This window comes from Lissotriton vulgaris, chromosome 2_2 (assembly GCF_964263255.1).
Source record: "Lissotriton vulgaris chromosome 2_2, aLisVul1.2, whole genome shotgun sequence".
NCBI lineage: Eukaryota > Metazoa > Chordata > Amphibia > Caudata > Salamandridae > Lissotriton > Lissotriton vulgaris.
In genome coordinates this window covers 151,540,257-152,116,972 of record NC_141688.1, presented here as the reverse complement: position 1 = coordinate 152,116,972, position 576,716 = coordinate 151,540,257, and the positions used below count along the sequence as shown (strand labels likewise).

Sequence of the window (576,716 nt, the reverse complement as noted above, 5' to 3'; positions counted from 1 at the left end):
ATATGCTACATAAAGTATAAATATTTACTTGAATCGTTGATTAGAAGAGGATCATTCAAGGGTAGTTTTGTGATTTTTATGTTGGTGATGTTTGCAGGTAAGTGCAATTATGGAGGAGTGACTTTTTTAAGGTAATCATCTCAGCTATCAGTTATGAGGGGTGGATGTTTCAAGCTGTCCTGTAGAGATTGTAAGGGATTCAGTGCAACTTGTATGTAGGTAAGCCTGGTTAACCATGTATGGATTGTGATTCATTTAGGAGGTTTCCTATCTGTCAGAATATGTCTTGTTGCAATAATTAACATGAGATCTATAAGTTTCATGTCAGCTGTCAATAGTGGGAAGTTGACGGAGGCTGCTAATATGCCTATTGTTATTGTTAAAAAGTCGAGATCATTTTGTATTTTAAAACAAGAATAACTTCGATTAGTATCCTGTTTTGCAGATGTTTACACAAATAGCTGCCTAGGACTCCTTCAAGAGTGGTACTCAATACATAGAATGCTATTTTTAGTCCTGTATGAGTTGTAATGGGCAGTGAGTTTTGAGTTGTGCAATATTCTGAGTTTCATACATTTTTTACACTTGGGGCTCTATTACAAGTCTGGCGGTCCACGGAACGCCAGACTCGTGAATGCACGGGGGCAGTCTTCCGACCTCTGTATTACAATTAGGGTGTGTGGACTGCCATTGCACTTCCGCAGCTGCCAGGGAACCACCATTCCCTGGCGGTGTTGCAGCGGTCAGGAGGTTGCAATATGCTTGGATGGACCGCCAAGCAGTGCCCCACAGTGTGAAGTCTAAAAACCAGCAATAAAATTAAGCAAAATGTGGGCTTGAACATGCAAAAAATTGCGTTCTCATACAAAGGCAAGGAGCAACGTCTATTCCTTTGGCAGTTTTTGTTGTTTTAAGAGGAAAGGCTATGGAAAAGTCCACTGCATTGGTGGGATCCGTTCCAGCCTCACATCCTGCCAAATTCTCTCCCCATCAGTTTTTGGCCACCCTGAAGTTCTGCCTATGACTTTCACTGTACTGGAAATCTGTGAAGCTCAGCCCCAGCCACTAGCCTGGTCAATGAGACACCCTTTTCATCTGCAAATGCCATCTGGGATAGAGCTAGCCCTAGCCTATGCAAAGAGGGTAGCCCAGTCTGCAGAGCCAAAAAAAAACTTAACAGAATTCAACAAAAAATGATGACCACACTAAAAGGGACATTCTCTCACCATAGTTTTGAAGTCTTTTGTGCAAATAAGACTAAAAGATCTTATCAACTGCCTTTTCAGTGACTAATCGGATTGTGTAAGTGAGTTAAGTGATTGAATTCTGTGAGAAAGGCATCCTTTTTGCCCCTATTTGTTACGCTTGGTACTGGAGGTAACCAACTCAGACTTCGCCCTGGGCTCTGCTTACCAGGCCCTGGGCTAGTACTCGGATTAGAGGGATATGCAAATTAGGTGTAAATATAATTGGCACTGACAGCCTAGCTGTAAGTCCTTAGAATTTAATAGGGTTTGTAGGTTTAAAGGCCCAGTAGACTTAATGCATTTAAGTGTGCACTACTGTGGTGACTCCTTCCATTTTCTTCTGATTTATCTGGGTGGTTTGCAGCATTGATCCATCACAAGTTATGTTACATACATTATTAGGAGATATTGATACAATCAACTCTCTCTGTTCTGTTTGTTTTTCTTGCAGGCTGCCGTTACCTTAACTTTATATGCAAGTTCAACTTTGGATTTAAAGGTACTTCCAAAGTCTCAAACTACCTAGTTGTATATTTAAGTCACCCCCAAGGTCTCCCCTAGGTGCCCCAGGAGTAGGGTGCCTTACAGCTGTGAGCAGGGAGATTATAAAAGATGTTTCATAAGCTCTGATGAGGGTAAAAACGGCAAATCCTTTTTCACCATTGTAGTGAATGGTTCCATAGGCTAACATTGAGATATTTTATTTAAGTAAATATTGGCAGGTGCCACCTAAAAATATACTTCAAGGTATCTAGTTAATAGTTAAGATAAATCCAACTACTTGCCACTGTTATATTTATAATAACTATCACAGAAAATAAGTTATTAAACTTTCTTTTCTATGAGGGAAACTCCAGCTTTCATGCCACCCTCTCCTTACTGGCCAGCATTTCCCAGGCAGAGCCAGAGCTACGTAGAGGTGTGAAGTGTCCTGCCAGAGTAGACAATGGATTTCCTATGGGTGGAGAAATTTAGCTGCAGAAGCCAAAAAGCACGAAGTGGATGGTGGAATCAAAATAGTCTTCAAAGGGAGAATGACAGTTTGGCACCGGGGATCGAACTGTGAACCCTGTAGTCAGGCACCCTGGCCGCTGCACCACACCTCTTCCACTGCACCCCTAGCCACACAGGAGCCTCAATAATTAGATTAGTCAGGGGGTTGAAAGCGTTGTGTTAGTGCTACTTAGCCACACAGGTGGGTTAGCTTAGGCAGATCTAACTTCAAAGAAGAATTCTCAATGTTGATTTTTGAGAGAATGGTGCTTTCTGGAACAAGAATTTGCCCCACTTTGGAGGAATGGTAATACACCTGGGAGGCACCCTGTGTCTCATTGGTGAGGGGTGCCCCCCTGCTTGACGCGCAGTGACTGAATATTTATGGGAGAGCTGCATAACTCCTCTTGTCTGTTGACTGAAACTACATAGAGAAGAAGAACTGACTTGCTGAAATCTGCACCCGAAACTCTGCACTCTGAAGGACTTCACCTGCTGCACAATCTGCTACTACAGATCTAAGGACTTTGCCTTGTTTCAAGAAGGATTAAGGAGTGGGCTCCCTGCAGGTTACACAATAATAGAGTCCATTTGCATTATCTCCACCAACAGTGGACGTTTAAGGATTTGGCCAGGTGCATTGTGAGAATTGCAGTCCAGACATCCCAAGGATCATCTAGTCGATTCAAGACCCTTGGATTTGCTTTTTGGACACTTTAACCCTGAAGAGGAACTTCAAGAAAAAGTTCCAGAACTTTGTTGAAGTTTGGGAACTTTTTGTCAAAAACCCCAATTAGGTGACCGATTTGATGCCGAGAGTCTAGCCATCTAACTTCAACTGCAACCCTGCCTGGATTTGAGGTTCATACTGCTGAAAGCTCCAGAGCTCCAGCCTTCCAGGATTTGACTGAGGCCTAATGGAGAAGCATTCCGATGATGTTGCATCGAAATTGGCCTGCTGGAGGGGACCGCTCGACATGGAGAGAAAATCCTCAAGAAAAGTTTCTAAGTCCGAAGGTAAAATTTCCTGATTAGCGTATCTGACCAGGGCACCATCGTAGTCAAACTTTGACTTTGTCCCGGTCAACCACTACCAGATGTGCCAAAGTAGCGCTATAGGTTTTTAATCACTAGAAAGTGTTTATTCTTTGAAAATGCATATCTCTGTTACCCTACATTGGATTCTAGTCATTTTGGTGTCGACTTGTTCCTAAAAAATATAATCTATTTCCGTAAACTGGAGTTGGATTTTTATTGTATGTTGGTCTTACTTATTTAATGTATTAATGTTTTCAAATGCTTTACACACCAGACTGCTAAGTTACACCTGCCTGCTCATTGCCAGCTATCAAGCGTTGAGCAAGGGAAAAATGTATTAAGCCCTTAACTGACCGTCTTATTGTGTTTGTAACATTATTGCTAGTGGTAGGTTACTACATATCACTACTAATAGTCCACTTTCAAACAAGCTCTTTCAAATATATGGTATAATACACTTGAATCATCCCTTTCTACTCTACCTTTCAGATCTGTGAAAAATGTATTAGTTTGGTAATGGCTTTCTTGTGCCTCTCTGGCTGAATTTTTGCATAGTTTGTCTTCAGTGTTTATGAATTAGATTAGTCTGTAGATTTTCACCTGCTATGGGTCTTTGCCCTTTTTGGTTTTTACAATAATTGTTGACTCAGCTGTTCCGCCTGTTACTTCTCCATGCAGTGTAAGATGTTCATGGCAGCTTCTAATGGATCCATGGTCATGTAAGAATGAGTTTTATAGAACACCATAGGGTAACTATCTGGTACCAGGCCTTACCCCAAGGTAAAGAGGAGTTAGATTAGCAATTTTCAAATCTTTTCAGTGTTCTGTTAAGGGATTCTTTGTCCTCATCTTGGATTGTGTTGATAATAATTTTATTTAGAAATGCAATACAGCTATTGACTGGGATTTCTGAGTTAGTCTCAAATGGCCCGATTCACAGAACTAACTTAAGACAAAATCCTATACTTACTACTTTTGGTATTCACAGAAGTTAGGATTTTGTCTTAAATTTGTCTTAAGACAGACTTAAGACAGACTTAAGTTAGGAATCTGTCTTAAGTCGGTATTAAGTCTGTCTTAAGCTTGTCTTAAGACAAACTTAAGACAAAATCCTAACTTCTGTGAATACCAAAAGTAGTAAGTTTAGGATTTTGTCTTAAGTTAGTTCTGTGAATCGTCCCCGTAGAGATTACTGTAGTACAAATTAAATTAATATGCAACTTTATGTTTGGATTTATTTTGCCAGATTCTGACCTATTACTCCTGAATTTGATGCAAGACAATACCTGTTATATTTAGGTCACAAGGTTTCTTCACTTTTCGTACTACAGTCAATATGTGACCTCTCATACTCAAGGTTCTGTTATAATTATAATTTTGCCATTTTGGGGTTTACAAGGTGGTCTAACCACTAAGGTATGCAACCACTAGTGTGGGGCTTCCAAAGATTAGGAGATTTCAATGTTCTTTATTTTTCTTGATGGGTAGATTAATCATGATGCCTCAAATGGTGGGTTTTAAGGCATGCTGAGGTGTTACAGGGGAGTTACAAGATCCTTTGTTCTTCATTAGGAATAGCTGCAGAGCTTTCTTTATTTCCGCTATGCCCGTTTCATTCTACAGAGCTCTTTGTTCATATGCCACATGTTGTTTTTCATGACGGGAGACCTATCATTATGTTTGTAGAGATACATGCATAATCAAAAATTTAGATAGGCTTTATCAATTTGTTTATAGAAATGCATGCATGATCAAAGATTGGGATTGACTCTGTCTTTGAATTTGATATGTACAGTAAGCGGGCCAAGCCAATATAAAGATTATCAATCTAGGAGCAACTCTGGTTGGGGAAAGAGAAGAAGGTACATTCCTTGCCGTCTGCATTGTGAAGTCGCCAGACATTCTCTAATCTATGAGAGATGCAAAGATTGTGCATTTGTTTGTAAATTTTGAAGTGGCAGAATTTACACTGAGAGTGGCTCTCAGATATCCCATCCATTGGGAGATTAAGGTCTCCAGCAAATATGATGGTGGTGTCTTGTGCGAGGTATGCTAATTTTTTCAAGAGGGTACTATAAATATGATGTGTCCAAATTACTAGCTTATATAATAAAAGTGTAAACATCTGAGTTGTTATACTTCACCCTATTGACAAGCCATCTACCTTCTACAGCTGACTCTGGCATAATCTGAACCTAAAAGTTTAGATATTAAAGATATTAAAGAACCTGAATGTTTAGATATTAAAGTACTCACACAGTTATTTTTTCTTTATGGTATCCAGCAAGGAATTTCTTCAACCTATCCACCACTCAAAGAGAGGCCTCACAATAGCTAATAGTTATTTCATGCAAGAAGACGATATCTCCTTTAAATTTGTGACAGTCAAACTATTTTTTATTTCTTTATCGAATGGTTGAAGCCTTTCATGTTTAAGGATAGCATTTTTAATGTCTGCCATTTAGAGCATGTGTCTTGATGACCTGAATGTTGCACTAAGCAATGGCGACTGAGAAAGGCATTTCTTGAATAAGGAGTTCAGGCTTGCACCCTGTGGTTGGTATGTCTTGTGTAGAGACTCTATCGTCATTGTCGTTTAATGTGATAGGCAATAGAGGAGAGAAAAAAAAGGAAAGCCAAAAATCCTGTGGCCCCACTCTACCCTCCCACTATGACACCTACTCCTAAACCCACTCCTATTAGGATGCGGCCTGCTATGACAACAGGAGAAAGTGTCCACTGTGTTATCCCTCCCCTTTACTCAAATGCAAAGAGTTTTATAACTTTAGCAACTCATAACATTTGTAAGACCTACCAAGAAAGCAGAAAGTCTTTGCCAAAGGAATCCAGAAAAGTCACAGATCACTATGCAAAACTATGTCTTACACCACAAGCTGGGAACTTGGAGGACAAGCCAAGCAGTCCATTTGTGCATGGAGAAACCTTCAGGGAACATGCTGAGGGTAGTTGTTTTGCAGGGCCCCGTGCTCCTGTTTGAAAATCTATTAATAGATTTGTATAGCTTCTGCCATTTTTTACAATTAATGAAGAGGCGGCTAACAAAGAAAAGCCATTAGATAGTACCAGATGCTGAATAAAAATATGCACACCTGTTCCTTTTGCCTGGAGGGAATTACCTAATAGTTCGAATCAGATGTGGGGTCCAGAATGCAGTTAATTACCCAGGCCATGCAAACATGCCTGACAAACATTTCCTGATGCCTTTTGCATTGAGCTCTTTTATTTCCACATGTACAATCACATTGTAACTGCACCACGTTAGGAAATAATGACTCATTGTTGGCTAACGGGTCCTTCCCATCCGGCCCTCCAGAAGACAAGAAATCCTCTTATTATATCACGTTGATTTTCTTTTCTCTTGCCTGCTAATTGGATTTTCTCGGTTCTTCAGAGTGTTTTCAATTGTGTTCGTTTTATCTTCTACTCGCTAGACACATTTCAGTGCTCAGGAATTTGAAGTTTTTATCCAATTTAATTTTAATCAATTGCAAGCAGTAAATGCATTTCTTCAAAGACACCGGCCACGTCCTTCATATATTTTGCTGTTGTTTAAAATTGATCAATTGCACACTGTTGGAATAAAATGCAGGTTTAAACATTCTTACTGTTGACACATAATGCACACTGTCATTGTGCTGCAGCAGGCTTGCATATGTCTGCGGTACTATATTTTTCCTTCACTTCAGTTCACTTAAATGAGCAATGTAGTCCACTATTGGTCCACATTGGTTGTTGCTTTACCAGTTTTTATGCTGAAGCACTTCGTCTTCTTGAAATAATATCATCATTTTCTTTCTGGGGAGGGGGGTTCGATTCGCCTCGTGTTATTACCATCAGAATGGACACCAAGGGATTCGAGCCCATGCGGTCTCACGAAATCTGATGCAAACCAGTGCAAAGTCTTGAACTGAGATTTACTTTTCAGCACAAATTAGAGCAGACAAATAGCCATAACTTAGCACAAAGTCATGCTTTGCGCTATCTACCAAGAATACCCGATAGCTTCATTTTTCAACCAACAGAAAAACCTCTATCTACTAACAGTAGTAGGCCGGGATTTGCACCAAAACATTCCTAATGTCCTGTGTTAAGGCAGAAGTAAAACAATGTTTAATTATGCTCCAAACTTTGGATGTGAGCTGCCTTGTAAGGTACACATACAAAGCAAGAATTTGTGGAAAGTATGTCTAGTCATGGTATTTTTTCATGGAAGGGTACCCTTCTAGTACAAAACCTATATTAAACAACTCACAGGAACCCTTGCACTATAGTCCAAGGGTGTATGCATAGTGTTAGGCAGCCTGAAGTGCACCCGTGCTAGGGGAGTCAGCAACAGTGCCAGCAGATATGGCATTCTCATGCTCTCTGTTTTACGTAATGCAGCACAGAAACGTTGAGGGCTGCACTGCTTTGCATGATGTTTCAGTAAATTTGCCCCATATCTTTGAAAAAAAGCTGATAATCCTAAAATAACAGCACACCCTCGTGCCCAATAATCTATTGCACCATTTTGACCCACAGCTAAACATAATTCCAGCCTCCTACTACAGTACAGCTATGAAGTAGTGTGATGGCTCCATTGTCTAGCAACCTCACTTGAGAAGGTAGGAGCTCCATGTAATCCAATTTGTATTCGTTTATTTAAAATGCATCACTTAACACAGACTCCTCACCAAAATATAAATGTTCCATCCGGCTGCTTGTAAAGCTTCACGCTTCAATGTATTGATATACGAGTAAGTTTGCCCATGCGCCAAGTTGCATCTGCAGTTTATCCACAAGCAAATTCACAGCCCACTTACTTCTCCCTAATGTTGGCTTTCATTTCTTTGTTGTCACTGCGACTAATGTTTTATATGTTTCCAATAAAAGTAAATTGGCGAATATTAGTTAAGAATCAAAGGGATGAAGAAGAAAAGAGGCATCGAAGAAGGTTATGAAACCCTTATTGAGACAAATTGAACACTAAACTGTGGTGCGAATCCTGATTAGAGAGGTGCAGTGACACCAAGTTAAGGCTAACACCTGTTTTCAAAGGGAATTCCATCTTCTACCTTGAACAATCTGCACCACACTTGGAAGGCTCACTGAAGCATGTAAGAGCTTGTCAAATTTTCTGCAGATTGATAATATGGTTCCAAAAATAAAAAAAGACAAAGCAGGACTGGTTACTATAGTTTTCCAATAGGTTTTTCTCAAACTGTAACCGGGAAACTGAGGAACAGAGGTTCACCATACTTTATGCCACAGGAGCCTTTCAGTCATTAGGTGACTGTCTTTGGTTTGATAAAAAATTGGTACAGCCATTTTTGAGATATAAGTCATGGATGTGCATGTCTAAGTACATATCATTTCCATATTGGAGCTCACCTTCACAGGATAGCAGACATCAAACTATGGGAAATGCCGTATTTCTAATAGACAATAGTTTGTGTATGAACACTGAACACACTCATTGCGTGCCCTTTTAATGCTCACAAATATTGGCAGGAAAACAAAAACCACAAAGCAGCACTGATGAGTCCTACACTCCCTAGCAGTCACTCCTCTGTGGTCACCTGGGCCTTATCAGCGTAAGGAGTCCTCCTGCATTTTGTGTTCCTGAAGCAGTCAACCAGGATTCCAGCCCCTTGACCCATGGAGACCAAGTCCAATCCTTGGGTGCCAGCAGCAGTCTTTGAGCGAGTCCTCTTCTTCCACCAGGAGATAGGATTAAGGAGACTTCTTCCAGCAGGACATTCTGTTTAGATGAAATCTAGCCCAGTCCAGGTGCGTTCTGAGGAGGTGATGTTTGATGTGACAACTCTATTCTATGCGCTAACTAGGGACAGGAGAAATGTTACCACCTAATGCTAATTATTTTCTCGAAGTCCTCCCTCCTCTTTTAGCTGCAGCTCCTTTTTGCCTTACTGTAAGATTACCCATGGGGAACTGTTTTGATATGGCAGAACCCTCCAACCACAAGGCAGGACTATCTTTAGCTTCTTGGACAGTCCCTAATTTCGATGAGCTCTCCTCCCACCTGATAGAGTCCAAACTAGTTTTCTCCCCCTCTGCGACTGGAGCCTGGTGGTCTAGAATGATCCTGGGATTAAATAGGAGAAGTCCTCTTGGCATCCCGAGTCACAAGCTAAGGCTGCCCTCTGTTCTGCCAACTGTTCCTGTCCACTCCCAAATAACTAATCACTGCTAAGTGATAAGCAGTTAATTCCTCCTAATCCTGCCTGGCTTCAGTGGCAAGCCATTGTCTTCGGAGCCAGGGTTGCTACTTTTCCCAGCCAAGGATGCGGTTCCGTTTCTGGAGGCGTGATGAGTGGCAGAACTGGTTTCAGGCCATTTGTGCCTCAGACAGCCTAAAGTAAATTTTTAGAAAGTTACTTTCCTGCTTAAGATTTCAACGTTAAATCAGATGTTGTCAATTAAAAAGAGAACTTTGATAACTTTGATGGACTTTGTTATCATTATTCCAGGTGTGGATAAAAAACAAGTATTTTAATCACATCTAGGCCTGTTCAATGGAAAATGTAGCTGTAGTTTCACAGTGAACATTTAGACGTTCAACCACTATGAGAGCACACTTTTTAAATATAGTGTTTGCCAGTTTTCTGTGGCACCCTACCTTGTGGTCTAACATCGTACAGTTTAAGAGTGATGTGTTAACATAAATATATGAAAACAGATTTTCCTGCAAAGGTACATTTATGTTTCACTGCAGTGCTTTTAAACTGTAGCCCAGAAAGAGCGCAGTGGTGCTCCTGAGAGCCATACATTTTTGTCATGTATGCGGAATTTGTAAATACGCAGTGTAGCTCCTCTAAAAAATGTAACTCCATGCCATTGATGCATTTGTGTGCTATCAAACCAAGCAGGCTGGACTACAGCAACATTCTCGGTATCTCCAGACAACTCCTACATAGACTACAGACCATCCAGAACATGAACACAAGACTCATACTTGACCTCCCATGCCACACCCACGTCACACCCCAAATCAGGAAGCTTCACTGTCTCTGCATTCACAAGTGTAGCCAATTCAGACTTCTCATGCACACATACAAATCTCTACACAATACAGGGCCAGAATCCCTGAACAGCCGCATAAACTTTCACCAACCCACCAGATACCTAAGGTCTGCCTCACTCTCACTCGTACACACTCCCCACATCTGCAAAAGCAAAACAGGAGGTTGTGCATTCTCCTACATGGACCCAAGAAATTGAACTAACTCCGTGGAAATATCAGAGCCTCCTCCTCACTTATCGATTTCCACAAGAAGCTAAAGACCTGGCTCTTAGGGACCACACACCTGTCCAGGTGCCTGGATGCCCTCCCGAGTGATTAGTGAGCTATAAAAATCGACATAACATAACCAAGCTGGCTGAGGGCTGTCATAGTAGAGCGGGGGTATCCGAACCTGGTGGTTAGGCCCAGGGATGTTACAATGGTTTAACTGAGTAGTGTTCTTGAAAAAATGAGTTTCTTGTTTTCATGAACACTGATAGTGCACAGGTCAGCCCTCTTGGCCTCAGAATGGCAGGAGGAGAAGGGAGGCTGAGGGGCCTGAAGTCCAATACATCTACAGAGTGTGTCATTTCAAAACACACCACTCTGTCGGTGGTTGTCTGGATTGTGCATGTGAGGGGTGTAGTTGAACTAAGCCTCCTCACATAGACACAATACATTTTATTTAGCAAACATTCTAGCATATGCCTTAGGCAACACAGAATATATAGTATAGTGTGACTCTCAGGGTGCACAACAGTGCATCCCTGCAGAACAATTAGAAGACATACAGAGCAGCATGGGAAGGATCCCAAGCACTGGCCTAGCTTCTTATGGGATTGTGCTCCCAGTGCTATCATGAAGTTGGAAGAGGGATTGGGGTGGGCCTTCGCCTTTCAAAACCTGACCTTTGTGCTGTGTCTGACTCCTCAAAGGGAATCATGGCTTACTGGTTCTAATACCCAGCACAGATTCCTGCTCTGCTGCTGCCATGGAACCTCCAAGCTGCCAGCTAAAGAAGCAAGGTAAGGAAACTAAATATATTGTTTCTCTGTGTATGTGTGTTTGTGAGATATTGAGTGCTTGTGTGAGTGTGTTTGAGAGTGTCAATGAGAGTAAAAGTGAGTTTGAGAGAGTACATAAGAAAGTGAAAGTGAGGGAGTATTTGAATGAGTGTGAGTGCATTATAAGGAATGAGTGATTGGAGCACTCAAGGTAACATACTTAGCCGCTGGTATATTGGAAATAATACTTGGCATAAGGAAGGGAAAATGCACACCTTGACATACTTGACATTATTTCATTACTTAGTGAAATAATGTTTAACAATGGGCTCCTGTGGGAAAATGCTGGTGCTTACATACTGGATGAAATTCTTGTTATGAGGGCACCTGTAGCAACATGCTGGAACTGGGACATTGGAGGACATTCGTGGCATAATGGATGTCACCCAAGACAAAATGTAGACCCTGAAATACTGGAAGTAATAATTGACATTAGGGGACACCCATAAGGCCATCAGGATGTGTGTAAAATATAGGTCGAAACTCAAGAGGGTGTGTGTGTGTTCGTGGGTGCATGCGTTTTTGTGCCCATCCATCCTGTTTGAGGGCTTTGGACTCACCACTAGGGAGTGTAGGGAGACTCACAAAACCTCAAGTCAGTCCTGGGTAGATTTTGCAGATTTCTAAGTTAAAGCACTTGGTGGCTGGTTGAAAGCCATTAAGGTGCAAGACTTTGAAGCACTCTTAATTTAATAATGAAAAAGCATCTGTTGATTAATTGTACTTCAGAAAACCTGCATCATTACTTAGTGAACTTAAGGTTGGTCTCTCCCCAAAAGCTGGGGAAGAAAGCTGACCATTGGGTCAAAACAAGGTTATTTAGAAAGACTTCAGGTGGAGGTGACCAAAAGAAAGGGGTTACTGCTCCTCACTAAGGGAAAAATGTGGGACACAAAGCAAAAACAAAACCCAAAGAGTCTTCTAAAGGCCCCTAAAAACCTGTTCAGGAGCATGGGCCGAGAGACGCTTCCCAATCAATGGGTGGGCACTAGGGAAAAACAGGGATCTCAAAAAAGCTTGGTGCCATCTCTGTAAGCAGAATGGTCACCGAACTGGGGACTCTTCCTGACCCAAAAAGGCTTCCACTAGCCAGACACCTTCAGGGGTATTTAGCCTTGTGATGGGATACTTGGTGTGACTTATTAGGTCAGACAGCAGGCTGAAGGTACCTTAGTCTCAGAGGAGGGGTGGGTATAGCTACCCTGGCTGTCTGGCCCAGTAGCCTAGAGAAATACGAACAAAAGCCACATATCAACGAGGTTGAAGTAGAAGTACTGAGGGATACAAGTGCAAGTGTCACCATGGTGACTGGAAAACTGATATCCTCAGAACAGTACTTAACTGGACAGGCATATCCAGTTATCAATGCTAATAACAATTTCAAGGTTCACCCCATGGCTATGGTGTCCTTGGAACAGGGAGGTGTTTACTGGCCAAAATAAGCTGGATGTGTCCTCTGCAATTCCAGTCGAATGTCTGCTAGGTAATGATTTGGAGACCTGAACATGGGCTGATGTTAGGCTAATAAACCATGCATCCGTGCTGGGAATACACGAAAGGGTGTGTGTGAAAACAGAGCTCAAAGCATAGCCCAGGGTATAAAAGGGTTTTTTGGAGCCAGGGATATTGCCCCTTCCTCCAAGAGAAAAGGCAAGAACGATGAGAAACCAACTTCTGAGGAGACAGAAACTCAGGTCCCCTCTCCTCAGGGAGAAGACATGTCATCCCTAAAGAGCCCTCTGCCCAGGGGGATCCTCTAGGGAAGAGTGTTGCCTGTCCCACTCTTGAGAGCCTGAGACAACAAGCTGCTAACCAGGAAAGGGAGAGGTCAGTGGCTCCCACCAAACCTATTGGGAGGAGGGACTCCTGTATACTGATGCCAGAGACCCCAAACCTGGTGCCACTATGAGAGTGATAGTTCTTCAGCAGTACAGAGAGTTCTTACTAACCTTAGCAAATGACATCCACCAAGGTGGGCATCTGGCAAGAATAACACTTGGTGTAGGTTAGTTACCCGCTTGTACTGGCCAGGCATGTCCCAATAAGTGAAAGAGTTTTGCAGCTCCTGTGTTACCTTTCAAGCTAGTGGTAAGACCGGTAGCACGCACAAAGGCTCCCTTAATTCCACTACCAGTGGTTGGGATTGCCTTTGAAAGTATAGGGACTGACATTGCTGCTCTCCTTGACCCTAAAAAAGAACCATCAGGTAACAGATTTATACTGGTGGCATTGGATCATGCCACCAGGTATCCTGAAGCAATTACCCTTATGACTGGCACTGCTCCTGCAGTTGCCAGAGCCCTATTGAGTATTTTTACTAGACTGGGTTTCCCTAAGGAGGTGGTTTCAGACAGATGTAATAACTTCATGTCTGCTTACCTAAATGCAATGTAGAATGAATGTGGTGTGACTTATAGGTAAACTACCCCATATCACCCAAAAACCAATAGTCTGATGGGAGATTCAACAGGACCATGAAAGGTATGACCATGGAACTCTCTCACAAACTCAGAAGGAGACAAATGTCCTTTTTCCATGTCTGCTTTTCACCTACAGATCGGTGACACAGAAATTAGTGGGCTTTCGTCCCTTTGAGCTTCTGTTTGGCCATCGTGTCAGGGTACCACTGAGTCTAATAAGGGAAGGCTGGGAGAAACCTCTCAAAAAACACAAACTTGGCATTGTGGATTATGTACTTGACCTTCATTCCAGGATGAATGGGTTACTTTGAAAAAGCAAACAAAATGAATCTGGGTGCTACGTTCTGAAAGAAATGCAGCCTTATGGTGCCTTTTTTCTGATTCCAGCATGGAGGGTGTTCCCATAATCAAGCTTGCTTGTAACCAGGGCATGCATGATGGTATTTCTAGGTGTTGATTGGGATCCATTTGAAAATCTTCCTCAGGATCTTCAGGGTATGGAAGCATGCGATAGTGCCTGTGTTGACTTTGATGGTCACGTTTAATTTTCTGTTGATAACAATTCAGAGATTCTTGGAATGACTGGTAGGAGTGGCAGTCCTAGCTCTGTTGGTTATCATGTGGAGTCCCACAGTGAAGTTCTGTTACCAAATATCACCATTTCGGACTTGTCGGTGTACAGCTTTAGACAGTTCATCTTCATCCACTGGGTGATTTCAGTTAGTCCTGAACCTGATCTGGGTACTGGGCATCTTGTGCATGAGGGAGAGAATGAGTTGCTTGCATTCAACATAGGAGAGGACATGTAAAGATTAATCTTCATTTGTAGTCTGCTGAAGTATATTTATTGATGGAGTATAAAGCCAGTACAGGTTTGTGGGGCCCAGGAGATCATCACCAACTGCCGACATGCAACTCCTGCCATCCTCATTATATTCCAACGCCCATATTCCACATTACATCATAGATACCTTGAACAACATAATACAGAGGATTTGTAAAACCTAAACACCACATATCTCCCCTTTTACAAAAACAAAGTGACAAAAAATAAAGTATCAATTAAATATGAACCCCGTGAATAAAATAGAACAGAATTTGTTGTATACTGAATGCACTAACAAGATCTACATAGACAATGAAACACGGCGCCAAATGTAACTTAATCGTACGATTTGCTAGGAAAAAATTGTCTTCTTGCACTTCTCTGCAACCCTTATCTGTCTGGATCTTCCTTTTGTTTTTCCAAGTCTACATTTGCATACTACTTATTAAACTTAGTCAAACGAGACATGTTTCAGTGTGCCCATTACTTGCTTTCACAGCTTGACCTTTTATTTCAGTAATACAAATAGGCTCTCTAAATTTTGATTTTCCTTTTTGCAACATCAATGTTTCTTTAGCACACAAACTCTCCCACTGAGAATTTCACATCTCGATTTTTCTTCTGAAGACATAAACTCTCACATCTTTCATGAATAACCCTGTCACATGCATGTTTAGCTTTGCCGGACTTATTCAACACGTCACATTCACCCTCCAAAATCTTAGGTTTCCAAAATGGAATCAAAGCTGATACTAACTTCCTATCTCTCATTAATTCAAACAGTACTGAACCAGTGACAAATTGTGGAGTGGTCCTATAGGCCCAATACTTCTCTGATGGCAGCTTAGCAAGTAAGTTTTGCTTTAACCACACTTTGAATACATTCTACTGGTACTCTATTGAATCTCTCAACTTTTCTGTTGCTCTGTGGGTGATATACCGGGTAGCGTAAATGCTTCACACACACTTTGCCTAAAAAATCCTTCAGATAAGAAGATGTGAATTGTATCTCCTCAGATACTCCTTCTCTACTGAACACATCTTGCAAGAAATTAATGACTACTTCGGTTTTGGGTCTGATACCCTCCTTTCCTCCACCCACCTGGAAACATAGTCTATAAAAACTACAAAATATCTCATGCTATTTGGCAATACATGAGAGGGACCTAATAAATCTAAAGCCACCCTTTGCCACACCCTATCTAGAGAAAACATAGGTCTCAGACACGGCGTAGCAGTAGACATGTGCTTGTCACTATAAGAACTTTGCACCACCTCCCTCACCAAAGTCTCCACCTCTCTATCTACACTGGGCCACCAAAAATCATTCAGAATTCTGCCTTAACATTTCTTCCTCCTGCAATGTGGTTAGTCTAAAATTAAACTCTAATCATGTTGACATCAATCTAGCTAACCTGGCCGTTGCTTTCTTTATTTTAGTACCCAACAAAATGTCAAGCAAGAGTTTATGGTCCATCCTTAGCCAAAATTTCCTTCTCCATGTGTAAGATCTAAATTCATCTGTTTCCCATACACAGGCTAACATCTCTTTATCTATTACCTAGTACCTAAACTCCACTGCCTTCATTCTTCTAGATGCAAACCACACTGCCTCTTCTGTACCTTTAACTATCTGTGAAATAACTGCACCCATACCATAAAAACTAGCAACCACCATCACATACGTTTCTCTACTTTCAACATATGGTTGAAGTGCTGGAGCTGCCTGTATACTCTGCTTGATGAGTTGAAAATGCTTCTGACAAGTCGAAATCCATATAAAATATGCTCCTTTTTTTCAACATACTTCTAAAAAACTCAGTTAGACTTGCAAAATGTTCAATTAATTTTGCATAAAACTCACACAGACCGAAAAATTATCGTAGTTGATCTTTTTTAACTGGATGAGGAGTGTTAACAATACCTGCTACTATGCTTGGTTTGGGTTTGACACAATATCATTCACTGCAAAAATACACATGTCTTCCTTAACAGTTACACCAATATTTTGTAAAGTTAACAACACTTGTTCCACAACCTCAGCAAGCTGTTATTCCATATCAGTGTGCACTAAAATGTTGCCTTGAAAAACAAACATATTGGGCATTCCCTGTAGTATACTGTTCATCACTTTCTGAAAAATCAACGCAGTGGAGGCCATTCCAAATGGCATGCAGCAGAATTGAAAAGTAATATCAGGTGTAACAAATGCCGCCAAGTGACGAGACTGTTCATCTAACACAACCTGCTGGTATGCTGTATGCAAATCTAACTTAGAAAACCATTCGGACTGACCTACAGCCGTGCTTAGATTATCAATATTTTGTAAAGGATAATTCTCAACCCAAATTGCTTTGTTGAGTGACATCAAATCTACACATAAATGTAAGTTTCCAGCTTTCTTCTTCGCTAAAACATTGGTATTAATCATCCAGCCTCCCAATAATGCCCTCATTATACATGTTTTTTTAACTTTTGTGATAACTCTCTTCTTATACTATTATGAACATTCCTTAATTTATACTTCACTGGCAAAACACCTTCTTTGATCTTAATAGTGTGAAACAAATTCTCAACTTTCCTAATCTTATTCTGAAAGACATTCTCAAATTTTCTTTTCCAATGTACTTTTCACAAACAGCATTTATCAAGGAAACCCAACATTGCAGCCCAGGTTTAATAATCACCTAAAACTCAGCCTGATGCCCCAACTCTAGTATATGTCTGGCTTTGTAAGCAACATAACCTTTTCTATGTATAGTTTTATTCTCAAAGAGGATGTCTCCCCAGAAATATCGACACAATTATATTCTGCCATCAAGTGCCATTTTAACAACATCTGGAAGAAGTAATACTTTCTCTGGCCAAAATTTGTGTATTCGTCAACTGAGATAATTGTGATTCTTGCACCTGAATCAACAAGAAGTGAAATCAGAATACCCTCAATTTGGACATGGACAAGAGGATCATTACACGTTTTCTCACTTGGTACATTATTTATTTCCACACAATCCCCTGAAAGGACCAACTCCTCTATTCTTTTTTCGACATTCTTCCATTCATCCTTCATCCCATGATCCAGAACGGATCTGACAGGGAGGAGTCTGCCACCCCTACAAACATTTCCAAAATGACCTATCTTTTTGCATTTCCAGCATTTCTGTGGGTCCGCTGGACAATTTTAAAAATGTGACACATGATTGGTGGATCCTATCCTAAAACAAGTCAGTTTAGAAGGTGTGCGTGCATTGGTTGCATCCGTCACCATCAGCCACATTTCTGACACCTTTGTTAATTGTTTTCATGCCACTTTTACCTCCTCTTTAAGAAGTCTCATTACTATTGATGAAATTTGCTCATTTACCATGTGAATTAACATTTGCCGCAACCATATATGAATTCTTGTTATCCAGTTGTTTAGAGTCAAATTGAGAGCACTCAATACTCTAGGCTACATCAATAGCTTCATCTAACGTTGGGTTCTTACAAGATAGTAATTTCTGTTGAATTTGTTTTGATTTGCATGTAGACACAATCTGATCTCTGTTCTACTGCGAGGTGAACTCCTCAAACTCACAATATTCTGCTAATACCTTTAAAGCAGTGACATAAGAATCAATAGACTCATTAGGAGCCTGAGCATGAGTAAAAAAATGTGCCGGTGAACCACAAAATTTACCTCACCCTCAAAATACATAGTCAGTTGCTTTAGTGCAATGTCATGTCCAGTATATGCGGTTAGATGGTCAAATACATTCTGACCCTCAACACCCAAATAATAATAAAGTAAGCTTTTTTTATCTGCCTTCAACTTCAAACAAGCAATGGCCCCCAAATTAGCACTAAACGACCTATACCATGACCGCCATTTTATTGGTGGGTCCCCTGGTTCCTGTAAAAAGGACTGGGCGGAGTTACTATTTGCATTCTGTAGTAACTGGATCAAATAAATTAAATTAAAAAGCAACAAAAAGAAATCATATGAAAGAGAAACACAAAATCTATACAATAATTTGTCAGTAGTCTTCAATATTTTATTATTTTAATTAACAGGACCAGCATAGAGTGCTCATCGCTTTTGGAAAAATAAAATAGCCATATACTTGTATGCTTTATGACTGTAGCATGAAACAAAAGAGCAATAAAGCGTGCCAAACGCTGATGACAAGTTCTAAATGTAGTACTTGAGTGGGCCAGAAATGGAGCTGTTAAAAAGTAGAAACGCACACCGATGTACTATCTACTCATTATTGGTCCCCAGATTCCTGAAATTCGTCAGAATAACTTGTTGATTAGGAAAGCCGGCACTGCACTGAGACTCCGGTCTGCACACTGAGTGCAGATGTGCTGAACAGCTCGATCAAGAAGCAGGCGTTGGTAGCAACGAGAACTCCAGAACCTGCACAGAGCACTGATGAATACCCCTATGAACACAGTGAACAGTTCACACAGAGTGATGATGATGGTGAGTGCTCGAATATCCAGCACGTGCGGCCTCTACCGACGCTTACATGTGCGCAGGCTCAATCAGCTCGCTCTCAGCCTTCAGCTTGTTTTTGTTTTTTGTACTTGTATAGCGCACAGCTACCCACAGTGGGTTTCCCGGTGCTTGTACGAATACCGCAAGGGAACCCTTCCTGGCTTTCCCTGTGAAGTGTCCACTCCTGGGCACCCCCATGGTGCAGACCAAGCATCCCTCGCGTTGTGGGGGCCGTTGTGGAGACTCAGCAAGCTATTGCCCAGAGTTGCAGCATGGGACCCATGATCAGAATAGGCACTGAGGTGAGAATATCCGGTCAGGGGAATTAATGAGCCCGAGACCCGTCGGGGCAGGAATCGGACCCTGGTCCCTGGCCAGAGATCTGCATCGAGGTCTGCCTGCTTTAACCAGCTCAGCTGCCTGCTCTAACCAGTTCAGCTCATGGTCGTTGGCTCGCGCAGCTTATGTTGAGCAAATATAAACATACACTCCTTGGTACACAGAAAAGTAAAAGTACATTGAAAGAGTACAATTGTGTAGCTTTAAGTTGAAATGCACCCTTCTCGCTACACGATCTCTGGGCCCTGACCAATATGAAAATAGTACCTTAAGTAGTCGCGATATCCAGCAGTGTTTTTCTTGAGAACACAAAATACCAGGTTCTTCCCAAGTTTGTCACCGAATCTTTAAAGCTGAATCTTCTTTTGTAGTTTGTTGAAGTATATTTATTTATTTATAAAGTTTTGATTGAGTATATAGCCAATACATGTCTGTGGGGCCCAGCAGATCATCACCAACTGCCGACAGCCAAGTCTTGCCTCGCTTTTCGCATTCCAATCCCCACATTCCACATTACATCATAGAATGTAAATCTAATCTTCCACCAGACCTAGTACAACATAATAAAAAGAATGTGTAAAACCTAAACACCACAGGACATTAGTGTTGTAAGAGCGGATGATGCTGGCAAGAGGGCTCATGTATGCTTTGAAGAGGGCCAGGCTCAGTAAGGATCCTCATGGTCACCCGAGGTGTACAGTGCCTGACTGACTGACTGGGCCCTTCCAGTCAGGAAGGAGCAAATCAATCAGCATGCCTGTCGTTGGATTCCGATGTTGTGTAGGCATTGAATGATGATGGGGAACGAAACAGTGTTGAATCCTGCAGAGAGGTCCAGGAAGATGAGGGCTGCCATGTCTCCTCTAGCCAGAGCCATGTTGCTGTCATCTGTGGACTGATGAGAGTAGTTTCTGTGCTCTTGTTGGGTCTGAAACCAGACTGAGTAGTGTTGAGGAGTTGGTGGTCCTTGAGGAATTCGGTGAAGCATCAGTTGATGATTTGCTCTAGGACCTTGCCTGTGGATGGTAGCAGGGGATCGGCCTGTAGTTGGAGAGTGTTGATGCGTCCATGGAGGGTCTCTTCAGCAATGGGCAGACAGTTCTGTGTTTTCAAGCAACTGGGAAAGTTGCAGATGAAGTTGAGGCATTCAGAATGGGTGTAAGCATGGCTCTGATGGGTTTCCATCCTGGAGTAGATGTGGTGGGGCAGGAATCCAGATGTAAAGTATTTTTTAGCCACGTAAAATCTGGAAATTAGGTCAGTAGGTGTCCTCCATGATAACTAGGAACAAATAATATGGGTTTTGTAAAGGGGTCCAACATTCTCACTGTGAGACTGAGGTGTTGATTCAAGAGTTTCTGATGTGGTTAAATCTAGGCATGACTTCTATCTGTTGATGAAAGAACTCCTGTATTGTTTCCAGAGGAAAGAAATGTGGTAAAAAGTCTGCCATGCTATTCAGTCTTTCCTCATCTCTCTTATGTTATGGTATGGTATTCCTGAAGATAAACCCACAAAGCCGGGGTCCCTATTCGCGAATAAAATAATGAATGGCCATCCATGCTCTGAAGGCCTTCTCCTATTCCATATTGGACACTTAGAAAAAATGAGTGGTATTTTACTGCCAGGGGCTGCCATCGGGTCAGATGGTGGTACTGGACAAAAAGGCTGCTGGTACAAATGATGTCAGAGAAGCTGCCGTTCTTTAGCAGGGAGTTGAACATTTCTGAGCGCGTGTTTCTTTCATTTCTATGTGTTTGTAAAACTACATAATAATATATCCTAAACCCTGCAAAGGCCCTACATGGTAAAATACTACAGTGTATGATCAGGCCAGATTACACAAAGATTGAGTTTGAAAATACCCAGCCTTGTTTAGAGAAGCACAGCTAGGCAGTGTTTTGGTTAGGCGTTCGTTCTTGAAAAGGATCATTTTCAAACATTTAAAATAGCCAAAGTTTCAAATTATAGCATATCAACAATTTAACTCTGCCCCGGTTCTCTGGTCTTTCTCTTTTCTACCCTGCAAACCTGTTCAAGACAAACATTTACAAAAGGCTACAATTATTTCTAAAAACAAATAATGGAGTCATTTCATACTTCTATTTTTATCTAGAAACAAATATGCAAGCTTCCGGTTCACAACCCCAGACATTTATCATAGAGACCATACTTTCCCAGGCATCTTTAAACTCAGGATAAAAACAAGATTTAATCCCTTCATTATCTCCAGTGTTATTTAGTTGTTTTGTTTGAGACGTTCCACTGGGCGTGAATGCTCCTAAACCTCTCCCCTTCACATGCTTTCTAAAACCACAACCAACCTTGCCAAACATTTTATCATGTTTCAGCATTAATTTAATCCTTTAATCAGACATCTGTATTATTACTGTGCAGCACTGAAGAAACAACGCCATAACAATGAAGCTATGCATCGCTGGAAATGCTTCAGGAATGTACTGCTTTGTTCAGTGAACATAAAACACATGCATTATTAATTATTAATTAAATATCCGTTTGGATGTAAATGCCAATCTTAATATTTGGGGGAAGGATTGTGGCCCGATAGAAAAAAACCAGTACTGGAAAATCTTTCATACCAGCTCTACACAACACGAAGCAGGCACCGCAAGGGAGCCTGCACACGGTTCATACATATATTGAGTAAAGTGTCATTATATTTGGAAGGAGCATTAAAGGAAACAAGTTATATTTGAAGATCCAGCAACATGCGTTTTTACTTACTCATAAGAAAACTAAGGGGCATATTATCAAGAAAGCTCGATACATTATCGCCGCTTTTATCGGCAGGAAACTGCCGATAAAGCGGCGATAATGTATCGAGCTTTCTTGATAATATGCCCCGAAGAAACTTACAAAAGACTGTTATTTGTGCCACAAGAAAAATAGCACTTATCAGATACAGTGTGTCCCACTGGAGAAAATGCCGATTGAAAACTCTGTATTACACAAGGGGGAGGGCCTGGGCCTTACTGTATTTATGAACGTATTTTGAATTAACGTTGAGGTAAAACACTTTACTTATGTTTCAACTGGTATTTATTTATACCTTTTTTATTAAAGAAGATTCAGCTTTTTTGTGATTAGTTCAAACATGAAAAAGATAAAAGGTCTAGTCATATGCTGAATGCCATATACTCATTCAGTAATAATTATACGCATTTTGCATACACAGTCGCTGTACACATTATGCATACACATATATAAATAATACACCAAAGCAATTGCGAATTAGTCACAAAACAAGACTAACATCCATCCAATACATTACTAATTGTGTGTCCTGTTCAATAGTGAATTCAAGATAACGAGCCTAGACTTTCTAAAAAGCGTCTTGCACAGGTATCAAAAAAAGGTAGGGGAAAACACGGGGAATATTCTAGTGTCTATAACAGGGGAGTTGTCCTATCGTGTGCCAATGCGTTTCGAATCCCAGGCAGCAAGTACTGGTACTCTAGTCAGGGTACTTTACCTACTCTGGTTTATGTTCTATACTCAGGGCCGGACTGGGAACCAAAACCGGCCCGGGAACCAAAACCGGCCCAGGCAAAGTGCTCGGCCGCCCCCCACCTCCCACCCCCTTGGAGGGGAAGGGGGGGCGCGACCGCGCTCTCTGCCAGGGCCGGTTTTCATCCGATTTTGTTACAGGGCTATTTTTGCAGCAACGCTGCAAAAACGGCCCTGTAACAAAAACGGCCCCAAAACCGGCCCCCACCCTTGCAGCGCACCAGGGGATTGCTCGGTGCCCGCAACGGCCAGTCCGGGCCTGACTATACTTCCTACCTTTCGTTGTCAGGGCCAGTCCTCCTGTTTATCGTTTCAGTTTTCGTGGCAGGAATAATCTTAATCAGGGACCTGCGGAAAATGTGTTTGTATTAATCACTTTTAGCAATTTTTGATATTGGTCCCTTGATATTGTTTTCGGTACTGACAGGATCTTTTCGCGACTGATCGCTAGTATCCCTGTCTTTTGGGGCTGTTATCACCAGGCAAATGCTGCAAGATAAAAGCTTAGTTAGCTCGGCGTTTGAAGCGAGTTGTGGCTTTCTACGCTGTAGTTATTTCAGAGGCTTTAATGGTTCCAGAAGCGTACCTTAATGAGACGCACTCGCGCTGCGTTGTCTTCACTTAGACGGACATCGCTCTTTCGATTACTTCCGCGATTCTGAAAGGAAATTTCAGAACGAGGTGAGCAGTTGGCTTTTGGTTTAGTACTGTTAATCGAATCGGGCTTTATCTAAGAGTTGGCTTACCTCATTATCTGTATAGCTGCCTGGGTGTCAACTATTCTCACGTTTTAGCAAGCTTGCTGGGGGCATTTCCTAATGGAGTCACCTTAATATGGCCTTTTGCTTAGGTGCATGGGAACTGTAGTGCTTTGGCACTTCAATCAGTGTTCACTTGGCTCTGGATGTGGTTACTTCGCCAAACCCTTTGCTGCATTATGGGTGATGTGGTCTTCACATTTTTGACAGTTCTGTCATGTTGTTCAAGCCTGTCATAGCACTGTTAAATTCTAAATTTAACGCAAGCTTCTTTTTGTAATAAGGCACTCTCAACATCTATCGCCTTTTTTGATGAATTAAGTACTGCCTAAACTGTGCATTTAAATTGGGTTTCGTTATGAGATTTGTCGAAAAAGTGTTCGAGCATTGGGGCGGTTATAACTTTCTTTTTGATTCTCGACGATGTTGAGAAATTCGGATGTTTACCTGCTGGCTGGTCTTCCCTATGTATATTTTCTTGCAGGGGCAGACTATTGCGTATACTGCATTTTAAGGTCTCGACTGGCGTACACTGCACAGCAGTGTCTCCCGCAGCTCGAGAAATTTTGTTTTAACAGTAGTGGGGTTGAACCCGCCTCTCTCTTCCATTGGCTAGCTACATAAATGGAGGCTAGCCATTGGAAGAGAATAATGCCAATCATTGTTGGAGCAGATTCGTGGGCGTTTCTGTGTTGTTTTTTAGCCCCGCCCCCATTTTACCGTCATGGGGCGGTGGGCGTTTTTTTTTGGTTTTTTTTTTCAAGCCATGTTTTTGTCATTTGGAACGTGTCTGTTGCACGGATGGGCTGCGCGATTTCTGTTGCTGATTCTTTTGCGAGCAGGTAACCCAGTGTCCTGTCATTTCCTTTATCGTCGTGCGTGGCTGTCGTCTTTGTGCCTGTCGTCTCCGTGATATGTTGTGCGTGGCTGTCGTCTTTGTCCCCTGTCGTCTCCGTGTACCGTCGTGCTTGGCTCGTGGCTGTTGTCTCCGTCTTTTGTCTTTGCCCGGTATGTATGCTCTGTTTTTGTGATTAAGGTAAGGCATCTGTTTATATTTAAATTAGAGAGGGTGCCTACCCCTTGTTTGCCCCCGGCGCCCGAACCGGGGGGCAGGACTGTGGGACCACAGGAAGAGGCCGGGATCCCACCCCGCCTCCTCTGGAAGCTGCCGGGTCCGGAGAGATACTGCCGCCGCAAACCCCCCCCCCCAACCCCCCACGCCCCACGCCCCGGGCTCCCAAGAGCGTGGGAGAGCCCCGGGGAGTGAGAGGAGAGAGAGAATTCCAGCCACGAGAGCCGCGAGGCTCCCAGAGTAAAGGGAGAGCCCCGCAGCCAGTGAAGGGAGCCGCCGCCTCGAGGAGCAGCGCGGGAACGACGAGGAGCCCCCGCCAAAGCAGCCGGTGAGTGTGGGCGTCTGGGGGCCCAACAGTGGTTCTAGAGCGGCCCGGAGGGCAGAGGGCCGCTCCATCGTTCCGCCACAGCATCCTGGGCCCCGAGGCTCCCAGAGTAAAGGAAGAGCCCCGCAGCCAGTGAAGGCAGCCGCCACCTCGAAGAGCAGCCCGGGAACGACGAGGAGCCCCCGCCAAAGCAGACCGGTGAGTGTGGGCATCTGGGGGCCCAACAGTTGTTCTAGAGCGGCCCCGGGGGGCAGAGGGCCGCTCCATCTTTCCGCCACAGCATCCTGGGGCATTATTGTTTTAGAGCCCATGAGAGGCTCTTGGGAAGTTTCTGATTCAGAGTCCCCCGAGCAGGACTCCAATGTTCCAGGCATTCCTTAAAGTTGCGAGCCGCGTTGCTCTCTGCCTTCGCAGGTGCCCTCAGCTCTGAATCCTCTGCCATCTGATCTCACCCCGGGCCCTCACTCCTTACCCCTGTACTCTCAGCTCTTACCCCTCTGCCCTCAGCTCTTACCCCTCTGCCCTCAGCTCTTCCTAGGCCCTAACTTCTGGCACCTGTGCTCTCTGACATCAACCCAGGCCTCCAGCCCTCAACACGATGCCCTCTGCCCTTACCTGTGCCCTCACTGACTCCTGTGCCCGCAACTCTTACTCATGTGCCCTCAGCTCTTATCTGTGCCCTCAGCTCTTACCTGTGCCCTCAGCTCTTACCCGTGCCCTCAGCTCTTACCTGTGCCCTCAGCTCTTACCTGTGCCCTCAGCTCTTACCCCTGTGCCCTCAGCTCTTACCCCTGTGCCCTCAGCTCTTACCCCTGTGCCCTCAGATCTTACCCTTGTGCCCTCAGCTCTTACCCTGCCCTGTGCCCTCAGCTCTTCCTAGGCCCTCGCTTCTGACTCCCGTGCCCTCAGCTCTCACCCCTCTGCCCTTAGCTCTCACCCCTGGACCCTCTGCCCTCACCCGTGCCCTCAGCTCTGACACCTGTGCCCTGTGATCCTCACTGGTGACCATGGCCAGCACGGCGGGGAGATCGTGGCCTTCCTGCAGGCCCTGTCGGGCTGGTTGCTGGTCTGCCCACACTGCCCACTGACTACTGGAAGGTGTCGAGCATCGACGGCATGGTCATCACCACAGCCACCTTCTGGTTCAACTTGTGGAAGACCTGCATCACCGACTCCACTGGCATCTCCAATTGAAAGGACTTCCCGTCCATGCTGGCCCTGGAGGGTGCGTCCCGACGGGGGGTGGGTGGGGCTGTGTGTGTGTCTGTGCATGTGGCTGTGTGTATGTGTGTGTGTGTGTGTGGCTCTGCGTGTGGCTCTTAGGTATGTATGTGTGTGGGACTCTGTGTGGGTCTGTGTGTTTGTGTGTGGCAATTGCAAGAGATTAAGCTATTGGCATTGTAAATGACAGTGCCATTTATTTATCTGTTTTCAAAACCAATACATAAATAAAAATGTTGTCATTTATAATTCCAATAGCTCTAACTTTTTCAAAGGCGAGAGCGTTGCATTGTAAATGCTTGTTTGTTTTGCAGTTAGTAAAGTCTGTGTGTTTACATTTGATTTTGTTATGGCAGAGGCGTAGCTAGAGTTTGTGGCGCCCGGGGCTATCCCTCAGATTGCTGCCCCTGGAGGGGGAAGGGGGTGCTGGGGAAAAAGGACGGCAAGCGCTTGAAAGACGTCTGAGAGACACGTAGTATTGCCGCTAATTGTTACGTCGATCATGCAAGTTACATGCACATACATTACATTTTTAAGACAATACCTACCACCCAAAGAGTTACTGCCTATGCTTTCTCTGTTGCCCTTCTAGCTTTGGGAAAGGGGAAGGACTTTTCTTGTCACAACTTTAAAATGTAGATGCGGAAAATTCAGGCTGAAGCATGGGTCAAATTATGCAGCAGTGTTGACTAAATTGTGCAACAAGAAATAGCAAACTATGCAGCATAATGCGTCACATCATGGGATAGTATTAGTTCATTATTTTGATATATTTTCGCTTGCTAACACTAGACACAGATTATGTGACAAATGCAGCAAATCCATAGCTATGCGAAAAATGCCACGCCTGCACAATCACATAATTTCAGTGGTCCTGCCCATAGGTCCCTGCTCAAGGAATCACTCTATCACTTGTAACAATCGACATACAAATTATTGTGGTGTGAATTAATGATGAGTAGAATGTAACTTTTTGGGGAAAAGGAAATCCTTTGCAAAGCGTTTCTGTCATATCACTTTTTGCTACTCCTAGGTACCTTGTGATTGAAGCTTGCAGCCTATTTAGTGTGAGTGAAAGTGTTCAGGATGGCTGTGCGGTTCATTTTCACATCATAGCAGCTATTATCCCTGCTGATTTCACACCTGTCCCCAGGCCTGAAACTAGAGCATGTCAATGGGTAATAATTAAATAAAAACAAGTCGTGTACGCACAGAGTGCTAATACATCCCCAGGTGAGGCACACCATACATGATCATATCCATGATTCAAAAAGGTTGTTGAAAGTATGGTTTTATTTTCTTGAAACAATGTTGATTGAAAGATAATTTGACGATATTAATTTCATATCATTCCAATGTTAAACTCATTAAGGTTGCCATGATGCGATTGAACTACTCCAATGCATTTCGGGCGGAAAGCCCTTTTTCACGGAGAGCTGAAAGGAAGACAGGCGAAAATAAGGGGTCGCAGTGGTGTGGGCGTGCTAAATAATGTGTAAAAGGTGCTCGGTGTTGAGGATAATAAATGAAAAATGATGCCGGAATGTGAACTATGCTATGGTGATAGGGGAGCGTGAACAGGTTAGAGGTAACATGCAGGACGTGCATAGGATTTAAAATGTTAGCCAAGTGAAAGGCGCGATTTGCGAAAGTACAAGCGCTTACGCTTCGAGCTGCAGGAGATAGTGGGGACGAACTTACTTAGTATCGGTGATGGTGGCAGCCGCTACCTCAACGAGTCTGGGCAAACGCGCAGCGTTGTGACGATTATTGGCGGGTATGTTAAACACCACTATAACATGGCGCCACTTCGATTCCGCTATCCCCACCCACACCATAGTCCTTCGTTTATTTTTTCACCCCGCGCGCTCCTCAAATCCCACAACATACCCGCCAGTAATCGTCACAACGCTACGCGTTTGCCCAGACGCGTTGAGGTAGCGGCTGCCACCATCACCGATACTAAGTAAGTTCGTCCCCACTATCTCCTGCAGCTCGAAGCGTAAGCGCTTGTACTTTCGCAAATCGTGCCTTTCACTTGGCTAACATTTTAAATCCTATGCACGTCCTGCATGTTACCTCTTTTTTTTAAAAAAAATTTTATTGAGATGGATTAGAATACAAAAAGAAAAAACATACATACATACATTTAGATTATCAGCTGGATAAAAGAGAGAAATATACACGGAGGTTTTAAAAGGTCAATTTCTATCTACACACTTGCTTCTTATTTTTATATTTACAAACGTTCAAATACTGATAAAGTACCTCAGATCTTACAAAAGGCGATATCAAACCCTTATCTAAAAAGGTTTTTACAAGCCGGCATAGATTCAACAATTTCATCCTCTTGTTTCCCTCCATTTACTAAGGGGTGCCCAAATTTTTTTCCCAAATTCTTTCTTCTTTTGTCCCTTAAAATTATATAAACAATCCTCAATATTATGGATCCCAAGCAATCTAGTTAACCATATCTGGAATGAAGGTGCTATTGGATCTTTCCAGGCTGCCGCTATTAAAATTCTTAATACTGCAACACACAAAAATACAAAGGCTTCCGCTTCCTGTGTAATTTTAAGATTTTCGTCCCTGCCAATTAAAACAGTCGTTGGGGATAGAGAAATTTGGCCCTCTAGCAGCCCCGATAAAAACTTCTCCATTTCAGTTAAAACAGGTTTCAGATTTGGACAGGAATAGAACATATGAATTAAATCTGCTGGGCCTTGGTCACATCTTGGACATCTGTCCGTATCCCTTTTACCCCATTGAAACAGTTTCGCGGGTGTGTAGTATATATTAAAGATCATCTTATAATGTTGAGCTTTTAAATTAGTTGCTCTTAAAATTTTCTTATTCAGCGCCAGTGCATAGTCCACATCTACATTTGGGTCCCCAATTTTAAGAGCCCAAGCATTTTCCACATGTACAACATCCTCTTCCATGGCCTGTAATAGAAAACCATATCCTATTTTAATCTTCCTACCCCCATTCCTTATATACTGAACAATCGGGTTAACCTCCTGAATAGAGATCCTGGGTCTTATGGATTTCACTGATTGTTCTAACTGGTTATACAACATCCAGTGGTTCGCTGAGATACCGTATCTTTGTTGTAGGGTCTCAAATCCCAACATCTCTTCCTTATTCATAACATCCCCCAAATACCGAATACCCAGCCTTTTCCAGAGAACACTATTTCTATTCTGTCCCAGATGTATGAATGGGGTTGAATCTCACAGGTCTGTAATTCCATTAATCTTGGGGATTTTAAGAAATTTCAACATTAACTTCCAAACCCCCCATACACCTAGCATCACCTTACTTTTGCTCCTCTTGAAAAATTGAACACTCACTTCCCGGGTTAAAATTCCGTTAGCTTTTTCACCTAATACTAATTCATGGATTGTAGGGACCCTAGGGGAATCATCAGGGATACTGGAGCATAGTAGATGTTTCATATGTAACAGTAAACATACCCAATGATATAGCCTTAGATTGGGAGCTGCTAGCCCTCCTCTCTCTATTGGTAATGACAATTTAGCTAATGACCTTCTTACTTTCCCATATTGCCAGAGAAACTGTGCGAAAACTGATTCCATTTTTTTCATCAGGGATTCATCAATTAACAAGGGGATAGCACGGAATAAATACAACAATTTCGGGAACATTGTCATTTTGAGTACATTAACTCGTCCAATCAGGGAGAGATGTAAAACGTCGATCCTCCTTAGATCTTTCTCAATCACCGCTAATACTGGCAGATAATTTTCCTGAGTTATTTTACCCACGTCAGCATTAATTTTGACTCCTAGATAAATTGCAGCGTCAACATATCTTTGATCTCTTTTCGGAATATTCTTTGTACAAATTATTATAGTTTTATCAGTATTAAGTTTGTATCCTGAATATATCCCAAAGTGCTGAGCCAGGTTATTTAATTCTTGTATTGCTGTATCCGGCTTATTTGTAACAATTGCCAAATCATCAGCATACGCTAATATCTTAGTAGTGTGACCGTGAGATATAACAGGGGAAATTTTCTCTGACGCCACAATTTTCCTAATCAGAGGGTCTATGTATAATAAAAAAACAAAATGGGTGAACACGGGCAACCCTGACGTGTACCCCTTTTAATCGTTATCTCCTCTGATTGAAGCCCCATAGTGGTAATTCTGGCCACCGGGTTCATATACATAGCCTTAATACCTTTCCTGCAGTTTTCTCCGAAACCCCTTTTCTCCAACACCTCCCACATAAAATTCCAAACAACCCGGTCAAACGCCTTCTCGGCATCCAATAAAATCATAGCCATGTCGCTCCCTGCAGCCGTAACAGCGTCAAATAATGTAATAGCCCTGGCTGTATGTTCGGTGGTACCTCGCCCTGGGACAAACCCATGCTGCCAGGGTGACACAAGTTGACCTATAATCCCTCCTAGTCTTTTAGCCCAAACTTTTGAGTATAATTTCGCGTCTGTATTTATTAAAGATATCGGTCTCTATGAACCGGGATTATCCTCTGGCTTCCCCTTTTTGTGAAATACCACAATATTGGTCTGCTTCCACGTATCAGGGATAACACCTGAGCATATAACTCCGTTAAAAAGATCCTCAAGTATTGGGAGAATTTCTTCACTCAGAGCCCTGTAAACCTCGATTGGAATCCCATCTGGGCCAGCTGCTTTACCCAATGCCAATTCACTTAAAGCATTCATTATCTCCTCACTTGTTATACTCACTTCCAATCGATCCCTATCTTCCTCCCCCACCCTAGGTGTTATAGGAAATTGGTCTTGTATATGAGATACCACCCCCGGCTCCTGATCATAAAGTTTTTGATAAAACTCTTGAAACACCTGTACTATAGATTTTGGGTCGTTATAATCTCTCCCATTAAATTTCATCTTACTAATTTTATTTCTATTCAAATGCTGTCTTATGCGCAATGCTAATGCTCTCCCAGCCTGCTCCCCTGTCTCATAGCGCCTAGCTCTTTGAGTCTGGTATTCGCAAATCTCCTTTTGGGTAATTATTTTTAAGAGGTCCCCCTTAATCCTGGCCATATTTCTTGTGGTCTCTCTACTGTCCTTACCAGTTATTATTTCATCAATATGGTATCTCTCTATTTCTGCCAGATCTGCTGTGAGTTTATCTATCTTGATTTTATCCTCTTTCCTAATTCTCGATGAACAGCTGATCGTCTCCCCCCTTAATGCGGCTTTAAACGACTCCCAAACTCCATTTCTGGAGGCACTATATCTATTGCAATCAAAGAATTCCTTTGCCCATCTTTTCATATGCTTTAAGAACCTTTCGTCATTTAATAACTTTCTATCAAAAGTCCATCTGGATATTTTTCTTAGTACACTGGGAACTTTATAAGAGAGTATCAAAGGGTTATGATCAGAAATTATTCTAGGTAATTTCTGAATATTTACCTTACCTATTTCCCCTAGTGTAATAAAAAAATAATCCAACTTGGAATACTTTTGTGCTGGATGAGAGAAGTACGTGTAACCACAATCACCTGGCATCTTTTCTCCCCATACATCTAACAGGCCATGGGATTGCATCATGGCACTTATCGCTGTGTTAACTTTTCGTTTGCGGCCTGTAAAATTAGTCCCCTGTTGCCAATCCACAGAGATATTCATGTCCCCACATACTATCATTGGGGCTGTCCAGTTGGCCAATTCCTCTTCTAGTTTGTTAAACATCATAGGATCATCCTCATTTGGACCATATATTACGCAAAGTGTAAACCCCATACTCATTTCTGCTAATACCCATCTACCCAAGCCATCCGTTTTTATGCGTTTAGCACCGCCCAGATGATTCTTAGCTAATATAGCCACTCCTCTTATCATTGATGTCTGGGTGGAACATCCGATCAAGGTAAACCCATACAATTCCAAGACCTTCCTTTTGTTCCAGGGGATATGGGTTTCCTGAACACAGACTATATCAATATTATTCGATCTAACCAGATGGCTCAATCTCTGCCGCTTCTTCCAGTCATTTAACCCCCCTGCATTGATACTACAAATTCTAATGTCTGGCATATTTTGCGAGTTTACCTTTCCCACAATAACTCATATCCAGATACCTGATATCAACCTGAAAACTATTCCTTTCCATCTCATACTTTTTCATTATTTTCACCCCCCCTTCCCTCCCCACCCCCACCCACTCCTCCCTCTGCACTCTCGCCCTCCCCCTCCTGGGCTCCAAAATGGAGCCTCCCCTCGCCCCCCCCCGCTTGTCTAGAGGCGCTCAGACCGCTGGTCTGTGCACGTGATGGTTGCAGCTTAGTGTGAGGAGAAGTGATCACGCTTCAACCTTTTACTTTTTATATAGATCCCTCACCTTTTTTTTTTTTTTTTTTTTCCTTACCATTTTTTTTTTCCTTTTTTCCCCCTGAACTCCCTCAGTGAAAACACCTCACCCAAGAATTGTTCACTCCCCATAAAGATATTTCAGTAACTCCATTTGCAATTTACTTGTACATTTTGGCACTCCCGATACTCCATCTATGACTGCAAAAACTCTTTAGCTTTAATCTCTGAGGAGAAATAAAATGTTTTTCCGCCCTGAATTACTTTCAGCTGGGCGGGGTTGATCAAGTATGCCTGCATGCCCTTGTCCTGAAAAGGTTTGATCATTTGCCGCAGCCTCCAACGCCTCTCGACTGTAATATGGCAGAAGTCTGGACGGACAAAAAAGGTATATTCATCTACTGTCTTTTTTTTGTCAGGCCTTGCCCTTTCAGAGATTGCTTGTCTTAAATTGAAATTACCCAGAAAGATTAATATCGCCCTGGGCTTATCTCCCTCTTTAGCCTTTTTATAAATATTGGCTGGGGTACGATGCGCTCTCTGAATCTCCCTATCGAAATCCCAGTCTTTCAGCTCTTTGAAGGCGGACACAAAGAGTTTAACGATGAATGCTTTCATGTCCGTCCCCTCAGCCCCCTCCGGAATTCCCAGGACACGCAGGTTATTTTGCCTCGATCTGTTCTCTAACGACTCCAGTTTCCATTGGATGTCAGTAAGATGTTTTGCTTGAGTGTCAACTTTATCAGCTGCTGCTGCCGCATCAGCTTCTGTGGATACCACTCTATCTTCCAAATTGGTCACTCGTTCCCCCAGGTTCACACAGGCCTTAGTCAGTTTTCTCACCACCCCTTGCATTTTTCTAACAGCCGCCTGCGATTTCCGACTTTCTTGCCGTGATTCTTCTCTATGAGCCAGTATCTCCTGGTGAATGATCTCCAAGAGTGACATTTGTGCTGAGTCTCCTTCCGGGCTATCTGCTGAGGCATTCGATTGTGATACTTCTTTTTTTTGATTAGATACTTTCGCTCTCACCACCATTTTTACTGCTGTATTTGGGGGGCTGTTTTCCTCGGGTTCTAAATCGCTGCCAGTCTCTATATCACTGGTTTCTTGCCCCAAACTATCCTCTCCTTCCTCAGACCATTCACCGCCTTCAGATACCGAGAAAAATGCCTCACTCGGTGTCTCTTTTTTACTGCAGCTACTCCCCCCTGTGTCGTCTTCCAAGATCTTTTCTAAGCCTTGGTGTAGTGAATTACTATCCCCCAACCGAACTGCTGCTGGAGTCTCCGATTGTTGTTCTCCACCTTCCACCGTTATTACTGAATTCAATTGATCAGCGAGCTCATCCACTATAGTGTCAGGAGATGCCTCATCATTACCAGCAACAGGGGCAGCCTGTCAATTATCTTCCTTTTGATCTTTTGCATCCTTGGTCTTATTAAGCTTTTGGAAAATATCCGATATTGGGATAGTACCCAAATTATCCAGGTTTCCCTTACTGGCACCCTGCTGTGCTGTTTTTTTTACTTGAGGGGAGCCTTGTTTTTTCCCCTTACCGCCATCATTGTCCAATGCCTCCGCTAGCTCCGCTGCTGCCTTCCTCCTAGCCGCCGCCTTAGCGCTGGCGCTTGACTTGGGAGCCATGATTGCCCTCCGCCTTTCCTCTGGCCCAAATGTCTCCTTACCGTTTGAGGAGTCACCGTTTTCGGCAATCTCTGTCTCCGTCTCAGTCAGCAGAGCTCCGACGCCCTCCAGAGTGTAGCTTGTCCGCTCCTCCCTGCCACACGGGAGGTTGGAAACCGCCTTCACTTGTTTCTCAGCGTAGAGCTTCCTTCTCCGCCGAATTCGCCGTTTCTGAGCCAAGCTCCGCGAGGCTTCCACGCTGAATACCAGCTCCGCGAACTCCGCAGCCTCCACTTGTGATCGGATGACAGCTCCGCCTCTGAGCCGCCGTGTCAGCTGAGCAATCTCCAGAAGCAGCCGTTCAGCGGCTGACTACACGTCAGTTTCATCCAGCCGCGTTCGCTTTGATGCGATTTCTTTTTCACCCGTTCTCCTCTGTCTTAAGTTGTAGGAGACTCGTATTTTACTTCACTTCACCAAATTCCGGCTTTGTGGGGGAAATACGGGATCTTAGTCCTACATAGCGCTCCTCCTCACACGAGCTGCTTTCCGACCGTCTCACACGGTCGCCATCTTGCCCGTCGACCCGGCATTCCTGCATGTTACCTCTAACCTGTTCACGCTCCCCTATCACCATAGCATAGTTCACATTCCGGCATCATTTTTCATTTATTATCCTCAACACCGAGCACCTTTTACACATTATTTAGAACGCTCGCACCACTGCGACCCCTTATTTTCGCCTGTCTTCCTTTCAGCTCTCCGTTAAAAAGGGCTTTCCGCCCAAAATGCATTGGAGTAGTTCAATCGCATCATGGCAACCTTAATGAGTTTAACATTGGAATGATATGAAATTAATATCGTCGAATTATCTTTCAATCAACATTGTTTCAAGAAAATAAAACCATACTTTCAACAACCTTTTTGAATCATGGATATGATCATGTATGGTGTGCCTCACCTGGGGATGTATTAGCACTCTGTGCGTACACGACTTGTTTGTATTGACTTAAGTGTTTTGACGGAAATACCACCCACGAGAGCACCCTAAACTTTTGAACTTTCGATATTAACTGAACCTACAGTTCTTATCCCTAACATAGCAGTGCACCACCCACATCTCCATTTTTAACAATTAAATAAAACAACACGGCAGGGCACAATGGGGCCTCAAGGCAATGTGAGACATTAGGATGAAAAACGCTCATTTTCCAGTTCACAATGGCCTAGGGTGGGCCAGGGTAATCCTTGATTGGGCCTGGCCCACCCTCTAGAACCGGGCCTGGTTGTAGGTATGATGTTACTTGTTGTATCACATATGTGGATGCAATGACAGAAACAGCAAAATACAAGTCAGGTGGCACAAAATGCTAAATACAGATTTTTAGCGTTAGTGTTTTAAATCCACTCCCTTCACGAAATCGGTAACACCCCTTTGAGAGACCCCCCAGTTTTTTCATCTCACTTAAAGTCCTGTTGGCAGCTATGCTGCCACTCTGCCACTCACTAAATATCCCCACCCCACTCGTGACTCGCTCCATGGTCTCTATGCCAGGCAGGGGTGGTTGGTTCGAACTTAAATCACCAGCCACACCAGTCTCCAGAGCCTGCAAATCGCCCAGAGAGCAGCACTGCATCGACTGCTCCAGGCCAGAATGAGTGCAAGAACGCGTAGCGGTGAAGCACGTGACGTGTGACTGCTACATCGTTCTCATAGCGAGGGCAGGGCTGGCCAAAATATTTAAATCATTTAATGTCGCCCAGGGCCGTCATTGGTAGCGCTCACACGCGTTGTGGCCGCAATTTTGGAAGCACTGTGTGACTGCCGCTGGCGCACTAGCATTAAACAACAGTCAGCAGGTCAGGTGTGCGCAACACGCAGCACGCACTTTCAAACTATGCCACGTGCGGCACTGGTGGCCCGTTGCGCACGCAGCTGCCTTTATAATTTATTTGTGGACAGAGTGTCCCCAAATAAATGATAAAGGCCACCGCAACGGGCCACCAGTGCTGCGCGGACGCCTCCCAAAATTGTGCCGCCTAGGACGGACCGCCCCCAGCGCCCCCCCTAAATACGCCACTGTATTACACTGAGACTCTTGCAAGTACAAAGTCTCACACCTCTTAAATGCAGTGTAACACAAGTTAAGTGCCTCATGCAAGAGTCACCTTCAGGTAAAGCCAGTCTCTCCCTCCAGAACACACAATCATACTCACAAAGACAGATATATATGAATAGTGTTGTACTCATACACACGATTCTCACACAGGCAGAGAGTCCCAGACTGACAACGAATCCCATAAAGGCAGATAACAGCATCACGATTTGAGAGTCTCAAACTGGCAGCATCTCAGAGAGGGGAAGTATCATAGAGAATTTCACAAAGACAGAGAGTCTCACTGTAGCTATTTCTATTCACACAGGAGTCTTTTACAGATATAATCACTATCTTGGAGGTGTACATTAAGTGTCACACATGTTGAAAGTTTAGTAATAAGAAACAATGCACTAGCCCCGGTCTTTTATCATCCATACATTTGAGAAATTGTTGTCCTGTTTGGCTCAATATAATAAATCGGAAAAACTATAGGTTAGGATAGGAGTATTGTGTCGTGGTGGCATAGAGTCAAGCAGCATCTGGTGACCTGCTTTCCATAGACAAATAAAAAAACTGTAAAACATGAGAAGCAAAAGACACTGATTTCACTTTTGACAAATGTGCTCTCTATGTTTTAATGTTTGAAAAATTCCAAAATGTCTCAGCCAGCTCTCATTTGTCTCATTAAAGTTTACGTCTTAGAACAAGTCATTAGTTAACTCACCGACATGCATGGTGAACGGTAACTCACCTAGTCACCGTAAACAAAATAGCAAAGTGACAGATATTTATCCCTCGTATACACTGCCACACCCACACCTATATGTAGGGTGAATACACACACAGGGTCAAACCCTGACATTCAAACACAGAACTATGCGGACCCCAATGTCCACACACACATATAGAGGCAGGGTGAGCATTACTGCACTTACAAATATGAAGAAGTAACACTAACAGACTCACAGGGGGACAGTAGGAAACATACAGACTACAGAAAAACAGTAGCACGCACACTTACAGTTACACAGGGAGTGAACATTCCAAAGGGCTCTCTTCCCACTTCTACCCTCTGTTCTTTGTGGGTCCAACAGGTTTTCTACATTGCGAGTTTCGTAATAGACTGCAAATTGTTTCATTAGGCACTACTGTGTCATACTGCACAGGATTTTGTGATAATAGGCAGCACAGTGCATTAAAAGTTTTTACTGGGTCATATTGTGTAGTGCTGTATTATATTGGGCTGTAGGGCGTCATACTGGCCAACATTAAGCCACATTGGGCAAATCTACATCATATTTGGCAGCCTAGTCATATTGTAAACATTTTGTGATATCAAGCAGCACTGTGTAGTACTATGTGTAAGTTATGGCCTAATTAGTAAAGGTATGACTACCCACCTTGAGTAATTTGAGCTCAGCAAATACAAACGCGATAATTCGTGCCCGCAATTTTGGAAGCACTGTGTGACTGCCGCTGGCCGCTGGCACACTAGCAGTAAACAACAGTCAGCTGGTCAGGTGCGTGCAGCGCACAGCATGCAGCACGCACTTTCATAAAGGCAGCACGGCTGCACTGTTGGCCCGTTGCAGCCGCGGCTGCCTTTATAATTTATTTGTGGACACAGTGTCCCCAAATAAATAATAAAGGCCGCCCCGGCAGCAACTGGCCACTAGTGCTACGCGGACGCCCCCAAAATTGTGCCGCCTGGGGCGGACCGCCCCCCTAGCTACGCCTCTGTGTTATGGACAAATTTGGTTCCTTTCATGGTGGGGTTACAGGCCACGCAGTTTCCTCATTTATGATGGCCTTCAATCGGTTTTAGGTTCCACTGCACTAGTAGGTCACTCCTTGGTTTAGGTAGAGAGGTGTCCGCTCTAACTATTTGTTGCCCAATGCTCTGATTTTTTTTCATTGCAAATAGCGGTTTGGGGAAAGGGCATTCAAGGTTCTCGAGTAGATGCCAATTTTTTAATATGATTTGCCTGAACTTGTTTGTATAAGGGGCATATTTTGACATGCATACTAGTCTCTCTAGTGGTTTTTTCTCTTTAACTTGGAGGTGGATTGAAAGTTGTGGCCATGAAATAATAGCATTAGATTAGATTTAAATACAGTGTTAAGACATAATATCCATCCCTGCTCCTGTGATAGGTACCATACGTCCACATTTCTGGGTCAGAATATGAAATCTCTTCACAATTAATTTGGATATTTCCTAGTGCATTGACATCAGGAGTAGGGTTTATCCAGAACATACCTGGGGGTGGTTCAGTATTGCAGGGAACAGCAGTTATATCATGGAAGGAAGCTTCTTGAATATACCAGATTGATGCTAGTATATATTCTTGCTCTCAATATCACCACTTCTCTCTGCCCCGCTCCAAATGGGCACATTCAAAGACTTGTCTGATTTAGCTGATTGCTGCCCATGTGTGGCTTTCGGCATGCCACAGTCTGGACAGGAGTTCTTGATGTAGTCATAAACCGGGGATGTAGACATGCCTATTATTTTACTTTGGTACTCAAAGAACCATGTTTATCAACATTTTGCACCTGTGCAAAGTCACCAAAAGTGAAGCAAACCCGTGCAAAGTGTTAAGACCCATCTCAAAACTGTTCTGAAACCTTAGACAGTCAATCCACTTCCCATCTGGAAAATGGGTATAAAAATGGGACTCTTAAATTACCAATATTTAAGTCGCAAGTATAGAGGTAACAAAAAGTCTCTGCTTATTCACTTTGCCTTAGTTCCAACAGTATTAGCAATAAAGCCAATGAATGGAAATAGCTCCTTCAGTTTCTTTTGTTATTTGTCTTTGATGCCCATATGTCTTTCTCTGATTTTTAAGGAATATTCCTTCATATTCCAATAATATGCAGTTCAATTTTTTATCAATGTGTTGACCATATGGTAGGTATTAGTTAACACCACCAGATCCTTCCCTCATTAACTATCCTCAAGAAAGTATTCTCTGTTCTGAAAAGAAGCAGTGGTCATCTCAGGTGTGTAGCCTGAATGCTCAACTCCTACCCGTTAAAAATGACATCCTTTTATTCCACTGGTGAGTCCAACCTGAGAGAAAAGAGAAGCAGTAGACATTTGTGATTAGTAGCCGGAAGGTTTCCCAATCTGCCATCTCTTTCTCTCTCCTTTATAGAGCATGCAGTTCAAAGAGGAACAGGGAGGGACCAAATCATACTATTTCCTACTGTTGGTAGGTCAGCTAGAGGGAATGGCCCTAACTTCCCAGGATTCTGATTGGACGATCAGCCTTAAGAGAAGCTCCTAGCCCTGACCCCATTAAAACCTGACTCCTCCCACTACTCCTTTCAGGTTCCACCATCACTGACGAATGTAAGACATTGGGTTACTGGTTGAATGGGGTGAGAGCCAAGGTCAAGAAGCAACCACAATCCTTGTCATGGTAAGACACAAGCAAACCCCAAATTAACCGGTGCTTAATCGCTTAGTAGTTCTGATAATATGAAAATCGAAGTATTCATCAATAAAAATGTAATTTCTTCCTAATTAACAGAATCGCCTGTTGTGAACTCAACATCAACCTCGTCTCACAAATAAGTCAAGCAGGCACTGAGACCTAGGTCTGAGATTTTTGGTTGATAGGTCATAGAATGGAGGGTGCGTAGCTGCCAGGCAAACACTCGGGCAGGAAACTCTGGATCAATCCCACCGATAGGCGCAGCGACATTACAATGGTCAAGGGACATTGCCCCAATGAAACACACATGGCCCGGAGAAGGTACGCATGCTCCTAATACAACTTAAAAAGTCATATGTCACGTGAGTTAGGAACATAGTCAATTTGGACCTAACATGGGCAGTGATCAAGTGCTTCCCATGCCAGACATCTCAATACGTTATCCACTGACCTCATGGTGTCCACGCGAAGCCAAGGCCCACCTATGGGAACCCTTAGACAATTAATTTACGACTCCAAAGGCAGCAACCAACATTCCTCACCATACATAGCACACCAGAAACTTTTATAACCTATCATGTTTTGTACATAAGGAGGACACAGACTGATTGTACATTGAGACAGTCTTCAGGCCTTGTGCCTATAACTGTTCTACGATGGTTTGGTCTACGCAGCGGCAACATTGAGTCGGTTCTGCTCAGAATCCCCCTGAAGACCAGACAAATGGTCATGCAGGCACTTAGCACAAGTAGACTTGATTGTGGAAATGCCAGCTACATAAAAAAAACTGTTGATGTCCTCCACCAAATCCAAACCACCCATAAAGCTGCCTCCAGACTCCTTATGTACATCCCGTGAAATAACCACATTTCTCCCCACCTGAACACTTCACACTGGCTCCCAATCCAAGAAAGATGTAAGTTCAAGAGACTCACCCACGCCTAAAGCCCTCTCAATAACACTGGTCCAGCTCATCTCAAACACCACCTCAACTTCTACCAACCCACCAGACACCTTTGTTCTACTTTCCAAGATGTGGAAGCATGATGAGGAGACGGCGTTGATATGTCTGTTCATGGAAAGGTTGGTGTCCAGGAGGATCCCGAAATTCTTGGCATTGTCTGCAGGGGTGGAGCAGGGGCTAAGTTAAAAGGCTTAAAGTATAATTAAACAAACTGTACCTATTTTGTCAAACACCTTCTGTCTTCTGTTTTTAAAGGATTTTGAACTCAAGTAACAGATTGGCACAGAGCAATCAGGCTTAACATAGAGGCAATGTGTAAAGTATTTGTGCAAAACTTTAAACAGTAACGCAGTGAAAACACAGCACAAAAGGCTCCCTCAACAGATTTAGACCAATAGACCAATAGAGTAACTTTTAATAAATAAAACAAGACCAATCAGTATAACTGGAGTTATGAGTTTTAAAATATTTTAGGGAAAATAGCACCAAAAAGCACAAAGTGCCATCTATGGAAATCTGGTTGCGTCAGGCCAGTACAAAGACACAAGTTCAAGCCAACCATGACGGAGTATGGGACGGCTGACGGGACTCAGTTAGGTCCACTGAACAAAGTACCTTAAAAATGAGTTGCAGAGCATTGCGAGCATCCGAGTCGAAGATGCATCACACAGCCAGAGCGACACGTTGGTTCGTAGATGACGTGGGTTTGGGATAAGAGGTTCTGTGCTGTTGTTGAATATTCTGTTGATGAGGACTTGCGATGCAAAGTCCGGCATCATGGTTGTGACGCACAGTCGGAGCAATACACAGGTTCCAAGAAGCTGCAAGGCTGTCATCAAGGCTGTCATTGAAGAGCGGCAAGGGCCCGCACCAAAGGTGCGTTAAGCAATAGGGATGATGCACCGCTTCCGAGGACTGTTGCGGCGATGCCGGTCTTTGCAGTGGTTTGGGCTAATCAGCGGCAACGTTGCATCAGTTCTGCTTGGGATCCCACTGACCACCAGACGAATGGTCACCCAGGATCTTATCACAAGTAGACTTGATTACGGAAATGCCTGCTACATCGGAATCCTAGCTAATGGCCTTCACCGACTGCAAACCATACAGAACGCTGCCTCCAAACTCATCGGGAAAATAACCACATCTCTCCACACCTCAACAATCTCCACTGGCTCTCAGTCCAGGAAAGATGTAAGTTCAAGTTACTCACCCACCCCTAAAGACCTCTCAACAACACTGTTCCAGCTCATCTCAACCACCACCTCAACTTCTACCAACCCAACAGGCATCTTCGTTCTGTGTTCCAAGATGTGGAAGCATGATGAGTAGATAGTGTTGATCTGTCTGCTCATGGAGAGGTTGGTGTCCAGGAGGATCCCGAAGTCCTTGGCATGGTCCACTGCGGTGGATGCGGGGCAAAGTTCGGATGGCCACCAAGAGGCGTCCCAGGGTGAGTGGTTGTTGCCAAAGATAAGGATACCGATTTTGTCTGTGTTGAGCTGGAGGCAGTTGTTTTTCATCCAGGTAGCGACAGTGCACATGCAGTTGGAGAAGTTTGCTTAGACAGTGTTGGTTGTGTCAGTAATGAAATGAAATGAAATGATTACACACTTGTATAGCGCACGACTACCCGTAGGCATCTCAGCGCATTACGAATACCGCCGAGGAACCCTTCCTGGCCTTTCCCTGTGAGTATCCCACTCCTGGGCACCCCCAAGGTGAAGTCAGGCATCCTCAGCGTTGTTGGGGCCGTTGTAGAGATTAAGCAAGCTATTGCCCAGAGGTGCAGAGTGGGACTCATGATTAGAATAGGCACCGAAGTGAGAATTATCAGGTCCGAGGAAATTGAGCCCGAGACCCGCCGAGGCGGGAATTGAACCCTGGTCCCGGCCAGACTACTGCATCAGGGTCTGCCGCTCTAACCATTGAGCCACACTTCTCTACAACGGAGAGGCTGATCTGTGTGTCATCGGCATATGATACTATGTTGATGCTGTGGCTCTGAGGATGTCCGCGAGGGGCCCATGTAGATGTTGAAGAGTGTTGGGCTAAGCAACGATCCTTGAGGGACTCTGCAGATGAGTTTCTTGGGTTCTGGGGTATAGGGGGAAGTCTAACTCATTGAGTTCTGTCCGTGAGGAAGGAGGATATCAACTTGGGGGCTGGTTCGTCGATACCTATGTGCTGAAGCTTTCTAATGAGTGACTTGTGGGAGACTGTATGGAAAGCTGTGGAGAGGTAAAGGAGGATGAGTGTGGCCATTTCTCCTTGACCAAGGATGCTTCTGATGTCTCCGGTGGCTGAACGGATAGCTGTCTTGATTTGCTGTGGTTGATGCAAACGTCTGTTTGGAAGCTGTGTAGGAGTTGATGGAGTGCTAGGTGGTCTGTGAGTTGGGTGTTGAAGGCTTACGCAATGACTTTAGCTCGAAAAGGGCGTTGACTTCTGCCTTTTTTCAGCAATATGGGAAAGTGTTGGGGGTATGTAGATGTTGATGATAACTGTGAGCATGGGGGAGAAGAATGTTCTTGAAGTGGAGGCACAGGTCTTAGGTGACTCCAGAGTGGATGGTATTCATCAGGGAAGTGGGTTCAAGAGTGTCTTCCAGTTGCTTAGCTGGTGTTTGGTGATGAAGGATCAGGGCTGTTTCATCAAAAATAGGAGCACTGGCGATGGGCTCTGGGAAAGATGGTTTACTTGCATAGTACCATGGACTGCAATGTTCCCACTTGTGCATTGGAACTGGGGCTGACATCATCTCTGACCTTCAGACACTGATACCCCACACCAGGTTTTGGTCGCAGTAAAGCAGGTTGTTTCATCAAAGTTGACGGTGGTTTCTGTTACAGGATTCTACTGCAACACTGCCATCTACCTACTATATCTAGCCCCAGTGTTGCCTTTACCAGGTAAAACTCTTGTTGGGCAGAACGTGCTTTGACACTTGTCAAAGGGCCTTAAACCACCCCACTTTGTTCAAGTTCTAACTTCATCATGACCAAGGAAAGGAGAACTCTGCAGAGTACTCGAAAAGCAGTGGTATGTCCAAGCTGGTTTATGCCTGACAGCCAGGCTCACAGAAGTGCAGGAACATCACCTGAAGCTGATGGTCTTACCTAGTACCCAGAAACCTGCCTGGTTTCTTATAGAGGGCAGGAGCGATAAAAGTATGTGGAGTTTGTAAGTGGAAGCCAGCTTGGAATTTAGGAAAAACATGGCAAATATCCCAGTAATTTCAGGACCCACATATTATTTCATCTTCTGTGCCTGAAATGTCTAAATTGGCAAGTACAGGGTGGTAATACCAAGTAGGAATAATAACTGCAGTCCAGCCCCATGGTGTTTTACCAGCTTCTGGTTCCATGATTTAAGTCATTTAGCTAAAAAGATGCCATCACCTCTGCACTATTTTATTCCCTACCTGTCTTGACTTCCCTTTCTTCTTACCCCCTCTGATATATTTTTTTGTTAGTATTTTTTTACTTATAATGAAAGAACATCTCATTGTAAACATATCTGCATGTCTTTGTCCTCCATGAGGGATATGTATCCAGCGGAAATATATTGCAGTTGTTGAAATCTTCTTCACATCAAAGAGAATCGCTCGTGCTGGCAGCATCTTACTATCAGTAGGTCAAACAGTAATTTCTGGCCCTCAGATATGGAGAGATTCCGACACTAGACCTTTTCCCAAAATGGAGGATGGGTGGTCCTTCCGAAGTCAGGACTTGTCGTTTGTGCCAACAGGTAATAGAGACTTTGCTTAACATTATATGCATCTGCCCAATGTTGATTGGTCAACTAAGAAGTCGATTAAGGTGTGAATTTCTTTTGGCTATTTTGTTAAAATCTTGTAACTGATTAATATAGCGTAATGAATGAACTTGGGGGTAGAGGATCCTGGCGCTTGATTCAAGGCTGTGTTAATTACGGTACATTTTAAGCAAAGTTATACGAGCTGGTAATTTGTATGGACGGGCTGATAGGGTCCCCTTTAGTCACTACCCCGTCACGTTAAGCATGTGCCGATGTTAATCAAGGCTGTGATAGGCCCCTTTCTTAGAAGCGAACCATCCGTAGTCGTAGGCTCCAAGTTTACCGGTTGACAGACGGTCCGCTTCAAACAAAAGGGACTATCACAGCCTTGATTAACATCAGCACACTAGGGAATCTTTACGGACAGACTTTATAGGGCATACAACAGCCTTCTCAATCAAGTCGGGTATATTGGAAACATGACAACTTTCAGAATTATGTGCCTTACCAATTCTCAAGACGGGCTTATAAGAGTTCACCAGTAGCTGCCTATAAATTTACTTCTTGGTTTCTTATCGGTAAACTACCAAATCTCCACAGGCAAATTTTGAACTTTCAGACCGTAATTTGTATGGTCACTATCCCGTCCCGTTAAGCATGTGCCGATGTTAATCAAGTCTGTGAGAGGCCCATTTCTTAGAAACCAACCGTCCTTAGTCGTAGGCTCCAAGTTTACCAATTGACGGACGGTCCGCTTCGAAGAAAAAGGACTATCACAGCCTTGATTAACATCGGCACACTAGCGAATCTTTACAGACAGACTTCAAAGGGCATACATCAGCCTTCTCAATCAAGTCGGGTATATTGGACACATGACATCTTTCAGAATTATGTGCCTTACCATTTCTCAAGACGGGCTTATAAGAGTCCATCAGTTGCTACCTATAAATTTACATCTTAGTTTCTTATCGGTAAATTACCGAATCTCCATGGGCAAATTTTGAACTTTCAGAGCGCACTTGGATCCTGAAGTTATATACACATCATGCACAGTCAATGGTGAACCATGGTCTGTTAGAAACGCGACCACTACATTTTCTTTGAGAGCCTTGAGGAAGTCACTGGTTGTGATGAAATATGTGTCGGCTGTTTTCATGCATGGTGACAAGGACTTTATGTCACTTATTTTAAAGAATGTCCTTCCATCTGTATTCACTCAAAAATTGTGATACTTACAGTCCTGTCAGAAATTGTTACATATTTGCTTTTCTAAATTTTTGCTCAGAATAAATTGAAGAATTTTTGCATGAATACATCTCTGCTGTTTTCCTGTGACATACTAGACCTCTGTCCTTTTGATGCTAACTTATCACGGTCATACATTTGAAACTATCATTTTTAGAGTGCCGGGTGTATTTTGTTGTATATTACTCCACAGGGACTTTTGTAGGTCCCTGTGTGTCTTTGCAGCCAAAGTAGTGGGGTGCAACTTACCCTGAGTGGCACCGTCCAATATTTTCTTGCTGCTTGATACATTTTTATTGTTTTGTGTACTTGTTACCCCAGTTTACATGTACAATTATTGATGTGCAACCTCTCTGTACACTACTACCGCTCTTTGTTTTGAATATAAAAAAATAGCCTTAATTCAGCAAAAGTATTTTTATAAGCCAACTAGGTTATCCTGTTTATAGGCAGATGATTTGTTTATTATTTCATTGAGCAATTTAATGAAACAACAATAATCTTGCCTAGTGGTCCACTGATTAGAATATCTTCAGATGTCTTTGATGGGATCAGACCATTCTGATCTCTGCGAATTGCGGTATACCCACAGCTGCAATAGGAAATAAAGCAAATCAGCCTACCACGATGTGCCCATCAAAAGAAAGAGCGCTAGCAAAGAGTGACCTCCCATAATGACATTTCATGAAATAAAAAGACAAATTACTACTTTAAATACAACAAGGAATCTCTCCATCTCCAATAACCCTCACTCACCTGGGCCTGGCAAGCACACTGAACAAGATTTATATATCACTGAAACAACATGATTTAGACCTCAACACCACTGCAAATGTAAATATCATGAGCAGATGAAGTTAATGGCAAATTACATTCATTAGAATAATTCTGGAACAAGCAAAAGACAGCTGTGCTGCCATGGTTTAGCTAATCTCAGTACACCAAATGCTTCCCTCGCATGCTTTCAATAATTAGTGAGAGTTTGTACCACATCTCCAATAAAAGGTTCACATAGCCATCTTGGCATTATGTGTACTCCACATAACCACCATCTTAGGTTGGTCTGATACTAACTTTGAGTTGCTTCATAACTGTATTTTTATGTTCTATGAAATATATGAATGTATTGTTTTCCACTATGTGCATAATTGTTAGGAAATGTATTATATTTTGACACGTTAATGTTGTTTTTAATGAATGATATTTTTATTGATCATATAGTTTGCTTTCTATATGATTTTTTAACCAAGACTTATTAAATATATAATTTTATATATATCCTCACATTTTTTGTCCATTCTTCACACTTGCTGATTTTATTTAATTGGTCATTCATTTTGCTGATGTCCTAGGCTTTCTATCCACATTGGTGTTTACCCTGCCCTAGGAATCTACATTAGTACCCAGGGGGTCCTTGTTTTTTTCGCATATATACTAACTCAGAGTTTGCATAGTTTTAAGTGTATAAAAAACTGCTGCATCTCTGCATTTCACCTAGGTAAATATCTACACCCCACCTATCATAAACTTGCAATACTATGCTTCAGCTCCTTTGAGATATTAGCTTCAGCCATTACTATTTCTGCTGAATTAATTGTGATGCTTGATTTGTTTTTGGTATGTGCTACATTAATAGGTGGCGAACACAACATGATGATTGATGGAGTGCTGAAACGTTTTACCTACTCACCCAAGCCAAGAGATCTGTGTTAAATCCCTCATTCTTTTGCTCACTATGCCACCCCAGTTTGGACCAAGCCATATGCAAATGAGTCTTGACCCTGCTGCTCATGGGAACAGTCCAGCCTGAAGTACCAGGCCCGTTCTTCCCTGGACCAGAAACAAGCATCCTGGGACCGGTATCAGGCATCACCCCTCATCAACCAGGCTACTTTAAATCCAGTGGCACAGCGAGCAAGGGACCCCCGTCTGGGCATACCCATGGCTTCTTAAGGTGAGTATAGCAAAGACAACAAGATGATGGACGGAGTGCTGAAACTTTTCAACTTCTCATCCACAGTCCCAGATCTGGGTTTAATCCAGCATTCTTTTGCTCACTATGCTACCGCAGTTTGGACCCAGTTATTTGCAAATCAGTCTTGATCCTGCTACTCATGGGAACAGTAAGTCTATTTATTGACTGTGATTACTTAAAATCTTTACAGTATAAAACACATGAACATCCCCCCTCCCCCCCCCCGGAATGCCCTTCACCCAATAAAACCCTATGTACAACTTTAAGATAACATGACGAATTTATTCACTACTTTATGTCCTTTAAAACTTCTGTTAAAAAAAGAAAAAAAACATTTCTGTTTGTTCCTTATCTTCCCTCCTTCGAGAATTTAGAGGTTGTGTGGAAGTTCAGCATGGATGTTCTCATCACAATGTCAATTGTCAGTAGGAAAGTTCTTCATAAGTCCCTTGACCAACCCTGCATTGATTTCTGGGTCCAGTAATTCCACTTACTTTGCATGATAAATTAACTATCAGCTAGCATGGTTGGGGTACCAGATGGTACTTACCGACCCTAGCAACCCTAGCTAGTAGGCAGGTCGTAGTTTCCCGAAAAGCACCAGTCCGGGGCCTCTCTACAGGTTCTGTAGCCTAGGTTCCGTAGGGCCGGGCGCAGCAGACGATGTCGTTCGCTGTCCATCTTAGTGAGGCAGCACAGAAGATGCAACCAGGATTCTCTGCGGTAGTTGCATAGCCGTCAGGCGATGGCACAATCCGTAAGCGCCCATTTTGGGTTAAAGTCCACAATCCTGAGGGCCAAGAGGCGCAGATACAGAATTTTCTTCCTCGCTTGAATTGATAGCGAGTCTTGCAAGTATGGTTGAGGTTTGCCAGGAATATAAGACTTATCATGGGAACAGACCAGCCCGAACTGCCAGGTCAGGACAGGTCAGCAGTCTTCTTGTGTTTGCTATATTAATAGGTGGCAATGAAAATGTTTACCTAAAAAGAAATACTCTATTTGGGAAGATTAGAGAGTTCACAATAGATTGATATTTGTGTATTCCTCGTCTTCTGCTTCTAATCCAGTAAAAAGGGATTCCTCCTTCTTCAAAGCTTAAAGGCGCAGTTCTGTATTTTTAGAGGATATCCTTAGCCCTGAAGGTTTATTTTTAAAAACTGTGGGGGGCCAAACATAGCCTTTGCTGGCACTAGCCTACGTCCCTTAGTTAAGCAGTGCAGCATTAGTAAAATTTGCTCAGAGTTGACAAGGTCTTTTGTCACACTCGTTTGCATAAATTATATGTTTGAGGCTTTGTTTCCAGCAGTAAGTCTTCGTTTATTACACTGCTATATCAGATGCAAGGCTATCTACCAGGGAGAGGCAGTTCAGGTCCACCAACTGAACTTGGAATTAGTGATCTTAAATGGTCCACCTCAGAAGAAAACCACTGCCCTCTGGTCTTGATGCATATTTCTTGGTATAACTCCAGTCCATTGACTTTTCCAGCGGGGCTAATTAACCTTTATTTGGCACTATTTAACAACTGCCCTGTTCAATGCAATATGAATTGTCTGGTGGCTAAAGTAAACAAACATGGTTACAGTTATAGTAATAATTTAGGAATAAATCTTACCAAGATAAATTTAGATTCATGGATTTCATTTTAAATTATACATAGTTTTTAAATCTCACACGTATCAGAAGAGCGTAATCTAAGATGCAGTTCAGTTGCTTTTTACAGGTTGTTTTTCAAACAGTACTGTCTTATGTTCTTGATATGCACATTTGGGCATTGTTGAACCTGGCCTCTCTGAAGGGTCACTCCCAAACATTTTGCCCTTTGTTGACGTAAGGACTCTGTGCTAACCAGTGCTACATTGCTTGGGCTCGCTCCCCTAAACCTAATTTGATTGGCTCATACCAAATTTGAACATTTAATTTACTTGTAAGTCGCTTGTATATCATATACCCAAGGTCTGTAAATAAAATGCTATTAGTGGGCCTGCAGCACTTATTGTGCCACTGTTAGAAATGGGGGTCTTTAGTTGGCAGGTTGTTACCCTGTCCAAGTAGGGACCCTTCTTTCTAGTGAGAATAAGGGGAATACTCTACTGACATAACGCCAGCTCACCCCCTTGGTAGCTTGGTATGAGCATTGCATATAACCAACAGTAATACAGTAAAAACACCACAAAAGGACACCACACCAGTTTTTGAAAAATAACCAATATTGTATCTCTGCAAGCAAGACCTAAAACGATAAAAATCCATCATACAGTACTCAGAAATATCAATATTCAAAAATAGACTTGAAATACAGGTCCTTGAAGTTGATAGCTCAGTCCGGGGCTATCACGGCGCCATGATCAACAGATCCAAACAGTTCTGGCTGACCGCAGCGTTGCGGGCCATCTACGTTGTCAGGAAGACCCGCAAAACAGTACCTTTAGAAATGCAGGGCATCGGTAACCTCTTTTTGAGCCTTGAACAGCCGGCGTCCGCAGGTGTAAGTTCTGGAAGTCGGTGCAGAAGTCGTCGGGCCCTTGAAGTCACACGTGTTGCAGATCAAACTCCTCGCGGTTGAAGTCAGATCGCCGGAGTCAGCAGGCAACATGGCTGTGGTGTGAAGTGCGGTGCCTTCAGATCACGGTGCAAGCAGCGGCTCGGTGACGGTCGTCCAGTGGTGTGGGTGATACCAGGGCTGCGGTACGAAGTGATGCGTGCTCTTCGCTGTGCTGGCAGGTCACGGTGCAAGCAGCGGCATTTTCATTGCAGAAGCGCTGTTGTCGGTTTATGCCTTGGAGTCAATGGTTCTGGCATCTGTAGGCCAAGGCTGCAGTGCAGGATGAGGGTGGTGCATTGTGTAACTTATGAACGGTGCCCTCGAACCATGGTTCAAGCAGCGGTGTTGATATCAGCTTGAAACATTGTTGTCAGTGATACCAGGTTGGCGGCATCAAGTGAGGCAGTGGGGAGTGTGGTGCCCACATGTTGCTGTGTAAGCAGCGGCTCAGTGGTGGCTCCGGATGGCGTCGTCGGTGAAACCAGGGTTGTGGTGAAAATCACGACGATGCCCTATGTGTTGCCTTCAAAACACGGATTTGGCAGCTATGACGTTGACAGCATCGGGTTGCTTTTTCTTCAGCTGCAGCACAAAACACACAGTTCCTAGTGATGAGAGCAGATGAAGTTGTAGTCTTTGCTGTTCCTGACACTTCTTGAACAGGGGGCAAGCTCTAACTCAAGCCCTTAAATTTAAAATTAGAAATTAACACAAAGAAGTTGCAGCAAGTTCTTTCACTTCCCAAGACAGAAGCAGCCACTGCAGGCCAACACAGCAAAGCACAAAGCAAAGTGATAGATACTCCGCACAGCTTCTCCGGCTCTTCTTCTTGAAAGTCTTATTGGTCCAAAAGAGTTCTCTGAAGTCTTTTATCTCCCTGAGACGTCCAACAGGAGGCAAGCTCTATTTCAAGCCCTTGGAGAAAACTCTAACAGCAGGATGACAGTACAATCCAGTCCTTTCCCTTCCCACGACAGAAGCAGCGAGCAGCATGCCAACACAGCAGAGCATGCAGCAAAGTGGCAGTTCCTCCTGACAGCTTTCCTGATCTTCTCCCTGGCAGGTTCCTTAGTTCAGGAGTAATCTAAAGCTCTGGGGTCTGAGCCCCAATATTTATACCACATTTTCTGTTGTTCTCTTGTGGAAAAAGTCTCTCAGCTCAGTCCAAACCAGTTCTGTCCTCGATGGCCCAGCTTCCTGACAGGAGGTCGAGACATCACTGCGCAAGGAAGACAGGGCCTATTCAGGAGCAAGTGAAATATTCTCCCACCACTCTAAATGCAGACCAGGCCTATTCAGGAGCTAGTGAAACTCCTCCGACTATTCTGAATGCATTCCAGGTCTATTCAGCCCTGCCATAATGCACCAGGTAAGGTAGGAGAAATTACTGAATAATGTGACTGTAAACAGATACAAGCGAACTTTTTTCGTTGATGATATTGATCAAACTGATACCAGTCTGCAACAGTATATAGATTTTAACTTAGGATTGTTTTTCTTTGTGGGAGATGCTCTGAATAGTAGAAAGATACGACGATTAACGAGAGTAGTGGAAGCTGTTACTAATCAAACTGCCGCAGCTCTTGGTAATCTCACCGAAGAGCTACAAATTACTAGGATTGTTGCATTACAAAACCGAATGGTTTTGGATGTAATGTTAGCAGACAGAGGTGGGGCTTGTAGAATTATTGAAAGTAGTTGTTGTGTTTTTATCCCTGATCATACTCCTTCTGTGTACAAAGCCATGAATAAGTTACATAAAATTGCAGCTGATATACATGTTGAAAATGGGACTTGGACTTTTTCAGGCTGGTTCTGGACTTTGATCTCCATATGGGGTTGGAAAGTTCTCACTGGACTTTGTATAGTTAATGCCATACTATTTACATGTTGTGTATGTATCCAATGTAGTCCAATGATATGTTCTTTATGTGTTTCATTTTGTGTGCCTAATAACCAATTCGTTGCTGAGGCTGCCCATCAGAAAACTATAACTAGAGAGATAGCTGAAATGATGAGCATCGATATAAACGATGAGTATTTAGATTATCCAAGAAAACCGATTGTCTTCAGCAAATGCTGAAAGGGTCGTCTGTTGTAAATAAAACAGTGATAGTATTAAGCATCTGCTGAAGACATGCTATTGTGTCTTTCTGCTAGTTTTCCCGCCCGTACTTAAAATACGGCCAGACTCCATTTTGTTTTCTGGCCTCCATCTTGTGTGCCATACATTGCCATGTGCTCGACACGAGGCGAGTCCTACCTCACTGCTAGTCACCCCTTAAGTTTGCCCAGCAACAGGCTATAAATAGTTCTTTGTGCGTCAAGCGCATGCTCAGTAGGAGTCACATCTGTCTCTGATTAGCGTAGATTGGAATGTGCATTTCGGCGGGTCTCAAGAACCGTTAACTCCACCCATGTATCGATCATGTTCAAGAAATGTCTATATATGGTCGTAAATCATGTTTTGAGCTGTATCCGCCTACTTATGAGCCCCTTCTTTTGTGTATAAAAGGGGACCGCATGTCTGAGTTCTTTGTGCTACCTTGTACAATACTGTAGAGTGTTGTGTGGGCTGAAGTACCACCTTTGAAGGTTTATTAAACTATGTTTTTGTATTTCCAGTTTCCGTGCCAATTTCTTTATGTAGTCTGAGAACTCCGTGCACAGAAGGGCGAACCCTTTGCATTCGCAGGCCTTGCTGAGGCCTGTACTCATCCAATGGGGCAGTCTAAGCCTTAGGCACATCACCTGCCTCTTGCTGAATAGTTGGAACAGGAATGAAACCCCTGGGTGAGGTCATCTGCCATCTCAACGTTCCTGGAACATTTTAGCATGGGTGCGGGGAAAAGGTCAACTTGAGTGCAGGTCGACATGTACGTGGTCAGTGGAACAAAGGTGAAATGGACGCTGTAGTCAAAAAGATGGTGGGGCACATGGCAACTTAGCAGATTCAGGTTTCACAACAGTTCCTTGACGTTGGTCGTGTTGGTCTGGACTTTGTCCTTTATGAAGGTCTGTTTGGTGTCTCTTATGCGCTGGTGGTATTCCTTCAGGGAGCTCCTGTGGTTGTTCCTTGCTTCTGAGGTTTTCTGGTTTTGCCAGGTCTTCTCTAGGCATCTGTAGGAGCGTCTGGCTTCTTGAAGTTCTGTGGTGAACCAGGCGGCCTTCAGAGGGTGTGTTTTTGCGTGTTGGCGGAGGGGTGCGAGCTTGTGTCGGCGCATTAGGAGATCCAGCGGAAAAATTCCGTGCCTGCGCAGTTGGTGTCAGTCGTGACGCTGGGGGGGGGGGGGGGGGGGGGGGTTGAAGGAGGGTGGCGTTGAGCTGTTCTTCTGTGACCTTGCTCCAGTTTTGTTGTGACGGGCGCGGGCGGGCCTGGGTGTTGAAGGTGAAGTGGAAGAATTTGTGGTCCATCCAGAGGGACTGGGTGGTGTGGCTGAAGCAGATGTTTGTTCCTCCTACGAAGATGGGGTCGAGAGTGTGACCCGCTCAGTGGGTGGGCGTGTTGATCAGCTTCTTCAGTACTAGGTTGGTGAGGTTGGCAAGGTAGGTCAGGAGAGTGGTGGAGTCTGGGTCGTTGCAGTTGTCGAGGTGGAAGTTCAGGTCCCTGAGTAGGAAGTAGTCTGTGGAGGGGATGGCGTGGGGTGCGGCGAGCTCGGTGATGGTATTAGTGGGCTGGATGCGAGGTCCTGGCGGTGTGTAGATGAAGGTGCCATGCAGCGACTTCCTGGAGCTGGTCTGGATCTGGAAGTGGAGGTGTTCTTTGTTCAAGTGGGGGTCACTCATGCTGGATGTGGAAAGTCGGATGGGGGTCTTGTGTGCGATGGCGAGACCTCTTCCTGGGCAGTGTGGGCAGTCCTTTCTCTGGATCTTGTAGCCTTCGGGGATGGCAGTGGCGATGTCGGGCCGGAGGTGGCGTTGGTCCAGGTTTCTGTGAAGAAAATGACGTTGGGCGAGAGGGTGTTGATCAGGTCCCATTTTTCTACGGCGTGTTATGCAGGGAGCGCATGTTGAGGAGGATGCATGTCAGGGTTTCGGTGGTGCGTGCATCAGGCGGGCCTTCGGCGGCAGTGCGAGCTTTGTCGATGGTGAAGGATCTGCAGCAGGGTATGCACGAGAACTGTCCATGGGGGGTATTCGGCGAGGTTCTTGCGCAGTCGGAGTGTCTTCTGGGATTGAGTGCATGGAGGGTGGCTGAGTCATAGCTGTGAGGCCTGGAAGAACCAGGGTTCCTGGGGCTGGTTACAGTCGGGTCACAGACGGGCCTGCCTTAGGCGCGCCTCGGGTGTGCCAGCAGCGCTGTTGCCATTGAGTAGGGGAGGGGGCGGGCCCAGAGGTAGGGTGGCGGGAGCGGGGCTGTGTCATGGGGCGGGGCCGCAGGGGCAGCAGCGGCGGGAAAGAGTACACTGGGATTAGTGCCACAATATGTATACCACATTTCCCTTTGACATTGGCACAAACAAAGTTCCACTGGCATACATAATCCAGTTCTGCCTGGCTCGGGCCGGGCTCACTCTAGGGGGTGGAGGTAGCTTTGTGGAAGACAGATACAGGCCATTCAGGTACAAGCAACAGCACCTCCCACTACTCTAAAGGCAGCCAGGTCTATTCAGCCTGCCTATGTGTCACCCAGTGAAGGCAGGACACACCGTAACCCCCCCCCCCCCCCCCCTGGAGTCTGTCTAGTGTGAATGCACAACCCAGCCCCTTGCAGTAGAAAGCCCAGACAGGTAATATACAAAACAGTCAGAGGCACATAGATGGTTAGACAAGGAAATACCCACTTTTTAAATGTGGTATTTCCAAACACACAATATAAAAATCATCCTTACTACTAGATGCATTTTTAAATCCTCAGTTCAGGCATACTAAACTCCACTTTTCTATCAGCTCCACTGGGCAAGGTACATTTGTAAAAGTGTTTACAAAGCATCCTCCATGTTAACCAAGCGAGAGATAGCCTTTCAACAGTGTAAAAGAAATGCACAGTATTTAACTATCAGGACATGTACAATACACCAGTACATGTCCTACCTCTCACATACACTGAACCCAGCCCGCAGGAGTACCTTGGACCTACCTAAGGGGTGTCATACATGTAAGAAAAAAGAAGGTTAGGACCTGGCAAGTGGGTGCCCTTGCCAGGTCCGAGACACCTTTGAAAGGCTGCCTGTGTTGGTGGCACAATCAGTGCTGCAAGCCCACTAGCAGCATTTGATTTAAAGGTCCTGGGCACACACAGTGAACTGTACTAGGGACGTAGTAGTAATTCAAACAAGCCAATCATTGAATCACCAATCCATAAACACAATTCACATGCAGAGCATATGCACTTTAGCACTGAATAGTAGCAGTAGGGTGCCCAGAGTCCTAAAACCAACGACAATAAGTTCAAAAGCCGGAGGCCAAAAAGGAAAAAGTCTGGAGGTGAATCCGCTGAAAAAGCCAAGTCTAACAGGACCTTGTTTTAAAAGGCAGACCATGGTATCAAACACTCTCAATACATTTTAACAGAGGTTACAGTGAATGAGACACTGTCAGTAGGACTCACTCAAAGTAAAAGTCCAGAAATCAGGTAATCGAAAAGCAAAAAGCTCAGGGTCAAATGGTCAGATCCCTTGTTCCTGTACTATATTAGAGCTAAAATATTCAAACATAAAAAGAGACTAGGTAAGCTTTCCACAAGTGTGGAATTTTGTAGAGCAGGCTGTCTAAACAGTGCTAGCTTATTCTGGTATGCATATATCAAAAAAGCACAACTTCAGTGCTATGAAAGTTAATTATTTAAAGGGGCTATGATATAGAAAAACACTGTGAATTTAAAAATGTGATAAAAGTCATACATTCATATTATGGGTCATCTTTGTAATGGGGTTGCTTTTCCCTCATTAACAAAATACCGGACCCTGGAATGCAGAAGGTCACCACAACCAAGGCCGGGCAGTTGTACTTTGTCAGCTCTATTCTGGTAACCACTTATGGGCATTTGGGAATAGTGACATGAATATAATTAGCACTTGGAATGGTAGGTTGCATACATATGTGTGGTTTTGTTTCCCAGTTAGATTGATTGAGGTGCAGATATGTCTATTATAATTTTGAACAATTTCAAACAGACTATGATGTAGAGTTCAAAATGAAAGCAGTATGAATTAAGGAGGTTGTCCTGAGTTGCTATGAAGAAGTCTAGAAGATCCTTACAATGTGCTGCTGCAGTTTGGTCATGTTACTAGAGGAAGACCAGTAAAGCCAGTAGATTCTAGGTTTCTATTGTGAATGCAAATAAATGGATAGATCAATGAGTGCAAAGATAAATGAGTGATTGAGCATATGGGTGGATAGTTGTATATAATGAGTAAATGAGTGCTTAACGTGATGGTCAGATCGATTGGTGAACGCAATGCCTTGCAGTGGGTGGGGTGGAGTGTGGGAAAAGAGGCGATGTGTAGGGTGGGGAAGTGAATGGGGGAGTATGTGGGTGGAAGGGTTACTGCTTACATGGCTGCAGTATTGTACTGTTGCTTGTTAGTGGTGTCAGCAGAGAAGCAAATGCCTGGACAATCCTTTGAGGCCCAAAGATCTGTTCACAGAGCCAGCATCTTTTCCACCTGCAAAAATAGGATTATATTTCATAGCACCTGTCACAAGAACCATTCAATGTTATGAGTAATATTGAAGCATGATGGATGTGGAAGGATGACATCATTATATGTCATCCTTCCCCGCGGCCAGGGCATCTGACTTCGGAGCACAGGGTTCAGGGTTCGATCCCCGGCGGCAGCTCAGCTCAGCACCATGTGATTCTGGGCAATAGCTCACTTAATTTCCACGACAGCCCCCAGCGCCTTGAGACCCAAAAGGGTGAGTAGTTCGCGCTTTACAAATACGGATTTATTATACGAAACAATTAAAAATGTGCCCTTGACCTCGTTATGTTAACTGAATTTATTATGTGCCTACTCTCCCCCTGAAGACAGACCGCAGAACAGTAGAGTGGAGAGGTCACGAAAGCTGTAAAAGAGAAATTAAAGCAGACCCGTTTTAAGAGACATCTTCAAAACAGAAAAATTCAAGGTTGTGGGAATATTCTAAGGAATAGTTTTCCAGTGGTGAACTTCCAAATGAGATAAGGGGCGCCCCCAACTCTGGGAAGATGGATATGATGAGTTTGGGCTCAGGCAAGATCTGCATACCTTTAAACTCATATTGGTTGGTAAAAGAGGACTCTACTGGACCCCCTCAGAAGCGGTCGCTCCTCACGCTGCTCCCTGACCAGCCTAACGCCAGTGGTATCGTAGCGCTTGAGCCCCTGATTGATCTTTGTTGCCTGGCATTGCCATAGAAGCATCTGTGCCTGATTGCATTTTAAAATCATATCGTAGCGCTTAGAATCGTACCTGACTGCATAGCAATTTGTAATTATAGCACTACAGCGAAAGTAAGCTTGAAAGTGTTTTACATTGTGCTGCACTGCCTTTTGCCTGTAGACCTAAGCTGTGCTTGCCTGTCCGGTGCATTTGCCATCATCAGAGCGTTCGTGTTGATTGTGCCCATCGTGTTTTCGCTTTTGGCTTCCAGCCATTTTGTTGACTTGCATCCTTGTTGTTCTGCATCCCTGGCCGGCCCTCCACCACGATCCCGCCTCCCAGCTGACCCTCCCTCGCCCCCACCCCCTCCATTTTCTACATATGTCAAATGCTTTTGCGCGCAGCGGTCGCGCCCCATGCGCGCCGAAGGTGCGCCAAAGGTAAGCCCGTCTACGCCCTTCCGTGCCCGGACCGCGCCCAGCGCCAGACCCCCTGGTCCTCGCAAATCCCTATCCACCCGCATTTTTTATGACGCCGCTACCCTCTTTGCCCTTAACCCTGGACGCGCATCACAATGCTACGAAGCCGCCCCAGGACACACCCATGTTCCCTTCGCCTGCCAATCATGCAAATTTGCCTGCATTAGGACCCACACCAAATCCACGATCTCCAAACACAGCTCCCTCTCTAACCACCTGAAATGCATCCTGCTGAATACCCGTTCGGTCCACAGACACGCCACTGAACTCTGGGAACTACTCGACACTGCATCCCCGGACGTCGCATTCCTTACAGAAACCTGGATGACCGCATCATCAGCCCCCGACATCGCCATAGCCATCCCGGACACTTACAAGATCATTCGAAAAGACCGCACCAACCAATCAGGAGGAGGCATCGCCATCGTCCATAAGAACACCATCCGAATCACGACCAGCTCCGACGATAAACTCGCGACCGCCAAACACCTTCACTTCCAGATCCACACCGACCCCAGGACCACACTTAGAGGCACCCTCATCTACAGACCACCAGGAACCCGCACGCAATTCAACGAAGATATCACTGACTTCATCAGCCCCCATACCCTCACCTCCGAGAACTACATTCTACTGGGAGACCTCAACTTCCACTTGGAAAAGAAAAACAACAGCAACACCACCACCCTTCTGAACAACATGGCCAATCTCGGACTCAAACAACTTGTTGACACCCCCACCCACCTTGCCGGACACACGCTCGACCCCATCTTCACCTCCAGCACGCATATCTCCTTCAACCACACCACAGCTCTCCATTGGACGGACCACAGCTGCGTTCACTTCAACTACAAAAAGACCTTGACCCACAACCCCCCACAACCTGCTCCTCGAAGAAACTGGAAAAAAATCACCGCCGAACAACTCTTCACATCGCTTAACCAAAACCCTCCTGCCATATCAGCGGACCCAAACCAAGCTGCCACCAAACTCACACAATGGATAACCCACAGCGCTGACGAACTAGCACCATTGAAAAATCACCAAATCAAACTTGGTAGCAAAAAGGCCCCCTGGTTTAACGATGACCTTAAGAAATTCAAAAAATTATGTCATACTCTCGAGAAATCCTGGAGAAAAAACCCAACCACTGACAACCTGACCACCTTCAAGGACGCCACCCGCAAACACCACCAATTGATCCGATCCACCAAGAAATCAGCATTCAAGGACCGACTCGACAACAACACCCACAACAGCAAAGAACTATTCAACATCGTCAAAGAATTTACCAACCCCACCGCCGGCACCAACGACATCACTCCCTCTCAAGACCTCTGCGACTCTTTATCCTCTTTCTTCCACAACAAAATAGCCGACATACATAACAGCTTTGAAAACCAATCCGAAGAACAGTCCACTCCACCCACCTCCAAACCAAAACAACTCTCTCACAACCTTTGTGCCAGGAACCCCATCACCACTGAAGACACCATACGCCTGATGAAGTCCATCCACTCAGGTTCACCAACCAACCAATGTCCCCACCACATTTTCAACAAAGCAGACTCCATCATCGCACCCCATCTCCGCGATGTCATCAACTGTTCCTTCAACTCCGCTACCTTCCCGGAAAGCTGGAAACATGCCGAACTCAGCGCCCTTCTGAAGAAACCCACAGCAGACCCCTCTGAACTCAAGAACTACCGCCCTATCTCGCTCCTCCCATTCCCTGCCAAAGTCATTGAGAAAGCTGTCAATAGTCAGCTCGCCGCCTTCCTTGAATCCAATAATTCACTCGACCCATCACAGTCTGGCTTCCGAGCCAAACACAGCACCGAAACCGCCCTCATCGTAGCTACAGACGGCATCCGAACGCTACTGGACAATGGAGAAACAGTCACCCTCATTCTACTCGACCTCTCCGCCGCCTTCGACACTGTCTGTCATAACACCCTCATACAACGCCTCAGCAACGTCGGAATACAAGGAAAAGCATTGGACTGGATCATCTCGTTCCTCGCCGGAAGAACCCAGAGAGTCCGCCTCTCCCCTTTTAGATCAGAGGCCACCGAAGTCATCTGCGGCGTACCACAAGGATCATCACTCAGTCCCACCCTCTTCAACGTTTACATGAGTCCCCTCGCATCCATCGCGCGACAACACAACCTCAACATCATCTCCTACGCAGACGACACCCAGTTGACCCTCTCCCTCACCAAAGACCCAAACACCGCCAAGACCAATCTACACGATGGAATGAAAGAAGTAGCCGAATGGATGAAGAACAGCTGTTTAAAACTAAACTCAGACAAAACTGAAGTCCTCATCTTAGGATCATCCCCCTCTTCCTGGGACGACTCATGGTGGCCACCGGCCCTGGGTACAGCACCCATACCTACTGATCACGCACGTAACCTGGGCTTCATCCTGGACTCCTCCCTCTCGATGACCAGACAAATTAACGCTGTCTCTTCTTCATGCTTCAACACCCTATGCATGCTCAAAAAAATCTTCCGCTGGATCCCCGCCGAAACAAGAAAGACAGTTACCCACGCACTGGTCACTAGCCGACTGGATTATGGAAATACCCTTTACGCCGGAATCACTGCCAAACTACAGAAAAAACTCCAACGCATCCAAAACGCCTCAGCCAGACTCATACTTGACATCCCTCGTCAAGCCCACATTTCCGGTTACCTGAAAGACCTCCACTGGCACCCCGTCAACAAAAGAATAACGTTCCGTCTCCTCACCCACGCACACAAGGCCCTCTATGACCTAGGACCCGAATGCCTCAACACAAGACTGTCCTTCTACACACCCACCCGCCAACTACGATCATCCAATCAAGCCCTCGCCGCACTTCCGCGCATACATAGATCCACCATGGGAGGAAGATCCTTCTCCCACTTAGCGGCCAAAACCTGGAATTCTCTCCTCACTCACCTCCGCCTTACACAGAACCACCTCTCCTTCAGAAAGCAGCTAAAAACCTGGCTTTTTGATAAGTAATGCACCCTCCCTCCCTTAAGCGCCTTGAGACCCTCTGGGTGAGTAGCGCGCTATATAAATTTTTGAACTTGAACTTGAAGAGAAACAGGACCTGAGCAATGGACGGCCCTATGAGCATGGCTAGAAAATAACACCCTAATGGACTGACAGTCAATGAAGTGATCTCGCCATAGGATTTTACGGATGATCTGGAAGGAAGATCACAGACCATATGAGCTGCGGGGTTTTGGATATTTTGTAGGATAGCGAACACATAGTCGGCCATGCCCGTGTGGAAAGTTTGCCGTAATGGTGCGGGCTCATAATAAGGGCTTGGATATTAGTTTAATGACATTAACTTGGGAGGCAGTTGAACATTTTGCGCAACATGTGCAGGATGCCGTAGCAAACCTCAGACACTACAGTAATGTGTTCCTTCATGGACAGTGTGATATCAACAATGATATCCACATTTTTTGCTGCTTTCTTTTGAGAAGAGGCGGGCCAACTTCAATCGGTAGACCAAATGGAGTTGGTTTTACCGGATGAAATTACTTCAGTCCTACCTTACTGTTGTTAGCACTAGTTCCCACCATTTTGTATTATCCCGTCTACGGTTGGGGATGGTGCATCACCTAGTGGCATTCCCAACAATTAAGAAACCTGGGACTTGTTTATGCCCATGTGATGGTACATCGAAGCAGAGCGGCTGTCATTTTATGCTGTTTCGTAAATTTTATATTTCTTATAGAAAATTTTACCTGAAACCCATCTTTTTAAAATATACCATGCGCAGTACAAAGAAAGCGATGCAACTGATGTTCAATCTAGAGAGCCCAGACATATGTTTTTATGTGGCCACTTATATTTTAAAATTTATTTCAGTACGGAATTCAATCATTGTGTGAATTCAATACATGACTGTGACTTATATGCACTTTATTACTGCTGGTTTGCACATGACTTATTGTTCGTATGTATCAATATACATCTTTTAATATTGGTAATTTGCACATGTGTCAGAAATTGAGTACCTTTAGCATTTTAGCACTTTATATTGCTAGTTTGCACATGTACTATTAGGCGAATGCACTAACAAGCACTTTAAGACTGCCCATTCGGACATGTGCTGCTAAATGTATATTGCACTTAATAATGATGGTATTTGGTAAACCAGAATTGATATAAATGTATGATGTGTTGTCATTTTAATTTGATTGTTGCTATATGGTTGTATTCATACATACCGAATAAAGCATTTTGAAACTGAAACTGAAACTGACTTCAGTCTTGCCATTAGTCAAATAAAGACAATTGTTCTTCATCCAAGCAGTCCAGGAACTTGTTTCTCGTTGCTTCGGCATTGTCCGCTTTAGATATTATCTGTTGCATGTCATCTGCATATGATACCATGTCGAAAGCGCAGGCTGTCCCCATGGCTACGAGGCAGGCCACATCAATGTTGAAAAGAGCTGGAGAATGGGGCGACCCCTGTAGAACCCACCATGAAACTGGAACAGGATCTGATTTAAACAGAGGAAGACGAGGATGAGAGATTGACTATGATCTCCCAGAGAGAGAACACTGAAAGTAGGTATGAGCTTTAGCAAATAAGTCAGCCATATGCTGTCTTTTAATCAGTGTAGCATGAGAAGCCACAACGAAGGCTGCGGAAAGGTCGAGGAGGATATGGGCAGTACTGTTGTATCAGTGCTTAATTTGTAAAAATAAATAGGTGCCAAAGATCTCTTCACTACATATTGCCCCTGCCATGCTGCCAATGATACTAATATCCCCACTGTTATACATCACAGTCCTACAGGTGTAACAAGTCGGACTAGTACAGGCACCAAAGCTATAAGAATGGCTTGGGGGTCAGGTAATATTCATTTTTAATGTATATTGAATTAATAAATAACTGTTGTTGTGCTCATCTCGAAATGAGCCAGACAAAGGTGGCAAACTGTCACAAGCGCCGGTGCTGACGACTAAGGGGTGGTGCCGAGCACCGGAAACCACTGGCTCAAATTAAGCACTATTGCAGTTTAAATTCATAGCGTTCTTGAATTACTTACAAGTTGAAAAGTGCTTGTCACCAGTGTTGCTACATCTATCAGACGGCAATGGGAGAACTAATGCAGACTTGCTGACAGTGTGAGACCTCCCCTTTGAATGTAAAGCTGCTGGTGTTGGTGTTTTCTGCTTCACTGCCTAAGAAGATGAAAGGTGTGTGCCAAGAGCAACAGAAAAACAAAGTAGCAGCAATCAAACTGAAAACAATAAATTTACAAAGGACTAAAAAATAAATCTAGCTTGCAAACATAACTGCCGCAAAAGACACCAACCAGATTGTGTGTCTCTGTGTGTGATTTTAGCACCTCTTAATATATAGGAAGAGTGTGACTTCCCAAAGCCAGGAAAAAGAAGATGTGTTTGCAGTGAAAGGTAATACATTTGTATCAGTAACAGAAGAAGTGTGAATGTGATTGAAAGTGAAGTGTGGAAGGGCTGTTGTTTCATCAGAGCTTGCTCAGAAGATACAAGCACAAATCTCGTAAAAATAAGACCAAAACAAACCTTGCCTCCAATCACAGTAGAATGCTTGGAATGAAATATGTCCCAATTATTACAATCACCAAAGGATAACCCCGATGCACAATAGCCAAGTGATTCTTGTGCCTACCATCCACGGGGTTAACAGCATCTTTCAACATTGATAGGTAGTATATGTATAAAGAATCTGGAGAAAGGAGCAGTCTCTCCACTGAAGGGGTGTCAATTGTTCATCGCAACAGGGACAGGAAGTGAGAATGTGACTGTAAATGCAAGAGTGGGACGTAATTAAGACTCAGTATGGGGATACATGCTTATGAAGAGCTGATGTTTCACCAAGACTTGTTCACAAGAGCCTGCCCACCGAAAGAGAGATGTAAATTATCAAGGTCGGAAATAGTAAATAAGCACAATTCCCCTTCAAAATAAGTACCGAACATGCCTTTAATAGAAAGCTTAGGATAAAAAAATAATTATATTTTTACCTTAAAAGCATGCACTCCAATTTTCTTTGTGTTGCAGCTATTTCTGTATATGAGAAAAAGATATGAGGTTCAATCAATCAGGTCATACTGATAAAGCGCAGCTTGTCACTGAGAGGGTATCCAGGTGCTTGCAGCAGATATCAGTCGAAAAGCCAGGTCTTGAGCCCATTCCTGAAGTGGGTGAGCAAGGGTGTGTTTCGGAGGTTGAGGAGGAGGGCGTTCCAGTCTTTGGCGGCGAGATGGGAGAAGGAGCGTCCTCTAGAGCGGCAGTGGCATATGAGAGGTATCTGTTTGAGGTTTCTGGTAAATGCAGCCGCTTGTTCATGTAGGCAGGTGCTTGGTCATGGAGGACTTAGTAGGCGTGGGTCAGGAGCTTGAACTGGCATCTTTTCTGGATCGGGAGCCAGTGAAGGTCCTTTAGGTGCTGGGTGATCGCTCCTCTTGGGCAGGTTGAGGAGGAGTCTGGCAGCTGTGTTCTGGATCATCTGGAGCCTCTGCATGAGCTCAGTGGTGGTGCATGCATAGAGTGCGCTGCCATAGTCCAATGGGCTGGTGATGAGGGCCTGCGTCACCTTCTTTCAGGTGCAGATGGGAAGCCACTTGAGAACTTTGCAAGGCATGTGGAAGCAGGCTGAGGAGACAGCGTTGACCTGATGTTTTATGGAGAGTTGCTTTCAAGGATGATGCCAAGGTTGCAGGCATGGTCTTTCAGCATTGGGGAGGTTTCGAGTTCCGACAGCCACCAAGAGTCGTTCCAGAAGGCTTTGTGTTTGCCAAAGAACTTAAGTCTTGTCCATGTTTGAGCTACAGGCAATTGTCCCTCATCCAGACTGATACGTTCTCCATACAGTTGTGGAAGTTGGTCCTAGACAAGATGGGGTCCGATGAGAGCGAGACGAACTGCGCAGCGTCAGTATTGGAGATGATGTTAATGTTGTGTGATCTGATGATTTCTGCAAGTGGTGTCATATAGACGTTAAAGAGGGTAAGGCAGAGGGATGAACCTTGGGGGGCACCGCTGATGGTTTACTTGGCTTGCAAGGTTTAGGAAGTGAGTCGGAGTCTCTGGGTATACCCCATGAGAAAAGATGCCATACATCTGAGCACATCCTCTCTGATTCCAATCTGGTGTAGTTGATCAATGAGTGTGTCATGGGAGATGCTGTCGAAGGCTGTGGAGAGGTTGAGCAGGATGAGTGTGGCTGATTTTCCTCTGTCGATTAGGGTGCGGATGTTGTCTGGTGCAGCCATCAGAGCTTTCTCAGTGTTGTGGTTGCCACTGAAGCCTGATTGGGACAGGTCCAGTAGGTTGTTTTTCTAGAGGCGCTCAATGATTTGGAGGTTGGTGGCCTTCTACAGGACTTTGGCAAGCAACAGGAGCAGTGAGATTGGATGGTAGTTATGGAACTTGCCGGGTTTCTTGAGGAGAGGTCGGATCTCAGCGTGTTTCCAGGCATTGGGAAAGATGCTGTGGTTAACAAGGCGTTGAGGATGGTGACGGGCTGGTGACTGAACTTGTCTCTTTTGAGGTTGAAAAGCTGGTGGGGGCAGGAGTTGGATGGAGTTCATAAGTTTGGTTGTGTTCAGTGTCCTAAGTTTTTTTCGATTTGTTGAGCGGGTGGTCGGCAGTGATGGTTGATGGGGTGCAGAGGTGGTTGGCAAGGGCGCTGTAGTGTTCCGCAGAGGGTGAGATTGAGTTTTCAGTGGCTGCTGGGCATGCGAACTCTCTGACAATGGTGAAGAGTTCCTTGTCTTGATTGGTGCTGGTCTCGATCCAGTGGGTCACAACCTAATTTTTTGTGGATTTGATCTGGCTGCGGTAGTCGCTGGGGGCTGATTTGAAGGTTGTGTGGTCGTTGTGGTTCATGCTGGTGTGCCATCTTCTTTCCAGTTGTTTACACCTGCATTTTGCAGTACTGAGTTCCGGGGTGTGCCAGCTGCCTCATTTGGATGGTCTGCGGGTTTTGGCTATTTGGTTGGGGCAATTCGGTTGGCAGCACGGATGATCCAGTTGTTGAGGTTCTGTACTGCCTGATCCAGTAGTTTGGTGCCGAGGGCGTCAGTTCATAGTTGTTGAGTGACTTTGGTCCTACTGCAGAAGAGGGAGCTGTGGCAGTTGGGGGTGGTGTGGGGAGTCCAGCGAGGGTGAAGTGTACGATGGAGTGGTAAGACCCACTGAGTTCCGAGGTGTGGTTGTATCTGATTCTGTTGCTGGATGTGGAGATGGGGTTCAGTGTTTGTCTTGCTTTGTTCATGGTGTCAGTGACCGGCTGCTTGAGGCCGATGTTGTCCATTCTTTCCAGGAAGTTGGTGGAGTTGGTGTCAGTGGAGATGTTCAGATGTAAGTTGAGGACTCCCAGGAAGACATAATGTTTGGATTCAATGGCGAGCGGGGGGATGAATTCAGTGATGGCGTGGCTGAAGCTCGTTTGTGGTCATGGCGGTCTGAATGCAAGGGTACCTTTGATGGTGATGCTGTCATCGTTGCGAGTTGGAAATTCATGTGTTCCATGATCAGCATGATTTAGTCATCAGTGATAGTGCAGGTGATTGATTCCTCGTAAATGATGGTGATTCAGATCTCTGTGATGAAGGTTACGTTGAAGGCGAGAGTGGAGATGATGTCCCAGTCTTTGGTTGCATGTTTGCAGAGTTATATGGCCTTGATCAGTAGGCAACTGAGTTGTTCCAGGGGGATATCGGTCAGCGGGGATGGAGAGCTGTTGGTTGAGGCAATGGTGGTCGGTCCTGGGGTGGAGGAGTACTGCAGTGGATGATGCTGAAGGGTCCAGCTTTCGGGCATGGCGATACGAGTCAGCATTTGTTGTTGCGTCCGGGGTCCAGGGCACTGAGATCTGCTGGAGGGTATCTGTTGGCCAGGGTTCTTGGTGCTGGGCACAGTCCAGGCATGGAGGGCAGAAACAGACTTGCCTTTGGCACGTCTTCAGTGTGCCAGCGACGCTGCCGCGTAGCATCCTTAGTAAGTAGTCCTGGGAGGTGGGAGAGGTTGGCATGGAGGCGGGAGGGTGGCGGGCAGAAGAAAAAAATTGTGGGAAAACGAAGCGGGCACTAAGGCCAGAAAGAGTCCAAAATTAACAGTAAGTCAAAAATACAATTACCAAATACAGATACCACTGAAGATGTAAGAGATAACAGAATCTAGGAACAGCAAACCAGTGTGACTGACCTGGCAGCAGTAGCAGCTAGTGGCATCTGAAAGGGGTGAGGCAAATCAGCAGCAGGTCTTGGGGCTCATGGGAGGCTAAAGCATACATGCCATGGAGATAACAAGATACTAGAGTACTTTCCAATGTCGGTTTCCCAGAGCGCCCATCCTTTGGTGTCATCGGAGAAGACCTCTCTGCTCCTGTGTGTTTCACAGAGGCCCCTGTAAAGATTCCAGGCCTTTGAAGTGGCACTGTCATTAAAAGGAAGCATGGGATCTGCGTCTTGGCTCCACCATCATATCCCCACTTGTCTGCAACTTAGAAGTTCAGTGCATGTGGGGCTCCCTGGTGTCTGCTCAAAACAAGCTAGAGCAGTACAAAATAGAAAGAAAAAAAGACTGAACTGGCAACCCCCACCTCCGACTTCATCTCATTCTGCAGCGACAGCATTTACTCCTCCGCCCTGCTAAAGCACAGCTCAGCTGCCATGAGGGGATTTGGGATGTCACTGTTGTTGAAGAATAAAGCAAGTCAGGTCAAAAGGGTGGCCCGTAATAAAAATAGGCTACTGACTAAAAAGAGGGAGGGGAGGACTTCCCTGTAGACTACACCCCCACTCATAACTATCTGAGTGTAGAACACCAGCCAGTCCTCCTCTGAGGTCCCAGTAGAGTCTCCATTGCAGGCTGTATCACCCCAGGGGGCCCAGGCAAGTCCAGGAGAACAAGGTCCGTTCACTGCCACCGCCGGGGTAATTATGGCATCTCTTCACAGTCCTCTGTAGGGCTGGTTTATCTGATGCAGATACTCTCTGCTGCCCACTGCTCTGTACAGGGCCGTGCTGTGTTCCTGTGGACAATTGGGGCCCTTGAGGCTCTTCAGGCCTGTCTGCCAAGGCTTACATTGGGGATGCTGCCCATCTAAGCCACCGAGTCCCGCTCCGGGCTCCTTTCTGCACAGAGGCAGCAGGTGGGTTGACTCCCATGGGTACCTGGCAGTCTGCAGGGCCACGCTGTTCTGTAGCATATGCGGGCCAGCTGTCTCACCGCTAGCCTGCTCCTTCACCCGCACCGGGACCGGCCCTCAGCAATGGACCCGCAGTGCCGCTCAGCTTTACTCAGTCCAGCAGCCCTGAGCAACTTCAGCGGCAGGTGAGGTTATCTAGCACAGATGCACCCCCCAGGCGTTCACTGGAGAGAATTAAAATTAATAAAACAACGTGATCGGCCCCTGTAAAAGCATCACTTCCCCCACGACTGTTCCCAGAACTCACCATGGAGGGAGGTGACAACAGTGAAGTGAGGAAGAGCCTTAAGCCAACAAATCTAACCAATACTGGAGCTGCTCTCATGCAGATCAGCTTGAGAGTAGCACCATGATTGGTAGAAGCAGATGAATGCAATGCTCCTTTTCACACTAGGAGCCTGTGTCTGCATTCTGCCTGCTGTTATACAGCTCACAGATTGCTGCCTCCGAAGTTCGCATGTCTGGCTGGCCGTTGCAAGAGGGCTGACCAATCCGACATGCACACTTTATGTATTAGGCATCTCAATAGGTCAAAATCGCACCACCCTCATGCTAGACGTCACAGATACACTTCATAGCCACATCCCCCCCACGCACTACCCCCCCCAATCAGTGTAAGAACTTGTAAAACGACCCTCATTCACAAAACGTATTACCACAGTTAAACACACGCTTAAAGTGATTCTCTGGTACCTTCTTTTGTTTTCATATGGCTTCATTATTATGTCATCCAAATTCTAAAACAAAAAGACATGGACATGTGAAAAGAATGGCGCAGCTCCTAACAATAAATATAGCACGCGAGAACCAGTAAAATTAGCTGTGGTAAAGACATAATGGCCACAATGCAGAAATACAAAGAAAATAATGTAAGCATGGCAGCCACCCAGGAGTGTACATCCAGGTTCTGTACAGGCAAGTACAGAAGCCCACTACATGAACGTTGGTCCAATGAGCCACAGTATAGCAAAGCCACAACAATGGAAAACAGCGAGCATAGGTATGTAGAGAACGACAGGGGCTGTTTCCAACAGCGTAAAGCCCAATGCCCTTAACTTATGCGGTAGAGCATCGGAGAACCCAGGAAAGAATTATTTTAAAACAAGCGTCAGCAAAGCCAGTTTGGCTGACATTGTCTGCCAGCCTTTTGAGTTTGTCAATGATTGCCTATTTTTTTGTCTTGGTAAAACGTTGCTGTTAGGTCATTGCCAACAAAAAATAAATAAAAAAATAATAGATAATTGCAAAAATATATTTGGTACCTGGAAACACATGTTTTTTGTAGTCCCTGGCTCTTACGTGAATCACTTTGTATGTGGACACGTGTAAAACAGTAGCGCCCATGCCTCCACTCTGATTGGGGGGGGAGGGGGGTGGCAGTTTGTGTGTTTTCCCACCATTCCTGAAGGCTACTCAGTGGCCCATTTTCACACCTCTTTACCATTCTTCAGACAATTAAAAATGTAGTTCACCTGGCTTACATTCTTTAGTTGTAAATTCCATCTGCGACAGTACATGAACACACAGCCTGATTCTGCAAATCAATGTCTGTCTCAGGTAAATATTGACGTTAGTGCTGCAAATCAGAAAGCATCCTTTTCATAAGGCTTGATGACCCACTTAATAGTGCATAAAGACATGAATAACCCTATGACAGTATTTTTTCTTTCAAAACACCAATGTTCAGTGGCAGCCGCCACAATGAAGAGGTAGAGAGGCGGGTGAAGGGTTCACGGAGGAGCGTGGGAGGGGAAGCAGTGGGGGAGGCGTTAATAATACAAAAATATAAACATTTACCCGAAGCTGCCGCCTGCCTCCCATGTCGTGCCTCATCCTTCCTAGTCCCAGCAAGCACTGGGGCAGTGTCACGGACTCCCTGTGCAGTCCCCCACACTGCACCCCTACTATGAGACAAGCAGTGCGGGATGGGCCTGAGTGGGCTGGAAAGATGCTCCGCTCAGACAAGGGAGTCTGTGGATTTTTCCAGCCCAGCTTTTCAAAGCAGCTGGGCTGGAGAAACCTAAGTGCACATGTGTAAAACACACATGTGCACTTAGGTTTCTCCAGCCCAGCTGTGAACAGCCGGTCAGCCTGAGATGGCCGGCCAAACACAAATGCGCACTTAGAGAGTGTACATAGCACTCCTCCTCCCTATGCCCCGCTCTTCCTTGCACAAGCTGGCTCAGAGCCGCAATTGATAAATAAATAAATGCTAGAACATTGTTTTATTTTTTATTTGCTGGGTCTGAGCCAGGCAGTGGGGCGATGCTCCTCCGCCATTGCAGAGAAGCCGTCACTGCCAGTGTCGAAAAAAGACGGGGGAAAAAGCAGGTGTCATTCTGCCAGATCTCTTGCCTGCTTTTGAAACAGCATTCAAGAGATTCTCCTCTAGAGATTGGGAGGCGCAGGAATTGTGACCAAAGCATGGCTGGGGCTAACATCCTGCCTATCCACTAGAGAACAATCTGTTTCCATACTACCCTACATCTTAAGTTACAGCAAAATGAGATGTGATGTTCCGCAGGGTTCATCGTTGAGCCCCACACTGTTCAACATATATATGGCTTTGTTGGTTAAAGAAGTGGAGCCACAGTGCTTTAATATTGTGTCCTATGCAGATGACATACAATTGATGTTAGCCTTTCCGTGACTGGATGATACTGTAGTAGATTTCCAGGGCTGCCTCACTGCTGTTGCAAACTGGATGCGCAGTGGATGTCTTAAGCTGAACTTTTATAAATCTTAGCTTCTGGTCTTCATTGATTCTTCCCTGTCGGACATCAGGAGACTGCGGCTCACTGGACTGGGGGAGCCTCCAATTGCCGCATCGGTGTTCATAGATATAGGCTTCAAATTTAACCAGGGCTCGTCTTTTAAGCCGAAAGTGCAGGCCTTAAAAACCATTTACTTTTCAATCCTGAAATGGTTAAAAAGACCATGGCATTTCTCCCCATTCATACGCAGAAAGACATTGTCCATGCACTTATTACAGCAAGATTAGACTGTGTCAATGCTCTCTATCTGGGGCGCCAGCAGAACTGCTAACTACGCACCAGCTGGTGCAGAATGGTGCAGCATGCTTAATTCTAAGCGCAGGCAATCTAGTGGGGGTTGAGGGCACCGCCCTATCAGACAGAGACTACAATATCAAGCCCTAATAATTACTCATAGAGTGAATCAAAAAAAAAGTTCGTTTCTACTTATGTGGAAAAGTCAAATTTTATGTGCCTAGTAGGGCACTACGATCTGCTATCCAGGGCCTGTGATGTATTTTTAAGGTTTGAGGTTTCCTCGGTTTGGGCGACTAGGTTGTGGCATTCCACACCAAAGCATTTACGGGAGATCAAAGTGGAATCTGCTTTTAAAACTGGCTTGAACACTTTCATCTTCAGAGAGATGAAGTCGAGCATCATTTACTTCAGTTAACCAAGCTCTGGGATCTTCCCTGGGAGCAGTTGTCTGTGATTTATAAATTGCTCTTAATGTATTCAGTCATTCATTGAACCAAAATAAAGGCGCACATCTTTTAATTCCACATTGCTATTGTTGTTACTTAAGCCAGAAGTCCTTGTGTTTCATTTGACAAGTCAGTGCATTGTGGGCATACCTTCTTTAAAGAGAGAGGGCCCGATTCACAGAATGAATTTAAGACTCAATCCTAAACTTACTACTGTTTTGGTATTCACAGATTGCACTTACTACTTTTGGTATTCACAGAAAGAACTTACTACTTTTGGCAATCACAGAATGTACTTACTACTTTTGGTATTCACAGAATGAACTTACTCATTTCGGTATTCACAGAAGTTAGGACTCCTAACTTTAGAACTCCTAAATGCCTTCTGTGAATACCGAAAGTCTTAATATTAGGATTTTTCTCAATTTAGTAGTAGTAAAGTTAGGACTCCTAACTTTACTACTACTAAATTGAGAACAATCCTAATTTTAAGACTTTCGGTATTCACAGAAGGCATTTAGGAGTCCTAAAGTTAGTGGTCCTAACTTTACTACTACTAAATTGAGAAAAATCGTAATTTTAGGACTTTCGGTATTCACAGAAGGCATTTAGGAGTCCTAAAGTTAGGAGTCCCAACTTCTGTGAATACCGAAATGAGTAAGTTCATTCTGTGAATACCAAAAGTAGTAAGTGCATTCTGTGAATGCCAAAAGTAGTAAGTTCATTCTGTGAATACCAAAAGTAGTAAGTGCAATCTGTGAATACCAAAACAGTAGTAAGTTTAGGATTGAGTCTTAAGTTTATTCTGTGAATCGGGCCCAGAGCATTTAAGAAGACTCCATGTCACAGGGGAGTAATTACACGTCGAGTCCTTCGGTAGGATTTAACAATACCACGTGGCCTAGGAGCTGCCGTCTTTGCAAGTTACAGTCAGAACCATTTGTGGATTTTCTGCACGGTAGCTCCCCTGATGTACCTGCCTGTCAACATTTTTTCAGTCTTGGTTTTTCATATCACAAGTAACGACTATGTGCATTATGGGGGTTGTAGTCGCTTTTCACCTTGGAGCAGCTGGACTGCAGCACCGCCTTTTTATGTTTTGTAAAGGAGCATCTTAGACTTTGTGGTGTATCGCACCCCCTCAGCTGCGGGTGGGGTGGCAATAGTCAGGCAGTGCCCAAGACAAGGGGTGGTAATATTCAGGCAGTGCCATAAACAGCCTGAAGCCTTTGTATATCTCTGAGACGTGGTAATGTGAGATGTCCTCCCACGTTCTACACAGGTATCATTTTGTGTTAGGGCCCTGCTCACACTACAAACATTGTATTGGAAATGCGTAAATCTGTGTCAGTATGAAGAAGAGATAAGGGGCTAGATGTAGGTAAATCTTATTTACCGATTCATAAATACAGAATTTTACCGATTCGGTATTTATGAATCGGTAAATAAGATGTAGGAAAAATGCGGTAATTTTTACCGAATCGGTAGGATTCGTTATTTACCGATTCGGTAATTACCGAATCAGTATTTGCCATTGATTCCTATGGGCCTTAAAGCCCATAGGAATCAATCAATCAATCATGACACTTGTATAGCGCGCTACTCACCCGGAAGGGTCTCAAGGCGCTTGGGGGAAGGGGGGCGCTACTGCTCGTACAGCCAGGTCTTGAGTTGTCTCCTGAAGGCGAGGTGGTCCTGGGTCAGCCGAAGGTGGATGGGGAGGAAGTTCCATGTCTTGGCCGCCAGGTAGGAGAAGGATCTGCCTCCGGCGGTGGCTCTTCGGATGCGTGGTACGGCGGCGAGGGCGAGGCTAGCGGAACGTAGCTGGCGGGTGGGCGTGTGGAAGGTCAGGCGGTCGTTGAGGTACTTGGGGCCCAGGTTGTGGAGAGACTTGTGTGCGTGGGTGAGGAGCCTGAACGTGATCCTCTTGTTGACGGGGAGTCAGTGCAGGTTCCTCAGGTGGCCGGAGATGTGGCTGCGTCGAGGGATGTCCAGGATGAGTCGGGCGGAGGCGTTCTGGATGCGTTGTAGTCTTTTCTGTAACTTGGCTGTGGTTCCGGCGTAGAGGGTGTTTCCGTAGTCCAGCCGGCTGGTGACGAGGGCCTGGGTGACCGTCTTCCTGGTTTCGATCGGGATCCATCAGAAGATCTTGCGGAGCATGCGGAGGGTGTGAAAGCATGAAGAGGAGACGGCGTTGACCTGTCTGGTCATCGAGAGGGAGGAGTCCAGGATGAATCCCAGGTTGCGTGCATGGTCTGTCGGCTTGGGGGCGGTGCCCAGGGCTGGGGGGCACCAGGAGTCGTCCCAGGCGGAGGGTGATGGTCCAAGGATGAGGACCTCCGTCTTGTCTGAGTTCAGTTTCAAGCGGCTGTTCTTCATCCACTCGGCGACGTCTTTCATTCCTTTGTGGAGGCTGGTTCTGGCGGTGTCGGGGTCTCTGGTGAGGGAGAGGATCAGCTGGGTGTCGTCAGCGTAGGAGATGATGTTGAGGTGTTGGCGTGCGATGGTTGCGAGAGGTCTCATGTAGACGTTGAAGAGGGTGGGGCTGAGTGATGATCCTTGCGGGACGCCGCAGATGACTTCGGTGGCCTCGGAGCGAAACGGGGGGAGGCGGTAAGCATGAGCGAATTTTGCGGATCTCGCGTTCGCGAATTTTGCGGATTTGCGGATTCGCAATCCGCAAAATCCGCGAATTCCCGCGAATTTGCGGATTTTTTTTTTTTTGTGTTCGCCCGTGTTTCTGCCAGTTCGCGAGGGTTTTGTACACTTTCGCAAATTGCGAACTTACCTGTCGGGTCGCAAGTTTCGCGAACTTGTTGTTTCTACGTGTCCAGCCTGTTTGGGACACTCTTCTTCATCACTGCCACTCTCTGTCACCACTGCCACTCTCTGACTACTCATGCCACCCTCTGGCCCACCCATGCCACCCTCTGTTTCATCACCACACCCTCTGGTTGTCCAGTGTACATTATTTTCGGCAAAGCAAAGCACACCTTCCCTGCCTCAAGTGACCTGAATTAATTTGGGGCTGATTAATGTGTCACAGAATATTTTTTTAGCTGGCACCTGCTTCCTTAGTGCGCCCTGATTAGTGATCTTTTGCACTTGCTAAGTGCTTTCATTGTTGCAAAATTAGTTACAACACCTGCCCTGCCCCAACTGACAATAATGAATTAGGGGCTGATTAATGGATTTTAACTTCCAGCCTGGCTCCTGCTTGTCTCCCTTAGCTGTAATTCAGGACCTTTGTGGCATATGTGTAACTATTCTGAGGTTCAGAGCAGGGTCACATAATAGTTTCAACTGGCAACTGAACTCTGGAGGGGCCCCTCAGGAAGCACTACAGGAAATGGCTACTAATGATGAGCCTGAACTTTTGAACCTGGTAAGTAGTTACTTTCAGTTTTGCTAAGATCGTATTTCTGCAATTTTGCACTTATTCGCGGGGCGCGAACTCACGCGAACAGTGCGAGCAGTGCGAGCAAAATCCGCTGCTCGCGGATTTGCGGATTTTGCGGGAAATTCGCAAATCTCGCGGATTGCGGATTTCCCGAAAATCCGCAAAATCCGCGAGCGGAACGGATTTTCCGCCCATGCCTAGGAGGCGGACTCTTTGTGTTCTTCCAGCGAGGAACGAGATGATCCACTTCAATGCCTTCTCTTGGATGCCGGTGTTGCTGAGGCGTTGGACTAGGGAGCGGTGGCAGACAGTGTCGAACGCGGCGGAGAGGTCCAGGAGGATGAGTGCCGCTGTTTCCCTGTTGTCGAGAAGGGCTCGGATGTCGTCGGTGGCTGCGATGAGGGCGGTCTCGGTGCTGTGGTTAGCTCTGAAACCGGACTGCGAGGGGTCGAGGGATCCATTTGTCTCGGGGAAGGCGGCAAGCTTTCTGTTGGCGATCTTCTCGATGACTTTGGCAGGAAAAGGGAGGAGCGAGATGGGGCGGAAGTTTTTGAGGTCGGTGGGGTCCGCTGTTGGTTTCTTCAGTAGGGCACTCAGCTCGGCATGCTTCCAGCTCTCCAGGAAGGTGGCGGTGTCAAAGGAGGTGTTGATGACGTCTCGGAGTTGGGGTGCGATGGTGGAGTCGGCCTTGTTGAAGACGTGGTTGGGGCAGGGGTCAGTCGGAGATCCGGAGTGGATGGTGTTCATCGTGCGGGCTGTGTCTTCGGTGGTCACTGCGGTCCAGGTGCGGAGGGTGGCGGTGGGGTGCGTTGGTTCGACGGTTGGGTGTGAGGATGGTGCACCAAAGCTGTTGTGGATGTCGGCAATCTTGCGGTGGAAGAACGAGGCGAGGGAGTCGCAGAGATCTTGTGAAGGGGTGATGTTGTTGTTGCCGGTGCTGGGGTTGGAGAACTCCTTGACGATACTGAAGAGTTCCTTGCTGTCGTGGGCTGTTATCCAGTCGATCCTTCAGTGATTTCTTCTTGGTGGTGCAGATGAGCTGGTGGAGCTTGCGGGTCGCGTGTTTGAGAGCGGTCATGTTGTCAGTGGTCCGGTCAAGGAGCCAGGCTTTCTCGAGGGTGCGGCAGGTCTTCTTGGAGTCCTTGAGTTCGTCGGTGAACCAGGGAGCCTTCTTGCTTCTGAGTTTGCTGGGAGGGTTCTTCAGTGGTGCGAGGTCGTCGGCGCAGGCGGTCAGCCACTGCGTGAAGTTGCGGGCTGCTTCGTTGGGGTCCGGTGTGCTGGTAGGTGGGTTCTGGCTGAGCGAGGTGGTGAGCTGGTCGGCGGTGATCTTGCTCCAGCTTCTGTGAGGAACCTGTTGCGGGTGGTGGTGGTTTTTCTGAAGCTGAAGTGGACGCAGCTGTGGTCGGTCCAGTGAAGTCCGGCGGATGGCTGAAGGCTATGTGCTTGCTGGATGAGAAGACGGAGTCAAGCGTGTGGCCGGCGTAGTGGGTGGGGGTGTTGACCAGTTGCTTGAGTCCGAGGTTGGCGAGGTTGTCCAGCAGGGTGACGGTGTTGCGGTCCTTGTTGTTCTCCAGGTGGAAGTTGAGGTCCCCTAGGAGGATGTAGTCAGCGGAGGGGAGGGCGTGTGGGCTGATGAAGTCAGTGATGTCTTCGCTGAATTGTGTGCGTGGTCCCGGGGGTCTGTAGATGAGGGTGCCTCTGAGGGTCGTCTTTGGGTCGGTGTGAATCTGGAAGTGGAGGTGTTCGGCAGCGGCGTAGGTGTCGTCGGCGTCGGTCGTGATGCGGATGGTGTTCTTGTGGGCGATGGCGATGCCTCCCCCAGTCTGGTTGACGCGGTCCCTCCTGATGATCTTGTATCCATCCGGGATGGCGATGGCGATGTCGGGGGCTGAGGAGGCGTTCATCCATGTTTCAGTGAGGAACGTGACGTCTGGAGATGTTGTGTCGAGCAGGTTCCAGAGTTCGACGGCGTGTCTGTGGACGGAGCGGGTGTTGAGCAGGATGCATTTGAGGTCGCTGCTGGGGTTTGGCTTGGCGGGCGCGGTGCATGTTCGTAGGCAGGTAGACTTGCAGGTTGTGCAGGTGAAGGGTCCGTTGAAGCGTTTCGGGGCGGCCCGGCAGCAGGCGGGGCTCCGGCCGGCATTGAGTGCGTTGTGGGCGGCGGCGTCGTAGGTCTGTCGGGTCGTCTTGCGTCGGTGGGGGCCAGGGGTCCAGGCGCTGGGCGCGGTCCAGGTGCGGACGGGCGCAGACGGGCTTACCTTTGGCGTGCCTTCAGCGCGCAATCGGCGCGCCTGCTGTGCGTCCGCGTGGTCGCCATTTATGGCGAAGTGGGAGGGAGGGAGGGAGGAGCAGCTGGGAGGCGGGAGCGGGGAGGGCACAGCAGGAAAAAGGGGCGTGGCCGCTAGCACGGCGGCGGGGAGCGGGGCGGGCATCACTGAAAAGCTCATTCTGCGTACATTTTTGGCATACGTTTGCTCATAGCAATCAATAGCAAATACTGATTCGTTAATTACCGAATCGGTAAAAATACCGAATTGCCAAGGGGGACAGGGTGTCACTTTGACACCCTGTTACACCCCTATTTCTGGCTTGTGTGCCATGTGGCACACATACATGCCCTAAGGGCACACATACATGCCCTAAGGGCATGTATGTGTGTCACATGGCACAGGATGTGCATGCACACAGGAATTCGTTATTTATCACCCAATGGTATTAGGTGGTAAATAACGAATTCTGTGGGCCCTGTAGCACTGTTTAAAGTGCTACCTACATAAGAAATTACAGATTCGGTAATTTTACAGATCGGTAATTTTACCGATTCGGTAAAATTAACGATTCAGTAACTTTACCGAATCTGTATGTTTTTGCTACCCCTACATACCAATGTCCAAATACCGGTCGGAAACGGCCGAAAATCGGTATTTTCGGCCGTTTCCGACCGGTATTTGGACACCTACATCTGGCCCTTTGTGTACAACTCACCTGAGGAGCAGTAACCCCAGGCAGGCACAGCTGTTGAGTGGGGTTAGCGCATGGCTGCAGGTGTGGGCGAAAGGGCTGCACCAGCTGTGCCTTTGAGGAGGCGCAACGAGACCCCGAGGCCGAGCACGGTTTAGGGCCCCCCCTGTAGTGGTGCGGATCCAGACATTTATAAACGCTCTCTGGGCTGTCCTCAAAGGCCTCCCAGTGTGTCCACACTGCAGCAGAGAATCACGTCATCTTCCAAAAGACTTCATGATTCACAGAGCAGAGACAGACGTGCAACTGAAGGTAGCAGCTGTGCAGAAATGGGCTCATGTGAATACTGCGCACGCCGGGCCACTTGTTAAATCAAAGCACATTTATTGTTTGAAAGGAGGACACAGGAGGCTCTAGGAAAATAAAAGCACAATCCCGCCCTTGTAAAAAAAAAAGTGTACGACACTGGGGGAGGGGGTGTAATGATTGAAAACAATGCAAACAATAGTGCAGAAATAACTTTTGTTTGAATCGGAGGAGGGCGTCCATCTTCTCTCCAAAACATATCAATATACTACACAAAAAGGCCGACGATAGCTCTCTTTTTTATTGGTGGTGGGGGAGGCAACACATTGCTAGGCAAATGAAGGGTGGAGTAAGAAGAACAACAGGGGCGGGAGGGAGAGGGACAACATACAATGAAGGTAGGGTGAAAGCAATACTGAGAAGGGAGGGCAGGTGGCAACAAGCAACAGGGATGAGAAAGTACAGAGGGCAGGAGCAACATGGAGTTCGAAGAAGTACGTGAGGGAGCAGCTGAACAAGGTGGTGGGAGGGGAAGAAGCAACATGGACAACAGGGTTGGAGGGTAAAAGCAACACAGACGAGGATGACAGAAGAATAAGAAAAAATAAAAATAGTACCTCAATCACAGTGCGATTAGCAGAAGAATAGTAATCAAGCTGGGGCTATCAGTACTTGGTCCATGCTCCTGACAAAAGAAAAGAAAGTGAAGCCAGCAAACGCTGGCCAATAAGAAGTGACAATGAAGCCAACTAATGGTAAGCAATGAGGTGGTCTGCAAGCTCTTTCTTGTATACACTATCACTCGCAAGCGAGAGTGCATGCAGCGCAATTGCTTTCGTAATCGAGACCTAAAAAATCATTAGTAAGAGAGCTATGCTCCAAGGGTGAAACAAATATACACTCATGAGGAAAGCTGAGAACCAAAAGCTGGGCATTGACAACAAACAACAAAGGCAGCCAATAGAAGAGCTTAAAATGGACGGTACGTTTTGGGATACCATGCTTTCTGCAACAGACAGCCAAAGCAAAACAGCCAGAAAATAAAAGAAGCACAGGATTAAGACTTGAGAGACACTTCTAGAACATGTTTTGTCCCATAGAACGTCTCTGCATTTAAAATATGAGCAGAAATGCGATTTAAAAAAAAAATTACTAGCTCACCAGTAATATTTCTACTAGATATGAAATGTACCTTAATGAATTAGAATGGAATGATTTTTCCCATTATTATGTTGAGGCATAAACGAATTAAAGGCTACCTTACCAGTAAAAGTGAATGTTTCTTTTAGTGCAGTAGAGCAATTTAAACATTTCTCACTGCCAAATCTAGACAGCAATTCAGAGATCCTGCAGTACCACCCCTTTTACTTAATCCGTTTCAAGTACAATTAATAATTTCCTCTGTCGAAGATACAGTTACAAATATTGCAGAATGTAAAAGCTGAGATGAATACAGCAAGTGAGAATTGAAATTAGCAATTTAACTGATCATAATTATAGTCCAAGAATATATCCTATTCTACAGCAACAGCATATTAATGTAGAAACATTAGAAAATACAGAATATACAGGATACAGAATGTAGCAACAAAATTATGTTGCAACTTAAGTAAATTGAAGCAAGCGACTACCACCCTTGAAAGTCCTCTGCTGGACACTCTTGGATCAAGTTATTGACGTATATGTGCATAGCATCACAAGGTAGCAATAAAGTATTTCGTTTCTGGCGCTGTAAGTTACAACTCGTCTGCCTTGATCCATGAAAGAGTGAAATGGTAGAAAACTAATGTTGCACAACTCCGGAACAAGTGAAAAAAAACCTTGAGTCAGCACAGAAAATCTGCATTTCAGTAAATAATTGAAAAGTATTTTGTCAGAAAACATTCAATCATGAAATCTCTTGGCGGATGTGAGAAATTTGGATCAGAAGATCCCATGGCAGCCGGAGTTACTAGTCCTCAATTGTGACAAGTTGAGTCTTTTAGTTCTGTTGTCCTGAGGCCGCATACTGCAGACAATCAGTGTAGGAGAGTAGCGTCTGCTTGCTATAGTTACCCCCACTTTTTGCTGTGATTCTCTGTTTTTTTTTTACTTTAGTGTGGCTTTAGACCTGCTAATCAGGCCCACATACCAGCTGTTCTCTCTCTAAATTGATACCATGTACTTTAGGTACATACGAGATTGGTTACTGTGTCACCCTTGTGAGCCCCTGTATACTGTACCATAGGTACCCAGGGCATAGGTGCAACCTAGGCCTACCAGAGGCTGCAGCATGTATTGTGCCAGTGGAGAAGTGTGGCTCAATGATTAGAGCGGTAGACCCTGATGCAGAGGTCTAGCCCGGGACCAGGGTTCGATTCCCCGCCTCGGCGGGTCTTGGGCTAAAAAAAAATTCCACGGACCTGATAATTCTTGCCTCGGTGCCTATTCCAATCATGGAGTCCCACTCTGCAACTCTGGGCAATAGCTTGCTTAATCTCCACAACGGCCCCCACAACGCTAAGGATGCCTGGCCTCCACCTTGGGGGTGCCCAGGAGTGGACGCCTCACAGGGAAAGGCAGGATGGGTTCCACAGCGGTATTCGTACAAGCGCCTTGAGACCCTTGCGGGTGAGTAGTGCGCTATACAAGTATCAATTTACAATTTACATTTACCCCTGGTTTGCCTTCCAAACTAACACCACAGGTCTGTTCACACAGCCTGGGTAAGGTGGTGTAGTCACCCCTTACTTAGATATAGTATACCTATATCTATATATACACATAATGACACATATACACCTATAAGTCACTCCTATGGCAGGCCTTAACAATCCTGGAGACAGAGTGCTTGGTTTTATGTGAGAGGGTGCCCTAGCATGAGCTGAGCTCCTCTGCAGTTTCAAAACCATCTCCTTATAGCTGTTCTATACCATATAATCTATACCATATACTCTTAAGTGCATTATAATCCTCGTGGTTAATGCTCACCTTGGTTTGGCTTTATCAAAACATGTTGTGTAAGGTGTCAAAGACTTTGGAATACTACCCCCCCCCCCACCAGTCCTGGCGGCGGGGGTAGCATTCCACCTTTCTAGAGGGAGAAGACATGTAGTTACTAGTTTAACCAGTAAAAGTTAAACAGAGTCTCAGCATCACAAAATGGATGCTGCTGCCACAGACACAAGTCTGCCCTCATGCTGCTGGACGAATCTCCGACAGGGGAGGCCTAGAAAGTAGGTTTCTTGCCCAGGAAGGTGCTGGCACCTCCCCAGACAGGCTCTTTGTGTATTGGGGCAGGGAGGGCTGCATTCAGTGAATGCTTTCCAGACACTGCCTGGGGCACACTAGGTGCTCCATGCATTTCCCAGTTCAAACCGGTTGCTGGGGCACTCAGCCCCAGCTCTGGTGCAAAACGGGACAAAGGAAAAGGGATGTAATCACCCCCACCCCAGGTCCACCCATAGGAGGGACCTTAAAGTTAGTCCAACCCCTAAACTTAGTATAGGATCCCAGTCCCTAGGACTTTAGATTACCCTAGACGAAACTCTGAAACATATATCCTGGACCTTTGACATTCCATTTTGACTGGAAGACAGAAGACATCTCCCTTGTGGTCAAGGAGTGACCACCCTGTTCAAACAGGCACCAAAAGCATCTTTGCTGGTCTGTATTTTCAAGGCTCCCGCCAGATCCCGAAGAATCTGTGACCCAGGACACAGATTTCCAGACATCTCTGACTAGGCCGTTCACTCACAGCAAGGCTGAGACCCGTGGCGGACACGAGAGACGTGGGACTGGAACTCCTGGACATCCTGCATTTTGCTACCTGCATCAACTTCCCGAGGTATCCCAAAGTTGTGAATTAAGTTGCTTGAAGCCCCAAACAAAAGCACCTTTTGCACCAAAGCTCAGAGCTCCACACTCCACGAGTGGCCCGTGAGCGTGCTTTGTGCATTTCGGCTCAACACATCTTTGCAGTTTCTAGTTCGTTGGCTAGTGAGCCCCCAAGAAGACAATCCTTTATTACAACTTGCTTTCCTGGTTGCTCCAAGCTTGCTCCAACTTTCCTGCAATGTATAAGTTCCACAGACCTTGCTGGTCTGCACCGAAGCCCATCTTGACATCCTGCATGGGTTGCGTTTGCCAAGGCTTGTTGGGTCCAATCCAAATACCAACACCGCTGTCAACTAGATTCTTTGTGGGACAACTTGAATCCAGCTCCCAGTCATCGTCGACACCTCCTGGTCCTCGTGACTGAAGAGACAAACTTCACCTTTTAACCTGAAATCAGCCGACATCTTGTGGCATCTTTCTATCGCCGCCCTGGTCACTGGCAGGTGGCCCAGACTCTGTCCCCTCTACTTTCAGGTTCTTCAGATCTTTGAACCACCCTTGGATCCACCCGGACACTTTTCCTCTGGTCGCCTGCAGCACTTCTTTGCAGATCTTCATTGAAATCGACGACGAAACCCGACACCAAAAGAGACGTATGCCTCCGGCTTCCGTGGGTGAGGTAACAAAAGTACTCTGGTAGTCTCGAGGGTATTGGCCCTCCTAGTGTCTAAGTCTAAAAGGGTTCCATCGTAGTTCATTTAGAAATGTCCTTAAATTGTAACTTTGTAACTTGTTTGTTTCCCATAGAAAGTCAACGGTAACCCGCGGCTGTGTTTAGACACTGCACACGTCTCCCGTGGGCCTCTTACATCCTAACCTTTGGTTGTTTAGAGTAGCCCCAGCGATTCCACAGGCCCCAGGCCTGCTTTCTAATTCTTACGTGGTTCTTATACCACTATTTTAGTATATGGTTTGTGAGGCCCCTAGGGCAAAACGTATACTGTGCAACTTATTGCATGCTAATTAAGTACCTTGTATTGCACTTTTACCTCTGACCTCATAAAGAGTGCAGAGGGTTTTTTTTTAATAATAAATACATATATATTTGATATACCTTGTGTGGTGTGCTTTCATTTGGTACTCAAGGGATCAATATTGGTAAAACAACTCGCTTAATTCGCTCTCTAAAGTATTACCCTGAAGACTGCTCGCCACTGCTACCCCTAGGAGCATTGTTTTACCAAATAATCTTGAGAAAATCATTTGAAAAATCACATCAAGGTACCTGTAGGAACATATGAATCAAGTCTTATAATACATAGGTTCTACTGAACTTAGCAGTTGTAGGTGGTAAGGTAAAAACAGGAGGTAAATTTATAGAGTTGCTACGCTTTACTTCGTAGGTTGGCCTTTCTCCCCTAGATTCTGTATCCGCTGGGTTCTTCTTACTGCTAATTGTTTGTTTACTTTGTTCCACTATAGTAGCCTTGGCCCTCCCACTGCAGCCTAAAGCCTCTGGCGTAGGTGTTTCTACAATTACGTTACTAACATTATTAGGACGTTCCCCTGTTAATTCCTTTGGGACCTTTAGTAATTCATTTTGAAGAGATATTTCTCCACCTAACCTAATGACCTCTCTATTCAAATTATCTAATTTTTCGGTGAGTGGTTTAATAAAGCTTTCAATTTTAGCAACCAATACATTTAGTATTTGATTACCCTGCGTGCCATTTAAAACCCCGGTGCCAATGTTACCTAATTGCTCATCTATGCTAGGTGCAGGCAGGAATAGTTTTAACGCCCTTACTGCTATTATTTGGGCCCAGTTTAGTTTGGGTCTTTCTGCATTCTCTTTTCGCTCGGGGGGCTGGCGACCTTTGGGTAGATAAATTAGGGGCATCAACCTGTATTTCTGGTGTTTGAACTATACCCTCAGGTGACGTGGCACCTAGACTATTGGGCTCCCTGCTATCTACGTGAGATTCCGGCAAGAGTTTATGAGGCGTCGCTGGTAGGCTACCTATACCCAACGAAAGTCGCCGTTCTGCTCTGTCTATTTCATCATTGAGCACACTTACTGCTCTAACAAGGTAAGTATCAATGGTTGCGCCGGCATGCTCAACAGGGGTTTTATTCCCCTTCCGCTTAGACATTATTTAAATTCACAGTTTTACTTTTGAATCACATAAACCGTAAACACAGAACTTATATTATCTAAAAAGTGTCACTCAAACGTTCAAATGTCCTGGTCTATAAAAAAGAGTTTGGTGGATCCTTACCCACAGGGTGCCGCTTGATAATCTTTCGACATTTGCCTGTAGGGCGACTTGGAAATAAAACCAAGGGTGGTGGCCCAGCCCAGCCTCAACAGTCTCGGACGGGAAAAGGTGGTTGCTAAATACAGATGGAGGGAGGGGCCTATCAAGCCTCAGGTGAGCTCCGTCGCGGTGCTGCTGGGACTCGTAGTCCTGTAGCTCCAACACAACCTCCCTGCAGGCGGGTAGACGGGGAGCAGGCAGTTAATCTTCCTCCACTAGACCCCCGGCAGTCGTCCCGTGATGTTTCCGCGTTTTTCCACAAGAGCACCTCCTGGCAGTATCCACTGTTTTAAGCAGACAGTTCCAATGAGCCTCAGATGAGCTCCGTCGCTGTGCTGCTGGGACTCGTAGTCCTGTAGCTCCAACAGAACCTCCCTGCAGGCGGGTGGACGGGGAGCAGGCAGGCAGCCTCCCTCCGCTAGACCCCCGGCAGTTGTCCCATGATGTTTCTGCGTTTTTCCACAAGAGCCCCTCCTGGCAGTATCCACTGCGAAGAGGCACCCCTTTATAATCAGTTTAAGGGAGTGAAAAGTGGCTACGGTCGTGGCATTTATCTGATCCTCGAAGTTCAGTCTATCATCCACTAAAACACTCAGATTTTTGGCCTTCCTCATGGGTTTAGGGAGGGTACCCAGTACCCAGTTTTGCCGCCACCAGTCTGGAGTCCAGAAATTGTTCTTATTTCCTAACATAAGGATCTCAGTTTTGCCTGAGTTTAGTTTCAGGCAGGTCTGTGTCATCCAGGTTTGAACTGCTTCCATGCAGTCATGAAACTTCTGGCTTATCCCTGATTCTTGTCCTGGTAGCAGTGACACTACAATGTGTATGTCATCTGTGTATGAAGTAAGGCTGACACCATAGGATCATATCAGGGAGGGCCAATAGCGCTATGTAAGCACTAAAAAGGGCAGGGCTAAAGGATGTCCCCTGCGGCACTCCACATGGCAGAAAAAAAGGTTTGGAATACAATTTCCCAAGGGACACTATTTGTGTTCTGTCGGTTAGAAAGGCATTAGTAATTTCCAAGCCTTGCCCTGGACTCCACACTCCGACAAACGATCCATCAGAAGATCATGGTGGACCGTGTCCAAGGCCGCAGAGAGATCCAGCATGATAAGTGCAGCCTCACCTCCCTGATCCAGGGCTTCCCTGGTTTCTTCCATTGGTTTTATGAGGGCAGACTCAGTATTGTGCCCTTCTCTAAACCCATATTGTGTGGGATCTAACAGCTGATTCTCATAAAGAAAGGCACCCAGCTGGGAGTTCATTACTTTCTCAACCACTTTCGCAGGCAGTGGAAGGCGAGAGATTAGCCTAATATTATTTGGATCCATCGGATCCAGATTGTGTTTTTTCAATAATGGAAGTATTGAAGCTATTTTCCAAATGCTAGGGAAGTCTCCTGATTTAAACATGGTTTTGAATACGGATGTGAGTGTGGTAACAATGGGTTCCAGGGCAACATTAACCACTGGTACCGGAAAGGGGTCGTAGGGAGACCCTGATCTGATTGAGCCAAGAAGCATTTTTGTATCACCTGTAGAAAGTGGGACACATTTATCGAAAGCGAAGCGGGAAGGGCTCCCCTGGCTTGCTTGACTTTCATCATCGGGTTTCTTGTACCTCACTGCAGGAGTTGGTTGAAGACTGAGAAAATGGCTTCCACTGTGTTCTAAAAAAACCTAGCAATATCCATGCTTAATTCTTGGCTCAACTCGATCTTAGGTGGACTTGGGGATGCCAGCTTGGATACAGTTTAAAAGAGTTCTTTTGAGGATTTTTTGCCAGGTTGATTCGGTTTATAAAGAAAAGCTTTTTTGCCTTAAGTATAGACTGTTTATAAACAGTCAGGCTTTGTTTGTAGATTTCTTCCTCAGCTTCCCTGTATTTTTCCTCCAATTTCGTTCTAGTCGTTTGCAAATTAGTTTTTGTGTTCTAAGTTCCTCTGAGTACCAGGGTGCAGCCGATAGAGGTCGTTTGGGGTGCAGGAGTTTTGCCGGGGCTAAATTCTTGCAGGCTGTCTCAACCCAGTGAGTGTACCATCTGGTGGCATCCTCTGCTACTGAAGGCAGTTGACATACGGTGGTACTGAGCCGATCTTTTAGTTCTGTCCCCTTCACTCTATTCCAGGCCTAGTCTATATCTGATTTATTGAGCCCCCAGGTTTGTAGTGATCATCTGGTCACTTCGAATTAAATTCCGGCATGGTCTGTCCAAACCAGGGGCATCGTTCCTCTGCCGGTTAAATGTGGGTGGTTGGAAAACATCCAATCCAGAGTTTGGCCTGCCATGCGGGTGGGCTCATTCACTAGTTGGACCAGATCGGCGCTACCCATCATGTCTAACAGGGCTCTGGTGTCTGGATCCATGAGGGCTTCCAAATGGAAATTAAAGTCCCCCAAAATGATGTACGAATCAGAACAGAGCCCTTCTTCTAGCAGAGTCCCGATTGAAGTTAAAAAAAGGTCCTAGACCCAGGTGGTCGGTACAATAATATGCCCTTAAAGGAGTGATAGGCCAAAATTAAATGAGAGTGCTTCACATGCCATGTTATTCGCTGTCTTAAATGCTATTTTGAGTGCATTGTGGTATATTATCGCTAAACCCCCTCCTCTCCCGGTCGGCCTGTTTAGGGTGTGACACAGAAAACCAGGTGGAGTGGCATTGAATAGGTCAGGCCCTGAGGACTCATCCATCCATGTTTCAGTGATGAACGCCAGTTTTATATCTTGTACCACCAGGAGCCTGGTGCTCTCAAAACTGTGCTTCACCAAAGATCTGTTATTAACCAGTAGGCACTTTAAGACTGATTCTTTAGGATTTGCATTAGCAGTCCCAGTTGATAACTTAATGGGTCTAACTCCCTAGTAGAGAACCAGGGGGAGAGGGCTATGGCAGTTGGGAAAGGTGATTGGGGTGGTGGCAGGTTTGGAATATAAAGGGATGGCCTTGCATTTGTTGCCCCTCTCCCCCTATTCAAGTACAGTTGCGCTCTGGAGTACCTTAAAAGTGGGCCATCATCTGACTTGGAACGGGCAAGGTGGCTGGTGCTGAGAACGGTCCGAGTGCGAACAGGTGCAGACAGGCTTGCCTTAGGCGCACCATTGGCGTGCCGGCAAAAGACACATAATTGATGGACGGAATGCAGAACAAATCAAAACATTCACCCCCAGTCAAGATATCTGGGTAAAATCCATCATTCATTTGCTCACCGTGCCACCCCAGTTTAGACCACAGCTATCTTGGCTGAAGAGGGGTGAAACCCCAAAACCGGTCCTAGGATGCTTGTTTCCTGTCCAGGGAGGACCCGGCTTGGCAGTTTAATCTGTATGACATTGTTCTGCCTTCTGTCCATCAACTGTTGTTTTTTACTTTGTCACCCCGAGTGGGACGGGTATGCCCAGACGTGGGTCCCGTGCTCTCCATGCCACTGGAATCAAGCTATCCTGGCTGAAGAGGGGTGAAACCCAGAAACTGGTCCTAGGATGCTTGTCTCCAATCCAGGGAGGACCCGGCTTGGCATTTCAATCTGGACTGTTCCCATGAGGCACAGGATCAAGACTGATTTGCATATGAATGGGTTCAAACTGGAATGGCATGGTGAGCAAAAAAACGACGGATTTAGGCCCAGATCTTTGTACTGGGGTGAATGTATGACAATATTCTGCATTCTGTCCATCAACTGTTGTTTTTGCATTTGGGGTGCCGGCGGCACGCACACTGAGCACATCCGCTGCGCGTTGGTGCACACATTTATAGTGTGGCAGAAACACTAGCCTGCTAACCTGGTGATGGCGGCCCCACTCTAACTCACGGGAGCCGCTTGCTCCGAGACTGTGCCCCGCCCTCCTGTGTCGTGCATCAGGCTCAGCAAAATAATCAGGAGAATCAGGAGATATAAAATTCTACTGGATAAAGTCCCACATGTACATGCATGGATAAATATTTACAAACTCAGGCTTTCCATTTTTGCAATAAAATATATATTATTTTAGTTTTTCATTTTTTTCCAACTTTTTTATTTGTACCCCACTATTTCAATAGTGAAGCACTTAAATATACAATTTCTATATTCATATTTACACATTGTGACAGATCTGTTATTATAGGGAAATAAATCCCCAAGCATATAAGCATCACCTTATATTTTATTAATGCCTTGATCCACATATATATGGATATAATGATAAATATATATATATATATATATATATATATATATATATATATATATATATATATATATACACACACACACACACTTTTATTTCAATTTGCTTCTATTTTTTTATGTATTTCTTTTTCATTCTTCTAGTAAGTACAAATATATAGACAGACAGGCACACAGACAGACAGACAGACAGATAGATAGATAGATAGATAGATAGATAGATAGATAGATAGATAGATAGATAGATAGATAGATAGATAGATAGACAGATAGATATCCATATTATGTTAGTGTTTGTTTTACTATTATTTTGTTAATGTTTTATTATTTATAATTCATGTATTTGTGATATTTTTAAGTAATAAGTATATTCAAAAGTTACAATTTACACATATTTTCTATATAATCATGCTTATATGTTGTTATATGTGTGATTCTAATAATCGGAGCTGTGTGAGCATGTAATCAATAAAATATATTATTGTACATTTCTTAAGCATAAATATAAGAAAGTATATATATTTTTATTCAAATGTAATATGTGAATTTGCACAAAGAAATGCACATATCTGAAAACATACATATAATCAAAGTAAACATGTTTACAAACACACACTTGTCTTGTGCATACTATTGCTGTACACTTGTATTTTAAAATTGATGGTCATGAACGAAGAAGCTACCTCTTAAGTAATCTTCTAAAGATAAGATGGTTATCTGTGGATCTTATGTTTGGATGTAATCAGCTCCATAGACGGGGGCCAATCTTGGGCGTAGGTTTCTTTGCTGAATGTATTTTGTTATTTTCTTCCTGATAAAAATTGTTACTATTGAATAATGCATTTATATTGCTGACGGTTCCCTATCTGTCAATGTCAGTTTTATTACCAACAGCACTGCAGATCATGGAACAAAAGGATTGCAAGACATAAAAAAATTGAAAGGCACACATATTTTTTGGGCTGGGTTGTAAGGTAACAGATCTTGGTAGCTTTGCTTCTTGTGTGGATTGCATGCAATGACCCGTGCCGAGTGGGATACAGCAGATTCCTCAGGGGCCGCTCCTCTGCATTGCCACACTGCTCTCAGAGCAGTAAAAAGAAGGAAAAAATAAAATGGTAATAACTTCATTATTATCATTTTATTTTCTGTAGCTATGGGGCTAGTTTAGCATGGACGGGGCTGGGGTCACAGGGTAAGGAGTGGTGGGCATACTCTTACTGCGCATGACTTTTTGGCCGGCTGTCTTGAGCCAACCAAACCATCATATGCACTTTGCATATTCCCCACCAGGCTGCAATGCACAGCCTGGTGGGCCACATGTACAGGCTCTCAGTCCCCATCTGAGCACCGAACCACGGTGCTCAGACCAATCATAATGCTGCATTGCCGCGTTGTGATTGGCTTAGGGGTGCCTGTGTGCTTACTGCTTCTGGGACACTCCAGGAAGACGAGCAACAATGGAGAAAAGACGGCAGCTGTGAAAAGGTAAGTGTTTTTTTGTTCATTAGTTTGTTTGTTGCACCCCACCCTCTGTCCCCAACCCCTCGTTCCCTGCCAGCCACCACTGAGATTCCTGTGGGTTTAGTGGCCCTGTAGGTTGTATGCAGGGTGCAAATACAGAACAACATTTTGCCGTCTTCAGCCAGGATAGCTTGACTCCAGTGGCGTAGTGAGCATGGGACCCACGTCTGGGCATACCCTTCCCACATAGGGTGAACAGCAAAACATTTTGCCGTCTTCAGCCAGGATAGCTTGACTCCAGTGGCGTAGTGAGCAAGGGACCCACATCTGGGCATACCCGTCCCACATAGGGTGAACAGCAAAACATTCGCCATCTTCAGCCAGGATAGCTTGACTCCAGTGGCGTAGTGAGCACGGGACCCACGTCTGGGCATAACCTTCCCACATAGGGTGAACACCAAAACAAAGAGGCAGGCAGGTATTTTCGTGGCACGCAGTGGTATTCACTATCAGCCACTGAGGGGACCGAATATTCAGCAAAGGACTTTAAAGGCACATTGTCCCTCAGCTTTGCCGGTCCACCGAGGATGAGCACAGTGGTCAAGTGCTGACGTACATGTACCCTCACATTTGAGTCGTTATCACTCATGGTACAGAGGTGCTAATGCTCAGGTCAGGACCACTCAAAGTGTCAGTTCCTGGTTGGATTGGGAAGTCACAGTTTCCGGTCCATCTTCTCTACAAGTGTAGGGGCCTCTTCCAAATGCAATCTAGGGGCTATCTTATATCCTGAAACAGTGACAATTGGGTTCCAGTCAAATGATCACTTAAATTCAAAGTTGGTCCAAAAAAGGAAGGAGCTGATCATCTCTAAAGCCATTTCCATCAGAAGAGAAAAAAGTTCAAGGTAACCGGCTACCTAGGAGAACTCTCACTCTCATTCCATCCAACAGAGTGTAGCATTCTGTTGGTCAACAAAAGACAACAAGCATTTGCATTGCAATAGGTCTCACATTAGACAAGTGTGAGCTATTGGTATTGTAAATGACAACTTTTTTTAATATGTGTTGGCTTTGAAAATATCTAAATTAATAGCATTGTTATTCACAAAGCCAATAGCTTACACTTTCCTAATGCAAGTCCTATTGGCTATGGCAATTCTTGTTGGCAGCAAGCAAGAACAGTGCTGTTGTGGTGCTGAGTGATGATATGGTTGGGCTGAGTGATGTGGTGGTGTATTAGAGTGATGTGGTGGTGTATTAAAGTGATGTTATGGTGTCCCAGAGTGATGTGGTGGTGTCCCTGAGTGATGTGGTGGTGTCCCAGAGTGATGTGGTGGTGTCCCCAAGTGATGTGGTGGTGTCCCTGAGTGATGTGGTGGTGTCCCTGAGTGATGTGGTGGTGTTCCTGAGTGATGTGGTGGTGTTCCTGAGTGATGTGGTGGTGCCCCAGAATGATGTGGTGGTGTCCCTGAGTGATGTGGTGGTATCCCCGAGTGATGTGGTGGCGTCCCTGAGTGATGTGGTGGTGTCCCCGAGTGATGTGGTGGTGTCCCTGAGTGATGTGGTAGTGTCCCTGAGTGATGTGGTGGTGTCCCTGAGTGATGTGGGAGTGTTCCTGAGTGATGTTGGAGTGTTCCTGAGTGATGTGGTGGTGTCCCTGAGTGGTGTGGTGGTGTTCCTGAGTGATGTTGTGGTGTTCCTGAGTGATGTTGTGGTGTTTCTGAGTGATGTGGTGGGGTCCCAGAGTGATGTGGTGGTGTCCCTGAGTGATGTTGTGGTGTCCTTGAGTGATGTGATGGTGTCCCTGAGTGATGTGGGAGTGTTCCTGAGTGATGTGGTGGTGTTCCTGAGTGATGTGGTGGGGTCCCAGAGTGATGTGGTGGTGTCCCTGAGTGATGTGGTGGTGCCCCTGAGTGATGTGGTGGTGTCCCCGAGTGATGTGGTTGTGTCCCCGAGTGATGTGGTGGTGTCCCTGAGTGATGTGGTGGTGCCCCTGAGTGATGTGGTGGTGCCCCTGAGTGATGTGGTGGTGCCCCTGAGTGATGTGGTGGTGCCCCTGAGTGATTTGGTGGTGTCCCAGAGTGATGTGGTGGTGTCCCCGAGTGAAGTGGTGGTGTCCCTGAGTGATGTGGTTGTGTCCCTGAGTGATTTGGTGGTGATCCTGTGTGATGTGGTGGTGTCCCTGAGTGATGTGGTGGTGTCCACCAGTGATGTGGTGGTGTCCCCGAGTGAAGTATCCTCTTAATAGACCTTTAAACAAAACTCTTGTTATGTATGTAACATTGATTAACAAAGCATGGGATGTGTTATGAAGAGAGACGAGTAGGCACAGATCAATACTACAATGATTTCCTTGGCCAAGAATGGAAGTATGTCTGCGAGAAGAAGAGAGGGAGGTAAATTGGATGAGGAAGATGAATGAATAGGAGACAGGAACAGTAAGCGCGGGAGAGGCTAGGGAGAGAGGAAAGAGGATGAGGGGGCCGAGATGCAAGATCAGCGAGGGAGGAGGTTGGTAAAAGGCCAAAATTCATAGGAGCAAAAGCAGCGAGCAACAGAAGTGAGCCTGTATGGAAGAGAAGAGCCAGGGCAAACAATATGACACAACAAGGTTGAAAGCGAGAGAGAGGGGAAGAAACAGAGGTAAGGAGAGCGAGAGCTAAATGAAGAACAGACCATGAAAACAAGTAAATAAAGGTTCACAAGAGCGAGGCCAGCAAGTTCGGGAGCGCATTCCTTTGAAGTCTGATGGGGGGCGGGGGAGTGGCTTCCTCTGAAGTCTGATGCCGAGGCACAGACAAATGGTGGTGCGCGATGTACACACCGGGGGGCGGGGGAGCGGCAGCCTTTGAAGTCAGATGCCGAGGCACAGACAAATGGTGGTGTGGTATGTGGCTTGCGATGGTGTGCACGCACATAGATCACCTGAACTGTATGCGATCCGCAGCCGTTTTGGTAGACTTTTCTTTTCCGCTTACTATAATCCCGCCGGAGCAATGCGCAAGCGCATTGGCTCAGGCGAGACCTAAAAATGTGTGAAGCACATCAGAGGACTCGTGACAAGAGTCCACTGAAGAGCGAAGCACACCGGGTCCACCAGAAAGAGAAAATGAGGAGCATGATATCACATGATCATTGTTCTTGGACCCTACTGTGAATGAAAATGTCACAGTGGTAGGTTTCTTTAGAGGCGCCCAAAATTTAATTCAGGCACTTCGTTTGCAACAATTTTTTCCCATTCAATAGATCATAAAAACACAAACACTGAAGTTTACGCACACTTATATTCCTTGTAAAAGCCCATAACCAGAGTCATTGGAATTATGCAGCAGGGGAGGACCAACTTATGTAGCAAAGTTGACTAAATTATGCAGCACAAAGGGGCAAATTATGTGGCATAATACATTTTTTGTAATAGTATTACTTCATATCGACATTCTATGACGTCCTCCGGGATTCTTTACTGCTGCCGCCTGCTATGACCTGAGCAGGCGGGGACACTGTCTCTGGCTCTATAAAAGCCAACTGCACTTCCCACAGCATGATGGATTCTGTTGGGGAGCTAAGGAACCACAGGCTCCAGGATCTCTTGCTGCTGCTGCTGCTGTGACCTGAGGAGGCAGGGACACTGTATCTTGGCATTATAAAGCACACCGCACTTCCTTCAGTGTGGGACGTGCCTGGGCCGTGTCCGGACGTACACCAGGCCACGATGAGCCTGTCTGCGCCTCTCAGAGCCCAAAAGAGGTTAGGCTGAGCTACCTCTCTTGGTCCCATTCCACAGGTTGGCCAAGGAAGAAAACTGCCTATTAAACTTGGGTAAGAGGAAAGCACCTGCGGCCAATGGAGGAAGAGACAAGCCAGGTCTCACAACTACATCCACCGCAACAATGGCAGGGGGATAATCACAACTGAGATCGGCCGATATGAGGAGAGACTATCTGTGGCGAAGTAGGAGCTAACCACCAATCCAGGGCCGGATTTAGGGCAGTGCGACGGGTGCAGGTGGAGGGTGCGCTGACCTCAGGGGGGAGGGGAGGCGCTGTGTTCAGCAATAATTTATAATTGGAGAGATGACGGGCAATTTTGCCTGGTGGTAGTGAGAGAATCCGAGGATGTGGTCATTTGGTGTGGGGGTGCCGAAAATGATTGTCACACCGGGCGCCACCAGAGCTAAAGCCGGTCCTGCACCAATCCACCAAAAATAAACACTGCTTCTAGCTAAACTATCTGTCGCCCAGAGGGACTGCCTCTGTTTGGTGCCCTAACTGAACCTTGAAGTAACAGTAGAGAGGGCCAACTCATCTTAAACCCTAAATTACTTTTTACTTGAAATAACGATAGTAGACTCTGTCAATATCTCCTCGAATTCACCTCCAGTACAAAGGAAAACGAAGGGGTGTACAAGGGAAACGGGTGGGTCCTGGCCTTAAACACACTACTATTATGCAAGCTATGAGCTCTCCCAAAAAGTCGTTCAGCTCTAGATAAAACCAGAGAATTAGCAGATTTGGAAACAAATTTAACTAATCATCTTTCCAACTTTCTAAATTAGAAGATTTGGTAATCGATCTATCATGATTGTATTAAATAAAGGGCCTGGAAAACACGATTTCTTAGCCCCAGTGAGATAGCTGCACGAACCCAGCTCCAGTAGGGGCAGAATAACAGCCCATGAGAGCAGAGTGGAGCCATCCACTCAAGAAACATTGGCGTTTATTAATAGGGATAATCAACATAATACCCCAGAGTCTGTGCCTAGGCGAGCTCTTCCCCATAGAGAAAATCCCAGGAATTAGCCAGACGTCAATCTTAATATTGCTTCCAATTGGACTACCATACAATCATCTCTTCCCCAGGGGGCAGCTCGGGTTATTTACAACTGCCACCCAAGTGATGTGCATATGTAACCATTCTAGTAAAGGTCCCGGCTGTTAATGAACAGGCAAAATGAGGGTTGGTTTGAGTTAAGAAACAAGGCAGCACATTGGCTCAAGAAGACCAGTAGATGGTCAAGAGACCTTTATGACAAGATAAATATATTGAGAAGGATATCATGTATTGGATATGAGCCTAAAACTACCCCGGAGAACTGTGCCGGAATATATTTCTACTGTTTAGATTTCAAATTGGGCCAACACTGTCAGGTCTATCAAAGCTCGGCCATTAGGCTACGTTTAGAAACCAATTTATATGCACATGATCAAATCTCACAATGCAGGCACAATGCGCTAAACAAGGAACAACTCTTCCGTTGTTGCAAACTCCCACTAGCAATGTGATTGAGTCACTGTAAGACCCGAATCGTATTGACTGCCATCCTGTACTTGAGGGGGAAAGGGATGACATCTTAATTCATAGGGGAGGTGGTATGGTGGACCCAAAGGAACTTCTTAATTGCATTCCCACTCGTGAAACAGCATACATTCCAGACCAGATTGCACATAGGGAGTTAATTAAATAGATGTCTTGGAATATTAATATTGCAGGTATTCTCCTGAAGTTGGGTAAGGAAGATTGGTTGTCTTTTGTCAACAGGTTTGTAATATTTTGCTGACAAGAAACCTGGTCTTGAGAATATTTTCATATTAATGGTTTTTATTCTATTGCATTCATGCCCTACAATCTAAAGTGTGCAGGGGCAAGGGAGCCTGCACCTTCCTAGTCATTAATCACCCGAACATTACTTTAAGTGATCAAAGCAATTCCACTTAATACCAAATTTTACTGATAAAACTTGGCAGCCCCAACAAATTGCTATGAGATACATTTTATCATAATATGTTTGACAGCTCCTGCACCCCGTGTTCGAGGAATTGGATGTCTGATTTTGATAAACTGCGAGGCCAGATCCTCCCTGGACTGGAAACAAGCATCCTAGGACCGGTTTTGGCCTTTCAGCTTCTGGACTAGAAACAAGCATCCTAGAACCGGTTTAGGGCTCTCCATGCCACTGGAGTCAAGTAAGCATGAGCGAATTTTGCGGATCTCGCGTTCGCGAATTTTGCGGATTTGCGGATTCGCAATCCGCAAAATCCGCGAATTCCCGCGAATTTGCGGATTTTTTTTTTTTGTGTGTTCGCCCGTGTTTCTGCCAGTTCGCGAGGGTTTTTACAATTTCGCAATTTGCGAACTTACCTGTCGGGTCGCAAGTTTTGCGAACTTGTTGTTTCTACGTGTCCAGCCTGTGTGGGACACTCTTCTTCATCACTGCCACTCTCTGTCACCACTGCCACTCTCTGACTACTCATGCCACCCTCTGGCCCACCCACGCCACCCTCTGTTTCATCACCACACCCTCTGGTTGTCCAGTGTACATTATTTTCGGCAAAGCAAAGCACACCTTCCCTGCCTCAAGTGACCTGAATTAATTTGGGGCTGATTAATGTGTCACAGAATATTTTTTTAGCTGGCACCTGCTTCCTTAGTGCGCCCTGATTAGTGATCTTTTGCACTTGCTAAGTGCTTTCATTGTTGCAAAATTAGTTACAACACCTGCCCTGCCCCAACTGACAATAATGAATTAGGGGCTGATTAATGGATTTTAACTTCCAGCCTGGCTCCTGCTTGTCTCCCTTAGCTGTAATTCATGACCTTTGTGGCATATGTGTAACTATTCTGAGGTTCAGAGCAGGGTCACATAATAGTTTCAACTGGCAACTGAACTCTGGAGGGGCCCCTCAGGAAGCACTACAGGAAATGGCTACTAATGATGAGCCTGAACTTTTGAACCTGGTAAGTAGTTACTTTCAGTTTTGCTAAGATGGTATTTCTGCAATTTTGCACTTATTCGCGGGGCGCGAACTCACGCGAACTCACGCGAACAGTGCGAGCAGTGCGAGCAAAATCCGCTGCTCGCGGATTTGCGGAAGATTCGCGAATCTCGCGGATTGCGGATTTCCCGAAAATCCGCAAAATCCGCGAGCGGAACGGATTTTCCGCCCATGCCTAGAGTCAAGTTATACTGGCTGATGAGGGCTGAAAGCTAGAAACCGGTCCTAGGATGCTTGTTTCTAGTCCAGGGAGGACCTGGCCTGGCAGTTCGGGCTGGAATGTTCCCATCGGGTGCAGGGTCATGCCTGATTTGCATATGGCTGGGCCCAAACTGGAATGGCATGGTGAGCAGAAAATTGATGGATTTAGGCCCAGATCTCTGTACTGAGGTGAATGTATGACATTGTTCTGCATTCTGTCCATCAATTGTTCCTTTTGCATTTCTCACCCCGAGTGGGACAGGTATGCCATGACGTGGGTCCCGTGCTCTCCATGCCACTGGAGTCAAGCTATCCAGGATGATGAGGGCTGAAAGCCCAAAACCGGTCCTAGTAAGCTTGTTTCCAGTCCAGGGAGGACCTGATCTGGCAGTTCGGGCTGGACTGTTCCCATTGGGAGCAGGGTCATGCCTGATTTGCATATGGCTGGGTCCAAACTGGAATGGCATGGTGAGCAAAAAAAAGGATATAGGCCCAGATCTCTATACTGAGGTGAATGTATGACATTTTTCTGCATTCTGTCCATCAATTGCTCTTTTTGATTTTGATAAATACCTGCGTAAGTTTGAGTCTCCTCCTCTAATTCTTTGGGTTGGAGATTTTAACAACATGTTATGTACCCTCCCATATCGGAAGATGATTGGCCTCACTGACGGGGAGGGGGAGGCTTTACTACACTTTTGGCATGATCCTTATGGTGAGTGTTTAAACAATTTAGTTCTAAACATAACCAGAGCTTCCCACCCCGGAATTCAGTCCTTCATGTGACCTCATGTTTTCAGCATTCATAGGTAAAGGCCCTGGAAGTATTATACATTTTATTTTATTCTCAGCTAGTATCTCCACCTTGATGATTAATTTTAATGTAATACCCAAGTGTTTTAGAGATCACAATCCGCTTTGGTATAAATATTGGAGCAAAAACAAGGCATAAGAAAGGGATAGCGGTTAAATACTCCAAAAATCAGAGCATTAGATAAAAGTAGGAAAAAATTGACCCCCTCTAGATTTGTGACAAATTTATTGAGTGTCAGAGGGCATGCATACAGGTTGTGTTTACAGCACGACGCTCACCCTTACACTATTGTTGGCATCTTTCAATCCATGTGTGTTACTACTGGGACTAATTTAGCAGCTTAGAACACCCACCAGCAAGAACATTTGGTAGGTTGGTTTAATCATGCCTGTTTGAGGGTACACAAAAATGTACTTATATCCCCTACACAAATCCCTTGATCCGGGTTGAATGTCAAGAACTGTGGAAACCCCTAGTAGAGAAAAAAAAGGTAATCAAGGAGAATGTCTGGGATGATCTGGAAGTACCAGATAAATATAAAGATGCTAGGGCTTTTTGGAGGGTGGTGAATATCCCTTTCTTCTGTAACTCTTATCTCAAGCCCTGAAATTTGAATCCGAGCTGGTATGTGGGTAGAACACCTTATACACATTTTTAATCCTGATGATCTATTTGAAAATTCAGATCAACCAGAGGCCATGTTTGACATGGAGGGGTCTTTACAGCTTTCACATTCAACCCAGGTCCAAGAGGTGATCCATGCATTAGAGTCTATCTTGTCAGTCAAGGCTCAGGACCTGCCAGAGTCACAGATGACATATTTATGCACAACATACCCCTATGAACCCCACCGATGACAAACATGGTTTGAGCTGCCATAATTGGTAGCATGCTTCATGAGTGGTCTGAGGCAATCATAGTCCCCATATTCAACAAGCATTTGCAAAAAATAAAAGGCCTTGTTATTTGCAATGTCAATAGCTCAAACTCACGTAAATGTGAGACCTATTGCATTGCAAATGCTTGTTAGATTAGTGAGTAGAAACTCTCCCTTTCGGCCTGCACAGCAAATAAATGAAATAAACAAGCGCAGCCGCTAAAGTGAAAGTGCACCGCGCTGCAAATAAAAAACAAATAGTGCTTACTGACTTATGAAGGAGACCATGTAACACCACAAGTAAAAGATCCAATCCTCATGGGAGGTAACAAATGGTGACAGGGCGGTAACAAGGAGGGACTAACAAGGCTCATTATCAATCGGAAGCCAGCATTTACCAAGGACAATGACATCCGCCAATCAAAAATATGGGCGAGAAGGCGAGGCTTCCACAGCATATTTGACTACTGCATGCCTCGCAGAGCGAGCAATGAGTGCACGCTGCGGCTAGGCTCGACCTAAAATGGGAGATGAGAACATTCTCAGCTCTTACCAGCCCATATTATTAATTGCCTCAATGGCAAAGATACTGGGCAGAAATCTGATTAAAGACCAGGGTGGGAGAAAGTGAGATTTTCCCGGAAGTCCAATATGGCTTCCACCCAGGTCTGGGAACATTGTCTAGGCAAAGATTTCACCTTTTTAGTATCAGTTTAACACCGAACATCCATCAGTACGCAATTGAAAGTTGACCAGTCACCCTTTGTAGAATGCTTTCCACTGTGCGAGGACAAGTGTTGCCAATTTTTTGATCCGTTTGAACTACAGAGAATATTTTTTTTGGGGGGGGAGGGGTTATAATCTGCAGATTATGCAGAAGAGGATGATTCATGTGGCAAATACAGAAAATCCATAAATATGTGAAAAAACACAGTGGCCGCAGAATGGCATAATTCCAGTGGCCCTGCAAGTTACACATATTGCTGCAAAGGTAGTGCAATTTAGTCCCGTCATTTCCGGATTGTATCTGTCCTGATTGCGCTGGATTTTTATTTTTAACCAATTTAATGTAGACTACCAGGTTGGGGAAAATTGTAGTTTTAGGATTCGTCGCTCGGTTCAACTACTTGTATCAGCAGATTAAAAGGGCGGTGCGTCACTCCCGGCCTTTGCTTTGTTTCCCCTGCCTCAAAATGTTGATGCAGACCAGCGCACCTTTTCTTTTCCTGGATCTGTTTTCTTTGGAAGTCCAGTTAATCTGATTCTTCAGTTGAGCATTGCTTACTTTCTGTGTCACTTGTGAATTATAAACTGCTCAATATGCACTTTAGTAAATTGGAGTGAGTTTAATGAAAAAGATCTACTCGTCTCGGCTGTCATGGTAAACAGGCCTGGCTGCACCGAGCTCCCTGCTGATAGTCAGTGACACAGAACAAGGTCTGACCGCTCTCAAAACGCTGTTAAACATTTGCCCCGCGTGGATTACTTATTAATACTCTGTTTATTTTAGAGCCACGAGCACAAAAGCCTGCTTTGTTTCATTTCACCATGGGGGCACCCCGAACGGGGCACCTCCAATAATTGTTCACAATAGCAGCCTCGCCGCTTTCAATCGCAAACAACCGCTAATTGTTGTGTGGCAATTACGCAGGAGCAGACCTTTAAGCTGTTTTTTTTCCGGTTACCGGGAAAGGATTGAAGGGCCGGGGCCCAGGTAATTATATCCGCTCCATTACTATAACTGCCTCAACTCGCTTTAAGGTTCGACGGTGCCTCGCGTCCTCCTGCCCCACCTCGGGTTTAGTCACCGGCAGCGGGGCGTTATTAATTGGTTTGGCGCTCATAAAACGCCCGATAAACCTCCGCCGGTTTGCAGGCGCTCGCTCGTTGCATCAGCCTCGGTCGGTGTACATGTTTTTGTTTCATAACTGTAGGGGCTGCCGCCATTCCTTTTAAGAGCATGCCCAACCTCACCCCGCGGCAGGCATGTTTGACTGAGCAGCGAAATTGTTCTGCTTAACTCCATGCCTTATAAAACACACACATTTCATGGATAACTGGAGGGGGTTTATGGGTACTCCTTTTGATGACGACACTGAAAGAACCTGGCGTTGGGCTGGTTACATACAGGGCCGTCACTATTTCGAGGTAATGGGGGCAGCTGAGGCCTGCTCTTACCTCATCACCACAATGTCCAAGTGCCAGCGCGCAACAAGTTGCATTGTTTTCTTTTTTTTATCCCTTTTTCTGGGATTCACAGTTCTGTGTAGCAGCTGCAAGGCCGGGGATGAAGACCCCCCTCCCCCCTGTGCTGGGCAGGGCTGGGTCATAGCTGCGAGCCCCATGGCCGGGTGCCCCCCCCCCCCCCACTGCCCTTCGCTGTTGTTCGATCAGAGCTCGTTGCCCTGGACTCTCAGTGCTGAGTCATGGCTGCAAGGCCGCCCAGGGGAGGAGGCGCTCCTGCCCTGGGCCTAGCAACACTAGACCACGACTTCGAGGGCCAGGGGAGAGGACTCCCCTCCCGTGGGCCTCGCAGCGCATAACAAAGGCCGGGGACCCCTTCTCTAGGCCTCACAGGTCTGGCTTATAACTGTGATGCCCAGAGAAGGGAGCTACCCTGCCTGGGCCTTGCAGCACTTCAGCATGATTGCAAAGAACAGGGGAACGGAAGACCCTCCCCCGGGCCTTACCACGCTGATCCATGGCTGTAAGTCGCAAGGCAAGGGCGACCGCTCCTGGGACTCTTAGCACTAGATCATGCTGGCTAGGCCCTGTGGAGGGGAAACCATTCCTAGGCCTCACACCACCAGTCCATTGTTGCAAGACCTGAGGGAGAGTAGGCCCATCCACTGGGACGCACAGCACTGGATCATGTGCATGGGCCTTACAGTGCTAGGTCATAGCTGTGTTGCTCTCCTGTGGGATCGCAGCACTGGCTCATAGCTGCGAGGCCCTGGGGTAGGAGTTGTTCTCCCTTGGGCCTCGCAACGCTGGTTCATTGCTGCAAAGTCCTTGGGAGAGGGTTCCCACGCCCTGCGGACCTCAACGCTAGAATAGGACTGCAAGGTACAGAGAAAAGGACATCCGTCCCCTGGGACTTGGAGCTCTGGATCATGGTGGAGAGGATCGGGGAAGGACTCTATTCCCCTGATCCACAAAATGCTAGGCCGCTGCTGAAAGGCCCATGGAACAGGGCATCACTCACCTAGACCTCGCTGCCATTGGTATGCTACTTGCCACACTTCCATGGACCTCATATCCATGTTCCTGCACTGTAAGCCCAGATAGGCCCTCCCTGGGCTTGCCGCCATCACGAAGTACTGCAAGGCTCAGGTGAGGCGGTGCCCTCCTACGGGCTACGCAACAGTGGACCCTGCCTGCGAGGCTTATGAGATGAGCTATCAGTAGTACAGCAGGTGCAGTGGCACCAGAGCTCAGAGATGTTAGTGATTTGATTTGATTTGATTTGATTTGATTTGTAGTTTTGCAAAGCGCGCGTATGCCCTTGGGCGTCTTGGCGCTGGGGAAAGAGACCTTGTCCTGATGACGCGGGAGCTGGATTTAGCGGAGGTTGAAAAGCCATGTCTTTACTGATTTCCTAAATGACATTAGGGAGGTACTGTTCTTGATAGCAAGGGGAAGACGATTCCAGTCTTTAGCAGCATGCAGTATAAAGCTTCTGCCTCCCCATCTTGCCTGTTTGAACCTGGGAACTTGTATCAGCTTAGCCTGGCTTGATCTTAGTTCTCTTGAGGGGGTATATGACTTTAGGTGGGTTCTGAGGAACAAGGGTCCCTTGTCCTGGAGTGCCTTATATGTTAGACATAGAGATATGAACCTTATTCGTTTTGCCAGGGGGAGCCAATGTAATGTATCTAGATGGTGCGATATGTGTTCTGTTCTAGGGATGTCTAGGATTAGGCGTGCTGCCTAATTGTTAGTAACCCAATGTACACACATTATGGTTGAATCTTACACTCAAGCAAGTGGCCAGGAGGCCAACCAACTTTCCTTGCTTAAGGGGCCATGGCACCATTGCTATGCCAAGTTCTGCTCTGTCATGGGCCTCTCAGCGATGATACAGAGCTGATAGGCACAGGGGAGTCCAATCACTGCTGGGGCATGCAGCTATCGTCAAGTGTTGCGAGATGCAAGGTTGGTAGCCTCCTCCTATGGTTCTCGCAGCAGAGGACCATAACTAGCCTAAAAAGAGAGCTATGGAAGTAACTGGTTAAAAAGCTAGGTTTGTATGGCTTTCCTAAACTTGATTGGTCGCGATCCCCCCCCGGCAAATCTACCTCTCACACGCTCACTCTGGGGGTCCCACAGGGATCATCTTTGAGCCCCACCTTATTTAATCTATATGTCAGGCCGCTGGCTGCGGTAGTCAAACGCTGGGGCCTGACAATGGTTTCCTATGCGGATGACACGCAGCTGGCGGTCACATTAAGTGGGGACTCAGCTGTGGAGGCCCTCAACTTTTGTGAGGGGCTTCGTGCGGTGGCCAATTGGATGAATCAGAACTGTCTCCAATTGAACACTAAGAAGACAGAGGTCATGGTGGTCGGAAAGCAACCTGGATGGTGGAATGACAACTGGTGGCCTCCTGAGTTAGGAATGATCCCTTCTCCTGGTATGGAGATAAAAAATCTCGAGGTCTGGCTGGACCCCACCCTCAGTTTTACCTGCCATACTAAGAGGGTGGCTGCCTCCTGTTTTGGCATTATTAGGGGCATCAGACCTGTGCTTAAATTCTTCGATGCCCCCACTAGACAGCTTGTGGTCCAGGCCTCTGTACTATCTAGGATAGACTATGCCAGTGCTCTGCTAGCAGGTACGAACCAGGCGGAACTCATGCGGCTGCAGCGAGTGCAGAACGCCGCAGCAAGAGCGGTATTAGGTCTGCCTAGACGATGTTCAGTTTCTAGAGCATTACAAGCGCTCCATTGGCTGCCCGTTGCTCGGAGGATCGAGTTTAAGGTGCTTTGCCTGGCTTTTAAAATTCTAAAAGGCACGGCCCCCCCTATACTGATGAATTTACTGACCCCTTATGTCCCTTCTCGATCCTTGAGATCGATGGGTCAGAACCTGTCTGTTGTTCCACGCTTCTCGCTGAGCAGGATTGGCAGCCGCTCCTTCCGAGTAGTAGCCGCAAAATTGTGGAACTCTCTTCCTACTGAAATTCGAGCTCTGGAAAACTTACTCCAGTTCAGACGTGCCATTAAAACCTTTCTTTTTAATAAAAATCTCTGATTCTGCTGCATTTTGTGATGTTGTGTATACCTTCCTTGGCGCCAGGACGCCCCTTTGCTGGGGCAGCTGTGCGCGGTACAAAAACAGTTAACATAACATAACATAACATTGAAACAAGCATTTACAATGCAACGGGCACGCCTTTGCAACAGTTAGAGCTATTGGCATTGTAAATGACAAAATGTTTATTTATGTGTTGGTTTTGAAAACAGATAAATAAATGGCATTGTCATTTACAATGTCAATAGCTTAATCTCTCGCAAATGCAAGACCTATTGCATTTGCACCCACCCACACACACACACACACACACAGAGCCTCAAACACACACACACAGCTACACACACACAGAGCCACACACACACACACACAGCCACACACACACACAGCCACACACACAGAGAGCCACACGCACACAGAGAGCCACACGCACACACACACACAGCCACACACACACACACAGAGCCACACACACACACACAGCCACAGAGAGCCTCACACACACACAGAGCCACACACACACACAGAGCCACACACACAGAGCCACACACACACAGAGCCACACACACGCACAGAGCCACACACACGCACAGAGAGCCACACACACACACACAGAGCCACACACAAACAGAGCCACACACACACAGAGCCACACAGACACACACACAGAGCCACACACACACACAGAGCCACACACACACACACAGAGAGCCACACACACAGAGCCACAGACACAATGTTTTTTTTCTGCTGGGTTAAGAGTTGCGCTCACGCAGCTAGAGCCAGTCGACCCCCATCAGCGTGCCGGCTCCCCAGTGACACACCAACAGCCACCCGCCGCCCAGCCAGACGGGGCTGCCGGCCCGCCAGACACGCACCAACTCTTCTTCCTCTGCCACGCCACCCGCCAGCGCTACCTGCGCACAGGTTTGCATGGGTTTCCTAACTAAAGAGGAAGACGTGAAAACATGTTCCTAACACAGCCTGCAGCTATCAATATACTGCTCCGTCCTTGCCACTTTTCCAGGGTAGCCCTTGGGTGACGCTCAAATGGTTAAGTGAGATCCGTATCAGAAAACAACAAGCTGGAGACCAGGCAGGGTCTCTGGAGTTACCGCAGCCAGGAGGGGTAGACTAGGCGTGACTGGGGCCTTTATGCCACTCTCCACGCCTGTGCAGCATGCTTGATTTCTTTCTCTCGCTCTCTCACTCCTGCCAGGCTCACTCGCTGGCCGCCTCAGTTCTGTGCGCCCTCCCTTGAGGCCAGCACTTTAACAGCAGTACAGGAGAGGCGACCCAGTGCTTACACAGGTGAGACTACGTCACAACACCCTATCTTCTCCTGTCTTGAGCTTCTGCCACCCCTTCTCTTTCATGTTCTCCCCCATGCCTTCTCCCCTACACAAAGATCCCACATTATCCCTGGCATCTCTTTACGATTACCCCTCAAAATTTTCCCTGTACTCTGCCACTTTCCTTCCAATGTCCTCTCTCTCTGCCCCATACCTCGCCCCCTGTCCCCGTGCCCATCGCCCCAGTAATCGCTCCTGTGTGCCCCTATAACACCCTGCCCTGTCTCCTGGATTAAGCACATGGCAGCGCCAGATGTTGAACTCTCCTCCACAGGGCTGCAGCGCTGAGAGCCACCCCAAGTCTCTCCCACTCGCAACTCTCACCCCCACCCCCAAAGTGGTGATCGCAGATCGATAAAGGAAATGCTCACAAACCTTCAAAGTTAGAGATGATGCCCTCCAAGTGCGCGTTGACAACCAGATCAGACATTTTTCTAAACCTCTCTCGGTCCCAAGAATGAAAAAAAAGTTTTAAAAACAGTCTCAGAGAAGCAAGAACGCCCACACTTTGATTACGTCCGCAAATGTTTTCTCTTTTTTTCTCCTTGTGCGCTTGTGCGTTTCTGACTGTTTTTCTGTGCAGGGACTCACTCTTTTGTCCTCCGCTGGACACGCTGTGGGCTACTCCCCCACTCTAGCTGTTTCCCTTATCTATCTGGCAAAACAGGTAGAGCTGGGCAGGTGTTCGGGCCCCGCCCTTCCTGGCCTGGTGGTGTGTTGCGGGGCAACAGAGGGCCAGGGCTGTGTGTGCCCATGGGGCCACGGCTCCTGGGAATGTTTTGTGGGGGGTGGGGCGGTCGCAGAGCAGGAGTAGCATCAGGCGACGTGCGGGTGGACTTGTGTCCGGTTGGCAATGTTCTAGGCGGCGGCCTGGTCGAGTACCTCGGGAAGTGTGGGTGGCATTGACGGGGTCAACATAAATGTTGTCCCATGCCGACCCCGGGCTGCCTCTGGTGTGGCCTGTTCATCCATGGCCGCAGTGCAGTGGTAACCTTTAGTTATGTATTTACTCGTTGACTTGATCACTAGTGCAGTTTCGCACTTCATTACAGAGACTTCCGGGAGGCGTGCATGAGCCGTAGCGCATAACTGCAAGTCAATCCGCTAAGACTTGACTCAGAATCAGTCCAGGGGCACCGACGGACAGAGCGGGGCCTCCAACCCTGAGCAGTGGCCAGGAAGAGGTGAGGCTTTCTCCCAAGCATTTTTGGGAAAGAATCCTAAATACCTTATGAAATAGACATCCCCCGTCTGTAAAATCCAATGTCGGTAGGATGTTTTGTATCATTAATTTGGGTTAATTTTTGCTTTTTTCACTAAGCTTAGGTCAAGCTTAATTGCAGTAGTGTTCAAGAGGTCCTGACGAAAGCCGGGTACACTTTCCTACAATGGCTGAAACATGTTGACCAAATACCATCCTTAATAGACAGTTATTGTGTCAAACTGTCTCACACTCATTTTAATCTTGACACCATGATTTTCCCTAATAAAGTTTTCCTTAAATCATGGTAGCCAATTTTACATCACACTTTTTGATTCTTTTTGCACACTTTTTTCTCACTGCAATTTAACATCCCACACCATTCCAAACTGATTTGACTTTTGGTAAGATCCATCACTGGTGGTTCCTTGGGTTTGGAGAAGCACATAATTCCAACAGGTGTGTGGCTCCTTAACCGGACCATCTTTGGTTCCATCCCAGATGATGAAGCTCTGCTGATGGGATTCATTTCCTTTTTGTTGTACACACTTTATAGGTAGACACAGAGTCCGTCACATTTTTCTTTGCCCCCATTAGTTGTACAGACCATTGACAGCCCTTTTGTATTGTTATACTGTGAATAAGGGGTTTGTCTGTCCTTTGGTCTTTAAATAATTTTCCCCTTAGAGCCTCCACCAACCTTGTTTTTTGACACAGTGCAGTGGTAACCTTTAGTTATGTATTTACTCATTGACTTGATCACTAGTGCAGTTTCCCACTTCATTACAGAGACTGCCGGGAGGCGTGCATGAGCCGTAGCACATAACTGCAAGTCAATCCGCTAAGACTCGGCGAAGCGGGTGTTGCAGGTCCCGACTGAGGGGTAGAAGTTGCGGGCCATGGGTTGCGGCCGCCGGAGGTGTCTGGGCTCATGGCCCAGGGGTGCTTTCCCCACGGGAACTCATGGGCCCTTCTCGTCATGGCAGGAACAATAGTGCCCCGCCCCAGCAATCAGCGCAGATAGACACAGGGCAGCAGGCGCGGGGGATGGTGCCACGAGTGCACGCTGTTTTCCTGATGGGCTGAACTATTTGAATGATGGACCAGTTTCAAGGACCGTCGCCAGCTCGCTAATCAGTAATGATGTTAGGGAACTCTCCGCAGTAGGGGTTGCCATCCACAATGGGGCGATGCGGTGCATGTGACCCATCCTATAGGTAACAGGAATGTAGCGTGTTCTAAGTTTGTATACCTTGTCAAGCGCAAGCGCTCGCCAGCCCCGTCCCTTTCAGACTGACTTGCTGCTGGCATAAAAGGTTACTTATCTACTTTATGGGGCCATCTGGACACATAAAGAAGATAAGAAAGCTTTCACCGCAAACGTAAGGCAAGGAACCCAGTCTGAAAAGGACGGGGCTTAGAGAGAAAGAAGAACGTCCCTAGGACCTCTTCTCCAATGGCTGACCCCCGTTTAGGAAGCCAGCCAATGGAGAAGAGGGGCGGGGCTTAACCCCCGCTAGTGAAGTTCACTCTAAGACATAAAATCTTGCGAGCTCGACTGCGCATGTGCGCAGTACGCCACACAAGACCTAAAAACATCTGAGGGGATAGCAGCTGGGACAAATTTTCACTGCAATGGAGAAGGATCTCTTCCCATAGGTTACCATTCTAGTTCATGGCATCGTTAGTAGGAACTCATTGGTGAAGCGTAAAGTTTTATTTGACTGATAAAGCAAAAATATAAAGGTTAAAAAGGTAGGACAGTGGTTTTACAAGATTTCTGTATGATCATAAGGGCTTTGATGGTAACTCTAGATCTAATGTGTAGCCAGTGCTGAGTTCCTAATAATGGTGATATCCTGTCATAACTTGAGTTGCTAAATTAGAAGCAGGCTGCAGCATTTAGCATCAGTATAAGTCGTAAGAGGAATTTTCAGGGGCTAGTAAAATAAAGGAGCTTAGTGTAATCAACCTAGGTTGTATCAAGTTGCTGACTATTGGTATGTGCCTATTTCTGCCAGATGGTAAAGTTTTTCAAGATCAAATACTGGACACTTTTGTGCTTTGAGTGATAGATTGGTTTTGAGAAGTGTAATAACTCTGGTTGCTGGTTGGGGTGTTTGAGGCCCTACTCAAGCAGCAGCCACAATCCTTATCATGGTGAGGCACAAACAATCCCCAAATTAACCTGTGCTCAACCCTCTGGTAGCTTGGCACAGAGCAGTCAGGCTTAACTTAAAGGCAATGTGTAAAGTAGGTATGCAGCACGTCAAACAGTGATAAAATGAAAACATTACACAAGAAAAAAACTCCCACACCAATATAGAAAAATGGAGCTGAATTCAATAAATACAACAAGAACAAAATAACAAACTCAAATCAGTAGAACTTGAGATATGCAATTTTAAAGATTTAAGTGAAAATAGAGCCAAAAAGCTCAAAGTGCCATTCGCAGCTATCTAGTCATGTAAGACCGGGAGAAAGTCAAAAGTTGAGGCCAAATGCGAAGGAGGGTGATGTAAGATACAGGGACCAAGTTGGTCTCACTGAACAGTTATCTTCTCAGTCCAGTGTAGAGTCCCATTGGAGGTGGAAGGGGGCGCGAGGAGCAGGGAAGCATCACAGACTGTCAGCGATGGATCGCAAAGAGCAGGCCTGCCGTCGTGTATGGTCGATGCTGTAGTGCCAAGATCCTGTTGTCACAAACAATCTAGCTGCCACTTCACAGTGGTGCTTCACGTGAGACGTCAATGCTGTAGTGAGATGAGTTAGATCAATAGAACTTCACATTGGCAGACTGTGCGAGTAACAAGGTTTTGGCGTCAAAGGGCCTGTTCACAGTCACAAAGAGCCCAAAAACTTCAACTCCCCTCATCTGTGGCCACACCAAAAGTTCAGGATCTAAGGGGCACCACTTGGTGGTCTGGAGCTCGCTCCATCTGAATCTGGGTGCTGGTTCAAGTGGTAGGGAACCTGTTATGTTATAGCTCTGTAGAGGAGGCCTGAGTTTAAGTGCAGGTCCAGTCCCTTTAACTCAGGCAGGAGAACAGCAGGGTAGCAATCCAGCAAAGCAGCTGTCCAACAGGGCAGTAGTCCAGCAGAGTAGCAGTTCTTTCACCAGCACAGCAGTCCTTCTTCCTGGAAGAGTCTTCACAGGTCCAGAAGCGTACTGAAAAGCTGGTGTCTGAGGTACAACATTTATACCAGGTGCCTCCTTTGAAGTGGGAGAAGCTTCTGGAGGTTTGTCTTTGCAGTGCACAAGTTTCCTACCTCCCCTGCCCTGGCTCCAGACTAGCTATGTGGAGGCAGAACACAGCCTAATCAAGTGTGAGTAGGGTGGGGCCCAGCTTCGTCCGCCCATCCTGCCAATGATGGCACTCCTAAACTCTCTATTGTGTGTGGATGTCTAGGAGGAATGCACTGCAAGCTGTACTCAGGCATGTGACTGAGAGACAGGCTGCAGTCACTGAATGGCTAAGGCAGTATAATGCCAACCTTCTAAAAGTGACATTTTCAAAATGGTAATTTAAAATCAGACTTTATCATAAAAGAGGATTTTTCATTACAATTCCAAAGACACCAAACATAAACTGGTTACCTGATCCCATTTGGAAGCTACAGCTTATTAAATGTAATAAGGTAACTATAATGTTATCCTATGCGAGAGGTAGGCCTCGCAACAGTAAAAAACAAATTTATTACCAGGATAGGTAAAGCCTAAATGTATATGTTCAACTCTTTAAACACATTCGCCATGCCCGAAAGGTTGTCCAAGGCCTCCCTAAGGGGTGACTAAATGTTTTGAAAAGGAAGGTTTGAGCCTGGCAAAACTTTTATTTTTCAAACTGCAAACACAGCCGTCAATGGCAGGCCTGAGACATGTATAAAGGGCTACTCAAGTGGGTGGCAAAAATGCTGCAGGCCTAGTATTAGTATTTAATTTACAGGCCCTGAGCACAGGTAGTACCACCTTACTAGGGTCTTACAAGTAAATAAATATGCCAATTGGGTATAAGCCAATTGGACCATGTTTGTTTTTTAGGGAGGGAGCACAAGCACTTTAGCACTAGTTAGCAGTGGTAAAGTGCACAGAGTCATAAGGCCAGCAAACAAAAGGGTTGAAGGCAAAACATTAGGGGGGAAACCACACAAGGATGCCAGGTCTAACAAGACGGATGCCCAGATTGCGTAAGTGGGAAAGGAGGATGTTGCATAAATTCAGGTCAGAAACCCATGAGCCAGTAAGGAAATGCTTTGGCTTTTAGCATCAACTCTACTTTGATAGGATTATCTTCAGGAAGTTAGAAGGTATCCACTTCTAGGTTAAAGAAAGATAGTCCTTCAAAGCTTTTACTTATTGTGCAGGGTTCATATTTCATATTAGATGGGGTACATATGATTTGAGTGGCTTCTACGTATATATAGATATGTATAATGTTATGATATGTACAATACGTGTAGCAGTGGAGAGTATTAAAAAGCAGGGGGGGGGCGTGGCTAAGATGGTGACTGAGGCAGACGTGGGTCCGTGAAGCTCCCGGCCCGGATCCCCGTTTTGACCCTTCATTAGCACCTATAACCCCCAGGCAGGGGTGCTCTGTGCCCAGCAGTGTGGGGGCATCCTGTGTCAGTCCGTTTGGGCACGGGGAGACAGCAAAGTCGCTCCCGCATGACGCCCTTCCTTCTACAGAGCGGGACCCTGCCAGGCACCGCGGTGTCATGGCGGCCAGGGCAGCAGAGTGATCCGCGCTCGTTCCAGCTGAGGGGGCACAGCCGGAGGATGTCGATAGCGTGAAGGCTGACTGGGGCCGGAGTTGTGCACCAGTGGGGAAGCAGGCGGCCGCGGTGCCAGGAGCGAGGTGAGCTGCGGGACGCGCGCTTGAAGATGGAGGCGGATCCGCCTCAGGCGGCGCAAAACTTGAGCCCCAGGCTTCGGGGCCTACACCTGGAGGACGCTCGCCGGCCGGGCCGACCGGGCCTGCATCAGCGACATGGGAGCAAGTGAGGTGGGACGTCAAGAGTTGCCCACACTGACAACAGCTGGCTGGGGCTGACGGGGAGACACGAGGCAAGAGGCTGCTGTGTGCTTTCTGCGAGGCTAGCGGAGGGAGGACGGAGCTGGTGGGAAAGGGGCCTACCAGAAGGAGTCTGCCTTCCACACTGTTACCGGCTTGGACTCAGTGGGGCACGGCCGGGAGAGCAGAGCCGCGGCATTTGAGTGAGCACCTAACGAAGGAGGGCTGCTGTCCAGAAGGTAGGGGCCGCAGCGGACGGGCCAGTGATGCTGCCCGGAGGCCATAGCGCTCATCTGGTGAAGTGACTGGGACAAGTGGGCTGCATTGGGGCCTGCACTGGTCGTGGCACAGGTGGACTAGGCGAGGGGGCGACTCAGCTGGTGCTGCGTGGCTGCGGGCGGTGCTTGTGGTGGATGTTCACGGCGCTTGGCCCCCACGATACCCGGGGCGCATCGACGGAAGGGGCGCCTGACCAGGGCGCAGCGGGGGTAGATTGGTGGGCCCGGACCTCAGCCCCGGTTACACAGGCGTCAAGAGAGCACGCACTCACCAGAGCAGATCCCCCTAAGCGGCCAGGCCCTCAAGGCCTTCCAGGGATAACGTGCTTGGAGCACCATGGTGGCTGGGGCACGCAGGGGCGGACGCACGATAACGGACATGCTGGCTAAGGGTGCCCCTAAGGGAGAGAAGAGCCCGTCGACCCCAGCAGCAGCAAAGGACAACACGGGGCAGGAGGACGGAGGGGCCTCCATCACTTAATCGTTTTTGGAGACTCTATTTAACTTCTTGTGTGAGGACTTCCAGACACTAAAGCAAGACATGGCTGGGGAATACCGCGAGCTGCACCGCAATGTGAATGGATTGGGGGAAAGAGTGGCGGCGGTGGAGGAAACAGACCAGACTAGGAGTGAGAAGGTAGAGCAATTGCAACAAGAAGTTGTTCGCCTCCGTGAGCAACAAGTCGACCTACAGGCGCACGCGGAGGACCTTGAGAATCGCTCTCGAAGAAACAACATAAGGGTCCGCGGCGTACCATCCAAGGCGGAAGGGAATAGTGTCACCCACTTTCTGCAGGGACTATTTCGGGAGATCCTAGGGGAAATAGATGACTTTGAAATCCGCATCGACAGGGCGCACAGGGTAGGCCTGGAGCGTCGAGCACCTGCCCCTCCCCCTGATATCCTAGCGTTCCTACCTGACTTTCCCTTAAAAGAGCGAATCCTAAAAGAGGCACGCCAGAAACAGCCCCTCCGATACCAAGGCAACCCAGTGGCGCTGTACCAGGACCTCTCGGCCATCTCCCTGCAAAAGAGGAAAGCCTTCAGAATAGCCACCACGTTCTTGCGTGACAAAGGGATTCTTTATTCCTGGGGTCACCCTTTCAGGTTAATCTTCAAATGAAACGGAGCCCTACAGCAGCTCAGGTCACCACGGGACACATGTGCACTATTGGGCATTGACCTAGACGAGGACTTCAAAAAGGAAGATGCAGCTCTACGACCCTCGCAGGAGAGATCACCGCGCACCTCAAGAGATGGATGGCAGCGAGTGTGATGCAGACACTCGCCCAAGGCGTCTCTCAGACCAGATCAGGCAACGATGGCACAGGAACAGGCATCGGCCATCCAGGAGGTGTCCAAAGACACAGCAGCGTCGGACTAATGCAGCACAACAAGGGGGTTTCTCTTTGCACTACTACCATGCGGGTCTGGAGGGGGACGGGGGGTGCCAACGAGGTCGCCATTGCCACGCACTCCTCTACGTAACGTTTCCACAGGCCTGAACTGTGTACTGACTGGCCTGGGACTATGACAAACACTTTGGAGTTCCTGGTTGGGGTTAGGGTGGGGGGAAGGAGGGTGGCGGGTGTTGGGGTTCAGGGGACGGTGGAGGGTTGCGACTGGGGGAGTTCTCTGTTGGAGTTAGGGTGGGAAGGGGGGGTCCAAGTCCATGAGCGCGTGCATGTGTGTGGCAGAGTGGGGTATCTGTTGATTAGCGGGTGGCACAGGTGGGGCAACTTCTGGCAGAGTAGTCAAAGTCTCAGGGTTGAATATGACATGGGAGATGCACTTGGTGGGGACACAGAGCGTACAAGGCTAGTCAATTCCAATGACTGCGACAGAACTACGTCTCCTCAAAAACCCCGTGAAGTGGAGGGCAGTTCTGTCGTTCTTGGAAAACTCAAGGCCGATATTTGTCTTCTCCAGGAGATGCATTTATTGTCCAAGGACTGCCATAGGCTGAAATCCGGCAGCTTCCCAGTCCAATTTTTCTCCTCGCCCCCACTAAAACGGCAGGGGTAGCAATATTGGTGGCCCTGCATTTCAGGGGGAAGGTGTTACAAAAGGGAGCCAAAATACGAGGGAGGTTACTCTCCTATAGATTTCCCCTGGGGAAGCCACATTTACAATTAGTTCAGTTTACGCACCTAATGAGGGTCAGGAGAAGTTCTTCCATCAGGCACTTAGTGAGGCAGCGGCGACACCGGACAGACATGTCTTGGTGGGTGGGGACCTCAACCTAGTATTTGATAACATCCTGGATAGATCAGGGCAATGCTCCTCACAAGCAGGAACTTTATCTGAGGGGGGACTGGCCAGGCTGGAGGAGCTGTGGATGGTTGATCTCTGGTGCAGCTTTCATCCCGGAGTCAGGGACTATTCATACTATTCTCATGCCCATAAAACCTATGCGCGGCTGGACTACTTTTTGTCTTCCACATCCCTTAAGGCGCTTGCGATAGGGGCAGAGATAGGAGCCGCAGCGATCTCAGACCACGCACCACTTTCAGTGGTGTTCTCCTTCCCACCTGTGACTCGGCCTGCACGTTGTTGGAGGTTGCGCGACATGCTGCTACACCGCAAGAACGTTTTGGAGAAAATCAAAGGGGCAATTGTTGACTATTTATCACATTACCACACTTCAGACACCTCCTTAGCAACACACTGGGTGGCGCTTAAGGCGGTATTACGAGGTGAATTCATCGCGGTCTAGTGGCAGAGAATGCAGAGAGTGCGCGCAAGAGAGAGGAGCTCATGTTACGGACGCGTGAGCTAGAGCAGATGCACCAAAGAACTGGCGCTCCCCGGGTGAGGAGGCAGCTTCACCTGGCGGACAGCAGCTGGCCGCACTGGACCAGGATCGGCGGAATTTGCGGCCCTGAGAGTGAGGCATATGTACCACACTGGGGGGGACAGGTGCGGGCGACTGCTGGGGAGGGCGCTCCGGGAATCTCAGCAGCGACACATGGTACAGGAGATTGCTACTCGGGACGGGGGGCATGTTACCGATGATATAAGCATGGGCGAATTTTGCGGATCTCGCGTTCGCGGATTTTGCGGATTTGCGAACTCGCAATCCGCAAAATCCGCGAATTCTCGCGGATTTTTTTTTTTCATGTTCGCACGGGTTTCTGCAAGTTCGCAAGGGTTTTGTACAATTTCGCAAATTGCGAAATTGTACAAAACGCGTGCGAACTTGCAGCAACCCGTGCGAACACAATAATATGAAGAGAAAGAAGCTCCTGGTCACAGGAACAGCACGGGGATTGCGCTCATGAAAGTCAAGGATGCAAAGGCCTCTACCCAGCATCACAGCTGATTTTCCACAGTAGATTTGGGAAGAGGCACACCTGTCCCGCCTCGAAGACGCTCATGATTGTTTTTGGGCTAATGAATGAGTCACTGATTTTGAGCATCAACTAGTTCGAGCGACCATGTGCGTGTTACTATGCAATCGCCCCGAAGGGCGCAGGGGTCCCTTGAGTGAGCTGTCCATCATAGTGGGTGAATGGCGGGAAGACGGTGCAAACCGCGAGTGTGTGGGCTGGGCCAAACGGGCAGGGCTACCATGTGAGTTCACACATGCTTTTAGTGTGTATAAAAGGTCAGAGAAAGATCAGTTCAGCAGATGAAGAGAAATAAGCTCCTGGTCACAGAAACAGCACGGGTATTGCGCTCGTGAAAGTCACGGATGCAAAAGCCTTTATCCAGCATCACAGCTGATTTTCCACGGTAGATTGTGAAGAAGTCACAGGAAGGGCATGGTAAATATTTTAGGATGGCGCCGGCAAGCTGCCAGCGCCATCCTAAAATAGTTACTAAATTAGCTTCAACAGGAAGCTCTAATAGATAAAATCGAGCACCTGCTTTATTTTATCTATTAGAGCTTCCTGTTGAAGCTAACTTAGTAACTATTTTAGGATGGCGCTGGCAGCTTGCCGGCGCCATCCTAAAATAGTTACAACAGGCAGGCTTCAACTTTTTTTTTTTTTTTTTTAAGTTTGAAGTTTATTAAGGAACGAAAATAGAAAAGCAGTACAGGAAGAAACAATCATAAGTTATAAAAACACAACTTTTCTCTTACATTACAGTGGAATTATGCATGAAAAATAACGTAAAAGGAACAATATGTATTGAAGAGATGTAAGAATATTGAGGAGAAGGGAAAATCATTAAAAGTAAAAATCGTAGAAATAACAATAAGAAAACATAATGTGTATCAATAAATTCATATATATTAAAACAAAACATTCATGGTGGTTTTTGAACTTCGACATTGCGTAATGGAGAAATGGGAGGTGGTCTGGAGATCTGGGATAGGTATTCGGTAAGGGGTATCCATAGTAGGTCACGTTGAATTGCTAGGGAAATAGGGGATACAAAATTTGTGTCTAGACGATGGTTAAAACACACTGCGTTCCACCATGCAGTGAAGGAAACATCATTAGCCTGTTTCCAATGTGATGTAATATGATGAAAGGCTATGGCAATCAGGAGGTCCAGTAGTTTGAGTTTGAGGTGAGATCCAGGAAGATCAGGGGAAAGGGAACCTAGAAAAATATGAAGGATGGAAAAGGGATGAGTGATATTGAAAAGTTTTTGGATTTGAGACCAAACTAAATGCCAGAAATGGAGAATGGGAGGGCATTCAAAGAGCATGTGTTTCAAATCAGCTATAGGACAAGAACATGACCAACAGGTGGAAGGAGTGTCTGATGAGAAAGATGATAGAATAAAGGGAGTGTATAATGTACGATTGTAAATAAAAAATAAGGTTTGGGTAGTATTGGCTGCTCTGGACGTTTTGTGAATTTTAGACCAAATCTTATCCCAAAAAATAGGGAGCCAGTTTTGAGACGTCTTCCTCCCAAGCCAACTCAACCTTAGATTTAGAGCGTTCAGTCGATGTTTGTAGAGTTTTATATAGAAAAGAAGCAGAGGGGGATTGGTCAAGGGCATTAGAGATGGAAAGATGAGGTATAGGAATAGAATTGGTAGAGGGAAGATCGGAGAGATATTGGAGAAGGGAAGGGATCAGCGATAAATATTGTTTACGAGAAGAGGGAGGTAGTGAAAATTGTTCTTGAAGAAGGTGAAAGGGGAGAGGATCAGCATCAGAAAGAAGTTGAGAAACCCATTTTAAACCGCGAGAGTGCCAAGATTTCCAATAGAGAGAGCGATTGCGAATTTGAAGATGCTTATTATGCCAAATAGGTTGAGTGTGGATAGAAGAAGTAGAAGGATAAGAAGATAATAAGTAAGGCTGAAGAAGGGAGCGAGTGCGAGAAATTATAGGGGATCGAAGAGAGGAGACATTAGAGGAAAAGGAAAGAACTTCACTGAAGTCATAGGGATGAAGGAAGGATGATTCTAGCGTGAGCCAAAGTGGAGGATAATACGGAAGATCTGAAGAGAGCCAGCGTAAAGCTTGTTTTAAAGAAAAGGCAGTATGATATGCTTAAAAATTGGGGAATTTGACCCCGCCCATAGATTTGTCTTTCTTCAAAACAGAAAGAGCAATTCGAGGTCTTTTTCCTTTCCATAAAAATTTCAGCAAAATAGAATCTATTAACTTGAAGTAATGATTTGGGATATGAATAGGAGTCATAGAAATGGTGTATAGAACCAAAGGCGCCAGCATCATTTTTATGGAGTCCAATCGTCCCCACCAAGAAAGAAAGAGAGGATTCCAACGTGTGGTAGAAGTAGTGATCTTAGTAGAGAGAGATTCAAAATTAAATTTGAGGGTATCCGAAAGGCGAGGGGCGAACCAGACACCCAAATATTTAATCTTAGAGGGTTGCCAGGAGAAACCAGAGGTGTCAAATAGATGTTTGTGGCATAATGGGTTCAGGGGGAGTATTTCACATTTGTCCGTATTTAGTTTATATCCAGATACGATAGAGAAAGCAGATACTTGATTAAGGAAGGAAGGTAGAGTTGATTGAGGGTCGGAGCAGTAAAATAAAATATCATCCGCGTAGACCGATAACTTAATCTGTTGTTGGGGGCCATATTGAAAACCAGAAATGTGTTCATCTCGTCTAATTTTAGTTAAGAAGGGCTCTAAAGCTAGGATAAATAAAAGAGGAGATAGAGGACATCCTTGACGGACTCCTCTTCGAAGAGGAAAATAATCAGAAGTGATACCGTTAGCAAAGATGGAGGCATGGGGACTGGAATAAAGTAAAGAAATGAGAGAAATGAATTTAGGTGGAAAACCAAACCAACGAAGAGCTTGAAACATAAAATCCCACCCTATTCTATCAAAGGCCTTTTCGGCATCGAGAGAAATGGCAGCTAGAGGAGATGGAAGAGAGGACGCTTTACTTAAAATGTTAAAGAAAACACGAGAATTATCGGACGACAAGCGACCTTTAACGAATCCGGATTGCTCCGGGCCGATAAGTTCTGGTAGTAGAGGGTCGAGTCTAAGGGCTATAATTTTGGCGAAAATTTTATAATCAGTGTTTACTAGAGAAATTGGGCGATAATTTTTACATAACGTATGATCTTTATCTGGCTTGGGTATGAGACAAATTAACGCTTCTTGAAAAGATCCCTGAGAAGATCCAGATTGGACAAAGGACTGAAATAATAGTAACAGCTTAGGGAGGAGAAGGGAGGAGAAGTGATTGTAAAACTCAATAGTAAAACCGTCCGGTCCTGGGGCTTTGCCTTTACGGAGGATCGAAACCGCATGTGAAATTTCAGAGGGGGAAATGTCCAAATCTAAGGATTGAAAATCTACATGAGGAGATTGAGGGGAAGGGATATCTTGGAAATATGATAAAAGGTCATCAGGATCAGGGCTAGACTCAGGAGTGTATAAAGTTTGGTAAAATGAGACAAACTGAGCTAATATATCTGTGTCTTTGAACAGAGAAACACCGGCAGAATCTAGCAAGGACTCAATCTTTGTTCTTTCTTTGCGTATTTTTAGGTAGTTAGCTAGAAGTTTGCCCATTTTGTTTTGACCTCCATAATAGCGGGAGTTACATTTAAGAAGAGAGTTGGAAGCTGCGTTAGTAGTAAACCTATTAAATTCAATTTTGGCAGAGATAAGTTCACGAAGTGCAGATTCAGAGGTAGATTTATAATATGTATATTCTAGTTTCTTTATTTTATCCAAAATTTGAGTTGACTTGAGAATCGACTGTTTTTTCTTTTGAGAGACAAAATTAATGATAAATCCTCTAGCAGCTGCTTTGAAAGAGTCCCAAACAGTGACAAAGGAAGACTCAGGGAGGTGATTTAGTGTAAAAAATTCAGATGCAAACTCTATAAATTTAGTGGTGAAAATGGGGTCCAAAAGTAGAGAATTATTAAATCTCCAACGTCCCGAATTAGGGGAGAAGGGAATAAGGTCAATATCGACAAAAACGGGGGCATGGTCTGAGATTAGAATGGAACCTATTTCTGAATGGGTGACTAGTTGTGCTAGGGATTTACTGAGAAATAGATAATCTATACGAGATTGAGAATGATGGGTGGGGGAATAAAACGTGTATTCTTTAAGGTCAGGATTACATAATCTCCAAATGTCAACTAGAGCATAGTTTTGAATCGAGGTAATAAATTGGGAATGCATCTTGGAAGGGATAAATTTAACTTTGGAATTTCTATCAAGGAAAGGGTCTAGGACTTGGTTTCAATCACCACCAAAAATAACATATTGTTCATTAAGAGTAACTAATTTATCAGAAATAGCAGGCCAAAACAAATTATCAACACCTGTAGGAGCGTAAACATTAAAAATAACAATAGATATTTTATCAATAAGGAGCTTAGTAATAACCCAACGGCCATTATCATCATTTTCTTGAGTTACAACAGAAACATTTAACTTCTTATGACATAAAATAACAGTACCATTTTTCTTACCTAAAGCAGGAGAGTGAAAAACATGTCCTACCCAGCAACGTTTAAGTTTAGTAGCTTCTGCGTCTGAAAGGTGGGATTCTTGTATTAGAGCTACATCGGCCTTGAGCCGAGCCAAGTGGGTGAGGACGCGTTGACGCTTAATGGGGTTATTTAACCCTTTAACATTCCAAGTAACTACTCGGAATTTATAAGATTAGGAAAATGATATGAGGTAAGATATAGTAGGAGATAAGCGAGAATGTGAAGCGAAGTAGAGTAAAAATGCGAAAAACAAGAAATATAAGAAAAAAAGAGCAAGAGAGAATATAGATGATAAAGTAAAGGAATAGAAGAGAAAGAATTGAGTAAGGAAAGGGAAGAGAGAAGTGATAGAAAAGATAGAGCGATGAGGACAGAGAGAAGTAACATCGTAACTAACAACGAATAAATCAAGAGAGTTGAGAGATGACGACGCCAGAAGAGGACGACATCAACAACGGAGACTCACATCGTCGAACACCTTAGGAACCAGCGAAGGAACAAATGAATGGAAGCACGGATACACCGGGATGGAGAGACACAAGGTTGGGATCTGTGGAGAGATAAAAATTGGAAAGAACATTAGAAGTACATATGAAGAATAAGAGAAGAAGAGAGTACCAGAGAAATTGAACAACGGGGGTAGGATGTATAAACATAGGAGGTATTCAGTAAAATACAAACATTAGAAACAAGGGGCGACAAGGGACCTTGAGGGAGACAAGTCTAGAGAGCAAGATAAAACACAGATGGTTAAACAGGTCTTGCAGTGTCCATGTTAACAGTTTCATGACGACGAAGGAATTCTTCCAGGACGAGTGGGTCTTCAAAAGTGGTTGTTCTGTCCTTGTAGGTCACCTTGAAGAGGCATGGATGAAGCAGTCCATAACGAGCGCCAAGATCTCTCAAACGTGGTCTTAAATCAAGGAACTGCTTTCGACGATCAGCTGTGACTTTAGCAACGTCCTGAGAGAGATATAGCCTGCGACCCTCCCACATAATTTGTTTTTTAGTCTTTGCTGCTGATAATACTTGAAGAAGATCAGTGTATTGGAGGAACAGCATGATGACTCCTCTGGGCTTGGTGGAGACTTTAGGGCCAAGACGGTGCGCACGTTGAATATTAAGAGAGGTGGAAGAAGGAAGATCCAAAATTTTTGGCAAAAATGTTTGGAAGAAAGCTGTCGGATCGGATCCTTCTGTAAGTTCCGGAAGATTATAAAGGCGAAGGTTATTCCTCCTGTTGCGATTTTCCAACTCTTCCGACTGTCGCTTCAAAAGAGAAATATCCTTTTCCAAGAGTGTAATTTTTGCACAGGAGGTTTGAAGAGATTCTGTAGATTGTTCCACCAGTAAAACCCTTGACTCCAGAGTAGACCATTTGTCGTGAAGGAATTGTAAAGTTTTAGTCGTTTCAGCCATGAAGGGTTTGAGTGCACGAAGCTCCTCCAGAATAAGATCCATTGACGCAGAATGCGCCGAGGAATCCGGAGATGGAGGGTCTTTTTTCAGACGTTTGATTGAAGCAGGTTGATGAAGCTTATTAGGTGTAGTCGATTTAGGAATTGCGCCTTGAGCTGTGGTCGGTTTGACAGGAACAGAGTCATCCATGATGTGAGACGCAGAGTCAGAGTCTGAGGAAAGCTGTGGTTTAGCTTTGGGGGCTGTAAGCTTGAGTTGTCGAAGCTTCCCCATAAATAACGGGAAAAAGAAGTGTATTGAGACCACAACTTGTGCAGGAGTGTAGAGAATGAGCACAATGTTCGTCCACAAAATTTATATTGCCTTCTCAAAGAAATCAGGAAGATTATGTAGGAAGAATATCACCTCATGTCAGGGAGAGAACATATTGAAGCGTTGGCGTAACAAAAGAGTTAATGTAGAGCAGTGTGACAGATTATTGTAGAAAGTATGATAACATACATGAGGAACCAGCGTTCAGTTATGAGATAAGAAAATACCTCATTGCTTCTTGTCACAGAGCCATGAAATACATTTTACAAATGAGGTGGTAAAGTGGTGAAGAGGAGATAGGAAAAGCAAGAGTCCGGTGCTTGTAACAACCGCGTTGCATATGTTGCATTGGGAAAGCGGCGTTTTGAGGAAGGGAACGTTGCGCACTAAGACTGGCGAAAATGGCGGCCGCTGAAGAGCGAAGCGCGTCACAGATGTTATAATCTGACACCGCCGGTTCCGAGGAGAGCAGATTAGTTCCCCCTGCTCACCTCATGTTCCGGCGGCGGATTCCAGCGACAGCGCTCGCATTTGCTTGGGAAAAGCGGAGAAAATCGCCGGTTCCGGTGGACGGCTGACGGAGCTCCGAGATCAGTCCGCCATCTTGTACGGCGTTCAAGCCACGCCCCCCAGGCTTCAACTTTTGCCCCCGGAAAAATCCGCCGCTCGCGGATTTGCGAATTCTCGGTAAATTCGCGGGAGTTCGCGGATCGCGAATTTACCGAAAATTCGCAAAATCCGCGAGCGGAACGGATTTTCCGCTCATACTTAGGCGGCATAGCGACGGCCTTTAGCTACTGATCTTGAGGGATTTGTTAGACGCCACCATATCGGTCATCCCTAAACCGGGGAAGGATCGCACTTAGTGCGGAGCCTATCGGCCAATATCCCTCCTCAATGTCGATCTAAAAATCTATACTAGCATTCTGGCAGCGCGGCTGGCACCGCTCATGCAAGGGCTGATCGAGCCCGACCAGGCAGGGTTTGTTCCGGAGAGACAAACTGCCGACAACACTAAGAGGGCTTTACATCTGATAGAAAAGGCCATACGAACGTCTGGGGAGTATATGATGCTCGCGATCAACGCCGAAAAAGCGTTCAATAGGGTCCATTGGCCATACTTGGAGCAGGTCTTGATGAAGGCAGGGATGGGGGAGAAATTTCGAACTTGGGTCCTGAATTGTTATACCTTTCCCACGGCGACTGTGCGAGTCAACGGGTGCTCCTCGCCCCGTTTTCCCATTGAACGGGGAATGCGGTAGGGGTGCCCGTTGTTGCCTCTGCTCTTTGCGCTTTATATGGAGCTGCTGGCACAAGCATTGAGTTTGGACCCGAGGGTAAAGGGGATTAAATTCGGTGCCTACAAGCATACAGTCAGTTTATACGCTGACAATGTCCTCCTCTCTTTGGCCTCCCCTAGTGACTCCCTGCCGACCTGTGTTGAGATCCTGGATGCGTTTGCTGATGTGGTGGGTTTTAAAGTTAACATGACGAAGTCGGTAGCACTGGATCTCTCACTTGAGGGGCATACCCGGGCTTACCTGCAGGAGCATTTCCCCTTCCGCTGGGCGTCAGAGGCTGTCCCGTACTTGGGGATTCAGCTAGAGGCTACTCTGCAAGAGACGGTGTGTATCAACTACGCTAGGCTGCGTCAGACACTCCGTAAGGAACTGGGCAGATGGAGGCATCTCCCGCTTTCGTGACTGGGCCGAGTGGCTGCCATAAAAATGACCATTCTTCCGCAAATCCTGTTCTTATTTCGCGCCATTCTGCTCAGTCCCTCCAAGGGCTGGATCCGCCAAACCCAATCGGAACTCGCTCAGTTCATCTGGAACAGTAAGCGTCCTAGAATGAATCTTAGGCTGGCAATGTTGCCCCCAGAGAGGGGAGGACTAGCCTGTCTGACCTGATGCTATATTATCAGGCAGCCCAACTCCGGACCCTGGAGTGGAGCAAGTGGGAGTCAGAAAAGCACAGGCTCTTTCAAGATCAGGCGGTAGCGGGCCGCCCGTTGCAGGAGGTCCCTTTCCTCCGTAAGCAGCACCCACCCCCCAACTTGTATGCCTCACAGATCACGTGCGTCCCATTGAAGGTGTGGGACCAGACCAGTACGGTTGAAGGTAGCACTGCTCAGAAGTGTGGAGTGTCCCCCGGGCTCCTTTCTAGTCCTTATATAAAGGTTTCATCAAAATCCACAATGAGAATCAAAAGTTTTTGCAATGCTTGTTTATTATTTCCTTAAGTCTTGTTATGTTCACAAGGACATGGTAAATTCAAGAGAAGTTTTTCCAACAATCAAAATTGCACTCATATAAATCCCAATGCATTTCGGCATTACAAGGATGCCTTCTTCCAGGGGATAAATATCTGTCAATGAAGAAAAGAGAAACAAAATGCGTGTAAGAACGTGATTCTGATAAAGTAAGTAAAAGGGTGGTAGACTGGGGATATCTAAAACGGTGTGTAAAAGGGGAGTGCCAAGTGAGAAAACATCAGTTTTACTTTTTATTAAACCTTTATTCCACCACCTTTTAATCTCACATTCGTATGTCTTTATCTGTAGTGCACGGGTGCTCCCGCTATTTTCGGTTGTAGTACTTTTACCATAGGTTTCGTAACTGATGTTTTCTCACTTGGCACTCTCCTTTTACACACCGTTTTAGATATCCCCAGTCTACCACCCTTTTACTTACTTTATCAGAATCACGTTCTTACACGCATTTTGTTTCTCTTTTCTTCATTGACAGATATTTATCCCCTGGAAGAAGGCATCCTTGTAATGCCGAAATGCATTGGGATTTATATGAGTGCAATTTTGATTGTTGGAAAAACTTCTCTTGAATTTACCATGTCCTTGTGAACTTAACAAGACTTGAGGAAATAATAAACAGGCAATGTAAAAACTTTTGATTCTCATCGTGGATTTTGATGAAACCTTTATATAAGGACTAGAAAGGAGCCCGGGGGACACTCCTCACTTCTGAGCAGTGCTACCTTCAGCATTTAACACACCCCCTGTCGGAGGGTGATACTCCGGAGCACCTTACAGATTTAGAAACTACCCACAAAACGCTGTGCGTCCAACCACACCCCAAGACCAGACCAGTACGGCGCATGATTCGACGACCTTTCCGTCTCCCTTCACGCCGCTGCTGGAGAACCCTGATTTTGGGCCTGGGCGGGACATTCAGACCTTTGCTCGGTGGCGCCCGGCGGGCTGTAGATCTCTATTCCACCTATACACGGGAGAGGGGGTGGCCCCCTTCGAGAGTCTGAGACAGGAATACGGCCTTCCGGAATCAGAATGGCTCAGGTATCTTCAAGAGTGTCATTGGGCACTAAATGCTCAAGTTAGGGAGGGGGCGGACCGGAGACTCAGACCTTAGGAATATTGGTTAATCACGCGGACAGCGGATAAAAAGCTCATATCAGATCTATACCGTATGCTATTAGACCAGTATTCACACGTCTATAACTCAGGAAGGGTTCGCTGGGAGAAGGAGCTGGGGCGGTGTTGAACAACAAAGAATGGGAGAGCATCTACTATCGCGCGTGCCACTCCGCCTACCATATGGGGTTGACAGACACCTTCACTAAACTAGTGACGTACTGGTACTACATACCTGAGAGGTTACATGAGATGGATCATACAAGGGAGGCATCTTGTTGGCCCGGATGTGGAGAGAGGGGTACGTTGGTCCATCGACTGTAGGACTGTGACCGGATTCAGGGGTACTGGAAGCTGGTGCTTGACGAGATAGGCGCACACTTTGAGACGGAAATCCCAAGACTCCCCGCCTATGTCCTGCTGGGTTTACCTAATGCTATCACCTATCCGTTGAGAGCACGTATGGGCAGATAAATTGCTATAGCACTAGGCTCTGCCATTCAGAATGTGTTGGCTTTCTGGCGCACACTGCATGTTCCCAAATTCCAAGGATGGTTACATCGCCTTTGGTCAGTTCTGGGTATGGAAAAGTTGTAATTAATCAAGGCAGGGGAAGGTGCCAAGTATGCGGAACTGTGGCAGCCATTCTTGTCTTTGCTGGCTACAGAATTCAGGGAGGTGACGTACCCCCGGTATTTGCGTTTGTTACGCCTGTCAAAGATCGACTCTTGAGACACTCTGGAATGGATGATTGTGTTAAAATAGAGGGGTACTGGACCTGGACCATGGGTGGTGGGGGGGGGGCGAGGGGGGGTGCGGGGGGTTGGGGGTTGGTTCTTTTTTTTGCTTTTTCTTGTGTATGCTAGCTTGCAGATTGGTCAGGTGGATAGAGAGCCTCATGTCTCAACTAGGCTCAACATATGCTCCTGTCAATGTTTTCCCATGCCATTTTCTTCTGCATCGAATGTCTTTTGATTTACGGGAAGTTCTACTGTCTGTGCATGAGCTGATTTTTCAATAAAAAGATTTAATACTAAAAAGCAGGGGGGACACTGCAGTTGAATTGCTTACGTGTGAAATGAAAAGATGGTAACTTAGTGGTCTGCTGAAGGTCAGGTAGAAATGATTCAATCCATTTGATGAATTGGTGGCCCAGCTCCAGCCCTACTTCATCTATGATTTTTTCAGGATGGACTGATTTATAGTATTAAAGGTTGCTTATAAGTCTAAAAGTACCAGTGCCCAAGCACCACCTTTGTCAGCCAGATGCCAAAGGTCATCAAAAGGAATAGGATCAATTGTTCCATACTGTATCCTGGCCAGAATCTGGCTTGGAGAGTGGGACTAAAAAACTGTTGTTCAAAAAGGTTTATAAAGGATTGGGTGCTTGGCTATGACAGTCAACATGCTAAACCTCCTGCCAGTATCCTGCTAGGAGAGTGCCATCCATCTATACCAGCACTGTGATGGTGTCCCAGCCACTGAAAGAGGTCACTATTGAAGCAGTAACTGTATATTTGGACCCGCCATGGTGTAGCAGGCACCGAAGCCCAGGATGGCCCTCCTGGGAACGATGGGTCCTCCCCAAGTGCTGTGCCATGAGCTGTGCTACACTACCACTGCCTTCCTCCTCGTCTGCTCGCTTATCCGTAGACCCGTGGTGAGGGCGCCTTACGCCTTACTGGGCACTCTAACTGCCATGAGGTAGTGTCCGGAAGATGGTCTCGCTGTGACCTGATGGAGAGAGTCAGGCCAACTGTTGTTATTATCTTGTCAAGTCAAGTCAAGGATTTATATAGCGCACTACATACCCAGAGGGTCTCAAGGCGCTTGAGAAGGGGTGGGGAGTTACTTGTCAAATATCCATGTTTTAAGTTGCTTTCTGAATGCTAGGTGGTTCTGGGTAAGGCGAAGGTAAGTGGGAAGAGAGTTCCAGGTTTTAGCTGCCAGGTAGGAGAAGGATCTGCCTCCCATGGTGGTCTTGTTGATGCGAGGTACAGTGGCAAGGGCTTGGTTGGAAGATCGAAGCTGGCGGGAGGGGGTGTAGAAGGACAGTCGTGTGTTGAGGCATTCTGGTCCGATTTCGTAGAGTGCTTTGTGTGCGTGGGTTAGGAGCCGGAAAGTGATCCTCTTATTGACGGGAAGCCAGTGGAGGTTTTTCAGGTGACCAGAGATATGTTCTTTACGCGGGATGTCTAATATGAGCCTTGCGGAGGCGTTTTGGATTCGTTGGAGTTTTTTCTGGAGTTTAGCGGTAGTCCCGGCGTATAGGGTGTTTCCGTAGTCCAGGCGGCTCGTGACCAGTGCGTGGGTGACCGTTTTCCTAGTTTCGGTGGGGATCCAACGAAATGTTTTTTTGAGCATGCGAAGAATGTTGAAGCAGGATGAGGAGACGGCGTTGACTTGTCTGTTCATTGAAAGTGAGGAATCCAGGATGATGCCCAGGTTCCGTGCGTGGTCTGTCAGGATGGGTGCTTTTCCAAGGGCTTCTGGCCACCAAGAGTCGTCCCATGCGGAGGGGGAGGAGCCTAAGATGAGGACTTCTGTTTTATCAGAGTTCAGTTTTAGAAAGCTGAGTTTCATCCATTCGGCTACTTCTTTCATTCCTTCATGTAGGTTGGTTTTGGCGGTGCTAGGGTCATTGGTGAGTGATAGGATCAGTTGAGTGTCATCCGCGTAGGAGATGATGTTTAGGTTGTGTTGGCAGGTGATGGCCGCGAGAGGGCTCATGTATACGTTGAAAAGGGTGGGGCTGAGTGAAGATCCTTGTGGTACGCCGCAGATGACTTCAGTGGCTTCTGACTTGAATGGTGGGAGGCGGACTTTCTGGGTTCTTCCGGTGAGGAACGAGGTGATCCATTTCAGTGCTTTTCCTTGGATTCCGATATTTTTGAGTCGCTGTAGAAGGGTGCTATGGCAGACTGTGTCAAAGGCTGCGGAGAGGTCGAGGAGGATGAGGGTGACTGTATCTCCATTGTCCAGTAGGGTTCGAATGTCGTCTGTTGCTGCGATGAGGGCGGTCTCAGTGCTGTGTTTTGCTCGGAAGCCGTACTGTGAGGAGTCTAGGGATTTGTTGGCTTCGAGAAAGGCGGCGAGCTGGTTGTTGACAGCTTTCTCGATGACTTTGGCCGGGAAAGGAAGGAGCGAGATAGGGCGGTAGTTTTTTAGTTCGGTGGGATCAGCTGTGGGTTTCTTCAGGAGGGCGCAGAGTTCAGCGTGTTTCCAGCTTTCCGGGAAGGTGGCGGATTTGAAGGAGCAGTTGATGACGTCTCTGAGCTGCGGTGCTATGATGGAGTCTGCTTTGTTGAAGATGTGGTGAGGGCATGGGTCTGTGGGGGAACCTGAGTGGATGGAGTTCATCAGGTGGATGGTGTCCTCAGTGGAGATTGTGTTCCAGTCATTAAGGATGTTTGAGGGGGGTGGAGGTCCAGCAGATGGTTGGGTGGGTTGGACTTCGGGTTGGTTGTCGAAGCTGTTGTGGATGTCTGCAATTTTGTTGTGGAAGAATGAGGCTAGGGAGTCGCAGAGGGCTTGAGAGGGGGTGATGTCGTTAGAGTTGGCCGAGGGGTTGGTAAATTCCTTGACGATGTTGAAAAGTTCCTTGCTGTTGTGGGCATTGTTATCTAGTCGTTCCTTGAAGGCTGTTTTCTTGGCCTTTCGGATCAGTTGATGGTGTATGCGGGTGGCGTTTTTGAAGGCGTCCTTGGTGCTGGTAGTTGGGTCTTTTTTCCAGGCCTTCTCAAAGGAGCGGCAGAGTTTCTTGGATTTCTTAAGGTCATCGTTGAACCAAGAGGCCTTCTTGCTGCCAAGTTTGATTTGGCGTTTTTTCAGTGGTGCTAGGATGTCGGCGCTGTTGGATAGCCAGAGGGTGAGGTTGGTGGCGGCTTGGTCGGGGTTAGATGAATGGGCTGGGGGGTTTAGCAGAAGCGATGAAGAGATCTGGTCGATGGTGATTTTGTTCCAGTTTCTTTGCAGAGTTGGTTGGGGGAGGTTGTTGGGTTTGGGCTTGTTGTAGGTGAAGTGAACGCAGCTGTGGTCAGTCCAAAGGAGCTTCGTGGTGTGGCTGAAGGAGACATGATTGCTGGAGGTGAAGATGGGGTCGAGGGTGTGACCTGCGATGTGGGTGGGGGAAGTGACCAGTTGTTTAAGTTCGAGGTTGGCGAGGTTGTCCAGCAGGGTGGTGGAGTTGCGGTCGTTGTTCTTTTCAAGGTGAAAGTTGAGGTCTCCTAGAAGGATGTAATCTTTGGAGGGGAGCGCGTGTGGAGTGATGAAGTCCGTGATGTCCTCACTAAATTGTGCGTGGGGTCCTGGAGGCCTGTAAAGGAGGGTGCCTCTGAGTGTGGTCTTGGGGTCGATGTGGATCTGGAAGTGAAGGTGTTCAGAGTTGGCGAGGTTGGCGTCAGAGCTGGTTGAGATATGGATGGATTTCTTATGGACGATAGCGATTCCTCCTCCTGTGTGGCCGGTGCGGTCCTTGCGTATGATCTTATAATCTTCTGGGATGGCAATGGTGATGTCTGGGGCGGAGGAGGCGTTCATCCATGTTTCAGTAAGGAAGGCGACGTCCGGAGAGAAGGTGTCTAGTAGATTCCATAGGTCAATGGCGTGCCTATGGACCGATCGGGTGTTGAGCAAGATGCATTGTAGGTGGTTAGCGTCGGGAATCTGAGGTGTGAACGTAGCGGAGTGGTTGACGTTGCAGGGGAATTTGCAGGAGTAGCATGAGAAAGGTCCATGGGTGTGTCCAATTTCACAATGGCGGCTTTCCATGCAATGAAGAAAATGTCTTGTCCTAAAGAAGAGTTAACAAGTCCAACATGTGAGCTTTGAAAAAAAGTAGCTGTTTCATAAAGTTATTTGGGCATCAGTTGGTCAGACAGAAGCTTGTAAGAGTGACATCAAAAATGGTCCCCATCAATTGGTTTGAAATAGTTTAAAGTAGTCGGATTTTGTGAGTGGCCATAGGCTCGTTGTCAAGTGTATCTTTTTTTTTTACCTGGATGTTGTCATGTATTACTTTAATTGTGCTTAACAAGAATTAAGCATGATTATCACATTGTTCTTTGGAGTTAAGAAAGCTTAAAGGTAGCTGAGGAAGCTGTAAGAGTTGGTAGTGGAATAATTATTATTATTGTTTTTAGAGTTTTATATAGCTCAAACTAGACCAGATGGTATCAAGTATTGGAGCGCTATACACGAGCACCCGTTTTATTTACAGATGGACACATTAATTTTTTTTAACATTTTTTTTTGTTAGGCACAGGGGGATTACGTGATTTGCCCAGAGCGTCTGTGCCGAGACTCGAACCCAGTACCCCTGCTCCAAGATCGACCGCTCTAGCCGTAAAGCTACATCCTCTCAGCTAACTCTTCAACAGGGTCAAATCTTGGGTGATACAATCAGAGAAATGTATTTTGTTGCCTCCCCTGGGTTTTTGTTTGCAGATTTATAAGAGGCAGCTATGTTGATACATTATTTTCTTATATATATATATCATGTCATTTGAGATGTCATCTGTGATGTCACTGACCATGTCATGAGTGATGTAATAGGTGAAGTCATCAGCAGTGAATTGCAGGGGCATGAGAAATGGCAGAATTTCTCTGGTTTTGTATGAGTGAAATGTCAGCCTAACTATAACGTCCCTTAACATGTGTTTTTTTTCCAAAAATATCTAAGGTTTTTTAAATGCTAATTCCTAACTATAATGTCCCTGAAACCTGTGTTTTTTTCAGAGAATTTCTAAGGTTTTTTAAATGCTAATACTAACTATAACATCCCTGAAACTTTTTTTTCAGTGAATTTCTATGGTTTAAATGCTAATTTCTAACTATGCCTACCTAGGTAGGCATTGTTCTACACAGTAAGAAAGGCGCAGAAAAAAGGAAGAAAAGTGCAGAAAGGAGCAAGAGAGGTGGAGAAAGAGGAAGAAAGGTGCAGGAAGAAGCAAGAAAAATACAGAAAGAGGCAACAGAAGTACAGAGAGAGGATGAAAGGTGGAAAAAGAAGCAACAGAGGTGCAGAAAGAGGCCTACTTTGACTGTACCATTCCACAGACTCATACAAAGTAGTCTAATCACTAATCCTTCTCCCAAGATGTCTTAAACCTCCCTTTTCTCTTGAAGGTTCACTATTCATCGACTGCTCAGAATGTTAGGCCTACCAAACGTAAAACAGCAATCATAACCATATCACTGTTGTAAGTCTGACTAAGTTTGTGAATGTATGCATGCGTGTCTCTGCTTATACCTAGTGATATGTTACATAAAAATAAACATGCAAATACCTGAATACCTGTGTTTCAAACAGCATACTCTGTGCATTTGTGTACAAAAAGTTAGAAACAAGAGAAGTGCAGAAAGAGGCAAGAGAGGTGCATTTGTGTACAAAAAGATAGAAGTAAGAAAAGTGCAGAAAGAAGCAACAGAGGTGCAGTATAGAGGGAAGAAGGGTGCAGAAAGAGGCAACAGAGGTGCAGAAAGAGGGAAGAAGGGTACTGAAAGAGGCAACAGAGGTACCGAAACAGGCAGGAGAGGTGCAGAAAGAAGCAAGTGAGGTGAAGAAAGAAGAAAGACAGGTGCAGAAACGGCAAGACAGGTGCAGAAAGAAGCAGCAGAAGAGGTATAGACAGAAGCAAAAGAAGTGATTAACATATGAGTTGCAGAAAAAAGAGAGGTACAGAAAGAGGCAGGAGAAGTGCAGAAACAGGCAAGAGATGTGCAGAAAGAGGAAAGAGTGGTGCACAAAGATGCCAGAGGGGTACAGAAAGAAGCAAGAGAGATACAGAGAAAAGCAATAGAAGTGCAGATAGAATCAACCGAGACGCAAAAAAAGGAAAGAGAGGCGCAGAAAAAGGCAAGAGAAGTGCAGAAAGAGGCAAGAGGGGTCCAGAAAGAGGCAAGAGAACTGCAGAAAGAGTCAAGAGAGTTGCAGAAACAGGCAAAAGAGGTGCAGAAAGAGAAAACAGGGGTGCAGAAAGAGGCAAGGGAGATACAGAAAGAGGGAAGAGGTGTGCAGAAAGAGGCAAGAGGGGTGCAGAAAGAAGCAAGTGATGTGCAAAAAGAGGCAACAGTGATGCAGAAAGAGGAAAGACAGGTGCAGAATCAGGCAGGAGAAGTAAAGAAACAGGCAAGAGAAGTGCTGAAAGAAGCAACAGAGGTGTACAAAGAAACAAGAGAAGTGATGAAAGAGACAGGAGAATTGCAGAAAAAATGAGAGGTACAGAAAATAGCAAAAGAAGTGAAGAGGCATGTGAGGTACAGAAAGAGGCAAGAGAAGTACAGAAAGAGGCAATAGAGGTACAGAAAGAGGCAAGAGAAGTGGTGAAAGAGACAAGAGAATTGCAGAAATAAATGAGAGGTACAGAAAAAAGCAAATGAAGTGAAGAAAGGGGCATGTGAGGTACAGAAAGAGGCAAGAGAAGTACAGAAAGAGGCAATAGAGGTGCAGAAAGAGGCAGCAGAGGTGCATTAAGAAGCAAGAGAGGTGGAGAAAGAAGAAAGAGAAGTAGAGAAAGAAGCAAAAAGGGTGTAGAAAGAGGCAAAAGGGGTGCAAAAGGGGTGCAGAAAGAAGCAAGAGAAGTGCTGAAAGAAGCAAGTGAGGTGCAGAAAGAGGCAAGAGAAGTGCAGAAAGAGGCAAGAGAGGTGCAGAAAGAGGGTGCACAAAGATGTCAGAGAAGTGCAGAAAGAAGCAACAGAGGTGCATAAAGAGGCAAGATAGGTACAGATGAAAGAAAGCGAAAGGCGCAGAAAAAGCAAGAGAGATGCAGAAAGAAGGGAGGTGCAGAAAGTGGAAGAGATGTGCAGAAAGAAGCAAGAGCAATGCAGAAAGAAGCAAGAGAGGCACAGAAAAAAAGGAAGAGTTGCTTGTGCACCATTAGTACCAATTCAACACCCACATTTAGCAGTAAGTAACAGGTGACCATTCCAGGTTTGCAAAAGGCCTTCCTCAACACTGTAACACGTGTCGCTGCATTTTTGGTAAAGTTAGAGCCGTTTGAGCTACAAACAAGTTTTTTTTGTTCAAATCTGCAGATTATGCAGCAGATGATGGATTATGTGGCAATGCAGAAAATATCTAATTATGCAAAAATCGGTGCATCCGAACAGTCACATAATTCCAGTGGCCCTGCTCATACCTCCGACTAGGTCCAGAAGTGCTCCTCAGTGGTTCCTTCTTTTTTTGTCTCATTGAGTTTACGGTTTAGCTTTAATGGAAATGAGGGAGACTAAACCTGAGGTTACCACTCCATAACACATAATCCCACTTTACATAATTCCTATACACTAAACACCACATACGTTCTACACACAACATACATCCACTCCAAAAATCATAAGTATAATATATTTAAATGTACAACGCCAATAGCCCTAACTTTCCCAAATGCAAGACCTATGACATTGCAAATGCTTCTTTAATCAGTAGTTGTTTTTGCAGAGTGGTGGAAAAAGTGGGCTGGGCCTCCAACCAGCGCTCAGGAATTCCACTGCATAGCACTTATAGGAGGTACCAGGAGGGTGTCTTGTCCCTCAAAGTCCTTCAGCAGTAAAGGGGACCTCAATCCCCATACAAGAGCGTGCCAGGAGCGCGTTTGCAGAGTGGTAGGAAAAGGGGGCGTGACCTCCGAAGACCTCTTAGCAATCCCACTGTGTTACTGGAGGTAACCGGAGGGGTAGTTGTCCCTCAAGCACATCCTTTCCCATCACTCTGCAAACGCACTCCCTGGAGCGCTCTTGGATGGGGATTGAAGTCCCCTTCGGTGCTGGTGGTCCTTAGGGGCCAACTAGCCTACCTGTTACCTCCAGTACGCCCCACATAGCAGGATGGCTGAGAGGTAGACACAGGCCATGCCCTCTATCTCCGCAAAACACCTCCTGGCAAGCTCTTGGTTGGGGGATGAAGTCCCCTTGACTCCTGAGGGTCCCTGGGGGCCAACTAGCCCTCATGTTACCTCGAGTAAGCCTCACACAGCTGGATTGCTGATTGGCCAGAGGCGATGCCCCATTTTTACACCACTCAGCAAACGCGCATCCTGGCGCACTGCTGCTTGGCGGATGAAGTCCACTTTAGTTCTGATGTCCTCAGGTCACACCAGCAGTACACCAAGAAGTGCGTTTGCAGAGTGGTGTAAAAAGGAGCGTGGCCTCCTACCACCTCTCAGCAATCCCATTGTGTGGGGCTGACTGGAGGTCCCTGGTGACCTAGTTGGCCCCCAGGGACCCTCAGTAGCGATGGGAACTTAATCCCCCAACCTGGAGCGTGCCAGGAGGTGCCTCTGCAGAGTCATGCAAGGAGGGGGCGGAGCCTCCGGCGATTTTCTGTTTAAAAAATAAAAGATTATTTTAAGAAGAGGGGCTGTGTGGCCCCCTGTTAGACCCGGCTTCCTGGGCACCAGGGCACTCAGGGGTAACTGCGCTCCAATTGCATCAACTGGAGTGTTCCCTCACTGGTGTCCTGGGGCCTCAGTACTAAGGGACCCAAAACTGGATAACCAAGTACTCCTCTCCAGCACTTGACTCTCTCAGGGTAGCGAGACAGAGCAGTCCAAGGCTTACTCAAGGAGGTGAGGTGGGGTTAGACATTCAGAATACAGTGTAAACCGTACCACCAGCTGATAAACTCAATGTCCAGTCAGTGCTTTACTTTTTATAAAAGAAAAGTACTTTAATACACATAAGATAATTATACTACACATAAAACTAGGATAAACAGTGAAAACCAGAAGTCTCTACAACCCTCTGGGGCAGAGTTCTGACCCCAAACAGTATTATAGCGCCTAGACGCCAAGCACTACAAAAACACAGTTATGATGTGAAGTCAAATGTTCGTGATCAGCCCCATAACCCCCCACCCAAAGCAACAGAAGTGCCCTCCCATTGTGAGTGAGGACACCACTCTAGTGGTGTCAGGGATCTGATCACAGGTGCCGGATGTCTTGGCACAGTTTACTGGAGTCCCACTAGTCCAGTAGCCACTGGCTAGCTGTAAGAGGGTAGTGGCTGGGCAGAGTGCCCGTTCACCCTGATATCCTCAGAGATCACAAAAAGAAAGGTGGGGGCCTGCTTCACTGGCCTCTATTCACAGTTACTGCTTGTACAGGCTCCCACAGCGCAAGGGAGGAGCTTAGAGGGGATTTGATCTCACCTTCAAAGACTAGAATCAAGCTTCCTCCTCTCTGGCTCTCGTCATGTGCTGCAAGCTTCTTTCTACCAGCCTCTGTGATGTGCTGTAAGCTTCCTTTCCACACCTTGGGTGATCTGCTGCAAGCTTCCCTTCCACACCTTGGGCAGCTGTCTGTAATTTCCTTGGTCCAAAGCGAATGCTCCTCCAAACCTCACAGAAACCGCTGGCCCTTAATGTTGCTGATGCCTTCCTTCCAGGCGCAGTGAACAGAATCTTATCTTCTGTCTTCACACTGCGGGTCGCCTGGCTATCATCAGAGGGCTCTCATGTGGTCCCCTCCTTAGTCATAGACCAGTCTTGAACAACAGCTGACCACTCAGGCCAGACTTATATCACCTCTGATTGATAGGCTCATCCAATCAGAGGGTCTGCTACTTTTGCATCCTGAATACAGCTCCAATCACAAACCATTCACCGCGTGTTCAATGCATGGGTAAAGCATGCACCAGGTCCCTTTCTGTATCAGGCTGTGCAACTCCGTAGAGAGGAATTTTAATTAACTCCAGCCCAGGAGGCCCTGACCAGTGGGGGAGGGTCTTCTCCACACAGTTAGTGCAGCTAAACCCAGATAAGAGCTGAGTGTCTCCCCCAGCCCACCAGGCCTTTCCAAGGGAATAGGGAGGGGCGCGGGGGAGCTGGGATGTCTAGCAGAACAGCTCGCATTTCTCACACTGGCTCAAATCCCCATTCTTCCCCTGTACACCCACGGGCTCTCAAACACACATCAGTCAGACAAAGGCAACAGGCCCACAGGCATGGCAAACTGCACAGACTTGGTGAGGAGGGTGACTAGGGACTCACCCCTCCTGACTATAGATTTATTGCTGCCACCACTGTCAGTCTACCACAGCCTTAATAGAGAGGGCAGTAGCCACTCTCTGAAAAGTTGGGGTGCACTAGGCATGCCCCCTCGACCTCAGAGCCAAGCTCTAGGGTCTCAATCCATATAAACAAGGAGACCCTCAGTGGACAGGTATGATTGTCAGGCTCACTGAGGTAGGGATCTAGAAACTATACAGTAGCTTTTGAGTGACTTTCCTGGAGATTAGCATAAGGCAGAGACATGCAGGAGACTTCCCGTCCCAACACCCCCCCTTCTCTTGAGCCTTTTGGGCCCTGAAGACCCCATCCCCAGGGGCCCAGAGCCATTGTTTTATATATGCAAAGAGAGGGGGGTGCGCAACCACCCTCCTGAAGCCGATTACGGCCTCAGGGACCCCACCCCCCAGGGCTAGGCCTTTGGTTAATGATTTTTTGTAAAGGGGAGGGGGGCTGTGTGGCCCCTCTCCCCAGGCTAATTTTGGCCCCAGGGATCCCATTGCACAGGGCCCGGCCTTGTTTAAAAAAATGTAAAACAATTTTTAAGGAAGGGGGCCGCATAGTCCCCCTTCCCTGGGCCACTTTTGGACCCAAGGACCCCATTCCCTGGGGCTTGCCCTCTATTTTTTTATTTTATTGGGGGTGGGGGTTTGCACTGCCCCCATCCTGCGGCCGATGTAGTCTCCCGGGACCCCATCCCCTGGGGCATGACCAATCATTTTTTTAAAAGGGAGCTGGGCCTAGTGGCCCCCCTCCTGGGACAATTTCCACCCCGGGGACCCCATCCCCCAGGGCTTGGCATTTTTGTAGGGACTGAGGGGGAGCCCCAATGACCCTGTAGTCCCTGCCGGCTCCCCGCCTCTTGCGGGTGGCGTCATTGCTTTTGGGCAAAGGTAGCTGCTGACATGCAGTTCCCTTTACCCAGAAGCAATACTGCTTCGCTTCATGGAAGTGGGAGCTGTTTTCCTTCTCTTGCTTCCATAAAGCGAAGCAGAGTTTGCAATGGCAGGGTGGGAGCAGTGTTCCCACCATGCCATAGCAAACTACAATTTTCCCGGGGGTGGGCACCCCAGGACGTTACTGGAGGCGGGCTTGGGTGGTGGTGGTGGTCCCCAGGGCCATGGAAGACTCCACGAGGGGGGCCACATGGCACCCCTCCATCAAATTTATAGCCCCAGGGAGGTGGTGATCCCAGGGGCCAGGGGACCGCTACAGACAATGGGAGAGTAGAGAATGGCCCTGAAACTCAAGCATCTAAAGAAATATGTCAGATCAGAGTCATTGAAGATGGATACATTGCAGAGAATTATACCTCTAGCGGCCAAAGATCATTTATTGAGCACATTGGACCTGCAGGATGCATACTTCTAAGTTCCGATCTCCCTCCTACATCAGACGTATCTCAGCTCTTGCTGTGTCCTTGATACGCCTCGCTGCAAATGTAATGCAGAGTCAAATGCCTCCTGTAAGGCAGTGGTTAGGACTCCAAGGGCACATTGAAGCATGTCATTACAGTAACATGTTTTTTTTTTTTTGGTATCAAGAGAAAGGAGTAACGGGCTATTGCTGCTCTACAAAAGCAGGAGGTCCAAGCACGACGTGCCCAAGAATTTTATGTCTAAACAAGTATGTTGTGTTGTTCCTAAGGGAAAGGAGAGAATAACAGTCTGTGATGCAGATGATTTATGGCAGGGTAACCAGGCGGTAGCCCTGGGAATCCATTTTGTTGGATTTAGTGCCCTCACACACCCTTTCAGGTGTCATGCTTCATCATTTGGGCCTGCTCCTCGTTGGGTCGGCAGCGCAATACCCAACGGGCAACACCTCTTAGAGGGGCTCTTTGGTGGAGATCTTCTTCCAACTGCCGTATAGATGAAGTGCGGGTGTGGGGCCAGAACAATGGGGTAGACGTGAGATTGTAAGTTAAAACAAAGCTAGTGGTACCAGAAAAAACTTTATTCAGAAGGGCCACTGCTCTAGTTAAAAGCAATTATTCTAGAGGAGAGTGGTGGAAATTGATGTTTCCAACTATCGTCTAGAATTTGTGTAATCCGGTCAACATGTTTCTCGCTATTATGCAATGTGTCTAGCGATTCTTCAGGACCCGGTTGACTATTAGCAAGTATCTAATGTTATAAAACCGTCTACGCTAGTACCCTATAGTGTGGTGCTTGTATTCTCTAGTAGGCTACCACATGAGTGGGTGGGGGTAACATAGTTATTATATTACCCTTCTTCTAGTTGTGATTGTCAGTACCTAAAGTTAAAAACAATCAGACAACGACAGTGTCCAGCGGGTAAAGCTCCAGGGAGTTCTTCCACCAAAACGTTGGTAATGCCTGGGCACCTACAGGAGCTCCACCCGGTTCCAGCGGCGAAGGGTAGGTGCATTCAGCGAAGCCCAAGCTAATCAAATTAATGATTCACTGCAGGAAGAGCGAAGCACCTACCTGCAGCGTCAACGCAGATCCAGAAGAGGGCCTGACTCCGCCCAGCAGCGTGGCGACGCTGGACTGACCCGGCAGCCTGACCGGAACAGCGGGAAGATTCAGAAAAGGGGGTGGTGATGGACAGAGTTTCTGAATTAAGCAGGATACTCCTACCCAGTCAACAGATCAGGGCTTGATCCATCACCGTTTTTTAGCTCACTGCACCATCCCAGCTCAGAACCTGGCTACATGCAAATTAGTCTGTCCCTGTCCCAGTGCATCATGGGAACAGGGCAAACTAAACTACCAAGCCAATTCTTATACTGGGAAGGAAACAAGCTTCCGGGGACCGGTTTCTGGCATTACAGCCGTCATCGGCCCAGCTTGCTTGAATCCTGATGGTGCAATGAGCAAGGGACTCACATCTGAGTATACCCTTATGGTGGACAAAACGATTCAGAAAAGGGGGTGGTGATGGACAGAGTTTCTGAATTAAGCAGAATACTCCTACCCAGTCAACAGATCAGGGCTTGATCCATCACCATTTTTTAAATCACTGCACCATCTCAGCTCAGAACCTGGCTACATGCAAATTAGTCTGTCCCTGTCCCAGTGCATCATGGGAACGGGGCAAACCAAACTACCAAGCCAATTCTTATACTGGGAAGGAAACAAGCTTCCGGGGACCGGTTTCTGGCATTACAGCCGTCATCAGCCCGGCTTGCTTGAATCCTGATGGTGCAATGAGCAAGGGACTCACATCTGAGTATACCCTTCCACGCTTATGGTGGACAAAATGATTCAGAAAAGGGGGTGGTGATGGACAGAGTTTTTGAATTAAGCAGAATACTCCTACCCAGTCACAAGATCAGGGCTTGATCCATCACTGTTTTTTAGCTCACTGCACCATCCCAGCTCAGAACCTGGCTACATGCAAATTAGTCTGTCCCTGTCCCAGTGCATCATGGGAACAGGGCAAACCAAACTACCAAGCCAATTCTTATACTGGGAAGGAAACAAGCTTCCGGGGACCGGTTTCTGGCATTACAGCCGTCATCGGCCCGGCTTGCTTGAATCCTGATGGTGCAATGAGCAAGGGACTCACATCTGAGTATACCCTTCCATGCTTATGGTGGACAAAATGATTCAGAAAAGGGGGTGGTGATGGACAGAGTTTCTGAATTAAGCAGAATACTCCTACCCAGTCAACAGATCAGGGCTTGATCCATCACCGTTTTTTTAGCTCACTGCACCATCCCAGCTCAGAACCTGGCTACATGCAAATTAGTCTGTCCCTGTCCCAGTGCATCATGGGAACAGGGCAAACCAAACTACCAAGCCAATTCTTATACTGGGGAGGAAACAAGCTTCCGGGGACCGGTTTCTGGCATTACAGCCGTCATCGGCCCGGCTTGCTTGAATCCTGATGGTGCAATGAGCAAGGGACTCACATCTGAGTATACCCTTCCACACTTTGTATCACTCTCTGGCGAGGCGTGGCCAGAGAGCTATAAAAAAATGGGCCGGGGTCGCTCGTGGCTTCCGGTCCCAACCAGTAACTTGTGTGGCCGTGTATTTGTATGCTCCGACTACTGTGGGCCTAGATGTAGTGTGTGTCACCTTGTACACTCCCTTACCCCGGTGCCCCGATTTCCCCAGTCGTCACACTGGCGACGAGGGTGGGATAAAATTAATGATTCACTGCAGGAAGAGCGAAGCACCTACCTGCAGCGTCAACGCAGATCCAGAAGAGGGCCTGACTCTGCCCAGCAGCGTGGCGACGCTGGACTGACCCGGCAGCCTGACCGGAACAGCGGGAACGGCTGAGCGTCGAGCCACACTGGCGTGGACATCACCGGTAAGGCTGAGAAGCTGCCCCGTGCTCCGCTCTCCGCATTCTAGGTTCGGCAGAAGCAGCCCAAGGCCGATCTTCCGGCGCGCGCATGCGTCCAAAGCAACAGAGGCACACCCACGCCCCTGATCTGCGCAGCCAAGCGCGAAAGACTGAGAGACAAGCTGCAGGCCCGAGAACTGCCCTGAACATACTGACCACACGGCTGAGCCTGCAAGAGCTTAGGAGCCTGTAGAGTCAGAGGGCCCAAGGCACAGAGGGAAAAGCGACTCTCCCAGCAAGCTGAGGCCTATGCAAATGCCCAGCACAAGCAAATAGTCACCCAGCAAACACACAGTGCTGGACAAAAGAGAGCTGGGGCACACTATTGGCCAATGAAATAACCCCATCACTGGGCACAAAGATCCCAAGGCACAAACATGCACTGGCAAGCTCAAGACCACACAGACAGCAAAAGAGGAAGACAGGAGGAACCAAGCACACGCTTGGTAGCACGCAGAGGCATTCACTGGCAAGGGAAGAGCCATGTCAAATCCAGGAGGCACAGCTCAGCAGCCAGCTGCCCCACCAGCAACACTGCACCCGGTACATTCACTGATTATGGCACTTCCAACATTTAGCGAGCTCCTGGACCCGGCCACAGCGTCACTTAAGTGGAAGGTATGGGTTGGCCGTTTGAACAACTATTTTATAGCCACGAGAGAGACAGATGGGGTAGTCAAGAGCTCATTACTATTTCATTTTGCAGGTGATGAGATACATAACCTCTTCGAACACCTCCCGAACACCGGCGCCACGATAACTACGATGCCGCCATCACCGCGCTCAACGCGCACTTTGACCCCCAGCTGAACCCCCATTACGAACGATTTAAGCTCAGGCAAGCGAGACAACGCGAGAGGGAATCGATGGACACGTATCACGCACACCTCAGGGAACTAGCCAGTACGTGCAGCGAGGACGACCAAGCCAAAGAGGTGACTACGCAGCTCATACAGGGATGTCGCAACAAGACACTGCGGACGCTGATACTCCGCCAACACCGGATAACCCTAGAAGAGATACTGATCCTCGCCAGGTCACACGAACTATCAGATGTCAGGGCAACGGCTATGAAGGCGGCACTTACTTCACACCATGATTAAGCAGCCAATATCAAGACCGAGCGGGCAGATGCCCTCCGAACATTATCGCGAGGGAGTAGAGGAAGATGGCCGACAAGGACCACGCGACAGTGGCAGAGAAGAACATCCTCCAGAAAGCTGCCCAGCCAGAGGGAAGTCATGTTCGAAATGTGGAATTCCGAATCATTTCGCAAGTGTATGCCGAGGATGCTCAAGGGGGAGAGACAATACAGGAAGGAGACCACCGACAGGAGCAGTGAGAAACCTCATGTTGGAAGAAACCGCAACTCTGAGATCGCCCAGAGGCCCCAGTCGCTGCCCCCAACGCTTAGATGACTCGTCTACAGAAGAGGAGGAGGAGTGTTCTTTTGTGTCATTTGCAAGTGACCTCATGAGGAAGCGACGACCACAGCCAAAGTGTAACATCGAAATCGATGGATCCAAAGTAACCGACCACCAACCGCTCCTGCCATTATTTAAAGGAACAGCTCCACATCCTCCTCCAAGAATTGAGAGATGGGCGATCCAGTTGCAACATTATCAAATGGAGTTGGTGTACCGGCCCGGAGCCAAGAACCTGGCAGATTTCTTGTCACGTCCTCCGGCGACAGAGAAAACAATCAACGATGAACAGGATCTAGTGTCGCAATGGGCATGCCCTAAAGCACTCTCACTGGAAGAAGTGAAGGAACACCTTGGGAAAGACGTTTGTCTCCAACGAGTATCCAGCGCATTGAAAGGAGGATAATGGGAGCGATTCCTCAAAGATCTCCAAGGATGGAGTGAGTCTGATCGGAGTCGTATCCGAAACATCTGGAAGGTGAGGAACGAGCTCAGCTCGACAGAAGACGGAATCGTCCTAAGAGGATCACGCATCGTAATACCCTTCAGTTTGCAGGAGCGGGCGACCGTCCTGGCCCATGAAGGGCACCAAGGTGTAGGTCGGATGAAGTCCCGCATGAAGGAGAAGGTATGGTTCCCGGACCTGGAAGACCATGTCGAATCAGTGGTACGCAACTGCCGAGGGTGCCAACTCACCAGAAACTCTGAAGCTCCAGCTCCCATCATAACCGAAGAACCAACACCATCATCGTGGGCATGGCTATGCCTTGATTTTGGGAGCTTCCCAGATGGAAGAGTCACGGCGGTAATCGTAGACAGCTACACCAATTACCCCATTGTGGAAGTCCTCCCATCCATCTCATTCAACAGCCTCCAACCGGTGCTGGAGAAAGCATTCGCCCTGTTCGGCATCCCCCATGTCATCAGAACCGACAATTGGCCCCCATTCCAGGGCAGCAAATTTCTAGAGTTCTTGACACATCTCGGGATTAAACACCATTGAGTAACTCCACAGTGGCCACAGGCAAACGGCAAAGTAGAACGGTTCATGCGAACCATCAATAAAGTGCTACGGATTGCCACAGTGGAAGGCGCAGACCCTGAGTGCACGCTACAGCGATTCCTGAGGGATTACCGCAGTAGGCCCCACTGCACGACACAGGTGTCTACCTCGTCGCTCATGCTGACTGGGCCCCGCAGAGACATGCTTCCAGGAGCTGAAGGCTGGAAACAGAAGTCCTTTGACACCACAATGACACAAGCGAGGAGACACAACACCAACGACAAAGTGAGCAGAAGACGCAGGGCGAAGATCCGTGTGCTACACCCTGGATGCTCGGTGTTGATCAGGAACCGCTGGAACACTGGAAAGTTCTGAACCCCTTACGAATGAGTCGTGTGGGTGGTAACGTCAACTAGTGGAACAGCTGTCACGGCGGAGCGAAATGGCGAGATGGTGACAAGAAACATATCGTGGTTTAAAAAGATCCCGGACGTGGACAAAGGTCAGGCCCTGGCAGAACAGCCAGAATCCACGGAAACAACGCTAAGTGAAGCTGACCAAACAACAGAGGCCGGGGCTCCGTGTAGCCCGATGAGATCACAGGGGCCCGAAGATCATGATGCAGAACACCAATCTGCGGATGAAAGACAGCCAAGCCCGCACGTTCAACGTAATGTACACCGTCACACATATGACCTCCGGCCAAACCCAAGACCCAACCGGAATCTAGCGGACTTTATGTGCTAGATATTAGTGACTTTATTTTGTTTGAAATATCCAACTTGATAAGGGAGGTAGCGTTCTAGTGGTCAGCCAGAAGAGGCAAGTCACAGGAAGCACCACCACACTTTGTATCACTCTCCGGCCAGGCGTGGCCAGAGAGCTATAAAATAAATGGGCCGGGGTCGCTCGTGGCTTCCGGTCCCAACCAGTAACTTGTGTGGCCGTGTATTTGTATGCTCCCACTACTGTGGGCCTAGATGTAGTGTGTGTCCCCTTGTACACTCCCTGACCCCGGTGCCTCGATTTCTCCAGTCGCTACAATACGTACAGCATTATATTTGATTTGATGTAAACATTTGTATTACGCATGAATGCCCAAGGGTGTCTAGGCGCTGGTGCCAGAAAGACCCGGATTGTTGCCGATGAGAACTGTAATGAGCAAATTTTAGTTGGCGAAGAGCCAAGTTTTTAGTAATTTTGTAAAAGATAACAATTTTGGACTCTTCTTTATGGCAGCCGGAAGCGAGTTCCATGTTTTAACTGTCCACCCCAACCAGCTTTCTTGAATCTGGGGTCTGTAAACATTTACTATGTGATGATCAGGGTCGGACTGAGAACCAAAACCGGCCCTGGCAAAGTGCTCGGCCAGCCCCACCGCCCCCCAGGTGGGGTTGGGGTTACGACCGCGCTCGTTGCCAGGGCCGTTTTTCAGCCGATTTTGTTACAGGGCCAAAACCGGCCCCCACCCTTGCGGCGCACCGGGGGATTGCCCAGTGCCCACAACGGCCATTCCGGGCCTGGTGATGATCTTAGGTTTCTAGAGGGAACAGTACCATATCAGATGCTTCTTCAGATATTGAGGACCGACGCCTTAAATGCTAAGCATTGGGATTTAAATCTAATCCTTTTTTAGGTTGAGCTAGAGCAGCGCTTGCGCTGTTTGTTGCTCGACTTTTTGTAAAAGGGATCCCAAAAGTGCTACCCAGCTTTTGCTTGGGTACAAGCTTCATAACGTTTTTCACGGAAGTGCTTAGGCGCTGTTAATGCTAATTTCTTGAATATATATACCTTTACCCACATCAAAATTACTTTTTCGGGTGATGCGTGTGTATTAGTTTGCGATGCCGGTGTATTTTTCAATTTATAAGTATTGCCTTCTTTTTTATTTACTGATTTAGCCCCTTTCACACTAGGACTATTATTTCAAAGTTTTCTGGTTGATCCTCCCATCCCAGCCAATTCAATTGGAGCAGCAGTTCGTTATATTCAGGGAGGGGGAGAGGAAGTTTAGCAGCCGTGTACTGCGGAAACCATGCACAATCGCCTATAAGCCAGCAACTTTCCCAGCAGTCTTCCACATCCAAAATAAGTAGTTTTTTGCCATAACGTGGCTTTGTCAGCCAGCAGCTTTCCACACGCGTTAGGTTATTATTTTGCTTACAAACATTTGCCTCTTCCTTAAAATATCTGTGCCCGCCATCCCTCCACCCTGGTAGGGACACATACTAACAACTACAAAGCTTGTGTTGAAAGGTTTATTATCCCTATTGTAGATGTATTTTGTACTTTTTGGGCCACCCACAGCTAGCGCGGACCTGCATTTGGACACATCTCTCTGATGTAGACTCACTGAGTCAACATCAGTTGTAAACACAGGGCACTTCTCTCAATGATGTTTCAAACCGTCACAGGGCCAACTCTGTCTTTCGTCCTTACGGGGTGGAGGGGAAAAAAAGAGTACAGCTAAAACGGTTAATATGAGCTCTGGAAGACACTACATTTGGCGGATGGATACTGTGCACATGGTTAATTTTTGTATTTCGAGTGTTTAGGGTTGGTATTTAACAGAGTAATGGATGATGTTTGATCTGTTTCTTTGTTGGTGGCATTTAAGTCTCCAGTTCGGTACTACATTCTCCAAGCAGACCGCTGGATTCGATTCCAACACAGCCTCCGCCATCTGTAGCGGGTTTATTGCTGGTGGTCTGCACCGCTTCTGGTTTGCACTATGCTTCTGAATCCACGCACTGCTCACTGTTTCTGCTTTGCCTTCTCACATGTTCCTTCCACATTTTTTTGATTTTTCTTTGCTTCATTCAAATCACCCAGTTCCCCAAGGCATCCGTTGATAAAGCAGGTAGATATTTATCAAAAATAACGAGACAAGCAGAAGTGCAAGCTGGACTAGGGCGCAGAAAGGTTACCCAAGGTCGCAGTAACCAGACGCTAATTTTAACAACCCTGTCGAGACTGCCCTGACTTAGAAGGAATTGTTCTATTCGCCCAGCTCCCCTGCTTTGCTTAAACCCTTTCTTTCTCCTGCTACATTCAGGGCCTCTCCTCGCACCCTCTTTTCCCAGCTTGCCACCCTGCCCCCGCCCTGCTGTTCACACACACCCTTTCTTACAAGAACCAGAGGAATTTTACAACTGTGCGCAGTCGCCGAAGACTTTGTTTGAATGCCTAGCTCCTGCTGGTTCTCACTGCCAGTCTTTTAAACAGAACTTTATCTGAATGAATTTTATTTATTTATTTATTTATTTAGACTATTTTATAAACGTGACCCTTGGGTATCAGAGCGCTTCACAGATACAAATACAATAGTTAGGTTAGAGATACATCTTGCATAGCATAACCATTCAGAGAATGAGGTAGGTAGGTATAAAGTTATGTAGTAAACCGTTTCATACTGATATGAGGTAGGTTAGGTATACGATTATAAAGCATTATAGCATAAAAATGTACAATGGCGAGGTATATTAGGCTACTACTTGACATCGGCATGTGCATATTCCAATATAATTTCATCCTGTGTCTGTCTTCAAGGTAATCATACATGTTATTCTATTTGCCTACTGTACTGTGAATTGTAGTCCAATAACAATAGATCCAAATTGTCTTTATCTGTGCATTTTCCTTCAGATTCTGGGTAAGCATAGCGTCTCTAGGTTATGCCCAATACAAATAGTGACTTTCTATTTACTTCCATTTGTTGTTCTGCTTTGGCACAACTATGTCTCGGTGGCGGTGATGTCCCTTCTTGCCTAAGTGAGGAACTTACTCATTAGGAAAATCTTAGCTTCCCTCTTGAATGTTGCTGTGTTTGTAATTTTCCTAACATTTGGAGGGAGTGTGTTCCAGATTCTGGGGGCTGCCCCTGTGAAAGCTCTGTCGTATGTTTTCTTCTTCCGGAAGATGGGTGGTCTCAGCAGCAGCTCCTTGGCACTCCTGGACGGTCTGTCTTCTCCAGATAGCTCTATCTTCTGAGCCAGGTATCTTGTTGTTTTGTATTGAAGCGCTTTGTGGGTGATATATGCCATTTTAAGTTGGATTCTTGCTTCGTATGATAGCCAGTTTAACGAATTCAGGTGTGGTGTGATATGATCGAATTTCCTGATACGGTGATGAGCCTTGCAGCTGAATTGAAACATGCTTTTAGTGGTGCCGTGGACATTTTTAGCAGACCTGCTAAGGTTGTACATCCATATTCAATCCTTGAGATAACTAAGGATTGAACTGCCATTTTGAGATCTGCCGTAGAGATGACTGGTTTCACTTTCCTAATATAGTTCAAGTGAAAGCGTGCATTTTTTGCCATTGATTTGATATGGGCTCTCATATCAAGGTTCTTATCTAATGTGATTCCTAACGATTTTGCTGAGTCCACTAGAGTATGACTGCAGTTTAGTGCTGTGATCAATTTAGACCATACTTTCACTTCTGTGTGGTTCTTTGGTGGAGAGATTAGTAGGAACAATCTTGATGTAGATCTGCGTGTCGTCTGCGTACATATGATAAGATATGTTTGCGTCTCTGAGAATTTCTGTCAGAGGTTCGACATAAAGGTTGAAGAGTGAAGGAGATAGTGTAGATCCTTGAAGGACTCCCATCAAATTAGGACATGATGGGGATAGTGTCTGGCTAACCAAAAACCTTTGAGTTCTATTCTGAAGGAAGGATTCAAACCATTTCAGCACATTTCCGACATTCCCATCCTGTTATGCAGCCTGCTTAGTAATTTTTCATGATTTACTGTGTCGAATGCAGAGGACAGGTCCAGAAGGACTAGTAGACATGTTCTATTCTGATCTAGGGCCTGTAATGCATCATCGACACTATGTAGGATTGCTGTTTCTGTGCTGTGGCCCGTTCTAAACCCAGATTGGCAGTCATCTAGCAGTGTGAAATTAGCAATGTGGTGGCTCAGTTGGTTTTGTACACATTTCTCGATTAATTTGGCAAGTACTGGAATATTGGTAACTAGGCAAATGTTATTAGGATCTGCTGGGTCCGCTGTTGGTTGTTTGATGATGGGAACTGGTTGTTTACAGAGGACCCTTGCACTATCATACCTGTACCACCTCGGCATACACAGGGTGTCTGGAGGAAGCTTGGGGTGGCATTGGGGTGAGAAACCAGGCAAAGGGCAGCTGCAGTCACTGTCTGATTAACCAAGCCAAAGATCAAAGTGTAAATGCAGAAAGGGCGTCCATAAATGAGACCGCCTCCTACTAGTCCTGACCCAATTCGTTTTGGTTTTTAAAAAATTCCCTGTGATTTTGTATTGCCTGGCTTGTAGTTGCAAGCCTCCCTGTGTAATTGCTGGACTACAAGGCCCATAATGCAATTTGGTGTTTGGTGAAAGTCAGGCCTTGTTGGTGTTCTTACACATATTATGGGATACTTATCATCTTTGCATCTAATCAGTCCCACCCAACACTTTCCTTCTCCCACAAACTCTCTTTATCTTCCTTTCTGTTTTCCTCTACCTTTCTCTCTTCCTACTTCTTCCCCTCCCCATTAATTGACTCTTTCTCGCTCACTGGATTTTCTCCTATAGCTCTTCAATCTCTTGTTGTTCTCTCTGTCTGTCTAATTCCTTTAACCTCATTCTCTGGCTCATGTTTTTTAGTAAAAGGGGATCTTAAAAGTACAACCCAGCGCGGCTATCTGCCTTTCCTTTGTCATGGGTAATTAAGCCCCTCTCTCCGGGCACCCTTTCATGTCCGGCGAGCAGGCCAATGCCCCCATGTTGTTGCAATAACAGGCTCACGTTTCACCCGGCCCTGTACCACTACAGAGATACAACTTAACTTTTCCAGAGTCACCATCAATTAAAATAAGACTTATTAAATATGCTGTTGGTGTGTGCATTTGTTTCCTGGTTTTTTTCTGCATGTGTAATAGGAATTTAGCAAATGATATTCACTCCTGGGCAAAGCACAAGCTGCGTCAGTTTATATAACAATAAAATATATAATTAATCGGCAATGAGGCAAAACGTTTTTTTTAATGCACGTTTGAAAATATTCTATTATGTATCCCGTAGTTGACCTTTGCCTGATGACATTTTACCAGCCTTTTATTTTTAATTTAAAGTGAGAACAGTCAGTATCTACAACTTGTGCGCAGATCATGATACCCCGTTGCATTTCCGCCTGGGCTATAAGCGACTAACGCCACCCCCCTTTCTGTGGGCTTGGGAACTTTTCATCCCACTGAAAGCACTAATGCTTAGGACTACCAAAGAGACTCTTTTCCTCAGACCCTGCGCTTTGACAGCACCAGTGCTACTGCTATAAAATCTATGTATGCATAGGTTTCAAAGCTAGCATTTTGTGTTTTTTCATGTCAGCTGATGCATTTGAAATGATTAGTTGGTGGCGTAGACTAGAGCTACTGTGTTTTCTTTTCACCATAACACTTAATTTTAAAAGTTCAGAACAGACTCTTGTGACTTGGGGCCCAGCATAGTTAATTAAGGAAGTGCAATGAATACGGCATCTTAGATACAGGACCTCTTTAACTCTCTCTGCACCCCTCTCTCTACACCCCTCTCTTTACACCTCTTTCTCTCTCTACACCTCTCTCTCTCTCTACACCCCCTCTCTCTACACCCCCTCTCTCTACACCCCTCTCTCTCTACACCCCCCTCTCTACACTCCCTCTCTACAACCCCCTCTCTCTACAACCCCCTCTCTCTACACCCCTCTCTCTACAACCCCCTCTCTCTACACCCCTCTCTCTCTACACCCCTCTCTCTCTACGCCCCTCTCTCTATGTCCCTCCCTACACCACCCTCTCTCTACACCCCCCTCTCTCTACACCCCCTCTCTCTACACACGCCTTCTCTACATCCCCTCTCTCTCTACACCCCTCTCTTTCTACACCCCTCTCTCTCTACACCCCTCTCGCTCTACACCCCTCTCTCTCTACACCCCTCTCTCGCTCTACACCCCTCTCTCACTCTACACCCCTCTCTCTCTCTACACCCCTCTCTCTCTCTACACCCCTCTCTCTCTCTACACCCCTCTCTCTCTCTACACCTCTCTCTCTCTACACCCATCTCTCTCTACACCCCTGTCTCTCTACACCCCCTCTCTCTCTACACCCCTCTCTCTACACCCCTCTCTCTACACCCCTCTCTCTACACCCATCTCTCTTCACCCCTCTCTCTACACCCATCTCTCTTCACCCCTCTCTCTACTCCCCTCTCTCTCTACATCCCTCTCTCTCTACACCCCTCTCTCACTACACCCCACTCTCTCTACACCCCACTCTCTCTACACCCCTCTCTCTCTACACCCCTCTCTCTCTACACCCCTCTCTCTAACTCTCTCTCTACCTCTCTCTCTACACCTCCATCTATCTATCGCCCTCACTCTAACTATCGCCCTCTATCTATCTATTGCCCTCACTCTATCTATCTATCTATCTATCTATCTATCTATCTATCTATCTATCTATCTATCTCCATCACTCTATCGCCCCCACTCTATCTATCGCCCTCACTCTATCTATCTATCGCCCTCACTCTATCTATCGCCCTCACTCTATCTATCTATCTATCTATCTATCTATCTATCTATCTATCTATCTCTCTATCGCCCCCACTCTATCTATTGCCCTCACTCTATCTATCTATCGCCCTCACTCTATCTATCTATCGCCCTCACACTGTCTATCTATCGCCCTCACTTTATCTATTCATCTATCTATCTATTCATCTATCTATCTATCTATCTATCTATCTATCTATCTATCTATCTATCTCCATCACTCTATCTACTATCGCCCCCACTCTATCTATCTATCGCCCTCACTCTATCTATCGCCCTCACTCTACCTATCTATCGCCCTCCCTTCTATCTATCTATGGCCCTCACTCTATCTATTACCCTCACTCTATCTATCGCCCTCCCTCTATCGCCCTCACTCTATCGCCCTCACTCTATCTATTGCCCTCACTCTATCTATCGCCCTCACTCTATCTATCGCCCTCACTCTGTCTATCTATCTATCTATCTATTCCCCTCCCTCTATCTATCTGTCGCCCTCACTCTATCTATCTATCGCCCTCACTCTATCTATCTATCTATCTATCTATCTATCTATCTATCTATCTATTCCCCTCCCTCTATCTATCTGTCGCCCTCACTCTATCTATCTATCGCCCTCACTCTATCTATCTATCTATCTATCTATCTATCTATCGTCCTCACTCTATCTATCGCCCTCCCTCACTCTATCGCCCTACCTCCCTCTATCTATCGCCCTCTCTTTATCTATCGCCCTTACTCTATCTGTCTATCTATCACACTCTATCTATCGCCCTCACTCTATCGCCCTCACTCTATCTATCTATCGCCCTCACTCTATCTATCTATCTATCTATCTATCTATCAATACCGCCCTCACTCTGTCTATCTATCGCCCTCACTCTATCTGTCTATCTATCTCACTCACTCTATCGATCGATCGCCCTCACTCTATCACTCCATCGCCCTCACTCTATCATTCTATCGCCCTCACTCTATCAATCTATCGCCCTCACTCTATCTATCGCCCTCACTCTATCTATCTATAGCCCTCACTCTATCTATCTATCGCCCTCACTCTATCTATCTATCGCCCACACTCTATCTATCACCCTCGCCCTCACTCTATCTATCGCCCTCACTCTATCACCCTCCCTCTATCGCCCTCCCTCCTTCTATCAATCACCCTCCCTCTATCTATCAATGTCCCTCTATCTATCGCATCACCACAGCATCATTTAGCACCACCACAACATCACTGTGCGCTACAACAGCATCAATGAACGCCACATCATCACTCGTCGCCACCACAACATCACTCAGCGCCACCACAGCATTAATCTGTGCATCCATTCAACAACAACTGGTTCAAATATGTTCTCTCAATGTTTCAAGCTTTATTACAAATGTCACAAAAAGATGTTAATATTTCACTTCTGTTCTTAGATTTTCGTCACAATAAAATACACTGAACATAATCTTCATAAAAGTTATTTACAAAAGTTTAAGCTATTACCATTATAAATTACAATAACTTTTATTTAATAAAACTTAGAATACATCTAAGTCACGTAAATACAACACATATTGCATTACAAATGCTATAGGTGTCACATTTGCGAAAGTTAAATCTATTTGCATTGTAAATGACAAAGCTATTAACCACATCAGCGCGGCGCAGATTCCTGCGCTGAACGTTCTAATGAGCCAACGGGCTCATGACGGAACGGTTCCGTCATGAGCACAGTCCAACCGACGCTTATGACGGAACCGTTCCGTCATGAGCATCGAAGGGGTTAATTTAGCTAATTTCAAAACCAACACATAACTTAAAAATTTGTCATTTACAATACCAAAAGCTCAAACTTTCCTAATGCGAGACCTATTGCATTGCAAATGCGTGTTTCACTAGGAGCCAGTGCAAAGTTTTCAAACCACAGGAGACTGGCAGAAATCTAGGAATATCCAGCAGCAATCTGGCTTCCGCATTTTGGGAGACGCTGTAACTTTTGTTAAGTACTCATGCAAAGAGCATTGCCATAATCTATTCTGGGGAAGGGCTAATGCTGTCACAAGTGTTTTTAGGGTATCAGGCGGTATGAAAGGGCGTACTTTCCTAATTATCTTTAGAATTAAGAAGACTGTAGCGGTGAGAGTACTGTTCTGAATTTTGAAGGTCAGACTGTCATCAAATATGAAACCTAGGTTTTTCACATTCTTCACTGGGACTGCAAGATCTCCCAAACTTGAGGGCCACCATCTGGGTGAACAAAAGGAGGTCGGTACCCAGCAGCAGGACTTCCGTCTTTGCGTCGTTCCGTTTTAGGCAGTTGGAACTCATCCACTGGTTAACCTGGTTCATACAGCGGTTGTAGATCATCTAATTGACATAGATCTGCATCTATTGTTAATGGTTTTAGCATTGTCTCCATAGCAACAAAGATCTCAGACCAGGTGTGCTGATGAGAAAATATGTTACTTGGTGCTGGTCTTATTCCACCCAGTCCTTGAATCATCTCTCCCTCTCATGATGCTATGGTATTTTCCTCTTTATTCCAGTACATTGACTCAATATAAAATGCAGTTTCAAAACTGCAGTTTGGCTCAGATGTTCCATTTGCCTCAGAAATGTTCATGTTGTTACATTAAATGATGGCCTATGGAGGGCACTGCCTATTGGTGCAGATGACCAGGAGGTAATGAATGGCGTCAGCAATGACAATGGGCATATTGGGGCAAATGGTTACAATGGGCATTGCTAGGTCTAAGAGGCTCAGGAGTGGCTGGCGATGGATAATAAAGATACACATTGACCCGTTGGTAGAGGAAAGTATGCACATGTTGAAGCTATGTCAGAGCAGGACATAGACGGTGACTTAGAGAGTGATGGCTGGCAGACATGCAAGAGGAGAGACGTGGGGGGGAACAGATAGGGAGACCAGTGAGTGCCGTTTGATGGCAGCAACAAGTCCTCTATGATCGCCGCGAGTTAGCAGGGAAATGACTGCTGCAGGAGGGGTCAGCACTCCACGCCTGAATAATGACCCGTCCTTCAGGCCGAGGGCACAGTTGTTTTAAGTGCTTGTGGGTTTGTACCATCCCCCTCTGATATGAATGAAATGCCACCTGAGCACCATGCTTGGAAAGCAGGAGCATCTATTATGAGCACCAGTTCTTCCCCACAGCAGCTGAGGTGGTCTATTGGACTTTTTGCGCGAGGGCCACTGCACCTGGACTGCCATGAGGTGTGCTCTATGTGGTTACAGTTCATCACTCCATTTGGCAGATGTAGAAATCATGCAGTCATAGAACGGTGCCTTGTGTTAAGGCCCATTACTCAAACTTCTCTTTTGTATGGGTGTTCATTTAATCATTGGTTAAAAAACACTTTTGTTTCAACATGAAGAACAACTAATGAAAGACATTAATGGACCAATAGGCTGATGTAGACATAAAAGAGAGAGAGAGACAATTTTGGGAGTGAACATCTCACGTGTCCTAGTGTGGCAGCCATTTTGTGGCTAGCACATGAATACGAGTCGAACACACCCGCCGCCCTCAGCATCTTGTCAACTAGCAGTGATGCTACGCTTGCTCCAGTTACTGGGAGAACTTTCAGGTTTCCAGAAGACATTTTATGGGCTATTCTGGTTTAAACATTTGTGGGAACTTTCCAGAACAGAAAATTGCTAGTGAGGCAAAAAGGTATTTGGCAAGCCTTAGCTTGGCATAGCCTGTAAACTGACATACCGAAACCGAATTGTTGGATTGGTGTTTCAAAGCAAAAGTGCAGCAAAGTAACTCGCAACTAAAATGAGATGCCCTGTCCACCTCGGCTGTATTAACGCTATAGTTAGGGGGCAGAGTATGCGAGCAGAAAAAAGAGGGAAATGTCAGTGAGACACTAGGATGCTTTTGTTTGTTTAGGTTGCTCACATCCTGATCCTCCACAGTACTGGGAACAGAGTTAGGGGGCTTCATTTTAGGAGTTGCGAGTCTGGCTAAGGAGCATGGACAAACATTGATCAATGATGGAACCCCCTCGCGCTTTCTGTTGAGTCTTTTTGTTGAGAGTGGTACAAGTCTTTTTGTTGAGAGTGGTTTGAATCTTTCAGTTGTGAGTGGTTTGCATCTTTGTTGAGAGTGGCTTGCATCTTTCTGTTGTGAGTGGTTTGCATCTTTCTGTTGTGAGTGGTTTGTATCTTTCTGTTGTGCATCTTTCTCTTGTGAGTGGTTTGAATATTTCTAATGTGAGTGGTTTGCATCTTTCTGATGTGAGTGGTTTGCATCTTTCTGTTGTGAGTGGTTTGCATCTTTCTGTTGTGAGTCGTTTGAATCTTTCTGTTGTGAGTGGTTTGCATCTATCTATTGTGAGTAGTTTGTATCTTTTTGTTGAGTGGTTTGAATATTTCTGTTGTGAGTGGTTTGAATCTTTGTTGAAAGCGGTTTGAATCTTTGTTGAAAGCGGTTTGAATCTTTGTTGTGAGTGGTTTGCATCTTTCTGTTGTGAGTGGTTTGAATATTTCTGTTGTGAGTGGTTTGAATCTTTGTTGAAAGCGGTTTGAATCTTTGTTGTGAGTGGTTTGCATCTTTCTGTTGTGAGTGGTTTGAATCTTTCTGTTGTGAGTGGTTTGAATCTTTGTTGAGAGTGGTTTGAATCTTTCTGTTGTGAGTGGTTTGCATATTTTTGTTGAGAATGGTTTGAATGTTTCTGTTGTGAGTGGTTTGAATCTTTGTTGAGAGTGGTTTGAATCTTTGTTGTGAGTGGTTTGTATCTTTCTGTTGTGAGTGGTTTGCATCTTTGTTGTGAGTGGTTTGCATCTTTCTGTTGTGAGTGGTTTGAATCTTTCTGTTGTGAGTGGTTTGAATCTGTGTTGAGAGTGGTTTGAATCTTTCTGTTGTGAGTGGTTTGCATATTTTTGTTGAGAATGGTTTGAATGTTTCTGTTGTGAGTGGTTTGAATCTTTGTTGAGAGTGGTTTGAATCTTTGTTGTGAGTGGTTTGCATCTTTCTGTTGTGAGTGGTTTGCATCTTTGTTGAGAGTGGGTTGCATCTTTGTGTTGCGAGTGGTTAGCATCTTTCTGATGTGAGTGGTTTGCATCTTTAGGTTGTGAGTGGTTTGCCTCTTTCTGTTGCGAGTGGTTAGCATCTTTCGGATGTGAGTGGTTTGCATCTTTAGGTTGCGAGTGGTTTGCATCTATCTGTTGTGATCGGATTGCATCCTGTGGTCCTGCAGCACCTGCCCCTCCGCACTCACACACATTCCTCTGCAATGCATGGAGTCCTGCTGCCACACGGTCTCCCACCTAGGACCCCGCCCACTCTTTCAGCTCTCTCTAGCAATAATGATGGTGACCATACAGGAACGGCATGGCATGGTTGACATTATTACAAAACACGCTCATAGCCAGGTCTAATGGATTAGGGGGCTAATACTCCACTACAGGGGCCTGTGTTTGACCTCCTGGTCACAGGTTCAAATCCTGAAGGGTCCACTCATCCCTTTCATCATTCTGAGGTTGATAAAAGGAGTACCATTGACTCGGGTAACAATAAACATCTGCTATTCAGCGCAATGTACCCTTATGGATGAACGTGTGCTATACAAATAACTGTTATTAATAAAACACCGTTTCTTTGTGAATATATTTTCATTTTTGACTTTTTTATTTCGTTATCTTAACATGTTGGGTTTTTTTGTATTCATTTTCTTAACTGAAATCTATGCAACTCATTCACGACCCATTCTGTGCTGAAATGTACACATCCTTGACCTGTTGTGTTCCTTTCATAACATAGACACGAGTGGATTGCAAAGACTGAGCCATGCATGTGAGCAACCCGGCCCAAGGGAATTTCCAAGTAGGTGTTGAGAACTTACTCGTTCAAGCTGGTGCTAGTTACTCTGGACTTGAGGCCTGGAGCAGGAAGAGTGAACACCTCGTATTTCTTTTAGGCCAACATCCACTCAAGCTTGATAGCACCTTTAACACTTACTTCAATTAAACAGTAACGAGACACTCATAAACCAGAACTCTTCACCCACCACCTGGCTCTACCATGCTGTAATTTATCTGTGCCCTGGAGAACACCTCGTGGGAGTTTGATGGATATTTACCTGTCATTTTATAATTAGCAACTGATTGGCACTTCTGTCAAGTACAGGCAAGTATGGGGAAATCCCACGCGGAGCATGCTGTGGTACTTTCATAGACCATATGTTTTTAAATGATAAATCTTAATGTATCATTGTTAGTTTTTTTGTAATTTATGTAAGCAAAGTTGAGGTGAAAAATAAATCATGTATCATAATAACTTGTGGGGTGACTATATTCTGAATTGACACAGACATTTAAAAGTCAATGAAGATAATTCGTTTATTATTCACTTATTTTAATAATTTACTTGGGACATGGAAGCCGCTTTTTAGCACTGTATGTTATATGTTATGTTATGTTATGTTATACTGCATTTCTAAAGCTCACAGCTACTTAGAGTGTCCCGGTGCTGCTACCCTGAAACCCCCACCAACCAGCTAAGCAGGAAGAGCCTCTAAAAGAATGGGCTCAGAACAATAGTGTTTTTAAGTTCTTTTTGAAGACAGCCGGATCAGAACCCCTCCTGAGAGCAAGAGGAAGCTCATTCCAGGCAAGGCCTACTTTACGGGTGAAGGAGCAGCCACCTAACCTCTGGCGCAAAAAGCGCGGGTTCTGGATGAGGAGTTGGCCCGAAGACCGCAGAATCCTAGAATGGATATAGAAAGCAAAGCGCTTCTGCAGATAGAGTGGGCCCAATCCATACAAGGACTATTGGACAATAGCCAGCATTTTGAATTTCAAACGGGCCTCAACTGGGAGCCAATGAAGGTGGTGGAGATGGACCCGCACACTCTGCCTGGAAGGAGCCGGGCAGCTGCGTTTTGGACTACTTGTAGCTTTTTTATCAGATAGCCTGGACATCCAACTAAAAGTGCGTTGGAATAATCCAACCAAGAAAGGATCAATGCCCGGACTACTGTTTCTTTGGCCTCCGCAGGCAGAAGGGGGAGGAATTTTCGCAGGGTTTTAAGTATACCAAAACAAGTCCCTGTAAGTTTTTTGACATGCGTCGCAAAAGTCAAATTTTCCTCGAACCAAACCCCCAAATTTTTTGCAAGGCCTTTATCTGATTGAGGGGCGTAAAGTCCGGAGGCCTGCTTGCACAGTGTCTGCGCTGTGATCAGGTCAGCATTTTTACACTCTGCCATATGTACTGATCTGATACATTTTTAAAAACTCCAATCACAAAAATGTACCCCCAACATATACGGCCACATGCATCATTGTAGCCGTTTGCGATTTCTTAATTGGGAAAATTAAGGAATCCCAATTAAGAAATCGCAAACGGCTATGCATTAAGAAATCGCAATTTTTTTTGTGATTTCTAAAAATTCCTTAATTGCGATTCACAATTTGTGAATCGCAATTAAGGAATCCCTTTCCATTGATTCCTATGGGCCAAGAGGTCCATAGGAATCAATAGGAAGTCATTTTGCAATTTCAAGGGTGCAGGGGGGTCCAAAGGACCCCCCCTGCACCCCTGAAATATAACTTTAAGTGCATTTTTCACACACACATGCCCAAAGGGCATGTGTGTGTGTGTAAAATGAAACTTTCAAAAATGCACTTTTGTGCATTTTTGAAAGTTTTCGCAAATTAACATGAAGGTCAACTTCATGGTAATTTACCTCTCCCTATTTGCGAACTCGCAAATTTAAAATGTTCATGCATTGCATTTAAGAAATCTTAAATTGCGATTTCTTAAATGCAATCGAAATTTTAGAAATCGCAACATGATTGCGATTTCTATATTTGCCAAAAACATGATGCATCCCAATTTTGTCAATTGCATTCGCAAATGACCGAAAATTGCGATTCGCACCGTTTGCGAATGCAATTGACAATGATGCATGTGCCCGATAGTCACTTATATACTCCAACACTCACATATACTGCCTTTCACATATGCAGTTACTCACCCATATACCACTGAGACATCCATTCACTCACCAACACAGCCATATGCACACTCACTGACCCATACAACCCCTCGCAGATGCACTCATGAACCCATACACCCAGTGAATCACCCACTCTCATCCATGCAGAGTCACACACACCCTCACCCACCCACACAGACACTCAAGCACTATACAGGTACTCAGACAACCAATCAATCAATCACCCATAGAGACACTCATGTAGCTACTCACCATCCCATGCAGCCACTTACACACCAACTGACAAACTGAAACAGGCATTCACACAGATTAGTCACTCACCCATACATTCAATATATTCACTGAGACAAGTATTATCACTCATTTATACATTCAGTCAAACACCAATTGAATCATCCATACAGACACTTATACACCCACTCTTCAATACACATTGGCGTATATATAGATTATTTATTCATCATATGGAGAGGTTCACCTGAGACAGCTCGTACATTTGCACAAGACATAAATAACTTTTTGAATCTTACTTTTACCTGTGTCATCAGCAACAAGGAAGTCAATTTCATGGATCCGGTGGTATATGTAGAACATAACACACTACATACTACAATGTACAGAAAGCCTACCTCAGTAAATTCCACCCTACACACCAGTAGTTTTCACCCCACCAGACTGTAGAATAGCATCCCCTATGATGAGTGTTTGAGTATGAAGCACAACTGCAGCAATGAGAAGGCACTAGGCGAAGCAACTAAAGATCTCTTTAAAAGACAAACAAGAAGAGGATACAGTCCTCAAGGCCTAGAGGCAGCAGGAACTAAAACTAGAGCTAGGAAGAGAGAGGAGATGCTTTTTGCAAATAGCACAAACAAGAAGAAAGGGACCCATCACGGCCCAATACGTCTTATCATGGGTTCCTCTGCACATCATGTGAGATTCCGTAGTATTCTTCACAAAAACTGGAAGATCATATGAAGTGACCCCATGATATGTCCAGAGATAGCACATGTCACCCTTATATCATTCAGAAGGGCAAAATCGATGCGTAAAGAGTTGGTCCAAAACTCACCACAGGTCAAGAGTGGCAGTGATTGGCTTGGGGTAAACCAATTGTTCCAAAAATGCTCTAATTGCAAGACCTGCCGCAATGGACTCAATGTAAAACCAATACAGACACCACTCAGAGTTACACCTTTTGAGATCAGAGGTACCGATAATTGCAAAAGTGAGTTTGCAGCCTATTTGCTGAAATGTACATGCAAAAAGAGGTATGTGGGTTGTACCATTCACAAAGTTCACATCAGGATATTGCAACACCTCAGAGATATAACTAATGATGAACAGAGCTACCCAGTAGCCAGACACATGAACCAGTGTCATCGAGGTAATGTCAAGGATCTATCATATTATGTCATTGACACGCTCCCCAAAAGCCCAAGGGATGGTAACAGACAACTCCTATTGAGAAGGTTGGAATCGAGATACATACTTATGTTGAATACAAAGATTCCTCATGGGCTGAACTCAGATGAGGAGTTATCAGTAAATCTTTAAATAGCTGTGAAAATCTCTCACTCTCTCTCCCAATACTAGAGTGCAAGGGAATAGCTGTACAACATGTTGCACACTCGTTTTGTTAATATTTTGTTCAATCATTATTGTTTTATCGATTTTCAAGATTGTGAGACCACGGTGGTAAGTTACCCATACATGACAGCTAGTTAAGGTAAGGTAAGGTAAAAAAATGTTCGCATGATTAACAAAAATCGTACAATTACTACATTCAAAAGTGCACCAGTTTAAAATACAGACCAATACATTTAAAAAAAAGATTCTAACAATCTAAAATAGGTTTTCCCAAATCCACAGTTTCTAGACATTACATTGGACCATCGTCTTCCCAGAACTTATTATGAGTCTCAACAGTTGGTATTTCATAATTCATATATAATATCATAAGATACACATCAGGCTTCTAAAATTCCTGTGCGCAACTCACAAGTATCCAACTTCTTTTTTACAAGAATTAAAAACCTTGTAAAATTAGCGTTCATTTTAATATCAGTTGGTCTAAAACAAACTGCCACGGCATGTCTACAGGTTCGAACACCTCTGTCAATGAAGCAGTTTTTCAAGTATCGTTTGCTTTCCTCCATCATTGCTGTACATATACATACAAAGTGTAAAATGCTTTCGTCCCATAGGTTGCATAATCTGCACATCGTCGGTATAGATGGTCTCAACCAGGGCACTACATGTTTTAAACCAGGTAAATTCCCAAATCGTGCTTTCAAAAAAGGGATTTTGGTTTGTGCAGACCATGGTATTTCTAAGTATGGTTGAACCTTGAGTTGTATATTCCTGAACTAGCATCCATGCATGGGATCTCTTAATAAACAGTTCTTTATCTTTTAAAAGGGACAAACATTTAACCAATTTGTTAATTAATTTCTTAAAACTTAGTACTGTTAAAGACATTTCCCAAATCTCAGCAAGTGACAATTTTTCAAGAGCTTTTTGCAGGTATTTATAGAAGGACAAATTTACATTTTGATGTATTTTTTTCCACAAAAGGGTACACATTGGTTTATTGATATTAGTTTTGATTTGTCTCCAGGTCTTAACGTACTGCCCCATTCGTGCATATTGTTGATTGCAAAAACCAAATTCCAACCTTATCTGGGCTGGAGCTACATTAGATGGAATCCGAAACAGATGTTTAAATGTATTTGTAATAGCATTATTAAATAATGCAGAATCCAAACCAGTGAATATTTAACTTCCATATGTAAGACTCGGAAGCAATTTTGCTTTTAATATTTTTATTAATGGGGTATAGGTTGGACCTCCCAAGGAGCTATAAAGTAGGCGAAAGGCCCCTTGTAGGCTTTTGGCTCTTTTCTCCATTCCCTTTTTATGGTATGAGAAGGATCCTTTCACATCAAACACTACCCCCAAATATTTACAATATTTGACTATTTCTAGCTCCCGCTTTAGATGATACCATTTGAACAGCCAGCCCTTCTGTTTCTTGATAATGACTTCCATTACTTTTGTTTTTGTTTCAATTATAGTAATTTTATTCTCAATGGAGTACAATGATGTCTTGGTTATTAATCACACCGCCACCTTCCCGGAGAGCTGGAAGCACGCCGAGCTGACCGCCCTCCTGAAGAAACCAACGGCGGACCCCACCGACCTCAAGAACTACCACCCCATCTCACTCCTTCCTTTTCCGGCCAAAGTCATCGAGAAGACCGTCAACAAACAGCTCGCCGCCTTCCTCGAGACAAACGGATCCCTCGACCCCTCGCAGTCCGGGTTTCGGGCCAACCACAGCACAGAGACCGCCCTTATCGCAGCCACCGACATCAGAACCCTGATCGACAACAGGGAAACAGCGGCCCTCATCCTCCAGGACCTCTCTGCAGCATTCGACACCGTCTGCCACCGCACCCTAGTGAAGCGCCTCAGCAACGTCGGAATCCGAGAGAAAGCAATTGAGTGGATCATCTCATTCCTCACCGGAAGAACCCAGAGAGTCCACCTCCCTCCATTCAGATCCGAGGCCACCGAAGTCATCTGCGGCGTACCACAAGGATCTTCACTCAGCCCAACCCTCTTCAACGTCTACATAAGCCCACTCGCTGCCATCGCACGCCAGCACAACCTCAACATCATCTCCTATGCCGACGACACCCAGCTCATCCTCTCCCTCACCAACGACCCCACCACCGCCAGAGTCAACCTACACGAAGGTATGAAAGACGTCGCCGACTGCATGAGAAACAGCCGCCTTAAACTGAACTCAGACAAGACGGAAGTCCTCATCCTGGGATCATCACCCTCCGCCTGGGACGACTCCTGGTGGCCCCCGGCCTTGGGCACCGCTCCCAAACCAACAGACCACGCACGAAACCTGGGCTTCATCCTAGACTCCTCCCTGTCAATGACCAGACAAGTCAACGCCGTCTCAGCCTCGTGCTTCAACACCCTACGCATGCTCTGCAAGATCTTCAGATGGATCCCCACAGAAACCAGGAAGACCGTCACCCAGGCACTCGTCACCAGCCAACTAGACTACGGGAACACCCTCCACGCCGGAACCACAGCCAAACTTCAAAAAAGACTTCAACGCATCCAGAACGCCTCCACACGACTCATCCTCGACATCACGACACAGCCACATCTCCTGACACCTGAGAGACCTGCACTGGCTCCCCGTCAGCAAGTGAATCACATTCAGACTCCTCACTGATGCACACAAGGCTCTCCACAACCAGGGCCTCAAGTACCTCAAGTACCTCAACGACCGCATGACCTTCTACACGCCCACCCGCCAGCTACGATCGACCAGCCACGCCCTCGCCACTGTACTACGCATCCGCAGAGCCACCGCCGGAGGAAGATCCTTCTCCTACCTGGCAGCCAAGACTTGGAACTCCCTCCCCACCCACCTTCGGCGAACCCAAGACCATCTCTCCTTCAGGAAGCAGCTCAAGACCTGGCTGTTCGAGCAGTAACTTACCCCTCCCCCAGCGCCTTGAGACCCTCCCGGGTGAGTAGCGCACTTTACAAATGCCGTGATTGATTGATTGATTGAACTACCCCTCACTGATCAAAGGGAGTGTGGTGCTGTGGTCAGTGCCACAGACATTGGATCAGTGCGATGCACGACTCAGGGCACAGTTACACATGTGAGATCGGCTTGTATTAAAGAGAGTTGGTGGCACCACGTGTCGCCGCCGTTGCATATGGAAATATGCCTGACTGATCAGTGGGAGACTGGTGCTGTGGCTGTCTCACGGAGTTGGGGTCACTGCCATTCAGGACTCAGGACACAGATACACATGTGGTATTGGCTTGTATGAAAGAGTTGGTGGCACCACGTGTAGCCACCGTTGTATATGGAAATATGGCTGACTGATCAGAGGGAGTCTGGTGCTGTGGTTGTCTAACGGAGTTGGGGTCACTGCCATTCAGTGACCCCAACATGTGGGATCGGCTTGTGTTGAACATGGTTAGTTGTCACCACGTGTTGCCGGTCTTCCACAGTGAGGGCCGGAAGCAGCGTCAGCAAAGGCCCAAAGGCAGGTGACGTTGACTTGAGCTGCACAGATTGGGAGCATATGGTCTTCTTAACCCAATATAGTCTCTTGCACAATTTGTGTTGCTACTAACCTTGATTTGTGAACCGTGTAACCCCAGTGTAGGGCAGAGGCAGTGGTCAGGATGGGCACACATCCACGTGGTGTTGAGTTGAGCTGCAGTTAGTGGCACCTGGAGTACTCAGTATGTGCGCACCCTGCGATGATACATGGTGCCAGCGGGCCGCACTGAGAGCAATGTCTTTTGTCTAATGAATTCTGCCTTGATAAGGCCACGTGGCAATGACTTATGGTGCAGTGAGTTAGTAGCACGTGAAGCACACAGCATGTGCACACCCTGCAATGATGCGTGATCTGAGTAGGCCTCACTGGGAGCAACATGTCTTGCGAACTGGACTGCGTCATCCGCAATCACCACTGCATCTGAATTGTGAGCTCTGCTGTCCGCAGTGTAGATCGAAGGCAGTAGTCAGTACAGACATAAGTCTGCGGTGCTGTGCTGCTGGGTTCGCAGAGGCCTGTGTCAAGGAGGCCCGCAGTCATGGCGGCAGCCACGTGCCAGGGTGAGGGCAGCCGGTCTGGCAGGCTCGTTGGTCTTCCCACAAGTAACCCTCGCCTAGGCCTGGCCTATTTAATCATACTCCTGCGCTGGAGTGGCGTATGTTGGAGCAGCTCACTTCGCTTTCGCTTCCAGGGTGGACAACACAGCTACATGACCGAGATTTTCCCCACTGCCAGAGGTAACATGGTTGCTTCCACTGTGCACTACACTACAAGTATCAATTGTATATCTCCACATGGAGAGGTTTGTGCTTTGCATAGCGAGGTCTGTGCAACACATCAGCGTTACACTTGGCATTGTGTGCTTTATTATTGATTGGTGACTTGCCTCCTTCATATATAGTTGGTTGCCACATGTCCCAACATTCAGCTATTGTGTGGCTGAGGGGCTTTGCGTTTTGGGAAGGTCTGTTGTCCTGTTTTGCGCTGCCTTGGTGGTAGTAGGGGGGGATGGTCCGTGGGAAGTTTTGGTAGTGGCGCTGGGTGTTGTGGCCTTGTTTGGTGTCGGAGCTGCATGATTAGTAGCTCTATTACATGTTGGTCTTTAGATGTGGCTGTGAGTTGGGTCCAATTCACGAAGTAGATAGTCGACCTCCTTACACCAGTTAAAGGTTGATGCTAATTTGTTACTGCTAACTCGGCTTATCGTCTGCTTTTTGGATCGCACAGCAGATTTGGCTGGTCGTTGGAAATATGGGGAAGTGGTGTTTTTTTTCACGGGAACGCCTACTTTGCATATAATTAGCGTTAGTTGTGGCTCTCGTTTGTGGCAATTTTGTTGGCGTAAGGTATTGATGGAGATTTTCAGTTTTCCCCAAGTTGAAAATGGGATGATAATTAAAAAACAGAAAAAAGATAGATTAAATGATTATAATTTGAAATTAGCATTTAAAAAACCTTTGAAATTCACTGAAAAAACATAGGTTTCAGGTACCTTATAGCTAGAAATTAGAATTTAAAAAACCTTAGAAATTCACTGAAAAAAACATAGGTTATAGGGATGTTATAGTTAGTTGGACATTTCATTCATAGAAAACCATAGAAATTCCCCTGTTATAGTTAGTTGGGCTAACTATAACTTGCATCCCCGCAATGCACAGCTGATGACGTCACATATTACATCATTCATGACATGGTCACTGACATCACTGATGACATCTCAAATGACATCACTGATAACATCATCCAGTTAATGTGTGTTTCTATAAAATGTAAATATGTTTTATATAAATGCTGATGTGTATTGAAAAATGAATGGGTGTATAAGAGTGAGGATGGACAATTAAGTAGGTGTGTGACTGACTGTATAAGTGAGTGATTAATTGTGTCTTGCTTAAAGCATGTGTTAGCGCTAGTTCAAGGTAAAGTGAACATCTCACAATAATGTTACGTAAGCCCTCACACACCTACTCTGTTGTCATGCTTCATCCTCGAGCTTCCCCATTCACCAAAAATGGTTCTTAATAGTGAATGGGCTTCCTCAATTTAATAAAGCACTTTAAGGCTCTCCCTCGGGTAGGAGGAAAATCAGGGATCACAAAAAGTGTGATTATACTGAGGATATAATTAGAGATGCTGTGTGCGGTGCCCAAGAAGGACTAGTACTCCTGCACAACAGTGGTCAACATGTTTTTGTCAAGTGGCCCCAATTGTGGTTCACGACATTCTTAAGAACCTGGTCCCTACCATGTACTGATACAATCCATACATTCATCATACAGCCCAATCATAAAGAATACATGCTGACGATAAGTAGTAATGGTTTCCCTTTGATAGGAAATCTTTAATTAACGTAGAAAAAAGGGCATACACACAAGACATCATTAAAAAGACTTGAATAAAGTCTAGAAATGTTGGATTCTTCTCACTACTGCATGCTCAATTTGAATCATGGCACTGCAAATGCACGTTTGTACAAGGTAAAATAAAGTAAAATTTTGTGCTCAAAGCCACACAGAAATCTTTTTTTTTCTTCCCCTTCTCTCGTTCTATGATTCCAAATTGTCTGTCACAGATTTAGGTGATTTTGTTTAGTTTTTGTTCTTTGAAATGCTTTTTTATGTTTAGTTTTCTTTCTCTGATGTCTCCCTTTGTAGATTTGTACACTTCATGTATTAAAACAAACAATACAAGAATGATACTGCAATGAAAATTTAGATTTATAAAAGGGCTAATTTTTATTTTCCGCGCAAAGTAAAAAAAATAAACTGTGTTGAATGTAGTGAGCACTGTGAGAATGAATTGAAATCAGAACTTATTCTATAATCAACAATAGTCAGAAAACAATCACTGGCCCATGTTGCTGAGTCATGATGGAACACACATAGGTAACACTGAAAGGACAAGCACCCGTTGTGGTGGGGGGAACACTGCACATGAAACACAGAATCCAACGCAGTCTTCACCGAGCATCACACTCACTGAAATAATGCAGGCACGGTCGGCAAAGCTAACAGAGTTGAGGCGGGAAGTGGACAGACGACAGATTAGGAAAAGTGAAATAGAACCAGAAATAAAACCACTTCCCTTGCGCTCGCTGCATCGCTGAGTCATTTTTAGGTCTCGCCAATTGTTGCAGCGCATGCGCTGCCCGCTCGGCGAGATTTATTAACAAGGACTTTCAGAAGAGAGCTTTAAGCTCGGCCTTTAATTTCCATTGGCTTGCGTCACTGTTTATGCTAAACGGTGGCCTGCTATTGCAAAGCACTTTCTTATCTTTATGGGCGGCCTGTTTCTTAATTAGAAACACATGGCCCCATAAAGACAAGAGATCGAGGCTTGTTTTTTGCAATCACGAGGCAGCTTTAGGTTTGAGAATGGCTGCAGCACGGCTCTGCTCAAATCAATTAAGACACTCGCAACAATGGCACCCGCAGGGCTAGCATCCCCTAATCCCGGTCCAGCCCAGAGCACCACGCTTTGAGTTTCAGCACGGCGCCGTGTTAATGTTTTTAGCAGGCGCCCGCTTTTATCAGTCTTTATATTATTAGCACGGTGCCCACTTCACAGACGTAATAAGCATTATTTTTCTCTGCATGGGAGACAGCTTTATATTTCAGTACAGTGTCCGCTTTTTGCCCCTGTGCTGCCGATCGCCCCAGTCCTTGGATTTAGGGAGTTTGTTCTATTATCTTACATTGTAAATCTTTTGATATTTTATGGGACAGGGCTAATTTTAGATTTTTTTTAAATGAAGATTTACGAGTCTTTTGCCCTTGTTCTATGCTTAGATTTTTCGCTTCCGGAAACGACAGAAATTTGCCGAGTATGTCCGAACCTGCAGTGAGCAACCAGTTTCTCGGTGAGGGCGATAGTCCTGGGCAGAGGAGTGCTTGAGTTAGAGTTCTGTTTTCAGCGGTAGACGAGGTCACGTCATGGCGTCACCTATCACTCGATTACAGACCAAGCCTGTCATCACCTGCCTGAAGAGCGTATTGCTGATCTACACTTTCATTTTTTATGTGAGAGCAGTTTCCTATGGAGGAGAGGGCGGTGGGAGGAGGAACATGGGGTCAGGAGCACAGGGTAGTGGGAGATTTGAAATGGGAAAATGTTCCCTTCTGTTTCTTAAACTATGGCCCTGTGAACTTGTCAGCAGCCACATCCTCAGTGGCCAGACCCGGTATCAGCGGCTCACTCACACTTCAAGGAGGTGCGAGGAAACCATTTCCACCCCCTCTCTCTCTATCTGAAGTTTGGCACAGATTTGAGAAGACTGCCTAAGGCGCAGACAGCTGAAACCCCCGGAGGTTAAACAAATGAATATTGTATGAGTGAATGAGGGTGACAGAAGTGCCTTAAGGTGCTTGGTAATTGTACTGGGGGTGCGTTAGGTGCTTGTGAAAGGAGCGGGGGAAAGCGCTGGGTCATAAAGATCATCACAGCAGTGCACATTTCTTAATGGCTCACTGGAAATTTAGGGCCAGATGTATCAAGGCTTTTGCGGCTCGCAAAGGCCGAAATTCGCAGAATTTTGGCCTTTGCGGCTCGCAAACGGCCGATTTGCATTTTTTCATATGTATGAAAAAAATCGCAATTTAAGGAATCGCAATTATTTGCGATTCCTTATTTTGCCATAGCATTTAAGGAATCGCAAAGTTTGCGATTCCTTAAATGATATGTATGACACATTTTGAAATTGCGATTTTGAGTTAAGAAATCGCAAATTACCACCAACTTGTACTTGGTGATAATGTGCGATTTCTTTTAAAAATGCCCTATTTGGCATTTGTGAGGGTGGCATGTGACACACATACTTGCCCATAGGGCATGTATGTGTGCCACATGCAGACACATGTAAATTTCAGGGGTGCAGCAGGGTGTCTTTGAGACACCCCTGCACCCTTGAAATAATTCTCAAATTGCGATTAGCAAATTGCGAATTCGCAATTTGAGAATTATTGCACTATCATTCCTATGGGCCTCCTGGCCCATAGGAATGCATTGGAAATTATTCTTTAATTGCGAATTCGCAAATGCGAATTCGCAAATAAAGAATAATAAGGAATCGCCAAAAAATAGCGATTTTGTACATACATTCCGTTTTGCGAATTCTAAATAGCGATTCGCAAAAAATCGCTATTTAGGATTCGCAAAACGGAATCTTGATACATCTGGCCCTTAATGCGATAATACCGCAGGCGGTAAATACAGATCTGTGCGATGCTGTATTTACCAGCTGCAAAAACATTGTCACATCACTTCGGACCTAGGAATGGGCATCACAAAGAGAGGGCCTTGTTCTGGACTGCTGAAACTCCGAATTGGTGTTTTAGTCTGCAAACATTCTGTTTTTTTTACCTCCTGAACATTGTGTGGACAAAACATGGGTGTTCAGTAATTACCCCTAAAGCATGGGCTCCCGCTTCGGTTCCGATCATAATGACTGCTGGAGTCAACCCACTAACGCACCTTGTATCCTGCCAGGCCGGTGAATGAAAGATGCGACTCCAGTGTCAGTCCAGGGAATCACCTCAGAGGCTGCCAAGAAGGTGACACAATGTGTGGAATGTAAATGCACCGGATCTCTTCAAGATGCATGACAGGTGCACACACGGAGGAAGGGAATCAACATTCATGGTATGTTTATCGTGTGGCTGCCTTCGGTCAGCTTATAGTTGAGTTATGTCAACCTCCCTCGGAACCCAAGGAAATATGAACAGATACAAAAGAGCCGTAACATATTCACGATGGTTGTGTGGTGCTCATTGATAATCGAAGACTGAAACAGGGACAACTCACACCAACATCTGATCAAACTGTGATGCGACAAACACCCTAATCTGGCTATAGGATACAAGGTAACAACTACGGCCTGTGATCTAGAAATGGCAAACATTAGCATGATTGCGGATGGCTCTAGTGTCAGTGAGAATTGTGTCAGCAAAAGGTTATTGTCACCACATAAGGAAAGGTCAGGAATTACACATAATAAGCAGACTTGGCAACTAGCTGGCTGTACTAGGACGCGTCTTATACAATAGGAGTCTCAGTGCTGCCTCATGACTTAGGTGTCTAAAATAGCATAAGCTAAACTCCACCCTGTGCCCATTAGATGAATGACTATTTTTTAGTTAAGTCTTTGGTAATTCTTGGTATGTATCATGAACCCATTGAGTTTAGAAGCACCTCGGAGTTTCTGTATTTATGGTGCCTTCAAAATCAGAACAAACAAAATATATGTCTAGAATAATAAGGGCTCAATGAAGACAATCCCCTTTATAAAAATAGCTGTCTGAAGTTATTGACATATCTCATAATTTCATTTGGGTCAGAAGGCATCTGAAGGTCTGTGTACCTATAGTGCCTTTAAAATACATATGAACAAGCATTTGCAATGCAATAGGTCTCGCATTTAAGCGAGTGTAACCTATTGCCATTGTGTAAATTAAAATGTCTTTTTATTTATGTTTTAAAAACCAAAATCAAAATAAAAGGCTTAGCCATTTACAATGCCAATAGCTCAAACTCGCATAACTGCGAGATCTATTGCATTGCAAAGGCTTGTTTTATTTTACTTTCCCTATCCCGTCGTCTGTCCACTTAGCGCCCTGCCCTCGTGCCTGCAGTTACCTGTGTCAGACGCACTTGAAGTAATGGACCTCTGCGTAGCTGCATATTCATCTTGGGTCCTTCAACTACATTTGAATAACATTTTGGTGACTAAACCAAGAGAAATACAAGTAGAGGACATGAAACCCTTGAAAATGACATGAATATATCATTTGCGCAATAAGGAATTAACAGACTCTTCGCAAAACCTGCAAAGATACCTTCTTTGCCACAAGGTATAAATGGTTTAGAGCCCAGGATATTTTTCTGACCCGACTGGTAAACCATTAGATGTGCAATACCTGATTCTATGATTTGCAATAGGCAAAATTATAAATATTACAGAGGTTTCAGGAAGCTGTATCAATGTTCAAATGTGAAATTAGGTTACGTTTCGCATTAGTCAGTTTTTATCTTTTTTAATAATTATGTCATGTTTGTGTAGCCTACACTACCACACGAAAATATAAAGTGGAACTTGCAAAGAAAATGAGGAAAGATGTGCTCACAAATTAGGATAGTGAGAGAGATCCACAGAACGTGAACAAAATACCTACAGTGACATTGAGAGACCATCATATAGATGAACAGAAAGGAAAATGGGAGTCACAGGTGGTGGAGACAGGATATATGAGCGACACACACAGAAACATTAAGGAGAAAAAAGTTAAAAGATAGAAAGGGTACACAACTACTAGAAGAAAAAATGTTAACAGAAATATCCACAGATAAAGTAAACGTGAGACTCACAGAAAGACATTGGAAAATGAGATCCTAAAGAAAGAGAGAAAGAGTAAAAGAGGGAGCCACAGAAAAGTTTCAAGAAAAAAGGCCTAGAACGAAATAAGCTACCAGCGAGTGACACAGAAAGATGAAGTTCAAAATACAGATTCCCAGAAATGGTAAAAGACAGAATGACGAGAGAAAAAGCTAAAGGTGAATACCACAAAAAACAGAAAAGCTAGAAGATATACCAATAAAAAAGGTACAAGATTTACAGGGTAACACAACTAGAAAAATTGGAAGAAGGAACCAAACAATGTGAAAGGTTAAAAGAGACCCACATGAAGAGAAAAGTTAACAAAGAGCACTCAAAAAAGAGATTTACACAAAGGAAATAATATAATAAAACAAAGGGCTATAGAGAAATTAATAAAAAGGATATGAGACACACAGAATGGAAAAGGAGAAGAGTGTCATATAAATAGGAAGGATAACAAGGATACAGTGAGAAATCTCAAGACATCCCCAGAAAGAGAAAGGTAAAAATAAAGACCCTTATAGAGAGAAATAATAAAGGCCAGATCAAACAAAACCAAAAGAGAAGGCAAACTCAAGAATATTCTATTGAGTTTGCTTTATCTTTTGCTTTGAAGAATGAAAGGGATTGTTAACTAAAAAACACCTTATTTGTAGCGGAGAATGTTTACAGGAAATCCAAACAAATAAAAAGTATAAAAGTGAAACTCTGAAAAAGAAAATATAAGAAGACAAAATGATGCAGCAAAGAGAAAGGGTAAATGTGTTATCTGTAGAAAGATGAATAGTTCACATAAAATAACTGAAAACTTAACATAATGACCCATTGGAAAGAGAAATTAACAGAAAGAGTATGTTCTTGTACTGTGAGAACGAGAAAGATATGGGTTAAGACAGGTATGAGGAAACTTTCATTAATACACACTTATTGTAGCTGATGACTAACAAAGATATAGACCATCTTTCACACAAGGTAAATCTGGGTTGTGAAAACTCTAACTGGTAAGACAAGGTCTGACCTGCAATTCAGGTGCTCAAACTGGAGTGAGAATATATCTTAGTTCAGGAACAAAAATTTGGTGGTTAACAAAAACATATAAAAACAATGAAAGCCTGCTTGGTCAAAGAAATAAAGGATTGTGTATTCTAAACATTACATGAAACTTGTTCCATAACATGGAACTATTTCACATAGGGCTTTCTAATAATTCACCTCTGGGCAAGCTGGAACCTGTGCTCCTCATTGATCTAGTTAATGCTTCTTGTTATGCAGCATGAGGGGTAAAGAGAGAAGGAGTAGTTTCTGTCCTGTAACTCCAGTTCTGTAGTAGGGGTATCTCTGTTATAGTCCTAATCTAGTGAATAGTCCCGCCCATGTGCATGGACCCCAGAGCAATCAAAAATAATCTCTTAAGGTGTCGAAAAATGCAGAACTGCACAGACACTTAAGAGAGAATTAAAGACAGATAATGCAGCCTATTTAAGCAGGCTACACTGTCCAGTATTTCAACTAGAAATTCCACCAAAAATCCACAAACAGCAAAGTCTGTGCAGATTTCCCTCGCTTTAGGAGCAAAAACCCTCTGGAATGATAGAGAGGAAGACATGGACAGACAAGCCCCATAGGCTGCCATTATGTGGCTCCGAACAGGATACTGTGCCTTTAAGAGAACTTTCCAGAACTTCACAGTATCTCAGAATGTACTGCAGGTCCCTTTTACTTTCAGTTCTTTTTGAAGGCGTAACACGCCAGACCTGTAGCATTCCTTACATGAATATCTCTCTCTCTCTCTCTCTCTCACTCCACCGGGGAGGAGGGCGTGCGCTTAGGACTATAACAGAGATACCCCTACTACAGGACAGAAACTACTCCTTCTGTAGTAGGGGATCTCTGTGTATAGTCATAATCTAGTGAATAGAAATGCAAGCCCATCCCCACACCAAAGCGGCGGTGGAAAAACGAGAAAAACCACCACTATTGTGCGAACAGATTTCGCAGCGAAGCCTGCCCAACCTGAGCGTCTGCCCTGGCATCTTTGTCCAGGCAGTAATGCTTAGCAAAGGTATGGACCGACTTCCAAGTGGTCGCCTTGCAGATTTCTGCAATTGGAACATTACGGAGCAAAGCCGTCGTGGCAGCTTTGCCCCTGGTGGAATGAGCCGTAGGGTTACCCCTTAAGGTCTTATTAGCCTTTTGGTAACACAGTTGTATGCAGGACACAATCCACCTAGAGATGGACTGTTTAGAGGTTGCAAGACCCGTCCTGACTGATCCATAATTGATAAACAATTGGTCTGACCTACGAATATCCTTGGTCTTATCCAGATAAAATTTCAACACCCTCCTAACATCCAGGGAATGCAGCGACCTTTCCACTGGAGAGGAAGGATTCCGAAAAAACGTAGGTAAAGTTATGGTCTGGTTAACATGAAAATCAGATATAACCTTTGGAAGAAATGTAGGGTGAGTACGCATAACAACCTTAGCAGCATGAAATACAGTATAAGGTTCCTGGCAACACAACGCCTGAATTTCACTCACCCTGCGGGCCGATGTAATGGTCACGAGGAACGCCGCCTTCCAAGACAGGTGCGGCAACAAAGCCTTATGAATAGGTTCAAAAGGCTCCTTCATCATTCTGGAGAGCACCAAATTCAATTCCCATGAAGGCGAAGGAAGCCGGACAGGAGGGAACACTTTCTTCAAGCCTTCCAGAAAATCTTTGATCACAGGGATCTGAAAGAAAGAAGTCTGTGAAGGGAATTTCCTGTAGGCAGTCAGCGCAGCAAGATGAACCTTGATGGAATGGATATTAAGGCCAGACTGCCCTAGATGCAGAAGATATGGAAGGATGACATCTTCCTTGCACGTCCTCGGGTCATAATTCTTGGACTTGCACCAGATGCAAAACGTCTTCCACTTGTAAGCATAGGAAGTCCGAGTGGAAGGTCGCTTAGCCTCCTTCAGTATGTCCATGCAATCTTCAGGTAGATTCAAATGGCCATATTGCACTATCTCAGGAGCCATGCCGCCAAACTCAAAGACGAGAGGTTGGGGTGCAACATCTGCCCCCCGAACTTCGTGAGAAGGTCCGGCCTGCACGGCAGCCGTATGTGAGGAAGGAGAGACCGGTGAAGCAGGTCTGTGAACCACCACTGCCTGGGCCATTCCGGGGCAATCAGGATCATCCACGCCCTGGACTGGGACAGCTTGATGAGCACCGCCGGAATCAGGGGAATGGGTGGAAAAGCGTACAGAAAGCTGTTCGACCAGTTGATCCATAGCGAATTCCCCAGCGTCCCCTGCTGGTAGTACCTGGAGGCGAAGTCTCGCACTTGCTGTTTTCGGCGGTGACGAACAGATCTATGTCTGGAGTCCCCTACCTTGCGAAGACTTCTCCTAGTACTTCGTCGTTTTTGACCCATTCGTGGTTTTCCTGAATCAGTCTGCTCAGTGCGTCCGCCTGAACATTCTGCACACCTGGTAGATGGGTAGCCGTTATCGTCAGTCCTCTGGCCAGAAGCCATCGCCAGATCGCCTGCGCCTCCTGAGACAGAGTGCGTGATCTCGAGCCCCCCTGCTTGTTGAGGTAATACATCGTGGTCGTATTGTCCGTCTGTACAAGCAGAGAGTTGTTCTGGAACTAGCACCTCCCTTTGGTCTTTCCGCAAGCAACTTAAGACCTGGCTTTTTAATCAATGAACCTCAGCCCCCCTTGTTGGTTAAACACTGCAGTAACTTCAGCGCCGAGATGCCCAAGGGCCTTCGTTCGCGCTTTACAAGTGCTTTTATAAATACATATATAAATAAAGGACGGATGAAAGGCCTTCAGTGCCAAGTGAACAGCTCTGAGTTCCAGGAAGTTGATGTGATACGTGGACTCCGTCGGGGACCACGTTCCTTGAATCTGTAAGTCTCCGGAGTGCGCCCCCCAGCCTCGGAGAGAAGCATCCGTCACGATAGTCTGAGTGGGAATGTCCCTGTGGAAGGGAACCTCTCTGAGGAGATTCTCTGCTGAACACAACCACTTCAGAGACTTAAGAGCATGCAGAGACAGTCGTATCCTGTCGTCCCAAGACCCTTTCCTCTGATCCCACTGATCCTCCAAGCACTCCTGCAACGGTCTCATGTGCAATCTTGCGTGTGGCGTTAGGAAGATACAAGAGGCCATCGATCCCAGTAGAGAAGACACCGTCCTCACTGTTGTAGATGAAGTGGTCATAAGAGCCTGAGCCGTCCGAAGGAGTGATAATCTTCGCTCCTCCGAAGGAGACACGCTTGCTGACGCGTATTGATGGTGGCTCCCAAGTACTGAATGCACTGGACCGGAGTCAGGACAGACTTGGACATGTTGATGTGCAACCCCAGCTTCTTCAAGAGAATGCACGTCTTCTGGAAGTGTGCTTGAGCTTCTGAGAAGGAGGAGGCCTTGATTAACTAATCGTCCAGGTACGGGTAGACAAGCACCTTGTTCTTCCTTAGGTGTGCTACTACCAATGCTATGCACTTCGAGAATGTTCTGGTCCGAATGGTAGTACTGTGTACTGATAATGATTGGCGCAGACTTGGAATCGCAGGAACTTCCTGTGTTTGTGTGCAATGGGCACATGGAAGCATGCATCTTGTAGGTCTATAGCACGTCTCCCTGTTGCAACTGAGGATAAATCTGATGCAACTACAGCATGCGAAACTTCTCTCAGCGAATCCACTTGTTTGCCTGTCGCAAATCCAGAATGGGCCTGAACTCGTTCTTGTCCTTCTTGCAAACCAGGAAGAACCGAGAGTACAGACCTCTTCCTCTTTGAGACAGAGGTACGTCTTCTATCGCCCTTTTCCTTCACAGGATATCGGCCTCCGCCTGGAGCTCGCGCAGCTGAAACTGTGAGCTGACCGGAGGAATTGATGGAGACGGGCTGGTGAACCGAAGACTGTATTCATTGCAAACAATATTCAGCACCCACTTGTCCTGAGTAATTTTTCTCCATTGAACGCTTCCCCCCACCGGAGCGGGTAACGGATGTAGGGGAAGTAATCGCTCAGGGTCGAGACCCAGACGGGCCTTTGTTCGCTGTAGAGGACTGCTGGCCCCCTCTACCCTTCTGGCGCTTCTGGAAGGGTCTCCGGTACTGCTGCTGTTGTTACTGCTGCTGTTGTTGCTGCTGCTGTTCCGAAGACTGTCCTCGCCCTCTGCCCTGTGCACCGAACCGTCTCTGGAACGGGCGGTAGGCCTTCTTTTCTTTTGGCTTCTCCAAGCCCACAGCCATCAGGGTCTCGGTCTCCGCTTTCATGCGGGCCATCTCATCGTCGGCATGCTTGCCGAACAGGGTTCCTCCCGAGAAGGGTAGATTGGCCACCCGCTGCTGAGCCTCCGGCTTGAGTGATGTGAGCCTGAGCCAAGCATGGCGCCGCTGGTTGATCCCATGACAATACCCATGGGCCGCCAACAGAGAGACATCTGCAGCCGCGCTGATGACCTGGTTCGAAACCAGCATCCCTTCCTTGAGGATCTCCTGGAAGTCCTCCCTCTTATCTCTTGGCAGGAGTTCCGTGAACTGCTGAAGGGATTCCCACAGAGCACGGTCATACCGCCCTAGCAGAGCCGCATCGCTAGAGGCCTTCATGGCCGTGGATGCCGTTCCACAAGCCTTCCTGCCGGCTGAGTCGATCCATTGGCTCTCCTTAACCGGCGGTACGGTTGAAGACGGGGAAGTAGAATGTAGCTTCCTGGCCGCCGTCACTATAACAGAGTCCGGAACCGGGTCTATCCGCAGAAAAGCCGGGTCAGAATCCGGGGCCCTGTACTTCTTTAGAAGCCGGGAGGGAGCGGCCTTCGTCACTGCTGGCGTGAGGAACAGTTCCTCCGCGGGCTCCACCAATCCAGGCACTAGGGGTAGTAAAGGTCGAGACAGATGCCTCTTGTGAAGCGTCTCAAATATCACGGACGTCGTGGGTGTTGGAGCCGTTACCGTGATTCCCAATTTTGCTGCCCCCTTAAGGAGAACATCCTGGAACGTGCTGTCATCCACTGGAGACACTCTTGTCCCCGGGGATTCCGACAAGGTCGGTGAATAGGTCCTGGTCCTGGAGATGCCTGTGCAGGACTGCGACCCACGCCTCCTATGGCGTCGTCTTGACCTGATGGAGGATCTATGCCGACTCCTCGATCTCCCCCTCCATCCGGAGCGTGATCGTGACCGCCTTGGCTTTGGTCGATCCGCCGGTTCCAGAGGGGCGGGTGACCTCGGTTTGGCTGGGGCCCTCGGCTGAGGGGTCCCCTTGGGAGGAGTCGGTAATCAAGGCAGTGAGACTGACCTCGGAGGGATCGGAGGCGGCTTTTCTTCTGGCAGATGAGGTTGAGGTAGAGATTGAGGACGCGGTGGAAGTGGTGGGAGCGGAGGAAGAGTAGGGGCCCGCGGAGGGAGCTCCCTTGGTAATTGAGGCGGTGGCGTAACCTGCCTCGGGGTATACACCATGGAGTACACCGAACCCGGTGATCCGTCTCCCGTTCCAGCCTGGGACGTCGGTGACTGACTCCTGGCGCCAGACCTCCTTCCTCGTCTCTTCGGCGTCGAAGATCGGCGACCAGACGGCGAGCGTCGGTCCCTCGACGGCGAGCGTCTTTTCCTCGACGTCGACCGTTTCTCCCTTGACGGTGAATGCCTTCGCCTTGACGGCGACCTCCTTTGCCTCGACGGCGCCCTCCTTCGTCTCGACGGCGACCTCCTTCGCCTCGACAACGATCCTCTCTTCGACGCCAAGGATCCCCTTGACGACGACCTTCTCCTTTTCGCCGACGGCGAATAGCGGTGTCGCCTCGACGGCGAGCGCAGACGCCAGGCCTCTCGACGTCGATCACTCGACTCCGACGAGGACGACGATGAAATCGTCACTGGAGACCTCGACGGCAGTCTATTCAGTTCCCTCGACGTCGACGTCGCTTCGACCCAAGGCCCTGGGGAGACGGGGAACAGACTGTAGTCATCCCTCTCGACGCCGTAGTCTGTGTAATCGACCCAGACGGAGAATGGGGACGCTTGCTGGTCTTCCTGCCCCTGGGGAGCCCCCCAGAGGCCTAAGCACGGGCTGAGGACGCCCCTCCAGACCCACCTTGCGCCTTCAGCCTTCTTTCTTCAAGGCCCTGAAGCCTGATCTTCTTTCTGTCCTTCAGGGTCCTGCCAGAGAAGCCCTGACAAATGACACACTCCTCTGGGACATGGGAAGAGGGAAGGCAGAGGATACACACCTCATGTGGCTCCGATTTGGCCTTCTTCCGGGAGCACTCTGGACATTTGTCAAATAATGCAGGCATATTGACAACCAAAGAGTGCACCAAAGGATTACCAAGAAGAAAGGCACCAAAAACTTGAACAAAAGTGAAAAAATCACCAATAAACCCTTGAAAAGGGAGAGCTCAATGCTCCAGGGTCCTACTTGCAGTGTTAAAAAGGGGTTCCAAAGACAACCAGTAACCAAAGACCCTTTTTGTTGCCCGGCGGTATCGCCTCTATGACCCACCAATGTTAATCAATGAAGAAGCAGGCGCTGGAGACTGGAAGGCAGGAAACGAGGATTTTATTCTCTCCGGAGGAGAACACATCAATTCAGACAGCAAGTATCGTCACGAGGTGCTCTAACCACATCTCTGAGGCCTGGCCTCTTATACTAGGGTTTATGATCTTTATTGCACATAACACATTCTCGTAACACTTTGGTACTTGAAAGAACATCCTCGGAATCTCCCCTTCGGACTCGTTCCCACATACATTTACAGTTGGATTCCCCACCCCGGTCACAACAGGTGATGGTTGTCGCACAGCAGGGCATTCCGCCGATTCACGGAATGCATGAGTTTGATCGGATCTCATAGGGTGGGGGCTTTGATCGGCTCGAGGGTCTCTTGATGGGGAGGGGAAGCTTCCTACTGTATGGGGTGATAAACAGCATCCGCAGGGTCAGGTGGCGGCCTGGGAACAAGGAGGACAAACAGGGACACAGGAAAAGGGGGTTTGCATCAAAAGGATTTTGAGGCCATGAAAGGAATGAGGGGCGGTGTTGCGCTGGGAACAGGATGGGGTTCTGTGGTGAAGCTGCGCTGAAGAGGGGTTTATGACCCAGGGCATGAGAGAGCGGGGGTTGTCAGTGTGCGGGGGGGATGCTTGCGAGGTTAAGAGAGAGAGAGAGACACGCTGGCTATCAGCGAGGGGCAGGGAGGCCATGGTGCTCAAAATGGCTGCCGCTTACGCGCACGAATGGGCTCGAAAAGGGGCAAGATGGCGCCGATAATGTTCACCAAGTTTGTATTAATTTTCCACAGCAGGAGCCGGAAAAAAGAACTGCAGTGCATTCTGGGATACTGTGAAGTTCTGGAAAGTTCTCTTAAAGGCACAGTATCCTGTTTTGAGCCACATAATGGCAGCCTATGGGGCTTGTCTGTCCATGTCTTCCTCTCTATCATTCCAGAGGGTTTTTGCTGCTAAAGCAAGGGAAATCTGGACAGACTTTGCTGTTTGTGGATTTTTGGTGGAATTTCTAGTTGAAGTACTGGACAGTGTAGCCTGCTTATATAGGCTGTATTATCTGTCTTTAATTCTCTCTTAAGTGTCTGTGCAGTTCTGCATTTTTCGACACCTTAAGAGATTATTTTTGATTGCTCCGGGGTCCACGCACATGGGCGGGACTATTCACTAGATTATGACTATGCACAGAGATCCCCTACTACAGAACTCATTTCACAATCTCTAAATTTCAAAGTATGCAATCAACTAAGTAAAAACTCAGTTTGAAGACTAAACTCAGATTACTGTGTGTATTTCAATTTCTGAAACAAAATAATATACACCAGTTTAAGCATTATGGTGCTTAGACTGGTGTAATTCACCCTATATTACAATAAGAAAACAACTAACTCGATCACCGCAACATATGTTATCAAAAGACACAAAGTCATGTTGGATTGCATCAGATTTCCATTTAGAAACCCCTAAAGGTCCCTTACTGTCCCTACACTATCCTAAAGAGGAAATCCCAACCTAAAACAAGGTCAGGAAAAATTAAGAAAAGGTTATCAGCCGTTAGAACCCTCCTTAGAAGTACTCCAACCAGGGTCATGTAGCGTGAAGCCACAAAGCAAGAGATAAGGTCTGTACCTTGAGGCGCCTAAAGCAAAAGTGTCAGCTGTCCCTAACTACATCACAACATAAGCAATTAATGAATTAAGGCACCTCCCACAGTGTTACTGGTATTTTTCCGTTCTCCATCCACATGTTCACACGTTGGGTATTTCATACTTCCTTGGTGCCATCGCCTTCTCCCACGAGAACTCGTCCCGATTGGTTATAGCATTTTTTCTTCCCAGGCCTATCTACTAGGAACAATAACTCATTCTATCAACTAATGGAACTTTGTCCACCTGCAGTGGGAACACAAGGTGGACATATACATGCACTTTCCATGGTGCAAGAAAATCAAATTCAAACATTAGCTGAAAAATGAATTTGAAATGCATTTCAGACCTACAGTTAAGTTAAATTAAAAACACACAAGTTACATATTGGGTGCCCTTCTGCAAGCAAATAAGCCATACTTTCAGCATATACTTCAACAGTTATAAATGGCAACTATTAGTGGCATGAGAGTAATATTAAACAAGTTGGTAAATATGTAGTTCGTTATCCCTTCACACATTATTAATACACACATTTGTCAGTTATATTTCTAAAGTACACAGATTTGCTTTAATCAAGAGGATTACTTTAACATCTCATAGTCCTCTTTCTTCTTTTCATACATTAGTCAATCAGAATTAATGCAAGTGCATACTAATTGTAATTATAACACACTACTAATCTAAATTCAAAAAGGGTTTCAAACTACTCTCCTCTAATCCATACTCTGATGGCGTATCGAGCCATCACCAAACTTTACCATGTGGTTCAAACCCTGTGAGTCTGTGGGGATGAGATTTGTTGTGCAAGTTAAACTGAACCATATATTGCACTTCAGGGGCATTGAAAACCAGACTAAGGATGAGTATATTGCATTTAAATTGGCAAATCATCAATCAGGGGTTAATAAAGCGCAACTACTCACCTGTGAGTGTCTCAAGGCACTGAGGAGGAAGGGGGGTGGCTCCGTTGAGTGCTAGGTCATCTGAAAAAATAGGTCTAGAGGTCCTTCCTGAACTGAGGCATCAAGATCTGGGCGTTTCATTGTTTACCCTAACCTTATAGGACCTGCCGCAAGACCTCAGACAGTGGCAAGTGCAGTTTAGGATATTACAGGAAAGGACATTGGGCTCATCAATGGAGTTAAGCGCGTCCGTATACAAATTAAGTCTAATGCAGATAACCTGAGAACACCACAGTACAATTTGACACAAGACAACTGCTGGGATCACGCCTGTTGAGCAAGGTAGTTTAAGTGAGATCCTGTGGAGTCTATGCAGCTCTCCTAATTTGGCTTCCAGAAGCTTAGCGATAAGTACCGGATAGTGCAGGATCTACACAAAAAAAACAATGTGGTCATTCCTCGTTGTCCCGTGGTACCAAATCCACATGTGATACTATCAGACTGTTAGAACTGGGATTTCTGGTTGGCTAAGGCCGACGCCAAAGCCAGGCAGAAACCACCATTCTAGTCAGGGCAAGGGAGTCACACGCCAAGATAACCCATGCTCACCCCCTTGGTAGCTTGGCACGAGCAGACAGGCTTATCCCGGAGGCAATGTGTAAAGCATTTGCGTACGCACACAACAGCAACAACATCCTAGGCACACCACAAAAGGAACTCCACACAAGGTTATATAAAAATAACTTTTGTATTGTCAAAACACATCAGATAGTAATCACACAATATACATTGTGCCAACTGGCACGGGCAATATTCACAAGGGATTATTTACAGGACAGGGCCACATGGGCCACTGTCAGAATAAACACTTTTAGAACTAGAAATACTGTTAGAAATAGCACTTTTGAACATATAACAATCAGAAGTTTCACACATGATGCGTAGAACATTCAGAGGTGTAGGAAAGACACATGATGTATAAACATACATTCAGCGGTGTACAGAACAAGGCACATGACGCATCAAAACACATTCAGAGGTGCAGCACAGGAAAACACATGATGCATAAAAAACATTCAGAGGTGTAGGTAAGACACATAATGCATAAAACACATTCAGAGGTGTCAAAGGCATAATGGCATAGCACATTACGCATAACTCACATTTGGGCCTAACAGGTAAAATCAACAGTAGGCAATCTCTCACTAGTCTAAACACATTAGACTCTCCCTCTAAGCAAAACTCACATTTAGGGGCGTAACTAACATAGTGAAATAAACTCTCACTAGCATAAACCTACATAGGTAAAATAACCTCATAATCACATTGCGCAAACATCACCTTAGGCAATTACTATCCTAAACATATTAAAATCACATTGCGCAGAAATCACATACCAGCCCCCTGGCCAACTGGCCATCCAACAAGGGGACTCAAAAAGCCCTGTGTCCAGAATGTCAGGGTGCGCTGCCAATGCAGCGCCAGTCAGGGGTGCACCACTGGCGCAAACCTAAACGTTGGAGCTGCCCACTACTTGCTAGGCAGCTGGGACAAATCAACAGGGCCTAAACGTTGCAGCTGGCACTAAGTGCTGCGCAGCTGTAGAAGGCCTGGCACCACTGTGCCATCTCTGTCCCACACAAGGACTCTCTCTCCCTGGGCGCCTAAATGGTGCAGCTGCCCACTAATTGCTTGGCAGCTGGGAATCAATAAAACTGCGACAGGGCCTCTCTCTAGCCCCCAGAACAAATCTGCGCTTCTGTTGGAACCCCACAGGCTCTGCCATCACACATGTGGGAGCCACACAGGCTCTGACACCGCACATGCCCAAACGTTGGAGTCCCCCCCTCGGGGGACTCGGGATTCATAATGCCCCCTGAGCCCCTCGTGGGCTCTGAACACAAATGCGCCCGGTCGTTGGAGCCTCTCTGGCTCTGGTTAAAGAAAATGCCCCAAAGTTGGAGTCCCCCACTGGGGACTCTGAAAACAACGCCACCGGGCCTTGAACAGCGTTGGAGCAGTCCCCTGCAATTCGGGGCTGCTCTGGCAAAGGGTACGGGCACTGCCTCCCGCCATCCCCACTCACCGGACTTGCTGTGCGGCGGCGGCTCTCCTCTCGGCAGCGCGGGGCTCTCCACTCGGGCCCCGGCCACGCTACCTGCTCTATGCTGATTACCACAGGGCTCTCCCTCGCTCCTGGGAGCCCCGTGGTAGGCGCCGGCTACCGGACTCTTCTTCTTTCCTTCTCTACCCGGGCTGCGGGGGCGGGACTTCAAGCCAGGCCGCGTTGCCATTTGCCGGCCGGCCAACCACTTCCGGGTCGTCACGGGCAGCGCGGCGGCCCGGCCAGGCACTGTAGGCGGGGGCTAAATTCACGGAGGGCTAGGCTCCCTCGAGTGAAACCATAAACGGGGCAACCAGCGGAAAAATGAAGGTGGCAATGAGCGGGGTGGCAACCGCGCCGCTCGGCCACCACACAAGGGGACAAATGCCAGGTGGGCACCAGCCAAGGCACATGAAGCGCTCCCAAGCGCTTAGAGACAATGCAGCGCTTCCAGGCGCTATAGCTGAAAAGAAAAGTGCTCCCAAGCGCTATAAGAAAAATAAAGCTCTATGAAGCGCCAGGGCCCAAATAAAGCGCTCCCTGGTGCTAAGGGGGCAGAGTCCATCAAGCCCCCAAGGCAAAGACTCCCATAGTAAAGGGGTCCCAGCAGTTCATAATTTAAGAAAATGGTCCTGGATCTCAAAAACAAAGGTCCTGGGGGCAAAGTGAAGCAAAGGGGATTCCAGGAAACCAGAGATCCCCCAGGCATCCAGGTCCATCCGGTATCCAGGGGCTGGGCAGGGCCCAGGGAGGCAAGCCTTCCCCTGGGCCCAAGCAGCAGCACGCCTCACATCTTGCAGCACCTCACTGTCCATTGTGGCAAGAAGGAATCAGGAGTGGGATGAGGTTCATTCCAGTGTGTTTTGGGGACAGCTGGATGTTTCTTTCTCAAGTGGGCACTGAGGGACCTTTGAGGCAGACATAGACCGTTTAGCAGGCTATCTCCATTATTGAGTACAAAACTTGATGAATTTCCTTTCTGTTGTTAAACTTATTATGAATCAGTTTATTGTTGATTTAGACCTCAACCTTAATCAGTAACAAAGTGTTAAATGTGATATCTTCTTTCTGTGGATATAAAATAAAAGACTGTCTCGAATACCACGAAGATCACAAATCGAAGAAACAGAGGACGTAAACCCTGTTTGCGCTGATATTTTAGGTCATGATAAATAAATATAACCTGGTTAAAATCTTGCAAATCCATTATTACAGAGAGTACACATAACGTTATTATAAGACAAGCTTTCCCGTTCTTCTGGTACAACTCTTAGAAGGAGGGAATTTGCTCTTCGACTGAGGCTTGATTCAAGATCTGGCTGAAGTTTTTGATCTGCAAAAAGCTTGTAATCAGTCTGAATTTGTCTGAGTGAGAACACTGTTCTATATCAAGTTGCATAGGTACCGTAGTGACCAGCTCCTTCAATTTTATTATCAGCTGACCTAATGTCAAAGTTATTAAGGAGACCTCAAAAATCCCAGAAAGGGTGAGTCTGTAAGAGAAATACTTGCATTAAAATCTCACTATGCAGTTATTAAGTAATACTCTAAAGTGTGTATCAGCTAAAAGCCCCAATAAATTGCTACCACGAGTTCTGCTACATAGGTGCCACTGAGGCCCAATTCCAATTTCATAGCTTGAACTGATATCAAAGAGATCAGATACCACAATTTACACAGAATACCTCCTTCTGTTAGGTCCAAGAAAGACCAAGAAATAAAATGAATAGTTTTAATTGCATAGGAAAGGCTAGAAGAGATTTTGTTCCATAGATTGCAATCAAGTTATTAAAAAGTCTATTACCAAGAGAAATATACAACACCAGTAACCCATTTACATGGAACAGGGCTTGCTTGCTAGATGTGAATATATTATTTATCCCTTTAATTAGAGGAGAAAATTCTCCCAAGAAAGGAATACGTTAAGACAACTTATAGCTGTTCACATGATAGTGACCAACTGAACTTACTTTGCTTTCAGTATTTCTTTCTCCTAGATACTATTAGCTTGCTTTTATATGTGTTAATTCACAAATGGCATTCTGAGACATCACTGTAAGCTGTTGAGACAATTTTAACCCCTCCCATGCTCATGACGAGCTGAGCTCGTCATGAGCCACGGCGCTCCGGTGCTCATGACGATCTCAGCTCGTCATGGCCCGTGGAACACTCGGGTGCGGGGAGAATTCCCCTGCTGTGCTGAACGTTCCACGGGAGCCAATGCACCTGTGACGAGCTCAGCTCGTCATGAGCACAGGAGCGCCGTGCCTCATGACTAGCTGAGCTCGTCATGAGCATGCGGGCGCTGTGCGAGCCACCCTCCCCCCCAGCACAGCGGGAGAATAACCCCCGCAGTGAAAGCGTTAAAGGCCTTTGGGGGTTAAATACAAAATGACATAATCTGTGTATGACAGGCAGCATAAGGAGCGATTATACAATTTGGGGATATTGCCTGGAGTAACTAACATGGCAAATCTTAAATTGAAAATAGAGAATTAAAGCAGAGCAAGCAGGCAGCCCTGCTTCAGGATATTTTTCTGTAAGTTGTTGAAGAAAGGATATGATGCCTACCTAACAGGACCTAGCTTCCGGTGAAAGTTTGAAATGTAATAATCAGCTGCAACAAACTAGAGGGAATCCCAAGGCCCGTTGATTAGTTTTCTATGGACTGGATCTGTCAACTTGGTCAAGGGACATAGTCAAGTAAAAAAGGGCCAAGTACACTTACCTACCCCTCAGGTTCATATATTCATCAAGTACAACTTGTAAAGTTGCAAAATTATTTAAAGTTGGGCAATTGGCTTTAAAATCAGATTGCGTAATCAGAATATTATTATTCTCAAAGGCCCAGGACTGCTATGTTCCAATAGACTTTTTTGCAAAGATCTTGCGGACTGAGTGGTATGAATACTTCCAGTCCAAACATCCAGGATGTTTCCAGATTGGTGGCAACAGATTACTAGTCACAATAAATATTATGACCAAAGTGAAGGCTTCTTTTTTATAACTGTTATCAGAATTTGGTCAGGGTACATAGCCCCAGAGGATCTGGCTTCATTTATAAAATCCACGATTTTGTTTGGCATTGGAGATGGCAGTCAGTATAGCTTCAATGGCTTACAATTTAAATATAACGTAAGTGGTCTATCCACTCCTGAACAGGTGCTTTACAATAAGAAAATTGAGATTATACTCAAAAGATTTCTTGCAATTTTAGATAAGGTGACTTCACGTAGTTCTAACCATAGTTGAATTAGTGTGATAAAATAGGCAGCCTGACAACAAGAAATATGGTAACAGAGAAAGCAACACATTGAAAAGAATATTAGAACAAATTAAACTATAGAAATAAAAAGGATAGCACAAATGCATGAAAAGAGGAAGTATAAAAGAGGACTCAAAAAAAAGTTTTAATAAAACCTTGCAAAAAAACAAGGACACAAGAGCAATGCATGGAAAGGGAAAGTTGGAACAGGCTCAAATGAGGAGCATGAGTTCTGCTTAAAACAACATCCAGAGTATGGAATAATTAAACTAGAAATATAATAGAGAACGACAGAAAAAGTTCAAAAGCAGTAAAGGTTAAAACAAAGCTTTACCGAAAGAAAATTGGTAGAAACAGCTATAAAAAGAGTATAAAGGTGGACAGCAGAAAGGGAAATATTGAACTAGGAAATGTAAAAGATCCTCAAACACTGGAAAAATAAGAGATTCACGCAAGGAGAATGGTAAAAAGTAACTTTTGGAAAAAGAAAGGTTAAAATCAAAGATATATTGATTAAGAAAGAATGAAAGGGGAACCAACAGAAAGGGTACAAGTGCCCAACACAAAGCAATGATTCGTAGAAAGAGTACAGGTAGAAAAAATCAAGCAATGGTTACAATGATTTCTCAGGAAGAAAAAGTTAAAAGAAAGACATTTTAAAAAACCAAATAGCAAGGGACACAGACTGAGAAGGTAACTTACAGAGAAAAAGGGTGAAAGAATATTTCACAGAAAGAGAGTCAATGCACCAGAAAGATTACTTGTACAAGAGAGATTCAAAGATGACACAGGTTTAAAATAAAATGATGGGAGGTTAAAATAGTGCCACAGAAAAAAAGAAAGTAAATAAATCAATACCCACAGAAAATTAAAAATTCACCAAACGGGAAACACCAAAAAAGAGAAATGTTAAATACTTCAAAAAGAAACTTGATAAGATAAAATATAAAAGGAAATCATCTAGAAAAGGGATGAAATAGAACCACATGCAGGTAAAAAGCATCCAGAATGGGTGCAAATGAGATCTACAAAACGGCAAATGTTAAACTACAGATATGGAGCAAATTAAATGGCAAATAGATACTTGTTGAAAGGTAAAATAGAAAAGGAAAGATTTATAATAAAAGATGTATTTATAAAAGTATAAAAAAAACAGAAAGAATAGAAGAAAGGCCCAGAGCAAAGGTGAAAAACACATTCAGTAAGAGCTAGGGATCAGAGAAGAGTCCTAGAAAGGTTTGATAGAGAAGAAAAGAGAATAGGTAAAAGAAATACCTAGTTAAAGGATAAAAGAGAGAATCATTGAAAGGGGCAAAAGAAAACAAGAAAAAAAGAAAAAGGGAAACAAAGAAAAACGGTGCAAACATTAAGAAACAGAAAGAAAATGAAGACAGAAAAACATTATGAGAGAGATAAAAAGAAACAATAATAGTAAAAGAGAGTGAGAAATGGAGAAAAGAACATCAAAGACTAAAACAAGCCAATAGAAAAAATGCATTAAATCTACAAAACGAATATTTAAATGGCAATAGTCAGACAAAGGGAAAAATAAATATTCTGTAAAAGATAAATGGCAAATTACTAAATATATTGATAAATATAGGATCAGCAGAAAGACTACAAGAAGGACCAAAAATAAGCAAATGGTTCAAAAGTTACAGTTGGAGGGAGTAGAACATTGAAGAGTAACCCATAGACCAAGGAACACTAAAAGCAAAATCAACCAAAAGATAAATGATAGAAGAGAACCAGAAAGGTAAACATTAAAAGAGATAAGGAGAAAGAGTAAAAATATCATGAAGACAAATTGCAAAGGAAAGACTGTCACAGAGCGAAATTATAGAAAGAAAAAGCGCCACACAAAGATATTGGGGGAAAGAAAAATCTACAGAAAGAGGGTGAAAGGCACTAGAAGTCATGAGACAAAAGCCTAGCAGAAAGTGAAAAAACAAATCTTAAAAGAAGACATAGAAAAATGTACAAATTAAATAGTAAAAGTTTAGAAAAGAAAGAATCAGTAAAAGAGACAGAAACATACGAGACAGATCCACTGAGAGGAAGAGAGAAACCATGACCTAAGTAAACAGTAAAGAGGAAGTAAGGAATAAAATAAAAAATTGAGGCCCAGTGTATGGAGTTGTCTGTAATTGTTCTGCATAAAAATATCTAAACTAAATCAAGGGGTCTAGTGGCGAGGATTGTGAGGGTTCAGTGTTAAAATGTTACAGTGATACTCTTGTAATGGTGAGAGATATTCCAAGCACATAAATCTAAAGAAATACACTGATGGGAAAAAAACTGAGTGCAGTTACTGCATTAACAGCTCAATTCACAACGTTTTTGGCTACTGAAATACAACCTTGGAGCTCAGAAAGTTGAATTTAGAATCAAAGTGCCTGATGTATCAATCAAGGAGTGTTATCCATTCCGTGACTACGGGGAATGCGGTGCTTTAGGGTACAAAGTTCCTAAATACCAATTCATAGGCCCAGGATTTGGAGATGAGGTTGCCTGTTAGGCCAGCCGGCCTTCGTTTTTGGGAACTTACTACGCAACCTTGGTATTTTGCACACTGATATTCAGTGGCGGCGGTCTTAGGCTTCTGAGCAAAATCTTTGGCCACCTCTACGTCGTATTTTACAAATTAAGCACTGGAAAATGTATACTCTATCCCAACCTTTCATACAGGTGTTGGGAACGGTGTCGCCACCACTAAAAATTAATTACTCCAGGTGGAGAAATAAAATATATAAAAAAATCACATGTGCTAATAGACTAGTCACAATGCTGCATCTACTGGATGGTCTACTATTCAGACCAGAGTATGAAAAGAAAAATACAATTTGCAGCGTTCTCACCTTGTTTTGCTGGGCATTTTCGCGTTTCTTAAAAAAATCAGAACCCTACCCACATTGTATTAAAAAACCTGTTATGTACACATTACCACGAAAACCTTCCTGTGTTTATGAACCCTTCATTTCCTCAAACTATTATGATAGCCGGGAATGTTCACCCATCCAGTGAAAAAGCATTTGCTGCTGTACTGCTCACTAAGACATTTTTCCTCCCCTTTTCGTTTTATTTGGTGCTTCCTATAGGTGAGCCATTGTGGTTGCTGCCTCCCATCGCCCCGTGGGAGCGCGGTTCAGGTAATAAATTGTGTGACATGTTTCAAAGAGGGTTCTGACACCTCAGCGTGGCTACAATATTCAGAGCTGAACAATTTCCTTTCAATGCTCGGGTGAGATTAAAGCTACAGCAAGGAGCCGAAACATGTGCACTCTTGTCTCCAAAGCGATGGCGTGTTCCTGTTTTCACTCCTTGCCCTTTTGAGGCAGTTTGGGGAAATGTTCTCGAGGGCGAAAAAACGAGTCAATGTTTGCTCTCGCTCTGCCTCCGACTGGGAGGGAGATATGCTTCTGATAGCGTTGATTTATCTGCTGCGAGCACCCTGCTATCAACAGCTCTGTGCCTGGAAATACATCTCACACTGCAAACACCAATCACTCCACTCCGAGGTCGGCCTGTCACGTGCAGCCAGCTGCCTCTACCTGAAAGAAGACATTCCTCACAGACAGCGCACTATAAATGAGCTTCTAAAAGGCCAGACCAAACATAAACACGCTCACGCTGCACTTAACCGGGCTGCGTCTTACAATTAATGGAAACATGATTTGGTCTGGTGCGAGCAGGTTTGCTTTTTTGGTATTCGTGCCATCTTGGCAAAAGTGCACGTGGAAAATATTTCAGGAGATTACATTGCTGGGAAAGGACAGTTATAATAAACACAAACACACACCGTCACAGGACGTTCGGATGGATGCACAACAATTGCAAACAGGGCTGGTCTGTTTACTTCCCTAGACACGTGTAACTGTGAGAAGTCTGCATGGGATTAGAGCATCCCTTGCGGGTGGGAGGTTTGTTGACCTGAACACTTCAAGGCCTTCGTGGTTTTGATCATAAAGAGGCACTCATCTGTAAAGAGGCAATGCAGTGTTAAAAACAGGGTTATTCATTTGACATGGGGTGGGGACGCGTACCAGCTTTATTAACACAGTCTGGTGCGGCCAGAACACAGCTCTTGGAGAGCTCGGCTCAACCGCGGCTCATGCACATGCAACAGACAATCCCACAGGAGTGCGGATTCAATTAAAGTTCAAATTAATAAGTCTGCTTTACCATCACTAAGGAGCCAATTTATAACCTGGCGGTATAGATTCGGCAATCTATGCCACAAAGATCATGGTCCGCCTGTCATATTTAGATGCAGGCGGGCCCAGGCTCTCATCGCCCAATGGGCTCAAAGGGCTTCAGTCGTCGTATATGGTAGCCCGGGATGAGACAGCTTCCCGGGCACGCACACACAGCCGCAACAGAGTACTACACAGGTCTTTTAACCCCTCCCGTGCTCATGACTATCTCAGCTCGTCATGAGGCACGGTTGCGCTGTGCTCATGACGAACTGAGTTTGTCATGACCCACACAGCGCTCACACGCGGGGATAATTCCCCTGCTGTGCTGAGCGTTCCACAGAAACGGGAGTAGTCATGACAAGCTCAGCTCGTCAAGAGCACAGCGGCACCGTGCAGCGTGACGAGCTGAGCACGTCACAAGCACCGTGGCGGTGCGCGCGCCATCTCTCCTAGGGGTTAAAGACCTTTTGCTTGTTAATGAGGCTTTGATGGTTTTCACCCCTTTTTAGGACCCCAGCAGCTCCACTTTGTCTTTAGCTTGAAGAATCAGCCCCCTCCACCCCACCAAAATTTTTTCTTAAGCCCCCCCACCGCCCCCCAAATTTGACTCTAGTTGCGCCTCTGGGCGGACCTTAGTGTAATCACCGCAGATACTACTCCGTCTCTGCCGTGATTAAACCCCTCGGACGGCCCTGCGGAGTAAGGGCCATCGGAGGCAGACCTCTACTTCTGCTCATCTAATTTAGATGGACAGAAGCAGAGGTCAGATTTCACTGCACATCACCGCCAGGAAAACCACAGCTGTAAGCGTCAGTGAAAATTAAATGCTCCGTTCACCATGGGAGAGGATTTCCATAGCACAGGAAGCATTTTCATTTTTATTTAAACAGCGAAAACAGATTGGTGCAAGACTCCATAGGCTGACAAAGCTGTGCAGTACAGCAAACTTCCAAAAAACACAGTTGATGGACAGAATGTAGAACAATGTCATACATTCACCCCAGTACAAGGATCTGGGCCTAAATCCATCGTTGTTTTGCACTGACGTGAGTCCCAAGCTCTCCACACCACTGGAGTCCAGCTATCCAGGCTGATGAAGGCTGATAGCCAGAAACCGGTCCTTGGATGCTTGATTCCGGTCTGGGAAAGACATGGCTTGGTAGTTCGGACTGGACTGTTCCCATGAGGCACAGGGTCAGAGCTGATTTGCATATAGCCAGTGTCTAACCCAGGGTGGTGTGGAGTGCAAAAACGATGGATTTAGGCCCAGATCCTTGTACTGGGGTGAATGTATGACATTGATCTACATTCTGTCCATCAACTGTGTTTTTTGCAATTTTCACCCCGAGTGTGCTGGGTATACTCAGACGTGAGTCCCAGGCTCTCCACACCACTGGAGTCAAGCTATCCAGGCTGATGAAGGCTGATAGCCAGAAACCGGTCCTTGGATGCTTGATTCCGGTCTGGGAAAGACATGGCTTGGTAGTTCGGACTGGACTGTTCCCATGAGGCACAGGGTCAGAGCTGATTTGCATATAGCCAGTGTCTAACCCAGGGTGGTGTGGAGTGCAAAAAAACGATGGATTTAGGCCCAGATCCTTGTACTTGGGTGAATGTATGACATTGTTCTACATTCTGTCCATCAACTGTGTTTTTTGCAATTTTCACCCCGAGTGTGCTGGGTATACTCAGACGTGAGTCCCAGGCTCTCCACACCACTGGAGTCAAGCTATCCAGGCTGATAGCCAGAAACCGGTCCTTGGATGATTGATTCCGGTCTGGGAAAGACATGGCTTGGTAGTTCGGACTGGACTGTTCCCATGAGGCACAGGGTCAGAGCTGATTTGCATATAGCCAGTGTCTAACCCAGGGTGGTGTGGAGTGCAAAAAAACGATGGATTTAGGCCCAGATCCTTGTACTGGGATGAATTTATGACATGGTTCTACATTCTGTCCATCAACTGTGTTTTTTGCAATTTTCACCCCGAGTGTGCTGGGTATACTCAGACGTGAGTCCCAGGCTCTCCACACCACTGGAGTCAAGCTATCCAGGCTGATGAAGGCTGATAGCCAGAAACCGGTCCTTGGATGCTTGATTCCGGTCTGGGAAAGACATGGTTTGGTAGTTCGGGCTGGACTGTTCCCATGAGGCACAGGGTCAGAGCTGATTTGCATATAGCCAGTGTCTAACCCAGGGTGGTGTGGAGTGCAAAAAAACGATGGATTTAGGCCCAGATCCTTGTAATGGGGTGAATGTATGACATTGTTCTACTTCTGTCCATCAACTGTGTTTTTTGCAATGTACAGCAAACTTCCAACATCATTGACAGGTACGGCTGGGATGACGATTGCTTTACAAATGACCGTCAGCTTGGTGGTCATTTCTAAATTTGCTTCGTAGAGTAAACTCGGCCTGGCAGAAATGGAGTCCTCCACGAGGTCAACAGAGATTACTCTGTCCACCAAAGTATAAATCGGGCTCTGAGTCACAACTTGGAAAAGGAAAACATTCAATCAGACATAGCCATTAGTCATGGTAAAGCTAAAGAAATCGTCGCATGAAAAAGACATACTTAACTTCTCAAGAAGACTTCAAGTTACATTTGTTTTGCAATTCAGATGATAGAATCATAAAACATGGACAAATATTTTGTAAATAAAAATTACCTGCACAGATCTAAATTTCTAAAAAATGTAATACAATCTACTTTGAGTGAAGGGTTTTTCAAAGAGAATTTTCGGAGTATTAAGTACTGAGTTGAAACTGTGAATCAAATTCTAAAAGAGTATTCTGATAGCAGGAGAGACCTTATTAAATTTAGTACGAGGAATGGGCAAATTAGCTGTTCCGGAATATGGTTTCATTTTATTGCTGCACTCAATACAAATCCATTAAGGAGAAGTGAATGAATGTACATGTTAAAACCCTAAAAATATCTACGAGGTAAAGAATTATGTTATATATGAAATTCAGGTAAACCTAAACCACCATTCATTTTATTTACTATCAGCTTTCTATTGTTTATTCTGCAATAAAAAGGATTGTTTAATTGAGGCGACAACGTGTCACACTATTAACCACATTAAACAGTTCATAAGAAGTAATAATATAATCAGTGAATAAAGCACATTTTCTGTTGAATACCATTGGAACCACCAAGTATATTCCCAATAACTTCATCGTATAGTTTCTTACCTGTTGGTGTAATTTCGCAGCTTGAAGACTTTCTGGATTCACTATGCTGTGCATTTTTCCGCCATCTGGTGGTTGGGTGGTTGGGTCCGGAATTGTAGTCTTTTTTTCAATTTTTTTTTTCGTGGCCCAGGTGGACGTCGACATACCACAATTTGGTGTCCTTCGTGGCGTTGACGCGCTTTCTCCGGAAGCTCCAAACTTTAGTCACCATCTTCGGCTTCTGTTTTCTTGTCTTGTGTTACCTTTGTATCTCCTTTAATCTTTTAAAGTCTTTCTCCAGTTTTAATCTCCTTCCTTCTGTCTCATCTTTCTGGTGGAGGAGGGTGGGTTCGCTAGTGCATCCAGAAAGTCTTCAAGCTGCAGAACTACACGGACAGGTAAGAAACTCTACGTTTTGCAGTGTGAATCTTTTTGGATTCACTATGCTGTGCATAGACTTTGTAGCGGTTTGTCCTTATTGTGGTGGCTGGGTGAAAGAAGAGCTCTGGTTACTGAATATGTGTTGTAAGACCTTCTGTCCCACTTGCGCTTCCTTGATCATTTGGATAGCTACGCAGAAGTGTTTAGTGAACTTGTGCACTGAAAACCATGTTGCAGCTTGGCAAATGTCTTGAATTGGTGTGTTAGCTAGAAACTCAATTGTTGCTCCTTTCTTCCTTGTGGAGTGAGCATGAGCTGCTCCTGCTTGTTTGTGGCAGAGTTGTATGGTTTGTGAAATCCACCGTGCAATGGTATTTTTGGTAACTGGTCGTTCCAAAAAACTGATGGCAAAGGAAACAAAGAACTGCTTTGTCTTTCTGCACTCCTTTGTCCTTTCTATATAGTGCATTACAGCCCTCCTGGCGTCCAGTGTGTGTAGCGACCCTTTCTGTGCTTATGGCTGGTTTTTGGAGAAAACTAGGTATTTGGATTGCTTGATTGAAGTGGATCTGTGACACCACCTTTGGCATGAAGTGTGGGTCTGTTCTCATTACAATCCTATCATTGTGTATTTGCAGGTAGGGCTCTTGATGTGTTAGCGCTTGCAACTCACTTACTCTCCGTAGTGACATGACAGCCACTAAAAAGGCTGTCTTTAGCGTGAGCATGTGCAGTGTAGCCTTGTGCATAGGCTCAAATGGTGCCTTCCTCAATTGAATTAGCACCACGTTGAGGTTCCATGCTGGTGCTGGCATTCGGTTTGGAGGTGCGATTCTCTGAGCTCCTTCTAGAAATCTTTTTACAACTTGGGAGGTGAAGAAACTTTTCCCCGTTTCTCCTCTCGTGTAAGCCACTATCGCCACTAAATGCACCCTTAGGGATGTGTAATTTGTAGTAGATGCTTTAAGTATCTTCGTATTGTTGATTCCTTTGTGATTCTCTAGCAGTTTCTCCCTAATGCACCATTTGGAGAATCTTTTCCACTTTGCTATGTAGCACTTTCTTGTGGTAGGTCTTCTTGTTTCCCTGAGAACTGCCATTATGCTTTGTGGCAGTTTGAGGGGTGCAAATTCTAGGTCTTCAGAATCTATGCAGCTAGGCTGAGGCTCTCTGGCTCTTGGTGTAGCACCCTTCCATTCTGCATTGTTAACCGGTCCCTTCTTCTTGGGAATCTGTGCGCTGGTGCTTGCGCCATTTCTACTATTTGTGAGAACCAAGACTGTCTGGCCCACTGAGGTGCTATTAGTATTAGCGACATGTTGCTGATCCTGCATTTGCTGAGTACCCTGTGTATCAGTGGTATCGGGGGAAAACATATGCAAATGTCTTTGACCAGCTTATCCATGGTGCATTCCCTAGTGACCAATGGTCTGGTTGTGAAGTGTTGGCATTTTGGTGTGTTGCAAATAGGTCTATTTGCGGTGTCCCCCACTTCCGGAATACTCTTTGTATTTCTTGTTGGTTGATCTCCCATTCGTGGGATGCTGACGTCTGTCTGCTGAGTCTGTCTGTTTCCACATTGTCCTTCCCTGGGAGATGTATTGCTAGGAGGTCTACTTTTAGTGGAATGGCCCATGTCCATATTTCCTGTGCTAGCCCTGATAGTGCTACTGATTCTGTTCCACCTGGTTTGTTGATGTAGAACATGGTGGTTGTGTTGTCCATTTGGATCAACACCCTGTTTCCGTACAGCACCATCTGAAATGCTTTTAAGGCTAGGAACAAAGTTTTTAGCTCTAGATAGTTGATGTGTCTGATCGCATCCTGCTGCGACCATAATCCGCTCACCTTGACTTTGTTCATATGCGTGCCCGACCCCATCTGGGAGGCGTCTGTTGTGATGGTCACTGTTGGGAGTTGGTTGTGTGAATGGGTGCCCCTGTGATGTTTTCCTTGTTTCACCACTCTATTTTCTGATGCACTGCGTGTGTCACAACCACTACATCTTCCCAACTCCCTGTTGCCTGTGACCATTGTTGCTGTATCCATTCCTGGAATGGTCTCATGTGGAGTTGAATATTTGGGACCAGGTGTATGCATCATTCCCATTAGTTTGCTCACCGCCTCACTGTCAGAACTTGCCCCTTGCGGTAGAGACGTGTTTCCTTCAGTATTTCCGAAATCCTCTTTGTGCTGGGGAACACCTTACCTTGTATGGTGTTGATCTTTGCCCCCAAGAATATCTTCACCTATTCCGGTTCTATTGACAACTTTCCCAATGGATTGAAAACCCCAGTTGAATTAGTGTTTGTATCACCTGTTTGATGTGTTGTTTGCACTAGTTGAAGAAGCTTGTTTTTATGAGCCAGTCGTCGAGGTAGGGGTATACATGTATTCTCTGCCTCCTTAGGTGCGCTGCTACTGCTGCTAGACATTTTGTAAACACCCTTGGCACTGATTTGAGCCCGAATGCGAGCACTGTGAACTGGTATTGAGTGTTGCTAATCACAAATCTTAGTAGGTGTTTGTGTCCTCTGTTGATGGGGACGCGCCCTTTAAATCTATAGTTGCCATGTAATCCTCTTCCTGTACCTGGGGTATTACTTCTTGCAGAGATGTTATTTTGAATCTTTGTGTCCTTATGAACTTGTTTAAGAACCTTAGTGCCAAGATAGGCCTTAGAGTTTCTTCTACCTTTGGTATGAGGAAGTAGTTGGAATAAACACCCTTGTTTCTTTCCCAATACGGTACTATTTGAATAAATGAAATAGGTCTTGCTGGGCGCTACTCAGCCCAAGGGCATCAAGGTGCCTTCTTGTTGAGCAGTTCTTGTGCCTCTAGTAGCAAGAGTGACAGTTATTTTGCAGAGTGTGACTTGTTGCTTGGCTTCTTGTTTGGAGGTTGTTTTATTAGTTCTATACAGTATCTGTATTTTATGATGTTTAGTATCCATTTGTCCGTTGTGACCTGCTTCCATTCTTGGAGGAAGTCCCTTATTCTGCCTCCTACTGGTTCGGGGAACTGTTTTGTCTTGTAAAATCTGTTCTTGGACTTTTTTTCTCTTTGGATGCCCACCTTGAGGTGTTATTTGGGTGGGTGTCTGCCTTTTGGCGAAGTCACTTGGAGGTGGGTTGTTGCCCTCCTCTCCGTGTCTGTCCTAGTCCATTCCAGCAACCTCAAAAGGACTGCCCGCGGCTGGTACTGCCAGTTCTGCTGCTGCTGTCCCTGCCCGTTTCCCTGATATCCTTGCTGGAAGGTGTGGTGCGAGGTACTTGGTTGGTTGCCTCCCCTAACATTTGGCCTTCTTGAGGGCGTACCCCTTCTCATTCCTCTGAACTGCAGTGCTCTCATGTACCTTGCAGTTTCATTGTCTTTCCTGAGTTGAGTTCACTTCTCGTCAACTGGTGTCCCAAAAAGTTGCACTCCGTTGGACGGCGTGATCAGGATGTTATTCTGTACCTCAGGCTTGAAGCCCAAAATCCTAAGCCATGCGTGCCTTCTCTCTGTCACCCGGATCATCATCTGCCTGCTGGACGTCTCCGCTGCGTCCAAGGCCAACTTTAAACATGTGTTCGCCATGTTTTTCCCCTCCTCTACCAGGTGGGTTGCCCTTTGCTGGTACTGTTCCGGTAGGTGCTTCAGGAGTTGCCCTACTTCTTCCCAGTGCTGGTATGCTTGTCTGTTGATTAGGGCGTTGGTGATGCGCTATTGGATTACCGCACTCCGTTCTACTTTCCTCCCCGTGAGGTCCATTCTCCTACTCTCCTTGTCAGGAGGTGGTCCTGAATTTGTTGGCATATTGGCCCTTATTCTGGCCGTTGCAGTAATTATTGGATCGGCTGGCACAGATCCTTGAATGTATGAAGGATCCTTTGAGGAGTGCTTGTACTTCTTCTCTGTTCTTGGAGTCACAGATTTGCATATATCTGGCTCTCTGACAGCCTCTCTGCCCTGGTCCAGCACACTAGGGAACATTGGCAGGAATGGACTTCTTATTTGTGTGGGTAAGAGAGTCTCCAGTAGAACGCAAGCCTTGGGTTTCTCCTCCTCCAATTTTACCCCATATATCTGTGCAATATTCTTGACCACCATATTGTAGATCCCTATATTGTCTGGTGGTGAAGGCCTCAAGGGTATGTGTCTACTCCTTCTGGTATTTCGGCGTCGAGGTCATGCCACTAAGTCTTGCACCCTGAGGACGTCGAATCCTGGTAGGTTAGATGTTCCTCCTCGCTTTCTCCCTCGAAGTAATACCGGGCATTTTCCTCCAGTTCTTCAACCAGTGCAGGCGTTTTTGGCGGTTCATGGTCTTCAAAGCCCCTTACGACATCGGCCGCCGGCTTCGGCGGGATGGTGTACTATCTTATCTTGTCATCTATGTCCTTCTTCCGCTGCTGGATGATCGCCATTTAGGCCTCAAGCCTCCCTTCCTTTCTTCCTTTCCATCTTGCGAGCCTGTTTGGCATCGAGGGCTTGAGCGTTTCGCTTCGTGGACGTAGACGTTGTTGTCGAAGCAGTTGTCAATCCATCCTTTCTCGGCATCGAGGAGCCCTTTTCGGGGGCTTCCTTCAACGACCTTGATTTTTCACGGGTCCTCGCCATCTGGGAGTCCTTTTTTGAAGGATCCGCTGGGCTCTTTGTCCTTGGGTGCAGTTGCTTTCGTCGAGTGTTTCGACGGCACCGTTCCCTTCAAGGACTTTGTCTCACTCTTTTGAGTGTCGGTAGAGTGTTTGGGGGTCGTCGACTCTCTTACCTCATTCGACATTTTCTTATGGACTTCGACGACCGTGCAGTCCTTTAGTCATTTGGCGATGTTGTCCTCCTCTCCACTGCAGAGGCCCAAGTCTCGGAGCAATGGAGGTGGCCCCCGCCCCTGCATGGTGTGGTGTGGTTCGCCCTTCACTGCCTTGCTCGTACCCTGCGGGTCTTGGGTGTGAACGCCGAGCACGCGTTGCAGTCCTCGCTGTTGCGGTCGAGCGGCAGGCAGAGGTTGCAGACTGGATGCTGATCCTTCTGAGCGCATTTGTGGTGGCAATTGGTGCAAAACTTGAAGGGTTTTTTTTCCATTCCGGCGCTCAGGGAGCCCTCTGTGTGCGCATTCTCGTGTGAACGCCGAGTTCTCTCGAAATTTTCTTTTCAGTAGTCCCGGCTACCTAGTCTGTAGTCGGGTGCGATGATAATCTTCGATTTTGACGATTTTTCCAATTTTCTGTTGATTCCTCTTCCAAAACTCTGGAACTCGTTCCAGATCCAACGGAGGAAAAAAAGAATATGAAAATGGCGACCAACGGTGGGAGCTTACGGAGGCAGCGTGTCGAAGTCACGGAGGACACCAAATGGTGGCATGTCAATGCCCATCTATGTGGGTAAAAACCTAGGACATCAGCAAATATGAGTGACCAATTAACGTAAATCAGTAGGTGTGAAGGAAGGACGAAAAAATAAACTTGTATACAAATATATATTTAATAAGTATTAAATAAAAATCATATAGAGAGGCAAACTATATGATCAAGTAAAAATATAATTCATTAAAAACAAACAGAGGTATCATAATACAATACAGTTCCTAAAAATCATACACATGGTAAAGAACAATACATTCATATAATAAAATGACATAAGAATACAATTGTGAGGCAACTCGACGCGCGTTTCGGCAGAAAACCGCCTTCTTCAGGAGTCTCTGCTGATAATCTAGAGAAGCATATATAAAGAAAAAAATATATGTCACATAAAACTTGGTTTTTTCATCTGACTGACACACTTATTTAACAATTTCTAAAGGAAAATTTACATAACTGAATTATACATAACAAATACATTTATGCATAGCATCTTCGTCAAACCTCACAACATACTAGATCTAAATGTTAGTAATTTGGTCATCTCATGTCGTATGATTGACAGATATTCATAAACTCATTGTGCAGTACTAAACCATCTGGGACTCCTGTTGTTCTATACTTCAGAATAGATGTCTTAAATAATCTTCGATTTTGACGATTTTTCCCATTTTCTGTTGATTCCTCTTCCAAAACTCTGGAACTCGTTCCAGATCCAAGGGAGGAAAAAAAGAATATGAAAATGGCGACCAACGGTGGGAGCTTACGGAGGCAGCGTGTCGAAGTCACGGAGGACACCAAATGGTGGCATGTCAATGCCCACCTGGGCCACGGAAAAAAAAAAAAGAGAAAAAAAGGCTAAAAATACCGACCCCAACCATTAGATGGAGGAATAATTAACAGCATAGTGAAAGATTCACGCTGCAAAACTTATTGCACCCAGAAGCTTTTTATGTCTTGAATCAGCCCTTGTGCTAAATACAGATCTCAGGAACATTTCAAGCACAGCCATGTTCCACATCATTTTATTGAGTGATCTTTGCTTTCAAATCTCCACAGTCAATATAGTATTGATATTGTTTTTCCACAGAAGCTTCCCCAAATTACTGTAACACCTAAATAAATAGCTGCAGTGAAATCCTGGGTAAATCTATATGTTACAAAGCAACTGGGACATCACATTTCCTCCACAGACTGTTTGAAATTAGAAACTGATGAGAACCAGAATTATAAAATGTACTATTTTATATGACCAGTATTAGAACGGACGGATTTAGGCCCAACTTTTTGCCTTCCTACTCCACTTTTTCTGGCCTCCCTGTTGCTGGCCTTAGGACTCTGACCCTAGACTGATGATAATAAAATAAAAATTGTATATCACTTGTCCCTGTTTCTTAGTGTTGTCTTTGAGAGTTACTAATATTGGATTGTCACTGTGCCCCTGAATTCATATAACAGGAAAGATAGCAACCAGAAAACACTGCCTGCGCCGGATTGCTCAGCATGCTCGTGTTAGGGCTACCGTCTAACTGGCTTTTTAAATTAGTTTAGTTTAATCCTTATAACGCGCAAACAGCTACCCACTCGGGGTTTCCTGGTGCTTTTAGCAACAAAAAGAGCTTCTCCCAGCTCAGATGGAATCAAAACAGACAGATCTTCAGTTGTATGTGAAAGGAGAGCAGTGATGCGCAAAACCTCAGATTTTTCCAGCAGAGCGTTCCAAAGCTTAGGACCCAATAATGTGAGAGAGCAACCTCCCATGTGAGTATGCTTGATCTTGGAGACGGTGCACACAGAGAGGTTGCTGGAGCGCAGATCTCTAATAGGCTGCTACAGTTTTATCAGGCCAATGATGTGGTGAGGGACAGTCCCAGTCCTTGCTTTGAAGACATAGCACAAGGCCTTAAGTTGAACATGTTTTTCCACATCCAGCCAATGGAGCTCATGACGAAGAGAAGCAGCCAAGGTGTATTTTGGCAATCGATAGATAGGCCTAGCAGCAGCATTTTCACTACCTACAAGCATCTGAAGGAGGCTTTATCAACCCCCATTTAAAGAATACAATTGTAAAGCTAAGGGGATAACATAAGAGCCTGGATGATGTTTCTTTGAGCAGGTAAGATGGGAATCCAAATGCATTCCCCTAACAATTTCAAGGTTGCGAAACAGGTCCCAAAGACCTTTGCCACCTTCATGTAGAGCTTAGTGTCTACCAAGACACCGAAGTCCTTAACTTTAGAAGCAGGAGTAGGGATATCACCCAAAGCAGATTGCCAATGTTGTGGGCCCCAGAGACAGTTTTTCACCTTTCAGTTTCAGTGAATTGTTACTCATTTATGAGGCTTCCCAAGCCAGACATGAATGAGTTCAGAGACATGGAGCTGTGGTTCTGAGCGGAAGATAAGGAAAAGAAGATTCAATGTTGGTGCATGGAATTTACTCAAAAAATTCAAAATGGCCTATTCGATAAAAAAAAAAACGAATCTGAGGCCCATAATAGGCCCATGTCATTCATTCTACGATTATGCCACCTAGGAAAGATTCCATGGTGGAAGGTAAATTTAGAGGGTACAGAGTAGGTGACAGTGTCACATAATGCTACCAGATCCCGCAACACTGAACTTTAAACAATTTCAGTTTGTTATTTAATTAGGAAAAAAAGAAGAAAAAAAATCAATCTTCGTTTTCACAACATCTGTTTTTTTCATAGGAATGAAATTTCAACCATAAACAAATTAATGAATTGGACAAAGGGGTTTGACGGATTTACTATAGTTTATTTTACCACTAATGTCTCTGCGCCAGCTTTAATGTGTCTTGCAACGTCAATTTATGTCAGTCTTCGTTTTCTTGTATAAAATTGACACCCTTTTCACCGCCCTTCTAGAAAAGACACCATTCCTCCTAAAACTCTTGCTTTAGAATGAATTCCCATGAATCCTAGGTTGAGCGCGCCACTTCTAAATCATTAAGACCATTATTCATGGCACTTATTTAATATCTACCATATCTGTCCAGTTGAACGTCATGAAACCTCTTGCTGTATCACTCTGCCTCATGCATAATCCTTTGAATCACCACAAAACATAAATGTTCCAGCTTTACTAACCATTTGAGGATTAAATGCTAAATTATGTGGCTGTAATTTGGCCATACTGCATACCTGTAACCACGTAGTTCACGAAAAGGAAACCAAGCAAAATTATGTTATTTTTTAATTTTTTTTAAATAAACCAATGTAGTTTGTACGTTGGAAATAATATTACTCATGAGTCATTCACAGAGCATTATTTACCGGTGTACAGACAAGAATATTACACTTGAATAATTTTATAGCTGTCAGTTGCAATAAGTTAAACAGTCACACCTAGGCAGAGTAGTAGGTAGAGCATATGATCCAAGAACACAATATTGTTTCGAGTACCCGAAAGAGATTCGCAAATGCACATATCAACTGTATTACATAAACTGTAAGAATAATATTTTTGCAGCGCAACAACAGTAAAATGTACATATTGCGCAGATTGCTGATTAATTCTAGCATATGCTTCAGTAGGATCGTGGTGTTCGGTACGTTCATGCTGGCCCTCAAAACATATCCCGCAAACACCATATATGACCTCAAAAACTCAAGATGGTTTACAAATTTATTTTTTAAGGATGCGACTAATCTACAAAAGGCTTAGCACTACAGTTCTAAGAAAGGTTTAACACAGGTAGAAAAACCCAATTCCATCTTGCAAAATTAACTTTTTTTTTTACATCCTGAAGGTAAAGGGACAAATTGTACTACAACTAGTTTCCCCTCTTTAAGGTTAACCTGAAACTCTGCATACATATCCAAAACAGTGATTCAACCAACCTGTACAAATACTCATGGAAAACAGAGGGGGCCTCATTACGACGTCAGGTGAAAGTCCATCCAACAGCTCGTCAGTGGCAGTTCGCCCGACATCTGAGGCATCTGTCCGATTATTCTTATGATACGGGTGGTCCAACCGAACCCTAATGGGAATCCGCTCCACCTCCGACAGTCTCATGGTTCCAGTCAGGACGGAGGGCGGATCTTAGTCCCCAAAATGGAAGCGGTGCCTGCTCAGGCACTGCCGTGGGGATTACGATGCAGCTTTCCAACAGCCTTATGTCAGTTCTTCTGCCATGAAAAGGCTATCAGAAAGGGTCTTTTGGGTGCACTAGCAGGCCCCCTGCCCCCAATGGCCCTCATTTAGGCGCCCTGGGGTGCATCTGTGGTGCCCCCTTAAACATACATGCATCGTGTGGCAGGCACCTCAGGTGCCTGCCAAACGGTGCATGGATGTTTCAAAAGTGTATTTTTCCTTTTGCGGCTTGAGCTGCGGCTCACAGCATAAGCGGCAATAGGAGACATACACTTTCTCGCCGCTGTGGAGGCGTTCGCATCCAAATCATGGTAGCTGGACCCCAAAGTCCTTGTCGGGCGGTACAGTTTCTGCTACGATGCAGTTCGGACGCTCGCCAACCATAATCGTAATGAGGCCCAGAGTACCTAGAACATTTTTGCATCTCTGTGTGCATTAAATAAATCTTGATCAGTTACAATATAGAGGAATATTTAAATCCAGAACCCCAAATATGTATGCTATTTCAAAAATGGATTAAAGGATTCAAAAATTGTATTCGAGAACTCAGCTGAATTCAAATGGATTAAAGTGGCAAATCAGGCAAGGAAATGGAACAGCACTCTAATAGTGGTTGCGGAACAAAAGAACACCGTGAAACTGCACACGGGGTATTATAAAGAGCAAGGTATAGATTATGTACCAGGGGTCAAAACAAGTTTGAAAAAAGAACTAACCAAAAAAAAGTCTACATGTTTTTATGTTAGAGGGGAAAAATAATAAAAACTGTGAAGAGGAGAAATAGTCCCCATTCGATTGTTGAATCTCCCTGAAACAACCATGTGGTGAATTTGTAAATAAGGTTGTACTCTTATTTCACTCATTAGCATTAGAAGGTCAGCGTTAAGTGTACTAAGTCCACAAGCCCACACAGAGATTAGTCACAGAAGCAAAGACACGGCCATATACATCAGCAGGGAGACACCCTGATGGTTTGAAGGTGGGCCATACAGAATGTTACGTCTTTAGTATAGTAATTAATAACTGATGTCGAGTTTACCTGCTGAAATGAAATGAAATGAAATGAAATGAAAACAATATTTAATAAAGCGCACTGCTGCCAAGCGGCTTCCTGGCGCTGGGAGACCTGGGTCAGAACTCACAGAGGGGAACAAAGGGAACCTAAGAAGGAAAAGCCAAAGAAAAAAGAAAAGTTTTTAAGGCTTTACGGAAATGACTAAAGATTGGAATGGAGCGAAGATGAAGTGGGAGACTGTTCCAGAACTGGGGAGCCAAGACAGAAAGACGAGTGCCCCCGGATCTGGCTTTGCGGAAACGGGGGATGTGAAGAAGGGAGAGAGAAGAAGACCGGAGGGTACGACTGGGAACGTAGGAAGAAATAAGGGAAGTGATGTAAGCTGGGGCAGAGCGAGAGTGGGCACGAAAGGCAAAGCAGGCCAATTTGAAAAGGGATCTGAAGCGGATGGGGAGCCAGTGAAGGGATTTCAAAGCCGGAGTGATGCGAGAGGATTTGGGTAGGGAGAGAATGAGACGAGCAGCTTGGTTTTGAATGGCCTGTAAACGTCGAGATTCGTGGGAAGGGATACCCACGTACAGGCCATTGCCATAGTCGAGGCGAGAGATGACTAAAGCCAGGACTATGGTTTTAAGCGCGTCGATGGTAAAAAAACGAGAGATTTTGCGGATAAGGCGGAGGGAAAGGAAACATGAGGACACAACAGAGCTAATCTGGCTGTGCATGGTTAAGTCAGAGCTGACTTTAATACCAAGGGTACGAACGGAGGAAGAGGGCGTGGGGGGGGGACCAAAAGAAGGGGGCCAGTGAGCAGGGGACCAAGGGTTAGAAGGGCCACCCGTGAGGACAAGTTCCGTTTTATCAGGGTTGAGCTTGAGATGGTTAGCGCTCATCCACTCAGAGATAAAAATAAGAGTGGAACTGAACTTGGGAATAGAGTCGGGAGAAGAAGACAGATCAAAGACAAGCTGGAGGTCATCTGCGTAGTTATATACAGAGACCCCCAGCTTGAGAAGGGAAGAAACAAGAGGACAGATGTACAGATTAAAGAGGAGAGGGGAAAGAGAAGAGCCCTGAGGAACACCACAGGTGACCGGACGGGAGGGGGCAGAGAAACCAGAGAGATGAACGGCCTGATGTCTATCCTGAAGAAAGGATGCTAGCCAGGAGAAGGCCACGCCTCGAATGCCCGCTGCGCTGACACGGTCGAGAAGAATAGAGTGGTCGACCGTGTCAAACGCAGCGGACAAGTCGAGAAGCACCAGGGCTTGGGGAAGGTTAACATCTGCCTTGCCCTTCAGTTCATCCAAAACCGCGAGAACCACCGCTTCTGTAGAATGGCCAGGGCGGAAGCCTGCCTGGTGGGAAGCTAAGAGGCCATTGTCCTCGATGTATGAGGAGAGGCAGGAGGTAACGTGGGTCTCTAGGATCTTACCCAGGTAGGGGAGAAGGGAAATGGGACGGAAGTTAGCGGGGAGAGAGGGATCTAGGCCAGATTTTTTTAGAATAGGGAGCACAACAGCAGATTTAAAGGAAGAGGGGACAGCACCGGAGGCCAGTGAGGAGTTAAGAAGAGTGAGGGGAGGGCCAGGACAATTGGTGAAAAGGGTTTTGAGGATGCGCGCAGGGGCGCCGTCCACAGGAGAGCCAGATTTGACTTTGATCAGGTAGTTGTGAAACAAGTCAGAGGAGATAGGGGGAAAAATGTCGAGGGAAGAGGAAAAGGGAGTGACAGGGCTGGTGAGGATAGGCTGAGGCACAGAAGGAATGTTAGCTTTAATTTTCGCAATCTTGTCAATAAAAAAGTTATTGAGTGAAAGACAGAGGGATTGAGAGGGAACCAAGCCGGGGGAGGAGCGATCGGAAGTGGCAAGATTGTGGACCAAAGAGAAGATTTCGCGGGGTTTATTCGCGGAGAGCGATACTCTCTCCGTGAAATAAGAAGTTTTGGCGTTGAGGACTGCTTTTTTGTAGTTGGTAAGAAGTTGTCTATACTGAACGCGCAAAGGAGGGGAATACTGGCGTCTCCAGAGGCGTTCCGCCCGCCTGAGATCAAGTTTTAGTGCCTTGAGCTCAGTGGAGAACCATTTGTGCGCGTCGTATGGGCGAACCGCTTTGATCTTTTTAAGCGGGGCCACACGGTCACACGAAGCAGCAAGCCATGAACCCAAGGCTTTGGCCTGGGATTCAAGGGGGAGACAGGTAAGGTCAGGAGCGGAGGAAACCAAAGAAAGTGAGAGGGAATCCAGATCGGTTTGATTCCAATTACGGGCTAGAAGATTTTTAGGGGGAGAGGGTTTGTCGACCACACCTAGGTGAACAGAAAAAGAAATAATAAAATGATCGGACCAGATACAAGGAGAGATGGAGGGAGGTGAGGCTAGGGGGCAAGACGACCAGATTTGGTCAAGTATATGGCCATGCACGTGGGTCGGGACAGTGACGTGAGGAGTAAGGTTCAGACAGTGAAGAGTGGCAGAGAAGTCTTTGGAAGAAAAGTCTTCCTTAGGGTCTCCTGGCCAGAAATTGAAGTCACCAAGCAGGAGTACAGAGGAGTTATTGACCACCAGGGTGGCCAGCAACTCCTGAATAGAAGCTACAAAAGAAGGCATCGATTGAGGGGGGCGATAGACAAGGACCACAGTGAGAGGGGAAGGGAGGTTGAGGGAACGGGCCACCAGGTAATCCACGTTAGAAATGGGGGGGTGAGGAAGAAGCTGAAATTTCAGTGGCGACCGGACAATCATTGCCACCCCCCCACCTGCCTTACCATCCGGGCGGTCAGCTCGGAGGGCATAGTAGGTGTCAGGGAGGATGGCTAGAAGATCAGGAAGGGAGTCAGTAGTGAACCAGGTTTCGGTCAGAAATAAAAAATCAGGAAAATCAGTGGTTAAGAAGTTGAAAAGTGCAGTCTGGTGTTTAACTGCGGACCGAGTGTTAAGTAGATAAGCAGAGGCAACCGTAGGGGCGGGAGGGGGACGAGGAACCGGAGGTGAAATAGAGGGGAGAGGAGGAGAGTCAGGAGAGAGAAGGGTAGGGTGGGGTGAAGAAGAAGAGAGAATACCGAGTGATTGTAGGTGATGAAAGGGAAGAGGGGAAAGCGAAGGAAAGGCGGATAGGGCAGTAAGTTGGGCAGCAGTGTAAACCAAACGAGAGGCAGAGTGTGTGGCCCCTGGTCCCGGCCCGTCGCGGACGGGCGCAGACGGGCTTAACTTAGGCGCAACTTCGGCGCGCCTTCGTCGCGCCCGCTGCGCCCGCCCGCTGCGCCGCCGGAAGACAGGAACAGTTATGAGGGGACGACACATGGGGAGGGAGGAGCAAGGGGGCGTGACAGGGGGTGGAGGAGCCAAAGCGCTGCAGCGCCGAGGCCAGACCCGCCCAAGATGGTGGAGCCGCCCGTCCCCTCCGAGAGTCAGGCGAGGAGGGGGCGATCAGCGGCGGCGGTCTGGTCTCTGGTCGCATGCAGGGAAGGGGCAGCTGCAGTGACATTACACACAACTTCGGTTTCATTAACTCGTAAGGGAGTACAGATACCGCTTTGCACAATGTTTCTCAACATGTGGCCAGGGACCCCATGGGAGTCCGTGAAGCCTATTCAGGAAATCTGCAACTATTTAGAAAATGAAATAATATTAGCAGATACACAAAGTGTATATAAATAAGGAAACACAATGTAAAATTGGAGGTACAAAATTAAGTTAGTATACCCAGATTGATTTGTGAGAGCAGTGCAAGTGCATCAAACAAGATATAGTATGGATGATGAGTGAACTCAATTGAATTTAGGAAAGCTCCAAACTTTCCAGTAAAGTTAAAATTTCGATTTTTATATGTGTTTGTGGGTTAAATTAAAATATTTTATCATTTGTGTATTTGCTTGATGAATAATTATTTCTGCATTTTTTGGGTAATGTTTGAGGTTCAAATCACCAAAAATGCTTAGTCAAGGGTTCCTGGCTTACAGGAATGACTTAGTGGGGGTCCACGAATTCCAATAACGATTCAGTGGTGGTCCAGGGGTTCCAATACTGATTAGGTGGGGGTCCATAGAAGTCAAAAGGTTGAGAACCACTGACTTGGCAGATATCACATTCACCAGTCATGGCCAAATCTACGAAATCTTCACCAACATGAATCTGGATGGTTTCAAACCCCATCTCTTTGGGAGTATGACTTGTTATGCATTCTCATAAGACGGTGACCTCTCCTTCCAAAGTTACATCAGCAGGAAAGCCAGAAAAATCCTGTTATGCACGGTCACTGCTCCGAAACGTGAAACCGAACTACCCCGACTTAAGAACCAATGTCCAACCCTTATTCCAGGCTACCACGGATGTTAGTGGCATCCTACTAGCGGGCACCTCCGACTCTGCTTATACACCACTGAAATGTCCTGCATGCTGGCGCAGATTATTAAAATGACAAAGAAATGTTATCATATTGTTTTTCAATAAAAACTGTAACCAGGCTATATCAACAGGCCTGCATCTTTCTCAGCCCTCTGTATCGCCTAAAATCAATGCATTGCTGTATGTGAAAAAAACTCTTCTGTACAAGGAACACCTCTTCCATTACCACTAACATTTCCAGTTCCTCCAGGTAACAGACTAAACCCTAAAGAGACTTCACTATTTTGATCGCCTTCCCCACATCATGATCTCCTATTTGCGCACAAGTCAATCATTCTGTGGTGTCCGGCTCTCAAACTGAACCTGCTCCCTCAATAAATGGGAACATACACCTATAGATATGTCTGTTTTCCGTCAATTAATAATGGGTTGCAAGGCTATAGTCAAGATTTGCACATTGTGTGGTGTACATTAACTAAATCAACATGAGTGTTTTTCTAACAGATATTTATTGACTAACAAAGGTTCAAATAAACAGTAACCTTCCAACGTGATATGCTGATATTACCTGTACGCAAAACAAAGGTATCTATAACTGGGAGGATTTATGTTCAATTTGCATCACATTAAAGATTCCGCTCAAGGAAGTAGATTTTGGTAAGTACAGAAACATGATCAGGGCACAACTGCTTGCTAATAATCAGTGGCCTGGATTCACAGCTGACAGAAAAGGATTTGAAAATGAACTGTAGCCTCTAGCTCACCGATGCCATATCTACAGGTCTGAAGAATCTTATGTACAAGTGTGGTCATTCTAGGATGTAGATCTATCTTTGATAATCGAGCGCCAAAATTTGGTGCTCAGCCAGGGAATGGGAGCCCAGGCTGTAGAGAGCCCGCCACACATTCATGCGCACTTCACTTGGAGTGGGCAGACCACTTCTCCCCCTGCTCCTCTGTCATCGAAGCAGACCTACCCCGCCCGCAAACCTGCCGCAGCAGGAAAACATAAGATGATAATAACCTAGAGTTATTATCCTTATATTTTTCCTTTCTTTCACTGCTTCAAAGCATTGGGGCGACGCTCCTCCGCCATAGCGGAGGAGCCACCGCGGTAGTTGGGACATAGTAATAGGTGGCTTTGCTGATGTGTTGTCTTGCTATTAGCTGGAGATCACAATAGAATTTACAAGTCACATTGAGATGTAAGCATACTCTTCACAGTGTATTACATTTAAAAAGTCAATAAATAACAAATTAACAGCGGAGGGATTTCTTTTATTATAAATTCTGCAAAACATTTAAAACAATGTCATTGTAAAATACAAATGATAAAAAATTACTTTGTTTCCGTTATAAAAATAGACAAGTTTCACTAATTAAAAAAACTATTGGTAACAGAATCCATACAATTTTCAATTCTTGTCTTAAATATTCCCCTGGTAAACGCAGAAGGTGCATTTAAAAGTATCTCGATCATAAAAGTCAACTGCACTGGTATCAAAAGTCGGTTCTAAGGGAAATATCAGTTGGTGGGATTGGTGCACTGTATGTATGTACGTTTCGTCATTTAAAGACATACATAACGACACACACATGCACACACAGAAGGCACACTATGATGCACACAGATTCAAGTGTGTCTGTATTTGAATAAAACTCTGGTGACATTTGGGTACATTGAATCTCATTTTACTACTGGTCATCTTTAGTTTTTACCCATTGCTCCAATTAAAAAATGATCCATAGGTCTATGAACTCTGCTGCGCGGCCTGTATGAAAGATTTGCCGATAGCCTCTTTGGCGGCTTCACTGTATTCCGTCTCACTTCTCTGGGAGGAGGGGGTATGTTGATAGGTTTCCATGGAATTGGATTACAAAACCCAGGAGCAGGGGATGCTGAGCCATCATAGTACCCTGGAAATTCAAAATAAATCCTGGATTAAGCAGAAAGAAGGATGTGAGAGAGATATGTCAATGTCAACCGACGGTACAAATATTCCGATTGAGGATAGGCACTTTATAACAGTACAGTAAGACTATCTGGTCTATAGGCCATTTCTGTCGTTGTTCCAGACACACGACATGCATAGCTAGCTGCATGCCCGCTGAGTTTAATTTCCCTGAGACTGATTGGCCACTCGCTTATCCATGGTCATTCCATTTGCAATGTAATATATACAGAGGATGCTGCTGCCTAATTTTACAAGCTAATATGAAATATTATTTCTTTTGAAGGGGCTATTGTAGACCATTTAAATTCCATTCCAGGCACACAAACAGTAGGTGCTCAGAATAAAGGATTCTTCACTGCCAGATCCCACATTACTACAAATCGATCACGCACGACTTAGAGGAACTAATAAACGTCCCCAAAAATACTCCAATGAAATAAAAAGTCAATTCTTGATATAGATCCATGGGTTCAAGTAATCTCTGGTACAACAAAAATGGCCCTTTGCGATGTCGATAAAGGAAAAACCCTGGAGTCGGTTAAAACCACCTTATGCATGGAATAGTTATTCAGGTGCCATGAGTCAACTAAGTGTGAGCAGTACTAGAAGGGATAATCATTGCTTTGGCTACTATCAGCCTTGGTCAGGGGGGTGCATGCCATCTGGAGCCATCCTCATCAGCTACTCTGTCTAGGGATAACACAAGGAGTCTAATGTTCACATATTCTTAGTAAAAGTATATTCTTCCTTTCTGCGAAGAAGGTACACCAGCAGTCAATGGTGCAAGTCAGTCACAAACTTAGATTTCCCCCAGCGTGCTACAAACAAGGTTTTGGTGTGCTTGTAGGAAACTGACTATGCAACACTGTTTCGCTATCCTTACAGTACGCATATGTACTTAAAGGGACTTAAATGGTACCAGCGTAAAGTCTTAACAGTTTATGTGACAATTCAGGTTGCCCGCAAAGACACAGTAAACGCGAAGATGCCATGGTAGTGAAAAAAGAAATGAAAGAATGGAGTGGGTGAGTGTCGAGTACAAGGATTCAAAAGAACACCACATTACCTGCCTTCATTATGACTTCTTAACACAGATCTAGCTTATAATATATACATACATTAATTAATTGACGAAATACTCCAACTTTAAAACATTTAGCAAGAGGCGGCTGAATAAAAAAAAAAAAAGGACCAATGGTAGTTGAGGTCTGGTCAATGGGGTTGGTACTCCGGCATCGACTTCTCAGCTTCTTCTTTGGTGATTACAGATGACAGAGAGATGAAAAGTACATGTGGAAAAGGTGGCAATGAGGAAACAAAAAATTCATGCACCAACAAACTCTTCCCAAGAAGACAACATAAAAAATTCGAAATATCGACTTTCCAAACAGCTGAGCGTTACCTACACAGTATTTCATTTTATAACAATATAGAACAGTTTTGCACTTAAAGCTTTAAGTTTTAAAAAGAGCAGTGCTAAAGTAACACAGCAAAAAGGCCTACTAAGTGAAACAAGCATTGGCAAAGCAAATATGTATGTGTTATTATTAATATTATACAGCTTACAGAGCGCCTGGTTACTCCAACGGAGTGTCCCTGCGCTAGGACACCAAAAGTACCATGACATCTGGCTGGAGCCCCCACCCACCCTACAGCCTAGGTCCCCCAAGGAACAGCTACAGAAGCCTACTTCCGGCCACCAGGGGGATGCTGGAAGAGCCATGTCTTAAGTTTTTTTCCGGAACAAAGTCTTGGACATGCACATCCTTAACTCAACAGGAAGGTCATTCCAGGCCAAGCCGCAAGGAAGCCAAAAGAACTCCCACCATCCCGTACCTTCCGAACCTTAGGCACAATCAACGTTGCCATGCCCAAGGACCTTAGGTAGCATACAGGTCTATAGGCAGTAAGAAGGAGGTGCAAAAAGCTAGGACCTTTCTTGTTGAAGATCCTGTGGCTAAAACACAAGGCCTTAAAGTTGACTCTGGCCTCTATGGGAAGCATGTGTAATTTCCTCAAGCCCTCCCCCACCGAGGCTTGCCTGGGAATATGCAGAATTAACTGAGCTGCAGCGTTCTGAACCTTCTGCATGATGTTCAGATTATTGGCTGTTAACCTGACTTTATCTACACTTGATTTGACATAGATTCTGTAAAACTCCTTTATTGGGGAAGCTGCCACGCTCGCATCAATATATAAAAAAAAATGTCTAAATGTAAAAATATTTTGGGGTCTCAACAAGTACAAATTGAAAATGTAGTACCTGGCACTGACGAGAACAATTTTGTTTGTGGAGGTGTTCCTTGTGAAATGGCAGAATACACTCACAGTAAAATTAGCCAATGGTTGAAGTGGGCTGGCCCAGTACTACACACCGTATGGTGTTGTAGGCAGAAGAAAAATGTGAATGGCATAAAAACAGACCAATGGATAAAGAGGGCTGACTGAAATGCCATTTAAGTATTATATGCAATATTTTAGTAAAATCAAAAGGTGTTGGCTGACGTCAGACCTAAAAGGAGGAAGAGTACGAATAGGTTTGTTTTTCCGCCGCAATTTTCTTAGCAATATGCTCGCTTTCACTTAGTGAACGAGACACCCTCAGCCATATCCTGTGGAAAGTTATTGCAGATGCTTAAATTGTGCTCAGAAGAGTAGGACAAATAGGGCGTGTCTAAGAGCATTAAAAAAAGATCACTTTTCCTCCAAAATTTGACATTACAGTAGCTAAATTATAACTTGCTAAAAATAGAAAAAGCCCAAGACTAACTTTATAAAGGACCTACGTTTAAAAGTTTAAAACAAGAGTGTTTTGCAAAAGAAAAAACAGCATGCTTCCAAATGTTTGGTTGAATGTATTTTTAAAATGCGTGTCTTATTTCCCACTTGTACCATCCAACAAGCTCATCTTGTGAAACCGGTATACAGTTGGAGAACAGCTGAAAGTGGCAATTATGTGATAGGTGCTCCTGTACAACACCCTCATGGCTTCTGAAGCCCTTCCTAGTACCCTCTGCCAGTTCAATGTATCTCCCCCCAAAACATTAATGTAGTACAAATGTCTACGGTCCTGCCACTATCTTAATCCCAATCTGCACTTCCCGCACTCTAACCTTTTAAATATTCTAAAAAAGAAAGCTTCAACCTGCAAGAGTTCCTCGCCTACTAAAGAAGGCAAGCCCCACTAGACTTCCTATATTGTAAAATGTATTGTGTTGTGTAGCAAAGCTTTCGTAATACACAGAACATACAAGAAAATGCTGATTGTATATAAAGCATTACTGCATTTAACGCTCAAGAATGTGTGCAATAGGCAAGGAGCCTACTAAAGGAAAACAACTTTTCAAATGGGAACGCCCCAAAATGTGTACTTGATAACTATTTTTTTAAATCATTAACTACATGTTTTCGAATAATATTCAAAATAACAAGGCAGAAAAGGAAATCTTTCCACATCGCTGGTGTGTATGTGTTGAAATTATGGCTGCGAGGAAAAATGACCTTGTAGAGATCCATCTCGGGAGGAAGGAGGAAAAGTAGCATTAGCTTTCAAAGGCGTCTGCAAAGAGGAATTTCTTGCACATTGTTATGCAAAGCAGAAGCCAAACATCACGGACTGTAAAGGTACATCGGGAATTACAACAGGGGTGGGGTTAGGCATACAGAACACTTACTGAGGAGAGCTGCTGTAGAACTAACTTCTGGTTGACCCAATGGCAACATAAGGTACTCTTGAAACTGTAAGCGGCCTGGCATAATATACACTTAGTTCACTAAAATAGGCATACATGTTAGATGATTGAGAATATTTTAGACACTTTGGGAAGGGGAAAAACTAATTGGTTATGAATGTGTACCGAAATAAGATTTCGGTCTATCTAAACTTTGCGCTGATTTGCATACAATATACTAAGTTGTTTATAATTATGGTCTTTCTAATAAACTGGATTTGACAAAGTCTAAGCATATTGCACCTTTACTGCTCCTTGGAATACCGATTGGGGTAAACGAACGACTTGATATTGGTTAAAAGCACGTTGAGCTTTCAAATGCTATTGGGGTAGAATGAATTGTTCTAATATTGATTGGTTTTCCATCAATTTTCAGTGAAAGGTTTTAAATATATGTGAGGTTTCTATTATAGATTGAATTAGGTTGGGACTTTTTAATGTTTATATAGTTGAAATGCATAATCTACAAGAAGTGTAGAAGGATATAATCATGCACTGTTTTAGGCTACCAAAATTGTGTTCTTTTATACGCTTTTTCCTTTTATGAATTAGAAGAGTGTAATATTTCATAACAGAATATATTTCTTGGAAATGAAGTGCTTTTGACTTTGACAAATTCTACGTAATAAATCAACATATAATTGTAAAAATATGAATCACTCTTTGGAAGCTTAAGTCACCTCTAAGAGGGAACTCTGAGCAACTCAAAAGACTAAGAAGTAATGACTTACTAAGATGAACAAGTTAGTTAACTTCGGTAAGGCTAGAGAGCAGATTCCTCACCTTTGGAATATTCCCTGGGGCCAGACTGGATCCGGAAGACTTGTAACAGCATTGCTCCTGCGCAGACGTAGGTGGTGCATTGTGACTCCATGTTGACTTGTTCGAAGTGATGAACGGAACCACATATAAACTCACCTCTGCACACCAATGTCAGTTTCATTCTCGACTCTGTCCTCGCCCTCAGACACAGCTCAACAATAATCAGATGAACCAGTGTATAGATTTCTAAATTGGGATATTTTTCAAATGAAAAATAGACCACTCCAGAACGAGAAGGTGGGTGAGCAGTGCGGATTCTGTGGTTAAGAGTATCCACCAGAAAAAGCGTTAGAATAGATACCAAAGCAATACCTCAGAAGGTGGTGTCTGCTGAATGACTCATATAAAAATGTCCTTCAGAACAGATTGGGTGAAATGCCCTTCCCATAGGACCTGGATACCAAGGCAGCAGTGTTTTATTAACGTGATGCGGATGTCTCAGCCTGACATATTAAGAACAGGCCCTCCGTATTCCAACTCACTGCTAGAAGACTGGATGGACTTGGCTCGCAGTCCTTCTAGAGGCTGCTTCTTGGCAAACACATAGCAGATCCTAAAGCAGAGGATGATCCACCTTGACAAAGTCCATTCTGTGCTGCCTACTACCTTGCCTTTCTTCACTCTATAACAAAACAAAACAGACCCCTGACCCTGACCGTGACCCTGTTCTCAGGGCCGGTCGCTCCACGCAGCGCACGGCCCCCCGGTGAGTGCGCCCGAGTCATTCCCACTGCTGCCTGAACCCGCCCTGCCGCTGAGTATTGTGCCTGAGTTTGTACTTGGATTTTGTTCTCTGTGCCCTGTGACTGTTTTTCGTGTTTCCTGGTTTCCCTCGCCGCCCTGCGCAACCGTCTTCCCGCTCCCCGTCGCTGCTTCCCTGCGGCCCGCCCACTTTTCTTTTTCTGTAACCCAGCACCCTTCCTATTCGCCGGCCCGCTCCCACCTCCCAGCTGCTCCTCCCTCCCACTTCGTCATTTATGGCGGGGACCGCGCGCACGCGCAGAGGGTGCGCAGATTGTGCGCCTAAGGCGAGCTAAAGGCAAGCCCGTCTGCGCCCGTCCGCTCCTGGACCGCGCCAAGCGCCAGGACCCCTGCCCTCGACGATGCCAGCCCACACAACAGACTTACAATGCGGCCACCCTCCACGCACTCAACGCCGGTCGGAACCCCACCTGCTACCGAGCCACCCCGAAACGCACCCATGGACCCTTCACCTGCCAAGCCTGCAAATTCACCTGCCTCCGAACCTGCACCACACCCGCTGAGCCAAGCACCAGCAACAACCACCTCAAGTGCATCCGGCTCAACACCCGCTCCGTCCACAGGCACGCCGTCTAACTCTGAAACCTCCTTGACACAATTTCACCAGACGTCGTGTTCCTGACAGAAACCTGGATGAACGCATCCTCAGCCCCCGACATCGCCATCGCCATAGCCATCCCGGATGGCTACAAATTCACCCGGAGGGACCGCGCCAACCAAACCGGAGGAGGCATCGCCATCGTCCACAGAAACACCATCCGCATCACGACCAATTCCGACGACACCCTCACCGCCGCGGAGCACCTTCACTTCCAGATACACACCGACCCCAAGACCACCCTCAGAGGCACTCTCATCTACAGACCCCTGGGACCACGCACACAATTCAGCAAAGCCATCGCAGACTTCGTCAGTCCGCAGGCCCTCATCTCCTCAAACTACATCCTCCTAGGGGACCTCAACTTCCACCTGGAGAACAACAAGGACTGTAACACCACCGCCCTGCTGGACAACCTCGCCAACCTCGGACTCAAGCAACTGGTGAACACCCCCACCCACTACGCCAGCCACACGCTTGACCCCATCTTTTCCTCCAGCAAGCACATCTCCTTCAGCCACTCCACCGGGATACACTGGACAGATCACAGCTGCGTCCACATCAACTTCAGAAGAACCACGACTCACCACCACCCGCAACAGTTTCCCCGCAGAAGCTTGAGCAAGATCACCACCAATCAGCTCACCCACTCCCTCAGCTGGAACCCTCCCACCAACACGACGGACCCCCACGAAGCAGCCCACAACCTCACACAGTGGCTCACCAACTGCGCCGATGACCTCGCACCACTGAAAAACCCTCCCAGCAGACCCAGCAGCAAGAAAGCTTTGTGGTTCACCAACGACCTCAAAAACTCCCAGAAAACCTGCTGCACCCTCGAGAAAGCCTGGCGCCACGACCAGTCAACAGAAAACATGACAGCCCTCAAGAACACCACCCGCAAACACCACCAGCTGATCCGCACCACCAAAAGGACAACATTCAAAGAACGTCTGGACAACAACACCCACAACAGCAAGGAACTCTTCAGCATTGTTAAAGAGCTCTCCAACCCCAGCGCCTGCAACAACGACATTACACCCTCGCAAGACCTCTGCGACTCACTAGCCTCGTTCATCCACCGCAAGATCGCCGACATACACAACAGCTTCGGCGCACAGACCACGCACCCAACCACCGAACCATCGCCCCCCACCACCACCCTCTGCACCTGGACCCCTGTCAGCACCGAAACCACCACCCGCTAGATGAACATCATCCACTCCGGCTCTTCTACCAACCCCTGCCCACACCACATCTTCAACAAAGCCGACTCCATCATCGCACCCCAACTCCGGAACATCATCAACAGCTCCTTCGCATCCACAACCTTCCCGGAGAGTTGGAAATATGCCGAGCTGAGCGCCCTCCTGAAGAAACCCACCGCGGACCCCACGGACATCAAAAACTTCCGCCCCATCTCGCTCCTCCCTTTTCCGACCAAAGTCATCGAGAAGACCGTCAACAAACAACTCTCCGCCTTCCTCGAGACAAACGGATACCTCGACCCCTCACAGTCTGGTTTCCGAGCAAACCACAGCACCGAGACTGATCTCATCGCAGCTACCGACGGCATCAGGTCCCTGCTCGACAACGGGGAAACTGCTGCCCTCATCCTCCTAGATCTCTCAGCAGCCTTCGACACCGTATGCCACCGCACCCTGATACAGCGCCTCAGCAACACTGGCATCCAAGGAGCGGCCCTGGAGTGGATCATCTTGTTCCTCGACGGAAGAACCCAGAGAGTCCACCTCCCCCCGTTCCGATCCGCGGCCACCGAAGTCATCTGCGGCGTTCCGCAAGGATCCTCACTCAGCCCCACCCTCTTCAATGTCTACATGAGCCCTCTTGCAGCCATCGCACGCCAACACAACCTAAACATCATCTCCTACGCAGACGACACCCAGCTGATCCTCTCCCTCACCAACGACCACGCCACCGCCAGAGCCAGCCTCCAGGAAGGAATGAAGGACGTCGCAAAATGGATGAAGCTCAGCCGTCTGAAACTGAACTCAGACAAGACGGAAGTCCTCATCCTGGGACCATCCCCTTCCACCTGGGACAAATCCTGGTGGCTCCCTGCCCTGGGCACCGCACCCAAGCCAACGGACCATGCACGCAACCTGGGCTTCATTCTGGACTCCTCCCTCAAGATGACCAAGCAAATCAACGCCGTCTCGTCATCCTGCTTCTACATACTGCGCATGCTCCGAAAGATCTTCCGGTGGATCCCCACCAAAACCAGGAAGACGGTCACCCAGGCCCTCGTCACCAGCCGCCTGGACTACGGGAACACCCTCTACGCTGGAATCACAGCCAAACTCCAGAAAAGACTCCAGCGCCTACAGAACGCTTCTGCTCGACTCATCCTGGACATCCCTCGTCACAGCCACATCTCTGCCCATCTGAAAGACCTGCACTGGCTCCCCGTCAACAAGAGGATCACGTTCAGACTCCTCGCCCACGCACACAAGGCTCTCCACGACATGGGCCCGAAATACCTCAACAGCCGCCTCACATTCTACACACCCACCCGCCAGCTCCGATCCACCACCCTCGCCCTCGCCTCCATCCCACGAATGCACAAATCCACCGCTGGAAGATCGTTCTCCTACCTGGCGGCCAAGACATGGAACTCCCTCCCCACCCTCCTACGGCTGACCCAGGACCATCTCAAGACCTGGCTGTTCGAGCAGTGGCGACTCCCGGCCCCCCCCCCAACCGCACCCCCCCACCCTACCTCCCCCCACCGCACCCCCCCACCCCCTCTCCCCCCTCCCAGCGCATTGAGACCCTAGAGGGTGAGTAGGGCGCTTTACTAATTTGTTCGATTGATTGATTGATTGGATGGTCTGTGATGCAATCCTGGTAAAAGCTCAAGGCTCACTTGTGGTTCAGACAATGGAGTCTCTCTTTATTCAAGTGGTGAGGTGGAGCAAAGAATGTTGGGAAGATGATGGATTGCCGAATGTAAAAAGTACCCTTGCTTTAAGCAGAAAGGCCATCCTGGTCCTCAACACCAGTTTATCTGGGGGGAAAAGGTGGTGTACGGCAGTTGTACCAAGAGAACTTGCAGCTCACTCAGGTGATAAACTGAAGTTATTAACATGCTGAACACCCCAAAAGGGAAGAACTGCTGAGGAAGTTTCCTAGTAGGAGTAGAAAAACCAGAAGAATGAGCTATAGCCTGACTCTCTTTGAAGCGTTCCAGAGCAGAATCAGTCTTCTTGCCAAACAGGTGAGACCCTATCCAAAGGCATATCTATGAGTGGCACCTGCACGTTTCCAGAGAAGCCTGTGGATCTCATACATGTTTGATGCTGAAGTTACTGCTCTGTCCAAGTATGTTCAGCCTGGATTGGATGAAGTATTCAGCTGCATCCTGACCATCCTGGATGGTTTGAGCTAAAGAGGTGAGAAATTCTTCCAGGAATGCTTGCAAAATCCCACTGACCATGTCCCAGAGAGAATCTGAATATCATTCTAATAAACTGCTGGCATTGACCGGCAACAGGGCTAGATTGACATATGCAACAGTGGTTTTCTCATGCCTCAATTCTCTTCTACTCTCTCACTGTGAGGGGTGGAGGGCTCATAGCGAAAGAAGTGGGGTTTACTCTGCTGGTGGAAGCTTGGACCACCAAACTTTCTGGCATGGGGTATTGAATGAAGAAATCAGGGTTATCAAGTGCCTGTCTGTGCCATCCAAATACCTGCCTTTTCACTGGCGAGCAAGAAAAAGGCTAAGCCCAGGTATCCAGTAATTTGTCAGTCAGTGCCTGAAAGGAGTGGGAGGTTGAATACCAGAGTAGAGGCTAGTCTTCTTGTGATGAGGGCTTGGGTGACGGTTTTCATGGTGCTGTTCGGTTGCCAATTGAAGATATTTTTCTGCATCTTCAGGGTGTAAGATCAGGCGATGGTCACTTGGTAGACATGCCAAGATTGAGGTCAATAATGTTTCTGAGGTTTTATGCTCATGTGCTAGGGTGGGTACGGGTGAGAGGCCTACTGACGGAGTTCTACAGCGTGTAATCTTTTCCGAAGATAGATCAATCAATCAATCAATCAGGGGTTTATAAAGCACGCTACTCACCCACGAGGGTCTCACGGAAGCTCAGGTGCTTTTCACGACTCTCAGCATGGCTTTAGGCCAGGATATAGCACTGAGTCGGCCCTAATCGAGATGTCAGACGCAGTTAGATGGAGGTTGGATGAGGGATCAAGAGCGGTGTTGGTGCTGCTGGATTTGTCGGCAGCATTCGACACCGTTTCCCACCACCTCCTCCTAGAACGCCTCCACTCGAAGGGCATCCGGGGCATGGCCTTGAGCTGAATTTCTTACTTTCTGTCCAATCGTTCCCAGGCAGTGTTTACCCCCCCATTTACCTCAGAAAGCTGTCCGCTTCGGTGGGGAGTCCCTCAGGGCTCCTCGCTCAGCCCTCTTTTATTTAATGTCTACTTTTCCCCACTTTTTGATATCATCTTGTTAAAAAGGGTTCCAAAGACAACCGGTAACCAAAGACCCTTTTATGTTGCCCGGCGGTATCGCCTCTATGACCCACCAATATTAATCAATGAAGAAGCAGGCGCTGGAGACTGGAAGTCGGGAAACGAGGATTTTATTCTCTCCGGAGGAGAACACATCAATTCAGACAGCAAGTATCGTCACGAGGTGCTCTAACCACATCTTTGAGGCCGGGCCTCTTATACTAGAGTTTACAACCTTTATTGCACATAACACATTCTCGTAATATTTTAATACTTGAAAGAACATCTTCGGAATCTCCCCTTCAGACCCGTTCCCACATACATTTACAGTTGGATTCCCCACCCCGGTCACAACAGGTGATGGTTGTCGCACAGCAGGGCATTCCGCCGATTCACGGAATGCATGGGGTTGATCGGATCTCATGGGGTGGGGGCTTTGATCGGTTCGGGGGTCTTTTGATGGGGAGGGGAAGCTTCCTACTGTACGGGGTAATAAACAGTATCCGCAGGGTCAGGTGGCAGCCTGGGAACGAGGAAGACAAACGGGGACACAGGAAAAGGGGGTTTGCATCAAAAGGGTTTGAGGCCATGAAAGGAATGAAGGGAGGTGTCGCGCTGGGAACAGGATGGGATTCCGTGGTGAAGCTGCGCTGAAGAGGGGTTTATGACCCAAGGCATGAGAGAGCGGGGGGGTTGTCAGCGTGCGGGGGAATGCTTGCGAGGTTAAGAGAGAGAGAGACGCGCTGGCTATCAGCAAGGGGCAGGGAGGCCATGGCATTCAAAATGGCTGCCGCTTACGCGCATGAATGGGCCTGGAAAGGGGCAAGATGGCGCAGATAATGTTCACCAAGTTTGTATTTATTTTCTACAGTCCTCCCTTTAACATTTCCAAGACATCTTGCTGGCCTATTTCCTATCTACATCTATATGCAGCGATCATAAGTAAGGGAGAGGGGGCTTAGGCGAAAGAATTGTACATAAACATCACATTATAAACATCATATTGAAAAATCTCATCATTTAGTAGGCGGGTTCATTGTTAAGTTGGTTGCAGGAAAAAGTCATCGTAATGCAATATCAGACTAGAATTATGTAGCGAGGGTGTTGGGTACAGATCATAGAATAAGAACTGGTAAGTTATCATATAAGTAAGTCCTTTTTGTATATGGCGGGTGCATAGTCAGTCCAATGGTGATTGGGAGAGAAAGGAGAGATAGAAAAAAATATCAGAGTTCTCGTTGTCTTTTGTCGTCTTCTGTTGGCACTGTTAAGCACCTGGATTACAATTCGGTCTGTCAACAGGAATGTTCATGTGGATTGAGTCGTTGGAGGTCTGCGGGCAGGGGCTTGTTTCACCAGGCCTCATAGGAGCAATGCGTTACTGTTTTGGAGCAGATGCATCTTCTTCCGTAATGCAGAGCATAGATTTGCAATAAAAAAAATGCGATTGTTCCTGAATTGTGAGATCTGTTTGTTTCTTGAGTCTGTGGTGGGCATTTCCTGTCGCTTCCATCATCTTCGAGGCGTTCAGCAGCGGGTAGAACCACATACTTCGTTCATCTTTTCTTTGGAGGCGACCCTTGGTGGAGTTCTAGGTCACCGTTCTAAGATTAACATAGTTCGTGGTCTACTTAGTCGGAGCTCCCTCCCTTCTGACGTAGGGAGTACTCTTCTCTGGGGAGCTCAGTAGGATTTGGAGGAACTTGGGAGTTCGGATGGAAAGGTGCGGGTGTGAACAGTCCTTATGGTAGGTCGGAGGAGGAGGGGATGGAGCAAGGCCAAGTCGGGAACAGATCAGGGGGAGGGGGGTGGAGAGTTTTGCGTCAGGCGAGTCCGAGACCATGTTCAGAGAGCGGGGGCTTTTTGGCACACGTTGATCATAGAGCAGGGGCTTCAGGTCAGCCCTTTCCTTAGCTTTGTTTGAAACAGTGCCCCGTCCGGCGTCTCCTTACTGCTGTGGTCTCGCCTCGGCCTCCGTCGCTGATGTTCCACAATCCGCAGTCAGGCCGCGTGCTCCCACATCCGGTCTCTTTCTCCTCCGACAGTGATACCCTTAAATGAGTTTTGAAAAGACAGTCTTTAGAGATTTTGCAGAAAAAGGTAATTACATAAGTCTATTTCTCTCCCAACACCAAGCAACTGGGGTAAGCACTCGCTACATTGGAGATTCTTGCGGCTAACGTATAAACAATTGATGATGGGTTTGCTGGATTCCTTACAACTTCCTTTTGTTGGCTGATTCTTTGATGCTTTGATGATTATTACGTTCATTTGTCATATGTCTATTATAGTAGATGTCAGTTCTTCTGGCAGAGACCCATTTCCCTAGTACGAGTCTTGCAAGGCTAGGCTAGTCTTCAGGGCCTTGTATTTTACAAAAGTGCAATGTGCTATTCACCATAGTCTGATAAGCATCCTTCTGAGGGATGAACATAGGCTAAACGAGTCTGCATTACATAAAAACATCTTATTTTCAACCATGCCTACTGCAACAAGTTCTTTCGTTTTTCAATCTAATTTTCAACTTTGCACACATCCTTCTAACTTTCTATATAAATCCTCGCAACCTGGTTGCTACAAAAACTCGGGAGGGGTGGTTTGCAATAATTATTAAACTTATCCTCGGGGAAGGAGGGATCTGATGGATACCAAACTGGGGGCATTTTGGGTAGATGGGGGTGTCTCGATCATTTCTTACAGCTTGGGGTACGGAGACAATTTTCAATGGGGATGGTCGCATCACCACAGACACATTTTTTTATCATAGGAGCCACTGACAAATAGTTCCCTGAGAGTGGGTCAAATTTAGGGAACCTTAGTCGTCTTACCTGTCCCTTTCCTATCGGCCAATTTAAATTTCATCCATATTTTAGTAGAAAAGGAGAGGTAGTAACGTGGTATCGATACAATTTTATTTAGGACAAATTTGTGCAAATACTTGTGGTATTTGGGGCCAATCAGGAGGTGCACCAGGTTCGCCAATTAGGTGCCAGTTGCTAGGAAGAGGGAAAGTGTGGAGGGGTGGAAGAGTGAGTGGGAGAGAGAGAGAGAGAGAGAGAGAGAGAGAGAGAGAGAGAGACAATAGGCCGAACAGTACACGTGTGACATAGAGAATGACCGTGTATTGTTTGGGCTATTCAGTGCGTTACCCAACGTTAGACGTTTCGGGTCTGTGTTAGGAGGTGGGAAGCATGCGGTTTTGGGACAGAAAAGCGTTAGATTTGGTAAAAAGGTCGTGAGAGCGTCCTTGTTGTGCCATTTTGTAGTGCTAGTCCGTCTTCATGCATCGGGCGTGACGTGGTTCCAGATCCCTTATGATACTCTAATCGGGATTCTAATGTAACCTGCAGAGGAAAAAGGGGGAGAAAAAGGGGAGGTAGGGGGACAACATTCGAACACATCAAATGTAAGGGCACGAAAATCCTTTACTTACCACATAATCGTACTTGTCTCTTCGGGGTATAATCCCTTAGGGTTCTGGTTTCTTAAAGTCATGGGGGCAGGCAATGTGATAGGTGGTTCATGGGGAGGTTCGAGGATGGCGTTAAGGATCGTGTGTAGTGAAAAACGCTAAAAAGAGGAATCAGAGGTGCCTAGCGCGAGGTACCCGGTTTCGTAGATGTATCCGGTCATCGGGGTCCCTAAATCATTCCCAAAGCTGTGATGTTCTTAAGGCATACCAGTTCTTCGTTCAACCCTGTACCTTAGTACCTTCGACCACCATATCCTTATAACAATTTATCAATCACACCATTTTACTTTACCCATTCTCTGAAGTCGAGGTCCTTCTTCGTAAGCAGCGTATCATACCTTCGTTTTGACCATCAACCCAGGGCCGAACAACCATTTCTCGGATAACCTTAAAAAGAGAGCAGAACAGTTGCGCACAGAAAAACCCTCCCACCGATACCCGTATTTACAAAAGTACGCGGAGCCTATCCATAGCTTCTAAGACTTTTATTTGTAGAGTTATTCAGTACGTAAAAGGTGAGAGCGCAATTCATATTTTGGCCTGACATGTCGTCGATGGAAACACATACAGTAGGGGGTTATTTTGTAGTACAAGAACATGTAAAAAGGTCTAATTAATTATTTGTAAGTAACCAAAAACATTTCATTGCGTGACGAAGGAATCAGGGGCATTTCAGTTCATAGATGGAAACACAGTCAAGCTCATCGTAATCACATTTCCTAAATGCAAACCGCGGGCGTGCATTATGAGCGACGTTATGTATCAGTTACAACAAATATCAAAAAATAAATTGTTCATTGAAATCAACATTTTTACAGAACCTCTTCTTAAATGTTTGCCAAGTGAACCCTCCTCCCTTTAACATCGAGTGCGCAATGGTTCATATATATATACATATATATCTTAGTACATCAAGTTTCATTAGCTAAGGGACACCACGAGGCACCCGTAAGTTCCATTGATACCAGCGCCATTTTGGACGAGGCCGGTTTAGTCCGGAAGTAGCATCAGGGGCAAAATATCCCCGACAATTGGCGGTTGGACCAGAGTCCCTTTCGGCAGTTCAAAAGAAAACTGTGCTAACAGAGGGGCTGGTGGTGCGGACCGTCAATCAAGAGAGGGAGGGGGTAAAGTCTCTCTTACCGGGTCATGTTGATGTTCAGCCGGAACTTGCTCGAGTTCGTTAGCCCATAATGTTCCTGGGTGGTTCAGACGGAAGCTGATGCAGACACGAGGGCACCGCCATCTTGTTGCTGTGCCGTGGTTATTTCATTTGAGATCAATGCAACTGTTCCTCACCGGAAGCCTGAAGGGGCCGAGGGCTCTTGGGACTTTGGTAGAATCTTCAAAGTCGAGGGGATGTTTGTCGATGGTGGGGGCTTGCGCCCAGGTGGACAAGCGCCCGAGTTGCAATTTCGGACAAAGTTACTCCAGCGGCCTAGACCCGCCTTTCAAGGGCCCAGACGCCATTTTGAGGCCCTGCAGCAACCTTTGCCGTATCCATCAGGAGCGGAGGAAAACTTCTTGTGATGGCGAAAAACAGAGCATCATGCGGTTGGAGCAGGACATTTTGGTTCGGGGCGCCAGGGTGCAGCAGTGGAGCCTTCATCTGGGGAGGTGAGGGAGGCTCACCGTGCCGTCTTCCTCTCCCGGTGCATCCTACGCCGTCTCTTGGAATCAGGGGCGCACATGATGACCACCCTACACCCCTGATTCCGACTCTTGGGGGACCACTGTACATCCGGTACTCCGGAAGTATGCCCATCGGACATTGTGTGTCCTGTACCATGCAGGTATACCAGCCGGGTCTTTGTATATCCTGTACTGAGAAAATATACGAGTCGGGCATTATATGTCCTGTGTTACGGAAATATACCAGCCGGACATTATATTTCCTGTGCAGCGTAGGTATATGGCCGTCGCCCGGCTGGAGGACATCGGCGTCGGGCCAGGGCAGGGAAGCCTCCTACCTGTGGAGGTGGAAGAGGCTCGTCCGCGTCGCCTCTTCCTCCCTGCCCACCCTGCATCCGTTCGATGGAGGAATTCGTGATGGCCGGACCAGGAGATATGAGGGAGGGGGTCATTTTCATCCGCCCCCTCCCTACTCGCGGCCCGGGGGACGCCATCCCTGGAAGGGCAATATGGGAAGACCATTTCATTGCCCGCTGTGTGGAGTCTCCAGTACCTTCTCGCCAGCGATCTCTTTTTGGCCCATGGTTGCTGGCAGGCCCCGCCCCACACGTGCTATGTGTTTCGGATGGGCGGGACCATCGAAAGGGCCATTACGTTTCGAGGACTTCCGGAGTGAGCATAACATGTTTTGTATTTTTCCTATTAGTCAAGTTTGCTTTTTTTAGAGAGTTCTACTAGTTATTCTATTTACTGTTGGTTGTGTGTTTTACCGTAATTAAATCCTAAGTTATATAATAGACGCTTGGCTTTCTTGAATCTTTTCTCTAACGGGGGGTTGTTTACACTGACCTGCAGTTATGTTTGTTTTTCAGAGTGGGGGAGCAACAGAGAGCAATCAGTCCCAGAACTCTAACATGTCGTTAAAATTGGTCTGACGAAATCTGTGCCACCGAGCATAATCGAACGGGGTGGTCCTGTCTGTTCTGTCTGCACTAGTCTGATTGGTTTTTATCTCACGTCTTTTTCCTTTCTGTCGGTCCGTCCTTTCTGTCACCCCTTCATTCTTACCTATGCTTTGCAGAGTCGGGCATTGGGCTTTCCAGTGTCCAAGATTTTTACAGAAAGCACATTGGTTTTGTTTTAAATCTGTCCGTCCTGTGCGTAATGTCGGGGGATTACCTTCAGGTCGTTGTGTTCCGGGGTTGGCTTGTCGGCACATCCCTTTACACCATTCGCTTTTCATGACTACTCCTCGGGACTGTGCCATCGCTGGCCCTTCCCTTTGCCTACTAGACGTTTGGGGGGTTGTCCGTCGTGTCCCTTCACCTTCTCCGAATTCGTCGCCTTCCCTTCGTCGTGCGGCTTCTTTGCGCCACATGCCGAGACTATCGAGCATGATAGGTGTTGTTTCATTCCTACGAAGGGCTATTTCTACTGTTTCTATTTTATCGAGATCAAAGGATCCTCTCAGTGGCCACTGTCTTTCTCGATCCCTTTTCGTATATTTATGCCACAGCTCACTATAGGCTATAGCAATTAATCCATGCTTCATGAACATGTCCTTATTAGGGGTGCCTTCCAGCGGAGCCGGATGGTTCATCTCTAATAAGCGGTCCGGGTAAAACAGGCTACTGACCAGTGGGGAGAAGACAGGCATGACGGATCACAATGGGATAATAGTCAGCACTACCTATCTTATCACTGCGCGCAAAGACTAGACAGAATATTTCTATTCTACGTTGTTTGCACGTAGTGAATACCTCATGAACCAATTCTGAGCAATCAATCAACGTTAGGTCAAAAATAAAAAATCAATATGGTCAATGGGGAGAATAAGTAGGCCCGCAAAGGTTCGCGTCACCTACCCTTTCACTATCTGCAAAGAGGGGACCTAATCTTCCCTGTTTTCAGACAGAGAATCTCCAGAAAACAATCTATAACAGTTAATCAATGTTTAGGGCGAAAATAAAAAATCAATATGGTCAATGGGGAGAATAAGTAGGCTCGCAAAGGTTCGCGTCACCTACCCTTTCACTATCTGCAAAGAGGGGACCTAATCTTCCCTGTTTGTAGACAGAGAATCTCCAGAAAACGATCTATAACAATTAATCAATGGGGGGGGGGGCAATTGTTCAATGGGGAGGGGGAAAATAGGTCCGACGGGTGCGTACCTATCCTTCGCTGTTTATAAAGGGAGAGCCTGTTGTTTCTCCGTTTGCAGACAGCGAATCTCCAATAAATTAACAAAGAGTAATACTAGTATTTTCACAACAATTATCAATTACTTCCAATTATCTATCACTATCGCAATTTCGTCGTGTTTACACGACCTTACCCGGACCGCATGGACAGTTTCTCGTCTTCCGAATCCAGCGCCCGATCGTCCTCTTCTCTTCGTACTTCTCGTGGCACTCCTGATGGTTCCCAGTCAGGACCGCAGATCACTCGAGAGAGGTCTGTTCGGAACCAGTGAAGTTCGGATGATCGGCTGTCAGACAAGGGTCTATCGGACAGGGTACCTTCCGATCGTTGCAGTCGTTCACTCTGTCGTCAGGACCTCTCCCACTGGATCCACGAGTCGCTGATGGGCCCCACGTTTGGGACGCCAATTGTTAAAAAGGGTTCCAAAGACAACCGGTAACCAAAGACCCTTTTATGTTGCCCGGCGGTATCGCCTCTATGACCCACCAATATTAATCAATGAAGAAGCAGGCGCTGGAGACTGGAAGTCGGGAAACGAGGATTTTATTCTCTCCGGAGGAGAACACATCAATTCAGACAGCAAGTATCGTCACGAGGTGCTCTAACCACATCTTTGAGGCCGGGCCTCTTATACTAGAGTTTACAACCTTTATTGCACATAACACATTCTCGTAATATTTTAATACTTGAAAGAACATCTTCGGAATCTCCCCTTCAGACCCGTTCCCACATACATTTACAGTTGGATTCCCCACCCCGGTCACAACAGGTGATGGTTGTCGCACAGCAGGGCATTCCGCCGATTCACGGAATGCATGGGGTTGATCGGATCTCATGGGGTGGGGGCTTTGATCGGTTCGGGGGTCTTTTGATGGGGAGGGGAAGCTTCCTACTGTACGGGGTAATAAACAGTATCCGCAGGGTCAGGTGGCAGCCTGGGAACGAGGAAGACAAACGGGGACACAGGAAAAGGGGGTTTGCATCAAAAGGGTTTGAGGCCATGAAAGGAATGAAGGGAGGTGTCGCGCTGGGAACAGGATGGGATTCCGTGGTGAAGCTGCGCTGAAGAGGGGTTTATGACCCAAGGCATGAGAGAGCGGGGGGGTTGTCAGCGTGCGGGGGAATGCTTGCGAGGTTAAGAGAGAGAGAGACGCGCTGGCTATCAGCAAGGGGCAGGGAGGCCATGGCATTCAAAATGGCTGCCGCTTACGCGCATGAATGGGCCTGGAAAGGGGCAAGATGGCGCAGATAATGTTCACCAAGTTTGTATTTATTTTCTACAATCTCCCTAACTGGCATTAAGGTCACTTCTTATGCTGATGATATCCAGCTTCTGTTTTCATTTGATAACATCTACCCTTCTACTTTTGACCCCTTAAAAAACTGCCTCCGTACAATTGCCCATTGGATGGACAATAACTTTCTAAGGCTGAATGCAGGTAAAACGGAGGTTCTCTTTTTCCGTCAGCCTGCTCCTCTTGACCCTAACATCTGGTGGCCCCTTGATTTAAGTGCCCCCCCTCCCTAAAGATTCCGTGAAGAACCTCGGAGTTAAATGGGACTCCAACCTCACTTTTTATCAGCAAGTCCATACAGTTTCTGCTGCTTGCCTAGCCAAGATCAGAATGATAAAAAAGTTCATCCACTTTCTACCCAGTAATACCAGGAAGACCATTGTGCAGGCGTTGATCACCTCGCATCTAGACTACGCCAATGGCCTCTACACTGGACTGTCTGTTGGGCTCTGTCATCGCCTTCAGACGGTCCAGAATGCGGCGGTGCGTCTAGTTGCAGGCATCCCTCTTCGTGAGCATATTGCTCCCCATCGTCGCAATCTCCACTGGTTACCATTGCACAAAAGGGCAGAATTCAAAGCTTTGGTACTGGCTCATCAGGCCATGCAAGGCAAAGGCTCTGCCTATTTGTCCACCTGCCTGATCCCCTATACTAACATCAGGACCTTACGCTCTTCATCTAAAAACCTCCTTACAGTCCCTAGATTCAGGAAATCCCGCTCAGGTGGGAAAACTTTTCCGGTGCCGACTGCGGCCCTCTGGAATAAACTTCCTAACGCCATTCGGTTGATCAAGGATGAGCAACCTTTCCGAAGAGCTCTCAAAACTTATCTGTTCTGTTGATCGACCTCCGCCTAATTCACCTCTTTAGGCTGAACATAGTCACAAAGGAGCGCCGGGACACCCCGTTGGGGTAGCTGTGCGCGATATCAAAACACACTAAATAAATAAGGAACTAAGGGGGGTTGGTTGTGGGGGGGGGGGCGCACTGGGGCAGCTCTAGATCAGATGATGTGCTTCGGACATGCACGAGTTGAAGTTGCTGCTGGCGATGGGTGTTTTTGCTAAGAGAAACAGTATGAGTTGTTTCCAACCCACTGGCCTCCTGGACATCCATAAAAAGGTTGTCCTCATCATAGTGTAGGGGTAAGTCATCTCCATCAACTCAGTCATTATATACGAAGGCAAGTAGACTTTGGTCGGAGTCAGAAGTGAAAAGTTGTTAGAATGCTGGATGGCAGTTCCGTGGTGTGGGCATCTAAATCAGACTATTCAGGACCGGGTGAGAAGCGGTGGATGCTGGACACTTCCTCTGGTGAGGCAGAAATGAGTTTAATATAGAGTTGGTTACGATTGTAAGTACAGAATCCTTCTCTAGCGCCAGAAGGGACAGGTGTGGATTCTGATGCAAGAAAGGAAGTCAGCACCTAAGTCAATGTGGAAACCGCAACTGATTCAGGAGGCACAGACAGAGGGTATACAAGGTGGTTATAACCAGACTCAAGGCCTCCATGGATCCTTAGGACTCAAAGGCACACCACAGGGAGTTAGAAGAATGCCCTAAATACGCAACATGACCTTTCAAAGCCTTAATCTGGCCAAGGAAACTCAAGATGCATTGGTGGGGGACTGGGAGTGAAACCAAAAGACACCCTGACGTCTCTATGACTTCTCTGGTAGAGAGTTGCAGGACTGGGGTGAATTCCGGCTTAGCCTTCTGGTGCTTACGCTTTTATTGTGTTCTATTGGCAGAGTTAGACTGCAACAAGGATCTGTCGCAAGAATGGCCTAAGAACGAGAGCAGGTCTTCACCCTGAACTTTAAGGGGAGCAGGAATTGTGCGACTTCTTATGCTGTTCGGTGATGTGTAGCTTCACTTCACAATCCCGGATCGCTTTTAGATTCATGAGGGCATACTCTTCACATGACTTGGAGATGTGCCCTAAACACCAGACACATACCTAAAGTAGGTCTGTCACAGACATTTGCTTGCAACTGTCCAGAGAAGGCTTAAACCTTTAATTTTTTAAGGGGATGTGTTACCTTGCACACTGGTTATGACAAATCGTACAGAATAAAATTAGTCAACCAACGAGGAAAAAGTGGGTGTATACCAGTGTCGCCCCACTGCTCTCAGAGCAGACAAAGAAAATTATAATAACCTTCTTATTATCATTTTATTTTTCCCTACGGGCTATGTTAGGGTGAGACTGGGGTCACAGGGGGAGGAGTGGTGGGCATACTCTAAGTGAACATGATGGTTTGGCCGGCCGTCTTGGGACAGCCAAACAGTCATGCGCACTCTGCATGTTCCTCTCCAGGCTGTAAAACACAGCTTGGAGGGGAACCACAGCGCTCAGGTCAATTCCAACGATGCACTGCAGCACTGTGATTTGCTTAAGGTAACCTTTGTGCTTTGGGGACCGAAGCGGAGGAGAAGGCGGCCATGAGACGGGGCCAAAGCTGAGGAGAGACGGCGGCCGGTGAAACTGTGGGGTGTTTTTGCCCACCCCTGCTTCACCACCCCCATTCCCTGCCAGCCGCCACTACTGTAAGCTCCAGGTCCACATATGAAGCGCAGAAGGGAAGGAACAGATGTTGGCAAACAGAAGTGGTGCTTATATACGCCTCTTTTTTGTCACTTCTGGGACAGAACAAAGTCAATACGGTACCGCATGGGGCAGCAATGCTGTTTTAAATATTGGCACCTGAGGTTAGTAGTAGCCAACAGAAAAGTTTAGCAAGAACAAAACAATTAGAGCAAGAAAAACAATGATAGTTTAGCAAGTCGAACCACTTATGCAGGGCTAAATTAACAGTTTTAGGCATTACTGGTAGCAAATTATATTTAGGCTGCTTACATTAGTACACAACTTTCTGAAGTGCATACATGAAGTGCCGAATTCATTAGTAAAATGAAAGTCGCTCTGATGGCCAAGAGGGAACTTGGCCAGAGACTTGCTGGGACAGAACTGCCCACCCGTAAATCTGAAGTAAATGTTGGCAGACAATAATTGCCTTAAAAAATGATGGCAATTATTTACTAAGCTTTCCCGCTAAACAGAACTAAGACAGCAATCTGAGAGCACAATACAGAAAGGGAAGCCGCGAGGCCATCGGGCCTTACTTTCCATAAAGGAACAGTTGGCTAGCTTACTTATTAAGGAGGGCGGGGCGGGGTCTAGGAAGGCCCACTAGAGACAACGCAAGGTCAGTGCGTGGCTTTAAGGTTGAGTAAGCAGTGAAGGTGCCAAGTTGTTGTGTATTGGGGGGCCCGAGCGTAGTTCTACCCGCAGCTGTCTACTCCCGGAGCACGGAACAAGGAGGGTTCCAATTGCACTTTACTGCGAAACACGGGTACCGAAGTCTGGTACCGGTTGACAGTTTCTGTAATAACGTACAAAAGGGGGTGGTAATGGACGGAGCATCCGAACCAATCAAACACCTACACCCAGTCAAAAGATCTGGGTTTAATCCATCACCGCTATTTAGCCCACTCTGCCACCTCAGTTCAGACATGGCTATATGCAAATCAGTCTGACCCTGTGCCTCATGGGAACAGTCCAGCCCGAATTGCCAAGCCATGCCTTCCCTGGACCGGAAACAAGCTTCCGAGGACCGGTTTCTGGCATTCCAGCCGTCTTCAGCCCGGCTTGCTTGAATCCAGTGGCAAAGTGAGCAAGGGACTCACGTCTGAGCATACCCTGCCACACTTATGGCGGCCAAAAGCGGTACAAAAGGGGGTGGTAATGGACGGAGCATCTGAATCAATCAAATACTCACACCCAGTCAAAAGATCTGGGTTTAATCCATCACCGTTCTTGAGCCCACTCTGCCACCCCAGTTCAGACATGGCTATATACAAATCAGTCTGACCCTGTGCCTCATGGGAACAGTCCAGCTCGAACTGCCAAGCCATGTCTTCCGTGGACCGGAAACAAGCTTCCGAGGACCGGTTTCTGGCATTCCAGCCGTCTTCAGCCCGGCTTGCTTGAATCCAGTGGCAAAGTGAGCAAGGGACTCACATCTGAGCATACCCTGCCACACTTATGGCGGCCAAAAGCGGTACAAAAGGGGGTGGTAATGGACGGAGCATCTGAACCAATCAAACACTCACACCCAGTCAAAAGATCTGGGTTTAATCCATCACCGTTATTTAGCCCACTCTGCCACCCCAGTTCAGACATGGCTATATGCAAATCAGTCTGACACTGTGCCTCATGGGAACAGTCCAGCCCGAACTGCCAAGCCATGCCTTCCCTGGACCGGAAACAAGCTTCCGAGGACCGGTTTCTGGCATATAGCCAGTGTTTAACCCAGGGTGGTGTGGAGTGCAAAAAACAATGGATTTAGGCCAAGATCCTTGTACTGGGGTGAATGTATGACATTGTTCTACATTCTGTCCATCAACTGTGTTTTTTGCAATTTTCACTCCGAGTGTGCTGGGTATACTCAGACGTGAGTCCCAGGCTCTCCACACCACTGGAGCCAAGCTATCCAGGCTGATGAAGGCTGATAGCCAGAAACCAGTCCTTGGATGCTTGATTCCGGTCTGGGAAAGACATGGCTTGGTAGTTCGGACTGGACTGTTCCCATGAGGCACAGGGTCAGAGCTGATTTGCATATAGCGAGTGTTTAACCCAGGATGGTGTGGAGTGCAAAAAACCGATGGATTTAGGCCCAGATCCTTGTCCTGCGGTGAATGTATGACATTGTTCTACATTCTGTCCATCAACTGTTTTTTGCAATTTTAACCCCAAGTGTGCTGGGTATACTCAGACGTGAGTCCCAGGCTCTCCACACCACTGGAGTCAAGCTATCCAGGCTGATGAAGGCTGATAGCCAGAAACCAGTCCTTGGATGCTTGATTCCGGTCTGGGAAAGACATGGCTTGGTAGTTCGGACTGGACTGTTCCTATGAGGCACAGGGTCAGAGCTGATTTTCATATAGCCAGTGTTTAACCCAGGGTAGTGTGGGGTGCAAAAAAGATGGATTTAGGCCCAGATCCTTGTACTGGGGTGAATGTATGACATTGTTCTACATTCTGTCCATCAACTGTGTTGTTTGCAATTTTCACCCCGAGTGCGGGTATACTCAGACGTGAGTCCCAGGCTCTCCACACCACTGGAGTCAAGCTATCCAGGCTGATGAAGGCTGATAGCCAGAAACCGGTCCTTGGATGCTTGATTCCGTTCTGGGAAAGACATGGCTTGGTAGTTCGGACTGGACTGTTCCCATGAGGCACAGGGTCAAGGCTGATTTGCATATAGCCAGTGTTTAACCCAGGGTGGTGTGGAGTGCAAAAAAAACGATGGATTTAGGCCCAGATCCTTGTACTGGGGTGAATGTATGACATTGTTCTACATTCTGTCCATCAACTGTGTTTTTTGCAAGTTTTTGTAATAAGGCAATTCTACACTTGACAAGCATATAAATGGTACAATGAGTGTTTGTCCTATATTTCGCACGACCGTCCTAGCTCAGCTGCACACATGTCTTTCTTATGGCACCATATTGTAGCATACAATAATAGTAGGCACGTATGGGCCTGGAAAAACGCGTGCAGACAGACAGACGTTCATTTATTTTAGTCGTGCATCGTAACCGAACTTTTACCTCTTTAAACCACGGTGATCAGCTGGGACTTTCGCGGGTGCGGGGTTATTTAGTGCATCACAGCAAACCCTTTCAATATTCAAGCCACCATTTGATACCAACAATAAACGCGCGCATACAGTCGACGCAGTGTGCGTGCTGCGTGCATAACCCACCAGACACACGAGTAAAAAAATCGTACCCACGCTGTCAGTACTAACCTGTAAGCTTTCCGTTTGCGTATCCGTAGCTATTTAAAACTGGGCGGGGTTTACTCTTGGCGTTCTCCAGCCACTCCTCAAACGTCAGCTTGGATTTCTCTTTTTTCTGATTAAGCTCTGCTCGCCGTTTCTCCTCTTCTTCCTAAATAATTGTAAGTAGACAAGTCAGTTAGCTGTCAGAACCAGCCGCCCGTTTCAGGAATAAATGTACAATCCGGCTTTAAGACGTTTGTCAGAGCACTGCCACTGCATCAGTATTTCACTCATGAAAAGCAGGCACGCGCACATTCATCACTTTAAATGTCATTGACTGGCCTGCAGGAGACACCTTAGCACATTGTGTATTCACTAATGGATTGCAAACAGGCGACAGGGGCCTGCTTTCCATCAGCTTGCACGTCTAAAAACAGCCTGTCACTTCAGTCTGAAACATTCAGATGCACTCTGTAACAGCTAGATGTGACCCCGACACACCACAGACATATAACAAATGTAAACACGCATAAATATTTAAAGCTGTACACATTATAAAAGCATATTTTCTGCTCTGGCCTGGCCCCTGCCCAGGGTTTCCTCTTGCCACAGAACATCTGCCACATTTCTACATAAATCTGCTTCAGTATACAGGATGAAAGTGAACAACTACTTCCATGATTACAGAGGTTCTCTCGCTCGCCCTCTTTCACAGTTGGGTTGGGAGCCTGCCGTAAACTAGGCCAGGCAGAAATGGAGTTTGGAAACCTGTGGCTATAATATGCTGCCCTGGGAGCCTCCCGCGTGCGCATGGGCCTCTGTGTGCCTGGTCCTTCCATGCCTCCTCCCTCCGTCATGTGAGCAGCAGTGGTTTCAGTCCACAGGACAGCATCGAGTACTAATGAGGACTGGGCACAGGGCCAGCAAGATTAAGGAACATCGAATAGCAATGAAGGCAATAGGTGTCTTGGGAGTGTTTCCGGGAGGAGCACAATGCAGGAGGGTAGAGCACTGGTTCTACCAGGACTGAATCAAAGATAATGGCTGGCAGAAAGAAGCCTTTTGGCTGAAGAAAGGGACCAGGTAGATGTGAATGTGAAAGTGTGCCTGAAACCAATGCATGTCTGTGGGTCGCTCACTTGTCCCTGGGGGTCCACCTCCAAAAAGGCATTTTATCCTAGCAACTTGTTTCTAGTGCACGCCTGGTGATCGCTTCCCCGCCCCTCTGGGGTAAATATGTTGATCTTCTGATGTTACTAGATGGGTCCAGTGTAGGTTTCTCCTCTGCCGCTCCTCGGCGCACTGTGTAGACCTTGTCAATCAGGCACAATTAATGAAAAATGCATTGGCTCTGCACTAGCTCCTCCCACACTTGCTCCAACTACAAGAACTGGTGTAGCAAACTAATTCACAACCAGGAAAAACGCATACAGTACCCACCTGTGCAATCTGTCCCATTCCGTCCAACAAAGCCAAGAACCTGGGGGTCATTTTTGATGACCAGCTTAATTTTGCGGCCCAGATCAACAGTGTACTGAGGCTTCTGAGGAAGATCTTTCCTTTCATCCCCAAGGAATTGAGGAAATCAGTGGAAGTGGCCCTCATCCTCTCGCAGTAAGATTATTGCAATGTACTTTTCATAGACATTGATAAAAGGCAGAGGGCAAAACTACAATCAATACAAAATGCTGCTGCTCGTTTATTGCTAAATATTCCTAGGAGCCACTCTACTTCAGCTGCCATCAGTTAATTACATTGGGTCCCGATTCAGCAAAGGACAGAGTTTAAAGCCTTATGCTTGGTCCATAAGGCATTATATGGCGGAGGGACAGCTGATTTCCACACATTTTTCTCCTGGTACATCCCCACCAGAAACCTCAGATCCTTCAGACGTGGGTTTCATCTGTATCTCCAAAATTCATAGACTCAGATGGGGAGGTGGGAGCCTATCACACTGTGCAGTCAAACTGTGGAACCAGCTGCCCATCACCATGAGATTACTGTCGAATAGGCTTCTTTTTAGGAAAGCGCTAAAAACTTGGTTGTTTCCAGTGATCTAAGGTCAGGTATAGTGGCAGAAGCAATTGTTAATAAGCCTTGGCAATGCCAATAGGACAGGCTTATGAATTTAAGTGACTTTTGTGTCATTGATGGGTTTAGGCATCAACAGATCTTCATACACACACTATCACTCATGCACCCATTCATCAATTCACTGACTCATTCTTGCATTCACTCTAACACAACCACAATAAAGAACACAAAATCAACAACATATGGAAGATAAAAGAATACAAGTAGAAAAAGGAAAACATGCTGCCAACTATACAAGGAGGACATATGCTTATAATAACAAAACAAAACATAGCAGTAAGTGTCTGTCCTGTAAAGGTACAGTAAATAGTCGATCATTGTGTTACAAGTCTGAAGCGTGGTTGCCACAATTAGAAACAACTAGTTGGTAATCTTTGAATGGTAAAACATTGATACACTATGGACAAACCCATTACCCAATGGTCTAGTGGTTTAGAGCAAGTGGTGATGTGGTGCACTGCAGATATAATAGACAGCACACAACCAAACCATCAGCACTGCCTAGAAAGCTGCAGTATCCTTTTAGGAAACAGTAGAATAAAAGAGAAGCAAAGAAAAAAAGGGAACTGTAAAAGATGAAACACTCTAAACTAAAGGACTGGGCAATCTGCTTTTACACTGAAGTGCACTCATTTTCAAGTGGATGTACACATGTGATCTGAAAATACTGTCATTCACTTGGCAAGAGAGGCAATCACTGATGACGTCGCTCCTCAATTGTGGAACTCCCTCCCCATGGAGATTAAAACTCTCCCTGCCATCGACTCTTTTAAGAAAGCCCTAAAAACTTTTCTCTTTAAGAAGGCTTACTCATGATTAAATATCACTAGGTAAGGTCTTAAGTTGCTGTATTTAATCTAGGCGCCTTGACGCCCACTGGGCTAAGTCTGCGCGATACAAGATTCCCCTCATTCATTCATTCATTCATGCAGATTGAACTATTAACCTATGCAGTTGCCTGTCATGGATTAAAGCAAAGTATAAATGGTACACACGCAGACCAATGGCGCAATAGAGCTTACCCAAAGACCATCTATGTTTCTATATGGATATATATTTGTTTACATATATAAATGCATCTATTATTTAATTATATCTTTATTATAGTATCCTGGCAGACAGCTAAAAAAAGTTTCCATCAAGAATTATGACAGTGCAAATATTCTCCCTCCAAAATCTGTCAGAGGTAGTAACCAACACCAAAGGTATTCCATACAAAAGTAATCTGTGACATTTCATGTAACAAAATATCTACTTGTAGGCTTTATTACAGAGAAATGTCAATCTACCTCTAAATGGCTATTGATTTTACCCTATGTTTTTTACAATCAAGATGTGAGGTCTGTGGCCTTTATCATAACATTTCACTAAAAACAATAGCTGACCTGTCACCATAACCAACTCAGACTTACTGAGTTGAGTCATAAGCCTATCCACAAAGCAACAATCAGGTATACCATAATAGAATTACAAATATGTACAAAATACAGTTGGCAAAATATATAAAATACCTACTAATAGAGCTCAATAGTGATTAACAGAGTGCAATTCGTCTATTTCCATGGTTTGTTCAGGAGGGTCATCAAAATCCTAGCCTATTATAGTAATCTGTGTGATTCCATGTAACAATTCCTGTCTATAAGGTCAGCATAATGTAATAAGAATACACCTTTAAAAGCCTATTGCATTTAATTCAATGCTTTTCACAATAATTAAGTAAGGCCTACTTGCTTTTTCGTGGCTTTTCATTATAAAAAGAATACATCTAAGGAATCTGGCATTGCTTTTCCCAGTGAACTGATGAAGCCTCTTGCCAATGGATTGATAGTATATACAACAACCTACTGACATGCCCATATACTGGCAACTACCAGGCATACATTTATAAAACTAAAAACATGTACTAAATTACAGTTGACAAAACAATATACATTGCAATCCCTCTCAATAGGGCCTATCAAGAATCTTCAATGAAATTCTACTTCTGGTGTTTGTCAGAGTGGGTGACCAACACAAAACGCCTTGCCTACTATGGTAATCTGTGAGATTACAAGTAATCAAATACTTATTCACAGCCTGTAACATAAGGTGATAGCATTCCACTGGTATGCCCCCTATTGGCTTCGCCATATGTTTTTCACAATAAATAAGCCTGGCCTACTGCCTTTGTGGTAATTTTTCAAAATAAACAGGTTAGACCTAAGGCATCAGGATAACATTGACCTACACACCAATCAAGCCTATGGCTATTAACATTGGTGTGTCACCATAACCAGTTACGGAGGGTACTGCGCCTAAGCTTTCCCACAAGGCAATCTTTTATGCATACAGTCATACAATTGCAAATATTTACAAAATTACAGTTGACAAAGCAAAATACTAGCTCCAAAGTGTGTTTAGCAAAGATTCTCACATTGCAAATCTTCTATACTTATGGTTTGTCGTAGGGGGTAACCAACACTAACCCTCTTGCCTACTAAAGTAATCTAAGAGGCTCCATGTAACAAACCCTATCTGCAGGCTTTAGTTCAGAGAAATAACATTCCACCCTTAAATGCCTATTAGCTTTAACATTTGCTTTTCACAGTCTGTAGAGCAGGCCTGGTGCCTTTATCGTAACGTTTCATCATAAACAATCAGGCATATAGCCTTTATGATTATTTTGTCACCATAATCAATTCAAGACCATTGTACAGAGTGTAATTTTCAACATGGCAACCATTCGACAGTAATGAAAGTAAAAATGCATTCAAAATTACATTTGGAAAAGGTAAATACTATCTCTCCTAAGAGAGCCAGACAAGGACTATTGTACTCCACATCTTCTACCCTCACATTTAGTTTGGGGAGATCACCAACACCAAAACATTTGCATACTAGAGTAATCTGTGAAATACCTAACTACAGGCCTTAACACAGTGTAATAACAATCCATCCTTAAAAGCCTATTGTTTTTAACACATGCTTAAGTTAATGCCCTCCTCCCATCTGTGCTGCTGCCAGAGAAAAACAAACACCATATATCTAGTTATCTAAGGCCGTTTAATAGTGCTACAATGTATTGTACGTGTCCCTGAAAGTTCATAATAATATTTAGATGACATAAGGTTTCTAATGTACATATACGTTGAAAAGAGGCAACCAAATTATAAGTATAAGCAGTTTAAGTACAACAATTGCAATGTGTAAACAACTGTTGTAAGAGGTCTGTCTCTTTATCTTTGTCGACGACGTTTTGACCTGATTGGGATCTCCGGTCTTTTCAGGTCTGTTCAATGTGGGGCACCTATTAGATGTGATAAGTGTATTTAAGCATGTGGGCCATCAAAAGTGTAAGGACCCAGTTGGTAACGCCGGTTATCAGCGTGACACTTTACCTGCCTGCCTGGAGTTTGAGCCCTTTTCCTTTCCTGGGCTGCTGCTTTGCTGCTGTCTCCCCACTCTCCCCCCGCCGCCGCAAGTTATTTCCATCTTGTTGCGGCCGCTGTGCGGGGGAGGCTCTTTGACTCCGGGGACAGCTAGGACTGCAGGTTCCAGCCTGCAGTGCGGCCGGAAGCCGCCACCCGCAGAAACGCGCTAGGAGGCGCAATAAAGACAGACTCTTTCCCGGTGGAGCGGGGACCCAGTTGGTAACGCCGGTTATCAGCGTGACACTTTACCTGCCTGGAGTTTGAGCCCTTTTCCTTTCCTGGGCTGCTGCTTTGCTGCTGTCTCCCCACTCTCCCCCCGCCGCCGCAAGTTATTTCCATCTTCTTGCGGCCGCTGTGCGTGAGAGGCTCTTTGACTCCGGGGACAGCTAGGACTGCAGGTTCCAGCCGGCAGTGCGGCTGGAAGCCGCCACCCGCAGAAACGCGCCAGGAGGCGCCATAAAGACAGACTCTTTCCCCGTGTCGCAGGAGCGCGCGGGAGCGTCGCCGGGCTAAGTCAGGGCAAAGGGCGGGCCGTCTATGGCCGTCAGGGGACAGAAGTGGACGGGACGGGCCACCCCCCTTTCATCCACTGAAACTCACCAAGGTACTGTTCCATTTGGATTACAACTTTCTTGCATATAGTGTCATAGCAACGCAGTGTGAGACCCTGTGGTGGGGCGTTTGACTGTTAGATATATTATACCAGCTACTGACCCTGTAACATTCCACTGCAAAAATGAACAAACGGGGAAATAAAACTATAACCCCTGCGACACGATCACACACCAAGCTGTTGGCAGCCGATTCACAACCTCTACCAACTTTGACAGCTATTGATAAAATGCTGCAACAGACTATTGGTGTTCTGGTCAATGCTATCGAGAATACAGAGAGAAGGTTATCGATAACCCCAACACTAGGTGTGCTAAACTCGGGAAGAGACATCTCAGCTACCACGACGGATGTATTGGACGCTAGTTCGTTTTTGGCGCCATCATACCCAGACTTGCCCTGCAGTCAGACGCCCGTTGAGACTCCCATAGACGTGCAGGAGCACCCAATCGTCCTGTCGCCCACTTCCCCGGATAAAAGGACAACAGCACGTAAACCATGCATGAGGAAGAAAAAGAAAGGAATTATCCCAAATAAACTGGGTAACAATAAATTGCCTAACCATGACTTGGTGACACCGATCAGAAGTACAACTGCTCCAACGCTAGGAATTCCATGCTGGGTCACAAACATGGTTGCCGATTTACAAGCATCCTTGGAGAGGACTATTGTTGCCCAACTTAAGCCTCTGGTTTCAAAACTTGATAAACTCATTGCTGCTACAAATACAAAGGGGGGAGGGAAAAATGAGCCAGCCAAACAAGCGAGAAACTCTGTACCCCATGTCATAGATACCCCACATCAAAATGTTCCAAGAATCGGAGTAGTGGAAAATAAAAACGCCTTGGCACAGACTAATAATACTGCAGCTACACCAACTTCCCAAAAGCCCACACATGTACCACTTCAACACCTCCCAAGGACCAGCGCTCAGAAGGAGATCTGTCAAGCAGTAGGGAACTTGAAAAATGTCACAGCGAAAGTCGTGCCAAAGACAAAAGAGGGCGATTAGGGGACTAACAACTCTAGCTCGCCACCGAAACAAAGCCAAACCTCAAGAACCTTTTCTCGACAGCCACCTACAATTAACCTACCTCCCGAAGCCCAATCCTATGTGGTGGCACTCGCAGGAGTACCTCCGTTAACTGAGGGGAAAAGAGAAAGGGAGTCTGAGCTGAAAAATAAGTGCATTCAGTGGCTTAGTGTAAATAGACCCCTCCCGAGGAATGTCTCAGGGGAAATCCTGTCAGCCAGAAGAGTGGGCTGGATTGGGAGGAGCCCTAAGACAGTAGCTGGCGACGTGATAATTTGAATTTTAGGGACGTTTCTGCTGTTGGGTATATTTGTAATGCCCCTCACTATAGTTCAAATACCCAAATATGTCCTCTGCACCTCTCGTACTTTTATTCCACTCCTTGCCTGGAACCATGCCACCCAAGATTCACATATAATAACAGGGGGGGGTTTCCCATGCCACATAGAACTTTAAACGGGGGGTATTTAGGGAGTGCATGCCTTCCTATGGTTCACTACTCCCAATACAGCCAGGCTGGAATAGGTTCATTGTGCTGGAAGATGTAGACTGACTTAGTCAAGGAGGAATACCACCCCTAGAAGTCACAAATGTAGTACTCAGAAGCTCAGGGGCACCAGAGGAAAATATTCTGCCACAAACACAGAAGGAGGTTCTAAACACCCTCAACATAGAAAGGAAAAGGATTAGCAATAGGGGGCCCAGGGTAATCGAAGGGCCTGAAAACACAGAAGAAGGATGCCTTAAATTGGTCTCCTGGAATATAGCCGGGATAAAAAACAAGCTGCTTACTCCCGAGTGGGCCACCTTTATAGCAGCATATGACTTCTGCCTGATGCAAGAGACCTGGGCACTAGAAGAGAGCACGAGTGCGACCTTTGCAACATTTGACACCTTGGCAGTATCCACAGGTAGAGGGCGCCCGTCGGGCGGGCTATCAATTTGGATAGGAACTCACCTAGGAATTAAAGCAACCAAAATTCAAACAAATTCCCTGGACATCCAGTGTGTCTTAATAGAACCCCCAAGCCAAACCAGAGTAGCAATAATAAACACCTATTCGAGTCCATCTAGGAATGGCCAGGCATCAGCTACAATTAGAGCCCTGAATTCTTTCATACAAGGGCTAGACCCATCAATTTCAATAATCCTCGGAGGGGATTTTAACTGCCAATTTGAACCTCTGGCTAGTTTAGAACTGGGTGACCAAGACGAGGTAGATGCACTATGGCATATCCCGGACCCGAATATTGCCCCTGTCAGGGCATGGACACCTGTTGTGCTCCAAATAAAATGTTTCTCCCTTGCGACATCCCTGTGGGCGTGCAACGGGAGACTGGACCCCGACCGTCCAGCAATGGTAACTTTTAATCGGGCAAATAAAACAACCATCATCGACTATCTAATGGTGGATGCCAAAAATTGGGACAAGCTGAAAGAATTTAGGGTCATCCAAAGACAGGATAGTGACCACAATGCCCTGGTAGTAACTTTTAAACCAGGGTCATTTGGATTAAACACCCCTGGACATATACCTGCCACGATGACACTTCCTCTCACGCTGACTAATAACAGAAGGAGGGTTAAGTGGCCCCACCTTCTAGAGTCAACCACGAGGCTTGCCAAAATCTATCAACTCGCTATCCCTTTTATAGAGCAGATGGGTGACTCGTCTGGTTGGCAGCAGGCACTAGATACGCACAAACAGCTAGTTGAGGTACTAGGGGAGGTGTTCTACCCCATAAGCAGAATTAAGAAGCGTGTTCCTAAAGCACACCCCTGGTTTAATGATGCATGCAGGAACTCAAAAAAGGAGCTCCTTGCGGCAATCAAGGTAAAAGATAGAGAGAACATCAGGGAGGCTAGACTGACTTACAAAAAGGAACTGACTAGGGGTAAAAGAGGGTGAGAAGAAGACAGGTGGGAAGAACTTAGAGGTGCCCTTGTGACAAAAGATGCCAAACTATTCTGGGCACTAGTAAATTCCGGTGCAAAAGATGGCGAGGAGATTTCTCTACCAAATAATCCCTCCCCCTAGTGTGGGAGGCGCATTTCTCTGCACTTTACACTAGCCCTGTGACCAGCTATAGGGACCATTTAGATAGGTCTGGGATGCTGGAGTCAGAAGACCCCCCCTCTGGATCTCTTCTGCCCGAGACCCCCCGCACGAGTATCGACTACGGGGGGCCTCGGGCGTGGGACACCAGAAAGATCTTGGGGGCATTGAGATGAGGATGACACCCAGAAGTGGCGAGAGTATTTCAGCCAAGTAGGTGGAGACTGTAATTATTAAACAACTCCCTAACAAAGCACCATGTCTCGATAGGGTACCAGGTTACCTTTTCCGTTCTCAGCCAAAGATCTGGGCTCCGTACCTAACCGTATTATTTAATGCAGTCCTGTTGGGGGCAAAGATATCTGACACCTGGGCGGGGGCCGAGATCGTCCCCATTTTTAAGAAGGGGTGTCCTTTGGAGCCGTCAAATTATAGACCGATCAGTCTCTTGGATACTTCCCAGAAACTGATGGGCTGGATACTCCTGGATAGAATACTGGGATGGGCTGAGGAGAATGAAGTAATGACTACCCTTCAGGCCGGCTTTAGAACAGGGATCTCGACCACAGACCAACTCTTCAGGCTGCAGGTTCTTTTCTGGAAGACCGTAAGTGTCGAGGGTGGCAGCCTCTACCTGGTCTTCGTGGACCTGCGGGCCGCTTTCGATCTTGTGCCGAGGGAGAGTCAATGGAGGGTCTTAAAAGATCTTGGCCTTCCTCCCTATCTATTCGAGGCCTTGAAGCGGTTTCATGCAGGGAACTATGCCCAGGTGAGGTGCGGGAAGAACGGGGAATTATCTGCACGTTTCCCTGTAACTAGAGGCGTACGCCAAGGCTGCGCCCTGGCTCCTACGCTCTTTAGTCTCTATATAAATGGTCTGGTGGGAGAACTAGATAAAGTCAGGGACAGCGATGCCCCTAGGTTGGTGTCAGGTCGGGTGCCTGCTCTGATGTTCGCAGACGACACCTTACTGTTGTCGCGAACATCAACAGGCATCCAGCGGGTTTTGGACGGCTTTGTTTTATTCTGCGCCTCGCGGGGACTTGAGATCAATTTAGAGAAAACAAAATTTATGGTCTTCGGTCCCCCGAAACACACCCACCCTAGCCCTACATTAAACGGTACCCCGCTCGAAAGGGTGAGAACTTTTGTATACCTGGGGGTCACTTTGCCTGAGGACTTTGGTTGGGGCCCTCAGGTAGCCAAATCTACCCTAAAGCTCTCGCAGATATTAGGGGGCATAGGTAAGTTCCAGAGGACAACGCAATTTAAGCCAGTCTCCCCTGCGCTTGAAATTTACAGTGTTCAACTTAGACCTGCTGTAACTTATGGTGCGGAACTTTGGGGACATTCGAGTATAGCAAGTCTTCTCAGGGTTGAACGGGCCTTTATGAGGAATTTGATTGGTCTACGCCAAAGCACCCCCCTCATACCCTTGAGATTTGACCTAGGTGTGGAACCCATCTCTGAATTACTAGCGGCCCGACCACTCCTGTACTGGAGAAGGCTCTGGACAGTACCTGAGCTCGCGGATTACTGAGCTGAGTTCACTGCTGTCTGGGGGTCGTTGAAGAGCAAGAAAACATCTTGGTTGCTCCACATAAAAACTATTGCCTATCAAATCGGAATGCCCCAAATATGGGAGACTTCGGCGGAGAGTTGCCCAGTGGTGCGGAGAACTGAGCTGCTGGCCTCTTTGAGGCACTATAACATAAGTTTGCTGCACCGCTTGCCAAGTATGGGCAGGTTATCTTCGGAATTTCTACAAGTAAAATTTGTGCCCAGGATGGAGGAATTTCTGGACTTTATAGAACCCCCCCCATGCAAGAAAACTATATACACAACTAAGGCACGGTTGCCTGCCAATTGGGACATTGACCTGCAAATGGACAGGCCAAGAGGAGGGAATCTGCCCTGTCTGCAACAATAGTAAAGAAGACATTGCCCATGTCCCTTTCTTTTGCCCTGCTTATAGCTCAATTCGGAGAGCTTGGCTGATACCACTCTGTAGAAATCTGGGACTAAAACATTGTGCTCAAGCCGTTAGAATTTTAAAATATGATACATCCCCCTTCATTGTGTTTTCAGTTTCCCGTTTTTTGTACGGCATGTGGCGCAGAAGGTCCACTTTGATTAATTGCGACTAATTATAATGAAGGTCATTCCTCGTTTGATAACTGATTGTTTAATAATGTTTTAACTGCTCGTTCTTAATTATTTATGTATTTTATTGTATGTACATATTTTATCTGTGCTTTTATGGTCGTTGACCGAAATAAAGTTATCAAAGTGAAGTAATAACAGAGGGCAAATGTTGTACTGGAGCAAAGAATACCTGTAAAGGTCTTGCCTAGTTTGCAGGGCGTGCAGGGGTGACACCGTGATATAGGTGAAAATAAAGAAACTTACAGGGATCCCGTCCGGGACCTGTACAGGGTGTCAGGAAAAAGGAATGGTTCAGAAAGAGCACCCCTGCACGCCCCGCAAGCTAGGCAAGCCCTTTGCAGGTATTCCGCTTTTGATGGCCCACATGCTTAAACACACTTATCACATCCTTTAGGTGCCCCAGATTGAACAGTCCTGAACAGACCTGAGATCCCAATCAGGTCGAAACGTCGTCGGCAAAGATAAAGAGACAGACCTCTTACAACAGTTGTTTACACATTGCAATTGTTGTACTTAAATTGCTTATACTTATAATTTGGTCGCCTCTTTTCAACCTATATGTACATTAGAAACCTTATGTCATCTAAATATTATTATGTTTCACTTTAGTAGTTTAGATTCTTCTCTTTTTCTGTAAAAATTCACTAGGGACACGCCATCACCTTTTTGATTACATATGTGTGTATAATGCTACTGAAATTAACTGTTGATTTCTATTTTGCTTTTGATTGCAAATGTATTCATATTGTCTTTACACAGCTTCCTTTCTTGGCTTCTAATTTTAATCACCCTCATTGCCATTGAGCGTTCGTCTTTACCAGTATCTATTCGTATTTGCCCACAGGAGCCATTGTTTCTTGCTAAAACCGTTACCCCGGAACCAAGTGAGTAGGGTTCCCTTGTTTCCTCTTCCACCTGAAAGTTCAAGCTCAAGGAGCTGGATTAACAAACAAAATGATCACAGTGGCATTGGGGGCAAGCATTTTTTTGAGGAAGCACACAACTTCTACCCAATCAAAACGTACTCTGGGCTCTCTACATGTGGGTGGAGCGAAAGTCCCTCCCTTAATTAGGAGTATCACATCATTGTCTGGGGACAGCTGTGCGGTCAAGCCAGACCATAAAAAGCTTCAACGAAAGCATTCATTAAGGCCATCACAGAGCGAATAAACCTTACCTGGTCCACATCTTTCAAGTTCCAAAACTGAAATATGTGGGTTGAATCTGATAAGACGTTAATTCTTCAGGCCAAATAGTATGTAAGAGATTTTGTTTTTGATTGCCTTTTTCAAACATGAGACTTAATTAACAGCGAATGTATGCGTTTAAAAAAATCATGGGCATTCAGGAACAGTATTCTGCATCCCTTTCGGGTTATTCGATTAGATTAAAACTACGGGTCCGCTTTATTGAGTTCTTCATGGCATTTAGCCAGTGATCAGGTCAAAAAGTCACCCAGTAAACCTACTTTACATTATTATTTGCAATGAGTCCCTTTGCTGTAAGCAACAGAGGAAACACAGGCACACTCACATTAGGCGGAGTGCAGTCGCCCACAGGAAAACACAAGACCGGTCACATGACAACTTTTAGTTGCTAGACTCACATTCACAATAGGAAATCCCAACAAACACAAAGAAACCGGCTGGAGTTAACTGTTCAGCAATCCAATGAAAAACAGAAACGAAAATCAAACGGAGAAAGAAAACTGGCATCTTAAAGGAATCAATGATGGAGGGAATGGAGAAGTGGAATAATTATTGGGATATGGCAATGGTAGAAAATAGAATGAGATTAGAGAGAACAGAAAAAGGAAAAGATCAAGTATAGCGGGAAATATTGAGCTGGTAACAGAAAGGAAAGGGTTGCAAGGGAGAAGCAAGTTTAATTTCTCTGAAAGATGGCCACAGTAATGCTACTTACCACAAGCCTTGCTGTGCGTGAGTTGGGTACCTGTAGCAATACACACCACAGGGAGAGAGAGGAACACCTCTGTGCCACGATTAACTCCACTGAGCCTAACAAAGTTAACCAGCCAGTGCCATGAGATAATTCAGCCATTCACTGCCACTATAAACACATGCCTGAGCCCAGGAACCTGAGCACCATAACAAGCCATCTGGCTTCACCTACACCAATGAGACACGCCGCCCTGCTTTACATCCGTAGTCGATACTTCCACTACGCTATCAGGACCCCATGTGAGCGAGAAAGCACGAAATCCACATTTTAGAGGAGATACTTGAAGGATTGGGAAGCGACTGTTGCAACAAAATATGAGGAGTCAAATACTTTGAACTTCTCATTCAGAATAATGTAACTAAGTTCAGGGAGTGTATGGTGCAAACAATCATGTGCAACGGTAGGACCAGAACGATGGGTGGTGAAGCGTGCTATGCAACGGAGAACCTTGGCATCCTGCCCGACCACTGGCTCAGGGGTTAGAGGCGGCAGACCCGGAAGCTGAGATCGGCCCTGGACCAGGGTTCAATTCCCCGCCTCGGCGGGTCTTGGGCTCAAAAATTTCATGGACTCAATAATTCTCGCTCCGGTGCCTTCTCGACTCACGGGTTCACACTCTGCGACTCTGGGCAATAGCTTGCTTAATCTCCACAACGGCCCCTCACGGCAGGATGCCTGGCTTTCACCTTGTGGATACCCTGCCGGGGTTATCTCACAGGGGAATACCAGGACGGGTTCCCTAAGCAAGCGCCGGGAAACCCTTTGTGGGTAGCTGTGCGCTATATAAGCTCAAATACATTTACATTTACATTGGCTGCTTACACCTAGCTGCCCACACCAGAAGTATACTTCACAAACCATTCCGAGTCGCATAATGGACAAAGACCACAGAGTTCCTGGAGCAGACCACACTGATCCGCTCCCTGTCTACATGGGGAATCTGAGCACAGGACACGATTGCATTTGTGATCTCTTGCCAAGGGCCTTCGGCTTGCATGCCTGTTGCACTGTGATCCTAGGTCAACAAACAGCTTGCATGCACCACAGATCTCAGGCAACCAACATGAAGAGGCGAGCTAAAGCCCTCCAGCTAGACCCACGTTTTGTGTCAGAAGCTACACAAAACATGTAGCCTGTGGCAGCAGGAGGTGGCAGTGGATTACTAATAATGCCTACTCCAGGGTCACTTGGCCATCACTTCCTTGTGCCGCTCAAAGCATCACTACCACCTACAAAAAAAACACAGTCCTTTAAATGTAAAAAGTGCTGCACTGGGAGCAAGTCAATTTTTACCAATGTACCACTTCAACAATCAACTCCAACTGATTGATGTTAAAGCGCCATTACACTAATCATTAACCAGCACTGGCAAATAATTCAACAGAGATGCCATTGGTTCCCCGCCTTTTGTCTTGGAGTTTGTTCTGTCGTGGTGTCCCGAAACTTTTAGTGTCAGGGAAGCTGCTATCTCTCATTAATCTAAAACTACAAAAAACCATTTGTTGAAAGCTAAAATATTTTTGGGGTCTCAAAAAGCACACATTTCACACTGTAGTTCCTGGCACTTAAGGGGATTACTTTGAGTGGATGTGCTTCTTGTGACAAAACAGAGTGCCATAACTCACCCTGAAATGGGCTGACCCACTGCCCCATGCTATATGCTGCAGTGCAAGGAAAACCAATATGAATTCCACAATGAGAGACTCATAGAATAAGTGGGCTGGCTGAAAGTCATTTTCAGTAAGTATATTACGCATATAATTTTAGGGAAAAAAGGCCAGGTCTTAGAAAGGACACTACAGCTACAGGGTTGTAGTGACGGAATCCAGTATCTGGAACCGTAACACTTAAATGTACACTACCCACTCAATATTACATACTCTCTGAACATTAAAGCGCACTGCTTGACTAAGATCGGAGCTCCACGTCGGATTTGTGTTCATAGGTTGCCAAAAGTGACAAGGAGGTGTCATGTTAATCATCTCTCGCATCTTTGATCCGACTACTTTGCTTCTGGCTAAGGCGGCAAGAAATGCCAGCAGCTTCAACATTCAGAGGCAGCCGGATCCAGAAATGCCTCCAGTCGGTAATAAAATCTTGGCTCTACTACTGTTAGAAACTCCCAAGAATCATTTGTTTTCTTTTTAGACGGTTGAGAAGAAAAAACAGATGGGACCTTAAACGACTTGGAATTTCCCATTCATTGGAAAGGGTATTATAAATAGAACGAGGGAGGGACAATTCAGCAAGAGCAAATAACCAAAGAAATTATTCCAAAACAATGTCCACGACGAAGTACGTATGGTTTTTTTTAACCAAAAGAGACCTCGATACTGAATATCGAGCATCTTCTGCAACGTAACAGACAGAACGTGCACACGCTGCACTAAGGGTTAACCTAGTGCAATTTTACTTTATTAGTGAAGTATAAACGGGTTTAGCTCGCACTATATGCCACACTCACTTTAGTGGAACATGATGGGTTTGGCAGGCTCTGACAGAGGATCATCGCCGCCCATCCCCCCGCCAGCATCAACATTTATTAAATTAGTCTTGGGGACGGGGCCATCGCGGGGCAAGTCAAGAGGGAGAGTTTTGGGCACTGCCTTCAGTGCTCATGTGGTTTGGCCGGCGATCGCAGGACGGCCAAACCGACATGAGCACGGAGCGGGCTCCAACCGCAGCTGCGGTGCCGGGTTGGAGACAGCATGCTCCCAGTCTCCTGGGAGTGCAAATCCAGAGCGCTCGGGCAAATCCTGACGCTGCTCTCATGCTTGGCGTCAGGACTGGCCACCCAGCAGGTGTCAGCTACATGGAAGTCTCTTGTGGTAGCCATGGAAGCAGCCATGACCCAAGAGTGGACACAAACAACCTCTAGAGAAGCATTCTTGGCAAGGGTGTTGCAGATATCAATATAGAGAGAACCCAACGTGAAAAAGTGTGTTTGCTCACACTTGCCTGTTTTGGCACTGGCAAAGTCCACAAAAAACTGGCCATCTACTCTGTTTTTGTGGGTGTGGTTGATGTAATAGCATATTGTCGCCTATGTTGCAATATATGAAACTGCTTTATCTGTTTGTGGAATGAGGAGGTGAGCTATTAGATGGAGGAATGATGGATTGGCGCATGTTAGACAAATATCACATTTGATAGACAAGAACAGTTCTGTTCAGGGAGGTGGCAAAGAGATGCGTGCATGACCACCCCAATATGACATTGTGGGAAAGTAGGATCTGCTTTCATGGTTATCCCCACTTTTTGGTGTTATTCTGTTTTCTGACTAATCAAACTGGGATCCAGCTAATCAAGACCCCAGTCACTGTGCTTCCTCCCTGTGGTAAGTACTTTAGTTCCTTCCCAATTGGCTACTAGAGTTCCCATGTAAGTCCCTAGTATATGGGACCAAGGTACACAGGGCGTAGGTACACCAGGGGTCTCCCAGGGACTGCAGCATCTATTATGCCACCCATTGGAGACCACTCAAACTGTGACTACAGGCCTGTCATTGCAGCCTGTATAAGCTAGTACTAGCACCACTTACAACAGAAATTAGTTTCCTTATATCTCCCGTCACTGCACTTAAAACCTATAAGCCACCACTAAAGCAGACATTTTAATCCTGAATGCAGGGTGCTAGGTTATAAGTGTGAGGGTGCCCTACATGAGCATGATACCCCCGACAAACCCCAGAGTCGATTCCCCAGGCTTTGCAAGAGCGGTCAGTCATTTTGATACATATATAGGCCATGTGTCAGTATGCGATGGCTAACTATATATTGGCTGTGCCGAACCTAAGCATGTTTGGTATCAAACATGTAGAAATCATACCTCAACACCGTTACAGGTGTTGGAGGAATGATTCTATGCACCAGGGAGCTCCTCTGAGAAACCCTCAGTACTCCTGGTAACAGCCTTCCAGGGTCTGCCAGCATGCTAGTACTGCTGCCGACCCCAAACTTGATTCTTCCCTCCTGCTGCTGAGCTCGAGCAGAAGGTTGAACATTAAGTTTCCTGTCACAGGGAGGTGTGACCACCTTCCAGACATGACTTATTCTATCGGGCTGGAGAGGGGGCACTTGCCAGCGCCACCAGACTGCTTTGAAGGGCACATTGGGGACATCCTTGCATACTCCAGTTTGAGCCAGTTCAGGGAGCCCTCAGCTCCGCTCTGGCACGAAACTGGACAAGGGAGTATCATCCCCTCTGTCCAGCCCCTCCTCCGGGAGGGAACCTTGAATCGTCGACGCCCTTTCCCTAGTTCCCTAGGGTACTCAAGGGCTTACCTGTGGGTGACTCTTTAGGTTCGTCTTGGGACAAGATTCTGATCCAAAACCATTTATTTTTCTTCCGTCTGGGCACTTTGGACTTTGCATGGAACAGAGACTGCACCAAGGAAGACTTCTGTTGCTCCATGGCTGCGGGCAACAAAGACACCCGGAGGAATCTCCATTGGAGTGAAGGAATCACTACCCTGCATCTGCAAGCACCGCAATAAAGCAGACTGGTCTGCTGCTCCTGATGTCACACAGACTCCGAAAGGCTCAGCAACACAGGTGGTGGTCTTGCAACTCCGTCGAGGCCGGACCTATGCTCTCAGCAAGTTTGAGGCCAGTATCCCTCGGAACCGCTGGAACAGAATCCCTGTGAACTGCATAGGCGTGCTGTTGCCAAGGATTCTGGACTCTGTCCTACAGAGATCTTCGGGCTACAAGACGCTCCAACCCACAGCATCTCTTCCTACCAAGGTCTTTATCCTCAACGCATCCACGGCACTGTGTGCCTGCGTCTTTGGTAAGCTGCTCGAGGCCCTCTAACAAATCCTGTGCTTTGGCCTGTGGGTCCTCTCAAGGGTCTTTTATTTAGCTTCAGTGGTCTCTCCTGCTTTCTCGGACCTGCTCTGACTCTCCTGCACTTGGTGAGTCCCTTGGACTTTTCTGGTCCCAACGCTGCACCTTTTTCATTTGCAATGTCTTTTTCTGCTGACAAGGCTTGATGGTGATCTTTGCAGACAGAGACCCCCCTGGTTCTTGATTTCTGACGTGGGGCAGCTCGTGAACTGCTCCTGCTTTCCACAGCGTCACCTGGTCCTCACAGCTACGATGACAAGGTCCTCGTCATCACTCCTGCATCTTCCGTCATCGTGGTCATTGGTCTACTGTGCCTCCTGGTCACTCCCGAGTCGCATAGACTCTGTCCCCTTGGCTTGCAGGTACATCTCTTCAGAATACCTCCTTTGATTCCACCGGACTCTTTCACCTTCTTCGCCTGCAGCATCTTTCTTCATGTCCTCCTTTGTGGTCTATGGCAGTTTCCGACGTCATGCACCCAGCTTCCCTGGTGTAGGTATCCTGGTTCCTGGGGTTTCCACAGGTGGGGTGACTCTCCAACCTTCTGTCTTTCACTGGGTTTTTTCAGGGTCCACTGGGAATGGTTCTTCTTAAAAACTGCAACAGCGACTTTCCTATTGACTTGAATTAATTACAGGGCTGTGTTTCCACTCTGCACACAGCTGTCGCGGGGTTCCTGGGTACTTACCTTGGGTCCCCAGCTCTTCTGAGGCTTCTGGTCCAAGTCCCTACTTCGGTCGCAGTTCGCATTCTACTTCTTTAGTATATGGTTTGGACTCCCCCTGGAAACCAATGTGTATTTGTGCTTACTTACCAGTTTACATTTGAAATATTGTGTAGATTTTTTATTTGTTTATTTTGCTTTTTATTTTTGGAGTTTTGTATAGTGCTAGCTGGACCCATGGGTATCAGAGCACTTCACAGAATATACAATAATGTACAAACAGATGATACAGGAGAATGGGAGAACATGGGGGCTAGACCAGGAAGGGAACAAGTTTATGTCCGAAGGGGGAGAGGATCAGAGGGTGTAAGTCAAATCTGATGATCACCATACATAATTGACATTCAAACCGTTTATACTCAAAAAGATTTCTTGGTCTGAGTCCGTGTTGTCCATCTAGAGATTTAGGAGAGTTGGAGTGTCGGTTGGGGAACTGCCTAGGCTATATCAATTTGCTCGAGGGCGGTCGAGGAAGTGGGCTTTGAGTAGGCTCTTGAATTTTAGAAACAAGGGGGTTGTTCTGATGTGGGGTGGGATGGAGTTTCAGATTTTTGGTGCGTTTCCAGCAAAAGATTTGGCTGTGGTTCTATGCTTGCGAGTTTTTGGCGGGATGAGCAGAAGAGACTTGGAGCTTCTGAGGTTTCTGGACTGGCCTGCCCTTTTGAGTTTGACGGCCAGGTATTCTGGTACCCCTTTGTGTAGGCTTTGTGCGTGAGGCAGGCTGTTCTAAAGCTGGCTCGTAACTCCTCTGGGAGCCATCTGAGTTCTCTGAGAGCTGGAGAGATTTCCTCCTGATAAAGCTGCGTGTCGTCTGCATATAGATGAAAGGGGATGTTGGATTTCCGGAGTAGAGAAGTAAGGGGTTCAATGTAGATGTTGAAGAGCTGGGGGAGAGTACAGACCCGTGTGGAACACCTCTGATGACAGGGTGGTGGTGTGGGCGTGGGAGTAGGGACGACCGTGACACCAGGTATGGGATTCAAAGATGGTTTTATTTTTAAGGTTCTTATGGGCTTTGACATAAACGTCTTTCGGGTCCTGAAGGTCAGTCTTTCTCGGGCAAAGGCACTGTGGTCCGTGGCACTGGTCTTCTCCCGTTTTCTCACTCCGATAGGGGGGTCTTCACTCTGGATACGGTCGGCTCCGCCACATGAAAGAGACCAACAAGAAGGGAGGCCGTTAGGTCACAGTCCTCTAGGGGAGGTGCACCAAGGGAACCGGGGAAAGTGAGGGTGAACCCAGTGACTCGTGCTTGCTCTATACACAGTGCTCCGTGAACGTAGGATAAGGGGTGGGTATTTGGAGGAACAGGGGAGGTAAAAGGTAGCGGAAGGGTAGGAAAAGCACAGAGGGAAGGTACAAACAGGGATATATACACTGCTACTCTGTAGCACTCCGTCTCCCCACCCAGGCTGCCCAACGCCGCCGTACCTGTGACAGCCACACTCCTCCCTCTGGAGTGTGGCACAGCGGTTCGCGGGGTCGTTGGCCTCCTGGCTCTCCTCTGGTCTCGGTCCCTCCGTCTTCTCCGCGCTGTTCTTCCGGGCACTCTCTGCCTTCTTCTCCGCCTCCGCTTCGTCCGCTCCTCTCCGTTCCACCAGCTTCCGCCTTCTCCTCCGGGGTGATTACACACCCCGTGTACAGTACTTCCTGACTTTTCACCAATCCGGTTGCTGTGACGTCCTTCGGGCCGGGCCTTCCTCCTTAGGTGCAAACGCCCACTTAAAAGAACCGCTCTCTTCACCCTCGCTGTCCGGTTCGGTCATTCCGTCCTCCCACTCATTGGTCTGTGGAGAAGGCGGAAACGCACAGTCAGCCGGGCACGGGCTCCACCATTCCCGAGGGGTACACTTCCCTACTCCGTTACATTCCTCCCCCCCTGGATTCTCCCGATCGGGGAGAACGGGCATCCTGGAGAGAAAATCGGCATTCCCGTTGTCCATCCCTTTCCGATGTACCACCGTGAAGGCAAAAGGTTGTAGGAATAGAAACCAGCGCAGTATTCTGGCGTTTTGGGAACGGTTTCTTTGCATCCACTGAAGGGGTGCATGGTCCGAGTAGAGAACGAAGGCCTTACCCTCCAGGTAGTACCTCAACTTGTCTATCGCCCATCGGATGGCCAGGCACTCTTTTTCCACCGTGGGATACTTCCGTTCCCTTGGATGGAGCTTCCTGCTTATATAGAGTATGGGATGTTCAGCTCCATCATCCCCTTCCTGTGATAACACGGCCCCAATGCCAGAGTCTGAGGCATCCGTGGCTAGGGAAAAGGGTTTACCAAAGTTCGGAGGAATGAGGACTGGGCTCGTAGTAAGGGCTTTCTTTAGGGTCTGGAAGGCTTTATGGGCCTCCTCTGAGGGAGGGTTCGGAAGGGTGTCTCTAATGTTTTTCTGTAGGAGGTCGGTTAGGGGACTAGAAAGGTCTGCAAAGTTCCTGATGAAGCGTCTATAATACCCTATGAGGCCTAGGAATGCTCTCAGTTCCCTTTTAGTGGATGGGAAGGGAGTGTTGGTTATGGCTTTGATCTTTTCCTCTTGAGGGGCTATAACGCCTTCCCTTAGCATGAACCCCAGGTATTTTACTTTTGGGAATGCTGCTCTGATTTCCTCGCGTTTACATGGAGTCCGGCTGCTTGTAAGGCAGTTAGGACTTTGGTTATATGTTTCAAATGTTCCTCCCAAGAAGTGCTAAAGATGACTATATCATCAAGATACACCGAGCTGTATTTGGTGTGTGGAGCCAACACTGTGTTCATTAAACGCTGGAATGTGGCTGGGGCTCCATGTAGCCTGAAAGGGAGAACAGTAAATTCAAAGAGCCCATCTTCTGTCGCAAAGGCAGTTTTGTGTCGGTCCTCCTCCCTGAGTGGTACCTGCCAATACCCTTTGGTCAGGTCAAGGGTGGTTATAAATCGAGCTTCCCCTATCCGTTCTATTAGTTCATCCACCCGGGGTATCGGAAATGCGTCAAAAGACGACACAGCGTTCAGGGCTCGGAAGTCCATACAAAAACGGGTAGACCCGTCGGGTTTAGGAACCATGACTATGGGGGACGCCCAGTTACTCTTTGAAGGTCTTATTACTCCCAGCCTGAGCATTTCCTGCACCTCCTTTCTCACGTCCGCCCTTTTTGCTGCTGGAATGCGATAGGCCCTCTGTTTCACTACCTGTCCTTCTTTTGTGTGGATTTGGTGTTCCGCCATATGTGTACAACCCGGGGTGTCTGAGAAGATCGGGGATAATGGGTGTAGAGTCTTTGTCAGCTCCTTTCTTTCTGTCTCGGTCAGCTCTGCATTCACTGGAAGGTGCTCCAAGGTCGACCCGGTACTACCGGATGGTAGTGTTAGATTGGCTGGGCGAGGGGGCTGTCCTAACCATCTCTTGAGGAGATTGATGTGGAAGGTTTGTCTCCTATTAGGGGACATTTGTAAATGGTATGTGGTACGCCCAAAGGTCTCTACCACTTTATAGGGGCCTTTCCACTCACTCCGAAATTTTTGTGTGGAAGAGGGTAGGAGCACCAGGGCCCAATCCCCTATTCCTAGGGCCCTCCATTTCTTTCCCTTATCGTAGTGCCGTCTTTGAGTAGTTTGGGATTTTTCTAAGTTCGAGTATGCCAAGTCCCTTAGTTTTCCCAGTCTGGATCTTAACTGCTGGGTATACTCCAGAAGGTTTCTCTGTTCGGCAGCCTCCTCCCTCTCCCAGGCTTCCCTGGTTATCTCTAAAAGAGAACGTGGTTGACGGCCGTACAGTAGCTCAAACAGTGAAAACCCCAAACTGCTCTGTACCTGTGCTCTCACCACATATAGGGCTAGGGGTAACATCCTATCCCAGTCCTTGTTTTTGGCAGTTAATAACTTCTTGAGGGTTGTTTTTAACGTCCTGTTATACCTCTCTACGAGGCCATCCGTCTGGGGATGGTAGGCGGACGTTCGGATGTGATGGAGGTCAAGCATCTTACATACCTCACCCATCATCCGAGAAACAAAGGGAGTCCCCTGATCCGTTAGGATCTCTCGTGGAAACCCCACCCTCGAGAACAACTCCACCAGTTTGTCTGCTACGTTCTTGGTAGTCGGGGGCGTTGAGGGCAAAGGCCTCCGGGAACCTTGTGTTGTAATCAACCACCACGAGGGCATATGTATGTCCTCTTGACGTGCGGGGTAAGGGACCAATTAAGTCCATACCCACCCTGTCCCACGGGTTGCCTATTATTGGTAGGGGTTGCAGGGGTACCGCTGGCGGTCGGGTTAGGTTCTTCTTTTGGCACACCTCGCATTGTCTACAGTAGTTCTCTGCCTCCTTGTATATACCTGGCCAATAAAAGAGCCGCAATATGTTTTGTGTCGTTTTCTCAGCCCCACTATGCCCAGCAGTTAGGTGGGTGTGGGCGTAGAAAAGAATCTGTTCCTGAAATCTTTTGGTACCACTAGTTGGGTTGGTTCCACTTCTTTCCCTTCTCTATACAGTAGGTCGGTTTCTATTCTGAATCTGGGGTATCCATGGGCAGGAGTGGTCTGAGAGAGGTGAGCCGCCTCCCACGCATTCAATAGGAAGGGATCTTTGGCCTGTGCAAATTTGAAACCCCTATCTAACACCCAGGGTTCTATGGACAGGTAAGCCCCTGCAGGGTGGTCTTTTAATTCCCTTTTAAACAGAGATAGGAAATCCGGTTTATCTACTCCTATTATTAACTCCTCTGGCAAGGATCGGACCACTCCCACTTTCACGGAACATGGTTCCCTACCTATCGGGTGCAGGTTTATGCGGGCCATAGGGTAAGGTTTGACGTCACCGTGAACGCACCTAATGTGGACTGTACCCTTGTGGCCTATCTGGGTGGGGTGTAACAGCCGTTCCTGGATGACTGACTGCCGACATCCTGAATCAAGTAAGGCTTTCACGAATTTCTTATTTACCCGTACCCTTACGTAAAATGAAGGGCCCATTTCGGCGGTGTACATCACGGCCCTGGGAATATAGCCGACCTCCATGGGTTCTTCGGAGGGTCTTCGTTGGGGGCACATCCTGGCTATGTGACCCCACTCTCCGCATTCGAAGCACTGGGGCCCCTTCATAGTGGGTCCCTCCGGTTTAAATGGGCGTGGTTTGAGTGGTTCGGGGACCGTCTTCTTTTTCTCTGTTTTGGACGGAGTAGGAGTAGATTTGCCGCTTCTTTCGGTATCCCATGGAAAAGTACGGGGTGCTGCCCTGTTATAGTTGGCTGCCATCTCAATGGCTTGAGCCGCCGTTAGTCCTGGGTGTTGCCTTAACCATCTCTGTGTGCCATAAGGCAAAACCTCCATAAACTGTTCAAGTATGATGCTGGACATGACTTCCTCCTTGCTTCTAATGTCGGGTCTGAACCATTTCTCAGCGGCCATCTTGACACGTAGATACATGGTTTTGGGATTCTCTCCTGTGATTCCCTTCTCCTTTCTGAAACGGAGCCTGTATGCTTCCCCGTCCATCCCTAGGTGGTCCAGAATCACCGATTTTATGTCGGCATAGGAGGACGTTCCAGAATGGTTTGCTACCTGATAGGCAGTCTGTGCTTCTCCGGTCAGTAACGGGGCCAAGAAGAAGGGCCATTTTTCTTCAGGCCACCCACACGCCCTTGCCGCACGTTCAAAATTTAACAGGAACGCGTCGGGGTCTTCCCCGACCACATATTTCCGTAAGGCCACTCCTGAAGGGTGGGGTCCGACTGGTCTTCTGTCCAAGGGAGAGGAGGCGCTTGGGGCTCGTACTGCCTTTTGTAGGGTGTCCATTTGCTGTGACATAGAGGTTCGGAACAAGTCCCGGTCGGCATCAGCGGTGTTGATCTGTTGGCTTATCGCCCATTCTAGCTTTTGTTGACCTTCTGTAAGAGTCTGTATCACCTGTTCCATTGCCATGGTCGCTTCCGATGGGGCAGACACCAGTGTGGGCGTGGGAGTAGGGACGACCGTGACACCAGGTATGGGATTCAAAGATGGTTTTATTTTTAAGGTTCTTATGGGCTTTGACATAAACGTCTTTCGGGTCCTGAAGGTCAGTCTTTCTCGGGCAAAGGTACTGTGGTCCGTGGCGCTGGTCTTCTCCTGTTTTCTCACTCCGATAGGGGGGGTCTTCTCTCCGGATACGGTCGGCTCCGCCACATGAAAGAGACCAACAAGAAGGGAGGCCGTTAGGTCACAGTCCTCCAGGGGAGGTGCACCAAGGGAACCGGGGAAAGTGAGGGTGAACCCAGTGACTCGTGCTTGCTCTATACACAGTGCTCCGTGAACGTAGGATAAGGGGTGGGTATTTGGATGAACAGGGGAGGTAAAAGGTAGCGGAAGGGTAGGAAAAGCACAGAGGGAAGGTACAAACAGGTACACTGCTACTCTCTAGCACTCCGTCTCCCCACCCAGGCTGCCCAACTCCGCCGTACCTGTGACAGCCACACTCCTCCCTGGGGAGTGTGGCACGGCGTTTCGCGGGGTCGTTGGCCTCCTGGCTCTCCTCTGGTCTCGGTCCCTCCGTCTTCTCCGCGCTGTTCTTCCGGGCACTCTCTGTCTTCTTCTTCGCCTCCGCTTCGTCCGCTCCTCTCCGTTCCACCAGCTTCCGCCTTCTCCTCTGGGGTGATTACACACCCGTGTACAGTACTTCCTGACTTTTCACCAATCCGGTTGCTGTGACGTCCTTCGGGGCCGGGCCTTCCTCCTTAGGTGCAAACGCCCACTTAAAGGAACCGCTCTCTTCACCCTCGCGGTCCGGTTCGGTCATTCCGTCCTCCCAATCATTGGTCTGTGAAGAAGGCGGAAACGCACAGTCAGCCGGGCACGGGCTCCACCATTCCCGAGGGGTACTCTTCCCTACTCCATTACAGGTGGTTAGATTCGAAGTTCTTGATTTTTATTCTTTGTGATCGGTTGTGGAGAAAGGAAGAGAACCAGTGAAGGACCATCTCTTGTAGACAGGCCCTTTCTTGAAGAACCCTTAAGAGCAATTTGTGGTCGACTGTATCGAATGCGATTGATAAGTCTAGGAGGATGAGAAGGCAGCATTGATCCGAGTCGAGTGACTTGAGTAGGTCGTCTATGACATTGAGGATTGTGGAGTCTGTGCTGGATCCTTTTCTAAAGCCCGTTTGATGGGGATCTAGTAGTTTGATTTTTTCCAGGTGTTGGGTTACTGTGGGAGTACACATCTTTCCATGATTTTGGACAAAAAATGAAGGTATGAAACAGGTCTGAAATTATTCAGATCTTCAGTGTCTACTCCTGTTTTTTTTGGTAGAGGTGTGACTTGTCCACCTTTGAGGCAGTCAGGTACGATTCCAGAGCTCAATGAGCTGTTGATGATCTTGCACCATAGTGGGGCAAGGACTAGCTTCAGGTCTTTGGCCAGGTGAGGAGGTAGCTGATCCAGGGCGTGAGCTGAGGGCTTAGCATTGGAGATTAGATTGACTATCTCTGCTTCCTGGATAGGAGTGAAGGAGGAACACTGTTTTGGAGATGTCACGGAAGCGCTAACAAGAGTTTTGGTCATTTTGATCTCACTAGAGGAGATGGGATTTGTGCCAAGTGCGAGGTCAATCTTGGAGATGTTGTCATTGAAAAAGGTTGCAAAGCTGTTGCATCGAACTTTGGATGCCTGAGTTGAGGAAGGTATGAGTTTGGAGGTTTGATTCCTTATGATATTGAAAAGCTCTTTGGGTCGTTTTTTTGCGTTATCTAATGTCGAGCAGTAGAAAGCTAACTTTTTGTTCTTAATGTGATTTTTGTACATCCTGCGGGCAGCTTGGAGTTGATCGCAGTGGAGGGCTGAGGGATTATTCTTCCAGGTTCTTTCTGCAGCTCTTAGTTGTCTTCTTTCTTCGTTGATGTCAGTGGTGAACCATGTTCTAGAGGGGATGTGCCTAGATTTCTTTAGCTTCAGGGGTGCAATTTGATCCAGGGTGAGCATCATATTGGAGTTGTAAAGAGAGGTGAGTTCGTTGGTTGAGAGGTGGTCAGTGGAGTAGGGGAGCAGCAAGCTAATTCTTTCTTCTAGGTCCGCTCGGGGGATTTGAGCTGTGTCCCTGACCCATTTGGGGGGTCTAGCTTGGGAATGAGATTGGTCAAGATCGAATGGTTGATGTGAAAGAAAACTCCTGAGGCTTGAGCCGGGAGAGGTGCTAGGCGACGCAGCAATTGAATTGTCATTTTTAAATGCCGATTTTGCACAAATCATTTTAAAAGTCGATCTTGCACAACTCATAGTTTTGATTGAAATTGGTATCTTTTAGAACGTTTTTTAGGTGTCCTTGTGTTTAATTCATTTTAGAGGGACATTCACCGGTAGTTCTTATGTTTCGGGGGGTAATTGCACACTCTCCCTCGGAGGTCCGCCATTTTGAGGACCGACCAGGGTAGCGGTCCAGTCTTTTCCACTAGGATAGAATGAAAGCGGCTTGGCAGTTATATTCCATAACTCCCTAAAGGTTACATTCCAGCCCATCCAGATAGAGACCTGTGAAGCCCTTTCTTTTAACTTTACTCTCTCCAATTACCATTCGTTTAAAGGATGCTTTTTGTATAGACCTCCAGGGTCAAAAAAAAACATTTTTAACCTCGTGGGAACTATTTTAGAGGTAGGTCTGTGTGAGGAGACCTTTACCATGGTAGGGGATTTTAATTTTAATTTGGAAAATGCTAGTGATCCCGAGACTATTGCTCTTTTAGACCTGATGGCGGGAGTTGACCTAAAACAACTGGTAGTGGGATCCACTCATAGCGCAGGACATTTGTTGGATGGTATATTCTCTAACCATCCATTATTAGCGTTCGCTCGGACATGGCCAGTTGTTTGGTCTGACCACGTGGCTGTGAAGTTTGAAATAACACTTAAGAAACACCCTAATGTAGAGCATGGCCGCATAGGAGTAATGGTTGGTAGAGCTTGGAATAAATTGGAGAAGCTCTTATTGGCGTCCATGGAGGAGCTCCCACTAGAGGTGGAAGAAGCCGCCTTGGCCTATACGGGATGGATATAGCAAGCGTTTGTTACGTTAGTGCCATTAAAAAGGGGTCGTTCTCATAGGGCTTTCCCTTCGGCCCCCTGGTACACGGATGACCTTAAAAGGTTGAAAATAGGCTGTAAAAGGTTTGTGGAAAATAAATACAAACTTGGTGAACATTATCGGCGCCATCTTGCCCCCTTTTCAAGCCCATTCGTACGCGTAAGCGGCAGCCATTTTGAACACCATGGCCTCCCTGCCCCTCGCTGATAGCCAGCGCGTCTCTCCCTCTCTTAACCTCGCAAGCATCCCCCCGCACATTGGCAACCCCCGCTCTCTCATGCCTTGGGTCATAAACCCCCCTTCAGCGCAGCTTCAACACAGAATCCCATCCTGTTCCCAGCGCGACACCTCCCCTCATTCCTTTCATGGCCACAGATCCCTTTGATGCAAACCCCCTTTTTGTCCCCGTTTGTCTTCCTCGTTCCCAGGCCGCCACCTGGCCCTGCGGATACTGTTTATTACCCTGTACAGTAGGAAGCTTCCCCCTCCCCATCAAAAGACCCTCGAACCGATCAAAGCCCCCACCCTATGAGATCCGATCAACCCCATGCATTCCGTGAATCGGCGGAATGCCCTGCTGTGCGGCAACCATCACCTGTTGTGACCGGGGTGGGGAATCCAACTGTAAATGTATGTGGGAACGGGCCTGAAGGGGAGATTCCGAGAATGTTTTTTCAACTATCAACGTGTTGCGAGAATGTGTTATGTGCAATAAAGGTCATAAACCCTAGTATAAGAGGCCAGGCCTCAGAGATGTGGTTAGAGCACCTCGTGACGATACTTGCTGTCTGAATTGATGTGTTCTCCTCCGGAGAGAATAAAATCCTCGTTTCCTGCCTTCCAGTCTCCAGCGCCTGCTTCTTCATTGATTAACATTGGTGGGTCATAGAGGCGATACCGCCGGGCAACAAAAAAGGGTCTTTGGTTACTGGTTGTCTTTGGAACCCCTTTTTAACAATTGGCGTCCCAAACGTGGGGCCCATCAGCGACTCGTGGATCCAGTGGGAGAGGTCCTGACGACAGAGTGAACGACTGCAACGATCGGAAGGTACCCTGTCCGATAGACCCTCGTCTGACAGCCGATCATCCGAACTTCACTGGTTCCGAACAGACCTCTCTCGAGTGATCTGCGGTCCTGACTGGGAACCATCAGGAGTGCCACGAGAAGTACGAAGAGAAGAGGACGATCGGGCGCTGGATTCGGAAGACAAGAAACTGTCCATGCGGTCTGGGTAAGGTCGTGTAAACACGACGAATTGCGAAAGTGATAGATAATTGAAAGTGATTGATAATTGTTGAGAAAATACTAGTATTACTTTTTGTTAATTTATTTGGAGATTCACTGTCTGCAAACGGAGAAACAACAGGCTCTCCCTTTATAAACAGCAAAGGATAGGTACGCACCCGTCGGACCTATCTTTCTCCCCCATTGAACAATTGCCCCCCACCCCCCATTGATTAACTGTTATAGATTGTTTTCTGGAGATTCTCTGTCTGCAAACAGGGAAGAATAGGTCCCCTCTTTGCAGATAGTGAAAGGGTAGGTGACGCGAACCTTTGCGAGCCTACTTATTCTCCCCATTGACCATATTGATTTTTTATTTTTGACCTAACATTGATTAACTGTTATAGATTGTTTTCTGGAGATTCTCTGTCTGCAAACAGGGAAGAATAGGTCCCCTCTTTGCAGATAGTGAAAGGGTAGGTGACGCGAACCTTTGCGAGCCTACTTATTCTCCCCATTGACCATATTGATTTTTTATTTTTGACCTAACATTGATTGCTCAAGATTGGTTCATGAGGTATTCACTACGTGCAAACAACGTAGAATAGAAATATTCTGTCTAGTCTTTGCACGCAGCGATAAGATAGGTAGTGCTGACTATTATCCCATTGTGATCCGTCATGCCTGTCTTCTCCCCACTGGTTAGTAGCCTGTTTAGCCCGGACCGCTTATTAGAGATGAACCATCCGGCTCCACTGGAAGGCACCCCTAATAAGGACATGTTCATGAAGCATGGATTACTCGCTATAGCCTATAGTGAGCTGTGGCATAAATATACGAAAAAGGATCGAGAAAGTCAGTGGCCACTGAGAGGATCCTTTGATCTTGACAAAATAGAAACGGTAGAAATAGCCCTTCGTAGGAATGAAACAACACCTATTATGCTCGATAGTCTCGGTATGTGGCGCAAAGAAGCCACACGACGAAGGGAAGGCGACGAATTTAGAAAAGGTGAAGGGACACGACGGACAACCCTCCAAACGTCTAGTAGGCAAAGGGAAGGGCCAGCGATGGCACAGTCCCGAGGAGTAGACATGAAAAAAGAACGGTGTAAAGGGGTGTGCCGACAAGTCAACCCCGGGACACAACGACCCGAAGGTAATCCCCCGACACTGCGCACAGGACGAATAGATTTAAAACAGAACCAATGTGCTTTCTGTAAATGCCTCGGGCACTGGAAAGCCCAATGCCCGACTCTGCAGAGCATAGGTAAGAACGGAGGGTCGACAGAAAGGACAGGCCGACAGAAAGGAAAAAGGCGCGAGATAAAAACAAATCAGACTAGTGCAGACAGAACAGACAGGACCACCCCGTTTGATTATGCTCGATGGCACAGATTTCGTCAGACCAATTTTAACGACATGTTAGAGTTCTGGGACTGATTGCTCTCTGTTGCTCCCCCACTCTGAAAAACAAACACAACTGCAGGCCAGTGTAAACAACCCCCCGTTAGAGAAAAGACTCAAGAAAGCCAAGCGTCTATTATATAACTTAGGATTTAATTACGGTAAAACACACAACCAACAGTAAATAGAATAACTAGTAGAACTCTCTCTAAAACAAACTTTACTAATAGAAAAAATACAAAACATATTATGCTCACTCCGGAAGGCCTCGAAATGTAACAGTTCAATGATCCCGCCCATCCGAAACACATAACACGTGTGGGGCGGGGCATGCCAGCAACCATGGGCCAAAAAGAGATCGCTGGCGAGAAGGTACTGGAGGCTCCACAAAGCAGGCAATGAAATGGTCTTCCCATACTACCCTTCCAGGGATGGCGTCCCCCGGGCCGCGAGTAGGGAGGGGGCGACTGCAAATGACCCCCTCCCTCGTATCTCCTGGTCCGGCCATCACGAATTCCTCCATCGAACTGATGCAGGGTGGGCAGGGAGGGAGAGGCGACGCGGACGAGCCTCTCCCGCCTCCACAGGTAGGAGGCTCCCCTGCCCTGGCCCGGCGCCGATGTCCTCCAGCCGGGCGACGGCCATATACCTACGCTGCACAGGAAATATAATGCCCGACTGGTATATTTCCGCAACACAGGACATACAATGCCCGACTGGTATACTTGCATAGTACAGGACATACAATGTCCGACGGGCATATTTACGGAGCACCGGATGTACAATGGTCCCCCAAGAGTCGGAATCAGGGGTGTAGGGTGGTCATCATGTGCACCCCTGATTCAAAAGGGACGGTGTAGGATGCGCCGGGAGAGGGAGACGGCACGGACGAGCCTCCCTCACCTCCCCAGATGAAGGCTCCACTGCTGCACCCTGGCGCCCCGAACCAAAATGTCCTGCTCCAGCAGCATGATGCTCTGTCCTTCGCCATCACAAGAAGTTTCTTCCACTCCTGATGGATACGACAAAGGGTGGCTGCCGCAGGGTCTCGAAATGGCGTCTGGGCCCTCGAAAGGCGGGTCTAGGCCGCTGGAGTAACTTTGTCCGAAATTGCAACTCGGGCACTTGCCCACCTGGGCGCAAGCCCCCACCATCGACAAACGTCCCCTCGACTTTGAAGATTCTACCAAAGTCCCAAGAGCCCTCAGCCCCTTCAGGCTTCCGGTGAGGAACAGCTGCATTGATCTCAAATGAAATAACCACGGCACAGCAACAAGATGGCGGTGCTCTCGTGTCTGCATCAGCTTCCGTCTGAACCACCCAGGAACATTATGGGCTAACGAACTCGAGTAAGTTCCGGCCGAGCATCAACATGACCCGGTAAGAAAGACTCTACCCCCTCCCTCTCTTGATTGACGGTCCACGCCACCAGCCCCTCTGTTAGCACAGTTTCTTTTTGAACTGCCGAAAAGGACCCTGGTCCAACCGCCAATCGTCGGGGACATTTTTTGCCCCTGATGCTACTTCCGGACTAAACCGGCCTCGCCCAAAATGGCGCCGGTATCAATGGAAACTAACGGATGCCTCGTGGTATTCCTTAGCTAATGAAACTTGATGTACTAAGATATATATACGAACCATTGTGCACTCGATGAGAAAGGGAGGAGGGTTCACTTGGCGAACATGTGAGAGGGGTTCCGTAAAAATGTTGATTTCAATGAACGATTTATTTTTGATATTTATTGTAACTGGTACATAACGTCGCTTATGATGCACACCCACGGTTTACATCTAGGAAATGTGATTCCGATGAGCTTGACTGTGTTTCCATTTATGAACTGAAATGCCCCTGATTCCCTCGTCACGCAATGAAATGTTTTCAGTTACTTGCAAATAATAACTTAGGCCTTTTTTTTACATGTTCTTGTGCTACAAAATAACCCCCTACTGTATGTGCTTCCATCGACGACATGTCAGGCCAAAATATGATTGCGCTCTCGCATTTTTCGTACTGAATAATTATACAAATAAAGGTCTTAAAAACTATGAACAGGCATCGCATACTTTTGTAAATGCGGGTATCGGTGGGAGGGTTTTTCTGTGCGCAACTGTTCTGCTCCTTTTTTAAGGTTATCTGAGAAATGATTGTTCGGCCCTGGATTAATGATCGAATCAAAGGTATGATACGTTGCCTCCAAAATATGCGACTGAGCTCAGGAACTTACGTATGAAGAAGGACCTCGACTTCTGAGAATGGGTAAAGTAAAGCGGTGTGATTGATAAAATGCTATAAAGTTATGGTGGTTGAAGGTACTCAGGTACAGGGTTGAACGAAGAACTGATATGCCTTAGAACATCACAGCTTTAGGGAATGATTTAAGGATCCCGATGGCCGGATACATCTACAAAACCGGGTACCTCACGCTAGGCACCTCTGATCTTTTTAGCGTTTCCCTACACACGATCCTTAATGCCATCCTCGAACCTCCCCATGAACCACCTATCACATTGCCCGCCCCCTCAACTTCGGAGGCCAAGACCCTAAGGATTATATCCCGAAGAGATAAGTACGAGTATGCGGTAAGTAAAGGACTTTCGTGCCCGTACATTTGATGTGTTCGAATGTTGTCCCCCCACCTCCCCCTTTCCCTCCTTTTTCCCTCTGCAGGTTACATTAGAATCCCGATTAGAGTATCGTAAGGGATCTGGAGCCGCGTCACGCCTGATGCATGAAAACGGACTAACGCTGCAAGACGACACAAAAAGACGCCCTACCCAATGCACGACCTTTTTTGTACCTGATCTAATGCTCTTCTGTCCCAAAACTGCATGCTTTCTACATCCTAACACAGACCCGAAACGTCTAACGTTGGGTAACGCACTGAATAGCCCAAACAATACACGGTCATTCTCCATGTCCCACGTGTACTGTTTGGCCTATTGTCTCTCTCCCTCTCTCTCTCTCTCTCTCTCTCTCTCTCTCTCTCTCTCTCTCTCTCTCTCACTCTTTCACCCCTCCACACTTTCCCTCTTCCTAGCGACTGGCACCTAATTGACGAACCTGGTGCACCTCCTGATTGGCCCCAAATACCACAAGTATTTGCACAAATTTGTCCTAAATAAAATTGTATCGGTACCACGTTACTACCTCTCCTTTTCTACTAAAATATGGATGAAATTTAAATTGACCGAAAGGAAAAGGACAGGTAAGACAACTAAGGTTCTCCAAATTTGACCCACAACCAGGGAACTATTTGTCAGTGGCTTCTATGATAAAATATGTCTGTGGTAATGCGACCATCCCCATTCCAAATTGTCCCCATACCCCAAACAGTAAGAAATGATCGAGACACCCCCGTCTTCCCAAAAAGCCCCCAGTTTGGTATCAGCTGCCCTGAACGAGAGCCTGAAAAACGCCCCCTGCTCCAATTCACTGTGTTCCTAATTGTTTTCCATAAGATCCCACCTTCCCCGAGGATAAGTTTACTAATTATCGCAAACCACCCCCCCGAGTTTTTGTAGTAACCAGGTTGCGAGGATTTATATAGAAAGTTAGAAAGATGCGTGCAAAGTTAAAATTAGATCGAAAATCGAAAGAACTTGTTGCAGTAAGCCTTGTTGAAAATAAGATGTTTTGATGTAATGAAGACTTGTTTAGCCTATGTTCACCCCTCAGAAGGATGCCTATCAGACTGTGGTGAATAGCACGTTGTACTTTTTCGTAAAATACAAGGCCCTGAAGACCAGCCTAGCCTTGCAAGACTCGTACTAGGGAAATGGGTCTCTACCAGAAGAACTGACATCTACTATAATAGACGTATGCAATAAATGAGTACCAGACCTCGTACCTATTACAAATGAACGTAATAATCATCAAAGCGCCAAAGAATTAGCCAACAAAAGGAGGTTGTAAGGAATCCAGCAAACCCATCATCAATTGTTTATACGTTAGCCGCAAAAATCTCAAATGTAGCAAGTGCTTGCCCCAGTTGCTTGGTGTTGGGAGAGAAATAGATTTATGTAATTACCTTCTTCTGCAAAATCTCTAAAGACTGTCTTTTCAACACTCATTTAAGGGTATCACTGTCGGAGGAGAAAGAGACCGGATGTGGGAGCACGCGGCCTGACTGCGGATTGTGGAACATCAGCGACGGAGGCCGAGGCGAGACCACAGCAGTAAGGAGTCGCAGGACGGGGCACTGTTTCAGACAAAGCTAAGGAAAGGGCTGACCTGAAGCCCCTGCTCTATGATCAACGTGTGCCAAAAAGTCCCCGCTCTCTGAACATGGTTACGGACCCGCCTGTCGCAAACTCTCCGTCCCCCTGATCAGTTCCCGACTTGGCCTTGCTCCATCCCCTCCTCCTCCGACCTACCATAAGGACTGTTCACACCCGCACCTTTCCACCCGAACTCCCAAGTTCCTCCAAATCCTACTGAGCTACCCAGAGAAGAGTACTCCCTGCGTCAGAAGGGAGGGAGCTCCGACTAAGTAGACCACGAACTATGTTAATCCCAGAACGGTGACCTAGAACTCCACCAAGGGTCGCCCCCGAAGAAAAGATAAACAAAGTATGTGGTTCTGCCCGCTACCGAGCACCTTGAAGATGATGGAAACGCCAGATAAGAAGATGATGGAGGCAACAGGAAATACCCATCACAGAGACTCAAGAAGCAAACAGACCCCACCACTCAAAGATAAATTGCACTTTCTTATCACCATCCTTTCTGCCTCCTACTAACTATGCTCTGGGTTACGGAAGAAAATGCACCTGCTCCAAAACCGTAACGCATTTCTCCTACGAGGTCTGACGAAAACCAAACAAAATGCACCCCTCCCCGCAGACCCCCAACGACTCAATCCACATGAACATTTCTGTTGATAGGTAATCCAGGTGCTCAACAGTGCCAACAGAAGACGGCATAGACACTGAAAACTCTGATTTTTATTTTTATTATATCTCATTCCTCTCCCAACCACCATTGGACTGACTATGCTCCCGCCGAGTACAAAAAGGACTTACTTATATGATAACTTACCAGTTCTTATTCCAAATGACTATAAGTATCTATGATCTGTACCCAACGCCCTCGCTACGTACTTCTAGTCTGATATTGCATTACGATGACTTTTTCTGCAACCAACTTAACGATGAACCCGCCTACTAGATGATGAGATTTTTCAATATGATGTTTATAATGTGATGTTTATGTACAGTTCTTTTGCCTAAATCCCCTCTCCCTTACTTATGATCGCTGCATATAGGGGTAGATAGGAAATAGGCCAGCAAGATGTCTTGGAAATGTTAAAGGGAGGACTGTGGAAAATAAATACAAACTTGGTGAACATTATCGGCGCCATCTTGCCCCCTTTTCAAGCCCATTCGTGCGCGTAAGCGGCAGCCATTTTGAACACCATGGCCTCCCTGCCCCTCGCTGATAGCCAGCGCGTCTCTCCCTCTCTTAACCTCGCAAGCATCCCCCCGCACATTGGCAACCCCCGCTCTCTCATGCCTTGGGTCATAAACCCCCCTTCAGCGCAGCTTCAACACAGAATCCCATCCTGTTCCCAGCGCGACACCTCCCCTCATTCCTTTCATGGCCACAGATCCCTTTGATGCAAACCCCCTTTTTGTCCCCGTTTGTCTTCCTCGTTCCCAGGCCGCCACCTGGCCCTGCGGATACTGTTTATTACCCCGTACAGTAGGAAGCTTCCCCCTCCCCATCAAAAGACCCTCGAACCGATCAAAGCCCCCACCCTATGAGATCCGATCAACCCCATGCATTCCGTGAATCGGCGGAATGCCCTGCTGTGCGGCAACCATCACCTGTTGTGACCGGGGTGGGGAATCCAACTGTAAATGTATGTGGGAACGGGCCTGAAGGGGAGATTCCGAGAATGTTCTTTCAACTATCAACGTGTTGCGAGAATGTGTTATGTGCAATAAAGGTCATAAACCCTAGTATAAGAGGCCAGGCCTCAGAGATGTGGTTAGAGCACCTCGTGACGATACTTGCTGTCTGAATTGATGTGTTCTCCTCCGGAGAGAATAAAATCCTCGTTTCTTGCCTTCCAGTCTCCAGCGCCTGCTTCTTCATTGATTAACATTGGTGGGTCATAGAGGCGATACCGCCGGGCAACAAAAAAGGGTCTTTGGTTACTGGTTGTCTTTGGAACCCCTTTTTAACAGGTTGGAGAGGGATTGGCGTAAAGGCTACAAGAAAACAGATGAGATTAATTTAAATCAGAACCTCCTTGAATATAAGAAAATGACTGTTCGGCGAAACAAGAGTACTTTAAAATCCGGATTAATTTGGCCAGTAACTCGTCAAAGGAACTATTTAGAACAGTCTCCTGCCTTGCATCCCCGAAATTGCTGGGACCTCAACCTAGTCAAGAGTTGTGCGAGGCCCTGACCAAGTTTTTCTCAGCCAAAGTAGACACTATTTTTAAGGTCTTCTTGGACGCAGATAGGAGCGGCCCACTTAGCTTCAGCCAGAATGTCGAAGTGGGAGAGTTCCAGGGACCCAGGTTAGAGCAGTTTACACCGGTGAGCACCGAGGAGACAAAACAATTGCTCCTTGTGGTGAAATCAGGTTCCCACTATGACCCGTGTCCGGCAACGGTAGCCAAGATGGCATCTGTACCCATTGCCGCAGCATTAACAGCGATTTTCAATAATATGTTTGCAACTGGACAATTTCACTCTTGTTGGAAACAAGCATCTGTCCTTCCGCTGATGAAAAAAAGCTAATTTGGACATAACGGACCCCAATAACTATCGTCCTATTTCTAGGCTTCCACTACCAGCCAAATTAATTGAAAAAATTATGAATCTTCAACTCACTGCGTTTCTAGGGGCCGCTCGGGCCCTAGACCCCCCCAAAATGGGTTCAGAGCCGGCCACAGTACTGAGTCCGCTCTGATTAAAGCTACGGAGGAAATCAGAGGAGTGCTGGACCTCGGAGGCAGAGCGGCTCTGGTCCTATTGGACCTATCCGCTGCCTTCAATACGGTACGTCATGGGATTTTGATGGACCGGTTGAAGAAATGTGCGGTACAGTTATTACTGCCTTAGTGCTGTCCCGTCTAGATTATTGCAACAGCCTGCTTCGGAATGCCCAACAGGGGCTTCTCAATAAAATGCAGGTGTTGCAAAATGCGGCTGCTAGACTTCTGACAGGCATACCGAAGTATGCCTCCATCTCGCCAAAATCACAAAACTACACTGGTTGCCAGTGTGGAAGCAGATTTCTTTTAAGGCCTTGTGTTTGGTCTTTAAAGGCCTTGCAAGGCCTGGGGCCTGCTTGCCTGAAAGAGTATTTTCAATGGTACATCCCTTTCAGACATCTAAGGTCATCTGGGCTGCGGTTGGTCAAAGTCCCTCGCATAAAGAAAGCTCGGTGGGGAGGCAGGAGCTTTGTGTTGGGGGCAACGAAGGCCTGGAATGCCCAGCCCCTTACCTTGAGGAACATGACAGATTTGATGGCTTTTTAGGAGAGGCATTAAAACCTGGCTGTTTACACAGTAATTCCTAATCTGGCCTGAACCTTTAGGAGTATTCCTTTAGCGGCAGGACACCTTCGGGTAACAGCGCGCTGTATAAATGCTAAAAATAAAATAAAATAAATAAACTGTGTGATGGTCGGACCAGTCAACGGGGAGGATGTGGTCGATGGAGATTGCCTTGCTTTCGGCTATAATTGCGTCAAGTTCAAGTTCAGGTATTTGTATAGCGCACTGCTCACCAAGAGGGTCTCAAGGCACTTGGGGAAGGGGTTCATTGTTTGTCGAATAGCCAGGTTTTAAGTTCTTTTCTGAAGGAGATGCGGTTTTGAGTAAGTCGGAGGTGAGTGGGGAGTGAGTTCCAGGTCTTGGCAGCAAGGAAGGGGAAGGATCTGCCACCCATGGTGGATTTACGGATGCGTGGGACAGCGGCGAGGGCTTGATTGGATGATCTTAGTTGTCGGGTGGGTTTGTAGAAGGACAGTCGAGTGTTGAGGCATTCGGGTCCTAGATTGGTAAGGGCCTTGTGTGCGTGGGTGAGAAGGCGGAATGTAATTCTTTTGTTGACGGGAAGCCAGTGGAGGTCTTTTAGGTGTCCGGAGATGTGGTCTTGGCGAGGAATGTCTAATATGAGTCTCGCTGATGCGTTTTGGATGCGTTGTAGTTTTTTCTGTAGTTTTGCTTTGATTCCGGCGTATAGTGTGTTACCATAATCCAGTCGACTCGTGATCAATGCGTGGGTGACAGTCTTTCTTGTCTCGAGGGGGATCCAGCGGAAGATCTTTTTGAGAATGCGAAGTACATTGAAGCAGGAGGATGAGACTGCGTTGACTTGTCTGGACATCAAGAGGGATGAGTCTAGGATAAAGCCAAGGTTACGGGCATGGTCTGTGGGTGTGGGTGCTGTGCCCAGGGCGGAAGGCCACCAAGAGTTGTCCCAGGCAGAGGGGGAAGATCCTAGGATGAGCACTTCCGTTTTGTCTGAGTTGAGTTTTAGGCGGCTATGTTTCATCCATTCGGCTACTTCTTTCATGCCTTCGTGGAGATTGTTCTTGGCGGTGTTAGGGTCTTTGGTGAGGGAAAGGATAAGCTGGGTGTCGTCGGCGTAGGTGATGATGTTAAGGTTGTGATGACGCGCGATGGAGGCGAGTGGACTCATGTAAATGTTGAAGAGGGTGGGACTGAGTGAAGATCATTGTGGTACGCCACAGATGACTTCAGTAGCCTCAGAGTTGAATGGGGGAAGACGGACTCTTTGTGTTCTCCCAGCAAGGAATGAGGTGATCCAGTCCAAGGTTTTTCCTTGAAAGCCGATGCTGCTGAGGCGTTGTATAAGGGTGCTGTGGCAGACTGTGTCGAAAGCGGCGGAGAGGTCGAGTAGAATGAGGATATCTCCTCTGTGATGTGTTTCTTCTGAGCAGTGTTGGGTCAGATTGTTAACTAGTAGTAGCTCCCTCAAAGAAGAAAGAGACGAGCACCGCCGAGAAAATAGACTTCAAGGTCTTGGCCCCATAGGCACACCCGCCTATGTTAACATTTTCATTCTTGCGTACCGCACCCACGCCTCCCCACATATCCATCGACCGGGTTTGAATTATCACCGGTTACTAGATTCGCGCATCACGCCTATACAGCCCTGAAGAGTCACAGGTAGCCCCCTGTTGACGAAACACAGGTCGCCTGGCGTTGTATATTCAGAAAAAAAAGCTACATAAACAACGTGTTTGTTAGACTACCGGTGTCAATTTTATTTTGTAAATCTTGCAGTACCAATACTGTTTATTTTTACACGTGTGCCCAGTACCTGCTATAAGAAATGCGTTACTTACCTGTAACTGCAGTTATCCAGTATTTGTGTCTTTCATAGATTCACATGCCTGAATCATTCCCCGTCGTCGGGATGGGAGTCCCGGTACATAAAAAGTAATGTTCTATAGACATATATATAGAAAAGTAGGCCTAGAGGCCTCACCTTAGTAACATATCCATGTCCTTTTGTATAAAGGACCAAACTATAGAGAAGAGCCAATCAGCTGCCACCTCCCTCTAGAACCTTCCTGTCAGGAGCCTCAGTCCCTCAGATTTTCGTACGCACTAAGCTAAGTAGGCGTGATACTGAGAGAATTAGGTGAGTCCTTCCAGGGAAGGCGGGAGGGTTGCATGTGAATCTATGAAAGACACCAATACTGGATAAAAGCAATTACAGGTAAGTAACGCATTTCTTATCCAGTATTATGGGTGTCTTTCATAGATTCACATGAATGAATCAGAGTAGCAAGCAATGCAGAGTGCACATTTTTGATGGAACAGCATATACAAGTCCTTAGATAATACACATCATGCGAGCATGTACCATCATTAGACATCCACAATAAGTATTAGTAAAGAAATGTTCATACCAGAGTAGGATGGAGGGACGGAGGAAGGCTCACCTTACTGAAATAGATGGTGTAACACTGCTTGTCCCACTGCTGCATCATTCACCAGCTCCGTATCCAGGCAGTAGTGCCTAGTGAAGGTATGTGGCGACTTCCATGTTGCCGCCCTGCAAATGTCAATGACTGGCACCCCTGCAAAGAGAGCCATAGAAGTGGACATAGCTCTCGTGGAGTGCACTCTCACTTTGGAATGCAATGGCTGTCCAGCTTGGTCATGACAGAAAGCAATAGCTGCAGAAATCCATCTGGAGATGCTCTGCTTGGTAAGTGGTAGACCTTTCCTAGGTCTGCTGTAAGCTACGAATAGCTGTTTAGATTTCCTGAATGTTTACGTTTTGTCAATGTAAAATGTCAAGCATCGTATGAGATCCAAAGAATGCAGCGATCTCTCAGCTGACGTGCTTGGGTTTGGAAAGAAGGAACGCAGAACCACAGGTTCATTAGGTGGAAGTCCGACGGGACTTTTGGGATAAACCTAGGATTTGTTCTCAGGATTACTCTGTCGTTTTTAAACTGTAGAAAAGGATCTTGGATTGAAAACGCCTGTAGCTCACTGACCCTACTTGCAGATGTGAGCGCCAGGAGGAGTGCTGTTTTCCACGAGACATACTTTAGGTCAGCTCTGTGTACTGGTTCGAAAGGATGTTTCATGAGCTGGTTAAGAACCACATTGAGATGCCAGGTAGGTGGCAACATCCTTACTGGCGGGAAAGATCTGTATAATCTTTTTAGAAATTGCTTAAATCAACCTGCTTGACCAGAGAGATTGATTCGTTGAAGTTCTTTTATAACGAGATATTGCTGCTAAGTGTACTTTAATGGAGGAGTGGGCTAGGCCCGATTGTGCCAGATGTAATAGATAAGGTAAGATTTGCTCCGGTGAGGAGGAGAAAGGCCGAATGCCTAGATCTGCACACCAAACACAAAAGCGCTTCCATTTCAGGGAATACGTTTTGGTCGGGCTATCCGCCCTTGTTCTGGCAAGAATGTCTCTACAGTCTTGTGGAATGTTCAGATTGTGAAACTCTCGGAACTCAGGAGCCCGGCATCTAACCTGAGAGACTTCAGATCCGGATGTTGAACTTGATTGTTGTTCATTGTGAGCAGAGATGGATACTGCAGCAGGTGGATCGGCGGCTCCAGGGATAGACGGTGGAGCTCTGTGAACCAATGTTTCCTCAGCCAAGTTGGGGCTATTAAAATTAGAGAGTATAAGGCTCCACCTAAATATTCCTGAGGACTCTGGGAAGCATCGGGAATGGCGGAAAGGCGTACGCAAAGAAGTTGCGTCATGCGATGGAAAATGCATTCCCTAGATACCCTGACTGGGGATGCCAACTTGCGAAGTGTGGGCATTTGGCGTTCATTCTTGTCGCAAATAGATCGATTTGCGGCTTGCCCCATCTGGAGAATATCTGGTCGATAATTTGTTGATCTAGCTCCCACTCGTGTGACAATGTTTTCTGCCTGCTCAACGCGTCGGCGAGCACATTGTCCGTGCCTGGGACATATTCCGCCCTTAGGGTTATATTGTGGAGTATGAGCCAATTCCAGATTTTTTTTGCGACTCGCGAGAGAGTGTCCGCGAACGTGTCCCTCCCTGTTTGTTGAGGTAGTGCATAGTCGTGGTGTTGTCTGTCCGGACGAGCACCAGGGAATGTTTGGTTTTTGGCAGGAAAGCTTGAAGGGCCAGGAAGACCGCCCGCAGTTCGAGCAGATTGATATGCATTTTCTTCTCCAACTGAGGGATCACTGGTGATACAGAGGAGGGGTTCTGCATGACCTTTACCCATTCTGACTATAGGTAATCGACAATCGATATTGACCTTACTGCCTTCTTGAGAGGTTCTTTGAAGTCAAACAAGAAGCAGATCTGTTCTTGACAGACCATTGAGATCTTAAAACTTTGAGCAGCCCTCTCTACCACATTATAAGAGATTCCAGAATTGTCGGAACTTCCCTCGTCGACGAGATTGCAGTCATAGACTATGCCGTCGTAGACGAGCAGTCATAGACGAAGCCATCGTAGGCGATGCCATAGACGATCCGTCATAGACGAGGCCGTCGTCGACGAGGCCATGGTAGACTAGGCCATCGTAGACAAGGCCATCGTAGACCAGGCCATCGTCGACGCCGCAGAAAGGCCGTCGTAGACGAGCAGTCATAGACGAGGCCGTCGATGACGAGGCCGTCGTAGACGAGCGATCGAAGATGAGCCCTCGTAGATGAGGCCATCGTAGACGAGGCCATCTTAAACGAGGTCATCTTCGATGCCGTAGACAGGCCGTTGTAAACAAGCAGTCATAGACGACGACGTCGTAAATGAGGCCATCACGGACGAGCCATCGTCGATGCCGTAAACAGGCCGTCATAGACGAGCAGTCATCGTCGACGCTGTCGACGACAAGTAGTCGTAGACAAGCCATTGTAGATGAGCCATTGTATATGAGCCATTGTATATGAGCCATCGTAGACGAGCCATCGTAGACGAGCCATCGTAGACGAGCCATCGTAGACAAGCCATCGTAGACAAGCCATCGTAGACAAGCCATCGTAGATGAGTCCATCGTAGACGAGGCCATGGTAGAAGAGGCCATCGTAGACCAGGCCATCGTAGACCAGGCCATCGTCGACGCCGTAGACAGGCTGTCGTAGACGAGGCCGTCGTCAACGACGCAGTTGTAGACGAGCCATCGTAGACAAGCCTCCGTAGATGAGGCCATCGTAGACGAGGCCATTGTAGACGAGCCATCGTTGATGCTGTAAACAGGCCATCGTAGACGAGCAGTCATAGACGAGGCTGTCGTCGTCGACGACGCTGTAGTTGACAAGCCGTCGTAGACAAGCCATTGTAGATGAGTCATTGTATATGAGCCATCGTCGACGAGCCATCATTGACAAGCCATCGTAGATGAGTCCATCGTAGACGAGGCCATCGTAGATGAGGCCATCGTCGACACCGTAAACAAGCCATCGTCGACGAGCCATCATAGACAAGCCATCGTAGACGAGGCCATCGTAGACGAGGCCATCGTAGACGAGGCCATCGTAGACGAAGAGGCTGTAATAGACAATGATGATGGTTTCTTTGTCGACGATCCGGTTGACGATGTTGGCTTCTTAGTCTTTACCTTAGGAGGTATAGAAGACGCCTTCCTGAAGGGTCCTATGACCAGAGGAGGTGATTTTGACGGCTCAGAAGTCGTCTTTTTTACATGATTTTTCTCCAAAAGCAAGTCCTTTACTCTCCTTTTCCACAGAGTGAGGAGATTTTTAAGAACTGCGCCCATAAGACGCATGAGTGGTCTTTTTGAGGGCCTTCTCAGGATGTTCCCCTGAGGAATGAGTTTGAGGAGATTTTCTTCTCTTTTGAGATCTCCTAGATGTTGAGGTCAACGCCTCATCACTGTCACTGGAGAAAATAAAAAAGCTCCTTTCTGGTCTTAGTGTTTGACACCATATTAAAAGTCGCCCTTCACGACCTCTCAAAAAACTTACTTGAGAAAGTGCGACATACCTGGCAGTCTTTGGCCTGCGGAATAGACAGTAAATGCAGTCAGTGTGAGGATCATCAGAGTAGAGCAACCTCTTGGAACAAGTCGCACAGGCTCTAAAAAAAAATCTTTTCATCTCCTTACCAGACCTTCTTAAAAGAATGTATTTGAAGATAATCCATAGTAGAAAAGAATCCTTGACAACAAAGTTATTTAATGAAGTGAACAAACACAGAATCTGAGCAGAGCTCAGAGGAGACTCCCTTAGCACAACGTGCAGTAGAAAATCTGAGGGACTGAGGCTCCTGACAGGAAGGTTCTAGAGGGAGTTGGCAGCTGATTAGCTCTTCTCTATAATTTGGTCCATTTTACAAAAGGACATGGATATGTTACTAAGGTGAGGCCTCAAGGCCTACTTTTCTATATATATGTCTATAGGACATTACTTTTTATGTACCGGGGACTCCCATCCCGACGGCGGGGAACGATTCAGGCATGTGAATCTATGAAAGACACCCATAATACTGGAAAACTAGTAGTATGTTGTTTAGGGTTTGAATGAGCAGGTTCTTTGTTTCATTCCACCTTAGATTGAGGTCGCCTAGAATTATGTTGTGAGTTGCCGAGTGCGCAATGGGCAATCAGGTCAGAAAGGTGAACCCCGAATTCTGAGGAGTTCCCTGGGGGTGGTATAGAAGATGGCAGAGTGTAGGTCTGGTATCCTGAGTTTTGATGTTGACTTAGACACATTCAAAGGAGCTGTATACACAAGAGGAAATTTATGTGACAGAGATGTTTTTCTTGTGGATGATTGCTATGCCACCGCCTCTTGTCACTTGCCTGTCTTTGTTGATCATCGTGAATCCGGAAAGTACCAGCATGTCTATGCTAGGGTAGGAGAGGTTATTAGGCCAGGTTTCTGTTATGAATGCTATGTCTATGTCATGGGAGAGGAGGGCCTCCGCTAGTTCCGATGCATGTTTAAATGCTGACCTGTAGTTTAGGAGCATGCAGTTTGATGGGGGTTGATTTTTGTACTCACCTGGCTGGACTCTAGGTAGGAGGGCAAGGTGGGCAGGGGGTCTGGGGGTTCTTGAAGGAGGGTATTCGCTTCTGAATCCTGTGATTACTTGGATCGCGGATTTATGGAAGGAATTGATATCCCTGGGTAGGAGTTATACCAATGTGTTAGAGAGTGTGTATAATTAATATACTTATTATGACTGCACTGTGTGGTTCTTTTTGTTTAACCTACACTATATGATTAGTTCTGGGAAAACAAGTGGCTTAACATTCCTTCTTAAAGCTTTCTATAGTTGTCAAAGACCACTAAAATCACCATTAGACGTGTCTAGATTAGTGCTAGGTGCTTTACTTAAATAAGTGTGCACCATATACTAAGCCAGCCTCCTACAGACATCATGTTGGTCACTTCAGGATTAAGTTCTCATAGGTGGTCCTTGTAAGAAATTGGGTTATTAGTTGAAAGGGGTGGAATCCCCACTCAATGAATAAACACAATCCTTGTCAGGGTGTACCACAAGACTCACTAAATGAACCTGTGCTTGACCCTCTGGTAGCTTGGCACAAAGCAGTTAGGCGTAACTTAGAGGCAATGACCAAAGTATTTTAGCAGCACACAAGGAGTAATAAACATAAAAAAACACAACACAAGAAAATTCCAAACCAATTTAGAAGAATAGAGTAAGTTTTAATATAAATAAGGCTACCTGAACGACAAAAATCAAAGGAGGAGAACTGGAGATATGTAATTTCAAAGACTGTGGGTAAACATAAATCCTAAAAGCTCAAAGGGCCACTTGCAGTCTTCTGGTCATGCTTGTCCAGGGGAAAGTCACAACTTCAGGACGACAGCGATGGAGCTTAAACCAGATACAGGGACCTGCTTAGCCCCACTGAGAAAGTAACCTTTTCAAAGTCTGGTGTAAAGAGTTCCATTTGCAGTGGAGTAGGCAGAGTATCACAGATGGGTTTCGCTGTAGTGCAAAGATCTGGTTTGGCATTGCGAAGGTCATTGCTGAAGCTTTGCGTTGGCAGGCATCGCGGCCTGTCATTGAGTAGCAACAAGTGCAGCTCTCATAAGGGTAGCATTCACCGGAGCTTCACGTTGGCGGTCTTCGCGACTGACAATGTCTTGGTGTGAATGGGTCCGTTTGCAGTCATGTAGAGCCCAACACTTAAAGATTTCACCCTTCTTTACAGACAAGTAAACTCTAATGCCAGTCAAGGGTCCAGGACCTGGGGAGAGACATCTTTGGGATTAGGGACTCAGTACAGCAGAGGCCAGCAGGGCTCAGTCAGGTCTGGACAGAACTCTGGAGCCTGTTATGTCCCTGTAGCTCACACAGGTGGCCAGCTAGCTAGTGCATAAAGTCACTCTGATGGTTCTGGGTCCACAAGGGTGGCCAGCTAAATTGTTCGCAAAGTCCCTCTAGTGGTTCTGAGTTCAAGAAGCAGGTCCAGGTTTCTTTCCTCAGGCAGCAGGGCAGTAGGACAGTTTTTCAAGTAACAGACCAGTCCATCTTCTGAGCCTTCCACCACATGAACAGAAGTGATCTGATGAGTGGCTCAGGATGTCCAATATTTTTACTTGGAGGAAGCCTTTCAAGTGGAGACACTCCCTATATTGCCCCCACACCTTGTTCCAAAAAGGTCTTTCCTTCCCTTGTCAGGGCTCCAAGTAGTCTGGGGTGACAAAGACTTTCTAATCGAGGCATTTTCCAAATTATGATTTAAAGTTCAACTTTACCATTAACCCTTTAATTGTTGTCGTCGGCCATTGGCCGACGGCAGCACTACCTCCCCAGTGCTGCCGTCGGCCAATGGCCGACGCGGCCCCGCCCGCGCACGGAAACGCCCGCACCGCGGCAGAATTAACGCCGCGGTTAACGGGTTAAAGACTATTTAAAATTCAATATTTTGTGTAAACAACAATGTCTTATCTGCTCCCAAACTTATGTTATCACTTAAGTGTAAGAAGGTAACCCAATGCTATGCTTGGGGGGGATAGGCCTTGCCAAAGTAAAAACTACTTATGGAATTTTTATACGTTTTGATTACAAAGTACCCGCCCTATGAGCCTTCAGGGCGTACCTTAGATGTGACAGATCAGTTTTTTGAAAAGCAACATTTAGACTGTAGGAAGCTGGCTCTGTTTATGTTATCACCACTGGTGACACCGTGCACAGAGTCCAGAGGTTCCCCAAACGTGGACAGGGCTCAATGTAAAACCCAAAACGCTCCATTAGTGATAGTTGGGCGAGCAGCCTTAGGCCTATCACAGAGGAGTGTAAGACATTTATTGCACAACCTTGATCAATAATGGAAACACGACTCAAGAAGTAGATCCAGACTAATTTTCGAAAAATATACTTTGTTTGCATTTTAAGACCAAGATCTTCGCAATCAGGTAAGTGTTTTTAAATCAAAATTTTCACTGTGAAAAATCGATAAAACAAACTTTCCAGAACAGTTAAATGTTATCCTATGGGGAAAGCAATATCGCAGTTAAGCAGGTAAGTGATGCACTTACATTTCCAGTCTTTAGGACCAAAAGTCTGCAAGGGTCAGGCGAGTGCCAAAACTGCACCACCAGCGACCAAATAGTTTTCAATGGAGACAGGGGGTGCCTGGAGCCACACTTCTTGCAGGTAAGTAGATCGATTGCAGGGGCCAAGATTTAGGGGTTAGCACAAGCACAGAGGGGGCTCAAAAGAGCACCAAGCAAACACAAACAGCAGCACAGAGGCGGTTGGGTGCAGGGTGAAAAATCAGCGCTGGGCTTCCAATGCTTTTCAATGGAGTTTCTTCTTTTGGCAAACAGGCAGCAAGTGTTGAACCGGAGGTTGCAGGAGGGAGACCAACGACAGCAGAGGTAAGGAGATGTAGGGGGGTCGTATGGGCACGGTCTGTTCAGCTCACGAAGGCCCAGAGGCTTCTGCAGGGGTGCCTTTCGAAGTTGGAGTATTCTTACCGGAGCTGGTCGAGGAGAGCCGTTGGATTCACACTGCAGGTGCTGCCACGGAGATCAGGAGAGGTCAGCCAACGCTGGACACGAGGTCAGGATCGCTGGGGAGACTTCACTGCACAGGTGAATCACTCAGACGCGGACCGTGGGTGCTGGGTGCAGAGTGGGCAGGAGAAGCAGATCTGCCTACGACGAGGGTTCTTGGAGTTTGTTTCTTCTTGGACAGGTTCGCTGTCCTTGGGAATGGAGTCTTTTTCGAAGGCAGCAGTCCTTCCAGGATTTTCACAGGTCGCTGGCTGCAGGACAGGTCTCAGATTTGCAGAAGCTGGAGACAGGCTGGTAAGGCTAGATCCAGTGCAGTCGTCATCTTCAGTCTACTTTCAGGGTCGTTTTCTAGCTTCTTAAGTCGCCATAGATCTAGCTTCTGTGTCTGGGGGAGCCACCTAAATATTAGATTTAGGGGCGTTTTAGGGGAGTAACAGGAGATTGGGCCACTGGGCATCTTTCCTGTGGTGACTACACCCTCTATTATGCCACTCTCCTGTGGGAGGGGGCACAGACCTTGCCCTGATAGGAGGGGTTTCCCCATCTTCAAGATGGCAGGGAAGGAAAGATGTGCGTCACGTCGCCTTCCCTTCCTTAGGGGTGGAGCTGGCAGAGGTGGGCACATCTCCTTTTCTCCTATGTTTTCCAGCCCAAAGTGGTGGTGTAATCAGGGGGCTGCCATCTGCTGCTAGCAGAAGACGCTGGGGGTCGCATTACAAAGGCAGCAGGTCTTTGAAGTTCCCCTCTCGAGCACTGGCCCATCCTGAGGGAGGAGGTCTGACACCTCTGGCCAAAATGTGCATTATTTCTGGTCCCAGAGAGCAGGGTCTCTCTACTCATGGGTCCAAAACATGTCTGGTGGTGGCTGGCTGCCTACAGACGGTCAGAGACCACACCAGGGTTGATAGGTTTTCAGGGGGCACCTCTGAGATGCCCTCTGTGTACAAGGTACAATAAATCACACATTGGCACCGGTGAGGATGTATTGAATGGAGTAGTTTGGTCCCAAACACTTCTATGTTCAGTGAAGTCATCATGGTGCTGTGGAACACAAGTTATCGAGTTTCCAGCCCATGTACTCTGTATGGCTTCCATGGCACTTACAATATTAAGGAATGGACCCTGACATTATAGGGGCACATTTGCTCATGCAGATATGCCTTCACCTGTGGTATAGTGCACACTGCCTTAGGGCTGTGAGACCTGCTAGAGGGGAGACTTAACCATACCTCCAGGCAGTGTTGGTTAGCATAGCACCCAGGCAGGGTGCCATGTTGACTTTGTCATTTTCTCCCTCACAGGGGCATGCGAGCTGCAAGGCCAGTGGGATGGTCCCATTGAGTGGTATCCAGGGGACCATCTTCAGCTCCCAGGCTCTAGGTACACAGGATACCATTTAGCAGGGACTTACACTGGGCAGAAGTACCAATCGTGGACATGTTTTGGAGGAGAAGCACTGGCACAGGGGACCTGGTTGGCAGGGACCCTGTGCACTACAGTTGAAACCACATCAAAACCAGGCAAAAAGTGGGGGCTAACTATGCAAAAAGAAGTACTTTCTCACACTGGCAAAAGGAATATTTTGTCAATTCGAATTGTCAGTTTAAAATTGCAACACAGGCTGCAGTGGCAGGTCTGAGACATGTTTTGAAAGGCTACTTCAGTGGGGGTCACGATGAATGCTGCTTCTCAGTATTAGTATTTAACGTACAGGCCCTGGGTACAGATAGCACCATTTACTAAGGTCTTACATTTAAATTAAATGTCCAATGTATTAGGGAGAGGCACACACACACACTTGAGCACTGGTTAAAAGTGATAGAGTGCACAGAGTGCTAAACCTAACAAAAAGAAATTCAGCAAAATAGGAGGTGCTAAGGCAAAAGGTTTGGGGAATTATCAACCAAAGATGTCAGTCCTTACAGTTTTCTAAGGAATGGCAAATCACAGCATTTGTTGTTGTGCTGAGGAGCCTGAAAGGTGTACAGCCAAAGGGAAAATATTATGTTACTGAAACAACTGCCACAGAAAAATTGGCTTCAAACACATTGTTCTGACTGTTGATGTAATAAATTGTGGTGGTGGTGTCTGATTATGTGCAGGTGCTATCACATGGACGAAAGGTCTCATACAGTATTGTCACCCAGATGTATGCCCCATTCCTAAAAGATGTCTGTGACCACAGTAGCCTGCAGATGCAGAAGACTGAAGGGATAACACAGCACTGCAGATCTAGATGCCCTGGCCTGAATGTCTGCAACCAAGCCAAGAGGCTCCCCGGGTAATGGAGTGACTTCTTCCACTGGCATCTCTTGAGGGCCCCCACCAAATTATGGCATGAGGCATCAAGACTGTATGAGGCCATAAGACCCAGCAGATATATGATTGCATTACTGAAATCTTTCTCGGAGTCAGAAACAACAGAATCAACTCTTACATGTCTGCAATCCTCCTTCTCTGAGGAAAAACCTTCATGAGGGTTGTGTTTTACAGAGCCTCTATGAAGGTCAGACTCTGCTTGGGTGTAAGATGACATTTCTGAACGGTGACAGTAAAGTCAGAGTCATGGAGAAAGATCAAAGTGGGCTGAAGATCTTACTTGACTAGCGCCTGAGACCTCGTCTTCACCAGCGTTTTATCCAAGTAGGGAAATACATAGACCCCATACCTCCATAATGAAGATACCACAACTGCTAGCACGTTCATGAAAACACATGGTGTGGATGTCTCACAGTAACGTGCACGTGACCCACTGCCAAGTAGCTCATTTGAAACAGCCAAGTGCCTCCTGGAAACTCCCTGCTAACAGGGGTAGGTACGTACGCAGCCCCTCGCTCCTTCTATAAACTGGGTTAGAGACATAGGGCCATATGTATCATCAACCTGATTTGCGATTCTCAAATAGCGATTTTTAAGAAATCGCTATTTGAGAATCGCAAATAGGTATGTATGTACAAAATCACATTTTTTTTGCGATTTCTTAAAATTCCTTAATTGCGATTAGCAAATTGCGAATCGCAATTAAGGAATACTTTCCCATTCATTTCTATGGGCCACGAGGCCCATAGGAATGAATGGGAAGTTATTCTCAATTTGATAATCGCAAATTGAGAATAATTTCAAGGGTGCAGGGGTGTCCAAAGGAAACCCTGTTGCACCCCTGAAATATGCATGGGTGCACATACATGCCCTAAGGGCATGTATGTGCGTCACATGGCATTTTGAAAAATGCAAAAATTTGCATTTTTCAAGGAATTCGCAACTTACCACCAACTATAAGTTGGTGGTAATTTGCGATTCCTTAAGGACATTTTGACATTTTTTTTGCCTCATACATTGCATTTAAGTAATCGCAAAATTTGCGATTCCTTAAATGCAATTGCAAAATAAAGAATCCCAAATTTTGCGATTCCTTGTTTTGCACCAGATTTTGCTTTATACATTTGCATTCGCAAAGGCCGAAATTCCTTTGCGAATGCGAATCTGCTTGAAACATATGGCCCAAAGCGTTTAGCCCTAAAGAACGTAGTGCTTAGAGGAAACAGGCAGGAATGCGGGGAGGGGGGATGTTAGCATTGCTTCTCATTAGCCAGTAACTCTAACTCTGGACCTGGGCGAGGAGAACCAAAGGGGAGTAGGACCATGACAGAACGGTAGCTGAGCTAGTCATAAAAGGTGCATAAAGAATCACACCTGTAAATCGGGTGTCCTTGCATCATGGTGTACATAGTAAAATCCTGTATAGTAAAGTATGTGTCTTTAGTATAAAGAGAAGCACAGGGCTGAACACCGACATTATTACACTCCTATGGCGGTATTTTTATGACTAAGCCTGATCACTCCCACACTAATCTCCCTGAGAAGCCTGTGACTGCTCGTCTTCGCTACCACTGACAGTCAAGGGTGGGAAAGGTTGAACTTGGCCCAGTTTGCAGAGCCATAGTAGGGGGCGGGGGTATTTGAACATCAGTGGTAAAAGGCCTTAAACCCCATTGTTGTGGCCCACAAATCTCTGCTGGCCCCTGAATGGCGTCTGACAGACATCTATAGGGAAACCCAAAGCATGATGGAACAGGCTGACAGACTTGACCACGGATAAAGTCACTGTATCTGTAGAATCTAAGCTGCACTTGAAGGTTAGTTTCTAAGTGTTCAAATCATTGTTGAAAGGATTTTCATGTGGTCCGAGAGACTGATATGTCAGTTTTTCCTTCTCCCATAGACAAAGGGCCCTTTAAGGCATGCGGTATTCGCCTTGCAAAGTGCAAAACTACTTGAAGCACAGTTCTTCAGTCTCGTACAGTCAAATAGATCAACCCTCAGTCTGGTGGGCTTTAGGAAAAGGAATTTAGGTCATGTTTTGGGACTACAGGTGTGGAAAAAGGGTAGGGCTGTTGGCCTGTTTCAAGATTGCCCGGCGTTAACCGCCTCTATACCACTCTAGTTACCAAACAAAGAGGCAGGCGCTGGAGACTGGAAAGCAGGAAACAGAAGTTTTTATTCCGACGGAGCAGAACACATCAGATCAGACAACAAGGTATCGTCTCGAGGTGCTCTAACAGCCTCTCTGAGGCCTGGCCTCTTATACCCTGGTTTATGGCATGTGACCACTCTTTATTACAATCAAAACATTGTGAAGTAAGGAAAAAGACATCCCCGTAATCCTCGTGTCAATCCCACCCCACATACATCCACAATAGAGGTCCTCAACCTGCTGATAAGAGGAGGGGGCTATCACGCAGCTGAGTGTTCCGCCGATTCTTAGGATGTGTGCGCCTGATCGTATCCCAGGGGGTGGGGAGGCCATGATCAATAGTGGGTCCTTTGAAGAGGAGTGACTCCATACAATAGGGGGCAGTAAACCGTATATCCCGGCTTAGGCGATGGCCTCGGACCTGTGTGGACAATCGGACTCGGTAGAAGGGATCATCAAAGAAGAGGTATTCATGCCATGTGGACAATCAGGCGCTGAGGGAGAGTTTACCAACAGAGGGGTATTCATGAAAGGAAAGGAGATGTTTGGTCAGGCGCGAGCGTGACTCCCAAGGACAGAGTCTTGCAGAAGAAGGAGGTTTATGACTTGCCCATGTGAGGGAGGGGGGGGGGATCCAGGGTGCGCGGAGGATGCTCGCAGGGTCAGGGGAGCACGCTGGCGATCGATCGAGGACAGGGAGACCATGATGCCTAAAATGGCTGTCGTGCATGTTGTACGTGGGTGACAGGCTGGCGCAGACGATGTTTAGACTAAAATTCCACAGTCCTTCCTTTTAACACGTCTCGCCAACTTGTCAGTTCGGATTTATCCCCATAAGGCCACGTATTTCTACTTCATAGAGGGGACTCATGTGCTCATTTCTGAAGTCCAAAGTCTTTGGGCACATACAGTTAGTGACGAGTGCACACAAGGATGGCAGGCATTGGATACTTAAGCAACACACACATAGTATCACAATCGGTATCAATAAAAAGGTAAACAACCTCCAACCCCAGTCCTTCAAAGTGTCCCAGAACCAGCTCCCAAGCGACCATCCCTCTTGTTCTTGGTGAACCTCCGAGGAAAGTCTGTGGAGGTGTTCAATTGCTTTGTAGACTGAGGGCGAGTTATCTGGTACGTAGGTGCAACAGCTAGATCCGATGATGCGGCATGCTCCTCCTCGATCGGCTAGAACCACATCTAGAACAAGGCGGTTTTGAAGGGCCACAAGGCGGACCGCCTGAAGTTCTGCCGTGTTGTTAGCGAGGATGCCAGCCGTGACGTTGATCGTTGTTTCCACTGCCTGGGTCAGGTGTCGGATAGCGCGACTGTTCGCCATTGGGCCCCACAGAGGAACAAGTCCCTTTGCTGCATCCAGGAACTGTGCTCCAGTGGAGTCGGCTTGTTCAATGTCATTTGCGCGCCTCTGCCGGTGATGGCTAGCAGGGGCTACATATGTGGGAGGGAGAACGAAGGCGATGTAGCAGGTACCCTTCCAAACTTTCGGGAGCCAGGTGTAAGCTTTGGTGCCACAAACAAAGTACATATTTGGAGAAGCAACAAAGGAAGGAGGATCAACTGAGTCCAATGTTCTGGTGATGCGGCAAGAACTGTGACCCACTAGCTGCGTTCCCTGGCCTTCGAGACACACAAGTCCTGTGATATTGATAACAGACAGAGCCACAGTCAGGGTGGCGGCAGTTTGTTTTTGCAGGTGAGAGAAGGTGGGTCTAGCCGGATTGTGGAGCACTTGTACTTCAACACGTTCTTTGGCTGGAATGTTCTTAAGGAAGGTGGCACCCGAGGGTACAGGACACAGGGGAGCAGAGGTCCTTCTGGTTTTGTTCAGCCAGAACCCATAGTAGAAGTGTGATACTGTTTGGCCGGAAGTGGCGTTGTCCTTGTGGCTCTCCTGCATGAGGATCAGCCAGGCGAGGCAGGAGCCGTGAACTGAGAAAGGAGAAGGGATGAAAGGGATTGAGTGTCCAGTGGCGTGCGGGAGCAACCCGCAGATCCAGCAGTTCGTGGCATTTGCAGCAAGGTTGTGTTGGTGCAACAGTTGCACGAAGGAATTGTTCCAGAACTCCCTGCGCCTTTCTCGGAGCTGAGGCGACAGGGAGATCAGGTGATGCTCTTTCATGGGGGTCGGTTGTGCAGTGGGCAGCAATGCCTGATGAGCGGGTGTGCTTTCCTCCAGAATCCAGAAGGAGGTCATGAGGAGGAGGCAGAAGAGGAAGACAATGAAGAGGGCGATTGTCTTTGATTTGTGCAAATTGTCAGTCTTTGGGTTTCTATAGTGGGTATTTCCGGTTGCTTCCATCATCTTCTTATCTGGCGCTTCCATCATCTTCTTATCTGGCGCTTCCATCATCTTCAAGGTGCTCGGTAGCGGGCAGAACCACAGACTTTGTTTAGCTTCTCTCCCAGTAACCCTTGGTTGTGTTTAGGTCACCGTTCTGAGATTTAACTTAGTCCGTGGCCTGCTTAGCCGAAGCTCCCTCCTTTCGTCGCAGGAAATACCCTTCTCTGGATGGCACAGTGGGATCAGGGAATTTTGCAAGTTCAAGTGCCTCGGTGTCGGGATAACAGTTCAATGCTGGCCGGTCTTTGCTCAGAAGCTCTTCTTGGGTGTTGACGTTTTCTGTCGTGGCCAGGGTCGGGGAGACCTTCCTGCAGTGGTGTGCGTGCAGCCAGTGCCGCTTTCCCTCCACTCGAAGCGCCGTCCGGGTGGTGATCAGCACTTGCCAGGGGCCCGTCCACCGGGGTTCCAGACTCTTGGCCCGTTGAAAGTTTCGGACTAGCACAAAGTCCCCCGGTTGGATGTCGTGGCCTGGGCCCCTGGAAGCATCGGGGAAGGCCTGCTGCACCTGTTGATGAATTACAGACAACGTTTTAGTCAACTTGCACAAATAATCAGACAGTAGGACGTCCGGGACGTCATGAATGGAGGTCGGTTTGGGGGCAGTCCAGAGGTTCATCGGTCGCCCGAATACAACGTCGTAGGGGGTCAAATGGTGTTTGGTGGGAGTGGAGCGCATCGACAGCAAAGCCAGTGGGAGGGCATCTGGCCACTTAAGTCCGGTGGTGGCCACTATTTTTGACAATTTCAACTTCAATGTGGCGTTATGTCGCTCCACCAGACCAGCGGATTGGGGGTGGAAGACCGCATGAAACCTTTGTTTCACCCCCAACCCTTTTAAGATTAATTGGATAACCTCAGCTATGAAGTGGGGGCCATTGTCGCTCCATAAAATTCGACAAAGGCCATAGCGAGGGAAAAACTCCTTCAGTAGTACTTTGGCAGTAGTCATGGCAGTGTTGTCACGGGTTGGATAGGCCTCTACCCATTTGCTGAAGGCACATACAATGACTAGTACATACTTCAAGCCTTGGCATCTCTCTAGCTGGATGTAATCCATCTGGAGGACCTCAAAGGGGTGATCGGGGATCCCAAACCCTCCCCGGGGTACCACAGTTCCCTTCCCGGGGTTGTGTTGCAAGCAGATAAGGCACTGCTGGACCAGGCGTTTGGCTGAGTCGGGGATTTTGTCGTTGTACCAGACTTTGGAAATGAGTTCGATCATGGGTGCAGATCCTATGTGTGCAGGGGAATGTGCCATAGTCAGTACCGGGATCAGGTATGAGTCTGGCAGCAGCCATCTGTTTGCGTCTTTTGTCCGCCAGCAGCCCTCATCATCCTTCAAACCCACCCGCGCCCACTCGGTCAGTTCGTGAGGGGTGCTGGCCGACTGGTTGTCTCTAATCATTTCCCTAGCGTCAGTCCATTTCTCTGCTTGTGAACTGGTCACATATATGCGTGTCACTGTCTTGTTCTCAGCTGTGGTTCGTGCAGTGATGTCGGCCAGTGCGTTCCCTTGTCCGACTAAGTCTGTCACCTTCTTGTGTGCCTGGCATTTGATCACTGCTAATCGTTTGGGGAGGAGAACTGCTTCAATCAAAGCAGAAACCAGATCTCCGTGAAGGATGGGTGTGCCGTGTGATGTCAGGAATCCCCTTTCCCTCCATAGGAGCCCAAAATGGTGAACCACCCGAAGGCATACTGGCTGTCCGTATATACGTTCGCGGTGGTTCCTGTGGCTATGATGCATGCTCGTGTGAGGGCTATCAGTTCTGCAGCCTGCGCAGATCGCTGTGTGATGGGGGCTGTCTCAACTACTGTTCGGGCTGTCGTTACTGCATAGGCAGCTGAAGTGGTGCCATCTGGGAGTTTGATGCATGAGCCGTCTACCCATAGCTCTCCATCAGGGTCTGCAAAAGCAGTGTCTCGGAGGTCAACTCTACTCCTAGTTTGTTCGTCCGTGAGGGTTACACAGTCGTGTATGCGAGGCACGTCGGGGTCATTTTCAGGCAGGGGCAACAGGGTGGCAGGATTCAAAGTCGTGCATCTCTTTAGTGTGATGTGGGGTGCAAGTAGCGTCAATTCGTACCCTGTCATTCGTGCGCTAGTCAGGTGTTGAGTCTTGGTTTGGTTCAAAAGGGTGTCGACCGCATGGGGTACTAACACAGTGAGGGAGTTTGAAAGTACGATTCCCTCGCTCTGACGGATAGAGACAGCAGCGGCAGCTACTGCTCGAAGGCAGGCAGGCAAAGCTCTGGCTACAGGGTCAAGAGTGGCAGAGAAGTAGGCACAAGGGCGCTGCTTAGGACCGATAGACTGTGTTAGAACGGACAATGCACATCCCTCCCTTTCGTGGATGAAAAGGGAAAAGGGCTTGGAGTAATCCGGTGTCCCCAGGACAGGGGCTGAGCAAAGGGCATCCCGTAGCTCCTTAAAGGATGCTTGACACTCAGGGGTCCAAGGAAGCGGTAAGGGGGTATCTTTGGCCAGCAAGGCAAGTAGGGGTTTTACAATGAGGCTGAAATTTGGTAACCATTGTCTGCAAAAAGAGGTAAGGCCAACTAAAGAGCGGACTTGCTTTTGTGTTTTTGGGATGGGTGTATCTAGGATGGTCTGGATTCGATCGGGCGTAAGTTTCCTCCCTTCTTTGGACAGGAGATGGCCTAGGTATGTCACTTGCGGCTGGCAGAACTGTAGTTTCTTTTTGGAGACTTTGTGGCCATTTTCTGCGAGAAAGTGTAGGAGTTGGATAGCGGCTGTGATTGCAAGTGGGGTGGTGTCAGCCGCCAAAAGGATATCATCGACATATTGGACCAACACCACTCCATCTGGTAGCTGGACGGCGTCCAGCTGTCTTTTGAGGGCCTGGCTGTAAATTCTGGGACTTTCAGTGTACCCCTGGGGGGCTCTACAGAATCGGTACGAGCGGGATTTTAGGGTGAAGCCGAAGAGATAACGGCTGTCTGGGTGGATGGGGATAGAGAAGAACGCATTCTTGAGGTCAATAACAGTGAAGGTGGTGGCAGTGGATGGAATGAGGGTCAAAATGGGGGTGATGTCTGAGACTACGGGGTATTGGGGTACAACCACTTTGTTAATCTCTCGCAGGTCGATGATGAAGCGGTACGCTTTCTCATCTCCCTCGCCTTGCTTTTTAACAATGGGTAGGATAGGGCTGTTGCAGACATTGCTAACCACTTCTTCGACCACTTCTGCATCTACCAGAGACTGAATGATTGCTACCAGTGCCTTCTCGCCCTCGGGCGATATCCGATACTGTGGGAGTTTCGGGAGCATAGTGTCCTGTCTTACAGTTATATGAATGGGGTCAATCATCATTCGTCCCACATCAGAGTCATTCTTGGCCCATAGGTACGGGGGCAGGGTGTCGAGCAAAGACAGATCAGCGTCAGTTATGGAGCACATGTGTCGTGCAGGGCGGGATTTGGGCATGTTTGAGTTGTCGTACAGGATGACTCGGACTCCATCTGGGGAACACCTAATGGTAGCTCGGAAATGCTTCAGTAACTCAATGCCCATAATGGCGTCAGGGGAGTTGGAGGAGAGCAGAAATGTTGTGTCAGTGGTGTTGCTTTCTAGGTCAAAGGTGATAGGCACGGACAGAGGGTTAGTGGAGGGCGTCCCATCGAAACCTATCGATGTAATGTGTGAGCCAGACAAGGGTGCCCTTGGAATCAGTCGTTTCGATAACACACTACGTGTCGCCCCAGTGTCTACCAAAAATGGAGACTCTGTACCCAGGACCTTAGCAGTGACGTAAGGACCTTGCTGGTCAACACAGAGCTCGACTGGATCCCTCCCTTGCCCCTGGCAGTCCTATGCAAAATCGGGGGCATTCTCACCGTCGGATAGTTGATACTGGTTCTGTTGGGGACGGTCAAATGTGTTTGATCTCCCTGGCCTGTCATTGGTGGTGTCGTTTGTGCATCCTCGTCCTTGTCCCCTATTTCTCGGCCCACCCGCTAAGTCCTTGGGGTCCCTATTTCTGTTCATCTCTAATAGAACCGGACACTGGGATTTCCAATGACCGAATCCTTTGCAGAAGGCACATTGGTCCTCGCTAATGTCTCTACGTCCACTGTGGGGTGTTGGGGTGTGGTCTTTGGGAGGCGGATTTCTAGGGGTGGTCGATTGGTAGTTCCCCCTGTGGGGTTCCCGTCCGACCGCTATACCTTGTATCTGGGCTATCATCACCCTTTCTTTCAAATCTTTCTTCTTTCTCTCGGATGCTCTATCACTCTCATTCTTCTGGTGCTCGTAATACTGAGCCATCTGAAGGATAGCTGCGGGTTTGGAGGCCCCCCAACTAGTCTCACTCGTCTGCAGCTTTTGGGAGACCTCTTGTGATAGGCCCTTCACATAATTTTGTACAAACAGGTGTTGTCCGGTTGCGGTGGTCATGTCTTGGCCACTGTAGTCGGAGAACACTGTCTCGAATCGGGAGAAGTATTCCGATACATCTTCCTGGGGTTTCTGACGACAGGCCGTGACTATCGACCAGTCTACCTTTTTCTCTGGGATCAGTGTCTTTAACTTCTGAACTAATTTGTCTGGGAGTTCTAATATGTCTTTTACTGGTTTCTTTCCGGGCTCTCGCTGTCTATCTAGATCATTGAGTTGCTTCCAGGTATGTCCGAACAGATCCGTTGGGTCAGCCTTCCGGATTTGCTTCCACACGTCAGCTGGCAGGCATAACCCGAAAAACAAGTCAATGTCCGCTAAAGTCATTATCGTCGAACCCAAGGCTGTGCCTAATTCGGTATAGAATGCTGTCGGGTTCTTTCTTAAATCAGGCAGAGTTTGTCTAAAGGTTAAGATGTCTTGTCGGTCCCATGGTTGGTAAACCCAATTGTACACAACCCTCCCCTTTGCATCTTCATGGTTAATATCGTCGTTTGTTCCCTGGCCACGTGGCGGAATCCAGTAAGGGGCCGCCTCTCTGATGGGCATCATAGAGTTGGCTACTTCTAATGAGGACTCGGTTGTTTCAGGGACTGTAACCTTGACTTCTGGTTTCTGTTCCGTGAGGTGGCGGAAGACCTCAAGCATTTGCATGAAGAGGTCCGTCGCCTCACGTTCAGTCCCATCTTTAACATCAATCTTTCTATATTGTGTTGTCAGTTTAGCGGGGCCCTTACTCTGATACCTATCCTCATATGCGTTCAGGGTGTGGTAGCTGAATCGTAAAATGAAATGCCGTCTGTGGCTGTCGGCATGCGAATTATACATGTTCATTGTGTATTCTTCGCTCTCCTTCCGCTCGACTAGTGTCTTTGCTATTTTGTCAATCCCATCCCGTTCATCTTTACTCAGTCTGTTTGATCTGACCGGTGGTTGCTCGCTAGCCTCGGGGTCACCTGGTGTTGTTGCTAATGCGCCTGGTGCGGAGGCCGTGAGGGCTGGTGCACTAGCGCTAAGGTCACTCTCGTTCGCACCCAGGGCTTGTAGGTGCTGTTGGCAGGGGGCGTATGGAGGGGGCATGTAGATGATTGGGGGACCTAGCAGTAACTCATCGTTCACCCGTTGTTTGGAGGGCAATTCAGGGTAGAGCGTAGAGGGGGTCCTAACAGGATATTGACCTGTCAGCCCTGATTCTTGGTTTTGTGTAGCTTCTTTTCTTTCTTTTTCTTCGTTGTTCCGTTTCTTTGCGCCACATGCCGATACTATTGAGCATAGTGGGCGTAGTCTTATTTTTCTGGAGCGCTATTTCTAATGTTTTTATTTTATGATCATCAAAGGAACCTATCAGTGGCCACTGACTTTCAGGGTTCTTCTTTGTGTATTTATGCCATAACTTAGTATAAGCTATAGCGACTAGTCCATGCTTAGTGAACATGTCCTTATTAGGGGTGCCCTCCAGCGGAGCTGGATGGTTCATCTCTAATAAGCGGTCCGGGCTAAACAGGCTACCAATCAGTGGGGAGAAGATAGGCATGACGGGTTACAACGGGGACAAAGGTCTGCACTACCTATCTTATCACGGCGTGCAAAGACTAGATAGAATATTTCTATTCTCCGTTGCTTGCAGGCGGTGAATACCTCAAAAAGAACCAATACCGAACACTTAATGTACGGTCAATCAAACAATCAGTGGGGAGAATAAGTAGGTACGACGGGTTAAAAGTTTGCGTTACCTACTTTTTCTCTACCTGCAAAGAGAGACCTTGTTTTTCCCTGTTTGCAGACAGAGAATCTCCAGACAACAATCCACGAACAACAGTTCGGGAAAACAGTGGGGGAGGAAGATAGGCACGACGGGTTACAACGGGGACAAAAGTCTGCGTTACCTATCCTTCACTGCTTGCAAAGAGAGAGCCTGTTGTTTCTCCGTTTGCAGACGGTGAATCTCCAGAAGAATCAACAAAGCGTAATACTAGTATTATCCAAATCAAACAATCATTTCGTAATTTTGTCGCGTTTACACAACCTTACCCGGACCGCATGGACAGTTTCCTGTCTTCCGAATCCAGCGCCCAATCGTCCTCTATTCTTCGTGATGTTCGCGGCACTCCTGATGGTTCCCAGTCAGGACCGTAGATCACTCGAGAGAGAGGTCTGTTCAGAACTAGTGAAGTTCGGATGATCGGCTGTCAGACGAGGGTCTATCGGACAGGAGCTCTCCCGATCGTTGCAGTCGTTCACTCTGTCGTCGGGACCTCTCCCCTGGATCCACGTGTCGCTGATGGGCCCCACGCTTTGGGACGCAAATTGTGGAAAAAGGGTAGGGCTGTTGGCCTGTTTCAAGATTGCCCGGCGTTAACCACCACTATACCACTCTAGTTACCAAACAAAGAGGCAGGCGCTGGAGACTGGAAAGCAGGAAACAGAAGTTTTTATTCCGACGGAGCAGAACACATCAGATCAGACGACAAGGTATCGTCTCGAGGTGCTCTAACAGCCTCTCTGAGGCCTGGCCTCTTATACCCTGGTTTATGGCATGTGACCACTCTTTATTACAATCAAAACATTGTGAAGTAAGGAAAAAGACATCCCCGTAATCCTCGTGTCAATCCCACCCCACATACATCCACAATAGAGGTCCTCAACCTGCTGATAAGAGGAGGGGGCTATCACGCAGCTGAGTGTTCCGCCGATTCTTAGGATGTGTGCGCCTGATCGTATCCCAGGGGGTGGGGAGGCCATGATCAATAGTGGGTCCTTTGAAGAGGAGTGACTCCATACAATAGGGGGCAGTAAACCGTATCTCCCGGCTTAGGCGATGGCCTCGGACCTGTGTGGACAATCGGACTCGGTAGAAGGGGTCATCAAAGGAGAGGTATTCATGCCACGTGGACAATCAGGCGCTGAGGGAGAGTTTACCAACAGAGGGGTATTCATGAAAGGAAAGGAGGTGTTTGGTCAGGCGCGAGCGTGACTCCCAAGGACAGAGTCTTGCAGAAGAAGGAGGTTTATGACTTGCCCATGTGAGGGAGGGGGAGGGGGGGGATCCAGGGTGCGCGGAGGATGCTCGCAGGGTCAGGGGAGCACGCTGGCGATCGATCGAGGACAGGGAGACCATGATGCCTAAAATGGCTGTCGTGCATGTTGTACATGGGTGACAGGCTGGCGCAGACGATGTTTAGACTAAAATTCCACACAGGAAGTATCGGTGTATGGTGCAGCAGAAAGAAGTTTGGGTACATGACAGGCCTATGTCATCTAGGTATCTGGTCTGTGGACTGCACGGTCCAAGAAGGATTTCACCCAACAGCCACGTTAGGCTCTAACAATGCCTCAGTAAAAGACAGATGAAATTTTTAGATGACTAATGCTGTATGATCGCCATCAAAATATTAGATTTAGTCTTCACATAAGCTACCACCATACTGAATGAAGAGACTTATTCTGCAGGAGGGCTTGAGGGGGAGGACATCTCCTTGAATTTTGTAAGTCAAGATGTAATTCAGCGCAAGTGTTGAAAAGTAAATAGAGGTTATCAGCCTCGGACTCAACTTCTTTAACAGGCACAAGAGTATTAAGGTCGGAACCGAAAATTCTTCCATTGAGGCTCATCATCAAAACAGGCCTCAACCTTGTCCTTTAGCACACGATTAATTTGAGCTGACTTTGCGGGTGATGCCGAAAGTGGCTCCAAGAGTGGTATTCAATGCAGATAGTATTGCACTTTGAAGGGCACTGACTTCTTTGGAGGTGCAGACACTGGACCTTGAGAAGGCGTGGAGTTAGGTGATGTCAGAGTCAGAACAGCTGGTGGTACCAAACCCACAGGATGAGACCCTTTGGGTAACGGAGGCATCTTGACTAGATCTAGCATAGTTTAAAAAGAAGGCCTCAACTTGTCTATCTTAGGCAATTTTAAAAGTGTGAGCGGCTTTCACAGAACCAAATATCTACTACTTGAACAACAATCAATTGTGCGACCCCAGTGAAAAAAACACTTTGGCCAAAAGGGAGATTTAGACAAAACAATTTGCCGCTCTGCGACAGGAGACTGGATTTGATATGCTGGTTCCTGAGGGGTTTATTATCTTAATTTCGGCTATTATATGTTAGTAGTTTCAGCTAAATGCTAAGGAGTAATAGTCTGAGAACCTACATTTGCTAACTGTTATTGAGTTGTCAAAGGTAATTCATTGGCTTTTGAATGCCACTCTCACCTTTTCTTTCCTTTTCTTCTCTTTTTCTTCTGCTTGCTTTTTCTTCAGCCATTCATTAAACTTCTCCTTTGCCTTCTCTTCCATGCCTGCTTTATGGCGCTCCTTAGCCTCTTTTTCCTTTTGCTCTTTGCGCATTTTCAATTCCTTTTCCTTTTTCTCCTATGAGTAATACATATTGAGTTATCTACCACACTACAATTAACGAAGGCACACGCCTTTTAATAATGTACACATTAAACCCCACAGTAAAACGGCTTTATTAGCTGAAAGAAGAACGCACAACAAGTATGTTAAAGACACTGCCCTTAGAAATGTATTAGACGGAAAAGACATTTTATCAAGTGGAATAGCGCTCCTCTAATGAGAGCAGTTAGAAAACGTTATAAAAAATGCATTACAAAATACTGATATATTGAATGACTACTGTAAGAAACTTGCCTATCTGGCCCAGTGGTCCACTCCACAGGACAAACACATTGCAATAGGCAAAAAGAAAGGTTATATAATTTCTATATCAAACATTTTGGTGGATGCATTATCTACAATATCTGTTCTTGCTTTGATGGAACCCACTTTTTGGCAAGATTTAGAGTAGAATTACTGACTACACACCAGGGCAATGACGTCCAGCACCCATGATATGTGTTCTGATCTCAAAAACCATGTAGAATTGGTTAATCCTTGATCGGCACAATTAACATACCTGTAAGTCTCTGGTATATGGTACTCCGGATATGCAGGGTCGTTAAGTTAATTTCACCTTTTTGCAACCACTACACTGACAAAGTAAAAACACAAATCTAGACCTGCCACTGCAGCCTAGCATCGCAGTTTAAACATTGCCAATTGTACCTGGCAAAATAAACCCTTTCCCTGGCTTAAACCTTTCTTTTTCGTACTGATAAGTCACCCTGTGTTAGTCCCCTAAGGGTGCATGGTATTTAACATTTTGGAAATATGCTCTAAAGTTTTACAAGTGCTGGCAGTGAAAACTGTCCAAAGTCGTTCACTGTGGCATGGCAGGCTCTCCCATAGAAAAGCATTGGGTTACATTATAACACAATATAATGTATACATTTGGTCTGAGAATAGTTAGGCCCATGAGTCAAGGATCCAAATTAATAGGAATGTAAAATCCTATCAGGCAGTAGAGTCAGATTTTAAATTAATATTTTGGATAAATCACTTTTAAAAGGCTGCCATTTGCCTACCTAAAGCTTCTTGTAGCCTTGTATGCCCTTCTGATATAATACCCAGCTGTCACCTGGCAGCCTGCTGGGAAGAATGAATTGCTCTCAGGAAAGCGAACAAGAGGGCCTTGACCTGGATGTGGTGTGACCTCCTCATAATAGGATGGCCTGGGGATGTGGACACCAAATATACAAGCTTCAAAACGGCAGTCTGTAAGGTACCCTCTTCCTCAATGAGAAGTCGGTCAAGTTATATATATTTGATTGTATGTTTATTGGCAAATACTTTGCGAGGGAGCTATGAACAAAGCTCTGCCCCCTCCGTGCACCAACGCTCGGCCCAACATTCTATGAAATCATTTCCCGACATCTCTGCATTCTACAGCACGTAGGATTCAACACATCTCCCTCCTTAAAAAACAATTGGACAGGGACAACCACGCACAAATTCTCTAGTCATTATTATATAACAGAATTTAAACATATTTAAAAGTTGAGCGCATCGAACAGGAATGCAAATGTCAGTACATCACATAATCTTTGTCCCTCTTGGGCGCTTTTAAAGACCTTCTTTGACTCAGACAGGAGACCGTCTGCAACCCTTCTCGAATTCTGGGCGGGGACATTGGCAACATATTCTGCCATCTTAATAACCTTCTTTAGATTCCACAAATTTCCATCACTCAGCCACACATGCATGGACTCACCTTTTTTAGCTACAAAGGATCAGAGAACTTCAATATCTTCCTCCTCTTATGTCCACTTCGCACCGTGTCCAATATCCAACTCCTATCCCCATAGCACCTGCACTTCCAGCGCCACCACTTCCATTACTCAAACTTTGCCTCTGCACTCCTTTTTAAAATAACACCCTCGGTTTCCAACCCCTCATCAACTCACATGGCCTTACCAATGTTTACAACTTCTTTCCAAGAACCACCTTGACAGAGCCAACTGTAATCCTTCGGGTAAATGTGCACTAAAGCCAATTTGTCAAAAAATCTCACATGGCCCGTGACACAAAGGGTACATCACTGTCCATCACTAATAAATCTGGACGCCTTCCCTATTCCATATTTCTTACAGGAAACTGAGCACCTCTCAATTGATGACCAAACTGGTAAATTTAACCCCAGGACACCTAGAATTATAATCATTTGCTACTATAACACATAACAAACAAACTCAAAACACTGTACGGTCACAAAATATTCTAGCCAATTTTCTTCCACGTAGCTCCAAACTTGTCAGTAGACACTGGCAGATATTTCACTGTCTTGTGTGACTTGTCACTCCATGGACAAGACGTATAGTTTCTAATACTACACTCCACATCATGATCCATACCAGGCTAACCATATTCAGCCGTTAGTTTACGCTTGGTCGCACTCAAACCCACATGACCTTCATGTGCCAAGTTCAGAATATGTTCTCTCAAAATTTCAGGAGTCACTAACTTCTCACCTCTTCATAACATGTCCTTAATCACTCAGCTTTCGTCACTAATCCTATGATAGTTCTCTTCATTATCTGACTCTTCACCCTTTTTAGGCCATCCTCCTGATGTAAAAGTTACTTACCTTCGGTAACGTAATATCTGGTAAAGACGCAGCCTAGCCGCAGATTCATTAACTTTGGAATCACCAGGTGGCAGTCTGGAACCGGAAATCTTTCAGCAGTAACTCTGTGCGCCGGGGGACGGCGTTGTACAGCTCCGTGATGACGTCAACTATGGTCATGACATCAGTGGAGTCATATAAGGCCCCCTCCGTCTTGCGCATGTCAGGCTCTTCAGTGAAACTTTCCATGCCAGAACGCAGAGCCACTATAAGCTGGTTGTGGAAATAGTGTGCCAAAAGTTCAAAAATCTTTGAAACATTGATAAAGAAGGAACATCAAATGGTATGTCAATTCCAGACATGGATTTTACAGAAAACCCCAAAAGAAGCAACGTAGCACAGGGCTACATGAAACCCTGCGCCTGGTGAACTACCCTCATATAAGGGAAGAAAACCTTACACTCTATAAACCTTTTATCAATGGCAATGAATGGCATGGTAATAGCAAAACAAAACCTAAAAAAAAAACACCAAGCTGTTTGTTGAATCACACCATTAAGTTACCTATTGATAGTGCCAATACAAGGTATGATGATACCAAACAAAGACTTTCAAAGAAAGAACAAATAAATCAGTACTTCTCACTGGTGTCTAATCCAGTGTGAAAGATAAAAAATAAACACTCTACCGGCCACACACATTTGGAAAGGGATGGTATGGCAACATATTAGCAAAACCTGTGTGGCCAGGCCAAGTGGTCTGTTTAATTCCAACATAAGGTGAGATAGTTATCACAGGTATATAAAACCAATACTGAAACAGGGTATAACCCTTACCTCATAGGTCACTCTCAGAGTGATGGGCAGGGAGTTAATAAATCAGCGGCCAGACTGTATCTCTATTATGTTACCGAAGGTAAGTAACTTTTACATCTGATAGAGACATCTGACCGCAGATTCCTTCACTTTTGAATTAAATACCACAGCCATATCTTTGGATGAGGGTCTGCAAAATAATCCAGGAAAAAGTTCTCAAAGAGAGCCATTTGGTCATCACGAACAACAGACCAAATGTACGTAGAAATAGCAGAACATGAGCTTACCTCGTGATAGAATCCATGATCACTGTCACAGAACATATAAATAAAAAAACAACCTTAAAGGCCCCAAGAAATCTGCCCTTGAAGGAAAAAGGGGGAAAACCCCTAAAAAAAATTGTCAGTTATCAGGCATTCTCCCCTACCCCCAAAGGGGAAAGACAACTCAATGAGCAAAACAGCGGATTGCAAGAGAAAAGTCATGCAATACGCATTCTTCAAAACAATAAAGAGATGTCAGAGAAAGAACTGTCCTGATACAATCCAAAGAAGGACTCTCAGAACTGATTCCATTATATCAAAATGAATGAAAATTAAAAGAAAGATGAACAATAATACCTCCAAGGTATACAGAATTTTGTTTGAATGAAATGACCACTCAAAGGTTACATAATCCACTATAAAGAAACTAAAATGACACCAAATAGATTTAACTTCAATATAGATATTCATCAATTATACCAGTTGTATATAATTTTGCCACAAAATGTATTATATGGAAATATACATAATAAATATAAAATTGTGTCACAGTAGACTCCGAGTGGCCCAACAACTCACAGAAATTCGCTGGCCAGTATTTACGGCTGGACCGCAAGTATCTACAAAGCTTGCCCCCGCATAACCTTCAGTGTCTTTTTTTTTTAACCATTTTTATTAATATCACAAGAGACAGAGTAAAATAAATACTTTTACAATTCATAACATGATTATACCAAAAAAAAATATATATATACATAAGCATAAAGAGAAACCAAACAGATATAAACACAGAGGTAAGAAAATAAACAATAACAGATCTGCGTTTGAATGAGCCTTAATTTAGTATCTGAGGCCAAATACATAAGAAGTTACTCTCCCCCGAATAGGATGTCCCATACTCTCTCTTTTTTCCTCAAAGGGTTAGGGCCCCTTAGTCTTGCTAGTGCTATCTCCATAGTGTGTATTTCATTTACCAGAGCCCACCACTCCATAACGTGCGGTGGATCTGGAGATATCCATGCCCTAGCTATAGTTAATCTTGCGCAAGCATATAGAATAGAGTTCAAATCTTTATTTGGGCTATTTGTTTCCTGCAGATCTAATAAAATCAAATGAGCTGAAAGGGGTGGTGATATAATATGTTTTCTATCTAATATTTCTACGACACCCTTCCAGAATTCTGATAACGCCAGACATGAGAAAAGCATATGGACAATATCAGCAGCTTCTAATTTACATTTGGGACAGCTGGTACGTTCATTTGAGCGATTATCTAGTACCCAACTTGAGATTCTTTGAGGAGTGTAGTATAGTTGGCAAATAGTTCTGTAAGACTGCAATCTCATACTAGAAGACTGTACTACAAGGTTGAGTTGAGTAAAGGAAGTAGATATCTGCTTGGGAGTTATACTTAATCCTAGCCGATCGGACCATTTGGATGCTAGCTTAACACAATCATCTCCCTTTGCCAGGTTCAAAAGAAAATAGCTTTTACTGATAAGTGACTTAGTCCGATCTGAATATAAGCATTGTAGAATATCCGAGTGTCAGACTCCTTTAATGTTCATTCTCCGAACTAGAAAGTCTTGAATTTGCATGTATTTAAAATTCATCCTATCGTTCAAATTATATATTCATTTAAGTGATGAAAACCCTAATAAACCATCAGGTCCGTAAAGATCTCCCAAAGTTTTACTGCCATGGCTGGACTAAGCTGCCCCTTCCCCGTCTGAAAATATTTCAGGAAGTCCTGGGTTTCCCCATAGCCTTAGTTCAGCATTATAAAAAGGCGTTTTATCCAGAATCATAATTTGCTTCCAAATTTGTACGATATGCTTAGCAGTCTTAAACTTGACTCGTTTGAAGTAATTTGGGTCATTTGTTCGGGCCAAAAATTGTTTACTATCGCGCCCTAACATAAATTAATGAAAAAAAGGAGTTATAATTTCTCAGTAGGCTAACTATCCGATGAAAAAAAAGAGGCAAAAATATATAATCTAAAGTCGGGGAGCGTTAATCCCCCTTTTTCAATTGGGAGCTTTAGCAAATTTATTGCTCTCCGAGCCTTTTTATAGGCCCAAATATAGCTGCTACAGACTCCATTGAGTTTTTAAAAAGAAAAGGTTATTGGGGCGTAATGGAATCGATCTAAATAAATAGAGAAATTTGGGTGTTATTTTCATCTTTATTAAATTTGTACGTCCAACCAGACTTAATGGTATCTTGTGCCAATTTTTTTAAGCCTTAGCCACTTCTTTCAAAAGTGAGTCATAGTTAAGGGCTATTATTTCTTCGATCTTTGCGGATATTTTAACACCTAGATACACTGCATTGGAGCAAAGACCAGGTACCAGCCCTGGTGGATTATAGTTGGTAATAACCTGAGTTTTATTTATATTTAATTTGTATCCAGATACATTTCCAAATTGTTTTGCCTCTTCTATTACGGCAGGTATAGCTTTAAGTACATCAGTAGTAAAGATAGCGACATCGTCCGCGTATGCGGTAATTTTTAAGCTATTACCCATGTGCTGGAATGGACTCATATCATCCTGTGCTAATAGTACATTAAGAAATGGTTCCAATGATAATGCGAACAGCAGGGGTGAGAGAGGACACCCCTGCCGTGTTCCTCTTCCTATTGGGAAACTGAGAGAGCTCTTTCCTGCATAACTAATCCTTGCCATTGGTTGATGATATAGCGACCAAATCCATCCAAGGTATCTACCCCCGATGCCAAAGGCCTCCAGAACAGGCCACAGAAAATACCACCCCTCTCGATCAAAAGCTTTTTCAGCGTCTAACATGATCATTCCGAGTGAGGTGGGATTAATTGATGCTACATCAAAAGCCGTGATGGCCATGTTAATATGGGCGGTAGTATCACGTCCTGTGACAAATCCATGTTGTTGAGCATTGACCAGTTCGGGCATGAGGGGTGCGAGTCGATTTGCCAGTATTTTAGCAAAAGCCTTGGCGTCTGCGTTTATCAAAGATATCGGTCTATACGACCCGCACTCATCTGCAGGTTTTTTTTTTTTTTAAAAGAATACTATCTTAGCTGTTCTCCAAGAAGGGAAAGCCCTCCCAGTATCGCCAATTAAATCTACAACCATTTTGAATAAAGGGAGTAATTCCTGTAAGCATGTTTTATATAGCTCCATAGGGAGCAAATCTACTCCAGCTGCCTTGCCCGAGGGGAGAGATAAAAATGCAGTCTTAATCTCATCAAATGAAATCTCTGAGCTTAGCAGGCTAACAGCTTCCTTGTCTTGTTGTACCTTCATATGAGTGTGGAGATATAGTAGTATATCATCCTTGGTAGTAAGAGTTTCTGGAGTATATAATTTACAATAATAGTTAACAAACTGTTCTAGTATCTGATCTGGTTTGTTATAAGTGACCATGTCGCTGCCTTTAATTGTATTAATGTTAGTCTTGGCTTTCTTATCTGCTACTTTATAGGCAAGGACCTTTCCAATTCTGTCTCCACTCTCGTACTGTGTCAGATGATATTTATGAAGTTTAAAACTGCTTTTCTCCCTCAAAGTCTTCTTAGTATCTGATTGTAGTTTCACCAAATCCATTCTTAGCTTGTCAGTATTAAGTTTCCCATCCATCAAGGCTGTTGCCAATTTCTGCTCAAGAGCTAAAATATTAGAAGTCATAAGTTTCATTTCATTCCTAGCTGCCGCATTCTTTTTAAATACATATTGTTGGGCGAAGCCCCTTATACTTGCTTTGCAAGTATCCCAAACAGTTATTATTGTGGCTGAGTTTAAATTAATGTCTATGAATTCCCTTATATGTTCTCTAAGTTGTAGGATAAATTTTTGGTCAGACATCAATGATCTAGGAAATGTAAATTGTCGCGCCTCTCGTTTTGTATTTTAAATATTACATTCCAGGAGTTTAGGGTTATGATCAGATGTTATCCTAGGGCAAAGTTCTATCTTACATCCTTCCATAATTCTATCCGTGGCCCATACTAAATCAATTCGGGAACAGAGTCTATGAGGTGCTGAGTAATAAGTGAACCCTGAGATATTAGGGTGTATAGATCGCCATACATCCTTCAGGTTATGTAATCGGCTTACTTCCAGTATCGCAGCCCTAACTTTACGCATGCGTGGAGATGTACCTTGCCTTGTAGAATCAGCCGCATAGCTCATAACACAATTAAAATCCCCCATAATCAGTAATTCCCCCTCCCAATCTAATAATTCGATATTTAACAAATCATACATTATTGGTTCGTCAAGGTTAGGCCCATATACCACACAGAATACATATATTTGATGTTCAAGTTTCACTTGAGCAATTACCCATCTGCCTCTAGGATCCACAGCAGTTTTAACAACTTCTATCGTGAAATGCTTCTGCTTCAATAATGCAACCCCTCTGATTGAGGCACCCAATGTAGAACAAACAATAAAATCGTATCCCATCTTGCCCAGTAGTTTTCTATCTTTAAACCCGATGTGAGTCTCAGATATCATTGCTAAGTTTGGTTTATACATATTGAGTTCCTCCTGCACTAATCTTCTTTTTTGCCTACTATTGAGACCGGCGACGTTCCAAGCCAAACATCTAATCGAAATCATGTTGAGACCGTAAATGAATGCACTTCCTCTGTTTTTTTTTTTTTTAGATATTTCAAAAAACTAATATTACTTTTTTTCTCCCTCAATCTTTTCTGCCTCTTGTGATAAATGTTTTCCCCTTACAATTAGTATTATCCAGTTCTCCGTCCCAGTGATGCGATTTTTACCCTGAGTTTCCCAACCTCCCCAACCCCTACCTTGCAGCTCTCTGGCCCACCCACACCCATTTCTACGCCTACATATAGGTCCCCCCATTAGACCAGCTGCCGCTATAGTGGCAGCATAAGGCGAAGTCATGGCCCCAAAAGTCCGGCCGTGCAATGCTACAAACTCATAACAATGTATTAAATCTTGCAGAATCTTGTATCAAAATATAGAAAGAGAAAAGAAGAACATATAGATTTAACTGCAAGTAAAACTAGAAAATTTCCAAGACCCAATCCCATCCCCACATATTCTGCACACAGAGTGCTAGATCATTATTCATAAACTAATACATATAATATACTTGGAGAGGTCCAAGATGGCGGATTGACACCGTCAGAGCGGAGAACGGCTGCTTAGGGTCCTGAGGTAATAGAAATTTTCAGGTAGCCAATGTGTCCCCCACTCGCACCCTATCCATGCACCCATGTTCCTTGTATGTCGTGTAACTTCTGTTCCGTGCATGCCACAAAGACGCATATGCGTTTGCGTCCAACCTTAACATGCCAGCTATCCAGTCCTACATGAAAATCCCGTTAATTAGGCTTCTAGGCCTATGGTGCCAACGTCTTTATATGGTGCACTTTTTTCTCGCACACGTTTTTCTCCATGTTTCCCGGCTCACTCGAGCTAGGCCCTTAATTGAGACTCCGAGTCTTCCCTGTCTCTGAAAGCTGTAATTTAGGTATGCATCCCTGACCCCTGCCTTACTTCCTGCCAGCGAAGCGGTGCCCGGCTCGGCCTGGACTGCCTGCCAACTTAGTATTTTTGCCTACAAGTTATCTGCTCAGCCTCCTAGAAAACACATTCCAGTCTAGTGAAATAGGTAAACATATTCCCGGCTGCAGAGCAAAGGGCCCGGCCTTCCTGTCCTCCTTACAAGTGATTTACTGAACCCGTTACCATGGTAGGCCCATGGCTCCGCGCATTGCACTAAGATACGTATGCACGTACTAGCATTCAGTATTGAACGGCCTCTGCCCTAGAGACCTTTTACTTCAGACACTACATCCTCCAAACATGAGATACCAGATATGCTATATGTACAGGTTGCTCTGACATCCCAGACACCAGTCTCCTCCACTAGTGCTAAAGTCAAAGCCCCCAGTTCTCCCCAGTTACACGTCATGCTCAGTTGCGCGCGCATCTCGGTAGTAGGTTTCTGCTGATCCTGCAAACTTTCTCCAAGCATCCACCCACTTGTGACGTTTCTTGTGACGTTTCTCTGACGTGACACGTGTACGCCTACGTGTACGCCTTCTTACACGCCTCCTGTTACGCACATGTGTTCTTATCTCTCTCTTTTCACCTGTTACGCCTACTGTATTCATTTCAATTATACTGTTTTACTATATATAATGTGTGATGTTAATAAAACGTTGAATGTCCCTTCCTGAACCTTAGTGGTGATGGAACATGATATCCGATCCTCGAGGATCATTAATTAAAGCCCGTACGACTCAGATCCCACGGACTCTGCCTCTCATTTGATTGAGCTTCCTTATTGATATTTAATTGTATGGAAAAATAGTACGGTAATTTTATTTACCACATAATCCTGCGCCCAAATAGGAACCCCCCCCTTCCCCACTCGCCGGCGATGTTACGCAGGCCTTGACCCCTTCTACAGCTGCGACGGAATCCGTGCACGCCTGCGGGTTTTCCTGCTATCTCCCTCGAGCCTACAGAGGAGACGGAGGCTGCGGTCCGGCATCCAGACGAGGCGGTGAGGAATGCGGAGGATCCCGACCAGAGCCCAAGCCGAGAGAGCAAGGTCCGAGGTATCCGGAGGCCCACCTGTTCCGAGGTGCATGCGTGGTAGCAGCAATAGCCAGACGCCGTAGCAGTCCAGTCCAGTCCAGTTTCAGAGGCCTTCAGCTTTTGCTTCCCGGTGAGTACCGTTGTTGGGAACGCATCTAGACGGGTTCATTAATTTGTGCCCTGTCAAGACAGGTCTGGGTACACAGACCTGGTCCAGACGTGTTCACTTAGGTGAATACGGTCCGACGTGTCTCTTTATGGGACCGGTATTGTCTGTACTGTTTTAGCAGTGCATCTAGTAAACCAGTATTCTAGTATTGTTTATCGAGATTTTCAGAATTCGTGTTTTCTATGCGCCAGGTAATTATCGGTCTGTAATGTTAAATGTGTTTAATGTCGTGGTATGAATGATTGTTTGCTATTCATTACTGTGTTTATTGTGTTCACGTCCGAATCACTTCAAACATGCCACTGTTCTCGAAATTACGTCAGATAGGAACTAGGAAAGGGATACTCGAGGAAGCAGTTCCCGTCCCGCCTAGGGACACTCCTGGGTATTTTATGTACCATAAGCATGGCTTAGATGCCATACTGTATCTGGATTTATGGGTGGATTACACCAAAGACCTGGAAGAGAAGTTTAGATGGCCTGCCTCAGGGACATGGGATGCTGAATGCATCATGCGAGTAGAAGAAGCATTATGGAAAAAGAAAGCCAGACAATCCCAGAAAGATGCCATAGAATTGTGGCGTAAAGAAGCGCATAGGAGAACAGAGAAAGCAATCAGAAAGGCAGAGAGAAGTAGAGAAGAATCCGAGAAAGCCAAAGAAAGAGAGTTACTAGAAGAAGGAGAACGAGTCAGAATAGAACAACATGACCGACAACGAAATGCCCTTATTACAGGCATGTATCCTGTTCTTGCCGAGGGCCTGCCTAAGGCGACCCCGGAAGTACCCCGTAACTTGCCACCACCATTGGTTCCGACTAAACTCCGTCACAAACAGACCGCAGCGGACATTTTCCTTTCGTCCTATTTAGATGATGTAGCTCCAGCATATACCAATGTACGTGTACCGCCTGTTAATAATGTACAGCAGCCTATTCAGCCTAATCAGCCTGTTCGAAATGCGTCACCTACACTTCCTCAAGATTCGATTCCCCCACCCGTTGTCACTTTCCAACCTACCCCAACTATTCCTGTCACAACTATTCCTGTCACTACTACTACTGTCCCTCCTGCTATCGGTCCTACCAATCCTTTTGCTATAGATACAACCCAGAGTCAGCCTACATTACCTGCACCTACTTTTCAAATTATGACACCAGCAGTATCAACACATCTAGTTGATAGTTCCGCTTCCGCTTCAGGAGGCGCTGTAGGGGGTCAACCTGTCACCCCGCCTCAAGTTAGAAGAATGACATACAGAGAAGCAGCATTACAACGTACACCGAAAGCTTCGACTTTCGCATCCCTTAGACGGTACATTACAGATTGCAGATATGACCCAGTACCAGGTGAAGGCGAAATGTTGTTAATTTCGTTACGTTTACGTCGTGTTGCGAATTATTTGATGCTCTTACCAGAAATGACTAACCATCTAGACAATATATATCATTTTATTAGAACAGGGGAGAGACCAGAATGCATTCGCGAGGCCATGGCACATCACAAGGTTGAGACACAAAGAATGATCTTACGGTTTATGATAAATTGTTTGATAAGGGAACGAGATCGGCCAGGTACTAGCAAAGAAGAGATGGACGTACTGATGAATTGGAGTAATAATATAGCAGATTGTAAACATGATAAACAAAATTGCGTAGAAACCATGTACAGGAAGATCCGTAAAGAAATTGTAATAATACACAAAAATGAAAAGGCGGCTAATGCGGCCAAGACAGAGAAGAGCGAAGCCTCAGAGGAGGAAGATGTAGATGATACAGTAGAAGACCCAGATAGAATAGCGTACGTAGGAAGAGTGAAACTTCCTAAACAGTATTCCTTCGACAGACCTTTTGACAGACCTATTCGTCTAGAAAACAAGAAACGTTTCCTTTCTCCCATACCTGAACAATGTTCTCTTGAACATGTATTCCAAGCCACCGATAAAATACTGAAAGATAGAATAGGTTACAGGGAACTTAGTTCCATGCATGATCAGGAACTAGCACGGTCAGCAGTCCAATGGGCTGGAAATACTAGTATATATAAAGATGATTCAGTAGCGCAAACGGTTTTGAGCCTTTCTCCAGACGATCAGCGATTAGCTGGTATGTACATGATCCAACATCTCATTACCCTATATGAAAGCCAGCATTCTGATCCAGGTCCCCTATATAATATATTGGAAGAATTACTCCTAAAAAGATGGAGAGGCCTAGGTACTGATTTAATTAATACAATTTTAGAACAACGCCACAAATACCGAACTTTCCTGACTCCACATTTCGTTTCTGTTCCACCTCCAGTAAGACAACCACTTTACATAGACAGACAGAACCCCTTAAGAGAAGTTCATCCCGTCCAGACCCCAGGGGGTGAGCTTCAACGAGTATTCGTATACACACCCCTGACTAAAATGGAATTATTGGAAATGAAGAAATTAGTGCCCTGTCATGATAAAGATCCAGCAGGCTTCCACCGTGAATTAAAAGACATGTTACTCATGGGAGATTATACGTATTCCGACATTCTTAAAATGTTAAAGGTATTGTTGCCGGCTGGTATCTACGAAAAACTTAAGGAGAAAGAATGGGAGGTGAGAGATAAAAACATTATTTGGACTGGATTAGAAGACGAAGATAATAGACGAATCCCAGGTACAGGTCTTGGGGACAAAACTAAAGCATTACCAGGATTATTAGTACAGGTCTTGCCGAGGTTATTGACAGTTAAAAAGGAAGACTGGGATGCAATCTCAGCCTGCAAACAGAAACAAGACGAAGACACCAGTGATTTTTATTCCAGATTCGAGAAATGTTTTATTATTAATAGTGGCCTGAAAACAAGTAGTGAGTCATATCCACATCTCTTTGTAACCAAATTAGTCGAGAATTCCTTACCACAAGTTAAAAATAGAGTACTGAAAGTTGAAAGCACGTGGCAAGCTAATACCCCTTCACAAATGTTACAAATGTTACAGTACCACCAGAACCGAATCAGAGAGGAACACGAACATGAACAGAGACGTATGAAAGATACGAAAATGAAAGTACTAGTTGCCCAGTCCGTCCCAGCAGATGGTCAGAAGAGGGGTACCACACAGACTAGTCATTCTGCAGCTCCTGTTAAAGGGAATTGCAATTATTGTAAACAGCCAGGTCACTTCATAAATGAATGTGCCGTTCTAAGACACAACATAGCCACAGGCAAAACAAAAGAAAGACCGCGTCCACCTAGATCAGAACACGTTCCACAACATGTTCCACAGAATATTCCACAGAATACACAACCTCCACATAATGCACAACAAACAGTAGCTGTACCCCAGCCCCAACCCATTGCCGCCACGCAACATGTCACACAGCAAATGTACCAGTATGCACAGTCAGATTACCCCGACTATCAGCAGTATACATGAAACAGCCTAGAGAGGGAGTTTGGCTTGCCCCTTATCGAGGTTCCTGTAGATCAAGAGGGTCCCTATGTACATAGTCAGGTATTAGGGAAAGACAGAAAATTTTTGATTGACACAGGGGCGAGCAGAACTACCATCAGTCACAACGAGGTTCCAGGGGCACCCTCTCAGGCTCACAGAATGTTTCCCTTGGATTTTCAGGAAAGCCTATTGTTAATGAAGTATCAAAGCTAGTTCCCCTTGCAGTTGGTCAATTGTCTCGAACTACAGATTTGTTACTTACGAAGTCATGTCCTGAAAACTTGCTTGGTATTAAAACATTGAAAGCACTAGGAGCAGTGATATGTTGTTCTCCGGAAGGAGTGAGATTATTTTTACGTGACTTTAAAGGTCATTATGTGTTGAGAGATTTTGATTCAAGATTGCAAAATGTACCACAGCATTTATGGGCGCAAGGTCCAACTGATGTAGGTTGTATGCATATTACACCCTATCGTGTTACTCTTAAGCAAGGTGTTGTACTGCCCCGAATCCGACAATACAAATTACCCCCCGAGGCTGTAACGGCCTTACTGAAAATTATTGACGAGCTCATTGCCCAAGGAGTAGTCGTAGAAACTGACTCCAATGTATGTAATTCTCCAATCATTCCGATCCTTAAACGAACAGACCCAAATGCACCTCCAGTCTACAGACTGGTGATCGACCTTCGAGAACTTAATAAATGCATAGTACCACAGTACCCAGTAGTCCCCGATATTTCTTCCCTATTGACTGCCATTGATTCTGAAGCGGTGTTCTTCACTGTGATAGATCTTAAAAACGCCTTTTTTAGTGTTCCCATTCATCCTGAAGGCCAGTATCTCTTCGGATTCTGTTTAAATGGCCGAAGCTTCAAATTTGCACGTGCACCTCAAGGGTTCACAGAAAGTCCTAGTATTTACAGCCAAGCCCTGAAACGACAACTAGACAGTATTCACATGCCTACTGACACTGCTCTGCTGCAATATGTTGATGACCTGTTGATTACAGCACGGACCGAACGTGACTCCGAACGCGCATCACTGACAGTCTTGTATTCTCTGGCCGAAAAGGGGCATAAAGTGTCCCCTTTGAAGCTACAATTCTGTGCCCAGCAAGTGGTATACCTTGGACATTTGCTGTCCAAGAGGGGTAGACAGTTGACATCAGATCGTATCAAGTTAATTGCACATCTGCCACAACCCAAAACACAAAAGGAAGTACGGGCCTTCATTGGCCTCACTTCTTACTGCAGACAATGGATTCCTCAGTATGCATATCTAGCCAAGCCACTCCTACAGCTGACAACACAGGAGGCAGCGACTTCGACTGTCCTCCCCTGGACTCAGGAACATACACGAGCTTTTAATGACTTGAAGAAAGCTTTATGTCAAGCACCAGTTTTAGCGACACCATGTTACAGCAAACCTTTTACACTTTTTGTCACAGAACGCGATGGCACAGCCTTATCTGTTCTTACACAAGATCAAGCAGGACACTATAAGCCTTGTGCTTATTTTTCTAGTACATTGGATCCAGTAGCCCAGGCCTTGCCTGCGTGCTTAAAATCAGTTGCAGCAACAGCTCTAGCTATCAGACAAAGCGACTCAATAGTGTTAGGACATCCCTTGACAGTACAGGTTCCACACTCCGTGGAAGTTCTCCTAAACCGAACCCAGACTCAACACTTGACCATAGCACGACTGACAGGTTATGAACTGACACTGTTTCAGCCACACATAGAAATCAGACGTTGCAACATACTCAACCCTGCCACGTTGTTACCCTCCATTAAAACTGATCCAGCACCCCATGACTGTGTAGAAGTCATTAATACTGTGACAAAGCCCCGACAAGACTTGACAGACATCGCATTGCCCGACCCAGACCTGACACTTTACGTGGATGGTTCATGTATGAGAACAAGCACGGGAGAGCTAGTAGCCGCATATGCAGTGACCACTGAAACTGAAGTCATAGAAACACATCGTATTGACATATTATCTGCCCAAGCAGCAGAGCTCATCGCTCTGACTCAAGCCTGTATACTAGCCAAGAACAAGAAAGTAAATATATACACAGATTCACAGTATGCATTCGGAGTCGTTCACGACTTCGGTGTTCTCTGGGAAGAGAGAGGTTTTTTAACTTCTCACGGTTCCAAGATCCAGCATGGTCCCCTCATTCAGGCCCTGTTAGAAGCAATACATTTGCCTACAGCCATAGCCATGATGAAGTGCAAAGCACATACCAAAGTCACTGATACTATTTCCCAGGGTAACGACCTGGCAGATCGAACAGCCAAATTCACAGCTCAGACTCAGACAGATATCCCGACTGACACGACAAAGACTGAAGTAGCTTCACTGACACATTGCCTGACAGTTAAGGATCCCACACTAGATGTACTCGACATACAGACACATGCAACTCCAGATGAAATCAAGAAATGGACTGAACAAGGAGGGATCCAGACAGATCAGGGATGGATGACGAAGGGAAGAGCCACATGGTTCCTCCCCGACTCTATGGTTCAAATCATCATTAAAACAGCACATAGTCCAGCACATTTAGGAGAGAAAGCCATGTTAGACAGTTTACAAAATCTTTGGTTCAACAAGCTTTTACGAGCAGCAGCAAAACAGAAAGTGCGTACTTGCATGATCTGTCGTCAGTTCAATCCAGGCAAAGGCATTCCCGTGGAACAAGGTGGATTTCATTCACCTGACCATCCTTTTGAAGTCCTCCAGATGGATTATATCCAGATGGACAGATGCCGAGGATTCAAGTATGTCCTCATAGTCGTATGTGCCCTTTCCCGATGGACAGAAGCATATCCAGTCCCAGATTACACTGCTGTAACCACTGCCAAACAACTGGTCCGTGAATTTTTCCCGCGATACGGCTTGCCCCGTGTCGTGTACTCTGATAATGGTCAGCCATTCTCATCCGAGCTTATGAAACAGGTATCACTCCTGTTAGGTTACCAGTGGAAATTCCACTGCGTCCGACATCCAGAAGCCGCTGGTCTCGTAGAGAGACATAATCAAACCCTGAAAACAGAATTAGCGAAGGTCTGTGCAGAAAAAGGTGTAGATTGGATAGTAGCCTTACCAGTTGCCCTCTTTTACATGCGAATGGTAGCCCATTCTAGAACCGGATTGTCCCCGTATGAGATAGTTTTTGGACGTCCCCCAAACATGTGGGGTACGCCTATGCCCTGCAAAATAACCGATGTTGATAGTACTATGCTGACAGATTACTTGGCTTCCTTGATGTCTGCACTACTATCTTGTCGTTCACAGGTCGCGGCTGCCTTCCCAGACAACACCCAAGTAAAACCGCATGAAATCGTCCCTGGTGACCATGTCTACGTGCGGAATTTCGACAGATCAAGCCCTCAGGAGCCGAGGTGGAAGCAGCCAAAATTGGTGTTATTGACGACGAGGACCGCAGTCAAGCTAGAAGGTCGCAAGGGATGGTTGCACTCCAGCCACGTGAAGCGATGCCATGGATTGTGTCCAGAAACTGTGAATAAGGACTGCCCCCTTTCAGACACTGACTCTAAACTCCCTCTGTTAGAGAAAACTCCTCAGCAGGAGTACCGTGCCAAGTTGAGGTCTAGTAAGTCAGACAGCGTTTAATTGTTTAAGTCCCCCTCGGGTGAAGCGGTTAGACAGGTTTCTGACATGTTTAAGATAAACACAAGTAGTCAGAGAGATAGGCGAATTAAAAAGAGAGAACAATACTGCAAGAATTTGCACAGCCGATGCGTTATCGCATTAATTTTTATGTTTCTTCTGAGTTTTACGATTATATGCATAAGTTTAATGCTACATGTTTTCTTTCCTCTTGATCCTCATGTACATGCTTCCTCTAATGATACTGTAGAGCACACTTTTAGCGACCTGCCCCCCCACGAGCTGTCATATCGATTAGCAATGCGCAACAATACTTTCATCCGTATGTTACACCATTCTCACCAGACCAGCAATGCCACCAATTGTTGGGTATGTGGCCGACTCCCTCCCTATCAGAAATACAAGGGAGCTCTGCCCCTCTTTCCTTATCCGTTCACACATAATGGTTCGTGTGGTGCATGGTTTACTTTAATGTCCTCCCTAAACAGTAAGTCCACAGTTTCCCAAGGCAATTGGATATGGGGGAACCTGAATACAGTTATGAATAAAATATGTTTCCCAGACAAGGAAGGTTTTCCCCAAAGGACAGGGACCGATCTAGAAAATGAAATGTATGGATTAGGTAATTTTACACTTAACCTCATGATTTTGAATGTACAGTCTGAGACTAATTCGGACTTGCCGTTTTTTACAGTTTTGCCTGTGAAAGGTGAATTATGCGTCAGAAAGAATGGTTCAGTACATCTAGGACACAGTGATTGTAATACTGTTGTCGAATTCAGCGATAAAGGAAAGTCTACTTTCAAAGCCTCCCGCCATTCTTATTTTATATGTGGTCAGACAGCTTATGTACGTCTGCCATTAGATTGGGATGGGACGTGTTATATCGGGTTCCTATTGCCACCTGTTTTTCTAGCCCCGCCTGATTATCATCGAAATCCACGTCTTGTGCATGTAAGACATAGAAGGGAGATCAAGACCCCGATTGTCGACCAGACTGAAACAACATGGGAGCAATATACAGATTTCAATAAAGGGTTCTTTTTCTTTGTAGGACCTGTCCAGAACAGTAAATTGATACGCAAATTAACCCGAACATTGGAAGCGGTAGTGAATGAGACTTCTTCAGCTTTAGGTAACCTGACCGAAGAGCAGTCTGCTATGAGACTTGTTGTTCTTCAAAATCGCCTTGTCCTTGATGTCATCCTGGCCGATAGGGGCGGGGCTTGTAGAGTCATCGGATCCAGTTGTTGCGTGTTTATTCCTAATAACGCGCCGTCCGTATATAAGGCAATAACAAGGCTTCATGAGATAGCTCATCTGATACACCAGAATCCTGGCACCTGGACCTGGTCCGGTTGGCTTTGGAGTGTGATATCCGCCTGGGGATGGAAATTGTTGTCGTTCCTAGGGATGATACTGCTCATAGTATTCAGTTGTTGTCTCTGTCTGCAATGTGGGCCAGCGATTTGCGGCTTGTGCGCCACAGCTTGTATTCCCCGTCCAAGTTCCCGTTCCCGAATGAAAAAAGATGAACAAATGATGCTGTATGAACATATTGATAGTCTCATGAAGATAGACATATCCTAAAGGGTGTAGTAGGGGCCAAGGAGGGAATGAGGTAATAGAAATTTTCAGGTAGCCAATGTGTCCCCCACTCGCACCCTATCCATGCACCCATGTTCCTTGTATGTCGTGTAACTTCTGTTCCGTGCATGCCACAAAGACGCATATGCGTTTGCGTCCAACCTTAACATGCCAGCTATCCAGTCCTACATGAAAATCCCGTTAATTAGGCTTCTAGGCCTATGGTGCCAACGTCTTTATATGGTGCACTTTTTTCTCGCACACGTTTTTCTCCATGTTTCCCGGCTCACTCGAGCTAGGCCCTTAATTGAGACTCCGAGTCTTCCCTGTCTCTGAAAGCTGTAATTTAGGTATGCATCCCTGACCCCTGCCTTACTTCCTGCCAGCGAAGCGGTGCCCGGCTCGGCCTGGACTGCCTGCCAACTTAGTATTTTTGCCTACAAGTTATCTGCTCAGCCTCCTCGAAAACACATTCCAGTCTAGTGAAATAGGTAAACATATTCCCGGCTGCAGAGCAAAGGGCCCGGCCTTCCTGTCCTCCTTACAAGTGATTTACTGAACCCGTTACCATGGTAGGCCCATGGCTCCGCGCATTGCACCAAGATACGTATGCACGTACTAGCATTCAGTATTGAACGGCCTCTGCCCGAGAGACCTTTTACTTCAGACACTACATCCTCCAAACATGAGATACCAGATATGCTATAGGTACAGGTTGCTCTGACATCCCAGACACCAGTCTCCTCCACTAGTGCTAAAGTCAAAGCCCCCAGTTCTCCCCAGTTACACGTCATGCTCAATGCGCGCGCATCTCGGTAGTAGGTTTCTGCTGATCCTGCAAACTTTCTCCAAGCATCCACCCACTTGTGACGTTTCTTGTGACGTTTCTCTGACGTGACAAGTGCACGCCTACGTGTACGCCTTCTTACACGCCTCCTGTTACGCACATGTGTTCTTATCTCTCTCTTTTCACCTGTTACGCCTACTGTATTCATTTCAATTATACTGTTTTACTATATATAATGTGTGATGTTAATAAAACGTTGAATGTCCCTTTCTGAACCTTAGTGGTGATGGAACATGATATCCGATCCTCGAGGATCATTAATTAAAGCCCGTACGACTTAGATCCCACGGACTCTGCCTCTCATTTGATTGAGCTTCCTTATTGATATTTAATTGTATGGAAAAATAGTACGGTAATTTTATTTACCACAGTCCGGTCATGCATGCTATGGCTCGCTAACTGCTAATCGGCCAAGACCCGGAGCAGAGGTTGGAGCGCAGTACGGGAGCTGAAGACAAGCGTTGAATTTGCCTGCAGTCGAGGAGGAATCATTTTTGCTGGAGAAGCTGTTTGTAGAGTTGAAGGCTGATTGAGAGCCGGCGGAGGACGCGGAGCGGGAGAGGCGGAGTAGAGGAGCAGTGGATAGAGCGCCGCACGGGAGCTCAGAGTGCTTGCAGCTGAGGAGGAACGGCTTTGCTGTATCACGGCGGCGAAGGCACAGGGAGCTGGTTTAAGCACTGCAAATCGAGAGTTCGGCGTCTGGAGGATACGGAGGATATGGAGTTGGAGCACTGGGCTGAGCTGTAGGATATTAGTGGATACCGGTGGCTGGAGAGGAACGACCTGCCGGTTTTACTGCAGCAAAAGAACACGGAGCAGTAACAGAGCGAGAGCTGGATGCGGCGTCTGAGGCTGATTGAGAGCCGGGTAAGAGAACGGCTGCGGTCATTCCGGCTTCCGCACTTCTACTCTGAAACTACTAAGGGGGTGTCGGTGTTTGGCAGGCTCAACCTTCCGGTTCATTGTGGGTTTAACTTTGACTCTAGTTTTTGGCCATTGACATCAGTGGAGAACTTTGTAATGGCGCTAAAACCCCAAACCAGAAACGCACGAGTTATGAAACAGACTGGGGCAAATAATGTCTTGGATAGCGATGCGACATCTAAAGCAGTGGCGGCTACAGGAGCTACTACGGAGGGATTAGCAGTGAAAATCCCAGATGGAGGGAAAAAATTAGGAAAATCGGAGAAACCTGTCTTAAATGCTAGCAAACCACTCCTACCTCCACTACTTAAATCTAATTTAGTATCTGATAAAAGCACACGGAAGTCAATTGCTGGTGATCATACAGAGTTATCAGATACTCCTGATCCTTTGGGGCCACAGCACAATACTGCTGCTATCTCATCTAATGGAGAAAATAATGCTTTAATTACTGCTGTGGGATCTGCTTCAGAAGCAGAAACAGATGCCCATACCCCCATTGATGTTGAGGTAGTGAATGCAATACTATTAAAAGACTGTAATGACAGTGTGAATACTCGGGCAGAGGTTCAGTTAGAAACTCCCGGTAACAGCAACATCAATGCTAATCCCTCACTATCTACACTCGCTTCAGTATTACTAACAGAGGCCCTAGAAGATCTTTGTGATAAAGAGCTGACGGAAGCTGCGACGATAGTAGTGACAGGAGAGGTGATAACCAGGGAAGCAGAGGACATTCCGGAGACTTTATCTAATGAATACGAGGAGGGTACTGAAACGGAAGAGGAATACAGCGACTTCCCTGATCTAGGTAATAATACACCCTTGTGCTCTGCTAAAGATAAGGCAAACAGTCTAAAAAAAGGAAGATGTAATGCTAAGAATAAGGGGAAAAAGACTGTAAATAAATCAAAATTGACTATGGCAAAAGTAATAGCAGAGAATAGCCCCATTAGGAAATGGGTGCAGGCTAAAGATGGAGGTAAATCTATGGCATTGAGGCTTTCCGGGAACAGCCCCATTGACACTGGTAATGAGACAGTTGCTATCCCAGGGGGGGGCAAACTCCCATGGTGTTGAAATTACTTCTGTAGTGGTATCTGTAATTGATGGTGACACCCCGACTGCCATTCTGGGAACAATTGGGACCACATCATTCGCCTCTTCTTCCTCCCAGGCAGTAGTACCGCGGATGGCTCCCACTTCAAATGCAGTGTTTGAAACCTCAGGTTTAGCAGTAACTAAAGACACTGACTCTACTTCCATGGGGGCAGACAACATCAATGATACACTCCCCTTAAATATTTCTCAAAATACCACATCTAATGATTGGAATCTTCAGGGGTAGGTATCCTCGTCATTCCAGATGATTCTACAGCTACTCAATGAGCAAAAACACGAAGCTCAAACACATTATCAACAGATGCGGGAGGATAGTATTAAAACTCAGTCAACATTACAAGAGAAGTCCCTTAAATTAGGGGCTATGTCCCAGGAGATGGAAGAGCTACAACAGAGAGTTGTGTTAACGGAAGAGAACTCAACTAACTCTGAGATTGTAGTCAACAAACACGAGGTTCAGATCTCTCAAATGCAAGCCAAAATTGAGGATTTGGAAAACCGACAACAAAGACAGAACTTAGGCATATTCGGTATAATGGAAGGGGCTGAAGGAGCCGATCCCAGGGCATATATGGTTCACTTATTTCAGAAGGCATTCCCCGAGCTATCGGACTGGGATTGGGACTCACAAATACAACGAGCCCACCGCCTTCCTCTGATCCAGAGAAATAAGGGTAGCCAATACCAACGTCCAATGTTGATCTGTATTGGCAACTTTTTACTTCGCCAAGCAATCTCATTGAAGGCAAGACCAAACACCCCAGTTACCATTGACTCAGTTACTTTTTTTGTCAGATCAGACTTAAGTAAACTCACAATGGAGCGTCGATGGAAACTTCGACAGTATATCGATCCAATAAAGGAATTAGGGGGCCAAGCCTTTTTGCAAGAGCCTGCTAAGTTAAAGGTCTTAAAGAATACACGTGTATACTATTTCTCTGAAGAAAGGGAGGTTGAGCTAATCCTGAGTAAATGGAAATTGGAGAAAAATCCGCATAACCTTCAGTGTCATGGTCCAATAGCCTGATCAAAGAACCAGGCAAGTGAGAAAAGAGAAGAAACCACATCTCTCATTAAAACCTCTTTCTGTTCTTTTTTTCCATCTAAAATGAAATAAAAAAGTACATTAAAAAAGGGGACGCACCTATTAGTGCATAAATATATATGGAAACATTAAAAGGAAAATCATACATAAAATAAATCCTTGTTAGCAAGAAGCACATCCGTCAACACTTGGGATACGAAGAACAATTTGATCATAAGTCTGCCTCAAGAATTAACAGCCATGATTTCCCAAGGACTTGTAAAACACAGAGAAAATAGATACATACACAAAAAGGGGGGCAATATTTCCTCCAGACAGATGCAAAAAACATTGAGGGAGAATAACAAGAACAACTTCCTATTACGCCTAAAAACTCCATCTATAAATTGTATGAGCGAAAACAGGTAAGTAAACTGCAGCTAGAAGTCTCCATCAGATTGTTTCTGACACTACCTATCAGACATCCCCACAATGTTCTAAGAATGAACACATAAATCACCTATCCCCTCCACAGAGGAGAAGGCAAGGCAACTAAAACGAGTCTACCAAACAATACACCATAAACTCAGAGTTTACTCACAATACTCCAAAAAGTGAAGCACATATAAAAAAAGTTAGATATGCAGTCCACTCAGAAAGAGAAAACAACCTGCACCCTAAAACACATAGTCCAAGACGACTTTAATAAGGGATGAACCACAAGAACATGTATTCAAAAGAAAAGAATACAAAAGGTAGGCGCTGAATCCATCAGTGCCATAATAAATATGCACACCACAAAAGTATTAAGGATGCACTATGCTGATTACTCTAACGAGTAAAGACCTTAGCGTCCCTATATACCAGACTTACCACTGGCATACAAACATGTCCATATGAGACAACAAAAGGTCGAAACCATGCACATTTTAGCAAACTGAGCAGCTTCAATGACACTTGCATCAGAAAAGCTTCCATACAAGAGGACACGTTTCTTGACAATAGCCTCTAGAGCATAAAGCTCACTCTCAGAGGCTAAGGGACAAAGGGAAACCTCTCTCGGTCATCTAAATCAATACCAGTCTAAGAAAGAGAAAGAAAATGGTACTGAGAATAAAACACTTGCTCTCGCAGGACACCAGGTGGTCAAACCAACAACCGACATGTAAAACGTCCTAACAAAGCTTACTCGCTTATAAAGAAATAGCCTCCATCTCAAGTATAAAGACAAGTTACACCAGTAACAAACAACAAAAAGCTAGGAATATGAAGACCTCTGTCTTTCCGCTGCATCAGCTTAACTCACAAAAAGATGGACACCATCAAACGGTATGTCAACCAAAGTCTACTGGTCCGCCGCCGAGAAACCCGAAGTTGCCAACTAAGCCCGAAGCCTTAATGCCACTGCCGATGCCATAGCGTAACCTACAAAGTCTGTAGTGTCCATACCACCCATTATGGTAAACCTAGCAGCCTGCTGACCATCCTTAATCAAATCACAAATAGCCAAGCAGAAATTATCCAGAATAGATGGTAACACATCATACAGCAAATTCTATAAAGCACAGGATTATCACCCCAGCACACAAGATGTATTTATGGATCTCAGGCTGAGCTTGCCGAAACACCGATATGTTTACCACATGCATCATGACTCCTAGACTCCTTACTCACTGGAGTTTTAGGAACAGAATCTACATCCTGTGAAGAAGGGATACGATTGGGATAATTATGCCCTGGGTGGGAGTGGCGCTCACTTTTACTAGTATATCGGGTATTGCTCTTCTTAGGTATATGGTGCTCAGGGAGGGGGTAATCACCCAACACCCCAGAGTTCAGATCCAAGGATCTATACGATAATATATATCAGGCCCAGGCACACATAAACAGTATTCAAAGTCAATCACTTATAGTAAAGAAAAAATCATGGCATATATGGATGAGTTTAATGTTCTCTTGTAGTTGCTCCAGCCAACACGTGTTTAGTCTATCGGGACAAGTGACCCGCGACTTCCTCAGGGCTGGAAAAACATTTACAGAACAGAGTAAGAGCCCTTACATTTGGGCACAATTGAAGCATATAGTACATATGGTGCGCAAGTGGTCCCAAATGTGCACACGTATAGCAAACATTATCCAAAAGGAATACAAGACATGATCTGAGTGATCAGTGACTACACTGCTTAAGTGTCTATTGATGCAATAAGTTATCACACAATTTCTGGTCCATAAATCCATTATGTTACAAAATACCTAACGTGGCGGACAACACCAAATTCACACCCCACGAGCCGTTGGTAAGGTCGGGAGGGCTAACTGATGCGGCGGAGGGAAATTAAAAACATTTGTAGAAAAGGGGGCACAAGTGCTCATAAAAATTATGTTAATGGTGTCAGTTGATGGTACATAGTTATTGGGTGAGGACCAGGCCTACCTGTATGTATATCGGAATATGCTGTGAGCCTGAAAGACATGACATTATCAAGGTCTTGTACATCTATTTTGTGTGTATATAGAAATATATGAAAAGAGAAGAGGGGAGGACCAGTATGGGCCAAGAACTATCTCAAGAACATACCTTCTGGCTGGTTCGAATTCCGTCCCAGCCTAATTGAGGCTGGGAAAATCCAAAGATGCTAAATAATTGCAGTCCTCAATATATCTGTCAATTCAAATTGAGGAAATCAGAATATTAGAGATCTAAAGTTTAAACTTGCAGAAATCCGCATCCCAAGTGAGCGGTGCACCTCTATGTTAGTATAACATTGTATGTTAGTATTACATCGAGGCAGCGATGGGCCTGGACCACTCTCAATCTGGTTTCAGGCAGCACCGAATTGGCCCTCCTCTCAGTGACTGATAACATCAGGATGTCACTTGATGGAGGGGGCTCAATGATTCTGGTGCTGCTAGATTTATCAGCTGACTTTGACAGGGTGTCACATGAACTTCTTCTCGGCCGATTGAGAGATGTGGGCATAGGAGGTGTGGCTCCGTCATGGTTGGAAAGCTTTCTTTCGGGTCGTTCACAAGGTGTCAAGTTGGGCTCCCACTTCTCCACCTTTAGGGAGCTCACCAAGGGAGTGCCACAGGGCTCATGCCTAAGCCCCACGCTTTTTAACGTGTATGTGGCCCCCTTGGCAAACATTATAAGATCTCATGGGTTCACCCCGGTGTCATACGCTGATGACACCGAGCTTTTATTTCCTTTCCATACTCTCACACCCACAATCCAAAAATCATTTGCGGACGGAATGAGACCAGTGGCACACTGGATGGCACAGAACTGCCTCCAATGCAACATGACCAAAACTGAGGTCATGTTGTTCGGGAGGGCAACTCTAATGTGGTCCCCAGACTGGTGGCGCTTAGAGTTAGGACCTGTCCCAAGTCCGAAACAAATAGTCAAAAATCTTGGTATTCGGATGGATCAAGCACTCCTACTTAAGGAACACACTACCCAAGTCACAGGTGCATGTTTCCGTGTGGTTGGGCTGCTTCGGCGCGTTTTCCCATTTCTGCCAGACAACCACAGGAAAACGCTTGTTCAGACTTTAATAATAAGCAGGATGGAACAACTCGAAAAATTACAAGTGGTCCAAAACACTGCAGCGAGGCTAGTTCTCAATGCCCCCCCCAGAACTCCCTCTCGTCCCCTTCTTCACCAACTCCACTGGTTACCGGTAAAGCAGCGTGTTAAATTGAAGATATGTTGTACCATACATAAATGCCTGTTCGGCACTGGCCCCAGATACTTAACCCCTTCCATGCTCATGACGAGCTCAGCTCGTCATGAGGCACAGTTGAGCTGTGCTGATGACGAGCTGAGCTCGTCATGACACCAGCAAATTGGCAATTTTCAGCACAGGGGAAAAATAACCACAGCAGCGATGTGGTTAAAGGAAAAATTTGTTCCATACACCCCTGGACGTACTTTACGCTCCAGTAGCCACCAATTGCTTCAGGTTCCAAGGTTTAGAAGAGCCAGACAGGGAGGTCGGGCCCTTTCTTACAAAGGCCCTGTCCTTTGGAACTCCCTACCCCCTGTGCTGAAACAAATTACCAGCCTTGAATCCTTCAGGAAAAACCTCAAAACCTATCTCTTTACCCTGCCTTAGGTAAAATTTCTCTTATAAAAACAGCTAAAAACCCTGATAGAGACTAACCAGTGGAAGCACAAGCGCAGAGATATCCCTTCGGGAATTGAATCAGGCGCTATATAAGGTAATAATAAATAAATAATAAATAAATATGAGTTGCAGCAACTGAAAAAGACGTGGTGATGAGGGCAAAGTAAGTGTCATGACAATAATCGGTGTTGAATGATCGGGCATGAGGGTGCTGTGCTTAACTGTAAAAGACAGAGGTGTGAGACATAACATGGACATAGCGTGCATAGTGAAAGTTATCAGTATCATTGAGTGTCTCTTGTTAAGGATAACAATATAAGTCAGGAGTTAATGCGGTATATGCCGGTGAAAATAAGCCAGGTCGAGCAATAAGGCGATATAAGTAGGAACAGTTTTAAAGCCGATCGTGCTTGTGCTGACCCGTACATGTGATACTATCAGTGCGAGCGATCGAGAGTATAAGAGCGGACGTCACCGTGTCTCATGTATCCAGACTAGGTTGCGGTATGAGGTGGAATTAGCCAACGTAATACCAAGTATATATATCTCTGCCACTTACCAGACACACACATATTGGTGTTGTGTCCTTAAGTCTGTTATTTGGGCGGCGTATTAAAAATAAGTTTGCGATGCACTGTAAATAGAAAAAACCTCATATGTAGCTATCAGTGGTTATATATTGTTTATGTAGCTCAGCAGAAATACCTGTGTGTGGCAGCGACTCCGCTATCCTCCGACCTTGGCACCTCAGTATGGCCTAGGTGGTGTCGGATCCGGAAGTGAGGGGCCTTAAAAGTAGCCGAAACGGGGGGCGTGGCTACGTGGGCAAGCATGGCGGACGCAGCTTAGTGATGCTCCGTCCCGCCCTCCTAATATCCGACCTATATCCTGTCTCCCGATCCGCCCTGCTGCCCGGAGGAGAGGAATTTTGATCCGGACGTGGTGGCGATTCTCCGGTGCTGCTCGCGGAGCTCCGAGGTGCCCGGTGACGGCGGGGAGAGGTGTGGCAGTGCGAGGCCTGGGCTGTCGAGGCGAGACCGGGACCTCGAGTTTCGCGTCACCCAGGTCCCGGTGTGCTGGAGGCGGCCTGCTGTGAGCGGGGTGCGGACAGAGGCGCGGACGCCCCTGACTGAATCCAGGTGACATCTGGGGCCCCCTGGAAAATCCTTTGTGTGGCGGACCACGGAAGGGGAGGTCCGACCCTTCTCCTACGGCAGTACCGGGGCTCCTCCGCAGTGAGGCCTAGTGGTGCGTGGTGCAGCCGGGGGCTGGAGTTTGGCGTTGCCCCAGGAGGAAGTGGTGCTGGGCGGCAGGTAATCGGGGGGCAGGTCGGCCCTCAGAGGAGGCATCCAGCGAGCATAAGGGGCGTGCCTGGCCAAGTGTGGGGGCCCAAGCCTTTGGGCGTGCAGCTGGGGTAGATCGAGGACCTGAGGTGTACCAGGCCTGGCACGGACTCATTCGCCATATTGGGCCCCAGAGACCGGGGAACTAAATGTTGCATCGGTGGAGTAACTATGAAGCGTGGCTGAAGGATCTGAACTTGGCAGGTGGCCTGGAGGGGTAGCGGTCGCCCTCCGGCTTGAGAACCCACCAGGAGGAGGCGAGACACGGACCCGGATGATTGGCCAGCCAAACTGGAGCCCGACCGGCAGCAGTGAGGGGGTCTAAACACACATAGACGGCCCCGGTGGTATCGGAGAGAGTGTGCTGGTGGAGGAGGCAGCTGGGCTCCCGGCAGGTGTCCCCGAGCACCGTCAGCGATGACGAGAGGAGGGAGCAGTGGAGGATCTACGAAACATGGGCCCAGTGATAAATTCACTGAGCCGGGTGGGGGCGCCGGGGCTGCTGGGGGCCACTAGAACCCAGGGCCAGATAACGCAGCATTGATGGCGGCTATAACCCAATCCAGGGATATGTTGGATGCAAAAATAGGTGCCGTGGGAGCGGACGTTACCTTATTGCGCCGGGACTTGCGCAATGCTGTGGCCCGTATCACGGAGGCAGAAACCAGACTCTCAGGAGTGGAGGATGATGCGGCGGCCCTGTAGCGCAAGGTCACCAGCATGGAGAGTATCCAGAAGAACCTAGCGCTCCGAGCAGAGGATGCGGAAGGGCGGGCCCGGCGGAACAACCTGCGGTTTGTTGGGCTCCCGGAGAGCTGCGAGAAGGGTAACATGGAGAAATTCTTGACCAAATGGCTGGAGAGCTGGATCCCTCCTGATTCCCTATCGAGATGCTTTGTGATAGAGCGGGCGCACAGGGCTCTCGTACAAAAGCCGCCCGTGGGGGCCCGTTCCCGGCCTGTAATTGCCAAACTGTTGAACTATCATGACCGTGATATTGTCTTACAGCGGGCAAGGGCGAAGGTACCCCTGCTGTACGAAAATCTGCGGATCCTTACCTTCCTGGACTACACAAGGCTAGTGCAACAACAGCGGCAATTGTTTACAGCGGCCAAGGCGCGCCTTGCCGACCTCAAGCTCCCATATGCTTTGCTCTACTCGGCCCGCTGAGGGTGGTATTTCAGTCTCGCACCCACTTCTTTGAGGTATTTCGATGGACTGATGAGACCGTGAAAGTGAAGGTGCATACCCCGCCGGGCATAGACTCAGATTCTCCGCAGAGCAGGGCGCAGTCGCAAACTGCCAGAGGGTCACGGAACAGACGAAATTGGCGGTCCCGATCCAGGAGGCGCTCCACTCCGGGAGGGGCCGTAGGCGGGACGAAAGATGCCCCTGAACTTCCAACAGTGGACCCCTGAACGTTTGGCCAATGGGCAGTGGTGACTCTGATAATATTGTGATATTGCAGTGATTGGTATGCCTGGGGCACCGCCGTAGAGTAGCTCTGTGGGTGAGCAGCAGCAGATGTGATACTTGGTATATGGCGGATGTAGTATTTGTGGCACAGCGGGGTGGGGGAGATGTATGAAGGGTGGGCCTTTCCCCTTGCTTAGGGCTTATAGGGGGGGTGTTGGGTGTATGGGCTGTTTGATGGGGATCCATTGGTGTGGACGGCCCCAGGTAGCGGTAGGGGGTATTAAGAATTTGGGAGAGTTCATATCTGGGGTTCCTACGGTCTCCTGGGAGCGAAACCTGATGCCCGCTTGGGATCGGATCCGGACAGAGATGAAGACGTGGTCCCGAATGGTGGTATGGGGACAGGAGGGACCCGGCATACGCCTTGGAACGACATCTTATGAGATCTAACACTCTACAAACAGTTTTATACTCAGTGCAGCTGCGGAGGCGGCTGCCGCCGGCCACCCAGGTAGTGTTTCGGATCTGGAGGCAGGTTCTACATCGTATGGGATGGTGGGACACGTTGACTGAGGAGACCCCCTTCTGCCGATGCCACACTTCTCTCCAACTATCGCCCTATCTCCCTTCTTCCGGCCTTGGCTAAGGTATGTGAGAAGGTCGCTTTTAAACAACTGGAGAGATTTGTGGAATCCTCAGGAGCTCTTCACCTGGCGCAATCCGGGTTTAGGACAGCATTTAGCACCGAGACTGCGCTAGTGGAGATTGCGGAGGCTATTAGGGAGTGCCTGGATGCGGGTGTCAGGGCGGCTCTGATTTTGCTCGATCTCTCTGCCGCCTTTGATACGGTACCCCACCTCCAGCTCCTCTCCAGCCTGTCTGACATCGGCATTACTGGCACGGCTTGGGAATGGGTTAAATCCTACTTGGACAACCGCTCCCAACAGGTGTGGATGCCCCCCTTCTCTTCATCAGATAGTATAGTGGCCACCGGTGTTCCTCAAGGGTCTACATTGAGACCCCTTTTGTTCAATGTCTACCTTATCCCCCTGATCTATTTGGCGGAGAAGCTGGGTGCCAAAATTATGGCTTACGCCGATAACACCCAGCTTCTCTTCACATGGAAGGGTGACGATCTTCAGACTGAGGTGGCCCATCGGTGTCTTTTATCGTTTTTTTCGTGGTTAGCCCAGAAGAGAAATTGGAGGTGCTCCTCTATGGTCATTTCCCCCCTGCTTTTAGAGAGTCTCTCTGGCCTCCTGGATTTCCTTGTCCCTCAGGGGATTGCTGTGTGGCTAAGAATCTGGGAATTTGGTTTGGGGGCGATTTAGGCTTCCATGAGCAGAACAAGCGACTGTCAGGGGTGTGCTTTGGCACACTTAAAGCCCTGAGGAGATTCTTTCCCATGCTTCCCCGCTCTGCTAGGGAGACGGTTGCCAGGGCACTTATAATGGCACGCCTGGATTATGCCAACGCCCTTTACCTGGGCATCCCAGGGTACCGCCTGGGAAAGCTGCAGGTCATCCAGAATGCTGCAGTTAGGCTTTTATTTAACATCCCGAGATGGCTAAGCATTCGCAAGCAGCTGAGCAACCTGCATTGGTTGCCTGTTGCCCAGCGTGTGCATTTTAAAACACTGACCATGACACACAAGGCACTTCACGGGCCCTGCCTATATCAGTTCCAGGTTCTCCCTTTACACTCCCAGCCGTCCCCTTCGGTCAGCTTTGCAAAGACGGCTGGTGACCCCAGATTTCGAAGAGCTCGTCTTGGGGGCAGTCCTTTACGGTCAAGGCCGCCACTCTATGGAATGCGCTCCCAGACGACCTTCGGCATACTAAGGAGCTGTCTACTTTCAAAAAGAGGCTAAAAACTCATCTGTTTAAACAATCCATCTAGCTCTTGCTGCCTCCCATGTTACTATTTCTCCACGCGCCAGGACACTCTTGAGTAGCAGTGCCCGATATAAATACCTTTATAACATAACATAACATAATGGACGTCTGCCGGCACTGGCGTCTCTCCAGGGTTTCAGGGGCTGGGATGATATTGGCATATCGACGCTACGAAATGTGATGTCGGGAACGACGCTTAAATCCTTCCAGGATATGCGCGAGAAATATGGCATGTCCAGGTCCCAATTTTTTAAGTATCTGCAATTCCGTCATGCCATTACACCGAGCCTGGAGGGTCTCGACTCCCTCCCAGAATTTAGTTCATTGGAGGCCAAGGTATTTATGGGTGACCTGGGGGATAAAAAGATATCTCGCATATATCAGACGTTCGTTACACATTGCTCCACCACACTGCTGAAACTTCAGGAGTCTTGGGAACGAGATGTGGGGGTATTGGAGGAAGAAGACTGGCTGGAGGCGCTGGCGGCCCCTAGAGGTGCGGCCATAGCGATGCGCCTGCGGCTCAATAAATTCAAATATCTGCATCGACACTGTATGGAATTGTAGTTCATTGGCTAGGTTCTGGAATGGGGTGTGGGATTGTATGTCCGAAGTCCTAGGGTGGGAACTCCCTCGCACACCGCAGTTAGGTTTACTACATGTGTTGAAGGGGGTTGGGGGGGGCAACATATATAAAAGGCACTTACTGTTACTAGGTCTAACCTTGGCCAAACGTGATGTAGCAAAAGAATGGAAAAATCCCCGGGCTCCCTCCGTTTTGGTGTGGAAGAAAGGGCTAGACTTTTGTATGGGGCTGGAACTGCCAATCTTTGTAGCCCGAGGTTGCCCAAGAAAACATGATAGGATATGGAGGCAATAAGCGGACTATCGGGGCCTGTGGCTGGAGCCTCCGGTGGAACAGGAGGTTGATATGGAAGCGGTATAAAGGGGCAGAGATGGGAGGTGTGTATGTATCATCAGAACAAAGCGTGGTCTATGGGACATGTGAGACGATATCGTGCGACCTGGATGGGTGGGATCCGGGTGGGGGGAGTTGGGGGAAGGGGGGTTTGGAGGGATGGTGGGGTGTAGAGTTGTTAAGTTTGCTGCTATTCTTGGACTCAAAATGATGTATAGATTGCCAATCAATTTATGCTGTGTATCTGACTTGCAGTTATCTCCGGAGAACGGGGTGCTGCGCCATGTGTGCAATCTGTCAATAAAAATTTGTTTAAAAAGAAAAAGTAGCCCAAACAACTAGCACGTGAGCTATCGGAGCTCTCAGATTAAGGAAGCAGCCATGATAAGTGTGGGGTCCTGCCCGTATTGCGGTTAATGCCTGCGAGAAGACCTCTCCAAAGCACAAGAAGTTACTAGCACATGTCTGCACAGCAATCAAAGAAATCCCTGTCGTCCAATCAGTGAAGCTGATTCAATATCCTTAGATAGTAATCAGGATAATAGTTTGTTACGAGAGGTCAAAAGAATCTAACGAGGTAACAGGGACCAACTAAAACAAAAGGAAAATATAGCAAGAAAACCAGGAGGGGGAAGGCAGAAGGGAACAGAGGTGGACAAACAATATATAAACAGGACTCTGTAGTTTTCTACTGTAGCTACGTATTTTTAATACGCCGCCCAAATAACGGACTTAACGGACACAACACCAATACATGTGTGTCTGGTAAGTGGCAGAGATATATATACTTGGTATTACACTGGCTAATTCCACCTCATACCATTAACATAATTTTTATGAGCACTTGTCCCCCTTTTCTAAAAATGTTTTTGATTTCCCCCCGCTGTATCAGTTAGCCCTCCCACCCTGACCAACGGCTTGTGGGGTGTGAATTCTGTGTTGTCCACCACATAAGGTAGTTTGTAACACTATAGATTTATGGACCAGACATTGTGTGATAACTTATTGCATCAATAGACAACTTACGCCGTGTAGTCATTGATCACTCAGATCATGTCTTGTATTCCTTTTGGATAATGTTTGAAATACGTGTTTACATTTGGGACCACTTGCACATCATATGTACTATATGCTTCAAATGTGCCCACATGTAGGGGCTCATACTCTGTTCTATATATGGTTTCAGCCCTGAGGAAGTTGCGGGTCTCTTGTCCCGATCGACGAAACTCACGTTGGCTGGAGCGACTACAAGAGAACATTAAACTCATCCATATATGCCATGATTTTTTCTTTACTATAAGTGATTGACTTTGAATACGGTCTTATGTGTGCCAAGGCCTAATATATGCATCCTATGAAGTAGTCGCAACCTGAGTCACTAAGCTATAGGTGGAAGGCTGTCTATGAAGACAAACTGGGTTTCCAGGTGCAAGTAGGTGTCAACATGCAATATCTCTGTCCACTGAGGCTGCTGAATCAGGCTTGGCTCAAGTACTTAATAAAATATCAAAAAGGGCCTCCCCAAATGGAAGAACATGGTCTTCCCCTGTCTGTCCTTGAAAAAGGACTTCAATCAAAGGGTCTGTGGACCTTTGCACTGTAGCAAAAGACACATTTAAAACTGTAGCCACTTTTTATAGCATGGCTGCAAAGGAGGAACTTGCCTCCGTAACAAGGCCATGGGAAGAAGCAACCCTGAAGCCTGTGTCTTCTACCTTAACAGGAAATGTTTTGGATGCTAAATTGTCACCGAATTTTGAAGCTTTCTGAGACATTATAGCAAAACCACACGATAGGAAACTGTATTTCCAGTTTAGGGTGGGTACATTGCCCATCAAAGCCTTTACTGCTAAATGGTCAAAGTCCGATGACAATACGTGTTCTCTACGCCAGACTAGAGTGGAGTCAGCGGCACACTTGTTATTTGTTTGCCTAGCTTATGCCACTTGTCGTCGAGTATGGCTAGTTCTAATTTGCAAAGTACTTGGAACTAGAAGGAGTGAAGAAGCTGGAAGAATTCTACTCACAAACACTTCTATTCCAATCATTACAGCTGTAGCAAAATTCCTAAGCTGGGCCCGGACGATAAGGTCACAGTCTTTTTCCACCTAATATTTTGCTTTTGTTTTTTTGCACCAGCATATGAAGTTCCATAACTAAACTTTGATCAAAAAGTACTAGCCCCATAATGCTGGCTCCATAAGATAGGACAAAAAAAATGCGATTCTTTTTTTTTATCTCCCTTTACCTGAGTTTAACGGTGTTTGTTGTTTATTGGTCGTTTTTTATGTAAGCAATTAATGCTATTTTACCACTGTTTTATGGTTTTTAAGATAATGTCCTGAAGTTAAATCTGTACTTTAAGGTAGGCTCACAATCATGCTTAATCATTCGGTTTACTGATACCGATATATTTTACGAGTAATCTGTTTTGTATTTCGCTTTTATGACAAATTGTCGAATAAAGCATGTTTGACTGGCAACCCTGAAGCTGGTGAGGAATCCAGGTGCCAGCAGACCTCAACCGGCACCGACCCCTCAACTACAACGGTTCAATCGTCACAGAGGGGAAACCCTCCGACAGCACTCCACTCACCTCCTTGGGACCTAAAGGCACTCCCAAGGGAGATGGGGTACCAAAGATGAGTTGCAAGAAATTATGATATTCCCTAATCTTAGCCATCAATGCCCCGGCTCCCGGAAACTCAGGGAGACGCAGTGCGGAGTCGCATACGGACTCCTTAACTGTCGAACGGGAGGAGCCATGAGAACAGAGTCTCCTCGCGGTGAAGTCTGAGAATGCCGCAACTTCACCTGCTTACCTTTTGACTTCCCAGGAGAACAACTTTAGCTCCTAGATTTACCCCACAAATGCTCTTCCCAAGACGATGAAGACGGAGGCTGGCGTCAACTTCAAACGAAGCTCCTTTAACAACTTTGGCTTTCGTTTCTGGCAGGAGCCACAATCCTCTGCGTTGTGGTGCTCGTCTAAACACCACATACAAATTGTATGCAGGTCTGTCACCAACATATGTCAGCAACAAGACCCACAAGTTTAAATACCTGCACACATTAAACCAAGGCAAACTTTTCCACCGACTTAGTGTTGAAGGGGTCAAAAATCGACCCAAGGATCAACTTCTCCAGATCCACATTACAGCACAGAAAACCCCTCTGCGTGCCAGAGGGGACTTATATTGTTCCACCGACTTTATGACCAAAGTCGACGTCATCACATAGCTGTACGAAGCCGTTCCCCGGCGCCCTATGGTTCTGCTGAAACATTTCTGGATCCAGACTGGTGCCTGGGTAGAATGCTAAAGTTAAGGAATCTGCGGCTAGATGTCTCTATCAGATATATACCTCATGACATTCTGCAACACTAACTATGGCACTCACACCAGCCATTATCCAGTCATTCTCACCCAAATTGTTTTCTTCCAGACTATTGAACAGAAATCCTAAACAGTCGGCCAACACATTTGTTTTCCCAGCACATATTCAACAGTATATGAATACTCCAGCATCCTCATCATCCATCGTGATATTCTAGTGGTAGCTTTGCCTGCTCCCCTTGTAGTGAAAACATCCACAAAAGGGCGATGAGCTGCACATAAAACGAATTATGTACCCCACACAAATTTCCTGATATTACCAATTCCCCGCTAAAAGCCAAGCCCCTAGTGTAGCTCCAGTGGTTGCCAGTGTAGCTTTGGTGGGTGGTTCCTCAGATGAGGAAGTCCTCGTAGCCTTCAACTGGAAGATGGGCCCAAAAAGGTAAGTTGGAGATTTCAGAGGGGAGTAGACACTTCAACCATCTACTGGTGAATGGAATCCCAGCCACTGCCTTGAGAGATACCTATGCCAGTCACACTGGGGTGCATAACAGGCTGGAATTCTCAAGCCAAGCATGTCTCAGGGGAAACAAAAAGAGTATGGGCTATCCTAGGGTAGGTCACTGTTAGCCCAGTGGCTGTAGTGCCCCTAGAAATAGCTGGGTCCCTTAGTTGGAGAAAGGTGGTAGTCAATAAAGACCTCCCCCTTGATTGTCTCCATGGGAATGACCATCCAGAGGTTGGTCTGAGCCAAAGAGAGGTATGTGTCCAGTGCCAGACCTCATCCAAGGAACCTGGGGAGGCTGAGCCTGCAGTTAGTGCAGATAAGCCCCAAAAGAAAAATAAGAGGCAGTGCAGGAAAAGTGGACAACTGTTAGCCACAGTTCCAGTGGGCCAGGGAGATTCTATCCCAGTAAAGAAGAACTCAAAAGTCGGCACTGTTGAAGTCATCCCTAGCCCACAAAAAAAGACCTGACTAGTCAGGCAACTGTCTGGCCTGAGTTGGTGGTGCCTCAGCTGACAGAACAGAGGGTGGAAGAAGGGTGTTCACTACAAAGTGTAGTGGCCCCCTACCCTAAAACAGCAGACAGGATATCAGAACCCAAAGAAGCATGTGAAGTAGCCACTTTACCGACCAGTGAAGAGCTAAAGCTGTGGTTCTGGGTACTGGCAGCTGTCAGTAGCCTCTGTTGGGTGTTAGCCTTCATGGCTGCACTGCCCTTGGTATGGTGGCCTAGCACCCTGCCAAATAGCAAGTTAGGCCCCTGACCCTATTGGTCATGTTTGGGTTACTTAAGTTGTGGGTAACCTCTGTGGGTAGGCTGGGTTTTGGCATATGTAAATTAGAATTTGCAGAGGTAGGACTGACCTAGACAGAGGGATGTAAGGCAGAGTCGGCCCAGCAACTTTCAAACCATTTCCTCTACTCTTCCTTGTCTGAAAGACTATGAAGACTCTCCCAGGTTTGGGGGGGTGGGGGGTGGGGGGTGCGTGTGCGTGTGTGTCCTACAACCCACTGCCTTGGCATGCCACCCCTCTAGCTGGGAACACTTTACCAGTGGTGAGGGTACAGGTGCATGAGCTCTGTACCCCTATTGTGTATAGACCAAGTCTTAGACATTGTAAGTGCATTATATATGGTGCCGGGAGTTTGCCATTATGAACTCCACAGCACCATAATGCCTTTCCTGAGAACTGGTATCAAACTACTCAGCACATTAAACCCACACTGATACCACTGTGGGATTTAATGAAAAATGCCCTCAGGGGGCATCTTACAGATGCCTCTGAAAAAAGATCAACCTCTGGTGGTTTCTCTGACTGGTACACACCAGCCTGCAACCAAGAGACATGTTTCTGGACCCCTGGGGTGGGAGCCTTTGCTCACTGAGCCCAAAAACAAAGTTTTTCCTGGGTGGAGGTGTTCACACCTTCCACAGGCCAGTAAGAGCCGTCTGTGGCAGGGTAGCTTCAAAGGCCTTGCTGCCTTTTTTAATGCGACTCCCAGCCTCTCCTGCCATCAGGAGCAGACCCCCATCCTGTCTCCCCTCATTTTCGGCAGGAAGACAGGCGGGAAAAATTAGCCAGCTCAGAAGGTGTGTGCACCTCTGCCAACCCCACCCCTTAGGTGGGGGAGGCAAGGTGAAGCCCACTCTTCAGTGCCTGCCATCTTGCAGATGGCAGGCACTCTCCAATCAGGATTATGGATTGTATCCACTCCCCCACGTTGGGTGAGCACACCAAGAGTGTAGTCACTCGAAGGTCAGTAGCCCATTGGCTACTGAACTCAAGATAAATAAAACGCCCCCTAAATGCAGTATTTAGCAGGTAGCCCGGAACCAAGAAGGCAGATTCCTGCAACCAAAGATGAATAATGAAAGAAGACGCCCAGCAGCGGAGGCTGCAGAGAAGAACTGACTGACCACAGCCCTACCGGCCCATCTGCAGGTTCCAGAGAATCCTGCGCCAAAAGTCGACCTGTCCTGCAGCCAGCGACCTCCAAGACCCCTGGGAGGACTGACTGCCTTTAACCAAGACTGGATCTGTTGTGAACAGCAGCTCTGTTCAAAAGAAACTCCAAAGACAGACTCTGAGCCTGCTGAGGACGAAGAAACTCTATGCCTATAACCACCACTGCACCCGTCGCCCACGGCCCGAGTCGTAGTGGCCCACCGGTCCCAGCGAGGTCCCCCAGAGCTCCAGAGTCTGAGTCCACCATTGGTTGACACCTCCAGGACTCCAAGATGTTGCCTGTAGCCTCTGCACAGAGACCCCTCCCCCCCCCCCCAACCGTGAGTGGCCTGGTAAGGTAAAATCCGACCTCAAAAGACATCCCTGCATCTAGCCACCCTGCACCCTGGAGAGAAAAATCCGAGGGGCACCTACGTGGAAAGCCCTCCAACTTACCTGCCAAGCTGTTGGTTTCTCATGGAATTCTTCCTGGACCGAGCCTGCAGCCAAAATACAAAAAAGGCAACTCCCATTGCAAACAACAGGGCACCTGACACCAAAAAAGTACCCTGCACCCAGCCACAGCTATGGGTGCACTTTGGCTGCTAACTCGGATCACCCTTTGCTCTGAGCCTAACACCAGGAGCTCTGCTCCCACAAGCATGTGGCCTGCTCGTGAGCAGCCACCAACCGGAGGCTCACTATCCCCCATTGGATAACAGTGGGCTTCAGCACTCAGCACCCGGCCGCCATAGTGCCGCTGAGGGTGCTTTATGAGTGCATCATTGACCTGGGGGAACCCTTATTCTAACCCTAGAAACTCAACCCCAAAGAGTAATTAGCTGTTAACCGATAACATAATTTCTCTCCATAGGAATACATTGACTGTTTTCCTTGAAAATTGTTCCAAGTGTGGATTTAAATTGTATGAAAACCTGAAAAATTACAACTGTACAAAACTAATTTTACTTACCTTTTCTCTAGGAAATGTCCCAGTGGAGTGGTGTGGCTCACTGGTTAGAGGCGGCAGACCCGGAAGCAGAGAACGGCCTGGGACCAGGGTTCAATTCCCGACGCGGCAGGGTCGTGGACCAGGGTCAGCGGACTCGATAATTCTCGCCTCGGTGCCTACTCTAACCAGGGATCACACTCGGCAACTCTGGGCATTAGCTTGCCCCATCTCTACAACGGCCCCCCACATTCGCCGGGGATGCCTGGTTTCACCTTGGAGATACCCAGTAGGGATCATCTAAGAGGGATAGGCAGGACAGGTTCCCCAGCGGTAATGTAATGTAATGTATAGGCATTTATATAGCGCACTACTTACCCGGAGGGTCCCAAGGCGCTTCGACCGCTGCGAAACCCTTCCTGGCTTCCCTGAGAGATGGTCCCTTAATGGGTATCTCCAGGGTGAGAGCAGGCATCCCCGGCGGTCTGGTGGGGCCAGAGTGAAGATGAGGCAAGCTAATGCCCAGAGTTGCCGAGTGTGATCGCTGATCAGAGTGGGCACCGAGGCGAGAGAATTATCGAGTCCGCTGACCCTGGTCCAGAAACCTGCCGCGCCGGGAATCGAACCCTGGTCCCGGGCCGTCCTCTGCTCTCGGGTCTGCCGCCTCTAACCAGTGAGCCACACTACTTCACAGCGGTCTACAGCGCCACAACGCCTCAGGGCAGCAGTGCGCTTTACAAGACACATACATTACAAGACACATACATTACATATCTAGGCATATCACACTGAGTAGAAAAAGTAATCTGAAAAGTAATTTTGACATTTTGACTTAATTGTATTTCAATCATCTGCATTTAAACCAGCATTCAATTGTAAACACAGTATAAGATTTTGCAAAGCATTTACTTCACTTACCTGTGCCGGGCTTGGTTTGGTTCTAGAAATAAAATAACTTAATAATATTTTCATACAATAAAAATTGGTTTGAGTTCAGTCTTTGAGTGTGTGACATCATTTTCTGACTGTTTACAATGACTAAACACTACCCTCTGATAAAGCCTTACTGCTCGCCCACACTACCACAAAAAGAGAGTAAGGTGCTATCTACTTTTACCTCTGCCTACCTTTAGGGTTCCACTGGACTCTGTGCACACTATATCTCATTTTGGTATAGTATATAGAGAGCTAACTTCCTACACATCCATACTGCAGCATTCAGATTGAGGAGATCTACACAATTCTGTAAATCTCCTCTGGAGCTAAACACTTAGATGCTTTGATCTTCTCTATAGTGTTCTCTCACATATTCGGCGTTAGTCCTTCCTTAAAAGTATCCTTGTGACAACTGGCACGATGTGTGCGTTATGCACTTTGGGTACAGCCTTGTCCTTTAATATTATTGTGTGAAGAGCCTTAAACAAACCCAGTCTATTACTGAAAACATCCAGAAATTTCTCTTTACAAGTATTTTCTTACACTATTCACACCTTGATGGTTAGGATCCAATCTGATCTGCACCTCCCTTTGTTGTGGCCAGCCCAAGAAACAAGATCCATCCTTTGCAATATACATCTTGGACTGATTAGTGACACTCCACAACTCCAAAACACCATCAAAGTATCCCAACAAATCAATTGGTTTGTTGTTATACGCCACAACTCTAACATCAGTGGATCTTACAACTCTAATGGGAAACTTGTTTAAATGGTGTTCCTCAATCAAGGTATAACAACAAGCTCCTGAATCAACCATTACTTGGACTTCCACATCATCAGCAGTGATTGTGTCAGAGGGTTCCTACTACGCTGATCTGCAATAAAAATTCATTCTGTGTTGCATTTTACTCTTCACATTGCACGGTAGCAATCACATTTTTCGCCTTTAGGGAACAATTCCCATCCTTGCTCTTGTACACCCTGGTGAAATGTCCCTTTGATTTGCACTTTTAGCATATCTAAGCCACAGCAGGACAACCAGGACTGATAGCAAAATGACCCTTCAGCTTGCATTTATAACGCATTTCTTCCTTATTTGGAATATCAGCATCTCTCACTGCGGACATATCTTGTTTTCTCCCAAAACAATTCTTATGGATCAGCTTCTGTACACTTGTTACTTTATTCATATCACTGGACTAGATCTCCCTCAACCCTTCGTCCATATTCTCCACCCTCTTTGTGATTTCTATAGCTTTACTCAAAGTCAAGCCCTCAGTATTTAACAGCTTCTCTGGAGTTCTTATATCCATTATCTTTTGCACCATATGGCCTCTCCATATGTCATCCAGGATATCGTTGAAATTGCACACTGAAGCCAACTGAAGTGGTCAGTCATGAAATTCTCAACTGACTCACCAAGACACCGTCCTCTTTTAAGAAACATATCTTCCCACCACCTAATATCTCTTCTTTCCACAACTGATGTCTAATTTCTGCACTGCTACTTCATACTCATCCAAATCTTCCTCATCATTTACTTCCAACTGCAATGGTGGAAGAGGTTTCAAAATGCGTCAGCCCTCCGCCCCTAAACAATGTTTGAGCATTGCTGATTTGTGACGCAGTAAATATGGCTAATACATAGACTCCAAAACCCTCCCTCCAATCTTCCCACAACATCGCTAGACTCAATAGGAGTGTTCAAGAACGACATGGGTGCAATTATTCTTTACATAGTAATGTTCACAGCCTGAATTTTTTATAAATTAACATTTCAGATGATCCTATCGTGGATTACTATTTGTTTATTGTCTTTTACCAATCATTGTAGGTCCAAATATCTATGGAACAGTTGCAGTATGCGACGTGCTTTATGTGTTAGTACCCGGATAACTGTGGCACTATGAACTAGATGCAGACAATTCTTTGAAATCGATTTGGCTGAAGTTGCATCTAACATTACCACCTTCAACACGAGTTACTGGATGCATTAAGTGTCACTATTATAGTAAATGAAAGAAATTGATTGAATAAGTGGCTGTATAACTTTCTTTCCTGCATGCAGTTGCTATTCACACTATCACTTTAAATGTTCCAGTCCGTGAAAATCCAACGCTTTTCCATGTCTCGTTGACTAGGCAACACTGGTGTGCGTGCCCAAATTTTGCCCCTGTCGCTTGCGCATACCCTGAAGTCTACGCCGCAAGCGTTGTGCTTGCTCGCCTCAATCCCTTGAGCGCTTGCCAATCACTCCGTTAAACAAAATATAGGTATAGTAACTCTGTCTCTCCCCACAGACGGAGGAACGTCCCTGGCACCGGAGAATCGCTCAGCTGCTTCACAGTATTTCTTCCACTGCCGACGTTTCCCTCCCGATGCAACTGCCTGTACTTTGTCCTGAAGGTTACACAAATGTGTCCAGGTCCACGGTACGCTGCTCGCCGACACTGTAAGGTACTCTTATCCTCAGTGAAAGGCCGGTCAGGTTATATATATTTGATAGTAGGTTTAGTGGCAAGTAATTGGAGAGAGAGCCGTCAACAATGCTCTGCCACCTCCCAGCACTGACACTGTCCCAGTACCTTTTATGACATCATTCCCCAGCACCTCTGCATTCTACAGCTCGCAGGATGCCCAATTCACAGGCAGATGTACCCGCACCCATTCCGGTCCTTGCCATTGTCTAAGTGGGGAAAGTCACACACAGCCCAGTAGGGGTCACCCTGTCCTAGAACTGGTTTTGCATGGGATAGTTCCTCATTGCTCCAGACACACCTAAGGGGTGTGCCAAAAGCCCTAATCCAGTGACGGAAGATTCTGAAATATTTGATTTGAGCAGAGATGCACTGTGGGATTGCTTAGTGGCAAATCCCAAGGAAGTGAGCTAAGAGTTGGTAGGGATGCCCGTGGGAATTTTCCTCCAATTGTTCAGGAAGTCTTCCCCATCCACATGCTAGTGCCAGGCATAAAAAAGGCACCTCTGTCTACCTTCCTCAGAATACTACTGGACTCGGCAAGAACAGAAGGATTGACACTGCTGAATAGGTGGACCTCAGAAAGAAAGGCTGAGGCTGCACCAAGGTGGACTGCACCTAGTGAACCAAAGACAGGACTTCTGACAGAGAGGACTGCTCCTACTGTTAAAGTTGTGTAGAGAGAACCCAGTGGATGGACCTGTTCCCATTTGTTCCAAGACCAGTGGACTTCACGGGCTAGGTGGCTAGCATCTGAGTAAGCTCCAGGAATTCAAAAGCTAAAGCCCTACATCAGCAAGTGCCCAGCTGAAAAGTTACAGCCGAACTTGCCGTGGACCCAGCTGGTGCAAGCTGGGATATCGAGTCGTAGCCCCCAAAAGGAACCGCCAGGCCCTCCACCCTTGGCAGGTGCTAGGGTGCACTCTCTCCTGAAATGAATTGCACCGTGCGAGCATAGAGCTCAAGTTTAAAAAAACAAAACTACAGCTAATCAGCTCCTGTGATCGTCGGATCCTCCCTGGAATGCTGACAGGTTTTGCCGGTTAGTGGATAGCCTCAAACTCCCAGAGGAACCAAGGTTAATACCATACAGCGAGACTTCGCCTGATGTCAACGACAGACCCAAGCTGCAGAGGACCTTGCGACAAAGAAAAAAAAAACAGAAAAATATCTACGTGCGATGGTACAATTTTGACTGGGAACAGTTTGGCCCCTCCACTGTGCATCGTCAATCGGCCTTAGACTTGGAACGGAACCCCACCGTCTAGGCTCCTAGACTACCGCTACAAGTCAAAAGCGGTAATTTATGAAACACTTTGTGAATTGCAATGATCTATGAAAAATTTTGAAAAACCATTACTCCGCTCCCTTTATCACATTTTTGTGTCCATTTAAAGATAAAAATATGAAACTATTTTATAAATTGGAGTGGAATTTTTATTGTGTATGTTTCTTACTTTATAACTATTTTGGCACTGATAAATGCTGTGCAATTGTTTTCATTTAAGTTCATCCTTTGAATGACCATAAGGTGGGTGGAGAAGTACACAAAGGAGGCAGATAGAAAACACATACACACACTTTCATAGAGTGCTTATAAATAAAAACATAGCACCTGAAAAATGAGCAGTGGAATGACACCAGTAATGTGTCCATGCCCCAGGGGAGGGAAAAATACAAGAAGAGGAAAGCAAGGGCTAACTGGTAGGATTCCGGAGAAAGTTAAGCCTTTGCTGCCGAGACTTGTCTGTAACACATTCACCATGTAATATCAGGTGGGCCAACTCTCAGCATGCCATTCACCAAGATCAATAAAATGAGTACAGTTGATGCTAATAATAACAAATCCGGCTATTTTCAGCGTTATGAACCTGAAGTCGCCAGTTCTATGTGTTTTCATATGAACATGAAGGAGCTGTGGTTTTCTTGACAGTATTTCATACTTATTTAGTACTTTTGCAAAATAAAATAATATCACTAGAATAAAGTGACAATGGTTTAACAAAATAAAACCATATAAGGAATGCGAGCTGCTTGTAAAACTCCCTTTTTCATGGAGCAAACGGCAGCACAGGCAGCAACATATAATTACCTCCACTCCTAGGTCCACCGCTGCTATTTACAGAAACTGAAAAGTGCTGCTGTGTACCCCAGTCTTGGACTAGGACAGATCTATGCAGGGGAATGGTCAGACCCATTTCCAGCTTGGGTTTTGCATTCCTGCAACTGCAGCAAAAGTTATTCTTCAGCTCTGCTCCTTTCCTACAATGTCCTGTGCTAACGGAGCCCAGCAGGACTGTGGAACAGAGAACATGAAATAAAGTCTATCTTGACCACCACGCCTCCCTCCCCTATGCATTGCCACCCCGCAGCATTCTTTTTTCAGAGGGTACAAGAGATTCAGCAGTGTCGGTGTTCAACCTGACACCCTTGGGTGGTAGTCCCCCAAACATTTTGCCATCATTCCCCTAACCTTGCTGAATTTGTTTTTGTCGGCATTATGACTCGGTGCACTTTACCACTGCCAACTAGTGCTCAAGTGCTTGTGCTCTCTTTAAACATGGCAAACTGGACCCACATCTAATTGGCATATTTCATTTACTTGTAAGTCCTTAATAAATGGCACTGCATGCATGCAGGGTCTGTAAATTAAATGTTACTAGTGGGTCTGCAGAACTCATTGTGCCTCCCACTAAAGTGGTTTCCAGTGCAGCCTGAAGCGCAGATTTGAACAGCCATTTCGAACTGGCAAAATAAACTTTTTGTAAGGCCTAATCCTTCCTTTTTAATACATAAAAATCACCCATAAGGTAAACCCTAAAGGGACATAGGGTAGGGTATATTGTATTTAAAAAGAAGGACATGTTGGTTAAGTTTTTACATGTCCTGGATGCGCTGCTCTGCGGGACTTTATGTAAGAGGCTTCAAAAATCTGACCACTCGCATTAGAAGGATTGGTGAGCGCTGACTTCTTTTTACCTTCTCCCGCTCGTCGCCAAATTTATGTAGTGAAGAGGCAGACAGCAGTGAATCCGATAAGTAGATTAATTGCAGGAAAACAAGACACCTTAAACAGCCACCAAGAGGAGCACACAGCAAGGCAACCGTCTTCTCCAGCACCGTGTACAAACTCCCCAACGATCCCCTCATGACAGCCCTACATTCTAACATTACTTACTTACATTCTAGTAGAATTACATACTAACATTCTACTATGTCTTACATTGGAATACTACACAGAGCACACAACTTTACAGCAACGACTTCATGGTTTTATCCAGGAGTCTTCAGACTGCTAGGGGTGAGTTGTTTGCTTCCCACACCCTATATTATATAAACGCAAACTAACACTACTTCCACAGGTATACTACAGCCCCCAGAGCACATCACTTTACAGCAATGAGCTCCCAATTTAGGCTCACTCTTTAATCCCCAAGTCTTCAGACCAGTAGGGGAAAGTAGTTCGCTACCCACTCCCTATATGCTATAAACGCATACTAACACTACTTACACAGTTAAACTACAGCGGCTAGTATCCTACAGTGCCCAGAGCCCATCACTTTACAGCAAACAGGTTGGTTTGATCCCAGAGTCTTCACACCGGTAAGGGGGGTATGAGGGGAGGGGTAGGGGGGAACTTCGCTTACGGTATATTATAAACGCACAGTAGGGGTCAATAGTTCGCTTCCCACTACCTGCATAGTATAATCTCCTGTATAGTATAATCGCACACTAACACTACTTACACAGTAATACTACAGCGGCTGGTATCCTACAGCGCCCAGAGCCCATCGGTTTACAGCAATCAGCTCAGTTTGATCCCCGAGTCTGCAGACCGGTAGGCGTGAATACTTTGCTTCCGGTATAGTATAAACACACAGTAGCGGTCAGTAGTTCGCTTCCCTCTCCCTGTATAGTATAAACGCCTACTAACACTACTTGCACACGTACTACAGCGCCCAGAGCCCATCCCTTTACAGCAATCACCTCGGTTTGATCCCCAAGTCTTCACACCGGTAGACGTGAGTACTTCGGTTCCCGCTTCCGATAGAGTATAAACCCATGACAGCGGTCAGTAGTTCGCTTCCCACTCCCTGTATGGTATGAGCGCGTACTAACACTACTTGCACACCTATGCTACAAAGACCAGAGCACATCACTTTAAAACAATGAGCTCACTGTTTAGGCTCTCAGTTTCATACCCAAGTGTAACAGCATATCATCTCAGCACCATGTCACTCTGAGCAACACCGCACTTTCAGACCGGTAGGAGTGACTACTTCGCTTCACACTCCCCCACAGAGCTTACAGTGCTCCTACCTTCCTTGCCTACTTTTTTTGCCCTTTTTAAGTCTCGCCTGTCAATGCGCTTGCGCATTGAGCTTGCGAGAGATATTGGGGCTTAACCAGAGCTTAACCATCGGGCGATTTGATGCTGTGCCCGTGAAAAGCAAGACTCAATGCGCAAGCACATTTACCTAAAAAGCGCGTGCACATCAAAGCCACCATCCTCCCTCCCACAGGCATCCCCCAGCGTGCGCTGTGCGTTAGGCATTTCTCCTCCCCTAATTTATTCACTGCCCACGGCTTTCACTTTGACGGCCGCTAGGCCGTCTCTCGCCTCACGCTTATCACACCCCCCTTCTCTCTAGCACGCTACTCATTCCACAGCCTCTCTCCCATTGGCTCCTCAGTTAGTGCACGCTCTTTTCACTTGACTTGCGCGCCTGGAGCTATCACACCACCTTTCTCTCCAGCACGCTATCACGCATCCCACAGCCTCTCTCCCATTGGCTCTTCACTTTCTGCACGCTGCACAGTTACCCAAGCACACTGAATGGGTGTTGTTGCACACAGAAGTTTAAATGTACATAAAAGGCATTTAAAAATGCCATGGAGACTAGGGTGTACGTTTTAATTACACACATTCCTAGGAACAGTTAAACATACTCGTCTAGAAATAAGACGAAACATACAGCCTCCTTCCCATTCAGCATGCCTAGTCATTCCCCCCTCCCTCTCTAGCGTGCGACTGCTCAGTGGTATTACTTTAGATTCAGACTACAGGCTTGCACGTAAAAGCTAATTAATTTTTCGGTGTTATTCAAATAACATTTGCTTTACATATTTTACTTTTTGCAACCAGACTTGCACGTTAAATGTTAAAAATAGGTTTTCTTTCATAAAAAAAGGTTGTTTTCCGAAAAGACAAAACACACAGCCTCTCTCCCATCCAGCTAGGAGGAATGGCTACCTTTAGTTAAACATACTCGTCTACAAATAAGACAAAACACACAGCCTCCCTCCCATTCAGCATGCCTACTCATTCCCCCCTCCCTCTCCAGCGTGCAACTGCTTAATGGTATTACTTTAGATTCAGACTACAGGCTTGCACGTAAAATGTAATTACCATCCATCCATCCATTCATTCCCCCACTCCATACATCCATCCACACACTCCATCCATCCATCCATCCATCCATCACCCACACTACATCCATCCATCACACCCACTCCATCCATTTATCCACACAGTACATCCATCAATCACCAAAACTTCATCCATTCATCCATCCATCCATCCATCCACCCCTACCACTCCATTCATCCATTACCCCACTCGATACATTCATCCATCCACCCACTCCATCCATCCCCCACTCTATTCATCCATCCCCCACTATATACAACCATTTCTCCCAATACATCCATCCATCACCCGCACACCATCCATGTCACAGGAGGGATGGCTACCTTTAGTTAAACATACCCGTCTACAAATAAGACAAAACACCAGCCTCCCTCCCATTCAGCATGCCTAGTCATTCCCCCCTCCCTCTCCAGCGTGCGACTGCTCAATGGTATTACTTTAGATTCAGACTACAGGCTTGCACGTAAAAGCTAAAGACCAAACACACAGCCTCTCTCCCATCCAGCTGACTAATCCCTCCCCCGCCCCCACTCTGTCTGTACCGCGCGACCCGCTCTACAATTTCATTAACATAAACACACAGGCCGCAGACTTTAAGACTTTGGAAAACGAAACTACAGGATACTGGAGTGCTTTAAGCACCGTCGTAAAGATTGTAATCTGTTGTCAAGCTGCATCTGTGAAATGCTAATTTGAACAGCAGGATGCGAAGTTCTTGTTAGCCCTAGAAAAAAAAACAACTGCTGAAAGGCGGCCTACAACACAAATTCCCCTGCCACAAAATAACATGCACTGCTAATGTTCTTAGTTTTTTTCGTAAAGGCAAACAACATTGTTTTCAATACTTTACATTCTGCACCCAGAGCTGCACCTTAAATGTTATTACTTACGTTTCGTTAGGATAAATACGTTTAATTTTAAAACATAAAGGGCACATCTTATCTCCCATTCAGATGGCTACTTAGACCACCCCCTCTCTCTCTAGCGCGCGCATTGCTCTCCATTTTTTGGGAAACACTCAGCCCCCAGAGTTGCATGTCAAATGTTATAAAATTCTCTTTGTTACTGAAAATACGTGTTTTTTGAAAAAATGATATGAGGGGAAAAAAATGTACACTTGGCGTACACACAAAATTGGCATGAATGCAATACTTCCACCACTATACATCTACAGCAAACAATCAGCTCAAAGGACATCCTCACTAGTGCATCTTCAACAGAAACTTTTTTTAAAAAAAATTGTCATTCTTACCCTTAACTGCACCTTTATTGTTATTACTTACTTTTCTTAACTAATAATAAGTAGCGTTTGAAAACAAAAAGACCACAACTTCTCGTCCAGTAAGCGGTCTACTCACACCCCCTCCCTCTCCAGCGCGCACATGTTTAATGTCATTAATTTACATTCAGCCTAAAGACTTACACGTAAAAAAAAAATTTTGTCTGCCTAAAATAACGTTTGCTTTACATTGTTAAATAATTTCCCACAAGCTTGCGCGTTAAATGTTATAGCTTGCTTTGCGGTTTAAAAAAAAACATTGTTTTACAAAAAGACGAACACACAGCCTCTCTCCCATCAACCACAATTCTTCTATCCATCCATCCATCCCCCCCTCCATCCATCACCCCACCTCCATCCATCCATCCATCCATCCATCCATCTGTTAATCCCCCCCACTCCATACATCCATCCCCACTACATCCATCCATCTATCCCCAAACTACAACCATCCATCCATCCATACACAACAATCCATCCATCCAAACATCCATTCCACTCTATCCATATACCCATCCATCCATCCCACAACATCAATACATACATCCATCCCACTACAAACATTCATAAATCCATCCCACTCCATTTATCCATCACACTCCATCCACACTGAGGAGGAGACGGAGTGAGACATGAAGAGTGAGACATGAAGAGGGGAGGGTGAGCGGGAGAGAGAAGGGAAAGGAGATTGAAGAGAAAAGAGGGAAGGCCAGGAAAGAGTGGAAAGAAGAGTGAGCGGAGAAAACACGAGCGAGAGGATGAGACATGGATAAAGGAAGCAAGAATCAGGGGATGAGTGCGCAGAGTAATGAGACACGGAGAAGGGATTTGTGCGAGCTCTGGGTGGGATCAGCGCAAATAATGGGGGCAGCGGGAGGCGGTAGGGGGCGGAGACAGGCAACAGGGCTCCCCGGCATACTGAGGGGGTGGGAGTCCGTGAGGAGGCGACAGAGTGAGAAGCAATTTCATCTGAATTATAGGAAATTCTGTAGCTATAGCTGACAATGTATTTGTCGGAGACAGCAGCCACACCTCCTCTTTGTGTCTAACAGTCAACTCCTCTAAAAAGAAGACACGTGTTCAGGGAGGAGCAGGGGCTGCCGTGGGAATGGGATATTGGAACTTTAGACCAGTGGGCCCTGCAGATCCTTTGACTGGGACGCTCTGTCCCATTCAGCAGATAGCCTTCGCTTGTCAAGCTGTGCCTGTGCACTCTCCCCTCACAGAACCATCTTGATGAAAGAACTTTCTGAACAAAAGGGGGCGATAGAACAGTTCTCCTCTTGCAAAGAATCAAGGAGGTCCCCAAAAAGTGCCGAAAACCGCTGGCCGACACCCACGGTCCACTACTATATGAGTAGAGAGGCTGTTACTTTAGCTCCATAAAGAGGATTTACCTGCATTCATCTCTGCCGAGGATATGTTAATTTTCAGTAGTGTAATTCATGCTAAAAATTAAACAGTTTTGTGGCTTTCTCTTTCTTAACGCCTAGAAAATTGGGTTGAATGAATGTCACTGGCGCCATTGGAGAAGTGTGGCTCACTGGTTAGAGCAGGCAGACCCTGAAGCAGAGGTCAGACCCGGGACCAGGGTTCAATTCCCGACGCGGCAGGGTCTTGAGCTCAAATGTCCACGGACTCGATAATTCTCGCTTCGGTGCCTGACCTAATCATGGGTTCACACTCTGCAACTCTGGGCATTAAACTTGCTTAATCTCCACAACGGCCCCCTGCGGCGGGATGCCTGGCTTTCACCTTGGGGATGCCCTGTAGGGGCTATCTCACAGGGAAAAGCCAGGACAGGTTCCCAAGGCAAGCGCTTAGAGACCCCTGGGTTATAAGCACTATATAAATCCAACATACAATACAATACAATACAATACAATACAATACAATACAATTTGTCCCATTTATGGATCGTATTCACTTCCGATATTGAGGTCACGTGATTTGAAACCTTGTACAAGTTCGTCATGAGGAATATGTGGAAATATTCACTGATAGTCCGTTGCACACCCAGTCATATATAATGAAGGTTTAGAGTGCATACTACAAAGTCAAAGACGTATAAAGACGCACGGCGTGACCTATAGAGATACATTTTAAATAAGCGAATGAATGATTAAGTGATTGGCATATTTGGTTAAAATAAAAAAAAGCCTCAAGGAATGTTACATCAACACTATATGTTACATCAACACTATTCAGGCAGAGTCCCGTCCTCCCTCAAACCAAATGCCTTCTCAAAAAAATTAACAGTCTGCGCAATGCCTCTTGGAATTAAAAGCAGGGCCGTTCTGCGGGCCTTGGAAGTGCGCTCCGGGCTGTCTCAGCTGCCGGGTCACACTTGACTTCTCCCCTTTCCTTCCTCCGTGTCTGCCGAGTGCAGCAGTTTCAGGCACGGCTCCTCAGACCTCCAAGGATTTTCACCAGTTAACTATAACTGGGTGAGCTATACATGCTGGGAATGTTAAAGGGGGGGTTAGACCGGTTGGTGGTATTTGGGGCTAGCTCCAAGAGTGAGCTGGACTGGCTGCTGGGGTGTTCCGGGGTGGGCTGGGTCCGTTGGAGTGTTCAACGGTGAGGTATAATACATGGGTGAGCTATACCAGCCCGGGGTGTTCACGGAAGAGTTAGAGCCACTGCAGCTGGTCACCTGCGAGCCGTACTTGCCGGGGGATATTCAAGGTGACCAGTCAGAGCTGCTGGGTTGTTGAGCGGTGAGCCAGACTCCCTAAAGCGCCCGGAGATGACGGTGGCATCTCTGAGACCCACCTCGTATATTTTAAATAATTGTTAACAATAGGTGCACTAACAGCTGCACCTTCAAGCCGGACCTAAACAGTGCCTATTTATCGCTGCCCTCTTTTACTGTGTTACTGGATTTATAAACACAAAGAAACACAAGGCTAAAGGGAAGTGAAGGGTTCTTTTATCATTCGAATCACCGTGGTCCGCCTGCGGCTGCATGGTCAGGATCATGAAAGGTGTTGTAAACGTTCAATAATACCGAGGGTCACGAGACTTGGGTACAAAACATAGATACACTTGTGACTAATTAAAACTCAGACCGGAGGGTCAACAGTAGATCCAGGGGGCACGTGGGAGCTTCGCTCGAGCGGCCCACTGCCAGTCGGGGCCGCTCGGTGATGGGTGCGAGGAGCCCCGCACCTCCCTGAAACCAACAACCCGGGTCTTGAACTCACCGGGTCTCTGCAGGCGAGGGCTCCTCTCTCTTTCTTGCTTCCTTTGCGGGGCTCTCTCACACTGCGGGATTCTGACGGCAGCGTCACCGCAGCCCTACTCCAGCCACGGCAGTCCTGTGAAGCGTCCCCTCCCCGGGGGGGTGGGAGGGTGCCATAAATGTCAGTCTCCAACTTTCATATAGCGCTTTTCATTGCGGGTTATCGTACTTCAGTGTTTGTTAAATTGGGGGAAGGAACAGCAGTCCGGGATGATTCAGTGCCCAGGGTCACACAGTGATGTTTAAGTGGAGAAGCCTGCATTGGAACACACTTCATGTGCTTCTGAAACCTACAACGTTCCCACATTTCATTCTAACTCAAAAGCCTCCGGCCACTGGAGTTAGGGTGGATCACGCCTACAGATGCTTTCCACCCTTATTTACCCCTCCCCCGCCTACACCACTTGTGAGCACCACCCAAGCTGACACCAGACCCCCACGGATCAGAGCCCCCTCCTCCCCCCGCGGGCCGTCCCTAATGCCCACTGGATTCAAGCTAGCCTGGCTGAAGAAGGGTGACATACTCTGAAACCGGTCCCAGGAGGCTTTTTTACGGTCCAGGGAGAACATGGCCTGGCAGTTCGGTCTGGACTGTTACCATGGGGCACAGGGTCAAGACTGATTTGCATATGGGGTGGACTAGTGGGCAAAAGAATGATGGATTTAATCCAGATCTTTTAAATGGATGAGAATGTTTGCATTGTCAGGATTTCATCCATCATTTGTTTGCTGTAACACTTTTCGCTCTAAGTGGCATGGGTATGCCTAGACGTGGGTCACTTGCTCCCTGTGCCACTGGATTCAAGCTAGCCTGGCTGAAGAAGGGTGACACACCCTGAAACCGAACCCAGGATGCTTGTTTCCTGTCCAGGGAGGACCTGGCCTGGCATTTCAGTCTTGACTGTTCCCATGAGGCACAGGGTGAAGACCCCAACCAGATCCGCCAGATCAGCAAAGCTTTTCATCTCTGCCCCGTGGTTTACAGAGGCACTAGGTCGGCAAAGAGCAAGCGTAAAAGATTGGAACGTCAGTGGAGAGCAGGTTATAGTGAGTCGGCCAAGGCCACCTATAAAATAGCTTTGAAAGAATTTCAGTCAGATTAGGGCAGCTAGGGGGGAATTCATGACCGACTGCATCTACAAGGCAGATAATTCTACTAAGGAGGTGTTTAAAGTGGTCCAGTCCTTCCTTAAACCTAGTGCCATAGAGATTGAAGTTGAATCTTCTTTTGCTCTGTGCGAAAATGTCTCAGATTTCTTCGACGATATACATATCATTCTCTGTCTCCTTGGAGACAGAGAAATGTGACAAGAGGAAAGCGCAAGTTACTGAACGGTCTCTTACAGAGCTCACTATTATTTCGCACCAGGATGCCTTGGTAGAAATGCTGGCACCTGATGATCCTTGCCCCCCTAAATTAGGGAAGGTGATGGCTCATTCCCCATTATACACTCCGTCGTGTATCTGTAATGCCTCCCTGTCATCTGGCATCTTTCCGGATATCTGGAAACATGCCACTCGCCTCCCGCTGAGGAAAAAAAGCCAGCATGGGTTTCAAGAGGATCTGACCAATTATAGGCCCATCTCTCTGCTACCAGCTCTGGCTAAGATGCTGGAAAAACTGGTACAGCGGCAGCTGACCTGTTTTATTGAAAGGGAGGGTCTCTTAAATGACACTCAATCTGGTTGTAGGAGAGGTTTTAGTACAGAGACAGCTCTCTTGGAGGCGGCTGATGTAATACAGGTGGATGACTCAGGGGCATCCACGATGTTAGTGCTCCTGGATTTGTCTGCGGCATTTGACACCGTCGACCATGCCCAGCTGGCTGGGAGACTGCGGGAACTGGGCATTGGTGGTACAGTTTTGGCCAGGCTGAAATCCTATTTGGCTAACACAGAAGGTTTCTCATCAACTATTTCTGTCCAAACCAAGGCAGCTCTGGTGGCGAGTTCCCCAGGGGTCAGCTTTGAGCCCCCTTTTGTTCAATCTGTACCGGGCCCCTCTGTTCTCTCTGATAGCCAACTGGGGGGTCAAAGCGATCTCCTACCCAGATGACACCCAGTTGGTCTTCACTTTCAAAGAGCAGACCAAGGCCGCTTTCGAGAATGTCAAGGCATGCTTAAGAGACATTGCGCTATGGATGAACTGCAACAAACTTAAGCTGAATAGACAGAGGTGCTGTTCTTTGTTAAAGAACCACTCCCTGCCTTTGGTGGCCTTCAGAAAAGGGCCCTTCCCCTGCCCCGGCAGATTGTATAAAAAAATCTAGGAGTGAAGTGGGAGGCTGACCTCTCATTCTCAGCACAGATACGTCAGGTGACGGCTACCTGCTTCAGCAAATTGAGGAATTTGAAAAAATTCCTGCATTTGCTGCCAGAGGATTGCCGGAATAGCTTAGTACATGCCTTAGTGACATCTAGGCTGGACTATGCTAATGGCCTCTATCTGGGTCAACCAAAGTATTTGATCAAGCGCCTGCAGATAGTGCAAAATGCGCTGCGAGGCTGATTAGGGGAGTACCTTTTCACAAACAGGTCTCTCCGCATTTAAAACCACTTCACTGGCTCCCAATAGCCAGGAGAACTGAATTTAAGGCCTTGACACTGGCATTCCGAGCAATGCATGGATCATGCCCGAACTATCTAAAACAAAGATTACGTGGATATAAGCAGGCTAGATCCCTGAGGTCCAACTCACAATTTTTACTGTGTATTCCCCACTTCAAAAAAGCACGCATGGGGGGCAGATTTTTTACGCTTGGAGCAGCAAAACTGTGGAATTCTCTGCCCAATAACTTTCGTTCCATAGAAACTGAGACCTTCTTTAGGAAAATGGTTAAAACCTGGCTCGTTGCTGCGGACTAGGGTCCGGAGACCGGGTTTCTTCTTTATTCTGCTGCTGCACTACTGTTCTCTTTAGCGCCGGGACACCTCTGTTTGAGGTAGCTGTTGCACTTTACAAGTGTCCGTATTATTATTATTATAATTATTATATGGCTGGGTCCAAACTGGGGTGGCGTAGTGGGCAAAAGAATGATGGATTTAACCCAGATCTTTTGACTGGGGGAAAATGTTTGCATTGTCAGCATTCCGTCCATCATTTGTTTGCTGCAACGACTTTCTTAGGCAACCATGTACATGTTCATATTTGATAAAATGTTGAGTGCTCAATTCAATAAAAATATCTACAATAGAATAATACTAAAGTTACAGTAAGTAGGATAAAATCAACGATATAAGCCTATCCGCAGTACTAATTAAAATATTCCCTGTGTTTTAAAAAATTGATACTACCATTTAAAACCTCTGTAAAGTAAGAAATCCGTTCATCGCATTAGAGTGGCACCCTCAGTAAGCTGTACACATTTTTTAACAACGGAGTAAGCTAGACTGGTGCACTAGACATTATGCAGTTGACATGCTATCATCATCGTTGCATGCCTGAAATTCCCATTGATTGCAGTCTCATAGAAAGTATCGGTCCTTTCAACTTGATTTATCTTCCTATATTATATGTACATGCAGACATGAGCAAATGTTTTTTAAAGGATCATTTGATGTTCAAGGATTTTAATTACCTGTTTCTTGCAGTCCATGCATGTAACAGACATCTAGACAATCCAAAGACTGGGTATTCTGTGTAATCACTTTTTAGAATTCTAATCATCATCTACAATGGGTGATTGGCGGCCAGATTCCAGCAGATCGGAATTAACCAGGTTCTACTGATCTGTTTGTACTTAGGACAGGAGAATAAAAAGTGTACTTCTGTCTCTAGTGCAACCTCACATGCCGGACAGCTGAGGGAGATATATCAACACCATTCCAATTGCTACAAAAACTATTGAGTGGAAGAATGGCATACCTATATTTTAGGTACAGTGATTTCGCAAGTGGTGGTTCTATTCGATCCAAGAATTCTTCCTGCTGAATTTGATTTAATGCTAAGAAACCTACTTGTCCATTTCCATGCAGTTCTCCTATTTAGCCAACTGTCATCCACGTAGCTCCAGTATCTCTTTTTAAGGAGGTTTAGAGACCTTTTTTGGATACTAGTGGGGTTTAGCCACTGGTCACTCATACAGAGTTTTTTCATGAGTAATGGCGAGTCATTCGACCAGATACGGATCCAAAATGTTAACAACCTGTGAGCAATCCTCTTCATGCACAAATCTAAGTGCGCTCATATCAGTGGTGCGTTTTTGGGGAGCTCGACAACTGACCTCAAATTTATTCTCAGTATTTTCAATGGCATCTGTGTTAACGTGTCTCCATAGCTCAGCCCCATAAAGTACAGCTCCTATTCCTTTTGCTTGATATACTTGGATCCCTGGGGTCAGCGGTCTATAAAGTAGGTGTGTACGGAATTTGTGTAATCGCGTTACGCAAATGTCCGCGAAACGGTAAAAAATCTCCACGAACACGCAGAAATTCCACGAAAATGTGGAATTGCTTGTTCGCGATGCTTTTTACTGTTCGCAATCGCTCTTTGCGTGCTCAGGCGGAAAATATCTTGCGAACACGCATTTGAGAACACGAACAAGCAAAAAATGTCGCTAAGTTGCGGAACGCAGAATTTTGGGCAATTTTGCGTTCTGCGCGGAACACGAAATTACCCAAATTCCGCGAACGGAACGGAATTTACCGTCCAGGCCTACTATAGAGTGACTTCCTTAGTTTTTTGACTAATGGGGTCCCCTTGTGTTGTACCAAAAGTTGGCTTTTCAATATTTGTGGCGACCATGATTCTGTGTTGATAAGCCTTACCCCTACGTAATCGAGTTGTCTCACCTCCTCTAGTGCAGTTGAACCCAACTTTATGCTGCGGTTGATGGACCTGTGATGATTAAAAACCAAGTATTTTGTTTTTACGGTATTAATATCTTCTTGGCTAACCCTGATCCAATCCGTTAACCCTCCCTCGCTCGCTCCCCCATATAATTTGAGCATAATTATCTGTATGGAGTCTAATATTCATTTGCAGGAGATTTTTTGGGATCCTCATTTTGGTGAGGGCAACCCAGAGTTATTCCCGGGGGACTAAATCGAATGCAGCACGAAGATCTACAAACACCACGTATGATGGGCCTTTCTTGATTGTCACGTTTTTCAACAGAATCAGTAAGAAGTGAAGCAACTGATCTATGGGTACTTGTTTTCCTTCTGAATCCTGCCTGCAGGGGTGATAGTAAGTTCCCTTCTCTCATCCAGTTGTGGATTCTCTTCAATAATTCTCGACAAAATATTTTGTGGGTGATATCAATAAGGTTGATAGGCCGCCTGTAATTTGCTGGGTCACTTTTGTGCCCCTTTGTAAATAAGGGGACTACTTCGGCACCCAGCCATGAATACAGGATTTCAACTCCTTTTAGTATGGCGTTGAATGAACTATTTAAAATCCTGCTCCATATTTGAGGCTCAGAGAGGTAGAGAGCCCCCGGAATTTTATCTAGGTCTGGTGCTTCACCCCATTTTACTGTTGAGATAGCATCTGAAGTTTCTTCTATGGTGAAAGTGAGATGGCCTCTGTCTGTTCCAGGGTTAAAAAGCTCACTAGTTGCTCCACCACTATCCTTCGGTCCTTCATACAGATGTGAGAAGTGAGCTTCCCATGTCCGCGGAGGATGTGAAAAATGTTTATGCGACTATGCTTCTTATCCCTTTCGAAATCAGGTGCCATACTTCTTTACTGTTTTTAGTTCGGGCCTCTGCTAAAATATCTTGCCAAGCCATATGTGCCAATTCATGTGTGCCTCATGTTGTGCTTTTGTGTAGGCCTTCCTTTTTATGGCTACGATTACTCCCTGACCAGACTTGATAGCTCCAAGGATTGCTGTGCTTGTTTACAGGTCTCCTCAAACCACTGGTTCATTTTATTCTCGACTATTTCCTTCCTACTGTAATTTTTATAAAAGAATATACTGATATTGTTTAGAAGGTTTTTAAATGTGTCCACCAAGGACTGCTTCTCCAATCTTTTGGTGCCCAAATTTACCAAGATATTGGCAACTATGGTAAAAATGTGTGCCAGGGTCTCAACACTACTCTCTATTGACGGCCATTTGACCCTCTTTTTATTGTTACTAAGCACAATGTGATTGGATGAATTGGGTTTTGGGGAGGACTGATGGAGATCAAGTACTTCTATTAGTTCCATGGAAAGAGCATTGTAGGCACTATTGTGTCTCTCTATTACCCACATGTCAACCAGATTTGACCATAGTTGTACATCAAGCAAAAAAGTAGTCAATTCTAGTTTTACAATTCACCCTCTTATAACTGTGATTTAATCTTTGATAAGATATGGAGCGACCGTTAGCAGCCCTCAGCCCACGTTTATAAGTGAAAGAGGTAACTTGAAGTACTACTTTCACAATCTTGGCTGACTTTCCATAGCACAGGGAGGGAATGCCTAATTCGACATCCTCTTCGTGAGTAACATTTTTGGTTACTTCAAAGGCTCGAAAGTTATATTAAGGTCCCCCAGTATAACTATATAATGTGATGCCCTTTCATTTTCGAGAACTACATGTAGATGTATGATTGTAGGAGAATCATGGTGTTGAGAGAGTAATCACTTATAGATATTTATTAATATAAATGACCTGCTAATGGTATCTTTAATGATCAAGGCCTGTAAGTTGGAGCTATCTAGATCACTTCTTTTATACAAACCCCCATGTTGATTTTAATCCAGATTATCAGGCCACCTACAAGACGGCCCTTTTTTGACAGTGCAGCTTCTATACTATGATTGGTAAATCCCACTCTGTGTATTTTGTCAACAGGCCATGTCTCCTGAAAAATCAAATATCGTAACTATCCATTAACTTCCCCCAGTCTTAACAGGCATTCTTGGACCTGAGGCCATCCAGGTCCCAAGACAACAGTCTTAGTTTCTTATTGTGCTCGCTATTTGGTTGATGTTCCCTCTCCACTCTTGTAGTCACATGAGTAGGTAAGGCGGATTAGGTGTTGTTTGAACTTGAGCTAGGTACTGTCCCTCCATAACACTGGTAATACTTACCCCCAATGACTGTATTAACTCTATCAGAGTGAGATGTAGGTTACCGGCCGGTGTTATGGTTGATGTAGCACTAAGAGGAAGCAGTCCATGTACTTGTCAAATATGCCTGTTCACAGGAACTATCTGCGACTGCGCATTGTTGTTAGTGATTTTGTGCAGCGATCCCCATGCTTTTGATCAGTGAGCGGGACTTTACTTGGGTGTGAGAGCTTAAACTTGACCAAGAATCTATTGGGGAACAATGTGCATTGGTCTAGGTTGAGTAAACCCTCTACCTTGTCCCTATCTGCCAGGTCCAATATAACATTGTCTAATTTGTTTTTTTGAGACAGCGTTTGGCATTTAATATGTCGATCTTATAAGTGAGCGGCATTGCCTCACCTGCCTTATCCAGTGAATGACTTTGTTGCTCAGAGTGTCCATCGATTCTCCAGAATCGCTTGTCAATTTGGGTACATTTATCATAAACATTCTACTACTGGCCTCTTTAGATGACTCCCAATTCCTGCCCAGGCTTCCTCCCATCAAAAGCCCACCCTTTCTGTCGATATGCCCTGGTTTCCCATGCAGGGGTTTGAGACTTTGTTCCTCTGACAAGTCCTTTAAATAAGGAATTGCTCTTCACTATTAAATTCTCCCCACAGTCCCTCCTCACCCATTGCCCTACTATAACCTCGAGCTCCACCCTGAGGCCATCCCTTCATATGAGTGACAATATGTGGTGGTCTTCTCTGTGTTTTTCCCTCGGGTGAGACGTGAGGCAGTGGCACTTAATGAAACAACTGAGGATTGTAAATAATTACCGTATTGTGCTGGTAGTTTGGGACCCTGGGACACATAATAGGGCCTAGGCTCCTGAATCCATCGCCTGTAATCTCTCCACCTTTGCTTTGGCACGAGCAGTACCACGTCCAACCTTTTGTGTTATGCTGGTGTGAGCATTGTTAAACTGGTCTATAAGGGACCCTACAATATCCCTAAGTACAAGGACTTCTGATGTTAGTTCCTTAACATTAGTTTTAAGATCTCACAATTCAATGTGGAGAGCACCGAAGTTTGCAGTTGTCGGGCGTTCATTCTTCCTTGTCTAGTCTCTGTTGCAATAGAGTCTGCTTGGGTACCAGCTCGTGTCTTATTAAGGGCATCAGAGGTTACTGTATCTTTGTAGCTGGAGGACAAACCGACTGGAGCATGCTATATTCGGGACTGCCACTCCCTCCACAACAGTGCTGATGCTGTCAAGATCAGGGGATGAGTTAAGGGGGATAGTGTTATATTCCATAAAGATACACTATATAGGCGCAGGTAACATTGCAACCTTTCACCTATATCCATCCTTACATTTCATACATAATGGTTCATAGGGACTAACCTTTTACCTAGATACGACACTGCATTCAGAATGCGGGGTTTTCCCTGGTTCGATACTCATACATTATGCATGAGCCTTCTTGGAAGCACAGCAGGATAAACATCTCCTGTATAATATCTATGTTAAAGTTTTCTGATCGTCTTCGAATGTTTTTAAAGCAAGAACAGACATATGGTCAACATTTCTTACTCAAATGTTCAAAGACATCGTAAAAACCAAGCATGTGCCAGAATCTTGGCAAGGCAGCATAATACACCCGATTTATAAAAGTGGCCCCCCTGAACACCCAACAAACTGTAGGCTAATTGCCCTAACAGATGTAGAGGCAAATATTTTTGCAACATTATTACTCAAAGATCTAGAGGAATGGGCAATTGCAAGAAAAGTTATCCCAATTTTTCAAACTGGATTTCGTAGGGGACAATAACGAATTTGCTGTTACTTACCTTGCTGGCAGAGAAAACCAAATACAAAAAGCAAAAACTTTTTATTTGTTATGTAGATTTAAAGGCAGCTTTTGATTCTGTTCCACAAAACCTTCTTTGGGCAAAGTTGTCAGCATGGGGCGTACCAAAAAATCTTTTAGATATCATTGTGCTTTTGTATACAAATACGTGGGTACAGGTCAAAGTGGGGGATGGAAATAGTACCACTTGTCGCCTTAAAATATATAGTGGCCTTAAACAGGGCTGCGTACTTGCCCAGTCTTTTGAACCTTTTTATGGCTGATTTGTCGCATCATTTACATAGTGTAAATAAACACTCACCAATTCTTGCAGGCCAAAATGTAAAATATTGGCAGTATGCAGACGATACTATTGTGCTGAGTCACACGCAAATAGGGCTACAAAGGTTGATAGAGTCATTTGATCAATATATATTGGCGAATGGTTCACACAAAAATGCCAAAAAAACAAATTATGATAATAGGAGCGACAAAATCAAGTAAGACATTATGGAAAATGAAGGATTTATCTATTGAAACTGTAAAGCAGTATAAATAGTTATGAGTTACGCTGGACGATAGAATGACTTTTAAACCACACTTTGATAATTTAAAGGCCAAGGCAACTTCATTGTCTTTTACCTTTAGATCATTGCATGACAAACTTTCATGCCCTAGTTACAATCATTTACTAAAAGTAATAAAGGCAAAACTTATCCCTGTGCTTACATATGGGTCAATAATTTTTAGAGGAAAAGATAGCCAACTGCTGGATAAATTACAAATAAACGTTTTTAAGTCAATTTTCAGGATTTTTTAAAATTTTGGACATGCTACAGTTAGACTGGAATTTGGCTGCAAAATCAAACAATGGTAAGACAAGCTGCATTTTTAAAATGCCTATTCTCACTTTACTAATCGGACCCGGAGCCCATTGCATATATGTGGTGGCAAGAAATGAATAAGGAGTATACAAGACCATGGAGGTCATACTTTACGGAAAGTCTGAACACTTTTAAGCTCCAACCTTTTGATAATATGATTAGAAATAAATCATTTTAAAACAGATTTTAAATCAATCAACTAAATTGGTATCATTAATATTGGATCAGGAGCAGACTATGAAAAAAAGCATGCCTGGTCGGTTATCAATTCATACAATAAAATTGAACCCCAATTCTATCTAACTTCTTGCTTGAAACCGGCGGTAAGGGATATATTCCTCAAGCTTAGGTTTGTACACTACCCAACAAAAGATGGTACACCGAGATGGGTACAAGTTTGGAAATCACAAAAGTGTAGATTATGTGGGTTTATTAATGAAACGTTATTGCACATTGTATGCATTTGCCCCAAATTGTGTCAAGAAAGATTAACACTTTTAAAACCAATATTCAACAAACAAGGGGTGAGAACATGTCCCAAGCGATAATACTGTGCCTTCAAGGGCGTATCATCTATTTAACAGTTAACTTTGTCAAATTTATTCTTATAGCTGAGAAAAAACTGGCTCAGGACGACGTTGTGGTCATTTAATAAGAATTGAAAGTGGCTAGGATTCCAAATATATTGTTTTTGTTTATACTGGCAATGTAACTTGATAAATTTTATAAAGTTTCTGAGGTTTGGGGAAATTTTTAAAAAAAAGCGCGGATGCACTTTATATTTTAAGTATTAAGAACACAACTGGACCAAACATGTGTTACTGTATGCTCTGCTTCTTTTTAGGGCCGGATTAAAAAAAAAAAAATTAAAAAAAAAACAGACAGGGGACTCAAAGATTATTTGAAAGAATTGGTTTACTAATATGTAAGGTGAATAATAATGAAATGTATTGTTTTATATGGTTATGAACAAAATACCTTTTTATGATATTTTATGTACTTCTAACAGTTATAGAGATATGTTAATACTTCCTTATTATCTTTAAGGAATGTAAGAAATTGCTCTGATTCATGAACTGTTTTATTGTAATCATTTTAATTGATCGGACAATAAAGAAAATATATATATATATATATACATATATATATATATATATTAAATGAAAAAACCATTGGTTTTAGGCCATATATAGTTAGGGATTTGCATTTACAAAACCTTATTTTACTCGCATAAAACCATTGAAATTCCATATATAGTTAGATGCGCTAACTATATATCGCGCACCCGCAATCCACTGCTGATGATGTCACATATTACATCATTCATGACATGGTTAGTGACATCACTGATGACATCACTGATGACATCTCAAATGACATCACTGATGACATCACTGATTACAACATCCAGTGACTGTATGTTTCTGTAAAGTTAAAATATGTTTTACATATTGAAGAATGAGTGGATATATAAGTGTCTGGATGAAGGATTTACTAGGTGCATGACTGACTGATTGAGTGAGTGATTAAATGTGTCTCACTGAGTGCATGGGTTAGTGACTAAACTGTTTTAATTTGTGCATCATTATATCTGTTGTTCTACAAACTGCTGCATATGTTGATCAGTAGCTATATGAGTAACTGTATGGGTTATTGATTGGTTGTCCAAGTATTTGTATGGGAAACTGAGTGTGTGTGTATGGGTGGCTGGGAGGTGTGTGACTCTGTACATAGATGTGTGAGTAGTTGATTCACTATATGTATGGATTCAAAAGTGCATGTGGAAACAGCTGTATGGGCGGTTGACTGTGCATGAGTGTATTAGTGAGTGAATGGATATCTCAGTGCTACATGTCAAAGTAAGTACATATGTAAAACACAGTACATGTGAGAGTTGACATCTATAAATAACTGTGCATAAGAGCCAGTGAATGTGTGAGTGGCTGTATGGATCATTGTGAACATGTATCAGAGATTGTATAAGAGAGTAAAGTAAATATGTGTTAGTATATGTTTGAATAAGTAAGGTGTGTATAACTGTATAGTTGAGAAAATGGAGGTGTGATTGATTTTTGGCATAACTGACTAGGTGTGTGAGTAACTCCATGGATGAGTGACAGTCTGTGACTGTCTGTTTACACTGATTGTATCTAAGGTTATATTAGAGTCTGAAGAGGTTCATGGTATTATCACATGAATGATATCATCAGTGATGTGATCAGTCATGTCAAATGAGATGTTATCAGTGATGTCATCAGTGATGTCATTTGAGATGTCATCAGTGATGTCATCAGTGATGTCACTAACCATGTCATGAATGATGTAATATGTGACATCATCAGCAGTGGATTGCGGGTGCGCGATATATAGTTAGCGCATCTAACTATATATGGAATTTCAATGGTTTTATGCGAGTAAAATAAGGTTTTGTAAATGCAAATCCCTAACTATATATGGCCTAAAACCAATGGTTTTTTCATTGAATTTTCAAGGTTTTGTAAATGCAAATTCCTAACTATATATCGACTATAACCTATGGTTTTTTCTGTGAATTTCAATGGTTTTTTAATAGCAAATATCAAAAGCTGTCAAATGTCAAGTACGTGATAGGTAAAAACGTTTTCGTGTTTATGCACGCTGATGTGCTTTGAACGCGGCCCCCCCCCCCCACTCCCCTCTTTTCTCTTAGTAGTACTCTCTCTTTGCAGATAGTGCACGGTAGTTAACGCAGGCCTTTACCCCTGTTGTAATCCGTCGTACCTGCTTGTCTTTCCATTTGATTGATTATTATCCAAGCATTTACTGTTTTAGAATTGGTTCTCTTTGGATCATTCTCTATTTACAAACAAGCACAAAGTCGCAATACTCTGTTTAGTCTTTGCAGATAGTGAAAAATCGTGTAAAAAAATAAAAGTAATCGAGCAAAATCAGTAGACCACTAATTCGATCTCTTTTTGACCTCGGTAAAATACAAACATTAGGAACAACCCTTCATGAGAAATACGAAAATAGTGAAATGAACTGAGCTCCACACCATGAGGGCTGCAAGACAGCTCGACTCCGCCACCCACCCCGCCCAAAATAACGACAAACCCTATGCAAATATTATAAATATGCACAACAAACCAGCAAAGAAACAGGGTAAAACATTTTATTAAATAACTATTTACATAACTATTTTATACTTTTTATTGCCCGATCCGGCTAGCTCAATCGATCGAGCATGAAACTCATGCACTGATAGCAAGCGTTGAGAGTTTGTAGAACGATGGCTTCAGATTTTCCACATACGGTGTAGTGGCGCGAACTGGCAGGGGGCGTTTGGATTCTACCCCTTCCCCAAATAAGATTTTCATACGTGAATGTTCGTTCATGCTTTTTGTCCCTGAGTTGCTTCCATGTCACTGCCTTACACAAATGGCGTAAGTCCTGGTTGTTGAGTGCCATACTTCAGAGTTCTAAGCAGCTCTTGTAACACTGTTTAAACCTTATTTGCACCTGCTGCAGCTTCACTATTCAAAGTAAGTGGGGTCCATTTGTGGACCTGACTGCATTGGAAAACAATGTGATATGGTGCCTCCCTAAACCGCTTGACGGAGGCCCCCGAGGGGCGGTGAGATGGCGCGGACTGAGAGGGGGCGCTTGGCTCCTGCCCCCTCCCCAAGTCGTGTTGCTCTGGTGTGGCCTGAGATCGCCCCCGGCATAGGCGGCCGGCTCCCGGGGTCCAGCGGAATTTTTTCCCTTTTGATGACTCTTCCATTCTGGACCTTGTCCCACAATCCGTTTGACCTGAAGACACGTTGTCGTGGGGCGCCCCTTTACCGTTTTAGTTGCCATTCCGCCCGCTTTTGGTACTCTGTGCCTCTTCCGCCATTCAGCTGTTTACCGCCCGCTCTTGCAACTACAACGTCTCGCTCACCATGTAGTTGAGTTGCTCCCGCTCTTAAGATTTAACCGAACTTTTTGGACTGCTGAAAGCGGTTGTATTCCGACCGCTGGTTGGTGGAGACATTTTGACTATATTCTGGACCTGCATTGTCGCGTAATGCGTCATATGACGCGACGCGTTAGCGCACCCGGAAGTGCTCCGGTGCGCAAGGCGCAGCTTCCCGGAAACGATCCAGAGCGCGCCGCGCAGCGCGTAACGTAAGCATAACAGGTCATGTGACTTGTTAATAAAAATTTTCATTGGTTCATTTTACTTTTGTTTTCCTAATGATGTAAGACTAGGTCATGTGACCTAAAAATAACACTTTTCATTGGATTAAAACATTTTTTTTCCCAAACGAGGAAAGCCCCACCTTGTTTCTGGATGTTTCAGACTGAAGCTGGCGTCACCATGAGAGCACCACCATCTCGTAGCTCCGTCGTGGCCATTCCGCAAGCAATCATGGCAGCCGCTCCCCACCGGAAGCCTGCGGGAGTCGACGGCCCCCAAGACTTTTGTACAATCTTCAAGGCTGAGGGGACGCTTTCGAGAATGGAACCCAAGCCCTGGCAGACAAGCGTCCGAGTTCCAAGGTGTCCCAGAGTCATCTTACTGGACCAGGCCCAAATCCGAAGAGCCGGCCGCCATTTTAAGAGTCCTGTGGAAGCCGCCTATCGCTGCACCGCAAGAGTGGGAGCAACTCAACTACATGGTGAGCGAGACGCTGTAGCCGTAAGAGCGGGCGCTAAACAGCTGAATGGCGGAAAAGGCACAGTGTAGCAAAAGCGGGCGGAATGGCGACTGAAACGATAAAGGGGCGCCCCACTACAGCAGACAAGCCTCCGCCATGTGCTTCAAAACTGCATATGTATCTCGTGATATCAAGGTTCGGCAACCAGTACACAACAAGCAGTTACGAGTCCCATTTACACCGGCACCATTTTGGGCGCGGCCGGGCAGGTCCAGGATCTAGTCAAACATAACATATGAGGCTGAGGTCTCTGAAGCAGTTGACGAACAGCAGGACATAGCAAATAAACATGAAGTCTCTAAAGCTGTTAACTCACTGCAGGACAAAACAAGTAAACCTGAAACCTCTGGAATAATTGTCGCTCAAAAGAACAACACACAAAACTCTGTAGAGCCTGAAGAAAAAAAAACAGAAGGGCACTGTAGTTTCAGACACACTTAACACTAATGACTAAACAAAGATATCGTCTGTTTATGAAGCAGTTATCATCTTCACAGAATTGACAAAGAAGTGTGCAGACACCAATGCTATTAAGAAACACAAGGAAATCCTAACGCATCAGCATTCTCGGAAGAGGTTGACACAGATAACATCTTAAGGAACAAAGAAAGACCTGTTCACTCTTGACACCCCAGGTGCTGTGTATGTTGCACTATAGTGCTGCAACGAGAAAACGGACAACCCTATTGATGTGGATTTTTCATTATTGATTATTGTAAAGAAATGGCGACTCCCCCCTTTAGCAGATTAGCTAAATGTTTGCGTAATTTAGGCATAAAAGTTATATTATTGTTGTTGTTGTTGTTATCGTTATAGTTCTGGTTAATTTAAAAAAATAGTTAAATATATTTACAGTTTTTGTTGCGTTCGTTATATTTAAAAGTTAATAAAGTTTTAAAATCTAACTTTGTTGGAGTGCTATCCGTCCTATCTCCCTCCTACCATTCCTAGCCAAGGTGCTCGAGCGCCACGTCACCTGTGCTCTGAGCTCTTTTGTGGAGAATCATGGTGCTCTTGCCCCCCGTCAAGCCGGTTTCCGCCCTGCACACTCTACGGAGTCCGTTGTCCTGTCGGTCTTGGACACCCTCAGGGAGGGTATGGACACTAATCAGCACCAGGCCCTTGTACTCCTTGATCTCTCAGCCGCCTTCGATACGGTGGATCACACCATCCTCCTCTCCCGTATCGGAGCGGCGGGGATCGGGGGGACTGCCCTGGTCTGGTTGTCCTCCTTCCTGAGTGACCGCACCCAGGCTGTTCGCCTGGGTGACTTCACGGCGGACGTCCGGAAAGTTCAGTGCGGGGTTCCCCAGGGTTCCTCTCTTTCTCCCCTCTTGTTCAATCTGTATATTGCTCCCCTAATCTTCTCTCTCCAACAGATGGAGGTCGGCGTATTTAATTATGCGGACGACCTCCAGCTTGTCTTCAATCTATCTTCTCCTTCCTCTGTTCTAAACTTTCAATCTGTTATGCTTCACATCAGGGACTGGATGAACCACAATCACCTTAAACTCAACCCCGACAAAACCGAATTGGTGTTGACGGGTGGTTCATCCAGCCCCTGGTCCCCTCTTTTCTGGCCCCCTTCTCTTGGTCCCCCTCCTACCCCCGCTTCCTCAGTCAAAACACTTGGTATAAAACTTAATTCTCAACTCACTCTTCACTCCCAGGTTAGCTCTGTGGTGTCTTCTTCTTTTCTTTCACTGCGCACTATACGCAGGGTGTCCCGTTTCTTCACTTTCTCTGCTCTAAAGCTCATCATCTTGGCCATGGTAGTATCCCGCCTGGACCATGACAACGCCCTGTATGCCGGCATCCCCGCCTACAGTTTGCGTCGCCTACAACAGATCCAAAACCAGGCGGCCCGCCTGGTTTTCAAACTCCCCAAATTTCACCACTCTACCCCGCTCCTAAAATCACTTCACTGGCTCCCTGTGCGAGCCAGAATTCAATTCAAGCTTGCTTCCATCACTTTTCGGGCCCGACACGGACTCGCACCTGCGTTCATCTCCTCCGAGATTGTTTCCTATGTTCCCACCAGGGAACTTCGTTCATCTTCCCAGTCCCTCCTCACCATCCCACGCTACCGGAGAAAGAAGTGGGGAGGCTCTAAATTTGCCACTCTCGCCCCTACCCTCTGGAACTCCCTTCCCCTTGAACTCCGTACCATCTCTCTCTACCCACAATTCCGTAACCAACTCAAAACCTACCTGTTCACAAAATATTTCGAATAATAACTTTCCTGTTCCCCCAGCTTTTTAATTTAGGATCCTGTTAGTAATCAGCGCCAAGAAACCGCAGGTATACGTGCGCTTTAAAAGAAATTTTAAATTCAAATTCATGCTATATATGTTTAAAAAATCGGGTGAATAGGGCCTTGAATCAGGTTATTGTCATGTGTGGGCTTTGCAAGTGTACTGCTACAAGATCGGACATTTCAAACTCAAATGCACGTTCTTTTTCTTACCTTTCCGAAGCATGGAGCGCAATAGCAGGCAGAGAAAGGGTGATGCAGGTGTTGAACACTGCCTGGCCTGGCAAGTTGCTGGCAGTGCCCCCCCGCCCGCTCCTGAAAGAGGGCACACACACACTGCCGCCCCGAGTACTTCACAAATCTTTAAAAGACCATGCGCTTGTTCATGAGGCTTAAATGGTTTATCACCCCTTCTAGAACCCCTGCATCGACCCTCTGACGTTTCCTGGAAGAATTAGCACGTAACACAATACCAAGCCCTGTCAGCTGAAACCCCCGAGAAATCATGGGGCATATTATCAAGGGGGTTTATTTCCGCTTTTTTGGCTTTAAAAGCCAAAAAAAAAAGAGATAAAATTATCTCCCTATTACCAAGCTGTCGCTAACACCAGTTAGTGACAGCTAAAAGGAGATAGCGACCATCTTGGGCCCCGCTTTGCATATCAGTGATATTTATCACTAATGACATGCAAAGTGGGCGTGCCAAGATTTTAGCGACTGGAAACAGTCCCTAACTATCGCTATCTCCTATTACCAACTTTTGGAGATATTCGCGCTAAGCGCGAATATCTCCAAAACCTAACACCTGCCCTGAGCAGTTTTTAGCCATGTTATCCAATGGGAAGTGGATAACATGGCTAAGAGCATTTGCTGGATAATGCATGAATATCGCTGACTTTTCAACGATATTCATGCATTGCGGCCGTTTTTTATCGCATTTGCGATAAACCTTGCTAATAGCAAGGTTTATGTGCGATAAAATTCGCCGATGTGCGGCGATAATTTTTGTCTCTAAACAAGTTAGAGACAAAAATTATCGCTAGTTGTTGGTAATATGCCCCCGGATTTTTCCTTGCAGGAATCGGGAGGCGAAAGACTAGCACTGAAATCAGTAGTCTCACGCCTGAATCGGGAGGGTTGGCATGTCTGGATACTCTACAGCTGGGGCCATAAACGACATCCGCAGGGCTAGGTGATAGCCTAGGTCCGGCCTGGACAATCGGACACAGAGGAAGAGGAGTGTCAGAGGGTGCGTTAGTGAATAGGGTGAAAGGGAGGTGTCGGGCGGGCACAGGGTGTGATTCTCAGAGAAGAGCAGCGCAGATGGGGGGGAAGTATATGGCCCATGCATGAGAGAGAGAGCGGGGGTGACCAGTGCGTGGGGGAGATGCTTGCGAGGGTGGGGAGCCATGCTGAGGATCGGCGGCGTGCAGAGAGTGGGCCTGGTCAAGGCATCTAAAATGGCTGCCGTGCACGACAAAATTGTGGCATTGGACAAAAACGCAAGATGGCGCAGACAATGTTTATCAATAAGGATTCATTTATAACAAAATATTCACTCGCAGTGACAAAATGGTGGTCAACACTTCCTGATTTCCATCGAATCGAACGTTAACAGACGTCACGCAGCAAAAAAGAAAAAAAAAAGCTCACGCACAGAGCAGTTTTTAGCCATGTTATCCAATGGAAGGTGGATAACATGGCTAAGAGCATTTGCTGGATAATGCATGAATATCGCTGACTTTTCAGCGATATTCATGCATTGTGGCCGATGTGCGGCGATAATTTTTGTCTCTAAACAATTAAAACGAAGCACAAAATGGCGAATTCCCGTTTCGCTACCAGTTTGCGGCCCAGTTCGCGGCCCGTGAAGCGCTTCTACCGTGAAAAATCATTTTTTTTTAATTTTCCCCACGGGACCCTTTAATAACCCCAACAACATTCCTAGGGGGTCAAGAGGGGTATACCTTGCCCCCTTTCAATAAATTCCCCCTTCGTTTTTCACCTCTTCTTCTCTCTCGATCCTACCGAGAGATAAGATGGCGGCCGCTCCGGACTGTTTAGAATGTTGACAGACACCGGAGAGCCAATCAGCTTTCTGCGCGCAAAGTTCCGTTTCGCGAAAAGTAAGCGAACCGGACCGCAGCCCGGAGCGCTGTTACAGATATATATCTTGTTTTGAACGTTAATTTCTCAAAAACTACTGGAGCACATATCTTGAGACCTAGCAAAGGCACATCGGGCTAACAGTCCCTACAATTTTGCCAAGTTTCGTGCAAATCCATTCAGCCGTTCAAGCTAAAAGTGAGTCCAACCGCCCTATAGAAATTAACATGGGAAAAACGCGTTTTGGGACCCCCCTTTTTTCTCGGCCCCCCCTCGACAAAACCCCCCCAAATTTTCAAGGGCTGCTCAGAAACAAAATGTGCCATTTTCCTGAAAATTTCAGCCGATTCCGTCCACAAACGCCAAAGTTATTAGACATAGAATTTTCAAAAATCCCATAGGGAATAAATCCTAACTATATATACCTACTGGCGAGACGCCAGTAGGTAATATATATATATATATATATATATATATATATATATATACACATATATACACACATACACACTATGTTAAAGTTCAAGCCCGACGCCATCCTTTAGGCCGATACAGTAACACAGCAAGGTAGGACCCCTGGGGAGACCGGTGGGTGTATATATATCATGTCTTGCTTAGACAGATAGAGAACGTGACTTCCCGGCTGACACACTGAACAGAGACGTTGAATTTCCTGCATGGAGCCGCTCCAGCTAGCAGTGGTCTAACATCCATTGTGGGGTCCCATATTCTCTCCTTACTCAGGTAATGGGGTTGACTAGACCTTAAGAGGGATTCTTGGCATAACGCATAACACCTACACCAATGCTAAGTACATTTAGGTACATCTAGTTAGGGATGCATCGTAAGAGTACGCTCTTTCTTATCATGTGTTTTATGTACTTGTATATATTCATGATTACTGCAAAACGGTAGAACTGTACCATCCCTTTATTTTCGTAGTACTGCTTATCATATATCTCTTCTACTGTCTAATGATTGTTACAGAAAATCTATTCTACACTAGAATAACAACTGTTCAATAAATCATTATTGAAACGCCCATACTGTTTATTCTGTATATCTCTGAGACAAACTAAATGAGCACGAGTGCTGAGCAAAAAGTGGTATATTGTTTTCACAATCCTGAGGGATCAGGCTTGTCATGTTTTGAGGTTGCCATAAACTATTCTCTCCCCGACAAGAGAAGATTCTAGTGACACTGTGAGCTAGCTAATGCAAACAGGTTAACATATCCGGAGGGGGTGCTCTGAACCAGTCTACCACCAAACCCACAGTTTATGTTATCCGAATGCGCAGATTCTGTATAGGATATATAGAAAAACCCTCATATACGCACGTAGAAGGTCAGGCGGTAAATCTTGGTTCTCCGCCGATATACGCTGCGTTAGTGCATCATCATAGGGTCTTTTCTTGTGTCATATGCTCACCTCCACCCGAGGTAACCAATGGTAACGTAGTGGTGACCAGATAAATGGATTGATCAAAAAAAAAAAGTCAATATCATCCGCCACACAATTCACTGCAGCGCTCGCTGTTGACCTCTTTGCTTGCTTAGGGGCTCCATTTGAACTGCCTTTTGCCTTCCGTTTGCCCATATTGTTACAATTCCCTGGTGTTAGCTAATCCTACGATTGGAAGGTTATATAACCCAGTAGCTTTAGTATAACAACACTAATACCTGGAGGCTGCTGTGCTCGCTTTCCTCTCTATCTTGGGGCCAGAAACCAAGAGGGATGGCCCAGCCCGGCCCCCTCCTGGTGTGGACGGGCCCATCCTTGGCCCCGGGCGCGTCCCGTGCTGCGGGACTGAAGTTCAGAAATTAAGAGCCTCCGGGTGGAAATGACGTTGCCAGCGGCCGGGGCAGTCTGGGATATGTAGTCCCCCCCCCCCCCGGGTCCGTGGAGTCGGAGTACCAGGAATGAAAGTGTTGTTGTGTCTCACAGAGACCGGAGGGCCACGGTGAAGTAATTAAGCGCCTCCCGGCGGAAATAACGTTGCCAGCGACTGGGCCAGTCTGGGATGTGTAGTCCTCCCCGGGCAGTGGAGCCGGAGTACTGGGAATCAAAGTGCTGTGTGCCGTAAAAAACAGGCAGACTCGTCAGTTTTGGGCAATCCAATAGTTTTTGAAGGTAGATTCCCACTGAGAAAATGGCTTTAGAGATGGTTGTTTTCTTATTCACAGCACTGAATAGATGGTTTCAAGTTGTAGACCGATCCAATTAAAAAATGTATACTTTTACGAAGCTTGCCATCACCGTGCAGCCCATATGTACGAAATCTGATACAAAACACTATGTCCCAACCTTGGAAGGAAAGTTTGTAGTAGTGCTACATTGATATTACAAAAGTATATAGCATCAACTAAACAAAATAATTCCTACAGCAAAGTTTCAATTCTAAATTACAGTCATTAGTCCAACACACCTTGCAGGTCTGTTCTCTCAGTCTCCCCTTTCAAGGCAAAAGTTATCTTTTATGCCTCATCACAGTTCTTCAATGATTGGAACCAGTATATCCATCTATCTTAAATGTAAGATAGATGGCTACTACAGAGATTAACCTTTTCACCTTAAAAGTTCTTTAGGATCTCGGACCACTGTAGTCAGTTATAAAAACAATACAAAATTCTTTTAGGTGAAATTATCTAAAAGAATTATATAGAAAAAACGGGTGAAATCGTAATATATATAGAGCAAGATCAATGTACAGGGGGGTCTCTGCAATAAACACATGGCAAGCTATTGTTCTTCCTAGCCCCACCAGCATTTAGCACACTGTTTATATGAAAAACTAGCCATGTTAATGTGTTGCCATTAACGCTTCTAGGTAGGTTTTGTATTTTCTTTGTCCAGTGTAAAATAGTGGTTCAAATATATATTTTACTTGCTTATCACATTTTACAGAACGAGAGACACTAGGGCATGACAGAGTATAGAAACAGGCAAGCCTATCAGACTGAAAAATGTTGCAAATAACTAGAGAATATTATTTGTCCGGAATCTGATTTCCTTACGGTGTGTGCTCTCAACCTTACTTCACTGACTTTGTTTAGCTCTCTATGTACTGTTAATAGCAACGGGAACATGGGCCCATAAATGGAAACCACTAAGAGAAACAACTTGGAAACCACCCGAAAATGATGTGTTCAAATTAAATTTTATCATTACAGTGTACATAGCTGATCAATGAATTGTACTTCCATCAAATTAAGAATTGAATTATTGAAAATCAATTTAGAAGTATGAAAGTATGATGAATGACTGAAGTTAGCATGCTGCTCAAATCAAATTATCATATAGATTTACAATGATCAAAAATGTCTAGATCCACTGTTATATATATTCAATAAATGATTTTGTCATTTTCTAAACTATAGTGTCACTATTTTTTATTAGAAAGAGTCAACGAACAAGATGCCAGTACTGCGCTTTGGATAAAAGCTGACAAAAAATTGAGTGCAAAAATTCTCAATTTCAAAGACCACTCTTTCAGTCTGACTTTTCAACTATATTTCCTTTTTTTTTATTTTACTTTCATCATATTTTTATATTTTGGTTGTACAATATTAGCAAAATTGTTTTTTAGGGGGAGGGGACTGAGGGAAATTCTTTTTGTGGTGACACACAAAGTGACTCCGACTGGGTCACGTGACTTTTCACAACTCAAATGAAGTATAATCACATTTTTCACTCAACACTTTAGTGAAGAAACACGTAGCATTGAAATGGACAACACAAAGTGCACTTATGGACATATACAAGACAAGACTTAACAATTTATTCAGTGGTGAGGAAGCGGGAAAGGTAAAAATACTATCAAGGATGTGTAAATGCCCTGTATTGATCCAGTTTTTTGAAAACAGGTGCAGATACCTCTAATGAATAGAAAAACACTATTATGTTTTCACAAACGTGATAGACCATCAAATAGTTAAGAATTTAATGTACACTAGTCAAATGATTGGTCTATATTCTTGAAAAAGAGGTTGAAGCGTTTTGAATCCCCTAAATTGGTGGGATTCTCATCAGGACCATGTGGGCTCAATCTGAAAAAGAAAAAAAAAATTACATACTGTCGGTCATGCTATCAAACAACTCTCAACTTGACATTCAGTTGCAAACACCCAGTTCATACCTGAGCTTGTCAGGACAATGGTCGGTCTCTTGAGGTCTTTTTGAAGGGAGGGCTGTAATTTAAATGGGGGGTTCATAAATATGTTTATCGGGAAATTTAAGCATTTATAATGCAGGTATTATTCCGGTCATGATACTCACATGAAAGATGTAATTTAGGGCTCAGTTGGTTGTGTCTGAGTTTTGGCCAATTTCTCCTTTCGTTTTGAATTAGTTCTGTAGTGAAAAATGAGAGAACGGAGGTTTGTGTGGTTGTTGTTTAATCATTTGGGGTAACAATGTCATGTTCACTTTATAGTTCAATAAGAACTCAAAAGTCGCGTGTCTCATGATTTTGAAGATGAAAGAGGTAATGCGCTGGCGATTATATAGGACGCCTCTGTTATCTCCGACGAGGTAAGCACTTTGTTTGAGAGATTAATGATTGATGACTTCTTTAACTTTTGTAGTTTTGCCTCCTCGTGGACATCTCCCATGGTTGTTGGTACCGCGTTTTGCCGTGGGCTTTTTGTTGGCCTTGGGCTAAAAAAGGCTGTTGTGGTTGTGGGATATTTTGTTGGAAATTTTGTTGGTATTGTTGCAAGAAAAGCAAAATTTGGAGCGCACAGTCTGTGTAACAACTTTTTGTACATCATCGAACTTTTTGAAAAAAGTCATCCACCAAAATTGGCATCTAATCAAAGACATTGATGTACAGTTGATGGCTCCCCCACTTTTTGCCTTCAAAAAGGACAAGAGCATAGCCAACCAAATCATACGAGCAGCAGTCCCCGGAAAAAAGACTGCCACACAACGTGACTACATAAATCTGCCTCTAGTCACTGGACATAAAAAATGTGGAATGTGCCTATGCTGCAACTCCACAATCGAAGGAAACGTATTCCAACATGAAGGAATTTCATGGAAACATAACATCTATACAAATTGTAAATCACGAAACGTGATATATGCCATTCTTTGTCCATGTGCAAAATTGTACATAGGCAAAACCAATCAGGAAGTGAGACAGAGAATATCACAACATAAGTCAAGATTAAAGAAAAAAATTACCACAGCACCTCTAGTGCAACACTGGATTGACGAATCACATGGAGATCTTGATTTTAAATGGACTGTGATCTCTAAGGTGGAGCATGACCAGAGAGGTGGAGATCTAGAGGCCAAACTAAAGCAGAGAGAAGCTATGCTCATTCTAAAATTCAACTCTGCCACCCGAGGTTTGAACGAGATGTCTGAACTATATAACTTATGAATACAGATCCAATGGGGTCTCTTAAGAGAGAGGTTTAATCCCCACTGATTCACAGCATCTACCCCTTTACTCACAATTCACAATCCGTTTTAGTTTCCTTCGTTCCTACATATAATTTTCCAAAAATAGGCAACAGTTTTCCGTCTAAAGGCATTCGTATTGAAATTTCTTGAATAACAATCAGTCATCCGTCACTTAATAGTAGTAATTATATCGGGTCAGTGTACAACATTTGTGCGATATTCAACTTCTCTTTATCGCAATCCCAACGCAACAGATTTAAAATTGAATCATGGTGAGAACTACATTACCCATCATCCTGCCAACCGGGAACTGATTCATACAAGAACCGGGTTAACCGGAACTACTGCAAGGCGCTTTGACAGAGGACTGAGACGCCCGTGAAGGACACCGGAATATACAGCGAAGGTAAGACTCGCTTTTCAAATGCATATTTATGAACCCCCCATTTAAATTACAGCCCTCCCTTCAAAAAGACCTCAAGAGACCGACCATTGTCCTGACAAGCTCAGGTATGAACTGGGTGTTTGCAACTGAATGTCAAGTTGAGAGTTGTTTGATAGCATGACTGACAGTATGTCATTTATTTTGTTTTTTTTTCAGATTGAGCCCACATGGTCCTGATGAGAATCCCACCAATTTAGGGGATTCGAAACGCGTCGACCTCTTTTTTCAAGAATATAGACCAATCATTTGACTAGTGTACATTAAATTCTTAACTATTTGATGGTCTATCACGTTTGAGAAAACATAATAGTGTTTTTCTATTCATTAGAGGTATCTGCACCTGTTTTCAAAAAACTGGATCAATACAGGGCATTTACACATCCTTGATAGTATTTTTACCTTTCCCGCTTCCTCACCACTGAATAAATTGTTAAGTCTTGTCTTGTATATGTCCATAAGTGCACTTTGTGTTGTCCATTTCAATGCTACGTGTTTCTTCACTAAAGTGTTGAGTGAAAAATGTGGTTATACTTCATTTGAGTTGTGAAAAGTCACGTGACCCAGTCGGAGTCACTTTGTGTGTCACCACGAAAAGAATTTCCCTTAGTCCCCTCCCCCTAAAAAACAATTTTGCTAATATTGTACAACCAAAATATAAAAATATGATGAAAGTAAAATAAAAATAAAAGAACTATAGTTGAAAAGTCAGACTGAAAGAGTGGTCTTTGAAATTGAGAATTTTTGCACTCAATTTTTTGTCAGCTTTTATCCAAAGCGTAGTACTGGCATCTTGTTCGTTGACTCTTGAATTGGCGCAGCCTTACTGCGCTATAGCCAGAACCCCCCTTGTTTTCCTCACTATTGTTTATTAGGCATGTTCTGAGCTTTGTATATAGTTGAAGTTGCCCTAGATTATTTACAGTGACTAAAAGTAGGTATTTTACACTGCATTTTAGAGGACCACGTTGCCTTGTTACTTACTTCAGTATTAGAAAACAGATTTTTGAAATAAAATTCAGCTGGTGTCGAGCTGAATTTTACTCCTATACACCAAACAGAGCATATTTCAGCACTCTCAGAAAAAAGTACAAATAGCCCAATTGTAGAAGAGATACACAGTCAAAAATAGTTGTATATGGAACGTAATTTTGTAGAAATAGTTCAAGGCTGACCAATATCTTTTCGCACAAAAAAAATAGTCACAAAAGTCCATATATTCAGTGTTTAACTTGTTGGTTTTATTCTTTTGGTATTCCCAGCAAGGATTTTTCCTCACTGGGAATACCAAAATAATAAAACCAACAAGTTAAACACTAAATATATGGACTTTTGTGACTATTTATATTGTGCTAAAAGATGTTGGTCATGACCATTGAAGTCTTGAAAATGACTCGGTCAAGGTGAAACAGAAAAGAAAAATAAGGACATGATTAAATCATAGAATTGCCATTGCTACATAAAATATGTGATTGAATTCTACAGCATTAAAAAAAAATCCAGCCAGCGTTAGCCTTTAAATAAAGCACTGGTAAGGTCATGAATGAGACTTTCTAAAACACTGTAAAACATTTTGCATTACATTAGCGAACCATCGGCACATAGAATAAAGCCTTTATTTACTTTTCTATGAGAAACAGTTTACCAGAGGGCTGTCTCTCATACTTTCGACACTACTATGCTGGGTCTGGTGGCTCAGTGGACTTATTCCTCCACTGCAGGGTCCTGTGTTCAACCTCATGGTCACAGGTTCAAATACCGGTACGTCCACTCAGCCTTTCAACCATCTGAGGTCGATAAAATGAGTACCATTGAGTTAGGTAACAAGAAACATCTGTTAGTCAGTGGCAAGATAAATTTGGGTGAACGTGCCCTTTACAAATACACGTTACTACCAAAGTATGAAGTAGGCTACCCATATGACATTGGTACACATGTTTAACAACGAGTAGGATTGACGACTCTCTATTAGGGAAAGAAACTCTGTTAGGTAACTGGTCAAAAGGAGTGCAAAATAACTAGAGTGTGTGAGTGAAGGGTACTCAGTTTGCCTCTTACCATGTCATCCAATCGTTTAGGAGTCACCAGTTCTGAGCACAAAAGGCCTCTCTGCCCGTCAAAAACTGCTACATATGGCATATTAAAATATGAATTCTCATAAGGCACCAATTAAAGGTGCAGTAAATGCAATGACTTGTATTTACTTGCCACATATTAAAACTGCTCATAAAAACAAAGGCTGGGCTCACAGCAGGCAGTAAATAGATGGAACAGTTTATAAACTGCAATTAAATCCATTAATCCGACCATAAAATAAATTCAATTGATTAGCTCCAGACGCAAAGGTTTCACATGTTGTGGCCTGTAGTGGCCGAAAAGAAGCACTTTATATAAAAATGTTTTGTCCTACATTTTCTACGAGAGGGGCGACTATATGGGTTTCGTAAATTAGGAAAAGATTCAAAATGCACAGAATATTCTCTAAAAGGAATTGCATTGTAGTTAGCCAGTGTGCCACCCAAAAAGGCGAACACACTACCAGGAAGGATAGAGTAACAAGAATTTATTCTAGGCAGATGATTCAAGGAAGATCCCAACTCCATACTTACTCTCATTCACAACGGATAGTTCGCAACAGTCCCTCCTAAATTCCATAGCACAGCACATGCATGTGATAGTCAAACAAACTCTGCATAGTAGCTTTAGGCAGAGATTTATTAATTAACACAATAATTACCACATATAAAAAACAGAGATAGAAAGTTCAGCGCCACTTTTGATCTTGCGCTGCGGTCGATAGTGGAGCTAAGGAGATATTGTAGGGTTTTGGTGGCAGAGTAAGTGGGAGGGTTAAATGAAATGAAACAAACCAAACAATTGGCCTCACCTTTAGATAGCTATAACTTGGCCATACTCTTTACCCAACCAATCAAAAGTAGGTCTCCACCTACCTGTTTACTTATAGCCAGCTCATAACTCCCCTGTAACTCTGGAAAAAGTCACAGCTTGCGCTCTGCCATTCAAAGAGATGCGGTGTAGTGCCATGATCCTATATTAGTTCAGATTTATTCTCCAAAGCAAACCTGCCACTGGGGCAACCTTAAAACTTTGCATCACAGACTGATGGGACGTTTTCCACCAACTTGTTTGGCTGGAGCCTGCTCAAGACAGTCCGCTCACACATGACCTCAAGCTCCTTCCGTAGGAGGGGCACTACCCTGTAAAGAATATGCATGGTGTAAGCTGTATTTATAAAAAGTCTTGTGAAGCCCATTTTGGAAACCTGGAGGAAATGTCACTGACACCCTTGACGACAGCCCTCTTAGAGTGATGATCTATCCTAATGCACTCAACACACCAAGCAATTCAAGTTCACTCAATGACAAGTGAGTAACCATGCATATGACAAAGGCCCCCATTTCAATAGGTCATTCACAGCACAAGCCACATAACTCCAGATTATGTGGTACACCATGATAAATCAGTTCGTTTCTACTGTGCTCTGTTGGTGAGATTCCACCACACACGTCCCTCATGAGATAATTTACCCCCAAACTAACACGCTAAGGCATTTTGAAGGAACAGTGCTTCTCCTAACAAATAACCACCTTTCACTTTCAACTATGCAGAACTAGTACCTGTAGCCCATCTACTTAATTTATCAACTAAAAAGGTTTTATCAACAGATGCTTATTTCTATTAACGGCCTCTTTCCAGTCACATTTTCTAATGGTGTCTCCCTGAGCTGCTATGATTACATTTTCCTCTGAGGACGCCTACTTTCTACTATCTACACAAGCATAATAAAACAATCATCAACACAACACCAAAGGCAAGGTATATCAGAAGAATAAGAGTATAAAAAAGAAATATGCCACCTCAACATGAAACATGTGATTGTAATAACAAATAAAATTAGGCATATCAGCGGTTGGCCGTCATTGGTACAAGCCTTGCGAGATCACAATTCGCCTAGTGACACGGACAGTGACGCCGCTGAACTTCCTTCGTCCCTGTAATGCGATAGACTTCTAATATACTCCTGCATATTCCAGTTAGTTTCCTCCTACACGCTCACAGTAGAACTGCTACTGCACTGATGGCGGGGGGGGGAAGGGGAGGGTTGATGGGCGGACAACACATACTGATTACACCACGGACATTTGATCCTAGGTCTATGCGGTCCTGCCTTCGAATTGTTGGGTGGGCTTTGCTACATTAGGGGAGGGGGCTGTTACATCTCGGGTTTTCCTTATTTACATCAAAAGTAAAAGCGGGACTGAACCACCAAGCGAAGACTATCTGCATCGGGTTTCTTGTCGGGCCAGCATATATATGTTGTATCTAATTTGCCGCCCGACCTCCGGGTTGTGAGCTAAATGGCCGTGTATCAGTTCCGCAATAAAAACACTTTAAAAAAAAAAAAAAATCAGCGGTTGGCCGTCTTACAATGGTATTGTATATAATGCTTTGTTGTTTTAAAGTTCCTGCATTTCAAAATACAATCAGGCTTTGTTAAAGACCGGCACAAAAGTGATAACCCTAAGCGTGCCTTCGAGAGTAGAGTCTGCTGTGCGGGAGAAGAGTGAATGGTCCTTCAGTCGCTCTGTGCAGAGATGGCCTTCGACAGAGCCAACTCGCAATTTTTTTGCGAGCTCCTGTCAAGGTCAATATTGGGGCCTAATATGCTAGAAGACTTGGCCCATTCCACTGACGTGTCAGGCTTCAAAGTAATAAGAGGTATCAAAAACAGAGGGAGGAATAGAAATAGGCTGATTCACTTTCCCTTGGTATAATTTGAAAATCAAAAAGAACTAGTTATTGTTCAGAAGTTCAGAGTGTGTGTTTGAGCGTAAGGAAAAACAATTTGTTTTTTTAAGGTAGGGACAATTTGTTTTTTTTCATGAAGACCCTCACCCACCAACCTAGTTGGTGGCATGCTTCATCATCAGGCCCCACCCAGGGTACTGAATGTGCCTCGGGTGTGCTGCGACAACTGTTTACAGCGGAGCGGTTTATGTTAGGTGAGTGTGTAGTGATTGGTGTTATGAGTGTAAATTAAAAGACTGTCCTAAAGGTCCCAGTGTCCACAAGAGTTGGTTTAATAATGGGCCCTTGGCAGTGTTAAAAGCAAGGCAGCAGACGTGAGTGGAGGTAATTATGAGCTCACACATCCAGTGTGGTCAACATGTTTCAGCCAGGCCTTGTGTTGAAACTGGCTTTCATCAGGACCTATATGTGTAAAGTGAGAATAAACAGGTTCGTCTATCAAGTGTATATGACCAGCTAAGTGACGCACTCGCTAAGGTGCGATATGGGTAAGAGGATGGTTTCCTCTAGTTTCATACTCTTATGTTGTTAGAGAGAAACTCCATGAGTCCCGGGTGGGGTCCGGCTTAGTCACACATTTATCAAAGCTCGAGGCCCCCCGTTCAAACTACTTGGCCAGCGTCAGGACTCTGGAGTTTCTCTCTAATAACATAAGAGTACGTAACTAGAGGAAACGATCCTCTTACCCATACCGCACCTTAGCAAGTGCGTCACTTAGCTGGTCATATACACTCAATAGACCAACCTGTTTATTCTCACTTTACACATAAAGGTGCTGATGAAATCCAGTTTCAACACAAGGCCTGGCTGAAACATGTTGACCACACTGGATGTGGGAGCTCATAATTACCTCAACTCACGTCCGCCGCCTTGCTTTTAACACTGCCAAGGGCCCATTATTAAACCAACCCTTCTGGACACTGGGGCCCTTAGGACAGTCTTTTAATTTACACTCATAACACCAATCACTACACACTCATCTAACAAAAACTGCTCTGCTGTAAACAGTTGTCGCAGCACACCAGAGGCACATTTGCTGCCCTGTGTGGGGCCCGATGATGAAGCATGCCACCAACTAGGTTGGTGGTTGAGGAGCGTCATAAAAAACTAAAGTTTTGTCCCTACCTTAAAAAACAAATGTTTTTTCCTTACTCTCAAACACACACTCTGAACTTCTGAACAATACTTAGTTCTTTTTGATTTTCAAATGGCTTTAAAGTAAACTATGCCAAATTCCAAGGAGTGGGAGTTTTTGACCCATTTAATATCATTAGGCGCTTCCCCCAAAAAGCTGGATCACCAGCCCTGTACAATGTCTAGGCATCAATTTTACTACTATACATGACTTACATATATCGGAATAACATTCCTTCACTGCTAGATGTCATCCTATTTAAGGACCTACACTTTTGGAAGCTTAGAATAATTCGCCAGATATAGGTGTAGTGGGCAAAGATTTGGAATATCTATGCAACGAAAAGCTTCTCTGCCACAATTTACAACAGGATACACAAATAAATGAATGGCTGGTTACCTTACAAAACACACAACAATGAGAGAGTGTGAGACTGACTGGCAAGTTGGAAACTTCTTGGCTAGGCAGAACCACAAGTGTCAAGATGAATTTTCTTGTATTGCTTGCCCTTCATATTCCCCAAATGTATAATCTCCCAGATATAAAATAAAACAAATTGCAGTCATTTGTAATAACTTCTCAAGAGTCTCCAGGTGCGCATTACTCAAATAAAAAAGGAGGGCATTGATTTTCAAGTTACAAGCTGCCCAACTGCCTGGCTACAGATTAGAAATGTAGACCTTGTACGAATCCATGGTTGAACCTCGAGAAAAGTTACTCCGCTATCAGACTATATCCTATTTTGTAGCTTCCCCATAAATGCAGGGTGTATCATTCTGAACTTCTGTCATTACTATTGATATCGTTAAAATATTGGCAATCCATAAGGAGGAAGAATAGTGCTACGTCATTTCCTTCTCCAATCACAACACTGGCTTAGAATCTGGACTTTTCCCCGGGAGTAGCAGACACTGGCTTCCTAAAATGGAGGACCAACGACCCAACACCTACCCACGGTTGGAAGGCCTATTTACATAAGGTGAAATGAAGAGTAAGGAAACCTGTGCAGAAACATTTTATCGCACAGGGGGTGATGAATATAGCCTAATTCAATTAATATACTGGATTCACACAACATCTATTAGGAAAGCAGAGGCTTGTGAGAAGACCCCAATACAATCCATGTTCTACAATAAACAAAGACGGACGGTTTTTACCTTATATAACCATATTAACTTGGATGCCATCACACATACATGTCACACATACATGACACAATACGTGAAAGACTAGAACATCAAAATCACTTATAAGACTCACAGTATGGTGACGGCCGCCACGCCATCCATCTATACTCAAAAGAAAGAAAACACTTATAGAATACTAACCGGGTGGTACCATTGCCTGTCTAGACTAAAAGCAATGTTTGGGAGCTCTGATAAGTGTTGGGTGTTGGGAGTCTGATACAATGGCTAACGTGTAATGGTCCTTCCTACATGTGGTGCTTTACCGGAAGGAAATATTGTCCTCTATCAGCGCTATCACTCGGGTGAGGACAGCATTTATCTGCTTATAATCTTGATGAGCAGACTTATGATGCACCTGTTGCATGCTGCCAGAGACTCGATTGTACACTTTTAGAACCTTAAAATAATCCACCCGATTCAGGTGTGTTGGGCAAAGACTTGGAACATCTATGCAACAAAGAGGCTTTCAGCCTAGGTAAACAACAGGATACACAATTATTTGTAGGTATGGTTTCCTTTCAAAACATTCATGAAGAGAGAGAATGAGACTGACTGGCCTGACCTGGACAACACGGTTGTGATTCGAAGATAAACTCTGTCCAACCTGTTCCGACAGTCGAATGCCCGAAAGTCACAGGTATACTTAGCATTAAGACTGGGCATGTTAGTGAACATTGTGGTCTTAATTTGTAACTTTCTATTAAACGTTGCCTTTGCAAAATATAAGAAATGTATTGCTTTAAGCCGCTTTTGCCATGGATACCCTTCTCCCAATATTTGTTCTGATTATGGCATATGTCTCGAAGAACAAAAAAAATGTTTAAGTTGTTAAATTAAATGATGTGGCATTAATTAGTAAATCTGTCAGTGAGTAAGTCTCTAACTGCTGACTACGTGGCTTGCAAATCACATATTTGAATCACAACAGTCAAACTCAGCCTTATAACTTTCCATGGTCGAAAAGTTATTAACTCCTTAATTTGGGAGTTAATGGGAATTAATACACCTCGTCCCTCATGCTAACCTACAATGAAACTGAGGAACAAGTTACTTACCTTCAAGTCATATTTTTTCAGGAGGATACTCTATCTGACCTCAGAATCCTCACTTTGTGAATATTCCCCAGGCATCAGACTGGATTCAGAAACTTTAAAGCACTAGACCTGCACACTGGTAGGTGGCTTTGTGCGGCTCCACACTGACTTCACTCCAATTTGGAAGTGATGAGCTGAGCAAATAGAAGAGCACTCCGTGCATGAAGACGTCAGTTGCTCTCTTAGGCTGTCCAGTCTTCGGGCTCAGTCTCTATAGGCAGATTGGCAGATTGGTCTCTAAATTGGGACCTTTCAGATGGAAAACGATACCAGTTAACAGAAAGTGGTAGTAAGAGGGTTAGTTAGGAATCCAAGGTTAGATTGAGTACCCACCAGAAAGATTGTTACCAAAGGTAAGTAACTTTTTCTTCTAATGGGAACTTCTATCCGCATATTTCTCACCTTGTGAACAGATACCATAGCAGTACATCCCCAGGTGGTGGGTTTGTGAATTGGCTCAGACCAGGAAGTCGTGCAGGACCAAGCGGGGGAAAGTCTCTCTCGATGGACCCGACTGTTGCGGCAGTGGTGCTTAGTGAACATCTGTACCGTCATCCAAGTAGCTGCCTATCAAATATCCAGGACCGGCATTGCATGTGGCAGTGCAGTAGTAGCAGCTTTGGGTCTGGCGCAATGAGCCCATAAACCTTTTGGAGGCTGCTTCTTAGCCTGTCCATAGCAGATCTAATTACAGAGAACAATCCACTGGGTGATGGTATGTATTTGCATTGCTTGGTCCTTCTTTTACCCAGAGAACCCTACAAAGAGTTGATTATCCACCCAATGTTGTTGGTGAAATCTATATACTGACCACTTTCAGCAGAAAGGAAGCCCAGGTCCTAAACACCAACTTATCTAGAAAAAATGTTGTATAAGGTGGGTTGACTGAAACTATGTTGCTCTCTCACACACCTAGCTGATGCTATGGCGATGAGAAAGACCGTTTTCAATGTCAGAAACCTTATTGACCAACTGTGCAGTATCTGAATAGAGTGGCATATCAAAAAAGTGAGAACTAAATTTAACTCCTATGGTGGCATCACAAAAGATTTTGGCAGACCTAAATGTTGCAAACCTTTCAAAAATCTCACAAGTGATTTTAATAATGATGGGTGATCCAGCAACAGCAAAAAGAAGAGAAAGAGCCTATAAATTGCCTTAACAATGAACAAAGCGAAGCCTTTCTGGGGAATGGAAAACACAAACAATAAAACTCCTAGGCAACTTGGCACATGATGTTCCCCAGCACAAGCATATCAACTAATATCAGATATCAATCATGAATTAACAGTAGTCTTCTTCTTTTCCTGTGCTTTATTGTTCTTTTGTTCAACTGTGTCACTTCTTAGCCTTACAAAGCCAACCTGTGTTTCATCGCACTGAAGGGAGTATTGTCCCGCAACTTCATCAGGGCTAAAAGCTTCTACAAAGATAACTCCTTGCTGGTTGTAATTCCGTCCCGTAAATCCAGATATTAGTAATGCAAGTATTAGACTCTAGCTAATCCAGATCCCCAATTGATATGGTAATGTCCGAAAACTGTGTTCGAATATAACCAATATAAAGCTAAAGCGCCCCAAGTATGGGGAAACCTCCACCTTTGTACCCATTCTGGTATGTCGGTTAATCCAATTTTTCCCACAACGAATACACAGTGTCAACTTGGTCTGCAGTGGACGGAGGTAGACCAGATCACAAAAAGTTTGACTTGTGCAATGTTATGTCCTTGGTAGTAAGTGAAGGCAGTACTTTTATTACTGGATGATGAAAGCAGGTTTATGGAGGTGGTACGATGTAATCAAAATGATTGCGCATATTTGGTGTGCGCCGTTTTGTTGTGGTGGTGGGTGTTGTAGTTTGTGCTACAATGTTTCTGAGCAGCGTCATTGCAATGTGATGTTGTGTATATTTTAATTGGTATGATGCTGTGTGCCTGATGTTGTGCTATGTTCTTGCGGTTTACTTTAGATATGTCAACAAATGCTATTACATTTCGAGTCTAATGCAGTATTCGCCTTTAAAGCAACCAACTAAAAATGTCGAAGGTGGCAACACAAGAGAGGCGTTTGAGTGCTAACAGTGCTGTCTGTGTGTGATGCCACCCAAAGAATACAACTTTGATATCAAAAGTGGATCTCTTCTCCACTTTTATCTCTTGTTGAACCGTGTACAGAACTTACTGATAAGAGGCACTTTTAAATGAAAATGAGTCAATTTATCCTTTCGGCATTAAACACAATTCTGACTTTACTGCCTAAGATATTGTTTGGAACCCGATGGACAGGGCTAAGGCCCTCATCCTAAGAAAAAGAGATCCATAGAACGGGAATCATTTTAAGAGTGGAGTTTCACCACTTTTGACATTCTAATCATAGCTTTTCAAACCGTCCTGGCAATGTTTGCTACACGTAAAAATGTTTGTACCCAAACATGGCTCAATGCCACTGTAGATAATTACATTTCTTTCATTACAAAACACTGTTAACTACTCTAGACTTTAGTTATGAGTCAGTGAAAACATGCTTTGCTTTTAAAAGATATGAGTAGGGGAATAAAAAAATCAATAGCCGGCAATGCCTCAGTAATGAAAAACAGAAACACTGCAGAGCAATATATGTGCCTTTCCAAAAATGAACAAAGAATGTTCGCTCATTTACACGAATCTTTCTCGGTAATGCAAATGTGGAACGTGTAGATAACAAAACCTGGCAGTGAAGCGCGTAATCAGTGTAATGTTTTATAAAAAAAAAAAAATAATAATAACATTTCAAAGGAATGTTGCTGGCCATGCATGATATATATTCATAAAGCACGTTCATAAACATTCTCAAAAGAGGAATTAATTGTATACTAGGGTTCATGCCCTGGTGACAACACTTCCATTTCAGCATTATCATGCAACTGGAAGAGGGCACTATCAAACGGTTATTGACCACATGGTGGAGTCTGAGGGTCCGCGATAAAGGCATGGGCCCTATTTACACAGGAAATAACTATATGTGAAGGCTCTCCTCTTGAATGACACGCTCTAGCAATAGCAATAGGTGTTGCTTATATGAAAGAGCCTATTCAATCACTGGGGAGTTTAGCCACTCAATACATCAACATACATGCACCGACTCTCATCCTCGCTCTCATGCATTGGTTCACCTACAGACGCATCCTTTTCCTGGCAAATAGACCATATCAACACCTGTAGTATCACATGAATAGGGATAGGCTTGAATATTCTACCAATAGGAAATCCAGAAAGGAGGTAGAGGTGACCCTATATATCAATGAATGGTGTTGCTGATGAGAATCAAGGCTGGGCTTACTAAAAGCTTACTCAGTTGTTGGTCAAAGCTAAGACTGCACAGTGGGCCCACGGTCATCCACCTCAACATGCGCATCATGAAGTTGCTGTATGGCTGCAAGGTGGCACGGGAGGACGGAGGGGCCCAGTATCTGGTTTGAGGGCCGATGAGTGCATTAGAACCAGATCAGCACAACCTGAGCACCAAAGGATCACTCAGCACCACCTGACACTCACCTTCCACAAAAGGGGGTGGTAATGGACGGAGCATCTATACCAATCAAACACTCACACCCAGTCAAAAGATCTGAGTTTAATCCATCACCGTTCTTTAGCCCACTCTGCCACCCCAGTTCCGACATGGCTATATGCAAATCAGTCTGACCCTGTGCCTCATGGGAACAGTCCAGCCCGAACTGCCAAGCCATGCCTTCCCTGGACCGGAAACAAGCATCAGAGGACCGGTTTCTGGCATTCCAGCCGTCTTCAGCCCGGCTTGCTTGAATCCAGTGGCAAAGTGAGCAAGGGACTCACGTCAGAGCATACCCTGCCACACTTATAGCGGCCAAAAGCGGTACAAAAGGGGGCGGTAATGGACGGAGCATCTGAACCAATCAAACACTCACACCCAGTCAAAAGATCTGAGTTTAACACATCACCGTTCTTTAGCCCACTCTGCCACCCCGGTTCAGACATGGCTATATGCAAATCAGTATGACCCTGTCAGTCTGACCCTCGGAAGCTTGTTTCCGGTCCAGGGAAGACATGGATTGGCAGTTTGGACTGGACTGTTCCCATGAGGCACAGGGTCAGACTTCAGCACAGCACCACCTCATCAGGACAGCACCATCACCAGCGCAGCCAAACCTAAGCACCAACTCATGCACCAATGAAGCACCACTTCAGCATCAGGGCAGCACCACCTCAGCATCGGGACCACCACCACAGCATCAGCACAGCCCACCTGAGAACCACAGCAGCACCAACTCAACATTTGCACAGCAACATCTCAGCATTAGAACAGCACCACCACCAGTGCAACACCACCTTAGCGCAGCACCACCTACACATCAGCACAGCACCATATCAGCCCACCATCTCTGCATCAGCGCAGCACCACCTCAGCACAGCACCAACTCAGGATCACTCCGCACCAGCTGAACACCAGTGCAGAACTACCACCTCAACATGACTCAGCACCAGCATGACTCAGCACCAGCGAAGCATCTCCTCAGCATCACAACACCACCACAGCACCAGTGCACAACCACCAGTGTATCACCAACTCAGCACCAGCGCACCCCCACCACAACATCAGCGCAGCACTAGCACAGCACCACCTCAGCAGCAACTCAGCACAACGTATGGATTAGCATAGCATCACCTCAGCAGCAGCACAGCACCACCTCAGTAGCAATGCAGCATCACCTCAGCACAGCACCAACTCAGTATCACTCAGCATCACCTTAACACCCACACAGCATCACCAAAGCATCACCTTGGAACATGAAAACAACCACCTCAGCACCAGCACAACATCAGCGCAGCACCACTTGAACACCGCCACAGTAACAGCACAGCACCGCCCCCTTATCACTACACCACCAACATTGCTGCATCAACTCAGCATAAGCACAGCACCAGTGCAGCACCACCTTATCAGTGCAGCGCCACCTTATCAGTGCAGCACCACCTCAAAATCAGCACAACACCACCAGCAAAGCCCCACCTCAGCACCAGTGCAGCCTCACCTGAGCAACAATTCAGCATCAAGCAGCACCATTTCAGCATCAGCACAGCACCAACTCAACATCACTCAGCACCACAGCATCACCTGGGCACCACCACTTCAGCATGACTTAGCACCACCTCAGTATCTTTCAGCATCACCTGAGCACCACCTCCTCATCAGTGCACGACCACCAGTGGAGCACCACCTCAGCACAGCACCATCTGAGCTTAAGGACAGCATCACCTCTGCATCAGCAACCTATCCCTGCCAGTGCAGCCCCACCTCAGCAGTGATTCTTCACTAATGCAGCACCACTTCAGCATCAGCACACCACCTAAGTATCAGCGCAGCATCACCTCAGCGCAGCACCAACTGAGCAACTGAGACCTTATGGAGGAGGGAATTTCACAATGGCTCCTAAAGGCCACAGATATACATGTGCCCCTAGTAAAATTCTCTCGCACACGCAGTATGGATGCCCACAAGTGGTTCACCTCAGATCTCAAAAACCTAAAACTCGAGGTGCGCCAGAAAGAAAAAGTGGAGAGCAAAATATAAGCTACAAGACAAGGAGGAATATATTTCTGCTCGCAGAAATTATCAAAAGATTATTTTACAAAGTAAAACTGATTATTTTTCAGGTAAAATTTTAAATTCCCAAAATAAATCTAAAGACATTTTTAATATAGTAAATTATTTATGCAATTGTGAAAGAACAGCCCTTCCCGTGGCCCCTACGCAGGAGCTTTCCAATTCATTAAATAACTTTTTTATTGACAAAATTGTCACTATCAAGAAGAGTATTCAAAACTTATCTTGCTGGGATACTATTGATGATATCTATTATAATCCTTCTACATTAGAAGTATTCCCGCCCATTGATGGAAAAACTTTCTCCGAACTCCTTTCCCGAGTTAAGTCTGGCTCCCCTAATGATAGCTGCCCAACTCATATTCTGAAGGAGGTGTGCTCAGCCATACCACACGGAATCCTTCCATTCTTCAATGAATCACTCGCACAAGGCATGGTTCCCAACAAATTTAAAAATGCCACGGTGATCACACTAGTGAAAAAACCTGGAGCAGACCCCTTGGACTCAGCCAATTATAGGCCCATCTCCCTTCTCCCTTTTCTATCCAAACTCCTTGAGGCTCATGTATCTAGGTGTATGTCCAACTTTATTGAAAATTCGGAATATCTAGAACCAAATCAGGCAGGTTTTCGACCATCTCACTCAACAGAAACTGTCATTTTGGCAGTTCAGGATACTTTAAGATCTAATGCAGATAAGGGCATCCACCAGGCCTTGGTGCTTCTTGATTTGTCGTCCGCGTTCGACACGGTTGACTATAATATTCTGATCAACCGTGTCGAGCAGGCCGGCATCAGGGGCCCCGCCCTGAACTGGATAGCATCCTTTATTACGAACCGCACACAGTCTGTGAGATTAGGGACATTCACGGCCCCCAGGACTCCATCTACCTGTGGGGTGCCTCAAGGTTCGTCACTTTCCCCTTTATTATTTAATTTATATCTCCGCCCGTTGTTACACTCTTTAAAAAATCATAAAATCACCATTTTAAATTATGCTGATGACCTTCAGCTAATTATTCCCCTAAACACTTTGGACTCATCCGCTGAATGCCTGGCTACCATGTCACATATACAGAGATGGATGACCCTTAAGCATCTCAAACTCTACCCGGGCAAGACGGAACTGATCCTGCTCGGGAAAAGCGAACTGAGTTGGGGTCGGCATTTTTGGCCAACCGATATGGGAACTCCTCCCACGAAGACCCACTCGGTTAAAAGTTCAGGGATCACTCTCAACGCAGATCTATCTCTAAAAGGACAGGTAGGAGTGGTCTTCTCTTCTAGTTTTTTTCAACTTAGAAAAATCAGAAAAATAGCTCACTTAGTAACACATTACTCATTCAAGTAGTATAGACCTTGTACTCTACCGCCTGGACTTCTCAAACAGCCTTTATTTGGGCCTTCCAGTAGGTCTGTTAAAATGCCTCCAGATGGTCCGGAACCAGGCGGCCAGGCTCATCTGGAAACAACCCAAGTGGCAATCAGCTAAGGCTGGGTTGGAAAAACTCCACTGGTTGCCAGTGTCCCAAAGAATTGCCTTCAAAGCTGGATGCATTACTTTTAAGGCACTGCACGACAAAGGTCCCAAATTCATTAGGAATTTGGTCACCAATTACAAACCATCGTGCAACCTACGATCCGCTCATTCGGCTCTTGCAACTGTTCCCCTATTTAAGAAGAAACGTCAAGGTGGCAGCTGCTTTTACTATCTGGCGGCCACTTTTTGGAACTCTCTCCTGCCACCCATTAGACAAAGCAATGATCTCCTGGCATTTCGAAAGTCTCTGAAAACGTGGCTTTTCCAACAGGCTTACGCTTAGAATTGTGCCCTGTGTCTCTTACAAATAGCGCCATGAAACCTACGGGTGTACGCGCGCTCTAGAAATAGTTATTAACATATTAACCACCTCAGCATGACTCAGCACCACCTCAGCATCACCTCTGCACCAGCACACCACCAACTCAGCATCACCTCAGTCTGCCCTCGGAATGTGGTTTCTGTTGATTCTCTGTCCACTGCTCATGTTGTAATTCAGGTACTATTTCCCAACATCCACCCTCTTGTTGTTTATGTCCATCCCCACCATTTGAAAACAAAAAAGCCATAACAGACAAGCATTATAACAGGAATGAAGAAGTTGCCAGTATTGAAAGGACAAAAAACAAGAAGATTTTTTTTATGTTAATTCCTTTTTAATAGGGTCATTCAGTTGTACAGAATGTCTTCTTAATTATATATAAGGTAACAAAAATGCTTATAACACTTTTTTATCATAACTTTTCAACATGCTGCAAAGCAGCCACAATGCTCTACAGCACAGCTTAAAGACATTGGCAAAGCCAATAGCTCTAGCTAAACACTTATGAAGTTTCAAAGGCAAGACCTATTGTCTATGGCTGCCAATGTTTGTTTAATGAAGGGTACCAAGAAGAGCCCACAGAAAGGGTGGCAGAATCAAGGGACAGGAGAAACAGTACATGGAGAGATATACAAATGGGAGATAGAGACATAATTCCAATCTATAACATTTCAGACATCACTCTTGATCCTTACGAGAAAAGCGTACTTGAAATAGGATAAGGATTTAAATCAACTGAGAATGGGGCTCATGATTTTCTTTTACAAATAAAGAATCTTAGCTCGTTTTTGGACATCAGATCCACAAGGATCATGGTTATACGAATTTTCCCTTGCCGTCAACTTTTTGCTCCCAGCACAAAAGTTCCTCATTGAGATTCGCAGATTTGAACAAGAAAACTGAAACATTTACATGCAATAAAAATAAAAACAAATACACCAATTTCAATGTATTAAAGCAGGAGTATATATCATTCAGATGTGTAAAAGAATTTGATCAGAATGAAATCAGTAGATAAAGGAGGAGCAATTGGTGAGGATGAGATCAAATATCCACTCAGTAAGGCAGAACATTGCAGGAAAATAAATCAAGACTCAAAGGAAATCCAGGAAGAGATCAGAAATGTCTTACCACAAGGAAAGAGGAAGGTTGATTAACCAAAAAGTAATTTGCAAAACTGGATAACTGAAGTCCAAGAACTTTCTTACACGCTCTCTAAAAATCAATAAAACCCCATTTAAACCACAAGGAAGACCAAAAGTATCAAGGGTTAGCTCTATTTTAGAACCCTTGGCTTAATATGTGGGTATTTTGTCTCAAACCTTTTATCATAGAGGTGTCACCATACGTCAGGGACACAATGGACATCATTAACCAAATTCAAGATTTAAAATATGATGGGCAGGAAGAAATTTTATTCATCATGGACGTGGAGAGTCTATACATCAACATTCCACAGGATGCAGCCTTAGGGCCCCTTGAATGTTACATTAACACAAGACCATGACCTCATCTAGTACCAATCGAATTCGTAGCACAACTTACTAAAGTGTGCTTGACAAAGAATGGGCTATCCTTTTGCTACACAGTTGCTGTATTATTTATGTTAAAAGTTTGAAGAATGGTGTATATACTCCACCAACCCCTATAAAGACAGTATCTCGCTATGGCAAAGATATATTGAAGATGAAGTAATGATATAGAAAGAAAGTAAGGAGAGCTTTTGTGCTTTCCATGTTTGGCTAAACACAAGATAATCATATATTACATTTTCTATAACATACAAACAAATGGACATTAGTTTCCTCAATACACTGATTAAACATTAAGAGAGCTTGATTTATACAACATTATCCTTTAAAAAGACAGAAAACAAAATCCTTCCTACATTAGAGTTTCCACCAAAGGAGCCTTAAGGGCAATCTTCGATACTGTAATTGTTTAAGGAACCAAAAAAAAAAACTGTAAAAAGAAGCGGGATTACTTCACTAATTACTTAAACTTTCCTTGAGAAATTAGAAACATGTAATTTCTGAAAGAAACGGTAATGAAGATCCCTGGGACAACTCAGCCCTGCTACTCACATCAAGCAGGTCCTCGCTCTCTCCTTCCATAACTCGCTCCATCCTCCGATTTCTCCTCTTCTCTCCTTAACTCGCTCTGTCCTCCGATTACCCCACTCTCCTTAACTCTCTTCTTCTACAGATTCCCCTATTGCCTTTAACTCACTTATTCCAGAATCCCATCTTGCCTTTAACTTATTTTTTCACAGATTCCCCCTTTCAAAACCAGCTCTTTCCACAGATTCCCTTTCTCGTTTCCCGCCTTGCATCCTAGCTGGTCCCAAGCCCACTTCCCACTGACCCCGCCCTGATCCAGGTAACTGACTTTGTTTTTTAAACACTCTTTATTGGCATTTTACATATGATAACAGTATCAGGTACATTAGTAATATGATCTTCCAACATTATACAATTTGACAGGATTTACGAAAATTTCAATTATGTTCCACCAATATAAGTGTTATTTTCTTATCAATTGTTTCCCTCCCCTTCCCACCCACCCCTCTTGTCGCAATGTCCTCCTCTACGTCCTCTATGACTTCCACCAAGGGATCCTTAACATCTGCAATCATTGCAGGCAATGCTAGTGCATCCTCCTCAAGTCTATCATCTTTCCTAATGGGCTACATTCGGATCAGTTCCGCTGTTGCCCATTCTTTCAAATCCCTCAACCACCTACTGATTGGAGGTGGAGTCGGGCTAAGCCATGAGATTGCTATTTTCCTCTTTGCAAGCACCAACCGCAAAAGCACATTTTCTACTCAACTTTTTCTTTTTTTTTCGGGGTAGGTAGTAGATGCAAGAGAGCATATCGGATTGTCCTAGGAACAGACCATCTGGTCGCTACATGTATGATTTTCAGCACCCCCTCCCAGAAAACACTCAACCTCTCACATTCCCATATCATGTGTATGAAGCGTGCTGGTGTTTCTCTACATCTAGGGCAAGCGTCTGATCTGTCTGGGCAAATTTTACTCAGCCTATATGGGGTCAGATATTTTTGGTGCACTACATTATACTGAATTAATTTAAAACTGATGTTGGACCTCACCTCTCCAACTCCTTCTGTGTACCTTAGCCCAGTCTCTTTCTAGTATTGGTTCTTCCGATTCCTCCTCCCGTCTTGCCTGAATCGGGACAACACAGATCAGGCTATCCTCTCTAAGGGTTCTGTAAATATGAGAGACCAGACTCCGCCCTCCTGCCATTGAGAACATGGTTGTAAGGACAGCTGTGCATGGTGGGTTCCTCCAGAAAGAACGTCCAGCACTTTCTAGCTACTGCCATTATCTTATTAAATTGTAGGAATTGCCCAGGTAACTTACGTAATGGAGGTTGGCGAGCCAAAGTCAAGCCAGCCTGCTCCCATCCACGCCTGGACCATGCCCAGTGCCCGGAACCCAGGTCCCTCTCCCATTCACAGGTACACAAGCACCGAGCTTCTAGCCCTAAAAACGCAACAACTGCAACCTTGCCTCCCCGCAAGCAACAGCAGCACTTTTTTCCTGCCTACACAGCCCCCTCCACTGCAGCACAGAAGCGTCTGCTCCGGAAACCCCACCTACCGCCACAGCTACAGATCTACTCCATTGCCTGCTAATAAACACCCGATCACTCTGAAAACATGCCAAGGAGCTCTGGGACACCATGACCTCACTCACGCCCGATATGGTCTTCCTCACCAAGACATTGTTTAACGCGGCATTAGCACCTGGACATCGCAACCGCCATACCACACGGATACAAGATAATCCACTGTACTACAACAACAAACAAGGTTGTGGAATAGCTTTCATCCATGAAGAGTCCGTCCACTGCACAGCCACGCCAACACCCCCATTCCCATCATGGAACACCTACATTTTCAGATCAACACAAACTGCAAGGCAATGGTCAGAGGCACCCTCGCCTACAGACCCAGGGACCACACCCCAAAGCCATCACTGACTTAATCACCCCACTTGACATCAGCTCCAAAGACTTCCGACTCCTTGGAAAGCTCAACTTCCACTTAGAAGATCCTAATGACACCAACACTACCAACATACTTAAGAGAATGGAAATCCTCTGCCTCTCCCAACTGATCACGAATCCCACACACATTGCTGGGCACACTCTGGGCCCCATATTCTCAGCCAGTGACAGAATCGGATACAGCCATGCCGCCTAAATTACCTGGTCCGACCACTCCATTTTCCACTTTCACGTAACAACCACCTACTCCACACCAGCCACCCCACCCCACACCACCAACGCTCCCTACAGTAAAGACCTCTGGACCAACTCCCTCAAAGCATCTCTCCTAGATGCCACCACCAACCTCGGGGTGACAGTCTGAAACTTCAACGCTTGGATAAACAAACGCGCCAACATTGTTGTCCCCCTCAAACTCATAAAAAATTGCAGATCCTCCAAATATTACAGCTGCATCAAACTAGAGCACAAATCCCACAAGTGCACTTGTAAGCAGCTTGACAGGATCTGGCACTCACGCAAAACAATAAATGACAGTAACAACTTCAAACTAGCCCTCAAAAGGTACCACCACCAACTCAAAACCACCAAAAGAACACGCTGGCCTTTCGCCTGGATGCCAGCTCAAATCACAAGAAGGGGCTATTCTTTTTCATTGAGGAATTCTCCAACCCTGCAGCCACAAAGTACACTATCACCCCTTCGCAGAAGCTCTGCAACACTATTGCTGACTTTTTCTATACCAGAATCGCTACCATCTACAAGAACTTCAACCCCCCAACCACCTACAACCGAACTCTACAGACTCTTAAACAACCCCAACCCCCACAAAATCTCACTTATCGCATGGGAAGCTCTCACAGCAAACACAACTACCGTCATCATGAGCTCCATCCACTCAGGAGCCTCCAAGGATCCCTGCCCCCACCACATGTTTAACCTAGGAAAAAGCATCATCAGCAAGGAGCTTATCACAATTAGCAACGCATCCATCAAATCTGCCTCCTTTCCTCAAGGATGGAAACAAGCAGAAATCAAACTGCCCTCCAAAGAACCCACCACAGGCTCCAAAGACCTCAAAAATTAATTCCCCATCTCCCTACTGCCTTCCCCAACTAAGGTGCCAGAGAAAACAGTAAACCTCCAACTCACTGCCTATCTTGAGAAAAACAACCTACTGGACCCCTCTCAATCTATATTTTGCTCAAATCACAGCACTGAGACCACCCTACTCATGACCTGAGATGACATCAGGACCCTCCTGGAGAGGAGAGAGACCGCCGCCCTGATCCTCCTCAACCTCTGCAGAATTCAACACTGTCCCACCACACCCTCCTGCACCAAATGGGGATCCAAGGAAACGACCATGAATCATTCCTTTCCTGATGAACCCAAAGATTCTGCCTCCCACCTTGGGACCAAAAAGCATCACCTGCACTGTCCCAAAAAGATCCTCTCTAAGCCCAACCCTTTTCAACACTTAAATGGCACCTCTGGCCACCCAGGTAAGATTCCACAACATAATCTCCTATCGGACGACACACAGCTCATCTTCTCACTCTCCTCAAACCAGACTAACACCAAATCCAACTGCTGCACATGCATGACCAGAGTCGCAAGCTGGAAGCAAAGTAGATACCACAAACTCAACACAGACAAAATAGAAATACCCATCTTCTGGAGCAACAACTGGCTGTGGGCCAACTCTTGCTGGCCAATGTAACTCGGCCCACATCCACTCTCAACAGCAAACTCTTGATGAAGAAGCAGATCAATGCTGTCTCATCCTCCGCTTTTTTACCCTCCGCAGGGGTGGGGGAATCCTATCGCCCGACGCCCGAACCAAGTAGATTTTAATTATGGGCAAGAAGATTTATTGTCTATTTGGTCCGACGGACAAGTAGACAGGAAATCACAAAAAATATATGAGCTGCGGGTGCTCTGGGGTCACAGCCAATTAGAAATGCTGCCAGAAAGCCTTTGGACGCCTTAGATTGGCTGGAAGCCCATGACTGGGCTCTATCTAGCACGTGATTGGTTGCAGGAATCTTGAGCTAAGGTTCAGTGTTCTAGGACGGATTCAACACTGGTGCAGGCCACCTGCTCTTGGAACGCAGCTGCCGAACGTTCAAGGGCAGGCACCGAGGCAGGAAACACGTTTTCTGCTGCCAGGTCCCTGCGCTGTGCGCAGAGTGGCCTGGTGGTCTCTCTGCTGCATGCTCGATCTCCGTGTCCAGTGGGATCTGTCGAAGGCAGGCCACATATCTTTAGTGCGCTGCTGCGCACTTCCTGGAATCAGGAGCGGGAAATCGGCGTCTCTGACACACTGTATGCATCCCCCAACAGGCGAGTCAGTCGGATAATGGGTTTTGCGGCAGTCCGAGTCTGAAGAAAAGTATGTTAATTGTAATTCTACGTGCAATGGTCTGGATTCAGAGAGCGTGGGGGCAGGGTTAAATGTGTGTGGCATGTTAACAATTTACAAAAAGGCGGAAACCTCTCCTATATTAATGTAACAATGGAATCAGTGCAGCGTTGATGAGTGAAAACACGAGGAAAGTAAGTGTACTATAGAGAGACATTGACCTTTACTTTGTCTCTGCTTTTATGGATGAGGTCGCATTTGGGGGCACGGAGCAAACAATACTAATCTAAACACCTGGAAAGCTTACAGAAAATGCAGCCTTCTAAGATTATGCAGGCGCTGTTAATAGAAACAGGTTTTAAATTGCATAGTTTTCCTGGTGTAAAATAAATCAAGCTAAAGTTGAATAAAGGAAACGCCACTTATGCAGCAGGCAGAAAGTATCTTCGCATTCCAGGCAAAGTTGTGTGTGCAGCGTATTTCAACCTGCCCACTGATATGTGATCCACTCTTGGCATCTGAAACGTCGCAATGCCCACATTTGTGCCCAAGATGGGGTCTCCTTTACCAAAACCCTCCGCTACAGTCTATATTGGCTTTTCCTTATTTCGTTACCTCCCCCTTCTCTTCATGGCTTCTCGCTTAATCAGTGTCCACAAGTTCTCTTTTAATCTTGCCACTGCGGCAGAGGAAAAGCCTCACGTCCGTGCCGATTTTTATAGGCTTAATCCTGTCAAGAAACTGATTATTCTCCACATTTTGGGCCCATTCCTGTAAGCCTGTAACTTTTATTTGGTTGCATTTCTCGTCTCCTGTACCTACTGTAAACAGCCCTCACCATTCATAATGCTCCGGCAGTTTGTGCTAAATAAGCAGAGACACATTAATGAAACGGCAGAGAAGGTCTAAATTATGCGGCAGGGTTGACTAGATTATATAGCCACAAAAATGAGAATTATGTAGCATAATGCAGCACATTTTTGTTGATAGTATTACTTTATTATTTTGACATCTGTACACATTAACACTGCCTGTTTAAATGTTTTGCCTCATTACTTTCAGATTAAGACCTAAATACACCAATATCAATGTAAAAGAGACCAGTCACTGTTTGTGATGGGCTTTTCCTCTGGCTGTGAAGCAGGACATGTTACCTCCTTTTTAGTAACGTTTGATCTGTTTGAGCTAGCATTTATATTTTTTGTTAAAATATGCAGTTTAGGCAGCATGTGTTGGATTATACAGCAAATTATGTGGGAAAACGCCTCAGCTATAGAATCTCATAATTAGAGTGGCTCTATATATAAATCATGTATATACAGGACCTGCCATAAGTGGGGGACCATCTTTCATGTGGAACAATATAAAATGGCTGAAATTGCTGGAGGGAGCTCAGGATAAAGCAGAAATGATCAAAATACAAAATTGTAGGTCTCACAATCACGTTTTATTGACAACTGGGTAAAAATAAACAATGTTCCCACCTCAGAATTGTATGCAATCCCTGTAGTGTTGCATTTATATTGCACAGTTACGCCAGCAGTAAAGATAAGCCCATACCAGATCCAAGGACATGTGACTCTGCCACCTGTGTGAGTATTCATCCTATCTAGACATAAAGGATTGTTTTTCTTTCCCTACATGATATGCCAATGGGTGCCTGGCTTTGTGCCTTCTTTATGCATGTGCCCATTTTCGACTATCCAAGCATCATCCCACAGACCCTCCGGATGCTCAGCTTCTGAAATAAAGAAACTGATTGCACAAGTTGCTGCAATGTTAAAACCGTATCTTTGACCAGGCTTTCCAATACTCTTATGTCAGCATTCAGCAACAGAATTGTAAGGACTTCACGGAAGAAAAGGGTGGTCAATGGGGTGCTGGGGAGTTTGAAAGGAGAGAGACAAGTGGCAGAGAATTTGGATTTTAAAGAAAAAAGTGAGTACTTTACAAATCTCAGTGAGAAAAACGCGCACATCTATTGCTGACCTGCACCTCTTCATGTTAGGGAAGCTTACTCTGCTGGTGCCATTACTAACCAGTACTGTGCACAAGAAAACCCTGCACTGCTACTGCCAGAGATGCATATGCTCCTTGTGTGGTAGAAGAATGTGGAGTTTTAGCAGTAAGTGCACCATAATATAATCACACCTTACCTGCCCAGGAGTGTAAAAGGAGAGTTCCTTTGCTGCCTCTTGTGTATTTGTACTTGTGGATACTGCTTCAGTGAACTAAACACCTCTGCTATGTTATTTTTGCTGCCCCATGAACAGTTCAGAAGCTCCGCCGAGAAGTGGTTATCCTCATCCATACTTCTATCAGAGCATGATCACATGGGAGTATTTTTGAAACTGGACAGCTATGAGTTGGCCCTAGAATGGAGAACACCCTTCTGCCCTGCAGGTTCATATTCCAACACAGTCTATGCCAAATACTCTTCAAGAAATGTACTCAATTACCAGTCTGCCCTCGGCCTGTATGTACTTTCTCTCTAAATTTGAAAATATGTCACATGCATACTGGTTAATAATTGGGTCCAGTGCACACAGACACATCTGCACACATGCTGCACAACCAACCAGTACAACAGTTGCATTTAAGGGTGTATGACTATGCACTGCATAATTGGACTTGCATTTGCAGTATATATGGCACAGTATGTTGCACTGATTGCCGTGCAGACCCCACCTTAGTGATTTATGGAATAGGTGGGGCAAGCAGATAACTTCCCAGGACCAGTAGATTTCTGTAACATTTTGTCCATTGGCCAAGTAGATTTTTGAAAAATTTCCACACCCCTGCCTCCGCCTGCTCAGAAAAATCTTCAAATGGAGCCTCCTCAACATCAGACACACCGTCACCCAGGCCCTCGTAACTAGCCGCCAGGACTACGACAACTCCCTCTACTTGGGAATCCCAGCTCAATTACTAGACAGACTCCAGATCATCCAGAACTGGGAAACCAGGTTCATTCTCGAGCTCCTGAGGTGGACCCACACCTCCCCCACCTCAAACCTCTAAACTGGTTCCCCTTTAGAAACATATGCCAGTTCAAACTGCTCACCCATGCCTACAAAGCTCTGCATACCTCAACCCCAGGGTTAACTTTCACCAACCTATCCGCAATCTTCGTTCCTCATTTCTCTTCTTAGCCTACAACCCCACATTCACAAAAGCAAGAGCGGAGGCCACACCTTCTCTCACCTGGCAGGAAAATCCGGGAATGGCCTCCACACATCACCCACCCTGCAGGAGTTCAGGAAAGCTTGGAAGACCAGAGTAATCGACTAATCCATCCCAGAAGCAATATCTTCCTCTCCCAGCGCGTGGATACTCTCAGGGGTCATAAGCAACACTCTGCAAATCCTATTTGATTGATGATCACTCAAAAGGCTATGGTATACCCCACAAAAGAATCTCCTTTAGCCAAAACAAATGAAAACTAATGCTGAATTACATTTAACACTCACAATATTCAATCCAAAGGGGTGATATGCAAGAACTAGCACACAGCGAGCATCTTTGATCCCTGTTGCAAAGTCCAAAACAAGGCAAAAGAAAACAGCTGTATCATTGTTAATAACTGGTTCACCACAAGTGAAAAGTGATTTTCTATATGACCATTAAGGGCACGGAAATCACAACAACCTGAAGGTTAAGCATCATGAATTTTCCATTGTAACACTAGAAATGCTGTGTGCATCCTACTATGTCCCTGCAAAAAGGCATACGTTTCAAAAACATCAGGTGATTAAGAAAAGAACCATTCAACATAAATACAGAAACAAATGCAAACCCATGAGTGCCCAACTGGTACAACAGTTTGTTAAACATTGTCACTGCGAATCACAAATCACTGGGAGTATCCTGAAGCATACACAGTCCAGAAGTGGGTCTGTGCTACTACATTTCGAAGCAATGATGATTATGAAATTTTGTATTGTGGAAAACAGTCTCCATGAACTGATATTAATAACATTTTGCAACATATTCATGGGCACTCACACATCTTCTGTTCAAACAGTGTATTGGAAGCAGAGCATAGAAACCCTGCACAGATACTAAAAAAATGTAATCACAAGACTGCTCATAGACTGGGTACTAGGGAAAGGATGAACAGGAAAGAATTCAAATCACACACAAATGGATTGTACACTGAACACCAAGTGTTTTGGGGACGGCTGGCAGCAGAAACACATGCCACATGATTGGTGTGAGATGACACTGTCCAAACATTTCTGAAGAAAAGTGAACTCTTTATATGTGTAGTACCATCCTAAACCAGAAAACAATATATATATTTCAGATTTCTAAATTGTGTATATGGTGGACTACATTGTCCAGAACCGTAGGATATATACACACACACACACCTGCATAACTAAACTAAGATTCCCAGAAACTAGCAAGCCAACGCAGATGATGCAATTACGCCAACGGGCAGCAAGCCCACGTTCATCGCCGTTCCATAACCACATGTGGCCCTTGGCGAGGACTGGCAACAATGAGTTCTAGTTACAGCAAGCTGACGGGTCAGCGATGTTAGAACAGGCGTCTACAATCATTTCTGTAATAAGAGCTACTTCTGTTTAATAGAAATCATACTGAGCTACTAACATTATTGGTGAAGTAATACTGACCACGTCAGACAAGATTACCAGTGTTGACTACCTCAGAGCAATAGGCAAGGTTGTCAACAGTAATATGAAAATGGCTTTATCAACAAGGTTAAACAGAATAGCCATAGTTGCAATGCCTCTGATAACATAATTAACATTTTAGTATTAAGTCTCTCCAACCCCTCACGAGTTATCCTGCCAATATCAGCTTTAAATATATTTAGGGAATTCAGCCATTTCTTCTTTGAGTTTTGAAAATACATACTTGTTGGTCTCAAATACATTCCTTTCAATTTTGGGACATATATATATATATATATATATATATATTGATTTAACCAAGCAAATACGTCTACTTTAGTAGGCTGGGTTGCACATTGGAGAGCTAATTACAAATAGCTGTCGAGCTACTAGTAGCTCACAAGCTACTCGTTGGAGAAGCCTATATTAGAACCTTTATCAGGAGCCCAGACAGGAAGAGAAACACGCTTCCACTGCATGCAGGGATTGATTGGAAACTGAATAATTCAACACTGGCCCAGACGAGGAGAAAGTGAACGGGCACCCTCCAACCACTTGAAGCAGACTCTACCAGCAATAACGGCCCCTCGCATTGGCAGCAGCAGAGTACCATAAAGAAAGCATTTTTCAAGGAAATCCGCAAGAACCCATGAATGCAATAAGTAAAATCTTCATTTGTATAGAATATGCTTGTTCTTTTCATAACCTACCTTCTAGTTAATTACAAGACAATTACCCGCCTACAAACTCAGACGAGCTTACTAGGGTGAGCTGCACAAGGTGATGGGACAAGATTGCAATAAGAATACCAGGACAGTCAACTACGTTTCCCTCTTCTTTCTTCACAGCATAACAAGAAGGACTTGCTACCTGGTATGGCTTCCAATAAATCCCAAATGTTTCCAAAAACATTTTGACATGAGGTAAAATCATATAAATGTCCTTAAATTCTAGACCCAGACTTTAAAATGAAAATGTGGGCCCCATGGAGCCAATCATCGAATTATTGTCCCACAGAATGGATATTAAAACGCGCAGACACATGAGGAGTAAATGGTTGCCGCAACCCATTAAATATGCCAGCTGCATTTATAATAACAGACAGCTTTACTAAACTCAGGCACGATCCCGGTGCCCTCATATGGGGCCAACCGCAAGTGTCTGGAGAGGACAGAGGGATCATCAGATCTAAATAATTCTCACCTAAATAATTTGGATTTGTTTCGTCTTTAAAATATTTTGATGCTACTAGGCAGGTTTCTTTTTTTGTACGTCAAAACATGTGGATAACAATGTTCTATGTTGTTTAATGCCAGTCATCATGTCCACCCAAAAAATGGCAAATCTAATTGTAAGAAAAATTTAATTTATAACAAATTCTAGCACTTAGTCATTGACTAGTGAGCGCATCACGTATAATGATAATGTTCCAGTAACACATGGTGCATTGTGTTGTATGAAAATGCCAAAAAAAAGGCTATTCTTTTCTAGTCGTATGTCTGGAAAGAGTTTTGGTATTGTGTCTCGGAAATTCCAACAAGGATGTTTAGATTGATTCCTTAATGATATTAAATGTACGTGCTAAAGATCCAGCCATCCATCTTGAAAAATGTCCGCAGGTCCGAATCTGACATTTTACTTGCTATTCATACCCAGCTGTTAGCCCATTTGTTAATTGGAAAGTAGTCGCTGCATCTACACAGTTTTTCTCATTCGGGCTCATACAATCTGCGTGAATTTAGCAATATCAATGCCCTTTGTCAGACTCAGCAGTGACACTATAATTAGTTGCCTTGTTGGTAAATGGTGGCATTACAATGGCTAATGTTTTAATGCATTCAGTCGGTATAATTGTGGAACACAGTTGCACTTGTGTGGCAATTAGAGGGGGTCACAAGAAGAGAAATGTCGTAGGTTTTTTTTATAAATAAAAATACATAAATCAAGAAGTAACTCACAATTGACAGAAGCAAGGGTGAGACAGATATAATATGCTTTCCCTTCGGATAGTTGGTGCACTGAAAACCGAGTTATCACATCAGATATAGATTCAGTTCAGAGGTAACCGACTTCAACGTGGAAAACAGTGAGGCATCTAAGTGTTCAATATGCTCTGAACTCCACAAGCTCTGCCTTATTAATATTTGCTCTGTGTACAACTTAATGAGGGTGGCCTTAGATGCACAAACTACTCCAAAAATATCTCATTAAAATGATTGTGTAGGCTTACTAATACTTACCCCTCACACATGCTCAGCGGGTGCTCTTGCTGATGATCTGTGAGCGAGCATGCTCCTGGGTGTGTGCTGGACGGGTGCTGGCAAGGACAAAAGTTGGACACCCCCTCCTCAGACAGCACTGAGTCACTCGGATTACGTTCTTTTGTCCAGGCAGAACGTTCTAGGACTGCCTATCAGTCTCGTTCGTTATAAGAACTCTTGACTTTCAATAAAATGGGTTCTCACGCCCGAGAGGTCATCATTATTCTCCAATTAGATCGGGATTGATGATCGTAGCTGGTTTACTCCACTGATGCTATCAATTGGAACGTTCTCGAAAAATGGGCCAACTACCTAGGCATATTCAGAGCTAAAATAAGTATTTCAAGGGTAGTCCTATTAACTTATTTGTTTCACCTGAGCGGATACTAGCCATTTTCTTGTGTGCCCTGAAAGGCCCTATGTTAACTCCCCAGTAGAAGCAAGAAATTTGAAATACCTGGGGACGTATTACAGAAAGTGCTACGGGCGCAACAGGCATTTCCATCTGCTTTGCATGGGTCCAGGGCACTTTGGTGTTACAGAAGGGCAACAAATGGCACTGGCGCAAATAAAGCGCCAGCACTATCTTCAGGGGGCGTTTCCTCATTTGCATGGAGGCTTGTCTTGAGAGCTCAGGAGTGGGTAATGTTGAAGAGAGGGGAGGATGACAAGGGATCAATCAGAGTGGGATAGATGTAAAGGGAGTGGAGGGAGATTTTAGATCTCAGATAGGAAGAGGTAAAGGGAAGTGAGAGTGACTTGAGTGTTTGGAGTGCGGAGAAGTAAATGGAGGTGAGGGTGACTTGATGGCTCAGGCGTGGGTAGAGGTAAAAGGAGATGAAAGTGACTTGAGGGTTCGGGATGGGTAGAGGTAAAGGGAGGTGAGGCTGACTTGAGGGTTCGGTGGGTATTGATAAAGAGAGGTGAAAGTGACTTGAGGGCTCTGTGGTGGGTAGAGGTATAAGGAGATTAGTGTGACTTGAGGGATTGGGTAGGAAGAAGTAAAGGGAGGTATGGGTGACTTGAGAGCTCATCAGTAGGTAGTGGTAAAGGTTGTCTGTTTGCCCAGACAATTTTCTCTCTACCACAGTTGCACCGATAATCACTACCAAGCAACATCACACGAGTCTCCCTCCACTTTACTCTACCACACCCCAACACTCCTTCCTCCCCCGCCCCTTCTCTCTTTGCTCTCCCTCTCAAGCTAATCTACCTCCTGAACCTGTCGAGCCACTTAACACTCCGTGCTCAGCCCTACTCTCATTAGAAAATAAACTAGGTTACCTCGTCTCTTCTATCTCCCAGCTTGAAGCCACGATCTCACTCCTAAACGCCTCGGCACGACTGATGCTCGGCCTACCACTCCACAGCCATATCACCCCCCACCTGAGAAACCTGCACTGGCTCCCCGTCAACAAGAGAATGTCCTTCAAGCTCCTCACCCACGCACACAAGGCACTCCACAAGACTGGCCCAGCCTACCTCAACAGACGGCTCTCCTTCTTCATCCCCAACTGCCAGCTACGCTACGCCAACCTCTAACTCGCCACCATTCCGCGGATCCGAACAACAACCACTGGTGGGAGATCCTTCTCCCACCTCGCCGCCAAGACATGGAACACGCTCCCACTGAGCCTACGACAGACCCACGACCTGCTGACCTTCAGGATGATACTCAAGACCTGGCTGTTTGATCAGTAGCGCTCCCCCCAGGGCCTTGAGACCCTCGCGGGTATGTAGTGCGCTTTACAAATGATTGATTGATTGATTGAAATCTCCAACTACCCCATCCCCATGACGAACACTCACTTCCACAAACTCCAGAGGAGCACCCGCACCCACGCCCCAAAAAACCACACACAAGCTGTCCCCCACAGACATCTCTAATCTATTGGCTAGCTACAAGACATCCAACGCCAACCCACTCAAAACCTCCTCTCCAGTTAATTCTAATCTTTGCACTATTGCGACCATCTCCCTTGCCCGAAATAAACATCAGGTTTGCTCCACCCAGGCATCATCAGTCAGGAACTGTATCCCGATCACCACTAAAAGTCCTAACTCCCCCTTCACCAAAACAGTCATTTCAGAATTGTGCTGTTTGCTTCACAACTGGAGATCTGCAAACAAGCACAAGTTGGAAATCTCAGACTCCATCAATCTTCATAATTTTGATATACTACTCCTACATGAGACCTGGTTCAATGACACCCCTCATACTTCTTTCGATCTCCTGCTCCCCTCCAACTATTCCATTATCAGAAATGAAAGAGCAGATAAAGTTGGGCTAGAAGTGGCAGTTATCTTCAGAAACTCCCTTTAACTCAAGGCTGCTCTCAACAGCTGCTTCCGTACATTCGAATGCCTCTCTCTGGAGCCCCAAGTACAACACTGTTCTCCGTTCAGGTTTCATGCCATCTATCACCCGCCAGGTGGCTGTTCCGCCTTCATGGGAGAATTCACCGACTTCCAGTGACCAATATTCTCAAAACGACAGCCAGATTTTTCTTGGAGACCTTAACCTGAATTGGGGCTCTCCAGAAGACACAGCTGCCAACAATCTGGCCACTTTTGTGTTAGGAAATGATCTTATCCAACACAGCATGAAACAGACACACTCTAAGGGTTCGATTCTTGATCTGGTCATATCTAAAGCAGATATGCTAACTACTGCTGACCCTATACTAGTAGACTGTTCTGATCACTTCCTCATCCCCTTCTCTCTGCACCTTTCCCACTTTTTAACCCTTGGCCAACCTAAAAGGTCTACTTCCTGGTTCCTTAACACCAAAAGCATCGACTTTGACACTATGTGCAACTCAGCTACGTTTTCACTTCCAAACCCCAACTCTGATGTCAACGATCTCACCTCCCTATGCCTGTCCAGTCTTTCAATCAAAATGGATAAGGTTGCTCCATTACAAAGAAAAAAAAAAAGACCTGCTCCTTCTGCACCATGGTTCAATAAATCCCTCTATTAAGAAAGGAAGAATTTGAGGGATCTGGAAAAACAATGGAGAACATCTTCCTCCACCACTAACCTTTCTAATCTACGTTTAGCAAGGTTGAGTTACCACAAACACATCTTACATGAAAAATTGCTGCACTTCAGTGCCCTCCTCGACACAGCCAAAAACAGACCTAAAAAGTTATTTGACCTCTTCAAAAGCACCAACATCTCTCCCTCAACCATCAAATTTGACGACCCTCCCAAGAAAGAAGCAGAATTCGCTCTATTCTTCGATGAGAACGTGAAATCGCTTGTGGATCAGGTCAATCAACCTACCCCCCTTGAGGATCGCGAATCATTAGTCACATGGCAGCACTGACGTCACTACTCCAAACTAGATGATTCTAACTTACGCCCAAGTCTATCTTTAAGTAAGTTATCTTGCCTATTCTATCTAGACAACCATCAGGCTAAAATGTTGTCATTTATAAATCGCTGTTAGGTATAGGTACTCGCAGTTTCTTTAACCAGGAGTTCTATCATCCATAATTCTTATAGAATATGTTTTCCTACTTTCAGGACGTCTGTGCCCGATGACTTCCATACCTTTATTATATCTGGGACATTTTATCACCTTTCCATGATGAATCCTGCGTGCATATAGTGAAGTAAGTTAGTTGTACATAGTTATGATTGGGAAACGCTGTATGCTATATTATTTTTCCCTATATTTAGGCTAATGTTCACATGTTCATGTTCTTATAGTTATCCATAATCTTTTGGGAGACTGATATCCTTTTACGTGCCGTTCATTGTCATTCCATCAGTACTTGGTATTTGGATTATATATTCACATTCTTGATCAGGTAACATATACCTCAAATACTTTTATCCTTTTTTCATTTAAAACACAGAACCAGCATTATGTACAGATATGTTGGTTTATCTAATGTGTTTTTTACTTTTGAATTTGGTTATGCCATATATATTTTTCAGATACCATATCATTGCTGGGATGATTCTTTTTGCTGAATTCCAATGAATGTTCATCTATTGTATACTGACTGCTTTGGTATAAAATTATATGGAGATCTACTATTCCATCTCTTGTTAAGTACATTTACCCTTTTTTGAAAGGAGAAAGAACCGAATGAAAACAAGATACTTACCTGTAACTTTAGTTCTCCAGTATTGGAATCTTTCATAGATTCACATGCCTGAATCATTCCCCGTCGTCGAGACAGGAGTCTCCGGTACATAAAAAAAGCAGTGCTTCGTAGTATAGCAAACTGAAAAGAGGCCTAGGCCCATTTCCCTTTTGCAACCCATAGCCTTTGTTATGTAAAAAAGGCCCAAACTTTTCCCTGAACCAATCAGAGCTCCTCACCCTCTAGAACACTCCTGAGAGAACCTTCTGCCCCTCAGATTTTTCTACCGCACGTTGTGCTAGGGAGTCTCTTTTGAGCTCTGCTCAAACTCTTTACTTTTACAGTATTTTGACTTAGATTTGAGGTTTTTTCATCTACCATGTCTGAGAAGGAGAAGAAAGGATTGTTTAGACCTTGTTCCACCTGCTCTAAGAAGAGGCTTTATACAGATGACCCTCACAATGACTGCATGTACTGCCTCGATCCAGACCATAAGGCAGCAGATTGTATGTCGTACCTTTTCGAATAAGACCTTGAGAGATCGTGAGGGAAGGTTACTGATCTGGCTTCAGAAGATTAGGCCAGGAAGGAGATCCTCTCAAGTGAGAGTGAAGAGGAATCTGTGGCATCTAAGAGATCTCAGAAGATAAGTAGATCTCCTCAGACACATTCCTCAGGGGAAAGACCTGAGAAGGCCCCAAAAAAGACCACTCCAGGGTCTTCAGGGCGCAGTCCCTCAAAATCCCCTTCAGTCTCAGCTAAGGGAAAGAAAGGTTCTGCTTGTGAGGTGAAACTAGTGAAATCCACCTCAGATCCACCACAATCACCTCAGAAAATCAAGATTACCATCAAACGGTTTTCTTCTACGCCTTCTGAGGAGAAGGGTACTGTTTCAGCAACGTCGACGGGACCGTCGACAAAAAAGGGATCATCGACGACGACAAAAACACCTCCGTCGTCGACGAAGAAAGATAATGTTAAAGCTGGTGAGAAAACAGCGTCGACGATTTCACCGTCGACGACCGCGTCAACGGCGGCGTCGACAACGGCGGCGGCGAGGAGGACTGTATCGACGACTGCGTCGACGAGGACAGCGTCGACGGTGACTACAACGTCGACTGTGGCGTCGACGACGATGACTTGGTCAAAGACGGCGATGGGAATCTCACTAGAAAAAAGGTTGGTGCCTTGGAAAAAACCTAGAACACCAGAGGTTACATCTCCGAGCAAGGTCTCCCCATTGTTGCCGAGTATGGAATTGCCAGTAACCCTTCGCAATTGCAGGTCAAGTACCAGGGGGAGGATTCTGAGGAGGAATATGGGGGTTATCAGGAACAACCCCAGGAACAGCACCGATATCGCCAACAGCAACGCGAGGAGATGACAAGTGTGCCATCCTCTTTGTTGAAGGATCTCCAGGGCATGTTAGAAGATTATAGGAAGAGATACCCAGCGACTCCAGTCGCTCAAAAGGCCCCAGAGGTAATTCCACATCCACGATCGGTACCAAGGACACGGGTTCGTAGGAGAGAGATTTTGCCGGAACCTACTGCTAGGTCTCCACCGCCGACGGCACACCACGATACCTCGGATGAAGATCATGAGGATGGGGAAATTGCTGACACAAGTGCAGAATGGCATGACTACATCACCCCCTCATCGTCTACTCCTCCACAGAGACCAGTAGATTCTCCACCAGAGGACAATGGTGGATTTCATAACTTGATGGAAAGAGCCACTAAGAGATTTGCACTGACCATGACAGAGGATACTCTCAGCAGGCTCAAATCGTCCTGCCACGAATGGGAGCTAGACCAGGGGATCCTGGACAGCGTCTTTCAAAAGATGGGGAACACCGATAGGGGACCTCTTCGCTACAAAGGAAAACAGAAAATGCCAGTACTTCGCAAGCTGGCTTCCCCAGAAGGGATCTTGGGGAATGCGTTTTCCATGGCAAGGTCCGGCATCTTTGCCTACGGTTTTCCTCCAATTCCTCTTCTCCCCCGCGTACTGGTGAAGATCAAGCAAGAGCAGTGCAGACTGATCCTAGTAGCCCCGTGGTGGCCCAGACAACACTGGTTCACGGAACTGCTGCTGCTGTCGGAGGACTGTCCATTTCGGTTGCATCCAATTCCATCGCTTCTGACAATGTCCAAGGGGCAGGTGCTCCATCCGGACCAGAAATCCTTGCGATTAGCAGCCTTTCTCCTGAACACTGTGAGTTTAGCCATCTGAACATCTCACACGAATGTAGGGAGATTCTGTCCAAGGCCAGAGCGGAGAGTACCAACAAAACCTACAGGATGAAATGGAAGAGGTTTTGTCTGTGGTGTAAGAGGCATAATGTTCACCCTCTTACTGCTGCACCTCATCAAATTATACCTTACGTTGTGCTAGGGAGTCTTCTTTGAGCTCTGCTCTGTTTTTACGGTGAAATAGTCGACGCTGTATTCTCACCAGCTTTAACATTATCTTTATTCGTAGACGACGGAGGTGTTGTTGTCGTCGTCGATGATCCCTTTTTTGTCGACGGTCCCGTCGACGGTGCTGAAACAGTACCCTTCTCCTCAGAAGGCGTAGAAAAAGACCGTTTGATGGCTCAAAGTTAGTGGTGATCACTTTTGCTGGGTGGAGGTTCGACTTTCCCTCGTGGTCAATCCTAGATTGGCGAATAAGTCTATGCAGGCCTGTGTTGACGCTCTGGCCTGTTCCTTTGAAGGTGCCTTGACTAACCAATCGTCGAGGTAAGGAAATATTTGATGTTTTTGCTTTCTCAACACAGCCACCACTGGAGCCAGGCATTTCGTGAAAACTTTTGGCGCTGACTTCAAGCCGAATGGCAGTACCCTGAATTGGTAATGTCTTCCGGCTACCCAGAACCGAAGGTACTGTCTGTGTGCAGGATGTATCGGCACGTGGAAATGCGCGTCTTGTAGGTCCAATGTGGTCATATGATCTCCTGGGTTTGAATCAAAGCCACAGGAAGTACATTTTGCTCGTCTTTTATTTTGTTAAAATTCGCAGCTTGCTAGCAGGCATACAGCACAGAAAATCACATCAGAAGTTTAAACGCCAGAGGTGTTTCAGGAGTCCATCCCTTCATCAGCAGCGTAAGTTCTGAGGGGAGATGAAAGCACTGTTCATGGCGCACACCTTTATACACATACCTGCCTCAGTGGGTGAGGTCGATTTCACGGCTTTCTGGGAACCGTAGTGTTGCCTATTGTATTCCCCAGTGGCCGTGCTAACATTCCTCAACTTGCGAACAATCAAAACCTCAGTGGGTTAATGCGCTTTGCTGGTGAGTGCCTTCCCTGCTTTAGAGATGCAAATTTGAGCGTCAGGCTGGCAACTCCCTGTTAGTAGTCAGCTTGTCTTCCTCCCAAAGTACAAACACCCCTGGGGGTTCCTGTTCGAGTTGGATATGGATATGGATATAGATATATAGATATACATATATATATATATATATCAAAAATTCCTGTTCCATTGGAGTCATAATGTATTATACACAGAATGAGTTTTTTATTTGTGGTCAAATTATATGCTTCTGTTTTTGTACCAATAAGCTGTACCAGGCCTTCATAAATGTAAAGTATATGCTCCCCCGCATGTAATAATAATAGTTATGTCCTGTCTCATTCAGTTTTCAGTGCAATAAGACGGTGACCTGATGAAGGCGATAACGCCGAAACGCGCGTAGTTCTATCTACCGCCTTGCCTATATCAACTTTTGTCTATGTTTTGTTTGTACTGTCTTTTATCTTTTGTATAATGAATGTGTAAGTGAATATTAACCTTTGATACGAATTTTCAATCATGAAATATACTATGTAATTTAAACAGAGATATAAAACACAGAAAATATTGAAAATATCATCACTAAATAAAATGACATGAATTTTGAACATTTTGGCCTTACACATTTGGTTTATGAGTTGTAATCTTGGTTAATTAAGTGGGGTGGCACACACAAATTCTTCCAGACCTGCGATTGCTTGTGTCAATAGTCTGACTGACTTAGCTGTAGACCTTTACCTATAATGTCACTACTGAGGAGAATGCCCTCCTCAAAAGCATTCTAGAAACTAGATTCTTTCAACCCCATTCCAGTGACATCTCCATTGACTTCTACATCCACACTCTTTCCTACTGGACCAACCTGATAAACCTCTTCCTCAACCAAGGCTCCCTTCCCGTTGGCCTAAAAACAGGACAGGTTACCTCACTTATTAAAAAACCCTCTGCTGATGTGAATGACTTCAACAACTTCCACCCTATCACCAACCTCCCTTTTCTTGGGAAAAGCACAGAAAGCTGTGTAGTGAAGCAACCTTTCCTTCACATCAGGAATAACAACCTACTTGACGAATTCCAGTCTGGTTTCGTGCAAGGCTGTAGCACTGAAACTGCCTTGCTTCAAGTGATCAACGATGCCCTGCGTATACTTGATTCTGGTGAGTTTTGTCTCTTGATTCTTCTTAACTTAACTGCAGCCTTTGACACGATCAACCACAAAACTCTTCAGAACATTCTAAAACAAAGAATGGGTTTTGAAGGCAAAGTGCTCAAATAGTTTGATTAATGCCTTTTGGAAAGATCTCATATGATCAAAATAGGAAACACTCTCTCTACTTCAATGTCTATGGACCAGGCGTCCTTCAAGGCTCAATCCTCACACCCACTTTGTTCAATCGCTACATGGAACCATCAGGAAATCTCCTTAAAAAAGCTGGGATCCACTTACACCTCTATGCTTTTGACACCCACATATACCTTAAGTTGTCTTCCGCACACGACATCTCAATCCCCCAACACCACTCTCAACTCCATCCAAAGTGGGATGTCAACTCATCAACGTATTCTGAATCCTTCCAAAACGGAATTCCTTCTTCTCTCTACCTCTCTTTCTCCTCCTCCTGTTCAACTTTGGATGGACAATCTGAACTTACTTAACAACAAACTTATTGTTGTCGACAGCACTAAATCCCTAAGTGTCATACTTGACAAAAGGTTATTAGTGCATGCACAACCTGGTTATAATACTTAATTTCATCAAGGTGTTCCGTGCTCCTGGGAATCACTCGCTGAACCGGAGAGAATAAAGTATAAGTGGGCTGCATCTCCACAATTGTGGTGTATGTCCCCCGAGCACTGGTTTGTTGGCCTCTTTATTAAAGGTTGCTCCTTTTTGTCTCCAATGTTGAAAGAATAAACTTAAGTCTAATGATTCACAAATATTAGTTTATTCTCATTGTTTTCTTCAATAATCTCAATTTAAGCTTCATATAGTAGTGTCAGCACTACATATCCCAACATTCATCATATAGGTCCCGATGCATTTCGACCTGGTAGGCCTTCATCTGGGGACAATCTAAAAGTAATGAGAACCATAGCTCAATATACTATAAGGGGACCGCTACTGCATTAAAATCAAAATTCCATGTTGAAAAAAGTGACAGGGTGCCGCAATTTACAAGCTCGGCGAAGAAACTTCACGATTTTATTTTTATCACAACCAAAGTTGGAGCGTTAATAGTATTTCACTCTTCACCAAGCACGGGCACCTAGTACGATGTAAAACACACGCATGAGCCGCATGTGTTAGACACTGAAATGCGCAGCGTAAAGCCACCGCGTTAAAAACCACATTAATCCTTAGCATATGACTACATCGTCATACAGTGGAATGGCCGCCATGAACTTTGACGGTTAGATAAGAGAGCTCACCACATGGGTACAAGAGTTAAATTGCACAAGCACACCAATCATCAAGCATTATACCTACAATGGCACAGAAATGCTTCAGGCACTGTGAAAGTTGAAAAAATTGATGTACATAGACAGCATTCATTCCCCTTCTTCTCCCACTCCTCTCCCTGTGAGCACCATGAATACCGTAAACTATTGACCGTATCACTCTGCCAGTGAGAGCCCCTACCCCTATACATATGTACAGCCAGTTTAGGCACCATGGCCTTTTTACCCATTGGGATCCCCGGTTTCCCTCCTGCGCGTACCTTAACCCCCCCCCCCCCCCTCTCATGCATAGACCATGAAACCCTCTCCCTCTGCGCGACCCCGCTGTGAAAGGTAACTCTCCCACTTGACTCACACAAAACCCCCCCCATTCCTTCTTGGAGAGGCATCCTTCGCCTTAGCTGACGTAGCCCTCCCCAGCCGCACCTGACTGCCCCCGCTCTCTCATGTACGGATCATAAGATCTCTCTCTCTCTCTGTGACTCTGTCCCTGTGTCCACCCTGGCTACCCCTCCCTTCTCCTCACGTGGGCAAGTCATAAACCTTCTTCTTCTGCAAGACCCTGTCCTTGAGAGTCACGGCCGCGCCTGACCAACACCTCCTTCCCTTCCATGAATGCCCCTCTGTTGACAAGCCTTCCCTCCGCGCTCGATTGTCCACGCGGCATGAATACCACTCCTTTGATGACCCTTTCCCCCGAGTCCGGCTGACCACACATGTCCGAGGCCATCGCCTGAGCCAGGAGATACCATTTACTGCCCTTATTGTATGAAGTCACTCCTCTTCAAAGGATCCTCTATTGGTCTTAGCCACCCCACCTCCTGGACTATGGTCAGGCGTACACATCCTACGAAACACTCAGCTGCGTGATTGCCCTCCCCTCTTATCAGCAGGTCAAGGGTCCCCATTGTGAATGTATGTGGGGTAGGATCACCACGAGGATTATAGGGATGTCTTTCTCTTGCGTCATACAGCCCTGATTGTGTTATCGAGTGTTCTGTAAGGTATAAAAGCAAGAGTCTCAGCTCACTTGTTAGAGCACCTCCCGAAAGACACTGTGTTTCGTGTCCGAAATGACTGGCTCTCCTCATGAGAAATAAACTCTGTTCTTGATTCCTGCTTCCAGCGCCCGTCTCTTTATTTTTGGTAACTATTCAACATGGGAACTAAGAGGCAGTTTGCGCCAGCGGCCTGGGCATCGATAGGATTCTGGGCTCGTTTTCCACAATTGGCGTCCCAACGCGGGGTCCATCAGTGACATGGGGTCCGATAAGAGAGATCCAGACGAAGAAGTGAACATCTAAATGATCGGGGCATGCCTGCCTTGAGAGGGCCCTCGCCCGGCTGCCGATCGACAGAACTTCACCAATTCTGAACTGACCTCTCTTGAGTGACCTATTGTCCTGACTGGAATCCCACAGGAATGCTACATGGAGTAAGAGAACGATCGGGCGCTGGAGGAGGAAGTCAAAGAACTGTCCGTATGGTCCGGTCCGGGTAAGATTAAGTAGGGCGTTCTTACGCCTGATTGGTAGGGTGGTTCTATCCACCTGATTGATTGATTGATTGTATTGAAAATCGGTATTTGTATACCGAAATTGTTGGTATTGGTTCATTTAGCTTTGAAGGCTACTTGACATATTGGTTCTCTTCTGAGAACGAGACATTCTCTGTTTACAAACAGCGGCGAATAGGAACGTCGCCCCTCTTTGCAGATAGAGAAGGGTAGGTAATGCAGACTTTTTGTCCCCGTTGTAATTCGTCATGCCTACTTTTCTCCCCACTGGATTGTTTGAAGTCGATTAAATAATCGATTGTTGTTCTTTGAGATCTTCCCTGTCTACAAACTGAGACGAGTAGAAATATTCTGTCTTCCTTTCTGGATAGCGAAGGGCAGGTAATGCAGACGTTTGTCCCCGTTGTAATCCGTCATGCCTGTTTTTCTCCCCACTGATTGGTTGGTTGCCTGGACATTGTTGTTCCAGGAATTGTTTCGTTTGAGGTATTTTCTGCTTGCAAACAACGTGGAATAGAAATATTCTATCTAGTCTTTGCAAGTAGTAAAGGGTAGGTTATGCCCCTTTGTGAATTCGTCAGTCCTACCCACTCCCCACTGTTTGGGGGGTAGCTCGCATGGTCCGCCCAGGAGACTACCCTTATGGAGGACATATGCTCCCCGCTCATGGGCCATTTAGTGGAAGTAGACCATCTGGTCCGTCCAGGAGGCTACCCTAGTAAATGGAAGTACATCGCTCGGTCTGTCCAGGATGATACCCTAATGAAGGAATATATGTTCCCCTTTCGATCGATAATCTCGTTCCACCCCGGACCATTTATTGGAGGGAACTCGTCTGGTCCGCCCAGAAGTACCCCCTAGTGAAAAGGACACATAAAAAATATGAAGTGATCATCGTTCCCTACTAACAGAAAGCTTTAGCTCGAAACACGCTAAGGAAGAGAAAGAAAAAGAAAAAGAAATCAGGCTAAGTCAGTAACCCCCTGATGAGCTTTTGACTTCACTAAAAATAAGAAACATTAGAAATAGTTCGTAATAAGAAATGTAAAATGGTGAAAAGTTTGGCAGCAAAAATAGCCACGAGGTAGCTAGGCTTCACTGCCTGTTCCTGCTCCCAACATGCCTGCCTCATTGCCCGCCACGCCCAAATAACGGTCACATGAAATAGAAACAATCCAATAGGTACCTACCCCCATTCCGGAAGCTCCCGAAGTGCAACAGGTCCGCGGTTACGCCCATCCGGAAGGCGAGGCCTCGAGGCACGAGGGGCTCGCCTGACCACGGTCGGGAGGAGATGATGTTGGGCAGGCGGTCCAAAGAATGGCAGAGTCCTCTCTTTCTCTCCTCTTCTGCTGCCCTGCAGGCCACGAGGGGGGGGGGGGGCTGTCTTGCCTCAGCCACCGACCACCCCCCCCTTCTGTCTCTCGCCTGGTCCGACCCACGAAGAAGGCCGAAGCCAAAAGCGAGAATGGCGGCGCTTACAGGTAGTCCCGCCACATGTCAAATTCCTGGATAGTTACAGGTAGTCCCGCCACATGTCGACGCCTGGACAGTTCCAGGTAGTCCCGCCACATGTCAAGAGAAAAGGGGGGGCTGTCTTGCCTCAGCCGCCGACCACCCCCCCCATCTTCAATAGCCAGCACGGCCAATATCGAAGCGACGGAGCCGGGGAACGGCGCGGGGTCGCTGGAAGGGGGAGGTGACGCGAACGAGCCTCCCCCACCTCCCTCCAGGTGGAGGCTTCCAGCGACACCCCAATGCTCTTACTTAAAGAGGGTCAACATCAAAAAGCGGTCTTCTGCCCAGGACGGGCACACGCTCCATGTCTGTTCTTCTCCTCAACCTTGAAGATTCTATAAGAGCCGGGGGGCACCCCGATCCCTCCTCATGGGCGCCCCCGCCCCCTCACTGAGAACCGCGACATCGACGCACTTCTGCCAGCGCCGGCTTCAGTTTGGAAATGGCGAAAACGCAGCCACGGCACAGACTTGTTCAGTTCCGGAGGAACACCAGGATGACCCGGTAGGAAAAGTTGTTGCCGCCCTTCCCACTCTTTGACTAATTGTCCATATTGTTAGACTGTTAACAACATAGCACAAAACTTTTTGAACTGCCAACGGAAGGTTCTGGGCCAACCATGCGAGACTAGAGACATTCTGACTATGCTGGAACTCGCCTGACCCCTCCCAAAATGGCGCCGACACCAAATGAGACGTTTTGAATAAACTTTGTTGCACCCTGATTGCGCAGCTTGTTGTCCCGAGATCTATATGGAGTTTTTGGATAATGAAAGTAGATACGAAGGATGTTGAGTATGTGCTTGGATAATGAACTGACTTAGGGTGGGAACTGATTACGATTTGGAAAATGAATTGGTGTAATTTAGATAAAGAATGAGTATCGGATAATGAATTTATGAATTAATTAAACTGAATTCTTGACATACGTCATACTTGCTCTGTAAGAAAATTTTAAATACGATTTTATTGCACTGCTGCACTTTATGCAATGAACTGCCACCAATTTCGTTTATTAAAAGTATTTTGAAGAAGAAAGCATGGTTGTAGCAGTTGCATTAATGAGTTTTGGATGCCTTACTACTGTGAGCAAAGAATAAGTATGATGGAGGATGTAGATCAGAAGGGATCAGATATTTAGCAGCTACATTATGTGTCACAAGCAGCCGGAAAAGTGTTTCAGACACCCTTAAAATGACACCACAGAAATGCCACCTGACCGTCACCCTTGCACCCGATAAAGAGGGTTACGACCAAGTAGCTTATGTAGATACGCAGATCGTCAATGATTATCTATCTGACACCACTGGTCCCTCTGGGCTTAAACGCCGATATGGCAAGGGAATGCAGTACGAGGAGATAGGGCGAGTAGGTGGTAGGTAAAAACATTTTCGGATTACTGCATGATGATGTGCTTTGAATGCTGCCCCCCCCCACCCCTTCTTTTCCTCCCTTCTGCAGGTCACGTCAGAACGTCGGCTGAAGTGTGGAAGAGCGACGGTTGGACCACCGACGAAAAAGGGAAAGAGGGAATATGTGTTTAGTCGTTATAACGATAAGTTTTTAAAAGACGTAGGCTTAACATGACTGTTCCTCCTTAGGACATAGCGACTGAGAGGATGGACTGACATAGAAACTGGACAGGTACTGAATGACGAAAAATTGACTAGAAATGACGTGTTAAATAATGTAACTGGACGTTTGACTAGGTAGGGAAAGGACAACAAAAAAAAATTATACGGGTAAGGGTTGCCACGGCACTACCCGTCTAGGAAGTTAGAAATGTTGCTGATGTTCAAAATGCACTACCCCCTTTCTCACACTCTTATAGATATAGCCAAGCTGTCTGACTGCTCTCCCGATCAATACTTGCCGTTGCCTCAAGCCTGGAGAGCTTCCCGCCAAAGGAGGGAACAGAAAAATGGCTTAAGATCCAACTGTGGGTAACTAGCACGACCAGGTTAATTACTGACCGACCAACCGAGGTGTGAGTATTGGTAATTGGGAACGCTCGCAGGCGTGACAAGCGAGAAGGGAAAGGGGGGAAGGGTAGAAAGAGCTAAGCACATAGATAAAATAGGATAGTAAAGATATGTAGGATATATATATATAAAAACAGATCTTGTAGGCTAACAATTGTTTCCTGTCTTGTCGTGAATGTCTTGTATATGTGTGATACATGTGCCGTCTTCCCTGTCTGAGTTTGTGTGTGTGTAATGTACGAATTTATGTCTTCCCTCTGTCTGTATCTGCGTGTTACCCGACCTTTGCTGTTCCGTGTTGTGAGCGCACTAAATGACCTATTTTGTACACGTCTCTCTCTCTCACTCTCTCTCTCTCTCTCTCTCTCTCTCTCTCTCTCTCTCTCTCTACATGTCATACGTGTACCGAATGGCTCGTTTAGATTGCGGACGACTCTCACTCTCTATGAGAGTCTCCCTATTTTTCTCTCCCTCTTTTTGGTAAAATTGTGCCCCACCGGCACCAGTCTGATTTGATACATATTGAACGCAAAGGTGTTCAGCGAAATTGACCGAAACTAAAATGATTGTATCTCGCCATATTACTGCCTCTCCTTTCTGTAAAATGAATGAACTTGAATTGGCTGAGAAGGAAAGGACAGGTAAGACGACTAAAGTCCCCCAAATCTGGCCATTTATAGGGGAACTGTATGTCAATGGCACCTTATGTCTGTTCTTCAGAGACGAACGCCAACGTCTAGATTGGTCCCTTTTGCGTGTCCCAGGAACTCTGACCCAACTCCGCCCTCTCACCTATCGACTATTTGAACCACACTCACCCTCTTTCCCACGTGACTTTTTGCCAAGGGAAAGAACAGCATTCCACTGGGAATAGGGTGCTGCCATAGAACTATGGGTGCCGAGCATAAGGCGCCACCAACCGGATTGTTTAGGGAACAGGACTGTGGTCTAACAGCAGAGGACTGACCGCACCCTGCAACACGTAAGGATAGAACCGAGCTGGACCTATAGCTCCACCGCCGGTGCTCAACAGCGCCAACGAAAGTACTCGGACTAGAGCCTACCAGTGATGGCTTACTGACAAAAAGACACTGTGACGAAGAAATATTGTGTATTGAACTGAATTCCGCTCTCAACTACCTGGTCAAAACTGTTCGTTGGTCACATTTTTTTTAAGTCAGAAAGATTTTTGCTATGTAGTGCGTTTAAATTGTTAGGAACTCAATGAAAAGCAATTTTTCTTTGTACTGCATTCTGCCCATCACCTTAACTGTCTATGATTGTACGCCAAATGTTAGTATCGACAAAAAGCTAATTCATCAACGATGCCTGTCTACCTGTAAACCCATCAATTGCAAGAATGACTACTGCTATGTAAAAAGGGGCGACTGTGAAAGTTGAAGAAATTGATGTACATAGACAGCATTCATTCCCCTTCTTCTCCCACTCCTCTCCCTGTGAGCACCATGAATACCGTAAACTATTGACCGTATCACTCTGCCAGTGAGAGCCCCTACCCCTATACATATGTACAGCCAGTTTAGGCACCATGGCCTTTTTACCCATTGGGATCCCCGGTTTCCCTCCTGCGCGTACCTTAACCCCCCCCCCCTCTCATGCATAGACCATGAAACCCTCTCCCTCTGCGCGACCCCGCTGTGAAAGGTAACTCTCCCACTTGACTCGCACAAAACCCCCCCCATTCCTTCTTGGAGAGGCATCCTTCGCCTTAGCTGACGTAGCCCTCCCCAGCCGCACCTGACTGCCCCCGCTCTCTCATGTACGGATCATAAGATCTCTCTCTCTCTGTGTGACTCTGTCCCTGTGTCCACCCTGGCTACCCCTCCCTTCTCCTCACGTGGGCAAGTCATAAACCTTCTTCTTCTGCAAGACCCTGTCCTTGAGAGTCACGGCCGCGCCTGACCAACACCTCCTTCCCTTCCATGAATGCCCCTCTGTTGACAAGCCTTCCCTCCGCGCTCGATTGTCCACGCGGCATGAATACCACTCCTTTGATGACCCTTTCCCCCGAGTCCGGCTGACCACACATGTCCGAGGCCATCGCCTGAGCCAGGAGATACCATTTACTGCCCTTATTGTATGAAGTCACTCCTCTTCAAAGGATCCTCTATTGGTCTTAGCCACCCCACCTCCTGGACTATGGTCAGGCGTACACATCCTACGAAACACTCAGCTGCGTGATTGCCCTCCCCTCTTATCAGCAAGTCAAGGGTCCCCATTGTGAATGTATGTGGGGTAGGATCACCACGAGGATTATAGGGATGTCTTTCTCTTGCGTCATACAGCCCTGATTGTGTTATCGAGTGTTCTGTAAGGTATAAAAGCAAGAGTCTCAGCTCACTTGTTAGAGCACCTCCCGAAAGACACTGTGTTTCGTGTCCGAAATGACTGGCTCTCCTCATGAGAAATAAACTCTGTTCTTGATTCCTGCTGCCAGCGCCCGTCTCTTTATTTTTGGTAACTATTCAACATGGGAACTAAGAGGCAGTTTGCGCCAGCGGCCTGGGCATCGATAGGATTCTGGGCTCGTTTTCCACAGCATGTAAATTGAGGCACCCGGTCCCTTTTTTCAACATGGAAATTTGATTTTAATTCAGTATCGGTTCCCTTATTGTATTTGTTACTTGTTAGTGTTTTATTCTCCTTATGAAACGTACTTGGGTCTATTGTAAAGCGCCATGCCACCTGTGGGTAAAGTCTGCGCTATATAAAACTGCAATAAATAAAATAAATAAAGGGAGGTAAAGTGAGGATCACTTGAGGGCTCAGAGGTGGGTATAGGTAAAGGCAGGTGAGAGTGATGTTAAGAGGTTAGCGGTCGATAGAGTTAAAGGTGAAATAGAAACCTTTTAAAATCACTACATGTTTGATGATGAATAAAACATCCTCTAAATTCTAAATGAGGTAACCAACAAATAAATAACACATACTCTGATGTCTAAATAATACTACATTCATAGTGGTCTCCTCAATGGTGTAATGTGATATGCATTGTCATCTGGAAGAATAATCACAAAATTTGTAATTAGTCATGAATTGATTGAGGACGTTAGATACCCTTTTTATTCAACACGTACTTACGTATCTGGATATTACATCTTATCTTGTGAAAATTTCTTTAGGCAAAAATACTTCTTAGGTTTTTGCTCGATATTACTGTTAGGGTGATCTGTTCCCTAGTCAAGGTCTCCTTAGACTTCTTGCCCGTGAAGAGAGAATGCAGCAGCAGTAAGGACACACCAGGCCTTCTCTTCCCGAATCTCCTTCCCACTAAATCCCAAATTCCTGTTCCTCCATCCCCTCTGTCCAATAACGCTGGTCTTTGAAGAGAAGGCAGCAGCAGACAGGATTTTCTGCAAATCCCCAGATCGGTTCTGCTGCCCCTTCTCTGAGCTTTCTATAGAATATTTGGGAGGGGGAATGTCCTATAAAATGCTCCTCCTTCTCCCTTATTGGGTCCAGTGAGAATGGGTATGTTATGTTCTGTAGATTAAGCGCAGTATCACCTAGGAAGATATCCTGGAGCTGATGGCAATGGTATCTGGATCTTGGGACTCATTACTATTGGTCGTAGCCAATATCCTTCAGTTCTGATGAGGGATCAGTCTAAAATTAAATTCTGTTGCCCCTTATTTGGGGTAACTGGAGTATATCTTTCCATCTTGTCGGTATAACATTGGTCCCGGATTTTCTGTGACAAAACTGAAGAGGGTCTAGAGGGGAGTTTTGACCTCCAGTAGTGAATCGACGACATAGTGATATCTTGTGAAAGCCAGTATTGTCCATGGCTTCTTGTACCCTGACAACCTGCTTGACAACATGAAAATTCTCTGTGTTGGTACATACATAAGACTTGCTTGTGTCCTGTTTACGTTTGGGGAAACCCTTGACCTGCAACCCCTCAATCTGCTTCAATACTGAAGAGTCCAAGCGCTCTTAAAAATTTTGAATGAATCCCAGTTGTTGAATTTGGGGAAGAGTCGATTTTCATATAGAAGGGTCAAAATTAAAGGGAATGCTTGAGTAAACAGCGAGCCCACTGTTACAACCAGCTACATGAAGCGGCCTGGTTCCAGACATTTTGAAGATGTCAGTCGTCCCTTACCAACACCAGGAAGCGCTGCACAACTTCGTCGCCAGAGCCATGTGAATTCCAATTATGGCATACGCACAGTGCATATAAAATATGTTGGTGCAAGAGAAATCATTTTAGTTCTGAGTAGCGTGACAGATGGAGCAGTCCAGAACAGCAAAAGCTTATATGCATAAATTAATTATGAAGAGAAGGAAGGAGAGCGAGAGAGAGTGGTAAGGAGTCTATGAGAGCTGGGCCGTTCATCAGAAATAAAGATCATTGGTAATTAACATGCTGGAGGCTTCTGTGGATTCCTTAGATGAGCTATTCTCGATTCATGCGTCCGGGAGGCGGCGTGTAGGGAAAGTAAAAATTCACGCCACGATAGATCGGAAAAGTGAGACAAATGTCTCCCTTCCATGTCCATGCAATATTGCCTAACGGAGCAGTGCACAGAGGACGGTTAATAATTCCTCTGCACAGGTCCTCCTATCAAAAGTCCCAAAGACCTGCAAAAGACGCAGGATTCCAGACTTACTCCTTAAAATCTCTTCTGAAGATGCAATTGAGACCAGGCAGAGGCATTTGAGCACACACAACTGAACAACATTTGCAGCTGTGTATGATTATTGGAGGACAAATACTTTTTTCTCAAGGCCCGAAATATTTTTGCTCGTCGAGAAACATTCGGCCCAATTCTGGAGGTATTCCTTTCTTATTCTGGAAAGCCGCCCTTTTCTAGGGATCAGTTTGTGAGCACTCGCAAACGAGTGCCTTTACACATGAGCAAAAGATTTCAACGTATCCCAGTCCTGAACATCCACTCAATCACTCACTCGTTGGGTCTGGAAGTAGGTTTACTCACACCAAAACGTTTTTTGTGAGTTAATCCTTTTACGAGTGTAAAATAAAAGTTAATTTCATAAGGGGTTTACGCTCGATAAAAGGCTATTTGTATGTGTAAACCGAACTAGCATGCACAACACAGCGTTGTGTCCATCTCAAGGACCCTGATTATTTTGTGGATTATATACACTCGAAGGCCGCAGCCCATGAAGACTCATCCCCCGCATGAAAGATCAGGTCGTGTACCCGGAAGTGATCATCAGCTTGAACGCATCTGAAAAAGCAGCAGCAGGTTTGGGACAGCAAGGAGGGGATACGAAAATATGTGTGAAATACCTTTGCAGGGCGGAACGCATGCCATCAATCATCGCAAGAATGCACACTATACCACGTACACAGGCTAGTTAAACAAGAGCTTGTGTTTACGCACGGCATTTAACATAATCCTCACTCTTTGGCAGGCGTTCATCAACTATTGTTTTTCACAACGTGTTGTGGGAAGGGTCTAATTTATAAATCTGTCACACCTAGTGAGACATACTGCCTTTCTTTGGATCTGTCCAAACTTGCTTCCTGAAGATGAGAACCTTACGCTGGCATTCCCACAATAAATGGGACTTGCAGCAAAAAGTATTTACCAAAGATAGGGACTGTTTACCACTGGATTGCAGTGCAGAGAGAACAGCATGTTTGCATGTTCACGGGTGCAAGATAGTTATTTACATTCAGTAAGTAATTAAACTTCTCCTGGGGTCTCCAAAGCATCATATGAGACGCATTACTAGTTAGCAGCAGTAATAATATCGCACAAAACACATACTTAACAAAGCGTGATTACAGATTAAATCCAAACAAAAAAAAAACATAACAAGCAGGACAAAAAAACAGATGTAAAATCTACAATTCTGCTAAACCATGAAAGAAATCAAAATTAACATCAACAATATTTGTGCTTTAATCACAGACAAAAGCAAAAGGTTATGTAGAACTAATAGAAAAAATCGCTAGGTGATAAAGAGCAGAACAGAGTATATGCCGAGCACACCAACAGCCCTCGTCAAGTGACCCCATAGCTTCAAGGTAGGAAAGGAGGAAGCTGCTTGGCCTTGACTCGCTTTTTAAAGTTTTTATTTGAATGTATTATTCATGCTAGTTGTGATCGTCACCATTCTCAAACATGGTCACATTTTCTCTACCCAAAAACAGCAGAGATACAGCGAGCTGACGATAGGTGTGTCGCAGATTGTAGGTGCAAATGCAGACGCCGATCCACAGCCGGCGACCTGGAGCCTCGCGCATTGGAGCCACGGACTCTGTTCCGGCCCTGTAGGAGCCTCTGAGCCCACAGCAGCTGCCATAGTCGAGAGCGGCAGCCGCTAAGGAACAAGTGGCTATAAGCGATAACGCACAGTGCGGTGCGGTAGTATGGAACCAAAGACGCTGAATGGGAGCGCAAGTCTTTGTAGTGTACAAGACTCTGCCTTTCCCTGACCTGGCTCTTTATATGCAGTTTACAAAACAGAACCTTCACGAAATTAGAACAAACGGTCCAACCCCCTCCCCCCCCCCCCCCCAGCACCCCACCCCCCCAAAAAAAAGTTTGCAGACACTAATAGATGAGAGGAAGGGAAAAAAGGAAGTGAGTGATTGTTCAGTTACACAATTAAAAGGTAAGTTAATTTTCGAAACCATCTATGCTCCGTGTATTTTGTGTCAACAGGGGTATGAAGTTCAAATATATTGTTATCTGTCCCGTTTGAATGGTTCTTGGGGGAAAAAAAACTAAGACCAATACTTGAAAGGGCAGAAGAATGCAAACAGCGCGAAAAACAACACAAAACATAATGCAACATATCACAATATAAATTGTGCTTACAGACTTCTAATTAACCCCTTCACTGCGGCGGCTATTCCGCCGCAGTGCTGAGGGGGTGGGGCGGCCGCTCCGTCACCAGCGTCGGTGGCGCTGTGCTTATGACGGAGCGGTTCCGTCATGGCCCGCCCCGCTCAATGGAACGCTCAGCGCAGGCGCGGAATTCGCGTCGCGCAGGCGCTCCGAGCGGGCCATGACGGAACCGCTCCGTCATCAGCACAGCGCCACCGCAGCTGATGACGGAGCGGTTCCGTCATCAGCAGGCAACGGGTTAACTACAAAAAAAATAACAATAGGGCAATTCAGTTCAGTCCCAATATTGTGGGTCAGTAACCAATGAGGATAATGAATTGGCCTAGGAGAGCCATTTGCTAAGGGGTTCCCAAGTTAGAATTCCCTTTTTTCTATCTCATACCCCTTTTTTAGCATAAATAGCCTTCTCCGAGTTCCCTATTGACAGTAACCAGGTCAGCCAGTGCAAAAACAAAGGGGGAGTTGGCTCGATCCAAGCAGAGGTTATACAGAGTTTATAGACAGCCATGGAAACAGAGATTAGGGCCCCGCCTTCCCTTCTGCTAATGAGGTCGCAAACCCCCAACAAGATGGTCGGGGATTTAGCAAAATGTTCTGCGCTACTACTTAGCTTAAAAAGGTTTGCATTTGGATAATCAATGGCCCTAATTTAATACACAAAGCAAACATGTGCACAGAGTCAGCACTATTATCAGCACAACGGGGACAGTACGTGCCTTTACCATTACCCAACTTATCGATTTTGCTTGGCGTATAATAAAGGAAGAAGCAGTTTTATTAAATTGAGCTTTGAGGTTGTCCGATAGAAAGTCGCTCTGTGTGTGTTGAAAGGTTAGATGAAAGGTAATATCTGAAATTTCCAGTTTCTGCTGCCATTTTTTTTAGATCCAGACACACTACAGGAGGGATGAGACAGCTTTGTGTGAGGACAGGCACAGCCATATTCAGATTTCAGTGACAACTCCTCCCACCACTCTAGCTCAGGAAGGCACATCAGCCTGGTGATGGGACATCGGGATGTGCAAGGAAAACTTCAGCTCCCTTTGTGTGACTGTCCAGAGTGAATGCACAAGATTCAAACTGTCAGTCAGCCCAGACATGTATTTACAGACAGGCAGAGGCACAGAATGGTTAAGCAAGAAATGGCCACTTTCTAAAAGTGACAGTTTAAAGCATGCAATGTAAAACCAACTTCACCAAAAGATGTGTTTTTAAATTGTGAGTTCAGAGACCTAAATCTCTTAATTTCTATCTGCTCCAAATGGGAAAATACACTTAAAAGATAATTCAAGGCAATCCCTATGTTACCCTAAGGGAGAGATAGGCTTTGCAATAGTGAAAACTAAATTAGCAGCATTTTACTATTAGGACATGTAAAACACAACAGCACATGACCAACCTTCTACATACACTAGGCCATGCCCAGGGAGCTGCCTTCGGCCTACTTTAGGGGTGCCTTACATGTACTAAAAAGGAAGGTGTGGGCCTGGCAAGTGGATGCATTTGCCTGGTCGAAATGGCAGTTTAAAACTGCACTCACAGACACTGCAGTGGCAGGTCTGAGACATGTTGCAGGGCTACTCCTGTGGATGGCACAATCAGTGCTGCAGGCCCACTAGTAGCGTTTGATTTACATGCCCTGGGCACACAGGGCGCACTTTACTAGGGACTTACTAGTAAATCAAATTTGCCAATCATGGATAAACCAATCACCAATACAATTTAGGCAGAGAGCATATGCACTATAACACTGGATAGCAGTGGTAAAGTACCCAGAGTCCTAAAGCCAAGAAAAGCATGTCAGAAAAAAGAATAGTAAGAAAACAAAAATGTTGGGGATAACCCTGTAAAAAGGGCTAGGACCAACACAAGGGTTTAAAACTGTTGTGTGGTATGATACAGCAGAATGTAGCCATTGGTATAGGCCAATATTTGCGTAAAATTGTGGTTATCTTATGGCAGGCGTCCCGTCCCACAGCTGCCCTGGAATAGCATTTTAATGTCCTATCAATTTGATATAGGGATGATTTTAAAACAAATTGAGAACATGCAGCCCGATTGTTCTTTTTTGAGACCGTCTTTAAACTTAGCTTTGCGCAATGCACTTTATTATCGATAGAGGCAATTGATATTATTTGTTGCTTATATTTCAATAGGGTTGACTGCTTGTTTACTTTGAATCTGATGTATACGTTTATGAGTGGGTTTTTCTGCAGATTCATCCAAGGTGTACTTTTTAAAAGGCATTTTAAATACATATTATTGCTCGCCTGTCAGACTGTGTTATGTCGGATCCAGACAATGCACTTTAGTATCTACAAAAGTAACTGGAATAATTTGCTGTTTTATCTCAATAGGCTTAACTGTTGCACATCTTGAATACAACATGTATGTTCTAAATGGTTTTATTGCAGATTTATATTTGTCTTTAGGTCTGTGTTTTGAGCGGACTGCATTGATGTTATTTAGTTTTATTTATTGGAGATTTTATGATAATTCAAAATTCTATGTATCAATGCATTGAATAACTCAGGTATATTTCTGTAAGAATTTATTTTTAGAAAATAAAGAATTACTGACTGTCCAAAAATAATACATATGGTTTCGGTTCAGTCTTCTGTGGGGAAAACATTGATAGAACGCCAAGCCATGGTGTAATCTAGATGAGAAGGAAGCTTCAATCAATCAATCAATCATAGACATTTATAGAGCGCTCTACTTACCCGGAGGGTCTCAAGGCGCTAGGGGGGGGAGGGGGGAGGGGGGTGCTGCTACTACCCGAACAGCCAGGTCTTGAGCTTCTTCCTGAAGGCGAGGTGGTCTTGGGTCAGGCGCAGGTCGGGAGGGAGGGAGTTCCAGGTCTTGGCGGCCAGGTAGGAGAAGGACCTTCCTCCTGTTGTCGTTCTTCGGATGCGGGGGACGGCGGCGAGGGCGTGACTGGCTGATCTGAGGTGTCGTTTGGGAGCGTAGAAGTTGATGCGGTTGTTGAGGTAGCTCGGGCCTTGATCGTGAAGAGCTTTGTGTGCGTGGGTAAGGAGACGGAAGGTGATTCTTTTGTTGACCGGGAGCCAGTGCAGGTCTCTTAGGTGTCCGGAGATGTGGCTGTGTCGTGGGATGTCGAGGATGAGTCTGGCTGAGGCGTTCTGAATCCGTTGGAGTCTCTTCTGGAGTTTGGCGGTGGTTCCGGCGTAGAGGGCGTTGCCGTAGTCCAGTCGGCTGGTGACAAGTGCCTGGGTGACAGTCTTCCTGGTCTCGGTGGAGATCCACCGGAAGATCTTCCGTAGCATGCGCAGGATGTTGAAGCACGACGAGGAGACGGCGTTGACTTGCTTGGTCATGGAGAGGGAGGAGTCCAGGATGAAGCCCAGGTTGCGTGCGTGGTCTGTCGGTTTGGGTGCGGTTCCCAGGGCGGGGGGCCACCAGGAGTCGTCCCAGGCGGAGGGCGAGGATCCCAGGATGAGGACTTCCGTCTTGCCCGAGTTCAGCTTCAGGCGGCTGGTCGACATCCACTCGGCTACCTCTTTCATTCCTTCGTGAAGGTTGGCTCTGGCGGCGGCGGGGTCGTTGGTAAGGGAGAGGATCAGCTGGGTATCGTCGGCGTAGGAGATGATGTTCAGGTTGTGTTGGCGTGCGATGGCCGCGAGGGGGCTCATGTAGACGTTGAAGAGGGTTGGGCTCAGCGAGGATCCTTGGGGTACGCCACAGATGACTTCGGTGGCCTTTGATTTGTACGGTGGTAGGCGGACTCTCTGGGTCCTTCCGTCGAGGAAGGAGATGATCCATTCCAGTGCCTTCTCCTGGATTCCGACGTTGTAGAGGCGCTGCACTAGGGTGCGGTGGCAGACGGTGTCGAAGGCCGCGGAGAGGTCTAGGAGGATGAGGGCCGCTGTTTCTCCGTTGTCCATCAGGGTTCGGATGTCATCGGTGGCAGCGATGAGGGCGGTCTCGGTGCTGTGGTTGGCTCGGAAGCCAGACTGTGAGGGGTCGAGGGATCCGTTCGTCTCGAGGAAGGCGGCCAGTTGCTTGTTGACGGTCTTCTCGATGACTATGGCCGGAAACGGGAGCAGCGAGATGGGGCGGTAATTCTTGAGTTCGGTGGGGTCCGCTGTTGGTTTCTTGAGTAGAGCGCTGAGTTTGGCGTGCTTCCAGCTCTCAGGGAAGGTGGCGGTGGTGAAGGAGGTGTTGATGATGTCCCGCAGGTGGGGTGCGATGACAGCGTCGGCCTTGTTGAAGACGTGGTGAGGGCAGGGGTCGGTCGGAGATCCGGAGTGGATGGAGTTCATCATGCGGACGGTGTCTTCGGCTTGAATTAACTTTTTGCAATGACATAAGACCAGATGGACTTAGGGTAAACGTGCAGTTATTTTCAATGCTTTCATATAGGCCTTAAATGTTCCAGAGGTTGTGGGCAGAAATTGCTGGAGGTGGACACAAAGCCGCAGACAGAGACAATGAGTGCGGCTCAACGTCGTTGAAACTAAGCAGTAGAATTACTAACAACTTTTATGACAAATGTAGTTTGATTTCAACCAAACTTTGATTACTTTTAAGGCATCTTGATACGCATCTGTTTTACCAGGTAGGACAAGTACAATCTAGGTATCAGTTGTGTATTTTTGATAACAGGCTAGAATTCAGAATAAAGGGCTCTGAAATTAGACGGCAGGAGAAGGCCAAATTATGTGCAAGGGTTAATTAAATTATGCTGCAAGAAAAGACAAATTATGTGGCAAATGAGGAATATTTCGGAACAGTGCTTCAATATTTTGACATTTTCACCGATACTAGCACTCCGTTAGCCAGGTTTTCATCCCAGGTTTTCAATTTTAACACTCAAATTGAGCAATACAATACTGTATGGTGACCAGCCATCTTCAGGACAGGCCTTCCACTACGTGACAATACATGTTACTGCATTTTTAGTAACTTTGATCTGTTTAGAGCTAGAAACCTTTTTTGTTTAACTCTGCAAATTGTGTAGCAGATGATGGACGTTATGGAAAATGCAGCAAATCTACAATTACATGAAAAAGGCAGTGACCATAGAATTGCATAATTCCAGTGGCCCAGCCCTCAATCACCTTGGAGATAGGTCATATACATTGAAGGAGAGGGGACAGAGTACAGGGACTTTGTAGGTTAGTGGGAAATAAGAAACATCCAATTCTGTCCACTAATAACAATTTCATATTTTCTGCCAGTGGTGCAGGAGCGATGTGGCCTAATGGTTAGAGAGGTCGACCTCAGAGAGTGGGAACAAGGTTCGAGTCTTCGCAGGGACGCTCAACATCCTGTGATTCTGGGCAAATCACTTAGCCTCCTCGTGCCCAACGAAAAATTTATGTGTCCGTCTGTAACGCAACTGGAGCTCATGTAAAGCGCTCAGATACCTTCAGGTCTAGTTCACGCTATATAAAACTCGCTCCGCCAAAAACAGTAACAACCCATATAACATTTTCTGATATTTCCAAAAGGAGCAGGGCTTCAGGACAACCAGATCTCTCCATTGTAGTTGCTTTTCCATCATGCCCATTACTGTGCTTCCCATTGCTTTCAACAGACGAAATCCAGACTTAACCACTTGGACGCTAAGGGTTATTAGGCACCTATAATGAGATTTCCATTGAAATGAATGGGCAGTGCATGACAAGTTACCCTTGTCATTAGCATCCAAGTGGTTAATATCCTAAAACAAAGAATAGCTCTCAAATTCATCTTCCCTTCAGATTTATTTAACAGGGAAATTACTGGCAAAGTGAATATCATACTGACATGTCCGATGCTGAAAATATCCAATGTAGGTTATTTCTCAAAAGCAGAAGTACCGAAGACTAATAAGTCATCAGCAGGTAAAAGTTTCAGAACAAAGGATTGGTTGTGCTTAAGATGACATCAGCTAACACACCAGTGTGCTGACTGAGGAGTGAAAATTGTGCAGTATATATCCTACCCCCATTTTGTCGCATTCCAACTATTCTGACATATATAGGCATATGAACAGATTCTCCGAATGCTGTTATTATCCATTTACGGAAAAAAGTAGGAAACAAGCATAGCCATAGGAAACCTTTTTGTGAATATACATTTTATACAAGAAAAACTGGAGGGCTTTTTCATAGAGAGTTCTGAGTGGGCGGAAGAACATAGGAGCTAGTAGAATTACGGATTACATGATCCTTTTGTATTAGACTTCGGTTAGGCACCCTGCTCCTTTTTTGCAACTATTTCAGATTTTTACGTATTCTGTAAAAGGGATGTGGAGTCTTATTAATTTGTTTCCCTATGCACTTTTCTTCTCAACTGCCATTCAAGGTAATGGACTGTGTTTTACCAACAAAAAAAGGAGGTGGCTATTATAAACTTTCTATTTTGATAGCAGCTGTTTGCTGCTCAAAAGGACGAGTTTGTCCAAGTTTAAGTTGTACTGTGGAAATGACAACTAGTTGATAATATTGAATGACAGAAGCAAAGTGACATTTTTCTTCTAAGAGAAGAGAAGAAATCCTTTGAAAATATGTATTCAATCTGGTATAATATGGTTTGGTAACAATAACAGCACTAGTTAAAGAAGTTTGAAGAGTAAATAGTCCAGTCATAACTGCATCAGAAGTGGGACAATGACAACCTAAGACAATATCCTGATTAGAGTTTGTTGAGTGGGTTACTCTTTCGTAAATGTGGCCAAATAACACATCTGCCTTATGACGTGCGCATTATATCCTATGATATTTCTAATAAGGTGACACAAGTCTGGCCTGTTAAATCACAAAGTGATGCGGGTTCCACGTTACGGGTATAGGTGGGATGCATCTGCCTTAACCAAACTGATCACAGCATAAATGCCCTTAGGGCATGTGTGTGCGCAACATGAGTGCACATCACTATTTCAGGGGTGAAACAGGGTGTCATTTTTACACCCTCCCACCCTTGAAATTGCCTGCGCAATTTGCGAGTACCTATTGGTAATCGCAAATTGCGCATGCAATCTCTCATTCATTAATTGCGAGTCGCAATTAAGGAATTTGTAGGAAACACAATTTTCTCAGCGATTCCTACATGCATAGGCATTTGTGCTTCCTTATTAGCTAATCCTTATTTTTCGCTAATAAGGAATCGCAAATGGCATGTTTGATGCATGTGCCTGTTAGAGTATTGCAATATGTACTAGTTATACATTTAAAAAAAAATTTTATTGAGAGAAAGTGCACGAGTACAGAACAATATTTCACATCAACAGATTGCAAGGCGAAGGAAATTAAAAAGGGCAAAATTCAGCTATACCATACTTTATACAGACTTCAGAACCAGAATGTCTTGGATCTTAACAAAGCATTAAACAAAATACATATAGATACAAAAAGAATCAGGGATATTCAGACATCCACTTCCATACAGGAACTAACCAGCCCCCAAATTTGCTTCCCCAGTATCCTTTTCCGCCTCCCTTTCAGGGCATATAAACTATGTTCGATATTAAAGATAAAAAGGAACCTCGCCCGCCAAGCTTCAAATGAGGGTGCATCTTTTTGCAGTCAACACAAAGCTATGCATAACCTAAGCACAGCTGTGGCTACAAAAACCAAATAAACGATATTACAAGGCGCAGGAACCAAGCCATTGCCCGTTTCTACCCCCAGTAGAATCTGCATGAGTGAAAGCTGGACAGGGGTTCCCACTATCTCGGATAGGAACTTGCCCAGATGCCCGAACAGACTCCTCAATTCCACACAGGTACCGAAGATTTGCATCACATCAACCGACAAAGCGCCACATCTGAAACACTTTCCATCCGGATCGCACCCCATTTTGAGATTTTATTTGGCGTATGATACAGATAAAATAAAGTTTTATAGTGTTGAGCGGCCAAGTTGGCAGACATGAGTAATCATCCAGCTAAATCAATTGAGGTCTCGAGTGAGATCCCTTGACATCCTAGACTATTCTCCCACTTGCGGACATGTGCTTCTAAATCATTGCGTATGGCTTCTAGCATTAAGTTATATAGTACACCTATCCGAGCGGCTTTCTTATTTGCTTTAATAAGAGGGTTGGGTTGAATGCGGAGACAGGCTTTCAGAAAATAATCACGAATTTGTAAATATTTAAAAAAATGTGAAGTTGGAAGCTGAAATTGTTCCTTGAGCTGTTCGAATGATTTTAACCCTCCATCTGAGTATAAATCACCCACACATTTTAAGCCTTTAAGCCGCCAGTTAACCACAACTAGGTCCCAAAAAACACTAGGAAAGCAAATCGGAGCACTTAGTGGAGTATACCAGGAAACCTTTTCCATCTTGTATAATATTTTTAACACCATTCCAAACTTTATATGCAGCCATTAATACCTTAAATCTTGTGCGCTAGTAGTTAATCCAGTCCAAGTTAAGAAAAAGGCGGTTTCTTGCTTCAGCACCTAGCAGTATGTTATATATTGAGGGCTGTTCCGCTGGATCTACCGTACCTACCCCAGTGAGAAGAAAATTCATATGCTGAAGCATACAAGCATAATAATATAGAACAAAGTCGGGTACAGCACAACCTCCTACAGACTTCGGTAAAACCAGGTCGAGCTTTCCCCCGTGCCCATAAAAATCTCATACACATAGATTGAAGCTTCAGGAGACTAGCCTGAGGTATCTCCAATGGTGCACACCGAAAAAAGTAAAAAAGTTTGGGTAGAACCATAATTTTTAGAATATTGCATCTGCCAATCAATGTTAAATGCAAGCATTCAGCTTGATCCAGTTGTTTGCGAATCCCAGTCAGTAACCACTCCCAGTTAGATTGTACCAAGGCAGAGGCAGAGGCTCTTATCCGTACTCCCAAGTATGTCGCCTCTGGTAAAACCCTGGGGTCTACATAGGATCCGGTATTAAAACATAAAATCTGGGTTTTGGCAGTGTTTAATTTATAACCGGAGACTGACCCAAATACAGTCGCTATGTGCTCTATCTCTGGCATCGCCACCAATGGTTTGGGGGAAACGACAGCCACATCATCAGCATATGCCAATACCCGATATTCTTGTTGGTGTATTATAACTGACGGTATCCGGGAGTTGCTCTCAATCATCTTTAAGAGTGGGTCAATATATAGAGAAAATGTGGGGGGCCGTTGTGGAGATGAGGCAAGCTAATGCCCAGAGTTGCCGAGTGTGATCCCTGGTTAGAGTAGGCACCGAGATGAGAATTATCGAGTCCGCTGACCCTGGTCCACGACCCTGCCGCGTCGGGAATTGAACCCTGGTCCCGGGCCGTCCTCTGCTCTCGGGTCTGCGGCCTCTAACCATTGAGCCACACTACTCCACATCTATCACCCGATTAACGTGGTCAGTTGTTCCACGTTTGGGAATAAACCCATGCTGGCGCAAAGACACCAGTGGCAAAATCACTGCTGACATCCTTGCCGCCAAGATTTTGGAGTAAATCTTTCCATCCGTATTTAGCAGTGAAATAGGATGATATGAGGCTGGAAGAACTACTCGCTTTTCCTTTTTTCTAAAAACCACTATACTGGCCTCATCCCATGATTTAGGATATACGCCGGTCTGAGCCAATCTAAATATGGGTAATATCGTCCTTTAAGACTTGGAAGAAGCTTTTGTAAATCTCCAGCGGCAATTCAAGCATCGTGATAGGGGCCTCTAACTTCGCTGCTATCTCCACATCCAAATCTTGCTTACAATATTGCCATAGCAATATTGCGGCTTTGAAAGCATCATAGTCTTCACTGGCATATAAGGTTGCATAAAACTGATGAAATACTTCCAGTATTTCAACCTCACTCTCTACCGATCGCCCAGTGGAGTCTACAAGGGAATTAATTATTTGCGCGGCTTCCTTAGATCTCATGTTTTGGGCCAGGCACCTGCCACTTGCCTCCCCATACTCATAGAGCAGCTGTCGCTTAACAGTAGATGTTTTAGCCGCCTCTTAGCTCCACTGGAGATTTACTTTCGCCTTACAGCGAGCAACTTCCACTGCAGATTCATAAGTGTCTCTGGATGTGAGTATGTCTTGCACCAGCCGCTCTTCAGCCTTTCCAAGACCTTGGTACAACACCTGTAGATGTAACCGCCGTTTATTTTGCAAATGTAACCCAAAACTAAGAACCTCTCCCCTGAAAGTGGCCTTAAATGCATCCCATACAAACTCCATTTCAGTACTCTCCCTATTGTGGCAAAAAAATTCTACAATCCAATTCAACATATACTCGTGGAATTTTATATCCAGTGACAATTTGCGATCAAATGAAAATTCCAGGGGCTTTCTAGCTGCACAAGTAGAAGTTATAGTCAGAACCACAGGACCATGGTCAGACGTAACTCTTGGATACACCTGTATTTGTGCATCGGATAACATATGTTGTGGAGTAAAGAAATAATCTAGCCGCACTAACTTCTGGTGAGGTGTAGAGAAAAAAGTGTAGCACGGATCACTGCCCCTGAGATAAGACAATGAGTCAACCAACCCGTGTGCATTGAGTAGTGCCTGTAATTACTTAAATACTTTTGGTTTTCTACCTATATACTAATAACTATCGTTGTGCAACCAATTTGGTTGTAAATTTATATTCAGATCCCCACATAGAATTACAGGGGTAGGCCACATCGCTTACTCCACATTAAGAAAATCTAGAGTGGCAGATTCATCAAAATTAGAGCCGTATACAGAACATAACGTAAATTTTAAAGATCCAGCAACACAGTAAGTTATAGTCCATCGACTGAGGCCATCCTCTAATATCCGGCCTGTACCAGCAATATGCTTCTTTTCCAATATTGCCACACCACGGGAAGTACACATTTGTTTAATACATACTAAGATATTGTACCCCAACTCAGTTAAAGGTTTCCGTTTGGCCCATACTACATGCGTCTCCTGGAGACAAATAATATCACATCGGAGCACCAGGAGTTCCCTAGCTACCGCTGTCTTTTGTTGATAGAATTCAGACCCCTGACATTCAGTGTACCTAGTCTGATAGCTCTAACTGCCATTGCATACTTTCAAATACAGAACAATATCATTCAACCACCACCTTGCAAGCCAGAATTTAAAATAAAGAAAAAAGATGTACTCATGTATTTCGTTTATGTTTAACCACCCCACCCTAGCGAACCACAGCCACCCACCCATCCTCCCTCCCCTCCCCTACCATCCACACCAGGGCTTTAAGGACAGTGTGCTCAGTGATGCGAGTGTGTATGTGCTACCCTCCCACATGGAGCACCAGAGCACCACCCGTTGTTCCTACTTTCACCAATTACTACAGAGAAAATATAGCTAACCAGAATGGCCAGATAAATCTAAACCTATACAATGACCAATATAGTCAATTGTACATTTTGAAAAAATATAAATCCATTGCATTAAGCCTTTTAATCAGAACAACCGGCCAATTAATTAAATCATTAGCCATTTTAACCAACACAGAACCACCGTTATTACTTAGAAGAAGGAGAGAAAAAGAAATACAAGTGTGGTAGTGCAAATGGAATGAAAAAGCAAAAAGACGAAAATGGAAAGTGGACAATCCAACGCAACAAAAAAAAATCAGTTTAAGTACTGCAGCAGAATAAACGGCAATACATTATATTATATCATTAAGTACCCAAGGATTTCAAAAAGTCTTGCGCCAGAATTTCAGATGTAAAATGTCTAGTTTGATCTTTATGTATTACCTTTAATTTGGCAGGGTGTAACAGAAATGCTTGTGCTCCCTTGGCTTGGAACAAAGAAATCAGCTGCCGTAATTGCCATCTCTGGTGCACGGTGGCTGGACAGAAATCAGGACGAACAAAAAATTCACAGCCTATGCCAGTACGATGTCTGTCTGGGCGCGCCAGATCATAAATTGCCTCTCTTAACATATAATTATTAAGGCATATTAAAATCGCCCTAGGCTCAACATTTGTCCCTCCTACTGCCCTAGAGTCACCATTGCGCTTACGCTGAGTGAAAGGAAATCTGTGCGCCCTAATAACCTCATTCTCCCATTGCCAGTCTTTTAGCTCAGGGAAAGCCTCTGTAAAGACTTCAACAATTAACTTGAGCGTCTTTCCCTTCTTTAAGCTCAGGTATACCTAGAACGCGCAAATTATTGCACCTTGCGCGATTTTCCAGGTCTGTTAGTTTCCACTCAACATCCGTTTTCGTCTTCTGCAGTGTCTCTATGGCTGCTTGTTGCTTTATCAGAGAGTCCTCTGCGCTAGAAATACGCTCCTCAGTTTCAGCGACTCTTGTAGTTAGCTCAGTATAAGATTTCGCCATACGCCGAATCGTATTTTGCAGTTTCCGCTCTGCTCCCTGCGTACGAATACTTTCAGCCTTAGTCTCAGAGCGATGTGCCATTATGCTCTTGTAGATAATATTCAAAGTGACCACATCACCTTCTTCTTCCACACTTTGTGCCTGTTCACCCCCGTCTAGGGATATACTTTCCCATCTAGGTTGCATAAGAGGAGACATAGAGGGTTTTTTTGTCAAGTTCTTGGATTCTTCTGACGGTGTCTTGTTCAATGCACTGCCCTGTGAGCTGGGCCAAAGACTGCTCTAGTTCGTCATCATCCACCATCTCGCCTTCATTCCCCCAGTCGCCAACTGTGCTAATATTGTCGTCCCCAGAAACTATTGACAAGTCTGACATTGAGTAGAACTTGCCGTCTGACATAACTGATTCAGAGTCTATTACATCCTCACTCATTTTATTCACCAAGACAGAAGGCACCTCCTTATCCTTACAGGTATTTACAGCCTCGACCATGGTGCTAAGAGAGCCATTAGCAGGAACCAGATTATCAGCCAGGCTATCAGCGCTTCTGCTATTGGTGGCGGGGGTCTGTGCCCCTGGAACAACGCTGATTTTTGCTTTAATGTTAGTTTTTTTAAAGACAATTGCTGGGACCGTAGGGACCATAGGGTTTCTAATTATAGAGTCAAAAACTGCATCACTTTGCTCACCTGAAGACTGCACAGATACTGGGGCCCCAGCTGTAAAACTGCTTGCAGCCTCAGCAGGCTCGACTTGTCGTTTGCCCCCGCCATTGCCTCTACCATGCGAAACCGCAGCAGAGGGTACTGCACTAATCAGCTCCGTGGTGTCTCCCCCGGCTGCCACCTCAGAATTCAGGGATTCGCCTGCATCTGCCTTTTCGGCTCCAATCGCCGCTGCTGATACAGCTGACCCGCTTGTATTCGCCGCGTTAGCAGCGCCCCGAGTTCTATCTCCTCTGCCTTTCGGAGCCATGCTTTAGCTGCTGAGATTCCTCCCGGAGTACAGCTGTTCACACTGCGTGGCTAATTGAGCCGCGCTCCGCCTTCAGTCTTCCTCCAAACAGCCAGAGAGGCCAAAAGGCTGATCGGCCTGAGGACGCTGGTAAGATGCAGACTCCACACCGACCGCCAACCGGGCAGTCTATGCAGACGACCTTTTGCGAGTCACTGGCAGCCGGTAAGCCGATACAATGTTGCTCGATGGGAGATTACAATGTCCTGCTAGTGCCCTGCGAAAAAAGCACTATCTACATGCCGCAAACGGGTGAGATTGCTGCTGGCGTGGTCCACTGGGGAGGAGGTAGCATACAGACCACTCACACGGCTAGTGTAACGGCCGCCATCTTGCCCCGTAGTCCTCGGAGTCACATCTAGTTATACATCTTATTGTGATTTTTTTTTCTAAATATACTAACCCTATTTTGGGGGTTTCTAGGATGAGTAGGGATTGGGTGAGTAGTGTTTCTAATTCGATGTTAATTGAATAAACTTTGATTATTATATATATATATTTTAACTGTTTTTAAATGTAATTTTTAATTAACGTAACTTAATTTTGAGTCACTGCTCACTTTTTTGGGTGTCTCTCTACTTTATATACCATTTTTACCATTTTTAGCAAGCATTTGGTGAAATGCCCGGCCATGCTAGGCTGCAATACCTGGTAGGAAAAAACAAAAAAAGCAGTGGGGTCTACTTTCCAGGACTATTTCCTACTCCCACACTGATTTGCAGAAGGCATTAGTAGAAAAACACACATGCACAGGTACCAAGATGGAAACGAGACTACAAATTCTTGTGGCGTTTTAAAAAAGTATCTTTGGAACACCAGAAATGTGGGCCCATGATGCTGTAGTGAAGAAACATAAGCAGAACTAAAGCAAGCATTAATAACTTTCACATAAATTGTATAGTCAGAGTTTACTGAATCTCATACTTTAAAGCTACAATCGTCACAATAGTGATAACCTGCCTTTTAAAACGAGCATCCTCTTTATCAAACGTAATCTGACAAACTGAAAGGGGAGACGGTAAATGAATAGGTCAGTCATCATAGAGTCGATTTCAATTAGGCATGTTAAAGCAGCAATGCTGCGCTCACTTGTTATTAGTACACCACCACTTCAAGGCAAAGACTATTACTGCTCTGGCAAATATTCTTGTGCTTATGGATTCTAGATGTCTAGCTGTTGTAAATCAATATGACATGATCATTCAAAGGTAAAGTAGTACTACTTCATTGGAAGTTTCCATCGCTAGTCTGTTTTTAGAATAAAGGTGAATACTGCAAAGAAGGCGCCACTGTCCATTTCTTTCTCCTGGTCCAATGGAACACTAGCAGTTTTCCAGTCACCTCGGGACAGGGTACAAGGAGGACGCTGAATAATATGATCATAACTTAGACAGCTTTGAAGTCGCCAAACCAGGTTTACTGCTAACCAAGTGGTCAGGGTCAAAGACACTGTCAGACGACGATTATCCTTCTTTGACCATTGATAAATACACATAACCCTTATTTGTCAATGAACAAATAAAACAACATGCCTATTCATATAAGGTGTTTCAAAGTACACAAAGTAGTACTCCAGCGGTACTACAAAATGCAATTCACAACCCTACAGCTCAAGACCTCCACCTCTGCCTCTTCTATCTTTTCTGTATGGAGATTTCCATCTCTCGTACACATAGTTATACAATTTTAGTAGTTAGTTATGCGGTTTTAGCACCAAGTGTGGGAGGAGTATAACCACAAATATGTTCATACAAAAACAAACATGGGGTTTATGAAAGGACATGTAATACAAAAACAAACACTCACATAAATCAACTGCAGTTCTACTACGGGTTAAATGTACTCCAGCCCAGCCTTAGACCAAGTCAAATACACTACGACCAACCACTGGCACTGCAACACACCCACACAGAAAATAATTAAGGCAGGCTATAATATGAACATCTCATTGGAAATAATGTACAATAAATTAAATTAGTTCTAAATTTTAAATGTGACATAATTTTGAAGTAAAAACAACACAAATGTAATACTAACATTTATTTTTTATTTCAAAATACACAAATGAAAGTTTAGCTTGGTTTTAAAGACTAAACATTATTCAAATTATTTAGAAAATTAACTCACAACCACGCTTATTACAAATTATCTAAAAATAAAAACGTAAATGAAGTGGGTTATTTGGTTTGTAAAATGTTAAAAAATGTTAGTTTACTGGAATTAAATCCTACTACAACCTTTTCAGGAATTCTGATTTACCGCCCCCCACATCAAATAGGAGATTTCCTGGACTCGCTCCATTCAAAGATCGCTGAATCAGTGATCACCTGTCCCCATTTTTCACTATTGGGAGATGTTAATATCCATCTGGATGACCCCAGTAATACGATCGCCAGGTCTCTAGTAGATGATTTGGCAGCCATTCAAATCATACAGAAGGGCTTCCAACCCACTCACGAAAAAGGTCATCTTTTAGATTGGGTATTTAGCAATGACCATAGGCTAGAGGTAGGGACACCCCTGCCCCTGGCCTGGACAGATCACCACATGGTTCCGATACAATGGACAGCAGCTACCCCAGCACCAGTCGTTACCCGTACTACTCAGCAGGGGAGAGAATGGTCAAAAATCTCGATAGACCAGTGGATCGAATCCTTATCTCCGGCCCCTTCCCAATTGGGAACAGATCCCACACTACTTTGTGATGCTTACACTAATTGGTTGTGTACAGCTCTTGACTCTGTGGCACCTTTGAAAACTCTCAAAGAAAAAACCAAATCAAGAAATTCCCCATGGTACACTCCTCAACTCAAAGAGCTGAAAAGAGGCTGTAGGAAACTGGAACGCACTTGGAGAGTTTCCCGCAATAATCTGGACAAACTTAATTACCAAGAGGCAATTAAAAAATACAAGGCAGAAATTAGTGACTCAAAAGCCTTGTACTTTGAAAGTATAATTACTAGTGCCTCAAATTCATCCAGGGAAATCTTCAAAATTGCTAAATTCCTCATTGACACCCCCACTACTCCTCTTGATCCCAGCAAAATCCAACTACGCTGTGATAACCAGGCTGAATATTTTTACAAAAAAATACAGAATATCATCGCCACATTTAAACCATCCAAAAGTTCCTCTTTACCACAGCTGGCGCCTTGTACGCTGGAGGAGTTTCCCCTACTCAATGAGGAGTCACTAGATATTCTGATGCAGAAGATTAAATCTGGCTCACCTACCGATCCGGCCCCCCCTTTTCATTTACTTAAAATTAAAGACACCATTAAGCCCACGATCCTTAAAATCTTAAACTCCTCTATCATCACAGGCACAGTCCCAACAGCATGGAAACGTGCCCAAGTTAGAGCACTCTTAAAAAAACCAACCTTGGACCCCGATAACATGGCTAACTATCGTCCAATTTCACTCCTTCCCTGGATTAGCAAACTGCTGGAGAAACATATTAACGCGTCCGTCACTCAATACTTGGAACATAACCTCCTGCTCCACGATTCCCAAGCAGGCTTCCGCCCAAAACTAGGCACAGAAACGGCCCTTCTGACTGTGACGGAGATGGCTAGGAAACAGATGGATCAAGGCGGCACTGTAGCAATTATGTTGCTTGATCTCAGTGCCGCCTTCGATACCGTCAACACTAGCATCCTCCTTGACCGCCTACGTCACATAGGAATTACAGGGAAGGCCATAACATGGCTCCAATCTTTTTTGGAGGACCGTTCCTTCGAGGTAGTCGAGAACGATGCCCACTCAAAAATCTGGCCTCTTGAGCAAGGTGTACCACAGGGCTCGTCTTTGAGCCCTACTCTATTTAATGTATACCTACAACCTCTGGCAGACATTGTGCGTTCGTATGGCCTAGATATCGTGACCTATGCCGACGACACACAATTAGTGGTATCCATGAATCAGCCTAATACCTCCCCCCCCAATCTTATGAATTGCTTGGTAGCAATAAATCATTGGATGACTTTTTCACACCTAAAGCTCAATGGTGAGAAAACTGAGCTTATGATTCTGGGTAACTCACCAACTCCGAGCCTTATGCTCGATTGGCCCCCTAGTATGGGGACCCCACCTCAACCCAAGACCCATATAAAGAGTCTGGGCATGTGGTTGGATTCTAAGTTGGACTTCAAGCAACAAGCTACTACCCTATCCGCCACCTGCTTTGGCCTGATGCGGATGCTCAGGAAGGTGCTGCCTCTTCTTCCCTTCCAGGCACGTAGAATCATGGTGCAAGCCATTATCCTGTCCCGTCTGGACTACGGAAACTCATTATACTTAGGAGCCCCTATCTCCACCACCAGAAAACTGCAGATTACACAGAATGCAGCGGCTCGCCTTCTCCTAAATCTGGGCCGACGAGATTCAGGCACAGCTGCATTAAAGAAACTGCACTGGTTGCCCATCAAGGCCAGAATTGTGTTTAAGTCCATGTGCATTATGCACAAAGCCATGTGGAAAACTGGACCAGCCATGGTTTGCTCACTTGCAAACCCTTATCTTCCTAAACGAAGTCTGAGATCCAGCTCAGCTTTCCTGGCTATCGTTAACAGAACTAAACGGGCAAGATGGGGTGGACGATCCTTCTCCTGGAATGCCGCGAGAGCCTGGAACTCCCTGCCTGACACCCTCCGTGGCGAACCTAACCTGCTGAAGTTCCGTAAGGAACTGAAAACGCTTCTTTTCATCTAAACTTGGCTCTTTGACTTCTCATGATTCAACAATGTAGCGCTACGAGGCCTCCGGGTAGTATGCGCTTAACAAAACGCCATTAATAATAATAATAATTATTATTATTATTTTACAAATTAGATGAAGTTAATTTTAAAAGTTAGTAGATTAACATGATTCTTTAATGTTAGTTCACATTTATATTTTGCATTAAATACTTTTTATTCATCAAATGTCCCTACAATTTCATATAGGGAGAGCTCAGCTCCAGTGGCATATATCACAACAAATAGATAGAAAGTTACTAATATTAACTATACACTTAAAAGTAATTTGATGGGGTGCAGACATAAGTCCTCGCCTAGGTGTAAATCTCACCTGGGAAATGACGAAAAGCAAAAAAGTAGAGAGTTACACTGAGGTACAGAAGCAGATTTACACAAGCACACTTACTTTTGTCACTTATGCTACTGGTCTTTAGTAAGAGTACAAAACATTTCCAACTATGAGTTAAATTAAGCTAAATCAACTTAAAACAAAATAGTTAAACCATAAAAATAGCACAACATACCTGCTCATTTTTTTTCCGGACCCATTCCTTGTGTTGTTCATCAGCAGCCAATTTGTGCAATTCCTGCTGTCGCCTTATTTTCTCCAACTCCTGATTTTGCTTTAATTCCTAATCAAGATAGGAGGAAAAGTCAGCATACAGGTGAAGTAAACAATAAACACTGAGGCTAACAAAAGCAAATATCAGTCCTGGTAATAAACAAGTGGTAAATATGAATATTTGTAATGGGGAACAGGAGTTCTAACACTACAAAAAGACATTCACAAGTACGAACGTGGAGTAGGGCAGAACTGGAGAAACAAAAGGAGCCTTGGCAAAAAATGCTCCAATCAACCCCACTTCCGTGGGCTCCTTCCTCTCTTTCCATCCCAGCTCTCTCTTGCTCCTTCCTCGCTACCCCTCCCCACCCCCCACCCCCTCCACACACACACTCTCTTTCTCTTGCTTTAAGCCTCCCGCTGCTTGCTGCAATTATCCTCAGGGAGCTGGAGAAAGGGAGAGTGGCCCTAGGCTTTCAAAACTAGAATCATAGGGCTCAAGCTCATTGTGAAAATGGCTGCGGTATAAAAGGCATGTCTGGCTCGGACATGGGGCAATCCAATCAGAAATTTGAAGTTGGCTTGACTTTTTCAAGCACTTCAGTATTTTGGCAGTGGCTCCCTAAGAATAAATCTCAGAATTAAGAAGTAATCCATCAATACAAGTGTGGCCACTATGTGTAACACCCAAAACGTGCACCTCAGCACAGGGGATGTTTATGGTGAGTACTGAAGCTTATATTGCATTAACAGCAATCAGTAGGTGGTCCACAAGTCAACTGTAAGTTGACTGGGTTAGTAGAAATCACCCCATATTAAAGAAGTCTTTCAACTTAAAAATTAGGGCAAGCAATGGAAATGACAGTAAGTCTGGCTTTTAAGTATTAACATATGGCAGTTTGACATTACACAATTAGACAGTATGATAGAGCAAATGATTATACAATTTGGTAGAACTGGCCAAGCTTATAGAGGAAATCCTGCCTCAGGTTGATACAGGAGGGGATTTTTGCTGCTATGCAAAACGCATCAACAACTAGCTGCAACTAAGTAAAATTAAGGCAACAACTCAAAAGCCAACATCAACGCATCCTAATTAAGATTAACAGAGAAACACTCTAAGACTATAGTTTAATACTGATGTCTTTCAATTACATGTCAACACCTAAATGATGACTAAGGGCCATGCCTGTAGATTACAAGTGGATGTCTACAACAATGCACGTTTCACCGAGCAATGGGACTAGCAGGAAAGGAGGAATAAAGAAGACAAAGAAGGGTTTTTGCTAAGGGATAATTTGTCATGTTTCACAATTTTCAACAAAGCAGATAGAAGATAAGCAGCCCTCCTTCTGTGAAGCAACTGAAGAATGTGTGGAGTAGAAGCAGAAGCTAGGATTGTAAAAACTCGTAACCAAGCCAGACCTGATTGAGGGCTAAGGTACCAACTGCCTTAACATAAGGATTTTCCTAAGGGCCATATAATCTGGATTATTGGTTTACTTCTGCTGCACAATGCTTTATGGTAGCTCAGGCAACCGCTATAGTGCATTACCTTTGCAATAGTAAATAATTTTCAAATACATTTAACAGATAGTGTAACTTATTGGAATACAAGCCCCAGAGTACAAAGTAAAATCCTGGTTTGGGTGAGTTGCTCATGCATGGATCTGATAAACTTCTAATGCATTTATGTGGTATTGTATAGCCTAAACCTAGTTAAAAGGCAGTGCAGCGCAGTAGGGTGTCAAATGAGAGCATGCTGTCAGCAAGTCAAGGAAGATGTAGCTGGATTTTGGGAGCAGAAGTGTACTGAGATATAGTATTTTTTTAGAGGCTTACCTTCAATGCTTTCCTAAACTGAAGCAGCACTGAGTGGTCCTGATGGATATGGGGGAGGGGGGGGTTCCAGATCCCAATACGGGGATGGTGTTCCAGATCCTGGATGTATGGATAGAAAACGCCTTCTGTCTTGTTTTTTCTTTTGATGCAGGTGTGCCGAGAGCCACAAGAAAAGTGAGAGTGCTGGCTGTAATGGATTTGTAATAGATGCAGTTGGTTTTGAAGACAGTGCTGGCCAGTAAGAGGAGCCAATGGAGTTTCATAAGGATGGCAATCATATTTTTTCAGAACCTGAATGAAGAGGCATATACAATGCAGTTAAGGGGGTGAGGGGGCAAGAGAGTGGTGTGGCTAGCAGCCAATGGAGTAGGAGCCTTCCTCGGGGGCTCCTGCCAGCCGATCCCAACTCAGTACTATCCTGTGGACCACTACTGCCCCTGGGGCTTCATTTGCGCCCCCGAGTTCCTTCGTAACATAGAGCAACATGACGATGGATGGAAGAGCCCGAAAATTAATAAGAATTGCGCACCCACAGCCGTAAGAGGGCTGCGGGCAAGAAATAAGATGGCCGCCCCCACCACATAGCGAGCACCGGGAAGAACCCGGTGCAGAAACGGAAGCTGCATGGAGACTGCTCACTACCGCTGAGGGAGGGGTTGTTGTATTTCAACCCGCCTCCCCGAGGTTGACAGGATCTCCCCGAGATCCTGTCAGCAGAGCCTATCGGTGAGGTGGGGAGCGGCTGCAGCACCCGCAGCCCAAACTACAGAGGCTGGGCGGCAGGAAGTGAGAAGACTTGCTTCCGGCCGGAAGCCTCCCTCAGAACGAGAGCTTGGCAAGGACAGCAGAGCAAATACTCTGAAAGATAGCCTGGGAAGCGGGTGGAGTTCTTACCCAAGGCACCAAGCATCGAACTCTGGACATCGAGGCACCTGAAGCAGTGAGACTGCTCTGGAGCACAGATTTAAGGCTACGAGCTGCATGGAGCTCAACACCCGGCAGACGACCGGGCAGCCGAGGAACCCCCGATGCCCCAGTCTGTCCACCAGTGTGGAAGAATGCAGAGCCAGGTATGCCAGGCCTGATCGGGATCCCAAGTGTGGGGGCCCCCTACTGGTGAGATAGCCTGTACTATCATACGAATACAGGCGCCTCGCTTGAGACTTGCACAGCGTGAACCCCTAAACTGGACGTTAGAAACATAGATTGGCTACCTGGAGGAGGGATAATCATATGGTAACTCTCATACATCTGGTGAGCGGACAAAGTATAAGCATCACAACCCCCCTGTGGGATTGACACTGCTGAAAGGCCACCACATTAACACTAACAGGGCTAGTGTAATTGCGTCACCACGGGCGTACAGCTGAAGACTGTGGCGAGATCCAGGTGCTAGAATAAACGGATGGAGGAGGGGGGGTTGGTAGCTGTGGAATATCCAACTTTACCACTGAAATCAATAACGTTCCCAGGCACGGATAGTCAGCTATAACCCACAGCAGGAAGCGCTGTACAGGCACAGCCACCAGGAGAGAAGAGAGCATAGCAGCAGGCAACCAATCCTGGAAGTTGAACGGAACTCTCCCCCACCACCCCTGCCAGTGATGGAGCGGTGCTCCATTGGGAAGTCATCTAGAGGGAAGAAAACCCCCCCTATCCTACCACACATTGTAACCACTGATATAATGTGGAAGACTGCTAGGAGGAGGGACACTGAATCGTGGGCCCAAAACCAGACGGATACAGATTATCCTAATCCAACAGCCCTATTCAACTTGTCGTAAGGTGATTCACAAGCAGGACAAACACTGCAGGACATAATGCAGGCCATTGCAGACTTGAGACAAGCCGTTGCAACCAAGATCGACACAGTAAGAGGGAAATGGGACTCCTAAGGGCCGATCACCGCCGGGTGGCGGAACGAGTCACTGCCAGACTGATGGCGTTGGTAGCACAAGTAAGGGTGCTCGAGATGAGAGGCGAAGATGCTGAAAAAAGATTTTGCTGTAACAACGTGCAAATTACAGGCTTCCTGAAGGGTCAAAGGAAGGAACATGGGGGACTTCCTGGAGAAATGGCTCAGAGAGGAAGTGGAGTCGGAAGGATTATCCTCATACTTCGTCCTAAAGAGAGCCCACAGAGTACCTGAGAGACTCCTCCTCCCGGAGGCACGCCTCCTGTATTGAACCATTGCACCGGGGGTCGGGGAATCAGCTCAGTAATACTTTGTGTCTTTATAGGGCAAAACTATCGGACCCTAGAAATGTAGAAACACGTTTCCGTGAACAGATTAAGCCCCTGATGAAGGGTGCAGCCCGAAATACACTAGGCAAATTTATGTTTTAGATATATGTGTTTGAAGAAAATTTTAATGGATACTCTTTGACAGATAACTCGATATTTTTATATACTGCAGGGAACGGGGGGACATTTGCACTGATTTTTTTAATTGCATTGTATTTTAAATTGTATTGTATTGTTTATTTGCAGTTCTGGAGTGTGTTAAACTCCTTTTTACTTCTTAAATGTTTTCACTGTGCATCGCCGCCATTTTTGAGCCCCGTGCAGGGGCAGTCATCGCTCTAGTCTTTATGCCGCCCTGCCATTTCAGTCTTTAATGGCGACGGGATGGACGTGCAACGGATGCGCAGATGGCGTGCCAAAGGCGCACCTAAGACAAGCCCGTCTGCACCCGTTCGAGCCAGGTCGAGACCAGGGGACAGGACCGCTGGACCAATCGAGAGGAGTACTTATAGCTACTCTCCCTCTCAGTTAAAGGAGCTTAAGACCGTGCCGCACCCTGATTGACTCCTATTTAATTTTGAATCCATGGCCTCACTTTTACCCCGGCTGCGGGTTTGTACTTAGGCTTAGTGAAGGTCACTGTCCAGTAACTGACGAACCTCAGGACAATCCTTCCGTTATAATACAACAAGTTTTAGGTAGGGTCAGAGGATATATAGCCCCACATTAACCATACACACAACAAAGATATCCCAGAGTCTAGATACAAATGGAACCACGTATAAATCACTGAACCAAGGCTACCTTACAAAATAATGAGTAAATCCAGAAAAAAATAATCAATACATTTTCGGATTCCCATCACTCACTGTTCCAGGTGACATGCTTCATCATCTGGGTCTCCTTTGATAGTCAACCTGGTGACTATCAGGGCTACAACTCCAACCTATTGATGGAGGAGCCCTAGGATGTTTTGTAAATCTATACTTAATGGTTTAAAGGTTTTAACCATACAGATGTGAGCAAACGTTTTATGGAGTGTTTGGGAAGAAGTGCAGTGCAAACGAAAAATGTGAGGTTACAAGCGGATTTTGGGGAGCCTTAAATCTAGCTCCCCTAGAGACCCCATTCCTGTTACTGTGCTGCAGAAGCTTACACAATCTTCTCGGATACTGATCATGGAGTTGCTTACTGAGTCTCTAAAAGAGGCTATTGTTCCATCTACCTGCAAGCCTGCAATGGTTCTCCCATTGTTTAAGAAGGCCTCTGGTGACCCCACTCTATCTAATTTGCTTGTGGTTACAGATATGGTACGTCAGCAAGTAGACGTGGGCGGCACTGTGGCACTTATACTTTTAGACCTAAGTGCCACTATTGACACGGTTTCGCATATCGTGCTACTGCAGGCCTTGCAATCACTGCGGGTGACCGATAGAGCACGCAAATGGCTTGCTGACTTCTTGACGAATCGCACGTTTCAGGTTTTTTCGCCAATAGCATGCTCCGAGATTCACAATTCATTGTATGGGGTTCCTCAAGGCTCTATTCTCAGCCCTCCATTATTTAACATCTATGTTAGGCCTATGGCGCCGATTGCAGAGGAAGCTGGGTTGTCTCTTTTTTCATACGCTGATGACATCCAGATTCTCTTCTCCCTCTCTGCTAATGGGGCACTTAAACCCGCTCTACTTCAGGCCGGTTTGAGGAACAGTGCAGGCTGGATGCACCAACCTGTTAAAACTCAACAGCGAGAAAACGGAAGTGATGATTGTGGAGTCCCCAACACTGGCCCACTAAAATGGACCCAGTGCCTCAATCTAAACATCAAGTCCAACATTTGGAGGTCTTAATCGATGACCAATTGTCTATGAAGCAGCCAGCCGAGGGAATAGACTCTACCCGCTTCACAATCCTTAGATGGCTAAAAAAAGAAAAAACACATGAATGCTACCTCCTTCTGCCCAACGTTCAGTGGTCCAGGCGCTCATCACCTCTAGGCTGGACTACAGTACCATTTTGTATTTGGGTGCCTCTAAGGAAGTGTTATGTAAGCTGCAGTTAGTACAGAATGCTGCAGCAAGGCTGCTGTGTAAGATCCCCAAAACCGCTTCTATTCTGTTCGATTCTATTCGGGATCAAGTCGAGATCTCCATTGGCTCAGGATTGAATGCCGCATTAAGTTTAAGGCTTTGAGTCTTATGTTTATTTATTTATTTAATTTATAAAGTTTTAAAAGATAAAATCAGGAAAGGCACCTCCCTACTTGATGACCCTTGTTCATCCTTATGTACCTTCCTGTGCAGTCCGATCAGCTACTCAAGCTAAGTTTGTTATTCCTGGGACGAGACTAGTGCGTATGGGCGATCGCTCTTTTTCCCACCTGGGTCCTTCTTTATAGAACTCTCTCCGGCAGGTCTCTGAAGTGAACCTTCTTATGAAATCTTCAGAAGGGGCATAAAAACGTGGCAATTTAACATGTAGATTCCCTTCTTCTCTTCTTTTTGGGCTCTTTTCAGGTGGCGCCGAGAAACCCAAAGGTAGCTGTGCGCCTTACAAAATCAAAATAACAATAATGTAAATAATGATGCCATTCGTAGAAATAAAATAAAATAAAAAGAAATTCAGTAATTACCTCGAACCAACTTGAAGAATTTATTTTGATACTCACAACTAGAGTGCAGTTTGGGGATACTCTCCACTCACAAAGGTAATGCGCATCTTTTGCTGTTCAAACATACTGTATACTCAGGAGAATTTACCAACCGGCAGCATTAAACAGACTTAACTAACTACCAAGTTTACCAGAGAGTGCGTGTGTCTCACCATTAGTTGGACCACACCTCCTGTTTTACAAGGACAGAAATCACATACTTAGACAAGAGTGGCAGAAAGACCATCTGGTGGTAGACAATAGCACTGTCAGAATCTTTCCTGATTTTACAAGAGAGGTCCTACGGCAACGGTCATCCTATCTAGCAGTTAAGAAAAAGCTCCGCCAAATGGAACTGCCGTATGAGATGCTCTTCCTGGCGCAACTTAGAGTAGTGTCCCCATTTGGTTACCCAGGTGTTTAGCACACCACAGGAGGCATGGGACGGGATCAATCAATATATACCCAAACGTACCCCTCTGGACTAACAGGAGAGCACACTCACACCGTGGAGACTGCAACAAATCTGGAGTGGCTCCCCCCAGAGCTGAAAGACAACAAGAAAAAGTAGTGTTGGTAGTGGCATCTGTGAGTGCACCTGTCTCAAGTGAAGCATCCCCCCCCATAAGAGAGGATACGTAGGACTCAGGCGCTGACCACAGCTCCAGTACGATGGGGGTCCCAGCCAGGACATGCATACTGTCACCCCTGCAACGTCGGACGAGATTATCTGATATCCCCTTGTTGCTAAGTACTAAGAGGGACTGTGAGGAGGGGCAGAAAGCAACTCAAACACAATCTGAGATGAGACTGGGGGAATATGGGGGGTGGGAGGTGGACTTCTCCAGGGCAGGGATGCTCAGAGCTTGAAATTTGCAATGGTTGGGTGAGAGGGCAGCAGGACCACAGAATCGACCCCAACAGATGCGAGGGAGGCAGGCTGTACCCAATGAGCTTATTGTTTTGGCAATGTTTGCACATGTTTGGATGGGTGGGGTTTGCTACCTTGTCCTGGGGAGGGGAGTTAAGGTTGTTTTGGTTTAATAGTTAAGGGGGTTGTAGAACTTATAGGCCAGAATTCGAAGCGGTGTGCCCACCCTCATGCATGGAGGACTCTGAACTGGGGAGGTACTCCTGGACTACTCTTGACTGCTCCAGTGTACTGGTGAGGTAATAGACCCGAACTGCTGCTACGTGGCAATAACAGGCAGACTAGACGGCCGGGATATTGCTATAATTAGTATATATGGTCCTAATACAGATCAGGGGGCCTTTCTGGATGGAATTTCAGATACACTTGTGCCTTATTTAGCTCACTCTGTAATTATTGGGGGAGACTTTAATTGCATAGCTGACCCTCGGAGAGATCGCTCCCATTCACCGCTTAGAGATGCTGCAATACATTCAACAGCGCGAGCATTCACATACTGACAGAGCAGATGGGAAATAATAGACTCCTGGAGACATTTAAATCCAGAGAGCAGAGATTATTCCTTCTACTCCCAGGTACATTACCTTCACGTCAGATTAGACACGTTCCTATGCTCCCTGGACATACATGCCCAGATCTCAACTGTGGAATACCAACTTCTACATCTTCGTTGGGGCCAATTATGCCAACGACTGAAAACGGAAGCACTACAAGACCAGGTATTCCTTGAAGAAGTTAGAGGGTGCATCATGAATTACTTTACTGAGAATGCAAACACAACTACACCTAGGCTGACTGAATGGGACACCTTTAAAGTAGTTCTTAAGAGCAAATTCTTAGCAAACTCTATGGGAGTATGGCGTACACTTGAGGCAGACCACTAAACTGCAGACCAAACACTACGCATGCTAGAAACACAAAGACCAGGACATCCTGAACTGGCCAAGCCCTAATGGATGCCAAGGAGGAAGTAGCTAAGCAAACGGAAAGATTACAGTGCTATGTTTATAAGAAATGCATGGAACAAACTCACCTGACAGAATGGGCTCCTTGCTGGCTTGGTTGGCCAATCCGGCCTGGAGGGGTTACCCAATACTTGCAGTGGGGGATAGAGAGGGAAGTATACTCTACCGGCAGGAGGAGATAAGTTAGAGGTTCTTGGTGTTCTACGCCAAACTCTATAGAAGCTGACTCCGGCAGGAAGAGGGAATAATCAACGAATATCAAGCAGATATCCCACTCCCCACATTGGGGGCAGAGGAGGCGGAGGAGTTCGGGGTCCCTATAGACGTACAGGAGGTAAGAGTTGCTATTAAGGGATAAGCTAGAGGCAAACCCCCTGGTACGGATGGGATTCTCGTACAGTTTTACGCTGCATATGTAGAAGAATTAGAACCTAGGTTAATAGACTTATTTGAGGTGACTTTGGAGGAGGGTCACCTCCCAAACACCAACCGAGAGGCACTGATGGTACCTCTCCTCAAACCAGGCAAATCCCCCCTGGAGTGCGGGGCATATGAACCGCTATTCATGCCTACTCTAGACTTTAAGATACTCAGCAAAATATTGTCAATTGGCACCCAGGTTAATAGACTTATTTGAGGCGGCTTTGGAGGAGGGTCACCTCCCAAACACCACCCGAGAGGGACTGATGGTCCCTCTCTTCAAACCGGGTAAATCCCCCCTGGAGTACCGGCGTATGGATCGCTATTCATGCTTAATCTAGACTAAGATACTCAGCAATATATTGGTAACCAGGCTCCAACCATTAATGGCCGACCTATACATCCGGATCAAGCGGGATTCATCCAAGGCCGGAACACAGCGCTCAATATACGTCGCCTTAAGGCACTTAACAAGGTATGCGATGGGAAAGAGATGAGAGGACAGTCTTTGCAGTTGATATTGAGAAGGCCTTTAACAGTCTTGAATGGGAGTTTCTGTATAGGGGCCATGATTAAAAGGAGGCTGGGAGAGGTCTTCTCTAAATGGGTGTGACTACTCTATATAAGACCACTGGCGCCGATCAGAATGGGTCAGACCATCTCGGAACGGTGCAAAGTGGAACGAGGCACACGGCAGTGGTGCCCCTTTTCCCCGTTGTTGTTCGCCCTGGCTATGGAACCACTAGCCTGACTCGCCCGAATGGACCCACGATACCGAGGGATATGCGTTGGGAATAATGCACATAATATAGCGCTATATGACGATTACTTTCTAATGTTTTTGAGGAATGTAATAGAGGACTTACCTGGTGCTAAGGCACTGATGGGAAAATTTGGTGAGAAGTCTCTATTAAAGATTAGCTATCAAAAGTCCAGACTGTCCCGGATGACAAACGTCAGAGACCTCCCTGACGACCAGGGAAATCTTCAATGGGAACGCAGGTGCCTGGAGTACCTAGGGGTGAAAATATACCACCCCGGTCCCGACATATTCAAGGGTAACCTGGGGCAACCATACGTTCCTTGAAGTCCAACATGGAATTTTGGAAAGGCCTTCCACTTTCATCCGCGGGAGTGTGGCCCTTTTAAAAATTGTGGCACTACTACGATTACTACATTTTTTCACTGTGCTCCCGATATGGATATCCCCAAGATGGCACACTAACCTGCACTCATTAGTATCACATTTCTTGTGAGGCATGGGTTGTAGATGAGTAGCCCTGAAAACAATGCAGTGCCCGTCTGTAGAAGGAGGCCTAGCAGTCTCAGACTTCGAGAGATATTACTTAGCTGCTCAACTGCAGTGGTTGGCTCAATGGGTGGCAGACCAGCAATCACAGGTACACAGGGATGACCAGCTTACAACTGACTTGAATGCACTATGGATACTGTTGATGATAGTAGACAGAGCCTTGACAGAAGATGCCGAAAATGTAGACGTGATACGACGCAGTTTAAGGTGCTGTCTCCAGAAGACGCAAAGGTGGGTTCCCTACTCACCTGACTTCCCCATAACAATAATACGAATACTACCACGTGGAGCCCAATGGGATGGCCTTGGAGAATGGGTACAAGCTGGGGCATCACACCTGGGAGACTTGTATAGAGACGGGGAGCTCCTCCAATTACAAGACTTCCGAGAGGGATTTGACCTCCCCCACAGGCACTTCATATTACATGCAGGGGTCATAGCCGCAATCCAGGCTCACTGGGGAGGGGGAATTGACTGAACCACCACACCACGCGTCCTGTAGCTACATTGGCACTGCAGGAGGTAGAACAAAGGAAGTCATAAGTTTTACGGTGCCCTGGGTAGTGACGCTTTTCAACCACTGACCGCTCTCCGCAACAGGTGGGTCGAAGACCTAAACATTCCCCTGGAGGACAAAGCTTTGTAAAATTTAATGACTGGGACCCCCTAAGATCTCAAGGAATGCCCATTCCTGGTTAATTAATTTTCTTCATACTACATAGGGCATAACTTCCCCTGGGACGAATTAACAAATTCTTCCACAGGGAGGACGCAGGATGCCTAAGGTGCGGAGAAAGAGGGGCAGAACTCTTCTATCTACTCTGGGCATGCCCTGAGCTAAAGACCTACTGGGATGAAATTACCAACACAGTGGGGGAGATAGAGCGCCCAGTTCCATGCACCCCAGCACACTGCCTCTTGGGACTATTTCCCCACAACTCCAAGACATGGGTCACTAGCAGAGTCCAAGACCTGGCACTGATTCTAGCTAAAAGAAAAATAACACTGCATTGGAAATCCCCTGCGGGCCCTAGAACTGCAATATGGAAAGATGAGCTGGAAAAATGGGTGAGATGTGAAGGGAGGATCCTCCTTCAAAACGCCTGTCGAAGGGTTGGATCATTAGAGAGAGCCAAAGCTTGGGAAGCATTGCTGAATAGCACAAGGGACCCGGAACCTACATCGGAAGAGTCATCCCAGCAGGGATAGCTCCTCGGAGGGTCTGAGCGCAACAAAACTTGGTCGGTGAGGGGGCCCCAAACTGACTCTGACTTGCCCGAGCACAATTTAAGGTTTGAGCAGCGGGGTAGGAGATAGCACTGACAAGATAATGTTACGATTTGACACAAGAACATCACTATATTCATCCTTAGGCTATGATGGGAAACGGCAATGGAGGAGGAGGGGGGAGGAAAAGCGGGCTTTGGGGGAAAATAATAAATATTTTAACTGCATGACATACTATTATAGGATAACACAGGTAGGGGGAAAAACACTGGAAGCACAGAAAGAGAGCGATACAGAATTAATTATTGAAATGTAATGTGTACCATACAATAACTAGAAAACTCAATAAAGTATGTTTTTTAAAAATGGGTGGAGTGTAGGAGGCCATGGAGCATGTCATTAATACCATCCACTTGCGGGGCTTGATCAGCAGTTTCAAAGCCACTTACTGGAAGAAATTGTTTCAATTTCCTTAGAAGAAACTGGTACTAGGTCATCTTGTTTTGGAGACATGTTCCTTGAAGGTGAGGTTAATGTCCAGGGTGAAGCCAAGTGACTTGACATTCAGTGGAAGTTGCGGTTCAAAGCCACGACGATTCAGATCATTGAGATAGGTCTGCACTATTTCTTGCTTGTTCTTCGCAAATAACAGAAATGATGTCTTCATGGGGTTGAGCTTCAGGCAGGCGCTGGACCATCCAACTCTGAATCAATGTTCTCCCCAAAACCAGAATTGTGGGGTCAGATTCCTAACCCTCTGATGCAAGGACTTAGACAATGCGCTAATACGAATTTGAATTCCAGTTGGACTGCAACTTATACACAACCCACTAGGAGATTTTGTTTAGGAAGGGTTGGTAACTATTAGTCCCATAAAATGATTTAAGGGGCACAGTGAAACTCCAAACCCTCTTTTATTAATGAATAACAAACTTATGAATTGCACTAAGAACCAGACATGTATTATAAAATCCTAACCTAGTGCATAAAATATGAACGGTAACCACACAGCAAATTAAGAGACATATCATAGAAAACGAATTCAACAAGAAAAATTCTAACACCGTTATTGAGATAATTCTATCACCCTCACACTATTTCTAAGAGCCATGCTAAGACTTAGCTGAAGCAAAAAATAGTAAGGCTGTTCACGAGTTTCAGAGATGGTTTACACAGCGACTCTGTTTTTACGCTATTTCAGCTATTCCCCATCGCAGCTTGTTCAATGCTGGAACAAAAACAGCAAACTGCTGAAGACCACTTCTTTCTGTTGTCACCGCCAATGAATGGTGATGCTCAACACACATGTAGCCTCCATCTCGAAAGCTCTGGCGCAATATCCCTTTCTAAAGTGTGCTCCGATATCTGAAATTTATGTTATCTGAATATCGATCTGGTTTCCTATTTTGAAAGCAATACAGGGACTAGCACACACTAGAATTGGCAATAAGACAGAACAATCAGGGATTCAAATGCGTCAACACTTATCATAATGGTAAAAACAGGTGCATAGAGAGCAGACATTTTTATAGCACTTCTTTGCATTTTTTTAAACTTCACACTTTCTATGAAAGAAAAAGAAAGGTCTGAATAAGGCAAGGAATGGAAATAGTAGAGTCTAAAAGGATAAAAACAACGGAAATAGAAAAATCTGAACGGTCCAGCAGTATCAGGAGGCAGGGGTCATCTTCATCTGTGGCGAGGAGGACATCATCTGCACTACTTAAAAGTAGCAGTCTGCATGCTGCAGTGTGATCTGAAGCAAGACTGGTAGAAAAGCAGGATTCTTAGTGTATTACATACCATGTATGTAACAGATTATATCACCCATTTAGGTCTTTGGAACTGGGGCTCTCTTCAGTTGATGACGATTTTAATGGTTTGGACACCACAAGCATCTTAAATGAAGGGATTCTCTCGACAAAACAGGGGTACTCCCCTGGTTTTTACACTTTGGATGATCAAAAAAAACTCAATTATGTGCCCATCTTTAATCCAGAGAATCTCCTGTAAGTAGTGCAGCTGCTCACCCACATGGCATGACACTGTTTTCACTGGCAACGGCCTGTAATATACAAAAGTGGTTTCTTTTTGGCAGGAGAGGAAAATACATAATAAAACAGTACAACTTTACTGTGGGGCATGAATGCTTCAAATGTCATGCACTGCAAAAGAACTACTGACGGAGTGGAACAACAACTGCTGACCAATCAAATGCCTGTAAAGAAGATTACAATGGGATGAAGCCAAAATCCCTCTTCCACTTCTGCTTTTAAAGTCCTTTTGAGGTGATAACAAGAACCCAATCTGCAAGTACAATCAGTCACAAGCAATTAAATAATAAGCATATCATTACAACTGTATACAAAGACAATCAGAATGCTCTGACTCTTCCTCCACTGTAGGTAAATTTAAGAATGTCTACCAGAGTTAAACAATACAAAAAACCTTTTAATTTGGTTTATCGCGGAGGTCAGAACGTAAAACCAGTTCCTACTTTTACACCACAAAAGGCCACTTCCTTCTGCATTTGACATTGGGTTTGTGTTAAAAAAAATCCTTATCAGTTATTAGGAATGGAAATACTTCAGAGGCCAGCAAGCACAGCTGCTGCCCCTTGCTGCTCAGTATTGGACCCAAACAGAGCACCAAGGGCACTACTTTAGCACTTGGCCTTAAGGGTAGCATGGCAGAACAACCCAGAATTTACTCAAGGTGGCGCCAGTAGGAAACACATAACTGCATAAAGCAGACAACACCACCTAATAAATAAATGGCCAAAAAGAGCTTTTACTTTAAAAAGAAATAGTACTTTGGGGCATGGCCAAGCCTCATGGCAAACAGCATACACCAGCCCCAAGGTCCCAAACTGGCCCCAATTCAATACTGAAACTTCTAGACTAAATGATAAGTACTGAGCATCCCTGCGTGCGACGGGACCCTAGGGATCTGACACAGGGCCCACCAAGGAATTTTAGACAGGTGATCCTGCTGCAAAAACAAGTTTTGTGAGAAGAGTAAACCCAGAGGCGTTTGTGGAGATGGTCTGGGTCAGATAGGGATGGGTAAGTATGTATACACTGTACATTAAAAAAAATAGGTCTTGCAGACCCCGATTCTGTCATGATAGGGCTATACATAATGGAATGGAGTTGCTGTCAAACAACTGCTAAGTTTGCTTAATGTGTCCTATATTGTTGTCCCTTTTTAGTGATTTCTTGGATAAAGCAATGTTGATAAAGCATAAATCAGTTACTCCGCCACATAATACAACTATGCCCGTGGGGTGGTGACCTAGATGACTTCCAGGTTTGTGGCTTGAGAGCAGATGTGGAGGAAATGTACCTCCTTGTGCATGGCCTACTGGATTATGTGAAAGTCTGCCTGCTGAATGCCATGCTTCGAATGTTCATGATGGTGGTTTCTACCTAGAGTTGAAAAGGGAATTGGTCCTGTACTTTAGTGTACCTGTGCTAAGGGCCAGAGACTTCAACTGTGCGCTTGATGGCCACTTAGACCGCCACCCGCCACAGCTGCCTACTAATCCACATATGATAAATACCCTGCGCACAGTGATGGAATGCCTGCACTACATAAATATTTGGCGTGTGACTCACCCTTGGGCACAGGAGCACACATGCTATGTTCCCAGGCATGAGACCTATCGTTAGATTATTGGTTTCTGGTCGCTGCCACATCATGGATCCAAATCATGAATGGATTCCTTTCAGACCATGCTCAGCTGCTGCTGGAATGGAGGTGGGTGGAATCAGGCCGCGGGTCCCCCTCTGTTCCGGAGGAATTCAGCGAGGTGGCTGCTGCATGCTTCGACACATACTAGTTGTCCACTGCTCGGAGAGGGCTAGAGTGGGACACTTCGAAGTTGGTGATGCACAGCTTGTTCAAGATTGGCTGTACGAGGCAGCGCCTTGAATTGAAACTGACTGAGGTGGAAAAGGTCTTCAACGTGCAGTGCCTGTGGAGCATCGAGCGACCTTGTTGACCGTGCAGCGAAGGGTAGTGGATATCTGGGACAGGCTTGACTGTCGGACCAAGCATGAGTACCAGCAGCTACTGCATCAGAAAGGGAATAAGTCGGGGAGGCTACTGGTTTGGCTACTGAAGAGGGAAGGCCCACCCCCACTTAAACACTCATACTTGGCCGGGACAGACCGGTGGTCAATACTTAGGGTGGCATTAACTCACATTTACAGACCACCTGGCGACTGTTTATGGTAGAGGTCCACATAATCCCCCCAGATGTGATGTAGAGATTCCTAGCTAATTTGTTCCTCCCCTGCCTTACTGAGGCGCAAGGACAGAATCTCGAAGAAGACCTTTGGGTGGAGGAATTGCAGTAGGCTATCAGAATACTCTCAGACGTTCGCTGGCCTCCTACTACCACACTTGCTGGAGACCCCCTGGGATTCCAGACATAATGGCTCCCTACCACTCTCTATGAAGGAGTCCCAGACTGTCATACTCCCGAAGCCTGGCAAAGTTTCGTTGAACCCAAGGTCCTACTTTCCCTGTCGATGCTGGGGGTTGACACTAAAATCTTGGCTAAAGAGTTGGTGATGCGCTTTTGGCACGTGGTAACGCATCTGGTCCACGAACAAAGTCAGAGAGTCTTGTATAGCGCACAAATCACCGTTAGGTCTCAAGGCCCTAGCAGACGATTCCACTACCTAGGTTCTATCTCCTTTTATTTAGAGAACAGCCATGTTTTTAATTACCTGCAACAGCGTAGGTTGTCTGGGATAGACATGAGGTGGGACGGAAGTTATTCCAAAGGTGGGGGCAAGATAAGAAAAGGAGCGGCCTCCATTTTGCACAGTGCAAACCCGCAAAGGAGTTAAGAAAAGTTTGGAGCTGGATCTCAGGGTTCTGGCTGGCTGGTATTTTTTCAATTTTTTTTCAAGATAGCCAGTGTGGGTGCCATAGAAGCTTTTATGTGTCAAGCACAGGATTTTATACTGCCCTCTCTTCTTAATTGGAAGCCAGTGAAGGAGTTTCAAGTTGGGACACGATGGCGATCTAGGAGGCAGGTCTAAGATTAATCTGGCTGCTGTGTTCTGCAAAATCTGTAATTTGTAGAAGAGATCTTCGTTTATAGAGGGCAGTAAGGCATTTCCATAGTCCATGAGGCTTACAATTAGACCCTGCACCAGAGCTTTCCGGGTTTCCATTGGGAGCCACTTGAAGATTTTTCGTGGTTTCCGTAAAATGCCGTGGCAGGTGCCCAGTACTCGGTTGACATGGGCTTTCATGGAAAGCTTATTGTCAATGGTAATTCCCAAATTGCAGACGGTTTGTTTTGGGGATGGACAAGGGCCGAGTGTCTGGGGCCACCAGCTACTTGACCAGTGATCTTTGGCCCTTCAGAACAGAATGATCTCAGTTTTGCTGTTGTTTAACTGTAATTTATTTTGGCCCATCCAGCTGTCAATGTGGGTCATATAGTTTTTAAACCGGATCATTGTGTCAGTGGGTTCAGGGTTGAATGTGATCAGCAGCTAGGTATCGTCTGCATACGAGACAGCCTAAAACCTGTAGGACCTGATTATCTTGGCCAATGGGGTGATATACAGGTTAAAAAGCATAAGGCTCAAGATAGATCCTTGGGGGACTCCAGTACATACTGGTCTGCTACACGTAGCCAGTGAACCTAGATGCACAGTGGTGGATAATTATAGAAGCAGTTCAGGGCCTTCCCTCGAACCCCCATCTCCCAGAGTCGCTGTAACAAAATGTCATGGGAGATGGTTGCCAAAAGCGTCCGACAGGTCTAAAAGAACCAGCATAGCTGATTCTTTTTTGTCCAAGTCCCGCCTGAAGTGGTCTACCACTTCGACTACCGCAGTTTCGGTACAATGCGCGATGACCAGTGTGGTTTTATGCCCAGTAGGAGAACAAAGATAAATCTCTGGAGGCTTTCCCATGTGCTCCACTCTGTGGCTGGAACAGACCCGAGAGCCACGGTAGTGGCGTTAGACATTGAAAAGGCCTTTGACACCCACAGATAGGACTACCGTTGGGAGGTGCTATGGGCAATACGACTAGGCCCAGTGTTTTTTTCGTGGATTCAGCTGCTCTACACTCAACTTCTGACACAAGTCTGCAATGGAAGCATGGTCTCCGAATGTTTAACCACAGAGCGAGGTACGAGGCAGGGAGGTTCCTTGTCCCCACTTCTCTTCATCTTGGCAATGGAGCCACTGGCGATAAGGTTATGATGCAACATGGCCTGGTGGGGCATTACAGTTTGAGGGGGGATGCATCCATGTTGTCTCTCTATAAGTGTACAACGCATTAATATACGTCAGTCCCCCAGAACGATTGGTGGCTATATTATTGGAGATAACGGCTACGTTTGGAGGTCTCTGGCTTAAGCGTTTACCCCTAGAAGTCAGTACTTTTCCCACTGGCTGGCTTGTTTGGGGTGGACGCAGCTGCCCTCTCTGACGGGGCCCAGTTGGAAGTGCGATCACTTCCGCTACCTGTGTATTCAGGTGGTCCCTCTTCCGAAGCAAATAACACTCTAAATATGGGTGAGGCCTCTATTTCTGAAATCAACTACTCCATTTCATCATAGGTAGAATGGCATTGTACAGGATGGTCTTACTCTTGTGCTACCTCTATGTACTGCAAAACTCCCTCTGCCGAATACCGTGAGCTTCCTTTGTCAACCTGAACAGCCTTTTGTAATCCCAGATGTGGGTAGCAGAGCAGGGTGAAGTTGGAGGTGCTAAAGCTGAGCTCTGAGCTTGGGGGACTGGGTGTGCGTACAAGATAATGTATTATTTCGCTGGACTACTGCAGTACCATGCACAGTGATGTTCAGATGCTCGAATGGTGATAAGGCCCTGCTAACGGAGTGGGATGAGGGGGTGGACCTTCCTGGATGTCTGATGAAAGGGTCGAGGGTCCCAATTGACTGTCTGTTTATGGTCTACCAGGTCGCGAAAGTCTGGGAACCGGCAGTCACCCTAGTACTTTGTAGGACCCAGTACACCATATTGTTGCCCCTTCAGTGGTTCCCCGGTTTTTAGCCGATACATTCCGTGATGGACATAACGCAGTGGTATGATGGAGGATGCTATGTGACTGGAGACTTATAGTTATGGCCTTCTCCTCAAAATGCAGAAGGCAAAGGCCTGCTTTCAACTACAACCCAGCAAATTCGTAAAATATGCTAAGATCTTGTGCACAAATCAACAAGATGACAGCAATTGCTGGACTTAGACTCCTCCAAAGGGATGGCCTCCTAAATATACAAAGCCCTGAAGGCCGAGCACAGAGCGGATGTGACAGAATTCCTGATAGGTGGTCGGCCGACCTACCTGAGCCCCTCACTAATCCAGATAGAAACCTCAGTAAGGCACTGCCTGCAGGGTATGCTGCCTGCCATGAAGGATGAAACACAGGTTTGCCTTGTTGGAATTGGGTTTGGCTAAACAATGCATCGCAGTCCACTAGACGCGTCCCAGGCCCCCCATGCTGGATAGATGGAGGGCAGACTTGCGCAAGTGGGGTGTGGTGGAGGAACGACAGTTAAGACTGGTCCGTACTAATGAAAATGCAGAGAGGAATCTGGAGCTATGGTGCGACATGGAGGGGCTGATGGCTGGACAGTCACAGCTGGCCATGCCTTCTGAACACTCACCGGTTGCAGACTCTGCTATAACCTCAGAGACCACATACACAGGATCCCAGACATCTGAATGGCATGTATGTGTGGTTGTACTGGTGTACGTGAATGCATAAGTGTGAGTGTCTGTGTGCACGCGTCTGTAGGCGGGTGAGTGTGTGTATGTATGTACAAATGCTAATGCTTCTGCAAACGGGTTGAGGCTAGGCAACTCCAGTACGGCTGGGTTCGGAACATCCTTGGGCCCTTTACTCTCTGCCTCCCTTGCCCCTTATGTGGGAGATGATTTAAACCTGCCCGACCCCAATCCTCTCTGGCTGACCGCCCCTGCTCCCCTTTCACGGATGGAAATCCCGTGGAGGATGAACACGGGTTAGCTGCTGCCACTATTGTTAGTTGTACTAATATTTATTTAATTATTCTTTTGTGCTCTCCATGGTTAATGCATTAACTTTTTTCTACTTTGCTTAGGCTGCATACTCTCGCACCACAACACATGTGGAATCGCATGATATAAATCCGCCACACATGGTTATGTGTCTAGCCAGAGGAGTCTGATGTAGCAGGTCTTTGGTCCCAGGTGATTAACCACTGTTTATTGGTTCCCTGTTTACGATAGCTGTACCGGATCGTTTTAATAGGTCTTCTGTGACAACATGTTTGATATACTGTTATATTGTATACTATGCAACTGCTAAAAAAAACAAGTTTAAAAAAAAAATCATACAGCTGTTCAATTCAACAAAATCCTGCATTACGCCAACTCATTGTAATGAACTGGGATGTTTTTACAAGAGCCTGGAAAAGAAATCTCGACTTTCTAACAGAATCATGTGCATCAATTTTACCAGCATAGGTATATTAAACACGTCTGTTTCTACAGGATGGTACCAAGCTGACCCAAATTCTCAGCCGGAGACTATCTTTTGACAACTTACCACCATTAACGTAACAAACGGTGGCAGTGTAAAAAAATATATGTCACGCCTTGTGTCGTGTGAGAAGCAAAGTAATGCAAATCTAATAAATGGAAAAAAAGAAAATATTTACCTCCAGAACTTTCGTTTGCAACTGAACTCGTTCCCTTCGTCCTTTGCTAACAAGCCATTCTTCCCAGGGTGTGAGATTATGCTTGGGTATGGTCACGTGATCTTTTTCCTGTAGACTTCCCTTGGAATTTTGCGGTCCAACTCTGTGGGAATAGCCAGCAAAAGAGTTAGACTAAATCCATGGAAAAGCTTATGCTTAAGGTGTACTACTGGTTTTCAAGTATTTTTGTTCTGTAAATAACAAAAGCAAAAAATTAGAAATAAATGGCGATGCAGGTCTAAATATTAAAACTAGTAACGTTTATAACTAAAATGTCATAAGCTCTAAGACTTGGTACTTTTAGCCTTCAACCACCTCATTAATATGGGAAATGTTGCACGAATTGTGAATACATTCATAAAAACATACAGATGATTGTAGCCGCCTCTTTACACAGTAACTGTCTTGTTTATTATTTACATTAGTATGAATTTGTAATGTTTGCCAACTTCTTCTAGACCCGCTGGTATCTTTAATCAGATGGAAACAGCTTTTCTTTGCAGCAAACCATTTACCCATTTAAATCAGGCAAATCCATCAATTAGTTTCCATCAAATATTTCCAGTAGAAACATCGGAATTAAGGGTCAAATGCTGATAGGAGTTTGGTCTGTCATCAAAAGGCCAAACAGGTTTCTAATTTTTATCTTTGAAGTAGCCTACTTTAAGCTGCTCTTAAAATAAAAACCTCTACACACCTAAATTAAGTTATCTCTAGGTTTGTCCTTTGTTAATTTTTTTGTCTGAATCCATATAATTTGCCTGAAGTTTACATAACATGTATGATCCCTGCAGATTTCCAAGCAGACGCCTCCTACCTAAAAATTATTAGGAATCGGTACATTCACAAAGGGAAAGGGGTAGCTTAGGGACTCTTTCATGTTTCTAAATGGGTTTCCACTACATGTGTGTAGTTTGTGCAACTAGATTTTGGTTAAAAAACTAATACATCTCTAGGACGTGGTTATCTTTGCAGGATTACCCCCAAACATTTTGCCTTCCCAGTTTTTTTACCCCATGTTTATTAGCTTTTAGTACTCTGTGCACTTTATTACTGCTAACCATAGCTAAAGCGTTTGTGCAAACATGGCAAGATTGTCTTATGAGTAAATTAAATATGCCAATTGAGAGTAAGTCAAGTAAAATGGTACTATGTGTGCCTGTAAATTGCATGCTACTAGTGGACCTGCAGCCCTTATTCGGCCACCCATAGCTTTCTTAAACATGGCTTAGGCCTATGTGCAGTTTTAAGAAAGCCAATTTGAAATAAAGTTAGTTGCCCCGTGGGATAGGCCACATTGGATTTAAAATGTTAGACATGTGATTTTAGGTTTTACATATCCTGGTAAGCAAAAACACATTTTTCACTATTGCAGGGCCTACCTCTCCCATAGAATAACAATAGGTTACCTTATTACATTTAATAAGTGACAGCTTTTGCATGGAAGAAAGTAGAAACACCATGTTTGGTGTCTGAGAAATTGTTATTTAAAAACCTCTTTAATGGTAAAGTCGAATTTTAAGTCATAATTCTGAAAAAGCACTTTTAAAAAATCCTAATCATTTGATGCATTCAGCCTGAAAATTGGCATTTTCTTGTCCTAACTATTTGGTGCCTGCAGACTGTTTCCCAGGTCACGTGACATGCTGTAGCTGACATTTTGCCCTTTTGTATTCTTCCCAGACAGTATTATAATAGAAGGCCTGGGTGTTGGCAAGATGGATCATTCTGACTTGATGAGGGGGGCGGAGTTGACACCTGTCAAATTTGCACTTCAGAGGAACTGTCTCAGTTCACATACAAAAATCTTCATACTAGCATATTGTGACTGAGGACAGACTGGGATCAGGGCAGAGAAGCCTGTATTGGAAAACTCCAGAAGTTTTTCCCATTTCAAAGCAGACACCAAGTATAAAAATAGGGCCATCTGATCCACTTTTCAGATCACTTCTGGGTATATAGAAGACTCAGAGACTCAGAAGAGGACTAGTCTTCTGCCCTGCTACTGGAATAACTGCCCGGCTGCAAGAAGGACTGCCCTGCTGCCTGAGGAGGAAGACTGGACCTGCTCCTTCACCCCAGAACCACCAGAGTGACTCCAAAGGCTAGCTGACTGGACTTCTGTTCTGAGCTACAGGGATATAACAAGCTCCAGAGACCTGTTCTGTATCTATCTCGTTGCCCAGAGTAAACTAAACCTGCTTGCGCCCTGCTGCTAGCATCTGCTGGAGTAAGTCCCGATTCCCCACAAGAGGTGCCATTCAGGTCCTGGAACCTCGGTTGTTATCAGAGTGTACTCCTTCTGCTCAAATGTGGGATCCCTAATCACCGAGGCAGGACCTTACATCGCAGCACCCTGCAGCCTCAGATTGGCGGCCTCATCGGAACCATCGGAGCGTGATGCAACTCGATGCAGGACCTCTGATTACAGTTCCTATTTGGAACCAACCCAGTGGGATGCAATGCTCTGCATCAAGAGAACAAGTTATAATCCATAATAGACTATCCTGATCCCTGTATCCAACCCATGCTCTGTTGTAGTCGGCCTAAACTTGTGAGTATGTCTCAGTCCGTCACGAACAGATATTCAAAACTGGTGCTTAAAATTTGCAAATCTCTTGTTCTACTGACAGGATTTTTGTAGTTTTAGTGTCAAATAATTTCTTAAAATGTACTATTTTTCTCTAAATTAGTCTGGGAGTTTTCGAATGTGGTGTTTTCACTTTATTGCTTTTAAGTGCTGCATAAATACTTTACACAATGCCCCCAAATTAAGCGGAACTGTGTTTCTGCCAAGGCTACCAGAGGGTTAAGCACAGGTTAATTTAGTGAATTTTGAGGTTCACCCTGACAAGGATGTAGGGTTTCAGCACTTCAACCAACAACCCTATTTGTAAGAGGCGCCCTTCCTAATCCTAACTTTTCCAAATATCAAACCCAAAATACGACTCGGTAAAGTGTTAACAAAATGCAGTTTGGATTTCTTACATAACAGAATGCCTTTTTGGAGTCGCAAACACGATTCTGCGAATCAGGCCATTTGTGAATGCAAAATGACTGGATACATCTATCCCAAAATTCTAACATTGTGGATGGGGTCACAGTCACCGACCATCTCCCTGAAACACTTTTGTCACTCCATCTCATGCCCATACAGGATTGCCAGCACAGATAGTCACGGAAATTCCTATCCAGATTTCCAATAGAAAATCGTTAATCTATAAATCAGTGTTTCGCCTTCAGATCCGTGTTTTTATGCATCAAAGTAAGATCTATGGAGGTTAAAACATTTTTTTTTTTTTTAAATCGGTCCTTAACGCCCCTAAAAGTGGCAAGGGAATAAAAGTGAACTAGCTATCAGACCCAACAATATGGGTCCAACAATACCTGTTGTCCACATTCTCTCTGTAATCAGACCCCGACCTGGAAGAATCCAACTTCCCATCGTCCTCATCTTCAAAGCTGCTGTGATAGAGCGGGGAGAGCAGTGAGCGGGTGGAGTCTCCGCAGGAAGACACTGAAAGGCTCTGGGAACGTTTGGGTGTTTGGTCTTTGTGGGAGTGCCGATGTGGAGCTGAATGAGATCGCCTTGTCCCTGAAGAAAAGTCTCCACTGTGGCCAGCTGACATCTCGGATCCAGCTATGTGCTTCTTAAAAGATAAAGGAGTTCAAATCATTAAAAAAACTAAGCAGCCCCACAGAATCTAATCCATTCCCTCAAGAACTTGTCATTGGCTGTGTCAAACTAGTTTTTAGTTTCATGAAAAAAGCAGCTGTACACTTACAAACCTAATCGGTTTAAAATGCAAACTATAAAAATGCTGTGGTAGAAGAAAGAATAAAAGAGCAGTATGTATTATGTTCAATATCAGTTACAAGACATATGCAAATAGCAGCAAGTGCTGAATCTCTAAGCAATACTCAACACTTTGTGCTTCTGAAAGCCCTTTCGTCTTTTCTGGTGCAGCACTACAAATAAGTTTTCGCACAGTTTATTTGGTGACTTCTAAACCCAATTTTTGGCATAGTGTTATAGGACCACCAAACTACGACATTACAACCCCACTGTTGGAAATTGCCCTTTTTGCAGGGTTATCCCCAAACTTTTTGCTTCTTCCTCCTATTTTTTCCTGACCTGTGTTTGTTGACTATAGAACTCTGGGCACTTTACCACTGCTGATCAGCGCTAAAGTGCATATGATCTCTGTGTAAATTGTTATTGTAATTAGTTCTCCCTGATTGGCATATTTGTTTTACCAGTAGGTTCCTAGTAAAATGCACTGAGTGTAGCAGGGCTGGTAAATCAAATGCTACTAGTGGGCTTGCAGCACTGATTGCACTACCCATATGAGTAGCCCAGAAAAAGGGTCTCAGGCCTGCCACTGCAGTGCCAGTGCGCAGTTTAACTACCATGAACACTTGGCAAGTGCACCCACTTGCCAGGCCTTACCCTTCCCTATTCTTACACATAGATTGCACCCTGCCCAAGGTTCCCACCTGGGCAGGGTGTAGTGTATGTGAAAGGTAGGACATGTACTGGTGTGTGTAACATGTCCTGATAGTGAAATACTGCCAATTTCGTCTTTCACTATTAAAAGGCTATCTTGCCCATAGGACAGAATAGGGAATGCCTCGTAACATTTTAGAAATATATCTTCCCATAGAGATAAGATAGAAATATAGAGTTTAGTACCCCTGAAATCAGAATTTAATAACACATCTTTTAGTAAAGATGGTTTTTAAATTGTGTGTTTGAAAATATCACTTTTAGAATGTGGCTATTTCCTTGTTCAACCTTCCTGTGTGCCTCTGCCTGTTTCTGGATTGACTGTCTGGCTTTGGAGTGATAGTGGCTGAGGAGGTGCTGTGGCTCCAGGAGTCTGGATGAGTCAGCACTAGGCTAATTAGGCCTGATCTGCATTTGGAGTGGTGGGAGGAGTAGCATCTGTACCTATTAGGGTTGTGCCTGCCTTCTACAATGCTGGCTCCGCACCCCCACCCCCCCCCGTGGTGTGTCTGGGACCAAGGCCCACACTAACAAAGGATGTTGTTGTGCACTGAACTGGTTTGAACCGGGCTGAGAGCCCCTTGCACAAAGAGAACAAAGACATTTTGGGGTACAAGTACCAGACCCAAAACCACATACTTTAGATCATCCCTGCAATTCAAAAGGAAACTTTGCCAAGAAGAAGAGCTGGAGAGACTGAGGAGAAGTACTGCCCTTGCTGTGTGTCTGAGTTGGCCTGCAGTTGCTGTTTCTGCCAAGGAAAGGAGAAGGACTTTGCTATGTGCTGTGTCCCCCTGCTTGAAGGAGATCTCCAAGGGCCTGAAGTGTGCTGGCTCATGTTCGGAAGTCTCAGGGACACAAAAGACTTGCATCAAAACTGCTGGTGCTGTTGGACTCTGTCATTTGTCAGTCTTACCCTTGCCTGAGGTGCCTCCTTCCAGTTACAGGACCTCAGAGGTGGATTTTATAGCTTATCTCTGCAAGTACCGGCGCGAAGTATCCTGAAGCCGTGCAAAGTCTCTCGGAACCGGCGCAGGACAACACGAAACCTCGCAGGGTCTCGCTGAGCGACGTGAAGTCTCACCTCGAAGTCCCCAGCACCAACGCCGGTTGGCGCCAAGCCTTGCAAAGCGACGCATCACCTCCGGTGTGTCATGCATCATACCTGTGCACCATGTTTTCCACGCATCACCCGCAGACCAAAACAGTCTTGGGTTTCGAAGCCTCACTTCCCCCTACAGTTCGGATTCGACACATCATTTCTCCTGTGTCCAGCAGAACTGTTGCCTCGCCTCCCCAAGGACTCAGGAACTGACGCATTGCTGTGTTGTCTAATGCTTCTTTTCTCTGCGGCTGTTTGACCTTGTGAATATTGACGCATCTTCGGGTACTTTGTGTAAAAGTAATGCATCCATAGTTTTTTATAGTACAAGTTCTTGAAATATTTTGAAAGTCATATTTTTAACTGTGTATGTTGGATTTTTGTCGTTTTGGTCTGGTTATGTTTAGATAAATATATTTTATTTTTCTCAACTCGTGTGGTGTCCATTTGTGGTGTTTTCACTGTGTTACTGTGCGTTTTGATATAAATACTTTACATATTGCCTTTGGGATAAGCCTGTCTGCTCATGCCAAGCTACCAAGGGGGGAGGTGGAGGGAGCAGGAGTTATCTAAAATGTGTACCTCTATTTGGACAGAAGTACCTACCTCTGCCAACTAGAGCTGCTTGAGACTCCAGTACAGCTGCTAGTCTATCATATAACCAAAGGATAGTCCAAGATAGAATAGATAAATCCAAATATCAAGACAAAACTGTTGTGAATGTTAATGCTCAAATATATGAAGCCATTACACCCCTTTCCTCGCAGAGACTGTAGCAGTGTCATGTTTCCTGCACTGCCCCATCAGATTTTCAACTTTTTCCGGGCCTCGTTTTTTCCAACATTAGGACTGTGCATATATTTATTTTATTTATTTATTTATTAGGCTTATAAAGCGCGACACCTACCCAAAAAGGGTTTCCCGGCGCTGAAAAGATACTGAACCAATGAGCAGATCATAAAGCTCTGAGGAGAGGCGGGAGCAGCTTACTGATTAAAAAGCCATGTTTGTATGGGTCTGCGGAAGTGGATGTAGCGGGTTTCCAAGCGTAAGTTCAGAGGGAGAGCATTCCAAAGTTTAGGGCCCAACAGGGAGAATGATCGTCCTCCAATCCTCGCTCGGCGCACTTTGGGCACACAAAAGAGGCCTTGAGATGAAGATCTCCGGCAACGAGCCGGCGTGTAGGAGTTCAACGTGGGTTTGTAGGTATCTGGGGGCATTTCCCCATTTGATTCTGTGCATGAGGCTCAGTGTTTTAAATTTGACTCTATTTTCGATTCTCAGCCAATGGAGTGCCTTAAGATGTCCAGACATTCGTTCCATTCTGTGACACTTGCAGAGTAGTCTTGCAGCGGCATTCTGAACAAGTTGAAGGCGTCTCATGACTGCCTGTGATGACCCCAAGTAGAGGACGTTTCCGTAGTCTAAACGGGAGGTGATTAGTGCGTTGACCACGGACTTATGTGTGTCGTCAGGCAGCATCCAGATGATTTTCCTGAGCCACCTCAAAATGGTGAAGCAAGTAGATGTTAAGTTGGTAACTTGGGGCTCCATGGTTAGGCCGTTATCAATGATAATGCCCAGATTGCGTACTTGGTGCGACGGAGTGGGTAAGGCACCCATTTCTGAGGGCCAGTGTCTTGGGTTCCAGAGATTTTGATTTGGACCCAGTATTAAAACCTCTGTTTTACTACCATTCAGTTTGAGCAAATTATCACTCATCCAAGTTGCAATTTTGCTAAGGCCTATCTGCAGGAGAGAGGAGAAGTCCTGATCTCCATTGGAGAGTGAAAAAACAATCAGAGAATCGTCCGCATAGGTGTACATGTTTAAACCTGCTGCTTCGGCGATCTGGGCAAGAGGGGTTACGTATAGGTTAAAAAGCAGAGGACTCAACACCGAGCCCTGGGGGACACCATAGGGGGATAGATGGACATTTGAGGCCGAGGTGTTGGAAGCGATCTGAAATGTCCTACGGGTCAGGAATGATGCATTCCAATCCAATGCATTGCCCCTGATGCTCATGGCAGAGAGTGATTTTAACAGAATGTTATGGGAGATGATGTTGAACGCTGCGCTGAGGTCAAGAAGAATCAGCGCAGCAGAATCCCCTCTGTCGACCAGAAGGCGAAGATTTTCCATCACCCTGAGCAATGTCGTCTCTGTCGAAAAGCCAGGGCGAAAACCCGATTGGGAAGGGTGAAGTATGTCATTTACCTCTGTGTATCTAGCAAGGTGACCGTGGACGTGTTTCTCCAAGACTTTGGAGAAAGCAGGTAGGATGAATATAGGGCGAAAATTGGCCAGGATTTTGGGGTCTGCGGATGGTTTCTTTAACAGTGGTGAGACCATGGCATGTTTCCACATAGATGGGACCTTTGCCGTGGAGAGGGATAGATTCAAAGTCTGGCAAATTACAGAAAGTTGTGGAGTATCGAAAAGTCTTAGTACAGAGATTGGGAGGGGGTCGATTGGAGAGCCCGATTTCAATTTCCCTAAGATAACTTGAAGGCCCTGAACGTTTAACTAAGGCCATGATGTAAGTGGCTCATAGGACAGGACTGGCAAAAAGGTGGTGCTCTCCTCCCTCGGGTTGAGATCTGGGCTCTTTGCGGCTTGTGCCTGATGTTGTTTGACAATATCCTGATAGATGGTCTCAATCTTGCTTGTGAAGAACTGTGCCAGTTCTTCACATTGAACATCATTCAACGAAAGGGGTTTGGCTGTGGTGTTGGAGCCCGCTAATTCCTTTACTAGATTGAACAGTATTTTAGATTTGTTTCGGGCCTCTGAAATAGTCTTTGCCACGTAATTGGCTCTAGCTGTGGTGCAGGCTTTGTGATAGAGCTTAAGTTCAATTCTGTAAGTTGAGCCAGCTGCAGGGGAGTAGTCTTTCCTCCAGAGACGTTCCAGGCGTTTACACTTGGATTTAGCAGCCTTCAATAATTCATTGCACCATGGCGCTGGAGGGTTGTGGGTTTTATATTTTTTGTGAGTCAGAGGCAGACATGTGTCTAAGGCTCCTAAAAGCCACTTGTTAATATTTGTGGCTACTACCTCCATGTCCTCCGTGTCAAATATCTCGCCCAGGGGTGCAGAGTCTAAGACGGAAATGAAGTGATTTATATCCAGCTTCTTCCAATTCCTGTTACAGGGCTGTAGTGAAGGGCTGGTAGGCCTAACAGCCATTGGATCGGGCACACTAAATTTGATTAGGAAGTGGTCTGACCAGTGAAGGGGCAGAGCTGGTGGGCAGTGGGACAGAGAAATGCTGGAAAAAATAGGGTCCAAGAGATAGTTATTGAGTGTCACCGCACTAGCCCTAACATGGTACTGTTGAAATTGGTCTCACCCCATTGGGCAAGTTAACTTTCTTGTAAGGTCATAAAGAGAACTGTAAGGCCATGACAGATGATGCAGAAAGTGGGCTGCAGTGGACATTTACACCACCCAAATATATAACAATAATATATAACTGTCATGTAAAAAGCACTGCAGTGACTTAAAGAAAAGTGCCTTTGCCAAGAAGGGAAACAAACCTAATTTTCTAAATTAAAATCGCCGGTAAAGTGAGTATTGAAAGCCCAAAGATTTAGGTGTGTTAGAAATTGGGTTTCTGGTTGGCGAAGACATACGCGATGTGGTTTTATATATATATATTTTTTTTCAATTTTTGGAGAACCTTTATTATTACTTCAAGCAATTACAAGTATGGGCCTACAACCACCCCGGCCGGCCGCTAGAAGTACAGCAGAGCAATGTGGAAAGTTATAACAGTTCGAAAACCGGGGTCCAACAAATGTCCACCTATTCCTACCCAAGAGCCTGACACAATTATTCCCTCATTAAACCAATTCAAAGCAGTTTCCCTAATGCAAACGCACAAAGCCATACTAGCCTGCAAATCAGGTGCACCCACGGATTCTTGCCCCCCAGTCATCTTGCACCATCTTGTAGAGGCCGTCAACCCTCTAATTAATGCAATTGTGAACGAATCCCTCGACTCCGGCATTGTTCCTTCTGAGTGGAAGAAGGCCACAGTCAAGCCCCTCATGAAAAAGCAAAATAAATCCCCTACTGATTTGTCTAATATGCGCCCAATTTCACTCCTCCCTGCGCTAGGCAAAATCACTGAGCAACTAGTTCATGAGGAATTAAAGAATTTTGTGGAAAATCATTGCATCCTGCACCCACAGCAATCTGGCTTCCGCTCTGGACACTCCACAGAGACTGCTTTGATTGAGTTGTCAGACACCATCAAGTTCTTGCAGGATGAGGGCAGGCAGGCCGTCCTCATACTGCTCGACCTAACCGCGGCTTTCGACACCATCTGACATGTTGTTCTAATTAATAGGATGCGTGAGATTGGTGTCTCGGGCTCCGCACTTGCCTGGATAACCTCATTCCTGTCCAATCGCTCACAAACAGTCTCCTTGGGCCCCTTTCTCTCCGATGAACGATCCATCATCTCGGGGGTACCCCAGGGTTCCATCCTGAGCCCCCTCTTTTTCAATGTATATATGGCCCCCCTTCTCACGTTGATCGAGTCACATGGGATTCTCGTGACATCCTACGCTGACGACACCCAGCTTGTCGTCACTATCGATAAAAAACTCCCGGATGCTGCCACCAGATTCCAAAACTGTCTGTCAGAAGTCTTTTCTTGGCTCAACCTGCATCATTTAAAATGCAACAGCGCCAAAACAGAAATAATTCCCCTAGGTAAAGGCACATTCTTTTCCCCCAAAGACTGGTGGCCTCACAACTCCGAAGCACCACCAAGCGCGGTTGCTTCAGCCCGCAACTTGGGCGTTCAATTTGACGCTTCCCTCAGCTTCGATGAACATGTGCGCATTACCGCTGGGCGCTGTTTCAGTCTGATCAGGCAATTAAAGAAGTTTTTTAATTTTCTGCCTATCACAGCCAGGAAATCAGTCGCGGTGGCGCTTATCCTCTCCCGGCTGGATTATTGTAACGGCCTCCTAGCAGGCATCAAGAAGTCCTCTCTGAAAAAGCTGCAGAGTGTCCAACATGCAGCAGCCAGGCTTGTTTTGAAACTCCCCCGTAGGTCCTCAGCCTCTACAGCTCTTAACACCCTTCATTGGCTGCCCCTCCATAAGAGAATCTTATTCAAGCTCCTAGTCACTGTATTTAAAGCAAACAGGGGCTTGGGTCCATCCTACCTGATCAAGCGCTTCCAGCATTACACTCCTATCCGTTGCTTGAGGTCTTCTGGTGCCAATTTCATTTCGGAACCTCGCATAAAACTAAAATCCAAGGGTGGAAAGACCTTCTCCCTTCTGGCGGCTAAGGCATGGAATCGTCTCCCCCCCAACCTTAGGCACGCTCCCTCAGAAAGCCTTTTCAGGAAACTTCTGAAAACCTGGATTTATTCTCAGTCTGACTCCTCAGTCCTCGCAGCTATTTGATCCATGCCCCCCTAGACGACCTTCTACGTGCTCAGCGCCAAGATGCTCCCTCCGGAGCAAAAGTTAGCGCTTTACAAATGTCAATAAAAAAAAAATATCAAATATCCAGGACATGACTTGTATTCAAGCGTACAGGTCGGAATTCAGGATTATGAAGGTTCATTTTACAGTAAAGAAAAAATAAAAATAAATGCCATACGGTCATACATGGTCCTACCATAATGAGCATGAATCAGGATATCCGCAAATAGTACAAATACAAATGAAGTATTGGGGGTAAGGTACATGTAAGCACAAACCCGTTCCGTAGCAAAACTGAACCCCACCCCTCAAAACTAAACATACTGTAGGAAACATGAAGAACGACAACACTAAAAAGGAAAAAAGACTAAAGGGCCATAGAAACAAATAACGGACAAATTGACAAACCCCATCCCCCTAACCCCCACCCTGCACCCCTGCAGAAGGCCACGGCCTACCCCCCCCAGCAGCGTGCCTGTCGCCCTAATGGAGACCCGAAATATAGAAAAAGAGGAGAAAGAAGGAGAAGAAAAAAGTGGAGGAGGGCCCTCGATCTTGCCACCCGGCCCCGCCCCTCACCCCTGCGCCCAGGAAATATCCTAAAAGCAAGATCAGAATATCCATGGAAAACATCAATCACCAACCACACCAGCAATATAATCCCGGCCGAATGTCCCCCAATCACCGTCAGCCAACAATAAGTCCACTGGACTCAGAACGGTATCACCCCTGGACTTGTCTATCAATGGAACCAACATACGTCCACTTATCAATCGGTATACAGAGCGGCGCGGAGGGTCCAAGTGATCCGGGCGGACCAGGCCGAGTTATCGCTTCATAGGACTTCAGCAACCAAAACCCATCCGAACATGTATGGCGGAAATCCGTTTGTGTCGATATCGACCCCGAAAACATCCTCAAGTCCGAACACAGTCTCACCATCCAAGGAGAGAGAGGCACACAATCCGGCAAGCGCCGAGACGTCGCCGGGGCAGCCCAAAAAATAGATCGACGTTGTTTCCCCAGCCGCCAATTAGACATGTGCCCCGAAGAGACACTCGCATGTACAACAGAGCTGTCCAGGGGGATCACATGAGCCGGGTCTTTCAGCGTCTCCATGAACCTAGGCGTAGCTGGAGCACTCTTCATGGACATAGAGGCGGGCACGTCGGCACTCCGTTGAGATCGAGCTGTGCCCGTGTGGAACGGCGGGACAACAATGGCGGCCATCCTTCTTCCCAGGTCCCGGGCATTACAGATCAGGGTCTCATGCAGGGTCGTTAGAGCAGCCATTATATCTTTGGACGTGGGCTCCTACACGCGCAGCCAGTCCCCTGATCTCACCCGCACGGCAGCTGTTCGACCTGGATGTGGTCCGCAGAGGAGGGCGCTGGCCGCCAGCTCAGCTGATCCGGCCTCGTCCTTCTTCACCTCACCTCAGGGACCGGGCCCCAAACCAGGGCGCTACAGGATTCACAGCGGGGACTCAGAAAGTCAAGGCAGGCTCCCCGGAGAAGAGTCACCAAAGGGCTAAACAAAATCTCTGCCGCTCCCCGGGAGCTGCCCGCCGATTCCGGGGGTAATCCTGGATTATGCCCGGACACAAAACTGGGATGGGGGGCCACATATCGTGCACTCCCCTCGACCCTGCCTTGCCACGCAGCCCCACGAGGCACTCCGCTAGGTGGACTGGGTCTTCACTGTCGCCATCGGCCCATCAATTCTCCGGCGCCCTCCGGCCGACTCTTCACCTCCACCAGTGGCCGCTGTTGTCGCAGTCGCGGTCGGCTGCTCCTCTCACTCGACACCCCGGTCCCAGCACCGCAGGGCCGCAGAACAGTCGGGGACATTTCTCCGGGTCTGCCGCACGTAGGCGCCTCAGGAGCAGACGGTAAGTGAAAGTTCTCCTTCGCCTACTTAAATATGCCGTTACGGCTCAGGATAATTGCCAGGATGTATGCGCGGGGTGAGAGGGCTCACGGAGCCGAGCGTCTATGCGGCCATCTCGGTCACTGGCTTGGCTCCTCCTCCCGCGATGTGGTTTTATATATTATAAAACTACAAAATTCGTAGTCAGGGTAAGCTAGGTACACACAAAGAGATAGTTATATAGTTACATGGTAGTCCCATTTCAAGGGATTATTTATATGTTATTTTCTTCATTCACAGTGGTCCCTGAGGAAGGGACAGGAGGTCCCGAAATGCTTCGGGCCGAATTTCATCAATCGCCGTTGAGACTGTCATTTTGTTAATAATGTCACTACATTCTATGTATGTTGTACACACAACAATAATGGTTGCATCTATAGAGTCATGAAGTAATGACCCATAAACTGTAGTAGATTTAACAGGATGTAAATCTTTAGTTGATCTTCAATCAATTAAGTTTTGTTGAAAAATCATTGTTTTCTTGTGTTATTTCACATTCAGCAGTTAAAAGGTACGCTTATAATTTGTGTATTTAGTAAGAAAAATTACACACATCTGTGCCCCCGGTTTATTCTAGACAGTTTGTCTTGAATCACTTTTCTCAACACACCAAAAGATAACCTTCGTTCATCGTCCTGTGGCTTGGCACAGAGCAGTCCAGCTTCTCTAAAGAGGCAATGTGTGAAGTATTTGTGTAACACACACACACACACATAGTAACACAATGGAAACACCACAAAATTATTTACCAGCAGTTTAGAAAAATAGATCATTCTATAAATAAATCAAGATCAATACAACAAAAATTCGATAGGTAGATTTTGAGATATGATTTTTTAAAGAATAAAAAGAGTTCTAGCGCTTAGAAGCAATTAGCGTCAATGGGGGTTTTCTGCTTGCGCTGGACCAGGTCAAAGTCAACAGTTGAGGTTGACTGTGGTGGACCAAAGGCCAGGAACAGGAGCCCCGCAGGCCTGGTGAACAGACTACTTTGATCCGGATTGCAACAGCAAGATGCTTGATGCAGAGGAGCGATGCGTTGATGTCGGGCCTGCAATCAAGGTGATGCGTTTGGTTCAGAAGATGAAGCACAGAGCCGAGATGCGTTGGTTCCGTAAGCGATGCACCAGGTTTCTCTACACAGTTGAGGGAATGCGGCAATCTCTCCACAATGCATCAGCGGTGATGTACAGTTCCGATGCGTGAAGCTCTCAAAATGATGAGTTTGTTCTAAAAGCGATTCACCAATTCGACTCCTGCAACAGGGTAGATGAGCTGGTTCACCTACACGCAGATTGGAGATGCATGGATTTCTCTGGTGAAATTTTTTGGGTCCACTTCCAATGGATCAGGCACAAGGGTAGAGACTTTATTAGCCCAGAATCTCAAGCAACAGGAGCCAAGCTGAAAAAGCCCTTTGGAGATGACTTTTGTTGCCAGGCAGAGTCCCCCTCTCCCTCAACAAGGTCAGAGAGCAGAATGCATTATGGCAGCACAGCAGAAAAACATGTCTTCCAGTTCAGCAGTCCACCTTTGTAAGTTCTTGATGCAGCACAGCAGTTCGTCTGACAGAGTTCAGTTACAGGTTCGGAAGTGTCTGATTTGGTGGGGTCAGAGCCCCAGTACTTCTACCCAGTTGTGCCTTTGAAGGGGGGGGGCGTTCAGAAAAGGGTCTTTGAAGTGAAAACAGGCCTTTTAGACTATCAGCAGGGTGTAATCAGCCATTTGTCTGGTACACAGAACACTCCCTATTCAGGTGTCAAGTCAAGTCAAGTTTAAATTTGTATAGCGCGCTACTCACCCAGAGGGTCTCAAGGCGCTTGAGGGAGGGGGGGAGCTTTACTTATCAAATATCCAAGTTTTTAGTTGTTTTCTGAAGGAGAGGTGGTTCTGTGTGAGGCGGAGGTGGGTGGGGAGGGAATTCCAGGTCTTGGCCGCTAAGTAGGAGACGGATCTTCCTCCCATGGTGGATCTCCGCCTTCTTTCCAGCCCAGGAAGAGCTATTGGAATGCAAAGGAATTCTCTGTTAAGCCTACCAGTCTTGTGTTTGCAGCTGTCTCGAGGGAATGCACAAAGTGTAGTTGTCACCCACCCCAGATGTGTATTGGAGACAGGCTGCAGGAGCAGAAAAATGTCCACTTTCTAAAAGTGGCATTTCTAAAATAGTGATGTCAAAGCCAACTTGACTAGTAGAGAGGATTTGTCATTATCATTCTAAAGATATAAAAGTTACATATTTACTCCTTGCTCATCAGGAATTAGAGCTTGAAAGTGTATTATGGAATTCCCAATGTTAACCGATGAGAGGCGTAGGTCTCACAGTAGTGAAAAACAAACATAGGTGTTTTTACTACCAGGACAAGCAAAACTTAATAGTACATGTCCTACCTTTTACTTATGCAGTAACTTCCTTATGGGATACCTCGGGCCTACCTTAGGGGTGACTTATGTGTAATAAAAGGGGACTTTCAGGCTTGGCAACAGGTTTTAAATGCCAAGTCAAAGTAGCAGTAAAACTGCACGCCCAGGCTCTGCAGTGGCAGGCCTCAGAAATGTTTGTAGCGCTACATGTAATGGTGACACAATCAGTGCTGCAGACCCACTAGTAGTATTTGATTTACAGGTCCTGGGTATATAGTATACTACTTTACAAGGGACATACATGTAAATTAAATATGTAACACAGGTGTAAACCAGTTATATCATGTTTAGAGGAGAGAGCATGTGCACTTAAGCACTGGCCAGTAGTGGCAACGTGTTCAGAGTCCTAAAGCCAACAAAAAGAATTCAGCAATAAGGAGGAGGAATGGAAAAAAGTATGGGTTGACCCTTCAGAGAGGGCCACTTTCCAACATTGTGATTAATAGATGAAAATGAAGCATACTTTGGGGGTCATTAGGATGGCGGGCGGACTTAGTCCGCCCGCCATCCTATCAGGTATTGGAACCACACGGCATAAGGGCGGGGGTCCCGTTGGGGATATTAGGATGCGCCCGCCGCTGTGGCGGGCGCATCCTACATTGTTAGCATTGTTCATGCAAATGCAGGGGGGTACCACAGGTACCCTCCCCCGTGTGCACCCCCCACCTCTCCTACACTCTGGGGGCCCACAGGGGGCCCCCAGAGTGAAGACCGCATGCCTTTCCGTGTAAGGCATCGCCGCCACGGAAAGGCATCTGACTAAGCCCATGGTAATATGGCTGGCGGTTTCTAATAGACATCGCCACCATATTAAACCTTTTCCGCCCCGGCCGCAAGGCGACCGGGCGGAAAAGCGGCGGACGGTCTTTCTGTCCGCCGCAGTCCCCCAGCCATACTAATATGGCGGGGGTCATTTATGTGAGGATGGCGGGCGGATTGCCCCCGCCAGGCCAGCGGTGGCTACCGCCAGCCTGGCGGTACAATCCACCCCCCATCCTAATGGGCCCCTAAGTATTTGGAATAGTGTCTATTTACAGTCACTATATGTTCAAAAGCTGTTGTCAGTTTGGAGATGAGAAAGATTCTCCATGAACATGCCTAGTTAAAATCAAAACTCTTAATTTCCATCTTTACTTAGTAAAAATGCTATAAAGGTTATTAAAAGTGGTTTTCCACAATAATAAAATATATAGTTTCATAGTGAAAGTAGGTTTTGTACCACATTAGTTAACTATTTGAACACATATTCCTGTTCTTTTCCCCATACACAAGGTTAACCCTTTTTTGTAAATGCTTTGATAAGTTTACAACTTCGAAAAAGCCCTGATGATGTGCGACTAGAAATTGGTGAATCCCAAAAACTTCAGTATCTGCTTGACAAAAGTAGATTATAGCCATTCCAAATGCAACAGTTTACCCAACAATAATCAGAGGGTATCTTTATAAATTCCTCTTGCCAATTAATCACAGGATTATGAGTGCAAAAGCGTAGTAAAAAATAAGAACCACAGGAAAATAACATGAAGGCAATGACATCGAAAGATGATTATACTTGTGAATTTTCAAGAACTGGCTGTCAATATAGGATGAGTTTCCCCAACTAACATCCCCAGTGCTTACCAGAACTAATTTCTCTGGTTCCCCAGCTCGATTTTAATCATTAGTTTATTTTTGCTTTTTACAAGTTTCTTAATTTAGAAAAAGATTTGAGAAGTGGACTTATTTTCTTTATAATTGTTTGCATTGCTTGAACTTAACAGTCATGCAGAACTTCATACTGTTCGAGCAATAGCTACCATGGGATGAGCAGAGATTCACTGAGACTTGTGTTGAGACCTAACAAGGGTGTGTTTTTCTTATTTGATAAGTGCTCCCCCTTCACAAATTAACAGCCCACAGTGACCATTTAGCCTATTTTTGGCACAGTCTGATTTAAAAGGAAAAAAACATTTTCTATAGACGGTTTCCAATCAGATGGGTAGCATGTAATTCAATGACAATTTACACTGGCTTCCTTGAAATGTTACACTGACTCCGATATGAAGGTTTTGGCTGCTCAACATTATTAGGCAGTTTCACTCAGGATAAACAATTTTCACGGATCATTAAATTAAATTTCAAGCTCCGTTTATGCTCTCAATCACGTCCGTTAAAACACAATAGATTTATTTTGTCAGACATGTAAAGATGCAACTGTTGCCATTAATCTTTGTAGGTGAGAACTTTAGAACCACATCACTCAATCCTACATGGTCACACACAGATATTAACAGAGCTTTGAAATAACAACCCATTGCATACAAATGAGAACTAAATAACCCAGAGGTGTAAGAAAGTGGTTTATTAGTTCAGAGCGGCGAGAGTCCACTCAAGTAAAAACACACTCCTTGTCAGGGTGAACCACAAAAGTCACTAAATAAACCTGTACTTAACCCTCTGGTAGCTGGGCTTAAAAGAAGTCAGACTTATTTTGGAGGCAGTACGGTAAGTATTTATAGAGCACTCCAACAGTAATAAACTGAAAATACAACACAAGAAAAATCCCCAAACAAATGAATTTCTAATAAATAAAATGACACCAAAATGACAAAAAAAACAATCAGTAGAAGCGGAATTATGAATTTGTAAAGTGTTAGGTAAACATACCGCCAAAATGCACAAAGCCCCAACTGCGTTAACTGGTGGCACTGGACCGGGACTAAGTCACACGTTCAGGTACACCGTGGTAGAGCACCGGTCAGGTGCGGGGCTAGGTGTGCCCGCAGGATATTTTACCCTTTGTCCTTGTTGCAGTGGCTGCAAGATGCTGTAGTGCGAAGCTCCACATCAGGTCTGTCAAGCTGTCGATCAGGAGCTGCGCCATAAAGTGATGTGAGGTTCTGGCTTCGTCCTGTTTCGGATCCAGTGAAGCCTGCAATCAGGAGCTGCAAGGTGCTGCGATGCAAGGCTCTGCAACGTGCAACATGAGATTTGGTGAAACCTTCAGATGTGCTGGGAGCCGTAAATCTCAGTGCAGCAATGGATCCAGGACCTGGAGGATAGCACTTCAAGGGTCAAGATTCACTCGGAGGACAGAAGAGGGAACCAGTTTAGGTCCAGTTGGGTCTGGTCAGCTGGAAAGAAGAAGGGGCCTCTGAAAGCTTGACGTGTCCCTTTAGGTCAAACAGAAGGACAGTCAACTGGTTCTTGGAGACATTTCTGGGGTCCTGAGTTCAGCCTGTCTTCTTCTGATAGCAGGGCTGTCATCCTTCTGAATGTTTTCAGGTCCAGGAGTTTCTGAGGAGATGTTCTGAGAGTTTAATTTTTATATTCAATTCTAGCCTGTGTGGGGGGGGACATACCCTTTGTTTAACCCTAAGCTGGTTCTGGTCAGTTCTCTATTTTTCCGTAGGTTTGACTCCAGTCTATCTAGGAAGACAAATGGCAGGCAGGCACAGGTGTGAGCAGCATTTGCCAGTGACAGAGCAGGCATCTTCAGAAGACAAAAAGATGCTGGGTACAGCCCTCAGGCTACCTTTTGAAGGGCAAGAAGGGCTGGGTACAATTACACAGGCCATCCTACTCAGGAGAGGAGGACCCTGCCCCATACCAAAGGCCCCTTTGCCCCCAGTCTGAAAGCAGTACACAGCACATCACAGGAGAATCATTTACAGACATGTGAAACTGGACATTGGAAGAAAGGTACATTTGGTTTAGACAGAAACATGGCAACTTTCTATTAGCGGCATTTTCAGAACAGTAATTTAAAATCAATTAAAGTGGATTTTCAATTACAACTGAAACGAGTGGAAGAAGTATTTCTCTACCTGCCCCCAAACCGAATGTATCACTTATTAAGTGGAAGAAGTTAACCTATTGCTAATCTAAGGGAGAGCTAGCCTTACTCGCAAAATATGACTTTGAGGGGGTTTTCACTGACAGGACATGTAAAACTTAAGTACACATGTCCTACTTTTTAAATACCATGTAACCTGCCCTATGAGATTTTAAAGCCCCTCTTAGGGGTGACTGATAAGTACAAGGGTTAAGGCTTGGCAAGAGGTTTAGTTTACCAGGTCAAAATGGCAGTTTTAAAACAGCACTACAGGCTGCATTGGCAGATCTGAAACTTGTTTTACAGTGCTACTTTAGTGGGTAGTAATGTGAGTGCTGCTGCCCAATAGCAGCATTTAAGTTACATGCCCTAGGTAAAGGTAGTACTATATAGTGGCACTTATAAGTAAAGAAATGTACCAATCAGGGGGATGACAGTTTTACCATCTTTGGAAGGGAGAGCACAAGCACTTTGCCACTGGTTAGCAGGAGTAAAGTGTGTGGAGTCCTAATGCCAACAACTGCGGGTTCAACAAAAATAGGGAAGTAAAGGCAAAAAATCTAGGGGAATTTCATGCAAAAGATGGTCATTTCCAACATCAGGCAATTTGGGGAAAATAAGAGACCTTTGATGGAATAACACACAATATTAAAGTATTAACTTACATTACTGTATAAACTAAATTTTCGAATAAATCATACCCTTAACATAGGATTTGCAAATCTAGTGCAGATTGCTTCACAGAGACCTGAAAGAATCCATTACTGTGTCACATTCACAGCATGAAGATGCATAACGTGCATGGTAATGCCCTTATTCTCTGCAGCATCAGTGAAAGGCTAAGCTTAACTCTCCAATATTTCTTTTTATACAGACACAAGAGTAGCAGATAGCACTATCACACATTTTCACTCTATCTGCTGAAGTACTTGAGATCTTGCACTTCCTAACAGTCCAATAATAAAATAAAATGGGGAAAGGCTTGCCTGCTACTGCCACACTACCCTATTGTATTGTGGAACTGAATGAGTACTTGTTATGTAAAATAAATAGATTCATGTGGCGGTCATAATAGTTCTTGCCATTTACTCTACTATGCAACATCATCTGAGCCCCATCAGTTGTAACTGCTACAGAATCTTCTAGTCTGTAGGAGTTTCTAGTCAGACATTCAGAGTGCTTCCACTGGCAATTAACAACTATAATTGACCCAATGGATAGAGTATGCAAGGTTGTTGTCATAGGCATAGACTATGCTCTACATTATTCACAACAAACAGGATGAAGCAATGCGCAGAATAAACAAACAAAATTGGGTGCCCACAAACTCCAATCACTCAGCTTAGTGGGCCTGACAAAGACTCCTTAAAATGGGAAACACTATAATGGACTGGTGGTCTCAATTGACAGAACCCTGGTGAAAGGTCATTTTTTTCTTGCCTCCCGTTTCCCTGATATGGATGTGGAATTCTTAGCGCCCAATGCCCAGGATTATTGTTCGGGGTCAATGACAACACGATTTCATTTATTTTCTCGAGTGAACAAGTAGTCCCAACTCACCCAAACCCCCTCCTGACACTTTACAATACCACACTAAGGATCTCTGAAAGATATCAACTGGTAAGGCAAGATGTGCATCTGTAAGTTGTTAAACATCTAATTATTCATCTAATTATTAATTAATTTTAAAGCGATGACTATTTATGGTGTGCTCTCTAACGAAATCCAGTTAGGTGTAAAAACAGCTTGCATTATTGGCGGCAATTTCAGTATAAAAATGTGTACATGCTTGCAAAATTCACCAATATGATGTTATGTATAATTCTCCATAAGTATATGAAAATGCATGTATAATGAAAGCAAAATTGGTGATGGTTTGCTTTCAAAACAAAAAATTAACAAGACAAATTTCTGACATTACACGCACTTTCCCCCTCCTGAGGCGGAAGCCGGGAGGTCTCCTATCTTTCCCTTGTATTTTAATTGCCGTTTTTACTTGCATTGTATTTGTTAAGAACTTTGTTCACACCTGAGCAAAAGGTGTGCTGAGACCCTCTGAGACCCCCTGCGCTTAGTAGCGCTTTGGATTCATTCATTCTCACCCCCTCCCTGTAGCTCCGGTCCTGCTCTCGGCTGAGTGTTGACGCCGAGGGCAGGGAGCTGGTTTTTGTGGCCATCATGGGTCGGGTTGGGCTGGTGACGCGACGGACAGCGCTACAAAAGGCGCCTGTGGCAAGGAGCTGGTAATTCTGACATTACACGCACTTTCCCCCTCCTGAGGCGGAAGCCGGGAGGTCTCCTATCTTTCCCTTGTATTTTAATTGCCGTTTTTACTTGCATTGTATTTGTTAAGAACTTTGTTCACACCTGAGCAAAAAGTGTGCTGAGACCCTCTGAGACCCCCTGCGCTTAGTAGCGCTTTGGATTCATTCATTCTCACCCCCTCCCTGTAGCTCCGGTCCTGCTCTCGGCTGAGTGTTGACGCCGAGGGCAGGGAGCCGGTTTTGGCGGCCATCTTGGGTCGGGTTGGGCTGGTGACGAGACGGACAGCGCTACAAAAGGCGCCTGTGGCAAGGAGCTGGTAATTCTGACATTATACGCACTTTCCCCCTCCTGAGGCGGAAGCCGGGAGGTCTCCTATCTTTCCCTTGTATTTTAATTGCCGTTTTTACTTGCATTGTATTTGTTAAGAACTTTGTTCACACCTGAGCAAAAGGTGTGCTGAGACCCTCTGAGACCCCCTGCGCATAGTAGCGCTTTGGATTCATTCATTCTCACCCCCTCCCTGTAGCTCCGGTCCTGCTCTCGGCTGAGTGTTGACGCAGAGGGCAGGGAGCCGGGTTTGGCGGCCATCTTGGGTCGGGTTGGGCTGGTGACGCGACGGACAGCGCTATAAAAATAGTCCGTGATGGCTCCGCGCAGCGGACACGATCAGCGGACGCGCCGGACCTGCGCCGGAGTCGTGCCAGAGTCCTGCCCGTCTGCGCCCGTCCGCGCACGACCGGGCTTAGGGCTTAGGGACTCTGGCACACGCATCTGTTATACTTCAGCTGATCTCCTAGCACTGAACTCTGACAGGCATACCCTGTCCCCTATCATATGCGCCGCTCTTAAGGAAAATTACATCTTGCATACCCCTAGCCTTAAGAACTCCAGTCTTACACCCCCTCTAAAGCTAGCTACCCTTAATAACAGGTCACTGCAGAAACACCACCTGGAAATTTTCACCCTTCTACAGGACGAGACTATCGATATCCTGACACTCACCAAAACTTGGTTGAGTGATACCTCCTCCCCGGATATCATAGCCGCCCTTCCTAGCGGGTATGACATGATCTGGCATAATCGACCAGAGGGGGCCCGAGGCGGTGGTGTAGCAACGATCTTTAAAAGGCAGTTTACGGTAACCAAAATCCTAATGGAGACCATAAATGCCGTCGACCTACTAGGGATACAAATCATCATGAACAACTCCTGCCTCATCATCTTTGCATACTTATAACGCGCTGGGAATCGACTCCCTGAGGAGTATCTCCGCGCCTTTAGCAGCATCTGAGACCAAAGCAGGCTCTATCTTAAGGTTAAGTAATGCCTAAACGGAATAATAATTCACATCCAACAGTCTATTGCCCACCCCAAAGTACCTCAATGTTCAACGATCTCTTTTTTCCTATAATATCAGACTTATGCACACGCTACAAAAACATCTTGGTAACTGGTGACTTTAATGTCCACTGGGATAAAAGGGATCAAGATCCATCAGTTCAGAAACTGCAGACCACTATGACCGCTCTTGGATTGGCACAATTTGTGGAAGCTCCAACCCACATAAAAGGCGATATTTTAGATCTCATTTGGTCCTCTATGCCAAAGGGGGTCATCACAAGCATTACACCCTGTATCTGGTCGGATCACCACCTAATCCTGTATGACATACCGCAAAATAATTCCCAGACTAAACTCCCATTAAAAATTAAAAAAGTGCGCAATGGAAAAAAGTAAACTCTGATACCCTGATCAAAGTTCTGCCCAAATACAAACAGAAATCCATAATTCCATCAGATGGTACTGACCTAGACTTAAATTATGATACGATAATAACTACCCTTAGGCAATCAATTGATGAGATAGCCCCCGAAAAGACACAAAAAGTAAAGGGTGCAGAGAAAGGAGCCCCTTGGTTTACCCAAAGTCTACGAGACCAAAAAAGAAATCTCCGCTATCTCGAAAGATGCTGGAGGAAATCCAAAAAGGACACTGATAGGGAATCATACAGAACATCGTTTCAAATATATAAACAGCTTATTGTATTAGCCAAGAAGGATTATTACGAGACACGCATGAAAAACGCTACAAACATCCAGAGAGAAACCTTCCAAATTCTGAAAGAGCTAAGCAAGAAGGAGGAAAAGGCAGACATACTGATCGATTGTGATACCTTTCAAGGATACTTCCTTGAAAAAGTAGCGACCATCTTGTCAGATATCAAGAAGGATAATCCAGTCATACATACCGAACCACTGCCTCCTTTAAACTCCTCAACCCCTATCATTACTAGATTTCCCGAAATCGACTCTATCACCCTTAGACAACTAGTAGCATCCACCAAGCCAGGCTCCCCCGCCGATCCCTGCCCGCCCGATATTTTTCGATTAGCAATTCCGATTCTAGAGGATCAGATCTTAGACCTCCTAAACATTTCACTAGCTACTGGATCATTACCAACTACCTTTAAAGAGGCACGCGTCAGACCCCTGATAAAAAAGCCTGGGGCAGATCCAACTAGCCTGAAGAATTACAGGCCAATTTCCCAGCTGCCATTTTTATCAAAAGTACTAGAACAGCACGTGTTAAAATCTTTGTCATCCCTTCTGGAATCTCACCGCCTTCTCCAGGAGCGGCAAGCTGGTTTTCGTGCCCACCATAGCACGGAACTAGTAATGCTGTCTGTACTAGATGAGCTCAGAGGCATGGCTGACAGTAAAAAGCCAAGCGCCCTGATATTACTAGATCTTTCAGCGGCGTTTGATACTGTCAGCCATGCACTGCTCCTGGACAGATTAGCCAGGTCCGGGATAAGAGAGCAAGCTCTCAAATGGCTAACAGCCTTCCTATCAGGGAGGACGCAGAGGATCCAGTTAGCAGATCAGGTCTCCGATGTGGGCACCTTAGTTTGTGGAGTCCCGCAGGGGTCCGCGCTCTCTCCACTTTTATTTAATCTTTACTTACAGCCACTGATAGAATCCCTGGCAAACATGGGCTGTAAAGTTTTTAACTATGCCGATGATACTCAGCTGCTGCTGAGTATCGACAACACAACATCGGCTCAGTCCATGGCCCAAGATATACTACGGTTCACAGTAAATTGGATGTCGTCCAATCTATTGAAAATCAACCCAGACAAAACGGAAGTCCTCGTAGTTTCAACCTCCACTTCCCCCTGGAATGATTTGTTCTGGCCACAAGAACTTGGACCTACCCCAAAACCGTGCCCTAGTGTTAAGAGCCTTGGTATGAAAATCGATCAGGAACTTTCGATGGCCAACCAAGTGTCCGCTGTGGTTGGCTCCTGTACTAACCTGATCAGGCAACTACGTAAGCTCGTCCCTCTACTCTCAAGGAATATGCTTCGAACCATTGTTTCAGCCACAATAGTTTCTAGAATTGACTACGGTAACGCGTTATACCTAGGCCTCCCAAAAAACTCCACTAACCGTCTTCAGGTCATCTTGAATGACGCAGCTCGTCTAATATTTGGAGTTCCGAGGCGGACTCACGCCTCCCCCTTGCTTTATAGGCTACATTGGCTTCCTATAATACAAAGAGTCGAATTCAAGAGTATGTGCATTTGCCACAAAGCAATCCATGGACAGGCGCCAGCCTATATAAAAGATAGGCTTGAAATATATGAACCTAAGCGCGCCTTGCGATCTTCCGGCTCTTTTTTGCTATCCTGCCCACGCTTTAAACTGGCAACAAAAGGAGGCAGATCCTTCTCAGTTCAGGCTCCTATCATCAGGAACAAGCTACCGGAGGCGCTCCGTAGAGAATCCAACCTTCTCCGCTTTAGGAAATCCCTGAAGACTTTACTCTTCAAAGACGCGTTTACATCCCAGTAGTTAGGTCACTATCTCTAGACATTTCTATACTTTCATCTTGTTTCTTGTTGCTGTACTTGGTCAGATGCGCTTTGAGACCTGTCGGTGAGTTGGCGCGATACAAAACCCAGTTACAAATTTCAAAATAGTACAAAAAAAAGAAAAAAAGGGGCGTGGCTAGCAGCCAACGATGGCGGCCGCAGCTTAGGGAGGCTCCTGGGCAAAGGCGGCTTCCCACGATAAATCCGTAATATAATCCTGATCTTTGCAGGCGGAAAGGGGCGGACCGGACCCGGTGTCCGTGCGGCGAGCAGCGCTGCAGTTCCTGGGAGCAGCGGCGGCCCGAACGGGCAATATCTCAATCTCGAGTGGCGGAGGAGGAGCTGGGCCTGCATACAGCAGTAAAGCCGCGGACTGACGGCGCCATTGAGTCCGGCCGGAAGTGGCCTGCAGGCGGGGGTGAGTGTCAGGAAGCGCCGGCTCTCCGAGCGCGTCACCCCAGGAATCACCGCGAAATTCCCCCCCCGTCCACCCAAGCACACGGGCGCACAACACCACAGCCCGGCGGCACTCCCCGGTCCCGCACGAGTCCACCGGTAGCGCGAAGGGAGCGGCGCAGGCTTGACCCGGTGCCGCTATTACCCGGCCACAACAGCGGACAGCCCCAGGCCCCAGCAGCGGCCAACAAAGCCACACGACAGCAGGCAAAGCTACACAGCGACCGCTGCGGGCGAGGGTTGTGGAAATTGAGGACCTCCCGACAGGAGACCGGGAGCCATACGCTAGCTGAGCCACCAAGAGGGGCGAAAGCCTGGGCAGCACCGGCATCAAGGAGACACGGAGGAGAGGCGCAATACGGCGGCCACAGTTGGTGTGGGTCACATAGTGCAGCGCACCGCCAAACACCCCTTTGAACCATTGCTGGGGGGCGACGCAGCACCTGGCCTGACCGCTATCTCTAAAGAGAGCATAACACGACGGCATAACGGCGAGGAGATCCCACCCCCCACTGCGGTGACCGTATCCCGCAACGAGGTCTGCCGCCGGAGCGCACAGAAGCGGCCCTGCGTAACCCAAGCACGATCGTTCTAACCATCTGGCAGTCTACTCCGCGGCGACACCATGTCTAACAGGGGCCCCAGAAACAACTCCACCCAGGCCAAGCTGGACAAATTCGCATATGAGAGGCACTCACCACCCCAAGAACAACGCAAGACCGCCGGAAAAACGGCCGAAACCGAGGGGGCGAGGAAGGCCACGCTTGACGATGTCCTGGCAGCGCTGGCCCAAGTACAAACGACGGTGGGTGCCACAGCAACAGAAGTCACCTTGATAAGAGCGGATCTCCAAAAAATGAACGAGAGGGTCAAGCAGGTCGAGGTGGTCACTAAATCACTGGTTGAGGATGTATCCGAATTGCAAATAGCAGTTGAACGTCTGCAAACTGATAACAAGCTGCTTCGGGACAAGCTGGATGACCAGGAAGGGCGCTCCAGACGCAATAATGTCAGAATTTTAGGTGTGCCGGAATCAGAAGACACAGGGGCACTGGACCTCTACGTGGAGGACTTGGTCAAAACTAGGCTCAAGCCAAAGGGACTCTCAAACTTCTTCTCCATCGAGAGGGCGCACCGCGTTCCGGGAGGAAAACCCAAGTCGGGGGCCGCACCGCGACCGATACTGGCTAGATTGTTCAATTTCCGAGATCGGGACGCCATTCTGCAGGCCGCTAGAGTGGCACCGGCCATCCAAATCCAGAACTCGAGGATTGCTTTCTTCCCGGACTATACGGCAGAGGTGTCTAGGAGAAGGAGAACGTTCCTGGAAGTAAAAAAGACCTTGCGAGATAAAGAACTGCCATACTCAATGCTCTTCCCGGCTAAACTGCGGGTGGTAGCGGACAAAAAAGTGTGGATTTTCGACACCCCTGGAGCGGCCCGGGAGTGGCTGGAAGGATGGCACACCGTTGGACGACAGCGCAAGCCACACAGACCGGAGCGGGACCGTGGAGGAGGCAGCCGAACTGGCTCGCAAACATCGGGTCGGGTGGAGGGAACGGAACACTCGCCCTCCCATGGACTTGAAGGAGGGGGCGAAGAAGACTGAACCCGAGCTCAGACTCTGGACATTAAGCAGTCGCCGACTGCCGCTATGACTTATACTTTCCACAGCTGCACGTAGACGCTGGCATGGCTGCCCCAAAAGCCTTCAGGGAAGCCGCCTGCCAGGGGAGACGCTCTCCCCCCTACACGCAAGTACTCTGGTTTTGGGATGGGTAAAGCACTCTGCTCAGTTGGGGTGGCGGGTAGTTGAAGGTCCGTTAAGCAGGGGGGCAGGGAGGGGGGTTTGTTTTGAACTGTTTATGTTGGGAATGTACATACTGGGTCAAGGACAATGTTTCAGTGCTTATGGGAATCCGAACACATTGCTGGGAACGGACAGTGATACTATGCCCCCATGATGCTTAGGAACGCTTTGCTGCGTGACAACGCAGCCGATGGGCTGGTTACATCCCTGGGACACTACATCATGTACCTAATACCCCCCGATGGCTAACAATCCAGTACAGGCAGAGGGGGTGACTCACTCTGACACGCAATGCCCACCTATGACCTTGATGTCCTGGAATGTGAGAGGTTTGGGGGACAAGGTTAAGCGGGGATTGGTATTAACTGCTATTAAGCGTTTGCGGCCCACTGTGGCCCTGTTGCAAGAGACACACCTAGTGGGGGGTGCTACGAAGGCCTTGGATAGGCGAGGCTACAAAATGTGGGCCCACTCTGCTTTCACGTCCGGCTCCAGGGGGTCTGGCATTCTAATACAGAAGAACTCACGTTTCATGCCCCTATCAATTAAGACGGATGATCAGGGCTGCTTCGCGGCCGTGCAGGGGCAATGGGAGGGGAAACTCTTTAATTTGGTATCGGTGTATGTCCCACCGGCTTTACACTCAGTCCACCTCCCAAGACTAGGGGACTTCCTTTTAACTCTACCCAAGGGTGAGACCATTCTAGGGGGGGACTTCAACGCGGTCATTGACCCACAGCTAGATAAACACCCCTCCCCCAACCAGATAGGGGGGGAAACATACTTTCGACGATTTGCCACGGCCATGGGCATGACAGACATCTGGAGACACTTACACCCGGGCAGGCAACAATACACATTCCACTCCGCGGTGCATGGCAGCCTGTCTCGCATCGATTATTTCCTGTCACTGGGAGAAGCCCTTTGCCATGTAGACACCCTGGTGATTCACCCTCGTGGTATTTCGGACCACTCACCGCTCATACTGACACTATCCCTACAGACGAGAGCACGTAGGCGCACATACCCCATGCACGCATCTTACTTTAAAATCCCACAGGTTCGCAAAGCACTCAAACACGCCACGAAACACTACTTTCTTGAAAACACCCATTCAGTACGTTCCCCGGCTACGCTCTGGGAGGCCTATAAAACGGTTCTGCGGGGCCAAGCCATTAACACCATAACCGGTCATAAGAAACAACAGTCTCAGGAACTAGCAGACCTAGAGATTAAGTTGAGGGAACTGACCGCGGCACATGAGTCTCACCCGTCACCCGCTGCCCTGCACGCACTCACTCTCCAGCAACAGCTGTACAATGATCACCTACGGGTGGTAGTCAAGGGTCTCTTAACCGACACTCAGAACAGGATTTATGAAGTGGGGGACAAAGCGGGGAAAATGCTGGCGTGGCTCGATAAACGCGATGGTAGCTCCAGGGGGGTCCAACGTCTAAAAGATGAACAGGGAGTGACACACACTGATCCGAGGCGTATAACGGAACTACTTGCGACCCATTTTGAACGAGTGTACACCCCGGCGCGTAAAATTACACCTGAGAGTGCCAGGGCGCTCTTGGCACCGATCGAGGTTCGGACCCTCTCACCGGAGGCGTCGAGCGAGCTGGAGGCGGACATCACAGCCGATGAAATCCAACTGGCCATTAAAGCACTAAACCCGGGCAAGGCATTGGGACCGAATGGGATACCCATAGAATGGTATCAAGTAATGCCAGACACCCTCAGCGGGCATCTGCTGGGGATGTTCAAGGACAGTTTGGAGAGGGGGTCCCTCCCGCCGGACCAGCGTGAGGCTACTATAATACCAATCCCCAAGCCGGGTAAACCCCCAGAGGACTGCTCCTCCTATCGACCAATTTCTTTATTAAACGCGGAAGTGAAAATCTTGGCCAAGCTTCTGGCACAGAGGATCCTGCCCCATCTGCCCTCGATTATACACCCGGATCAGTCCGGGTTTATGCCGCATAGGAACACAGCGCTGAATTTGCGGCGACTACATGGTATCCTGGCCAGAGCTGACATCATCACCACGCCAGCAGTAATCCTGGCACTTGATGCCACAATGGCATTTGACCTGGTGGAGTGGGAGTACCTGTTCGAAACGCTGACACATATGGGGTTCGGGCCTCGCTTTCTAGCGTGGGTCAAACTGCTGTACACAGCCCCGGTAGCTCAGGTGGTGGCGAACGGCCACATTTCCCGCACTTTCCCGCTGGGACGGGGTACGCGACAGGGTTGCCCTTTGTCGCCCCTGTTATTTGCTATCTCATTGGAACCCCTCGCGACTCTCATACGAGCCTCCCCCCTCCTCAAAGGTATACCAGGGACCGGAGGTTGGGAAGACCGTCTGTCCCTCTATGCAGACGACATGCTACTGTATCTAACGGACCCCGAGGAGGGAATACCGGCCTTGTTACACATTTGTGACACGTACGGCAGGATTTCCGGCTACACGCTAAATTGGTCCAAGGTAGAGATATATGTGCTACGGGGTCCGGCTCCGGACGTCGACGTTAACTGCCCGCTGCGACTGGCGGGATCCTCTTTTAAATATCTAGGCATACACGTCACTAAGGACCCGGCTGAATTCATAGCTAAGAATCTGAAGCTGCCCCTGGATAGACTCAAACGGGATGTGGAGTTCTGGTCCGGCCTGCCGTTAACACTCCTCGGCAGGGCGGCGCTTTACAAGATGATGGCGTTACCACGCTTCTTGTACGTCCTCGAAAATTCACCATATCCTGTGCCACCCAAATTCTTCCAGAAAGTAGCGGCTCTGGTCTCTAACCTACTTTGGGGTAACCTACCAGCGCGAGTGGCACAATCCAAGCTACACAGAGACTGGTACAGCGGGGGCATTGCGCTACCGAATTTAAAACTGTATTACTGGGCTGCTCAATTGAAACCCATTAATCAATGGATACACGCACCGCAGGCCGAGCCAGCATTTCATTCGGACAGGGAGCAGTTGGGCGCTGATAGTCTGTTGGGTCCACTGTATGATCAACGCAAGCTGCGCACTCTGCTCGGCCCCACCAAGTTAACGGTGCAGATATGGCACGCAGCCACGGCAGCTCTGGGCTGGAAGGGGAGAATCACGAGGATGACTCCGCTGTGGGACTCTCGCGCACTGGGCAACCTGAGGAACACCAAGGGGTTCGCACAATGGGACACAATAGGCATTTCCGTGGTGGGTGACCTATGGGAGGGAAGTGAAGTGATCCCCTTTGCCAGACTAAGAGAACTCTATGAGCTCAACAACAGGGAACTCTACAGATACATTCAGATCCGTCACGCATTGCTTGCAGCCATTCCAGCAGATACACTACTCCCAGAGTCCTCACCCCTGGAAGATCGCCTACTCACAGATTACATGTTAGAACGGGCGACATCCCTCACCTACCACAAACTACTCAATAACAGCCCTGAACCCACATCACACCTGAAAGAGAAATGGGAGGGGGAGGTTAACGACATGGATGAACACGAATGGAACGCAGCACTTGGGTCCCCTAAAGAAGTAGGCATCTCGGCACGCATGCGATTAGTGCAACTTAAGATCCTGCACAGGGTTTATTATACACGGACAATGCTACATCGCATACACAGGGCGCCCCATCCCTATTGCCTGCGTGGGTGTGGGGAGGAAGGCACATTCTTCCATACCATATGGGACTGCCCCAGGATTCAGGAATACTGGACACAAGTACTCCGCACAATTTCACAGGCATTAGAACACTCCATACTACCTGACCCGAGGAGATGCTTGCTAAACATATGGGAACCTACTGACTTGACCCGATACGAGCAACTTTGGGTCACGGCGGGGCTAATGGTAGCGAAACGTGACATAGCACAGCGCTGGGGGACAGCAGAATTACCAACTAAGTCCCAGTGGTGCCTGAACATGGATAGGGTGATGTTGACCGAGCGGGCAGTATACACCAACCGAGCCTGCCCCGGGAAATGGAATAAGATATGGCTGAAATGGAATGAGTACAGGGGGGACATCTGCGAACCCTTGCGAGAGGAGGATCTGGATGAATCCGACGATGAGGGGGAAGAGGGCTAAACCTGGGCAGGAGGGGGGAGTGAGGTGTAGGCCTGGGCTGCTGCAGAGGGTTGCCTCATAGAACGTAGACAGACGAGCCAAGGAGGTAGGGACGGGTGGGGTGGGTGGAGGCATACGCGCGCTGTAGAGGGCTGTCAGGTTCCCGTACATCAGAGAGGCACTAAAAACTTGAAATGCACTGATTCATGTCAGCCCACACTGTCATTCCTAACTGTTATTGTTACGAGTTTGTTATTTTTCACAAAAACGAAAAAAAACTCAGTCAAAACCTCAATTCCTGCATTGAATAATTGCTTAAATGGCACTTTTAGTGTTTCAGTACGCTCCGTCACAAATTCCTTGTCACTGTGGTATTGCTATCCTGTTTGCTGAAAGTCTATATATACAACAATCCTCGGATAGCGGCCGGCCCTCAGGGTTGTAGGCATTCCGCTGTGTACTATGCAAAGTGCAATAAAGGTTTTGGAAAAAAAAAAAAAAAAAGAAAAAAAACTGGTGCTACATTGGAAGACGTGGCCCCCACCCTGCAGAAGAGGGTAACGTCTCTGAAGACCGCCAAACGTGGACTGGCATCGCAAGTGGAGGAAGCCGAAGGGAGGGCTCGGCACAACAATCTTCGCTTTGTTGGATTCCCGGAGCGGTGTGAAGTAAGGGACATGGAGCGGTTCCTTACTCAGAGGTTGGAGAGCTGGCTCCCCCAGAGTCACTATCAAAATGTTTTGTGGTGGAGCGCGCCCATACAGCCTTAATGCAGTAGTCCTCACCTGGAGCCCACCAGAGGGCTATCAATGTAAAACTACTTAACTATCATGATCGGGACGCTGTCCTGAAACAGGCTAGGGCGAAAGAACCGTTATTATTTGACAACGCCAGCATCCTGATATTTCCCGACTATTCGAAATTGGTCCAGCAGCGGTGGAAGTCCTTCATGGCGACCAAAGCCAGCCTCCGAGAGCTCCAGTTTCCCTATGCTTCGCTGTATCCGGCCAGTCTGCCGGTGGTGTATCGGTCCCGTACTTATTTCTTTGATTCACCGGAGGAAGTCTTCCAGTGGACAGATGAGACAGTGGGGCTTCGTCCTCACACACCACCCAGGAGGGAGTCGGACTCTTCCTTGAGCGAGGCGGCTCGGAAGCAGCCCAAATTAAAGATGAAGGGGAGCAGACGTTCCATGTCCAGACGGCGATCCCAGTCATGCGGTGCCTCCCTCCTCTCGGGCTGGGTTGGCCTTGTGACAGCACACGTCGGCGGACTAGGTCAATGATGGAACTATAGTGTCAGGGGTCTCTGATATGTTTGCCTGGACCGGAGAAGAACAGAAGAGGGCCGGTATTTCTTGAACCTTAGCGGACAGAGAGTGCCAGCAGCCAATGGGCTGTAAGTTGGGGATCCATTGGCGGGTGTGGGGTGGGACCTCTTGTTGGGGTCAGCCAGCCCAGACCCGCCGCAACAGGTACTTCACTGTTATTGAGGTATAGGGTGGGGGGGAATTGTTGGGCTGTGTTTGGGTGTTTTTGTTCTTTGATCGCACTGTCCTACATTACTTCAGAGTTATCTTGCGCTTATTGTATGATGTCATTTGTGTCACTGGATTACATTGAGCCCTCCAATGGTAGCCCAGTTAGGGAGCCAGCAAGATCTCCCTGGTAACCTTCGGATAATCAGCTGGAACATCAGAGGGGCGCTAGATAACATTAAACGCGAGGCTATACTTAAGCAGGCAAAACAAGCCCACGTGGACATTGTTATGCTGCAAGAAACACATCTCATGGGGACAGGCCCAGTAATGCCTTAGCATTATGCTTTCAACATTTTGGCAATGTCGATCTATTCCACTCAGGGTTTGTGAGGGGGGCTCGAGGGTTTGATTTTGATCCATCGACGGGTTCTTATACACATGTTATAACATGGGTGGATGCTCAGGGCAGGTATCTGTTCCTACAGGGTACAGTGGGCGAAGAAACTATAGTACTAGGGAGTGTATACACTCCCCCCCCCCTCCCCCATCATTGTCCTGGGGTTTTTGCACAGAGACTTATGACCCTGTGGGCGGTTTACACCAATTGGCCTGGCAGTTGTGGGAGGGGACTGGAACAATGTGATGGATGTGGTCAAGGACCGATGGAGGCACGGGGTTCAATAGTTTTCCGACACCCTCCCAAACTGCACTGCCTAGGGATGGGTCTTGATTGGGTTGACCCTTGGCATAGACTACACGGCACAACGCAGGGATAAACATACCTCTCGGTGGTACATGACTCATACTCCAGCCTTGACTACTTATTTGTCCCACGGGTGGCAAAAAGCAGGGTGGTGGCAGTAAGACATCCTTCCACGGGGGCTTTTGGACCATTCGCCTGTAGCCCTCACTCAGGGGTCTGGTAGGGCGCACTAGCCTTTTGGTGGCACCTTTCAGCCTGGAACGTCCAGAAGGAGAACTATAGGGAGCATATGGAAGGTGCTATTGATCAATATTTGACTTTCAATGTAGGTTCGGTGGAGGGGGCTGAATCTTAATGGGAGGCAATGAAGCTCACATTCCGTGGGGGGAGACATTTCCTTCTGTGTGGCGGCCCGCAGAAAGCACAGGGAGTTCCTCATACAAGCGGAGGCTGAAATTCTTGGGCTGGAGACACGCAGTAGGGACGGCGAGAGTAAGCAGGTCCATCGCCAACTACTGCTGGCACAACAGGGTTATTCGCATCTCCTGTTAAATGAGCCCACTAGGCGTGGCTGGTGCGAAATCTTTAAACGATATTACTTGCAGTTAGGACCCCACTATCGTAAGGTGGTAGAAGAGGCCAGAGAGCGGGCTTGTCTGCCTAAAGATTAGAGACATGCGGAAGTGGTGGTGTTTCATAAGCCTGGTAGACCCCCCCCCCCCGATCAACACCTGTTGTACCGGTCTATTTCTCTCCTGAACGTTGAGGACAAGATTCTGGCTAAGGCGTTGGCCAACCTTCTTCGGCCACATATTACATCTTTAGTCCTTCCAGATCGTGATTATGCCCCAACGGGCGACCCGTCATAGTATTGGTTGGGTGCATGTTGCCGTTGAGACCGTCCAGGGGTTGGGGGAACGAGCAGCGCTTTTGCTGGCAGATATAGACAGGGCATTTGATTCTGTGAGCTGGGTGTACATATTCACACTCCTCCGCAGGTTGAACATTGGGCCTCACTTCCTGTCCTACCTGACATTGCTATATACAGACCTCACTGCGTCTGTGCGCATGGCAGGCTCTGTCTCTTCCACGTTTTCTATTGGACGAGGCGCCAGACAGGGTTTTCCACTGTCTCCCTACATGTTCGCTTTAGCGATTGAGCCCCTTGTTGCCTGGGTGTGGATTGACGCTCATGTGACCGGTCTTGAATGGGCACACGGACTGTCGAAACGTATTGCTCAATACGCCGATGATGTGCTGTTTGTTCTCACCGATTTAGATGGGACGGGACCGAGGCTGCTTCGCATCATGTAGATTTTTGGGGAGACCTCCAGCCTGTACATGACCCCTCGAAAGTCTACCCTCTGGGTTCTTGGCAGTGAGGGGGGCCTCGGTCTAGGGCGTCTTCAGTTCAGGTAGTATATGGAGGGATGAAATATTTGGGAGTGTTCTTATCTGACTCACCTACCACATCATGGGATAGAAATGTAGCTCCTGTATGGGATCGCGTGCGGGAGGATATTAAAACTTGGTACCATATACCCCTGTCTTTAAGATGGTCTCGCTCCGGGGCTTGCTGTATCAATTGCAAAATCATCCATATCAGATCCCTCACAGATGGTTCCGTCTAGTTAATGCGCCCTGGGACAGTTTCTCCGGGATAGTGGAGTGACAAGGGTGGCCCTACAGACCTGTTTTCAGCCCACATATTGTGGGGGGCTGGCGACCTCTGATACTCTATCGTACTACATGGCCTCCCACCTGCTAGTCCTCAACGAATGGTGGTATAGGGATAGGGCTGAACCGCCGTATGCTGTTTGGAGGTGCATGGGGAATCATACCTTACAAACAATTCTCTATTCTGCACAGTTGCACAGCTCCCCGTCATCTGCCACGAGGATTAGCTTTCAAATCTGGCGGCAGGCGCTACGGAGGATGGGTTAGTGGGATAGGTTGACCTGGGAGACCCCTCTTTGGCGCAATGGGCGCCTGCCACAGCTGACTGCTCTGCCTGGATTTCCTGATTGGGACAATATCGGTATCTCTACCCTGAGTGATGTCATGGGGGTGCTGTCCTGAAATCCTTTCAAGATCTACAAAAAGACTTCCATATGCCAAAAACTAAAAATTTTAAATACCTGTAGTTCCAACATGCCATTTGCCCTAGCTTAGAGACACTGGCAGAGTTCAGCCCGGTGGAGGCAAAGGTGTTCATGGAAGATCTCCAAGATCACAAGATCTCTAAAATCTACCAGTACCTATTTACTCATAGCTCCCCCATGCTGCAGCATCTTAGGGAGGCCTGGGAGGGTGATGTGGGTCCAATGGAAGAGGAGGACTGGACAGAGGCCCTAGCCTTCCCGCGCGGGGCGGCCATTGCCATGAGCGTACACCTTATCCAGTTCAAGTACCTTCATCGGGCATACTTTACCAGGGTTAGGCTGTGGAGGGCAGGTCTGGTGGCTTCCCCTGTGTGTCTCAGATGTGAGCATGAAGAGGGTACTCTGTTACATACAGTTTGGCACGGCTCTGCTTTAGCGCGATTCTGGAGGGGGGTTATGGCCTGCCTCTCTGAAGTGTTGGGCTGAGACCTTCCCTGCTCGCCTAAACTGGTGCTCCTGCATGTTATGGACGGAATTGGGGGCAATATATACAAACGCCATCTTATTCTTCTGGGATTTACTCTAGCTAAAAGAGATATTGCCAGGGCTTGGAAAGCATCGGTACCGCCCTCAGTATCCGCATGGAAGAATGGCCAGAACTTCTGTATGGGTTTGGAGACTTCTATCTTTGTGGCCAGGGGGGGTCCACACAAACACTTTAAAATTTGGAAGCACTGGGCGGACTATCGTGGCTTGGGGTTAGAGCCCATTCCGATGGCCAGACATCTTGACCCGGCTTAACTTTTTACTTGATTAACACAGAACGTTGCCTCTTGGGTGATGACAAATCATGTTTGTATAGATGATGCTTTTGCTTTGCTGCTCTGGAGTGGAGGTTAGTGCGATGGGGGTGGGTTAGAGAGGTTAAAGTTATCTTGTTAATATTTCATTTGCATTGCTCTTCATTTTTCCTGTTTTGCTCATGAAAATAGTCAAAGTCAGAATGATTTATGTTTCTACTGCAGAAATTTCTGGGGCACGGAGCTCTGCTTTATATGTGTTATCTGACAAATAAAATTTGTTTAAAAAAAAATGGTGCTACTGTAATATACAATTTAAATACAATTCCCTGGAAGCATCATTTAGAAAAACGTGTTTAACACTTGCCATTATTTAAAGAAAATATATTAATGATGGAGACCAGGTGTGAGATCATTGTGGTCAATATGAAAATAAAGTAGGGTGCCCAGTTCTTAAAGAAAGTCGAAACATATGCATCTGCAAGAAACAATACTGAACTAGTGCAGGTTTAGAACTTGCAGGAAGTCACAAGCTTTTACAGAAGCAGGAAGGCCTTGATACGGTATTTCTAACAAACGTTTGCGACTTACATTCTTTCATGAGCAAATGTGCAGGCGTATATTTGCTACTGCGAATATTGACTTTAAAATTGCAAATTCATATCCCTTGTCCCCACCCCCTTCCCCTTTTCCTCATCAGGATATCAGGATAGTCTTTTTTCTGCCTTTGTCTCAACTAAATTTCCAACATTTTACAATGTGAGAATGGATTAAAGAGGAGATAGTGAATACTCCAGGTCCACATAAACTGGAACTACTGCTTTCTGCCTACTCCCAGCACCTCTGTGTAGATTTGTGGAAAGACGGTATAAATCACAGCATTTTGGGAATTCAAACCCTGATGTAGCACCAGAAATTCCATAATAAGCGAAGCTAATCAGCACATAATTCGTCCCCTCACTACAGGACAACAAAAGCGACAACTGTAGTTTTGTGTTTTTACTGGACAAGTAGATTTATGAAGCATCTCGTTCCTTGGACAAGTAGATATTTCATAACATTTCACAGACTTGACTGAGAAATTCTACATTCCTCCTAACCACTGAAAGCACCAGTTTCTCCATTCTCTTTACCCTCTTCCTTCCTTTTAAAGCTTGTTGTTTAACTGCTTAATTTCATATATGAGTGAACGATGTACTGCTCAGTCATTGTAGTATGTATACATTGTTTGTTACTCTTTACGTTCAAACCAATAAAGAAATGTGTGACAAAAGAAACACTGAAAGCGTTGCAACCAACATCCAAGAAATTGACATTCAAACATAAATGGTAATCGGTTTTTCATTCATGATTGAAAAAAAAGGAAACATCAATTAAGCAATCTTAACAATGTTCTTTTCCACTAAAAAAGCTGTCATGCTTACATAATTATTTTTTTTAAATACACCACAAAACATGAAAGAATAATAACATGCAATATCTCAGCTTAAAACAAGAAACTTAACTCACAGCTTTGATAAAAATATCAAAAGTTTATATATAAAAAAGTAAAGAAAAACAATCACTTTTTTGTGACAAGAAAACGCAATAGCTTATCGTTGAAACTATCTAACGAAAGAGACTGGTGAGAATACAGGAGGAAAGAAATACTGAGTAGAACAGGGAAGAATTAAGAATCAGTTATCACTGTACAAATTCGCAAATACCATCAAATGTATATTCAGTAACACTGTGTAAAAAAACATGCAAATATACAGCGTTGACGTAAACACCATCACCTCTTAAGCTTTACAATCCCAGCAAGGGGTATCAGCATTGATCTGCAGAAGGCTGTGACAATAAGAGACCGTAGCATAACGAAGACAGTGAAGGTGATCTAAAGTTTCTTGGGATTCAATAATTTCCACAGGCACCTCACTCAACTTTTCTCACACCGTTCATCCTAACATACATTTAACTAAGAAAATAATTCCCTTCCATTAGGGTACAAAAAACAGTTTTTGCTGTCCTCAAAAAGCTTTCAACTCCGCTCCAATACTGAGACATGCATATCCCAAATGAGTTACATTGTCAAGACTGATATTTTCCTGTTTGCTATAGGATCTAAGGTGTTCTGAGAAACAATGTTGGGTTGATAGCAACCACCAGGGGAGTGTTCACTCCTTGAGCGCCCTGCTCACCCTGCACGGACTCTCAAGCTATTCACAATTTGGGACTCCAAACCTCTGATCAAGATCCTTCATTGGACTGCATAATACTGGGCCTCCTTGACATTGCCTACTCTTCAGATGCTACTATTCTCTTGAGTTTGGAGCTGTGACATTCCTCCATGCAATGGTAATTTGTAGAATCTCAGGAGCTCATTTACATTTGTCCTGATGATAATCCTAGTATCTGCAAAGGATCAAAACGTTGTTGACTTTGCATACAAACCCTACTCTGTACATATAAATATTATAATTTTTTTGGGCTGTACTGCCATTAGGTGGATTTTGACATAAATAATACACTTTTAAGTCACGTATATCACTCGTTTGCCTGATTACACAGTCACGTTGCTTCATTACCCACTGTTATGGATGTCAATTAAATGTATTTATTATTTTGGAAATCAATAAATTATTTTAACTTAAATCCTTTGAGTGCTTTCAGTCTAAGTCTTCATAAAGTAGGGACCTTTGTTTTCTGAGAGCATAGGCGCGGTCTTATCACAAAGTAACCCATAAACCAAAGTATTGGATCTAGTGGGATTTCTGCAGATCACGGACCAGACACAACTATACAATCTATGCCTGAGAACTGTTATGAAGCCAAGAAGCATTTTACAATGATGAAAGTACCTAGAAAGAGCAATTCATTCCATTTCCATGTGGCCAGAAGACCAAAACCTTGGGTTTCTTAAGACCATGAAAAGTAGTATAATTCGAGGACATGCCGTGTGGATGTTATTCTTCTCCCACTTGTTAGTACCTGCCAACTAGCATAGGAAGGCTGATGCTGTTGCTAGGAAGGAAGTGACTGAGACTACGAAACAGTCTACTCCTTCGATTTTAACTAGGCCTGGGCAAAGCACTTCGCAACGCTCGCGTAGTTTGCAAAGATTGCGCTACTTCGCACTACACGAACTGCACGTAGCACAGTGCAAACATGCGTAGCGTAGCGGTCATTTTTTGTTTGCTCGCAGTCCTCAACGTCAAAATGGCGACTGCGAGCAAGCAAAATGGCATCCCAGCGAGACTTTTTTCTCGTTCGCGATCAGCAACATCAAGTAGTGTGAAGTGCACTTTGCATAGCTTCGTGAAGCGCTACTTTGCAAACTACGCCCAGCCCTAATTTTAACCAACACAGAAATATGTCATGGAAGTATAGGTCTATCTCAATAGCTAAAAAACAAGAACTGTCTATTCACCATAAGGACTGGGCGCAATAAGACCAGAGCTTCAGAATGATACTTGACTATCTGCTATGCCACTAAGACCGATTATACATATCAGAAGACTAGGTTCAGCACTGTGTAAGCTTACAGTGTCATGATTCTCTTGCCATTTTGGTACTAAAAGGCAAATGACTTACTGACATGGCAGGTCTGGCAGTCAACTTTAAAGATTGATGCCCAAGGGTTTGTAAACATGTACAATGGAAGTACACAGGTGAAGATGCGCCATAGCCAACCACTGACTGTTGGAATCTTTTGCCAGTCCCTAATAATCTTTCTTTAAAATGTTATGGATAGCTTACTAAATAAACACTACAATGTAATTATGAGTGACAACACAACATATATTCTACCTTCCCAGTTAAAAGCAAAAGCATTTCATGAAAGACTAAAACAGACTAAACAGTATTAAAGTTATTGTTCTTTCTAGCTGGACTATGTGCAATAGACATGAACAGAGAGAGCTCCCACCAGTACCTTTCGGTAGGAACTCCTCTTTAGTATAGTTCTGTAAGGTGATTGGTGGATAATCAAAATCTGGGCTTGTGATGAAGAATCAACCCCATTCATGGGGCTGCACCTCAGGGCAGCTTGTGCGAGGGCAGTTTGATTAAGTAAAATGTTATGAACCTTGGAGAGTGGGATCTTTAGGAATGACCTAATGGACGCAAGACAGGTCTGCCTATAAAGGGTTATGATAGATGTCTCCAACAGAGTTGCTACAAATTCTAAAGGCTTTAATTAACTCCAGGGGGGCGTGGCCAAGATGGTGGGGGGCGTGGCCAAGATGGCGGGGTGAGCGGACGCTTCCTCCCATAGCTCCTCCGGCCCGGCTCAGCTCGAGCCCCGATTTCTGCGCTTCTCTCCCCCCGCAGCTGCTTTGCGGGTGAGGAGACTGTGCCGGAGTTCCTGGTGCACCTATTGATACTACTTTGACTCCTATCGCCCCGGGGGACGTACCCCGAAAGTTTGCTCAAAGTTCGGAGCACGGAGGAGAGCCTGGGAGGCGGAGCGTATTGCATTGCTGTCCAGGCGCCTCGGCTGGGCCTGGTGCTGAAAGCTGGCGATCCCGAGTGTTCGGGCCCGACGTGCTCCAGAGAATAACAGCGCCCCCCGGCCGGAGCCTATGTGACCGGTGTCACCGACACGCAGCGGACCCTGGACCTCAGCTGGCGCCTTGGCCCCTCGATACCGACGACGGTGCATGGTGTGGCGCGGGCCCCGGACCTGACGGCGAGGACCAGAGACATCTGCGCGGCAGCCGGCCTGGTTGGACCCGCTGGCGAGACTGTGAGACACTGGCTGCGGACCTTTCTTGCTTCTTTTGCCCCGGGGGTCGCTGGCGGTCTCGCCAACCCGGGCCGCTTTATCGGGCCCCACCCTGCCGCCATCTTCTCCCTGTGGAGCTGGAGCTGGCGACCTCCACCCGTGCCTTAGGCGGACGGGTGCCTCTTTTAGCCTTGGCTCCTGACCTAATTTACTAAGGGGCACGCTGCTGAGGGACCCTGACTTTGACCCCCGATTGCCATCCTGGCCGGTACAGCGACCGTCTCGCCCCGGCCTGAGCCGGCACTTTGTCGAAGGTGACGCAGCACTCTTGTCTTCGGCAGGGCCTTACATCTGGTGCCCACGAGTGACTGGACGCATCTGCGGCGGCCGGCCCTGGACCTAGCCCACTGCGGCGGCCACGATGGCAGGGAGAGGAGGCTCGAGAAGGGGTGACCACACGCTGCCAGACATGCTGAGCAGAGCCCAGCAGCTGAGGGACAGGACGCAGCCGTCGCCAGGGTCCTCCCGGGCCTCGGCAGACGCGACTGGAGGTGAACCGCCGGTTATGAGGTCCTTCATGGAGGACTTATTTAGTTCCCTTAAGGACGACTTCCAGACGCTAAAGAAGGAAGTAGCCAGCGAGGTCCGTGAAGTGCGAAGGGAGGTGGAGGGCCTTGGCGAACGTGTTGACACGGTGGAAACGGCGGCCCAGCGCAGAGATGAGGAGATAGTCCATCTCCAGCAGGACGTTCTCCGTCTCCGGGAGCAGTGTGTCGAGCTCCAGGCCCACTCTGAGGACCTCGAGAACAGGTCCAGGCGGAACAACATCCGGGTGCGGGGTGTCCCGTCCGCGGACGAGGGGTCGGATCTGGTGGCCTATCTACAATCGTCGACGACTATGAGTCGCCCTGATTCCCCTACCATCAGGGCGGATATGGAGGAAGCCCTGAGGACAGCGGCCAGGAACTTGCCTGAATCCAACGGCGTGGCCATGACGGCCTAACTTCACTCCGGGGGGAGAGATGCTTAGCTTCTACGATGCTGGGTTGGGGCTGGGGGTTGGGGGGGAACGGTTGGAGGTGAGTGGCTGAACGTCCACTTGATTGTTTTCTGCAGACTTGCCCGTTCGGGCTGGACTGAGACAATGGGGTGTTTTTCTTTGTTTGTGTTTTTGGCTGGTTGCCATGGGTTGGTTCTGGGAGGGCTTACGAATTGTTTTGTTGTGGGGGGGTCCCGTCCGATAATGTCCAGACACGCGTGAGGCCAGTTTTGGCCTTCCCTGAGCTCCTGCCCCGCGCGTCCCCACCGCTGATCCCTCGCTTGCTGCACAGCGCTCCGGTTCCCTGGGGGAGATGCCATCCTTGAAAGTGGTGACCCTTAATGTTAAGGGTCTGAACAATCCAGTGAAGCGCAGAGCGATCCTATCCCTACTAGAGGGGACGCAGGCGGACATATGCCTTCTGCAGGAAACTCATCTGCTACCCAAAGATTGTCATAGGCTGCGCTCTGTCAAGTTCCCCACCCAATTCTTCTCTTCGGCAGCGACCAAGACTGCAGGCGTAGCCGTTCTTCTAGCTAGCTCTTTCAGGGGCGAGGTCTTGTACATATATGCCGAACAAAAGGGGAGGCTCCTGGTGTATCGGATGCGGCTTGGGGGTATTGCCTTCACGGTTGGCTCCGTTTACAGCCCGAATGATCAGCAGGATCGTTTCCTGGAATCAGTGTTGGTGGATGTCACTGCCTCGCCCGATCGCCATGTTGTCCTGGGAGGAGACCTGAACATTGTCTTCGACTCGGCTATGGATAGATCTGCCCAGCGCTCTCCACAGACGGGGGAGCTTTCCCGCGTAGTGCAAGATCGGATCGCAGAGATGGATTTGCATGACCTCTGGCGCGCTATGCACCCCACCGATAGGGACTATTCCTATTTCTCTCACGCGCACCGCACTTATTCGCGGTTAGACTACCACCTGGTGAGTGGTCCGCTACGCACAGCCGCCACGACGGCGGACATTGGGGTCCTGTCCCTGTCAGATCATGCACCGGTTTCCGGTGTCTTTGCGTGGCCGGCGGCCTCACCCTCCAGAGGGTTATGGCGGCTCCGGGATACTCTTCTGCATAAGAAGTCGGTGGTGAAGCGAGTGGAGGAGATCATTCAGGACTATCTAGTCCACAATGGCAACTCCGACACGTCCCAAGCGACGCAGTGGGCGACCTTGAAGGCGGTCCTCAGGGGGGAATTTATCTCCATTTCCTCGGCCGAGAACAGGGAGCGGCAGTGCAAGAGGGACGAACTGACTGCGCAGGTCAGGGAACTTGAGCAGGTTCACCGTCGAACGGGGGCTCCTCGAGTTTGGAGGCAGCTGAAAGCGGCGAGGAAACTCCTTTCTGAGCTAGACCTAGATCGAGCGGAATATGCGGCGTTGCGCCTGAAGCATGCCTTTTACACGGGCGGGGACAAATGCGGTAAGCTCCTGGCCCATCGGCTCAGGGCTGCGCAGCAACGCAATGTGGTGAAGGAGCTCGTGGGTGCAGACGGAGTTTCTGTTTCCGGTGACGCGGAGGTAGCGGACTCCTTTCGTAGCTTCTATGAGGAGTTGTATGCCGCAGAACCCTCCTCGCCGGGGGACGCTGAGGATTATCTGGAGTCTGTGATCCTCCCGGTGCTTGAGCCCGCCCAAGCGGACCACCTGGAAAGAGACATCCATGTAGAGGAGGTCATCTCCGCTATAGCGCGATTGAAACATGGTAAAGCCCCGGGCCCGGATGGCTATACGGCCTTGTTCTACAAGACCTTCTGTTCCACAGTGGCGCCTATCCTAGCTCGCCTGTTCAACTCCTTCTCCGAACCGGGGGCTATCCCGCCGGACCTCCTTTCCGCGACTGTGTCGGTCATTCCGAAACCCGGGAAGGACCGGACCCTGTGTGGTTCTTATAGGCCTATTTCGCTTCTGAATGTTGATCTTAAGCTCTACACGGGGATCCTAGCGGCCAGACTTGGCCTGCACCTACCGGGTCTGGTGGAGGCGGACCAGGCTGGCTTTGTACCCGGTAGACAGACAGTTGACAACACCAAGAGGGTAACGCACATCTTGGAAAAGGCCTCGCGCGTCCCGGGGGAGCGGATGTTACTGTCGGTTGATGCGGAGAAGGCCTTTGATAGAGTTCATTGGCCGTACCTTGAGCTGGTTCTCCGGAAACTGGGAATCGGCGAGAAGTTCCGCACCATGGTCTTCAATTGCTATAAAAGACCATCAGCATCGGTTCGGGTCAATGGGCACAGCTCGAGTAGTTTTGTCATTGAGCGCGGCACGAGACAGGGCTGCCCCCTCTCGCCGCTTTTGTTCGCTCTCTATATGGAGCCGTTTGCCCAGAGGATACGCGATAATCCAGACGCTATTGGGGTTAAGATGGGTCAGTATACACATGCTGTTAGCCTTTATGCGGACGATGTCCTGTTGACCTTAGATGACCCCAGGAGGTCCCTCCCTGCTTGCGTCCAGGAATTGGACGCCTTTGCACGCGTGGCCGGTTTTAAAATGAATATGACCAAATCGGCTGCCCTGGACGTGTCGCTTGCCGCGGACACCAGGAGAGACCTTCAGCGTCTTTTCCCCATGCAGCGGTCTTCATCCACGGTGCCATACCTGGGGATCCTGCTGGCGCCTTCGCTGCCTGAAATGGTCCAGGCAAATTACTCTTCCCTTAGTAAGAAGATTAAGGAGGAACTCGGCCGCTGGAACAAGGGCCTGCTCTCGTGGTTGGGCCGTATCGCAGCGGTGAAGATGACGGTGCTGCCTCAGATCTTGTACCTTTTTCGAGCTCTACCTCTCCAGCCCCCTGTGGGTTGGATACAGCAAGCGCAGGCTGACATCTCCCGCTTCGTGTGGCAAGGCCGCAAGCCTCGGATGAAGAGAGTTCTCTCCACGCTTGCTCCGGAGGTGGGAGGCCTTGGTATCCCGGATCTCCGGAAGTATTTTCAGGCGGCGCAACTCAGATATTTGGTGGAGCAGGTGGGAATCTGACAAGCATTGGCTCTTTCAGGATCAGGCGGTAGCGGGACGTACCCTTCAGGAGGTTCCGTTCCTGCGGCGCGCGCACCGCCCGGCTAACCTCTACGCCTCTTTTGTCACCCGGGTTCCCCTGCGGGTGTGGGACGCGGTTTGCGAGCTTCGCGAGCTGACTACCTTCCCATCACCGTTTACGCCCATAGTTGGTAACCCCGACTTTACTCCGGGCTTAGAACCGGGAGCTTTTACCCACTGGGTTAGTGCGGGTTGCAGGGCACTTTTTCAGATTTACGGCCCGGAGGGCGTGCTTCCTTTCCAGCACCTTCGACAGGAATTTGGTTTGACGGAGGTGGACAGATTGCGCTACATGTAGGTCCGCCACTGGGCTCTCCAACCCCAGGTGCGCGACGTCGCAGCCCGTCAAATCACTCCTTACGAGCGGTGGCTGGTGACTCGGACCTCGGATGCCAAGCTTATTTCCGATCTATATAAATTTCTTCAACCTCCGCCGTTTCATTTCCATAATCCGGGGAGGGAGCGCTGGCATAGAGAGTTGGGCAGGACCCTGAGCCACAAGGAGTGGGACAAGTTCGCATATCGGGCGAGGCACTCTGCATACCACACTGGGCTGACGGAGACTTTTACTAAGGTGTCCACCTACTGGTATTACACCCCGGAGAGGCTCTATGAGATGCACAAACTCACCGATAAGGGATGCTGGCGGGGCTGCGGACAAGAGGGTACTCTATCACACATTCTCTGGGATTGCCCGGTACTGACTGCTTACTGGACGGAGGTCTTGGATGAGGTGGATAGACACTTTGAGATTGAACTGCCGCGCTTCCCGGCGTATGTCTTGCTAGGGCTCCCCAACGACTTAATGTACCCGCTGAAGTCCCGCAGGGGTAGGCAGATTGCTATTGCGCTAGGCTCGGCGGTCCAAAATATCCTTGTCCACTGGTGCACCTCCACGACCCCCTCCATCACTGGTTGGTTGCATAGACTCTGGCACGTGCTGGGTATGGAGAAGATGTCGCTTACAGTGGCTGGAAATGTAGATCAGTTCGAGGAGCTCTGGCACCCCTTCCTGGCACTGCTGTCCACAGAATTTAGGGAGCTCACATGTCCGAGGTACCTGCGCCTTCTTCGGCTTACGCCACCGGCAGCCCCGGCGGATTAGGAGGGATGGGGCTGGAGGGCTTAGGGGTTGGGGGTAGGCTGTTCGGGGCGGATGTTTTGTATTAAGGGCTATTGGACGGGGATGTTGGGGTATTATTTCCTTTTTTCTTCCTTTTATGGGGGCGGGGGGGCTTGGAGGGACTGCGTTGTGTTTGACTGTGTTGCAGGAAGCTACTTGCTCTTAGCTTTGGTGGGGGGGTCGGGGAATATAGGAGGGTTGTGCGCACTACCTTATTACCTTACAGCTGATGCTTTCCCCTCCCCTCCTGGACCACCGACCTCCCCCCTTTTCGACTAGGACTGCTGCGACATGTCTCTTTTTTCTTTTCATTGTACTGTATGTAACCTTGACCTCCACTTCCCTTCCCCATGTTCCTTTTGTTATAATAATAAAAAATGCTTTAAACCTAATTAACTCCAAAATTTCTGTGTGATGCAGACATTCGTCTAGGGTTCCTCTAATTGATGTGCCTCCAAGGCACCTCTCTTTACTGTAATTCTGCAGATGCTTAATGGATAGTCAGTGTTTAAGATCATATTATTGACTTGCGCTGGTTCTGAGCCTGAGCCACCGGGTGACTTGTGTCTGGGCTGCATGGTTAAGACAAATTGATGAGACCTAAAAAAGTGAATTCCTTCAAGGTTGCCTGTCTTCGAGATAGATTATAGTGTCAGTAACCGATTGGACTCAAGACATATCAGAGTGTTGCAATTGATGTTGTTTTTCTCCAGTCGAGTGACTGTAAGGTCAAGAAACTTCAGAAATATAGTCAGATGTTATACATTTGTTCTGTGCAAGCATTTGTCTAGAGCTAATTTTGTGGATCTAATTCTTATGCAACTGAAACAGGGCCCCAAGGAATTTCCTTCTGAGGACCAACAGAAGGTGGTAAAAGCAAGCTACATGCTTTAATGTTCTAATCTACTGCCACACCCCCTATAGCATGAGTAGGTTTCTTTAAATTTTCACTGTTGAGTGGTCTTGAGTGGTAATAGTATAAATCTGTATCAAATGAATTTGAGGCATTTCAAATGTTTCGAATTAATAGAAAGGTACAGTTGATGTGACGGAGAGAAAATAACAATATTATCAGTGCTATTGGTAGGTTTGCAAAGGCCTCTAAGTTTGTTCTAAAACAGACATTATTGGTGGCTACTTTGGCTGCTGTTTTGAAATTGGTGTAGCCCAGTCTGGACTCCCACAGGTCCTTCAGGTGGAGATTAATCAAGATCTTATTGAGGTGGCACATCCTGTTATTTTGATGGATTTTAGCAAAAGTTAATAGTATTTTTTATCAAATCAGGCTTTTTAGGGTCTTGTCGGGTGCCCTTCATACCCAGTAATAATAGCCCTTTGAAAGGTGATCTCCATAGACGTTAGCACAGGTTTACCCAGATAAAAGGTGAAGAGCCATGCTTGTGAATATGGACTATTTCACTAAATATGGCGACTTAATAGCCTTTGCTCAACTATCCATGGAATTGGCTAAGCCCAGATTTTCCTGCTGGTAGTATAGCAGGGGTTCCCAATTAATTTCCAAACTTTTGTCTACCTCTTTGAAACAGCAAAACAAACAAGATGATGGACCGAATGTTGCACAAATGCAGAACATTCACCCCCAGTCACAGATCTGGGTTTAATCCATCGTTATTTTGCTCACCAAGCCACCCCAGTTCAGACATGGCCATATGCAAATCAGTCTTGACCATGTGCCTCATGGGAACAGTTCAGCCCGAACTGCCAAGCCATGTCTTCCCTGGAACTGAATCAAGCATCCTAGGACCGGTTTCTGGCTATCAGCTGTCTTCAGCTAGGATAGCTTGACTCCAGTGGCTTAGTGAGCACAGGACCCACGTCTGGGCATACCCTTCCTACATAGGGTGAACAGCAAAACACACAAGATGATGGACGGAATGTTGCACAATGGCAAAACATTCACCCCCAGTCACAGATCTGGTTTTAATCCATTGTTATTTTGCTCACCAAGCCACCCCAGTTCAGACATGGCCATATGCAAATCAGTCTTGACCCTGTGCCTCATGGGAACAGTCCAGCCCGAACTGCCAAGCCATGTCTTCCCTGGACCGGAATCAAGCATTCTAGGACCGGTTTCTGGCTATCAGCCGTCTTAAGCCAGGATAGCTTGACTCCAGTGGCTTAGTGAGCACGGGACCCACTCCTGGGCATACCCTTCCGACATAGGGTAAACAGCAAAACACACAAGATGATAGACGGAATGTTGCACAATGGCAAAACATTCACCTACAGTCACAGATCTGGGTTAAATCTATCGTTATTTTGCTCACCAAGCCACCCCAGTTCAGACATGGCCATATGCAAATCAGTCTTGACCCTGTGCCTCATAGGAACAGTCCAGCCCGAACTGCCAAGCCATGTCTTCCCTGGACCGGAATCAAGCATTCTAGGACCGGTTTCTGGCTATCAGCCGTCTTCATCCAGGATAGCTTGACTCCAGTGGCTTAGTGAGCACAGGACCCACGTCTGGGCATACCCTTCCCACATAGGGTGAACAGCAAAACACACACGATGATGGAGGGAATGTTGAGGGCTGAAAGCCCGAAACCGGTGCTTGGATGCTGGTTTCCAGTCCAGGGAGGACCTGGCTTTGCAGTTCGGGCTGGACTGTTCCCCTGTGGCACAGGGTCAAGACGGATTTGCATATGGCTGGGTTCAAACTGGAAATGCATGGTGAGCAAATAAACAATGGATTTAGGCCCAGATCTCTGTACTGGGGTGAATGTATGACATTGTAATGCATTCTGTCCATCAACTGTTGTTTTTGTACCTTTTTGAAACACCTGGGAACTGTGAACTTCCACTCCACCTGTGGGCACCCAAAGCCACTCAAACAGTATTTGAGATGCTACACACTGAATCACTAGGTAATATATATTCTGTTGGCTAAATTTGAATAGTATGTTAGCATTGTTTTCTGGGATATTCCTCATTTTTGTCATCTTATGGCTTCCACCAACAGCCATTACAAATGTCACCATGTGAGAAGGACCCTGTACTTACCCAGAGACAAGGGGGAATACGGCCAACACGTCCCTATTTATCGCCCATATTTTCACAGGATAGACTGCAGGGCGGGCTGGACACAGAGGAAGGACGAGAGAGTGCTGTACACAGACAAGACCCGAAGTTCCGCCCCCGTGCCCCGGAAGAGACGAACACGGACCAATCAAAGGCGTGCAGGGTCAGCGTTTGTGGTGTGTGTGAGCGTGGAAGGAGGAGCAGGACGCCGGAGCACCGAGGACGAAGGAGGAAAAGACGCGGGACCCGGTTGGCCTGAAGACGCGGGACCCGGTAGGATTGAAGACGCGGGACCCGGTAGGATAGAAGCCGCGGGACCCGGTAGGATAGAAGACGCGGGACCCGGTAGGATAGAAGACGCGGGACCCGGTTGGCCTGAAGACGCAGGACCCAGTAGGATTGAAGACCCGGGACCTGGAGAGAGTGAAGACGCGGGACCCGGTACGGAGGACCCCAGACCGGAGGAGGAAGAGGAAAGCTGGTCGGAGGACTGGTGGGGTCGGGAGGAGGCTGGAAGGCAGCCGTGACTCAGGAGAGTTACGGCGGGAGCCGGTGAGTGTAACTGGCTCGGGGACACTAATGTAAGGAAGGGAGGGGGTTGGAGTGCAACATAAAGGGAGGGCAGTGTACTGAATATAGTTTATCGGGCAACCTGTTCCCTGCACGTTTCTGCACAGTGTACCCTTAAGTTCCCTGCACGTTTTTTGCATAGTGTGTTCTTGGTAAATCCCTGCACATGAATACATGTTCCTTATCAGACGTAGTCACTTAAAAGAACGGCATTCCGGACAACCTTATCACTATCAGAATCCCGACAACCCTATCCCTGTAGGAAAGCTGGTCAATACAAAGAAGTCACAACGGTGTGGTGATGGGAAAGAAACCCTTAGCATATTGAAACATCATTCTGACGGTTCCCCTATTATTTCTTTCGTTCTTCTATGAGCCTCCGTAGAGACCAATCCAGTCCGGAAGAGCAAGCAGGACAACAAACATCTTTACCACCCCTTGCTTCCAGCTCATCCCAAGAATCATCTGAGGAAGAAGAACAAACCCTTGACCAACCTGTTCCATCTCATTCCGTTATCAATAAACCCCTTTCTAAACCTTTATTGCAGCCTCCACGCCTGTTTATCAAACCTGCGCTCCCACACACCAGTAACTCCAAAATGTTGGTTTCTGCCCTATTATCCATAATCTCAGTCAATTTGGACACCACTGCACTACAGCACAATGCCAAAGTGGCCATATGTGATGAACATACAGCTGCAACTTCCAGGCTCTGTTTTTTGACATTGGGGACAAGGTTTGACTTTCTGCTTATTTTTAGTGTTTGCCTATGTATTACCCTAAGTTTGTGCCGTACCCCAATTAATGGGTCATTTCCTGATCTGTCACTTGGTAGGTTCTCATGTTGTGCACTTGGTTTTGCAAAATCAGTGGCATAGCTATCCTGTTTTTTAAGGCCCCATTTGCAACCCATTGTTGCTGTTGGTCTGATTCAACCACCTCTGGTGTTGGTTGGGGAGTTCCTTGATTTTGAAGTGGAAGCTATATTGGATTTGCAGGCTTTTCAGGGCCAACTAATACCTTATTGTGATACGGGACTAAAGCCAGCCCCTCCCGTACCTCCCATTCTCGGACACTCACCCTTCACGACAGCCTACGATGAAGCGTCCTTGGACACCAACCTGACAACCAGCACCCCTCCCCTCTCTGTCTTCCAGGAGCCAATCAGGAACGGACGACACCCGGAACCACAACCACCTGACCCCGGAAGTCCCGCCTCGGAATCACCGCCGGAACAGGGAAAAAGCGGAAGCAAGGACAGAGACGCCGTCGGAGCAGCGATCTCGTGGCAGGAGGCTCGGACCGGCGTTGAAGCAGACCAGACGAAAGAAGAGGTAGAAGAGTGGAGCGGAGACTGGTGGAGTCCAGAGGAGGAGGCTGAAGAGCGGCCGCAACTCACCTGGGAGTTGCGGCGGAGCGTGTGAGTACTACCGAATCCACCTCAGTAGCACACTAGGTGCTTTGTATATAGTGTTCGTCCCTCTCTCCTTAGTAGCACAAGGCCTGGCCTGCACTGTAAAGATTTTGTATAGCACGTCATCACTTGTACAGCACTTAGTACATAGGCTGACCTCTCACGATCCCTCACGTGACACCCTGTCTCTCTCTCTTTTCCGAATCCGTCCCGCTGCCCTTTCCTCACTGTCACTCTCTACTCCCGTACACTCCCGGTGCTGGTTGCAGAACAGTGTCATAGCGAGTCAGGCTGGACTAACCGCTCCTTGTGCTCTCTCTCTTTCCTCCGAGGACCGCCCAGCACGCATCCACCCCGGAGAACCTGTTTATTTATTTATTTATTTATTTTTAACATTTCTTAAGCGCGAACAATTGCCCGCAGGAGTCTCGGCGCTGTAATGTCAACAACTCTCCTGAGATTAGTAGTGGGTACTAAAGGTTAAACAGCCATGTTTTCAATTTCTTTCTGAAAACAAGAAGGTTTGGACTGGATCTGATGGATTGAGGGAGTGTGTTCCATAGTCTTGGAGCCGCAACCAGGAAACGTCTGTCTCCCCAGTTGACTAACTTGGTCCGTGGAACAATCAGATCATTCTGTTTAGCTGAACGGAGTGAGCGAGAAGGAATGTATGGAACCAGATGATTTCTCAGGAATTGAGGTGCTTGGTGATGTAGTGATTTGTAGACAATACACAAGGTTTTGAATTTAATTCGATTTCTGATGGGTAGCCAATGATAGCTTCTCAAGACTTCAGTTATTGGTTCAAATTTGGGAATGTTAGCAAGAAGTCTTGCTGCTGCGTTCTGAACTGTCTGCATTTTCTTGATGACTCTAATTTGAGTATTGGCGAACAGGCCATTGCAATAATCCAATGCTGACAGGACAAGAGCGCTGACTAATGTCTTGCCTACATTTTTAGGGAGGAAAGGCAGAACCTTCTTTACCAAGCGTAATTTATAAAATGCTGTTGCAGCTATTTGGTTGGCATGTGCCATGAAGTTCAGGTTATCATCAAACATGACGTCCAAATTTCTCACCTTCGTAGAGGGTTTCGGCAAAGTTCCAAAAGATGACGGCCACCATGCCTGGGACCAGGTGGGGCTGAGGTGGCCGAAGGTTACCACCTCGGTTTTATCGGAGTTCAATTTTAAGCAGTTTGCCGACATCCACTGTCCGATTGCCAACATACCTGCCCTAAAATTCTCCGCTACTCTATCCCCATCGTCTCTGACGGCCAGGACCAACTGAGTGTCATCCGCATATGAGGTAAGGTTCATCCCATGTGCTTTGATGGTCTTAGCAAGGTCCGACACATAGATATTAAATAGTGTCGGACTCAGGGATGAACCTTGAGGTACCCCACATGGCAAGGACAACTCAGCTGATTCGAATTGTCCTAAGATGACCGCCTGGGATCTGTCCGCCAGAAAGGATGCCAGTAATTTTTTAGCCAAACCTTGCACACCCATCTGCTCGACACGGTTGACCAAGATCTTATGGTTAACCGTGTCGAAGGCAGCCGACAAGTCCAGTAGCACCAACAGTGCTGCACCTCCTTGATCCCGGATTAGTCGGATGTCATCTGCCGCTTTGATGAGCGCCGTCTCTGTTCCATGAAACTTGCGGAATCCAAACTGGGTTTCATCGAGCAGATGGTGTTGCTCGATGAATTCCGCAAGTTGATTGTTCATGGCCTTTCCAACTATTTTGGCCAGGAGTGGAAGATTGGCTATAGGTCTGTAGTTTTTCAACTCCGTTTTATCTAATCCAGTTTTTTTCAAAAGAGGCTTTAATAGGGTTTTTTTGAAAAGGCTGGGGAAAATTCCTGTGCGGAACATTGAGTTACAAATTTGTGTTATAACAGGAATCACAGTGTCCATTAGTGGACGGAGAGTTTGCAAGGGACACGGATCCAGTGCTGAACCGTTCCATCACCTGAGGGAGAAGACGAGACATCATCGCGAGGAGCCCCACATCCGTACTACCTTTTAATCGCCTGTACTAACTTTGTTCTTGATACTATTAAAGACCCACCATTGCCCACTACATACGGCCTCCTCACCTGATTTTCCGGCCCGCCCTAAGCCCACGTTCACAGGTGGTGTCAGAAGTGGGATCAGCTGGAAGCATGGAGGCCGTCGTCAAGCAAATGGCGGAGACCCAAGAGCAGTGGGGAGCGTTAATAGAGAGGTTCCTTAAAACAGCAGAAGACGATCGCGGCCAGCTGCATGACGTCCTCAAGGGTCAGGAGCCGCACACGACCAGGCCATGGGGAAGCTAAGCGACGCCCTGGGTCAGCAGAGACCGGTAGCCTCCCTCCCATCGATTGTGCTACAAAAGTACGTGCCGGGGGAGGATCCAGACAATTTTTTCACCAATTTCGAGAGACTCGCACAGGCAGCCTCATGGCCACCCGATCGCTGGGGTCAGTTTGGGGCCGCTTTTGACCGGCGATCTCCGGGCCGCTTACCAACAAGCCAATATCCAGGGGAACACACCCTATGCCGACATCAAAACTTGTATCCTGGAACGTTTGGGTATCGATGATGACATATAGGGTTAAACTGCGGCAAGCTAAAGAAGGTCCGCAGGAAAACCCCAGAGCTCTCTCCTTCCGCATTAAAGACTTGGCAAACCGATGGATGAAACCTGAGACGTCCTCAAAAGACTATATCCTAGGAAAGATATACTTAGAACAATTCTTGGCTTCCTTACACCCAGCTACTCAGAGATGGGTACGACAACATGCCCGTCTCACACTCGACACCGCTGTAGAGATAGCCGCTGCCTATAACAGAGCCCAAGAATTGCAACGAGGACGTGAAGAACATTCCAACCGACCACACAACCCGGGTGGAAGTCTTCCACCCAGACCCCCGCTGCCACGCAGACCGGAACCACCTCCCTTGATGCCGGCTCCCATACTGAACAGACCACCCCAGCAAGGGCCGCAATGTAATAACTGTGGAGGTTATGGCCACATTGCCCGCATGTGTCCACAAAAAGAGGAACCCATGGAGGTGGGGCTCGTACAGAACTATGTATGTGTCAACCCGGGGGCCAGTCCTCCTCCATTCCATATTCCAGTGCACATCGATGGCCAACCTGTTCTCGCCCTAGCGGACACAGGATGCAGACAAAGTGTCCTACGACCTCAAGACATGATCTACCCCGTTGGTCCGCACATGGGTATGGTCGATATCCACTGTGTCCATGGCGACACGAGAAGATACCCGACTGCACGTATCCGGGTACAACACCCCGCTGATCCTGGAACCGACCTCACCGTCGGACTGGTCCCAAACCTCCCAGAACAGGCGATCTTGGGGAGTGATTATTCCGGACTCCCCGGACTCGTACAAGAGACCACCGACTCGTTTTCTCGTTGGTGGAAAGAAGCACCTTTCTCTCAAGAGCAGCCGGTAAAAACTCCGGATCCTCGACCCAAGAAAACACGAACCCAACGGCGCCATGAAAAAAAGAGTTACTCCAGTGCTTACCCTGTTATACCTGCGGAACACCCCTGGCAGACTGACAGAGAATTCAGGGCCGCACAAAGGGAAGACCCTCTCCTGCAGGAAGCATGGGCCAGAGCTGTGGATAATGAAGACCCTTTACATGTAGGTCCCTATTTTTTTAAGAAAGCAGGACTGTTATACCGAAAAGGAGGGCCCCAGCAGACTCCCCAGTTGTTAGTCCCTGGTACCTTTCGAGACAAGGTCTTGTTTTTTGCACAGCCACCTCCTGGGGGGTCATTTCGGAGACAAAAAAACAAGTCAGGCTATCCTGGAGAAATTCTATTGGCCGGGTGTCCATCAACAAGTAAAAACCTATTGCCGGGAATGCCCGGTTTGTCAGAAAAACAGCCCACACCGCCCCCCCAGGGTCCCCCTACAACCGCTTCCCCTCATTGATGTCCCTTTTAGCCTGGTCAGGATGGATATTATAGGACCCCTGATACCCTCCTGAAGTGGTTGCCGTTATGCCTTGGTCCTTGTGGACTACGCCACCCGCTTCCCTGAAGCCGTTCCCTTGCGGCAACCCACCACTCAAAGTATAGCCAAAGCACTCATCGCTATCTTCTCTAGGGTAGGATTTCCTCGGGAGATCCTTACGGACCAGGGCACCCCTTTTGTTTCCCACCTCATGCGACAAGTGTGTTCCCATCTCAAGATAAAACAGATCAGAACCGCAGCATACCACCCCCAAACAGATGGGTTAGTAGAGCACTATAACGCCACCCTGAAACAGACACTAAAGAAACTATTGGCCCTAGAAGCCAGGCGTTGGGAAGAGATGTTGCCGTTGGCCTTGTTTGCCATCCGATGCAAACCCCAGAGCAGTACTGGCTATTCACCTTTCGAACTCCTGTATGGTCGGCCTCCCCGTACCCTTCTGGACATGGCCCAAGAGGCCTGGGAAGCCGAACCGGACAGAACCCGACCTTTTCCTGAATACGTGGAGAATCTCAAAACCCACCTGGCCGTCATCCGAGACATTGTCTGTCAAAATATGGAAGACGCCCAGAACCGCCAGAAGAGACAATACGATAAAGGCACCAAAACCCGGACCTTTTCCGTCGGAGACCTGGTTCTCTTAATGATGCCATCATCAGATCAAAAACTACTGGGTCAATGGCAAGGTCTCTACACCATCCTCAGACAGGTAACCCCTGTTACGTATGAACTGGAGTTGGACCCCACACGGGGTACGACCCAAATATATCATGTCAATCTCCTTAAGAAATGGGAGGGACCCCAACCCGTTTTGTCTAATGTACCTCACCATCTAGCCCTCTCCTTTGAGCCCTGTTTCGATCCTGAGTTAAACGCGAGACAAAAACAAGCTCTTCATAAGGTCCTTCTGCCCTCGAGCCACGTATTTTCCTCCTCTCCAGGGCATACCACGATTACGGAACATGCCATCCATACTGAACCAGGGAAAGTAGTCCGGTTAAGACCTTACCGAGTTCCCGAAGCCCGACGGGCTGTCATCCAACAGGAAGTCGAACAAATGTTACGTATGGGAATCATTGAACCCTCCACGAGCGATTGGAATTCGCCCATTGTCCTAGTCCCCAAACCTGACGGATCGGTGAGGTTCTGTATAGACTTCCGCGAGGTAAACAAGGTATCTTCCTTCGACACGTATCCCCTACCACGTGTCGACGAAATGGTCGAGCGGATAGGGAAAGCCAAGTACATCTCCACGCTCGACCTATGTAAGGGACACTGGCAGATTCCCCTTCGAGATCAGGACAAGAAAAAGACGGCTTTCTCCACCCCAGCAGGGCTATACCAATTCACTGTTTTGCCCTTCGGCTTACATGGTGCTCCTGCCACCTTCCAAAGAGCCATGAACCAAATATTGAGGCCCCACTCCCTATACGCAGGGGCATATCTTGATGACATCATCATCTTCAGTGACAGTTGGGAACAACATCTGGAACATTTGGGAGAAGTAGTCTCTTCATTGGGTACCTATGGGTTTACCATCAACCCCGCTAAAACCACCTTAGCAGCCCAAAATGTCAAATACCTAGGTTTTCTATTGGGAGAAGGAGTTATCAGACCCCAACAGAATAAGGTAGAAGCCATCCAAGCCCTTCCTTTCCCCCGAACTCGAAAAGACCTTCGAGCCTTCCTAGGTCTCCTGGGTTATTACCGACGGTTCGTCCCTAACTTCTCCCAAAGAGCAGCTCCCCTTACTGACTTGCTAAAGAAGACAGCCAAGACCGAAGACACCCTACGACACCCTACTCCTTCACTCCTACGTGCCTACCAAGGGCTCAAAACATCCTTGACCTCGGAGCCAGTATTGGTCAGTCCGGACTACTCCCAACCCTTTCTGTTACAGACGGATTCTTCAGACCAAGGCCTAGGAGCCGTTCTCTCTCAGACAGACGACAAAGGAAATGAGAGACCGATACTGTATTTGAGTAGGAAATTGTTCCCCCGCGAAATGAACTATGCAGTTGTAGAAAAAGAGGCTCTTGCCATTAAGTGGGCTGTTGAGAGCCTCCGGTACTATTTGGAGGGACGCGAGTTCATTATCTACACAGACCATGCCCCGCTTGAGTGGATGGCCCGGAACAAAGGACACAATGACCGGGTCCTCCGTTGGTTTTTATCCCTCCAACCATTTCGTTTTAAAACGATCCATCGCAAGGGTTCTGATCAAGGAAATGCCGACTTCCTCTCCGGATATCCCCTCAGCCCAACCCGTACAAGAAGGACAGCTAGGGGAAGGGGATGTGATACGGGACTAAAGCCAGCTCCTCCCGTACTTCCCATTCTCAGACACTCTCTCTTCACGACAGCCTACGATGAAGCGTCCTTGGACACCAACCTGACAACCAGCACCCCTCCCCTCTCTGTCTTCCAGGAGCCAATCAGGAACAAACGACACCCGGAACCACAACCACCTGACCCCGGAAGTCCCGCCTCGGAATCACCGCCGGAACAGGGAAAAAGCGGAAGCAAGGACAGAGACGCCGTCGGAGCAGCGATCTCGTGGCAGGAGGCTCGGACCGGCGTTGAAGCAGACCAGACGAAAGAAGAGGTAGAAGCGTGGAGCGAAGACTGGTGGAGTCCAGAGGAGGAGGCTGAAGAGCGGCCGCAACTCACCTGGGAGTTGCGGCGGAGCGTGTGAGTACTACCGAATCCACCTCAGTAGCACACTAGGTGCTTTGTATATAGTGTTCATCCCTCTCTCCTTAGTAGCACAAGGCCCGGCCTGCACTGTAAAGATTTTGTATAGCACGTCATCACTTGTACAGCACTTAGTACATAGGCTGACCCCTCACGATCCCTCACGTGACACCCTGTCTCTCTCTCCCTTCCGAATCCGTCCCGCTGCCCTTTCCTCACTGTCACTCTCTACTCCCGTACACTCCCGGTGCTGGTTGCAGAACAGTGTCATAGCGAGTCAGGCTGGACTAACCGCTCCTTGTGCTCTCTCTCTTTCCTCCGAGGACCGCCCAGCCCGCATCCACCCCGGAGACACAGTCCAGTCCAGGACTAGAGCCACGGGTTACGGAGCAGGAGAGACTCACCGGGACTCACCGGGCACACTCCGTCACTGCTGCTGCTGCTGGGGCCCACATGCTGTGAGTGCTGCACGCCGCCGTTGCTTTCCACCTGCACGGCCGCCGGCAGACTACAGCTCCCAGCAGCCTGTGAGGGGCATTTCCGGTAGCTACGCGCCCGGAGGCGCAGAAAAAGGACGAGGCTCCCACTGAGGAGCGGGGGGACACAGTCCAGTCCAGGACTAGAGCCACGGGTTACGGAGCAGGAGAGACTCACCGGGACTCACCGGGCACACTCCGTCACTGCTGCTGCTGCTGGGGCCCACATGCTGTGAGTGCTGCACGCCGCCGTTGCTTTCCACCTGCACGGCCGCCGGCAGACTACAGCTCCCAGCAGCCTGTGAGGGGCATTTCCGGTAGCTACGCGCCCGGAGGCGCAGAAAAAGGACGAGGCTCCCACTGAGGAGCGGGGGGACACAGTCCAGTCCAGGACTAGAGCCACGGGTTACGGAGCAGGAGAGACTCACCGGGACTCACCGGGCACACTCCGTCACTGCTGCTGCTGCTGGGGCCCACATGCTGTGAGTGCTGCACGCCGCCGTTGCTTTCCACCTGCACGGCCGCCGGCAGACTACAGCTCCCAGCAGCCTGTGAGGGGCATTTCCGGTAGCTACGCGCCCGGAGGCGCAGAAAAAGGACGAGGCTCCCTCCGCGTCGCGGGACGCGCGCGGGACTGCGCCGGGCTAAGCCCGGGCAAAGGGCGGGCCCTCTGTGGCCCTCAGAGGCACAAAGAGGCCGGGACGGGCCACCACCCTTATCACTCTGTTACAGCAAAGAGGTACTGTGCTCCCCCTTATCATCTTCATTTAGCCCACTGTTTGCTACTTAGCATTATACCATGTCTATCTGGGACGAGCTTAATGCCATGTGTGGAACTCAATATACCCCCGACCTTTTATCCCCCATAAGCACAGACAACAACCCACATCTCGCTTACGACACCCTGCAGATGTCACCTCTGTCTGTAAATAAACTCCAATCTCCACTTATAGCACTACCGGGTGGGCAGAACACCAAAAGAAAGACCGATGATGCCATCAACAACGGAAAACCACCCAAAACTCCTAAACTATGCCCCAGTCCCTTTCAGCACCACTCAAATGTTACCTCTGTGTCGGGGGATATGGAGCTTGGAAAAAAGGAAAACTCCCCATCATCTCCCCAACCAACTTTATTGGCCCAGCTCGAGCATTTATTAATCTCCCTTATTTCTCCATTGGCGGAAAAAATCAACGATCTGGGGGATAGGATATCTAACATTGAACTGATAGTTAAAACACATATCCCACCAGGATCTAAACCAGCATCATCTAACCCTCCGATCCCCCTCCTTGTCCGGGAAAAACCAGATCTGAACCCCCGCAGGAATGCGCATTCTCAAACTTTATCGTTGGCCCAAACAAACCACATTGAGGTGAAAAATGAACCTATTAGAATGCCACGAATAAATTTACCCCCCGAAGCCGCCCCCTATGTGACTGTTGTTTCCGGGATTCCACCCCTAACCCACGGAAAAGTTGAAACACGCCAAGACTTACTACACAAGGCCATGCATTGGTTACAGACTAATAGACCTCTGCCACCTGACCTAGATGGGGGGATCCTAAGCGTTAGGAGGGTGGGGTGGTTGGGCACTCTCCCAAAAGACATTCCAGGGGACTTGGTCCTAATTAGGTTCAAGCAAAGGAAAACAACCCCTTATTTACGTTCCTGCAAGTATAAACAGGGGGATGGCCCGATTCGTATCTGGGATTTACATGACTTTTATCCGAGCTTTCCACCCACCCAGATATCAAGAACACAAGGGCCTAGGAAAACTTTAGATCGATATGGGACATAACAATTATTGCTGTTTTTTAACTTGTTGTTTTTAAATGTCGTTTCTAAATAGTTCCCTTATCAGCGATTTTTAACCTCCTACTGAGTATTGGATGACTTCTTTTAACTGAAATCGTTTCTTGTCCTTCATTATAATGCTTTTTTTAAAATTTTCTATAATAATGTATGCTTATGCTTATATGATATTTTTTCTAAATATCGAATAAAGCTTATTTTGAACCTTTGAACCCGGTGCTGGTTGCAGAACAGTGTCATAGCGAGTCAGGCTGGACTAACCGCTCCTTGTGCTCTCTCTCTTTCCTCCGAGGACCGCCCAGCACGCATCCACCCCGGAGAACCTGTTCCATCACCTGAGGGAGAAGACAAGACATCATCGCGAGGAGCCCCACATCCGTACTACCTTTTCATCGCCTGTACTAACTTTGTTCTTGATACTATTAAAGACCCACCATTGCCCACTACATACGGCCTCCTCGCCTGATTTTCCGGCCCGCCCTAAGCCCACGTTCACACTTATAGACCGTTAGGTTTAAAAGGCCTCAGCGTTTCTTGGTGCTCACTTCCAATGTCCATGTCCCTTGTCTGGTATTGTTTCTTCATCTGCAACTTTCTAATGCAACTCGGTCCTGTCTTTTGCATAGGGGTGAAAAGTCGGGGGGAATTAAAACTGATTGATTGCACTGATCAGTGATCTGTGGTTTCCATGCAACTGGGTATAGCAGAGGAAGTCCAGGGTGGCAACACTGCAAGACAAGTCTATGGCAGACAGGGAAAACACAAACAAAAGGAAGCACTGGTTTGTGTGACACCAAGTCAGCACTATTGCTTTGGGTTACGTAGTCAAAAGTGGTTGTAAGATGCCACTCCGTATTGCAACTGTTTGTTTATTCTATGGCTCTGTTGCTTTTGAACTAGCTCACTTACTGGCTCTCAACACACAAACTTTGTAGTTGTTTCTCCATTGCTCTCATCAGGTTCGTGTTTGCCGTCCTCCTTAGAATGCTTACTAGTTTCAATCTTAATCAGCTCGCCCACATTCTGTTACTGTCCCATCGTTTGTGCGGTTCCATTTACACACAACTGCTCTAGATAGGTTCCTAACAGAGAAATGAAATGAAAAATTGCACTTATATAGCGCGTAACTACCCGGAGGCCTCGCAGCGCTTTAGACTGATTGCTTGCGCCAGGCTCAGGGTGGATCAACACGCTTTTGCGAACAAGTGCGTTTTTAAGGCCTTTCTGAAGGCCTTAAAACAGAGGTCACCTGGAAGCCGGTATGATTATATTGTACTTGATGGAATCATAAATTATTACTTTACTGAGAGGAGGTTTCTGGTTCTGACATGTTTACCTTTGTAATTTAAGGGTAACTTCCAGGCACACCTAACCCTGAAGGTAGCACTAACCCCGAAGAGGCTGCTTTTGTCCAACACCTATGAGTGAAACTAAGGACATACTGCTTCCACTGTCTTATCTCTTTAACATCTCTAATCCCCCTAGGCTTGTCACAGATCAACCCATAGCATAGGGCTAGCATGGAACAAAGGGGTTGCCAAACCAGGTCCTGAAAGACTGCTAAAGAACAACCCAGGGTTAAAAGGCTAACACCTCCTCCGGGGAAGTATGCTACCAAAGATGAACTTGGGGGATGGGGTTTACAGACTACTACTATCCAGAAACAGGGTCGAACAACTAACAACCAAGGCAAATGTGACTAATAAATTACCACCTGGCAGCAGAGGGCTACCAATGTACCACTGGGTGCTAGCAACTAACCACTCTGTAGCAGGTGACTACCAATCCCAAAAAGGCAGGCAGCTGTGACTTAGTGAAGGCAGACAAGATGGAATTTAGGTGCAGAAGACAGTATGGGCATCTTGATAAATGTTTGACTACATGGGGATACCGCTGCTTCTCCACCATAAGGCACGTAGGGTAGACATCCAGTGATATGGAATACCTATAGCCCGACACCCAGGACATATTGTTTGGAGTCAAGAGCAATAAGTTTTCATATGTATTTTGTCCTTTGGACAAGTAGGGCAAACCCCTTCAGTACCACATTATGGATCAGGGAAGGGCACTGTCTGCAGTAAGGAAGTATTGTTGCCAACATGTTAATGCTGTTCAAACTTGTACTTATGGTTCATAAATTGAAAGCCTGCATTATTAAGGGGAGCACTCCAAGTAAATGCTGTAAGCTCTGACTGCACTACTGACAGTGGTTCCAGTATAAAAATGTATACACTCGTTTTCAAAGTTTAGCAATATAAGGCTATGTATAATGCTCCTAGAACACTCTCTGATTTGATGCAAATATTTACAGAAGCTTGAAAGCAAGATTGAGGATTCTTTGCTTTCAAAATAAAATGTTAATTAAAAAAAAAGTATGCAGGAAAAAAAACATTTAGCTAAGCTACTGCATAATTTCAGGTACCATTTCTTTGCAGCATTATTTAGTAACGTGTTGATGCATGCTAGTATTTCCCAAAAATATTCAATATGGAAATTCAGTGTAGAACACTTGGTAACCCAGGTAAGGTGGCGCTCTGCAAGTAAGGGTAAGTGAGGTTCTCAAATATACGTTTTGGTGCTCAAAGGAAGGGTGTGGTTACCAACACCCCACACAACCTACAAGTAGGTCTACTAACACATTGATTCTCCTGAGCACTCACAATTTATACAACAATAAAATGATGGCACAATTTGCAAAAGTCTTTCCAATGTATCCAAAGCAGTTCCAGGTGGGTAATCCCAAAAATTGTATCAGAAAAGTTCTTCAAATCATAAGTCTTTATTTTTACTTCTCTTCAAATAAAGCTTCTCCACATTCCATGTACAGGTGTCATTTATTCAGCCAACACGTGTTTCGTCTCGTATACTATCTACACAACGACTTCCTCAGGGCGTATTCTTAAGTATTTATGAAATTTCACAAGTCGAAATAATCACTCTTCTCCGTACTCCAAATAATGGTTTCTAAGACCCCTGTTTCTTTTAAAGAAGTATCCATAAGACAGGAGTCTTCCTATATTTGTACTTCTGGGACGCGTTTGTGGATGGACGAACACGGATTGGAACCAAGATCACTGGTAAACTGAATAGATTGAAAATATAGAAATACCTAAGAATACGCCCTTAGGAAGTCGTTGTGTAGATAGTATACGAGACGAAACACGTGTTGGCTGAATAAATGACACCTGTACATGGAATGTGGAGAAGCTTTATTTGAAGAGAAGTAAAAATAAAGACTTATGATTTGAAGAACTTTTCTGATACAATTTTTGGGATTACCCACCTGGAACTGCTTTGGATACATTGGAAAGACTTTTGCAAATTGTGCCATCATTTTATTGTTGTATAAATTGTGAGTGCTCAGGAGAATCAATGTGGAAATTCAGTGTAACCAATTTCAATTAGATTATGGGAAATACAAATAAACAAGCATTGGCAAAGCCAGTAGGTCTGAAATTGTTGGTCAGCTTTTTAGCTTTGCTAATGTGTAAATTGTTTATGCATGGCTTTCGTAAAACCTTATTGGTGTGGGATCTCTGGACCTCACCACTAAAACAAACATTGGCAAAAGCAAAAATAGTTTTTGTTCTCAGAAATCACACTCTGCTACAGTAGTTACTGGCTCTGAACAAAACTACTTTGTTTTCCAATATGCTCCTTCTGAAAGAGCAGAATGCGGTCACTAACAGTGAAGCCAGCAGATACCGAAAGTGAGAGAGTGAGAGAGACAGAATTTTAATAAACGCAAAAGGTCATGGTCTATACCAGATCAATTTAGGGGCCCAATCATTAAAAAATGTTTCAAAAGTGTACCCATGGTATATGTCCTTGCATTAAGTGCAGCTATACGGCTCTCGTGAATTCCCAAGAATTTACAGAAATAGGACAAGAAATAGTACTCCAAGAAAATATTTCTAAACTGCATTTTAGCATAAGCAAATATGCATGTGTAGATTTGCTCATGCGAAAATCTGAGTGTTTGCATGTTCACTTTCCCTCCAACTACTTTTTCCCCCAACTCTGGAAGAAGGTTTACATCTGCCATTGTCAGAAATAAATTTCCAACATTTCTCAGAATGGGAAAAGATTAGAGAAGAGTTGTTGAAAGTTAGTAGGTTTACAGACTCAAAGGGTATTCTAACCATGGAACTATTGTGTACTACTACCTTCTGCCCCAGTATGTAGATCTGCAGAAACCTGGCAACATAAGGGGATTGCAAGTATTCAAACAATACTATGGGATGATCCATGGCGAAATCAGAGGTGCTACATCAGCGCTCTTATATAATGAGATTGCTGCCATCATTTGTCACCGCACTACATGGCACCAAAGGGACAAGTGGATTTTGTTACAGGACAAGTAGATTTATGAAGCAACCTGCCCTATGGACAAGTAGATATTTTATTAAATTCTAAACCCCTGGACATCACTGGGTTAAAAAGCATTCTCCTATATCTTTATTTTACAGACACTCCCTACACTTTGCACTATTCAATAAGAAGGGTAGGAAGGGGGTTTAAAGGTTCCTTTCCTTTAGATCAAGGCTTGAGAGCAGCCTTGGGGTTCTTTAGGCTCCAAAAATGCTGACTGCAGCAATGTAGAATTGATTTTACTCCCAAACATCCCTCAAATATTTCCTAACCTTACTAAAGACAAGCACAGAAAAGGTGTCATCAGTCAGTTCCCAGGTAATTATTTTGGGCCAATATTAAATAGGGTATCCCACTTTTCCTATTATATCTGTTAGCAAAAGATGTCAATAAGAGCTCCTTCCACCAGGAGCCCATTAAGAGACACAAATACCTTGATCTGGATTAACTTGTGAATAGACAATTGTCCCACTTTCTGGAGTCAACCATATTTACATGAGTCTCAGCCTGGTTTTGGGGCTGGATACAGCACTGAATCAGCCTTGCTCGAAGTATCTGAATTTATAAAAAAAAATCTTGACCAAACCTCTGCGGCCATTGAGGTGCTCCTAGATTGATCTTCAGCTTTCGACATTGTCTCTCGTGAGCAGGCTTAGGAACCTAGGGATACATGGCCAGGTCCTTTCATGGTTTAAGTCTTTCTTGGAGGGCAGGGCGCAATAAGTCACCCTTTCACTCCTCTGCCAAACCGCTCAGTGTGGAGTGCCTCAGGGTTCAGCTCCGAGCCCCACTTTTTAATATTTACTTGGAGCCCCTTCAGAGTCTAGCTGATACCTGGGATCTCAGTGTGATTTCCTATGCCAACGATACCCAATTGCTTTTATCCTTCCATGGTCTTAAAGTCTAATGGAGTTTGGATTAGTAACAGTTACCTCAGGCTTAACTCTTAATAGAACAGGAGTCCTCTTTTTTTAGTACTATATGCCATCCTGACTCATGCAATTGGTGCCCTTCGGAGCTCGGGGTTCCACCTTCCCCTACATCAACTGCGAGAAACCTTGAGATCATTTTTGACTCTGATCTTTCCTTTGCTCCTCAAGTAAAAACTGTACCTGTCAACTGTTTTGCCACTCAAATCCCCAAGGAGAATGTTACATTTTGTGCCCAAGGACAAGCATAAGACATGTGTTCACTCTTTAGTGATGTCCGAACTGGACTACGCTAAGTCTTTATCTGGGCTAGCCTACTTACTGTGTCATCTACAGATTGTGCAAAAGGCTGATGCTCAACTGATTTTCAAACAGTAACGTCCCATTTTCAACATCTCCACTGGCTACCTCTTTTTAAGAGACTTCAATTTAAGGCGCTCACCATGGCCTATTGAAATTTTAAAGAAACTGAATTTAGCCCTACTCTCAATCCAGATCTCTGAGATCTAGCAGTCAAAGACTACTCCAGACTCCTCCAGTACACAAGCAAGAAGAGGGGGAGGATCTTCCCTTTCTGTACTGTGAAGCTCAAGTATGCCCTTCCAATCCACCTTCGGATTGCTTCTTCAGAGGCAATTTTTGGGGGAAAATCTGAAAACTTTTCGTTTTAACACAGTAGTCTAATTCTCTTCTTTCTGACTTATGCAGCCAAATTCCTCTTGGGGGGGGGGGGCAACTGTGCGCTCTACAGATTGTTTTGTATTGTATTGTCTCTGAATGATAAGCAGACTCAAGAATGGAGCATGTCACCAGTGGAAGTTGAGGGTCTCACATCCTTATAAAAAGGACCCACTGTTTAATTAGCCAGTCTTCCATTTCCGTCCTTGTGATTGCAGGTTAGCTACATCTCTATGTTGATTTGGCTGCCAATAATCCTCGAGCAGGCCGCCTTCTGCGGACATCTCACACCAACCTACAAGAGTCTCATATATACATATGGGGGAGGGGCATCTCAAACAAACTGGGAGATGCTGCTTCTTAGGCCACCACAAATTGAAGTAAGGCCTAGCTCAGATACATTGGAATGATCCATCATAGACACTTAGACTGACCACCTCAGACAAATTCCGACGAGGTACCCCTTGGGTTTGTCAGATCTGATGGGGCGTATAGGCAAACCAAAGGTGATCTATGGTAAACCCTGAAGCTGCCATGAAATGACAAGAGGGCTGTCACTTGCGCAGCTCCTGGTTACCAGATCCCGAACCAGGGAACTAGGGGGCATCCTAAAAGGTGTGCTGACACTGGTGGAGGCGATCCGGAAAATACAAGTGGGCGTTTGGCACAGGAAACCTCAGGGATGGGAGCTGCCACTTAAACTATTGGACGGGGGAATTAATGCTAGAGCAATTCTAAAGGAGAGATAAATTTAACAGTGCAAGAATGGTAAAACGACCAAAACGCAACACGGTGGTTTTGTGACTATTATTGTAACAAACTCAACTCCCTTCACTTGGTGGATTTCGGAAGAGGTATTATGTCTGGCCACTATCGATCGACACCGTTCACCCACCAGTGGAGCGGCAGGGACACTCTAAATTAGCAAAAGGTGGGGGTTGGCAAAGCGAACTCAGTCTGTCTTAGGCAGGTGTTAGAAGGCTGTTTTTCTTAACCCGGGATAGAAGAAAGCGAAGGTTTCTCCTTTCCGTTGATAAGTTGAAGGCAGGGGGACTTCCGTTAATCAACATGAAGGGGGCTGTATTCGAAGGTTCTGTTGTATATCAGGTGGATAGGGACTGCATGCTATTCGTGTCGTGTGTATGGAAATTAATTAAGCAATGAATAACCGTGTCGTGACGACGCATGAGTGAACGTGGCGAGAGAGTGCAGTATAAGCTGTTTTTGGGGGGGGCGGGGGGGAGGGGGTGAGAGCTGGTCATTTCAAGCTAGCACAGACCCGGGTCAGCCTGTAGGAGAGGGCACTAACATACAACATTCTAAAACTGCTAGGGATCGGCATGGATAGTGCACTATTACTACTACAGAACTGTCCAAAGCTCGCTCACCTGCATCCGACCTCCTCCCTCAGCAGATATCTGCAGCCCCCCCGCTGAACCCCTACGAACCACCATAAGGGTCGGTGTCAAGGTTCCAACACCTAGCACTTCACTGAACAGCTGCCTAGGAATCAACTTCAAATATGGCTACAACAATCTCTCTACCCATCCGCCACTTCGGCTCCTATCGGACCGCCAATCATCGCGCACGTTTTAGACGCACGGGTGTGTGTAGCCAGGACACAAAATAAACGTCCGCCAGTCACTATGGCAACAAGTAACGCCGGATGTGTCGAGGAGTCTACAAGAAGGTGGGCAGCCTGCTAGCAAAAGAGAGGCGTGACCGTCGTGATTGACAGTCAGACACGAGGCGAGTTGGATGTCACTGAAAATACAGACTGGGCAGGTACCAGTGACTGACGGCCACCGGAATGAAGGACGTTTCAGTAAAAGAGCGATAATAGGCTGTACTGACAGCTAGGAGGTGAATCATTTGCTGCTACGGGCGAACAATAATAACAGAAATGAAGGCATGCTGGCAGGTACAAAATGAGCCTGCAATTAACCTCTTATTCGCAGGGTGAAGTTAACATCTCATTCGGCCAGCATCTTATTCGCAGGCTGACCTGAACAACTTATTAGGTGAGCATCTTATTTGAAGGCAGAAGAGAACTTATTGGGCCAGCATTTTATTTTCAGTCAACATTTTAATATAAAAAACTCAATGTGGTGAACCTTAAATAATTCATCAAACTTTTTATCATTTTATCATTATCATCATCAACCTTTATTCGGAACTGTAATGATGTGGTTCTCTCCCCAGGACGAAGGACTCAGAGACTCTGTAGGAGGGCTAAAGATGCTTTATTTATTTCCATAAACGGGAGAGCGCCGAGCGTCCGGCGATCTCTATTACTTTCACTCTCTTGCTCTGCCCACATGCGCAGATCGCTCTGTTTTCGTGTTCTCGCACGCCACGTCGTGACTTAGGGTGCGAGAACTAGAGCGCAACACTACATATCTCCCCCTTTTTGTTCACCAAAGAAACATGTCCTTGAAAAGTCTCTCAGGACGTATAACTTCCCCCCAGCTCAAAGTCTCGGAAGCAGGCAAGCCTTACCACCGCTCTGCCTGCCCATGTGCGTCTTACCGGAGTGGAGAGGGCTTCCCCTGTACCGTTCTCTGCAGGACTCGCCACTTGGTCTCTCAAGGCGCCCGGCTCTTCTCTCCTCGGGGTAGCACTCCCCCTTCTCTTTGTTCACTCATCTCCAGCAGTCCCTGGTCTCCTAACCTCTCTCCATTTCCTTCTGCTCCCAGATCTCCTTCTTCAGTAGGGGTGCTTCCTTCACTTTCTCTTTGCACTTGGTCTGGTTGTGTCTTCCGTTCTCATCCGCGGACCACCTCATGATTTTGTTGCATTTGGCCATGCGATCTTGAGACCACATATTCCCATCACTGAGCAGTGCCGCTCCATTGTATACTTCTTTTACTTGAAGTGGTTGGCTGTATTTGCTGTCTCCTTTTCTTTTCAATACCGCTAACTTGACTCTCACCCATTCCCCTCTCTCAATGGCTGTTTCCTTCACCTTTCTCCGTTGGTTGTAGTGCTCAGCATATATCCTCTGGGCTTTCTCCAGAATGTGCTACACCACCGCGGGAGACCACTTGCTGGTGATGGTCTTTTCTCTCCATGCTACATTGTCCTTGGTGAAGGGGTGTCTTCCTCTTAAGATTTGGAAGGGGCTGTACCCAGTGCTGGTAGGGGTGATGCGGTAGGCCCACAACATGCTTTGTACTTCTTTCTCCCAGTCTTTACCTTTTGAGATGGCAGCTTGGATGGACCCCATTAAGACCCTATTGATCCGCTCTACATGCCCATTGCTCGAGGGATGGTACACAGAAGTATGTTTGACTTTGATCCAGTTTCTCTCTGCGTACTTGTACCACTTCTCCGAGGTGAATTGCGGTCCATTGCCACTCAGAATGGTTCTTGGAATGCCTTCCCTGAGGAAGACAGAAGTTAAGAACTTAAGCACGGTTTCAGTACCCATCTCTTCCTGTATGTGCACCTCCGGCCATTTTGAGTATCTGTCAACGAGGACGCACAGATACTTAGGTGTTCCTTGGTCGTCAAGCACCGGTCCCAAAATGTCTACAGACACTTCTTCCCAGGGGTTGCTCAGTTGGGCAAACTTCCCCAACGCCAGCTGAATGGTTTCAGAATCTTTTCCGCTCCTTGGCATTGGTCACATTCCCTCACGTGTCTCTCCACTTGGATGTCCACTCCTGGCCACCAGTACATCTGCTTCGCCCTCATCTTGGTTTTCATGATCCAGAGATGTCCTTCGTGCAATAACGCTAACAGGCAAGGGACCAGCGTTGTCGGGGGCACTATTTTGTCCCCCCTGTACAGGAATGTTCCGTTGTCACCCACAGATAATTCTTTGATTTCAAAGAATTTCTCGCAAATGTTTCTTCTCAGGCCATCCGTGTATTATCCATTCCTTGACTTCCTGTATGTCACCGTCCTCTTCATATGCTTTGGTCCATTCCTGGTTGCTTATCACCCGTTCGGCGTCTTCCATTACCGCTACCATTTCGTTGTTTTCTGCCATCTGGTTGGGAGCTCCTTCCATTGCTGACGCTCTACTGAGGTAGATTGCCACCTTGTTTCGTGTCCCCGGTATGTATTCCACGTCGTACCTGTACTCAAGCAGTTTTAATGTCATCTTGGCAATGCGTGGCGTGGCACTCGCATGCCCGCTCGAGGTGAGCACTTTGACCAACGGTTTGTGGTCTGTCTTTAGTTGGAATCTCGTGCCCCATAGGAATTGATGGAACTTCCCCATGGCCCACACTACCGCCAGCATCTCTTTTTCAATCACACTGAATTTCTATTCCGTGGGCGATAGGGATCTTGAGGCGAAAATGAGGGTCCCTATCGTCCCATCTTTCCTCTCCTGCATGAGGACTGCTCCTAATCCTTTCTCGCTGGTATCCATTGTTAGTATCGACTGTCCAAGAGGATCGTACCCCTGTAGTGGTACAGCTTGACTGATGTCATTCTTTAAGGTCTCAAATTCTTTTTGAGTCTCTTCTGTCCACTTGAACACCGTTTTGTCTCTTATAAGCTGCCTCAGGTGGTGCATCTTGGTGGCAAAGTGTTGCACAAATTTGCTGTAATATTCAGCCATCCCTAGGAATGATCTCACTTCCTCTTTGTTGGCTGGGGCCGCGGCATCACAGATTGCTTTCACATTTGCTCTTTTCGGCGTGATGCCGTGTTTTCCTATCTCGTGTCCCAAGTATGTGACCGACGTCATTCTAAGTCGGCATTTCTCCCACTCTGCTGTCAGGCCATTGTTCTCTAGTACTCTCAGTACCTTGTCTAGCTTCTTGTCATGATCCTTCCGGTCTGTCCCCATCACCAGTATGTCATCCTGGAAGTACTGGATACCCTCGATGTCCTTGAAAAGGCGGTGCATTAATTTCTGGAACACCGCGGCTGCCGAGGCAAGGTCAAAGGGCATTCTGCAGAATTGATAGCACCCAAACAGTGTTATGAAGGATGTCAATTTCCGGCTTGTTGGATGTAGGTATATCTGGTGATATGCGGAAGTAAGGTCAATGGTGAAGAACCACCTCACCCTTTTCGTCTTGGCCAGCATCTCCTCTATGCGAGGCAATGGGAATTTCTCCACTACAAGGAACTTATTCAGCTCTCGAAGATCCACACAGAGGCTGACGTTGCCATTTGGCTTCATCTCCACCACCAAGGGTGCCAGCCACTCCGAGCTGTCTATTGGCTCTATGATACCATTTTCTTCTAGCCTGTGCAGTTCCTGCTGTACTGCTTCTCTCACCGCTAGGGATACGTTCCTGACCTTGTGGGATACTGGTTTGGAGTTCTCTCTGAGTATAATCTTATGTGTGAACTTCTCCAGCTTGCCGACCTTTTCGCCAAACACCTTCGGGAAATCGTTCTTCATCCTCTCCCAGTCCGGCCAGTTCTTGGGGGCTGTCGTCAGCTCTTGTATGTCTCCCCCTGGGTCCAATTTTATCCCCAGATCGCCTTGGTCCCTCCATCCTAAGACTGATGGGCCCTTCTTAGCTACATATAATTTGCACACCGCACTCCTTCCTCTGAATTCGAATTTTAGAGTTCTGTATCCGCCCATGGGGATGAGCTCACCCATGTATAACACCGGTCGTATATCAGGTGGTTCTAATTTTGGGCCCAGGCTGGGTTTGAATTCTTCGTCCCACACTGCTCTCTGGACAATGGTGTACGGGGATCCCAAATCTGCTACGATCTTGATGGTCACTCCTCTCATCACGTCACATTGTGGTTTGCGGGATCACCTACAGTCAATGCCCAACACTTGTTCTTCCACACATAATACATGGTCTTCATCCTCCGGTTCTTCTTCCTCTTCTTGATCTTGCACCACATACTTCACCATGGGTCTCTTCATATTTCGGCGACACACTTTTTCGTAGTGACCTACTATGCCGTAGAACATGCATTTCGCTCTGAACGCCGGACAACGCTTGTCTTGGGATGCATGTGCCATGCTTCCGCACCTGTAGCACGTGGTCTTGTTTTCTTTGTTCTGTTTCCACGGTTGTCCGGGTTTCCCCAACCACTTACTCGGTCCTTTTCCTTCTACCATTGTGGCTTTACTCCTTCCTGGTGGCTTCGTGTCATCCACTTTGTTCACCATGGTCCTCTGGACGGTTTCTCTCTTGGCCGCGTCAGCACACCGTTTCGATAACTCTGCTTTTTTCACCATGGATATCACTTCCTTAAGCGATGTTTCTCCATTCACCCACAATTTGTCATGTATCGTCTTGTTGGTGGTGTGCATGACTATTTGATCTTTTATGAACTCATCGTGTAGGACCCCGTACTTGCACGTTACCACCAACTTTCTCAATGCTGCGACGTAGTCGTCTATGGATTCGCCGGCTTCTTTTCTCCTCTGCTGGAAATTGTATCGGTCAATTGAAACGCATACACCGGGGCGGTAATGGTTGTCGAGATCTTCTATGGCATGCTTAAATACATCATCGTCCGCCTGTGGTCTGGGCGTGGGCACCAGGTTCTGAAAGACTCTTATACCTTCCCGGCCTAGGTTGAGTATCCTTCCTTTTCTCGCGCTGGGGTAGGTCTCCCCATTTTCATCTTCTAGAGCTTCAATATAGTTCTTGAAATACTCTCTCCAGTCCTCCCATTTCATTTGGGGTTCTCCTGGCTTTGGTAAGAACGGGATCGGCATCGTGAGTGAAGACGCTTGTGCGCTCATTGTGGAGCGTCTTTCTGGTTCCGCCCCTAGACCTCTTGGGCTGCCTGGCGCGTTCGCTCTCTCGCCTTGGGCTTGGTTTGGTCGGGGCTCTTCTGTTCCCCCTTCTCTGTGAGGTTACGTGGTTTTTGACTCCATTTTACATTCAACTCCATTTTGTGTTGCCTTTTCACAGGCTGCATGATTCACGAAGTGTCTCTGCCCTTTTGGACTGCAATGTGTTGAAAACCCCCTCCGTCCTTGTCTTGAAACTCATCTCAGACACCAGCCAGCCTAAACTAATTCTTGTCTGGACCACCTAATCCCTGTATCAACTATCTGTTAGCCTTTAGTATTCTTCTTGTGCTGTATCTTATCTTTTGGCCTTCGCTATTCTCTCCCTGTGTTTTCCTATTTCACAAAACTTTCCTTTGAAGCACGCAAACATGTTCTGCTATTAATGATTGACCTATAGGTGCTGTCATTGATTGACTTATGGAATCGGGCAAAGACACAACTCAAGGGGGGTGTTCTGGTTACATAATGCCTTGTTTTGAATGTTTTCCTATTGGCTAATATTTGGCAGATCTTGCATGTCCATGTTAGGCATTTTGCATGCTTGCAAAAGCTAGGACTGCCCCTTACGTTTATGCTGAGTTTTGTAACCCTAAGCATATATAAGGCCTCTGTTTTCTGTACTCCTCAGACTGCATCATTCAGTTGTTAAGGCTCCGGTGTGACATAGCCTCACTCATTTGAGTTTAATAAAATGTTCTCTTTATATTCCAGCTTCTGTGTCAAGTTCTTCTTTCTATTAGTGAGACCCCTGAGAATTAAGATTTTGAGTTTCTTCAATTGGCGCGGCCAACGTGGGATTCATCAGAGAAGTGACTATGGGAGTGATCTTGTTAGAAGACTGAAATCTACTGAGGAGGACAGAACAGGATTCTACTAAGAAGGTACTCTGTGCATAGGGATTCTAGAGATTCTTTGTCTCTGCAGCCCAGTATATTTCTGATCTTCCTGATTTTGATCCTCTACATGATGTCACTCCTAACTGAGAACCTTTTTGGCGTGAGTATTCTAAAAAAAGACCATTAGGTCATGTAGAACTTGACAGTTAGAATTTGGATAACCTTTTGATTAGTAAGAGTAAGGTAGTTTAGTAACGCTTACTGTAGCTTTGGAATTTTGGAATTTGTGTTGGCCAACTTTAGATATGTTTTGGATTTTGGATATGCAAATTGCAATTTGCGTAGGCAGGTAATGAGGAGATTTTTCTCTATCTGGTTTTGTTGAACGGTGCACGTACGAAAAGTACATTAAGCACTACTTTGATTATAATACTTGCATATTCTGCAGTATTCTTGACATGCCTGTTTGCTAGCTCACATCAAAGGATGTGTTGGTTTTTTTTTTGGAGGTACCATAGTGTGATGTTAAGTAAATTAGTCAGGCTCCCCTAAAGGGAATATCTAAATAGGTTTAGATTTAAAAACATATTTCTTCCTTGGTGATTTTGTATCCCCAGGGAATTCAAATATGACATAATACGAAACAAGGATCCTTTGTTCTGTGCAATTTTATGAATGAAGATATGCAGAACGATTTTTTTTTTTGGTGTTCTGCTAGCCAAAGCTAGTGAATTGAGTGTATTTTCGCTTCTTGGACATACATCAGTCTGTTGGGCTGTTTTTGCAGTCTTTTGGAACACTATTGAGAAGCGTTTCTTGTAAATATGACTTACAACTAGTATTTGCAACTGGTTTGGTTCAAGTACAGTCTGTGGGCTGTCCTTTGTTTCAGTCCTAAGTGTTGATCTGTGGGTTAAATGTGTGTTTAAATGTCTATGTGGTTTTCCCATTAGTGCAAACTTCTGTAAGTGAATAGCGATGGCGCTATTCACAAAATGCATGGCTAAAGCGCGCTGTATTGTGTGTCCTGAGTGTTTTGACCCCTTTCTGTTTATGCCTGAAATGAGCTCAAATGTGTGTTTATGGTTTTTTTCTGTTTTCAGTCTATTAAGCAAAATGTCTAAATGCTTACATTCATATTCCTCTGCAATAAAAAGCCCCCAAAAACGAATGGTGTGTTTTTGTAGAAAAACAAACTTATAACATTTTTTACTTACATACATTGTATTAGAAATTTCTAGGCAAAACACTTCAGCTGAAGTAGATTTTTGCTGCACTCAGACGCATATTATAGAACATGCATTGATGTGTTTTTCCTTTGTAAAAGACTGCCATTGTGCTTGTGTTACAATGCTGAGAGACAAGCTAAATAAACAGGAGTATTTACTCAGCCAGGACTTTGCCCTCAGTTAAACACGGGTGAATCTTTGCATTTCAGAATGTTGTTTTCAAAAGGTTCCAAAACTAAGGTTCATTATTTTGTATTACAGGAAGACATTTCAATTAAGGGTTTCCTCTCTTTAAGCATTTTTTGTAAGCATATTCTTGGGTCTCTTTCTGAATAAAATTGTCCTTTTTAGAAAGAAAAAATGTGGCGCCAAATTTTGTCATGTTTCAAGTTAGGCTTCTGTGCTTAGGCTTATAAATGAATGCGTCTTAAAATGATAGGCAAGTGATGCAGCTTGCTTTTATATGTGGTATTATCAAACATGATTGGGTTTATTAAAAATAATAATTAAATTATGAAAAATAATTATTAAAAATAAGTGCTACAGAATTCGTTTTTTACTATTCATGAAGCTTAATGCTCATACTGTGACCTCCCAGCATTATAATTTAATTTAAGTTGTGCTGTCCTGCATAATGAGGACATTAGCATATGGAATTTCACTTAGCGCAGGCGTACAAAACTCATTTTTCTAAGGATTTACATGAGATATGTCTAATGTCCAATATTTGTAATTTGTAAAGAACATTCTGAGGATGATTAATATGTAACACCATTATAGGATATTTATTTTTAAGTGCCCCTAATATCAAAGTCGAATTTGGGTAAAATAGACCCTTTCAATCAGCATTCTTGACATTTATAATAGCTTTCAAGTGTTTTAGGCTTCAGTAAATGCATACATTTAGGTATAATACAAATTTGCAGGTTGTCCCCATTTGGGGTTCGCTTTTAAATGACCCAGTGAGATCCATTTAAGGTTGATGAAATGAGTACCATTGCAACAAGCATTTGTTCTAAAAACTGGTATGTGTGTTTTTAGGTTCTGTGAATTATTCACAGTAAATGTTGTTTAATAATCTGGGAATAGAGATAATTTTTTAGCGCCTAAAAAGGAGAAATTATTTTCCAAAATAGAGAGAATTTTTGCAGGTTAGGAGGAATTAGGAAGGCCTTTTGTCTTTGACAGCCTCAGAATGAGCAGAGGGTGGGGGCTAGGAGAGCTGCAGAGGCTGGCTCAAGTCTCGCTGAGGTGCTATCTTTAGTTTCCCTGTAAACAATGGAAGGAGGCTATCATGTGGACATCTGTGATCTTTTAATTTAGGGCCTTGTCTCTGTGAAGTGCATAATGACCGTGCTAAACAGGCCTCTAAAAGGGGGGGGGGGTTCTGGTTTCTCGATAAGAACATCAATAAAATTAAAGAACTTCATTCCAAAGGGAAAATATGAAAAAAGGGTTTCTTTGAAAGTCCCAACATCATGTTAAATGCTCTGCTGAACTGATACATTTGTATCTCTGCTCTTAAAAAAATAATGTCTGCTAGTTGCTTTTATTTGACAGAAAACGCAGTATTGCATTAAGTCTTAGACAGAAAATAAGACAAAGCCCTTTACTAAAATTTTGAAGGCTACATGCCTAAGTGAGAACGATTTGCCAATTAAGAATTATTTTTCACAGTGGAAATTGTAGGTGCCAAATTAATATGGAGTGTCAGTGAAACAATTCTACTTTTAGAAAGTTAAAATTAAGGTGGCTTAATGTTGCAAGCTGACTGACAAGATGGTAACAGTTAAGTAATGGAAATGTATTTTTGTGTTTGTTAATGTGTATCATGTTTTGTCTTCTGATTAAAAGTTATAATTGATATTTGTTTGTTATGAGAAATGTTTATCTTTTGTGTGTTGTGTATTTTTTTTCCTTCTGCCCACAGATCATTCATGGATTGTTCTGGGTGATTTTAAGACTGACAAGACACATGAGTTTGGTTAGTTGAAACGAGATGTGTTTTGCGTAACTCCTTTGGAAAGAAATGTTCATGTGTTTTTATGTTTGTGTATTTGGTCCTATCATGAATTGTTCTTGCTGGTCCTATATGTCAGAAGAGACAAAGTAAGTTGTATTTGACAGCAGATTTCCACTGCCTGGTGATCTGCTGTCAAAAGGAGGGTAAGGATTTTAAACCTGACAAATTAAGCAGGCCCGAATATTGGGTTTTGGGCTGCAGGTTCACAGTGCATAAAGTACATGACACGGTGTTGTGTGTCACCGCTCATTCACATATGTTATTGTTTTGTCTATGCTTTTTGTGCTTGATATACAGCAAGTATATCTGATGGCTTGACATGTGCGTTTTGTGCGTTTTTTTAATGCATGTTTTTGTTTTATGTTGCTGCTTTTGATACTATTACAAGTTTACCTGTGTTGTGAAGGGATATACATGACGATGCGCATCGCTGCACAACAGTTGGGTTGATTTGCTAAATTTCACAGATATGATATTTTCATACTGTGCACGACACAGACAACACTTCACCAGTGTATGTCAATTTGGCTATAATAGTATTCAAGAAAAATAAAAGAAATATACAGGATCAAAGTGTGTCACCTGCTGTTAGTCACATTACTGCCCACTTCCCTTAAGGAAAAGTCAGCCCTAGATTATGTATCCCGATTGGACGCAAGGATAAAATTATAGATCTGTGACTCTTGTACATGGTGACCTAATTTCTATATTACATTAGTCAGTTTTGTTCTGCTTCCTAAGTAGTGTATGGCTTTGTACCATAAAGGAAACCAGGTTTCATTTTTCCCTGAAGAAGGAACTGGAACATTAGCACACTTCCAGACTGCAGTACTGTACCAGGAACCCCATATTATGTATAATTCCCTTTTGTATGACCAGACTGGTTTTTAAGAATTTTATTTAGACCTACTTCGAGGTTTTCCAGTCTGACTGTCAGGGTAGTGATGGACTGGTTAACTGACTCAATACTATAATAAGACAAGTTTTCCACCTCAATAGGAAATACCTTACATTTATTTTTTGGAACATGACAAATTTTCAATGACTATTTTAATTTGGTTTTTTACCCTTTTGTTCCTGCTTCTTTAATTTTTGGTGAGATCAGATGTGTTCTATGTCCCTGATAATCTGTATTATGCGATTTTTCTTTTGAGATGTTCTAGATAAGGAATTTAGGAATACCTAGACTTAATCATGTCGCTATCTACCCTTAGATGGTGGAGGATATGCTCTCACACGGAAACCCAATTGAAGAGCCTAGAGGCACTGTTTTGCCTAATGCCTTTGTCTTTGTATTGCCTTTGAAAATGACAGTGTATTCTAGACCAGAATTGTCCCATGGCGAATGGCCACTCCTTTGAAGATTGCAGGCCATCTGCTTGCAGTCCCCTTGTTATACAATGAACTGTTTAAAGCATCGCACTTGCTCCATCAATTGGCGTTGGACATCACAGAACCAGAATTTCAGTGCAAAAGAGCGAAAGAGAAGGATTCCTGTTGTTTTGAGGCTTCAGGTTTCCACCTGGCATGTGCTGGTAACCTCCGACAGTGTGCAGTCCCTTGAGCCCCTTGGCCTGAGTTTTGGCCACACACACACCCCCCTTTTTCCTTTGCTCCAACAGAAATACAGTGCACCGGAGGATCCAAGATTGGCAAAAGGCACTACATTCTGGTGCCCATGAAAGAGTAGCCTGAGCGTCCTCTGACACTGAATAATGAGTATTGGAGCCTGAGAATGGTCCCGGGTCTGCACGAGATGATCTGTGCTAATGATCAATTAAGATCACGCTATCTGTAGTGTCTACCGCAGAGGAGAGACACTGGTGCACTGCATTGAGACATTGAGACTTTCAAGTGAGCTGTGAGTGTTTGCCAGGAGGGCACTCCAACGGATACTGTGAAACACTATTTTTCATGGGAGGCCTGAATCAAGAGGCCCATGCAACAACGGGAGCAGATTTGATGGACGATAGAAGCCTGCCAGAGAGGCTTTGAACGGACTCTGGGCATGGTTGTGATTTCACAAGTGGTTTCCGTGTGATTGCATAAAATGGGTGTTAGGAGACTGATTCTTATTGTTTTGCTGGCATTGTTTTAAAGTAGTATTCTGTTTAGTAAAAGCAGAATAAAGTCCATTCTCTATGGAAGAGTATTCCCTTTTCACCTCAGAGCATTGATAAGGATCGCTACTGTTTTACCTGAATATATAATAAGTTACTGAAATGCATAGGAGCCCTAAAATTGTTACTAGATAATTTTAGGATTTGCTTTTTGCTTAGGGTTGTGAAAAATGATAATTTTGTTTGTGATAGTGGTCATTACTTTATGTTAATTATGACCCAATGCCCCGTCCTCTTTGTATTCCTGCTCATACCTTTAATAAAATGCTCGCCTAGCAATTAATTAAGATTTGCCTGTGTAATGGCAAAAGGAGGGTCTGAGGTTACGTGGTTTTTGACTCCATTTTACATTCAACTCCATTTTGTGTTGCCTTTACACGGATATATGTCGTTACAACGCGCGCGTTACAACGACCTACCATTACAACGCGGTTGTAACAACGCAAGTCGTTACAACGAGTTGCGTTGGGGGGGCGCAAATTTAAAACATTTAATTTACAATTCCAACACCAGTCCCCGTGGATAGTAGGGAAGGTGTTGGGATAGTAAATTAAATGATTTACTATCCTCGAGCGCCCCCCAGTGCAATGCGTTGTAACAACTTTCGTTGTTACAACCGCGTGGTAATAGTAGGTCGTGGTAACGCGCGCGTTGTAAACATTGCGCACCCTTTACACAGGCTGCATGATTCACGAAGTGTCTCTGCCCTTTTGGACTGCAATGTGTTGAAAACCCCCTCCGTCCTTGTCTTGAAACTCATCTCAGACACCAGCCGGCCTAAACTAATTCTTGTCTGGACCACCTAATCCCTGTATCAACTATCTGTTAGCCTTTAGTATTCTTCTTGTGCTGTATCTTATCTTTTGGCCTTCGCTATTCTCTCCCTGTGTTTTCCTATTTCCAAACCTTTCCTTTGAAGCACGCAAACATGTTCTGCCATTACGGATTGACCTATAGGTGCTGTCATTGATTGACTTATGGGATCGGGCAAAGACACGACTCAAGGGGGATGTTCTGGTTACATGATGCCTTGTTTTGAATGTTTTCCTATTGGCTAATATTTGGCAGATTTTTTATGTAAATGTTAGGTATTTTGCATGCTTGCAAAAGCTAGGACTGCCCCTTACTTTTATGCTGAGTTTTGTAACCCTAAGCATATATAAGGCCTCTGTTTTCTGTACTCCTCAGACTGCCTCATTCAGTTGCCTCCTGTGTGACGTAGCCTCACTCATTTGAGTTTAATAAAAATTTTCTCTTTATATTCCAGCTTCTGTGTCAAGTTCTTCTTTCTATTAGTGAGACCCCTGAGAATGAAGATTTTGAGTTTCTTCATCTGAGTCTAGCTTGCTCCGCCAGGGTCCTCGTGGGTTCACGCTGCACTCTCGCTGCACTCTCGCCGTGCTTTCTGCTTATATGCGCCCTAGCATCAGGGCCTTTACTTGTGCGGGTGTTCCCTTTCCTCTGCGCCCTTCTGCCACGCTCTCCCGCTGTTCTGAGCTGCTGCGTCGCTGTCCTCCTACCTGCAGCCTTTCACGATGGCCTCTGGCTTGGCTTTGTCTGTACTGCAGCACCATGTGGCAGTCTATGGTTAGACTGTGTCTTCTGTGCTGCTGGTGCTGGGTCCTGACAACCTCTTCCTCTATTAATCTATTTTTTCCTGGTCTGGATCCAAGACCTCGTCGCCACTGTAATGATGTGGTTTTCTCCCCAGTACAAAGGACTCAGACTCTGTAGGAGGGCTAAAGATGTTCAATTTATTTCCATAAATGGGAGAGCGCCGAGCGTATGGCGTTCTCTATTACTTTCACTCTCTCGCTCTGCGCACATGCGCAGATCGCTCTGTGCCCGCGTTCTCGTGTGCCACGTTGTGACATAGGGTGCGAGAACTAGACGCAACACTACAGGAACATGCAATAAATGTACATGTATATAGTTCATAAAACAAGAAAGCAAAACACTCAAAGTTATATAAATATAAACATAATATTCACATGTGTAGCCGGCCGATTCCCTCTGCATAACTATTACGGTAATGTCTGGGGTATTAGGGATGCACATGAGACCAGATACAGCATACCAGTTACGTGCCTGTACCTCGAGCGGCTCAAGCACCTTTATTTATCCTCTCAGGAACGAGGTTGGCTCCGAGGGTGGGATAGGAGTTGGCCTAACGGCTAGTGTGGTCGACCTTGCATCTCGATGGAATCCTCCCCGATTAGGTTCTTAACAGGGGAAGAACGATCAGTATGGCTATCCCCGTTTAAGCGTGATTCCACGTCGGTCATACCTTCTCCCAAGACGGGATGGAGTGATTCAACTAAAAAATCTAAAACAAAGGAGCAGCTATCTTCCCCTTTTCATAAATAGTATAGGGCAATTCCCTTTTCACTTTCCTTCCAGGGGGGGACGTAGCCCTGAAGAAAGTCCCACACCAAACACGATTGGGCATTCAAAGGACTGAAACATGTTGATCTTAGGGTCTTAGGACCATAATATTACAAACAACCCTATTGTCCTGTAATTTTAATATTCCTGTCAGACCCAAGAATAAAGGGATACTGGGGGTTGCTAGAGGATTTTTAATCTTCATCCCCAGGCCAGATTTATTATTTAAGTGCTTCCTGAAATACTGGTTGAGCCCACCATGACTTATAGGGGTTGTGGTGTCCCGATGATGAAGCATGACACCACTAGGATGTGTAAGGGAAAATAAAACAAAAAGAGGTTTTTCCTCTACCACTTTTTAAGTGGTTGCTTTGGGTAGGGAAATTCCACCATCTCCCTCTATAGATTACCATTTTTATGCCTTGTCGATTTCCTTCTCCCGTGCTCTCCTCCTCCTACTGGTCAAGTCATTATTCAGACACCTTTTGGCCAGGGCAGCGGCAACATCCAGTGCTCCCTTTTCCCACTTTGAACTCATCAGAACTAGATCTCTTACAGGTTTTCTCATGATAAGCTCACTTGGCGAGCACGCAGTAGTGCTATGGGGTGTTTGTCTATACGCCCTTATAAATTGTTGCCGGCGCCCTTTGAGCTCTACTCTTTGGTCAACTCCTATCCGAGGGCCTTGTTGAGATTCCTCATGAATCTTTCTACCTCCCTGTTGGCTTGAGGCCATTGGCAATCCTCCTGTGCTTAATATTGAGGTGGAGATAGTCTCTAAACTCCATGCCTTGAAAGGGAGGACCATTGTCTGTCTTGACCTCATCTGCTAATCCAAGCATGACAAAAAACTTGTCCAACGCCGGTTTGACACACTCAGATGCAGTGAATTGGACAAGCTCCACGGCTGGAAACTAGGTTTTGCTATCTATTACTAACAGTGTGAAACGATCATCTGAGAAACATCCGAAATCCATACTCATTGATGATCAAGGTCTTGTACAGGAGCTTTCTATGATCCCTGGCGTTGTTGGGGGCTCACAACCAGTAATCAAGTAAGAGTGACAATTAGGGACCACGTCCTCCACTACACCTTGGCTTTCAAGTCTGTTATCGTCTTAGCCAACCCTTGGTGGCCTTGATGAGCCAGCTCCACAGTTTGCCTCCAAGGGCTCCTAGGTACCACGATTTGCTGGATTCTCAATAAGAGCCATTCAGTACTTACACATACCTCATCACGACATCGCCACACGCTTGTCCTGGCCTTTCGCTCTTCAGTAAGACTGCCAATACCCTCTAGAAAGTTCTTCCATCGATGCTCTTTCATCGCATCTTTGACTTTCCAGAGGAATCATCCTCTTTAGTTGCATCTACAATCTCCTCTATGGACAGCGCCTGGGAGCACGCTAGTTCTGTGACCATTCACATGAAACCCTCTACACCTTTGTTTGTCTCCCACTGCATTCTTGAATCAGATGGTAGGAAGTGAGTGAAAGATAGGCTGCCGTATTGTTGATCCATGTGCGGTAGGCCACCTCCAAGTTGTACTGTTGGAGCTGCACCGCCCATTTCTCTATCCGTGGTGCTCCATTTCTCGCCAGCCCTCCAAACAACGGCCCCAGTGGCTTGTGGTCAGTGATGACTCTAAACTTGTGACCACACAAGTAAATGTAGAAAATGTTGGTAAACCCACCTGACGGCGAGGGCATCTCTTGATTTGAGCGTATCTCGTCTCCACTGCAGAAAGTGCATGACTGGCATATGCAATTGGTACCCACTCTTCGCAGATATCTTGCTGCAATAGCTCTGCCTCAGCCTCACCGGTCTGGCATCCACAAAGAGTTCTGTCTGGCTACCAACAAGTACGCCACCGTGGCCCCTTGCAACCGAGCCCACTTGATATCCTGGAATGACTTAGAAGCTGCACTTGACCATTCCCAAGGCGTGTTCTTCTTTGTGATGGCCCTCAGAGGCTCAGAAATTGTTGCTAGCTGGGGACTGAACCTCTCGCAATACTTGGACATCCCAAGGAAACTGCGCATCTCTTTGGGGTTTTATGGCCTCGACCGTCGCCGGATCCACCTGAAGTTCCTCCCGGCAGAACTTGTATCCAAAGAATTCTCCCTCATTGTTGTGGAGCAAAGACTTGTTTTTGTATAACTTTAGTCCTTGTTCCACAAGGCGCTGCATGGTTGCTCCTGATCGTACATGATACTCCTCCAATGTTTGTGAGAAAATCAGTACATTATAGCTAACATGGATGACGCCCACTAATCTAGGCAAAGCCTCCCTTATGGCGTTGTGGAACACCTTTGCAGCAGAGGACACTCCAAAACTCTTATTCTTCTGAACTCCACTTGCGTCGAAAAAGTTTTTATGTATCGACTGGACTCATCCAACATCAGCTCGTAGTACCCTGAGTTGAGATTCACATTAGAGAACCATTTCGCCCCATTTATGTCTGTCACTATCTCGTCAATTGTGAAAGTGATAATAATAATATAATAATCCACATTTGTAAAGCGCACAATCACCCGTAAGGGTCTCTAGGCGCTGGGGGCCGTCAGGAAGATTAAGCAAGCTATTGCCCAGAGTAACATGGTGCTGGGCTAATCTGCTGCCGGTGCCGGGGATCGAACCGTGATCCCAGATTCCAGAGTCAGTCGCCCTAGCCGCGGCGCCAAACCTCTCCCTTTGTCTTGGGGTGGGACCTGACACTTTTTCTATCACCCCTGCACTCTCCAACGACTCTAGCTCTACTTCCACCAGCGGTTGAAGGTGAAATGGGATACGCTGGTGACATAGAGCTACTGGCTTAGCAATTCGATTAATATGTAGCTTCACCTTTACGTTCTTCAAACACCCTAGTCCCTCTGTTGCGTGCTTATCTAGGTTCCTGATCGATACTGTGACCTTATGCCCCTATTCGGCTATAAATCCATTTATACCCTATATTGGCATAACCGTTCAAGTGCGATTTTCTGAAAAGTCATCTCTGGCCTCACACGAACAGAGCCACATTCCAGCATGACTCTCTGCTACTTCCTTTGCGACCAATTAGTGCAATGACAGAGCAGCAGTCACTATCTGATATTCCTAGATAACACTCCGAGTTCTTCAACAAGATAAAAACTTAGCAAACCTGGAAATCCCCGCTTGCTATGTTTTGATTAGTAATGGAACTCTAATGAGCAACTGATAACTGTCACTTCCTAGTGACATCTTTAATTGACGTCTTATGTCCAGCAAACTTGCGTCAAACCCGGCACCTGTCAGGTATAAATATTACCAACGTTGCCTTAAGCAATGTGAGATACGAGCTGCGAGTTCATTGCCTGTTGCTGATGCCAGCTGCCTGCATGACCCTGTGTTGGTAAAAACTAGCACTCTGTCGCTGCAGCCTGCTATCCTGTGGTGGTGAAGCTGCTGATTACCATTATCGCCGCTACAGCGCGAACTATGGTGCAGTACGCTTAAGGAGCTGAGCAGCCGTCCTCTGCGAAGACATCCAGCCGATTCCAGCTGCCCGCGGACGCTGTCACCCCTCCTTCCTCGACGCGCTGAGAGAAGCCGCTGCCTTTCTCGTGCAGAGAAATCCAGTCCCGGCGCTTCCGGTTTACCCTCGCGGGTGACTGGGATATCGAGAGAGACCCCTGAAGGAGATACCAATCCTCCATCATTCTATTCAGAGGTATGGTGTTGACTAAACCCTTAGACGAGAATTCTTGAAACAAACCTTGGCAAAACCAACTTAACTTAAGCTACTTACTTACTCCCCCTTTCACGTGTTAGGCTTAGGTCAGGCACACTGGGGTAGGCTTAGTTAGAAGCACCAGTTGAGTATGTTAGCCTAATGTATATATGACTGTATATATGTTTTATTACTTTTAAACCATTGTATGGCTAAGAAACCATATCAATGCTTTTACAGTTCTATTTCGCAATACTTATCTTACTGTACGTACTTTTTATAATAACAATTATTGCAATTGTGGCAATACATTTCTCTTGTACGAGAAGAAAGACTGTTCAATAAATGTTAACCCTTTATTGATACACGCCCGTCTCTCTATTCTCTACATACTGTGAAAGTAAACTGCACTAGACTGACTGAGTGAAATCTGTGTCTATTGTTTCACACGACCCTAGAGATCGACTCTTGATCTGAGGAGCAAAGTTGTCATGTTGCACGGTTGTTGGAAAACTGAATCCCTTCTTGTCTGTGCCAAGGAAGCTGATCACTTCCTATGCAGAGAAGAAAGTTTCCAGTGACCTCTGAGCTAGTTGGTATCACAACCCAATTAAGTTTAGCATAGTCAGTGGAGGCCTGGAATATCCGCAGTTCCACGTCGATACTACTGTTTATGTTATTCCAATTCGCAGGGCCTAGTGGGAAACTAGGAACTACACTACATGGCGCCCAACGTTTGGTAAGGCGATAAACTAACGCACGACTTGTAGAGTAACTCAGTCATGCATATTTCACACCCCTTTCTCCCGTAAATACTCCAATAGACGTCTGGAGTGGGTGAAAGGTTAAAATCCGCCCGACCTTAGTAGGAAGAGATTCCTATGTAAAGCTCTGGTTTATTCAACGTTGAAGGATACAGTGTTCCAAAATATTGTGCATCTAATCTTTGTCTCCTTGGAGACCTACTCTGCAAAAACTGCATTTTTAAAAAAAAAATGTCAGACAATGAAGAAGCAGCTAGGCTGGCTTCCATACTAATAGAGGAAGACACGAGTCTCCTACAGGCAGACCCGGATGCTATTATCATCCCGGTCCAGTTAAGAAAATCTATAACTTTAAAACTTATAGAACACGGACTGACACCTCAAGGTGGTACAGTAATTTTCGTGATAGAGGCTCACGAATATCGGCAGACAGAGGTATTCTATACATGGATAAACTTTCCAGCGGTAAACGCTATAACACAAGAGTTTCACTATTACAAAATAGAGGAACCTCCGGAGAGTACGCTCCTTTCGAGGAGATTGAAATCCCACTTAAATTTCAAGAGCACCTGCTCTGGTTTAATGGCGCCCTAAAACACAATGATCACATAACTAGGCTCGGTCCACTAGGTAGACCAGGAGCCACGTGGCCGGTTCTAGCCAGCTACACACCACATCCTGACATTGCAAAAATGTCAAAAGAAGATCTCTTAGTTAACATAGGAGAGTTAACAAAAGCTTATAGAGAGTTAGTAAAATTATTTATTAAAAATAATTTAAACACTCCTAAAAAGAGCTGGGATGGAAATAAACAATCCACTCCCAAGGAAAAAGTTTTCCAGTCCAGAGGAAGGTCTCCTCGACGGAGGGAAAGAACTCCGACTCGAGAACGCCAGTCTCCCCAACGGGAGCCCTCTGAGAAAAGATATAACCTTAGAAATAGGGATAATATAAAAAAACCTGATAGATATCAAAGTATTGATACACGTCCCTCTCGATCTCTTCCACAGAATTCGGAAAGAAGAGGACGGTCAGACCCAGGAGAGCACACCAAGTCCAAAGACAAGGAACCTGCTCAAAATAAGAAATCTCAATTTCAGAAAAAGAAGGTAGCCAGTATTAGAGTAATCAACCATGCCGAGAATACTGAGGACACAGTTGAAAAACGGGGAGTGGGCATTGACAATGTTGGACAGTGCAGCAGAAATCAGTATAGCGCGCAAGATCTTGATGAGTCATCTGGAGACAGTGGACACGAATGAATACATTCAAGTTGAAACTGCCGACGCCAGACTTAGCGAGCCCCATAAAATATACGAAATAACATTGCGTATAGAGGGTGATAAGACTAGGAAAATTAAGGGTCTATTTTGGGATAAGCTCTCAAAAGGCTATGATATTCTGTTAGCTGAAAAAGATTGGCCCCTGGAGTTTGTCAGGGAGTGCCCTCGTGGTGAAGAAGTGATTATGCCTGCCTTCTCGAATCACATACCGATTCACAAAAAATATACATATGCAAGGAAATGGGCAGTAGCCCAGGCACCTGCATTGTATAAAAATCATGTAGGATGGGATGAGGATTCACCACCTCACAAAATCCAATTAAAAAGTGAACCAACTGCCCAACGGCAGTATCCCATAAAGCAAGAAGCTAAAAAACAAGTCAGGGAGATCTTAGATCAACTTGAGTACCAGGGGGTGATTGAAACATGCACCTCTCAAATGAACAATCCTTTGTTTCCTGTCTCCAAGCCAGACAATTCATATCGTCTAGTTTTGGACTACAAACATCTTAATACATGTTGCAAAACTTTTGCAGTACAAAACTCGCATAGTGCAGCCCTAATGAATAACATAGTTAGGAAAAAATACAAAACGACATTAGACATTTCTAATGGTTTCTTTTGTCAAAACATTGCACCAGAAAGCAGATATTTGACCGCTTTCTCCGCATTTGGGTCACAGAAAAAATTCTGTCGACTCCCACAGGGGTTCAAGAACAGCCCAGGACTATTCTCAGCTAGGGTAACAGAGTTACTACAAATCTATGATGATGAAGCATTGTCTTACGTAGATGATATTTATCTCACAGACGACGACTTGGATACTCACTTGAAAAGAGTGAACACCATTATACTTGGGTTCGCAGCAGAGGGTTACAAATTCAACTTTAAAAAGTCCTGAATTGCCCATCTGACAGTACTATTTTTAGGGTACGAATTATCAAGTGAAGGGAAAAGCCTAGCGGACAACTTCTTAGAGAAGTGCGCTGTACTCCAAGCTCCAAAAACGCTGAAGACTTTACAATCAATACTAGGTTTTCTGAATTTCGGAAGAACTTACATCCTAAATTACGCAGAGAGGGTTAAACCTCTCTACGAACTAATAAAACCTGATTTAAAACAAATCAATTGGACTCAAAAACACACAGAAATTTTGAGATCACTGCAAACAGACATGTTAGCAAAAACTAAATTAGATACACGTGACAACACACGTGATCTTGTAATCCGAGTCATCCCAGGAAGATGCGGATTCACGTACCTAACCTCTAATGAGGGAGAAAAGGTACCAATAGCTTACAAATCACATTTGTACACAAAGGCTGAAATAAAATTCAGTTCAACTGAGAAAATTCTAACTGCGGTTCAGACTGCTGTAGCGAAAGAAAGGCCCCTAGCACAAGGTAAACGAATAATAATCGTAACACCCATACCGGCTTTAGAAGCGGTAACTAAAGCAAGCATTCCTAATGCTAAAGCTTTGCATCCGAGATGGATTCAGTGGGTTAATTCTCTGGCTGCAACAGACGTAGTTTACGAATTTGATCCTAACTTAAAAACACAGGAATTTTTACAATATGAATACGAATGTCCTCTGCCAATTGAAATCCTGCCTCTCGAAGAATACGGAAGTATTATATATACTGACGGATCAGCACAACCCGCAGTTGGGGGTAAGCAAGCTTACAGTACTGCGTGCGCGATTGTTAAAGGTCGCTGGCACAAAGGAAAATTTAGACCATTGGTCACTAAAACACAATCTCTAGGAGATTGCTCGGCTCAACGAGCTGAATTAGTAGCATTTAAGATGGCGCTAGAAAATACCGATCGCGAATTCCCCACACTAATAGTGTGCGATTCTTTTTATTGCGTACAATCTTATAATGAATACTTGCAGAATTGGGTGGAAAATGGTTTCAAAGATGCAAAAGGTGGCACAATAAAGCATAAAATGCTTTGGGAACAGGTAGTTCTTTTACAAAAAGAACTACAAAAGACTCACGTGATACATACACTGAGTCATCAACGTGATGGCGTTCACGTTGCAGGGAATTCATTGGCTGATTAAGCAGCGAAGGCAGCTGTGCAAACGGCTTCCGTAGCTGCGATAACTCGGTCACAAACAAAAATAGACAGCGATGTTCTACAAGCTGTCAGTGCGTCAGTAAAAAATGATAAGAAAACACTCCCAAAAGGCTTTCCTGAAAAGTACTTGTACTTAACGGATACAAATAATGTTCCTTTTGCTCGAATCCCTGGAGTGGGGGATAGAGTAATTCCAAACAGGGAACACAGACTAGGACTAATCAAAGCGGCACACGAAGGGCTTGCTTCTGCACACGCTGGCATTTCTGCAACAATATCACTATTAAAACAGAGATATTGGTGGCCTCGCTTGAGAATACAAACTAAAAAGTATGTATTAGAATGCGACATATGCCAAAGGATAAAAGTATCAACAGTGAAACGACCAGCGCAGACACCCCTTCTCATCTCGGATAAACCATTTGCATGCGTTTACCTGGACCACTATGGTCCCCTACAAAGGGACGGTAACTATAGATATATCATGGTAGCAGTGGATTCCTGTACGAGGTTCATATGGATGTGGCCCCAGCGCTCGGCTGACGCTAGAACGGTTATAAAAGATTTGCGAGTCTTTATCGGCACATACGCAATTACCACGTTCCATTCTGACCAGGGTCCTGCTTTCAGCTCTCGAGCCTATAAGGAGGCCATGGCCAGCATGGGAATTGGGTTGCGGTATTCTTGTCCGTCGCACCCCGAAGGGAATAGTGTGGTAGAAAGAAAAAACCGGGACATAAAGCAATCTATAACAGCGAAGGTATTAGGTTCAAGCGCTGGGTGGGTCAAACATTTAATAAGTGTCCAGACTAGTCTTAACAACATGCCAAGAAATTCTCTAAAAGGTTTCAGCCCATACGAACTATTGTTTGGAATTAGAATGAACGTTCAGGACCTCGATAGTCAGATGTCAGTGGTACAAGAAGAAACAACGCAGTTTGATGTAAAAGACCGTTTGGCTGTTTTACAGGAACTGAATGAAACAAGAAAATCATTAAGCAACATAAAGTTAAAGCAACAGCCAAGTACCACTGACGAGGCACCACCCGCAACAGCCCCAGCAAGGCCTGTCTGGATTCCAAAGATTGGGGATCTAGTCAGAGAAAAGATTGCGGTTAAGAAGGAATTTGGGCCTTCTTACAGAAAAGCAGTACCTGTCTTAGCAGTCACCGGAACAAGATCAGTTGTGCTACCGCCCCTTGCTGGTAAAAAGGAGAACAGAGTCGTGTCTATCGATCTGGTAAAACCACAAGCATGTGGCCTATAATCAACAGTAGGCCCAGTGGACTCCCAAGAAACAACAGAATACCCAAACTTGCAACAATCCAAGAGGTTCAAACTGAAATCACATTCGATCAGCCTGCAGTGCACAATAAAGGACTATGCAATAATGCCATGGAACTCGTGCCTCTTGAAACACAGATTGAAACAGTTCGTCAAGAAACAACACCAGTCTACACTAATGTGGCATCAGAAAGTGCTACCGAGAGACAGATTGAAAGAACAATCCCATCAATTGACAGAACTGCCTCTGGTTATTTCATCAACTTCGACAACTTCTCTGAAGATTTTAACGACCCCGAAGTGATGCCAGAAACAAAAAAGTCTTTTAAAGAAAAAGCAACGGAACTCTTTCATCAACTGAAGGAAATCTACCTAATTTCCCCTTGGCTAGAGTTCTGGTTTGGTCTAGGTGTATTTTTCCTCCTGTTTTGGCTCATCATGGTGCTATGTTTGGGAAAATTCATTGAAGGAAAATATATTAAAATCCAGCGTGACGTACTGCGATTATACAATTCTAGGAGACTTTAATATACACCTAGAAAAAACATCAGACCCTAAAGTAGAATCATTTAACGATGAAATGAAAAACTTTGACTTAGAGCAAAGAGTAACAACAGATACGCACTGTGCCGGCCACACTCTGGATGGAATCTTTACCTCGTGTCGGAAATTAAAAATAACTGACACACTCATGATTCCGTGGTCAGACCATAAGATGGTCTGTTTTCTTTTGGAAAATATGCAAAACACGAGAAAACCGATCAAAGCTAAAAAAACCATATATCATGAATGGTCTAAAACACAGCCTCAAAAACTTATAGATACTTTAGGTTCCTCGTATCCAACGTTAGATGCAGACAGTAACAAAGCCTGCAAACAAATTAATACATGGATAGAGAACGCAGTCCAATTAACAGTTCCAACGAAGCAAATCACTCTTAGAAGAAAAACCCCTTCACAGCCATGGTTCTCAGAAGCTCTGAGGGAAAAAAAACAAGAATGCAGAAGAGCAGAAAAGAAATGGAGAGTTGAATACGAGGAGCAAAAAAGATCAGAATATAAAACAATACTGGCTAGCTATAAAAAACTAATAATATCAGAGAAAAGTAGATTCTTTGTCCAAAAAATTAACGAATCAAAAAACTCCAGCAAAACTCTTTTCTCCACTGTTAAAAAACTCTCAAAAATAGAAAACAACACGCCTGAAGAAATATCACCTGAATTTTGTAATACTCTGGGGAATTTCTTTGTAAACAAAGTATCATCAGTTTATGATTCCTTTAAAAAACACGAAAAAGATAAAACGAATCAAACAGATAAAGCTATAACTCAAACAAACTTTAAAGAAAAATCAGTCCAACATACAATGTTTGAATTCACTGTTCCAACAAAAGATCAAATTCAAAAGGAATTACTTAGCATTAATTCAGGCAGCCCAACAGACCCATGTCCGCCTAAAATAATGCATATTTGCTCAGAACAAATGAGCATTGCACTAGTGAGTCTTTTTGGCAAAATAATTGATACCAAAACGTTTCCGGATGAGTGGAAAAAGATCTCCATTAGACCACTGTTAAAAAAGCCCAACCTGGATAGAGAAGAACCAAGCAGTTATAGACCTATAGCTAGAATCCCTTTCGCCGCCAAAATTTTGGAAAAACTCCTAAACAAACAACTATCCCGCTATCTGATTGATGGCAACTGGCTAGACGACTCTCAGTTTGGCTTCCGGGAAGCACACGGAACAGAAACTGCCCTAATTACAGCAGTAGAAGAGCTTCGGAAAGTGATGGACAATGGAGCGAAGGCCGCCTTGATATTACTTGACTTATCGGCGGCCTTCGACACGGTCAGTCATGAAATTCTTCTACAACGACTAAAAACAGTGGAAATACACGAATCAACATGTATGCTCATTGAATCATTCCTTGCTAATAGAACTTTTACAGTAGAAGTAGAAGGATCAAAATCCAAAGCCTTCTCCCTACCATGTGGAGTTCCACAGGGTTCGTCGTTAAGTCCCACCCTTTTTAACCTTTATGTAGCCCCACTAGCTGAGATAATAAGAAACAATGGATTCACCCCAATATCATACGCTGACGACACTCAGATCGTGGTGACCATCAATAAAGAAATAGAAGAAACAGCAAAAAAATTCCAACATTGTATGATACAGGTCAGCCAATGGATGGAAGGAAATTGTCTAAAACTTAATGGAGACAAGAGTGAAGTGATGATAATGGGAGGTGACATTAACATCTGGTCCCCTGCCTGGTGGCCCACGGACATGGGCAGATGCCCTGGATCATCAGAGAAAGTGAAGAATTTGGGCTTCACTCTTGATGTGAATCTATCATTCGAAGCTCAAGCCAACAAGCTGTCATCATCACTCTGGTACATCTTAAAAATGATAAAAAAACTATTTCCATATCTACCACAAGAGTCTCGAAAAACAGTAGTCACAGCACTTGCTCTAGCAAGACTGGATTATGGAAATGGTTTATACGCCGGAGCCAGGAAAAAGATCACAGATAAACTACAGCGTCTACAGAATACAGCAGCAAGACTGGTACTGGACATACCCAGGTTTGAGCCGATCAGACACAGACTGAAAAGTCTACACTGGCTACCAATTGAAAAAAGGGTGAAATTCAAATCACTCTGTATAACATACAAGGCACTTCAGGGAAAGGGTGCAAAGTTTCTAAGGGATCATTTGAAACAGTATGAACCCATGAGACCTCTAAGATCGGGCCAAATGAAATTAATTACTGTTCCTAGATTTAAAAGAGCGAACTGGGGAGGAAGAAGCTTCCTGCTGCATGCAGCACGCACATGGAATCAACTGCCTCTGTATATAAAAACCTGTCCATCCTTAGAAACTTTCAGGAAGGAAATAAAAACATGGCTGTTCTCCGAATAAACATCAGACTTTGCCATCTAGCTGGAAAGGATTTATCTTAGCGCCAAGACGCCCATGGGCAATCGCTGCGCTGTATAAATTGACAAATCAAATCAAATCAAATCAAATCAAATCATTACAATGGACACAGCAAGTCAGAACATCAACCTAGTCCTGAAACCACACAGATCATCCCACGTGAAGAAAAGAGAACTGTCAACAGTAAATGTCACAGCAATTCCAATACCTGGTGGGGTAGTATGGGAGAAAACAGACTATGAGATATATGGTCCGGTCGAAATCCTGAAGTATCCTCATCAACTAAAGGTTTCCTTAAGTGACTTTGTGACACCAAGTACATTCTCTGATGATTGGGACTTTAACAGTATTAATGACATGATGTCTGATTTAGTAATGTCAGCTAGATTCACAGATCATGATTATTTACAAGGTTCATCTAGTTATGAGCAGTTATTCTGTTATACCCACTATGGGGATCATTACTTGCATAAATCTGCACAGCCTAGAAATGTTTTTATGTATAATCAATGGGAACATTGTTCTACACCACCTAAAAGCAGTTCTAAAGCATTTTTTGAGAAATTCAAATACTTCTCAGGGTTTAACACCAGGGATGCAGAAACGTTTTATTATAAACTGTTAGATAAAACAGGAATGAAAACAATGCTGACAAATTCTAAATTGATATATTCAGAAGCATTTTATGACAAAATGATGACATTTGGTTTTGATTATTGGAAAAATAATATTGAAACGAAAACAGTTTGGGGTACAAAAGATTGGCAGGTGCAAGGCATAGAAGCACTATTTAGAACCTGCATGATACCTGAACAAATGTTATTTTTAAATGACACAATACACCAAACATCTTGTCTTGGCCTAGCTAAGATCAAAGAAATGAAAACACCGTCTATTCCAAAGCCAATACCTGAAAATGCAACAGCTGATATTGAGTTAGACGTGTCACAAATTTTACATTTCAACAGAACACATCCTGATTGGAAAAAGTGGTTAATCTGGCCTACAGACACAAATAGCTGTCAAGATAGGTTCCTGAATAAAACACAGGGGTTAAAAATGACCAGATTAGACCCTAGATACTCCCAGAGACAACATCCAGGGATTATAACAACATACAGTGTAGGGAAACTCTGCCTAGAATGGCTAACTACATCCACACTGGCTGAAATTAAGCAACACTTGTCTTTATTAAAAGATGGTGCTGATTTGCGCGACTTCATTCTTGGACCACGCAAACAGCGTCAAAAGCGTTTCATAGCGACCAGTATCTATGCTGCTTACAACGAGGCTTGGAAAGTAAAGCAAATTGAAACTGCTGAAAAAATACGAGAAATTGATCGTATTAATTTGGAGAAATCACTTTCTGTGGTAGACAATGGGTTAATGACTCTGTCTTCCAGAATATATTCTTTGGATAATATTGTATCCTCTGCCTTTGATGTGATAGACAGAGATTTGCTAATGTTACAACATGGCCAATCTCAATTACGCTCTATTATAGAATTAGGCTGGACGCTGCAAAATCTTCGTTCAGGCTATGTGCCTTGGCGTTTGATAAACACAACGTCATTATTTTCCAGTTTTAACCTTACTGATAAACAGATCAGTTTGGCACAGAAAGGAGCAGACTATACAATCCTGAGCATCGAGAAACTCGAGAGATTACCATTGACAATGTCAGAGAGTCCTGTCATTGAATGGATAATACACGGAATTATCACAATTCCGATAACAACTTTCCGATTTCATAAATGCCTTGAGTACATACCTGCTGGCCAGTATGAACAATTGGGTAAGGGATATGTAATATCCGAATGGAAATTACCATACACTCATTCTTGCTATAGTGACAGCGACAAAAATGTATTTCTTAGTGGTAACAACTGTAAACACTCACTAAGCAGTATACTTTTGTGTCAGGGTATTAATTTACACGGAGCATGTGATGGAAATTCAAACAACCTTTCATGCCACCAGCTAGTCACACCTGCAACTCAGATAGAGCCCTTCTTTATGCAACTCGCAAACAGGAGTTACATTCTTAGAACGGATCACAGGTGTTGTGGCCTCGCGCCAGTGAAAAGTTATCTAGTACAAGTTACGTCCATGGTCAAATGTTGCATGCAAGCATTGTTCCCGAGCGGGCCTCCAGACATAGTGACTCCCCTCTGGCCTCGTCTGAATCTCTATTCTATACGAATTGATACATTAAGCAAAATGAAATCTGTGCTTTTACAGACAACAGTGCCTATAACGTCATCTAAAGAGACGTATGATCTTCTAGTCGCAAGGACGGCTACTGAAGTCCATGACCTTTTATCAACAAATTGCCCCGTGCATTTCGTAGAAATGTTCAGCCAACTCCTTAACATGTCTAGTGCAACAAGCAACCCAGGCATATTTAAGACAGTCTTTACGGGACTGCTAACACCCTTCCAGGCAATTTTGGGAATCTTTCCTAATTTTGTACACTCCATTTTTGGCGGCATTCCACTATTTTTGGGACTCATCGCAGGGATTCTATTTTTGACCCTACTGCTACGTTATGGCAAGCCTCGGCTCAGACATAGCTCCCATGGGAATGGAAGAGACAATCCTAGCAATGCGCTACAGGGACAGGATAACTAACGTCCTCGGATTGGCCAGGCTGAGAGATCTAAACATGACCTGGTTCCTTTCATTCAGACCGATATGGCAAAATTGCATTTTACCTGTGCTACGGTGTATGCTTTGCGGCGATGAATGCGTGTTGGACATCTGTCTTTCACTTCCATCAGCAGTACCAATGGACGTCGATACTTTGCTCAGTCCAATAACGGCTCACGCATTGTGTTGTCCCCAGCGGCTACCAATCCTGATGACGGCATTCGTGGAGACTCCTGTACTACAGCCAAGTGGTAACAGTGGAGCGAGTGACAAAAGCAACATCATCCAGGTACAACGTTCTGTGAGCATTGCTGGTCCTGCCTTCGATGACAGCAATCATTCTCACACCTGCCAAGTTACAGCGCTATCTAATTTGGTTGAACTATCACCTGATTTTGTAGACCAATTCTTTGCGAGCCTGTCTGATACGATGTTCTCACCCATAGAGAAACAATAACTTTTGAGAAGCTTTCCGACACACAGCGTTCCCATGAACTCTGAATTCGGCCTTCAGTTTTGATCAACAAAAACTGCCAAGGAGCTTTGGAAAATCTATTTTCTTTGAATTGGACAATTTTTTAATATTGACCCTTTTTGGCACGAACAATTCTTTGCTTAACGTAAAAACTATTCTTAGAGAACAGAAGCTTCACACTTCTATTTCTAAGCACATCTAGAGACATAACAACATAACACCAGCCTCTAGCACACATGTTATTACAATGCATTTTTATGTGATGATTTATCTCGCATTTCTTCTGTCAGAGATACTTCATGTGTAATTCTTTTTGCATAATCGTTCATTGATTTCATATGCAATACCTTTTGAATGATTACTATGCTTTAAAAAACGTACAGTACCTAAATTCCATGTATTACAAGTACGCCTATTTCGAATGCATTTATGTATTTTGGGGTGGGCAATGTTACACATGCATCTTATTGCTTAGTTTTAGTAATTTTGATGGACATGAAAACGTGGAGTGGGTGTTGCGTGCTTATCTAGGTTCCTGATCGATACTGTGACCTTATGCCCCTATTCGGCTATAAATCCATTTATTCCCTATATTGGCATAACCGTTCAAGTGCGATTTTCTGAAAAGTCATCTCTGGCCTCACACGAACAGAGCCACATTCCAGCATGACTCTCTGCTACTTCCTTTGCGACCAATTAGTGCAATGACAGAGCAGCAGTCACTATCTGATATTCCTAGATAACACTCCGAGTTCTTCAACAAGATAAAAACTTAGCAAACCTGGAAATCCCCGCTTGCTATGTTTTGATTAGTAATGGAACTCTAATGAGCAACTGATAACTGTCACTTCCTAGTGACATCTTTAATTGACGTCTTATGTCCAGCAAACTTGCGTCAAACCCGGCACCTGTCAGGTATAAATATTACCAACGTTGCCTTAAGCAATGTGAGATACGAGCTGCGAGTTCGTTGCCTGTTGCTGATGCCAGCTGCCTGCATGACCCTGTGTTGGTAAAAACTAGCACTCTGTCGCTGCAGCCTGCTATCCTGTGGTGGTGAAGCTGCTGATTACCATTATCGCCGCTACAGCGCGAACTATGGTGCAGTACGCTTAAGGAGCTGAGCAGCCGTCCTCTGCGAAGACATCCAGCCGATTCCAGCTGCCCGCGGACGCTGTCACCCCTCCTTCCTCGACGCGCTGAGAGAAGCCGCTGCCTTTCTCGTGCAGAGAAATCCAGTCCCGGCGCTTCCGGTTTACCCTCGCGGGTGACTGGGATATCGAGAGAGACCCCTGAAGGAGATACCAATCCTCCATCATTCTATTCAGAGGTATGGTGTTGACTAAACCCTTGGACGAGAATTCTTGAAACAAACCTTGGCAAAACCAACTTAACTTAAGCTACTTACTTACTCCCCCTTTCACGTGTTAGGCTTAGGTCAGGCACACTGGGGTAGGCTTAGTTAGAAGCACCAGTTGAGTATGTAGCCTAATGTATATATGACTGTATATATGTTTTATTACTTTTAAACCATTGTATGGCTAAGAAACCATATCAATGCTTTTACAGTTCTATTTCGCAATACTTATCTTACTGTACGTACTTTTTATAATAACAATTATTGCAATTGTGGCAATACATTTCTCTTGTACGAGAAGAAAGACTGTTCAATAAATGTTAACCCTTTATTAATACACGCCCGTCTCTCTATTCTCTACATACTGTGAAAGTAAACTGCACTAGACTGACTGAGTGAAATCTGTGTCTATTGTTTCACACGACCCTAGAGATCGACTCTTGATCTGAGGAGCAAAGTTGTCATGTTGCACGGTTGTTGGAAAACTGAATCCCTTCTTGTCTGTGCCAAGGAAGCTGATCACTTCCTATGCAGAGAAGAAAGTTTCCAGTGACCTCTGAGCTAGTTGGTATCACAACCCAATTAAGTTTAGCATAGTCAGTGGAGGCCTGGAATATCCGCAGTTCCACGTCGATACTACGGTTTATGTTATTCCAATGCGCAGGGCCTAGTGGGAAACTAGGAACTACACTACACCTCGTTGAGTTTGGGGAACTCAGACATTATTTATTTGGCATGTGATTGAGGAATCTGTTGAGCAAACAGTACGAGACTTAGGTCTTCTGCTGTGTGGCAGCCTAAAAGCATGCCCTAATTGTCTTGGGTGATGTAGAACCTTGTTTGTGAAGCCATCTTCCCATGTTTGACTTTCACCTTGATGATTCCCTGCATGAGAATGGGTGTGGTGCCCCCATACATGTATATCTTTGCTTTGGTCGCCATTAGTGTTGGATGGGGCTCTAATTGACAATACTGTTCCACATACAGAATGTTCACTGATGCCCCATAGTCAATAAGAGCTGTCACTGGACCGCCACCAATGTCCACACAACACATAGGCGGAGACCTTTTCCACAGTTGCTCCGTAGGGTGAAAGATATAGTGAACGCTTTTTCCTCGTCTTCATCATCCTCTTCAAGAAGGTTCATTTGCTGACAAATTACTTGTTTTGGGTCCTGCTCCTCCTCTTCCTCCGATACTTGCTATACTCTGCCTAACGTCTTGTTATTTCCCCCTTCACCTGACGTTCATGTTGTGTTTGGACAAACTTTCGCAAAATGGATCAGCTTCCCACGCCTTAGTTCGCAGTTCCCACGTACTTTCTCTCCTTGACATGTGTTGACACCTCCACGCCCTTTGCAAGACCATGTCCTGATGATGGTCTCCACTCTTTTCTCTTTTACTCCTATGAGGCCAGCTCATGAGATCTGCCTAAGATTAGGATGCCGTCTAACGATATCCCTGGCAGTCTCAACATCAATTTCCTCAAGTTGGCGGGGCAACAACCCTGAATTAACTGCACTCTTATTTCAAATTGTTTATCAATCCCAGTGCATGTGCTGGCTAATTTGCCCAACCTTGCAAAAAACATGTCCAGTGTCTCTCCTTCTTGCTGACGGGCTTGTCTCAATTTAAAGTGTTCAAAATCTGGATTCAATTGAGGGTCGAAATGCTTGTTCAGCACTCTAACTGCCACCTCATAAGCATCATCATCCCCTGTGTTGGGCAAATCTGGAAATAATTCAAACAGCTCATCTACCTCATGTTCAACAGAGTTGAACGTTTGACAGCGCCAACCTTTTCCGCCATCTTGGCACCGCAGTCGCAGGAACCACCAGCTGGCTAAATGGTGGCAGCACCGCAAGTGTGGAGTGTGAGCATCGTTTCGATGCACTCTCTATGCCTCGTCACATGCCTGTCTTGACATGTTGCTCCACAACCACGTGGAGTCAGCAATGAGGAGACACTTGGAATTCCCCTCTTTATTATTTTATTATTTGTTTTCTACGTAATATCTGGTATCTCTACTCACTGGTCAATGCACAGGTCTAGCAGTCGAGACCGGTTCACTTGTACATCTCAGTCCCACTTGTCTGCTGGGCCTTGACTCCCTCTCACTGCTCCTAGCAGCTGTGCAGTTTCCTTTATGCCGCACGGGGCAGCACCGCCGTCACCACACTTTGCAGGACTCACACGAGCTCGCACTCGTCGACCTCTCTTCCTCGCTGGACCGGGACTTACTAACCTCCTTCTGCAGATACAACGACCTCTGGGCTGCCACACCCACCAGCAGCCACTGTGCCGTGGAACCTCAACGTGCAGCCAACACCATTGCTGGCCTCATCGCGCCGCCTCCAGCCAGTGCTGCCTTCAATCCCTGACCTCACCAGCCGCTCCGATCATTGTGCTCACGTTTGTGGTGATCTTTATTGGCCAACACCGGGAGCTCCGACGCCAGGCATCCACGTGTTACTTGTCGCTGCCCACCTGTCAGCACCCTGCAGTGTAGGTAGACCCACTTGTCGCCAGTGTAGAGGGCCGATACCCTCTGTATAACGATTCCAGTAAGGCCTGGGGGATTATGGACGCACTAGCATACAAGGCCATACACAGCAACCAGTTAGATGCATGAACCTCGGGCAGCCCACGCACCTTGATTTATCCTCTTGGGACTGAGCCCGGCCCAAGAGTCTAAGATGCCACATTGTATTATGGTGGCCGGATGACTCACTACAATACGCTGTGAAATTGCGAGTTAGCCCAATCACATCTCATTGTACTTCTTGGACGACAAATATATTCCTCTGCATTATCATACATTCATAAGAGGATAAGAAGATAGAGAGTAATAGGATAAGGACAAATACACATGCCATTAGAGTTAAACCTTATAAGACCTAGATAAATAATACATTACAACACTAAGAGTAAGAGCACTTTAAAAATTAATATATTTTCCGTACTGCTAGGATGCCTTAAATATAATTAATCGCCACAAATAGGTACAGAGAGACACTAGCCTCTTCAAATACAACATACCTAACTTATAATTTCTAATGGCAGCAACCTGCAAAAATTGGAGTAAAAATAGACTATGCAGTGCTACGTATAGGGTTTAAAAAGGGTAAAATAAGTAGTGCTTTGCAAGGACATATCACATGGACGTTTTGGCAGATTTGCAAACTGCATACCCTGTTGGGGAAAGGCTAAGATAAAATAGAATATACTAAGGCAGAAATTAGTGAGATGAAATCTGTATTGTGACTTCTGTATTAAAACCGTATAAGGCTCTATTGTACGAGTTTAAACCACTGGGTGTACAGAACAATTGTTTGCATGGATTGGGCTTGTATCGACCTCTCATTTATACAATATTTAAAAAATAGCCTTCTAATTGTCAGTTTGGAATTTGCATTGATGAATTCAGGATTAAAAAAAGAGTTGGGTACTCCCAGCTTTAAGAAAGCTTGTTTTACAAATGTCAGCCAAGAGATCTTAGCCATATAATTCAAGGCTATGCAATCTTTAACACCTTGGCTGCTAGAGGCATTTTCCTCCTGTGCTGAGAAATGGAATATCTCATTGTTCATGACGAGCTCAGCTCGTCATGAGCACAGCTCAACCGTGCCTCATGACGAGCTGAGCTCGTCATGAGCAGCGAAGAGGTTAAGAATCAGTTTAGAAAAACCTGCTTCTGGTGTATACCAGATCTTAAACAACGCTTGGGAATGCCATCATTCAGCTGAATTTACTGATCTACTGACAGGCATGAACTATGTCCAGCAGATCAAAGGCCCCACCCATATTAAGGGACACATCCTAGACCAGGTGTGGTCTGCCAACCTAGAGATAGCTTTCCTGCAAATTTCTCCCTGTTCATGGTCGGACCATCACTTTATTACCTTCTCCCTTCCTAATATTTCTATCCCCAAAGCCTCCTCCACAGGCCCTTTCATGGCCAGGAACTGGGGTCGAGTTGATACTAAAGAATTTATTACCTTATTAGTAGCATCTAAACTGTCGGATTCGACGTTATCTCCTCATACCCAGGCAGAGAATATTAATGCCTGGCTGGAATCTGCCCGAGATATCATTGCCCCTTTGAAGACCATCAAGAATAAGAGACCCTATGATGCACAATGATGGTTTTCTGACAATCTGAAAGCAATGAAATAGGCCTTGCGGCAAACCGAACGGAAATGGCAACAGGATTATTGCCCTCATAAAAAGATCATCTTTATGACAGCACTTAAGGATTACAAAAGTGCCATTCTGAGGACTAAATCTGAAAATTTTTCCTCTAAAGTCCTGGAGTTTACTAATAAGGCCAAGGACATGGGGGCGGAGCTTGCTCGGGAGCGCGATGGCTGCTTAGATCTGGAGCTCCGCCAAACACATACTATATCCGGTAAATAATCCTACAGCCAAGGGGCATGAATGAATGAAAATAGCTGCGGAGGTACCGGAGATCTTTTGGAGGCACGGAGGAGTGCTGGTCCCGCGATAACGAGCTCCCCGGAGACGGGAGGAGACTGAGGGCTCCATCGTGACTAGGCCGCGAATCCCCGGCCTACACGACCGTGCCCCGGGCGACATGGCGCGACGTGCGGTGACTGGAGGGGGCCTGTTGCGGTGTGTGCGAGGCGCCGGAGATTAGTTGCTGGAGTCCGCTGCCCCCGTCCTACCGGAATCAGAAGGATATTGTGGCTGAGGCGACAGGAGAGCGGGGACGTAGCGTGAAGTCGAGGTTGTGGCCTGTGCCCTGTAAGAAGTATCGTGAGTGACCCGGGTACTGCAGTGAGGCCATAGGAGCAGGAGGAGGCGTGCGCTGCCCTGTTCTGACTCTGCATTTGCCAACAGCGCGGCCCTTAGTATTGCGGCGACATGGAGGTGTAAATTTCGAAAGGCCTCAACTGTTCTCAGACAGGACTTTGATATTTAAAAGGGCTCGCATGATAAACTTTGGAAGGTACTAGGCATGAACTACTGGGAGCGTTTTTTACACTAGGGTTCCCTCTGGACTGCTATTGCTGGCACACTCTTTGCCTCCTCCAGTTTAGCTGGCGGCGTGCCTACCCCTTGACAGAGAGGCATTGTTGGTATTCTATCTGGCTGGCCCCCTTTGGAAATCGGAGTTGCTAAGTGGCGGAGGTTGAGATCTGAGTGGTGCCCGGTGATGTACGCACCTACGCAGTGATATTGGCTTGTTGGCCTAGCCTCACACCATATCTGTTGCAAGTGCATGGAGAGATAGATCCCGCGGCCAAATCAGGTTGGAGTTTCACTGACCAGTGGAGGCAGTATAGCCGGGGTGGCTAGCGTTGCTAGCGGTTCGTTCCGCCTCCAAAGAAATAACTAGCTGGATACCAACATCTGCTCTGCTGGTTTTTTAACGCGGGTCTCCTGATGTTTTCCCCTGCGCCAGTCATGGGTAAAGGAGACAAGAACCAACTTAAGTTGTCTTTTGAGCAGCGAAGATGTAAGTCACAGGATCCTGGCCCTGGCAGGAGTGCGGGGGAGATCGCGCCGGTATAGGAGGACGCAGATGATGACAACCGCACTATCCTGAAGTCCATGGAACAATCTTTGCAGAATGGCATCTCGGCGTTGGGAACTAAAATGGATGCCATGTCGTCTAGGATGGATAGAATGGTGGAGCGCTTAGATAAACATGCTGAGCGACTCGATATGACTGAGAGACGACTCACAGAAGTGGAGGAGACCCACACTATGCTAGATGCGTATCATAAGCAACTGGGAAAAGTTATCCACATCTTGCAAGACAAAACTGAAGATTTGGAAGCGCTTTCCCGACGCTGCAACCAGAGGCTTGTAGGTCTTCCGGAAACGACAGCTACTGGCAATATGGAACAATTTATGGAGAAACTGCTTGTCACACTGCTGGGGGAGGGTGTCTTCTCTGCCATGTTTGTTGTGGAGATGGCGCACAGGGCCTTGGGGCCTCGCCCACCACCAGGCGCTCCCCCGCTCCCCATTATTGCGAAACTGCTCAACTACCACGACCAGGATGCTGCCTTGCGAGTCGCCCGGGATAAGAAGATCCTGAAGTACGAAGGGTCGGAATTATCTTTATTTCCTGATTTTACTGCTAGGGTCCAGGAAGCCCGCAGGCACTTTGTGCCCCTCAAGAAGCAGCTACGCAAGCTGGGAGCAGACTACGCCATGTTGTACCCTGCATAACTTTGTGTCAATAGACAGGGGAAGTCGCATATATTTATGGATCCCAAAATTTTGCAGCAGGCTATCAAGAAATGGTTCAAAGACCGAAGGTCCAGTCTGACGAGAACGCAACAGGAAGAAATGGCAGATTCAGTGCTGGACGAACAAGATTGAGCTACATGGTAGCTGTTCTATGAACATTGTATTGACAGGTAGATGTAGAGTGGGATATTTAGTGTGTCTGGACATGGACCTTTATATGCTAATGTGGGGCCTCTGCATGTGGCAGTAAACCTTGGAGGGAAAAGCTGGCTTGATATGGTCGCCGCTATTCTGTGTGATGCCTCTTGGCCATTGGTTAGACAAATGTATGCAATTAGGATATATGAGAAAGCTTGGGCCGGACTTACTGGAGGCAACCCTGGCAGTGCTAACTGTGATTTGTAAGCTGAGATAAGCCGCGGAAACCTGATCCCTGGTCTTATGGTGCCAGCAGCTTTATGTCCTCAGCTGTAAATGTTCTCATGTGACAGGCGGAGCTAGGGCTGAGGCTCGATTGTGGTTATCACTTATCTACGTTTTCTAGTGAGGAGCTTCCTCCGCCCACGCGTGCCTTGCACTGTAGTTGTTCTTTTTTTTTTTGCATAATAAAGTTCATGGGAAGGCACAGGAAGGGCTTGGGAGTTGGGGGTGGAGAATTTTACTGCATGCGACCATGTTGGGGGAGGTCTGCTGTGGGTGGGAGGCCTGTGGGGGGGTTGGTGAACATCAGGGAGGTGTTGGAAGTTTGTTTTTATTTAAGCAGAGGATACACGTACTGTTAACCCACACACAGTCACGCTACACACTTTGGCCCGCGCAGGTACCTTATGGCACGTGAACCATTAGATTGCGGGTTGCAAGTACTGTCCTGGAATGTCAGGGGGCTTAATGACCATCGTAAGATCCTTAAAGTCATAAGTTACCTCAATAGACATAAGATTGACGTTGCGCTCTTACAAGAGACTCATCTCCCCAAAACGAGCCCCATGCTTAGAATTAGAGCTTTGGAGGGTAATATTAATCCTGCAGGGTTCACCACGCATGCAAGGGGGGTTCTGATTTGGGTTAACCCCAGATCTTCGTTCACGTTTACGCTGCTTCAAGAGGATGGCGGAGGCCGCTACGTTATATCCAGCTGTCGAGCCCGGGGCTTGGATGTCCTCATAGTCAATGTATATGGACCTAATTTTGACTCCCCTGAATTCTTCGGGGAGCTAGCCAGGCTTACTTCCCATTATGATTACTCTAAGATCCTCTTGGGGGGAGATTGCAATTTGGTCTGAGATCCTGAATTGGATAGGTCTGAGGGCCCCCCAGGACCCCAGCCGCAGCGGTGAGAAAGCTTGAAGAGATCATGGTGTGCTTGGATATCTCTGACCTGTGACGAATGAGAAGTGGGGTGAGAGGGGGGTTATACACATAACTCTGCATTTCATAATCTTCACACACGGATAGACTATTGGTTAGCTTCTAATTCTCTGTGTCGCCTTGTCAAGCAGTGTACAGTGTTACGGGGCACGCTCTCGGATCATTCGCCGCTGCTGTTGGTTCTGGATTTGCCCGGAAGGAGAATCCCGCCGTTCACTTGGAGGTTCCCTCCCTTTTCCCTCCTCACTACTAATATTGTCTGTGTGGATAGTTTTCAAACGATCTGGGAATCTTTTAAAGTTTATATCAAGGGGGTTGCAATGTCGAAACACTCGGGTGTGCTTAAGGCGATTAGGAAAACCCTGACCGATTTGGAAGGTAAACTGAAATGCCTGGAGCAGCGGCGGGTCGACGGGGTGCTGGAGCAGTAGATGGTGAGATCAAGGCGCTACGTGAGGAATATCAGGAAACGGCTGATCGCGAAGTGAAGCATTTGGGCAAATATGCCTCGGCACGCTCTTATGGTGAAGGTGAGAGACCGGGATCTGTATTGGCTTGATTGACGAAGGCCAGACGGGGTAAGACTCAGATTGCGGAGATCAAGTCGGAATGTGGTGAACTTCTGCCAGCTGAGGCGGACGTGGCTGAACGTTTCAGGCAGTATTATGCTTACTTATACAGCTCTAGATCTGAGGGGTCGGATGACCAGATTAGGGAATATCTGGAATTTATACAATTACCCTTCCTCCCGGATGCCCACAGGGAACTCCTGTGTCATCCGATAGAAAAAAACAAAATTGTTAAGGCCCTGAGCGGCATGAAAGCTAGTAGTGCGCCTGGGACGGATGGTTTAACAGTTGCCTTTTATAAGGCATTTTCGGAGCAGTTACTCCCGTACCTCGCTGCTCTGTTTGAAGGTATGTATGAGTCGGGAATGATGCCCCCTACAATGAGAGAGGCCATGTTGGTTGCCATTCCCAAGTCGGGTAAAGCTCTAGATGAGTGCAGCTCGTTTCGCCCGTTGTCGCTTCTTAATGTCGATACGAAACTAAAATATTGGCTACTAGATTGGCACTGATGTCGCACATTCTGGTGGCTCCAGAACAGACAGGATTCATCCCATCCAGAAATTTACCTTATAATATCCAGACTGTGTTCGGTGCGATGCAGCATGTTCGCCAGGACAACAAAGTAGTGGCTGTATTTTTAAATATATGGTAAAAGCATTTGACTCGGTTGAATGGCTGTTTTTAAGGCAGGTGCTGACAAGAATGAGGCTTGGAGGGACCTTTTTTTAATTGCTCGGCACTTTGTATTATAGACCTACGGCCTGAGTACGAATCGGAGATTTGGTCACCTCCCCCCTTTGTATAACTAGAGGCACCAGGCAGGGCTGCCCTCTGTCCCCGCTCCTGTATGCCTTGGTGGCGAAACCTTTGGCCTGCGCCCTGAGGGAATACCACGGGAATGAGGGTACCGGGTTTCCTACTTATAGAATAATATTGTCCACTTATGCGGATGATACGCTTCTTTATGTCCGTAGACCTGAGGAAAACCTATCGGCAGTTATTAGAGAGGTGGTCAGATTTGGGGCTCTGTTGGGCCTTAAGGTTAATTGGGAGAAGTCTCTAGTATTCCCGCTCACGCCAGACTACCACCAAATTTGAAATGAAATACCCTTTGCTGTGAACTGAAGATTCAGTACGTTATTTGGGCATACCGCTACATACGGATGCAGATATTGTATTTCAAGAAAACTGCGGCACAGGCAGCACACCTTCACTCCTGGATCCATGGTGTAACTAATGTCCCATACCTCCGGATGGAGCAACTATTTGCAGATCGTCGGACTGGCATTATGGACTCCTTAAATACCACTAGACATGCTTGGCACTGGTTGTTAATGCAACAGGCGGGTGTGATCCTATATTCTCCGGCTATGCCCATAGAATGGTTGAGATGGCTGGGTCCCTGCACTGAGAGGGGCGTGACTAGGGCTCTACGTGCTCTGAACATTGAAGTAGCGGGGGATCTCTTTTGTGAAGGTACGGTTCGCACCACAGAACAACTTGGTGGGCTGCCAGAGAGCTCCACACCCTTAAATAAATTCCAATTTCACAGAGCTAGAGGAGCATTGCGAACACTGTTGGGTGACGAATTGGTTGAGCCTCTTTGGGTATGTGAGCTGACATATGTTATCAAGACTACTTCCCCTCGCAAGATGATTGCAGCTCTCTATAGGATGGCATTGCCACACAGGGCTCATAAATATACGACAGCTAGGCTAGCATGGCAGAGAGATCTGAGCTTCCAGTTGGATGATGCTAAATGGTCCTATTGCTGCATGAATACCAGAAAGATATCCTTACATGGCAGGCACAGGTTGGTCCAATTTAAGTACCTTAATAGGGTATATTACACCCCAGATAGACTGTATAGAAATGGGTTGCGAGAAGATGCTGAATGTGAGAGATGTCACGCAGAGGTTGCAGACTTTATGCACTTGGCTTGGCAGTTCCTGGAGTATACTCCTTTTGGAAGGCAGTGTTCGAAGAGCTTAGTAGGGTTGTCGAAACTGAACTGACGGCGGACCCGCTGACTGCTCTTCTAGGTTAAACTAAAACGCTTCCAAAAGCAATCCGCAGACTGGTGGATATGGGATTACTTATGCCCAAAAAAAGAGTAGCAATGTGCTGGCTGAGGGGCCCTGCCCCTACTGTGCAGCAGTGGTCCAGGGACATGCTATACTGCTCCACGCAATCGGAGCTCTATAGAGAGCTACTTCGGCCCAAGAGCAGACCAAAGCATTTTTGGGGCCTGTATGCCGCCTATTTGCAAGGCGGGAGGAGCGAATGTGTGGATGAGGCAGAGAATGGGGATGTTTTGGATGCTTCAAGTGTTAATGAGCCGGCTGGAATCGGTTGAAGCACTTGCTAGGACTGACATGAATGGCTGGATGACAGATGGGTTGGGTATTGACTGACATAGCCAGTTTTGGAGCGGAATAGTTGGGTAAGGGGCCACAATACATTCTCCCCATAGGTCAGATACAAGCTCTCCCCTAGAGCCCCTGCTGCTATGTGCTTCAAGCCTATAAAGAATATCGCCGCCTGCCCTCAATGGGATGTTGGCATTACGGCTGTGTTAGTTTATTAGTGTTAAAGATGAGTACTGAAAGTGATTATGTACAGGGCTATTGTAACGATGGGTGCTTTCCTCTGTGGTTGTATTTCAACTTACTTAATACAAAATAAAAAAAAAAAAAATAAGGCCAAGGACATCTTTACGATCGTAGATGAACTTGTCAAGACTGATCGTGTTATAGTAAAGCTTACTCCATCTCAATACTTATGTGACGCCCTTAATATTTATTTTGCTGCAAAAATAGTAAACATTAAATCCAGTATCCCTCAGTTCTCGGCACCTTCAGATCCTCATAGCTCTTATTCCAACTCTTGCCACATGGATGAATTTCCTCATTACCCAATAGGTTTTTTTCTCATTACTTAAGTAGGTGTCCTCTGACTCCCCTACAGACAGTTACCCCCCTCAGATTCTTCTGGAAGTCTTTCTTCAATGTCCGGAGCCCCCGATGTCACTTCTTAATAATTCCCTCATCAAGGGCATTGTCCCTAATCTGTTCAAGAGTGCAGAAGTTGTTCCTATTTTAAAGAAACCGGGTGCTGACCCATCAATACCCAGCAACTTTCACCCAATTTCATTGTTGCCCTTCTTGGGTAAAATCTTGGAAGCCCATGTGGCCAACTGTCTTAGTACTTTTGTCGAGCAGTCTCATTATTTGGATCCTCACCAGGCTGGTTTTAGACCTGAACACTCCACGGAGTCTATTATTTTAGCAGTCCTGGATGAATTACGCAGGGGAGCCGACCACAGCTCTATGCAAGCCCTGGTACTCCTGGACTTTTCGGCAGCCTTCGACACGGTCGACCACCGTCTACTGGTCGACCGTGTCGAGAGCGCAGGGATAAAGGGCCTCCCACTGAAATGGGTTTCCTCCTTCCTCGGTGATCATTTTCAGGTAGTTCGTCTAGCCGGCTTTCTCGCATGGAAAAGGAAGTTGACGTGAGGGGTTCCTCAGGGCTCATCGATCTCTCCCCTCCTTTTTAATTTTACATTTGTCCTTTAATTTTGGCACTTCAAAAAAGAGAGGCGGTCATATTTAACCTCCAGTTGGTTTTCAACGTTGACGCCTCCCCTTCATCTAGGAAAGCTTCCAGTCCATCATGCTATTTATTAGCAATTCGATGAATGCGAACCATCT

General features: G+C 45.9%; 1 protein-coding gene across 2 annotated transcripts; it reads right to left on the bottom strand.

Annotated features, from left to right (window-relative positions):
• Positions 1–210,073: 210,073 nt before the first annotated feature.
• CCDC34 (coiled-coil domain containing 34) lies at positions 210,074–534,536 on the bottom strand. 2 transcript variants are annotated; one of them, XM_086959480.1, is made up of 7 exons: positions 534,372–534,536; positions 469,689–469,951; positions 466,263–466,404; positions 445,933–446,040; positions 299,068–299,226; positions 235,591–235,732; positions 210,074–210,733 (listed from the first exon to the last, which is right to left on the bottom strand). In XM_086959480.1, the coding sequence occupies exons 1-7, from the start codon at positions 534,435–534,437 to the stop codon at positions 210,525–210,527; spliced, it is 1,089 nt and encodes a 362-aa protein (XP_086815606.1). In that variant the 5' UTR covers positions 534,438–534,536; the 3' UTR covers positions 210,074–210,524. The 2 variants fall into 2 exon arrangements, with proteins under 2 accessions (XP_086815606.1, XP_086815607.1); XM_086959481.1 differs by having other exon boundaries at positions 469,689–469,948; positions 534,372–534,514.
• Between the last annotated feature and the right edge of the window lie 42,180 nt (positions 534,537–576,716).

Coding starts and splice junctions, on each gene's coding strand:
- CCDC34 (XM_086959480.1), bottom strand. CDS start 534,437: ATGGTGGTTCGTAGGGGTTCAGCGGGGGGGCTGCAGATATCTGCTGAG. Junction 299,227..445,932: donor TCCGGAAAAAAAATGAGCAG/GTATGTTGTGCT, acceptor TATTACTCATAG/GAGAAAAAGGAAAAGGAATT. Junction 235,733..299,067: donor AGAAGAAAAGGAAAGAAAAG/GTGAGAGTGGCA, acceptor ACAATTATTTAG/GAAGAAGAGGAGAAACGGCG.